This window comes from Xiphophorus hellerii, chromosome 1, assembly GCF_003331165.1.
Source record: "Xiphophorus hellerii strain 12219 chromosome 1, Xiphophorus_hellerii-4.1, whole genome shotgun sequence".
Classification (NCBI taxonomy): Eukaryota; Metazoa; Chordata; class Actinopteri; order Cyprinodontiformes; family Poeciliidae; genus Xiphophorus; species Xiphophorus hellerii.
Genome location: NC_045672.1, coordinates 22004214 through 22580929, shown reverse-complemented (window position 1 = coordinate 22580929; position 576716 = coordinate 22004214). Strand labels below are relative to the sequence as shown.

Genomic DNA, 576716 nt, shown 5'->3' with positions numbered 1-576716 from the left:
TATGCCCAATGATGTAATAACTTGTAAATCTACGCATAGTAATAGGTGAAGAGTTTTAAGCTACTCTTCTTTCAGAATTTACTTAACCTCGGCTTTGCAGACATTTGTATCTCCACATCACTCTTAAAGCTGCAGTGTGTAACTTTTATATAAAAAAATGTTCTTTTACATATTTGCTAAAATTGTCACCAGTGCAGATGGCAACAGTAGAACTCGGAGGAGGTGGAGGAACTTGATATTTTTTCACAGCTTTTCTGTCTCACAACATTCCATTGTGACATAGTAGCAGTTTTCTAAGGTAACACCACAATATTTCAGAGACAGCTGAAATCTAAACTTTGATTAGGTCATAGGTAACCTGGTCATTGCTTTCCTATGCAGTTCCGCTCAATTCTCATCTCCCTTCAGTGTGCCCTATGGGATTTGTCCTTATCAGTGCATTAAATTCAGTTCATTATTTATATATGCTTAATAGGATTTCTGTTTAAATAAACCCGGCCGATTGCATTGGGTGATTGACTTGCAGCATTCACTCCTTGTTTTTTTTTTTTTTTCACGCAACAGTTGAACTAAAAAAGAGAAAAAAACCCTTGGTTTTGTTTTTGCACTTACTTCCATAAATCATTCATATCAGGTCGACCATTGGCATAAAGAGATTCAAAAGAAAAGAGAAAGAAAAGCTGTAAAGCCTCAATTTCACCTTTATTAATTTTAATTTATATCAGTCAGTTTAATGGAACTTGAAAATATCTTTATTTTTACTGCACTAAATTTGATCCTTGTGGTGTTTTCAAAATATAGCTACACAAAAGTACTTTTTAGGAAAAAAAGGAGCACTATCACATAGACAATAGGGTTTTTAATGAATTTGCAAGACATTTATTTTGATCCATCCGTTGCATCTGTCTTTTAAAAAAAATCTTAACTGTTCAAAACCCTAAATCTATAAAATGAGCTTCAGTGGGCATACGTATCTTAACCAGTACGAGTCTGGTCAGATCTCAGTTTCTTTGAGATCTCAGCTTTCCTCTGAGACTTTTTTTGGTGTTTCCACACTTTTATTCAAACCTGACCCCCAATTTGATTCAGATTTTTAGCAGTGTCACTGGCCTCTGCAAAGGGACCACCATTCTAAGTGTAAGGCCTTTAACGGTGCTTGGGGGCTGTTAGGTTAGAAAGGGTCTGCCTCCCTTTCAAGGACATTCCCCTTGAGGTTTTGTTTGGGGTCACTACAGAGTCGGCCTGCAGTTGGCTGTCTGTCCTTCGGATAAGTGCTCTGTTTCATGTCGGTGTGAAGAAGCCAGGGCCTGCTTCAAGTTTAAAAGCATTGGTCTTCTAATGTGACACATGTGTTTAAAGAGGTATTCAAAATCAAAACCTCTTTAGACAGAGGACACAATTACACAGAAAAATTGTGTCCCAGTTTTTTAATAATTACGTTCATTAGATAATGTGGAGGGAACATTACGCTACCGTCAAAAATGAACAGTGCTATTCCAGACATTAATTTGTTATGGTGCAAAACATGTGTATCATCTGCAGAACAACCTGTGAAGAAAAGTATCATTATCCTCAGCAAAATGATTTCTGTACTGACATAGGCTGAAAGGCCCCATAAAAAAGCTGCTCCATTATTCTGGATCAAATGGTAAGAGAAAGGAGCTCACACCAAAAGCTTCATTACTCACAAATCAAGCTAATTACTGAAGTATGCAGAGAAAAGATATTTCCTTGAAATCTGTTGTCTTTTGCCATTAACTGTTATTGAAAACACCTTTGTCACAGCATCATCAAATCTAAAACATTTCTTATTTAAAAACTTTTTTGTTTGTGTCTTATATTTAAAGTGGTAATTTGAGAAAATGAGTTATTTATGCTGTTTTATGTCTTTGCTTCTCAAAAAATCTATTCTAGGGATGATGCGCACATTTTGCAACAAAACACTTTCATCTCTGCCACACAAAACCACTATGATTCCTAAATTGTATTAGGGCTGTATAATTATATCGATTCTACGACATTTATCAATTCTTTTTCCACCCTCAGAAGGTATCGATTTTTCATCCTCGAGTATCGATATGTTAAACCATAGGGGTCCATAGGCTTATACTGTCTTTTTAACGTCTGGTTTGTGACGACATCACAGCAAGACTCCACCTCCCCCAGTCTCACTTTCACCTTGTGCTTAAAGTACACATTATAAACTACACACCAATTTTTTAATTGTGTTAATAGGCCAAGTAAAACCGGAGTTATGCTAAAATAAGTAAACCATATTTTTCCTAATGTCAGAGAAATGTCAAAAACCGTCTTTTCCGGTTATATGAAAGGGAATGAGCTTCCAAACGTAAAAAAACGAAACGCAACATTAGATTCCTTTGTTTTTGGGAATCTCAAATCTTCAATAAATAACAATGGGCTTTATTTTGTTTCTAAGAAACGAAGTTGCGCAAGTAACCGTGAAAGAGAAGCGGAACGGAGTAGCAGCAAAAGCAGTGAGATCGCGAAATTAATGCAAAGTTTGGATGTTATAGCTTAGTGGTTTCTGTTCTGTATATAAAGGATTACCTGAAGAATGAACACGCAGCATGCAGTGGCGCTCTGTTTTGAGCTGAAAAACGAAGAGGGGAAACCCGCAGCCACAGTCTGGGCACAGTGAGGATTTCCATGATGACGATGGCTCATCGATCAGTCTTATTAGCAACTGACAAAGAGTATCAGAGACTGAGAGTACGATGAGATCCTGCCAGTTTGAGAGGCAGCTACTCAGAGATCCAAGCATGGGAATGTCGGCGCTGCGCAGCTGCAAGGAGTCGATCACTACGGGGTGAGGCAGAGCCACTCCCCCAGCAGCTAGTAGTAAACCGCTTACAGCCACGGCTAACTCCGGGAGCCAAGGTAGAAAAGCCTTTTCCCTATATCCAAAATACTTTTTTTTACTCCAAAACGCAGCCACAGTATGTCCAAAAGAAAAACATAAGTGCAATCATTTGCATATTGAGAGTCTACAGAGGCTGATAATCTCCCCACTCAGCTCCTTTATCACTGTTGAAACTTTGAGTTTTTGAGAAACTAATTTTCTCACTGCATCTTTGATTCATTTTGTCCAGCTGTAGACTGTCTGTCCAATCAGTCATGTATTGTGTAGTTGGTGCTTTTAATCAGTTTTCTGTTAATTAAATCCAAGTCTATGGAACACAGAATGTCACTAAAATCTCTCTGTCCTTCTAAAATCTTTCAGAAAATCGTAAAAGGGTAATTGTATCGAATTGTATCTTTTGTCAAATATTGTGATACATATCATATCGTGATCAGAATATTGTACCGTATCGTGAGATTATTCTATCACTACACCCCTAAATTGTATGGTGGTTTATTGTAGCCATGATCTATGTACAGTACGCTCATATAACATCTCCAGATATCTTTAAATTTTAAGTTCCCAAACTGTCTAAGGGCATAGTAAACTTAATATATGTCTAATTCTAGTTATTTTAAGCATTTGTCAAGTGTCTGCATTTTGGGCATAAAAAGAAGCTGGTACCAAGTTAGCTTTTGTTTTCCTTCCTCTTTTGTTACAGACCACACCTGTCATTGATTTTAAGATTTGGAGCACTGCAGGTAGATTACCTTTGTCACTTTGTTTGTACTTTATTTCCTATAAAATTCTTCAAAGTATTCAGCAGTGTTGTATAGTAACGAAGTAAAAATACTTCACTACTTTACTTAAGTATATTTTGGAGTACTTCATACTTTCCTGGAGTATGAAAATTTTTGATGACTTTCACTTTTACTTCACTATATTTCCGAACTTAATTGCGTACTTTTACTCCGATACATTTTCAATGTGTGGTTTAGTTACTCGTTACAAAAAAGCGAGAGAGAGAAACGCAAGTGTTTTGACCCCACCTACTGATTAGCAAGTAGCAAGTAGGCTACCGAACAAAGTCCGTAGCCTGCTTGCCTGGGCTTGTTCATCACCACCAATAGGATACTTCTTCTTCTTCTTCTTTTCTATTATGGCGGATCACAAGCAACTTTAAGGTGCATACCGCCACCTACTGTACATGAGTGTGTAGAAGCATTACTTCATATCTATTAAATTCTACTTTTTAATTTTGTATTCTTAAGATAAATAAACAATGCTTTCCTTAATTTGTGAATATCTGTTATGTTTCCTTCATTTCCTAATATACCTTTAAGATTCCATTCATGCCCCATATTTCTAACTATTCTCTTTAATTCTTCCCTTTCGAGTTCATTTGACTTACAGTTCATCAATATGTGTTCTACATTTTCTTTCTCTCCACATCTCTCACATTTATCATTATTTTTCCTCCCTATTTTATAAAGCATGTCATTTAAGTAGGTATGACCTACTCTTAATCTACTAATTATTATTTCTTCTCTTCTGTTTCGTTCATTAATGCTTCGAATTCAAACTGACTTTTGTACTTCATATAATCTTCTTCCTTTCTTATCTTCATTCCACATTTTTTGCCATTTCTTGATTTCTTTACTTTTAATTAGGATACACCTGTTTCGCTTCTCCCATTAAACACAAAGCAAGTCTCGCAATCAGTAGCAGTCACATGGAAATTCTATCTTACAAAAACTCCCCGTCCAACTTGAAGAAACACATCGAGGTAACTTCTTATGAAATGGTTATAATCCTCCTGTTTCAGTAACTATAGCTTGGTCACTAGGCACTACTGTATTGTGAAATCTTGACCATAAATGAACTTTGTTTGGCATTGTTTCAGTTCCACACGTGGTGTATTTAGCTTAGGCCTAATGTTGACTGTAGCAGGCTACCTAGACTCCTCTGTTCAAGGGGGGACAGAAGCCATAGCAATAGCAATTTAGACTAAATTTAACGAATATAGGAAAGGCATGCAAGTTCAAAACCAGGTTTACAGATGCCAATAAGCTGCATTTCCCTCCCAATTCTTTTTTTCTTTTGCATAATGACCAGTTGTGTGCACCACCTACTGACTGTAGCATTGACTGATTCACTGATTTGTGAAGTAGAGTAATCGTAACAGCTCTTTTTCTTCATGTTGGCCGCATTTTCTGTACTATTTATTTTTCTCATTTTCAGCACTGACCTTACTTGAAGGGAAAACTTAAGGCTTACAAAAACTTTGTATTTTCTGTCCTGGAGAGTATACTAAGAAGCTGGTTCAGTTGTAAAGCAGGTTAAGTTAACCTTGTGCTATAGGTAAAGCACCTAATTTTCTTAACTAAATGATGCCTGCAGGTATATCTATTAGCAGGTTTAATTTTGCCTGCACTTGGTTGGGTACATTATTTTAAGTGTATTTGACAAGTTTACCAAAATATAAAAAATGTCATTCAAACTGCATTTGCTTTGTTTTACTTTTTACTTGTACTTTTCATTACATTACTTGAGTACATCCATTTTTACAGTAATTTCCATACTTAAGTACAAGAAGTTTCAAATACTTTAAGACTTTTACTCAAGTAACATTTCAGTCAGTGACTTCGACTTTTACCAAAGTCATATTTTGGAGAGGTACTTGTACTTTTACTTGACTCTGAGATTTCAGTACTTTATACAACACTGGTATTCAGTCCCTGTGAACAAGACAGTTTAATGATTTCATTTCCTCCTTCTGTTTGACTTGAATTGCTCCTCTCTGCTGTTTCAAGAGTTTTCCTTAAACATAGTTTAAGGAAAACTTCTGCTTCAAAACTTCTGCTCTTGTTTTGTTGTTCGTATTTAAATTGCCTTAAAGACAAAATTGGCTTAGCTATTTTTGAACAAAGGCCATTCTAGTAGTAAAACTCAGCACAGTTGAAATCCACAATCTATTTCTTCTAAAGAAGTGGAAAGACGTTAACAAAGCCTTTTGTGTGTTTGGCAATTTTTGCATTTCTAAGTGTTTTTGCTAAATAGCCTCTTTAGGATAAATTGAAATCAGTTTTAATCAGTCTCTTTTGTATTGTAGAATAGGAAAAGTATTTGTTTGACACAAACACTTTGAAAAACACACAACTACAAAAAGTTAAACCAACAAAGTATACATAAAAGTAAAATATCTGCTATTCATTTTAGATTGTAAATGCAAAAAACTTATGTAGATTCTAAAGTTAACATTTTTCACATAAAAATACTCCACTGACTTCAACACTAACACTCATTCCTACTTTGGCATGTATCTGTATTTCTAATATTTTACATTAATGATGCAGAATTTTATAATAAGTACACCCAAACTATATAAGCAGCAAAGAAAAATAAAATTCAGAAACGGTCCAGAGTTTAGACCCTCTGTATGAAGTAAAACGTAGAACAAAGGGTTGATTTTTAGCAGACTAGTAACAAAGAGGATACAGGTTCAGGTTAAATGTTTATATTAATGATATACAGTATTTCAAACATATATTTACTATAACTTTGATGAATATAGCTTACAACTAGTGAAAATCCAAAATTAGTTTTCTCTGAAAACATGTTAGAATTTTAGCATGCAACCTGCAGACATTTCTTCTCTTATATTCAAATCAGACATTCAACATGAAAAATGGTTCTAAGACGACTTGAGAGACTGTTATTAGCTTAATTAATTAATGAGGTAAATCCTTTAACTGAGTTTTTCGGTGTGGACAATTGCTTAATTTGCAAATTTCCAATAAATCCTGATTTTGTGAACACGAGAAATAAGGAATCAGCTGAAGAAATTCTATATTCATATGAGAAATGTTTGCACATTGTCAAATGTGTTGTTGTTGGAGAGTAAATTGAAAGGGAACCACAGCAACAGCTATTAAAATTACACTTTCTATTGTTGGTTGTTATTGGGAGAAACACAATAATATCCTAAGATCAACATGGAATATGTAGCTTCAGTGAAGACTCAACTAATTTTAATTCCCCTCTGCAAATAGAATGCCCCACCAGTTGTATTTTGCATGAAACAAGAGCTGCATTTTTCAGTCTGAAGGTTTTTTGCAAAATTCCTTGATAACTGTGGTCTATAAATGTTGTTTGCAAAACATCACCTGATAAAGTGATTTAAATTAATCCTGTCGTTTTCAATTACACAGCATGCTCTTGTTTTTGTACTTGGTCCGCTCGCACAAATAAGTTTTCCTCATGAGCAAGTCAATACTGAGCCATTAAAATGTGTGAAATTGAATAGTTTCATCTCATTTGTGAGAGCACCGTGTTTAGAGATAAAGGACTAAATTTGGGGAAATGAAATGCTGTTCTTTTTTTTATCTTTAGCTAATAACAATACATGCATAAAACACTCCTAGCTTTTGCATTTTCTGTGTTATTCATAATCAAATATTCATATTCTTTGCTATATTCATATTCTTTGCTCATGTATTGGTCGCTGGGTTGCTTTTGAACAATGTGCTCCTCACCTCTATCACCACAGTCTCTTTTCTTTCAACCCACATCTGCATCTGCACCTCTGTGATAGATGTCTCTGACACCACCCTTTACAATTATTGGCATTCTTCTATAGATGTGATTATAATAAATGTATGTTTTATTGTATCAATGTCAGTTTGCATTTCTAAATTCAATCTTTATTTTAAGTACATGTATTTGCTTTGGGGATTTTTTTGGGGGGAAAAAAAATCCAAAATACGCAATATACTTTTAACATCAAATTATGTTGGCACCTCTGCTATCAATACTTTATGTAAACTTTTTTTTTGCCAATAGGGCACCATTTAGTCTTTTTCTGAAAGGAATCTTAGCCATTCTGATTTTTGTTCTGGTGAATCATTTCTGTGTTGATTTGGGAATATTTTTTGGATTACATATTCCTAAAGGACCTATTGAACATCTATTTTAAATTTACTGTTATTTTAAAGACGATTTTTAGTTAAAGTGGTGTGGTATTTCTAGGCCTGTCACGATAGCAAATTTTGCTCAACGATTAATTGTCTCAAAAATTATTGCGATAAACGATAATATTGTTTGAAGACCTTTTTACACTGATTTAATGGAAATGATGTAATAATGTATGCGATTTCCTGCCAAAGATAGATACACTTTATTTTCAAAAGAACACTTAACACTGGAACTGATAAACAAAATAAACAAAACAACCAAAAACAAAAATAAAATGGATTCTCAGTCTCCATCAACAAAAAAACTCACTTGAAAAAAAAAACTAAACAACATAAAGCCAAAGTGTAAATAAATACTGCATTCAACCAAAAGAGGGCAGATTATGAAGTCTGTATATTATGTTGCCCTTCAGTAATAATTAGATTTAAATAGAGAAGATGGGCACATCGACTACCTGATGCAATAGTTCACACTACATGATTTTTTGCTGCTATTTTTCCCCTTACAACAATCTTAGACCGTTGGTCTTTCTAAGATTGTGTGGTGTGTTACGATTGTCTTGCCGCTCCGATCTAAATCAGGGGTTTTCCCCGACTGGGCGCTTTAACGCAACCTGTTGAATGTGACAGGTAGCCAATCAGAAAGCGTAGATTCTCCTCCGTGTTTTCTGAAGGGAAATTACAGAGGGGAATCCCAAACAGCTGACACGGAGCAACCCGAAGTCCAGCGGACATTGGAGATGATACGTAGAAACAACATTAATGTTTATTCAGCATGCAAAGAATATAGAAATGACAAGAGGAGGAGTTGGAGCGAAATTGCTACCGCAGTTGATAAACCCGGTAACTTTTCAGCTGTTCTTCGTTAACGTGACATAAATAGGTTCTAATGATTTTCATTCAGTCAGGACTTTACGCTGACACTAGCCACATGCATTGCAGGTAGATTGTAGTAAAGCATTGATTAATGCCTGATTTTAAAATTAGTTAACTGGACTTGTAGCCATTATTTTGTGCCCATTGTTGGACACCACACGGCAGGAACGAACCCGATCGAACCGTTATACCTAGGATTTCTGTCAGGTAATGTGTGGTCTGTCAGGGTTTGAAAATGGGCTGACAATCGGCCGACAGCTCTAAGATCGTGTCTTGTGCGCTGGGCTTTACACTAAGGAAATGAGGAAGGGGGGGTCAGTGGAGAGCACCGGAGTTGAGCCCTTTTTCATTCGGTGTCATCAACAGAAAGAGAAAAAGGCCGGAAGAGACGATAATGCCGATAATTAAAATGACGTCGATAGTTTTAATTTATCGTACGATTAATTGATTTACCGTTTATCGCGACAGGCCTAGGTATTTCAAATAGTGTATCGTCCCATGCAAGCATAATCACAGATTGGAAAACAATGGTTACAGACTGTGAACTTCTTTCTCACATATTCATTCTTTGTTTCATGCCAGATGCACCAAAAGTCTACAGTACTTCCCAGACACTCAAGTATGAGAATTATAATAAAGAAAATCAGTTGTATATATTTTATAGAGCTTTTTAGGGGTATCAATAATTGTTTCATTGGCTGTTTTTTCCCTTTTAACTATTGGATTCAAATTAAATCTGATTTTTTTTCTCATTTTTTGCATCAAGGAAAGGAGATAGGTGAAGGCAAACATTTTTACACATTGGTGCAAATAACTGAAGAACCAGAAACATGGGGACATTTGTTCTCAAATCTTCAGAAATTAGTTTAGAAAACCATAAGGATAACAACACTGACTTTTAAAGCATATTTTCAGTTGTGCATATTTTCCTCTGCTCAACACAAATAACCTGCATTGATAAATCAAGTAAAAGGAACCCAAATTTTCCTCCAGGTACTCACCAGTTGCACTCTTTTATCCCCCACCCCTTTCCTCCTCTGACCCAAGATGTCAGATCTGAACCATCCCAGGGTATTTAGCAGTGTTTTACCCCACTGAACCCTGATCCACCTCACAAGTCCTCAGGGGCATTTTTTCATGGCCCAATCTGACTGTGAGCTCTCCAGCTGGGGTGGACAGCCTCAGGGGCTAAGAGGTGGTGATTCTACTCTCAGACAACAGCAGCATGAAAAGCTCCAGACAGCGACAAGAAAACCCAAGGACCTTGTAGTATATTTTCACACAAACACTTTGTGCCACATGCATTCATCCAACAGTGACACACAAGTAAACAAAGAGCAATTTTATTAAAACATCCATGCTAGTTTCGGGTAAACAACGTGGGCAAATACCTTTATTTCATTAGCAACATCTTTTTCCCTGGTGCCATTTCAGCTGTATGTGTCAGATGCTTGTTTACATCTTTCCGTAGAAATGTAATGACCATACAGTATCTTTTCTCTGTCAGACAAAAGGCTGTGCACAGTGTATCTGTTCTGTGCTTGCTCTGCATCGTTAACATCTGGAAACACTCCTAATTTAATGTCTCACTCCTGTTCAAAGACTCGGAGTCTAAGATATAGAAGCCAGAAGGGAATGAAATGCCTTTGTCAGCCTTGCTGTAAACTTTGAAATAAAAGAGTAAGGAGTTAGTGGGCACTTTAATGTTTAATCTGTGCTACTGATCATTAAGCGAAGCGCACGGCTCTCTGCCTAAGGGATCAGTGTTTTTTATTATAAGGGCGGTAATCCCTAGTAATCATAATCACCCTGGCATTTTCTTTTTATCAGCACAGAATCGACCATTCTTGTCCTACGGGCTGTGTTGCTATTCTGTCTGTATGTGTAAGTTCATGAGTGAAAGAATGTATGTATATTTGTGCAAAATTCTACCTTAGCACCCAGCAGGATTTTGGAGACACAATCTAAGAATGATTGTGTCTCCGATCACAATCATTGTGATGATTGTGATAATATATACACAGTGCATCACAGTTTGTTGCATGTGAGGTCCCAGAACCTCATATTATTTAGGCCAACCCATGTCCAGTGCCAAAGCACCATCAAGAGGCATGTCAGCATTGGAAGGGGACAACACAGTAATGGAAGAGGGTGGTTTGGTATGATTAATTCAGTTTCTTTCGTACCACATGGCTGGACACGTGATCATTACTGATCTGAAGAAATCTTGGTTACCATCAAATACTAGGGTCAGAAGACAAGCCTGTAGATCAGGGGTCTCAAACTCCAGTCCTCGAGGGCCGCTGTCCTGCAGTTTTTAGATGTGCCACAGGTACAAAACACTGGAATGAAATGGCTTAATTACCTCCTCCTTGTGTAGATCAGTTCTCCCAGCCTTGCTAATGTCCTAATTATTCTATTCAGGTGTGGTGCAGCAGAGGCACATCTAAAAGTTGCAGGACTGCGGCCCTCAAGGACTGGAGTTTGAGACCCCTGCTGTAGATGCAGTTTAATGCTTTCTGCAACATTCTATTTTGAAAACTTGAATCTTCCATCCAAATAGATGCCATTTTGATACATAGCACCTACATAAGAATTGTTTCAGAAACAACATTTTGGGGTGGTTGTGGTCTCTTTTGGCAGGGTAATATGCCCAGACACAAAACAACAAATTTTCTTGGGGAAGGTAACACAGTACACCTTCAAGAGTCTCACAGGGTTCATGACTTGAAAGGGCAGTACTGTTTTGTATAATACATCAGGTCATAATGTTATGTCCTGTTTATGTGTATTCACTATACATAAGCTCAAGTTGACTTTCTGTTGGCTTATAGATGGTAAAAATCTGGACTCACTGCCCCCATCCCACAGTATGTGATAACAATGCTCTGTCTTCGACAGGCTTGTCTGCAATACAAGGCCGCATTGGGAAATGTGCTGGCATTGTTCATTGTCACCCTTTATACTGCAGACTTCTCCATCAACTCCCCACGCTGCCATAGTTCTGACAACTGACAGTGGACTCAGGACTTTGTGGCCAGGTGCCTCCAGAACCACCTCCTGATCAACCTTTGTGTTTACCTGAACAATAAACTGGACTGGACTCATAACACTGATGCTATTTATAGGAAGGGTCAGAGCAGACTCTACCTGCTGAGGAGCTTGGGGGTTTTTTGGAGTGCAGGTCGTGAAGACCTTCTGTGGTGACATTGGCCATCTTCTATTGTGTTGTTTGTTGGAGCAGCAGTTTATCTACTCCTCAAAGAAACGATTAGATAAGCTCAACAGGAAGGCCAGTTTTGTCCTTGGACACCCCCTCGACCCAGAGTCCTTCTGGTGGGAGACAGAAAGACTCTGGCTAAAATAACGTCACTAGGGGACAATGTTTCACACTGTATCTATGAGGGAGAAGGAGAGCTCCTTCAGTAACCAACTGCTGCATCCTAGGGCCACTGAGGAGCGTTACCATAGCTCCTTTCTCTCAGCAGCTGTTAGACCCTGTAACCATCTGCTCCCAACAAACTCAATAAGTGTTTATATCCCTGCTGGTATCTATGCAACTTTGCTCATTTTGAATAACATCTGTACCATTATCTGCACTATCTACTATCTAAAAATGTGCACGATTATCTACTGTTGCACATCTTAGGTTGTCACTAATTGTAAGCAGTCTTAATGATGCTCAAATAGACATGCATAGACTGTAAATCTTTTAATTAACCAACTCAGTTCCACATTCCTTTGGACGGGAGTACACTGTTTTATATAACTAAATGGTATTTTTGTCTAAATTTTGCCCTGACTATATAGTATTTTTAATTCTTTATTTTGTTTTTATATATCTTCTATCTATGAGTTTACTTTCTTGGATTGCCTGCCACTTTGCTGCTGTAGCACAGAAGTTTCCCCATTGTGGGACAATAATGTTTCTCTTTGCTTCTAAATGGTAAATGGCCTCAACTTGTGTAGAGCTTTATCTTTTTATATGTGTTTTTAAATTTCTCTGTTTTAAAGATTTTTTAATTAGCCTTTTGGATTTGGATTCAATTTATATTTGAATCCAAATCAATATATTTTTACTTAAATTTAGACTTATCTCCCTTTTTCAGTCATTTTAGCTTACATACTGTACATTAGATACATGATTTTATCATGGTAACTCCTAGCACATCTTCTGTATAATAGCTAGAGTGCTTGAACCCTCAATTTCTCCTCGGTGCTTTTACCCAGATGCATCGTGGGGACAGCATGGCACTTACGCAAACAGCTGCTAAAAGCTGCCCCCCATTGACACTCACCTCTGGGTAACACTGTTAAATACTCAGCTTTAGTGTCACTTTGTACCAATGCTGTCTCTGTGTGTATTTGTCAGTGAATGGAATAAGATAGCCAGCATATAACATGTTCTTTTGTTTTTAACTAAAATAAAGGTTTAATGTATGCAGTGGCAGTGAAAAAAAACCTGCTATCATTATCATTTAAGTCAGGAGTAGTGTGAGGCGCACAAGCAAAAACTCTAAGCTGATGTCTGCGATGTACACCTGAGGAATCTGAAGCCATAGGCTTAACTGTGAAACCAGGAGAGACGTTAGCAGTGATAATCTCTGCAGGAGAGTAATTAAGGACCACTGAGATCAGCTGTTTCAACAGAGGAGTGACTACTTCTCAGCATTCTCATCAAAGATAAGTCTCTAAGTGACTGAGCTGGGAATCACTGTTTATTTTTTATAAGATGTGTGTGTGCGTGTGTGTTACTGAGGGCACCAAAATGCTCATCTTCTCCAAGGTTTTCTGCTGAGCACTCAATTAATATGTTGCTCAACCACCCAAATGATTATTTGTTTATTCGTCTTTTGTTGACTGCACACAATCCCACACCCCAGAGTCACACTGGCCCCCTGTTAATTATTTTGTCAACCCTAATATCTCTTTTAATTGTTGTGAGTGTGTTTATCCTGGAGATGAAACTGAGCTTGGGGAGGTTTGAGCTGGGTGCTAACTCCGTTCTGGATCAAAGATATATGACTCTGTCAAATTGTCTGACGATTTGACACACTGACAAAACCACTGTGAGACGTGCTGATGTTAAAATGTCACTCTAATTCACATTCTTTTAAGTAATATACTTCTATGGCCAGCATACCAATTTTAGACATCCAGATTTTATTACAAGACTGATAATCAAATAGGGTTATTATCTGTCCTACATTACATTTTGCAGCATGAAGTGCTAGGGGCTGTGGAACTGTTATTTCTGTAAGTGTGGCTGAAATTAAGATGGTGCAGTAATGTGGTTGTTTGCCTGAAGGAATTATTAATTCTAACCAAATAACAGGCTATACTGATGCATATTTAAAACTATGCATAGAGGATATTCCCATTTTGTGAAGTTTGATTTATATATTGGGTTCATTCTGGTTCCATCAGAGGCAGATGTTCCTGAAGCGGCATTTAAAGACACCATTTTCTAATAAAACATGTTACAAAGGTTATATATACTTGGGTTTCATGCATGCAATTAGGTTCTCAATGGAGAAGACATTTTATTTTAGTTTTCATTACCAAAAATATCTCTTTCAAAAAGTGCTTACTAAATTTTAGTAAACCTCTATACTCCCCAAGCCGTGTTAACCACAATTCGGATGAATAATTTCTTCGTATGTGGTTATTATTTGGGTTGTTACAGACGTCTTATTCACAAATGACACATCACTAAACTGAAGCTTCAGTCATTAAACCACTATCACTCAGAAATTCACCACCCTGATTTGGTCTTGTGAACATCATTTAATATTTACAAAAAATTCTTGTAAATCTACATGTTTCAAAATTATGCAACTTCACAGCTTATATTTTTTTGCAAGTGAAAAATATAACTTATAAATTACAGACAAATGTCACTGTCCATAATATAAAACAAATAGTATCTCACATTTTAAGAACAGTATCTCAAAAACATTTTTGTCATCAATCATATCTGCCAGACATTACAGTGGACTGACTGATCTGAATATCGAGAACAACTGTATGTTGTTGCTGATATTAGAAATTTATTATGTTCTGCTGTTGGCTCTGGAATCAGACAGACACAAATTTCTCTTGGCTTTGAACTGAGAAGAAGTTTGAGGAAAAACACAATACTTTTAATTGCAACATTGCAAACTCTGTACATGCAGAAGGGCCATCCACTACTTTGGCAATACTTTGGCACTGGATACAAGCAAATGAAAACTACAAAAAGTTTAGTTTTTTTTGCCATAAACTTTCATAAATCAGAAAGAGATGCTGTAGTGGAAAATGGTTGAAACATATAAAAAAAAAGCCAGGGAGATCTGCAAAAGACAACACCACAAATAAATAACTAAATCATTTTGTTCATTTTGGGAAAAAGAAACCAAACAAAATTCCAAAATACCATATGCCTTACAAATTATTATTATTATAATGTGGTTATTAGTACAGCCAGCTGCCTGCCAGATTGTTAAAATCACAAACAAGTCCTTCCTTTGGGGAATTTCAATTTCCTTGATAGATATGTGTCTTTTCATCTGATATTTTGGTTTCCTTCCACAGCCAAAACCATTCATGCTAGCTTACTTTTGAATTGATTACTTTTGAATTATGTGCGTGCCTGATAGTTAAATGTTTGTATTACTTACCTGAGAAGTAGCAAAATCACATCTCCATCAGAAGCTCTAAAATACCCACTTCAAGTAAATATTTGCATATTGATGCAGCCTAATGATGCAGGGAAATTACTGTATGAAAAATCACATGAGATACTAGACTTTTTTCTTTATTAATTTAAAGTTTTGATATAGTTTTCTAATTACACTTAAAGAATTATTAGTTTTACTCAAAGTGTTTTCATAGCAGAGTTTTTATTTGCAGTTGTAAAAGTCATCCAGTTTGTTATAGTGTTGCATTACCACAGTCATCAATACTCTGTGCTGTTAGAGGCTCAGCTAGGAAATCTGTAGAGGCAAGGTCTTACTAGACAGGCAAAAAAACAAGCTTAAACTTTGTTGAAATCTATTGAATATTGTAGAAATGCAATTAATTCAAATTAGCACCGTTGTCCAACCTATCACAAGTCCTCTTGGACCCAGAAAGTGCCCTGACATTATTAGTACACTAATTTGCCAGTACAAGTGTACTAGTTGCATGGATGAGCTCAGAATTGATTCGAAAAGGGAAAGTGGCACTGCAAAACCTGGGACAAAGGTTAGAATACCTTTATTTAAGGTTGATGAGCTGGAGCATATTCCTTATGTCAATTGCAGTTCTAGGTGTAGTTTAAGAGCTAAATATTATATCTCCTTAGTTTTTGTTCTGTGTTTTATAGAGTAACAGAATTGTAACAAGGAGGGAAACTCTGGTAGTGAGGTAAGCCGTAGTATACTTTTTCAGTGTCAACAATCCAATACACAATCAGGGAAACGGTCCATATTCACAACAGAGCAGGCAGAGAAGGCAAAACAGATGCAGAATTTGTAAGGAAATAATCAGAGTTCGTAAAGCAAGGTTTGGAGCCAGAATCAGAGCCACTTGCTAAACAAATGAGGAGCAGGCAGAGATGACGGTCAGGGGTCCGGTTAGAGCCACCATCAGAAACAAGAACATGGGACGGGACTGTTTTTAAGGCAGCAACGAGGACAATCTTGCACTGAGTCACTACAGAGCAGGAGTTTATATGGGTAGCAGCACAGGTGGGAACAATCAGCAGGAGTGGGAGGGACAGAGGCAGCAGGAGAGACGGCAGGAGCAGGGAAATCATGACATTAAAGAGGGGGAGGTATTTTGTAAAACGACTTTTGCTGCAGACTAGCAGCAGCAGCAATTGGCAGACACTTGGTGGAACTGAGCATCGGCTGAGCTCATTATACAAACTACAAAGCTGCTAAGAACGGTTGTAAAAAGCATCAGTATATGGCATGGGGAAGCGTTGTGATGACGTGCTGAAAGGGGAGAGACGGAAAGGATAAGAGGTTCTTAAAGAGACACAGGCCACTTCAAGGCATCAAATACAGCTGTGAGGCAAATTCAAATTTCTTTTTGATACATTTAGACAACTGAAGCTAACGTAATTACTTTATTGTGCTATAAAATGGCACTATGTGCTTTGAAAATATGTAATACCTTTATCTGGCTAATTAGGAAGACTATCTGCTTTGGTAGCGAGCCTTCAGTCAGCTACTTAACTAATATGCTGCTTGTATCTTACTGAATATAGATGGAAAACATTGTCACCCCATATGAATTATATGTGGTGTCCCTTTAAGCTTTTCTCATGGTGTTTGTTTTCTTGCCAATTATGTTGCTGACATGTAAAAGCAACAAAGTTATTTTATTGAACCATGAATTCCCACAAAGGACTCTTAAGTTCCGTGACATCTATTAAATATGTTTGTTGCTTTTGATCCACCCCGTTATGTATCATAGTACATATGTATTGGAATTAAGGATGTAAAATTTACTTTAAAAGGTAAAATTGTACAATGCTCTCACCTTGATATGACCAACTCGATTCATTTTTTCTGTGCTTTATGACTTGAAGATTAAAGTTCAATGCCCTGTACTGAGTGAATCAGTTCCCTCAGTTTGTCAATTAATTATTATGTGAAAGTGAGTATTTCAAATGAAGTCCCTCTAGTTAAATCTTCATCAGAAACAGAGCGTCTTCATACTGTAACATACCTAAATGTTACAGTATGAATCTGATAATAAATTAAGTAAATTTATTATCAGAACATTGCTACAACATTTAAGCATGTTTTAAAAGAAACTACATAGCTGTCACCTATGATCAGTATAAAGTATATGATGTACCAGATTCAGGAACGGACGGGCAAGAATTTTCCCAGTGGACCAATGGGTTAGTAGGCCAGTATCTACAGTATGTAGCTGTCTATCGAGCTAGCCTTTTAGAGTGATAGAAAATTTTAAAATGAATGATGTTGTTTAGGATTCCTGTTTGCTATGTTTTAGTGGAAAAGTTTTACGGGGTTTTTGACCTCAACCCTGTGCTGCCATAAACGAGAGAACGTTTATTATATCTGATAAGGGTAAATTGAGAGAAGGGAAGTGAGTTGGGGGAATCGGGTTCTCTTTTCAGTTTTTTTCCTTTTGTCTGAGTTATCTCCTGATACCCTCCTGTTTGTTCTTTAAAGTCTGACTTCCTCCCATTAAAGTAATTGTATAACTTTGAAATCTGCCTGGCAACTAAGTAGTGTTTGACTATGTAAGTTATGTTGTACTTGGGGCTTTTCTTCTGACTGACTTCAGTGGGTAGAGTCTTCAAACGCTGTGTGACTTCTAATAAAACACACCTTAAAGACAAAAATTGTATCTTTCTGTGATTACTGAAATAGTGTTTCACTCTGTTAAAATAATTTCCATCACAGTAGCTATCGAGTTGTTGATCTATTTAATTATAGGTGGCCTGAGCAGTCGAAGGTGGGTCAGTCTGTCAGGAACTCTTGGGCCGCATTTTCTCCCCAGTATGGTCCTGACCAGATTTGTGATGTTCACTCCATGTTTAGAGATCTGAACAAATTTCTGAAAGACTCCCTGAGGCAGTGTTCAAAATGTGCATGGTACAGTGCCAAAGAATTGCAATTCTGAAGCATTATTTTTTTTTTAAAGCTTCATATCTTCAGAAACCATTGAAATCGAGTTAAGCACTAGTATTAGTGTGTTTGACATCAACAGCATGACTATATTTTCATGACCAGAAACATTTCCTCTCTTTCTTGTAAGCAAGGGTTGCACAGCTGGTAGCACTGTTGCCTTGCAGCAAGAAGATCCTGGGTTGAAATTCCAGGCTGGCGTTTGCTTACTCTGCCGGTGTTCTTCCTCAGGTCCTCTGGCTTCTTCCCACTGTCACTAAAAACATGATTGTCAAATGTCAGGTCAAGTTGTATCTACATTGCCTGTAGGTGTGAGTGTGAGGGCATTCATGGTTGTTTGTCCCGCATGTGATGAAACCTGTTGAGGTTCTACCCCACATATATGGTCCAATGTCCTTCACAGATGAGCGGGTATAGATAATTAATGGATGGATTTAAGCAAGAGAGAAGGTTAATAGCTGTCTTTCAGCAAGCTGACTGGCAGTGCACAGCAACATGATTACACCTGGCTGAAGAGTGTTTGAGGTCTGGATTAAAAATCTTGCCAGGGCAGAGAAATTAAATAAAATGTTCTTGTTTTAAATCCTTGTATCAGATTTCGACCATGTCTGAAGTCACTGTGCAAACCACCACATTCCCACCAGTGAAATCAATTTAAGCATATTCCGAGATAAAATTCATAGAGCAGAATTATTCTTTGTGTATATATTTTATAAAAGCCAGTCAGGAGCTGCAGGAGGAGGGGAAAAAGTAATCATTTTTCCCTCTGATGTTAAATCAGCAATGCAGGCATTTTTTATTGAAACATTTGATAAGTGACGCTGAAAGTAAATAAGGTTACACTTTAAAGATTCAGCTGTGTTTCATTTTTTACTGTTTGGCCATTGACTCAGCATCTCTGCTTGTGCTATCTATTCAGGCTTTGGCTGGAATATTTCTTTAAGCTTCCGCAGAAGGTCAGAAAAGTAATTAACCTTGTTCTGTGTGCATCAACACTGCGACTGAGACAAGAGTGCTCTTCCTTCCTCCCTCCTCTCTATAATAAAACCGACACCCACTCGCCTACACACACGCATGCACACACATTTTGTCCTATTTAAATTAATAGAAATAAAGAAGGCTTTACCACATTGTCCAATACTCACATCAATTTAGACTTTACAAGGCCCACTCTCAGGCAGACAGACACTGACATTTAAATAATAGCACTGTAATCACAGGAAGCAGGAGGAGACATTTTGCTGTTTTGCTCTCACTTCTCGTTGGCTGCACCGTCCGTCTCTCACTTCTTTTTTCTTGGCATTTGTCTGCGTAAGCTTTACCCTCCTGCGGTGCTCTTTCGCGCTCCAGAGTTGGACATTTTTTAATTTAGGAAATCCACACAGGTGTTGAGAAGATTTTAATGTAGATGGTGTTTCTCAACCCTCTCCCCTCCTCTCTAACGTCACCCCCTACCTACCTCAGTTGGTTGCCTGGGGGCTTATTCTCGTAGGCTGAGTGATTTCTTACTGTGCACTTAAATGACACAACCCCTCCTCCGACTTGCATTCACATTACCACTTCTGTTTTCACAAATAAGCTTGTTACATCACTTAATACCCCCTACGCTTACACAGCAGGCTATTTATGCTGGGACCAAATACTTTAGAAAAAGATTTTACAGATTCTCCACCTTTTCTGTTTCCCTTTCTTGAAATCAAAGCATATTTTTGGGGGGGATTTTCACAGTGTGACTTGTGGTTAAAACACATTTTCTTTTGAAGAAATGAAAATATTGTTGTTAGTTGGAAAGGACCGATGGTCTGGACAAAAGAATATACAGAGCTAACAAAGGTTTTAAAAATGTATTGTCAAAATCTACACATAAAAGAAGGCTCGACAGTGTGTTCCTCTCTTTGAGGCTCTGAGCCCAGTGTGGTATTTTCACTCCCACAAGCAAGCCAGGTTGTTTATGATGCATGTATCGTACTGTCATCACATAACGCTTTTGATCACAGAAGATGGATATTCACTTTCACGCATCATTTAACCAGAAGATGACAACTGTGGCTAGAAACGTCAGTTGCAACAAATCCAGATGCACCGATGCTCGTTCACTCGGCAGATAGTATATCTAAAAAAAGGCTGTTCAAACCCCTTCTATTTAGTTTTCATTGTTACATTTTTATTCATTTAGACATTACTCATTTGCAGAAAGTCTCCCATTGTGTCCTAAACTCTTACCAAAAAACAAATGTGTGTGCAGAGCACTAAGATGTTTTCTTAAAAACTATGATTTTTCACTTTATCCATGGGGTGAGAGGCTATGGTTTCCACCAAATTAACTGCATTTACATGATAAAGACAAAAGCATTCAATCATTCTGTCTTGCAGAATAGTAATGATAATCTTTATAGTTAAGCAGATGTATAGTTAAGTAAGTTTAACTTCTAACAAAGAGCTCAGATTAACATGTTTTGAGTGCTTTGCCATTGCTGGTGCTATAGGCAGTTCTTTACTGGTTCTACTAAAGTACTGATTTGTTTTTCTACAGACAGAAACTAGCTTGATGTCACAACATTACCTCATGAAAAACTAAAGATATCAAGCAGAGTCCAGGTGCAGATTGTGGCATCTTTAAATCATCAGTAACAGGAAACCTTTACAAGCTGTATATATACTGTATGTGTGCCAAAACTGTATTATAGTTGGTTTGAAATATCAACCTTTTGCATCCTTTAAATGATGCAAAATTAGAGAGAAGACTAAAGAGAGAAAGAGAGAGAGAGACTGTACCAACATCTTTTCTGCCTGTGTCATGTGACCCGACTCGCTTTGCTAGCTCCACTCAAATATCCACTGTCAGCTTTTGGTGCCGTATAGAAACACTTGTCAAATGTTTCATAGTGCTAAAAAGTGTGAAGTTTTAAAGCAGAACAATAAAATAATGCTGTAGTTGTTTGTCCACACAAGGTCAACTGGAACAACATTGAATAGCAAAAATGTCGGCAATCGAGTTAGCATATTTTTCTAATTCTGAAACGAAACAAAAAGGCAAATCTGCTCCTAAAAATAGCTCCATAGATTAAACTGCATCTCTCTGTGCTGCCCACATTTAAATTAGTTGCATTAGTTTAGGATTAAGCCAGCATTCACAAAGACCACAAGTTTTAATTTATAAACATGGCATATGCACAAAACATGGCCTGAAACTGATGTATGTCATTTTTTAAAGGTTGTGTGGAAAAAATAAACCAATGCATGCACTTGGTTTGGAGACATAACCTGGTGACACAGATGGTGAGGTGGGGAATTGAAGCCACACTGCAGCATAATTCCTCTCACTCCCTATCAAATTTTAATCATAGAGCAACTTTATTTTAAGCATTCAAAACAAATTTTTGCTGGTGAGCCATACACATAAGGACCTTTCAAATAAAAAAACACCAATAAGTAAAATCTTAAATCAAAGTTCGCATGACATTTCATCAACGCTTTCTCATCATCACATTTCTCTTCCCGAATGATCATCAGGGTGATGTGCCACAGATTAACGCATAAAATGTGACAAGGTGTGAGGCAATCAGACTGATTGCTGTAAACATCTAAATATCGTGGTGACAGTCGTGTGTCTGTGAAATTAATGCATTGGTAGAAGACATAGCAAACCAGGAAGGAGCTGGTTTTTACAGATCACCAATATTTCCTGGCCCGTGACAATGAAGGGCTAATATGTTGTTTTAGACTCAAGACATGCATGGATGCTGACCTGTAAAGATGCAGTTGTTTTCTTTAGGTATAAATATTGGAGCAATTTTAGTAAGTGTTTGAGTTGGACTACTTATTGGCTTATACCTCTTCTTGAATGATAAATGAACCTTTATGGATTGTCTCAATCCCAACCAACTGATCTCTGATCTAATCAGTACTGGCAGCATTGTAAGCAGGAGTTGGCCTTCAATGCCAACTACAAAAGTCTACAAAGCATTTATTTAATGCCAAGATAGATGGGCTCTGAAAAATAGCACTTTGCAACCAGGTCTATGCGGAGACTACTACTACTACTATATGTTGTATCAATATAACTGTGTCTGAGCTATTCTTTTGTATTATTGTTTTTGACTGAAACTAGCTTGGAAATTTCAAACATTTCTCCTCAATGATTGTCAAAAATTTGTCAAATCCTCACCTCAGGTCTTGATGAAAGTGATTCTTTCTTGCTGCCACGTTATGAGTTATTTTTATTTTTTCTCAGTGCTTGAATTAATAAAAACTGGTGCGAAGCAAGGTTTGGTAGTGGGAATAATATGAGCCGCCACTCCCTTTGTTTAATTTGAAGAGTGTGTTGTTGAAATATTTTCTTCAGTTTTATTTTTATTTAAGAAAAATTTTACCATCAAAAACTCACACAAAGATAATTAATGAGAACTGCGGAAAAGTAATTTTGGTTTTCACCTTAAAATATGAAAGATAGCTAAAACCAATCTGCAAGTGTCTTAATTAGGTAAAAAAAAATTGAATGGCTGAAAAACCTTTCTTGAAATACATTAAGAGAATCTGTAATTTCATGAAGATGAACAGTTGTGATGGACAGCTTTCCTTTTTTTAAATTAAGGATAAAGTTTTTACCCTCCTGATTAAACTTTGCATCCTGCTCACTGAAGAAAGGGTCATGATAGGATGTAACCCCTCTATCCACCTAATTTTTTTAGGTGGTTTTAGTTTAATTATTTGTCCCCATCATATAGTTGGAATTATGCTGATGCCTGCTGTCTTAGTGAGGAAACTGCACGTTCAGCTGTCAGAAGACATTAGGTTCGTCTGACCTCCCCTGAGCCACCTGCCCACACAAATCACCATTTTTTTTCCCGTCCTTCTTGTACTTTATTAAGAAGTTTGGCCAAGACTGCTATAATGGTGTGTGTAGGCATCTTATTATCTTTAACAACTTGTGATGCCTCATAAGTAAATTAGTTTAAAATGATCTTTGTGTTTGCACCACAAAGATAAAAAAAAAGAAAAAAAAAAGAAGTGCCATCAAAGGTAGCAGACCAGCTGTGGATAAGAGGAGCGCTTTCATCAGAGACCAACAACAGATACCTTGCCCAATTATACAGCAACAGTCAAGATGAGAATCATCACTTCAATCACCACCTTTGAAAGATAATCAGGAATGCGCAGTGTGTTAGAATCAACAAACACCAAATGGTTCTCACAGGGGCATGTCCTCAGGAGCATGAAATGCATAAAAAAAGTTAATAAAAAATATATTTCCTGAACTTGTCAGGTGTTTGCTCTGACAACAACACATTCACAAGTATAAGAAAATTCAACCCGAGCTCACTTTCGAGGCACTAAATCACACAAATGCTTTTTTTTCCCCCCCTGCATTTTGCCATTCAGGAAATTATTTTCTAATGACTTCAGTGCATAATTTATACACAGCATCTGTTGTTGGAAAAGGCAAATTGCAGATTTTCTTGCCAACGGGATTCAGGCTGAGACATAAACACAGAGTCAGTCCTTTTCTGGGACTTGGAACAGGACGCTCTCAAAACATACAGTGACATGCGTGGCAATTAAATTAGCTGCTAAAATATCCTTTCTTACTCTGTGATGGAAGTCAAAATCCCCCAGGATTGGAAGGCTTTCTAAAATATTTAGAAAAATAGTATTTTCCCGTCACAGTTTACAATGGTATCACCAGAGTTTACACGTTTTTGTTGAAAGATGAAAGCTTCTTTGAGACAGCTTTTATGAAACTACACAAAAATGTAACAGTTTGTGAGCTTTTATTGTTTTGTTACGGTAATTAATTAGATATTCAGTCTAATAGATGAATTTCTGGCTTTGTTAGACTTAATAGTATCGAATGACACTATTCACAAATGAGTAAGTCAAACTGCTTTGTGATAGGAGTGAATTATTTTCCCATCACTGTAAAATAATGCCAATACAATACTGTATTGGCATTGTATTGAGATGCACATTTTGATGACCAAATATATAAGACAAGATCAGTTTTACAGGGCAGTTTATTGTGGTCTGTAACACCCAGTTTAAATACTGTTTAAGGTCTATGATCTACAGTATCAATACTACTGTGAGCACTGATATAGAAAAGAAGCAGACGACAGGAAACAAGCTAGGAGACAACAAATGATACAGAAAGATGTTGTAGAATAGCCCCGAGTGAGATGTGGCACAGATGGTGGGGAGGGTTAGTAATGGGGAGGCTACCATCCTGTGTTCTCCAGACACATAACTCAAATGCACCATTATAACATTGACACAGTCATTGCTTCATAGACATTTCTGTTTGTTTTCTACATTCTCACTCAGTTGTAAAAATATAAATATTTATAAAAAAAACCACTGGCATAGTTTATGGAGAATATGTAGGTGCTGAACAGAGAAATAAATTTTCTCATCTGTGAGGGGAAATTTTACTACTGACAGATTTATTAACCCTGAAGATAGCCTAGTGGAACTTGGAAAATAATAAAACACTCCATTAATTTCAGTGCCATCTTTTCAAATAAGAGTGGATGTTGGTGATAAACGGTAGGTTCCACATCTCCCTTGTTTGTTGATTTCATTGATCTCAACAGGATATCTGCAGCTTTTATTTGGATTCTTCTATTCCTCAACATTGACAAGCTGCTGTCATTGGATCATGAGTAGGGTTCAACAAATTGCCTATCCAAACAACTTGTCGAAAAAAAAAAAGAAACTGAACAAAGAAATTATCAAAACACAAAAACAGTTGTGCCCATCTAACAACTACAACAAGAACATAGTGATGATGGTTTTTCTCCTCCAATGGTCCGCAGTTATTGGGCAGTTTGTTATGTTGCCAGGCCCCCCGGGTTTGTAGCTGAAATCTTACAGCTGGTGAGTAGAGGTGTTCCAGCTGGAAAAGTCTGGCTGAACAGTCAGGACACTGCAGGCCGTCTGGGGCTGCATCCTTTATTGCTGAGCTCTAATTACCGCTGGATTTACACTTGTCAAGATCTTGAGATAACCATTACTGATAACTGCGTGGTAAAAGAATACAAAATCCAATTAAAAACCTATTTTCTGGGCATATTCATACCTCTTTTTCAAGACTTAAAGAAGTTGCTTCATTAAGATCAAAATACTGCTAATGTATTTTAGCAGTATTTTGTATTTAAGAAGTTGATACACAATCAAATTTACAATTTTAATACATGCATGGATACAAAAGTGTCATAAACAAACAGTCATACATGGCTGCATTTTTCATATTTGTGAAAACCTCTACATAATTTCTTCTCTTGTCTTGTATGTTGGGATTTTTAAAACATGCTTTGGGTCTACATACAGCAATGGAGTCCCTTTGGTGAAATATTAAGTCCTGTCATGTCTGAAGTATGGATGGTGTCAATTTGATGATGTGAAAATGAACATCCAATACGTCCTGCAAGATCTATGGGCACTAACAAATGATCAATTAAATATTAGCATGAGTAATCAGAAAGTAGATCAAATTGTGTCTCACAAAGGTAAAAGAGTCTTCATTAGTGCCGATAGAACATCTGTGTAGTATAATATGAGATCTAGTGAAGTTTTTAGTCATTGGGGTATCATTGTTGTAGGTCTTGTGCTGATTCTGTACCAATGATGTATATATGTGGTATAATGCTGTCTTCTGCTTTGTTGCTGTTTGGTGTCTCCCTAACAATTTGTGGCTTCCTGATGTAGCTCGGATCCAGATTGAATCAGAAGTCATATTATCTTTCTATGTAACTGAAACAGATATGCAATGCTATGAAAGGGTTATAAGAAAAAGCTACCATATATCCACATACAAAACTCAAAACAATCAAAACAGATTTTTAAATATATTTTAAAGAAGAAGGACAAATGTGTGTTTTTTGCAAGTACATTTACTCTTATTTCACAAAACAAAGTAGCATCTCAGCATGATTGTGTAAGCTGTAGGGGTAGGACAAAGGGTTAGCAGGTAGGGACATCTTGGGATTAGTCAGATCTGACACTGCAGACATCTGAAAGACAGTCGGCTTTTTATGTAAGACGTGTTCAGTAATACACAAAAAGCCAAGAGTCTTAATGAAAAAATTCCAAAAGGCAAATGTTTTTTTACGTTGTCTGCAGACAAATTAATTTGAAATGCGGTGTATCTCTTTTCTGTTCCCACTCTATTGTAGTCATGTCCTCCACATTGTTAACAATAACTCCCATCTTGTCTTGTCTGTTTTGTCACACACAAAACAGCTCCTTCTGTTGTAGGTGATATTTCATTTAATTGGACAAAGCAGTTCTTTCACCCCAGTCTTTCTGTAACAAAAGAGAGGTAGAGCGACTCCTTCAACCCTTCTCAGTAATGTCAACATTCTCAGTCTTATTCAGACATAAACTGCACTTTTTTTGTTTTATTTTACTAATTTTCTTTGTTCATTTATTTTTCTTGAGACATCTGCATTAATTTACTACTTATTGGTTTACAGATAATGCACAGGCACTAAAATACTCAATGAACATGGGTAGAAATGGCTGGTTGATATGGTTAAGCTGGTTTTTTGTACATGTCATTAACTTCACTCTATTCTAATGGCCTCCACAGACCCCAGATGTTCATCTGACAGGACACCTTTGAGATGTGGTGCAATGGGATATTATATGGATGTTAAGCTGATAAATCTGTAGCAGCTGCATGATGCTATCAAGACCAAAATCTCGGAGAAATGTTTCCAACACCCTGTTGAATCTGCGGCACAAGTAAGTCAATTCTGAAGGCAATCGGGGGGAGGTCCAACCTAACAAGATGCTCATAATAAAGCTGTTGGTGAGTGTAATTTGGTGTCAGAGATGAACTTTGTTTACTAACAAAAACATTTACATATGCATTAAAAACAGCACACATAGTACCAGCCCAAGCTAGATGCCATTGGCATGTTTAAAATAACTAGGAAAAACACTATGAAAAAATCTATCTTTACTTGTTGTTCACATGAGGCTAGCATACAGTTTTATAGCTGTATTTTACATTTTAGAAAAATGTATTTGTCCATTTATACTTTCTATTATTCCTATAAGAATTCTTTAGAACTATTATTATTATTTCAAGCAGGAGTTTCCTTTTGCTTTTTTAGCTGGGAATTGACTGTGAAAGACTGCTGCTGCCTAAGTTCATACTTGCGTAAATAGTAGCTTGTTTTTCAGCTTCAAATCACCATTTTTTCCACTACAGGTAAGGTACCTTTGGTCAAGGCTGATAAGCTTAGCGCTGCCATGGATAATAAATCTGACACTGTTACGCATGTATGCACACCGCATTTTGTTTTGACTGTGTTAGCTATCAAGCTCACATGGGTGCTGCTGCTGCTCAGGTGCATATAAATTGCTCGTCCATATAAACTAAAGCCTTAAACCTTGACCTCCTAACTCCCAAAAGGTGGAGTTGGTTGTTTTTATTACATCTTTTTTCTATGAATGTATGAATATGAATGCAGAAGTTTGTGCACTCAGTGGTATCTCGTCTTTAACTTAAAACACAAGTTTGGGTGAAATCCAAACCAAAAGCAAGAGCCAGTATACTGATTAAATCACAAAACTTTGACCTGCTGAAAATTCTCATGGCCAACTTGAGAGGACAATCTAACAGAAACAGTGAGTGGTTCGCAAGGAGTCATCACAGTCTTTGGTCACGTAGGCTCCCTAGATTAAGTGAGTTGGGATGAGCAGATTAGGAGGGAAGATAAAACAAGTGAAAGAATGGGAAAGATAAAACAGAACGTAGACAGATGTGTCTCTTCCTTTCCTTTGAGCAGAAAGGGAAATAGCCCTTTATCCTAAGCATCTAGGCCTTTTCCACGACAAAGCGCTACAGTCCCACTGTGCTGGAATGCAATAAACCTCTTAGGAAAGCAGAGGAAATGGCTTCTCTTCCAAAGCTGGAGCCAGAAAACTGACAACCATGTCTGCAAATCACATCTCCACAGTAATTCTTCACACTTCAAGGAGGAGACATTGCTATTTTCTTGCTTATTTTATCCTTAATTTAATCAGATGATGAAGCTAATGGGAATTACCATAAGCATCATTTTTAAAAGGGTAGCCCTAATTTTAAGTGGCTTAACATCCAGAAGGAAAATGGGATGGAAAAGGGGATCATACAAATAATCCTCTTAAGGCGATCAATATCACTCCTTGAAGTGCTGATCTGGACAGAGTAATTGTAAATCTCAGGCTATCAGTAAAAATCAGGCATTGTGTGTTCTAAAAGGCAGTCTTAGGTCAAACAGATCTGTAGCTTAAGAATGTCTCATTGTTTTAATTTATTTCCGAACCTGCAATCTGTAACAGCAGATAGTAGCAAATGAGAAGGAAATGGAAATAGAACAGAGAACAAGAGCTCATCAAAAGCTTGATTGCATTTCAGTGAAGACCAATCATGTTGTGTCACTTTCTTTGTTGTTCTTGTTTTGTTACGAGTACAAAAAAATGACTGCAGACAGACAATGACATTCAGAAGAAAAAGAGCAGCAAACAAAGGAATCATGGAAGTGAGTCTTATTCCACAGATGTACATGAGTTGTTTTTTTTTTGTTTGTTTTTTTTTTTTTTAATAAAAAGACTCATGGTTTACAGAAGAGTAAAATAAAGTGTGTGCTCACCTTTCTAGATGAGGTGCAACAGAAGGGTCTTATATTGACTCAAATAAAATGCTGGTATATGAGAGGTTGCTTCAGTATAAACATTTCAAAGCAGGGACTTGCATATTGCAAATATGAGCCAAACATGAATCAACGTGTACTCAAATGGAAACATGGGAGTTCATAGATTCTTCTGTCTGTGAAGTGGTTAGAGTGCCCATATTTTCGATCTTTCATCTTAAAAAACAAGCAAGACGAGTGGAAACCAATTCATATTTCCTTCTTTTGGTACTGTAATCAAATCCCAACAGCCACTGTAATCTTTTTTTGATGTTTTAGAACAAAGTTCTGGAGCAGTCTGTCATTTTCCTTGTGAGACCAATGGGCATTAATAGGCCTATAGGTGGACATTAGAAAATAATCTTTCCAGGACTTATATATAACCTCAGAAACCTGGATGTTGCAAATCTATGCAAATCTTCTCTTTTGACTTTTAAAGTGGTTTTACCACCATTCATCCCTTGAAAGGCAGGTTGCAGGGAATGCAGTTCATAATCCACACTTCCAGATTAACAGACTTCCTGTCAAAACAACCCAAGTTTATAAGACCAGGGAACTATAATTTTTGGAAAGTAAGGTACAGCTATGTCGTCCTATAAGGGACTGTTTTAGCTCTATTCCTGGTTGGACTGTGCACAGTGGATTATAAATACAAATCAAGATCCTGCTACATTTAAAAGAACTCAGATGATATGGATATTGTGTTAAGAATGGACAGGAGCAAGAATTCAGGGAATTCATTGTCTCTCCTATGGACAGCACCAAGCTGCCTCAATACTTTGTGAAAAAAGCCAGTCTGGCCTTTGGCAGAAGGTTGGACATGTTTAAATTTGTGGTGGAGAGGGTCACACTGGACAAACTAGAAACTATAGTGGACAGCAGTAGCTGTCCTCGCATAGAGTCCTGACAGTGGCAGCTGGTTCCTTAAATTACTTTGCAGAACTGAGTGTTTTAGGATGCTTTGTCCTTATTGCAATAAGAATATTTGTGCCCTCTTTCACCTTTTTGAACAATAGTTTTAATGTTGTTGAGATTTTCTGTGTCTTCATATTACTTATATGCTCAGGCCCCGCTGACTTATTCACATCATCAGCAGTTTACCTAAATAGCAAAAACCCATCCTGAAAACATCCATGTGAATTGTGATTTTGGTAATGTTCGTAAACAAAAAAGAGAAAATGCCTGATAAGTTGCTCCAAATATTTAGAAATAAACTTGTATTCACATGTATTGTGTCTTGTAAAATGTGCAACTTGGTGAATTCATGTTTACTGATGCACCCCCAAACTATCACAGATGGTGGGTTTTGAACTATGTGCTGATACCCAGCCAGATGGTTCCTCTTTAGCCCAAAGGATGTAGAATTTAAATTTTGATTTATTAAGCCACAGGACAGTTTTCCACTTCACCTCATTCCTCTTTCTACAGTCAAGCTTTAGCCCGTCGAAGGTAATTCCATTTAGATGTTTTCGTGTAACATTTCTGGTGACTTCCATAACAGTTTTCACTTATATTTCACTGAAATGTGGCTATTTCATCTATAAACTCAAGTCTGTCTGATTTGAGGGCCCCCAAAGAGCCCTGTGAATCTGTACTGGTTTTCAGGTGTGTCCTAGATATGTTTGCACATTATATTAATCTTTAATGACTTTTTAAATTTTTTATTTTGAGAAACACACTTCTCAAATGATTCTATCTGCTCAATAAAATACTTTTAAAGTTGTCGAACAAAGAGACTAACTCTTCTGAATCTATATTTTGAGACAATAATTTCATATCTTATGTACACCATTGACCAACTACAGTACAATATGGTAACAAATGCCCCAGTAGGATTTATTTGTAACATATTCCTGTCACAGCAAATTTAAAATCCGTGTAGATTTTTTAAGTGCAAATAATTAAATCATAAGGGAAATATTTTTAAATGATATTGTTTAAATATATTTATATTAATTTTAGTTTTAATCATTTACACTGTACACTCTCAAATTGTTAGTGTTACTGAAAGCTCTTCTATTCTGGATGGCTAAACATGACCACTGACAAACAAACATACCATCCCAGTCATAGATGAAAACAGAAAAATATGTAATTGGTGCAAATTTACTGTATATTAGGTTTTACTTTGTGGTTTATTATGATTAAGTTATCTAAATTTCTGAATTATATGACCAAAGATCTAAGAACATTATCTACTTTTTTTTTAATCCTTTTTATTTTAGGGTTATAAAGTGTTAAGAAAAGTTTTAATTGAACTTAACTATTTTCAGAAGTTGTAACTGTTGTGAAATGTAGAGTTCGTATTCCATGATAAGTCAAATGAATTAAAGAAAAAAAAAAACATCATCCCAAGCAATGGACATCTTAGATTTAATCCATCATCTCTACATAGAAAATCTGTCGCACATCTCTAAACCTACCTGGACAAAACCATCCAAACAAACTGACAGACCAGGCAAGGAGTGCAGTAAGCAAAGCAGCAACTAAAAGGCTGTTGGTAAATCTGCAGCAGCTGGAAAATCCACAACTCAGCTGGGAGAATCGGTCAATAGGACACATATTAGTCTTGTACTTGTAAAAAGTCATAAGTTTGTAATAACTCAAGCAGAGCACATAACTGAGCACATTGGTGAAAGTGCTCTGGTTAAATGAGACCAAATGTTATTGTTTTTTTTAATCTACACAAGGTTTTTAAAGTGACCACCTATGACAATAAATGTTTAACAGAAATTAGACGTGCGTGGGCCTCCCATCCACATTAAGCAGCGTTTTCGGGCCTCAAAACATGATGATCCTGTTCATTTTAAATTTCCTGTTCCTACTTCATTGTTCTGTTTCTCAATCATTTTATGTCAGAGAAAAACTTTTGAATCCATCATTGCATCTAGAATTTTGAGGTATGAAAATACCTCTGTGATTTTTGTCTGTGCAAATCAGATTTAATCAGCCTTTAAGAGTACAGTCAAGCATAAAATGCTGACCTTGGGGGGGAAAGAGATGCCCTAGTACTCAATACACAGAACCAGCTCCAGTCCTCTAGGGTTAACGATCTAAAATTTCTCTAACATCTCAAAGTGCAATTTAGAATGAATGTTTCTTTGCAAAATCACACTTTTTTTTAAACAACATGAACCTGAAGGTTTTCCTTATATATTTGAAAACTGGTTTCCCACATTCTAATTTACTCCTTTTGTATTATAGTATATATACAGTATATTACTCATTTTTGTAAAGGAGATTTAACTTTGTTGCAGTAATTTCTTTTCAAATCAGTGACTCTTAGGTAAATAGGCCACAACTCAAACTACACTGAGCTCTCATGGTTGCCAACTACCCTGGAGGTAAGGGGACAAGTGACATATTGCTCTCATTGCCTAACACTTCCAGGATTAAAGATTAATTCACAAAACTTTAAATCTTTAATATCGGGGCATGTGCAAGGGAATTCTGTGAGTTCAGCTCACTTAAGTTATGTTGGTTTGGGGATAAAACAATTTATTTTTCCGATAGGTTCTCAATTATGAGCTACATAAACATTCTTGCATTGTTTGTTAAACGAGGTGGAAATAAGAGAGGTGTTTGTTTGCTTTTGCACCGAGTGATTAAAATGGAAATTAGAGGGAACCAGTGTTCATTATGTAAAAATGTCCAGGTAGGTTTTATTACAGGACATATAATAACCTGAATAAATCAAATAAAACATTTTACAAAAACTCATAAATCTCATATCTTATATTTATTTATATGTCCAGATGTCACACATAGAATCCCAATATTTTTTTTCAGAAACTCAACATTCTTATCAAGAGAAGTCATGTGGTATGTGAACATAAAAACACCACTTGAAAGAATAGCAGAAAACTGCAACTCTAAAAATGGCCAAATTCTCCATTCAAGGGAAACCGAAGCAGTTTCTTTGTAATGCTGTTCATCATTTTGTTCGTACAAAGTGATGATAAAATGGAAACCACAAGGAAAATGATAATTTACAGGAGGCAAATCATAAAACCAGTTTATTCCAATAACTTAATTTATCTGTAGCCTGATTCGCTTTAGGGCATGTAAGTCAAATAAGCTGCACAAAGATGTCCAATGTGGACACTTTGAGTCCTAATCTAAAAAAAATAGTAGTTAGTAAAAAGATATTAAAGCTTTATTGTTGAGGATACCAAAGATTTTGCTTCTTTCAATGTGCATAAAATGTTCATTAATTTTTTTCTGAAAAATTGGAAAGATTTGATATTCTCACAATTTTATCGGAAAGGTGGCAACTTTTCTGATAAACTATCAATGTGGGTTACAGACAAAAAAAAACCTTTCATGATCTTTTCATGGGTAATTTTATCATAAGTTACACATTATACATAAACAAAGAAATATTTCTAACACCAGTTTTTTATCTGGATATACTGTAAGTAGCTTCTGTATTTTTGTTGCATAATGAGACTCGGATACAATCGATTACAATTGATTAAAAACATACACGATTCTGTATTTTAAACTATCTAGTTGAAACATTCTTTTCTCAATCTTAATTATAACCCTTTGCCTTATTATTAGTGGAGCAATCCAGTGAAACTCTTTGAAGCAACTATTATAATTTATGCTTTTTATAATCTTATACAAATAATTTTTCAATTACAACAGGTACCCCAGAGCACCTTAGTGACATGAGGGTTGAAACAATGGATGGATTTAGTGTTTTGAAAAGAAATACTTATTGAGATTTATTTATTCTTCATGCTTTCAAGATGAACAACCCTTTGATTTCAAGTGAAACAATTAATGTATTTTAAGCACCACAAAGAACCAGAACAGATCAACAAAGAAAACATAATGTAAACTCATTGGCTTAGCCAGTACATTTACATTATGTAAATGTACATTTGGTGATATTTCGTCTTGCATATAATTTAGATTCGTAAAACAATTATTTTTGATTGCCTGATAGATTCCAGAAAGTCACATGACTCAATGAGTTCATGGTATATTATTTCATAAATCTCAGATTTTTTTTTATTGTTGACTTATTGTTCATCACTGCTGCACCTCTGCACAATCAAATAATTATAGATGCACAAACAAAGTAGAAAATATGCTTTTGTGAGCTGAGGGAAAAGCACTCAAAGGATAAAATATAATGGCTATTAAATGTAGTGATGGATAAAGTTACATATACCTCCAGCTCCACTTTGTTACAGAGGAATTATTTTTTTCTCACTCCCTTTTTCAAAAAACATTTTAAAACCAGCGTTAAACTGTAGTGTTTGGGCAATAAAAGCATATGAGCTAATTCCAACCAGTTTACTTTGAAAGAGTCTTTGAAAAATTTCCTACAATTTGTTATCACACAGAGCCTTTTGCTTTTAGATTTTGTTGACCTGTCCTCATTAAATCAATTTTGGAAACAAAGTCTTTCAAAGTTTTGCAAATTGGCTCATTTCCTGTCCAAGCTGTGACACTGTGTAATTTTTCGTACTTCAAATAACAGAAAAGATGACTTTAGTGAGGGTGCATAAGTGTAGATAATGATGGTGGTGTGGTTTACGATGGCGGTTTTAATAAGCTTTAAAGTTTGCTTCAAGAATGGTGGTTTAAAGGCTGATACTGGGAGTGAGGGGGGCCAAAATGTGGGCAGAAGGCAGGAAATATCATATTGATGTCAGCTTAAAAATTAAATAAATAAATAAAAACACTGGTGTTATATCACTGAAAGGAAACCACAAAGAAACCACAAGCAGAAAGCAGTTCCACTTGGAAAGAATTGAGGCAACAGATGAACCCAAGAATGATTATTAATGACATTATGTAAACACTAGAAAAGTTAAATATCAAAATAGTGAATAAGCAAAGCACCCAATATCTATAGGTAAATGCAAAATCTAGTAAAAATGGTAAATAAATCCAAAATTGTCAAAACTCAGATCACAAGTCGCCTTCTCTAGGAATGGAGCATTTATCTGTGGATCCATCAGATACTATACAGCCTTGTTCCTTTCAGTGTTCACAAGAGATGCCTATAATCTTTTATGATCTGTGGAAGAATATACAGTTGAGCTTTTTATGGGGAAGCTGTATGGTCAACTGCTGGGGAGGCAGCAGCTCAGACACGTAGAATGAGACTGGGCTGCACAACAACCATGTATATAGAATCACATTGTAGTCTAATTTTATTTTTTTATTTTTTGGTAAACAATCAACTGTAACTATTACAATCTGGACATGATGTGAGTATCTTACACTGACAAGGTTTTTGGAGTTTTTCCTTAGTGTGTTTAAATCTATCTATATAGAAAGTTTGCATGGATTTGTTTTCTATTGACAGATGTAAAATGCTAAGCTACCAATTCAATGATTAAGAGGAGCAGGCAAACTGTTGCATTAAATGATTTTCATTTAGATTTTATGCTCAAAGCTATACTCTAAGCTAAACTAATGGGAGTCTTCAAATCCAGGACTCAAGGGCAGATGTCTTGCAACTTTTAGATGTGTTTTTGCTTCATCACACCCAGAGCAAGTAATCAGGTCATCAGCAGGACTCTGGAGATCTTCACTCCATTCTGAGGAGATGATTCAGCCGTTTGATTCAGGTGTGTTGGAACAGGAACACATCTAAAGTTACAGGACACCGGCCCTCAGGCCTGGATTTGAAGAACTATACTAAAATATTCTTTTCTACAACGTTTTCTTTGTACAAGAATGGACTAAGAAGCGAAAGACCGCATCTTGTGTTCCTTGCTTTTTCTGCAGAGACACAGACCTCTGTAGTGTTTTAACTGGTTAAATGAAGCACAGTGTAATGTTGTTAGCTGAAGTCAATGTCTACAAACAAGTAAAACACTTCTATGGCTTTGTGTTTCTTTTTTCCCTTGGGAAAGTCGCAGAATGAAGTTGACAAACATCTTTCCTGCCCAAATTTTAGGCCACCACAGCTGATAGTTACCATGGGAACTCATGATGGAGGTTGGTGGACAGACATTGCAGGACCAGGTGCTCGAAGACATATAACAGGTGCTGCATGCTACCCTCCATTTGCAGTTTGATCTGTAATATCAAATGGGTTATATTTTTATAATAATGTTCTGAAAAAAGAAATATAATTTATGTAGTTTGTTTTTTAAATATGAGAAAGAATGGTGTGTCCTTGGTATACTGTTAGAGCTAAGAAGGAAAGTAGCACTGTTTAAAATATGAGCTCTTAAGCAACTTTTTGACAACGCACCCTTAATTAGATTTTTAGGCAAAAGTTTGCAAAATATGTGATGCAATTTTAAAGTTTTCTAAATACTTTATCACACATCAACACCCATTGACTCTGCTGAGCGGCTGTGTAGCGCTTTCATTAAAATAAATTATGCTTACCAAGCAGGACAATGCTACAAACTGAATGACGAAGCACTTTCTGGAATACGTTACGCCAGTTTGCAATGTGCGAAAGAAATGGCAACAGACCATATGCAAAACGAGAAGTTTAATGGGGAGCAAACATTCCAAGGAACCTTCATGTAAATTAGAACATCAGTTTTGATCCTTAAAGACCTCGACCTGAGTGACATTTCACTTTTATAATGGGCAAAGACATAAACTTACCTTCACAGTTCAGTCAGAAAAGGAAGACTTTTTCTTGTATTTCTAACTAAAAATTAAACAATAACCATTTGCCAGTGATTAGCTAAATGTGAAGACGGGTTGAGGAAGAAGAATTTCATGAGAATTTATTTAAACGTCAGCAAATAAACAACAAAAGAAACACTCCCAAGTCAGTTGTGTATTTAAGTAATGCAAATAAAAACAGAACTTAAGTGCAATAATGAATATATTTATTTTTTAACTAAAACTTTAGCACACAGAACACTATCTTTAATTAAAAAACATGTCTGTTGCACTTTGCATGAAATTCTGCTTAGATATTAAGACTGAAACATAAATCACTGTCAGATGCAGACTGATTATAAGTGGATTAAAAATAATTAATCATTCATTGTTTAAAGTAAGACCCACAGACTTAAGTCTGTATTTTATGTGATAAGATGTATATCTTTATTGTTATGGTGTCAATTGTTTCTGTTTTGTGCTGGTCAGTTTGTTTTTCTGAAAGAGACAAATAGCCAAGTGACCGTTTGAGCAAATAAAAGAAAAGCTTCCAGTTTAATTTCATTCTGCTTCAATCCCAAAAAATATTCACCAAAAATACCAGAAGAAAATTTGAGGATTTTGCTTATGATGCATCTCTTAGCACTTCCTTCATGGTGAAAATGGATTCAAGGAATTTTTGACAGTCCACAGTTCTCTGCAGCTGCAAGTCAAAGTATGAATCTACCAGCATTGCACATGTAGTTAAATATTTTCTTTGCCTTTTATGCTTGCTAAATCAATCAAGCTCAGTAAGAATGGATGGATCACATCTGTGAACATCAGCTTTAACTCTTTCCACAGATTTGTAATTGCATGTTTAAGCACATGAACACACTTCAATCTGAACCTTTGCTTTGCTTCTTTAGGTTGTCGCCTTACGGGAAGGTAAACCTCCACCCAATTATCTGTCTTTGGCAGCTTCACTCAGATTTTCTTCCAGTATTGCCTTGAATTTAGCTTCACCTATCTTTCCATCTTTTCTGCCCATTTCTCCTGTCACCACATGAACAGTATACCTACAGCATGATTCTGCCACCACCAAGTTTCTCTACATGAATAATGCTATATGTGCTGATGTGATGTAATGTGTAGTGTGTGAAGGTTAGCCAAAAGGTTCAGTTTTGTTGTAACTTGATCAGCACATCATCTTGCCCCTCTCTTCTCATACTGTCACAAAATGACTGTACTTGTTAAAATATTTTTTGGTACTTGCTGCCTTTAATCACAGTGGTTTTATACTGAAACAGGGGGGGAAGGGAAGGAGTGAAGCCATGCAACAAAGATCTAGAGATATCAGGAGTCAAATGGTATATGGACTGAATTTATGTAGTGCAGTTTGGTCCTTTTAACCACTCAAAGCACTTTACGCTAGAGCCACACTCATAACAGCACGCACATTCATACATCAATAGACACATCATATTAGAACCTTCCGGTACACGGACAGGCAGATGGCTGCATCTAGGACTAGTAGGTCTATCACTTTGCCAACAGCCCCAAAGGCTGTGCTTAGACTGAGATAAAATTACACACAAGTGAATTATATTTACTAATGAGGAGAGTTCAGAACACAGTTGGTCGCCTTGGATTTTGTTCAAGGCTATCAAAGTGGGGTGAATACACATACACAATGACTTTTATATATATAAAAATATAGATAACAATATATTCTTTTCCCTTACTTCTTAATAATGGATATATATCAGAGCTCATGCTTGCAATTTGACAAATGTTAAAAAAAAAATAAAATAAAAAACTACAAGGTTCAACTGGTATGAACATAATCCTACATAAAATCGAGCATTTTCATAATAGGAGGCTCTGTGATTGTTTTGGGAAGGTGGGAGTTTGGACCTTGGTTGCAAATGCCTTTCTGTTACATACTGCAAACCTGCATAACTAGAGAGATTACTTCAGAATGGACTGTAAAATTACCAAAAAGGACATTGGAGAAGTGAAATAAAGAACTTTAAAAACAGTCATGCATATGACTGTATTTGCTTGATTGTTGATTACATTATGATATAATCATCTCCAATACTTATAAATAATATTAACACTGCTTTTATTTCAGCAACTCAATTTACATCAAGCCTTTACTTTTGTGATGATATTCCACTTATAGGTATTGAAAATACATATGATTTTAGACAATTATGTAGAAAACATTTTTAATACAGAAACATGGATGTAATGAAAAGCATGTGTAATGCCTGCTCAAAGGTTATTTTCAGAAAGTGCTATTAATTGACAAACAAACCTAATCAGAATCCATATTCTAATTTATTGAAAGTGACTATATGGTAAGAAAGTTTTCAGGAAAGTGAAAACTTGCGTAATGAATTTTAACTGAATAAACAGTAATAGGAGGCAGTTTGTGAAATTGTTACATTAGTGGACAGGTATGACACTTGAAGAACTTGTACTAAATGCAACACAGGCCTATAGAAAACATATGTCTCTGCATTTGATACATATAAAAGCTCAACGAAAAAAATATCTGACTATAACACAGCTCACCCCCTCTCTCTCTCCTATTCTTTCCTCTGAAAAGTTGACATTGCTGCACAAACACCTCTAAATAATGAAAATGCGCTCTCAGGGTCAAGCGCCTTCTGAGCTCAACCTGTTTCCTGTCAAACAGTCAATATGGTGTTCCAGTATACTGAGGAGCTGGGTGGTGAGGGGTGGAAAAAAACCTCCTTTGTCCCTGAGAATTGAATGCAGCTCTTTCTGCAGTGGAGAGGCCAAGCCAGGGAAACAGTAGATCTGTCAGATACTGCTCGTTTCTACCATTGGTACCTTATAATTCATCTTGCCTCCCTAATCTTTATTATAGGCTTTGATTTGCCCCTGCAGCAACTCCCCCACCATCACCACCGCCTTCACCTCTGCCTCTATGATCATTTCACTCTTCCTCTTCTCTTCCCAAGCTGCATAAATGCTTGGTGCAATAAGACATATGCTGCTGCTTTCCCATTTCTTTTTTCCTTTTTTCCATGCTATGACACAGCTGCAATCATTTTACTTGTGTTTATCATTTGTTTGATGTACTGTATAATTGCAAGCTCTACTAGTGTATCAGGATATCATATAAAACATTAAAGACATTCTATGACACTATAGAAAACAGTGCCTGGAACTCAAAAGCACTGAAATCTCTTCTATTTGTGTCCTTATTTCTGCTGAAGCAGATTGTACTGAATGTTGATGAAAAGATGGACATCAATTTGAGCAGATGAGAGGAATTTGTGTAAAGTTGTAGAGATGCTCTTGTAAACCACAAACACAAATCGAAGGTTTTATAGAAAATTCTTTAATATATAAAGTTTTATATATATATATATTGTCAAGAAAACTGGCATAAGGGTATGAGATCTTTCCAGGCACACGCAGAAAAAGATGCATAATGGCTTGGAAGAAATAAAGTAATCCTGTAGTTTGATTAAAAGTTAATTAAGTTGAATAAGTCTGAATAATATGAGTATAAGTAATCACTCAATAACTTTCTGCAAAGAATCTCTGATTAATGATCTGTAATGATTTAACTATGTAATGATTATGTTAATGATTAACAATAAGACAAAAGATGTGATTTATTGTCCATGAATATGAAGTTGTAATCATTTGAAATCAATTCAAATAGGATGAATGTGTTCAATGAGTTATAATAAATAATAGTGAGTTATAGGAAAAGAGAGGAATGCAGTACAGCCCTGAAACAGGAAATGTCGCAAGCAGTTCTGAACAGATGGCCAAAGCGCACAGGATGGGTGGTGCGGTGAGTTTGGCTGAGGCAACGGAAAAAGAGGAAGTACGGGAACTTCCACTATGGTCAGCAAAAACAGGTTGGGAAATGTAGGGACTTTTTCATGAGAGACAGCAGATGTGAAGCAAGTCACGTAGACCAAACCTCCCCATACACACATATGGTGAGGAGAGGCATAAAAAGGGGCTGAAAAGAGGAACCAGCTGTTCCCAGTCCGGCGGCGCAGAAGGAGAGACAACTCACAGAGGAGCAGATTAAGCTACGGACCGCACTTCAGAACCACGGGGAAGCTCGGACTTCACACCGCTAAGAAAGGACTGGGTCCCATTGCCCCATCTCTGGTTCTTTATTCGACCGCTGGTCTCGTCTCAACCCAGCAATTTCAAACTCTGCAACAAGACTTGGAGGAAGGACAAAGGTCCCTCAGGGATAAAGAACTGGGTTTTGCAAAAGGATTCAGACCCTTTCTGCTTTGCTTCCTTTCTGAGGAGGGTTTTTCCACACCAGGCAAAGACCTCAACCAAGGATGCAAGAAATTCCTGTTGCCAAAAGATCCACCATCACCGGGGTATGAGTTGAATCTGCTCATTGAAATTCCATTTCAGAACGTGCGACTTAAAAGTTAGGGAAAGGAGACAGGGTAGTATGATTGTACATGTAAATTTTATTACACTGTTTTTGAATTATATACGATTGATTATTGATTTGTATGTCGCATACCCCTGCTTGAGCTTGCTTAATAAATTTATACTATAAAATTCTAATGAGGTTGGTGGACATTGGGATTAATAGAGTCATTTAATCTTTGTCCAGTTCTTTTAATTAAGGTAAAACTAATGTACATGATTCCAGTAAATAGGAGGCTTCATAATTTCCTTTGGTGAGAGTAAATAATGACCCTGGGACTTACATCTAAGTCACTAAACATAATCTAGCCGGTTCCAAGTGCAAGTTATGATTTAGAAAGTGGGCTACCGTTAACAGAAGTGGTTATTGGAATTATGCAGCTGCGAGGGCTACTCAGCTGATTGTTTCTTAACTGTAAAGGGTCATAACTTCTGGATCGGAGGTAGTTAGAGCTAGACGAATCACTTTCGCCACCAGTTTAAACAGATTATCTCTTATAGAGTACTTTTAGGGTAATACCCAGGTCTCAGAGATTTTCCGGACCTGTTAGACGGAGAACTGGTCAGTAGGCAGCCCTGGGGAGTAGTGAGGAGTGGGCGGGGCTGACTATTGCAGGATAACCTTCAATATATATATATATATATATATATATATATATATATATATATATAAAATTAACCAAAAATTCAATCCACAGATCTGAGTAAGAACTCCTAAAGACTTTAGGGACAACATCTGACACCTGGACTGAGTGTTTTTTAGGGACGTCTTGATTCAATCAAGACATGATCGGAAATCGGGCCCAGGCTTGAAGTATCCAACTGTTTCCAATTTAGCGACATCTTAGCTATATTTGGCAACTGTTCAGACTCCTTTATCAACTTATGTTCAAAAAAGCAACTAGCAACAAATCTATCTACTTTGGTCTACTCTGGTTTCTCTGGCTTATTTGTGACTTTGGAGACAAAACTTTTACAGTGTGCATTGAGAGCTGGCATGAGTCCCTCAGTCCACATTGCAAGCCACGACCTTTAGTATGAGATGGAGCTGTTTGCAGACGAATGCGAAGCATCCAAAATGAGAATCACTTCCTTCCGGGCATGTCCCACTGGGAGGAGGCCTATATTTCTCTTCTGCTCTGAGAATACTATAGGGTCTCCAAAGAGTGAGCTAGAAAGTGATGTTGAGGAGAGGTCTGTGTAGATTTCCCTCATGGACCTATTACCTGTCGGATAAGTGAAATGATAAAACTGTCTTGAGGAATGATGTCGGAAAAGAGATATGAGTGCTGCTGCAGACGGCAAATGTCTGTGAAATGAGGCATTTCTTTAATTAATTAATTTGAAGATTAAAGTTTAAAATGTACCAGGTTATAAGATTATTTCACAAGTTCTATACCAGGGGTCTTCAAACTTTAAGGGCCGGTCCCCTGCAACTTTTAAGTGTTTTTGCTTCAACACACCTGAGGCAAATTACTGCGGGGTACAGTTTTGTAAAGTTACACAGTTAAATATTAACAACAATAATTTGGATTATTTATTTAGCCTGTCAGAGATCCAAAAAAAAATAGGGGGTTAATTTTTTTCATATTTTCACCATGTTATTGATTCATTTATAAATGTTACAGTTTCAAACTAAATATACAATTAGCAAGCTAAATATTTCTTGTTTGAGCAATTTTAGGAGCAAATTTAAGCTTGCATCTCGTTTTAGAGACAGAAAAACAAAATAAAAAGTAAAGCCGGTCCAGAAGCAGTTTTGATACTGGCCTGTACTCCTTGCAAGTCTTTTAACATGTCATTTCTACAAGTAAATGTCAGGTAGAGTTTGGAATTCAGTTGCTTTCTCACAGCTTGCATTAGCAGTCAACACGCAGGAAGCTCCTTAGAGTCCAGATTATCATGCAGAATCGCTGAGGAACCTGCACCTCCCACACTCCATTAAAACATCGACCCCAAGGTGCCAGAGGCAGCAGGAAACAGAGAAAACTCAAAATATTCTTCCTTCTGCTTCCACAGCTCACCACATGTGCTCAAACGTGGATCCATTAAGGTTGCTTAAAAGAGAGGTGTCACAACACCTTTGCACCTGGTTTCCGTGGAAACTGTTTCTAAATACAAATGGGATTTTAAAGGTACTTTTCTTTTTTTTGCCACTAACGTGTAATCTGAGGCAGGAGATTTTGTTTTTATTTTATAATTATTATTTTTTTTTTACATTTTATGTAGATTTTTTAAAGTTAATGTCAGTGTTTTCTTGCCCTGCTATGTGAACATAAATAGTTTCTTCTGAGCTCCTTCTGTATTGCTTCTATCTTTTGGAAATGACAAGACGCCAAACAGGCAGGTACACAGAAGCAGATATTAAAGCACAAACATGCTGTTTAGAAAAATAATGCTATGAGGGAGTACATGACTGCGCTATGATATCCCCAAACCATCACTGACTGTGGAAACTTCCCACATTTCAACATGAATTCTGGTCCTCAAGAGTCTTCATCCATACTGGGATTTCTAACATACTTTCATCTGAAAACAGCATTCTGGATCATGAGCAATGCCTCTGACATAGTTTCTGGATCAGGATATGGGGAATGTGACATTTGCAGCCCATGTCTATTATTCGTTTGTGTGTGATTTTCTAGAAAATGTGACAGTAACACTATCACACATTTCTATCCTGATTTTTTTTTTTAAATAAAGAGAAAATGGATAATGGATATAAGCTTGTCAAATCCTTAGACTGAACTGAGAAATGTAACATATTTGGGTGCTCTCTAATGTTTTGGAGGTTGACATACCATTTTAGGGAATACTTTGTACTTCTGTGGCCCGTCCCTTGGCAACAGTAAAAGAATGTGGGTGCATAATACCAAGAAAATGTCACCATGATAAATCTAACCTTTCCAGGGAGCCCTGAGTGTCTGCATACCTGTGTACTTGCATTAATAACCAGATCTATCAAAGGGGAGTTTTCAGCTGCATTAGTGTTTAGAGAGTAATTGATGTCAGCAGGTCTGGCCATAAATCCTGACACCTCAATCAAAGTGGCTCCATACATCACACTTAAAAAAAACTTTAAATCTGATGTACAGTTTCTTTTTGCCCTCCCCAGTGGCTGAAAACTGTTAGACAAAAGAACTTGGTAAGCATTATATTTTTTGAATTTTGTAAAGAAATCCAGCTACCACTTTTCTTGTAATGACGAGTTATGTTTTTTATTTTTATTTTAAATAAATAGAATACTCTCTTGCCAGATGGAGATGAAGAGGTTAAATACCAATTGTTTTGGCTATAATCAAAAATATAACCAGTGTTAGTATGATTGATTGTTTTTATGCTGATTGGTTAAATATCGGCACAAGCTGATAGATCTTACAGCAAACCGTTTCACCACAAAGGGGGGCTAAACAAAGCAGTGCAACCCATTCATTTTTTTCACAGATATTTTGCATACACAATTATCTTTTTTCTGCATGAAAATCACAAAGCAGATACCACCAGCTTCCTGCCAAAGCAAACATGCTCTTCAGCTTCAGCAGAATGGAGCAGTCTATGCCAATTTCTGCTCCAACCACAAACAGCGCAGGTGGCAGGTGCCATGAAGTCACCAAAAAATATGAGAGAAAACTGTGTTGTTGTTGTTGTTGTGAAGTCTTGTTCATATCTTATGAGGCATTCTTCAAAACCTTTAGAGGACCATCTAACTGGAGGAATCACATCAGAATGGCATTTTCTAAATCAATGTGATATTCTAGCTTGCAAAACATTGTTGGAACAGTGAATTTCTTTGTTTTATTCATTCAGAGATAAAAAGCATTGAAGTTATAATTGTATCAGCTTCCAAATTCTATTTCCTTAATTAAATTGTAATCACTCGTATTGACATCTGAATAATGAAGGAACCTGTCTATGATTACAATCAGATATTTCACCAAACAAAATGTCTGATTCCTCACCAGCCCCACTAATGGGGCTGTCTCTGATCTCACTCTCTTACTCTCGCTGTTATGCCCTGCATAACTTCTGTCATAACCTACATGTGAATCATTTATTTCACACGTAGGTTTCTCTGACTCAAATATATGGAAATAAATAAACACAAAAATATATATGGGTGGTTAATTGCATGGATGTTGCCATATTTAAATATGGGCAAACTGAATCAGCCTCGAGAGACACAGTTTGCTCTATAAAACAATTTTAGGACCAAATGTGATGTTAGTTTTTGCTCTGACCCTCAACCTAAAAACTCAATATATCATAGAAGCTAGAATGCTATTAAGATTAAGCAAGTTTGATTGGTCCAAATGTAGATGTGATAATTATGTCATTGATTTGTCTCTGCCTACATGGAGCCTCCTTGTTGAAACCAGGCCTCTTGCTCAAAGGGAATGAATGCTCTGAAAAGCTTGGCTTATGTTTAAAAAAAACAAAACAAATAAATTTCTTTCTTTCATGTGTTAAATGTGCCTTTGGGGAAGACATTTAAAATCAGAGGCAGATAAAGCCTGCCTTTCTGCAGGTAATCTGATTATGTCACTATTCATAAAGCACAACTCATTAACAGCTTGCATCAAATCATTGTCAACATCAAGAGTTTCTCTCATCCAAGAAAGACAGAGAGGTGACGTGACACAGTTTATGGCTTTGTTTTGCGTGCTACAGCCATATTTTCTTGGTTCCTTTTTGACAACTGTTTCATAAACCTTCGGATCCGTTGCTTAAAAAATGCTAATAATTGATTTAGGCTTATTTCTCGTCTGTGTTGTAAACACTTATACATTTCTGGACTCACTTTCATCAGGATATTTTTATGTTTTCCCTCAGTTTGTTTTGCATTATTATTTTCCACTTCTCCTTTGAACTCTTTATTCATTTGCCCTCCTTATACATGGGGCAATTGTGGCCGAGTGACAATAGCCACCCAGTCTCTGGCTCCCACAGGGCCTTCATTATGACGGACTGTATTATGTGAAGCACTTTAAAATGCTTAATTATGCTTTCTGCCCGGCTCTATTTTAGTTCCTTAGAGCTGCAGTCTTCTGACTGATGCTCCTTGGGGACTCTTCATTTTGTTTGAATTTTTTTTTTTATTCTCATATCTTTTTTCACTTGACACAGCATCGTCAGATACAGACATCTTCTGTAGGAATAGCAAAGCTTATGGTGTCAGTGAAGGCACAAGCATTCGGCTGCCCAGACAGATGAAGTTAAAGAGCATTTTGTTGGTAGTTTTAAGATGAAAACTGCAATAATTAATTCTTCATGAGGAAAAAGCATCTGCAGTTTATGAATTTGTTTTAAAATCGGCCAGTGTTTTGGTTTTAGTATTAAGTTCTTAATGATTGAGCAGAACACTTAGACTAACTGCTTAAATAATTAAGAGAGAGAAAAACCATTGATATTCAATTCATTTCATGTCAATTGGGGCATTTTTTATGGCTGTTTCTTTGAATCTTTGCATGGGAAGTGATAGCATAATGCATTCTGAAATGAGACAGATTGTGCATATGGCATTTCCTTTGCAGTGAGTAATTAAATTCTCCCCTGTATCTTTACTGATTGCTGCTCCGTGTCTCCATTTTTAACCTGTAATGTTTCTTTTAACTCCAACTTCACACTCAGTCAAGCTTTGAGTTTATGTTTTCTCAGCTGCGCCTTTGCGTGGGTGAATTGATGTGGGTGTGTTCAAATCATGGAGATAAAGCAGAAGAGTGAGTGTGATTCACTGCCAGTGTAGGTGGAAATTTTGGTGTGTGTGTATGTGATTGATTTGTTTCTGATTCTTTCAGAAAATTACCATAAACAGAACACAACAAATTCCCTAATTGTTTTGGCTGTAGATTTGCTGCAAAGATGTCTGCAGCATATTACATTCACTGCAGATTGCTTATGATCCTGCGTGCTCTAGGGAGCCGAACCATAATCAGGTCAACTCCAGGTTACACTTAGGCCAGAGCTGAAAAGACAGCAATACATCATCCCTTATATATAAAGAAGAGGAACTGTCTCAGAGGTGACTGAGCACAAAGTTTATTTGGCCAATACTGAGCTGCGAACCATCTTGTCTGTACTTCATTCATCCATATAAGGCCTCCTTTGGGTAAAATTCTCTGCTGGGTTCTTCTATGTTACAGGAGCCAGAGCAGATGGTTGACTACTGACGTGCAAGGGAGCCTGCCTAATGCAGGCAGTGTGCTGCACTGTTACAGGCAATGGGGGAAAAAGGTTGATTGAGTTTAAGGTGGATTAGCGGTGTGTTTCATTACTGATTATTGCTATGAAAGCTAGCAGGTTTTTTATGGGGACGACAGTAAAGAGTAAATGATAGAATCATCAAATGAATATTTGAAAACTTTGTCAAACTTGTAAAAGGAAAACTTTTCTTAGGTTACAATTAAACCGATTATGATTGTTGTTAGCAATAATAATAAGAATAGATCGTGTAAATCTGTCCTGCTTATGTCAATTCCATTGCCGTTTTAAACACATGCAGTACAATATAAGCGGTGTCTCAGAGTTGTCACAAAATATTTTTTATATAAGAAAAGGGAGCCTGGCATAGCTAAAGTTGAAATGCCAAATAATGACCACTGTTTCCCAAATGAAGCATGATATTGAAATGCAATGGCGAAATGTAAAAGAGAGATCAAGGCAAAAAGGGAAAACCCAAATTTGGTGAATCTCTGCTGAATATAGATAGAAGTTTCGCTATAAGCTACATTTAATTTTTTTCCAAATATAATAAATCATAGAAATGTAGATCTATATTTCTAATCATAGCTTAATGGGTAACAAGTACTCACTAAATTTTGACAATACTGAATGTAATCTAGACATCCAATCACTTCCCATTTTTCAGAAAAGCCGTCACTCTGGTGTAAATTGTCCTTCAACTATAGAATGACAGTTCATCACGTAAACAATATAGAAGATCTCTATTGAAAAAAAAAAAAGTCATTTAGCTTGTTCATCCTTTCCTCTTCTTAAATCTCCTATATCCATTTTACCTTTGCAAACCTTATCAGGTAATTAACACCGTCAATGGAAGTTTAATGACCATCACACCAACCTTGTTTAAAGGAAGTAGAATTAAAGATGGTATCTTAACATGTAATAATGCAGGAGGAGCCAGATATCAGGAATGGCAAGCTTGAGCGTCAGTGTCATCATCCCTCTGATCCGGCACTGAGTCGTCCTCATGCATTATGAGAGCCCCTTAAGGCCACCAAAGGCTCTTGACACTTTCAGATTTTTCTTTTTTTTTTTAATATGTCCGGACTCCACAGCACAAAACGAATCGTGCCTAGTATGATTATGGCCAAGTATAAAAATCTGTGTGGGTTGGTTGTACAAAAATGTGAGGTCAGAATCATTCACACAATAGAGTAAAAGTAAAAATGAAGTACAAAACACAAGGAAACACTAAAAGACTACAAAGAGAAAATATATTACTTTCCAAAACATTTCCCAACACATTTTAATTCTGTGCATAACAGGACTGAGCAGTTCTTCTGACTGAACATAACTTAAGTTTGATATAATGCCATGTTATTTCTCTCAAAGTGCAAATCATTCAGGTTAAGTTCTCTTAAACCAGGTGTATCCAGAAAATGGAGCAGATGGAGGTGGACAAGGTTTTCTTAGGGCAACATGATACTCTGAAAAGTATTTTAAAAATTCTAACTTCTTAAATGGAAAATATTAAGCACTGTAAGGTTTATAATAAAGTTATTTTATATTACCTCTGATTGTCTGATAACCTCCACTCCATGTAGCATTGATGCAGTAATTAATGCAAAAGGAGGCCCAGTCAAGTGTTAAATACACTTACTTTTCAGAAGTCTGAAATTTTTGTTCAAAATATCCTTTTTATTGGTTTTATTTTACATTAGAATTTTCAGAAACACAGAATTTTGGATTTTTATTGTCTGCAAGCCATAATCATTAAATTAGAATAAATAAAGACTTTTAATATTTTACTCTGTGGGTGTTGATTTTGTACAAGTTAAACTTTCAGGAATAAATGATTAAAACTACTGGATCGTTTTGCGATATTCTAATTGTCTGAGCTTACTTGTTTACTGAAATAATTTTCTAACCAAGAAAACCAAAAATTATTGACTCAAAACGTTTGTAAACTACACATTCCTTTTATTAAGAAAACAGAGACCCTTTTCAGACTTTTGTATTTTGTTTCATTAAAGTATTGCATGGCCACTTTTGAGGTGAGCAAGTGAAAAGAAAAACGCCAATAAAACTATTCTGCTTTTTAGATGGAGGGAAAAAACTATGACTCTTGAATATTTTCAACTTGCCAGCTTTGGCCCCTGGTGCAGGAATTTGGACACCACTGTCTTGAATAAAGAGGTGTTAAAATTCTTGACACATATACACTTAAAAAATACATTAGGAGTGAATGGAGCAGAAACTTGAATACTTTATTTGCCAATAAAGTATTGGCAAATACTTTATTGGCATTTCTTGGTATTTCTTGCCATCTGCCAATGGCGATGGCAAAAAATTGGTATTTCTTTTTTTTTATGAAAAAAAAAAAGAAATACCATCAATGGCAGAATAGAAAAAGTGAAGATTTGTAATTTGAACTTTACATACAGTCATCATCAGCATTAATGCCATATAAATGAATCTGTTGCTCATATATTTAAACTGTTTTTTGTCCAGATCAGTATTTATGAACAAAAAACTGAAGCACTGTTTTTTTAAACTAAAATCTGCAGAATGTGGCCTAACCTTATAGAAAAAAAGGTTTTGTACATATTTGTTAAGACTGTCACGATGTTATATATTTTTTTCTAAAAGTTACATACGGTAGCTTTAATGAAGGATTTTTTATGGTCCGTGCAGGATCAAATTGTAAAGACTGAAATGTTTAAATACACCCCCATTTAAATTTGTGTAAATGTCTCACAGCAGGTTGCAGAGAAACCACACACATTTTGCAGCCATTAACAAGCTTCTTGTATGATTCTGGCATTTAAGCATATAGTCCATAACTCTTCAATAAAAAGTTGACAAGCTCAGGGCCTTTCCAGAAAGTTAGTTTTAGGCTATAAACTTCTGACGTTAACTCAATGTGTTATTATTTTTATCTCTTTACTGGGGTGAAGCACTGACAAACTGTGAGGATAAATTAAAAATAAATAAAGGTGCAAACTTCTTCTTACTTCTTAAACTTGCAGTCCAAAACCAAGAATAACAAATGAGAAGTATATTTTATTAAAGCATCAAGGGGAATCAGCATATCTAAGCAAAATATTGCAATTGCAAATAGCTATATTATGTGCCCACTCAACAACTGTTTTGTAAGCTCATTCTGATCTTTGGGTGCAAATGTAATAGAAAAGCCACCTGGAAGACAACACAAAATGTGCCTCTTAAAACCTAAAATCATAAGTACTTTATATTAAGCACTTACGCAAGCACAGAATGAGCAAAATAAATAATATTCACCATAAACTAACTGACAAATTTGTCTTTTGCATATTCCAGACGCAGAGGTATATACTTTTTTTCCGAGTTGCAGTTAATGAATGATGTTAACACGAAAGTGCTGTTAAATCATATTTGTGACTTTTTTTAATACTCTAATTAAATTTTTACACTTAAGCAATCTGCTAATGCAGCTGATACAACACTTCAAACTGGATATCAAGTAGACTCATAACTGCTTATAATAACATACTTTATTAATCCGAAGCAGTAATCCTTAAAATTTAGGGCTCCTAGCAGCTCAATGACAGCTCCTTCTTTTAGTACAGCAACACATTTTCCCAGATGTGCATCAGGGTTTCTGTCAAGCTTTGAATGATTTCAAACCTTATGGTTTTTTCACCCATTCTTTGCCACTAGCAAGCTGCAAGAAGCAAACACACTATGTTATTTGGTTACTGAAGTCTTAGTCGTGCTTACCCATTTCATACCATATCTCTATTTAGCAAGCTCAAAGATTTTTAGCCTTTCAAAACTTTTAGTGCTACAAAAACATACTGCAATAGTAATGCTCCATGAGGTCTCTGCTAACCGGGGAAAGAGAATGGAAGCTTCTGTATTAGCTTCAAGTGTAACTAACCCAAATCAACTTTTCTTTTGGTGATAAACCAGTTAAAACGATTAAGAGTTCTATCTTTATGTTTCTGTGTAAATTGACATTATTGCAGAATAACATAATACAATATTTTTCTGAAAACCATCTCAATGCTGGCCTCCTTTGTTGAATTCTCCTATTGCTTGCAACGGTACACCATTGAGGTTTAAAAGCATCTCTCAAACACATGCCCCTAGTGGTGAGTCAGGAGTATGGGCAGCATCGTGAGCATTGATTGATGGTAAATGGACTGAATATATACATACAGTGCTTTTCCAAAGTGCTATGCATATAGCTATATTGGGGTTAAGTGCTTTGCCCAGGGGCAAACATGGGCAAGTGATAGGAGGAAGCTGGAATCCAACCTACAACTTTCCGATTACAAAACAACTTCTCTACCCACTGAGCCACAGTCACCCTCTAGGCTTTGCATGTGTGTGATTTATTTGCAATGTGGACCCAGAGTGGAATCAGTCTTCTCTGCTCTGGTGGCTCTCTGTATGCTGCAGACGGACGTCTATATAAGACTGACTGCAGTGCTTAGGAGGTGGGAGGGGCACACAGTTGCAGAGCTACCTTCACATGCCGCCATAAAAGACTCCTGAAAAAGACAAAGAAACTAGATTTATCACTAGTCCTTTTGTTTGTTTTTTTTAAAGTAGCAAGAAAGGTTTGAAAAACTAGAGCCACTGCACTGCGCATCTCTCTGCTGGATGTAGGAGACAAACGGGGAGATTTAATTTATGTGGCACTAGTAGGGACAAGAGTGCTATGCACTTTTCTGTTATGTGACTGTAGAGTTTTTAATGCGCCACAGAGGCTATTAGTTTTCGTAGGCCAGGCTTTATGGGACAAGTTTTTCTGATCGCTGCTCTTTGTTGTCAGCCAGCTGGCCCCGTCGTATTTGTTCATTGTTTACAGGTCCACTCCCGACAGAGCGCTGAGATCTACCTGACTTGAAGCTTTCAAAAGCAGACACTTACTTTTGTATAACACGTTAATCAAACTTTTAATTTTTAACAAAACACTGCAAACAAATCTACCAAGCAGACCCATCATAATAATTTATCTTTGTATGATATTGTTAAACTTTAGCATGATGCTGCTTTGAGGAGGAGCTCCCTACCCTGTCCGTGCACACGCGAGTCCAAAAACATGTCCAGAAACATGACTGTTAGGTCTCTCTAATTTCTCCCTAGGTGTGAGTGTGTTGTTTGCCCTGTCTGTCTCTGTGTTGCCCTGCGACAGACTGGCAACCTGTCCAGGGTGTACCCCGCCTCTCGCCCAGAATGTTAGCTGGAGATAGGTACCAGCACCCCTCCCAATCCCACTAGGGACAAGGGTGTTAGAAAATAGATGGATGGATGAATGTTTAAACTCCAGATAACACTTGAGACATGGGTGAAGGTCTACCTTCCATTAGGAAAAATACTTGGAATATATATCTAAAGCTTCAATGGAGTGCTTAGATTATACATCATTTATAGACACACTCGAAGTTTCAGGCTGCAGTTGAGCTATGTAGGCTTACTTTTTTATTTGACAGCTGTTACTTCTTTCTGGAATGTTTTTACTTCTCTCTGACCATGAGACTGAATGTGCCTACCTGTTCTCCACCCGTATTCTCCCTGTGCTGTCTGCTTTATCTTCTTTGCATCACTCAGAGGTAATTTACAATGCCTGTGGCGTGATGGCTCCTCGTATCCCTCCCCACTGATCATCAAACAAGCCTCCAGCCGTGAACTCTGACTGCTGCCTATGCCGCCTCCCTATCATCCAACTCGCACCAAGCGCCAAACAGAGAGGAAGGCAGATTGTATTTATAGAAAGAGAGAGAGAGCAATCAAAAAGAACACAACGAGAGAGTTATCAGTTAGACTGAACGACGTTTCTTTTCTCTAGTAGCATGGAGGAGATTTCATTGAAAGGCTTTTGCGGTCTATCGATTGGCCCTGAGGGATAGATACTGTGAGGATACTGAGAAGCCATAAGAAAGGTTGTGGGACTCACAAAAATGAGAGAAACGCAGAGGGAGAAAAGCATTCTGTTGTATTACAGGAAAACATGACTGAGAGAAAGAACAAAGGAGAGAGACGGAGTCTTGTTCTCTCTGTTGCAAAGTTTTTTTTCTTTGTTAGTCCATCTCTGTATCCATGAGCTGCTTGTAGATCTGTAAAGGAGGAAAAGAAATACAAAGGTCAGAAAACAGATGGGTCAGATGAAGTTGAGTACGCCTGTTGAAAAAAAGATTACAAAAGACATTGTGATTTAACTGCACGATATTGAAATGGTGGAAATATGTAGGTGGTTTTGGTTGTTGGAGTCTGAAAGAGGTAGCTGTATTGATTAGAAACAAACAAAAACATTTTTAATATAGTTTCAGGAAGAAAAAAATCTAAGTTGTTGTTCCCTTGGGAGAGAAAAGAGCAGCATTTGAACAAAAACTAAAAGCAAAATAAACTTAAGTGCACATAAGAGTAGGAAATCAGCTTTGTTGATAAGGTTTTGTAATATTTATTTCTAGTTTGTGTTGCAAAGCTGGCTTATATTGAGGTATATAGAGTGTAATTTATTGCTTATAAATTATTACAGCACCATACAGTTCTTGCAAAACACACATATTAAAAAAGGAAGTTTGAGTCTGCTCCAAAACTGGAAAATGACAGCACAGCTTTACTTTATAAGGGAAAAGTTGAAGTTTGTTGTTTTATTTACCAAAACAATATTACTCAATGCAATACATAATCAAATAATAATGTTTCTGCTCTATTTGGTCTTTTTTGTGTTATATTTTTAACATTTACATCTTATTAAACATTTAATAAGTTTTCTAATTCACAGTCTGTTATATACATTGATTTAATTTTTCTAATGTTTCTTTGTTTTACATTTGTATTGTACTCTCTCGTTTGTGATACTTGGTTTTCCATTATTTTTTAAAATTTATGAATTAATTTATTTGTTTTTATTATAATTTTTTAAAACTTTGTGCTTGTAAGAACTTTGAATGAATGTGTGCATGAATAGTGTGATAAAAATGAACCTGCCCTGACTAACATTATCATTACTTATTACCTGAAGTCAGTTAACAAGGAAAGACAAGTTTATTAATATAACACTGTTCATACACAAGGAAATAAAAAAAATACCGTACAAGACAACAAGGGAAACATAAGCAGAAAATACTAACATAAAACCATTGTACATAAGAAACCAAAGGAGATACAGATACTAAAGGCATACATAAAACAATTATGGATATACATTTGTTAAAGGCTAATTTAACTCCCACGTTGGAATGTTCTATAATTAAAAATGTGTGTCCCATCCAAATCTTATCTAACGCTTCAAACAAGCAAACAGCTCATTAGTCAAATTATTCTATCAAAAACTGCAGAAAAGAAAAATATTTTCAGTCCAGATTTAAAGGAAATACCATGAAAATAAAGGCAGTTAAGCTGTTTTTAGAAGGAAGTCTTTTTGGAAGACATACTTATTGAAATGCTGTTCGCTTCCAAATATCACCTCTGTTTATTCCACAGTTAGTCTTGGAGAGAAGTAATCAAAAATTTTGTTTAGTTCATAAAAATGCAGATTTTTATTCCGTTTTGTTTATATTCTCAATGCTTATCATGAAAATGTAATTACATTGTTTGCATTAAAGGACCAGTTGTGGCCAAACATCGCTACTTCTCAACTCTAGATATAACCAACACCAACGCATTTCAAAGAAATTAGCAATCAATCCTGATATCAATGTTTGACTACCTTAAAAATCTACCCATATTTTTCTTGCACCATGTTTATACTCTTATATGCTGTACATTATATGAAAATAAGGTTTTGTTTTTAGTATGCAAGATGCCATTGTTTTATACATTGTGCAAACACTGATAACATCATTATCAATATTTGGACAAGGTAAATAAAAAAAAGCTTTACCCCAAGGAAAAGTTTAGATTGTCTTCATCCACACTTTTAATTTTATGGGTGAATCTCACTCTAGGTAGCACTTAGAAAGCAGGAGCTTGGTTTTTGCTGAAAAAATTTCCCCCGAAAGAAAGAGGACTTAACCAGTGTTGACATGCCAGTCAAATTTTAGGCGTGTATCAATTTTTACCCCTAAATTAGTGATGATTGATTTTTTTTTAATATGGGGCCAATTAGGGAAAGTCAAAGGAGTAATACATATACCACCACGAGGTTTAAAAATCATTACCTTTTCTCATGATACACCTGATATTATTGAGACAGTCTAGGAGAATAGAACTATTATGCTTTAAAGGGAAGTAGACTTGACAGTCATCAGCAAATAAATGAGATGGTACACAAATAAAATACAGTTCTCAAAATCCAATGCTAAAGTAAGTTAGTGATCCATACTTTAATACCTGAAGCCTGGATTATTGAAACCTTTTTTTGATCGGAGTTTGCCAGGCCTCCCTCTCACCTCTACAGTTGGTCTAAACCTGAGACTGATAACCTCACAGTAAGATTGAACTTTCTTTGTTGAAAAAATCCTGGCATTTTCAGTTCAGACTATATCAAATGTAACTGACAGTCTAGATCGATTTTATATTGTTTCTGTTTCCATTAGTTCTAGGAAACCCATATTGTTTTTGGATGCAGTTCCTAACCTGTATCATGTGTTCTAGTACAACTAAAATATGTAGCTCTGAAGACCTGCCAAACAAATAAAAAAAAAGCATCATTAGAGTTCTAAATTCATATATAACATGACAGGAAGAAAGATCCATCTTCAAAAGTAAAGGATAGAAACCTATTGTTCCTGGAGTCCCACACCTGTCAACCCCAGAGTATACCTAATGAGTCCAACCCCTCCTCCAGCTCCTTGAGCGCAGTGATGAAACCTTGGATCCATCCAGGGTTAGAGAATGTCCCGTGAGAGAAAATCTGGTCAGCAGGGTTATATTCAGCTCTGATGGATGACTCCTGTGAGACAAAAGATGGCTAAGGTGGTCCTTGTCTACCTTTGCCTTGCTGGTGTATACATCAGAACATAACAGCACATAGACACATAGATATGTACTGACAGTGTACATGTGTAAGCTTGGATTATGACCTTACCTACGACCACAAACCTAAATGCTCATGCTTTGGATTAGGAGCTTCCTATGGTGAGGGTGTGGGTTAGGAAAAAGAGGTTAGATATGATGATGATAAAATGCAGAGATTGTCCCTTGATAGATGGGGGACAAGGCCCCTAATCGCTCTTGATGTCATGTGGATGACCTCCCTGGATACAGAGCACCAATTCATCACCCAGCGCTCTGCTCTCATTTACCACCAAGTGAATCAGTGGTCATGATGTACTGTACAGGTATGCCATAAATAGCAACTTTCACCTGGAAAAAGCTTCCACCATGCACTATTCTAAGGCCCCAGTAAGATAAAACTCTGCTGATGTGGTGAACTATTATTGCTGAATGAATACATTGCAAAACTAGTCTAGTTTAGTTTTTTTTTTACCCGACTTAAAAAGTTTGACAATAGCAAACTCATTTTTTTTGTAAAATTTAGAATCTATGTTGATTTCAACAATAAATTGTTCAGCACAGAACCTATAAAATTATTCAGTATGGTTTATTTTACTATTTGATTTTACAATTTGATTTAAGACACTGCATTCACACCAGCTCTTTTTAGTCCACTTTAGTTGAACTATAGTTTGTTTGTCTAGAAAGTCCAGTTTGTTTGTGGAGGTGTGAATGCAAAATCGTACTCTTAATGCAGAATAAAAAAGCAAACCCTGATCCACCTAAAAACCTTGGTCTCGGTTCGGTTGAAGTGAACTCTGACGCAGTGTGAATGCAAGTGGATCGGAGACTCCTCCGAAAGCAGGAAGCTAACTACAGTTCAGGACATTCTGGTCACTATATTATTCTCTGCTCTGCAGGTCAGTGGAGGTGTTGTGTCGCTTGCCATGGCAACGGGTCTGCATGTAAAGCCGACCCCAAGAACGTGAAAAAGCAGAATATAAGTGGTTTAAAGTTATTTTACACCTGTTTATCAGTTTGATTTTCCTTTGCTGAGACTCAAAGCCGTTGTCATTTTAAAACCTTCAATAAACAAAAAAACTGGACTAACTTGTTTGTAGAGTGTGGCAATATTCAGATGAATCATCAAATAGGATTATATATTTATTAAAATATATGAGACATGGTTTGTTACATTTGAACAAACTAATTTTAACAGCGGCAATTGTGTATTATTAAATTATTGAACAATATAAAAAACAAATTTGCTTAGTCCTTTCTTGTATCTTAGAAGAAACCGAACTGTTTATAAATTTATATCCAAGGAGAATACATATTTTACATATCAGAACATCAGCAATTTTCTCAGCTTTAATATAAAGCCATGTTTTATAAAAAAATTGCATAAGAAATACTGTAAAGGCACTACAATCATTTTTGTGACATATTCCTGCTCACCCCGCATTGGAATAAAATGGTTCTGTGAACTCACTGCATAATAATGGCGCCTGCAGGAGCGTCGCTAGCGTTTGCAGCTAATTGGCGATGTCCCAACCAGTCATGTGCATCAATGCAGAAATTCAACTGCTAAAATCTGGTACACCTCCATTTTTGTTTACATTTTGTGACGAAGTAAGCTGCGCTTAGTGTCTTCTTCAGAGGATTTGGGTCAATTCCTTCAGTAGTTGCAGCGCCACCGCAGGTGAGGGGGTAACAGGTTTTTAAATTATATTGGATAGTTTGACACAGTGCAGTGTGAATGTGAATCGCAGCAGCTGAAAATGTAACAAATGTTGCAATTTTGGTCCCCAATCGAACCGACTCTACTGGACTATAAGGTGTGAAAACATTTTTACTAAAATACGTAGAAATACTCGGACCACTCTGGCACTTTTACTATCCATACTAATGTGTGGAGACTTTCATGTTTTAAAAGGCACATATATACATATATATATATATATATATATATATATATATAACACTCAAGAAGCAACAGAAAAGGCTTGAGAATTTTCAGTTTTACATGCATGAAGAAAATGCACTTTCTTTTTCTCAGGCATGTATTTGAGCATGTTTTCTTACTGAACACTGTTTCTAACCTTATATTTTACATCAGTAATGTTATAATGTAAAATTTCGTTCCACTTTGAAATGACAGGAAACTTAGCTTTTACACGTAACTCAGTTAGTTTAATACATTTGGGTAGCAAACTCCCCCATTATGTAGTTTCTGTTTTTCCTCCACAGCGTTTCCGCTCCTTGAGCTTCATCTGTATTCAGCCTGGTGGTGCTTTGCATGGCCAGCTCCATACTCAGTGTATCTATTGCGATGCTCTGTGTACCGTGGCTGTTGCCTGTGTATCATCTATCAAGGGAAAGCATAACCTCACTTTAAAATCATATTCCACTGAATCAGAATTCAATTCCAGAATCCTCCAAGAAAATATCATAATAATACATCTCTCCTGGATTCCACTCGGCCTACTGTCACACTCCTTCCTGACTCATTGCCTCTTCAGTAATTTCTCAATAATGTCTTTGACAGAGACATGATGAAACATTCAGTGAATGAATTTCATTGGCTTTGGTTGCAAAAAATCCACAGGAAGGTGTAATTTTTAGATGCATGAAATCCAAGGGTTTTTACACAAATTGTCCACGATGTTATGAATATGAAATGCCTCAACCATGTTTCATATGACTTTGTTATTCATAAATCAGAGAAATGCCACTGTGTGATGGAAGAAGCAACTTTGAAACTGAAATAAATGCTGTGCTACCTCTTTTCCAATGCGCTGTATGTTTGAAATGCTTCTTGATTGTGCGACGGTGACACTCGTTTTCTTCAACGTGGTTGAATGTTGAATAGAGGTAATGAGATTGGAGCTAAATAACAACAATAGAATGAATAACTGTACCGTCCACAATGCCAAGGTTGGACAGTTTCCATGATTAGCGGTACAAATTTAATACTTGTTAGGCATAATGTAAACATCACTGAAGTAGATTATTTGTCAGGCATAAATGGATTTAGTCAGACAGTCTGTGCCATGCATATAGCCTTGTGTACTATGATAGCTGCAGATTATTCAGAATGTTTTCTTCAGTTGAAGGCCTGAGTGCAATCTGTTTTAGTAATACTGATAAGTAAAATATGATAATGTAAGACTATTTTTAGCAAACATGTACAATTTTACCATATTGCCTACTTTATGCCATAATATCCTAAAACCTTTTTTCAGAGAACATTTTCATAATGTTTCCACATGATGCTGGTAGATCTGAATGGATGATGAGTGACACATAGACAAAATAGAACTAAAAATCCAAATTTGAAAATTGTTTGTGGAAAAATATTTTTTTCATAATATTTATTTATTTACCGTACATTTATTTGTGTGATTTGTTCTTTAAATTGCCATTTATATTATAATAGCTAATACTATTAAATATTAAAGAAACTATCTTTCAAATTTAGCATCTAAAGCAAATAATGAAACAATAATGGTCTACGAAAAACATAACAGCAAACTGAATCGATGATAAGTAAAATGTTCTATACCATATAAATCCCAGGAGATGATTGAGGGACGAAGAACTGTGACATTGATGTCTGGATCTTCTGAGACTTTAAGTGTTTGTAGTCTTCCTCTCTTGATCCAAGCTGTCTGATAGCAGACAGTCCACCATAGGCCACTAAATGTCACTGACACATTTTAAAATGTGCCTTTTTTTCACCCTCACTGACACTTTTCAGCCCGGGATGTGTGTCTTCTCACTCATATCTGTATTTTTACAAGAGTTTTGCTTCTAAGGACCTGGTGTAGTATCAGGTGGACATTTTAAAAAGACGCGAGTGTTGAGGGCAGCTCACTTTGCCTGGGTAGTGTCTGTCTCTACGCAACCAGGACAGCAGCACCAGTAACAGTAATTAGCCTACATGTTTGTCCAAGTCTTTTCTGTGAGCCTTGGACAAACATGTCCAAGTTTGCATTTATTAAAATTGTCTCATCAGGTTGTTTTTTACTTTTGTGTGCATTCTTTTGGCTTATAATGTTGCTGAAAATTATCTTACAATGATTGCTGTAGGACGTACAACCATCGCTGCAACGTTTTTTCTTCCGATGACGCTGCCTCCTCCATTTGGAGCTTTTTGGAAGGTGGACCTTCAAACCGTCATTTTAATTTGATCTGTATTAATGTGGGTGATTTATTTAACTAAGGCCGTTAAATGTCTTTTACCTGTTTCTGTGTTAGTTTTGGACCTTATAATTTTTTTGTATTTGTATTCTTAAAAAAAACTTATTCAGTTGCTTGGTGACAAAAATAACAAATCAGCCAATCACATTGCAGCAAATCAATGTATTTAGTCATTGTCTTAATGTAGTGAAGAAGATTTCCTTATTTTTAAACTGAGCATTACAAAAGGCAGTACAAGGAATATAAATACTTTAAGCACATTTTGTTGTTAGTTCCAGGTGAGCTGATCAGAGTGGTTTAGAAACTGCGTATCTAAGAGGATTTTCCACATCTCTCAGGTTTTGCAAAAAAAAAAGTCAGAAAATCGAGAATGGCGAGTGTCAGTTTAGTGCACAGAAATGACTTGTTGATGTCATAGGCAAGAGAAAAATGGTCAGACTGGAATGAAACTGAGGCTGCAGTTCACACAGACTCATCAAAGCTGGATAAAACGGATGGAAAAAGTGCTGCCCGGTATGACAAGTATCGATTTTAGCTCCAACATGGTAGGGTAAGAATTTAAAATAAACAACATGAAAGCATGGATCCATGTTGCCTTGTGTCAAAGTTGATGCTGCTGGTGGTGTGATAGCGTGGAAGATATTTTCTCTGCCAAATCTGGATTGCTTGGTAACAACTTGAGTATCACACAGTCTACCTGAGTAATGTGACCATGTCCATCCATGCATGACCACAGTGTAGCCATCTTCTGGTGACGTCTACCACCAGGGTAATGCTCCATGTCACAAGCTTCAAACCAACTCACTGTTGTTTACAACATGACACGGAGCTCCCTACATTCACCTTCACCGTCATCATATCTCAATCTATTAATGTTTGTGATGTGGTGGAACAGACTGGTGATGACCTGTCCAGGATTTACCCCGCCTCTCACCCAATGACCACTGGAAATAGGCACCAGCAACCCTGCAATGACAAGCAACTATCGTAAATGGGTTGACGGATGGATACTGAAAAGCACCCTGTGTCTTTTAGTTAGCTTATATCATTTTACTCTTGATTAAATTTGAAAAATTTTTCCAGTGTAGTTAAGTACATGTAAACACTACAATCACATAAATGACAGAACGCAAGTTTCACGCTGTGCTGTTAGTTGGTCCTTCTTCAGTTAATACACTAGAGCTACAGTGTGTCCACTGCTCACATAGCAGACGAACACAGATCAGGTCCTAGACACAATGTACAAAAAAACAAAAGTGTGAGTCATCAAAACATTTGACCTTCTTCTAATGCTTTCGGTCCAGTTTAGTACCTTTTTAGAGATGTGGTGAGTCATAAAGGAAAACTACATTCTGACACCTTTTTGTATTGCAATTAACTTTTTACCAGTATAATATGCAATAGCTCTTATGTAGTTCTACTTTTTCTTCTAAAAGCACAGGCCAGGCCTAATTCTCAGTGAGTCAGTAAGCTGCCCACGACCCTGTCACTGGTTCATCAGTTTTCTTCCCTGGACAACTTTAGGTTGGTCCTAAGCATAGCTGACTGCGATGTGGAAACGTCTCAGAGCTGTGGCTGTATTGTTCTGTGACCCAGGCATCTTGCCATCCCAATTTGGCACTTGTCAAAGTCACTCAAATCTTCATCCTCTCATATTTTTTTCTTATTCCAACACATCAAATTTAATGGTACAACATTTTACACAAATATGTGTGGCACTTTTATTTATAACGTTGGAGATGAAAAAGTAAATAGAAAAAAGGTAATTTTTCAGAGTAAAGAATCCGACGTCTGTTGAGTTGTTTGATGTCAAGAATAAAACTAAATGAAGTGAAATTCCAGTGTATTCCAGTGATATTGATGTAATAATACTCACTACATGTCTTTTGAAATGTAGTGGCCCAGCCTATAAAGTTATTTAATTTCACAGAATTTACTAGAATAAAATATTTGGATGTTTTTATGAATATTAATGAGACAGAAAATTTATTAAGGATGATAACCAGACCCCAAAGTAAAACCCAATGAATAAATTAGTGAAAGTAAGAGGGAACTTTTTTTTTTGAAGCTGCTGCACATAAAAAATGCAGTTGTTCAAAGCAAATCAAATTAAATACGTTTTAGACTTTCCAACCATTTTATATTTGATTTATGTAAAAGACTCAATGCTACTTGAATGCTAAATTCAAATGACAGCTGGCACATATTGAATTTAAACTTGTACATGTTATGCATTTTCCATGACCATAGTTTCATTTTTATAGGTCAATCAATGCATATATCAATGTTAACTTAAAAGAAGTTTGACATTGAGCCTATGTCTCTTTCTGACACTCATCCTTCAGGACCTCATCACAATGTTTGTTCATTATGCCATTTACAACCGCTACTAAGAGCTTTGGGCTGAGAAATGGTTTGAATTTTAAGCTCAGAAGGCACACAGTTCCTCCAGGTGTCTGTTAATTGCTGCTGCCACTAGTCTAGAGGACTGGAGGCGCATGGCAGCGGTGCTCTATTGGTAATCAGAAGCTCGGCTGGGGGCTGCAGCTTTGTGGAACTACTGTAGGTCTGCTTTGTGAAAGCACACGTTTAGGCAACCGCAAATGGCTGCCAGGGGAGAGTAAAGGATTTCTCAATCGTACATGAAAGAATCAAAGCAACACTAAATGTATGTTTTTGATGAAGGAATGCCATTAAAACATGATCTAAAGTTCAAAAAAGTCGACTTTACACAACACCCCACTTTAATAAACTGCTGATAAGTCCGAATTTACATTTTGCAGTTAAATAATTGTAATGGTCAATATTCCCAAAGGCATCGGTACCACATGCACTTTGAATTTTTCCTGAGCAATAGCTGAATTATTTCTGCTAAACCAAAGAACTGGACTTGTAACCTTTTTTGTGGATTAGTCGGACAAAAGGCCAGCAGAAATTAAATAAGTTCCGCACACCATCAATCAAAACTACATGTGATTTGTCTGGAACTATTGGGCATTTTGCTTATGAAGCCCTAACCTCTGTGCAGCCACAGAGCTGATGTAATTACATTGGTTCATTCATGTGTGATCTGAAGCGTGGTGCCTCATCTGCAGGATCCATGTCTCATTGAATACAGAGGCTTAAATGCAGTGGTGCAAGTGCAAAGTCTGTTTGTCTTTATCTGCTGTAACATGTGTCCTTTTCATTTATTCACTCTGTTCTTCCTCTGTTCAATTTATTTGGCTATATTTGCTGACCTATTCAGAATAGTTGTAGATTCAAAGGGTATAGGGAGCTTTGTGCATTGATTAACTAAGCAATCCATCTTTCTCATGCTGTAGTTTCACCACGACTTCTTATTTTTTAACAATTGTTTTCATTATTCAACACATCAACTAGAAGACCAATAAACACATTTTAAGACCTCACATAAACGTACATATTTCCATTTTACTCCACCATTACACAAACTGATTACTTGTTTTCTAGTGAATTTGGTACATGAAAAGTATTTGTCTTTAATTCATGGCCAACTTGATATTCAGCTGTAGCTGAATTGGTACTAATCTTGCAATGTCTCAAGATTTTAGGTACCCAGCTTTATGACTTTAGGCTATTTGCCTTCCTCTCTGTAATCATCACACATTTCTACATGCTTCATCCCTTTTTTTGTTTTGCTTTTTCTTACTGAACACATCTATAAAACTAGAGTATTTTCAAGCAAGATTCCTTTCAGATATTGTCTCAGTGGAGACAAATCAAGGTCTGTCCTTGTGAGACTAATTATAAGATGCCACTTGCTTGGTCCCAGCGCTGTGCCACTTGCCTTGCGAGCCAGAAGACATCTGTAGCAAAAACTAATGAAATGAATATTTTATATATTCAGTTTTGGGCAGACCAATCATTCCCACAGCACATTTTGAATGATAAAACTAGCCACAAAGATATTTTCAACTATTTTTGCAAATATCCTTGTGGTTTCTTTTCTGTGTCAATTGATTTTGGTTATGGTAGAAAAAGTAAAAAGACCCTGCAGATTTTTTCCTCAAAGCAACAGTGTGAATTTACTCTGTGGTTAGAATTGCAGTTCCCTGTCCTTAGGAAAGTCCTATGGCAGAACTTCATTTCACAAGTTTTGAGTTAATGTTTCTACACCTGTAGATTTCAGATTTCCTCTTGCTGATCTTCATTTAAACCAGATAAACTATTTAGTTTGTCATTCTGAGAACCAAGAAATATACTGTATATAGCTTATGATTTTTGCTTTTGTTAGAAATATTTGTATTTCTGCTATCAAATTCCAGCACACTCATTAAAACTTCCTAAGTAAACACATAAGCATTTTCAAATCTTTATTAGTTTAGTACCTTTATACCCATCCAGTGTGTATACATATTTACTCTTTATAAAGTGAAAAAAAGTAGTCAGTAGCCACTTCTGGACATATTAAAATGTGTTAATAAAGTTAAAATATTGTCAGAATATCTTAACATTGTTTTTTCATTATTGATTAAAGTTAAAATATTTTTACATTATTCATCTCTCGTCTGAATGTTATCATGGTGCATATAAAACCTGGACTTTAAAGAAAAAGGTGTTGAAAATTTTTTTTTTTCTGCTGGTACACTCCTAATATACTGCATATAAATACACATTACATAAACCTGTTATTAGCAGAAATAGCCACATCTGATCATTCAGATTTATGAAAAGCAATGCAAGTAAATACTGTCTACTATACACAGAGAGAGATAAAGCACATGGGGATTTTTTTTGCTATTTTTCTTGTTTCATAATGTTCTGTCAATTATTTTCTGCTTGGTGCTGTGCTGTTTTACTATTTTGATATCTTAAAGGTACTCTATGGACCTTTTGTGATATTAAATGACTAGCTGCTGCCAATCTATGTCACATGTTTAAAGATTAAAAAATAACTTTGATAACTTCTTGCTTTACCAGAATTTATTTTAAGAAGCTCCTCATAGAGTTTGTAACTTTACTAAATAAACTTCAATGCACAAATATGTATACATATGTTGTACCTAATTGGCTGATTATTCATTATAAATAAACTGTTTTTAGTTTAAGAAGCATGTCAAGATGAAAACAAATCAGTTCAGCCAACTCAAAATATTATGTCAAATAAGGTCTCTCCATCCATTAAAAGAGAGAAACTGTCAACACGGGGGAAAAAAGCACATGTCAAAATTAAAGGAAGGAGAAACTTGGTTTCTCTGTGAAACACAAATGAAGAGAAAAAAAGTTTCACTGCTCAGCCACTTAAAGTGAGGCCCTGCTGAAACGCTCAAAAGATGTGTTCCTCCAGGGAATATGTATGAACAAAGTGGAGGTAAATAAATAATTAAGAGATGAATGGAAGGCTAAGCAGACAGCTGGTGAGGCTGATCATAGGAACGGGGTGAGACTGGTCCTCTGACGCTGTCAGCGGGGTGTAAGGGTGAGTGGTGATTAAAACTGCTTTCCTCTTAGCCGTCAGCAAAGATGAACAAGCGCACACACAGGCACACACTATTTCTGCAAACTGCCTTACAAAATAAACAGCTTAAGCCACTGTGATGTGCAAAACAGATGATTTTTTATGACGCAACTCTGACAGCCCCATTTGACTTGCTCTGCATTTCTCTGTTCATATACACAACTTGTAAGTCGATGTTTCACGGGTTAAAACTGAAAAAAATGAAAAGAAATAAACTTTATATCAATTTGTCAGAGTTTGTTTTTGTATTACTTACAGAGTTGGTTAGAGAATGGACTTTACCAGAAGAAAATCTTTTACTGACTTCTGACTTTTACTGATTTCCCAATAAAAAAAAAAAAAGAGTCTTCTCTTTATCTCACAACCCCACTGCCTCTCTATGATTCAGCCACAAGTCATACCAAGCATAAAAGGTGTATGATTCAGTGTACAACATGGATCGAGGTTTTTTTTTAGTCTTCTCCTGTTTTGATGTTTTGACAAGACCATTGTTAACAGAGGCACCCAGCCAGCAAATGTTTGGAAGACATCCTATCTACAATAATTTATAATATGAATTGATTGAAAAATGTGTAGGACGGTGTGGGGGTGAGGTAAAGGTGAAGAAAAAAGAAAACCTGCATTACAAACCAAAATCTGAGATCAAGTTAAAATGTAAAGAAATTTTAGTCTTCAAAATATATACTATAATTAACTGCAATGTAAAATCAGATCCCAATAATTTAAAACGGTAACAGAGCCCACACCTTTAGCATCTCAATAGCCGAGGCTCCAGAACTTCTATACGAAGCAAAGTGTAGAACAAGGAGCTGGTTTTCACAGGCTAGTGAAGATATTCATGCAGGAATAAATTCAACTACTGTAAAGACAAATGAGTGAATTATTTTTTTTTTTTCTGAATGAAGGAATTCACACATGCTTTACTCAACAATGGACCTAAAGCAGGGGTGTCAAACTCCAGTCCTCAAAGATCAGAGTCCTGCTATGTTTAAACATTTCTGTGCTTCAACACACCTGAATTTAATAATTTGGTCATTAGTAGGACTCTGTAAAACCTCACTGCATGCTGAGGAAGTAATTTAGTAATTGGATTCAGGTGTGCCGAACCAGGGAGATGTGTAAAAATTGCAGTACATCAGACCTTGAGGATTAGAGTTTGACGCTCCTGGTCTAATCTTGGTTCCGCAGACTTGGCTCTGGTGTGTGAGGTCACAGCTGGTTTGCCGAAAAAACAGGGACATAATCACATAATTATAGATCAGAGTAAAGTTGGAGTTTAAGGTCTATTATTAAGTAAAATGTATCAATTATGCATTAAAATATGCCATACTTTCCAAAATATTATATGTCAAAACTACTATCAAAGCAGAATGCCATCATGGTCCTTGGGAACCAAAGCTCAAAGTTCCCTGGTCACTGAGAGTTAAGGACTCAATTTAATCAACATTCACATACTGTGACAAACCATTAGACATTAACCAACTGGAAAATGGATGACTTAATTTTTGATCCTGGTAATGTTGTGCCTTGGTGAAAATAATCTACACCTAAATGAAATCGAAGTTTGCATTTTTTTGCACGTGCTTAGAGTTTTGAATTGAGTAAGAAAATTTCAAAATTGTTTAAATTTTGGTTCCCTCTTTATTTAATGGAAATGTTGGAACTAGTAGTTGGTATCTTTGTATCCTGAAGGTCAGCTTTAAATAATTTGAGATAATTTAGATTGTCCTAAATTAAAAACTATCTGAATAGACTATCTGAATTCATTAGTTCTTTTGTACTTATTTTCTATGTATAATAAACCAAAAATATATCACAATTAGTTGAATCATAATTAAAATACAGTCAAAAATGTTTGAGCTTTACACTTTGAGTATTGCAGAGATTGATTTACTGTGTAAACAAAACTACAAAGCACAGCAATTGCAATTAATAAGCCTCCTGAAATGAACAGCTTGGCACGTTTGATTGCTTCTTGTTAATCTGCCCTTGTCCTGACTCCTAATTTAACTTATCTGGCTGGGTGATGTTCGTGAAATCTTCAAGATTTCATTTCTGGAAGCCAGCTCACTATCCTCTGATATATATTTCATTACTCACACATTTTTCTTTTGAAGAAAGAGGTTTTCAAGGTACTTTTTCTTTTGCATTTATGATTCCAACTTCCTATGGACACAAAGAAACGGGTTCAATTTCAGTTCAGTTTTGATTTTAGTTGACCAGAAATACTTCACCATTTTTGCTGGTTCCCCTCCATGTCCTGTGACAAAGGTTGATAAAATTAAGCATGTGTAATATTCTGAAATGTCAACATTAACCCAAAAGAGACTAATTCTTTTAATTGTAACGTTCCTTCTGCCTTGACAAAAAGTTTTTCTCTGTCTCGGAGAGGTTTAGTTTTTGAATTCATTCATTACACACAAAAAACAAATAATGTGGCACAGCAATAACAACTGATACAGATAAATACAATTGACCTTCACCCTGTTTGGACCTAAAAAAGTCAAATGAATAATCACTATTATATTTAACATGCTGAATGAACTAACATCAGGTTATTTAAGCAGTAAAAATGTGATGTCCATTACCCTAAGCCCAAAGAGCAAAGCTGCTATTTTCACAAACATGCACATATGGTAAAGCTTCACCTTTGGGAAGATATACAGTATGTTTTCATTTGGAAAGAATGTAGCTGAAGCTCTAATGAAATCCCCCTGCGGCTGCACAAAGCTTGACATATGGTCATTGTTTGACTCCTTAGTCTTGGTGATTTGCTTCAGCTTTAAATCCTCTCACATGGTTGGGAGAGCATCCCAGGGCACCTGTGAATGTCTGCTTTCTGCGGCTGTGTATATTTGCCAACGTTCGTTTAACTATTTCTCCTCAGCAAAAGTTCATGTCAGCTCCCCAGAGAGATTCAAAATACCTATTTCATTCAACAATGGGCTGAACATCCTTTGCAGCTCTCCCCTCCGATTCTTTGTCTGAGGCGAGATAGCCATCTTCTCTGTGTCCATTCAGGAGGTTTCCGATGGTAGCAGGAGCACTGAATTGAAATGAGTCGTTTTTATTTATTTATTTTTGGTCTGCCAAATTCGATTTTTTTTCTTCTTTCATGATATGAAGAAACTGTGATATTGTCAGTTTGGGTTGAAATATAATGAAAGGTGATCCCATATACCTCACCCTACAATAAGGCTAATTTGATGACTCAGTTTAAAAACTATTTCCCATGCCCTTTTTATAACTTAATATTCCACTAAACAACATTCTGAACATGAAATATTAACCATGTTTGCAGTGCTTGGCCAGCTATAATGTAATCACGAGCTTTAATTGCATTATTGTTCTCGAGGGGGCTCTTCAAACTCTTCCCTTGTTTTCCCCTCAGTTCAGGCGCCTAAGTGTTTATGAGACTATTTGATTTAATATCTGTATAAAATTGCTCTTATTTTATAGGTTTTGTCCAAAGAATTGACCTATGCAGGCATTTTAAGACAGCGTAAAAGTGTCAAACATTGTAATTCTAGAAGCAGAGTGGTCAATTGAGTAGATATCTTTGCCCTGGTAGAGTCACATCACAATTGTCTTTTTGAAGGTTTTGCACTACTGCAATAAGACAACGCCATGTGATTAATTGGTCATGTTCCTCCTAATCAAGATTGACGGGGCACATCTGCAGAGGGAGCTGGTTGGCTCTGAGCAAAAGAAGACCAGGTGTGAATTTTAAAGCACTTACACAACTATACAGAACATCTGGACAACAGGATTCTGAGCTTGAGGGAAGGAAAGGTGCAGAAAACCAAAGTACTACTCAAATCAAGTATAATGTATATAGATGAATTACACAAGAGCCGATTTTGAACAGCAAAGTGTAAGACAGAGAAAACAGTCTAAAAGTAATAATAGATAAGAGAGACAAATTAATTATTGGAGTAATTAAATTAGGAAACAATTTCTTAGATTAAAGGTGTATGTGTGTGTACTGGTGTACTGTAAATATCCTATTTAGGACTATTTTTGGCATATTTAGTAACCTTCTGAAGACGTATGGACCAAACCCCAGTCTTGATCAAATAAATGGAAGTCAATGCAAACTCCCTGTGATGATAGAAAGGCGGAGTACGCGCGTGTGTGTGCTTATTTAAACTACTAGTAGTTAGATTTAGATGTATGGTTTGAATAAAGATTAAGGTTTGGAATAAACTACCAATTGTTACGGTTAGAAAAAATGTCTGCTTTAGGGATAAATGCAGTTCCTAAAAATGAAAGGAAGTCAATATAGAGTCATTTGTAGAAGTACAAAGATGTGTGTGTGGGGGGGGGGGGGTGTGTGAAAAAGAGAGAGATTTCAGTGCACTTGATTTGGATTTCCTGAGCTGTCTCTGACACACAGCAGCTCATAGCTGTGAAATGTAAGGCAAATTATGCTTACATTGTGTCAAGAAAACTGGCATAAGGGTATGAGATCTTTCCAGGCACACGCAGAAAAAGATGCATAATGGCTTGGAAGAAATAAAGTAATCCTGTAGTTTGATTAAAAGTTAATTAAGTTGAATAAGTCTGAATAACATGAATATAAGTAATCACTCAATAACTTTCTGCAAAGCATCTCTGATTAATGATCTGTAATGATTTAAATATGTAATGATTATGTTAACAATTAACAACAAGGAAAAGATGTGATGTATGGAAAAGATGTGATGTATTGTCAATGAATATGAAGTCATAATCATCTGAAATCAATTTAACAAGAGGTTGGATGTGTTTACTGAGTTTTAATAGATAAAGCGAGTTATAGAATATAGAAAAGACGAATGTGCAGTACAGCCCTGAAAACAGGAAATGTCACAAGCAGTTCTGAACAGATGGCCAAGAAGCACAGGAAGAAAGGGGAAGTACGGGAACTTCCACTGTGGTCAGCAGGCAGGTTGAGAAATGGGGGGGACTTTTTCATGAGACACAGCGGCCGTGAAGAAAGTCACGTAGGCCAAACCTTCCCATACACACACATGGTGAGGAGAGGCATAAAAAGGGGCTGAAAAGAGGAACCAGCTGTTCCCAGTCCGGCGGCGCAGAAGGAGAAACAACTCACAGAGGAGCAGATTAAGCTACGGACCGCACTTCAGAACCACGGGGAAGCTCGGACTTCACACCGCTAAGGAAGGACTGGGTCCCATCGCCCCATCTCTGGTTCTATATTCGACCGCAGGTCTCGTCTCAACCCAGCATTTTCAAACTCTGCAACAAGACTTGGAGGAAGGACAAAGGTCCCTCAGGGATAAAGAACTGGGTTTTGCAAAAGGATTCAGACCCTTTCTGCTTTGCTTCCTTTCTGAGGAGGGTTTTTCCACACCAGGAAAAGACCTCAACCAAGGACGCAAGAAATTCCTGTTGCCAAAAGATCCACCATCTTCTGGGTATGAGTTGAATCTGCTCGTTGAAATTCTATTTCAGAACTTGCGACTTAACTCTTAGGGAAAGGAGACAGAGTAGTATGATTGTACATGTAAATTTTATTACACTGTTTTTGATCTATATACGATTGATAATTGATTTGTATGTCGCATATCCCTGCTTAAGCTTGCTTAATAAATTTATACTACAAAATTCTAATGAGGTTGGTGGACATTGGAATTAATAGAGTCATTTAATCTTTGTCCAGTTCTTTTAATTAAGGTAAAACTAATGTACATGATTCCAGTAAATAGGAGGCTTCATAATTTCCTTTGGTGAGAGTAAATAATGACCCTGGGACTTACATCTAAGTCACTAAACATAATCTAGCCGATTCCAAGTGCAAGTTATGATTTAGAAAGTGGGCTACCGTTAACAGAAGTGGTTATTGGAATTATGCAGCTGCGAGGGCTACTCAGCTGATTGTTTCTTAACTGTAAAGGGTCATAACTTCTGGATTGGAGGTAGTTAGAGCTAGACGAATCACTTTCGCCACCAGTTTAAATAGATTATCTCTTATAGAGTACTCTTAGGGTAATACCCAGGACTCAGAGATTTTCCGGACCTGTTAGACGGAGAACTGGTCAATAGGCAGCCCTGGGGAGTAGTGAGGAGTGGGCGGGGCTGACTATTGCAGGATAACCTACATGGCGCCCAACGTGGGGCGGCGCACAACTGAGTAGGCGGGCCCCAAAGACACCAAGTCAGTAAAAACAGATGTGAGACTCTGAATAGCTCACTTGGGTTGCTAACTCTTAGGGAAGAGAGTTAGTGGTGACTGATAAGGCCATCAGTCGCAACCCTCGCAGTAACTGTATAGCATACAGGTGAGGGAAAGCTTCTACTGAGGATAGAATGACCAGATCCAGACAGTGAAGCCAGTAGCCAACACAGCCTGGACCCATCCCTGCTCGAAAGCGCAAAGAGAGGCTTTGGGGGATAGGCGACTCGAAGACAAAGACAACTATGAGTAAAGACGAAGAAGGAGGGGAACTGGATCCCCTGCAAGGGCCGGCAATGGGACAAGGGGCGAGCAACATCAGCCGAGACGAGGGGAGTCATCGACCTAGTCTTTCCCAATCCACGATATCACAAATTCCTACGAAGCTGATATTGCTCGGTGATGGATTGGATTCCTGGACTGAAATAAACAAGAAAGCTTTCTATGGATCCCACTACACCCTCGACAAGGAGGTGGCCCAGAGAATGATGAAGCACTTAGTGCAAACTCGGATATACTTTTGCACCCAGCTTCAACACGGTCACCGTCTGGGGGTCGTCAAATGCCCGGTGAAGGTTGCTAGGAAGACGGAGGTTAAAGAATGGCTGGAATGGTTCGCCAAGCTCCTTGAAGAGTGGGAAGCTGGTGAGCTGCGGACTGTCTACAGTCCCTCCGAGAAGTATGACAGCGTAGTAAAAACCGCTACATTGGCAGCGGGCATTGACGGGATTCTAGTAGACCATCTTGCCAAGGGGGTGCGCAAGTTTCAAGAATATAACGAAGCCCTGCAGAGACTTAAGTTATACAAGGAGATTAAGAAAAAGGAGCAGGCCCTCGAAGAGGCAGGGTCGGAGGTGGCTGAGGCTCCATCCCGACTGCCCAGCAGAGCCACGACGCCGACTCATCAGCGGGAGCAACCTTCGAGGGTTCTGATAGACCTGACGGGCGGCAGCGACGACAACGACGGCGGTGACAGCAGCAACAGCGGCAGCGACGACAACGAGGAGGGTCCCTCAACTCCACCGGGTCCATCGCGGAACGAGGACATCCCACCTGCACCGGCCAATGAGGACGACCCCGAGGGACAGCTCGTCGACAGCCTCTCTAGGGAACAGTGGGCAGCAATGGAGGAGGCGGCCAAGGACTGGTCCCCTCGACAAGGTCCGGAGCTCGGGTTTCATCCCCGAGTCCACAGCACGGAGAGAAGGCGTCCACTGCCACCTACAGAGACCCCAGCGGCCAGCAGTTCCGACGAGGACGGGGAGGAATCGGACGAGGAGCAGCGGGGCCCCGACCGCCCCAAGAAGAAGACTCAGAAATCAGATGCCTGGAGGATGGCCCGAGAATTGGCCGAAATACCACCAGGGACCGTCAGCATAAGACTGCAATCCGGGCTCATGATTTATCAGTTTATTGGAGGGATATGGGATCTTGAGGGTGATGGACTAATTGTGTTCACCAACGACAGATACAAGATCCACAATAAAAACTTCCGACGCAATCTTAAGAACCAGGCAGGAAAGTGTTACAAAACAGACTCAAAATTGCTGGAAGCTTCCTGTAGTGCAGCAACTCGAGGAGGCATAATAATAATGAAAGGCCATAATCTCCCTTATGGTGCTGTAATCCTAGTCCCGATTGACGTTTACCAAGAAGGAGAGAGTCTGGAGGAATATCGGAAGAAGATGTGGCACGGACTCGAGCGGGGCCTGACGGCAGCCAGCAACGAATGCATGAGAAGAGTAATAGTGAGTGTACAGGGACTAAGATCACCAGATCTGCCGAGGGACACCGCCAGATCAATTGCGGAGAACGGAGTGGTGAATATAGCCAGAACCAACAGTCATTTCTTTGTGCTCAAGGAAGTGGTGGTGGTGGTGGACCCCCGTCTGCATCGACTCCGCACTGAGCAAGGGGTGAAATTGGCAGCTGAGATGGAGGAGCAATGCCGCATTAGCCATCCATCACAAGAAATCAAGAAATATCCCTTAAAAATTCCCCAGAGTGAGGTTTCAAACACCACCCAGAAAGGTAAAGTCAAGGCCGTGCAGCCACCCAGGATAAAAATAAAGGAGGCACCTGTTGAACCAGGGTCCTCCGCAGCAAGGTACGTTAAGGAGTTCTCGTTTGAAGAGAGCCGCAGTGAACTGAAAAAACCCAATGTGGGAAGAGTCAAGAATGAGCAGCCGACGGTCCCGAAAGAAGAAGGACCGATGAAACCAGCTAAGATTCGACCGCTGAACTCCCCTGGGAGAGAACCCCTTCGACAACAACAGTATGAGGACATCAGCGACTCGGAGGACGAAGAGGAGCAACCGGAGATCGAACATCCTGGAGAAGAAGAAGAGGAAAGTGATCACGGCAGTGTCTTCTCCGACCCAAAGCAACCACCGGCAGAACACAAGACACTCCGAACAGGACAGCACCGGGGTAAGAAGAAAGAAATGGAAACCTTTGACATCGAGAAATCTTCTGAAAGACTGGCAAGAGACGTGACCTGGGGTCCAGTGCAGGCTAAGGACGGACGGCGTACGTATGTACCCGAGGTCGGTCAGACCGAGTACCAGATCCCGGCAGGATGGGCCAGCAGGTTGGGAGACCGGGTGCAGCTCGAGGTGGAAGCAACAATCGGAGAATGGGCTAACATCCTGATGACACCATCCTGCTCCACCCTGACAGCACACTATTCCCTGACTACCAACTTCAGGAACGCATACATTGGAATTATGTATGATGTGATGCTGCGACGACTGAAGAAAGCCGCCTATAAGTACTCCAGGGAAACTCAACAGCAGCTGGACGAAGTGTCGGCTGATGAAGAGGAACCTCAGGCGACGTCTTCGGAGCCAGGACCGCAGATCCTGGCGAGACAACCAGAGGTGTCAGCTCAGCTACCTGCCACTAATACGGGACAGGACGCTTACGCCGAGCTGAAGAATCTAAGGTTAGTGATTAGGAGTAAAAACGCAGACGAAAACAATGAGGAGTATCTGAAAGATGTTTGGCCAACCGTGCTGTCTACCACCAACCACGAGGGAGCCAAAAAGTTGTGGCTGACCAGCGTGACCTCGGACCCGATGGTTGGAACAGATTCAGCACAGAGCAACTATGAAAGGCTGGTGTTGGAGGACATGGATGATGAAGAGTCCCAGGTGAAGAGGGCCAGAGGACGGCTGGACAAGGGAAGCAGGTTGGAACCGCTGTGGCACACACTTAAGCAGACCGTTTCCCCTGCGAGATATGTGAAGGTACTGCGTGAGGTGACCAAAGGACGCAGAGGAGAGATCGTGTTCGTCAAGTTGCCAGTGAGAAGCACAACAATCGCTCAGATGGATGTAGCAGTGCAAGGATTCGACCTGGAACAGCAGTACTACGAGGACAAAAGGAAGAAGGAGGCTAGCCAATCGGCAAAGCCACCTGGAAGGGTCAACATCAGACAACCATCTAACTTCCAGGGTAGACCGTTCCAGCAAGGAGCACCGCCATCCAACTTCCAGAGCAGACCGTTTCAACAAGGAGCACAGCCATCCAACTTCCGGAACCGGCCGTTCCAGCAGAAACCACCAGGACCTCAAGGGAAACCGACCAACCCGCCGGCTTCATCAAACCAGCCAGGAAAAGGTCAGTTCTTGACAGAGGAGGAGTATAGGAAATTGAGCCCAGAAGAGAGGACGGCCCTCCGTGAGTCCCGTAAAGCCGGGGCCGGAGGGTCACCAAAGTAATGGCGTCCAGGTCGCGGGTCATTCTAGAAAATGCCTACTGGGAGGGGGACGAAATCTACGCTAAAGTGGAGGGAGTACCCTACCTGGTGGACACAGGAGCGGAGGTGTCTATGACCCGCAAAGACCTAAAAACAGCAGGACACCTGAAGGTTCAGTTTGCTAATGGGAAAGTAGAAGAAATGCCATATGGGACCTGGAAAGGAGTAGTGTGGGTGAAAGGTCCCTACAATCTCCTCACAGTAAAAGACTTAGACGAACTCAGTAAAAAGAAAGGCACACATCGCCGACTGGAGCGAAGGCTGACAAGCTTGAAAGCAAGATTGGTGAAAGTCGGCCCGACTCAAACAGGATCAGAAAAGCAAGACTGGTACAAACCGGTCGACATACCAACGGTGACAGAACAGAAACTTGAAGAGAGTGACTTCTCCCCGGCTGGGAAAGAGAAGCTGCGTGAGATCATCGTTACGGCGCAGGTGGCACGGTTCAAGAACGATTGTGGAGATTTGGGCCCAAAGTTTGTTCATCACATCGAAGGTGGGGTTCATCCACCTGTTCGGCAGTACCCGTTGAACCCAGGAGCAGTCGAGGAGATGGACAAGATCGTGAAGGAACTGGGTGCCCTAGAGATCATCAGAGAGGAACTCAACCCGATCACCAACAGCCCCATCCAGGCGGTGAAGAAACCTGAATCGGCTGGAGGGGGTTGGAGGCCAGTTATCAACTTCAAGGCCCTGAATCGGAGAACAATAGCAAACCGAGCCAGTCTAATCAATCCACAAGGAGCGCTGAAAACTCTTCGAGTCAAGAAGTTCAAGTCTTGCATCGACCTAGCTAATGGATTTTTCTCCCTACGCCTCGCCAGACAATCGCAAGGTAAAACTGCATTCACCCACAAAGGCAAAAGCTATGTGTGGCAAAGGTTACCCCAGGGCTACAAGAACTCCCCAAATGTGTTCCAGTCAGCAGTGATGGAAGTACTGGGGGATGTAGGAGCAACTGTGTACATTGATGATGTTTTCATTGCTGATGACACAGAAGAAGAACACTTAGAAAGGCTACAAAAAGTAGTTGAAAACCTCACCAAGGCAGGGTTGAAGCTAAACCTCAAGAAATGTCAATTTGGACAGTTCCAAGTGAACTATCTGGGTTTCGAAGTCACGTCGGACTTAGGACTCTCGGAAGGATACAGAGAAAAGCTCGCAAACATTCAACCACCTCAGTCAGAAAATGACTTGCAGAAAATATTGGGATTGTGTAACTATGTCAGAGACCATGTACCCAATTATCAGAGGTATGCTAAACCTTTGTACCACTGCCTGAGGAAGAGTGAGGACGATGAGAAAGACGGAAAAAGACCCTGGGTTTGGACAGCAGCCAATCAACAGAACCTAGAGGAACTGAGAAAGGCCATTCAAGCAGCCGTGAGACTGGAGCCAAGAAGTTTATCAGAAAGACTAGTGGCAGAGATCAGCTGCGAGAATGACGATGCCATGATCAAAGTGAGTAATGAAAATGGAGGCCTAGTTACCCTGTGGAGCTACACCCTGACTTCTGTTGAAAAGAAATACCCGCAGGAAGAGAAAGAGCTAGCGGTGTTAGCTCGCTATTGGGGTGTGCTGAAAGATTTAGCACAAGGACAACCAGTTAAAGTCATCACACAAAGTCAAGTTCACAAGTACCTAAGAAAAGGGACTGTGGAAAGTACTAAAGCAACCAACACTCGGTGGGGAAGATGGGAGGACATCTTGCTGGACCCGGAGCTTGAAATTGGGCCAGCACAACCCACCAGTAAGAAAAAACCACAAGAAACACCTGAGAAGCCAGGACAACCGGAATGGACAATCTACACCGATGGATCCAGAAAGGGGTCCGACCAGTCGGCATACTGGGGATTTATTCTGAAGCAGGATGGCAAAGAGAAATGCCGTCAGAAAGGAAAGGCCCCCGGTAGTGCTCAAGCCGGAGAAGTGACGGCAGTACTGGAAGGATTGCTGGAGCTGGTAAAAAGGAAAATCAAAAGTGCCAGGTTAGTAACCGATAGTTACTACTGTGCTCAGGCCCTTAGAGAGGACTTGGCCATTTGGGAAGAAAATGGTTTCGAGACAGCAAAGGGCAAGCCAGTGGCACACAAAGACTTGTGGAAAAAGATTGCTGAGCTAAAACTGCAGTTGGAAATAGATGTTGAGCATCAAAGAGCACACACGCATGAGGGAGCTCATTGGCGTGGGAATGATGAAGTGGACTGTTATGTCCAACAAAGAAAGATCGTCTTTGTCGGTACCGAGAAGTGGGACAGTACTCCCAGAGGACGGGAGGTCCCAGAAGAGTACGTGGTCGAGGTCGTGCGGAGCGTGCATGAGGCCCTTGGACATGCAGGCGTGCGACCTACACGTAAGGAACTGGAGGAGCAAGATCTTTGGATCCCAGTAAAACAAGTCCAACGCGTGCTAAGGGACTGTGAAGTGTGTGGTCAATACAACGCAGGTCGCCGAGGGCAGCGGATGGATGGGTTGTCCATCAAAAGCACGGTCCCCTGGGGCTCAGTCTGCATGGATGTTGCAGGTCCCATGGGGATAACAGGAAGGAGAGGTGAAAAGTACCTCTTAGTGCTGGTGGATTCTATGTCGGGGTTTGTAACTACAAAAGCAGCCAGGAAAGCAAACGGCAATAGCGTTGTCGGCATGCTGGAACAAGTATGCAGTGCCCTGGGAATCCCGAAAGAGCTGCGTACGGACAATGGAACTCATTTCCGTAATTCACAGGTTGACCAGTGGTGTCAGAAGTATGGAGTGATGCGAGTTTACTCGCCACCCTACACCCCACAAGCTAACGGAGTGGTGGAACGAGCCATTGGGTTAGTGAAAAGCTGGATAGCTAAAAATGCTAACACCAACAGCTGGAGCACCCAAGCGGTGGAAATAGGGCAGGCCCTGAATGACAGAAGCAGAGCCGAAAGACCCGCCCCTGCGATGGAACTCAACCAACGGCCGTTCACCACGAAGGAAGTGGGGCGGGGCTCCAGCGACAAAAAGGAGAAGCTGACGCCCAGAGTGCCATTCCGAGAGGGACAGCGCGTGTGGGTCAAAGCAAGAGAGCAACCTGTGCATGCAGCAGTGAAACCCAAGTTTGACACAACTGACATCGTCAAGCAAGTACTGGACAGGAACACAGTATTGCTGGAAAGAAAAGGGATCCAAGGAGTTGAGCAGCTCAAGCCAGTTCCTGACTAAAGTGAAACAGAAGCCGGTGAAATGGCCAGTGAATCATGTACCATTCCACCCTATCTCGGACTGGCCACCGTGAAAGGGGTGGTTGTAGTTAGAAGAACACCTTCAGGGATTTGGGCAGGACGAGCCCTGAAGAAATTGGATTGGGCTAAAAATGGAGTCCTGTCGGAGGAGAGAGAGATGCTGGTTTGGGGGAAAGCTAAAAGCGGCTGCCCGGTTTGTTTAACGGACCACCATCTCCCCATTATCTGGGAAGGACCGGGCCGTGAGAAGCCAAGGCACCAGGGGGCTACCGCAGAGATGCTACAACATCTTCGCGTCTCCCCGGTCACGGTGTTGAACAATACAATCTGTGGGAACTGCCGAGTGGGTTACCTGCCCCGGCTTAAGTTGGAAACCCAATGGGGGTGGCTCAAGGAAGAACCAAGAACTTGTTATTGCACGTGGGATGGAAATGAGCTACACCACTGTCCTGTGTGCGAGGAACAGCTAAGGAGCGGAGAGGTAACACTGACAGGCGAAGCGGAAGGGTGGCAAGTGACAAGGTTCTACAGCTCGCTGCGGTATTACAGAACCTACGGGCGAGTGCAATCGAACTATGGGAGCCCCATACCGATAATATTACCAGGGCCTTCCGCTCCTCCGAACACTCCAGAAGAACTGGACCCATGGGTGTGGAGGAGGGAAGAAGGACCGCATGATGCCCTGTGGGATTCTGTTCAAGCCGCCTGGCCGTATGACGCTGCTAGAGCTTCCCTGTCATTTCCACCATTGAATGCCAACCACTCTCCTGTGGTCTTCCGGGTTCATCGGCCTCATGCATACCAACCATCAGCCGAGGAGCTCAGTGCACTCCCAGATGACGCCCGAGAGCAAGCCGTTAACGGTGGGTGGACAGGCCCCTGGGAACTGACCACCTGGGCACATCTAATTTTGGAGGTCATCAACGACTGCACAATACCAATAGTAGATCTGCCAGATGTACCAAGAGAAGATGGGGTGCGCAGCTCAGATATGTATTACTACACCACTGAGGTGGACGGATGGGGCAGCAATGCGGTAAGACCAAAGGAGAAGTCTTGCCTGTACTGGGTGACAGCGGAATCCCAGTTTCGGGATGGAGTTTTGCAACACCCGGGAGGCGTGGCTCACAGGGCGGGCACGCCCTCTGATCCTAGTACCTCCTGTCACGTCCAGCTGTCAGTGCGCATGATCACCGTCCCCTATAAAGGGATCTACTCAGTCGGAGCAGCCATCAAAGTGGTACCAGACGAGCAGACTTACGCCACCGTGTCCAGTACGGAGCCGGAGCCCCCCAAGAAGAAACCCAAAACTCACGCCTGGCAGAAGCTCGCCTCAGCATTTCCATGGAGAAAGACAAACCAAAACTGATGGACGCACCGGAAGGAGAAAAACGAGTCGTCAAGTCTAAAGGTCAGCAAAAAACCAAAAAGCGAAAGGGGAGACAGTGTTTTGTGACTAGATTGTTCAAAGTGGGGGTTGGAGTCTCATCGGGACTATCAGACAGAGGCCCGTTTTTAAGACTCCCTACCACCTCCATTCTACTCGATATGCCAAGAGAAGATTTCACTGTATCCAATCCGCTCACCGAGGCCTATTTTCTCAAATATCTCATATATCTCCGACCCACCAATTTCCAAAACACAAAACAGGTGGAGGAAAGTGAAGAATACACGACGCCCCCTCCCACGAAGCCACATATATTTATCCCTACCGCACCGCCTGCTTGGCAAGGAAGAGGATCTGAAAACACGGTTAATTTTGCATCAATCTCCCCTATGTGTCCAAGATCTCTACCATGGACTTTTAATACAGTGTATTTCAGGGTACGGGGGATCGCGCTGCGGGTTAGGTGGGGTCCCCATTATCTTGAACCACTGCAAGAACTGTATTGTGAAATTACAGTTAATGACATGGTCATTTGGACCACATCACCAAGCATGGCGAAAACCATAATACAGAGGGAAACGAATCCAGAATGTTATATATTTAATAACACCAAGCTTCCATTGAAATTGGAAATTGACAGGGTCTACCCCAATCCACCACACCAGAGGATTTATACTCCGTCATCCTGGGGGTACCGCACCAGGCTAACTCTGCATGGACAATCATTGTACACCTACATTTCAGTGCCTGCCCCAATAGGGTACAAACACGAATCCTGGTATGACCAGGCGCTGAAAACTGGCACCGCCCAAGGCCCGTTTCCTCGCCCGGACTACTGGAGGGTGTTCCACTGGAAGTGGGTGTGGAGGGGGTTGGAGCCTGATTTACCCTACCCCTCTCCCATATTTACAGCCCTGCAGCAGAGAAGAGCCACCAGACGGGTTGGAAAGAACCCTGCCACCCAGGGCCACCTCAAGGCTTTGAGGAAAGTCTGCGCAAAGCCTGATACATCAGACCCCAGAGAAGCACTAATCTGGCCAGGATGGATGCTATCGGCATGAAGCGCCGGCCTACAGACCCGGAGTTGCTGGATGTTACATCGGAATCGGACAGCTCTACTGACACTGACGACGACTCGGAAACCTCTAACGAACCTTTGCTACGGAAAACGACTACGATAACCGGAAAATCCCTATGCCTGAAAGGGCTGCTAACGCTCCTTGCCCTGCTGTTTGCTGCTGCTGTTCTTGCTACTATCTTCTACTTCATCGGAGTTGGACCGTGGTATCTCACGCATACAAGAGTCACCTACGGACATTCCAAGTACGCCAACTTCAATTGCTGGAATACAAGCACCACGGCTATTTTTGTGCCATGGGACAACGAGACTTCTGTCCAGAACCGAACCAACCTATTCAGCAAAGACAACGGAAAAAAGTACGTGGAACGCCGAGCTTTCGGATTGAACGACTCCACTCTGGACGCCCTTCTAAATCGCACCTGGGAGATCTACAACTATGACTTCCTCGACACCGGAGTGCTCTGCTGGATACGGGTTCTGCAAAACAAAGAACGACGGACCGTCAGATGCAACTGGATTCACCCGGATCGAGGTATGCCAGAATGGCATTGCAACATGGCTTGTCGATCACTGCTACTGTTACCAAACCAGGGGTACTGGGATACCGAAGTAGTATACCCAGCCCCACACAGGTCCTCCGGCTGTCGAGCCTGGCTTCCCCGAGAGGAGTTTTGGGGAGACTATCACCTCAACTGCAGAACAGATGACATCATCCCAACAGCACCAACGGGGAACTGGACCTACAGAAATGCCTCCCGAGGTAATCTTCCAGTCAATGCAACGATTTCGCCTACACCAGCCAATTTGACTAACATGACGGCTTTCCTGATCAGACAAGGACCTAGACAGTTTATGTATCAGGCCGAGCAACAGCACTGTTACAAACACCACTTTCTTTGGTTAAATCCTTGCCTCTGGAACAAGTTTGTGAAATGTGTAGGACAGAACTATATAGTATCAGCCATAGAAGAATACTGGGCTGATTTTTGGCACTCTACACGTCCACACCGTACAGAAATTGAACCCTGGCTGAACAACACGTTCCCGTGGACATACATAGCCAAAGACCAAACGTTCTTTATGGGAGACTTCCCAGAGGGGACAGTTCGTTCTCACACTGGATTAACGGATCTATACATTGCCAACTTGCGTACGCAGCGCCTTCCGACTCCTGATGACCTTCTCACCGTTCCTAAAACGGACTTTGCAAAAATTGACAAGTGTGTTGCAAACAGAATTTTTGAGAGCCTAAATGACACCTGCTGGAAGAAGACCCTCTCATCGCCACGGTGCGACCTCTGGCAGGTCGGCAACGCTTTGCACTCTACCTGGAGGTATAACTGCCCTGATCCTGATAAAGCTCCTACGGCCAAATGGGCCCTACGAGCCTGGTACGAGGATTACTATCGAAAATGGGACTACGAGTGGTGGGGACTCCAACAACATGAGGTTGAAGCCTGGGTAACACCATGCCTTAGAGAATCACCAAACTATTGGGTACAGTACCAATACATCGCTACGGTCTACTCAAAGGAACGCATGATTTGGCCTGGGATTTTTTGGAGACCGGACAGTTACGTTAGCCCAAGACCTTGGCGCATGACTTGTAAAAACAACACCAGAAATATCCTTGAATGTGTAATAGGATTGGCCAGACGACCCTGCGGAGAGCTCCAAGGTTGGGAAAGCTACTGCAACGACCATTATGCAGACGAGTATGACACTCACTCTTCTGAGGTTACTTGGCGAAAGTTCAATGGAACATGGCGAAGGGCGATAGTGAGCGGACGGACCTGCACCGATGCAATTCTAGGATATCATCTCCAGAAGCGCAAGAGTATACTTGGTCTTCCTGTTCCGTTCATCCCTGATCCCCTTATAGCGATCGCCGAAGGACATGCTTTCCGAAAAAGTCTGTGTGATGGCAACATCGACTCAGGGTTTGACTGGGTAGGACCTAACCTTTTGTATTCCAATCTCACCTGCTCAACCACTACAGAGAATTGGCAACAATGTGGAGAAGGCTCTGATCGACATGACTGTTACTGGTACGAGACTATGGGGGCAACATTGGTGGCCGCTATTTCTGAGGTTGCGGAAGAAGTTGCTCATGTGGTGGAAGAAGGCCTCAACATTGTTGAACAATGGTTGATGAGTGCTTTGAGTCTGCTGTGGCCATACCTCTTGGGCCTCCTGGGCGTCGCTGTGGCGTTGATCATCGGTAAAATCGTCCTGGAGGCGTGGCTAAAAGCACTGTGTCGTTGCAAATAGAGGAACTACCAGCCCCTCCCCCCGAAGGAGGAGCCTACTTCTGCATAAGAGAGAGCTGCCGTGCGCCTGCGAGCCATTCAACCTTCACCGCAGCTGCCGAGAAGACCTGATCCAGAGCAACCATCATCGGACATCATGGACACCAACTCTTCGACTAACTCTTCAACCAACCCGTCGAATCCTAACTCACTTTTTGCACCGACTCAAGTGAGTACCCTTGAGCATTTAGGGATTACCCTGGCCTGGGTAGTCTTCTGCCACACCGGTCCTTGGCCTAAGGAACACCCTATGAGGATCTTTGTCGCGCTACAAGGATATGCCAAGCTGATCCTCCGTCCCGTCGTTCTCCACAAATGGGGGTTGGCTTCATCCCTTTTTGCTTGTTACTTGATGGGCCGTACCCGCATTAATTGGCGCAGGGGCGTTGTGGTTTGCCTATGGCTCATCACCGACACCATAGCCCTGATACTGGAATTGGTCATTGGGGGCACACAAGCTACCCGAGCCGCCCCATTTAAGATCCTCACAGCTATTCTAGAAGGGCTATTCGCAGTATCTATCCTCATCTATTTAGCGCGCCAGGCCTTGTCTATCAAGGGTCGGGGAAGGCGAATTTGGATGCAAAAATGGATAATTCTGGCTCTTTGGGCAACGGTTTGGGGGATCCTGGTGGTCCTCTACTGGCTCCGTGAGACCTCGGACCTAGCCATTGTTGTATGGCTGATGACCTACGCGGCAATATTCCATGATTCAGCTCATGTCTATGATCGAGGTGAACCCGCTCCGGATCATGACATTCCGGCTCCTGTGATTAATTCACCTTGGCTCGCAAAACAAGCCGGCACACGGGCTTAAACCAGCCTACTCTCTCAGCTTTCGCTTTTGCATTTTCGTCGTTGTAAGTACATGTAGTTAATCAATAACCACTGATCATGAAGTTACCTGGGTTACTGTTTCTCCTCAGGCATCAACCTGCTGTGTGGGGTGTGGAATCACCGCAGAATCTTATGGATTCATTTGGGTTGCATCGTCTTCCCGCTGGTGTCACAATTGCGTGAACGCCCATTTTAGCAATGTAACGGCAATCCTCTGCGCCACAGGGCTGGAGGATTTGCCCTACATAGCGGATTCCACCTCTAGATCCCTGGAACGGGTGCACAAAATCGTGTGGACCTCTGCGTTTGGCCTAGACGACGACGACTTCACCACATCTCCGTTGTATACGGGACTACGGCTGCCCGTGATTCATAAATTATGGGAACACCAAATTACTCGGCAATGCCTCCCAACTTTACATCTGTTGGACGGCCGACTTGTGGCGGTGGGCGACTACCTTCCGCCTACACGTCCCGGGTCTCCAGATTTGTTTATCGACGTCGGATGCCAAACCAGCAGTGCGACTAACGAGAGAGGTACCCAAACTGAGAACCTCAGTTCATCTCCCCAAGCATGCCAGACTGAGGACATCCTTTCCCCTTCATCTCCATCACCAAGTGATATGGATTTCCAGAATCTGCTGGCAGAATTGGAAGGCTACTGCAACAACCCGTCCGCGCTGCCAGACTTTGGCATGGACTTGCCTTCGCCTCTGCAGCCTCCGCTGGAGCGCTCCACCCTTTCCGTCTCAGGTGAAACTACCCTTGACAACGATTTGGGTGCAGAACACTGGCTTTCTCCGCCATCCAATCTGTCGGAGTATGAGGTTGTGGATTCCTGGACACCTTCATCGTCTCCGGTTACCTGCTATGAGCGGGATATCCTCACTACCACTTGTGATGATGGACTTGATCTCTTTTGACTTTGGACTCTGTGTTTTCTGCGCAGCACCGTCCGATCTCATGGAGGGGGTGTCAAGAAAACTGGCATAAGGGTATGAGATCTTTCCAGGCACACGCAGAAAAAGATGCATAATGGCTTGGAAGAAATAAAGTAATCCTGTAGTTTGATTAAAAGTTAATTAAGTTGAATAAGTCTGAATAACATGAATATAAGTAATCACTCAATAACTTTCTGCAAAGCATCTCTGATTAATGATCTGTAATGATTTAAATATGTAATGATTATGTTAACAATTAACAACAAGGAAAAGATGTGATGTATGGAAAAGATGTGATGTATTGTCAATGAATATGAAGTCATAATCATCTGAAATCAATTTAACAAGAGGTTGGATGTGTTTACTGAGTTTTAATAGATAAAGCGAGTTATAGAATATAGAAAAGACGAATGTGCAGTACAGCCCTGAAAACAGGAAATGTCACAAGCAGTTCTGAACAGATGGCCAAGAAGCACAGGAAGAAAGGGGAAGTACGGGAACTTCCACTGTGGTCAGCAGGCAGGTTGAGAAATGGGGGGGACTTTTTCATGAGACACAGCGGCCGTGAAGAAAGTCACGTAGGCCAAACCTTCCCATACACACACATGGTGAGGAGAGGCATAAAAAGGGGCTGAAAAGAGGAACCAGCTGTTCCCAGTCCGGCGGCGCAGAAGGAGAAACAACTCACAGAGGAGCAGATTAAGCTACGGACCGCACTTCAGAACCACGGGGAAGCTCGGACTTCACACCGCTAAGGAAGGACTGGGTCCCATCGCCCCATCTCTGGTTCTATATTCGACCGCAGGTCTCGTCTCAACCCAGCATTTTCAAACTCTGCAACAAGACTTGGAGGAAGGACAAAGGTCCCTCAGGGATAAAGAACTGGGTTTTGCAAAAGGATTCAGACCCTTTCTGCTTTGCTTCCTTTCTGAGGAGGGTTTTTCCACACCAGGAAAAGACCTCAACCAAGGACGCAAGAAATTCCTGTTGCCAAAAGATCCACCATCTTCTGGGTATGAGTTGAATCTGCTCGTTGAAATTCTATTTCAGAACTTGCGACTTAACTCTTAGGGAAAGGAGACAGAGTAGTATGATTGTACATGTAAATTTTATTACACTGTTTTTGATCTATATACGATTGATAATTGATTTGTATGTCGCATATCCCTGCTTAAGCTTGCTTAATAAATTTATACTACAAAATTCTAATGAGGTTGGTGGACATTGGAATTAATAGAGTCATTTAATCTTTGTCCAGTTCTTTTAATTAAGGTAAAACTAATGTACATGATTCCAGTAAATAGGAGGCTTCATAATTTCCTTTGGTGAGAGTAAATAATGACCCTGGGACTTACATCTAAGTCACTAAACATAATCTAGCCGATTCCAAGTGCAAGTTATGATTTAGAAAGTGGGCTACCGTTAACAGAAGTGGTTATTGGAATTATGCAGCTGCGAGGGCTACTCAGCTGATTGTTTCTTAACTGTAAAGGGTCATAACTTCTGGATTGGAGGTAGTTAGAGCTAGACGAATCACTTTCGCCACCAGTTTAAATAGATTATCTCTTATAGAGTACTCTTAGGGTAATACCCAGGACTCAGAGATTTTCCGGACCTGTTAGACGGAGAACTGGTCAATAGGCAGCCCTGGGGAGTAGTGAGGAGTGGGCGGGGCTGACTATTGCAGGATAACCTACAATTGCTTTTTCGAAGAAAAAAGCAGCATTGTTTGATAATACATTTTATTTTAAAAAACAAAAACAAATATATGAAAAGACAAAACACAAATGCACACCACATTTTTGTTTTGTTATTTTGTTACACAACTTGTACAACGTTCTTTCCACGTCACAAATATATGCTACTTTGTGTTGGTCTGCCACATCAAATCTCAAGAAACTGAATATGTTTCTGGTTGTTGAAGGCATTGTAAACGCAATGCAGAAAAACTATAAATACTGGAGCAAGCCTGCCAATCACCCAGCAGTGCAACACCCATCCAACACTCTGTCCGTTCACCTAGAGGGAGAAGCCTTCCCATGATTCCATGATTAAGTCCCGTACTGTCATTCCTTTTGAAGGACAGGTTGTCAGCATGTGACATGGTTACAACACCTAAAGGTCTAACTAGAACCGGATTAATGACAAAGCCACTGTTGTGTGCTTTTTTTCTTTTTTTGGTTCTTTTTTTGACTTTAACATACGGTAATTATTTTTGCTGTGCTTCTTGCTCCCTACTTTCAACATCCCAGTTTTCACCATTAAGCACATCAGGCTGGATAGACTGCAAGATTTATGAGTGTACATGTTATGAAATCATGGATAAAATTGCAGTTTTTTGTTTATTGTGGTTATTTTTTGGCACGTTGTCTCAGCAAATTCCGCATAGTTGTTTTGGCTAAATTGAAACAACTGCTGTACGAAATAAAATCTAATAACATAACAACTGCAACTGAAGCCTCCACCTTCCTTCCAATCTTTTGCTGCAGTTCTCGTATTATTAAGCTGTGGATTGGAGTTATGGTTCCCACCAAAGAACACTTTGTACCTTTGTATAAAATGCTGCTGGCTTTGAAATAGCAGTGATATTTGAAATCTTCTGATGTGAACAGGTGGAGCAGATGTAGTACTTAATCATGCGGATTTGCTGTTGGGTAATTTCAATAATGACAGTCTCTAGCGAAGGCAGCCACTAGAGAGAAAATGGCTGCAACTTTAGTTTTTTTTTTGCAGCATAACAACATAAAATTTAACATTAAGAAAGTAATGAGAGCTTTCTAAATTGTTTTATAGTCTAGTGATTGCTTCATCTGGATTTGTTGTTTTTTTTTAATGAACTTTACACTCAGAAGTTGCTTGATATTGCACTGTATGACATGTTGCGTAGTATTGAAGTTTGAGTGATTGTACATGATGATAACAGCAGGTGGTTGTTCACAGTTGTATTTGTGTAGCTATGATTTTGTGATGAGTGGGTGCTTATGCATTCACTCAGCACATGAAAAACTGTTATTGTGTTCCCCGTCATTGCCTCCAGCTGCCTCAGAACAACACAAACAAAACCAAGTGCCCCCCCTTCCCGTCTCCACGCACACACACACGCGCACGAGCAACCACACCAAACATCCTTTCCTCCCTGTCTAGACATGAACACCGGTCCCCCTCTGGGCAGTAGACGCCACACTTATTCATTAACAGAGATATCAGGGCGAAAACAAGCCTGACCCCTAGGAATCAAAGACAGAGACAGTAAGAGCGGGCGAGGTGTTTAGCTGTGGTATCCTCCTCCACCCCCTTTTCTTGAGTGGTCCTAATTACCACCGTCTGATGTCTCTTTCACCTTTCTTTCTGATTCCCAACAGTTGGCTGTCAGTGAGCTGAGACTCAGACCAGCCATGATGCCTGGTTGAGGTGCAGAAATCTTCCTTTCTCTCTGCTGGTATGGTAATGGTCATTAAAAAAAGGGACACTGGTGGAGCTGGCCCCCCAAGTCCTTGTCTTCTGCCCTTCACTTTCATATGACTCAATAAGCACTGGCCAGCTGAAGATTTCCTGCAGCGGTACCTGTCAGCGTCATGTCAATATGTTTCTCAGAGATGCCTGTGAGTTTTGAGCTGTCTTTGGACATGTCTTTGCTCTTGCACAAACAGAATAAAAGCTGAGAATGTGTTTTCCCTATTGATCAGTTACTAATGTGGCAAAAGTTTCAAACTTTCTCAGTGCTTTTTAGTGTCAATAACAAGCTTGGGGTTGCAAATATTTAGGTAATTATTGTTTTTTTTAGCAAAAGATACCAAAAGAGACACTTTTTTTTTGCTAATATAGATTTTCTCAGGAATAGGGGCCTAATTTGGTGTCTTTGGTGATTTTTCTTAAGATAATTTAACACAGTCTCTCCAATTTATTCAGCTTCACTCAACAGCCTTATATGGCCTGACCTGTCCCATCCAATTAGCCTAATTGGATGAATAATTCCCTATCTGTCAAACAGAGCACTCTTTCACCTATGGGGTCACATTGATGTTAACCTGCACTTTGGCATAATGATACAAGAAACCCCTGAGCAGAATATAAATGTAAAAAGTTTGACAGTGTACATTTCCTTCTTTTATGTGTAATAGCACTACAGAGAAGTTTCTGTCACATGGTTTGTTTCTGGGGAGAGAAAACATACCCTCTTGCCTTCTGAACTGCTTGGATGACACCCCATTGAATTATTTTTTTTCTGTGTTGTATTTTCTAATACAGGGCAGCCAATAATGTGGGTGTGCTTGGCCATGAATTATAGATCTGTTGTTGGCAAAGGGTGTGTGGATATGAACTGTGCATGCTGGGGCTAGATAAGGCCAGATTTATACCTTTAGCTGCCAGGAGCAGATTCGAGAGCCAGCTCACAAATTATATGGAAATTGAGTTTGAGGGAGCTAATAAAACAGCCGTAGCACCCGCATACAACTCAGTGTCCTCTCAGCATACAATGCATGCATGATAGGGAAGCATGTTTAAGGATTGCTCTGCCTCTTGATCAGCAATGTGACTCTAACTCTGTGAGTAAATACATCTATCTATGCTGGAGGTCATGAATAATTTGGAAAATCAGTTTGTTTTGTGATTATGAGGACATTTTCTCTGTCAGAAGTCTGGCTACCGTAATTTCAACATCTTGCTTTAAATCTTTAATCAATAAGGTTATTACAGCCTTCAAATCAAAAAATGGCATACTTAATAAGGATTAAAAGTACCTTAGGAAATAAATTGTCAGCATTTTTTCATATTTCTGAGTAAAAATAAATGTTTTTATTGATCTAATGTAATATTGTGAAATAAAATTTTGCCATTTTGTTCATGAATGTTAATTATTTGCTAAACTGTACAGGATCATTTTTTTCTTTCTTGAACTAAAGGCCACCAATTGAACAAGCATTACAAGAAACTGCAGCCAACTGAGTTTGGCTGCAGTTATAATGTGCAGAACTGACACATGGAAAACCATCCGTCTCATCGTGTACACAAAAATCAAATTGGTTTTGTTTGTATTTTTACTCTTTTTTTGTAAGTAGCAGTGTTTACTATTTCCTGCCGCTACTAAGGTACATAAATTTGCCGATGGGTTCAGGTGTAGGCGGCTGACCTTCAGCTGGGTCCCTAACAATGGTTATATTGTAAAACCAAATCCAACAATCCACAATCTTCATGACTTTAAAATAGAAACAAAAAACATTAGTGATTGTCAGATACTCAAAATCAGTGAAATCAACCCGATTTCAGTATCTGCAATTATCTTTTTTGCTTATTTTATAAAATGTCAAATGCCATTTCATTTGAAAAAGCTCTTATAGACATGAGATTATTTTCTTATGTTATACCCAACAAAACACATATAGTATTACACTGAAAAAAAATCACAAGGATTAGAAAGACAAGATCAAAGTCTGAAATCATTTTTTATTGTAATGTTTATAACATTATGGTAGCTCTAAAAATATTATCTTATGTTTTTTTTTTTTCACAATAGCTGACTTGTTCTGTGGAGTTTAATCTTAAAATGAGCCTTTAGATCCTTGCTCCACATAAGCCTTCCCAAGCAGGCCAATCATTTCCTGGATAGAGATCTAAAGAGGTATAGGCTGCCCCTAGAGGTCCAAGGCTGGACATTTTTTTCCTGTTGTTGTCTGTAATTAATTACCTCCCAGAAGTCTGACTGGGCATCCCATGCTGAATTACTACCAAATGTTATGTTCTCATTTTTTACTTTATTCTGCTCCCGCTTTGCCCTCCTTTCCCTTTGTTGGGTTGCTTGGAGCATCTGGGCTGCAGGGGATGCAGGATGACATCCATGTTTCCTGTTTGTGTCAGATATGATGTAAGATAGGATTTACAGTGTGCACTATGCTTGATGTTCAGATGGAGAATCAAGATATGAGTACTCTACAAAACAACAACACAAATAAAGACGTGTTTTCTGCCCCCCCACCCCACCCCCGACTGATCATAAAAAGTTTTTGTCATGTCAAACCATCCAGGACAAGGCAGACTACCAAAACTCCCTTACCAGCGTCGAAGCCAGGCTCGGAAAAAACAGCAAAGCTCCTCAGCAGAAACTGGAGCAGAAATGGCTTAAAGGGGAGAAAACTTTGCAGTTTGCCAAAAGTCCTTGCAGTCTCATCCAAACATTCTCAAGAAAGTAATCTTGGCACATAAAGCTAAACTTTTTGGCCATCACTAACCCATTACTCTCTGAGCACCACACCTGTAAAAAAGTTATATGTAGGCAGCACTGAGCTGTGAGCTGTATGTTTGTTATTGTCAAGACCTGAAAAATTGGTCATAATTGAAGGAATGGTTTCTGGTGCTAAATAAAGGTCAAATTTTGTGGCAAACTGTTTCAAGCTTTCATAAAAATCAATAATGGAGCAGCTCTCCATCAGTCAAAATGATATGCGTAGTGAATGCCTCAGGTGGTTTTGGTGGACAGCCTTCGGATGTTTGTTTTGGGATGCCCATGACTCAGTAGCTATACTGGTCTTTCTGACATACAAAATTTATTGATTAGACTTTAAACTCCTCCACATAAGTGTACTTGGGCATGAGATACTGAACTGCATGCTGCCCTCAATGTGATTCTTGTTTTGTGACTGAGGAGCTAAAGTTCAGCAAACAGGTATATCGAAGCTGATGTGCAATCGTAGTATGTATGAATGGAAACAAACTAAGAAATTATTTGTGTAGCTCAAGAAGTTTGAAAGTGCTGACAATGTCATTTGACAGACATAGGAACAATGCTCAGTGTACATCGTTCATTTACAACTTTATAAAACAATTTTTTTCTAACTTTTGTTTGGACATGGAAAGTTACTGACCCATCCATCCATCCATCCATTTTCTGTTCACCCTTGTCCCTAATGGGGTCGGGAGGGGTGCTGGTGCCCATCTCCAGCTACGTTCCGGGCGAGAGGCGGGGTACACCCTGGACAGGCCGCCAGTCTGTCGCAGGGCAACACAGTGACATACAGGACAAACAGCCAAACAGTTTTTAAATTATTTCTTTATAATTTGTATTCTCCTAAAACTTTCAAATGGCAATACTTCTTTATAACACATATTTTTGAGGTTTCAGATGATCATAAGCTTTACAATTGATTTATGAAGCTCATCTTGTACAGTCAAATGTAATGTCTTTAGCAGAAGTTTAAAACAATTGAACAAGGTTACAAACAACAATTACTCCAGAAAACACAAAACTGAGCAAATACTGTAGATACTTTCTTAATTAGAATAAAATGTTCTATGTAAAATGTAGAACACTGAAATAACAACCATATTTGTTATAAAGAAACAGGTGAGAGGAATTTAACGAGTGCAAAACCCTGAAATCTTGAACACTAACAAAGGAATTTTACTTGGAATATAAAAAAAGACGACATAAAATTACTTTGCTTGAAAGGAAATGAATGAATGAAAGGAAAAACTAGATTGATGATATAAGTAATATTAATGGCATGAGAATCAAGTATAAATAGTAGAAGAACCAAAGACTTGTTTAAATATGTAAATAGAAAGTCTCTTCTTATTACTTTGTTTTGAAGCAGAGGTGACAATATGTTTTATTTGTAACTGTTTTTAGCATCTTTTACATTATTGAATATGACCCTATTCATGATGACTACAGCAAAAGCTGTCAGCATGCTACAGCTTTGATTTGAAACATTGATTTGAAACATTAACCCGCAGTGGGCCAGTGATTTGAAACATTGATTTTAGTAGCATGGTAATTGCAGCAAAAGCTGCTACTAAAATCAGCGTTTCAAACCATAAATGACAAAATCATCACAAATGTGTAGATGTTCATATCTGTATCTTAATATGGTACTTACCTGGTTATAAAAAATTGTTCAATTTAATTCAGTTTATTTTCATAACACCAATCATTAAACGAAATCTCAAGACAAACATATTAAATTTGATATCTATTTACACAAAACTGAATTTAGTTTGATGAACTCCAAACAAGTAATTACAGTATAATCAAATGCAGATATATTGTTTGATTTCAATCCAATTGCATACATTCCAATTAAATTCAGTTTTGAAACAATGCAAGGAAGTTCAGTTGATCATATCATACCAATTGTTAAAAAGTAATTTGATAATTCACTTTGCAGCAATCGCTCCTCTGAAGTAAACATGAGGTGAAAGGATAATAAAAGAGCAACTCCATTTTAACAGTAAAACTCTTAACAGAACAAACACAAATAACACCGGCCATCTGTTATTACCAGAAAGTCTATCTTTTTTCCAAGAATGCTGGCTTATGAGTATGTTTTATTAATAAAAAAGAAAGACCAAATGAGCCGGTTTGTCAATATATATCATTTTTGTAAGTCCAGGCCTTTTTCTTCATTGCTTTTCTTCCAGCTTTAATTGTCTGTTGAACCACAAAGCTGCCAGAACATCTGCATGTAATGATGGTATACCGTGGACTTCCATGGTATGAATCTTTTTATTATTCAACCCAGTCTCTGCTACAGGTATAAGAAACAGAGCACGGCTGGCCATAAAGGGATGAGGAAACTCTTAAAGACAGTAATGTGCATCAGGCCAATGAGCCATTCACAGGCCTGCTGCCATCTCATTAGTCTTCTGGTGACACTGGTAGAAGCATGCCTAATGTCCCATTGTCTGTCGAAGTCAGAGACAGGGAAAGAAGATGGGTTATAGTTAAAAAAAAATCCACCTCAAATTTTGTCTGGAAATCCATTTTTCCCCTCTGTCTGCAATCATCCTTGTTTTCCTGTGCCCAGCTCTTTTTACTAAGTGTATTTCTTTGGGAAGCCATTGTTTAAATAGCTACCTTTAAGCTCTCGTTTCTGGTTACTTTTTCATGGCTCTGGAGTCTGTGGTCATTACCATGCTAATGGCTTGAAGTTCAGGTTTTGACTATAAGCCTTTAGTCAGGCTTAAATGAGGTCCATAATGTTCATGTTTTTAAGTGAACAATGAGTCTACTAAATAGCAGCACATATACTCTGCAGACATTTATCCTAATTTGTCTGGTTCACTTCAAAACAACTCCACCCTCTCAAGAGTAATTATAATAGTCCCTGCTGTTTATGCTACTTCACAGAGAGACATTGGTTTATTAGGATAGCTCTGTCCAAAGACTCCTGCATCATAATATCATAATAGTACAAAAATACACTCATGCATCTCTCTGTAAATTAGAATAATATGGAAACATTAATTCAAATTAATTCTAAAATGGAAATTCATATAAGAACACAACAGTCTTTTCAATCACCCCGTTATATTGTTTTTGAAGCAAACATTAACCCCCAGTGGGTAAAGAGAAGAGAAGCAGCTTTGTCTTGTTTGCGAATGCTGCTTGTGTGTCTGATTTACTGGCCTACCAATAAAACGTGGGATAAAAAAGCCCCGGCCGGGACACATGGTAAAAAATCCCAGTGTTATTTGTGCATTCAAACATTGTGGAATTTATTGCACCTCGGATGAATCCCACCTCTCGTCCAATGACTGCAAGGTGAATAAATGAATCAGCAAAATGCTAAATTACCTCCGAGGTTCATAATAAACACAAAACTGCACATTTATACTTTCTACAGTCTTGATCTTCTCACGTAATGTGCTGTGCTGTACCCATATGCTGACTGCAGTGGCACACAGGAAGCCAAGGTGTGGGAGGGAAATGGATGTGGGACATTTAAGATTGCATGAAGCAGAAAATGAGTGAGTTGTTCCTAGCTGACTTTTTCTGCTCTTAGATAATGATTTTGATAAAAGCTATTTTGTGGGAAGGTGATAACACAAAGGCAATTAAACTAAGTTTGTCGTTCAGTTTGCCTGTGCTCAAAGGCTATGTAACACATCTAGTGAAATTATTTTACAAATAGTGATTTTGACATTCTCGCCTTATTTAAATATGTTTGTGTAACATTTCAGTCAGAAGAAACTAGCTACAATTGTTAAATCTTTGTTTGAATTGAATGAAATCTGGAAATAAGTGTTTCAAGTTCAAAAAAGTAATATTTACTACTGATCTTAATTGAAATGCATTGGATTTTAACTGTAGAAAGACATATCCTGAGCTGTGGTATGATTAAAGCAAAATACACCAACCAAGCATAAAATTAAAAGCACTGACAGGTGGAAAAAAACAGATGATGCCATGATGAAAACAGATATTTTCATCATGGCATCTGTTTACCAGCCTGTGAATATTTGTCTTCAAGACCGGTTTATTAGAACCAGGAAAGGAAAACAAGGGACATGTAAGGATTTGAGTTGAGCTTGACAAGGGATGTGGCAGCCATATGATCGGACAGAGCATTTCCAAAATGTGAAATTGGTACAATGGTGGGAGAATGAGGTACCAGTCCAGCCGATCAGCAATGGTAGCTCAAATTACCTAACCTACCTGGGGAACACATTGCACAATGATATGCTGAGGGAATTAGGTAAGGTGGTGAAAGTTGTACTATACTTTTAGCAATGATCAGTTGGGAAACCTAGGATCCTAAAGTCCGTAGATTTTTCTTTGAAACTTACCTAAGCGTTGTTGGACAAGATAATCCAACAAGATAATCCACAGTGCCACAAACCCCCCAAAAAGCAAGAGAACAAGTTGTTGACCTGGCCTATAGTCGTAATCTTGTCTCCAATTGTTGTAACATTGTGACACTGACACAAAATGTTTTGGTTTTTGAATCAGTTGAAAAATAATCTTCAAATACAACAGATTTGTAAGCAAATTTAATTAACCTGTGAATGAGCTTTTCCTTGTAGCACAAAATAAATTGCTCTGTCAGGAAGTGATCGACCAAGGTTTTGTGTTTAATGACAATGAAACATTAAATATTTTCAGAAATATTTGTGTTTTAGGAATTTTAAAAGTGAAGCAAATGTTATTATTTAAAAGTCTTATTCCAGCCTTAACCTAAGCTTGTTACAGAGCAACTGTTACTCTGGGGGAAGGACAAAAAAAGATCAAGATGCATCAAACAACACATAACTTTTTTTGACATAGCAGGAAAAACAATTATCCTCAGCCTTGAGAATTATATAAATAAATGCAAATATATATTCAAATTTATCTTCAGTGAGAAGCAAAAAGAGGACGACAGTTTTGCATTGACAGTGCTGCATCTTATTAGAGGTGATCACACTAATGTGTCCAGTGTTGTTGTTGAGTGAAGACGCATTATGATATAACTCACTACTCCAAGTGTGCCCACATGCAGTTGCATTTTTATTTAATAAAGAATGACTAGTGAAGATTAATAACTTGGAGACATTGCTTGACAATTAATATCCTGATTGAGTGGTTGGATGGAGAAGCAGATCAGAGTGCTGTTATTGCTGCAGCCTCCAGCTGGCCTCAGCGTTTAAGGAAAATAAATGACTTTGGTGATTAACATCACATTGATGTTCCATTCTCAGAGAACAGAATGTATTGTCAGTCATTGCACTTAGCACCGGGGGGGCAAAAACAAAGCTGAGATACAGCTATAGCACATAACAAATTGAAAGCCTCACTTGGGCTTAATAGAATAGAATAGAATAGAATAGGAAATAGCCTTTATTGTTCCACAAAGGGGATAATTCAGGGGTAACAGCATCAGTAGATATAAAGGTTCACATCCTGAGTAGGATGACTTGTTTAAAACGTAAAAGTTACTTCCCTATTGCCAGGTCTCACTCTAACTGGTTAATGTCCAGATTGGTTCTAACCCAGTTGTGAGCGTCTCTATTACAATCTGTTCTTCAGTATTGTGGTTGTATATTTGGGAACGTGAGCGTGGAGCAGTTGTGGTTAACCCTCTGAAAATGTTTGCAGGGACACTCTGCAATGGAACACCTTGAAGTTGTGGTTTGACCTGTCACAATAACAAATTTTGCTGGGTGATAAATTGTCCCAGAAATCATAAATGACATATGTGTATGTGTAACTGATATAAAGGATTCATGGCTTCTGAAGCACCAGCTCCAGCCTCCATCCCCTCCTGGTGAAGTTCCCTCATAAAATCCTGAATGGATTTTGCTTTTTAATCTTTTCAAGGCTGCAATTATTCCTTTTCCTACCACGTTTTCCTTACACTCAACTTTCTATGAATGATTGAACTCAGCGCTGTGTGAGCAACCAGCTTCTTGTGAATGGTGTCAATGATTGCCTTCTGGACATTTGTTTATTTAGCAGTCTTCAAGAGGATTGTGATGACAGACCCTGGAAATGTTTTTGACTTATAAGCTAATTAGGGTGTTAGCATGGTTATTTACTTATAACTTTTTCACAATATTTGCATTTTCTTAGACTTGGAATTTTGGGTTCTCAGTATTTGCAAGCCTTTATCATCAAGAAATAAATAAATAAAGGCATGAAATATTTCACTTTATATGTATTGTATTTATAATAGTTGAGTTTCACCTTCTGAATGAGTTACAAAGAATGACACTGTTTTACAATATTCAGATTTTTTGTGATGCATCAGTAGAAATAACTTAACCCTTGACATTAACATCACTGCAAAAGTAATAACTGAGTATTTCCACACCCAATCCATACGCACAATTCAGAACAATGAGTCAGATGGGACACACATAGTTTAATATGTGAAAGGACATGATGTTTGCAAAATATCCTTTATTTCCTCATTCGTCAACCCAAGTAACATGTTGTTCAATCCAGTACCATAAATAAGATGGGACACAGTGTGAGCAGTTTAATTAAAATCAGTCACCTTTACATCCCTACAGCTAATGAAAGCTTTTATCATGTAGGTGTCATATTTTCATCAGCAGAATGGTCAATGAAGCATTGAGCAGTAAGGTATCAACTGATATGAGTGACCTAAATGTAGCACAACTTCATAGACCCAAAAGTAGCAACATTTCAGCCTAATAATGCTCCCCTTTAATAAAATTATAGACACAACAGCCATCCAAACACACTCTGCTTTCAAAAAGGTGTGACTATAGCAACCACTTTTTTTTAGTTTCAGTGTCATTGTTTCTGTCGGTTGCTTCTATTTTCTTATTTTCCTTTTAGAAAAATAAGAATAAAAAAATACAATGTTTTTCTATAAGGAGATTCTTTCTGTATGTATCAGATATATTGACTTTTAAATTGGATTACAGATAAACTTCTAATCAATGTTTAGATTTAAAATATAAAAGAAGTAAAGTTTATTACATAAATTAAGTTTATTGAAAGTAACTGTATTGTAATGAGGAAATTAATGAACATACTTCAAATTTTGTTGAGTTTGATTTTATAAAGACATTGGAAGTAAATAAAAATCTATGTGCAGCATTTCAGAAAACATTCAGACTTTTGTTGAGATTTCCAGAACAAATTCAGCATTTATCTGTCACTTCTCGGCTGTTGAGGGGGCAAGTGAGGGGCAGTGGGTTACAGAGAAGGTGAGGGAAAAAGACAGGAACAGATTGAGAAAATAAGAACATGGCAAAAATCTAACTTCTGCACACTTCAGAAACAGTTGATAAACGTGAATCTGAAATTGGTATAAGTTGTTAGATTCGCCCTTTTTCTTTCTAGGTGGGTAATTGTGTTAAACAACATTATTTGGTGAAATTTATAGAGTTTCTTTTGGTGATCCAGTTGTCTTTCATTCATTCATTCATTCATTCATTCATCGATCCATCGGACAAAGTTAAAGTTTAGGCATTTGGCAACAACAAACCCCAGCCTGATTCTTAACTAAAGATAATAGGTTCAAAACCATTTTTATGCTTAAAACTTTTGTAGCTTTAAGTGTAATCATTGCGATCAGGTTTCTGTGATGGCCACACCAAAACATTAACTATATTGTCCATAAGCCACTTTATTACTAATTTGGCTGTGTGCCTAGGGTTAGTTAGGGTTAGACTGATCTGTGCCCAAGCTTTTACTTCCTGGCTGAGATCTTTAGACGTTGCTTTAATATTTCTACATATTGTTCTTTCCTAATGATGCCATCTGTTTTATGAAGTATACCAGTTCCTCCTACAGCAAAACAGACCCACAACATGATCCTGGCACTTCTATGCTTCACAGTTAGGATGGTGCAAGTATCCCTGTTTTTCTTCTAAATGGAGAATATTTTTTATACCTTCATCCTTGTGCCTGGTCCATAATGACAGCAGTCATTATGTCTAAACAGTTCAACTTCAGTTTCATCACACCACAGGAAGTTTCTCCACATATTAAGATCTTTGTTTCCTGTGTGGAAACTGCAATCTGGCTTTTCATGTTTCTTTTGAAGTATTGGCTTCTTCCTCGCCGAGTGGTCTTGTAGTGCATGTCGGTATAGGAGACGTCACTGTCTTACAATCTTGAACCAGCATCTTCACAGCATCAACTGCATGAGAGGAACCCAGATTGTGGATGAGCTTTTCAAGTTTCATTAAGAAAGAGAATGTTAGGAACTCCAAATTAAACTGCATCTCATTTACAAAGAATGGCAAAACTAAGAAAAAGTAGCTGTAGATCAGGCAACCAAAATCACTTTTTAAGACTTTCACACTCTCCTTTATAATGTTCACAAACCAACATACATGCAAATTCCCAGCATGCTGTGTAGTGAAAAGAGGAAATGAGGGGTTCTCTCATTTCTCTAGTGATTGCCTGCTGTGAGTCATGGGACATATATCTGCTTTACACTTTTAATGGGCACATTCCCAATTAGAGAGGCCTTAATTAAAAGCAAGACTAGAAAATGTAATACAGCGTGGCTTCTCTGGTAGTTTCTCTTTCTGTCATCTTTCAGTTAAGGTCCTAACCTTTTTTATGAAATCAAGGCACCAACCATCAGAGTCATCTATTGACAAACGTGACTGAAAGACACACTTGTCTAGATGGTATATTGTTAGGAGTCAGTAACATTAGGATTTAGTTGAAAACTCAAGGCTAATGGCAACCCTTTCAAAGGTTATTTGGCTGAGAAATAGCATTCTTTCAGAACTCAATATTTATAAACACATTTGCAAAACTCGCTCTGACTATGCTTTAAATTAACTACAAAATAATTTGAGGTGTTCCTAAAAGGGTATAAATATGTTACAAATGCTTCAGATAATCAGACCGAAACAAATAATGAACTAGGTTATGTAGTTTGTTTATTCGCTGACTGATAAATAACACATCTTATCTCTGAGATAAGTTGTATTTCCATACATTTGTGCCACAGCTTCACAGCTGCAGCAGCAGCTGCTCTGACTGATGTGTGGAAGCTGAGGATTTTAGAATATGCTCTATTAAATAAATGGAGCATACTAAGTTCAAGTTTCTACTTTTAGATTATTTATTAAGCATAAACAATAGTTTTTAAGAAAGTTTGTGACACAAGTAAGTTATTCCACCTTTAAAGTTCAACATGATTTTATTAGTCATTGTTCATTTTAATAATTCATATCAAAAATCTGCACAGAAAAATCTGCGAATAGGCAAATCTGTAAAAACTGAATTGTGAATAGCTAAGGCTCCTCTGTACTGATGAAATGCCTGCTTGGTAAAGTCTTGTCACTCAAACTGAAAGTTTTTGTGAGCACTCATTCTTAATGTTACAGACGTTATCAGATGTTTTATACCTGCTCGACTTACTAGAATATTACTTAAAGGGGACCTATTGTGCATACTTAACTTTTTACATGTTTCTGGACTTCAGTTTGAGGCTCTACTGATTGTAGAAGTAGTTCAAGCGGAAAAAACAAACTTTCAGTCATTTTCTAACAACCTATTGGTTTTAGTTTCTGGAGACTGAGCCATTTCAAAATCCTCATGATTATAGTGTCAAAAATGAGCAGGCTCTGCCCCTCACCTAGCAACCCAAGTGGAGTTAGTCAGCTGGGTATTTTGCTGTGTGTGCTGCACAGTGGCTGCTAGAAAAGACTAATATTTTGTTGTTGATTTACGGTTCAGAAATCTCTTCCTGCATCATTGATGTTTGTGCAGCTGGCTCCATTTCTTCTGCTTCTGGGTCTGACTCAGGGTCAGGGATGTGCTGTTGTACATTTGTGCACCTATTGGCAGACATTTTCACCTATAAAGAGCGAGTGTAGTTGAGTTAGGAGCCGCAGCCAGCAACATCTTGCCCCTAAACCAGTTCATTCTGAAAGTAGCTCAAAATAGGCAAAACTGAACAAGTGATATCGCAGTATCTGAAAATAATTTTGTGCAAAAACTATAATGGAGAGGTTTTGTGTGGCCCAAAGACCTGTCCTAAACAGTTCAAGGAAGCACAGTAGGTCCCTACTAATAGTATAGAGCACTATGCTCTATACTATTAGAGAATGGAAAAAAAATGTCCATTTGTTTATGTTTCACTTTCTCTTAGTCGTATTTACCTTTTCCTCTTAAAGTTCTAAAGCAAAAAAAACAAACAAAAAACCAAAATGTTACAACTTTAAAGATTTGTTAGCGTTAAGGTTAAAGCATTCCTTGATCATCTTAAATAAATATTGATTAGATGAAATAATAAAAATGTTGGTATAGACTTGTCGTCCCAAGCAAACTTGATAAAAGCTGAATGCATTCAAAAGAGTGATCTTACAAAGTGCTGTGACATTAAAATCTCTAGTCCTACGCCTTGTTGTTACTGATGCGTATGATACAGTACTTTTAACAGATTGTACTTAAGAGAGATATTTTTGTCCAGTGAAAATTCTGTCAACAATACAAAAAACAAACCAAACAAAAAATCCTATGAATTTCAGAAAAAGAAAAGATGCTGTTCAGTGTTGTATTTTTGACCTGAAGCAAAAAGAAGTCTGTTAGATGGTAATTGATCCTACATATGGGAGATGGGAAATATCAATATTCTAGGTTTCAAGGGAGAGGTGAAGAGGCCTAAGAAAATATCTCAAAAATGCATCAACAGTATAGAGGAACAGTGCTTCAGAAGAAAAGAGAGCCTCATAATTACAGCATAAATAATTAAATTGCCAAAATCAAATAGATGAGAGACAGGCTTTCCCCATAGAATGATTTCTGATGTGAATCAGAATAGAAAAGCCTAGCTTGAAAATGTGCTCAGACTAGTAAATATTATGAAGTATTTTTTTTTAATTTGAGAAATTACCAGAAGGGCAGTTTGGATGAAACCGAATATTACATCAACTCCCTCACATTAGATTATTATGATTTCTCACAATAACTACTCTCATACAAGAACTGACAAAATATTAACTGACATACACCACACTTGAGGTTCTCTTTAAACATGCTAAATTATATATATTTTAATGAACCAAAATATCCTTTATTTACATGCAAGACCGATTTCCATAAATGGTTATGCAAAGTCATAATCCAAATAAATGTGGATAAACATTTATGACATGACACAGAAACAATTAACTTGCAGATTAATAACAAATGCATTTTTTGATTAACTGATTCACCTTAATTATTATGCCATAATTATGGGTATACCTAAAAAATGTAACAACTTCCAGCAATTATTTCTCAATAACTGTTGATAATTTTTACCAGACTAGCGCAGGAAGTATACTGATCAGCGTTCTGCACCACTTCACTGAATGTTTTTCATAGTTTTCATAGTTTTCGGAAATGACAAGGTTATTCCCAGGCAGCTGATGGGTAAATACTTGGCAGACAGTAGATTATTAACTGACATTTGCTAGAGATAGTTTTCTAAACTGAAAAAAACTTTTTGTTTTGTTCTATTTGTCCACTTTTCTTGAAAAACAAGAAATTATTTTAAGAATATATAAAACCTTCACTGATAAATATCTCGTACACAATGGTGCTCATTGCATCTTACTTTCAAAGAACTGAAGACAGAAACTACTACACAATGTGCTTTAGGATGTTTTTAGATGCAGCAATGATACAATATGCAGTTTATGCCATGTTGGTGTATCTTTCATGTTGACAATGCCTTAAATCAATAAAATCTAATGCAACCTCTCTCTCCTTTTTCATCATTGCTAGTCTCTGTATATTCTGATATGCTGTGTCCTTATAAATGCTGCAACTATTTTTCTGGCAGTGATTGCAACTGAGAAGGTCAGCAGCTCTCTAAAAATCTCTTCATTTGTATGTTAGTCTCACACTGGAAGAAAAAATAAGACAGTTTTTTTTGTTTTATTTTGCAATATAAAATACTTTAGCTATGTTTAAATGATAACATTTCCCAGATATTTTGAATAAGGTTGTCTTGAAGAAAATATTTTTCCTTGAAACTGATCTGTGGATTCGTCCAGGAATTTCATCAGCCAAAACACAGTTCAGTCCAATTCTTTATGAAAGTAACAAAAAAAACAACAAACAATACCATGTAAATAGTTGAAAGTTTGATAGCTTTACAGTGCAATGAAATAGCACATCACATTTCATCAGCATTACAGTTACTGATGACATTCAGATTCATGGATTTTCTTCCTTCTGGTTCTCTTGACAGAAACAGACAACTTGTCATAACCTGAGTTCTTCAAGGCAGCTTAGTAGGAAAGCTGCTACTGACAATATATTCTGACTCTTCCTCCAAAACAGCCATTGCTTGATCATTTGTTTCTCACTCCCAACATTGCTCCTTACATGCAGCTACATGCTTTTTAATAAACTCATCTCACTGCTGACAATGTTTACACCTGGAGCAGTTTGGTGAAATGCACGGCTAACATTAGCCTGTTTACTCTGTTTTGATATGACTCTTTGATAAATAAGCTTACCAATGGACAACGGAAGTAGGTGAAGTGTCTTGCCCAAGGACACAACTGAGGCAGTCATGCATGTATAATTGAATCAAATAGATTTGTTTGTTTTGTGCTTCAGGACAATATTTGTTGCGAGTTGGCACAGTACAGATAAACTGCCTTGAATTTAATTAAATATATTCTACAATGACTTGAGACAACCACTTCACTCAGGACACCTCCATTAAACTCATTGTGAGGCTACTAGCACTGATTTGCTGGATCTCTATTAAATTAAGTCGGTCAGTTTAAAGGGGGTGAATTAGTAGGCAATCATTTACTTTGTGTTAAATATTTTTAATGAAATTATATAGACATTATTTTGTAGAAATCATTTTCATTTTTACATTAATGTTTGTAATTTTTGTTGTCAAAAAAGTCTAATTTTGTTGGTCATTATTGATTTCCAAGAGCAATAAAAAAGGATAAAACATCCAAAAGGGTAAATGCTCTTCATAGACATTGTAAAACAGAAAGATAAAAATTTACAATGTTAGGTGTAAAGGTTTAAATTCTGAGCAGAAAATCCAGATTTGTTCAACAAAATAATGTTAGATATACAGTAGTTTTGAATGGTACACACACAGACAGAGACTGTGATTGTTAGAAATGAGCATTTATTAAATAAAGTTTAAAATAAAAAACTACAACCGGTTTGTACAAACATTGAAATTTTGAATTCTAATGAGTTTTTAGGAAGGTACCTCTGAATTAGTCAAACATAGTCACACATTATATTTATTAGACAAACCTTGAGCGGGATGATTGGTTAGAATGTCTCAAAAAATTGTGATTTGTGTGATTTAAATTACATCCATAAATCTATACATATTTTAATTCTGCATCTTTTTCTCATGAGCTGAATGCGTCCCCAAGTCTATTTTTCAGCATTTATTCAAAATATTTCTCACACAAGCTTAGTTTTGGCTGTCAGAAGCGTACATTGAACTTTCATCATTTCTGTGGACAAACAACTCTGACATGTTCAATGAGCATTATGGAGATGTTTCCATTTTGAGTAAAGTCACTTATATACACAGAGGAGAACCTGTCTGATTGGGTCCTTATCACCATGACATCAAGACATTCCAGCTAACAAGGCTGCTGTCAAACTGATTCTGTCCAAGATGACATTGTGCGGTAAGGGACATGTACTTTAAAACAATCAGAGGACAAGGACCAGCAAAATATTACTGTTTCAGGTTGCATTTATTCTTAGATCACAGAGCATGTCTCCTCTGATATTCCCACTGCTAATCAACTGATTTGATCATTTATTCATGGATGTGGCCAAGCAACCAATAGAGAATTCACATCAGTTTCTCCCGTAGGAGACCTGTCACATCTTCATATTTTTAACAGCTCATAGCCCAACAATCCTGGCTTGACATTTTATCGTCAAAAAAGAGCTTCATGTGTTTCATGTTTCTCTAAAGCATACTTGCAATCTTTATAACTCATTACTTGTCAGTTAGCAGCTGCAAAATTTGTCCTCCAACCCATCTCTTATAAGAGAAGAAGGAATTTTTTTGTGACTAAAAAAGAAGAAAAACTAGCCAATTTACGTTTTAACCAATGGAAGTTTATTTTCTGGTTGATTTTGATGTTTGTAAAGCTCAGACCTGGCCATCTAAACTTTGATTGGACCCTTAAAGCAAAGTTTTATTGAAAAGGCACGAAATGCCACTGCCCTCTTTCTGAACAATATAAACAGTGGATGTCAACACTTTGATTAAAACAGTAGAACTGTACGATTTGAGCAAGAAACATCACCCCTAACCAATCTCCCAGTGGTCTTCAGCTTTTAATCTTTCCAAAGCCACATGTCACAATGTGTAGAGTATTACCATGACCATCATGTTTCACCTGCTACAGGTGTGTAAGAGTATTTAAAGTAGCTATAATTCATGTTTTACTATTAAACAAATAGCTGTATTCATGCACAACAGTTTATTATTTGATAGAAGCAGTGCTCCCAGGAGCACAGCATAGCTTTATAGTTTCTTCTCATTCATTATTTTAGGTTTATGATCCACAATACTGTGTGCTTTAGTTTAGGCTCACTTCTCCCCTCAGCAGCTAAAGCCATAAAAATCACTAATAAACTTTAACTGCTCTTCCATCTTAATCTGCAAACAGCAGTGAATACCAAAAGCATTACAGATTTTCTGTTTGTTTGTTTTTTTTTTTCTTCAGATAATAAACATTTTTTTAATTCAGATACACATAACCCGAGTTCATACAAAAAGCAGTTGTAGCATCTGAAAAATTCATTCTTGAACTGGAACCGGGTATTTAACTAGGCTTTAACTTAGACCATCATTGTCTTGCCTCATAGCCCACGTGTTTAAGGACACAACCTGATAGCCACATATTGTTATTGTCAGGGTTTTATGTCGGGTTATAAAAATATGAAAAAATATACATAACATTTTCACAAAGTCTATTATGTTAAATAGTAGCCTTGCTACTCTCACACACAACACTCCCCAGTTGTTTTTTACTGTTAAATTGTGAACACTGACCTTAGTTGAGACAAGTGAGGCCTGTGGGTTTTTTTTATTTTAGATGTTATGTCTTTTTGAATCATCACTTTTCTCCTGGAATAATTGTGTTTCTCATACAAAATTTTACCACTTTACCATACTTTCTACCTTTGGAGAAGACAGTTTTAAATTTTTTTATAAATTGAATTTAGGCCATGTCTAGACTGAGACGCAAATCATTGTACGTGTTGGCAGGCGTAGCTCAAAAGTGTTTTCAGACACTGCACCTAGACAACAAATCTGGCATTCCTTGTGTTAAGTCACTTGTGTTAACCAAAGACGTCAGAAGTGTTTTACCCAGGACAAAGACAAAAATAACTTGACTATTGGTAGGTGATCCAAATTCCTCTTTTTAGTTAAAAGTAAAGTTTGCATTTAAATTAGAAATCAATGTCCTGGAGTATGCAAGAGGAGTGGAGAAAAACAGAATCCATATTACTTGAAAGCTGGTGTTGGTTGACTGTGTTTTTCCGAAGTTCACAGCCAATGCAACCATCTAATTTTAATGCTTCCTGCTGTTCTTAATGCCCACGCTGCCTAAGACACCAAAGACTGGTTCAATGAGCATGGTATTACTGTAGTCACCTGACCAGCAAACATACCTGACCTGAACCCAATAGAGAATCTATCGGTTATTGTCAAAAGGAAAATTAGAGACACCAGATCTGACAATGCTGATGACCTGAAGACCTCTGTCTAAGCAACCTGATCACCTCAGTGGGACAGCACATCGATGCAATAATTTATGTAAAAAAAAACAAAAAAACCCCAAACAATCTAAGCTCATAGAAATGAGTCTGAAAAGTATCCTCATTTTCTGTTTGAAATATCCTATTTTGTTTATCTTACATAATATTCAAATTTTATCAGTCTCTTAATTTTGTTTTTGTTTTTATCTGTAATCCCATAGTCTTCAAAATTACAAGAATTGAAGACTTGAAATACAATTAACTCTGTGTAATAAATCTATACACTTTCTGAAATAAGTGACAAAAAATATTGCACTTTTCCACTGCACTACTTGTCAGCCTATTACATAAAATCCTTATTAAAAATATCCAGATAAGTGGTTGTAAAATAAAATGTAGAAAAATCCCATGAGCTTAAATTTTGCAAGTCACTAAAGTATGTTTAGTCACAGGCGCAGTGTAGCAGTAGCAAAAAGACTACTGCTACTTTGGGGTAAAGGCATCACAGAACAGAGTTTCACAGATTGCTCAGAAAATGAACTTATCTGCAAGTTCTATAATATTCCAGTAATATTGACCTACAGGACTATATTTATATTTTTATAAATGTATTGCACGCAAATTGAATTGTGTAACTTATTTGGTTGAAAAGAATCAAACAAAGGAAACAATTTTGTGAAAACAAGATTCAAAAGCAGCACAGTGTCTGTTAAAAGGCTATGTATTCAGCAGAAACACAGAGTTATAGTAAGAGCAGCTGGTTGTCAAGTAAATTGTACCTTGTAAACACCCTGTATTTATTTTAACAAGAGCCACCTTGAAACACTGCATTGCAAACATTTGGGGAGGAGAGGAAGTGATGTGTGCACTCAGAACCAGTTAGTAAACACTCAATGGATTGATTTATTTTTTTTTTGTGGAAGACCAGATGACACTGTCCTGGCAACGCTACCAATCTGCATCTCTGCAGTAGCCATTTTACACCTGGTGGTTTTTGCAAACTTACTCTTGAGAAAACTGGGCTTAACGGATAAACAGCTGCTACAGCTTATCACATCAAATGGGATGTTTCTCTCTCCTCTTTTATCCCTCTGTTCTTTCTGCCTGGCACAGCACTGCTAGTAAAAGCCTGGTACTCACTGTAATTTGACTTGTGTGTTCATTTTATTACTATTGGTAATGTAGCCCGTACATTTTAAAATTGAAATATTTTGCTGCAGTGTGTGTTTGGGACATCTAATCTGTTAAATCTCACAGACGCTGTTAGCAACGTTATAGCAGTTTGTTTGGGTAAATCTGACAAACGTCGTCTATCATCATCAGAAAAAATAATTGCCACAAGCATTGCAGAGCACTGCAGATTTTTTAAATCTTTTGAATCAAATTCTACTAAACTGATATTGTTATTGCCTTTCTCTGGTTGTGTGAGTGAGGACACATGTTCCTTAGACACATATTACCAGGATGGGGTGGATCTTTTGATATTAAACTTAACTCTCATTTCCATAAGGTCTTGAGAAAGTCAAAAACACAAAAAACAAAAAAATATATTGAGTGCAACTGGTCCTGCAAACTGTTATTTTACCAAGATTTGTTTCTGACCTGTTCAGGGTGTATTCTGCCTCCCATTGAATGCTGGAGAAAGGGACCAGACACCTTTCATGACCCTGCAAGGCTAAGTGTGTTAGGTATTGGATGGATGAATCTTAGAGCGCTGCCTAAAACTGGCTGCAAGGAGCAGAATTTAAACTCAAACCAGAGGGCTTTGATTTATATTCTTTTTGTATTGTGACCAAACAATACTTGTGCTGAAGGTTACATTTCAGATATCCAAACAAAACAAAAAATCAACAGAAATAAATTATTTTTCTATGCTTGACAAAATACCTTTACAATGACATATGCGTAAGCGGTTTGTTGTGAACAAGTTTATAGAAGTGGAAGAGCATAAAGAAATCCTGGGAAAATGGTTGTAGCTTTATGTTTTCTCCTTCCAAAAAAACTGAATGTGGACAACAGAAGTTTACAATTTTATTTGTGTATAACCTTGGATAAGCTAGAGCTCTACAAAGAAGTACATTTCAGATGCTTGTCACAGAGAGCCGAGGGTTAGTTGGACAAAAGAAGAGAGCGACTTGCTGTCCACACACTAACACACACAAAACCTTTTGTTTTTGTTTGCCAAAAGTATTGATTTGTCAGTAGGCAGTAAGTGCTTTGTCTTAGATTTTTTTTACAGTAATGATTTCAATTTTGTTCTGATTGTTCTCACATTGTATTTTCTGTCATTACGATATTACAACCTAAAGTTACAGCTTTTGATAATCCTGCTCTTTATTATTCTATGGACCCATTTGTGTCTTTAATAAAGCTGATGATGATAATGATTGATGATGATATTTATCTAATTTCAAATCAGTTCACTTTAGGTCAGTCTAATTATTAGAATATATATTTACATTATAATTAATTAATTTCAACCCATTTGTATTCAGTCCTTGATCCCAAGCACACAGAGGGCAGCAGTAAAATGGAAACCTCTCATAAGAGGCTGAGAGTAAAGAAAGATAACTGTGGATCTGCCTTTAGCTTAAGATGATAGCAGCATAAGTACTAACAGCTTTATGCTGTGCTGAGAAATATCACTGAATTAAAGCACATTTGAAGCACAACTGCCCTGTGATTTTTTTTATAAATAATTCTAGGGCAGAACATGATTACAGTGGGTACTGATAGCTATGTTGTGCTCTCAAATAAAATAAAATAAAAATGTTGATCTTAGCACAAAGCCCTGTGGAATTCAATCAATAGTTGTGGTGCTGGAGGAAGAGTCATTGGTTTGAGAATTGTGGCTCACAAGTTTGCAGTGGTCGCTTTTGTGCAAGGAAAGGCATGCCACAGGTAATAAAGTTGTGGATTTGCTAAAGCTGTCCTAGACCTTTCATGCCTCTCTCTTAGTTTAAAGCAATAATAGAAGTAGTAAGGACTCTCATCAAACATTGGCATGTACAGTAATTCACAACCATGGAGTCTTTGGTTGAAGGCTAGAGGAGAAGAGACATAGCTGACCAAGAAGGCACATTGACTTCATTTGCAAGTTCCTATGCTGCACAGGTGTGACATGTCTTTTTTTTCATAATTTTTTATATGTGTCAGTACTAAATGAATTAACTTAATTCTGTTTTAAGTTTCTATATCCTCCAAATTCTTTTTAAATAAATAGGAATTTGAATGATTCTTGGACTCACAGAACAGAAAATGTCTTAATTAAAGTTAAAAAATTACAGCCTGCAGCACACATCATTTTTCATTTACATGATAATGGAATATACTGTACCTTCAAAGTACAAGGGCTACCAGGAAAAACAGGTTGTGCCTGCATGGATACTGTTTTCAGGATGCCATGACTGTTAAAGAAAACAAAATATGTAGATAGATGTGAATTAAATCTGACAGTCAGGCTTCTCAGTTGACTTTCTCTTTAAAAGGAGTTTCATACACGTCAATGTGGTATGCATTGAAGCAAAAGCACTTGTCAACCTGGTGATTTTAAGGAAATGAAATTTGGGTAGCCGTGTTCTGTTGTATTGGCACTCAGAAAGGAACAAATCAAAAATTGTCCTGGTTCTTTTACCCTGGGTAATAATCAGCCTCCTCTGATAAACAATAAGATTGCTGTGCAAGTCAGTGGCGTCAGTAATTTTTAAAAATATATTTCATTGCTTTAAATCACACTAAAATCAAGAATATGAAGAGATTTTATACCACTCTGGAGAAAGCCTGTACTTACAGCCTGTTTTAATAAGCTTGAGGCTTTTCAGAGAATTAATAGAGAATAACAACATTAAAGACTAGTAGTAGCAGATAAATGACCAAGATTTCCCCTAATCGTGGTTGGAAGGGAATTTTGGCATAGATGAAATCTGTCACACTGACAAGCTATTCCAGAGCAAAAAAAAAAAAAAAGTGTTTATGTGCACACAATCTGCCTCACCATCCAGGTATGTCAATCAGATAGACACTGATGTAAGTGAGATGTCATCTCATCTGCTTGGTATTCATACACTTCTCCCTCTAGATACTATGTTATCAAGTTGCTTAGAATCATTCAGCAATGGCAGTAGCCTGAAACCCAATAACTTTTTTTTGGCTGGCTGCTTTATAGAAGTACTATGAGTTTTCTTCATACGAGTACGTTTAAAAAAAATTACAATATTTCTTGCCTTTGATTTCAGTACATGTAAAGAGTGACATACTCCAAGCTTTTTTTTTTCTTCTAATTTTGATAATTATGGCTTCCGCATAATGGAAGCTTATAATTCAGAAAATGTGAATGCTGTGAAAAAGGTCAATAATGGAAACTCATGATGTCACATCTTAGTCAGCTAGTTAATTCAAAACACCTCTAATGGTTTCCTGAGCCGCTACATGGTCTTTGTGGGTCAGTGGGCCACACAATAATAGGGAAAACTGCTGACATAACATTTGTCCAGAAGACAGTCATCAACACCCTTCACAAGGAGAGTTATGTATCCTACCATATTAACTGAAAATTGAGTGGAAGAAAGAAATATGGAGGGAAATGGTTCACCAGTTTGGGAGAATTATCCTTTCTCCATTTAGGTTCTTGATGTATGAGGTTGAAGAAGAGTTGAATTCATAAATTCTATTTATTAAGACTAAAATACTGCGCTGGTCCATTTGTTCATGCTTTATTTATGGGCTAACAGAGCAAAATGGCATCTAACAACCGTTTGTAGTTCTCTTTGCCTCTATCTAAGCTACACCCTGAAGAGGGAATTCCCTAGTGTGTCATTTCGTTTAACCTTAACTTTGAGTGCATGTATACCAGCATGCAAATAGCTAAAAGAGATAGAGGAAAACACAGAATTATTTATTCTCAACACCACCAACAGGAAGAACCATAGCCTTTAGAGGATTGCCACTCCTGATCCAGAGATCAAGCTCTTGTTAGTTAAAGGCATCTTACCTGGGCTAAGAAGAAAAGGAACTGGGTTGCTGCGCAATGGTCCAGAGTCATGTTTTCCAATGTGAAGTTTCCATAATCAGCGATGTTTTGGGTTGCCATGTCATCTGCTGGTGTTGGTGGACTGTGTCTTCTGAAGTCCACAGTCAACGCAGCCATTTACCAGGAAATACTAGAGCACTTCATGCTTCATTTTGCTGACAAGTTGAGGGAAGATAGTGATTTTATTTTCCAGCAGCACTTGGCACCAGCCTACACTGATAAAACACCAAAAGCTGGTTCAATGAACCATTGTGTTCCTGTTCTTGATTGGCCAGCAAACTCCCCTGACCTGAACCCCATTGAAAATTTATGGCCTGTTATCAAGAGGAAGATGAGAGACCAGACCCATCAAGGCAGATGACCTGTAGGCAACTATCAGAGCAATCTGGGTTTCCATTACACCTACACGGTGCCACAGGCTGATGGCTCCTTTGCCACGACACATTGATGCAGTAATTCAGGCAAGAGGAGGCTCAGACAAATATTGAGTGAAGAGAAATGTAAATATTTTTCAAAAGCCTGACATGTATTCTTACTACATCCATTTTTCATTGGTCTAATGTTTAAATTTCCTGATACACCAAATTTGGGGTTTTCTTTACCTGCAAGCCATTATCATTGAAATTGTAATCTAATAAAATACAATTTGTTTATTAGAATAAATAAACAATTTAAGAAAACTAAAAGTTTAAAATATTTCACTGTATGACTGCACTTTCATGCAATATTCTAAGTCTTTTAGCTGAATACCAGCAGTTTTCCAGTTTGCTCTTACTGCTGGACCAGAGTCTTTTTAAGCTCCTCTGCAGCTAAAAGCATCACACACTGTAATATTTTGTTCAATCACTTAAGGGAAACTGGAGGGAGAGAGAAAAGGCCAACAAAAACAGGAACAGCCAGAGAATACCTGAGTTGGGCGCGTGGGAACGCCTGCAAATGTGTGTTCATGGAAGTGTGCCGAGAGGCAGGAGAAGGCAATGAGTGATACACTGTGCTCAGAATAGTCCTTAGAGGGGGCACTGTAAAGCCCCGCATTAGCCCATTCCACAAAGAGACCTGGCTGAGCATTAAACACCATCATTATTTGAAACAATTCATCCTCCAGCTTCATGCTGTTTCCACATGTTTACCTGAGTCATTTCGCCCTTCCTCTGTTTTTATTGATTCAATTCCATAAAGTACAGTTAGCTCTTAAGCCTCTCGGACACGGCAAGAGATCATCATAGCAATGAGCAGATGCACTCAGGCATTATTGGGATGCATTGTTTTACAAAATGAGTATTTTAAATATAAAGAAAAAATGCTCATTGCTTTCTTTTATTTTAAGCTGCCATCTATGAGGAAAACATGTTAACAAAAGCTCATCAAGTAGGCACCCAGTAAGTCAGTATGTGCTTGTGTATTCAGGAACATGCAAAGAAAAACCTGGAGCTAATCTAAACCCAACAATCAAGAAGCTATGGTTGAGTATTCAAGGTCTTCATGGAGTCATAAAACATTATGACCAAGTACAGGCAGAATTATAAGTTGATGTTATAAAGACAGTGCTATGAGCCAGTATACCAATCTCAACAGCTTTGTGTGAAGACTTCATGCACTTATGTCTCCTATCATCAACAAGACATATGCTTTCAGAGAGTCTTGAGCAGATGCAGTAATCAGTGTGCTTCCTTTCCCACCTCTCTCTGGGCAACCTCGATAAGGAGAAGAAAAAAAATGTGGTGTCATATTTATTCATGACTTTTCAATTCTGCATTCTCTCTTCCTCCACTGGGGCTCTGCAAGCACAACCCGCGCTACAACCGTCCTAAACGACAGATTAATGTTAACAAGCTTTCTTGTTATTCTATCTTCGAAAAAAATAATAATAAAAGCATCATCATTATTATTTTTGCTTTGGTCCTCGGGAGCCAGGAGAAAAAAAAATGATAGAATAACCTGCATTTTTTTCCACCTGTGTAGCAAAGTACTGTAGATGAGCATTCTTTGTGGACAGGCAATCATTTTCTCATCATAGGAGGGGAGAATAAAAGAGAAATGTGAAATTGAGGAAAACTAGAGAGAATATTAATAGAAAATGAAATGCAAAAAGTGGTTGTGAATTGTAAATAAAGGAGTGCAACTAGACAGCGAATGACCAATGGAAGAAGTAAAAGGAAAAGTATTTATCCAACATTTTTGTTTTGCTCTGTTGTAGGGTTAACATTCAAAAAGCAGTCGGCAAGCAATGTTTGCTTCTTAAGTGTCAAGAAATCTGTTTTACCTGTAAACTTATGAAGCAAAAACCAACCAAATGTAACTGTAATAATTAAATACCATCCATGCCTTTGTGCAACAAACCTTTATGCTACATATAAATGTACCTATGAACTAAGGTAAGAACACCAACAATAGGGAAAGCACATTTTGTTTAGTTTCATTCAATATGCTAAAAAAAAACTAAAACGCCTGTTTAAATGTTTGGTTTAAATGATTAATTACCTTCGTTCTAGCTTTACCTACTAAATGCTGGATATTTACAAAAAAGGTGGAATAAGGGAGAGAGCTACTTCAATAATGTGATGCAAAACTGCAGTGCAGTGTAACTTTTTAAAATGCTGCACAGAATGATTAGCACAACCCAGCCACTTATTTCCCTGTATGATTATGTGGGATAAATGGCTTCATCTGCATCTGTAGTAAAAATGTGTTTATTTAAGAATTAGGCTGGATAATTTATCAGAATATGGAGCAATGTGTTCTGCTTAAAAGATACAATGATGGGACATAAGGAACATGTAACCAAATGAGTATATAATAAATGTACATACATACATACAGAGTTTTAGCTCTTGCTCAGTGACAGCCACAAACTACAAATTAATTTACTGAGATTCTGTTTGATAGAGTAAAACAGAGTGAAAAGGAAAAGAAGTCACCTAAGTGGTCAATAAAAAGCGTCATGAAAAAGAAAATCATTATATGATAAATAAAGCTTAGTCCAAAACTTGCTGCTTTTCATTAAATGGACACAAAAATGATTTCTGCAGCTGAAAACGACAAGAATTATTTTATTAGTATAACAGAATCCAATTGCATGTTTTTTTTCCCCTGACTATCTTCTCTTTTTTTCTGAGTATGATTAAAGCAAGTCCAGACAAATTTGCGTTCTTCTACTGAAATAAGAAGAATACAGACCACCATTCTTTATTTATTTTGGCTTCATCTGAGAATCACAGGCGCAACACACACACATGTACACCCCCGCACACGGACAATCTTCTGACTATTTGTTTAAATGTCTTCTGGCTGCAATGTTTCATCCATTCCCCTTCACCTTATTTACAGAAACCACATTTTGATTACCTGTAATAGAAATGAAGGCACTTTTTTCCTGTGGTTTTTAAACATTGTTCTTGTCTGTAGTAATTTTTAAATGGATCATTTATTCTGTGGAACTGCAGTGTGCCGACCCAGGATTTTCTAATCAACACAAAGAAGCATTAGTTCTTCTTCACAGCTACAATACTTCCAAAACAGTAAAAATATTTTAAAGACACTGCTGAGTAATTCAGTTGAAACAGATCAAACATTGAAACCTTATTAATGAGAACTGAGATGAAAGAGCAAATCAGAAACAGATTGCCAAGACAAAGGGCTTTTCCTAATCAACTTACTTTTCTTTGGAGGAATTGTACAGTACTTTGATTGTCCCATTAAATCACTTCCTCCTTCCTAACATGCAGCTGTATTGGGAAGCTGTTTAATTTCCTTTGAATAAATAAACAGCCAAGTTAGTTTTCTGTTTGAATTCCTAAAAACCACAAGAGCACTCAGATACTCTGACAACAGTTCTTGTGTATTTTCCAGCTACCATATTTCTAAATCAAAGTTAAAGGAGTTCGAATGAAATATTTGGAAATAATATATTTGGCAAATTTGACAGATTTTCATGTTCTAATGCCTGATAAAGACAGTGAACAGGAGACAACATTCACAGAAGGTGGGACGGATATCAGAATGATTAAAAAGAGAATAGTGAGAAAATATTGAGATATTCTGGTCCCCTCTCTCACCTGCACCAATCAGACACCTCAAGCTCCTCTGTTTAAAAGCTCCATTAAATTACTCTATCACAGCGGGCTTCTTCCTTTGCCCACTTTCTATTCTTGTGCCTGGATCCTGTTGTTCCTGTTCTTGAGACCTGATTTTGCCTTGTAACTTTGTAAATTTTTACTTTTCCTTTATTGCCATCTCTGCTTGATTGCTATTGGATCCTACACCATCTACAAACCATGACAGTGACCTTGTATAAGTATAAGCAAACTACATGTATCTGGGCTCAAGCCTCTACCCAGTAGAGAGCATAATTTATTTATAGTTAAAGTAAAATGTTTTTTCAAGTTCATTAGAAGATGTAATAATTCCTTCTGGTATGTTGTAAATTAGATTGTAAATTCTGTTAAAATTTTAAGCTTTTAATATTTATTTGTTACCTGGTTTGTTCTGTAAACAGGTGGAGTTAGATGGGCGTTCTGTCAGCTTTTTAAGATACAAAGGACAAATAGAGCTCAGTACATTGCATTTGACCCATTTCTCTTATTAAATGCATCACCATCACATAGATTGAACCCAAATTGTGTCCAAGCTTTGCCATTCTCAGTCATAATCCTGTGGGATAGAAGTGATTTTCTGCTCCATTCAATATTTAGTTACTTTGTGATTCAAGATTATAGAATTTGCCCAACAGAGGAGCTAGGGGAAACATACAGTGACGCTACATGGGGAAAGCTGTTATAAGAAAGGTAAGGTTTTATTGTGAGCAGTGCCACATGGGAAAACAAAAAAAAATGATGCCTTCCCAACCCTAGTGCGAAGACGGCTGTCACTGGAATACCCAAGCTGGAGCATTCCAGGTTGATGGAAGATGAATTTTTAATGATCCCAAGCAAGATGTGTAATTACAAAGGGAACAGACTGTCAAAGTGGAGCACTTTGTTCAGAGCACACTGGTTTTTAGATTGGTGCTTTTTATGGTCCCTGTGCCTCAGGTGTGATACTGTTTGTTTATGGTCAGAGTGAGGGGAAGTGATGGTAAGCAGCACCAACACAACTGCCTTCTGTGATGCTGTTACTCTAGACATGCTTAAAACAAGACATCTTGTTATCTCTGCATGTGTCCAACAGACTAAGACAGGAAGAAAGGATAAAAAGAGTTCAGAAGTCACCAGGGATGTTGCTAGCTATTTAAATGCCCTTAGCACAAATGCTTTGTGGTAGCCTCCATCATGCACCACCCGGACACTTAGTGCTGTATGTCCACGGTGGGTGGAGCTACAACACTGAAAATTACTACACACCTCATTTGACTTAGATGAGGAAGATTTGCTGTATAAGTGATGCACGTTAACCCCAAAACTTGATTCTGCCTGGAATAAAAATGTTTAAAGCGTGTTTCAAAAGTAACAGTCTTTACAGATATATTAGTAAGTTCAAAGCACTATCACCCAAACTTAACCTTCTCCAACACTAGCATCTCCTACTGTCTTCTAAGGTGTGATTTTAGTTTTTGTTTTTATAAATATATATCTAAAAGGTGTGGCATTTATTCATTTTTACCTCCCTTATCCTCCATCAATAGTTTCTACAATTACAGTTACACTTTCTTTTTTATAAGTCTCAGGTCTAGTTTCGTCCCATTCTCTCTGCTCTCTGCAAAATAGCTCAAGGTCAGTCAAACCAAATTTGAGAAAAACTGTTAACATCCATTTTCATGTTTTGCCACAGATTGTAATCAAGCCCAAGCAGCGAAAGCCTATTTTAATTTGAATGTTAATTAGCCCCAAACAGCTAAAGGGCTCCAAAGGCATATTGTAATGGTAGTGTTTATTGTTCTTCCCTCAAATAAATTGGGTTTTATGAGGTCTAAACATAAGAAAACTCACCAAATTTTGCAGATGCATCAGTCTTGAGTGAAATTTACATATTTTAAAGGTTCTGCAAATGTCCCAGTGTAAATAGCTCAATAGCACCCCTCAGAAAGTTTCAAAATTAAAGTTCTCCTTTTGATTACCTCTCCCATTTTGGATGTGATTAATCAATTCTTAGTAAATGGACATGTACCACTTGCTTTTAAGGTAGATTTAAACCTTTACTTAAAAATACTCTCAGTTCAGATGACTCAATAAACTGCTGTCAATACCATCATGTTCTCTTTCAAAAGTCACACATTTGACTCAGTCATTTTCTCTCCTATACGCTGCAGTAGAGCTCCTGATGCAAATAACTCTTATGTGCTCTTTTTCTTTATAAAATAGGTTTTATTACTGGCTCAGTGCTTATACAGATGTATTTAATAAACTGAAATGTTATTTAATAATTCATAATTGACTGCACAGTCCATCATTAAAGGTTGGGAGATTGTTTGATGAACTTCTCCCTGGCTTGTGTTTATTGGTCTTCATAATGCTTATCCACAAATGTTGTCAAACAGGCCAGAGGCATTCACAGAGCAGATGCATTTACACTGCAATTAAATTATGTCCATTTACTAACTATAAACAGAGGCTTTAACTTTTAAGGCCCGATGATTGCACCGGAGTGTATTCAGAGGTATCAGAATAAAACAGGGCTGAATGCAAATGAACTACAAACTTTTCAAATTTTTAATTGTAAAAGAAAAAGAAAACCATGTTGGACTTTCTCTCTCCTTCTTTACCCCTCCAGGGCGTCTTTTGTGGGCTCTAGACATGCGACAAATATCGTCAGGTCAGGGAGTAGAACCTGCGACGACCGCGTCGAGGACTCATGGCCTCCAAACATGGGCCGCGCTATCCCCTACGCCACCACGGCAAGCCCCTGTCTCCTTCTTAAATATATTCTAAATACAAGTGCATGGCTTCACAGACACAAAATGAATAAATGGCTGGTTGTGAAAGACGGTAATTTGCTGAACCTTAAGACATTTGCTAACCTTGAATAGGTGCTCAAAGATTAAATGTTGTTTTCCCTTGTTTGGGTGAGGATCATTATGTATGCGAGTGGATGGGACTTAGTAGCCTTGGAAATGTTTTGCACATTTAAGCCTGAGCTGTAAAACATTTCAGCGCTCTAAATTCAATGGATAATGCAAATCATTGTTCATAACAGATTTATTTTGCTTGACTTTTTTTTTCTTTTAACAATCCCTTTTACTTGATGGAAAGTCCAGACAAGTGAAAAGTGCTGTCTTCTGTAATTTTCTAAAACTTTAACTGAGTGTGTTACTTTAGCCTTTTCTCTATACATCTATTAATTATTAATCTCTACCATTATTCATTTGCTGTTTCTTTGTTCTTATGACCACTTTAATCAATAATTCAAAATCTGTGTGGAAAGCATTGTTGAGTATTCAAGTGTTTTTAAATATGTGAAAGAATTTTGAATAGGTTGTTTATAGAAAGACATTTTTTTGTGCATTGTCACATGGTGGGGGCTCTTTCATCAATCTGTAAGTATTATGTGCAGTTATGATCAAAGGTGGAATGAATGAAAGGGATGATTTCTAAAACTTGATTATCACTTCTAGTGAAAGGAAAGGGAGAAAAAAACCCACAATCTCTGGTAATTATTTTGTAAGAAACAAAGTGGAAAAAACTACCAAGCTGAAAATGAAAAGGACTATTCTCAAGCATGAAATCATTTTTCTGTAATACAGAAACAAAGCATTAAAGGAGCAGACCAGGCTGTTTGCACTCAGAACTTGCTCTCAGGGGGTCAAACTAACAGTCAGAGCAACATGACAGCCCATGGAGAGAAACAAGCCATAGTGTGCTATTAAGTGCTCGACTAACCTAACTTCAACCTGACCTGAGTTCAACTTCCCAGGTGGGCTGCCATGCAGTAATAAGTCTAACCAATCCAAGATCAAGCATTAAATAGTCAGAGTCACAGACACCAGCTGGGTCAACAGTTCCTGGCAACAGTGTCTCTGACCTGACTTTAGCCAGAGTTACAGGTCCCAGACAGGTTAATCACAACACAAGAACAACAGAGACACCACATCACCCTGTTCTGTGAGTCGTATGATATAAATGTTAGTGACATTAAAGGCATTGAGCTTTAGAAAACAGAACCTGGATCCTGGATTTGAAAATGAAATGCAGAATTTACTTTCATCTGAAAATAAAACTCTGGACTTTTTCTCCTTAGATTTTGCTTGACAATTCTTCCAACACTGTGGTTCTCCCTGTTGCTGGCGAAACGTTTTCTAGCACGTTTCGTTCTTCCACTCAATCTTTTGTTAATGTGCATGGATACAGAAGTCTGTGAATGACTGGCTTCTTCAACAATAACCTCTTGCGGCTTACTCTTCTTGTGAAGGATGTCGATGACTGTCTTTTGGACATCTGTCCATTCAGCAGTTCTCCCCATGATTGTGTCCTATTGACCCAGTTAATTAGCTGATTATGCAACTGCAATATACTCTTTTTAATGTTTTCATTATGTAAAGAAATTTGAATTGTCTTGTAGCTGAAATGTGCTATACTAATAAGCATACCTTGCCTTGCCTGTATGCAGTCAAATGCTCAGATATTCTTGAGTTTGGCGTACCCTGTTCATTACCCACACTTTGGTTTTCTATTTAGTGCATCAAAATAATTTATGGGAATTTGAACATTTCTCGTATGCATGAAATATGGCATACATTTATTCTACTTGTTAAAGAAAGGCAGCTACAACTCTCCCTGAGGCGAGTGTGATTACTCTGCCAATGTTTATTGTGATCAAAATATGTAGATGTTGACTATAAATTAGTGTTCACACATTTTCAGCCGAGACGACACAACATCTTTCAAAATATCCAAGTTAACAGTTTGCTTATTTGATATAAATGTGACTAAATGAAAAAAAACCTCTTCTTATTCCTTCTCTATATTGTGTTGCCCAATTGATTTGTGGCTTTTCTTGAACAGCTGATTAAAAAACAAAGTTGATATTGATGAATGAAAGGTCAGTCTATTTCAAGGATTTCAGATTCCTCCAAGGACCAAGGAAGGATGGCATAATCATGAAAGCCATGAATTGATTTTTATGTATTTCTTCAAATGCAGACAAAACAAGCACACAATGCATTACCTTCAATATAACGGACAAAAGATTTGCTTCTGAAGTCACTTTGTAAAAAGGTCACTTTTCTAAAGAAATGCAAATGTTGCACAGTTTGACAATGTTCCAGTCAACACTTTGTAAGTAGTAGAATAATAATCATAAAAACAAACTTAATTTGTTTTAAAATGAGAACATAAACTGAGTAGAGGGTGCAGATAAAAGGAGCTTTGTTTTTCAATTGCTATCCTTATTCTACGTTCTGAACTGCTGACTTGTTACAATGTAATGAAACATTACCATTCACTGTGGAGATGTGTCAACAACCAAAAGGCCTGTATCTCAGTGTTTACAGCCCAACATTAAAATCTACTGCACTAGGTCACCCCAATTCTATCCAAGGGTGAAATTGCCTTTTCATAATTTCCATTATACTTGGTTTCTGAAAAATGGCTCTTGTGATCTGTGGTAAGATAACGGAAGTTATTTTTCTTCGGAAGTGAATTTTGATGATGCATTCTTTGATTAAGTATCCCAGCATTTCCTAATGCTGGTAGCAGTGTTTTTCTTTAGTGTTTCATTTCTATGCCAGGTGGAAATAATGGATGAAGGATCTCAATGTGGCGAAATCGCATTCTGGGACACCTGAGCCCCATAATCTGAAGAGAAGTGCTGTGGAGAGTCTGTGTCTACTAATAAGCCTTTTAGAACTCAAAGACAAGAATAAAGCACTTGAATGTCTACAAGTCTGTGTTAAAATATCTTTCAAATTGTGAAATCGAGTAAAACGTTGATGCATGGTATTAAATTAAACACTAGATTAGATAGATAGACCACAGAATTTTAAGCACTTTATATTTTATTGTGTAAAATTTGGTAAAAGTACAAGCTTTTATTTCCATCCTTATGAATCAAGCACCTGTCTTTGTGCACCAAAGCACTTCTGTCTAGTTTTACTTAGACTTTTTGTATAAACGGATGAGCCTTTATGTCACTAGCTGCTGGCAAAAAGACTCATCAGCACTTCACTTTATCTATGAAAGATGAATTATTTCAACAGCATGTGTCACAAAGAATAGTATAAAAAATTCAGCAATGAAATTTCTGTACATTTTTACTTTAAAATGTATTAAACTCCTTTAAAGATGGAAAATTAAATTGATTGAATTTGTCTTTGGTGCACCTCAAATAATCACTCGTTACACTTAAGCTTAATAACATTTCAACACACAAATGTTGAACCTGTAAGCAGATGAACTATAGAATATGGGTCAAACAGGCCCAGTCTGGCCAAAGTGTAATTATATTTGAAGATAATTCTAAATATCTTCAAATATATTTAGAATTGTCTTCCAAATACATTGGAAGATATATTTGGGAATAAATGTTGGATAAAATATCAACATTTATTCCCAAATTCCTTTGACTTTGATTATTCATATTAAATGACTCAAAAATCCAAAAAGTATCCCAGGCAAGAATGGTGTTTTGTTCTTTCTAGACAGCAAAAATGTACCCATTATAGACCTAACAGCTCTGGGGAAATTGACAGTTTTGAAACATACGTATCAAGGCATAAAAGCAACTACAGCTGGGAGCTGGGTCAGTTTACAGAATAGCAGCGTCAGCATGGTCTGTGCACCCACATGTTCACATTTTGAGTTGTACCTTCAAATAAATTATAAGCACTTTCCTGTAAGTCTGTTTTCTGTCAAAGTAGAGAGAGAAAAAAGTAAGCAACTGTGGTAACTATGAACTATTGTGCAAGAGTACGCATCTGCTAAATCTATTAAAGCAATTAATCGAAGCGTTACAGATAGTTTTTCAATGCCTCTCTGAGTAACAACCTTTGCATATTTTCCTCTGTTTCTGTCTCCATGCTTGTTAGACCAGGTCTGGGTTAACTGTTTGGGCAGTAGAATGAGGCGAGGGTCAAGTGATGGTGGCCCTTATTTTCATGTTCCTGTTGAGAATCCTGTCAAAGCACTCCTGGGAGGAGTGATTTAAGTGCCAAATGAGTCAAACGACCAGAGGCTCGGCATGAACCCCATAAGTCTGCCTCATTTAAAGGGGAATGGGGACTCATTCGCTGGGAATAGTTTAATAATTTAGTATGGCCTTAAACGAATCTATTTCAAGCACCCAGATGGTATTTATATTGAGCAAATGCTCAGATAATTGAATTGAGTAATTTACTCACTACTGTTATGAGGTGTCAGAGAATCCCCTTGCTGAGCCCACCCTGGAAAAGACATAAAGTCAGGAAGGCACTACGCCTCTAAAGTTAGAATACTTTGAATATACCATAGAAATTTTGTTGCAGTCAGGCTGTAGTTTCATTTTTACTTCAGAGGCTTTGGATCGGATGTGTATGATTTAATATCGAGTTCTGCAGGAACCTGCGAGGCATTTATTCTTTACATGGTGTGCTTTTGAATGCTTCCTGTCCTTGGGTTAAGATATGTGTCAAAGAATGATGTAAACTGTCTCTCCAGTGGCCTGGTTCTTTTGTTTGGATAAGCAGCCTGTTAAGAAGCACGAAATAGTCTTATAATGGTTAGCACTAGATGAGTTTTGTGACTCTAAGATATGTATATACTGGTATCATTGAGAGAATAAATAGAAGGTCAGCAATGGAGGGATGAATAAGAAAAGGCCTACAGAAGCTAGTGAAAGGAGAAAGTCTCTGGTATAAAGGAGACTGAGCAAGACACAGAGAGAAAGGCAGACAGAAAAATTGCAAAGAGAAGAGAGTGGGTAGGTTGGAGGGGAAAAGTAACTGCTTACATTTAACAGCCGTTTGTCTCATTTCTTATTAATGCTTCCCATCAGCATTTGGGCCATAGTTACTAAAAAATATTACACTGCGTCTCTAGTACTCACATAGAATTTGTCCCTTCTTCCTATAAGAAATTCTTCAGATCTGGTTATAGATCAATAGATAGAAATTTATCTATCTAGTGATCTGTCAGTCCGTATGTCCATCAGTCTGTCAGCTGATGGACAGTATGAGTCCTTTATACCACCAAAATCCATACATGCACATAAGGTACCCAATAAAATAACAATAAAGAACAACAAGCAACACAATGTGCCACTTCAATGTACAGTACTTCAATATACACACAAGGTTCAGTTGAGTTTTCAAATTAGTCCATTTTCATTTTTCACCCATTACCAACATTCTTAGTTCAATCCAGTCCACAACAAAATATAGAGGCAACTCAAAAGTTGAGTCAAAAGTTGTTTGCAAATTTCTTCCAAACACCACAACCAAGTAAACAACTGAGCATATCTCTAAGAAACAAGGACTTCTTTTGTACACGACACCTTCCTTAGTTTAAATTAGCTTGGGCAGTGAATGGATAATGACTGTAACAGACAGCAAAGAAGTCATAGGGTTCCTTGACACAGAGACTTTCTCCTGATGTCCAACCCAGGAGAGAGAAAGATAATCTGTCTTGATAAACACTTAGAACCTCAAACCTAAATGCATAGGCATGGGAAAGTAATGTCAACATGCAATTTTTTTGTCCCTCTTGGCTCTTGGTGTGTCTGATCGCTCTGATGAGATCTCAATATGCTTATTTTCTTTGACTGGTTTGATATTGGCGCTGAATTTGACTGGTCCAACTGGACAGCAATTCAAAGGATACTGCCAAAGCTTCAAATAAATGGTTTAGACCTGGCATCTTCAAATCCAGCCCCTGTGAGCTGCTGCCCTGCAACTTTTAGATGGGTTCCTCCCTGCTTCAACATACCTGAGTCAAATAATCAGACCGTTAGCAGAACTCTGCAGAACTTGACTGCATGCTGGGGAGGTGATTCAGCCATTTGATTCACAGTTATGCTGTACTTTGTGTTAGGAAAAAAAATTAATAAAATACACTAAAGTGTATGGTTGTAGGATTTTGTGCTTTGGTTTTCTTTTGTGTTCCTCTTGTCAAGAAAAGCCGAAAACCCGAATATACAAAGTGAAGGAGTGAAATCCTAGCTCAGAAGCTTGCCTTAGCCTGGCTATCCTGGTTAACGTTAGCACCTTCTTGGTGGCAAAGTGGAAGTTTCTGCTGGGTAGGCATTTTAGATCTACATGATGATATATCTATTCCTTCTCTGAGTTTAAAAGCAATTGACAAAGAGGAGTGAAGTCAACATTAGCTCTTTTTGAGACAAAAGACGCTGTGTGTGTTTTAGGGCTAATCTAGGCTGCCATCTTCACCGTATACATCATATGATTCTCAGGAGGTCAGTCATTTAAATGACACAATATCACTTCCCATTATGCCATGTAAGGTTACAGGTCAATGGATTGTCCAAAAGCTGACTCTTTTACAGCTGGCTTCACATTATATTGTATCACTGAGAATGTCCATCTATATTGTACTTCTACTGTTTCTCACTCAAAGAATGGAAATCAAACAATAGCATTTTGTTTTGCTCATAGCCCAATATTTCCATGATCTCACCATTATTGTTCCAGAGCTGTCGTCGGGTCTTTGAAATCATCATTGTCTTTTGAGGGTCATGCCGTCTGTGTGTCAGCGCTGTGCAAATCCACAGGATATTAGGGTCACACAAGGGAAACCCCACAGGTCTCATAACCCTGAAAGAATGTACAGGACCATATCCTCACTCTATAAAAAGTCTAATTTTCTAAAATATGGATAATTCATATTTTCTTACAAGCTAGTCTAGCAGGTGATAAGAGAATCTCCATGTCTTGAGTGACTACTTATTCACAGAAGAAGGTCTCTGGTGGCACATAAAGAGGGAATAATTTAATAGATTTCATAACGATTGCCACCACACTCACTAGGGTTCTTTTCTTACCCTTTGCACTTTCCCTCACTCTCTTTTTCTCAGTATAATTTGCATTAATGGGCTTAAAGTAGAGACAAGAATACAAAATTGACACCCAAACTGGAACTAAATCAGTACATGGGAAGGAGAGCCACACACACACGCGCGCACGCACACCCACATGCAGAATGGGTTTCCTGCTGATTTAAGTGTACAGGACATGCTTAGCATTTCAATGGCAAATACAGGCATCATTATCAGGAAGGGAAGAAGATTCTTCCCCTTAGATATTCTTAAGAACAACACAGAGTGATACTCCTTGTCTACTAAACTTGGTCTTATTGCTACTAGGCTAAATTTCAGGGTTGTTTGTGGTTTGATTAGAGTAATTTAAAATTACATAATGAAGCATATGTACAGTACCATGGCTAATCTTTATAAAAGTTCAGCAGGTGGATGCTGTTTATTTAATGGGGTTGGCATTTAGGGCGCCATCTTCTTGTAGTTGTGCATATGTTGGGTAGCTCCTGCTTGTTGGTCTCAATAATTTTGTACGACTGAATGAACTAAATGCTATTTTTAGTTAGTGTTTAATTAATATTTTTTAAATTTATGATGTTTTTATTTCTAATTTCAGCTTCTAGGTGTGTTTGTTTATTTTTAGGAACTAAGCTCTTTAGATTCCAGGCTTTTGAGAGTTTTGAGAATCACCATGTGCTTTTCAAATGCTCAATATAATTTAGAGCCTATTTATAAAACACCTTTTTTTGCTGAGGGCAAAATTTGGAGAGATGAATTTTTTCAAATCATGCAGCCTTACCAGTGCACACGTCACTAGCAATTATAATAGTTACTAAGAAAAGCATGTCAAAACCTTGGTGGCTGATGTGACTTTGAGCTGGTGCACCGAGGACATGCAGTTGTTGCTTAGAAAGAGAAGTTTGTGTTAAAAAAAAGACCATTCACAACATGTTTGAGACAATATCAAAAAGCTGTCATTATTTCTGATTCATTTTTGATATCATTCAGATATTTAACATTTTCCTGTTGGTAAATTTACGTAAAAACTGAAAACTGTTTGTGGATTTGGCAATGTAGTACTTCCCTTGAGAGAATAAGCAACAAAGAATAACCAACCATCTGAAAACTCATATGAAGTGGATTATTGGGGTTATGGTAGAGATAAGGAGCCTTTTCATCTTGTGCAAAGAAATACATTTTTCATTTGAGTTTGTTTATGCCAGATAAACTTGAATGATTAATACCATTCTATTTCTTAAACTGCAAATAGGTTTTTGATTGGAAATGAGACAAGGATCTCAATAAAAAATGTTGTATCATCATCATAGCAGTCAATTCTCCTTATGTTTGCATGAGCAGTTTTTTGTTTGTTTGTTTTTTGCATACTTTTGGGTTTAAAATGTTTTATGTTATGGTTATTTTTCATCCGCTATATGTATTGTACCAGTTTGCTCTTTATATTTTATATTTTTTGACTGAAATGTTTCCAAACTATGTTATATGTGAGAACTGTAGACTTAGTTATTTATTTAGCATGTTAAAGCTCTTCCACTTTCCTAATATGGCTTACATTTCCCTGTGAGGTAATCTCTTCCACATTCCCATACTACTGTGAAACATTGCATTATTTAGTGTTATTTAAACTTTTTTCTTTATGTTCTCTCTGTGTTTTTACTCTTCATAGAAGCTACAGTACATCTGGTCTGGTGTTCTGTTTAGTTGTGATGCCTTCCTGGAGGGGGCATTCGCTCATCTACTGTTCCCAGCAACTTGACATTCTCCTTCAACAGAAGACGCAGTTGGCTCCCTCTCTCAGCGTTTGACCCTGCCTCCCACCTAAAGATAACTATTGGCTGAGCTTTTACTCCACTAACTTTATGTGTCCTCTTTCATCCTATAGACTCTAAATCTGGGTCAAAGTTTTCTGCTTAGCTTTGACTCCTAGACGAAACTACCAGTGGAGCGACTACTTTCACAAACTTTTTGTTTTTCTTTAATATAGATAGTTCTCCTGGACCAGTGCTTCTGTGTTTTGTTTTGCTTTTTGGTTATTCTCCTTCTTCTTCTCAGACCCCCGGTCAGTCGTGGCAGATGGCCGCTCACAGTGAGCTAGGTTCTGCTGGAGTTTTTTCTTGTTAAAAGGGAGAATTACTTTCCCATTCAAGCAAGTATACTCTGAGGAATTGCTGCAAAATCAACAACACGATTCAAGCAGCTGTTTATGATCATAACATGCATGTTCAGGAGGATCATACTGCATGTTGGTCACTTGATGCAATGTGGTTTTCCTGAGATAGAGAACTTTATAACCAATTGGAATAATAAACTGAACTTGAGTGCATTGTTTGATAATTAATATCAATTTGGAATGTATGTACTTGGAATCTGACAAGTATTCGACTGAATACAATTTCTTTGTAAATTGCATTGAGACATTTGATGTGAATTGAGTGAATTGGCATTATGCAAATAAACCCAAATGAGTCGAATTGAATCTAAGGAGAAATCCATGAATATAAGGCTGGGACTAGTCGTGTTGTTGGAATCTCAGCATTCAGGATGTGGAGCACGTCCTGCACAGTTTGTCAGTCCATGATAACGCAGCCTAACTTAGTGACACAGAAAACCATGCACACACACCCCGACACTCCCATTAACAGGCAGTTAAAATAAAATGAACAAACTGTCATTTTGTCATGACTATGATCTGCTGCTGGGTTAGTGTTTAGTGTTCATAGCAACCCAGTATGAAGAACCACCAAATGGTGTAGATGCATTAGCCAGAGGTAATTTTTTGGACTTTAACTGCAACTCACAGTAGTATAAAATGACTAAAAGCAAGGAAAAAAAAGCAAAACACATTTCTTAAATAAAGAATCTGAACCTTTTCCCTTTGGCCATGTTGCTGGACCCTCAGTGGAAAATTCTCACAAAGGGATATAGAAACCATTCAAGTATTTCAAAGACAGTCCATGTTTACATTTATGGGAACAGTGGAGTAAGAGGATAAAAAATGATAATGGTTTCTGGTCTGATTTAAAACTGAGGTACTGCTTGCTTAGTCTTTTTCAATTCAGTTTTTCATTTTTCCATGTACTATACAGAAAAATGGCCAAGAGAAACATAACAGATGTACTTACAATTATTCCTAATTTATTATTGAATGCAAGAGTTCTCAAGGAGGTGGGAGCTGTTCACTGAGTTTGTTTTTAATGATCTGTATAAAAGGTGCGTAGTTAACATTGAAGCACCAAATTTATTTATTTTGATTTTATTTAATGAACATACTGTAAGTAGCCCATGTCAGTGAAGTGAAAAGTGAAAAAATGGCCCCTAAAAAGAGACAAAACCAATGAAAAGTAACAGAATTAAAAGGTACAGGAAATTATGCTAAGGGAATTTTAAAAAAATAATAATTTCTACTGATCTAAAACAAGAATGGAGGTTGATCTAAAGCAACATTTTAGTAATTAAAGATAATCATGTGTCTGAGAATTGTCTATCTGCTCAGATCTCAAACCAGCTGAAAACATGAGAAATGACCTCATGGTACTGACCCAGCATCAAATCCATCCTGACAGCTGGAACAAACACAAAAGGGCATAAATACTTTCAAAGTTAACCATAGAAGAGGAAGTGGGGACAGACTCTCGTGAGATTTTCAACATTATGACTACAATATGTTCATGAGATATTTATGTAAGCAGGCCCCGTTTGGGGAAGAAAAATTAAATCTACGAGATCAATGGATTGTATTTTAAATACTTGTTGTAATGGAAGCCATTACTAGTTCCTTATTGTGTGCCTTTCTTTATCTGTAGGGTCTGTTTGTGACTTTACTGAACAGATGTTTCCTGCTAATTATTTTTTTAAGTGGCTGCCCAGTTTCAGATATTGTTTTTCTATTTCTTTTCTCTTATGGATTTGGAGGTTGTAAATTACTGCTCACAAATTATTCCAGAGTTTAAAAGTGTAAATTTGTCTTTGTTACTTTTGTAAGCTGAATCCAACTGAGATGGGGGTTTTTCATGTGTTAGAAGAAAACAATTTTTATGTATTTGAAAAAAGTTTGTATTTGTAAAAGAAAGAAAAACAATGTGATGAAGCCAAATTTATAATTTGAATTCATGAAGTTACTTGAGAACTGTTATTTTGCTGTTAAAAAAACGCAGGGACGTGAACACAATCAGACCAACAAACTGAGCATATTTGTTTAAACACACATATTACAGAGAGATTAAAGGACCCATGTACCTTAAACCTATTGTTATTCAGAGACTTGTTTGGGCATACATACTTTGCAAAAAGACCAATTAGTACTTTTTCACATTTTGTCATGTTACAATCGCAGACTTCATTGTATTTTATTGAGGTTGTATGTGATACACCAGCATGAAGTAGAACTTAAAGGTGAACTGGAAGAAAAAAATAATAATCGACTTTAAATTGTTTTACAAACAAAAATCTGAAAAAAACATGTCTTGCATTTGTATATAACTTATCTAAATTGTTTTTAGCAGGAGAGAACATTGTCTCAAAAACAGTCCACCAGTAGGAACGGACAAAATATTAGGGACACTAGATGCTAAAAAGGAAGAAAAAACTCTTTTTATTGTGTTGTGCTTTGGTCAATGGATTCTTTATGTAGACAAAGGACAGAGTTCAAACTTCCAGTTACAAATAATAAGCGTTACAAAATTGCTCAATCTGCGTTCTCATGTGTCAGAGTTTTTAGCATGCCCTTTTCTTCCTTTTTTATTCATGAGGGAAATTTTGCTGAAAACCGAAGATGAAACAGAGTTGAGCTCAGTTTGTGTGGAGACATTTGGATTCTTACAAAAAAAACAGATATATGACAGTTTTACAGCTTCTCTTTTGTAGTCTGACTTCAGAAGTGGTGCTGGATTTTTTTAAACATTAAAGATCAGACAATAATCAGACAGTGAGTTGTAAGTTTGGATACTCACAGTCACTGTTGCTATAGGGTTCGTCCGTCCCTCTATCTGTCTGTCCAGCTTTCCAGCTAAATACTTAAATGGCCACTGGGGAACTGGTCCTGGTATCCCGAGGTCAATGGCTGAGAGGCAAAATACACCCTGGACAGTCCATCACAGCGCAACAAAGAAAAAAAACACACACATTCTGCTTTACAGAATGGAAACATAATGTAATAATACCACCACCAATATCACCAAATCATCATCATCATCACAGTAATCATCATCAAATATACCTCAATTAGCAACATCAATCAATATCATAGTTATTAATCAAAGGAAACTCTATACAAGTGGGCTTTTAGCCTTGATTTAAAATAACTCATTGTTTCAGCAATTTAGCACTTTTCTGGAAGTTTGTTCCAGATTTTTGATGCAAACAAACCTACCTAAAGCAATTTAAAAAGGCCAATTGACTTAATATGCAAGCTGTTGAATTGTGGCAGGAAACTGGAACACCTGGAGAAAACTCACACAAGCAATCTCCAGACAGAAAGCCCCCTGGCTGGTATTTAAAGCAAGGCCCCTCTTGCTGCAAGCAGACTGTGCAAACAACTTTTCTATCATTCAGCTTCACCCAAGCTCTTGAGATAATCAGAGTGTTGCCGTTCAGTACTTTTTTATGAAATAAAACAACCGTTGTTGAACATTATTCAGTGACACGGTTGAAAAAGAAGGTTGAGAAAATAATTAAATCCAACAAACTAGGCTTTTAAGTAGATATATAAGCTTTCACCACAGATGGATTTAATCTCTACAAAGCACTTCATGAACTCATTCACATCCCTCTTCAAAAGAAGGTATTGATGGATTGTGGCGGTTGAAAACTACACACTTACCTTACCCTGCACAATCTTCAAAAGTGTTGAAGGTAATCAGGGAAAAGTATTGTTTAGTAGTGCATGATACACTGCCTGGCCAAAAAAAAAGTCGCCACCTGGATTTAACTAAGCAAATAGGTACAAGCCTCCTATTGGATAAGTACTGCATAGGCGATTATCTTTCAGCTGGCAACAAGTTATTTAACCCCAGCTGATGCAATGAGTAACTCCTCATTTCTTAAACAACCATGGCAAAAGACACATCCTGTGGTCGTGGAAAAGACGTTAGTCTGTTTAAGAAGGGTCAAATCATTGGCATGCATCAAGCAGAGAAAACATCTAAGGAGATTGCAGAAACTACTAGAATTGGGTAAAGAACTGTCCAACGCATCATTAAAAACTGGAAGGATGGTGGGGAACCATCGTCTTCCAGGAAGAAATGTGGTCGGAAAAAAATCCTGAATGATCGTGATCGGCGATTACTTAAACGTTTGGTCAAATCAAATCGAAGAAAAACAACAGCAGAACTCAGGAGTATGTTTAATTGTGAACGGAAAAGCATTTCCACACGCACAATGCGAAGGGAACTCAAGGGGTTGGGATTGAACAGCTGTGTAGCCGTAAGAAAACCTCTAATCAGTAAGGCTAACCAGAAAAAAAGGCTTCAGTTTGCTAGGGAGTATAAAGATTGGACTCTGGAGGAATGGAAGAGGGTCATGTGGTCTGATGAGTCCAGATTTACCCTGTTCCAGAGTGATGGGCGCATCAGGGTAAGAAGAGAGGCAGGTGAAGTGATGCACCCATCATGCCTAGTGCCTACTGTACAAGCCTGTGGGGGCAGTGCTATGATCTGGGGTTGCTGCAGTTGGTCAGGTCTAGGTTCAGCAACATTGTGTGCCCAAAGAATGAGGTCAGCTGACTACCTGAATATACTGAATGACCAGGTTATTCCATCAATGGATTTTGTCTTCCCAAATGGAACGGGCATATTCCAAGATGACAATGCCAGGATTCATCGGGCTCACATTGTGAAAGAGTGGTTCAGGGAGCATGAGACATCTTTTTCACACATGGATTGGCCACCACAGAGTCCAGACCTTAACCCCATTGAGAATCTTTGGGATGTGCTGGAGAAGGCTTTGCGCAGTGGTCAGACTCTCCCATCATCAATACAAGATCTTGGTGAAAGATTAATGCAACACTGGATGGAAATAAATCTTGTGACACTGCAGAAGCTTATTGAAACAATGCCACAGCGAATGCGGGCTGTAATCAAAGCTAAAGGCGGTCCAACAAAATATTAGAGAGTGTGACCATTTTTTGGTGGCGACTTTTTTTTTGGCCAGGCAATGTATAATGATTGATCTAAATGAAACATGCTACATTCTTGTTACATGTGATTTTGCAGTGTTACCTTATGTGCATTTTAAGTTGTATAACAAAAAAAGGAGCAGATTTTACCCTTTCTTATCTAAGCAAATAGCAAGTGATGTTTGTGCTTCTGTGGGCTAAAACTAAATGTAATGAAGAACAATAAGCAATGTATGACAATAGCTGTGCTTAGCATCAGAAATACTGGACAACAATAAAACCATTTCAGCTTTAAAACCTCAACACTGAGTTGTTTTTTTAATTTTAGCTAGTTTTTCAGATATTTGAGTCATCAGAGTGGCGTTCTGTGTGTTGTGGTTGATTCAAATTGCTCAACAAACCCCACTCACTCTCTTCTGGAGTGAGGCTCAAGCTTCTTATCTGTTTCTCACTCTCCTACTCTGCGCAGGTAAATCTCACTCCAAATAAGGAAATTGCCTGCGCTCACAGCAAAACACTTCTCACTGCTGTTTGTGGTTTTTTGTTGATGTGTAGCTGGACGTTTACTGGTTTTACACTGTTTATTTCTCAGGTTTGCGTTTACACAGCTGGAGACGTTAGAATTAGGAAGGAAATAATGAAAAGAAGAAATTTATTCCAGCAGTTCCGCTCAAAATGTGATGACTTCACTCTGTGTATATTTGCTACACAGAGTGAAATATAATTTTGATAATTCGTTGATTGTGGCTTGAAGTTTATTATATTTTGGATTTCCTTATTACAATTTGTATTATTGTTATATATTTTATGTTTTGTAAGGACCTCCTTGAAAGTGAGATGCTACATCTCAAGGGATCGTCCTTGAAATAAAAAACATTTAATGTAGTCACTCAGAAAATAAAATATTATGAGACTAAATTTTTCTTATCTATCCCCTACGCCACCACAGCACGCCCCAATAATATTAACATTTTTAAAATAAATCTGTGCACTTACTTTTTGTGATGTCACAAAGTGCTAATCTTGCTGGCTGTGGACATGCAGCCGTCACTACTTTTGAACTGTTTGTGTGACAACACAAGGAAGAATTCAAGTTATTTTCATTGAATTCATTTTACATACAATTGTAAGATCAATGCGTTTCAATAGCAATAGCAATATAAAAAATAGCTGGTAAAAATGAGCAAAAAGATGCTTACATGGACTGCTAATGGTTTACCGCAAATGGTGTAGAACTGCCTTGAAGCTTAACTGCGTTCCACAGCTTTTAACGAGATACAGTTAATTTTCTTCTCTGAAAAAAATCTGGACCAGTTTGAATTCTTAGATCAAAATTGAACAAAATAATTTTTCACTGCACACGATGCAAAACGCTAATATATGTTTTTGTTTTTTTAAGAGGAGCATTTCAGTACTTTTTTTGGAATCATGACCATTGATTGCAATATATAAACTGACTTGGACTGAATTATTGTACACCATTTGCAGATTTTTTTTTTTTATTTCACAGTGTGATTTTTAAACACTTTTCCCTAAAATTCTTTGGAACCCAACATGGTATAACATCTTATCTCTTTTGACATATATTGCATTGTTACATCACAAGTGAACAGTCCAACTTTTTGTTTCAATAAAGGATCTGTTATAAAGTGAGTTATCACTTGGTCTGCCCACTAAAAATGCTGAATATTAATTTAAGGGATTCTACTGAAGGTTTCATCTCAGTGGGTTATTAAAATGATCCAACAGTTTTCTGTGACTACATTAAAAGTCTTCCCAGGTTTCAATGTAAATTAAGGAACACTCAATTAATCATAACATTTTCTATACCCTGGCAGATTGTGGTTTAACCATTTAACCGTGACAAGGACACTGGTGTATTCATGGAACCATTGTCTGACATGCAAGCATTTTTGGGAGAAGAGTTATGGGGTCAATAATCTTTGCAATAATCAGACTGGAAGTAACATTAAGGTTTTGAAGTAGTCAATCGGTTGAGGGAACTAAAGATTAGGGAGGTGACAGGGAAGCCTTTCAACCTCAAAGACTTGGAGCTTATCACCAAAGAAAAATAATCAAAATGTGGGAACAAGCCAATGACAACTCATTTTAAATGAATGTGACTAAAAGCAGATATTGTTTTATTTAAGTTACAGTGTTAGAAACAAATTTGAGTGGAAATAATTTTATACTTATACTGCCAGGGGTGTGATTGGTTTTTGTCTTAACTGATTTATCCATCCAGATTACCTGAGACGTCTTTAGAGGAGCGCATAGCCATCGTTTCACCTACATAATTGATCTCGGTTTAATTTGAAAGTTCTCCTAATATAACTACTTTAAAAGTTTTACTGAAAACCTGCAATAACGCAGAAGATGAATGCAGACGAATACAAATAAATAAGTAAATACATTTAAATTCTTGAATTGCTTTGGCGGCGCTAGTGGACAAACTGCTTTTCTGACTTAAAGTTATTACTTTTTTTTTTAATCTTCACTTTTTAAATCACCGATCCCACCCGCACACCACGTCTCTCTTCAAGCACGGGTGAAAAGTTGCAAGAGCCGCAACGAGTGTGTCTTTAAGTGCATGCGTGGAGTTCTGCTGCACCGGGTGGCTGATAGGAGGGGTTGGAGTGAGTGACGCTGGCTGCGCCTTGATGCTGAGCGGAGCGCTCACCTGCAGACGAGAAGAGCCGGGGAAAACTCGGGACAGAGCTGCAGCACACACTCACGGAGCGCAGGGTGAAACGCAGCGAACAGTCTGACCGAAGTGGGAGAGGAAATTAAACAATCACCGAGGAAGAACCGCGGAGCGACCTTCTTTTCTTTTCTCTCTCTCCTGTTCCTTGTCCAGGCAGCTTTGACTCGCTTTTACTCGTCACAATGAGGACTGACTTCGCAGTGGTCCTGACAACAGCTCTTCTTTTTGATACAATTTGGGTGAGATGTCTCTCTTTTTGTTTTCGAAAGCTTGTGATAAATAATGAGAAAGTCTCACAGGCAGAGAGAGCCGCTGCGGTGTGCTGCTGCAACGCGAGCCGCGCTTGCTCCTTATTTTCCTACAAGTAGGCTAAGCTAATTGGTTCCCTAATGAATTTCCAACATATAACAACAAATAAAAGTGAGACCTAACAAGTCGGTCCCGTTTGTTCTGGCAGGCTTTTCCCTCAGAATTGGAGCCGTTTCAGCGCTGCCGAGCAGCAGTACCCCACACAAGTTAAATTACGCACCATCTATTCACCAGGGTAATGGCTTCTTTACCAAAGTAATTTAGTCCTATCCAATTTTGATTTAATTGTAATGCAATCTCCTGTATAAAGTTAAACTTAGAAGTTTGTTTCTTGGTATTTAATCAATAAAACCTAAATGAAGTCTCTGCCGGTGGGCTTTTTCCCTGACGGCGCTCCAAGTCTTTCTCTCCCTGCTGCAGTTTCAACCCTGTTACTCACTATTTGGTTTATAGCTCAGTAAATTTTAATCTTCCATTGCTATAAATCGAAATTAGAAATTACAATGCTATAATGCCTTTAATATGCACCTAACCAGCTTTTTGTGTTGTTCTGCATGCAGGGGTGCTCGCGTGCGCGCGCGCGCGTGTGTTTTGGACACATTGGCTGCTTGAGTGGGTCAGATCATTAAATTTAACCATCACTAAGCAATAAATCTCTGGTGTAAACTTGTGTGCAGACAGTTTGATTAGTATATAAAGTGCACACACTAACACATTTACACTCATGCAGTGCACAGTTCCCCATTCAACTAGAATAAAAGGGAGAAAATGATGCTGCATTCATGCTGCTTGGTCTGCTGTGCATAGGAGTCTCACTTAACCCTCAGCATCACACCTAACCCAGAGATGCAGCAATTGATGGACCAAGATCAGGATAGATCAATATTCCCCTTATCGACCGTGATCTCTGTTTGGACGGTCAAAGACTGAAAAATCAGATTTATTTTATACCTATAGTTAAATGAGCAAAAAATTAAGAACTCACACTGTTTTCCGTGCATAAATGTAACAACTGACATATATATTGCCGTACTTTTTTGCGTTAAATAAAAATCTGATGAATGGTAATAATTTTGTAATTTATTTCCTGTTGGATTTAAAGTTGCGACCTCTATCAAAGAACCTTCGGTAAATTGCTTTCATCTTTTATGTGCTAAAGCTCTCAGAATAAAAAAATCGGAAGTGGCCCGAATCGGAGAATAGACTTTTAAAGAAAAATCTATGTCGGCTTTGCATCCTTAACCTTCCTCTTTACAGTCGACAGTTTACTTTAAGGAACAAAGTAAAAGAGCACATTAAACCACAAGCTACAAACTTTAAGGGACAGATCAATCAGTAGCATGCGTACCCCTCACAGAAGCAAAAAATAAAAACCAGTTGCAAAACTTGCTGATTATCTTACTGCTCGCTGTTGTTTTATTTGTTGCATTTTCCCAAGGCACACAGCTTACAGGAAAAAAAAAAATCAATAGAATATATGTTTATTGATGTCTGATGCTGTATTTTGTCGTCCTACCAGAGGAATAATGGGGAGCACGCCTCCCAAGGTCCCTGTCGACCTGGCTTCTCGCAAAGCTTCTACTTCGTCCAGATATCGAGGGATGTACTGCAAGGCCAGGGCGTACTTAAAGGTAAGCATCTTAATTAGGCTGTCATGTGGTTTACATTTTGTCAAGACTATTTACAGTCGAGTAAAAACACCCCGTCCTTCAGATAAAACAGCAGGTTCCCTGTTTTACAGCTAGTTTGCATTTATCACAGTATTTAAGTAACACTTGTGGCAAAGTTAAGCAAAAATGTATCAGCAGAAACCTGCAAAAATTCCTGAAGCTGAACATAATGTTCATAATCCAGTGTGTTCTGTAGGAGCAGCTGTTTCTTTACTCAAGGTTATGCAGTAACTATTTTGATTTGTTTAATATTAGAATGTGAAACACTTTACTGTTTGTTTCTCTCCAAGTGTATTAGTTCAACTTTTTTCTATGTGTTTCTTTTGTTATTTTTTTTAAACACTGCTCAGCTTTTTCCACTTCAATGCTTTTTTTTGTCATCATCCATGTTTCACTTATTGTGACCTTCACACTAAATTATCTTACCAAGTTTTATGCGAATTGCTTCGATTACACAACGAGCCAAGCAAGTTTGAGGACCCGATAGTGCAGGAAATGGAATCGACATCCTGTGTCTAATCTGGCAGTGCTCCTGCCAATGTGAGCTAATTGCAATTCTCTATTGATCCAAATGGTTTTTTTTTCTCTCATAGCTCAAGCTGCATTGTTTTGCTGTGGGCAACAATGGCTCTTTTTTGTGTCTTCTGTGTCTCCGGCAGCTGCACGGTTTATATTTCTCACTCTCCTTAGCTGTGAGAGACTTGGCAGAGATTCATCTGTTGAGACTATGTCCTGACTTTGCCCATGCACACACCCACGCCCACAGACAAAGGCGCACGCACACACACACACACACACACATGCCCACCCCCTCACACACACAGACACACTGAATATTTTTCCGTATCCAGGCTGTACAGTCAGTCTCAGTGAATTGCAATATATTTTTGCCTTACTTTATTGAATGTGTCCATGCATGTGTTTGTTTGTTGTGATATTATAGTGGTGGAGGTATCATCGCTTATTTTAGTGTTTCATTAACTTCAGCTTATTGCATCCTGGCTGGGCGTGGGATTGGATGTGGGATGTTGTCACTTGCAGTGGGCTTGCTCTAAGTGCGGTAGTGATGTCTTCAGCCCAGCAGGGGGTGTCAACACAATCACAAATAGTCACAGAATGAGCCATCCCTGCTGCACAGGAATCGTTTATTCCAGCAAGCATTATTTATCTAGTTTGGTCTCCGAGAGATGAAATTGTCACACTATCTGCCTTCACACATAAACTAATCTTTGGTAGGCCTAACATGCTTATTTTCAGGTTCCTGTGTGTATCTGCACAGAAAGTACAGAGTGTAAGTCACACTAAAGGCAGTTTCAAGTCTAAACCTCTTGTGAATTGTAGTATATTGTTTTACAAACATATTTATCACAGTTTGGACTTCTCTATATGTTGTAACAGAATACCAAAAAGAAAAGATTTTTCCATGTATGCCAATACAAAGTAGCGCTTAAAACTGCAGCTGAAGAAAACGGATAAAGAAAAGATAAAATAAAAGATAAAATAAGATAAAATAAAAGTGTGGCATGTATTTTCATCCCTCCGAATCAATAATTTGCAGAACGTTTGGTGCATGTGTCTTCCAGATTTACATAGATACTAACATGTTTGTCCGCTCTTTGCAAAATATCTCAGCTCCAGGTAAATTAGATGGAGAAGTTTTGCCACAAATTCCCATTAGAATTTAGGTGTAGCATTTGACTGGGATGTCTTATTCAATGAATAGGATTTGATCTAAAGTAATTGTCTACTGATCTTTTGTAGCTCTGGATCTATGTTTATAGTTATTATCCTTCTGGGAGGAGTCTCAATTCTTTTCCCGCCTCTAATCAGTTTAACTTCCAAAAATGCAATATATTGACCTTCATCCCATCATTAGAGCCCTTGTCCACAGCATAAGGCTGCCATTTTTCACAAGCTGCCATTTCTCACTGTGGAATTGGTCAGAGTGATATGTATCAAAGTTTGTTTTTGGTTTCTTCTGACCAGACGATGGCTTCCTTTAACTGTATTTTTCATTTTGCCTCTTTTCTGCTAAGGACGGATTTCTAGAGTGCAGTCTTCATAGTTTTACTTTTGACAGATTCTTTCACATGAACTCTGAATATGGCTTATCTGATTGATGTCGTCCCTTCCCCAGCTGTCAGTTTATTGAACTGCCATGTCTTGGTAGATTTGAAGCTGGGCCACATTCTCTCCATGTTTGGAGGATGTCTTAAACACTGATCTGTGAGACGTTCAAAGCCTGGGATATTGCTTTATAACTTAACTCTACTTTAAACTTATTCACAAATTTATCCCTGACCTGACTGCAGTGTTCCTCTGTCTTCATGATGCTTTTTTTCTTTCTTTTTTTTTTTTGCAAATGTTTGCACTGTTGTTTTGAAAATACTTTAATATTACTGACTATGTTCTTTTACATCACAACTAAAACAGATTGTTTTGTTTAGAATTTTTCATTTGTTTTGTCCCTTCTGCTTGAAAAGTTCCATTCCTCACAGCCTCATAGCTGCACTGTCATCTTCATTTGTGTCTGAGAGCACAGATGCTGTGGACACGCACCCACACACTCAGTCTATGAAATAGCCAGACTTTCTATGTGATTTACAGAGGTTAGGCATTTTGATTCAGACATGAGAGGGGTGTCACTGTAGTAAAGCAGGAAATGGCTCTGCAAAGGCTTTAATAATAACGTTGTTTAACCCAAAACCGTCAGATGAGGGAAGGACTGATGACACCCCACTCTTGCACACACACCCGTGCACAAACATAAATATATTCATGTTAGCCATGAGGGGTAATAATGGAAAGGACAGAACTAGGACCTTGGTCATGATGGGTAGCTTGGCCTGGTCTAGACAGGAGGGCAGCAGGAAGGAGGACAGTGTAATGTTTCACTCTGATGTGCCTAATTTACCTAAAAACATAAAAATAGTGGCTACCTTTGGCAAATACCATACGTCTAAAGAGCCATTGTTTCAAAGTCAAATTTCCATGCACTATATATTTTTTTTTCTGAAAGAACTGCTTCTCTCTTTCATTGTTGTGTTTTATCTTCCATTTCAATGCCGCTCTACTCTGCTCACTGATCATTCACAAGGTCAACTCCCTAATGAGCAATTTTAAAAAGTTTCTCACAATGCTGTTTTGTATTAATCCTCTTTCAAGTGAACAATAGTCCTAATTTAGACGAGTCTAAAAAAGTTTTTTTTGTACTGTCTGGCACCTTTTAAAAAGTGCTCAGAAACTTTTCACCCTTCAGTGGAGCCTGTTAAATGGAGCTTGGGTTATCTACCCAAATAGTCTGTGCTGTTTAAATATACAGGTTCAGATCAAGATACTAGGAAAATGTATTTCAGATATTCTATTCAAAAGTTAAATATGGAATCATTACACATGGGATGTTACATTTCACAAATTGTCTTCATTTTTCATATTTCATGTTTAATATAGATTTTAAAAATAATTTTATGGAGTTTTACTGTGGTTTGGTTATAACCTACACAATCATAAAACAGACTGCTGTATTAAGAGAAAGTTGAGTGGAAGAAAAAACTCTGGTAGAAAGGATTTACAAGCAATGCCAAAACGCAGCCTTGAACAGATTATGAAGCCAAACCTATTCTTGAGTTTGTAGGAGATTATAATGTTCGTGCAGTATGACTATAGTCAGTGTTTAAAGAGCCACTGACTACAGTCAGTAGCTCTTCAGATGTGGCTGGACTTCATATTCCTTTTTCTTTTTAAGTCTTTTTTTTGTACAATACCAGAAACATGTTAGCTAAGGATAAGAAGGTCACAAGTCTTCTTTTCTGATTAAATAAATTTTTTATTTGAATTGGAAATCAAAATTAACCGAAGAAAATGTTTGAAATACAGTATAATACTCTGTATTTAAGGAATCTAAGTTATTGATAATTACAGAATTAAAGGTTTTATGATACTCTACAGTATGTCTATAAGAAAACTCATGTCAAATGAGATTACCAACTGAAATGATTGTTATCTTTAACAATTTATGTTAAAGATAACCTGGAAGACTCCTACTGCTCTCCATCCTTTTGCACAGCCAGTAGATATTATCTGTAAAATATTTTTTAGCTTGCTTTTGCATAAAATTACATTTTGCTTGATTTTAGAATTGTTTTTTTCTATTGTGAGATTGCCAAGTATAGATTAATAATCTGCAGTGTTTACAGGGAATTTTAATGACTTCTTACGGCATTTCATTACTCTTCAAGAGAAATTACTTTTATTTTAAATTATTGGGGAAAAACAGAGTAACAGCTAAAATCAAATGTATAGTTAAAACTAACAAAGGAAATACCATTTTGCCTAATATCAAACTAAATAAAAATGTGATGAATTTGGCTAAATTGTGGGCAGTAATGGCACAAATCCTTTTTGTTCAGGAGTTGGAGAATCCGTTGGCTGTAAATGCTCTCTTGTATTATTCCCACGTTGCATAGACGATTCCAAAGTTGTACATTACACTAAGCAGCTTGGGTCATCAGCTTCAGGGGCTCTGGGGTTGTGCAAAGCACAGAGCTGGTGTTCGTTATCAGTACTTTCAGCTTCTTTGTGTTAGTAGCTCAGATTCTGCACACACATAAAGAAAACAGCACTCTCCATTTCAAATTTATAGAATATCCTCAGAATCTTGCACATATCTTGCACATATTCATATATGCACAAACCTGCACATATTCAAAAAATAAAAATTTCTGTACTCCTTTGAAAAAACCCTCAATGACACATTTCTTATCTAGCCTCCAGGTAAACAACAAATTCTTCAACTTAGCTCTGCAATAGATTTTAAGTATGAGGAAGCTTCAGTGTAAATCTTTGTCTGTTGGTTGGTCATAATGGTAATGGTCGCGATCTTTCAAACAAGCAATACTTATTCAGTCTGTTTTATGTAGTATTTTTTTTTAGATCGTAGTATTTCAACTTTGATCATTGTCATTGTGTAAGAATTCACCTCACTTTGAATTGGAAGTAAACTTTTCCTCCTAACTCAGAGTTATGAGCAGCAACAATTGATTGTGTAAATAAACAGCTGATGTCTCCTCCTCTAAGTGTTGTTTTAATGACTCTGAAAACCCAAGCAATCCCAAGTGCCCTAGAGAAGCACATATTTGTTGAAGATCGCCTTCCTGAGAGCTTTTTATTTAGCTGATGCTTAACTTCCCAAATCGAGTGTGAGCTGTAGGATGTATTTTGCTTTTAACGCATTACTCCTACATTTGGGCCAGGCTGGAATGCTTTTGCCCATCTCTGTTTGTATGTTTCTTAGAAACCTGTAGGGATCAGCTGTTGTCTTTGTTCCAATGTTTATAATTGGAGAATTGAAATGCACAGTTTTACAATGATAGTACAAATGTTTGTCACTGGCAACATCAGACATATTTTATTCCTCCAGAACAGATGAAGAAGCTCCTTTAATACAAACAAACACTTACTGCAGGTTGAACAGAAGAAGTGCATCTGAATACTCCTGAACACCTGCCACACTCAGTACTATGTATTCAGGTTTAATATCACATTACTGAATGGCTAAACAATTATACACACTTTTTCATGTTAAATATGAGTAACCACACAAACAGAGGTACTTCATGTGTTGTGTGCTTGTATTCCTTTGGACAGTGTTGTCTGTGGATGATGCTTTGTGCTCACTGAGTCCACTCTGCTAACCTTGCATTTGTTGTCATTTAAATGTATTCTTTGCCTTTTTGAGTAGGATTGTTATTCTTCATTATGTTGCAACTTTATTGAAACTAATGTGTTTTGATATGCTGTCTTTTTTAGTTTCTAGTGTAAAAATAAAATATATATATATGTAAAAAACATGAGTGTTTTGTACTCTTCAAGATTCTCAAAATATGATGCAAGTCGCTTTTGTCAGACTTGGCTAGTAGGGCTGCACAATATCAGGGAAATGTGTGATTTAATAATATTGTTGAAAATTGCCTTGAGAATATTGATTATGATCAATTCCTCTTGCTCCTTTGTTTCCTATTTATTTTAAAGAATTCCCCCACTGCTCTCCATATAATGAAGCTGATGGAGATTGGTTTCGGAAATGACCCGAATGCGGAGCAAAACTTTGGTCAAAACAGAGTACTTTAATAAAATAAGAGGAATTATAGAAAAACTGCAGAGAGCTGGTCGTGGACCACAGGTAGCGAATGGAGAAAGTAAAAGAAGAATCCAGCAGGGAACAATGAAAACCAGTGACCTTATATGTAAAGGCAGGGGTGGAAATGACAAAGGAACCGAATGAACTAATCAGAGGAAATGCGGTACACCTGTGGCTGGGAGAAAGCAGGAAACTGAGGGATGGAGACTAATTAACAGAGGGAACTGAACTACAACTCAGAAGCCCGACAATGATCTAAGGAAATAATTCAAATGTACAAAGAATGAACACAAGAACAAAGTAAAGAACTAATTAGAAAGGATGAAATTTATAAAGCAGTAAAGCCAAAGAACAGAACAGATTATGGCAAGAGCTAATGCACATGAAGTAACCCTAAAAAAGAGAATTGTAGTGGAGAATATTCTGAGAATCCCAATAAAAAGTAAACCAGAAAATGGATTAAGATCACAAGTGACTACTTGCATATTACTGAAGTTGAAGAGTAGATTGGGGGCATGACACTGTACTCACCCTAAATTTCTAGTTTCAAATAGGAAAATAAGTAGGATATGCTAAATGCTGTGCTACATTAAAAGCTAACTACTATTAGCATTTCCAGCTAATAAGTGCAAAAGTTGAACAGTTCTGTGTGAGAAAGAGTTAATGAGATAAGAAACAGAAGTGTAAATAAGTAGTTAAATGCTAAAATCTGAAAACAATCTTCAGTCGTACTGGATTTTAAAGTAACTTTGCATACAGGATTTTGCTTTTGTGGGATTTTCTGGGTAATTTGCCAACTGAAACCTAAAAGTTTAATCTTCTGAGTAACAACCTAATACTTTTTTTAAGCTCTGTCCTTCAGCCAATAAGACTTTTTTTCTTTATTTTTTGTGTTTAAAAACTACAATGTCAAAAAATCCATGTTATGTTAGCTGTAAAATTGTCTCAGTATGATTATGTTTTAAAATATTACTGTTTTTCACCAGCATAAGATTTTCAAAATTGATTTTCTCAGTAGTCATCTAGAAAACCTTGGGAAATTCAAACTTTCCAGTAAAACTTTAGGTGATTTTTCACAATCTAATACTGATGCTAATAGCATCAGATGCTGTTGGCTTTGCATTCTGAACAACCTTTTTCTTCTCCAAACCTAAAAGCAGATGCATTGCAAGTATAAAGTTACGGGATCTTTTGCTCTGGGGTTAAGCACAGAAGGAAAACTCCCCTTCTTCTGAAAACCAGAGCTGTCACACATTTTTCAGTGGTTCAGTGGTGATGCTGATAATGTGGGGACTACAGTCTGTCGGAATGGATGACTCATGGGAACCAGAATAAAAGAAGCCATTTCTTTTCACATCCTCCATAGGGATGGGCAATACATCAGTTTTCTCTTTCCCTCCACCCTTAAACTGAATTAGATTGTTTTTGATTTCCTGTTTACCTCTTGCCCCAAATCTCATGACACATAGCCTGCAGTGTTTTCTGGGTCGATACCAGATAGGGGCTCCTAATGGAGATTTGACATTGTTGGAACACAGCCTTCTCTGCCCAGTTCCTGCATCTGCCTAAATAATTTACATTATTTTCACTTTTGTCTTTCTACTTTTGGATCATTGCGTTTAACTTCTTTTGTCATTTTTTAAGAGAAAGACCGTCTCCCAGGATTTTCAAAAGCAATTATCTGCAACCCAACACCATAAAAAGTTTAAACTCGGCCATGATGCAAAAAAATCAATGCAAATCCATCTTCAAGCCATCTGTTTGAGCCATTACATGATTTAGGTCTTGTTTTTATAAGAATATGTTGTCTTTGACACAAGAGCAGCTACATCTGCTTTCACTGATTATTAATCAAAGCAATATATCTGGCAGGCTCCCGTTGTATCTTGCATGCCAGAGACAACTCTAGAGACTTACTGAGGTGCTGGTTAGTGCTTTTTAGGCCAAAGGCTAATCTTGCCTGAGGGAGCTGTAGCTATAACCTCATGTATTATATGCTGGATATACTGTATGTGTGCAGTTGACTTTAGGAATTTCTGATGACTTTCTAGCTAGGCCAGTATTGATGATTTAGCCACATGGTTGAGGTTTTCTTTACCTTGTAGGGGCAGTTCATAAGTGATTTATATGATAAATGAGACAGAAGTATGGTGGGACTACGACTGCAACAGTACATTTGATTAATATTGCTAGGATCGGACAGTCACGTCCCTGTGAGCCTTTTCTAACTGAAAGCATAATGCACATTGACATAGTTGTCTAGGAAAACAGATATTGTGCAGACTTTTGTAAGCCAGTCCCTACAAAGTTAAGAATGCAGTATGAAAAAGCAGGTGGAAACCATTACTTTCACTGAATTTGAAGATGAATTGCAAATAAAAATGGTGCAGCAGGTAGAAGGAGAGCAAATGAAAAATGTTGGACACTTCCTGCAGATTAAGTTACTCAGCTGCTTGTGTGAACTCTGCATACTTGTCATCTGCTCGGTACATTTAGAGACCCTCTGCCTCAGCATGATGAGCCTTCTGAGGTTCTACAGGACGAAGGTTATGGCCCTCCTGAAGACATTAAACCCTATTAAATACTTTGTCTGGACTCCAGCTCTTCAATGGACAGATGGTTGGTGTAGGTTTTGACAGCTGTAGGATGACAAGGGGGCAATATTAGCACTCTTTCATATGCCCTTTATCGTACAAGCGCAAATACGCATACATTAAACAATAAGAACAGATTTTCCTCTCTGTTCTTTTGGTAGATTAGTGCTGCATAGGAGCTGATGGGATTTACTTGCATATTGTTTGGTGCATTGATTTTTCGTATTAAGCAACTTCAAAAAATGTGCTCTTGTAACTACTCTTCTGCTTGAAAACGTTAGGAATGGATTGTTCCCAAATAAGTCTTTAAAACCACCGCACTTTGCTTTAACTTTGCAGTTATGCTATGTAAATTGCTTGGTTACTGTCAGAAGATAACATAGTGATTAGAGTAGAAGGAAAGATGAACTTTTTCTCTCATGAGTTTTGAAGAAATCATGAGGCCCTGTTAACTAATTGTATACATTAATTCTAATGCTAATTCTTACATATTGAGGTTGTTGTCCCCAACCTCTTTGATACTGTCTGCAAAATACTATATTATTGTGCAGTATTTTGCAGTATCTAAGAGGTTTTCTTCCAGTATGGCATTTTTTTTAGCTTAATCCCTGATTGCATCAACCAGGTTTACAATCTCTCTTGAAGAAAAACTTCCCTAAAGCAGCAGCACCACCATGTTTCACTCTGAGTGTTCGCAGGAATAGACAGTATTGGTTTTTTGCACAAAGGGTCACTTTTTACATTGAAGTGTTTAGTTTGCAACACCTAGCTGATAATGCTGAGTGCTGTTAAGTGAACGTTGAGAGTCAGAGCAACCAGACACAAGGAGTGTGACTGCCACTCTCTGTGCAGCACTGACAGTCGTGCGACTGCTGCCCTGGTGGAGAAGAAACGAGGCTTTGTGCCAGATGAGCTCATTAAATTTGCTAGTATCCATTTGGATTATTGGAAATGAAGAAATCTGTCTTAAGAAATGTAGGCAATTGGTACACTCAACTGTGAAATCTCAACTGTCTGTGGAAGTGAGTGTAGAGTCTGTATGGTTCACAGAATACACCCAGCCCTAGACTGTACAATATTCAGTGAGATGTTGCAAGAACTATATTATGTTTTTGATCACCTGTTTGATATTATCCTGGGTCTCGGTCATACTGTTTGTTCATAAATTCCTCTGCAGAAATATTTTCTGTGCCAGGAGGAGATGAAAATTACACTTTGAAATAAATGCACACCACATTTTTTTGATTTTTGTACAATTCTTGACTCACCATGGCATTTTCTTTATGCTTCATCTTAAAAATGTTTGTGAAGTTTGTAGTTGCATTGTAACTTGCATCGTAAGAAAATACAGAATGATTTTAATCGATATGATGGTATAAAACCAGAAATACTGACTCACTGACCATTATTTTAGTAAACCTTAGGTCTGAAAACAGAAACTGTAGTATGGGTAGTTACTGATTTAATGCTGTTTCTCTGGCACAGTTTTAATTATAGCCTCAGTTACAACTAAAATCAATGTGATTTTGCTATTGCAACTACATTACCTTCAGCTTTGTTTGTGTGTCATAGCTAATAAAGAAAAACGATGCTGGATAAAGGGACAAAAGTAACAATGCCTTGTAGATATAGGTTTTATATGCGCCATTGTTTCTCTTAATCTTTTTGTTTTTACAGGGCAAATTAAATAGATCTGAGCTTGCTGCGGACAATTCTCTTCTAAAAAATACTTTACTCCGTTTTCTTATAGCAAAAACATAATAAAAAGAGACACAGTGAAAATCTCATTTGCAGCCATTGTCATTAAAAGTGCCTCATAACAGTGGTGTGAAAAATTAATGAAATATGGTATTCTCACCTCCAACCCTGCCCTCCATTATCTCTTTGCTCTTTATAGTTTCCAGACTAAAATCAGATCATTATATTTAATTAATGAAACTTCTGTCCATTTCTCATACTTCCCTAATCAACAGTAGAAGTGTGTGATCTGTCTGTGGGCAGGAAAGATTCAGGAGCATTACAGCCTCATATGCTATTCCCTTTGCTTGAAGCTCCCTTGTCTTTGTTAAGGGAGGATGAAAAGAAGGATGGAAGCCCTCAGAAGACATAGCTGTCTGGTAATCACTAATTGTGTCCTGAACTCCTTTGTGAATGTTCGCCCGTTTAGTTCTTAAGTTCACCACACAGTCAAATTATTGTCTCTGTACAAGGAAGCTCAAGAAGGACACAAGAGACTGAGGGAGACGCAGATAGAGGAGTAGGGGGTTTAAAAAAACAGCGTCACTAATGTTAATTAATGAGAAGACAATGTTGAGTCCTATGGTGTCTCGCCCTGTGCTATTCAATACTTGAAAAGCTAATAAGGGGGAAAATAAAGGTCCTCCAAACAGGGCACCCTTACAAACAGTTGTCAACAGCAATTAAATATTTATATTAAATGGTGACCTCATACCTTGTGTGTGATTATTTCAGATCAATACAGCTTTTAAATCAGGTTAGTTATATAGTTCCAACTGACAACAAATATAATGCCAAGGCATTTTACAAAACAGTAATCTAAGTTGTACACAGAAATATATTTTAAAATTTTTTTTACCCCTCCAGGGGGTCTTTTGTGGGCTCTAGTGTCCCTTATATGAAAGTAGGCTGACAGGAAAGGGGGAAGAAGAGAGGGAACACATGCGGCAAGTATCGTCGGGTCCGGGAGTCGAACCCGCAACGGCCACGTCAAGAACTCGAGGCCTCCAAACATGGGTCACACTATCCCCTACGCCACCACGTCACGCCCAGAAATATATAATTAAATCAATCTAATCATACAGATAAATTCAAATTGTATTAACTACATTCTAGTAGTTATAATACAGTTCTGTCAAAGTTACTTGATAAAAGGTTTTCCATCTAATGAGTTTTAAGGAGAATGAAAAAACCCCAGGGTTTTATGAATTTTAAAAAGGAATAAAATATGAGTGAGTTCATATTTTTACTGTAGCATGGTTAGCTAGTGGTGTTGCCTAATGTTACTAAAATGGCAGACTCCCTCTGTAAAGACAAAACAGTGTTGCACCCTGAATGAACAGCAGTCACTTTTCCAACTATCTCAGCTTCTTCTGATGTCTTTTTTTAAAACTCCTTTCTAGTACTGAAATTATCTTGGAATCTTCTTTATCTTTTCACACTGAGGGTCTTAGTGTAGAGCCATAGCTCCTCCACATCGAAAGGAGCCAGTGGACGTGGTTCAGGTATCTGGTTAGATGCTTCTCTGGCTAGGTGCTCCAGGCACATCCCACGGGGAGGAGATTCAAATGTCACCCTGGAGGGACAATGTTTCTAGACTGACCTGGGAAGACTTAGGTTCCCCCAGAGGAGCTGGTCCAAGTGGCAGAGGAAAGGGGAGTCTGAACCTGTCTGTAGGTTCAGAGCTGCTTGTCCAGGGCTCTCAACCTGAACCCTGGACAATCAGAAGATAGTGGATGGATAGATCTTCCTTACCAACTAAAGGTTATCACTTGAAAAGTGATATTGCCAGTAAGACCTGGTAACACTTGCACATAGTACATTCGGTGATTGGAAAGATTGGATTTTTGAGTGTATGCCTGGCTGGTCATTTCTGTAGCTTCTAGTTGGCCACTGATTTCTCTTAGATTCTTTATGTTTGACAGGGTGATAACAACGGGATAATAGTTTGAGGCTTATACTGAAGTTATATAAATCTTTGGTTTATTACTGAATACATCAGGGTACTAGAGCAGTAGAATTTATGAAATGGTAATCATTATTGCAACACAAAACTGTAAAGAACTACTTCACATTGTTTAAGTGAATGAATCATAATATCATGATTGCAATACTTGGCAGTACCACAGCAAAAACACATTTTCTGATACTGTGCAACCCTACAGGGATCTATAAGCTAAAATTCATGCTACAAAATTAAAATGGAAATATTTCAAGTATGTATCAGGGGAATAAATGCTATTTGGTAAAATAAAGTAATATTTGTGCACAGAAACTTGCTACACATATAAAAAAAATCTCAGGGAAGCAATTCATCATTTTCTCATGGAAACTAGAAAAATAGACTTCTCAACTGGATGTCTGCTGTGCTGCAATTAATTCTTAATGTGCTATTTTCAGTATTTCTTTTAATTGTGAAATCATTTACAACGGCAAAACTAATTCTTCCAGTTTGTCCAACCTAATGGTGGGCCTTTGTGAAGAACGACCCGGCAGGAGACTTTAGAGAAATCAGAAGTGTACCAGTGAGGTCCATGGCTGAACACCATGGAGACATAAAACAATATTCCTTCAGTGGAACTCACTGACGGGTTTTAGAGCTCCTTTATTAATTTGGGCTGGAGCATTGGAGACCTCTCCTGCCAGAAGGAGCAGGACGTTAGTTTGTGAAACAAAAAACAAGAGAAAAGGAAGCAGCTGTGCCAGTTTTTGCATAATGGACCAATTTTTTTCTGTAAATAAGTGGAGTATTTTTTTTTTACTTGTGTTTTTTTTCAAAGTCTGTTGGCTGGCCAGATTGGTCTTTTATGATTTCACAGAGACTGAAAGACCAAAGCATTAACTCAGTGTTAGGAATATTTCCAGATTTTGTTTATTTACAACAGAGGGTAAGTTCATAGAGGCTTCTTGCAGGTAGTTCTTACAGCAATTAAAGCAGAAGCCAGGTGGGTAGCTTGTGAGTTCACACAATGAGTCTTGATCATTTTGAGTGAAGCTTCCAAGCGGGTTGGCACAGAGTTCTTATACACAGTCCAACCTTTTTCCGGAGGAGCAAGCTTCCATCAGATTTGCAAGCAGCTGGGTAACACAAAAGAAAGATAGACAGTAGTGAAGAAAAAAAACCTGGAACAAATGGAGGCTGGAAGCAAGATAAAATGACAAAGATGATTTGATCTTATCGCTTAATGTGGTTGACTGAACTGAAACTGAAGAAGGAAACGTGGTGTTCAAATACAACAGGTGGTTCAGGTCCATAGATCCCAAACTGCTGCACTGGCAGTAAACCCTTCCAAAACAAAACTCTCTCTAAATAACTACTGAAAGGAACAAAACAAGAAAAAAAGGTCATGAGTGAAAACATAAGTAAACAAAAGAAAAATTAACCCACAAGGAAGATGGGAATACTGGATTCCATGGTCCTTGAAAGAACACTTTTGTTTTGTTTGCCTCAAATTCTAATAAGAACAATTGCGTTGGCTCTCAGGCCCTGACAACATACCTCGAGATATTTTTAAACTGATTTTTCCTCTGTTGGTGAAAATGGATTTTAATCAGTACCTCTAATACCCTTTCTGTGCCAGCAGAAGTCAACACAGGGCTATTATACCTTGAAGATACCAAGCATAGCACTTAACTGTTGACTTTTGTAGGGTGAACTAGCTTCCCTATTTGTGGTAGAGGCAGGAACAATGCTTTTTTTTTTTACCATTTTAAACCCATTGGACAAATCACGCTTAAGTTTACTGCAATAAAAGGCATCACTTAACTTTACCCAAGGAGAGTTTGTTCTGTTAAGACTTCTTAGACAACTCAGGAGTTTAATGATTTAGAATAGGAGATGGACAACGGTCTTTTTCTGCGCAAGGTTCTAAATTGGTCCCACTGCAAACTACTTGATATGATTTGATAAAGATAACCAGAATAAATACAAAAATATTTGCTCTAGAATAAATGACTTCATTCACAAAGCAACGTGGCCCTTTAGGGAAAACTTACTGCTACTAAACCAGAAGACCATATTAAAGGCATAGAAATAAGGAGTTGTATTCAGGTTGGTTCTTGGTCTTCATAAATAGTTCTGTTTTATGAAATCATAAATACAGTGGTGCATGTTAAATGTGATTTTGTGAGTTACAGGATGAATATCTTTGAATTAAAACAACACGGGAGTAGTACAGTGGTGACCGCTACATTTCTTTGTGTACCCTGGTTATTTGGATTTCCTCCGTCTCAGTAATGTGAGAGTAAGTGAGTAAGCTTTATTGCATTCAACAATGGACCTTGAGCTTGCCTTCATAAAACCTGGAATTATATAAATTTATTTCAACATGAAGGCCAAATGACCACTTTCTGAAAAACAGCAGATGACTGCTGTAAGGAAGTGAAGGTATGTGTTTTTTTTCTACAAAACTATTACTTGAAAATATTCAGCCATGAACTGCATAGTTTTATTAGCTCATGCAGCATGTCTCTATTTTCTAAGGCTTACAAAGTCCTGTGATACTTTTTGTAAAAACATCATGAATTGCAAGCTAACTGTCTGAACCCTAGGGAGGGGCCCCAACAGCACTTTGAAAAGCACACTGGCCAGATCTTCTTTCTTCTCCTTCTTCTTATCTGACTATTGTCTTTTTCAGCAGATCAGAGGACGAGGCAAAGAGTGAGGCTAATAAAAGGGTCCGTTTTCCTCCTCTGGGCCTGCTAGAATGTAGAAAAGCAGATAAGTTGCCTGGGTCGGAGAATGATCAGAACAAAGCGAATCCTGTGGCCACAGAGGGAACAAGCTCTTGCAAGGGAGTGTGAGTGGGGGTGGGGAATGAGAGATGGGAAGGAGGAGAAATGTTAGAGGAGTGCAAGCGCTAGAGGACCAGGCGAGCTTGAGAGAAGAAAATATTTGTTCACTAGAAAAGGATGAGGGACTACTTTCTGGTCTTAAAGCTTGGATATGAATTGAAAGACTTTTTTTTTTAGAACCTTTGTTGTGAAGTATTGGTGGCCTTTCGTGATCATGGTCATCTTGGAAGCTTCTGCACAGTGGAGATAATGAGCTCTTTGTTGCCCTCCTATCAACTGGGCTTTAGAAAATTTTAGTCACAGTCACACAGTTTTAAATGTGATTTTACCGAGTCAAACATGGACATACATGGGAAGTTGCCCCTCGACGGAGGAGGCAAGCCTTTGGTCTGGGGCAGCTGATTATCCTAAACAGTCAAATAAAAGGATTACAAAGCAGTGTTGTAATCCAGCTGTCAGTGCCACAACTCATTAGGAAAAGCAATGAGTTGCTTTTGTACCCTTGCTAGTACAAAACTAGCAAGGGTACAGGGTGAAAAGAGGAGTATGGAGTTGTACGAAAGAGTGAAGAGATTGGTGGAGTTGGAAGAAAGGGTAAAAAGCTCAGTACGGGAGGAATTACAGGGAAATAAGAGAGTGGGAGGAAGAGGAAACCAAAGAAATGTAATGTGGGTGGTGCTGGTGGTAGTGGAGGTGGTGGGGTGTCTAAGTAACAGCTTCACCATTCTGCTCAGGGGGCTCTGTGGAGAGTTTTTATTAAGCTTTCATCTGCCTTTCCTCCTCTAGTTCTCAGCTTTTCCGCACAAACACTTAACAGCACAAACATAAGCAGATGCAAGCAGCACTATAGCCATGTCAGTCACGTCTCAAACCCACAGTTCTGCTTGTATTTCCCAGATTAATTAAGAACAGTGATTTGTTAATTTAATTGTAGGTGTTGGGTTGTTTTTTTTCCTCTCTACACCCCCTCTGTTGCTTTCTTCTGCTGCTTGCTCCCTATCATCCACTTGGCAGGCTAATTTGCCCTGCAGCTTTGAGGAGGGGAAATGAAAGGTATAGCAGAAGAAGCCTTCAGTTGGTTTATTAAGAATTGATTTGCCACGGTGGCAAAGAGTCAGACTGTAGGGAGACACATGCTGACGTGCCTCCCAGGCAGACACCCTCGGGCTGTGGTAGGGTAGGGAGTTAGAAGGAAAGACTTGAATAAAGAGAGGGCAGTATAGAAAAAAATTATATTTTATTGTTTGGGTGACTTCACTGAGTGCATTTGCGGACCACTGCTAATGGACCTCTAGCCCCTAACTACATCTTTGACCCTTGGACTCTCAGCACCGGTATGCTTTTGCGTTTAACATATAGCAATCCCTTTCATTAGATTAATCAGTGGATGGCCATTAGTCATGTCTAGTGGTAATAAAAAAGTTGGAAATTGCCAGCACACCCCACTGTGTAACATCTGATTTCTGTTTGAACGTGTGAAAGCTTTAGATTGCTGTGGCTGCCACATCTTGCACTGCTGCCAGCTACCATTAAAGTGTCACATCAGAACCAAGTTGTTAATGAACCTGCATTAGCACTGGAGACAGGCCTATAGCCACCTTTACCACCCTATGCTTGCTGCAGTGTTGTCACATCATCTTTCTCGTGAGTAGATGTGCATTGGACAGCATGTGAGGCAGGAGATATTTGACGGATCAGAGGCATTAGAGCTTCAAAGCCTGGGAGAGAACAGAGAAGCAGAATCCCCTGCAGCTAAGCGAGATGGTTAAGAAGTCAGTGCATCTTATCTTTAGCAGCCTATCTCTGCATGTGCACACAAGAAGCCCCTGCCCCATTGATTTACAGCTGGTCAGACATCAGTGCTATGAAAGCTTATTGACTCTTCAGTTATGGGTTTCACTCTGCTCGTTTCTTACCAGATGGGCTTGTTGATTCTTTTTCCAATGTTAATGAATTGATTGGTCGCTGTAGTCGTCATTTTCATCTCCTCAGAGAAGCGTGCCATTTCTCATTATCCCTTGGCTAAATTTATATAAAACATACTCATAACTTGGTAAATTAAACAACTGTTTAGTTAGTTATTTGATCATTCAGGCTGTACTTTAATAGAGTAGATTAGAAATGTACTTTTTTGTTTTTTAAATCCATTATAGCATCCTTGTATGTGTAAAAACTGTTGCAAATGCAAACTCACAGGTTGTTGCCAAGGTACCCATACATTTAATGGATGAAATGGATGAAAACCTAGTTAGCAAAAATAAAACATCTTCTAGGCCTGAAATGAAGAACAGTAAATTATAAAACAATACCCAAAGCTTTAAACACTTAATGGAGCACAACACAAACTGTCATTGAAAATTGGATGAAGCCATGACACACCTAAAAAAAAACATTACGTAACTATCCACCTAAACTGACCACCTAAGCAAGGGGAGCAATGACCACAGAAGTAGCCATAAAGACTAATGTTTACTCCAGAACAGCTGTGGAGATCCACAACTCAGGTGGTAAAAAAATTCCCTCTGCAAAATAAATATTAGTTCTGACAAGAAGAAAGCTCATATTGAAAGGAAGTCAGAATAATTGTCATTTACAGTTCCACACAAGTATGTAGATGGCATGGCACAGTCAAGAAAAATGTGTTGTGGGAAGATATGACCAAGAACGTTTTGGTCAAACTGCAAAACGGCACACTTGAGACAAACAAAAAAACATGATATTTCTGGGGCAAAATGCAGAGAAGTGAAGATGAAGCCGCATCTCCCATTGTGTAGCATTTAGCTCTATTGTTATTGCTAGGTAAGCATCATAAATTAGTGTTTTAATAGGTGCATAATATTGTGGCAGAATATGTGTAAATTTATGCCTTTGAAAGTGCAATTTGTGTCTGCAATTGGTAAAGGTTTAGTGGTCAGATGTCACTCAAATGACAAAGAAAGTAAACAAGCATTCTTCATTAAATTCCATACTTTATATGCTCATCTATTATTAATATGTTGGTATTTCCTCAGCGTTCATTAGTCTTATTTGTGTTTTTATTTGTAATATGTATTACGTCTGTGCTGCATGGCACACTGTCACACAATGAGCAAAATGAAGATGAATTGAGTCGTCTCTAAGAGAATTGCAAAGGGAGAAAACAAATGTATTTTGTGAATAAAATATTTTGTTTTGACGTAATGGATTTTCTTATCAGCATTTATTATTTATAATAATTATCAGATGAAGCTGGAGTGAATTGTTAGTTGCTGTTCCATTATATTTTCACAAAGCAGAAAATTAGAGGCCTCAAATGAAGCTATGCCACAGAAAAAAAAGTAGGTTGTCTTTGATGTTTACTTTTTTTGACACAAATGATTGCTGCACTTTGAAAAACGACACCATTTTACTTAGCACAAGATTTCTAGTGTAGACCAGTGCATGGAAAATAGAAGGTTAAATGTTATCTTATTTTGTATTCATCAAGTCAGATATTTTTATTGTTTATCTCAGTGAATGAGGCACCCCTAGTTTTCTTGCCTCATCTTGCTTTCCTGTGTGTTGCTTTTGTCTGTCAGCATGGAAGTGATTTGTCCTGCAGATGCAGACTAATGAATGAGGCGTCCTGCTCATGGGCTGATATTAGCCCGGGTAGCAGTTCTTTTGATGTGATTAGCTCCATGCACACTTTTGACAAATTGGGCTGTCCTTTCCTCACAGCTGAAGCACTAATCAATGCCAAGAAACAATGAAGCCCCTTCAACTTATCAGAACATGTAGCTCTTCATGTGTGTACTTGTGTGTTTTTTCTACATGTCAACAGGGAAGCCTGGGAAATCATCTTTTTCATGGCCATAAATTGACATACACTTTGCACGCTAATCTCTTTGCGTGTTGTTGTTTGTCTCATATAAACTCCTTGAAAAATATCCATCAACCAGAATTTGACATCAGTTTTCTAGTCATAGTGCAAAGCAAGAGAAAGCAAATCTGAGAGAAAAAAGGCTTGTTTTGCTAAATACAAAACAGTTTCATAATACAAACCTATCAAGTGTAATTTTGAAATACCAAAGCCAATTTTAAGAAACTATAGTATGAAAATGTGCTTTGCAGATAAAATTGAGACCAAACCAAGTCATTTAATAACAATCTCAGTCTCACAAAATACAGACATAAAGCATAAATTTTATGTCTAAATTTTAAGGGGAAATAAAATAAGGATAAGGTAAGTTAGTAAAAGTTCAATGTGTCTGAAAAATATTGTTACAAGTAGTTGTCTAAATAATTGGAAAGTGCACATAACGTGAACATATATGTAACCAGTTATTTTAGCAGCAGCATGAACAATTGTCGCTTTTCTGTTTTAAAGACAATTAGCTTATTTGCTTTAGTTTTAAATTTTTGTGTAAACTTTAACACCACAGTATTTTGCCGGAAGGTTATAATACAATAAGCTGCCCTCACCAGCTGATGCCTAGCTAGCATCCTCAGAAATTTTAATTTGCGCTGGTGGCATGGCAACATAATCAGACAGTAGGAAAACAACACATATGAGCAGTTTAGTTCCTACTGATCGTTTTAAAAAATGGATACCTGGAATTGATTTGGGAAAGTTGTGTGCCACACAACTTTCTACAGAAAACATGTACAGTTGAACACTGTGTAGTAAAAAAGTAAACAAACTAAGAAAAACTATTTGCCAGCTAAGCATTTGAGGGAAGTGTGTTGCTAGGATGAGTTCTGACTTCATGGAAACTTGTCATTTTGATCTTTTCTACATAATAAGACCAAGTAAACCATACAAATAAGTCTGGCCTGCCAAACCCCAGTGATCAAAATTTGTGGTATGCAGCATATGAGTTCATTAGCTGCAACCTATATGATCTGAGTAAAGAACTGAATGACAATTACCAGCTTTATGGAATAACTCAATGAATGATTGTTCTGGATTTTCTTTCAGTGTTTTATGTATTCCTTGTTTTTTCATGGTTTAATTGTTAGTAGTTCTGTGAATTAGCTCCTACTTTTGCAGAATTTAGTTCCTTAACATATCAGTTCTTCTTCAATAATACACTTTAAGGTTCATAATTAATTCAGAAGCTGTAAAATTTGAGTAAAATCTTTGAGCCAGCCTTTAATTGTCAGAACATGTGTGTGAAAATCTACTTAGGAAGCATGCTTTAACTGCAGAATGTTTGGACAGAGAGCACTACGGTGCTTGCAGACCTCAGAACAGACACATGAAAATTATTTTCTTCTTCGTATGTTTGCAGTCAGATTTATCTTGGAAATGTGCACACAAAAAATCCGTTGCAATCCCCCTAGCAGCCTTAGAAAGATTTTCTAAATATTTAACTTTAATTTAGATACCAGATATGAAATTGAAGGTTCTCTGAAACTTTTCTCCTGTAAATCCATCAGTTCAGCTACTTAAGTTACTGTTTAATCAATTAAACATCCCATGGATGACTGATCTGGTCTGAGTGACAATGAGGTTAAATATTACACAACTGATTGGATAATTGCACATGAGGTATTCTCATGTCATCATCAAGGGAATAGGTATTTACATATCTTGGAATTTTGGAAATCGACTTCCTTTTCAGTCACTTAGCACATAGTCACAGTGACAACTTTCCCTGAAATTCTAATATCTGTTCAAACATGAACAGATTTTTTCTTTTGTTTTGTTAATAGTTGTTTTAGAGATAAAACAATGGTACTGTACCCGCTGTTATTCCCCTGTCCTCCAAAAACACACAAACTTCAGTCCTTTACTGTGTCAAGTGGAGACTCTTATCATTGATTTTCTTTTTTCTGTTCTCTGCTTTGCTCACACGCTGCAGCGCTTCCCAACTTAATCTGGCTCTTACAGAAGAATGCTGCAGTAGGAGGGCACTCAAGGATAGATTAGATTGTTTGGGGAATCTCATTTCTCACTTTTTCATAGTTTTTCATTAGTGTGTTCCTGTTTATGTTGTAACATTCTTGCCGTTGTGATGGTTGTTCATCCACACCTGAAGAGTTGTCTCTGTCTTGTTTCTCTGGATTTTACTTGTCTCCTACGATTAGTTTAAAAAAACTTTTTTAAGTTATGGTGTATGTCTGCCTTTTTTGATAGAAGGTGTAGTTTGGTTTATAGAGCGCTGAATGTTTTTGGCAGTAGCACCTCCTCTGTCTGAGCCATGGTAATTACTGTGCTTCACTGCATCTGTAGAAGTCAATGAAGCTGAACTCATTGTCTCTCTACATGGAAATCAACAATTGTGAGAATTCCCTGGTGACATTGCAACCACTACAAACTGGCTTCGTGAATTTTTTATCATTCACAATGTGTTTCAGTTTGCTCTTTGATTCTCATTCTCTCTCTCTTTCTTTCTGCTTCAGTCTTCTGGTGTTGCATTTGTGTTTGCTTGTATCTCTAGGTGTGTGTGTGTGTGTGTACACAGTTAGTTCTTTGCACAAGTATTTATCCCTCTTGAACTTTTTCACATTTTGCCACATTGCACTGGCAAACCTCAGTGCATTTTACTGGGATTTTCTGGAATAGAAAATAATGCATAATTATTTTTGAAATTATGAAAAATGAAAAAGAAAGTACACAGGGTTTTCAAATATTTTCACTTATAAAAATGTGAAAAGTGTGCAATCTATTTGTATTCAGCCACAGCAAGTTACCATATTTACTGGGCAATAAGTCACATTTTATTTCGTAGTTTTGCTGGTCCTACCGTTTATAGTCAGGTACAATTTATATGGGCTTTTTTCTTATTTATGACATCTTTTGACTGATGTTAATTCATACTGGTGGGCATGAACCAAGAATTAAACATTACCATTTACAGACGTAAAGAAAAGCAATCACGGGCTGAAAGCAAGATTGCCAGTAGTGGAGGAGTCCACAGTTGGGCGCATAAAGTGAAAACAGCATTTTCTTTTGCATGTATCCTGTACTTCAAATAATGATTTGAATAGCATGCTGAGATGTTTTAAGAGCTTGTGATGTTGTTTTAAAATCTAACTTTGGGACTTCTCAACTTTATTTTTAACTTATTTGCTGTTCTCCATGGTCTTCATGCTTCATGTTGACTTATGTTCTCTCACAGACCTCTGAGTTCCTTAAAGACAGGATTGAAATGTAAAGGCCACTGACAAATTCACACTAAACCATTCAAAGTTTCCTTCCAACTTTACAACAATATCTGAGTTGATCTACATCATAAAATGCCAATAACATACATTAATGTTTGTAGTTGCAATATGTCAATGGATTTTTCAAATGGTTGTGTTGTCCTGGTAATATCCATTTTGTAGACCAAATGTTTGTCATTATTGTATCATAGTAAGATGATGTAGCTCCTAAATGTTCATTCATTTCAGCCAAATAGGAGTTGTTGCTTTTACTGTTAACAGAAGGCAGCTGCAAGGTTATATATGAGCATCTGAATGACGACATACACCATCCATTTGGTATCTTTCTTCTGGTTTCAAAATCCATTTAAAATCTTATTTGTCAATAATAAATCCAAGTGTGGTTCTTCCTGTGCTTAAATCTTTGAAGATGTAGAGTTTCACACCACTTCACATAACTCAGAGATTAGTAGTGGTGACACAGTATTATTGTAGCAGCAGAGATGAAAGAACTTTTAAGGCTATCGTCCATAAAAGGCATTTTCTCCATCTTTCGTGATTCCTTGATGAATATTTAAAATGCCACATTTTAGTTTCGACAGGCTTTTAATTAGTTCTGGTTATGTCACTTGTGAAAGTACAGAACAGATTAATATTGTAATCATGACTGATACAATATTTTTTGCAGGTCTACTTCGTATATGCACCTAACTTCATAAATCAGTTATATTCCGCTCTCTACCTAGCCTGGCAAAATTAGTTTAACTCATCTAAAGCCATAATTAAAAAAAACAGTACAATATAAAGTAGGAACTATGAAAATTACACTATATGCACTCAGAAGATAGACTGTACAAATCCTTGTGGACACGGCTTATCAGCAGGTGTTTGCTCAACTTCCCAGTGGGATTTCCTCCTTGATTCTCCCAGTTGGGATCCCACTGATCACTGTCTGTTGAAAGTAAGAAGAACTGTGTATAATTAGCCCACACAAATATAGTTAAAAAGGAAAACCCCTTCAAGATTACAGTTCTCTAAATACCCCCTTTTTAAGAGATAGAAGTCAAATAGGTGATGCTACAAGAGGAGTATGGTGCTGTTTTTCAAGATGGACAAATACGGACTAATGGAAGGTATACTTAAGTCTGGATGTTAAGAACATTTTGCTTTACCAAAACAGGTGATGTATGGCAATTTGTAGAAAATTAAAGGAGAATGGTTTGGAATGATCCCACGAGAAAAAGTCAAGTGTTCACAAATGAAGTCAGTCTTGTTTTTTTAGAGAACACTTTAATTTGAAATCATAAAATCAATTCATTTTGTCTCAATCAGTGATTGTTTTTTTTTTTTCTTCCAAGTTTGCCTTTCATGTAGCACCAGCTGGTTTGGTTGGATTCTGAATCATTATCTTTGTCTGATTTTATTGCAGCTAAGACATTGAGTGCTCTTAAAAATGTAACCTCAAATTAAAAGAAGTGAGAAATCCCTTTATGGTCAAAGTTGGGCAAGTTTACTCAAATCATGTGTCTCCCTGTGTGTGTTTGTGGTTATTGTTCCCCTCTTCTCATTCTAAGTGGTAATTGAGCCTAAGAGTGTAATTTAATTTCTGTGTATTTTTTAGTATTTGATTTGAATCAAGTGGCCTATTCAAACTAGATTGTAGTATTTTACATTGGCTTCCAAATAATAAGTAGGCTTAAAGAGATATAAGTAAAACTTCTGTGTTTTTTAATGGATTTTATACATTTAAATGATTATCTTAGTGCTGAATTGAGCTAACAAACTGCATTTGTTTCTGCTTATGTAATTAAAAACGGTCTCACAAGTGCAAAGCAGTGATTGCAGTAATAGCTTTTCAGAATAGCATAAATGGAGAGAAAATCAGCTGTGGTATCCACAGTGGCTGCACTGGCGTCTGAGTGGGTCTTTTTTCATACCCCAGATATCCTTTTATGATGTTTAACCTTCAGTCAGAACTGCAGAGAATATTTAGTGGTGAAGAGGTTTGCTTGAAATCCTCAACAGAGGTTCTCTGCGTGTGTGTGGGGGGGGAAGGGGGAGTACATCTCTGTGTGTGCATACATTGGATGGGACTGCATAAAAAGTGGGTCAGTTTTATGGAATTTGGGGAAGGGGAATGATGAATGTAGACTGCGGCCAAGGGATGATGGTTGTGATTAGGGCTGTTGCGGCATGGTTTAGCTAATTGCTGTTTGGAATTAGATGACATAGTAAGAAGCAAAGCCACTGGAGCTGACTAAACACTAAGCTGTACATTAATGCGGCAGTGGAAAGCTGAGTACTATACCAGCGTCTCCTCTCTGTAGCTATATAAAAAATTTGCAAAACATTAAGAATTTTCATGCGGTCCTTAGTGCCACTAAGCTAAAAAAATTGCCTCTGACATCATCCAAAAATCTGGAAGAAAACAATAGAAACAAAAAACTGAACAGCATTTCTCCCCCTTGTGGATAATAATGTTTCAGTTCAGAGTGTGTGCAGACAGACTCACAGATAAACCAATTGTCAATCTGTCCGTGACAGACAGAGAGAAAATAATAAAAGAGAGCGAGATGAAACAACTCTGAATCTGGATACGTAGATGGAAATTTAAATACAATTTGACTAATTTCATGGAAACACTTGTGTGGTCCTTTTATATGCTTGTATTGCGTAAACAGTGGCATGGCATTTACAATAAATATTCAGTTTTTCTTTGAGACATGAAGGGGGAACAAAGCCGCAATGATGCAAAGGACTAAACCAGAGGTTATAATGCATATGTTGTAAAATGTTTCTATTGTCAAATCAATTGTCTTGTATATACTCGGCTTCAACGGACTGATTTGGACGGAGGGATGTTTCTGTCTGACGGTTTATTGTTCAGCGGCTAACCGAAGCTAGCTTGTTAGCAGCTAACCCGTTAGCAGCGGCTGTGAAGCTGTACTGGGACTGAAGCGACAAAACAACTTCTGAGAATACGCCAACTCTCCTTATCAAGACGTCGAAACTCTACTTTATCCTGCTTGGCTGAATGAAAGGTATTCATAAACAGCGATCCGAAGCTAGCCTGTAAGCGGTGGGAGCTAACTGTAAGCTAATCTGGAAGCCGGTAGGCAGTGGAAATCTGGAAGGTAACTCGTAAGCAGTGGCGAGGAATTTTCATTGGAGAATAAATAGTAAAAAAAATAAATAAATAAAAAAAGAAAAAAAGTGAAATTGAAAGAAAATGGGACCCAGAAAGACTCCAGCTTCGGAGGATCTGGATGATATCAAGAAATCCTTGGATTTTCTCTCGGAGGAAGTGACAGCTATACGGCTGCACCAAAACAACATTTTGGGCTTAGTGAAAGAAATGAAGTCGTTGAGACTTGCTAATGAAGAAAAGGATAAACGAATCGCTGCATTGGAGAACCGAGTGGCCGAATTGGAACAGTACAGTAAGATAAATGATGTGATCATCACGGGACTCAGAGTTAAGCCCAGTTCGTATTGGTATACTCGTGGCTATTTAACATGACATTAATGCAGAGACATAAAAACAGATAAGTAAGTGAAGGGGATACAAGGCACTTGCTTTGTGAATCATTTAGCACAAGAAACCTTCCTCTGCCATGTGTAGAGTGTATAAATTGGTCCACAGCTGTGAGCTGGCTCAAAAACTGCCCTCCTCTGTGTCCATTTGTTTCTGTCATTATGGCTCCTTAATAGACCAACTGAGACACTTTCAGAAGTTTGTTTATATATCACTAAAGACAGCTTTCCACTTTAGGAGGTCTATTTCACCACTAATGTGCTTAGTGTTTCTGCAGCTGTTCACTATTACTAAGATTACAGCTTAACAGTGGTTTTTTAAACTGCTTAATATCAAACATACACTAAATACTAAATAGACTTAACTGAGCTGTAATAACTAATTCTTATAGGAAAGAGAATGGAAGATATCACCATTATGTCAAGGAATCCAGGAAAGCCCATACAAATACTTCTTCAGGAAATACTGTTATTTACTATGGCCTTCACCAGGAAATGTCACAAAGCGCACTCAGGCATTAAGAGCCACTTTAAGGGAATGTCCACTGACTGTAGCAGCCAGGTGCACAATGCTCTGACAAAACGTCATAGATGTTTGCACAGGATCTCATATAGACATGCACACATATAGTTTTTCCCTGATTCTAGTCCTCTGTTTTGTTTAATGATGTCGAGGCTTGGTTCTGGAGATGAGAGCGTCTGGTTTCTAACCTGAGGGTCTCATCTTTGCATTTTGCAGACCATAACCTTCAGCACGCACTTGGAGCAGCTGGGATTAGATTCAGCTCCTCCAAGTCTGATGAGTCTATCCAGACTGGAGGTTATTCTCTGCTTCAAGTGGAGGAGCTCATGTCTCTCTGTGTCTTGTTCAAACATTATGGTCGGATAGTGCAGGAGCAGATTAGGACATGTTTGTGATAATTCAGCTTCAGACAAATAAATTAGCTCTATGTTTACCAATGTGTATAAATGTAGACCTGTGGTCATAAGATATGAATTATGGCCAAATGATTCAAGCGGCTGAAAAGAGCTTTCTTCATTCGATTGGAAATAGGGTGAGAAAAGCTTTTGATGGAGCAGAGTGAATGGCCACGATGTGTTTCTTAAATTGGATTCACTCTTCTTCTGTATGTGCTCAACACACCTAACTACAATTTAAGATGTTTCATCATATAGACAAAACTAAATTAGAAAATTACCCTTGTATGTGATAAATGAAACATTGCCTGTCTTTTTACTTCAGATGTATTGGTTATGTTCCTCATTGCCCTGGTTGTGGCCTTTAGCCTTAAAACAATTTTTGAAATTCTTAATTGTCTAATCAGACACAATCCTCTACCAGATATTTTTGGTATTGTCCAACACTCAAACTTGTGCAGATCACATTTAGACTTCTTGTTGTCTCCTTTGTGGTTTGTCGAGCAATTTTAATTAATTTGAGAGATTCACTCCCTCCTTCTAATTCCTGCTGGATCACAGATATGACTTGCATGAATCTGATGAAAATTTATTTTACTATTGAATAGAATGGAAAGTTAGTTCCACAAACTGCGATGACCTTTTAGGACAATTTTTCAGAACTCAAAAATAACTTTCTCTGAATCGTACCCCTCCTTACTCTTTTTGACGGTTTGGACCATCACTCTCTTGACTTCTTTTAAGTTTTCTTCCTTACGAGCTCCTCTCATTTTATGATTAGATTTTGTTTTCTGTTATTATCAATCTCTGCGCTTCTATGTATTTAACTTGTTGTTTTATTTTATTATTATTATTATCGTCAGATTCTACTGTTTGTCCTTATGTTATTTTCCATATACAGTAAATTGCTGTTCTTTACTAAGAAGACCTTTGCAAAAAAAAAGTCTGAGGAGATCTGTCATGCTGGGAATCGGTAGAGCTGTGCCTCCTCTGCCAGGAAAGCAGCCATTTGAGGTAGATTGAGCATCTGATCTGAATAACTTAGGCTCACCAAAATTGGACATTAAGATATTATAAAAACTGCAGGGCCTGATGAGTGTTGTTTTTAGCTGCGATACTTGAATGATATAGTGATAATTTGGAGTAAACCAGCCTTTTGTCTACAATTCAGACTGGTGTTTGTGGTGTTTGTGTGGAGAAAGGTTATTTGGCATTATTTAGCCCCTTAGTAATAATAACACTTATCTGAAGAAATCTGAGACATGTAAGTGCAGTATTAATATCTATAAGACTATATGGAAATGCACCTTAAAGCTTCCTGCCAAAAAAATTCTTGTTTAGTCATAAAGAGCTGAGAGTTATCTATTTTTGTCTATTTACTTATGTTCAATTTCCAATGAAATGACATCTTTCTGGTCCCCCCCCCCCCTTTAGTTACAGAACGGACTTTGTTCAAACTACACAATCAGTACAAGATGTATTTGAAGCAAAAAGTGCAATTTTCTGAAGTTGTCTCACGACATTTGTCTTTTATTTTGTGCTAGTGTTTTTAGATTTGCACCATTGTTCTCAAGAGGGAGAGAAGAGCTACCTGCTGAACTAGGCCAGGGAGTGACATTTAAACTTAAAGGCTAATGGGATGCCTGTTCCTGCCTTGTGCTCTCTGACTCTTTGCCGGGTCCTCAGATCCGAACTTGCTTGTGCCAAGGCCTTTTTCCAGACTGTCTGGAGGCTCTAATATGCAATCCCTTCCTGACGCAGCGTCTTTGAAATGTTCCAACTTTATTTTATTCCGTCTTCTTCCCCAAATAGCCTCACTAGCAGATACAGCTAAAAAGTCAACACATCTCACACTGAGAGAGGGCCATGGGGAGGCCGCAAAAGAGAATCCCATTGTCTCCTCTAATGGAGGCTGGGGACTTGTGGAGTTCTGCCCTTACAGTGGTAAAGCAAGCACTCTTGAAGCCAGCCATTTATTCTGTCTAAAGGCTCATTTATTCTATCCCAAGGCTATGTTGTGAAAACATCTCTAATGATGATAGGGATACCCAGTGGGTTAAGATGTAGGAAAGATATTTCATGTCCCGTGAGATGTCTTAGCTTGACCTACTCTCTGACCCTAAGGGCCTTTGCTGCCTAGTGGAGCCAGAAGACTCATTTGACATAGCTCAAAGGGTGTCTTAACCCCCGTGGTTAACCCATACATCACAACTGCATATCCTCAAAGTGTCAGATTATCACACAGCGCATAACTTTCTCTGTCTAACATACATTGACACATAGGGTAATGGATTCAAAGTTTTAGCCCATTAAAGTAAAAAAAACAAAACAACATAGTTTGGAATGCAATACATGTGCCATTTTCCTATGTTCTTTTTGAAGCAGCTCTTATTTCACTTTGAGTAGTAGATTGTCAGAATCATTTCAACTCTTACTCTTCCCATCAGGACATTGAAACCCTACAATGTTAAGAGCTGGTTGTTAAACACACTTTACTTTAAATGCTTGATCTTAGCTATTTTCAGCCCTAATGGAATTGCTCTCCTCCTAAAAAGGCAATGAAGACTGAAATACTAAAAAAGATAAAAGAAAATCAGGCCTTTTTTCAGTAAGAGGTTGAGTTAAGAGACTTAAGTGAGGGATGGAAAGAGGCGTGTTTTTGCTTTTGGAAATATCAGTACAATTAGGGGCAGCATATCATTACAAATCAGCCTTGACATTTAGGATACAGGCAAGTAATAATGGAGAATTGTATTTCACTTGAGAGAGAAGCAATATGTATGATGAAGCCCTTCCTCCCAGATGTCACATTCAGTCCTGTAGTACCAGATAATACATTTGTCCTTTGGCCCTTTTGTTCATCCAACGTGTCCAACTAAGTTGTCATGGACTCAATAGATTTACAAAAGAGGGTTTGTTAAACAGAAAGGTGCCTTTTTATCAATGTGATAAAAACAGACTTAATTTACTAACGTGATCAAATTATTGTGGACAATTTCTTTGGGATTTTGTTTGGTAAACTTTGACTCAGAATATAAGTAGATACAAAAACAGCATTCAAAATTTTTTGCATATCTTATGTTAGCAGTCATGCGGGTTTCACTGTTTTATAACAATGTTTACAAAGTTGAAGTTTAAACTCTTCACTATTATTTAACATTTAACACCATTAACATGGTAAATAGTCCTTAATCTGCAATCTGTGTGTATTCCCTTGGGAATGTAGATGTTTTCCAAAATGCTGATAACTTTTACAAGTCATGTATGTCCCATGACAAAGTTTGAAATATTCCTGTTGTTTGCAGCAATGATTGTTTGCTCTTGCAGACTGAATGAACAGCAAACATGTGTTGTCATGTCATAAATAACAGTTAAACACCTACCTGAAAATTTAACATGACATAAGCTTCCAGGCTGGAAAGTGTCTGTGCAGTGTTCCTTGAATAAAAAGGGTTTGAATTTATTAGTTTTCAAGTGGCAGGTAACTGGTCAGGGTGATTTAGATGAAAATAGTCAAATTCTGGTGAACAGCTGAGTTCTTCAAGGTTTTCAACTCTGTTTTTGAACAAGATAGTGGCACAAAATTAACTCTGTTCTTTTATTTCTCTCAATAAATCATACTCCAAATAGGCAAAAGTGTCTGCACTAAAGTTGCTGCCTTATTACTACAAATCAATTCAGTTGTTAGGGTTCTCTGGGTGATGGAGCTGTAGCGACTTACTTCTTTTTGTGCAGGTCAAATGTCCTCCCTGTCAGGATCTGTGTTTTCTGTGTTCATTTAGAGTTTTTTGTGTCCTTGAGTCTCTTCGTTGTCCTGTCCTCCCCTTGATTGTTCCCAGGTGTGTCTCGTTCTGTGATTACCCTCCCGTGTATTTAACTCCACCTGTGTTCCTTGTTCCTCGTCGGGTCCTCGTCATTGTTACGTCAATGTTAGCTTCTGTTTCGTCTGTGTTTCCTTGTGCCTGCTGCTTGTTACTGGACTTATTTACAATTAAATTCATCATCACATTCATCTTACCTGGGTCTACAGCGTCTGCCTCACCAACCCTCACCACCGCTTCATGACAGAAGGACCCGACCAGGACGAACGGTGAGGCACGCTATTTTTTAGTTTTACATCATGGACCCAGAAGATATAAAGGAGCTGACGGAAACGATCAGCGAGTATAAGGAGGCGATGGCCAAGCCGTACGCTGCCATCCGACGGCTCGGTTTCGCCATCCGCTTGGGGCTCCTGTTGGACTACTGGGTTCCTCGCTTTCCGCACCCGGGGTTGGTGGAGTTGCAGAGGGAGGCAGAGTGGGAGCGTATGGCGGCTCTAGCCGTCATGGCTGGCGAACCTCTGCCTCCCAAGCCGCACAGTCTCTCCGCCAGCCCGGATCCAGCTCCACCTCCGGGACCAGCACCCCCAACCGGTGCGGCCGGCGCACCCGGGGCCGTTTCAGCCGGCGTTCCAGCCGGCGCACCCGGGGCCGTTTCAGCCGGCGTTCCAGCCGGCGCACCGCAGGCCGAATCAGCCGGCGTTCCAGCCGGCGCACCGCAGGCCGAATCAGCCGGCGTTCCAGCCGGCGCACCCCAGGCCGAATCAGCCGGTGTTCCAGCCGGCGCACCCCAGGCCGCCCGGAGACAGCGACGTGAGCCGCCGGTGGACCCGGCCCCTCGTCGCCTTCCGGAGCTGTCACCTCCGCTGCCGGTTCCCAGGCTTCGCTGCGGCTCGCCCCCGCAGCCGGTTCCCAGGCTTCGCTGCGGCTCGCCCCCGCAGCCGGTTCCCAGGCTTCGCTGCGGCTCGCCCCCGCAGCCGGCCCCGAGGCTCCGCTCCGGCTCACCTCCAGCCGGCGCACCCGAGGCCGAATCAGCCGGCGTTCCAGCCGGCGCACCCGAGGCCGAATCAGCCGGCGTTCCAGCCGGCGCACCCGAGGCCGAATCAGCCGGCGTTCCAGCCGGCGCACCTTCCGAGACTCCCAGTGTTCCTTCCGAGACTCCCAGTGTTCCTTCCGAGACCCAGACTCCCAGCGTTCCTTCCGAGACTCCCTGCGTTCCGACTCTGACTCCCTGCGTTCCGACTCTGACTCCCTGCGTTCCGACCCTGACTCCCTGCGTTCCTCCAGAGACCCTGACCTCCAGCGTTCCTCCAGAGACCCTGACCTCCAGCGTTCCTCCAGAGACCCTGACCTCCAGCGTTCCACCCGAGACCGAGACTCCCTGCGTTCCACCCGAGACCGAGACTCCCTGCGTTCCACCCGAGACCGAGACTCCCAGTGTTCCACCCGAGACCGAGACTCCCAGTGTTCCACCCGAGACCGAGACTCCCTGCGTTCCACCCGAGACCCCCAGCGTTCCGACCGAGACCCCCTGTGCTCCACCAGAGACCCTGCCTCGGGGGGCTCGTCGTCGCCGTCTGTGGGCGGTCCCCGGGACTCATCGCCACCTCCTGCGCCGCGGACGGCCGCCGGACCGCCTCTGTGGTTCCCGCCTCCAGCGCCGCGGACGGCCGCCGGACCGCCTCCGTGGTTCCCGCCTCCAGCGCCGCGGACGGCCGCCGGACCGCCTCCGTGGTTCCCTCCTCCGTGGTTCCCGCCTCCAGCGCCGCGGACGGCCGCCGGACCGCCTCCGTGGTTCCCGCCTCCAGCGCCGCGGACGGCCGCCGGACCGCCTCTGTGGTTCCCGCCTCCAGCGCCGCGGACGGCCGCCGGACCGCCTCTGTGGTTCCCGCCTCCAGCGCCGCGGTCGACCGCCGGACCACCTCCGTGGTTCCTGCCTCCTTTGCCTCCGCCCACCCTGTGGGTAGTTTTTTGTTTGTTTTGGACTCTTGGCCCTTCTTGTGTTTCCGCCCACGATGGTGGGTAGTTTTTTGTTTTTCTGGACTCTGGCCCCCCGTCCAGCGCCCCTCCGCCCACCCTTGTTGTGTTTTTGTTTTTTCTGGACTCTGGCCCCCCATCCGGCGCCCCTCCACCCACCCTTGTTGTGTTTTTTTTTTTTTGGGCGTCTGGTAGCCGCCCTTGAGGGGGGGGTACTGTCAGGATCTGTGTTTTCTGTGTTCATTTAGAGTTTTTTGTGTCCTTGAGTCTCTTCGTTGTCCTGTCCTCCCCTTGATTGTTCCCAGGTGTGTCTCGTTCTGTGATTACCCTCCCGTGTATTTAACTCCACCTGTGTTCCTTGTTCCTCGTCGGGTCCTCGTCATTGTTACGTCAATGTTAGCTTCTGTTTCGTCTGTGTTTCCTTGTGCCTGCTGCTTGTTACTGGACTTATTTACAATTAAATTCATCATCACATTCATCTTACCTGGGTCTACAGCGTCTGCCTCACCAACCCTCACCACCGCTTCATGACACTCCCTGCTTAAAACTGTTGGTTCTCACTTGAGAGTGGTGCTGTGTCTTTTTGTCTGAAATTATCCTCTCGGTTTCTTCATTATTGAAGGGCAAGAAGTTGTTAGACAATGTTTCACCACAAGTCCTACTTCTGTATGCTTGCAGCATCGAATAGCAAGTCACTTAACTTGTATTTGAATAAATCAGATTGTTGTCCGTATGTATGGCAGTAAAGTAATTATTCAGTTAATTATTTAGTAATTATTTAGACAACACCTTAAGAATCTCAGCTGAGCATTCAGTTTTACATATTACTCAAACATGGTATTAACATGCTAACAGCATTCATTCACCACTGGCATTTAAATCTATCCTGGTTGATCAGATGACTATAGGCAGATCGTAGTAATCTGCATTACTATTCATATTCATAAATAAATGTTAGTTATGATACAGAATGCTCTGTCATCTAACCAATTAACAGGTCTGCTGTTTCTCTAACATCACAGTTACATTCAGTCACTTGAACTATGTTAATATTAAGACCTTTGACATTCAAAAGTCCCCTTTCTGTGGTTTAATTTCAACTAGAAACTCTGTGCACTTAATTTGATAGATTCAGGGGAATGAAATGAGAGAAAAGAGAGGGGGGGAAATAGGACTATAAAACTCTTCATCAATTCGCAGAGCTTTTAAATCAAAAACCATCATAGTGAAACAGTTGATGTTCACTACCACTTAACTTTTGTGGCGTAGGCACATTGAGCAGAGTGAAAATGACTGGACAGTTCCTTCTAGAGAGACTTTGTAGAAAGTTATTTTTCTTAGCATTTTGTCAAATGCCATCATCAAATTCATGAAGAATAATTATCAAATATACATCAAATATGTAGATGCATGTTTTATTAATCAATGACAACATTAAACAAGTGTGATTTTTGCCTTGTGTATTATAATATTAAAATGTTAGAAGTATGTTGATTTTTCATTGACCAAACTTTATTATGGAAAATGCTCTTTTTCTTCACTGCGACTTCAAAAACTATTGATATTTTTGGAGGAAGTTAAGAAAAAAAGACTGTTTTAATATTGAAACTAACGCTTCAAACATATCTTCAGAAAGCTCTGACTGCTTTCACTATTCCACTTTGATTTTCTGCCACTTTTTACTACTCCTGTGGATATTTTCAGTAAAGCAGTTCAGTTAGTGTCACCTTTTCTTCCTCACAGTCTGTTCTTGGTGTTTACAGGAAACCTGAGGGGTAAGGACTGAACCTTAAACCATCTGTTCCAATAATATCATTTCATCTGTGATCTTGTTAGGCTGTAGCGTTACTAAGACATGCGCCCCAGATAAAGCATAAAGCATCATTGCAGTGCTACATCTGTCCTAGGCACGCACTGAAACAGAGTTGAGGAGACAGACTACTTTTTTTTTTTTCTATTAAACACTCAGCCAACTGAATTAAAGGCTATGCTTTATGTGTATGACTGCAGCCACTGAACATCTTGGAAATTGCCAGTGTGAACAAGAGTTCTCTGAAAAATCCTAGACTTTCTTGAAAAAAATGTTGAGTGGACACTGAGACAGACCTTTTCATCGCCCTGTTTTAAAGGGTTCAAAAAATAAAACAAGCTGGTGGCTGTCTGTGATTGAAGTGCCTTCTCTGCAGATAAGTGGGATACATCTTCTACAGCTCCCTAAGAAATATACAGAACGAGGAGATGATACATAAACATACCCCCATCAGTCTGAAAGCAGTTCATACACATTACCCAGAATTACTAAACTGTTTCAGAACTAGCAAATTTAGTAATAACGATACAGTGGGTCTTGCCATGCTGTCTTATTATAATTTATTATAGGTCCTTTTAACACATCTGCAGAAAATGGTTATATATTGCTCTGGTGTGTAGCTGATACACATCCCCTGAGAGCAATCTTAACTTAATACAAATCTGGCATGCTTTTTTGCTACTTGTGATGAATGTCCTCTGATCATGGATTCTGAGAGTCTCCACTTGGTGGTTAATCTCAGCGTAAAGGAAATATGAAGAAAAGCTGCAAAGCATGATTTGTTACCCGTTTTATCTACTGAGCCTGCAATATGGTATTCATACACCTGCAGAACTGGACTCATTTTAAATGACAGCTAAAAACTAAGCTTGCACAATACTTTCTGGTGCACTGGATTGACAGATTCAGCATTTCTCAGACAGCCTCACTGGACACATTGCCAAGCTCTGATAGGTAATTTCTGAGGCACAAGCCTTATCTGTCTTCCCTCCCCACCCTTCACAGAAGTGGAGAAAGTGGAAAAGAGACGACAGGAGATGAGAGTAGGTGTGAGAGGAGGTAGATACATGTAGTGTGATCTGAGGTTGCTGTCTGCCATAGTCTGCTGCTTTGTCCTGCAGAGGCTGAAACAACATAGCGAGACTTATCTGGGTCAGTAGTATATATCAATCCTGCAGCATACAGCCAATCACCATTATATCCTATTAAAAACAATGAGCAGTTATTAAGCTACCATACTGTTAGAGGGAGGTCAAAGTTGTGAATGAAACATTTTTCCTTGCATAGTTTTAACAAATTATTTTATGCAATATAATTGCTTATTCCTTTCATAGTTGTATGTGTACAGTAAGCACTCAGCTAAAAAAAACAGTATTTCTTTTGCCAATGTAAAAAACAGTAAAGTGCAAAGGGCTGGCTGCCCACACAGAAGCTCAAGTGAACATCTGTCACAGCTTGTTGCTCAACTGTTTGTGAAACAATTTCCAAATTGTTTGTGAATCAAGATAGTTTTAGGAGGGACATATTGTATCATCTCTGCTTTATTCAAATCTGTGCAGAGTGTGGTTGAATGAGTAGCATAATTCTAACAGCCTCATAGTGGATTGCCCTTTTCTTTTTAATGCACTAACATGGTTTACTGCTGTGGCATAACGAGAGAAACTCTAATGCATACAGCGGAATATTGCACTGCTTGGATACCCACATTGTTCTTAGCTGTTAACACAAATAATAAGAGTCTATTGTTCATTTGCATGCCAGTCTTTAAGGTATACTGTATGGTATTATAACCGTTTGATGCACTTTATTGCAAAGATTTGAATCTACTACATTTTGGCAGATGTAGTCTTTTATAGCATTTGATTATGTAACATTGTAAAAGGCTCACTTTAACCTTGTCTTAATGGCTAGAAAGAGATTCTAGGCATAAAAAGGCATGAAACGTTTCAGCATAAAACTTCCAATGATCTGATATTTTCATTGGTGTATACACCGTGTTCCAAATTATTATGGAAGTGATATTTTCTCAGATTTTCTTAAATGGTCAATGCAAATGATGGTCAGTATAATTTTCAAGTCATTAACTATTACAGTATAAATCAAATTTTACTGAACAAAGCTCTCCATGAGAACAGTATATTTTTTTCAAAAATAAAAACTCAAAATGCACTGTTCCAAATTATTATGCACAGCAGATTTTCTAAACATTTTATGGATTCTAAAGAACTGCAAACGGTCATTCTTTAAATGTGCAGCATTAAGTGGTCACATTTACTAACATCAAAAGCTATTTCAATCAAAAACTTTTTAACAGACCGAGTTACATGTTAACATAGGACCCCTTCTTTGATATCACCTTCACAATTCTTGCATCCATTGAACTTGTGAGTTTGTGGATAGTTTCTGCTTGAATTTCTTTGCAGGATGTCAGAATATCTTCCCAGAGCTGCTGTTTTGATATGAACTGCATTCCACCCTCTTCTGCTTGAGGAAACTCCAAAGGTTCTCAATAGGGTTGAGGTCAGAGGAGGATGGTGACCACACCATGAGTTTCTCCCCTTTTATGTCCATAGCAGCCAATGACACAGTGGTATTCCTTGCAGCATGAGATGGTGCATTGTCATGCATGAAGATTATTTTGCTACGGAAGGTACGGCTCTTCTTTTTGAACCATGAAAGAAAGTGATCAGTCAGAAAGTCCATATACTTTGCTGAGGTCATTTTCATACTTTCGGGGGCTCTGAAGGGGCCGACCAATGATTCTCTCCCCATGATTTCGGTCCAAAAAATGACTCCACTACCTCCTTGCTGATGTCACAGCCGTGTTGGGACGTGGTGGCCATCCACCACCAATCCACTACTGCGTCCATCTGGACCATCCAGGGTTGTACAGCAGTCATCAGTGAACAAGTCTGTTTGAAAATTCACCTTCATATACGGCTGGGCCCACTGCGACCATTTCTGCTTGTGAGCACTGGTTAGGAGTGGCTGAATAGTAGGTTCATTCACCGCAAGCCTCTGGACGATCCTCCACCTTGAGGTTCCAGAGGCACCAGCGGCTTCAAATAACTGTTTGCTGCTTTGTAAGGGCATTTTAACAGCTGCTCTTTTAATCCGATGAATTTGTCTAACAGAAACCTTCCTCATTATGCCTTTATCTGTACAAACCCATCTTTGTTCTGAATCACAAATGTCTTCACAGTATGATAACTCTTCAGTTTTCGTTAAATACACTGCCTGGCCAAAAAAAAAGTCGCCACCAAAAAATGGTCACACTCTCTAATATTTTGTTGGACCGCCTTTAGCTTTGATTACAGCCCGCATTCGCTGTGGCATTGTTTCAATAAGCTTCTGCAGTGTCACAAGATTTATTTTCATCCAGTGTTGCATTAATCTTTCACCAAGATCTTGTATTGATGATGGGAGAGCCTGACCACTGCGCAAAGCCTTCTCCAGCACATCCCAAAGATTCTCAATGGGGTTAAGGTCTGGACTCTGTGGTGGCCAATCCATGTGTGAAAAAGATGTCTCATGCTCCCTGAACCACTCTTTCACAATGAATGATGAATCCTGATGAATCCGATGAATCCTGGCATTGTCATCTTGGAATATGCCCGTTCCATTTGGGAAGACAAAATCCATTGATGGAATAACCTGGTCATTCAGTATATTCAGGTAGTCAGCTGACCTCATTCTTTGGGCACACAATGTTGCTGAACCTAGACCTGACCAACTGCAGCAACCCCAGATCATAGCACTGCCCCCACAGGCTTGTACAGTAGGCACTAGGCATGATGGGTGCATCACTTCACCTGCCTCTCTTCTTACCCTGATGCTCCCATCACTCTGGAACAGGGTAAATCTGGACTCATCAGACCACATGACCCTCTTCCATTGCTCCAGAGTCCAATCTTTATGCTCCCTAGCAAACTGAAGCCTTTTTTTCTGGTTAGCCTTACTGATTAGAGGTTTTCATACGGCTACACAGCTGTTCAATCCCAACCCCTTGAGTTCCCTTCGCATTGTGCGTGTGGAAATGCTTTTGCGTTCACAATTAAACATACTCCTGAGTTCTGCTGTTGTTTTTCTTCGATTTGATTTGACCAAACGTTTAAGTAATCGCCGATCATTCAGGATTTTTTTCTGACCACATTTCTTCCTGGGAAGACGATGGTTCCCCACCATCCTTCCAGTTTTTAATGATGCGTTGGACAGTTCTTAACCCAATTCTAGTAGTTTCTGCAATCTCCTTAGATGTTTTCTCTGCTTGACGCATGCCAATGATTTGACCCTTCTTAAACAGACTAACGTCTTTTCCACGACCACAGGATGTGTCTTTTGCCATGGTTGTTTAAGAAATGAGGAGTTACTCATTGCATCAGCTGGGGTTAAATAACTTGTTGCCACCTGAAAGATAATCGCCTATGCAGTACTTATCCAATAGGAGGCTTGTACCTATTTGCTTAGTTAAATCCAGGTGGCGACTTTTTTTTTGGCCAGGCAGTGTATCTAATGTTTTCATACCTTGTCATACAGCACTACACTATCTGATGATTTTCGTCAGCAGAGAGATCCTTTCTCTTTCCCATATTGCTTGAAACCTGTGGCCTGTTTAATAATGTGGAACATCCTTCTTAAGGAGAAGGATATGTTTATTGTGTCACCATACAATTAAATAATTGGGCCTTCATCAGCAGCTCTCATCAGGCAACAAAACACCTCTGTATTAGTTAGCTAATACAGAGTGTGAACCGAGAAATTCAAGAAACTAGTCTCTTAACAGTTATGGGAAAAATTCATTTAGGATTTCAGCTTTATTTAAAAACATGTACTGTCTTGCTTGTGGCATAAACCATTTGAGGATCAATGAACTCCTCATGCACAGTGCATTTGTAATGAAGTGAATAGGTGGTAATTTATTCCATAAATGACAGAAGATCCTGAAAAAAACCTGTGGGATTAGAAATGTTACATAAAGACTTTATTCTGCAGGAGAGCATAGTGACCCTTTCAAAATTAGTCATTGACTGACAGAATTATTGACTATGATTTCTTCTTAATTCCATGTCAACATGGAAAAAGTTTGACATCTGTTTAGGCAACACAAAGAGGTATTTTATGGATGCATCTAAAAATTGTCTGTTGAATTGATATCAAACATTTTGGGCCACATTGACCCCAAAGAAGTGTTGGCTATTTTAATAAAGTGTTTAAAATGAAGTCAAAGGACACCCAGAAATATACACAGCTGGTTGAAAGGAAACTGTATTTTCTACGGCATGTTGAGCCGTGTTGAAATATCTCTATGGTTAATCCAACTTCCATGGTGAGAAAAAGCAATAATTTCAGCAGACAACAGGAAGGCCAAACAAAGTACAACAAAATTGCTCTGTTTTATTCTTTTGACCTTCATAACCTCTATGTGTTATGGAACTGCTGAATTCAGAAATGTTGGCAGGCATTTGGATGCTCAGGGGAAAGCGAAGTATCTATTTCTTGTCAGAAAGCAACAACAAAAAAATAAAGATTGGAAATTGGCTTCCAAATCCTGAGCAGTGTACAATATGTCGTGAGTATATTCTTGGTGTCAGCACAATATTTGTGCAAAGGTAAACAATAATGCACATTCAACTTTTTGTTTGGCCGAAAAGTCATGACAAGAGAAAACACTGTTTCCTGTTGACTGAGGTGTTTCCGAGGAACTGATAGTATTGTTATCTGTGAGAAGAGAAACAACAGGAATAAAAATACTATCGGGGCATTTCTATATATCTATGCCTATCTATTTATCTCTATTTCTCCTCCCTTGCTAGATCTATATATGCACATGTCCAGACTCACTCTCCCTGGCCATTTATCATTGTCCTGTGTCCAACTGCATGCTCATCACTTCTTGGCTTATGTGGCTTCCAATCTTTCCACTTTTCTATTTTCAACTTAGCAAATCTCCTTTCTATACTTATCAAGCATGCCTCTGGGTTTCTTTGTCAATCAGAAGAATTTCACTTTTTATGTTCCCAGTGGAATTCTTTTTACCTCCAACAGTCTTTCGATGTGATGAGGTTCGCTGTGTATATGCCATCCTTGTGATTTGCATATTGTGATGTTTAGAGTGTCTGAAGCTGTGATCTTATCACCAAGAGAAGAACCTAAGCACTGATACCAATTGTATGTGCTACAACAAAAGGAGAACCATAAACAAAATATTCCTCTACAGACTTTTTTCTCCTGATAACTAATGATAAAAAATAAAAGTGTGAGTCCAGTGAAAATACTTCACAAGAACAAACCCGGTTTAGGATCAATAGATGGAGGAAGTGCATGGAAGAGAGAGGCAGTGAGTGACAGTGGCATAAAAAGCATGTTTGATGTTTCTGTCAACACTCAAGTGAAAGTATTTCCTCAAGAGCTCCTTTCTGGGCTTCATGTCCGCCCTCTCTCATCCCTTTTGCAGTCTGGCATATTGAAAGAGTTGGAACATAGAAAGACATGGGTTAGGGGAAGATGGAAAAAAGAAGGTGGTCATTAATACTAAGGGAATTGATCTGCTCAGGTCTCCATGGGTTTAGCTGTCAGCAAGTGACTGTAGTGAGCTCATTATCCATCTCTGCTCCAGGTAATTACTGACTTGTTTTGATCGAAAAGCATTTAATTAGTTGCTCATTAGCATTGTTTAATTAAACTCACCACATGCCTTTTATAACTCAGGAGTGTTCCTTCCATACTTCATTAGTTGGTGTTGGAAAGTGTTTATATTGGGATCCAGACAAAGTGTGTAGGCATGAGCATGTTCTTAGCCATCATTTGCATTTAGCAATAGAAAGGAATTAGCATATTGTTTTCCAAGTTTTCTTATTTTGAGAAACATTGATGAGGCATAACAATATGACCAATGAAAGGTCATATTGGCAAATCACCTTTCATTGAATAAATTTGCGGTTTTATTTTAATAAAAAAATACCAAAACATTACTTTATTATCTCAGGGCATGTGCCACAGTAGGAAATCACATTTTGAATCAATCAAGCAAACGGTTGTTTCAGTGACACACAGAGGAGCTTCAGTGGCAGGAAGGGTAAAGAGTCTGAAGAGCTGTATAAATATGAAATGAGACAGCGAGAGGGATTCAAAATAGACAAGTAAAGACAGCCTCTCAGGTTTTACTGCACACCTCTACCCTTTCTTATTTTCTATCGTCTGTCTCTGTCTCCTTCTGTTTTAGACTTCTTTTTTACTTTATTCATGTTCTTTAAATCTCTTCATGTCATCATAACCCTCCCATACTGACTTTCCCATAAATTCTCTCCTAAATATTCAATGCAGTACCAAACTATTCCCTTTCTTTCTGTCACTGTCTTTCTGTCTATCTTTTTTCCTTTGCTTCTCCCACTGAGCAACGACTGACACACTATTCTTCCAGCTGAGTGGTTTATAGAAGGTGTGTTTAAATGCATGTGTGTGTGCATCAGCATATGTGACGGTGCATATATTTGTTACCACATATGTGTCTGTTCACACGCTGGGATAGTGCAATGACTGAGCAGTCTTAGTTTTGTTTTCTTAGCACGTCCTGGCGAAGTGTGACAGTGAACAAAGTGTCAGTGTGTGAGGACAGACTGAAAGCCAGCCTAGAGCGTCATAGCATGAAGCAGATCTGAGCGTTGGTAGCTTGGGACGAACGCTATCAGTCTGTGTTGTACGGATGTCTCAAAGTAGACCGCATGAAGAGACAAGGGTGAAGCCAATGAGGATGTAAGGACAGGGAGGATATGGCAGACTTTGGCGATTTGGCAGTTAGTTCTGTCTGGGCATCACATTACATCACTGGGTGCATAGATGAAAGGATAATGAGGATGTGCCTCTTTTAAAGGCTTTAGTAATGATTATTTTCAATGTAATTTTCAATTCAACTGAGACTTACTGATTCTGCAGTACATGAGTTAAAACGGATAAAGTTTACTTCTGTTTAAAATGACATGCTTTTTTTTGTTACTTTCTGACTTTAAATCAATCTTAACCTGTCCTATCTTGGGCTAGTTAGAATACCAAAATTATAGGCAACATCCATCCATCCATCCATCTTCTTCCGCTTATCCGAGGTCGGGTCGCGGGGGTAGCAGCTTCAGAAGGGAGGCCCAGACTTCCCTCTCCCCAGCCACTTCTTCTAGCTCCTCCGGGGGAATCCCGAGGCGTTCCCAGGCCAGCCGAGAGACATAGTCCCTCCAGCGTGTCCTGGGTCTTCCCCGGGGCCTCCTCCCGGTGGGACGTGCCCGGAACGCCTCACCAGGGAGGCGTCCAGGAGGCATCCTGACCAGATGCCCGAGCCACCTCAACTGGCTCCTCTCGATGTGAAGGAGCAGCGGCTCTACTCTGAGTCCCTCCCGGATGACTGAGCTTCTCACCCTATCTCTAAGGGAGAGCCCAGCCACCCTACGGAGAAAACCCATTTCGGCCGCTTGTATCCGCGATCTCGTTCTTTCGGCAACATGTTTTTCTTAAAAATTTTCCTGAGACAAGTTCTTTATGGAACTGAAAAAAATACTTTGTAATGACCACATTTACTTTGTTGTGCATAAGCACAAACTTTTCAAGTTCGACAGTATGTTTAAAATCATTGTCTATCAGACTTTTTTTGTCCATAGCTTTGACTTCATGGTAAATGTTGCTTCAATATTGCTTCAATATTTTCAGACAATTTTCTGTCCACCAGTAACAAATTTTTATGTAGATTTTTGCGGGTCTCTTCTTCGCCGATAGCATGCTCCTCCGAATGTCAGTGTTTTGTTGAGAACCAATGTCCATTTCCATCTGTTTTGGGAATCAGTCATGTGTCTAAAAAAGGGGGCATCACACAACATCGCAGAAGATTGTAGTGGCAAGATGGGGGCATCTGGGACCCCTGTGCACCACCATGCTTGCTGATACATTTTGCATAACAAAGCTTTCATCTCTGGGACACATAACCTGCTGTCCTGAATATATTAAATGGTCTTTCCCCATAGTGTCTAAACTGTGCATAATTGCTTGAAAAGAATAATTTGGAGCCGTCAGTTCTCTGGAAATTGTACCAAATCATAAATCAGATATTTCCTAGCTGGTATCTTGCCTGATTGGTTTTGTTTATTTCATGATGTTGTACAAGAAACCACTATACTTGAGGATTTCCCTAAATGTGTCCCAATTTAACTCAAATGTTGTGGATTAATTTGTCACATCCCTACAAGCCATGACATCATTATAATCTGGGACTTCCCAGTATGTGAGTAAGAGAGAAAATGCATGTACTATTGTCATGATGTATATTGGCTTGGTCTTTAGCAGAGGGTTGTGTCACCTATAATTTGAGACAACCCTGGAATCTAATGGTCAACTCTGGCTTTCCCTAACTGTAGAAAGACAGAGTAAGATTAGTGCATCTAAACTTGGTCGAACAAAGTAAAAACGAATTCTCAAAAACTAATCTCATCATTCATTGCAAATAGAAATAATTGGTAACACTTTATTTGATGGGTTGTGAATAAGACAGTCATGACACTGTCATAGGCATGATATAGCAACTGTCATGAAGTCTTCATGAATATTTATGACTGTTGTCATAAAGTGTCATTCGGTAAATCATGACACTTTTAATACAAAGTTGACATTATTTAAAATGTCTTCGTTATGACAACTTGACAGAAATCATGATCTGACATAAATTTGTTATAAAAGTATTGCTGATTAAACTTTAGCTTTAATAACATAAAGCTACATAATTTTTAAAGTTTAATCAGTAACACTTTTATAACAAATTTATGTGAGATCATGATTTCTTGGTTAATGTCAAGTTGTCATAAGAGACATTTTGAATAATGTCAGCTTTGTATTAAAAGTGTCATGATTTACTGAATGACACTTTATGATAACAGTCATAAATATTTATGAAGACTTACTCATGTTCATGGCAGGTGTTATGTCATGTTTATGACGGTGTCATGACAGTCTTATTCACAACCCGTCAAATAAAATGTTACCAAATAATTTATCTAGTTTATCTAACTGGATTAAAATCAGAAATATTCTTTCTTTTCTAACCAAACAGTGAGAATAAATAAATAAATATTTATTTATTAAATTAATCTCACTCTAGAACTGTGATTTATCATCAAATTTATATCGAATGTACTTATTTATTTCGAACAAACAAAAATAGAAGTAAGAAAGAAGAAAAATAAATAAATAAAAATAAATTATCATGCCCAGTGGACATGCAATTTTATATTCTGTGTTCGAAAAGGAATAGGTAGAAGATACAAGATCTTATGATTTCCTGTCCCTTTCATACTAGTCAACTTATAATAAAGTAAATATACAAACATCAGATAGTCATGATTAATGACTATGCTAACTTTGTAAGCTTGAAATGTTAAAATGCACATTTTCAAGAAAAGTTTAAGAAAATGTTTTATTGCCTCAAACATCTCAGTTTTCATTTGTCTTACGACTGACAAAAGCCTCTTGCTGTAGTTTTTCACTTTACTATACTGGCATGTCCTTTCTTTCAAGACAAATCATTCCATCTCATCTGGATTGTGTCGTTTTGGAACATGAACATTGACTCTAAGCACCTGCCACAGATACTCAACAGGACTGAGACCTGTTCTCTGTGATGACCACTTCAGGGCTCTAACTTTCATCTCCCTCAAATGGTTTGTGGTCAACTTTGCTATGCTTTGGGTGATTATCTTGCTGAAAGACACAGCAGCTACCTAAAGCAAGACTTACAGCAGATTTCTTTAAATTATTCTTAAAAATGCCAATACACTGCTCTTTTTTTCATGATTCCCTGATTACTGCTTATGGCACTGGGAACCTAATTTGTAAACAGCCTGATGGCATGATGCTCGAACCACCATGTTTAACAGTGGAGGATTCTCCTTCCCTTCTCTAAACAAAAGCAACATACTTGTTCCCAAAGAGCTCAAGTTTAGTCTCAACGACCAAAGAATAGACTTCCAAAACACATCAAATGTTCATGAGTTCCTTATGCAAGGTTCAGTGCTGATTCATTACCCAGGTGTGTTGTGAAATTTAACTGAATGTTAGAGAAGGTCAAAATTATTAGTCCTCCTGGGCTTTGTCATTTTTCAGTTTTCTTGTTACAACATAGCACATCAGAAAGTGTTCTGATCAAATGTTGTGGAGATTTTGTCTTTGCCCTTTTGGAAGCAAAAGATGTATAAACAGCTTTCATAATGGTCATTTTAAGTTTTGTGTGATTTCATTAGGGAGGGCACTTCAACTGGCTCCTCTTGATGTGGAGATGCAGCAATTCGACTCTCAGCCCATCCCCAATGAACAAGTTTCTGACCGCTCTTATCTGGGATCCCGTTCCTTCACTCATTACCCAAAGGGTGTGACAATAGATGAGGTTTGGAACGTAGATTGACCATTAAACCAGAGAAGGCATTCTACCCTTTCCTTGCTCTACATCATGGTCTCAGATTAGAAGATTCTGATCTTAATCTCCATTTATATATGCATATATACTGTATGTATGTGTGTGGCTAAGAAATTAAACTAAACCAGCATTTTTGACCTACATTAATGCTATCTTCAAGTTGCTCATCTAAACTCTGATTCACATTGCTTCTGGCTTTTAAGCTTATATGAGGGAAGCATCTGCAAATCTATTTGTTTGGAGTTTTTGAATAATAGTTTCAGCAAAAAACAATTGAATGTTCTTGTTTTTATTTGCGTATTTCTTCCTCTCATTAGAGATGAGCTCGCCGTGACCCCTCCAGCAGTGGCAAACAATGAGCCACAGCATGCAATCCTCAGCTTTGTGGCTGTATGTTGAAGCTGGAGTACTAATATACAATATCAAATTACCTTGTATCATGTCTCTACTGTTTAGCTTTGAGGAAGCCATTATGATCCCCCACGCAGCAGCTGCCTTCCCTCTCTCATCTCCCTCGATCCCTTTCATTTATATACATCAAGCTGCCATCTCCTCAGAGTTGAATTAAATCTTTGAGCAATCTCATCACTCTCTGCTGTACTTTGCTCTTTACTTTTTGCAGCACATTTGCCAAAGTTGCTTACCTCTCCCACAGTGGAATTTGTCTACATAGGGCAAAGGAGCAGGAACAAATAGAGAGCCAGGGGCATTGTGAATTCCTCCTGACAGCAGAAGGGGTTCTCCTTTTGCAGTGGTACAGAGGCAGAGCTGCAACCAGATCCAGGAACTGTAAGACCCATCCAGTTGTTAGGGAGTGTTGGAAGTGTGCAGAAATAAGCCTTTGGGTAAAGAAGCGGGCTGCATGTTAAGCATAGTCACAGAGTAGTGAAGGGAAAACAGCAGCATAGCATGTGCAGATGCAGATGCACATGCAGGCAAACATACTGATGTGTATGAATGCATGTCAGCTTACCAAATTTGTATGTACATAGAAGAAATGGGCACAGTGAGAATACCACACTCCTCTGCTTGCTCTCCAAGTCTAATGGAAAGACGAGCACATTCAAACCAATTCAGCAGGCCTCTTCACATACTGAGAGAGGAAAAGCAGAGAAATAAGTTTGCAGAGGGGAAGAAAGAAGAGGAAGGTGGACGGGAAAAAAAATCTATGGTTTTACTCGTACGTTTGAAATAGGAAGGTACACAGTGTTCGAAGAGCGTTGTGGCCGACCTTCAGGTGCCCTGCTGCTTTTCTTTTATGTGCAGAACAGATTACCAAATGATTTTCAGTGGGTAAAATGAACTCACTGATGCATTGCACTAATTTCATTTAACATATAAAAAAACCCCACAAGAACAGTTCCTGCTCACTTGCCATGGGCAAGGTGAAAATGCAGGGGACTGGGGGTTGGTTTCTGAGTGAGGGAAACATGGTGTCAGCACTTTGTGTTGAGTGGAGTGAGAATAATAGATAAGCCAGGAGCCATCAATTCATTCCTCCACATATTAACTGTTTTCATCTATCGCTACATATTCTGAACTTCAGTCTTTTAATCGTGTTTCGATCTCTCCAGAGGAGGGTTTCAGGAGAAGTTGCTGTCACTGTGCTGTGTTCGATGACAACACATGTATGTGCAAGTTTATGAAGCCAGAGCTCATCATCGTAGAGCAGGAATCCAGATTTTTCTTGCAACATCAGCACAGCTGTACTGGCTGTGGAAGAGATGCTTCTTAGTGATTTGTACTGCAGAAAGAGTTAAGATGGCCGTGCTCTTGACTTAGACTAATCCTATTACTCGAGAGTGGTGCTCTTAGAGGGCTTCAACCTCACATTTATTGGCAATCTTTTGCCGTCATAAAGCCTTTTAGCCTTTGGCTGGGCCATTGCTCTTATAAATCTAGCCGATTTCCTGATGTTTACTTGCAGACATATGTATGCTTACCTTTTTCAGCTCTCAACATCACTGCATACATCACTCAACTACAAGCTTCCAAACATTCCTTGGATTTTAGGTTATTTTACTGCTTACCATGTAGTTGTGCAGTTTCATTAACACCATCCTGACAGAAAACAAGTAAAAGTCAAAGAAAAAGAAGGTTCAGAAACAAACAGCACTGGCTTTAATGCTTCTAATTTCCTCCTTAGCTGATCTCTAAATGCTTGTGCTTTGTCACTGCCACTAAACCACCGAATAAATTCACTATTTCACCTCCCTCTGTCTTCTTCTTCTTGCTCTCTAATTCATCTAATTTCCGCCTTGTGGTTGGTTCGTTCCCCCACCTCTTCTAAGTACTGGCTTCTCAAGCGCCCGGCTAGTGCTGCTACTGCTCCGTATTCTGGGGCCGTCGTGTCTCCGGTGGAGAGTGATTGTGCCAGTGGCAGAGAGGTCAATTGGAAGAAATTGCGTTGCAGCCACCGTGGAGCTGAGGCGGGGGAGAACAAACTGGATATTAGCCCAATCCTTGTAGGCTGGCGTGTTTACACCATCTACCCCAACCCCCATTCCCCCACAACTCTCAATAGATACATGTGCGCACCCACTTGCGTTTCTTCACTTTGGTTTCGTATCCTTTTCAGAGAATCTTTAGTTGTCTTTGGACACTATCTTACATTTAAACATGTTTTCATTCCACATGTCCACACAGACATGCAGTGATTGTGGTGACACTACATATCATTTCGGCAGTTCCTGCGCATCCTTGCAGTCTTGTTAATAAAGCCTGCAGGGTAAAGCCACACAACTCAAGGTTTCTGTTTCTTTACCCCCTGTAGCATCAAACGATCACAAAAAAGGTTAATTTTTGTTTTTGGTGGCACTGCTTGTGTGGCCTGCTGACTTTGCTTCCACCCCAGTTGACAAAAACACTTCTCAAAAGGTGCTTATGAGTTCACGTGTTATTTCATGTTTTGTGTGAATGCAGGCGGTTTTATTCTGTCAGTTTAAGTCACAGAAAGAAGACACCCAGTAGACAAAAGTTCTGCCTATGTGCTAAATGACTCATTGAATTTTACCTTTGAACATCAACTTTCTTTTGGCAAAGGATCTTATTAATCTACAGGTGCCTCTCAGTTATAAGGTTTTCATTTAAAATGTTATTTATTTTAGCGGTTCAAATCAAAAGGAGTGAAACATTCAGCAGTTGTTGAGACTTTCTGCAATTAATGGAAGCCACAAAGCATAATTGGTAAAGATGGTGGATGTTCAGAGGTTTGTGTATGCTTGGATGGAAAAGATGTGGTGGGAATTGACGTGTAAGCATCAGGGATAACTGCAATTGTTAGAGGACAAAACGTTGTTTATAACATTGTAGACACTATTCATAATTAAACTTGATGATCATGTCAGCTAGTCAACTCTTACCAAGACTTTTTATAATTGTGCTGTCTGCCAAATGAAGTTTCACAGATGCCAACTAGGGCATTGTAGTAGTACTTATTCTGTATAGAAAACCTTCCAAAAAACAATGCATACCTCTGCCAGTTTGACAGCTCAATGTTTTTTTTTTTTTCGTTCACAATCAACTGAATAAGTTCAGTATATCTGATTAAGTTACCCAATGTATCATCATTTTACTACCAGCATAAAATCCAGGGCATCTCTGCCAGGGAAAGGAGGCTGTGCGCCGCCCGTTTGATCTGATAGCATTATCAGTAAGCTTCATACACATTTTAATAGAGGTTGGCAAAGGCAATTTCCGGCTTAGACCTTTTGTTGTTGTGATGAGTAATTAACAATGGCCTACAAAGATGTTGATGTGAATATTTAATAGTTACAAAGCAGGGGAGTGAACAGACAGCGTTAAAATTACAACACATGTATAATTCATGCTTGCTGACAGTGATTGGACTGTCTTGTGTCTCGTTTCTTTGTGTGCACCCTCCCACTCCTCTGTTTCCCTCTCGCTCTATATTCCATTGCACGTTGGCCTTCCCATGTACAGAGGAAAACGTAATGTGAAGTGCCACTTTATATCTTGTTGCGCATTTTATTCTTGGTAATGATTGGTTTTAATGTACTGCAGAGCAGAGAGCTGAGGCTATAGTTGTAACACACCACTCAGCAATGATCTGTGTGATGGATTAGTTGAGAAATGGCTCTAATTCCGATTCAGTTATGAGTGATTTTGTAGGATAAGATTTTACCTCTAATTTTTGTTCATGCTCTCTTTCTTGGAGCTTTCACAGATTCGAGCTTCACAACTTTTAGACGAAAGCCCAAATATCCTGCCTTCCTCTGAATTTTCTTATGACCAGCAATCATCCAGACCCTGTTACCTCTTTTTGTTGATCTCTCTCTCTCTTTCTCTCTTCAACTGTACCTTTTTCCATTTCTTGCTCTGACTTGCTGTTTGCTGTGGCTCTCTTATCCTCGTGCCCCAACTATCTTAGTCTTTTCCCAGTCCAGGAACACCAGGACAGTCTCCCATTTGCAGAACTTTCTCCAGTGCACTTTTTCATTCAACTTTTTGAACATATTTCACACATTTAGATGGTCTCTGTTCCTCATCCACTCAGCTGCTCCACGGAATAACAAATGCATTTCGTCTCATGAAACTGGATAGAGAGAGCTGGGTCCAAAGACCAGATTATACCCGATTGGTTTCCACCAGTCTTCTCACACATACAACACAGCAAATGGAGCAAATAGAATAAGATGGATGGAGTAATTATAAAAGAACATAAGGTTTGACATTTATTACTTGCTTCTTAGTTCACATATTTTCTCATTTCTTTGAAGCTTGGGTCTTTGGTTCACTTTTTTACAACTAAAATTGATTGCCTTATGCACAGCATCTCGTTTTCACACTTATATTCTCACCCTCTCTTTCTCTTTTTGTCCCAAGCCAGTTGGAGGAAGTAAATAAATATTGATTTGATCCAGCTAAAGTCAACTATCTGGGTTGCTGTTGTACAAACTGTTCCCTTTTATCTTTGCTTCCTGCTGTATTGCTTGCATATGTTTCATTTTGTAGGAAATTCAATATTCACTGTTACAAAGATGGAAAATACAAATAATCATGCACTGGTGTTTTATGATAATTTCTCTTGGTTGGTTGTTTACTTGCTGCAAAAGGAAATGCGAAAATATGTTTTCTTCTGGTTGTGTAGCAACATTTTTTTAGTGGACATTTCAAAAAGTAAGAATTTGTTGTTTCAAAAAAATGAAATGTCAAAACAAGTCAGTTTCTTACAGAAAAAAATACATTTTGTCTTGGACACTGGGATCGAAACTGCAGGACATACACCAACTTTTTTATGTTTCATATATTTCTCATAGCAGTGAACCAGTACAGACACTACGGCAATAGATATGGGCCAAACACAGATCGCCTGAACACATGCAAAGAAAAAAATGCAATAATAGAATGGTATTTACCAGTTAAGACTCAGTGGTTCACCGGGAATGTTTATTGAGGTCATCCTGTAGTCATGTTAGAGATTTTAATTATGTGGGTTTTAGTAACTATGCTATTGGAAGTTACAGAAATAGTGAAAGTAAATACATACAGAATTTAACATTTATTAATACTTTAATTGTTAATTTCTTCAACAAAAATCTGCTCTATTATACACCATGGGAAGAAAGGAAGTCAGTGGAGGCAGTGTGATGTTTTTTTGTAGGCCATGTACACTCTTTAATGAAAACTGTTCTCTTATATTGGTGTGGACATCAGGAAATACATTTCATAAACAAAATCTACAGTATTCCAATATAAAAAACGTTCAGAAATTGTTTGAGAAGCATTATAATAACTTTGAGGTGTGGGCTTGACCATAGATCTTAGTCCAGTCAAGAATCCCTGGGATGTGCTGGATGAACTAATTAGTTAAATGATCCTCAGATAAGAACCTGCTACCAGACACATTAGTAGACCTTTGGGGGTCTAATGGAGGCCATTCCTCAACAAATTACTTTGTTGGTAAAAAGTAGAACAAAACACATTGTGTAGGTGGTTATAATGCTTTGCCTAAATAGTGTACAAACTTTGATTTTTCAAAACATCTTGAATTTTTGTACATTTATTTCTTTACACAATAAAAACAACTGATTATAGAGATTTTATGTGCATCAAACTAAAGGGTTGTGTCGACAAAGTACAGATGTCTGTGCAGATGTTTTATGTTGAGTGTGCCGATGTGCATAATGTGCTCATTAAATCAATGACAGCAACACATGTGTTTCAGTTCATTCTGTCTGCATGAGGCAGAATCCTAATTCAATCTGCCGCCTCCCTGGTTAGCCACATGTGCTAATGCCTGTACCAGACCTTGATGGAGCTTGACACCGCTGTGCTCAAGATACAGGCTGTTTTGGAGGCTGTTGCCAGGATGGCTTTCTGAGATAGTGAGCCACTGGGATATTTGGCGTGGTGGGTTTTATGTAATGGGTGTTCCGGTAGAGGTGAGTGGGGTTTTTAAAGGTGGTTAGAGACTGGAAAATATTTGGGCTCATAAGCACTCTGGGGAAAACTTGTTGACCAAAGAGATAGAAAATTCATTAGAGTTTTCATTTTATTTTTAATCAGTGAGTTCAGTGAGGTAATAGAGCTAAAGTAACAGTTGTTAATAAAGACAGCCAATGTCCATCATGATCTGGATGTTGTACTGTCACAACAAAAGAGCAGGCAGCATAATCTGAACCTAAACAAAATAAAATAAAATAAAAACTAGTCAAAAAGAATTAAACTATTAGTGGAGAATCTAAATAGTTGACGCTTTTGATCTCAGCTTAAGAGGGTAAGTCATCCTTGTTATAGTGTCAGCGCTGTCACCTTTGGTTTGGTGGAGACACAAGACAAATCTGACCCAGCACTGGCCTCCCTGACACACTAATGATTGAGACAAAGAGACAATGGGATCAGAAGACCATTGCTGGACTCCTGTTAGAAGAAAAGTCATCATTAGAAATTGAGTCACTGACATTCACTCTTCAGACAAAGGAATAATAGCCCCGGCTCAATGATTAAATCAGACTGCCAACCCCTCCAATTGTACTTTTATGAAAGTGGCAAGCAGATTTCACCATGACTCCACAAACTTGGATGGTAGGATCAGAAAAAGCTTTTCTACATTTCTGAATTATTTTGATTAGCCTACTGTAATGTTAAGACTTCAAGTGGGAAAACTTGTTCTATCTATTTGCTTGTTTTGTCATGATAAAAATACATTTTTTTTATCATGATTGAAATACTTTTGATACGTATTATCATAAGTATGATGATACTTATAAGTATATAGATTGTTTTCATCATTTTAAAAATAATACAAAAAGGCTGCAGAATAATCTAGAATACCTATCTCTTTAATAAATATAACTTTCCTTAAAAACTAACATATAAATTACTTTTTCTGTGAATTCTGATAGCAAGGTGACTGGCTGAGCTCAGCTGGACTAATCAACCCACTCATATCAGCTTGTTCCATTTGTATTTTTCTATAAAGAGTGTAATGGTAAAAAAGAAGAATATGCTGCTCGCTTGAAAAATGTAGCTAAATTAATGGATAGGCCTACGTAGATTTTGTTTTAAATTCAGTGTGTTGGTTGAGTATTAAAAGTAAAACACCAGTACATAGAAGTAAACGTATACCTGTAAAATGTACGGTAATATGTACCATATGTACATGGTAATTTTTTACCATGTAAAAAAAATTTTTTTTTTACATGGTAAAAAAGATAATTGTCTTTTTTATATTGCCTAATTGGATAATCATACAATTTGGGTACAATCATGCCTACCCAGCTTATTTTTGCTCATTAGGTAAGAACCGAATAATGTTCCATAGATTCGACTAGTCAAATACTCAGAACCATTTTCTATTCAAGATTGACTACAATCATTTGAATTTATTTTGCCTAAGGAAAGTCTATTTCCAAAATGTTTCTGATTAAGTTTTGCAGAAGTTTAAGTTTTTAATTTTTTTCTTTTTAAATATCTAGATAATTTTTTCTGCTAGTCAGCATCTGGCTTTGCCTGACTTGATTGTAGTACATGTACAGTATGTGTGCCTGTTCATGTGCACATGGCCGTCTGCATGCACATGAAGTAATAGAAGGCTAGGAATGGATTAGTCTTAAGCTGATAGAAGCAGATCTGTCTGGTTCAAGTGAGGAATGTCTTCAGCCTGGCTACGACTGGAGAACAACCACAGACCAGCATGTTCTCAGTGTCTCTGCCTTAGTGTCGCCATAAAATGGACAATATTAATTCACTCCAAATATTAGTTTTCCTGCTCATTACAGAGTTGGATGCTCTATAACTGAACCCACAGCAATCCTCCAGGATGGAGACAGCAGGATGTGTTTATATGTGCATCAACCCAGCTACACTGCAGTGAATCTGGTTTTGTTTTCTCCTTTTTTGGCTTTAAGAGAACATTTTGCCCCTGTGCACTTGTTGTTGTTTATTCTTAAGGACATAAGTAACAATATAGTGCTTTTGACGGATTTGTATGATTACGCCAAATTGCGTGCACTTGTTTGTGTTTGTGCAGACGAATATGAATGTGTTCAGACAAGAGCCGTGACATTCTCGCAAAAAGAGTTGTTTCTCGCTTAGCCTTACTGGAGGAATAGTAAACAGGAATCGAGAGGAGGGCTGCGCATTGTGAAATCCCCATCTGCTGTAAAGTGGGGCGCTGACACTTTCAATCTGTTCTCTTTGTGTTTGTCCCTCCTTTACCGTGCTCTCTATCCTCTACATCATTGCTCTCATTCTTAACCCTGCCTCTGTCTTTTGCCTTTTGGATAAAACCTTTGCTTTTAAAAAGCAGTGATGGATGTATAGTAATGACATTTGCTTGCATCACGTTGTGGCTTTTTATATCTTTCTAATATAGTGAATATATTTTTTGTGTGGGTATATCTATGATGTCCTCTCTGCAGAAAGTCACCAAGCATTGGTGTGGAATTTTTAATGGTTTCCCTTATTGTGAAAACATTGTGGTTATGCAGTTTTTCTTGATGGATCTTGGGAATCTTTTTGCTCTGTGTGGATTTGGAACAAGCTAAAATGACCACTTCCTTCTGGGACACAGTGTGGGGTTGTTTTCCCAGGTTTCAATTTTGAACTATTTTTTTTTCTTTTTTATACATTGGTTAGAAACACAATGACTAATAAGGAAAGGTATTTATTTGTAAAAGGCAAACTTTTTTTTGTCCAACATGGCAAAGGTTTGACGTGTGCCCCACCAGACTATTGTGAATTAACCTTGTATTTCAATGGCATATCAAGAAACAGCTTCAAGTATAGATATTCAGATTTCTTTTGACAAATTATGTCAGCCAAGTTTTTTGTGAAATGTTGAACTAACTACAAATAGTGATTTTACAGATTTTTCTTAAAGAACAGTAATATTTTTTTAGCCTTTCTTTGAGTGACAGGTGGTTAGTTACTTTAGGTGCAGATGTCAAATAAAGCTTATAAGAGAGTAATTTTTTACTGTAATTTAAATCCAGGAGCAAATGATAAGGGACCACATATTTTGAACTGGCTTTAGTGTTTCATATTAGTAGTTATCCAGGTAAGTAGGGGTAGCCTTACACACCAGCAGTGTTTGTCTGTATTCCCTTGAAAACTTAATCCTTATCTTGATTCTGAGATTTCCAAAAAGGTGCCATCATGTCCAAATCCAGCATGTTCCATAACAGGTTGAAAGCTCAAAAATAATAAACAAGAGAACCTTTATTATACTCTGTTCAGCCATCCTGTGATCTGCTGTAAGTTTTGTTCTCTCTTGCTGTCTTTCATTGTCAATGAATGTTTCCTTTTAAACAGCTTCTGACGTCCCTTAGAATCCTGAAATAAATGTAGGTCATAGTTATTTTATGAAATGTTTCTTCTAACTTAATTTACACTTTCAGAAAGTGCTGTGCATGTGGTATTTTACATCTTTTCTTCCCTTTGTCTCATGTGAAGAGCATGCAGTATGCATTTTCATTCAATTATTAGCCTTTTAAGATATGTTGGGTCAGAAAAACTGTTACATTACATTTAATCACTGTGAAAACACAAATTAATTTCCTCCCAATTTATTGGTCTAAATGTGATTTCCACACATACGCAGGTGCACACTCCAACTTATGGAGGTAATTTTGACATTTTGGCTTTCCCTGAATAAATTGTTAATGGAGGAAATCAAGTGTGGAATTGAAATATAAGATGGTCAAGACTACCTGGGATTAATAAATAAGAGTTGATTTTCCCCTCCCAATATTACCACAGAAAAGAAATAAAAGTATTTCATGAAATATGTTAAATTAAGAAAAAATAAAGTGAAAATACCTAAAACAAAATGTATGATGAAAGCAGTTCAATAAAAATAAATAAACAATAAAATCACATTATTTTTCTTAAATGGTGATATATTTATTGTGTGTTTTCCTAAGCTACATGAGAAGAAGAAGAATTTAAACAAATGGGTTCAGAAATATTCTCACTCTACGTCTTCCCTTGTCGCCCATTCATGTCTGCTACCCTGCAGTGTCCGTGTGCCTCTGTGAGTAAATGTCCTCCTGGGTTTGAGCGGCACTGCTTTGGAGATAAAGAATTATTAAACCAATACTGACTGGAAAGTTCAAATAACTTTTTCATCCTAATAATTACTCTGGACCTTTTGAGCATTTTTACAATCACAATGCGACTGCTATTCAGGGGCGGGGGAGGGAGCATTTACAATTTTACCTTTCTCTTCTTAGATTCTCAGCTCTTTTGTGTGTGGTACTTTAAAGAGCAACATAAAAACGGTGTTACAGAAATGTCAAAGCCATTACTGTATCACTCACAGTGCCTGCTCTTTACTTTGCTCTTTTCCTGTTATTTAAACTTGCCAGTCTTTAGAAGTGCCCACCACTTTGCATGCATTCAAGAAAAATTGTGCCTTTGTCACCACCACCTTGTCTTTTGAGCAGAATTATGCTTGAATGACAAGGTGACCTACTGTGTCCACACCTTCTCTTCCCCCTTTTCCTTCTTTTAATTTGTGCTTACAGCTTGCACAAAGAGAGAATTTTTAGCTGACAGCGAACCGTACATGTCTATGGTCCTAATCCACCATATAGCAGATGGATTATTTACAAATGAATTAGGTTCACCATCATTCACTTTAGGGTCTTATCAATCTTTTGATGCCTCTAACAAGATTTCTTTTCACCCTGCATTATCTGGTGTCCTATATCAGACCAGCTGCATTGTCACTGCTAAAGAAAAGCATACAGAGAGATACACAGCATGATACTGCCACCTCCAAATTTCATCAACTGTATAGTGTGTCCAGAGAGATGTGCAGTGTTAGTTTCTTTCTTTTAACATTATTTTTCTTGCCACTCTTCTATAGAGACCCAATAGGTGTAGTATATGACTAATAGTTATCATGTTGACTGATACACCTCCTGAGCTTAGCTCAGTTTTTCATTTAGAAAACAGCTAAACAAAGGTTTGTACTCTAATAGTGTAAAATATTAGTTTCACATCTAGAGGCACTTTTTTTTTACTACAGCGTAAAAGGAGCAACACTGCTTACAAGGGGAACTCTGCACTCTTTCGCTTTTGACAGAATATTTATTAAATTTTACCTGATCATCCTCTGGCAACGAAACAGCATTATAGATGTGTTTTACACGAAAATATGTCTGATTTCACAAAATAGGCTTTCCCTGACCCTATCTTAGTCACATTGTTTCCTCATATTGTAAAAAAAAAGTAAAAGAAGAAAGTATGGAAACTTTTTGAAGGAAAATATGTGTAAGGGAAAAAGGTTTACAGTTTCACTGTGTCTATGAAGCCTACAATAAGCTCTATCTTACTTTAAAGTAATATGACTGTTGATTTGTTACCCTGTCATATATTCTGCTTTTGTTTTGTGGCATAATAGCTGGGTAAATGTTGGTCCGAGTTTATTATCATGCTTTTGCCCTGACAGTAAATTTAGACTGTCAGAGTAAAACTTGCAAAAAAAAAAAAAGTCTGGTTGACCCAGTTTATCTGCGAAAGATAATTGTTATGGACTCCAATACAAAGTTTCTCACTTGTTAGATCAAAATGCAGTGATAACTGTGGAAAAACAATAGTGAAATGAATGGTAATGAAAACAGTAGCAAACCCTGACGATACAAATACAACCCTAGAATTTCAACAAGTAAAGCAAAATTATTTCTACGGCATCAAGGCCAAACCTTTTTCCAGACACTTGTTCTGCTGAATCAGAATGTGACTGACCAGCTTGGTCTACTAAAGAACAGTGAAGTAAAAGGTACAACTGTTTTGCTTGCACTTTCTCTTCCAACTCAGAGTGATAAGTGTACATTTCCTCATGCCCTTCATTAAAACACCCTTAATCTGCATTCTTTCTCTATCCTTTCCCAGTGTATATTTGAATCTGTATGTTTGAATGCATCAGTGTGTGTCTGCTTGCGGGTGTGTAAACTGGCTCAGGACTCGGCCCAGGAAGAGATAATGAAATAATAACTCTTATCAAACCACAGCAGACTGAGTGGAGCTCTCTGAGTCACTTTTTTTTCTTCACTTTTCCACCGCCTTGTCTTTGCTGCCTCTCTCTCTGCCTCAGCACTCTTCTCTCAGGCTGATTCGCCGACTGATTCCTCCTGCCACTCAGATGATGCTGCCGGTGCTCATGACGCTGCTGCCGAAGCATACGGTGCTAATCCCGCTGTGGTGTGGCATGTAGTGGTGATGATAACTGGAGCGGGGTGGCTTAGTTGAGCTCTGGGGTCTCCATCGGTACGTGTGCTTGAATAAGTAAAAATGTTGCACACAGAGACAGGTTTTTATTTGTTTGTTTTAATGTTAAAGGATCTTTAGACGGTGAAGGATGAAAGTCGTACACAATGTCATTCGCCTTACAAAATGTTTTACACCTCTCAGACTTTGAAACATTTTGACACATTACAATCAGAAATATTTTCTGGGAGTCTTATGTAATGTACCAACATAAAGACTCCCAGAGCATGATACTGCCAACACCTGAGGATGGTGTTCTTGGGATCATGAGAAGTGTCAGTTTTCTGTTAAACATAATGTTATTCTGGTCTCATCTGGCCAGAGTAACTTCTTTTATGTGTTTGCTGTGTCCCCCACATAGTTTGTGGGATGTTTCAAATGGGACTTTTTATTGATTTTTGTTTTTCCAAAAGTGCCCTTTTTTCTTGGTATTCTTCCATATTTGTAGAATACATGCTTCATATTTTGCCATATCAAAAGACTCTCTTCCAGCTGAGCTGTGGATTTTTTTATGGTCCTCCAGAGTTGCCATGGGTCTTCTCTTGGCTGCTCCTTTGGTTGCATGGTGGAGAGTCGTGTCTAGGTTTCATTTGTGCCAAGATCTTTCAATTTTTGTTTGACTGATTTTAGTGAACAGTGGTGTTTCTTCACCAGTGTTTGCTAAAATCTTTTTGGACTTCCAGACCACCTGTTTTTATGCTGACAAAAAAAAAAAAAAAAAAAATACACGCAAGTCACAAATTAGGTAGATTCTGAAGGCAAATGATTGCACTGGATTTAATTTCGATTCAGTATCATATTAAAATGGGCTGAATAAATTTGCATGATGCTGTGTTAACTTAACATTTTTTTAACAAGGTTTTCCACTTTACAGTTAGGCACCACAGTACAATATCTGTGTTTTGTATTGATCTTTTACTGAAGATCAATACAGTAGTGTAAAATTTATAGTAGCAACAAAATGAGAAAAAGATGAAATTCAGAACTGCTTCAAAATAAATAATTCTTAACAAGGCCTACCATCCTTTAACCAGTCAAATGCATTGATTACAGGACAGCTTATTCCAACAATGAGTCTTGTACTGTACATTACAAGAAAGGGTTTATCAAGCTCTCTCTCTTTTCCCTCCCCTCCAGGGGGTCTTTTGTGGGCTCTAGTGTCCCTTATATGAAAGTAGGCTGACAGGAAAGGGGGTAAGACATGCGGCAAACGTCGCCGGGTCTGGGAATCGAACCTGCGACGGCCGCGTAGAGGACTCAAAGCCTCCAAACGTGGGTCGCGCTATCCCCTACGCCACCACAGCACGCCCCCTTATTTGTTTTTAAATGCTGGTTTAAATTCTGTCTGCCACAATCAAGACATTGTCCTCCCCCTTTGTTTCTTGTCCTTCTCTCGCTCACGTTTCTCAGTTCAGCTGCACAGACTGCTGCAAATAAATTCTCTTCACACAACTTTAAAGTTTCTTTCTCTGTTCCTCTCCTCTTCTTTAAGTTCACATAATTTTTTTTCTCTTTGTTCTCCTATTCACTGTCTACCTCTATCTGTCATACGTGCACAGACGTGAAGCCTTTAAAAGGAACATTTTGAAGTGATAGGAGGGACAAGGTGGGAGAAGATGGAGAAGGACAAGGAGCAAAGTTGAGGGAAGAGGAGGGGGTGGCAGAGGTGCAAGGCAGAGACCAGCGGAAGCCTAAGTGATGCTGACAGGGACACATTTGCTCCAAAGCTCTGGAATTGTGTTGTGTGAAATTGAAACGGCAGAGCATCAGGAGCAGTTATTTGCAATAAATTTCAACTGCTGCTAGACTTTCAAGGCACCCCCCCATTCCCACCCTTACCAGAACCGTTCTTATCTTTTCCTTCACCCAGTCATCTAATATAGTTACCTCTAACTGTTTTAATTTAATTATTCTCTATATCTCTGTTTCTGACTTCATCTCCCTTCTTTATGTTTCGCTCTTTTCCCGCCGTTGTCCTATTCGTCTTGATCTTTTTTCCCTCCTTGTGCAGTCTTGGCTCTGTTGGTATCCATCAGACCTGCTGAGCTTCATGTTCTGGTTTGACAGTTAATGTTCAGACTTGGCTTCTCCACCACAGGGTTTCTTCATCTCCTCCCTCTCTCTTCCATCCTAACATCACATTAAACAGCAGTGACATCCACTGAGTCTGTCAGCCAATCAAAGAGAAGAATTAATTTGTTTAATTTCATACTTTTTTTTTTCATTTAGCCACCAACCCAGCCAAGGCACAGAGTGTCAACGTATCCAATAAATTTAACACGCTCTCTAGATTTTTGAAGCTCTGGCTGGAGGAGCGAGGAGAGGTCGGGTGGATGCCAAGCGAGGGAATATGACAACGGGGAGACATTAGCACCTCTCACACGGTGCGGTTAATGTATTTATTTCAGGATGTAATGGAGTGTTGCTAATAATAAAAGGCAATTTGCTAAATAATTTTGCTAGCTGATTTTCCAAGTCCATTTAAGCTCCAGAGGTTTTAAGATAGCGTTGCTCATGGACCTGTTACACAGGAAATGGGAGGTGACACAAAGTTGGAGCACTGTGACCTGAGAGGAGCCTGTCAGATTTGGATAAACTTTGAGCCGTAGAGGTGGAAATATTAATTATTCTAACTTCTCCTCATTGTGTGCCCTTCACCCCATATCCACCTACTCCTATCGACGTAAATGCACAAATGTACTCTTTGTATGCAAATTAACTCATGTGTAAATCTGAACAAATAATGAGAAACTGTGCGGTACCAATCAATGCTGGCCAGAAAAAAAAAAAATGCTTTAATGCTTCTCCAAATATGCTGTTAAAGCAATATCCAATCAATCTGAATTTTGGCATCTTGGCAGATTTAAATGAGATATAATAAATTTGATCTATTTTAACACAGGGGAATCCAAGGATAACTCAAAACGTTTAGCATCATTTTTTGATAAAGGTGGAAATAAATTGGCTTATCGAGACTGAAAGATCTGACCATGAAGGGTTCCACTCTAGTAGGAAATGAATAAAGCTAAACTCAGACTGTTTATTTACTTAGGATGTGGTTAGGTGTGGAAAGTGTTCATTTGTGTCTTGAATACCCTGTTAGGTTACAACAGTGATGATGCATTTTCATTTAGCGTGGTGGCTTTGACGGAAAAGAGTGGTGATTTAAATTATTTGTTTTTGTCTGACCATGAGCTTTTGGGTTTAGAATTCAGTGGGTAGGTTGTCAATCCATTGTAGAGCAACTGATGGAAACAAACAATAATCATTTCATGTTAAATGCTGTTTGTTTTAATCCTGACTATTTAAAACACTTTTGCAAATGTCTTCATACCTTGTGAACTTTATTCTCTTTTTATCCCTTGCTTCAATATGTTTTGTTAGAATTTTAAGTTATGGGCTGACACAATTTGGCATATTGTGAAGTGGAAGGAAAATTATGCATACATTTTACAGTTTTTTGCGAATAATGTCATTGAAGTGTATAACAGACAGCATTTATTCCTTTGTTACATGGTAAATCTGGCGTATCAACAAAGAAATCCACAGCTGGAAGAATCTGTTAAGAAACTAGAAACAGAGATAGGCCAAACTCTGTTTTTATCATGGGAGAAGAAGTAGAGATGGTTGAGGGTATGTATACCTTGGTGTTCACAGAGTTCACTGGGTGTTCAAAAAAATTATGCAGAGCCCTGAGCATTCTCTTCATACAACAACACTGTCTCCATAGGCTTCTAATACTAACTGCAACACGAAATAATTTCTACCATCTTGAATCTTTGAAGAAAATTGTATGAGTCACAACAATATTTAATTTCCCTTTGTAATTTGTAAATATTTTTTTATTGAATTTGATAGTGCAGCTATTCGTTATGCACTCAACAAATATTTTCTTTCTGGAAAAGAAGCAAACAGAAATTGTTGAAAGAAAGCCACAAAAAGTCTTCCTTTCAGTTTGACTATTGAGTTACGGTGGATCTGAGGTTGAGGTTTGGAAAACTTTTGCACTCAATTACAAAGAAGCATAATGATGATTTATTTACTTGAGGAGGATTTATCACTTTGACACATGCATGAAATTATCGCCAGGAGATGCAATGCAAAAATAGAATGATATATGAGATATCTGATAAACCTACCGTACATACATAATAAAGATTTCAATTGATATCAGTAATGTAATCAGTTCCATCCTCATTTATTTCAATGATCTTTTTCAACACAGATGGAGCATAAGCGACTGCTCACCAATTCATGTGCTCCTGCTGTTTGTGTGTTTTGATAAATGTGTTTGATATCTTCAGCAGACAGCTGGCTGACTATCGTTAGCTACGCAGCAGGGACAGACAGAACAAAGTACAAACCATACACTGTTCAGCTGCTTCCCGCGGCTGCACCCTTTGAAAGCAGATAGTCCGTTCCCCCTCGTAGATGTAATTGTTTAATTCACTGCAAGATAGCTAGAACCAGCTAGCCACCTGGCATCAGGAGACACCTGGAGTTATAATAGACCAATAAACCTCTGCAGGTGTGCACATTATTTAACTGGATGGCGTCATAAGGACACAAATTTACCTCTTTTCAAGTGGGATACCTAGAGCAATTTTTCTTACTTGGGAATGATAAAAGATAAAAGTAGCATGTTTGGTAGGAATAAAACACTCAAATGTGTTGCTACCCATACACAAGACTCAGGAGTGGACAATTTTTCTATGAGCGTTCTATAAACTGTATCAACTCAGAACCTGTTTTTTTCTTATCCTGCCACTGCTGAGTCAAAAGTGCTGCAAAATTAACCTTTGTTTTGATAAGCTTTTTGTATCTGTAAAATAATTCACCTTTAGGTTTCCTTTTGTGCTCTAAGTTAGTTATATGGAAGGTTTCTTAGGCAGCATGCTAACATTCTTGACATTTCCTTACGGTTTACCGTTTCACTGAACAACACTTGAAAGTGGTTTCTTTGAACTGAACTGCTGAACTAGAAGGCACAGATCAGATGATGATTCCAGCATCTTTGCTTGAATGAATGGGATGTTTAATAGTTTACCAGGTGTGTGTGGAGCAGTATTTCCTCAAGGATAATCTGCCAGGCCAAAAACAAATGATAGATTGATCAAAACAACAGTCTACTTACACCAGATCTGATTATTAAACATTTAGTTCGTAAAAAAGAAGTCTGCTTGCTGGATCACTGCAATCTAAAATCTGTCAGCAGAAGCAGCATTGATCTTTTAAATTATGAAACAACCAGGACTATCCATAATCTTTCCAAGTGTGTCATGAAAAAACTATCAGCTTAACTATTTTTTATTTATTTTTTGCTGTTATTGATGAAACAAAAGAGAATGTAGAAAGCAGTTTTTTTCCTCCCAAAATTCAATTCTCTCAAGAAACTAGCTGACAAAATAGATTACTGGATTATGTTTTTATTATTGATGAGCGACAGAGCTGCTGTAAAAAACGTTGAATGAACACGTCTCTATCTTTGTCATATCCATGATGATTTTTAGTTGGAGTACATTGACTAGGTCTGCTTGCGCTGTATGTTTTTGGTCTGATTTTCTTGTGGCTTGTCACATGAGCAGTTTTTTGGTGACATCTGTTTTGCTCATGCTCTATGAACTGCTGGATTGGATATGATTTGACATTGATTCAAGACATTACTGTATATTAAAATTAGATAATTTTTAGATTATTAGATGCTTGTTTTCTGATGTACAGGTCTGTTTTTGCATTTTGAAAAAAAAAGTTATGGTATTTTTCACTACTTGGGTGTAGTTAGGCTTTCTGATGCATTGTAATATATAATACTATGAATTCATGGCATTTGAGAATCAAAATGCTCCAGGTTTATTGCACTGTATTTTGAACAACATTTTCTGATTTTTACTGGAGTAGATTTAGTGTTTAGACTCAGCAGTAGAACAAAAGTTGTGCAGTGTTGGCATGCTGCACATCCTTTACACATACATGTGTGTACACAGATCTTTTCATAAACAAAACTTAGTCTGTGAGCGTTTTTTTTCTGTTTTAGATATTTAAGCTTTATTACACCTCTTACCTCTTTATGGCAATTTGTAATTTACGCTAAAACATTGACTCTTTGCTTCACCAGACAAGAGAATGGGGGTCTGAGCAGACATTTTAAGTTGTGTTAATATAAGCCACTGTTTTTGTATTAATATTGATGTGTTCATAAAAAGCTGATTTGTTGTTAGAGAGACCTCCAGGCCACAGATAGCATCTGTGGGGATTTCTGAAAAATGTATGAAACATAAAAATAATGATAAAAGTATTAACCTCCAAGCGTACACTACAGAGTGCTAGTGTAAAATATTTTCTCTTGCACTATATTCTCTAGACTTTAGCTCAACCTTGTGAAAAATGTTGTTCTCTAATTAAAAGCCAGCACTGGGATGCTCAACTGAAGGTTTGTGAACTTCCTGCTTATTTTCTTAATCTTTCTTTGAATAAAAGTGAAATCATCTCAGAGCTCAATTACCATTTCTCCCCAAACATGTTCAAAGATTTTTGTCACTTTTCCCATTGAGACTCTGAATATGAGGCAGAGGTGGCGCATCCCTGTCAGTCCACCACTTGCAGTTTTCTAAAAGTGCTGCCCTCACTCGGTGCTGGGAGCTAATGTGTTTGACCCCTCTTTCCCAAAGGAAGTGCTTCTTCGCGCTTGCAGATGAGCGAATCAGCATGTTTATAGGTGTGTCTCATCAGTCGCTCTAGTCAAGCTTGGTCTTTTTTCTTTTTTTTTTTAAATCTATGGTTTTGCCTTCACGGTTGCTTGACACTGATTTAATAAATAGTTACTAGCAGAACACTGTACTGTCAGGAGGATTAAAGAGGAAGGATTAGCCTTTTATTCTAATATAACATATAAAATTATTGCAGTGGTTAACTGAACAAAGCCCAAAGACATTGTTCAAGTTCCTAATTACTTTACCATAAAGAAAGTTAAACGTCAGCATAAAGAATAAGTGGCAGCTCTTAAAATATTTTCAAGTAAGGACGTTGGGATGAATATACAGTAATAGTCTGTGAAGCCTTCTGTACGACCTTCAACTCCCCATTTTTTGTCCCTTCAATACATTCACTATCTTTTGTGTTTGTCTTATTCTCACAATAATTAAATATCCATTATCTTTTTGTTCTCCTCCAATAGCTGTGGAATATATATATTTTTTCTTCACAACAGGGCAGGGGCTTGTGATAAAGCAATTTGAAGACTTGTGTATGTCTATGCATATTTGTATAACACGTGCGTGTGTCTATTTTTCTGGTACATTTATTTTAGACTGTGTCCATTGGTAAGCCTTCATGTAACCCGGGTGTAAATTTTAACTTTTATTTCCTCCTCCTCCGATTTTCCAGTCGTTTAACCTTTTTATATCTCAAACCTCGCGATGCTTTTAATAGAATGATTGGCGATTCTCGCGAGAATATTAATTAGCCAATTGCAATTGAGTATTGGGGTCACGTGTACCGCTGTAGCGTTACCTGCTAGGTGTATTAGCTGGAGCGGGGAGGCATGAAGGTTAGAACACGTTGGAAGGAGCAGAGCTGCAGGTCAGTTAAGTGTGGTGTTATTCATTTCCCGTAAATCTGTACGATGCTCACTTAATGTGCTAAACCATAGGAGCCAACTGGTGTGAGCCAGAAGGGAGATGGAAAAAAACCCCGGTAGGGTGAGATAAAACTGCGGAAACTGGTGTTTTCGTCAGTGACTTGGCGTTGGCTTATAATCACTGTTATTGTGTAGCCGCTAAATTATTGATTGTACACTCCTTTTGATAAGCAAAAAGGTGGTTTAAATATTTATTAAACACTGGTTTAAATTAGATTTTACATTTCATGTTTATTGATTATATGGTGTATATTTATTGAATATTTCATGAATGTAATTATACTGAATTTTAGATTTATTGCAATTGACTAAACATGATTGTTTAGAATTATTTATAGTATAAAGAGTGCTATTTATTGAATTGTGTATACACTAGATGTTTAGATTATATATACAGTATATATATATATATATATATATATATATATATATATATATATATATATATATATATATATATATATATATATATATATATATAAAGGAAATGGTCCTGTTTTGTTATTCAGGCCAGGTTGATGGCGAGCTAGAAGATCGGACATAGAGCCAAAGAAAGAATTCACTTTTTTTTTGGGTGATCGAAGACTTTAGTTTCCTACTAGGATTTGAAATAAGCAAAGTATAATTATCTTGAGAGCCCTAATTAATCCCAATTTGGGATGAATGGACTAACAGGTGTGGCCTCTCAATTGTGGAACTTTGAGAGCAATTGATTGATTTAGTTTCCTTTGTTGTGTATTTTTTTTCTTTTTTTTTCCCCTTATGTTGTTAATGGCCATTTGGATGTTCCCAATGCTATTGTAAATATGTATATATATATATATATATATATTATTCACATTGCAAATATAAACAACTCGCAACTACAATTTCCAGCCTACCTGCTCTTTTTTTGAGTCGTACTTATCTTCTGAGGAAAAAAACTAGCCATTTACCTTATTGGTCAAAATCCAATTATATTGAATAACAATATAGAATATTGTTATTCTTATAAATATGCTACATTCAGTAATCCTATTTATCACCTCAGTATACGGTAGTCTGGGGACTCACATCCCCATAAAATGTGATATATGATGCTTTCAAGCATTTCTTTTTAGTGCATCAGTTTCTTTCAGCAGCCAGATGCCCATGTTTTCCCTGGGAAACATCAGGCTTGATATCTTTGTTTAAGATGTTTAGATTAAAAGAAGCAGAGCGAACAAATGAGAACCATGAGAAGGAGAGTATTAACCTGCTGTTTAAATGCTGTCTTTCTTTGTCAGGTCAATCCATCAGGAGGCCTAAGATTGATTAAGTTGATAAAAGTATAATATATTGAAATATTGCAAGTTTGGTAAAGATATCTAACTTGTACACTCCACTGTTTTCAGTGGAGTTTCAGGCTTCTGCCAGAATTTTCTTTTCATCACTATTCTCAATCTTTTTATGTTTTTTTGGACTAAAGGCATACACAAAGTACAGTAACTCGGACACATCTGTCTGCTAGCTATGCCAACTAGTCTTTGTCCTAAACTTTATTCCATCTAGAGGTTTTGACTTCTTTGTCCCCTACCTTCTGTATCCGGAGCAGTGAGCAATGAGGGTCACTTGTCAGGTTAAATGACTAGCCTCAAAACCTATTGTCCAACCAGCTATTCACAGAGTAACTGCTGTCATCGAGAATAAAACACACCCACAGCTTTTTGAAATGGTCAGACTCCCCTTGTACTCACATGCGTATTCATGCAACAGATGGGAAGATATAAAAACAGTATCACCACACCAGTTCATCCAAGGGTGGATAGAGATAGATATGTGCATGCACATCGGCACTCAGACAGACACTCACACACATACCAGGTAAGTGAGCTTATCCCCCTGCGGCAGTGGCTGAGATGCTGCTCAGCGATCAGTGAAATGGAGTGTTGCTCAGCTCAGTCTGAGCTTTATTCTCAGGTCTCTCTCCCACAGAGACAGAAACGCGTCCACCACCAACACCACATAGATGCCCATGCTCCTGGGTGAGCGAGTCAAGCTCTCACAGCTGTGTTTGAGTTTTAGAGGCGTTAGGAATTTTGTTGCTTCCAGGTTTGTATCTATTTTAGTGGAATATTATTGTTTGGTTCTGTGTTAATTTAAAGAAAAAAATGAACAAACAAAAAAAAAACACTCGACATGGTTTTGATTAAATATATGCAGTACGAGCCCGCACTACACAAGTACTACAGTAATTAATATATTTCAATAATAATAATGTTATCTGACTTTATATGATGCAGTGAGTTTTAGCTGATGTTTCAAACCACCATACAAGACTTTTGTGTGAAGAAACACTACAGTACTTGAACATAAAAATGGACCTAAAATTGCGTAACAATATTTAAGTCAAGAAAAGGTTTGAAAACTCTATTTTGATTTCTTTTTGTTTGCAAAATAGTGATGTGAAACAGTGTTCACAATCTTCCTGGTGTTCCTTTGTTTTTGCACATTCGTCACATTTTAGTGTTTCAGGAAATCAAACCCGTTTATGTATCAGTCATAGACAACACAAATAAACCCAAAGTAGTTTCTAAATGAAGTTGTTTAGTAATAAAGAAGAAAAGAAATCCAAAGCCTACATGGCAGTGTATGAAAAAGTGATTGCCTGACTTACCCACACCTGATTACTGCCACACCTGTTCTCAATCAACACATCACTTCAATAGGACCTGCCTGATGAGGAGAAGCTCATCAAAACATCCACAAACACTCGTTCACACTACTCTAGGGTGTAGAAACCGTGATAATAACATTACTTATTGCAACAGCCTACAAACACAAATAGTTCACTTAAAAATAAAACATAGTCTTGGTAATGCAGACCTTGGTTTCATCAGAGCAGAAGGCAAATCTCCCAAAAAAATAAGTCTTTGAGCACTTGCAAACTTCAGCTTTAGGAGTAATGGGCCCTTCCTTTATGAGTGGCATATCTGGGAGAGGGAACTAGTCTCCTTCCTGAACAATGCAAAGCCTGAACAATCCCATTGCTTTCATAATAACATATACATTTTAAATAAATGAAAGTGGTGCCTTCACTGATGTTTTTTTTCTTTTCTCTATGACATCACACAGGGCAATAGTGTGTTTGAGATGTTAACAAATTAATTCATTAATGTATGCAAGGACAGAAAAGTTTTGGTTGCTTTTATACAGTGTATGTACACAAATGGTTTTAAATGTAATAGTCAGGAGATTAGGAAATCATCGAATGATACATTCCCTATTACACATTTCTCTGAGAAGGTGTTAAAGAATGTCAGAAGTATTTTTAATCAAGCTGTTAAGGTGCCCCTTAACAGGTGACATTTTAAAGATGCAATGGTCTCACCTGTCAGCACCACATATCTGTATCTTTTCACGTATATGTGTTTTTTTCGGTGTGTGTGCGGGCATGTACATGTGTGTGAAAGAGTAGGAATGCTTGTGTTGTTGTCAGTATGGGTATCAGCTTGGTCCATAGCAGAGGGCTGTGTCAGTTCTAATCTGGGACAAACCTGGGATGGAAAGGTCAACTCTGCAGTGAGACTCAGAGATAGAGACACACATGCACAGGACGTACAAATGTGATAAAGACACACAGATAGACACACTGAAAAGCAAGCACACAAAAAGAAGATATTTATGAGAAACACGGCTCATGTGAAAAGGTCAAGATTCACGTCGGGGAATCACAGGTGTATACCACCTACCTGTGCCGCATCCATTTGTGTGTCTGTGTGAAGGTGTGCACGTGTGGATATTTTGCAGAAGCTATAGTTGTTTTTTTTTCTTCGCTTTTTGGGAGCTGTGTTTGATAGTCCTCATGGGAGACGGAAAAGACAATGTAACGGGGAAGTTAAGACTGAGAGGGAAGCTGAGGAGAGGGAAGAAGAGTAAGAGAGCCAGGAGAATTGAGTGTGAATTTCCTTAAAGTGCTCCATTTGGTGAGTCATTATTTTCACTAGCACTGCAAAGAGCATTTAATCTCCCAAAGGAGTCTCCTGCTCCTTCCTGCCTGTTTGCCTCCCCTCCTTTCTTCCTGGATGCCTGTTAGTGTCTATCATTTGCTTGATTCTGAGGACTCTTAAACAATTTGAGCAGTGAAGGCCTTTAATTGTTTGAGTTTTATCTTATCCATTCCTGTCGGTGTCTAATCAAAATTCATTGTACATAGAAATAAATATTAATTATTTTCTACAGGGTCTGCTTAAGGACTGAACTGACATAATGTCATGCTACAAACACTAACAGTGTTTTCCACTTCGAGTTTTATGTGATGTGAAGAGGAAGAGAAGGAGATACATATATATTTTTTCTTCTACTCAGAACGGCAAATAGTGTTGTGTGCATTTGTATTCAGCCCCTTGAGTTTAAACTTCGAACAATCATTTGCTCTAATCACAGTGACAAGTATTTTTGATACGTCTCCCCCAGCTTTGCACATTTAAAAAATAAAAAATGTGCCCATGATTCAGAATAACTGAAGCTCATTCAGATCACAGCATGTTGTTGTTTTTTTAATATGATGTTTAAATAAATTTGACTTGGACATTGATCAGTGTGATTTATGATCTGAATTCAATTCAATTGGATTCAGATCCACATTTTGACTGTTCTAGTAAAATAAATGTTGTGATGTAAACCATTTCAATGCAGCTCTGACATAATGACCACATGTCACTGTGATCATGGCAGTTTCAGGGTGAAGTAGTATTGTTCTAGAAAACTTATCTTACAGTTATTTGTTCTAGAAAATAGTGCTTGCATTTAGTCCAAAAATGTTAAGTTGCCATCTTGCCAGTGCATCTTCTTGTGTGTTTGCTGTGTCCACTTCATGGGTTGTGGAAAACCTTAAATGAGATGTTTTCATATCGTTCTGTGAAAGCCAGATACAGAGTTCATGAACAATAGTTGTCACATCAGCCTATTTTCCCATTGACGTTGTGGATCTCTGCACAACAAAAAGTTCAGAATCTGTGTTTCTTCTTCTCCTTTTAGTTCACAATTCACTTGTTTGTGTTGATTGGACAAAAAAATATAATGAATAAAAACAAAGAATATCTGAAAAATATTCAACTTGTATTAATACTTTGGGAAAGCACTGTATTTGTAAATTCATAGAGTTGTATTGCTGACTGATACATATTTGTCACATCATGTTTTTTTTATCTCAGTGTGATTCAGTCACATTTTCACAATCAGCTCAGTGTGATAAATAAGAATGCAGAGAGAACAATCCTTGCTGTCACTACCTATGAACATCTATGGGGGCGTGTCAAGGCCAGCAGAGGTTTTTTTTTTTCTTCTTTTCACACTGATGCACATTTGGTTACACATAATAAGAAACACACACAAAGCAACACAGTGACTGCCACCTCCCACCCGCTCACTTTCTTGGAAGGTTACTGTGCATCATAATATTTCAATCTGCAGAAACAAACGCCTGCGCTCCCTCTGGATTTTAAGATAAGCAGATTGGTCTGTCTTCTGGAGAAGACAATAGAAGCTCAATCCACACAGAGGTTTGGAAAAGAGCACCACTGCAATGGTAAAGAGGAAACCAAGCATGCGAGAGACTTCAAAGCCTACCTGTAATGCCAGAAAATGTCACTTCCAATATCAGTGATAAAGACATGCAAATTTTTATCCAAGTGCTTTTGTGATTGGGTTTACTCTGGATCTCCTGCTGCCTCATGACTTTCCACATGACTGTGTCTCACAAGCTGTGTTTTTTTTTTTTTTTTGCCTCCTTTGGTTCTTTGTTCATATTTCAAATTCGAGCACACCTACTACTTTTTCTTCTTTTTTTTTTGCTTAAAAAAGAGACATCAGTTTCTCTCCCACTTTAGTTGCTCCATGACAAACATTTGATTTCTGGTATCACTCTGGTGTCCGGTGTGTTCTGTTCTGCTGCTCCCTTTTGTCTCAGTTCATCTTTGACAACAAGGAAAGTTCAGTAGACTGCGAGGCTCCACCTAAAGCTTGAAATGCTAATCAGAATTGATCTGAATGGGAAGATAAAAAAACGGGGGTGATTGCTGTCACTGTGCTCAGTGAGGGGCTGATTCAGAGCACCATAAATATTAATGGTGCATGCCCATCAGAGATGGCATGGCACTGACAGTCCCATAATTACCTGCTGTGAGGCACGCATGGCAACCTGTACAAGTGATTGGTTCAGACACTTGTACAAAGACACACACAAAGCATCGAGCGAGTGGGAGGCTTAATTGAAAGTGTAAACAGTGCTGGTGATGTGTGCTGTGACATAGTTGATTAGGCAGCATGCTCTCACCTGGTTGAGCTTTATTAGAGAACTAATGTAAGATGTCCAGCTTCTTATTGGCACAGCTGGAAACACTAACACTGTCAAAAAACACACACACAAATACTCACGTGCATGGGACAATTGATTTATAGAAATTATCTTCCATTTACTGTCAGTGTTACCTGTAATACTTATATTTTGTTATTTATGTCATGTTTTAGTATGCATTACACTTTTACTTTGTACAGTTTCTTTTCCGGAGCTCCAGTCATCAGTTGTTGGCATTTCTACACTAACTTATTTAAAGGTCCAAAAATCAACCTTTGCTGCAACTGAATGTTGCACTAGTGTAGTAAAGTCTAAAATGAAACAAAATAAAGGGGCTTAAATAAAAAAATATAGAACCCATTAAGCAGTTCAAAAAACCTTTTAAGTTGTTTTTTTTCCCCTCCATGCCAAATGGCAACAACTCACACTCATTATAATATACACATGAGAAGGACTGCTTGCCTCAATATAGAACCCATTAGCTGGGATTATAGGACGTACAATGACTCTTGAGTATAAACACCATTAAATGGCTGCATACAGTAAATTTCTACAGCAAAAAGTTGTTTGCGTTTACATACATTCACAGCAGAGAAGGAAAAACATTATTTGAATCATGTAAGATGCATAATCCATACCCAATGATTTTTTTGCTACTTCTTTTATGGATCCTTTAGAACTGAATAAATTAGTCTAATGGTTTAAAGCACTAATGTTTAAATAAATGTTAAGTTTAATGACTTTTAAGAAAATATTTCATACATAGCTCCTTTGTGGACTAAAATTCTGGCTTTAATCATTTCTGATTTCTGTTTCTGTGAAAGATGGGCTAAAGTTTATTGAATGGAAGGATCAGTTTTGAACTTAACAGAAAGTGAGAGAATCACTTAATCATCCCCATTCATGCACAAAAGTATTTGTATGCTTTCTATGACATTTAATAAATCAAAGGTAAGCCTGATGATTCATATCACTGGCAAATTTGGAGTTGAAAAAATAACCTCAAATTTTGTTTTTGATAGGAACAGAGAAAAAAGTATTCTAAAAGATAAAATGATCTGACAGTAGTATCTGTTTTGAAAAAAAGAGGGAAAAGTATTTAATTTATAGTAATTTGAAAAATGGCTTGCAAAAACTATTATGCAAGCCATTTTGCATAATGGTTTTAATTAATAAAATTGGCCAAAAAACAGATCTAATGAACTTATTTTAAAAAACACTCAGATTGCTGGAATAGCTTTAGTCATCAGGGTCACAAGAAATTTTTTGAGAAAAAGTAAAGCTGCAAAAGACATGAGGAAAAGCATGGCACTAAAAGGGACCCATCATTCCTTACTGCTCATTTCCAGAATTTTATTAAACCTCAAGGACTTTGCCTAAAGGTAAAGAATGCTGAAACCTGAATATGACTTATCAGCAGAGGTGTGACCAAGTCACTGTGTTGCAAGTCTCAAGTAAGTCTCAAGTCTCTGTCCTCAAGTCCGAGTCAAGTCTCAAGTAAAGACAGGCAAAAGTCGAGTCAAGTCTCAAGTCAGGAACCTTTAATTTCAAGTCATTTCGAGTCGTTTTTATTTTTTATTTTTTTAAATAATTTGCAATTATACATAAAATTCAAATAATAGACCATTTGTTCTTTTTAAAATATGTATTTGAGGTTCATTTGTGATCCTCTTATTCATCTGGTATTCTTCAAATCTGTCAGAAGTAAACAGATGTCAGAAAATAAATTACAGCCTTTCATGAATTACATTTGACTTCAGTTTACTCCTTCTATTCATAAATAAACATCAACACTACAACAATCATAGTTTTCAAAAAATGAAATAAGTATAAATGAAGTTATCACAAGTAAACTCAGGAAGGTCTGGTGCATTTATTTTTTTGCTTTTATTTCTAAGTATGTTAGTTTCAGTCCTCCATAAATATGGGACAGATATTCTAAACACAACATTTATTTGGGACAGTCACTGTATTTGGTCTTTTTTTTTTTTTTTTCCCAGCAAAGCTATACTACTTGGAAATGGGTTCTGTGCGACATGTGACAGTCACGCCGGTCAGTGCATTAAGTCAAAAACAGTTGACTTAATGCACTGACTGCAGTAAACAATATATTGTCAATATAATTTCCCAACGTAGATGTCTTCAAATACACCAACCATCCTTAGATGATACTAAACCCGGCTCATCATCATGATGGGACAGAGAGACTCTGTTCCCTGTGTTCAGGTCCAGAATCTGCTTTCTGTTCCGGAGCCCCGCTCACTATCCACCGGCTTCCTGAGCTAACACGGTGCACATTATTTGTGGAGGCATTTGAAGGACCGGATTTATGGTAAATAATCACCAATTTAACCCGGAGTACACATGCTAACACGAAGTTAGCTAAAGTCAACTATCTTACAGCAAAAGAAAAGTGCCACCTACCGATCTCTGTGAAGCTTCAAATGCCGGACAAAGTTGGACATCGTGGCATCTCCATCCGATATTCTCTTCTTGCATGTTTTACAAGTTGCAGTTCGTTTTTTAGTCGAAAGTTCATAACCTACGTAGCCAAAAGAAATTACTCGCGGAAGCATATTCGAGCGGTTATTTCGTATTTCGTTCCCTGAGCTCTGTAGCTTTGCCGCGTTTTTTTAAACGTCCAAATCCTGTTAATTTGATTGGTTGTGCTGCAGCTACGTACACATACATACATAAGGAGAGAGGAAAACCATAGTGACGGTCTGCGCATATTGATACGGAGTGAGTGAAATTAATTAATGACGCCACTTTATAAATAATGTGTTTTAAATTTTAAGACTTTGAGTAAAAAATATCAAGTCTTTTCAAGTAAACAGCTTCAAGTCGAGTCAAGTCCCAAGTCAATGGCATGAAAGTCAAAGTCAAGTCCGAGTCTTTGACCATTTTTTCAAGTCAAGTCTCAAGTCGTGATTTTAACGACTCGAGTCTGACTCGAGTCCAAGTCATGTGACTCGAGTCCCCACCTCTGCTTATCAGGACCCAGAACCTGCAATGTCAAGATGGGGACCTTAACAATCTGAAAGGAGATTTTTCTGTGGTTTTATTTACTAATGAGAAGAGAATAACTCCTTATTGAAAAGAGTGAATAGCTGGAATTTGAAGCCTGCTCCATAAAGGTGGAGTATGAGAATAAGTCGAGGTTATCACTGATGAGCTATTTGAAACTTTTTAGTCTAATTGTTCACATTTGAAAAATTTAAAAATTTTGGAATGATAGACATAGTTGTTCAATTATAAAAAATAAAAATGGTAAAAGACTGATATCAACCTAGAAAAAAGAATTTCCAAGTAGTGGCACCGATATTTTGAAGATACTTAAATTCACCCATTTTCCTGAAGGATGTGGAAGTGTGCTCATTCCTTATATCTGGAAGAGTTTCTCAATGACTGTACCCCAGGCAAGTAACAACTCCTTGACCCTTGGACATGAACAGGCTCCTGGCACCCATTTTTTCCTCTTTGAAGGATGCATTGACTAAACAAGACACGTCTGTATTGATGTATATACTTGGCAGTCTGCAGACAGGTTCCGCAGAACATCCAGGGCCATGCAAAAATCAATGGTTCCCACAGCTGCCTGCTACTGACTGCTCCTTGTGCAGAGCATCGGATCCTGATTATAACTTCATTATAAGCTCTGTCCGTATTATTAATTGAGAAACACCATGATAATCTACTGTCTGCTGGGGTTAGGCCTCATTGTCCTTAGTTCACCAAACCATTAGCTGCAGAATTTCCCACTGTCTTGCGGAGACTTTCAAACTACTTTTAGCATCAGTAATTAAGGTATTTTGCCTCATGACCACATACTAGCCAAGCTTAAGGGATGCGAGTTTTATAGCCTAAAATCAGGAATGTATCATTTTGGTTCTGTACAAGATGAAAGGAAAAACAACTTCTGAGCGCTGACATGTTTTTTTGATCCTGTGATTCGAGGCCATGACTTGAGAGAAGGTGTACACAAATAATTTGACAAGCTGAGCAGTGAGATAACTTTTATGTGACTATGCTTAGTTGACGTGATGTTTCAGATCTGTCAGGGCTTGGATTCTGGCACAGAAAGTCTCATTCAATTTGGCAGAGATTAATCCAATCAACTGAAGTCATAGCTGTAAATGAGCCACAGTGGAGAACGTCTCTGTTTTCACATTGTACACTGATGATGGCTGCTCTGGCACCTGCCACAGTTGAGAAATGATGTACGTGACTCTTGTTTTTTCTTTTGCTTCTCTTCATACTGTCAACCCAGGTCTGTACTAATAAGAAGGAAAACTAATGGAAACCTGAACACTTTTGCTTATTCCTACTTTAATTTCCACTGCTTGTCCAGCTGTCAGAGATTGGTTAAATTCTCCTTTCAAAAGAGACGAAGCATTTTGTTGCATGCTCTTGTGTTGGTCTTTTTGTACCTTCATTTTATTCTCCCCTGATCATCTTTATAGCTTGTAGCTGTCTTCTTCATGAAGTATGGCCTAATAGCTATTACACTATTAGTGCTTAAATGGTCTCTTGGCACTGTAATGAACTGATATAAATATACGAGCATTCTTTACATTCTTCAGTAGCTCTGACTGGCTCAAAGAACCAAACCATTGCTTCTGTTTTTATTCATTTTTCCTTTGATTTGTCAAATTCTCTGATTCAGAGCTTTTGGTGTTAGGATCTCAATCCTGGCAGCACTTTTTGCGGCAAAGCCATAGTGTGCATGGAAATAAAGACAATTTTTAATATATTACAGCTCAGAGGAAGTAAAAGTTAAAACTCTCTCACTCTTTGAAGGCTTTTTTCAGGGTACGTTATCCTCAGCCATTGTTTGTCAGTCAAATATTTTTTGATCTTCATAATATTTAATTTATGGCCAATGTTATTGTTCTTATAACATGATGTGGTGACAAAAACATCAACACAGACACTTCTATGAGGGTATATCTATCAGTCATATTCCTGCTTTTCTAAGATTCACAAACGCGCCACAAGATGCAGTTGCACAAACAGAAAGGGCAGCAAGGTAGAATCTCAAAACTTGCTTTCAGAAGCCTGTGAGTATTACCACAAAAATAATATTTATTGGAAAATGTCACATAGCTTGCTAAAAATGTCTAAATTTAACATGAGGTCAATTAAAGTTGCACATCATAGATTTGTAATTGCACACTTTAAGCCATATATCATGGGGAATGTACTTCCTTCAGACTCTTCTTCTCTTTATACCTGTTGAATACAGATAAACTATTCATAAGGGTGACGTGTACTGCTTAATTACAATCCCTTTTTTTAAAGTCCTGGAGTGACAGACTTCAAGACAGTGTTGTTACATATGCAATGTCACAGCTAATTTGTAGATATGCTTTCTATTTTTCAGAGCAGAGGACAGAAAAGGCTCTTTTTAATCATCTCTTCGTGTTTATGCATCTTTAAAATAAGAACTGTTAATTGCAGATTGGAATTTATTTATATTTTGCACTGAAATGTTTTTTTTTGTTTGTCTTTTTTTGTCCTTTAAATGAGAGCAGTAGAGAATGTAGTGTGCTTGAAGCATCAGTGTAAAAGGCCACACCATTCATGTTCATGTGAAACCTGAAAGAACCCAAGTTCAAGCACATCTGTGGTTTGGGCCCTTTTATATAATGGTCAAGCTGGATCAGATTCCATTTGAAGTTATGTGCTGCAAAAGAGCTGCCATCAATTTTGAAAAATATCTGCAAACTGGAGGCCAGACAACCTTTGGTAAAGAGAGAATGCTTTGCGTCCAGAGGGTCATCTTTTAAGTCATGACAGATGAGACGAGACTCCTCTCTTTCCTCGCTTGCTGCAGTCTCTGATGTTAATGGCCTCTGATGCTTTGATAGACAGAAACATGTCCAGGGATAAATCATTCAGAGGTCATCGGTGAAGCCGTCACTCATTGGTTCTGACAACTGCCTGTTGGTTCTTCTCCAATTCGCTGCCTCATTCTTTAGCTGTCTGTCCATGTTCTTCCTGCTCTCCTTGTGTCAGCATTATCTTCTGTCCGCGTCTGTCTGCAGCACCCACCCCTGCACAGACAACTACGTGAAACCTTGCCAGCTTCACCTGCCATAAGCTGCTACATCAGAATGTGATGTGTGGTGTAATAGGAGCATATTAAACACATTGTACACTCTGTCCACCAAAACCAATGCCTTTGTTTTGATACAGAAGAATTAATTATTAACATACGTTAAATTTTATGAAGGACACACATAGCAATACCCATATGCTGACACGAGCTTACACATAGCACAGGTTCCCATGACAATTGTGTCTCATAAAATAGATTTCCTGTAATTACTCCTGTCATTGTGCATTGGTTTTCTCTTATTTTCTCCTGGCTGTTGTAGGTTTAAGTGGCTGTTCACTGCAACAAGACAAGCAGTGCCCCATAATGAAGTGTTTAATATTTGATGCCATTGGATTTTCACAGCTAATAAAAGCTGCAATGTTTGCTTCCATTAGACTGGTGTCTGGACTGGAAACTACCGATGCATGTCTGTGAAATGTAAATCACAGTGTCCATTGGCAACTCAATGAACATACCAAAAGTCTGCTGTGAAAGAGAAAAGCTATGTAGAATATGGAAGAATAAAAGGAAAACAAAATCTTTTTATAAAGAGGCACGAGTCTGAATAGAATTACCACGTTAAAAGCCCGAACAAAAATATCTGGTTTAGTCATGCAACAATAGTCTCTAAATTAATAGTAAAACATGATAATGCTCCACTAACATATTTTGTATTTTTCTAAAAATTAAAGTTAGATTATTGGGGTACAGTGCATGGACATACTGTACGCCAATACAGGTATACCTAACATTTCATTTGCACTGACTCAAATAAGATTTTGATTTTCTGACTTGTCAGTCACAGATCAGAATCTATGGAAGAAGAATTTTGATTAATAGTTAATTATTAAGCAAATCTTTACAAAATATTTATTGCAGTTCAGATAGTTATTTATGATTTTGATATTCCACAGAATGATAGTGATTTGTCAATAATTTTCTTATATGTTGAGCAGTGCCGGTGTGCATTATATAACATACAAGCTCTGTGCAGGATTCAGACCCAGGAATATGAAAGACTATTTCAGATTTTATGCAAGACTGCATAAAATGCAAATTATTTTCTTCATAAATGCAACATTGTCTAATATATTTGTTTTTTCCTTTTACATGCCTTTCATCCTTCTTCCTGATAATCAGGTAAGAATATTTGTTTGTTCATTCTCTTTTCTTCCCATCCTCCTTAACTATCTCTTTCATTTGTTTCACCTCCCTTGTTCTGTGCACTACATCAGTTAAAACACCTAGAGGAAATAACAAAGGAAGTAAGAGTCAGCAAATGTCAGTGTTAACAGCAGTGTAAACATGAGTGCCATCGATTCTATACTGAGCAGGAAATTGTAGCTCATTTCATTGTATTCATGGTTGATGAAATGTGTATGAGGTGAACTGCTGCTTAAACCTGATTCAGTTTGCTTTTTCATCTGTGTCTGTGCTACAACAGAATGTTTTTCTATGTAATGACAAAAAAATATATATACTTTATTTTAGGATCTCCTATAAGAACAATAGAAAACTAGAGTTAGTGTTTTGATTTGGACCCAACACGACAAAATTTATTTTTTGAAGCACTAGCAAGCAGCTCCTCATTGCAATATCCAGTGAAATAGCTATTGCTTGTGAATAACTTATAGACTAAAAACTTCCAAACTATTTCTTGGTTATAAACTCATGATGAAAAGTGAACACCTTTTAAATTCTAAATGTTATTTTTTTTCCACACACTTCTGTTTTGTTTATTAAGTAAATACCTGATGGAGTTTTGTACTCTTGAGGTGGATTTGCTTTGCAAGTTGCTTTGTTTATAAACCTGAGACCACTTGTTGTACCTGAAAGTAATTGATCAGAGGGAACATAATCTGTGCAGCATATATAAGGAATGCCTGATGTGCTGTTGTTGTGTTTTTACATTTAGCATATCAAAAAATTATGAAATTGTATGCACCGAGTAAACACTCTAAGCTTGCAGTAGCTTCTTCAAAGACTTGATTCACAAGCTAGTATCTGCAGTTATGAGCTGTGATGACATTATTCTTTTTGAATGTAAATAAATAAATAAATGTAAGTATTTTAAATCTACCGCCATAAAGCTAGGCAGAAAACAGATTTAGTTTTTTCTGCTTGATTATTAAAGGATAGTTCCTAGACATTACATTGCTTTGGTATCAAGTTCTGTGAACAGCGTATTTTAGTCTCAAAAATTCATACGTGTCTATGAGAGTTTTGCAGGCATCAAGGGTAGACTCAGGCCAGTGCAGCATCAGCTCCCCAGTCAGGCTTCTGGTTTGCCACATGGCAATAATAACATATGAGACAGAGACTACTTCTTAAACAGTTTTAGATTGTCAGATAGAAATTGAAGCAAGGGACCCTTTTATTTGTCTTAAAACCATAACCTACTTTAATATAGATGTTGTGTTACACTATGAATACGAAAAAAATGTAAAAATTCATTTGTTAGGCAAGACTTTGTGCTGTAATTATTAATAAATACACTTGCTGAATAGACATGTATTTATTTAAAATCACTCCATTTTATGTTTCTAGTCTTCATCACTTCATTTACAGTAAGACACAATAGAGTTTAAATTGACTCTGCCTGAAACCATAGACTTTGTGTCTGAGTCTGGTCCAAGCCGACTAATTGACTCTTATTAGATGCCTAAAGTAAACCCAGTTTCAAATCCTTCCAGACCTTTGACTTTGCACTCTGTTGGCTTAGTAGTGTAACTACATTCTTCCAGCTCCATTTGTTGTAACCACAAGTTGAGTCAAGTGCAAATCTTCTGGGATGTGTGACTCTTGCAGAACATGACAGCTAAAAACCAAAACACTTCACGTACACCGACAATGAAGAAAAAAAAGCCCATATACCATCCAGGTATAGAACTGTGTCCAAAAACCCTCAGTCATCCTGAGTTCTGCAAGGTTATTGTTGCCTCAGATATCAGCAGATTCATCATGAAGCCTCGACATATTTTACGTCCACTGAAGGATTTAGATTGACAAATGGGATATGTCATCAATAGTGAACAACTTGATTTATGATTTTGCGCAGCCTCTTCTAAAACACACACACACACACACACACACTCCTTAAACTTTTCTTTTCCAAAATATTTATACAGTGGGAAAACGTATCATGTAAATTTTTCTCAACCATACTGATAGTTAGAAAAGTGGCATCTTTGCTCACCTTGGTTCTCGCAATGAATATTTAATACCAGATCCTGGCCACTTCATGACAAAGCAAGTTGGAGGGCAACAGAAAATGTTAATGTGTAAATGCTTATTTAATAAAACTAGTCCCCGGATAACAGTGACTGGAAAGGTGCAGAGTCAGGGAAAGGTTAACTGGAGAGCAGAGAAATGTTGCTTTATGTACCAAAATAATAAGATAATGAGTAATTTAAATATGTTCTGTTTCTCCAAATGCATAAATTCATAGGTATGAGAAAGTGTGTTTATTTAGCAAGCAAATTAGACAAAAGTAATTTTTTGTATGAAAAAAAAATCTCAGATCTGCTTCTCATGAAGAGTAAGCTATACATCCCTGGGAGACCTTAGAAAATACAACTGGGAAGACATGCAGGAGGTGTTAAAATATTTAGAGCTCCAACTACTTGTAAACAGATTAATTATATTAATTATTCACTGGAAAAGCTCACTCTCAATTAGATTAGGACGTTTTAATGCTGTGTGCAAATCTAGAAAAAAAAAGAACCTAATATTTTCCACTATATGGCTGCTATGTGTGTGTATGCATGGCAGAGTTTCTCTGTCTTCTAGAAGACATTGACCTTCACACACATTTCTTTCTGACAGTTCACTATATGCATGTTATATAATTTATTTAAAAATGCACAATGCACACTATATACAGTACAGACCAAAAGTTTGGACACACCTTTCTAATTTAATGGGTTTTCTTTATTTTCATGACTATTTATAAGGCAAGAAATCCCACTTATTAACCTGACAGGGCACACCTATGAAGTGAAAACCATTTCAGGTGACTACCTCTTGAAGCTCATCAAGAAAATGCAGTGTGTGCAAAGCAGTAATCACAGCAAAAGGTTGCTACTTTGAAGAAACTAGAATATAAGGGGTATTTTCAATTGTTTTACACTTTTTTGTTTAGTACATATTTCCACATGTGTTATTCATAGTTTTGATGCCTTCAGTGTGAATCTACAATGTCAATAGTCATGAAAATAAAGGAAACTCATTGAATTAAAAGGTGTGTCCAAACTTTTGGTCTGTACTGTATGTCCTGTGTGAGTGATGGCAAAGAAGAAAACAGTCCAGAACTATTGACATGATACCTATTGCTTGTTTTGATTTGTTATTATTAGAAACTCAAACAAAACTAGCAGTTTCTAAAAGTTTATTAAGTCTACGGTAAGTTGTTTATGTCAAAACCACACTATTACACACTCCACTGAGTCATAAAACGCTTGTAAGTGGGATTTAGAACTAGCCTGAATTATTGTTGTTCTTTTTTGATTAGATGCTTACACTTTGTGTTTACTTTTAATTCATTGACTTTTAAGCACAAAACAAACTACTGACAGAAATATAACAAATAGCTAATGGTTAATCTCAAATAAAAGCCAGATGGTTTGTAGTGCAAGTCCGGGTTTTTAATCTGAATGTGTGTGCAGAGACGCGAGCTTAGTGTTCTCTTTGATGGAATGAAGAAAGAAAACACAAGAGCTCAAAATATAATTAGTCAGAAAAGCTAAGACAGCAGCTGTGAATAATTTAAAATGGCAGTTTATGCAAATTGTCCAAATCTGGGACATGGTGAGGAAGGTGTTCACATTTTAGTGCTGAGGGGATAAAAAAAAGAGCTGAGTTGTGTGTGAGGTGTAAAGTGTGCAAACAAGCAAGACATGGCTATTGTCACTCTCAGTCTCAATTTTATTCATTTAATTTCAAAATATTTTGAATTATAATAAATATATGAATTTTTGTACAGCTTTTAATTTCCAGTTGTGTTCCGGCTTGTAGCTCACAAAAATGTTAAAAATGTCCATATCCAAAATTAGCTTTAAAAAAATCATGAAAGGACTAAGGCAAGCATGTGGCAGTTGAGAAGTCAGCTGAAATATGACCTGTCAATATTTTACTTGCCAGGTTTAACAAGCCTGACAAACATCATCACAACTCTTATTAAATACTTCTTGCAATATAAGTAGTCAAGTCAATAGGATCTCAAGTATTACTGGATATAGGAATAAGTAATTCCAATTATAGTATTCATGGTGTTTGAAGAGATTTTCTTTCTTCAGATTTTTGCCTATGCATAAAAAATGTCTTCCCAAAAATTTGGAAAGGGCAGGAGACGACCAGAACATATTCATGTGATATTCGGGTAGACACTTGCCTTACATTGAGGGCAAAAAGAGGTCTGCCTCAGAACACAGGTTTGCCAGCTTGCATTGGGAAGGTGTGCTCTTAGGACCACATTTAACTGTATCAGGCAATGTTGTACACAAACCGAGGATTCAGGTACATGTCTAAGGATGGAATCCGATGATTCATTGCTAATTGCCCAACATTTACTTCACACCACCTTATAATTTCCTCTAGAGAGGTGAGACAAATGTCATTAATTACCATGTACAGGGTGGAATTTAGACTACTCTTTGCAGATGATTGTGAAAGAATATCATATAAGGTATTATTATGTGGTAAGTTGGAAAGGAAGGAAAATATTTTTATACAGAATTTCTAGTTTACAGATATCTGAAGAAATTTGACTTTTTAGGTTTAAGGATCTAGCTTAGTTCAGAGAACGAGAAACGCTGCCCATCTGAAAACAGATTAGACAACATTTAAGCGCACGGTTCTGTGTCTGTGCTGAAACTTGATAAAGTTTGTATGTGTTCCCAGCTGAGCCGGTGCACTAGTGGGCTGGTGGTTTAGTTCTTGAAGAAGCTATCGAAGTCACCTTGTAGTCATGCAGCACACTATTCTTTGTCTTTTGTTTTGCATCGCCACAATGTCCCTCTGTATCCAGCAGAAAATTGCAGTGGGTCTAACTCGTCAAGCAGAGCTGGTTCAAGGTTGTATTGGGCCTTGAGCAGAATTTGATTTAGGGGCCCCTCTTCTTGCTAAGAACATCGGTGAAACCTGGGAAAAGCGGAGGAAACTGTTTAATTAGCCAAGCTTAAAAGCAATCAGTGATAATTGCAATTTGCTGAGATGACAAATATATATTCACAAATATATTTGTGAACAGAGCTCAAACTCAAAGATTAAACTCAGCATCAGATTTTAGCTACAGTAACAAAAGAATCCAACTATCAAAATTTGTGTTTGCCACCTGCCAGCTCCTTAAAATCTTAATTCAACACCATTGATATTCTCAATAAACAAATGTTAAAATTCTAGACCAGTCTGCGCTAAAATGTTATGTTTATGGGGGCCTGCTTAAGGCCTTTTTAATGGCCATAATAGTTCATGTATGCCTCTGGTAACTGGTTGTTATGAGTCACTTCCACTCTGAGATATTTGAAAGAATCAAAAGCTATTTCAAATGGAAGTGTCAAAACAAAAAGTAATGTCTTCCTTTTTCAAGTGGAACTTCACTTATGTTTTGAAAAACAATCAAAAGACTTATTGTGACTTGCTTTTGTGTCATACTTTACTTATTTTTAGGTTTCCTACAGCTAAAATATATTTGGGTTTAAAAATATGTGTGTGTGTTACAGCAGTTTTGTGCTAATACTTCATTTGAAAGACAAATAAAATATCAAAGCAGCCTTTATTGTTGTACAACAGACTTGTCTGTTGTAAATGTTGAGCTTCTTTTGTCGTTTGACTTTTGATAGACAGATCGAAGGACCTCGGGAACCAAACATGATTTTACATCACTCACAGTCAGGCATCTCAGTGGATACAGTTTTTTTTTTTTCTTCATGGAAAGGAACAAAGCTAGAAATCTTTATAAAACTGTGCTCTCACCTCAAGTGCAGACATGTTCAAAGTGGAACTTCATCTGAGGTTAGCTGTTGTCGCCATAACTGCATGGTGACAACACCCTCCCTCGTGCCTCAGTGTCCCTCGCAGGAGAAAAGTCAAACTTCTGTGTACTTTGGTTACAGATGACTACGTTAGAGTTTTAAATAGACTTTATCACATGACTAATTAGACTGCAATAATTTAATTTTAATATTCCTTATTACATGCAGAACCCTGCACACATCACCACCTACTGAATTCATTTGCTTGTGTTTAGCCATGCAAGATAGCAGGCAGAATTGAATTTCAAATAGAATTCAATGAGGGGGAAAGAATCATGTGTGCAAGATTAAATAAATCCATGTTTTTATTTGACATCTTCCTAATATTGAGCATCTGTCACTTGAAGTTAGTGGTAGACAGTTTTATGACTAGAGTCATGGAAAATTGCCTGGGTATGTTCAATAACCATGGCCCAGTAGGGATGAAAAAGACTGTGTCTGAGAGCATGAAAGACTGATTGTGGCCATGTCGTAGATATTGGTAACCATGGTGATTTGGATAAATCAAACCTATGTCTGTTAAGCTCAGGCAAATTAATACATTCTTAATGGGCTCATTCTTACTGTCTCTTTGTTTTGCTTCATTGTTCTTTTCCCCTGTCTGCTTTTCCTGGGATTTTACTGCTGCACACCAGCCTGGATTTTAACAGATGCCTTTGTCTGTTGTGCTGTGTTAGTGGTTTTCTCCATTTGACGTTCAAACAAAATCCATAAAGCCTTGCTCTGCATAGCTGCTTTGCCATTACCCAGAAAGACTATTTTGAATTCCAATGTGTCAGCAGAAAGAGCTTAAAAACATCAATAACCATAAATCTCCAATATTTGAACATGAATTCTAGTACAAAGGCTCTGACCACAGCAGTAACAGCTGCAACATGAAGTTGTAGGTTAAAGCAGAAACCCCTGCATTTAACAGTGCAAGCTATTATCTGTGTTTCAGTGGAGGTGGCAGTGAAGTTTTAGAGGTATTCTTAAAGGTAGCAGATTTTATTGCAACTCGTTCTCTGCGAATCACTGTTGAAAATATCAGTGATACTGAAATACTTCCCCTTAAGACTAAAATGTTTTTTTTTTTAACAAGACTAGATGCAAATTAGGGAAAAGAGGTCTATGTAGAAGAGGGAAAAAGCTTTAAGGCAAACAGCTAACAGTGCTGTGATGATGGAAAATATGCATTGCTCCTGATCTGATGAATGGAGTGTCTTGCAAAAGTATTTTTCACCCCCTAGATATTGGTACACTTCACTTCATAATAGTTACAAACTTCAATGATTTTTATTGTGATTCATCATCATCATCAAGTTTATTTGTCTAGCATATTTCAGCAACAAGGCAGTCCAAAGTGCTTTACAGGGTACATGTGATAGAACAACACACAATAGAACACAATTGTAAAATAATCATCTGAAAAGTGTGGCAAGCATTTCTATGCTTTTATTTGATATTCCACTAGCTTTAACCAGTTCTGCCCCTGACCGCCCTGGTCTGATTCATCTCCAATAACAGATTCTGTTCAGCTGCTCTTTTTTTTTTGTACCCACATCAGGGGTAGTACAAGCTGTGCTGAGCAGTTTTGACAGAAGACTGTGTTCCTTGATTAGGCCATGATTTACGTCATTGGAAACTTCAAACAACATTCCAACCACCACAGTGGACCGGCGGACATGCCGTCCACTGTCAGAGAGCTGCACAGTGTGGTGGAGCGTAATTATGAGCTTAATCCTGAGCAGTGCCAGGAACACATGTCAACTTTTGGAGCGGAAGGACTGTGCTTTTGCAGCAAGTATCTCTGTAGAACGGGCACACAATGAAGGAGCAAGAAGCTGTCACAGGTTTTGTTTCTGTCATCAAGGATTTGGATTTGTTGTTGTCAAAATAAATTCCAATGATTGATCTGTAAAAAACAAAATATTTGTCCGTATTGTCAGGCTTGTTATTTTCACCATTTTCTCCATTGTTCAATGAGAATATCAATGAATATGAATATATGAAAATATATATCATGATTATGATTGCACTGTGTGCAGTTTAGTTATACAAATCAAACTTCCTGCTCTGACTGGTGTTCCAAAGAAGCTTGTAATGGGTCTATCCTTTTGTGGGACTATAATTGCTGTGCTATGTAGTCACAGCCATACGATTATGTTAAAAAGTAGTAGTGAATAGGTCCTATTACTTTTATCATAATATTCTCACAAGATATCGTGACAAAACTTTGAAATCATAACAGCCAATCATAGTCTGAAATGTATGCAAGTTTTTTCTCTGCAAAAACCCCTCAAGCTCAATTAGACTGAATGGGGAGCATCTCTAAGCATCTTTACATCATAGTCTGAGCTGAATTTATGCCTGGACTTGCACATGTCTATTTTCCTTGCATTTAGCTCAATCCATCTTCCCTTCAACTCTGACCAGCTCCACTCTCCTTAGGCATGATGCTGCCACAGCCAAGTTTCATGGTGTGTTCAGTAGGTTAGTACTCCACCACATAGGGTGCAATCAGGCCTAAAAGTTAAATTGATGTTTCATTTGAAGAGGAAATAATCCTTGCATAATAAATGTCGTCTTCACTTTTTTTTTTCGATCAGCAATGGTATGCAGGCATGGTTTGGCTCAGTGGAGAAACACACACGGCAGATGAACCACTGAGGTGTAACTCATGGGCCATAATTGTATTTTCTCACTAAATTGCCCAGAGGAGAAGAGCATTTGCTGGTTGGGGATTAATTCAGTCTAAACTGATTTAAACGCAGTGCATTTCAGCAGTTGATTAATCATCACCTATGAGCTCTTTATTTTATGTATCCATTAGCTTTAAATATGATTGCCCTGTTTTAGAGTTGTAACCTTTTCCAGGATTACATTACTTATCTGAGACAACATGAGGCAAAATGAGAAAGAGTGAGCAAGTTGCAAGTGGAAATATGAGGGGGCATTAGTCTGGCGCAGTCGAGGAAAGGTGAAAGCAGGCAATCTGATTCTTTTGATATCATGTTTCAAATGCAGAGAGACCAGAATTTTAAATAGTTTGCTTTATTATTCTCTTTAACTTTTTAGAGTATGTATCAAATGTTGTGCTGAGGTTTTTGTTAGTGAATAAACAGTTCTGATTCTTCTTTATTTTGTGTTCATGTTAAGGATAAAAGATGAACTGGAACAGACCCGAATGCTGTTCTGAGAGTGAAAACTCTGAAAAGGAGTTCAACATGCAACTATTTACTGGCAAATGTGTAAAGAATTAAAAAATAAGCCAGTTTGAGGGGAATTAGAGTTACTTTTTTGTGTCATAAATTTTTTTAATTATTTCACTGTTCAAAAAATATGAGTTCCAGCTTGTCAAAAATATATCTACATGTTACTTCTTAGTATACAAACTGAAATACTTCTGCATTGGAAGGAAAATATTTTTTGATAATATGAGCCTACCACCAAAAGGTTTAAAGAAAGTAAAATAGGAGAAAAGACAAACAAAAAATAAAAAAATTAATAAGTAGCGCAAGTTAATAAAGCCATAATACCAAGAATAGCATACAGGCATGACATGCAGGTCTACTCATATCAAATACCATTAACACTTAATATTCACCCAAAAGTTTGCACTAGCACTTAAAATTTAAACCATTTGTTTTTCTTATCAACTTATAGAGTAGTTCTCACTCAGTTTAACTTTACTTTGTTAGATTTGTTTAAGACTTGCAAGTCAATTGCAAATGTTCTTCGTAGATTTTGGTCTAAGTGGACATGATTGCATCACCTAGATGCTGAAAATTCTTCTGCTGTTCATCCGTAATGTGAACGCTCAATTTATGGACTTCTCAACAGTGTCCTATTGGCTGTTGAGGACACAGGCCATTGGACCTCATCATCATGTTCATAAACCAGTTTGAGATCATTTAAGCTTTGAGATTCTGTGCATCATCCTGCTGGAAGTAGCAATCAGAGATTGTTCTCATAAATAGCCTGGCACAGTTAGTATCAATGCTCAGCTATGTTGTGAAGTTTAAATTATGAATAGTTAGTACTAAGGAAGCCAACGAGTTCAATAAAAAATATTCCCCAGTCGAGAGAAGCTAGACTGAGAAGTTTTAAAATATCTTTTCAGCTAATGAAACAGCAGCAGTTTGGAGGAGCTTGTCATCCCACACTGTGATGACCAACTGACTACCTGGGAAAATGTTGAAGTTGTTTTTTATACATGTTGGAAAAGCAGCCATTCAAATCACCAATCCTTTAACCCACTCACTGCACCCCCACCAACATCTACACTTCCACCCATTCCCTCTCCACTGACCCCCTGCCTGCACCAAAGATCACTGAGGAGTATTTAAATAGGCTCTTTTAGCAGTAAAAGACCAAAAAGCTATTTCTTCCAACTGAACCCCATCTTCACACAGATCAACAAATCTCTGGTGTGAGAAGATTGCCTCCTGTTTTTAATGTTTCACCATGAACCTGGTCCCCAAGAGAGAAATGCACTCTCTCAATATTAAATGACTACAGATCTTTTGCTCTGACATCTGTGGTCAGAAAATCCTATGACTGGTGTTGCAGTATGTGAAGGACTTCACTGGCATGCTGCTAGAGCCCTGCAGTCTGCTTGCCAGACAAACAGTCAACTTGGGACTATACTTTACCATGCACCACCTCAACCATCCAGAGTCCAATGCCCGGAAAAGTAGCCTGTTATAGTTTTCTGGTGCTGTTGTCCATCAGCCTTAAAGTTTGAAGTGTTTTACATTCACATATGTTATTCTACGCACCTTGATTGTAATAAACTGTTATTTGAGCCACGTTTGGCTTTATTGTTTCTTATTCCAGTTTGCCCATTCTGTTATTGCAACAACAAGACTTTTCTAATCCCAAAGCCGCTGCTCACTGATGATGTTTTTCCCTCCAAATCTAAGAGTTGACAGTGCATGAATATTCTAGCAGTTTATAAAAATACTCAGACCATTCTGCCTGGCATCAACAATCATGCAAAATTCAAAGTTTCTTAGATATACTTTGTTCTGTATTCTCATGCTTGGTTTGAACTTCAGCAATTAATCTTCACTGAATAAATGTATAGAAAAAGTGATTGACTGACCTGCTATTTGTGAGCAATTGAGCAGGTGTTCCTAATACTTATGAGGGTATATTTACAGAAAAAACTAACTTGTTACATGTGACCACAAAAAAACTTTCAATGAACACTCATTGTACATGTAATGAAGATAAGAAAATGTATTTGAAACTTATAAAATACCAAAGAGTTAAGTATGTGCAGAAGAAGAAAAATCTATTGTTGTAGCACATTTCCTAAAAATGCTACAAATGGGTTTGTGAGAAAGGATAATGTGATTTGGGTCAGATAAATGTTCACAGGAAGAAAACAGTAAAATATGTGAATAATTTATCAGTCTTTGCCAGAAGCTTTCATAAATTATAAGGTTTTAAGGAATAATCTGAAGGTTGCTAGAGACTCAGTTCTCTGTGGAAGTTATGTGTCTAAAAACTGGGGGCGCTAATGGAAAAGACCCAGTGTTCCCCTGTCACAAACTGTGACCTTAGAATCATTAGCAGGACACTATCAGTGTATCTCAGCTGTTAGAGCCCTAAAAATCAGATCAATAAATGTGAGATGGATTTAAGTACAAGACCAGTTAAAGCTTTAAAAGTGAGAAGTGAGATTCCACAATCAATACAAAATCCAACAATGAGCCAGTGTAGGGAAGCAAGCAGCAGGGCTGATTTGTTCATGCTTAGGTTATAAAAGTGCAGCACTGCATCAAGTTCAACCAATTGCAGAGTGTGGAAGGAGCCTTAAATGATTACTAAATTAACTGAATAATAGCTTAATGTATTTTAAGAACATCTTAAAATATGTTTAAGATGTTCTTAAACATATTAATACTATACATATTATAGTATGTATAATATTGAATGACAATTTCACAAAATTCTTGCTTTCTTTGTTCATTGCAGGCAGTATTCTGGCAGACATCCATGTATTCAGAGACTTTTGCTCACATCTGATGTACTGTTGCAAACTAACATTGTGTGCATATCTTTGGGCTTTGAGAAAGCATGCAGAATAAGGATTGAGAGGATGTGTTGCCCAGTAAGTTGTTAACATTTAGTCAAACAGAAAAGCTAGTGTTTACCTTTTCAGAAAAGAGAGCACAGATTGTTTTACTGATTATGTGCTGATTTGAAGCAATATTTTATTTATTTGTGTAACACAAGGACTCACAGAAACTACTATGCTGTTACCAATATGAGCTTTTCTTTTAAAATTAGCTTTCACCCTTCCCTTGCCAGGTATATAGCTGGGTTAGGGTTAGTGGTATAATGTGTATGTCTGAAAATAAGCATAGGCAAGAAATTGCTGCATTTTTATCCATGTCACAAATTTTTTCCTTGTACCAAAAAAAAGTATACAAGCTACTGTCTCTTACCAATAGTTTAGCAGTGGTGGAATAAGCTCTCAAACCTTCACAACAAACAGCACCATCAAGGGTAAGAAGAAGACAGCCCGGAAGGGAGAATGTGTTAATGTTGCTTATACCTTTGCAAATTATACACTATAGACAAGATCAGAGTGAAGCCTCAGAAACTGTAATTGCGTTCATATCTGTGATGACTGCAAGTAATGACATTTCCCTTGATCTAAAGGAAGAACGTGAGACCTGAGGGCAAATGCACAGATTCTCACATAAGTTTATGATGGCTTTTAAAAATATTATATCACATCAGAGTACACACCTGAACAGTTGCTTCTGCACACGTTAAGGTCATCGTCTGCTCCCGACAAACTCTCATAATAAGTAAATATACACTGGAATTCATATACATTCATACAAACCGATCTACATGGACACACTCTAGCCCAGATCGTTTTGCTTTATACCCAGCACTGCCTGCTTGTTTCCCCTGGAGGGTTTGGTTTAGATGAAATGTCACTTTTAATGGGAATGGGAATAGAATAACAGGAAGCCAGTTTTCTTTTTCTGCGTTTTTAGTGATGAGGGAGTGGGTGCTGCTGCTAGATAGGGCAACACAGGCTTTTACCCATGGCTCACAATGTATGTGGTTTTAAATGTGGCCCAAGGTAAATGGGGTTTATTTATATGGATGTCATTTCAGAAATGGAAATGAAGTTAAAATATTTTTAAAGGTACTGAAAACTATGTATAAAAAGAAGGAGAGGTTAAAATGTGCTGATCAAGCAACTCCAGTGTGATGCCAGGTATTTGCAAGCCTTAAACTTTTTTTATGTAGAGTCTGTGAAATACCAGCGACTGAGGGTAATGTTCCTGAATATAAAAGCAAAGCCACAGTGAAATGGTTGGTATAAAGCTCATTATTGTTGAAAACAAGTCAAAAGGTAATTTAAATGAACAGTTTGAAGTGAACTTCAAAAATTTCCAGATCTTCATGTTTAAAGTTTAAAAGTTAGAATTTTTTGACTGAATATATATAGAAACAACATTTTAAGGTTTTTCATTGCCAAGTAAGTAAATATACATACAGTATATTTACTCTAAATCTATATAGTATATATATATACTATATAGATTTAGTACAGTATATATACAGTATATATGTGTGTGTCTGTGTTATGACAGAGATGGGGTGAGAAGGGAAATATCTCGACGACAGAAAGTGTCAATAAACAAGTTTGTCTCTTATTTACAGATTTTGTTAGGCAACAGGTCTTATCATGAAAACCATGACTCTCATCTTTCTGTTTTGTAACATGATAAAAAGGCAATCTACTTTTTACAGATGCTATCTCCACACATCCTTCCTTTGCTTGGAAGACTGCTGCATCTTTATGTCATCAAAAAAATATATCTTTTTCTTTGAGGGAGGATATCTCTAGGTCCATTTTAATCGTTTCATCACTGATCACCTCGACTTCAAAGGCTTAGGCACGTGTTGAAGACATGGGGGGTTGCACTTTGCCTGCCTGCTAATGTGTATTTGAACATGTTTACAAGCAGTGCACTTGGATGTGTTCGCTCTCTTTGATCGCTTGTCTAAAAATGTTTTCTTCAACCTTGTTCTTTCGTTTCCTCTCTTTCTTTTGTTCCCTGACCCACATCAGACCAAGTGGCAGACGTACAGAAGGACGGTCTTGCGCCAACTCGCCCCTCTGTCTGAGCTACATTAGCTTTCTTTTTTAGTCTTTAGCTTTGTTTGGATTGGTGTCACGCCCCTAATCCCCATGCTGCATGAAAATGTACCCTCTTCTGCTCCCCACAAATGCCCCCCTGCTCTAGAATCTTTTGCTCTTTTCTTCTGTTTCCTTTTACCCTCAAACCTCAAAATCTGACTATTTGTTTTGTATAGCTAACCTTTTTATTATTATTTTACAGACAAATGCTCTTACTAATAATTATTTTTTAAACTCTGTTTATTTCAGACAATTTTTTAATAGTTCAGTCTTTTCATATGGATATCTTCAACTATCTAAGACATAACAGTGAAATTAGATGAAACAATCATACAACGTTTAGAAGCACTGTTTTGTTTCCATTAATTAAACCAAGATTTGAAAGAACTGTGCTGTGAGACCACATGACTGAATAAGGTGGACATTTTTGCAGGGGGTTTCATTTTTTTCACACCCTCTCTCTTTCTGCTTCACTAAACATTTCCCCTCACAGCGTTGACAGTATCTGCTGACGAGGGTAAAAGTTGGAGAAGGGGACAGGCTCTCCTTTCTCTCTGTTGCTTTGCATTTATATCATCTGCTCTTAATATCATCACATTTACTTTTACATATTGATATTCAGCATCATTTACAATATAGTTTCTTGCAAAGATATCCTTTCCTTTTTATGCATTTTATGTCTTTATATCATAGCCAGTTTTAATGGATTTTACTAAATAGGACTACCTACTTACATAGGAACAAGACACATGGTTCACACAATTAGATTTTATAAGTACAAATATTGGTAGGGATTGCTATATATTTATCCATCCTATTTGCAAGAGGCAAAGTACATCATGAACAGACCACTAGTTCATTTGTTTTCACAGCTCTTCAATCTAAGTCGCTTAATTAACTCAACTAAAATATCCATTAAGTGTAGATTTTTGTTGTCACAAAGGATTTAAAGGGATGTTTTTATATATTTTCAGGAACATAGTGGAGGATATCGCTGCAGTTTTTTTTTTTTTTTTCGGCCATGTTGTAACCGAAGTATAAATTGCCCATATGGGAATAATAAAAACAATCTGGTTTAGGTTTACTTCTTTGCTTTTCATCTGATTCAAGATTTTAATATGCCTTGTATGTTTGGTGCCACATTTTGAATATGGGTTTCGTTATAGGTTTGAACCTCATAGTCTACAAAGTCACAAAAATCTGGGAAGCATGCTGAGACCCAGGTGGAAACCAGGTACCTGAGTGGATAATACATTTTATGCCATAAAAGCTCCAAGTTCGAGCAGTCAGAAGACCAGACCGAAAGGAAACTATTTCTCTTAGTAATGCACATATAAAGTAACTCTGTTACTGCTTCGGGTCAACAAATGAAAGTTACTTAACCTTCTACTCATTTCATTGTAAAATAACTCAAAATCGAAGACAGAAAAGATATCTTAAGAGTCTCAAAGTAACAGAGCATTCTCAACAAGATATACTTTTACTGGCATCTTCACAGTTTTAAAAAAAAAAAAGTTTATCCAGTATGAACTACACTGTGTACATAAGGCTATATGTCAAACAAAATTTTTTATTAATTCCAAAACTGAAATGCACAATTTTATGAAAGCAGTATGAAAATACAAAAAATAATAATACTAAAAGTTTAGTTTGGTCTTTACCTCATTCAAAAGATAAAAAAAAAAGAACTAGTCCATGGTAATAATGCAAACTTAAGTTATTCTGACACATTGTCTACCTACACACAGAGAGATATGATAGGTTTGATGGGAGTAATGTACTATATAACTCATTATTAGCAGAGGTAACTTGAAATAACTTGATCATGTCATCAGATGATATTTGTGGTGGATCTGTGTTAAATCAATAAAATGTATTAAATTGATGGCATTTAACAAAAAGCAATAACATGTTTGTGTCCGTCCTGGGTAGTTGTAATCAACTATGGCTAACATCCTCTGTGTGATTGCATACACTGGACGGTGGCCTCAGTTTCATGCTGTTGTAGAACAAATGAATCGTCACACTTCTCTCTCACCATTAGAATTGGAAGAAACGTTACAAAGTTGCTTACTGCGTCATACCAGTATCCTGTTGTTTCTCTTGACTACATTCCTAAAAGAAAAAGGGTTTCAAAGTAGGTGATTTACAAACTTTCTTTCTCATTGTTGTACAGAATCTCTCCTCACAAGATTATTTGGAAAAAAAGTTGATTTCTTTTAGATTTTTAGTTTGAAATATAGATAACTAAACTCGCATCACATGATTAAATTTGTCTATTTTTGCTTGAGCACATTTTAACCTCTGATCTTCATATCTGTATTCTTTGATAAGGTCAGTGTAGGCTATGATAACCGGTTTATGCAATATTGATTCACTATCAAGCCTGATTGTTGCCAGACGGCGCCCAGCAGGTGGCCTTGAGGCAAAATCAATTTATCAGCAACTTTAATCGACAAGGACCTTTGGAATAAAGACAGACAGTGTGTCCTCAAGTAATCCAATAGAGACAGCCTCTGACACACTCTTGACGTTACGGGCATATGTGTGTCTGAACCAGATCTGTCTGTGTCTGTTTCTTTCTCCTTGTCTACAAAAGAAACATTTTGCAAGATGTGCATACCTGCTTTTGCTCAAAGACCAATGTCTGCAGCAACCGAGCCAGGGCAGCAATGATCCTCATCTTCACTGTGACTCCATTTATTTCTTTTACATCTTGTCCCCTCCCTGCCTATGCACCCACCCTCCATATCTTGTAGCGGAGGAGAGGATGAGTTATAGTGGTCGGAGTGATACTGCTGATAGATGAAGGTGAACTCAGCTTTGGCCTACAACATGAGACTTTAGAGGACATAGAGGTTGCCATCCATCCTCCCAGCCACCTACATGTACCTAAACAACACATTCAACACTCTCTGGTGAATGTCTGTCGTGCTTTGTGCAGTTTCACAAAATGGTGCAACTCTTGGCAGTGACACCACTAAATGTCGCCATACTATGCCTCACCAAAGTATAAGAAATAAAGTTACTGAAAAACTTTAATAAGGATTAGATAATAATAATAATTAATTAATAATTAATAATAGTAATATTTAATAATAGAAGTATTAATATCTTAAAGCTTTAAAGGAGCATAATTTACTTCATCACTTGAAAATCACCATTGCTCTCAACCTAATCTGAAAAGCTGGACAATGAAAGCATTACTCATAAAAGCAGCCAAGAGGCCCATTGTCTCTCTGGAGAAGCTGCTATATCCACATTTCATGTTTGAGTATCTCTTGACAACACAGCTATTATTCTTTTGTCACACAAGTTTGACCTTTACGGAGGACTATCAAGCACAAAGACATTGTTAAAGATGCAGTTGGTAACTTTTATGAAAATATGTTTGTTTTTTAACATATTTGTTAAAACATTCACTATTTCCTGACAATAGAATAAGAGTCAGATCTTTTGTGGGAAAAAAAGAATCACACTCCTCTGGTTCCTCCCTGTAGTACTACTGCCATTCCATTTGCAGAAATAAACCGCACCCGGTCAGAAATAACTAATCAGAGTCAGGAGGAATATCTTAGCATCAATCACACTCAGGTACATGCTGCTCACTCCCTGTCCCTGCACAGTGCATACCAATGTTCAATGTCAAGATTGCTAGGGTGCTGCAGTTGTGCCGATGGCGGAGAAGCAACCTAACATTATAAGAAAACTGTTCATTTCTCAAGTTCTCTGCAGACTCTGCTGTAGGAGAAGAGCTGCAGTATGAACACTGAAGCACAGCAGAGAGCAAGCAGGAGCAATGCAGCTCTATAACGCTGGATCTACGCATTTTAAGTGAACAGTTCAGTTCGCCAAAATTACCTGTAGCAGCCCCCAACCCAAGAAGATTCCAGAATATTTCTCCATTCAACCCCAGTTGCCTGTTTCTCTAATCAACCCAGTGACTCTTAGGTAAACATATCCCAGCTGCGGTGTTCGGGCAGTTCATCTTGTCACGCTTTAAAGGACACCTCTTCTGCTAGTATTATCAGTGTCCTACTTCAGTGTTGCGCCTGCTCCTTTATCAGCCACATGATAGTAGGGATGGTGAGCGGCACCGCCGGGAGAGCCCCCAAGTCCCACTTTCTTATCCTACGCACCCAGGTGTGGCCCTCTCCTGCATACACTATCGGCAGGAAATTACATGCACCTTAAGCCCATTACCACTTCAAAAGGAAGTTTAGTGGAATCTTCCCATTAGTGCCTTGCAGCATGCAGTTGTGCTCTACCTATTCCCTCTAACAGGAAATAATTAATAATGGAAAATTTATTAGACTGACAACAAATACCACTTAGGTCATGCAGGGGTCTTATGGTGTTGATGAAGGAAGGTCCTGCATGCAAATGTCAGTATTTCTTACTGCGCTTGCTGTATTGAGCTGTAAATCTTTTACAACATTACAGGTATATGAGAAAAATCCTTCTTGGGATTTATTGCTCCGCTTCCAAAAGCCGCGGATTAGAAATATTTATTGCTGTGCATGTACCATTTTTCGACTTATGAGTAGACTCCATTTTTCTGTCATCCACCGTTCGGATGACACACCAGAAAGCTCCTTTTCCAGCAGGAGATACGTTACCATTGCCTGACATGGACTGAGGTTTAGAGTATAAGATGTGTATCCATCAGTGATACATATGTTTACATATAAATGAAAGGACATATGTAATGAAAAAAATGTGTCTTGGGTAGAGAGTAAGTTTGAAGCTCAAGAGGAGAAAGTTATCACAGCTGTCAGCAGAGTTGATCTGTGTGTCATCATGGCTGCTATGTTAGTTTAGGATCCATCACTGGGGGGGGAAATGTTCTGTCACCATCACTATGGAAACAGAATAAGAAAGTACGGGCAGTATTGCTCCTATGTAGACAGAGTGGCATGGAGCACACACATGAAAAGCAAAATTGAAAAAGAAATATAGAGAGGGAACGAGACGCAGAGATATGCCTGGTTGGACAAGCGAGGCAATGCTTGACTGGAATGATTAAATTGTTACTGGCAGCTGAAGTGTATATGTGTGCATACGTGAGAAGATTTATGCCTAGATGGTACATATGTGTGTGAGTGTTTATGTTTTTGGTGAGTTAGTGCTGAGGGGATGAAAGCATCTTTTGGTGTCATAAAACATTAAAGTTTAAAAATTTTGCTCACATCTCACTCTACACCCCCCCCCCCCAAAAAAAAAAACAAAAAGCAAAAAAAAAACCAGACTCTCCTTTTAATGCAACAAATCTGCTTAATATTTTTAGTGGGAGTCTTGGCCCCATCCAATGCTAGCGATGAATCCACTCTGATAAAGGTATCTGACTTGATTCGTCATCATTAGGCAGGAGAAATGAATTATACACTATTTTCAGGAAAGAATATTAGGATTGTATCAAACATACTGCTATAAAAAACACCCTTTCCATCTACTTGCACTTTACAACTTTCAATCAAACATAAAAAAACACATGAAATGCAAAAAATAAATGCACCAAAAAATGTCCAGTAAAAACAAAAATTACTATGTCTTTAACTCTGCCTTTCTGCAAGAAAATTACATTTAAGACTGGCATGGCTCCCACAAATCATCTAATAGCCAAATAATTAATTTTAACTTAACATTGTAATTAAGTTTATGATAACTTTTTGTTGCTTATTCTCAAAGATATTTTACACATTGTACAGACTACTGATTTTAGCTAACTATAGAAAATTGATTCTACTCTAACCAAATTATGATGAAAATATATTTGTTTAATAAATGTTAAAAATGTAACATGAACATTTTTGACTTGAGTGGAAATTTTCTCAGGATGACCACTGTTTAATCTTGATTTCACTGGAAAGTAGATGGTGTGGCTGTGTGCTTTCCTGCATCATGGGTCTTGTAGTTTTGCCATTTTGCTGCAGCATAAAAAGCATATCCAAATCCCTGAGTCAGAGCTCCAACATACTGAGCAAATATCCCTGCCAGCACCTTCCCCAGAATGACATGAATTGATAGAAGTAGCAAGAAATGAACAAACTTAAAAATGTATGATGCATATACAGTATATATATTATTAAAAATGAACTACTTTTGGTTGTGTACAACCAAGTCCAGCAAATACCTGGGAACGTCTGTCTGTCAACACTAAGCATTCATCAAAGTGATCGTCTGAGTCTGTAAATTATATTTTTTATGTACTTTTTTCTCAGATTCATGCAGAATTCTGCAGAAAAGTAATTTGTGTCTCTGCTTGATTCTTTGCAGGTTAGGAACTAAAATAAACCTATCAATTCTGGTTTAACTCTGATTGCAGTTCCCCTCACATTGTGAAAATCTAGAGTCCTCATCCATTCAATGCATACTGCCTCTTGTTTCTCTAATAAAAAGAGGCATCAGCATCTTTCAGCTGGTCTGCCAGGCTCATTTAAAGGGCCTGGGGCACAAGATGCCTTATTTCTCCACAGGCTGTGCCTCTTGCTGATAATTATCCTACAGGCTTTGCACAACAATCCAACATGCTCAGCTCAACAGTGAGATGCCTGTGGATTCTCTCCAGCTGTAATCCATGATTCTTGTGTCTTTGGGGGATTATCAGGGGTTGTTTGAGTGTCTGACTGCAGGAGTTGCTGATACACAAAAGACAAGGCATTCAAGCGAGCTGTGCAAAAGAGCAGATGAGATTAGCCGTGTCTACATCAGCATTATCCACAATAGCCAAAGAGTATTTTTTTTTTGAAAATCCCAAAGACAAATGGACTAAAATTAAACGATAAACACAGTGCAGTGCTCATGGCTTTCAGATATCAGCTCAGTTTGGATATTCTAGTTGCAACAATAGAATTAACGCAGGATTGGAACATTTTAGAGTTTTGAATGGCAGGATATGCTTTAGAACTAATACAATGATCTGAAGTTATCTCATTCGAATCTTCCATAAAATCTTTTATGTTCAGGGTAAACATTGTTTGCCTATTTACTAGGCAAACGTTTAGCATTATTTTCCTCAACAGATTCATTTAAATATGCCAAAAAGTGATCAACACGGCTTTGCCACTATGACTTCTTCCATGTTTGCTACATCTCACTTGTCTGTTGAAATAATATTCTCTGTGCTCTCTCTCGATAAGCCGTAGAAAAAAAAAAGAACGACCTTAACTTCCCTCTTAGTTTTGTTGCAGAATTATCAATGCTTTTACACAAGACATCATCAACCCTTTGCCACTGGAACTCGTGTTTGGGGGCCGTCTTGGCAGCTCTTTAATAACGAGTGAGCCTCCCGGAGTGTAAGTTATGTTTGGGAGAAAGAGAGATTCGAGGTTCTGGGTTGAGCTCGCTGCCATCCCTCTCTCTTTACTCTCGGTGGGAGCTAAGCAGTGTGATAGATTAGGTATAAAGAGCATCCACTGGTTTAATGGTTGGTCCAAGGCAGCCTGAGGAGAGGTTTTAATCATATTTACCTCCTCATTACCCTCCCGTCTGCTGCCTTAGTTCTGTACTGGTATATCAGTTGTGGCCAAACCGCCCTATCTTCAAGAACAACAACTGATTGAATATTATGAGCTAGGACTGCTCCCTTTTCACTTTATTTATTTCAGTTTCATCAGGTGTCCTGGTGAAATGAGAAAGTCACATTGCAAATGAAAAATGTAATACCTCTGATATATTTCTGTTAAACTAAGAAAATGTTTTCATAACAAACAAGACCACTCTCCTTGGGAAATTGTGACTAGTTTGTTGCTTCACAGTTTAGGACATAATTCATAAGGGAGTGGTGACCTTGGCAATGTTTGTTTGTGGATAGACAGCTGGTCCTGTTCTCTAAGGAAACATGCTGGAAGTGTGTTGTGAGACAGTGATGCCTACCATTCATTTATCTGTGACCTAATCCTCCTTCACAGACATCTTAGCAAATACAGTCTCAAAGTACAGTTTGAATATGTTTAAATACTGAAAAAAATATTAATTTCTGTAAATCCATTCATAAAAGTAAACTCATATACTGCACAGATTCCCTACGCACAGTGGTATATAAACCATGTACTACTATTATATTGATAATTATTGATAATGACTAATGAAACAATCCAGTATCCTAGGGAATTAGATTACAGTGAAGAAATCATTACTACAGAAATTTTGAGAAGGACTAAATGAGTCTTAAGATGTAATTGCAAATGAAGATGTTCAAAGAGTGCTGAATGCACCAATAAATTTGAGTGAAAGAAAAAAATGTGGTAGAAAAAGTTGCACAAGCAACGGGGGTAATTGCAGGGTAAAAACCATTGTGATGCAAAGCCTATGAAAGAATCTGGTGATCTTGGCATTTCACCTGGAAGTTAAGTCATAGACTTCTAAGATTGGAGAGCCACAGACATAAATGCTTGAGGTCCAAAGTGAAGTTTGCTCAGATGATTCATGGAGCCATGTCATCTGCTGATGTTGGTCCAATGTGTTTTATTGAGTTTGATGCAGCTGCAGCATTCTACCAGGACATTTTAGAACACTTCACCTCTGTTGACAGGCTTCATGGAAATGCTGATTTGTTTCCCAGCAGGACTTTGCCCCAGCCTACATTGCCAAACGTACCGCTACCTGCGTAATTGGCCGGAAAACTTAGTTGGTTTAAATGCCATGCATAATCTATAAAAGTATTGGAAAGAAGAGGATGAGAGACACCAGAACCAACAGTGTAAATAAGCTAAAGCAACCAAGGTTTTCTTAACAACTTACCAGTACTACTGCGTGCACTGATGCAGTGATTCAAACAAAATGAGCTCAGAAAAATTAAGTGTATACAGTGGACACAATAAATCGTACTTTTCAGTAGGGCGCCATTTTGTCTCAAAATCTATCATAAAGTTTTTATTATGTGTACAAGGCATCATTAAACTTAACAACAAAATGCTTGAAAAATTATCACTCTGAATTTGTATTATAGATGAGTTTTATTTTATGAACTAATTTGGTGAATTAGATAGTTTCATATTCTAATTTACTGGGATGCCCCTATATAATTAAATAAATATTTAAGCAGCCACCAGTTTGCTGTAAAGTTTCACTTCTCTTCTTTTCATTGTTTTTGTTCTCATGGTCACTGTGTTATTGCACCTCAGGGCTTGATTCTTGTGTTGCTATTGGGACTTATTAAAGAGTGTATTGTGCTGCTGTGTTAAGATTTTTGTTGGCAAGTGGGATTTATCTTAAGGGTAGCACCTGAGTAAAATAAACACTTTCCTACTGAAAAAATTAGTCATTGTTGTAGCTTGGTGCTTCTTCTGTCATGCCTTTGTTGTCGATGTGGCCTTTCCTTATCTCCCCTACAATTCAATACTTCCTTTTATTGTCCTGTTTTCTAATACCCAGCAGTAAATCATTCCATCCGGCTCTTTTGTAATTTTCTTATTGTTTTCTTTTCATTTTGTTTCTTTCTCATGGAAACATCCCCCTGTTTGTTGCTGTGAGCAATGGTGAAGAGGCTAATTGCATTTCCCTCAACTTTGTTAATAACAGTGTTGTAATGGCTTTCAGTTATTATTGAATTGACTTTCAACATTGCCATTTGAGTTTACACAACTGCCATTTGCTTAAAAGCTTTGCCTCTGTTCTTCTGGACAAGCTGGCATGGTTTAGTGTGAGCATTTGATAACAGGTTTATTCCTCTGAATAAAATTAGCTCCCAGAGAACTCCATGGGGACAGATTTTTCAAGTGTGTTTTGGCTTCAGAACAGGGGGGTAATGTTTTATAAACTGTACAGATGTTACTGCTGTTTGCCATTGGACAACAGACAAAGGAGTGTAAAACTTTTAAATGCAATGTTACAATACAAGTGCTAATAATTCTATAACTTTTTTGCAGTGAAACAGATTATAATCGCAAAAATGTCATTGTGTTTTATTAACATTATGTGTTACAGACCAAGACAATTTTCTCAGAATTGAAAGGAAAACATTCGTTTTCAAATGTTGCATTATTTTACGTTGTTTTCCTGCTCCAAGGTGAAACTTTGGCCCAGCGATAGCAGCTTTTCTTCCAGAAATTACCTAGCATTTGGCTCCTTCCATCTTCACATGAATTCGGATTAGCTTCTCTGTTCCTACTTAATAAAGAAAGGCATTGCCACACCATACTGCTGCCTCTACTGTCTCTCATCACAGGGAAGGTGTCTTAAGAGTGATGTGTACTCTTAATCCTATTTCCTACAATGCATTTTTATGTAAAACCAAACTTTCTTTTGATCTTACCTGGCTTGATTATTTCCTTCCACATGTTAGATGTCTGCATGGTTCTGGGATTTCTTGTGGCTTACTTTCAACATTTTTCATTTTGGCAATCTTCCACAGAGGCCAATTTTTATTTATTTTATTTTATTTTTTTTACAGAGCAGGAAGTACTCATGAAATTCACAGATTCTTCCTTTTGACATGTGGAATCTGCAGCTCCTCTGCATATCCATGGATCTTTTGACTGCTTCTCTAATTAAATCTCTCTATGTCTGGCTTGTCTATTCATGTGGATGGCCATCTCTTGATAGAGTGGCAGGTGGGCTACACTCTTTCAATTTGGCCAGTGACGGTTCAAAGTTTGGGATTATCACTTTATGGGCCCTGGTTTGAACTTCTAAACAAATTTATCTTTAAGTGTTTCTTTGCTAATGTTCTCTAACAAAAATGCTTAGGCTTTCATGAAACAGTTGTAATTATACTGAGAATACCACTCAGTTGGACTAAATTATAATTATCACTATCAAAGAAAAGTGGACTGAGTACATACTTTACATTTGTAAAAAATCCAAACAATATAACCTTTTACTTCCTCACTTTATGCGCCACTATCACCTGTAAATCAAAATGTTGGTTTGTTGTTGTGATGTAAGATTAATTCTCTTACAAAGCATTGTACTTGATAGAACTCTCTGAATATTTTGTTTTTAAGTTCTCCCTTTGTGTCAGATAATAGTAGATCTGATGATGTATTACAAATTGGATGTTGTTTTATTTGGGAAAGAAGTTGCTTTTTAGAGGAAAATCAGTACAGATGTTGACATGTTCCTTTTCCACATAAATAAGGCAAAAAGTATGAACGAGTTATGATCATGAGCATTGTAAATAGACATCATTATAACAGACCGGGGGCAATGCTAAACCAAAAAAAAAGGAAGACAAATGGATTTCTGCCATCAAAGAGTCTTGACTATGAATTCACACGTTTTTCAGATTCTTTGTCTGCATTTTCTTTAATTCCACAATTGATTAATTAGTCTTCTAACCAAGCAGATATTCAAGACATCCACAAAGTGAACGGACTGGAATGGGTGTCAAAGTTCTTTCTGCTTCCTTATTGACACTATTTTTGTGTCAAATGTGACGACTGTCTTGTGTCTGTGTGCCAAAATGTGATGCTTCAAACTGATTAATCATTTAAAGGAGTAAAACTATCACTTTGCAAAAACACATGCAATGAGATAAGAGTAGGAAACATTTTTATTAAATTGGTTTTGTGGGTTAATTGTGACATACTGGAGACCAGAATACTTATCCCACTTTCTGGTGGAAGACCGAGTTGGATTTAGAATCCAACCTGATTTGTGCTTCAAAGAACCATAAAGAATCTGATTTTAGTAAAAGAAGTCATTTGTGGCACTTTTTTTCTTTAAGTCAAGCTGTTTAGTTTTGTGGGCTCAAAGCATTGAGTCTGCCAAGTTGCGAATTGCCAAGTCTTTTCAGAACTTGAATGTAAGTGATGCAAAAACATCCTGCATAAATTTAGGCTTTTATCCTTGATTTGAACAGAAGGGCAATGTATCCAAACACAAAAATCTGTGCAGAGAATAGCAATGAACTTTAAATCATGATTTTTACAAGATCTCTAACTGCTTTATTTAGAATTACTGAAATGTAGATGAAAATACTCAAGCCATCCATAAATTAGTAAATAGAATATTACATAAAGGTAACAGAAAAAGTTTTTAAAATCTTAGTTTATCATAGTTTCTTTCTTTTAATGTATCTTTGAACAGCTTCTGTACACTTATGACTGAGAACTGGCTCAAAACATCAGTTGCTGTTCTATTGTTCCCGGCATTAAACCTTCAAAAGGATTGATGAGAATTTGAAGTAATGACCCTTTTTATCTCTGTGATTCAACCAAAGATTTTAGTCTTGTGAAAGCTTTCTAAAATAACATTCTTTCAACTTTTCTGTGTTGTCCTTTTTTCTTTGCCTATTACCCATTTTTTAAAATTAAATTGCTCTTTCTACTGTTCCATGCACAGTAAACCTGATATGAATTCACATTTCACTTAGTGATAGTTGAAACTCAGAACCTTTTTTTTCTTTACATATATGGTAATACTTTGTAATCTCAAGAAAATCCACTTGTTGATGCTTTAGTATGCTTTTTATACTGAACATGTGCATTTGCAACCTTGCAAGGATTAAGTGGGAATAGAATATTAATTGATGGACGTGAGCATTTAATGACCGTATATGTAAAAAAAAAAAGTCATTTACATGTAATTATATTGTGTAGACACGTGGCAAGCCTATGTTTCACTTACAGAAATTATATTTTATGGTAACATGGGAAATGTGCTTCAGATGTGGAAGTTATACTAGCAACTTGGAAAACCTCCCATATTCTTTTAACATTTTGCATTTGTAGAAATCATACTCTGACGTAACATATGGACACATATATCTCACATGTGAGAATTATACTGTGAAAAACATGGGAACATGTCAACATATGTTTCAAATGGAAAAAAATATGTTGTGCTGTAAATTAGGAAACCCATGTGGTAAAACAATCCAAATTTTTGCTCCTCATGTGAAAACGTTTAATTGTAAATGCTAAATAATTTTACATGTGAAAATCTCATAATGTAAAATATGACCACATGTTTTTATTATACAAATAAAGTGAAAATTTCTGCCTTTTTTTCTGTGACAGCATATTTATTGACATGCATTTAGGGTAGTTGATCAAGTCTATCCGATTTTTCTTTCAATTCAACCATGTGTTTTGTAAGGCTTCGGTGTTCTTTGACGTGTAAGTGTATGTGTGTGACTGACAGTGTTGCCTGTTGTGTGTGACAGGGTGACAAAGTGTGCTGATCCCTTAGATGGTCCTGCATCACTACATTTTTCCTCTGTCCCACTTGGCTTCTCTCATCTTTTACTCTGCATTTATCTTACCTTCCCCGCAGCTGGGGACAAAGAAATGTCTCTTTTCCTAATGTCACATCCTTTTCCTTGTCTTTTAAGTGTTTATTGGCATTAACTATCCCAGAGTCCCATTCCAGTACTTCTGTCATTCTTTGTCACCACGGGAGTGCTACACTTCTCACTGCAGAGGTCTCAGAGTGAGTAGGTAGTCTTCAACAACTGTGCTAGGGCAGCAATTATCCTCTTTAACCTTCCTCACTAATGTTGCACTTTAACAAGCTGAGCAATAAAAGTATTTTCCAAGTGAGAAAATTGAATGAGTTACCTCAGGTGGTCTGAGTGTTTCTCAGATGACAAAAATGGTTGAATCCCAAAATGTTTGACTTTCAACATAATTTACCCTAATCTTTTCCATGATAGTGTTTTTGATTTTTAAACCTGCGCTTTCCAGCGCTTTCTAGTCATGTGACCTGGAAATTGTTTCCTGCTGCCCTTCATGGAAGATCCATTAGTCCATTAAGTACATCTTGAGAAAACGAGAAGAGATGAAGCTTTTGGGGGCAGAATAGAGAGAGGAATCACAGGTGGACCTTCTGAGTCATTATTGTATATATACTGTATAATCTAACTGTATTTGTGGCTTTGCTGTAAAATTGTCTGAATGTAAAGTTTTCAACCTCACAAACTCACCAGGAGAACTCAACACACAAAGAAGGCAGTAGGAAATAATATGAAAAGCAGTTGTGGTGTTGCATATGTTGGCGCTGGCACATTGTATAATCTTGTTCTGTTAACATTTAAAATTAAGATAATGCAACAAAAAAAAAAACATGGATAAACTTGTTTGCATCAAGAAAATTCTGCAATGGCATCTAATTTGTAATCTAGCAAAGTCATTGATATTTCGAACAGCTCTGCTACTGTAAGTTCAGTTGTATTGAATTAGATGCCTAAAACCCACTTTTCAGTTTATCACTGTGTTGCATCACTTCTTCTTTTAACAGCTCTGTAACCATGTTTTAAGTCTATTATAAACTGGCAGTCAAATGTAGCTGTTTACCAATTAATGCCTTTTAAAACTTTGAAACGTTTACAGTTTTCTACATTTTTTGCCAACTTTTAATTTCACAGCCTGTTTTTTAATTAAAGACAATGTAACTAGAAGATGGTCAGTGTAATCCATAATCCATGCTTACTTTGAAGTAATTATTTTACAGTTATATAGTTTTTTTTTTGTTACAAAATTAAGTAATCTATAGCCACATCTCATATACTAGAATATGCAATCCAATGAAGTTCACTTGACAGATTAAACTTGGAAACTTGGAAAACAATTTTTAAGCCAATATTTTAAAAAAGTTATTTTAATGTAGTACATGAGGCAAATTTGTTGCTTTATGTTAAAGATCAGCTAATGAAAATAAAGTAAAGTTACCTTATTCTGCTGGTGAAGGCAGCTGCTGTACAACTATTTATAGTACAAACTCTTTTATTTGATAAATCTCTAATCTCAACTATCTATATATTATGTGTTATGTTAAGAATTTCTTGTAATCTCTGCTGCAACCTCCATAGTGATAGAAAACATCAGGAATTGTAGCCTAAGTACAGATTCTATTTTTCATTTGACTACAGTATTGCTACATATTTGAGTCCTTAAAAGAACTTTAAGAATATCTACAGTATCCCATAAGATTTCACTTATACTTTTCTATTGTTATGGTAAAAGTTATTCTATAAATATATATTTGATGGCAAAGATTGTTTATGCAGACAATACAAGGCGCAACCATCAATATCCATTTATGTTTTCTGCCTGATGGAGTGGCTTATTTGCATAATAAAACCTTTTATTACATACACTATTGGCCACGAACTTTAGGGGATTGGGTATAGCAATATCGGGCAACAGGGACCCCAAATCATAATATCTTGCCTAGGGCACCAAATCACTTAGAGCCAACTCTGGTTGTTTCAGCACTTTAAGAGGCTTAGGGAGACATACCTCTGTTCTTAGACACTCTGGTGCAACTACTGTAGCTGTTAGGTGGCTTTGAGATTGCATTTCTGTTTCTCCTGATGCTCTATTGTGCTTCATTTTCTTTTACATTTTGATTTGAGATAAGTTGAACAACTTTCTCTCGAGACTTGACACCGACAAGAAACCTTTTAATATCTTAAGCACCCCTAGACACTTCCAATTCGTTCAGAATTGTTTATTTGCAGTAGAAAGACTAGGAGTGAAAGTCGTTTTTAAATGGAAAGCAATTGATGAAATAGAAAACAATTATTATTCATGGGATTTCATTTCATTTAAGTTACTCCTTATGAAATTTTAAACAGTTATTATTACTACTGCTTCTACTTAGCATATTTTTTATGTGAATGGGTTGGCAGCAGCCACTGACTGAGTGGTGCGTATGTGGTTTGCATTTAATGGAAGACATAAAGCAGAATAGCTGTTGAGAGCAATAGACTGGCTCTAGTTTAGCTGTGGATTCTAAAATTCAATTGATTTGATTTGAGGGTCTGCGTTATCTTGCCTGTAACAAAACAGTGATGAAAGATTACATATTGAGTCATATTTTTCCCCATTTCCCCTGACCTTGGGATATTCTAAAATGTTACCTTTCTTTTTGTTCCCACACATACAGTATATTGCTTGTGGTTCTTATATTTGCACTAAAATCATTAGTCTTTCAACCCACTTCCATGTAGTTTATTCACTTTCAATTAAGAAAAGCCTGTTTTCATTAGTAAGGCTTTGACGTGAAGTACATCAAGGTGAAAAATAATAACATTTCTTGTAATAATTGTGTGCATAGTGAATGATGTTTATTCAAAAAGCACCAAATAAAAAATAATTTTGTTTTGAAGATTTGTGATGCTTCAGTGTACATGGCAATGGATATTTCTCTTTGGTGTAGTTTTCCTGGCATCTTTGCGGATTCTCTTGGTCAACCTTTACTTCAGTCAGTGTGTGCACTAGTCAGACAATTCAATGGGGGTGTTAGCCCCTAAGAAAATTCATACTGGTACCCAGGCGCCCTTCCCCTCCTCCCTAACATATGCAACACCATACATCAGTGGATTCTCAACGTATGGGATGATGAACCTTGCAGACATGGGGGGAGTACCCCGGAGACCACCTCTCTTCTTGGGGTTAAGGGTACACTGTCTGTAAGCAGTGGGGTCTCACACCCCAAGCTGGATTCACTTTGAGCATACACATCTTCATTCACACCAGACCAGTCTTGCTCCTGGAAACTGGTGCAATCCCTGAGCTGCTAGGGGAATCGGGTCCCATGGAGGCTTGTCCTGTGTGGTGGGAGAAAACAGTGTGGCTGAGTCAGGGTGCTTGGTGCTTTACGTGTGACCCTGTGCCTCTTTGGCCTGGGGGCTGCCGCTTCTGTGCTTCACTGACAGCATGTCCCTATGCTGGGCATAAGGCTGCTCTGGGGTGATGCTTTGTGTCTGTTTGCCTTGGGCTGCTGTGGCCATCCAGAGATGACTCCACCTGTCTTTTGCTGCACTGGAGTGCTGCATTTTGCAGGCTTCTTATCGTTCTCTCCAGTCTTAAACTTTCAGGTGACAAACTCGCTTACATACACCCACTCAACACCAACACACTTCATTGCACACGTGTACAATGAAGTGTGTCTGCTCATCCCCCTACCCATACAGACACTCACACGTCCATGCACTGACGCACAAATAATCCACATGGTTGAAGGTCATATTAACAGTTATGCGACTTGCCTAATTGAACACTGGATATATTCTTGAATTAATAAAGTCAATCTAACAATTAGGATTCTGTCTATCTGACTCATGTAAGCAACCATCTTCTGTATGTGGTATATGTGAAATAGCAGAGACGGCACATGTGAGAAAAAAAGTATTTGGAAGGACTGTCTACTTTGAGGATCCATAAAAAGAAATTGCATAGAAAGGTTACACTGGTCCATTATTTACTTAAAGCATATTTGTGCACAATTGAGTAGTATGTTAAGATTCTACAAAAGATAATTATTTTAAGTCCTTACAATAAAAAGGAAGTAGATTAGTTCTCTCAATGGCCCAATGACTTTTCAAATTTGAAAAACATGGGATGATGAGAACATCTCTGTTAACTTTTCTTATGAAAAAGAAAGACCCTCACAGATTACCTTACCAAAAGTATTGGGTTGCTTTTAACAATATCCTGATGTTAATGCAAAGGTTTTAAGAGCCAAAGGTTTTAATTTTCTCTCCACCAAAGTTGCTCAACTATGTCTTTTTTGGATCTAGCTTTTGTCCAGATCAACAATTTTATTGGACTTGTATGGGCCATCCCCTAAGTTGTTTCTGTAAAGTCAGAAGAATTGAAGAGGCCAAAATTTCCTGATATGCTGAAGGTTTTTTTTCTTCACAGGAACCAAGGTATCAAGCCCAATACCTAGAAAAACATCCCCACATAATATGCTCTGCACCAATCTTGAATAGCAGTTATTTAGGTATACACATGTGCTCTGTTTTTTGTTAGTTTTTTGTTGTTGTTAAAATTCTCCATCAACTGCATTTTATATCTTTCAGTAAATTAAATCTAAAACCTCTGTCATTTGATGGAGTGACGCAAACAATTTTATTGATGGTGAACATGCTGTTACTGTTATGAAAGCTGACAGCAAATTGAAGGTAGAGGCCGTTCAGGGTTTTAAATCTATTTTTAGCAAAACAGGCAACAATAATACACATCTTTTTTATGTAATCAGACTTGACAAGGCCATGCTGTCCACTGCGAATCACAAAAAAAAAGAAGTTTTTTTTGCTCCAAAACCTGTGTCAAATCAGTTATACCCTTTCAACATAATCAGACATAAGTTTAGTGAACCTAAGATGGGTTTATGGGTGAGGAATGGTAATGACAAAGCTGACATAGTTTTTCATTGCAGCAATTATGTTCTTCCTGCTCCTTGTGTCTCCTCTCATATTTCCTTATTATAAGACATATTGTTTCCTCTAAAGTGCTTTTATGCAGCTATTGCTCCTCCCACCCACGATTATTGCCAAAACTTGTATCTGCCAAGTACACCCACTAAAAGAAAACAATGAGAAAATGTGATAAAGGAAAAAAATAACATTAAGGCAACCTGTAAAAAACTAAAAGTATCCCAAGGGTGCTATAATAAGTGGAAAAGAAATAAAAATGGAAGAGTCAGGGGTCTTCAAGAAAGTGAAATGAGATGAATCTCTTGTGGACAGTTGTGGGGGGATACTAAATAGGGAGCGCACATGAAGAGGACTGAAGGTGCCACTTGTCCTCAGCCCACTGTCTGATCTGGAGGTGGCAGTGGTGACTGATGGAAAACCACTCCAGCTGAAGGTCACATCCAAAGCTCTGCCATTTTAGGCTGCTACTGTCACACGGGAAGGGATAAATAAAGCTCAGATTGCTGTGGTTATTCACTCTGCTTTCACTGTTGCTCTGTGGATGTCGGCATAAAAATAGACAGCCAAAGGTAAGCCAAAGGAAAAAAAAAAACTAAGTTGGTTTTCTCGTATCACACCCATTTTTACATTCTTTTTTTTTTTTTTACATTTTCAGATTAATATTCTATTTTAATATAAAAAGACTTGATCCTCCTTGTGTTCATGTGTCCCATATATTCAAACAATCCATTTTCATTATTTTTCTTTTGATATATTTCCACCAGACATGGTTACATTAGGAGGAATCAGTGATAAAAAGAGAATATTTCTCCTCAAATCCAGCTAAGTTTGATTTTGATTATTGGGATATTTTATGAAAATTATCATATAGCAATAGTAATTATACAAGCATTTGTCGTCAAATCACACAAAGCTCCCATGGAGTGAGAGCTATTCTACAAAAGACATCATGCCTCCTTCTTCCTGCATTGTTGCAAGGCCTAAAGACAGCAGCCCAGCGCTTCACCAATGTCCCTACTGCCTGGATAGGACACAGAGCTGTTCACTTGGCACTTAAATTGTTGCTGGAAGTGTTGATGTCCCACAGGCAGGGCTGAAAGCTCATGGCCAAACAACCCTGCTGCCCACCCTCTAATATCTGATCAAGAACCATCTGCTGAGGCTGCCGAGCCCACTTGCCTCCCCCGTGTCCCGGACTTCTCCAAGGAGAGCCCAGTGGGAAATTAGGCCATTAGTGAGCGATTAGAATGATTCTGATCAGTTAAAAGGAAATGCAGCACAACTAAATTACATGCAGACAAGTTGCATTTTATTTTATCTTTGCAATGATCTAAAAAGAGAGGAGATGCTATCCTGCTGTTGCTTGTTGTGCATCAGGCTTTCTTTGCTTATTGGTGAGAGTGTGGACACACCAGCCACTTGATTAGTATACACCCTTGTGCTTATGCTTGTTTCTGTTAAAAACTCAGATAATCACGTGGCAGAAACCCAACTTTTGACAACTAGATGTAGTTTAGGCTTGCTGAGTTTCAAACTAAACATTAGAATGCTAAGGAAAGTGTATTTCAGGGACTAAATACTATTCACTAGCTTTTCCAATTACCAGTGTTGATTGTTGGATAATGGTGCCAGTCTATCATTTTTCAGGTCACCAGCTGGGTTTGGAATAGATATACCAACATTCTGCAACAAGGACATGGGCACCACTGAGTTCACAATAGTCTTAATTTTGACCCAGATTTCTTACCATAATATGGGAACACATGGGAGACACTGTTGCTCCCTATTCATTCATTGCTTGCTTAATGGGATAACAATCACTTCTCCTCCTCCAGCCATGAGACTGGTGAAATTTGTTTATGTGAAATTTTAAGCTTGCGCACAAGAAAGACGTAGACACAGGAAAAATAATTTAAAAAGTTCAACGTTTGTCATTGTCACTGCTGTTGCTATCATGTCCCTATTTGTTGTCCACTGTTTTTGTTGCTTCCCATGTGTCAAACCCATTAGAAGCAACTCAGTATCATCTAAATTCCACATCCTCCCTAAGTACTGTTGCTGAACATATTCATCCCTTAATGACCACAGAGTAACCATCTTCTGATGGCTATGTCTTACAATTTCAACCTATTACTAACCTAGTTCCCTTGCATGCTAATCCAGTGAAATACCTTTGAGATGTAGTGGAAGGGGAAATTCAATTTATGGATGTGCAGCCAGCAAATCTGCATCAACTGAGTGATTGATGCTGTTATGTCAATATGTTTCCAACAGCTTATTGAATATACGCAATAAAGAATTAAGGCAGTTCTTAAGACAAAAACGAGGCCAAAGGAGCACTTGCAGAGACTGCCTAATAAAATGGCTTAACAGTTTTATTAGCTTTTTTATTATTTTTCACATGCCATGCATTCTAATAAAGATTAGGAATAATGTTGTTGGCTCACCTTTAAGTGCCCTCAACACTTAATGCATATTTTCAGTAGTTGAGACACTAAAGGTGACAGAAAATAGTGAGAGTCTGGAAAGTATGTGATAATCATAATTGATACTCAATGCAAAATTCAACAAATGTACTCTAATTACATGTGCTCTGATATTATGCAGTCCTCCTTTGAAGCTCAGTGGATAAATGAATCATTTTCTTCCCTGATCACGTTATTTTTACCTTGACATGATGTTTTGCTTGTGGACACATAACAATGAGTTGTATGGAAACTTGTAAGCTGGAAAGAAACTACATCAAATGCGTCAGAACTGGAGTTCACATGAAGTTTTAATGGCCTGTGAGGGCGTTTTCTGTCCCCACCGTGTGTCGTGCGTCAACATTCGCCGTGCCTTGATAACAGTTGGTTAATGGGCAATGCACCACACAAGAGTGATGCTGCACTTTCTGTTTTCATTTTGTTGCTGTAGTGCAGTAATTAATCCAGCTGAACCCTTTGTGCTCGCAAAATAAATGCTTTCCATTTTCATTAATAGACAACTCATTAGTGCATAATGAGCAAGAAGGCAGCACTCCCTGCTCTCCCTGTGCTGCATGCAGCAGATGAGCATGTGCTACACTCAACTAATTAAAACCTTGAATTGTGTTTTGTGTCCTTGCATTATTCTCGAAAAATGCCATGCACATGCCTTCAAAACATTGGTTAAACAAGTCATAGTATGCTAATATTTTTGACCAAAGTCAGAAATACTGTCTAATTTTCATTTATCTGTAAAGTATAGGTGCTGTATCATACATTGACAGTCAAATTAGCTAGATGCGTCTCTTCAATTGGAAATTTAATGCATTATTCAATTAATGGTTAAAAGGGTTTGAGAAGCTTTCTGAATCTTGTTGTGGAGCGGTCTGATGGATATTCTCTTTTAAACGGTGATTTAGATCCTCTGATTACTTATTTTACCAGCTATCATTGACAGGATTTCAGCGCCTCTTATTGTCCTGAATTTCAATATTCATATACGTTGTAGTGAAAATTAAACATGTAAACATTAATGATATTGAATGCAAGTTCTGGTTGTTTTATTTGCTCGTTGAGTGTATTATTTTATTTAAAATTACACAAACTTGAGTTGTATAATAACTCTTTAGAATCCTTACCATTCATGTCAGTGGTCACACATGAGTCATTTCTCCAGCCATTTACTGTGGCATCTTTACTTTCTATTGTTATTTCAACTAATGGACTTTCTCTCTCAGCTAGCAAGATGCATAAAAAAACCTTACACTAAATGTGTTTTCTGCTGTAGCCTCATAATTTCTCACTGAAAGAAATGACCTTTTATTTGAGTATATGTCTTAATGGGAAAAAGAAATACATATTTTTGGGTAAGATCATGCCTACCACAATCAATGGAAATATTGATCCCCTTTCAGGCAAAAGGGGATCAGGCAATCCCCTTTTGCCTGATGGTCAGTTCATGACCTTTGTTGAGAATAAATAAATTCTGTGTTTCCTTCTATCTCTTTTAGCTAGTTGCTAAGCTAAAGCTAAAGGAAATCACATGTTAGGAAATGCAAATGAGAACTGGGGTAAGGGATGACACACTAGGCAATGCCCTCTTTGGGGCGTAGCTCAGAGAGACAAAGGGAATGAGAAACTCTTGTGGGAATCCATTTTGCATGTTAGCTCTTAAAGGTAGCATGTCAGAATGGACCAGCTGTATTTTGGTATTAATAAATGGAATTCATGAATTCAACTCACTGACTCTTCTGTAACCTCATGCATCAGGAACTCAGCATGGAGAACGGATAATTCTCCATCATCTTCTAAAATGTTTCTACACCATCCAGGTTTCTGGGGGTTCTCTTATGTTCTCTTCAGCTTACCCACTTTTCAAAATATATCAGTTTTTGAGTGGAATGCAGCTACTCAGACTGAGCTGTTTTTTTATGTATTGTTTTTTTGACCATTTCAATGCTGATAAAAAGATCGATCATCCATTTTCAGTGTTCTGGTCAACACATTTTTGTTTAAGAAATGTGATATGCACTCCAGCAAATTTCCCAAAGAATTAGACCCACAGAATCACAGATCCTTCACTGTACCTCAATGTTTGTATGGGGTCCCCTTCCACAAATCTGTCCTCATCAGTCCTATGTGGAGAGTTTTATGGCTGCAAAGATCATTCACAGTCTCAAATGGCCAAAACTTGCAGGTCCAAATAAAGGTCCTAGTAGTGCTTAGAAACACCATATTTGGGGCCTGCCATGCAAAGCAATGGCAGGAACCTATTACTATTGTCGGAGAGAAGCGTCTCTTTAATATTATATTATTATTATTATTATAGAACTTTATTTTTCTTCCGTAACCGTTAATGCGGCTCGTACCGCTGGGTGCACACCTACAAATGAGGTATCAAAACGTGCAGAAAATTCACGCCATTGGAGCTATTACTTCTGGTGGGATTTGGGCTTAACGTGGCGACATAATTCGCAAAAAACTACGAAAAAAACCCCATTATAACTCGATGGGAAAAATCCTAGAAATACCCTATTTTTGAGGATTTGCTGTGTCGTCACAAATTCACCTAGAAATGCCATTCAAATTTCATTTTGTAGATACGTCTGTGATCTCTTCGAAAGTGAAGACGGCTCGTCGATACCAGTTACGGTTTGTCCACAATTTGCCTCTAAGCGACCCAAAGTTTCTCATTTTTCTTCAAATTAGAGTGACAGCCCATCTCGGTTCATATCTGGGCACAACATTTCTTTCTCTCATCGCTGTAAATGCTCTGAGTGAGGTACAGATATGAATCTCGGGACTATCGCAGAAGACACATTGAACTGTCATACGCTTAAAACGCTTTTCGAATATGTATTACGGTTCCCGAACAAGAAGGATTTGTTTCCAATGCTTTTTTTCAGTAAAGTGTGTTTGCTCAAACACACAATTGTGTGTTTGAGCATGTATGACTCACAGCTCACACCTGCTGAGACCATTATTTACCATAGCAACGGAACTCAAGAGGCTATTGGCTGCTGATTTGTACTACAAATACGCATCACTGTAGTTCTATCTACCCTCAGTTGAAACAGATCAGGACTGAGAACTGGCCTTTAGAACTACCTGCTGCTATGGGCTGTATATAACTGATTTAACTCAGTAACTGTTACACATGGGATTAGTTTGGAACTTTAAAATTAAGCATACTGAAAATTTCAAAATAAAAGCCTTGAATATTTTACATGACGTAATTGCTCTTTTTGGCCGTATATGACTTTTTCATCCAAAGCAATGTTACACATGGGATTAGTTCGGAACTTTACAATGGAGCATAATAATAATTTCAAAATAAAAGCCTTGAATATTTTTACATCAGGCAATTGCTGTTTTTGGCTCTATGTGACTTTTTCATCCAAAGCACTGTTACACATGGGATTAGTTTGGAACTTTAAAATTAAGCATACTGAAAATTTCAAAATAAAAGCCTTGATTATTTTTACATGACGTAATTGCTCTTTTTGGCCGTATATGACTTTTTCATCCAAAGCAATGTTACACATGGGATTAGTTCGGAACTTTGAAAATGGAGCATAATAATAATTTCAAAATAAAAGCCTTGAATATTTTTACATCATGTAATTGCTCTTTTTGGCTTTATTTGCCTTTTTCATCCAAAGCACTGTTACACATGGTATTAGTTCAGAACTTTAAAATGAAGCGTAATGAAAATTTCAAAATAAAAGCCTTGAATATTTTTAAATCATGTAATTGCTGTTTTTGGCTTTGTATGACTTTTTCATCCAAAGCACTGTTACACATGGGATTAGTTTGTTACACATGGGATTAGCTTAACAAAAATTTCAAAATAAAAGCCTTGAATATTTTTACATGACGTCATTGCTCTTTTTGGCTTTATTTGACTTTTTCATCCAAAGCACTGTTACACATGGTATTAGTTTGGCCCTTTGAAATGAAGCATCCTGCAAATTTCAAAATAAAAGCCTTGAATATTTTTACATGACGTAATTGCTCTTTTTGGCTTTATTTGACTTTTTCATCCAAAGCACTGTTACACATGGTATTAGTTTGGCCCTTTGAAATGAAGATTAACAAAAATTTCAAAATAAAAGCCTTGAATATTTTTACATCATGTAATTGCTCTTTTTGGCTTTATTTGACTTTTTCATCCAAAGCACTGTTACACATGGTATTAGTTTGGCCCTTTGAAATGAAGCTTAACAAAAGTTTCAAAATAAAAGCCTTGATTATTTTTACATCATGTAATTGCTCTTTTTGGCTTTATTTGACTTTTTCATCCAAAGCACTGTTACACATGGTATTAGTTTGGCCCTTTGAAATGAAGTTTAACAAAACTTCCAAAATAAAAGCCTTGACAACATTTTAAATCGTACCGAACGGTGCACGTCCGCCTCGCTTAACGTTCTTGCGGTTCTCCGCGTGCCACTGATCACGTCGCGGCGTTCTTTAGCGTCGACGCCGATTTGTGGCGTGACGACGCCGGGCCCATGCCCGACGGGCGCGCCTTGGCAGGCCCCGGCTAAATTTCTTCCGAAATTTTCTAGTTATATTTGTTATGGTAGGGCAAAAAAAAGTGATGGTATGAGTCCCAAACAACTACTTGGCTTATAGTGTATGTAGTGACCATAAGCTTTTTAATGATTTTCTTACCTTATACATGGGCAATTTTTAGCTGTATACAAGTTTGGAAATGACTAAAAGAAAAGATCAAAAGTCATCTGTCTTCTTTAAGTTGCATGCTCTCTTTTCTGGCACTTTTTGAATAGTGGCTAAGAGAAATGAGCCTCTGTACCTCATCATATTTATTGCCAGGGAGACATAAAATGGAATACATTGTGGCAAAAACGATGACACGGCTGACTTGCAGCTAGAAATTCCCGGATTTAAATACCAGCCTGGGGTCTTTCTGTAAGAAGCTTGCATATGTGTATTCCTACTCTCCAGAAACCTGTCCACAGCGTCTGTACAGAATCTTCAGCACCTACAATCAAACAAATGACTGTTATGTTAATTAGTTACTCTATATTGCCATTAGGTATGAGTGTGTGTATGGTTGATTGTCCTTTTTGTTGGCCTGTGGTGGATGGGCGACCTGTCCCGGGTGTGTCCTGCCGTTCCCCCTATGATTCTCCCAGTCATGGAAGTATAAGCTGGTAAAGTTGGATGAAGGCATCAAAATAATAAAATGTATTGTAAAAATTTACAAAAATGACCCAATTACTGTAGAATTTATAATCTTTTATTTTCTCATCTAATTGTGGCACTAGGCATTATCTTTTATTACTTTTTTGCTGACTTAAGAAATTTTTCAGTATGCTGCTATAAAATAAGGCATGTCTCTGCCAAGGCTACTAATGTTAGTGGTCTTTTGCATTTGTGTCTGACATGCTAACTTAAATGATTAGGGACACATAGGTCTGTCAATGCATCACATCTCAGAATATGTGCATGTTTATTGTTCTATAGAAAATGTACAAAACCAAACTTAATCTAAATGAAATGTAAACTTTGTTAATGCAGCTATACTTCCTCTACTCATTTTGGTTAAAATGGCTGCAATTTAAAAGACTAGTATTGTATTATTAATATTTATATATATATATACATATATATATATAAAATCCTTTTAAGAATCCATTTTTTGTGCTGGTATTAAATTAGATTTTTTGTTTGAGTCATACCTTCTCCACTGTGTGCTCATGTGGTACTTTTTGCTGAAGGTTTACTTTTATCTCCCTGAATGTCTGTGTAGTGAGATTTTGATATGAGCAGATTTTATTTCTCTTTTCAGATGAACATTTTGAATAGTACATTTTTCAATTTAAAACATGATGTTTTAAACATCAAAATTCTAAGTTATACATCACTCCATGTGATACGAGTTAGTGTAAGAATAAAAGTATACCAAGACATGTGGAAGAAGAGAATGAAAAGTGAACCAGATCAAAGGCAGGCTAAACTGCACTCATCACTTGTAATGATAGATCTCACTATCATGATTAACTTTTGCTAAATTTGTCACATGATTTGTATTGCTTCAATTTAGTCCTGTGCAGGTATGACAGTTCATGAATTAGACATGTAATGAGGATAGAGTTAGCCATTGGTCTCAACGGTAGAAAGCATTCTCAGTCAAATTGAAACCTTGCCTGCATGCAATGCTCTGTATTTTGATGCTCACATGTGGCAGATGGTGCAAAATTTGCCAATCTGTGCAAAAAGAGTGTTGACAGAAAACAGATGCTGCCTATAGTCTATGGTACAAAGCATTTGTCAAATTTTACAACACAGCACTTTTTTATTGCTCAGTTTTGCAATTTTTGTGTTATTTGTCCTAGGGGAGTTAAAAAAGACAGATTCAACTAGGACGAGATTGTTTTTTTCTGTGAAAAGTAAGGGGTTCTCAACATCGTATGCAGTGCAATGAGATGATGTGAATGCCTATAAGAATTTCTTCATGCCAGCAGCTTCTTTCCGGCATCAAGTGCTTTAAAAACAAGATTTCTTCCTGCTAGAAAAGTTACAGTGTTTCCTTTGGCAGACAAGGTGCAGTCTGTGCTGAGATAGCTATTAAATCGGATTAAGCTTTAAACTGTCGATCACCACCAAGTATATTTATGGCAACCACACAACCATCACTGAGATAATTATGGAATCTGAAACTTTGCTCGGATTTGAGTACTTCCAGAAGAGATACATGCCATTTCTGACTCATGCAAACAACCTGGGCATAAAGACAGTGAAGCAGTGCTCTTTTTAAGACCTAAGGAGCTGTGTTTATTTTATTAGTTACTTTGTGAAGTAGTTATTTGCCAGATAGCATCATAAATGTGCCAGCATAAATCTTGGTATTGATATAGATCTCATTTTTATGTTCTCCTTTTCTCTGTTGCCTCGGTGTGGCAACATCCACCATAGCTGCCATGTTACAGGGATTTGCAAAAGTATTCACACTCCTTCAAAATTTTTTTCCATATTCTAATCACAAACATCAATGTCTTCTATTAGGTTTTAATTTGATGCTGTAGATCGGCACAAAGAAAAGCATAATTGTGATGTAGAAGGCAGATGTCAAAGAACATCCCAAAATATCTGACAAGTATTTCATTCATTATTTTTTTGGTTCTATTCAGTCTGTTACCTCTACATAAAGTCTATACAGCCATTGGCATGACATTGAAACTGACATTCATCATTCAATATACATGTTGTCCAAGGTATCAGCATGTAGGCATTCTTTTCTTCTTAGAGGCTGTAAATGTTAAACTCACGGCAGTAGTTTCACCTTCCAGCAAGACAATGACTGCAAACATAAAAACAGAAATGGGCAAAACTTTTAACCTAGATATTCTGCCTTCTGCATGTCATCATAACAATTCTCATCCAACTGGAGTATTGAACAAAGGGGTATTGTTTGTGTAATGAGCTCTACAGGCATGTAGTTCCACCAGGTGTCTGCTAATTGCTGCTACAGCTAATCTGGAGGACCTGTCTTTTATGAGGGAATAACATTTTAACATGATATAACGTTCAGAACAGTTGATTTTACATAATACCATTCCGATCCCCCATACTCCTCTTTAAGGGGTATAAATGCTTCTGCAAAAAATCTTAAAAGCCCTATGATCTGAAAGCATTAAATATGCATGCTTTCATCAGTGCTCTTATTGGCTGACTTTTCTTGGATCACTCAGATAAACTTCGATCTCACTTTCTTTGAAAAATGATTAAATGTGGCCTTTCATTTCCTGCAATTTTGAGTTTTCAATCTTTTTCCCTAGCAACTTTTTTTCATGTCTTGGAGCACAAAGCAGTCTCTGGTCAAATTGATGTAATGAATGTTATGAACATAAGCACAAATGCTCTGGGTAAAATGCTAAAATGTATTTGAGTCTTCTTGACTTGTTCTCATAAAAGTCAAATTATGTTACAGTTTAATTATAAGGCTGTGCATGTTTTCCTAAATGAATAATAAATTATCCTACAACCATTCCGCCTTTCCACCTCTTTTCACTCACCAGCTTCTTTTTCCAACCTCTCTTATGATGAGATGGAATATTAGTTAGAGCAAAGCAGCTTTAAGACATTTATTTCCTGATTTTCTGAATCCCCCAAATGTAGACTTTAGAGTCGTTAGGCATAGTTTTGAGCAGCTCAACTTTACTGTCCTTAAATACATACATGGTGGGGAACCTGTATTGACATGCGTTCTATTTTACATAATACTCAAGCCCAAGGGATTACTGCTGTGAGTGCACGTGCCCATAAAACGCTTCTCACATATTCAGAGCAAATTAGCCTCCAAATCCATGTAAGCTACTGAAAGCTGAGAAGGAAAGCAGTAATCGATGACAGAGGTTTTCTTTGCCGCTCTTTACAGCAGAGTTATTTATCTGTTCTGACACCAGTCAGCATGGTGTTCCAGCTCCGAAACAAACAAGATCCAGAATGGGGAGAAAATTCATGTGTTGAACAATTAAAGTCTCTCAAACGATGATCAGAGACTGTTTCCACATTTCCTTTAACTATATTTGTTGTCTAATTTATTAGTTTGCTCAAAGGCAATGTGACACATGGTGTAGCAACCTGCTGTTTACTGAAGGTAGCTGTGCGGAAGCAATTAATTAAAGCATAATTTAAATAATAGCTTGTTATGTTCAAATTAAATCATAGTTAGGGTGTGTTGTCTGTTGTTTTTGTCTATAGCCGAGTTAAGACTGCAAACACTGATGTTGGATTTTTTCTAAACATCTATTCACTTCTTATGACAAGACATTTCTAAATTGTCTGAGAATTTAAGCTGCACTCAGAAGGTTTGCAACCCAAATGTTAATGTCACCGTTCAGTTACCATTTTTTTAATGTAAGACTTTAAAGGGCACAAGGAGAATTTGTTGCTACAAAGTATGTTTGGCAAAACGCTGAATTCTGACTGTTGTCAAACTATAGTTGCGTTTTTACATTCTAAGTTGAAGTTATGTCTAAATCTAAGTATCCATCATTCCTCTAGGTGTGATATGTCCATATGTCTGATGAGATATGCATATGCACCACCATCCATAAATCTAAGCATTAGCTTTTTTACCTTTCTTACTGGGGCGTGCTGTGGTGGCGCAGGGGGCCCCACATTTGGAGGCCTTAGACCCGCGGACGTCGCGGGTTCGACTCCCGGTCCCGACGACCTTTGCCGCATGTCCTCCTTCAAAAATGGCGCCGGCTCAGCTGGCTGCCTGCAGACGCAGCTCCTGTCGTGTGCTGTAACTGCGAAATAATTTCCCTGCAGGGATGAATAAAGTAATTCTTCTTCTTCATCCACCTTGTTGTGGATCCATATTCAACCTCGTCAATCACAGCTTGAAAAGGTTTTAGTTTTAGTTAATTGTCTGACTGCAGATGTGTTTCAGTGAGAAACTATACCTTTATGAACATCCTTTTGGTCTTATTTGAATGGTATGTTTTCTTGTCTTCCCCATTTTGAAGACTGGCTGAAAGAAATTATGTCATAGCTCTACTTTAGGGATATATTAAATCTCGGGTTACAACATAACTTCAAACATTTAGATAAACTAAAACATACATATATCTTTTTTTCCCTTGCTGAATAAATGAACACATTGAAGGTTTAATTTTTCAATTGTTCATGGGAGATGATGCTGTGTAAATGAAAATACATCATTTTAAGACTTTTTGCACATCTTTCCCTTGGGGTACCAAACTGTGGACAGGGTTGCAGCATACATTTGCTGATGCACATAACTCACTCTTATATGCATCATTATATAAAATGATTGTATGTAATTTTTGCATAGAATTTAGTCTATTCATAGATGTAGGCTAATTTATGTAGTATTTACTCTACATTGCTGTAAATTGTGATAAAGGGATTTATTGTGAATACAATACTAAAAATGGACTGAGTGTGACGGTATCAATGTTGTGCTGCAAAAGTTCAACTCTGTCAGCCTGTGAAAAATATGTTAGGAACCAGAAAAAATATAAAGTGTCTGAGCTTTACAAGTTGCATATGTGCAAAGATATTTTTGTATGTTTTCTGGTGCAGTTTTATGTTTTTAGCTCAACAAATACTGAATTATACAATTCTGATTCATGTTTGGTTGATGCTTCTGAAGGATAAATGTTGCATGTTGATATATTAATTTTCAGGATGTACTTTGTTTTATATAATACTGTAATACAGAAAACAAAATGTGAATTTTATCTTTTTAAATTTAGACGTTAATCAGATTTAATAAAAGATTAAAACAGTGTTAGAGATTTTCACACAGTTTTCTTTTTTTCTGAACAGAACCCTTACAAAAAAATCCCATGAAAATCACATCTTTTCACATGTAACCACATGTGAAAACATGTGATTTTCATGGGATTTTTTTGTAAGGGAAGTAATAAATGGAACCAAATTCAAATGTACTAACAGCCCTGTGATGACCATATGTTTTTGTTTGTTTATTTCTTGAATTAAAAAAAAATATAAGTAAAAAAAAATTGATGACAACTCACCAAAACGTCTGTCTTTATAAAATAAAAGACATAGAGGGGGATGTAGTATGGTGGTTTTGACTAGTGATATTTTATCACTTATGCAGTTATTCTTAATGTTCAAGAAGTGGTGAGAGTTTGTAAGCCTTTGGGCTAAAAAGGAAATGGACCGGGGATTTTCTTTTAGTGATAAGGTTGACTGCACTGGACTGTGAAAGTGCTCCACTAACTAATTATTTGAAGCCTCCTCTTAGATTAGTGTTGACGTGCAGAGCTTATGGACAGTTGCATAGCAGCCAATCAGACCATGTAATAACCACAGTCCAATATTTGCTGAAATTCACTGTAACACCTCGCAAAACAAAAGTGTAGAAGGTCCTAATGCTCAGTCCAATCCCACGGCACAATGCCTTGATAAACACAGACGCCATCTTCACAATGGACAGCATCTTTACTCTGGCAATTAGGCAGAGCTTTGGATTATCGCTTTTTCAGTCCAGCACACACCAAATCCATCCAGATTCAATTATTCCCCTCCCATTTCTGTGGCCATTTGGGCCTTTTGGGCTCAGGCTTGAAGAGAAATGCTTAAAAGGATCTGAACTGCTAAGAAGTAAAAAAAAAAATATATATATATATATATATATATATATATATATATATATATATATATATATATATATATATATATATATATATGTGTATATATATATATATATATATATATATATATATATATATATATATATATATATATATATATATATATATAATATAGTTTTAGCTTTCTCCATAGTTTTGTCTTTCTTTTCCAGTATACATATGACAAGTATATATAATAAATGTAACCTTTGTAGCACACCACCAGTGTTATGGTAGATATTTTGTGAAAGCAGCAAGCTAATAGTTGCATTTCTCTCCCTCAGGTTTTGTGTTCTGTTCAAAACAAGTAGAACTACATCTGACTTTCAAGAAACCAATACTTTCTTTCTGCCCATATGGAGTTAGTCTCCCCTTTGGCCCCTGCATAAGAAACTAAAAAGCTTACAGAAAGTATTTGATGTAGTCTGTATTACTGTGTCTCAGTATATTTAAGCTTATTAGAAAGCTCACTCTCTCAATAACTAAATAAAAACTTAAGCTTGTGGGAGTCAGGAGCCTCTGATCTCTCAAGGCCTTTCTTTAGGGGTTTTGCTAAGGAGCTTTTATTTCTCTACCTTGTCTGTTTATGTAAGTTGATTTCTGGACAATGTTCTGTTGCATTTGAGTTTCTTACGATATCATTTTTGCAGATTGAATTTTTCTAAATCTGCAAAACAGTCTAGAGCAGATATGCATGGGTTGGATTTTCATTTTCAATACACAAGAACACCATAGCAACATTGTAAACATCATAAACATTTTTTTAAAATTCTATTATTTCTTGTAAGAATGTTTATTTTAAGATAACATTAAATAAAGATACCATGCTTTAACAATATGTTCACAAAAATTTGTATAAAACTGAATAAAGCAAATATGAGACTATTATTAAAATAGTATAGCATTTTAATAATGACAATTCTAATAATATAACAATTATTGTTATTTTGAATTTTTAAGCATAAAGTAAGCCGATAATATGAAACAAATAAGGTCTTGTTACTGTTATGCTCTTTATTGAATTGCACAACTTAAGTTGGTACAAGCTGGTTAGCAAGTCAGGCTGTTTGCTGAGGTGGAGTCAGCAGTTATCTTCAAATTAACGTTTTCTCCCAAGAGTGGTACGTAGCATCCTTTTCCACAGGGAAAAGAGTGCTACTGTCTGTGTTTTATGACTAAAAATGTTTCTCAACTGCTAAAGTTGTCCCTTCTGTAATTGATGGAAAATTGAAAGTCTACGCCTGCACAGCAGCACGCAGGAGAATGGCAACACAGTGCCACTCTATGCTTCATACAGCTGAAGAAAACATTGTTGACTCAGTTGCTTTCTCTGGAAACTCATTAAAATTACTTCAAAGAATATGTCACAATTTATTTTTACAACTTTTCCATTTCAGTTGCCTTTGGATCTCTTACGATATCATCATCTCCAACTGAATTTGAAAATTCTTATGTGAAGCTTTAGATGATGATTTCTCCCCTAGGGAGGAAGAGGTCAGGGGAACTGTTGCTTCCCGGCAGTTGCTTGGAGACATAACAGACCGGCACCCTCAGAGGATTGTAAAACATTCTGATGAGCACAGTCTGCTTGTAATTCACTACAGTGGCAAATGAGCCCTTGTGACTAAAGCTGTAATTTAAAACACAAAAAAATCTGAAAGCATTTAGGTAGATATTTCAGTTTCTGCTCAAAGGCACGAGGGCTTCAGCACTTGCTTTTCTCCAAGTGATACCTGTTAAAGTATCACTAGAATACTTTAACAATACTTTCTCTGTGCATAATACTTTGTTTCACTTTTCACAACATTATCAGTTTGTGTTTTACCATTAGGGTTTACTAGCATTATTGTAAGGTAGCTATCAACATGTTATCACTACAACACTCTTAGGACTGCAGTTATTTCCCTAATAAAAATAAGGCACTTGCCCCTAAACTGCCACTTTAAGATAATGGTCCACATGTGGGTGATGGAACGGAAGTTCAAATACGGCAGCTGCAATCAAATATTCCCTTCTTCATTTGGTTTAGACATAAACAACACCCAGACCCCCTCAGTGATCAGGCTCTTCACCATATGCTCTATCTGTGTATCCTATTTCCTTATTTCTAGGTTGTTTCTTTCCTTAAGTCCAAGATTTTAATGTGGTCAGAAAGTGTTTTCAATGTAGAGTTTTTGGTGTGTCAGAGGGAAATTTGGTCTCTTTACCTTATTACTTCAAAGGAACTTGCACATGTATTGTGCATTGTAGCCAAAGTACACACTACATTGTTTTCTATTTTTTCACTATTAATTAACCAACCACCCATTTGACATTTTCCCATCAGATCTTTTGTTAAGACAGTAGTCATTTATCTGTATGCTGGCATAGAGAATTGTTACATTTTGAAACCTTTATGTATCTTATTAACAGGAACTGGCTTGTGCATGCCTGTAACCATACAGTAAAATACACTGTAGTATAAACTGTTCTTCTGTTTCTGCTCTTTTTTGTCCAGGTACTCCAGTATCACCGCAAAAAGGTAAAGCAACACTCAGTCACCTCTGAATTTATCCATATATGCTGTGCGTTGTGTGGCTGTATGCTGAGTGTCAGTGTGCATTGTAAGGTTTTTGCTAATGAGATGAAAGAAATTTCATGGTCATGTTGATTACGCTGAAATTGTCAGTCTGGATTTCAGCTGAAGAACAGTCTGTTTGATTACAAAGTCAATCAATCACACCCACTGATACAGAGTCTAAATTATCGCGGAATGACAGGGCAGCCCACAGTGTGTGTTTAGGGCTGCCTTTTGTACTACTTGTGTTAGCACTAATCACAGTTCTGTTTAGACTCCTCCACACTTTCATGTGTATGTTAATTTGAAGTTGGAGGAGGGGACTGTTTTTGAACAGTGGATCATCAGGGACTCATGGGACACGTACTGGGGATAGATGTTTTTAGAAACATGCTGGTAGGCTGTTATAATTTTGTAGGATAATGGGGTTGTGCAGTCAAATTGTCTAAATCCCCTTCGGGGTGTTGTTCTGACTAGCAGCCTGTAGGTACATGCATCAGGCCACCTAGCTTTTGTTCTTCCTGCAGAGGATGCACCAATGTCAGAGGGTGTGTCACACTAGATAATTGCAAAGCAGACAATCAGCAACGAGAACTCCCCACGGATTTTCTTAAAAACTTTTTCATCCCCTCCAGTGCTTATTAAAACTCGGGGTTGTTTTGTAACTGCTTTTACCATAGCAGAGCAGAATGCAGGTGTGAATATTTTTATTGACAAGTAAATCTGATGTGATCTAGATGCAAATAAGAGGAAAGAAACAAACACAAACACTGACTTTTTTACCTACCAAATCTGGTAAAACTGCTAATATATTTCAAACAGAGACATGGAAAGTGTAAATCTGTGTGACAGTTTACACTTAGTATGCTCCCGTTTGTACACATACACACTTTTGTGATCGTGTGTACGTAATGACCGTGGGTTGTACAGTGCTGTCAGATGGGCCTATAAAGGTAAGTGATGCAGGCTGCCTGAGCCTCCTTCCCTATGATGAATGTTGACAGGGAGCAGAGGCTGAAATGGTGAACATCATCGCCTCACAGCTGCGCTCACACACATCTCTCAATGAGAGGCAAATAAGTAAGGCAGCATAATGCTGACAGTGAATGAATGCTCATTTTACCTTTCCCATATGTCCGCACCTGTATCTGACCTTTCAGCTTCCACAGTGTCTTGTAAAGGTATGCATATTTGAACGTTTTGAGAATTTTTCACATTGTAACTACAAACCTCTTTGTATTTTATAGGGACTTAATGTGATGGAGACATAAGAAAATGAAAGAAAATTATTGTTTTGTTTAGATTTTTTTCAGAAATAAAAATCTGAAAAACCAAAGTCAATACAAGTCTTTGAGGTTCTGCTTATGGCCTCTTTGCCCATGTGGAAGATGAAATTTTAACCATTCTGTGTAAAATACCTCAATCTCTGTCAGACAGGGTTGAAAGATTTTGGGGATTTCAATTTTCAAGTTTTTCCAGTGAGCCTCATTTGAGATTGAACGCGCACTTTGACTGAGCCATTGTAGCACGCATATGTTGTGATCTCAACCATTTCCATATAAATCTGGCTTTATGTTTAGAGCAATTTAGAGCAACACATTTTCTTCTCAGAGTCCAATGATTTGTAAATTTGCCCAAAAGTTTCTTTTTCTTTGCTTTTGACCAGTCATCATCTTCAAAATGCTTGATTTGCCCACTACACAGTTTATTTGCAAATTGCAACATCAATTTCTTCTTGAACAGACGAGCTAATAGTTCACCTTCAGCTTTTTCAAAGGTACATTGTTTTGGCTGTTTGTCCTATTAATGATCTTCTTGAAACATCTATCTGTTTAGGTGAGGCCTTTACAAAATAGGTGCAGTCATTAAAATGAAAGATTAAGTACAGGTGGATGTTATTTGCATCTGAGGACAATTATTTGCAATGTATTAAATTTAAAATTATTTGAGTTAAGTGGAATATTGCTGTGGCTGATGCTACTTTGTTTTGGTCTATCACATAAAATCCTGGTTAAATGCCTTGAGACTTGTTGTAATCTGCCAAAACCAAAAAAAGTTAATTGATTAGTGTATATAATTTTGCAATGTTCCTTTGTATGTTCCTTTCCTGCTTGGCCATCCTGTACATACAGCCTAGTTTGTTTGCAAATATATGAAACATTTTATGTCTCTCACTCAAAATCATTAGGATTGCAATGAAGAAAAATTGCCTGCTCTATTCATTTATACATCATGAGTAATAGAAGCCTAAGTTGCTTTGACAGTGTAATCGCTACTGAAGAGTCATGGGGCCTTGAGGCAAAGATAATGTACATAAACCACATTTGTGCATGCAGTCTTGTAAGACTGGCAAGTAAGTGTGTGTTTATATGTTTTTGTCTTTCGCTTTGGATGAAAGATGAAGACAGCAGGACATTTGTATTCACTTGCAATGTCAACAACCCACAGTCTCAATCTGTTACTATTCAGCATGAGATGTGAGAAGTGTACACTGTGAATATGTTTTAAATAAAGGGCAGAATGCAATAGCTTGGTCTGGGTAGCTTAGCTTGGATAACCTTTTGAGTTGTTACAGTATGAAGATTAAAACAGGACCTCTTGATGATATGACCTTATTCGTTAACTCTCTCCTATGTTGAAAACCCTTTCTGTCTGCCCTTCTTCCCTCGAAATCCTTTATCCAACACCTCTCCACCTTTCTTGCACTCCTCCTCCTCCGACTCTCCTGCCAAATGAAGTATATTTATGGCACCTGTGCTGGAAAAACAGTCTCCAGGAGACGTCCCTCTAATTTCATTTTCAAAATGCCAGCAATAAATTTATCAAATGGGCTGAATCGAATCGGAGTCACACGCAGTGCCATCCGTCATGGACTGTCCCTCGGGGCCCTGTGGGCGTACTTAAGCCAGCCAAAAATCTCTGCTGGCAGAAGAAAAAAAACCCTGATTGTTGAGAAGGAGAAGGGGGTGTGGAGTGGGTGTGTGAGAGCTGGGTGATGGGGGTCTTGGAGGAGAAACCAGATGAATGGACTGGAGAAAAAAGTGATAAAAACAAGGGCTTGTATGCATATCTTTATTGGCTTATATCCACATATGCAGTATAAATTAGCCGTCAGACGAGTGAGGATGGGCATGTGTGCACAGAGGTCAGTACAAATTCTTGAATGCATTTCAAAAAGCCAAAGTGCTCAGATAAGCACTTTGGCTTTCGTGGTGCTGGCATAACAATTGATTTATTGCAACCCAATTTAATTGATTGTTTTGCTCAATTTTGCGTCATTAAAACATTTCCAGTTTGTTCTTCAATCCCGCCGCAGTTTTCCAGAACCACAGGTTCACTTGCTCTTTGCTCTCAAATTCCCTTCCCTTTTCTCCCTGACTCTTCCTCATGATCTTTGCTTTCTCTTTTAATGCTTGCAAACCAGATTTCTTTTGTTTCACATCTCCTTCTCTTTGTCTTTCATTTGTTTTCCTCTCCCCTTCCATTTATCACACTGCAGGTTAAACCAGGCGTGAGCACGGGTAAAGTAGCTTAGCACTAACAGTTCTAATGAAGTCAGGCCCCGTTTTCCTTGAATGGGGATCAGTGGAGCTATTCCGTGAAGCCTGTCAGCATTTAATGATTAGATGAAACATTCAGACGCCTGCTATGAGAAATTCAGGCACACTGATAAATGGTAATTCCCAAGTGGAGGTCTTTCTTACATAGATCTGCAAAACATTTATGCATGCTCACACTTTCTCCTCTGACACATACACATGAGCACCGCCACATGCATTTTCTGTCCTCCCACTTTGGACAGATCTAGATTTATGAGTTAAACATGGCGTGGAGGGTATTATCAGCAGACTGATTGGAAGACAAAACAAATGGCGGAGTGATTCAGAGATTGAGCAGTTTGAGCCATTGATTCCTGCACAGCAAATTCAAAAGTGTTAAATGTTTTGGTGTTAGTAGACTTTATGCAAAAGCCGAGTTAATTTTACCCTAATAGAGTCATATACCATTTATGTAACTCTGGGATGTATATTATTAGTAGTTAAATTCCAATGTTAAAACAAAGTGTTTCCGTATCAAATCTAGAGATGTTAAAGTGGAATCAGTAACTCTTGACTTCCTAACTCTGAACTCCTACAGCGACTATAACACTAGAGGAGTTAATTCACTGACTCCGCCCCCAGAATCACAAGTTCCCACCAAAGCGAAGCGACAGAAGTCAAGTCATTCCAGGACAATTTACTTTCCACATGTCTGAGTTATTCACTGCGCTTGGTAAGTAATTTTTTTCTGAGATGGTTTCTAACTATTATTTTGAGTTGAGATCAAGCTGTATGATAGACATCACGTTCGCCACATGGCTCGGTGTTAACATATTTAGCTTAGCATGCCGAATGTTTGCGGAGTATAAGTGTTGGGAAACAATTTTGTCAGTGAACATACAGTCAAATTGTTGGCTAATGAACAGATCCGTAATAATCTGGAGTATGTTTTTTCATGATGTTGAATGTTTACATAAATACTGGTCAGATTTATCAACCTTTCTGATATTTTTTTTTCCTTTGAAAAACTGTAAAATGCTTTCTCATGTTGAAAGCATTATTCCTTCTGTTGTGTCTTATTATATACATTTTGCAGCATGTTTTAATCCTTTTATTGCCTTTTTCTATGTATTAGTACCAGTATGGTTGCGAATGAATCGCCAGTTGTCAGCAATAACCTCACCCTCCCGAATCTTCCATGGATTCTTCCAAGATTCAAGCTCCAAAAGTGATTATGTAAGTGTTAATATCTCTGAAACTCCACATTTCTGTAATTGAGGCTTGTTGTTAGAGTTGTAGTAAAAATGTATTCTTTCGTTCCATTTTTCATTGTTATGGTTTTTGTTTGTTATGATCCAGAGACCAACACTGGCTATCGTACTCGGAGACTGAAGACTGTCCAATGCAGTAGAGGAGCACGGTGATGTCCCCGGCCAAACTTCACCAACGGCCCAACAACCCGAAGACAATCTGTGTTAGTGAGTGGACAGCTTTTTGGGGGAGTGCAGAGAGGCCCAGTCTCTTATCAACAGAAACATAAACTGGGTAAGAAGTGATGGATCTGAATATCAGGTTAGTCTGTTATGTACTGTAATATCCGGCAATCTACCTGTTAAAAGAACATTTACTCTATCATATTACATGAACTGCTTGCTTTACTTTCTCCACCTTGTACTTTGAACAATTTCATGCATATTGTATTGAAGAAAAATGTATTAAGCATACTGCATTTTGTATTGCACAGCTGATATGTCAGACCTTTTGATGAGCAATATGTAAATGAAATCGACATGTGAAACATGCACATTATTCCATGTTGTAGTATGTTTTGTAATTATGGTGCACGTTTTGAAATAAATGCATTTGAGAAAATCATTGCCTTTTTATTAAATGTTTATTTTCCAAAGAATTTTTACAAATTCAAAAAAATAAAATACCTATTTAATATTAATTGCAAATAACTCTTATGAAGTAAAAAAAAACTCTGTGAGAGTTAATATTAAGATCTAACACTGAATTTGTTTTAGTAAGTGTTAAATGATTAACTCCAGCAGATTTGATATTTGACACTTAATTAGAGGTAAGGTACCAACTCTCCAAAAAGAGTTAAATTAACACTTTCTGATGTGGACCCATATAGACACTTTAAAAGTGTTGAAATCAAATCTGACAGAGTTCATTTGGGTCTGCTGGATTTGCTGTGTGGTTTGTGCAGAAAACCTGCTGAAAAATGCATGCAACACAAAACAGACTTGTCCCTCATCTTGACGAGTAGATAGTAAACAAGTCTGTTCAGGAAGTGTTCTGTGATGCTTGATTTTCCAGATCAAAATGGGTCAAAAGGACTGTAACTTCAAACCTTTTTGAACATCCCTGGGTTATTGTGAATTCTCCTAGAGTCAGTTATACTGTGTGCTCACATTTTGCAGCCAAGTCTGTGATTGTTGTTCCGAATATGTCAGAAAGTGCATCAGCACGAGGGCATTTGTTGGTACGTTTAACTGCTAAAATGAAGAAAAGTGACAGAGGCAGTGGTTGGGTCAATGAGCTGCCTGTTTGTCAGAGTGAAGGGGTGCCTTCCAGGGACTTGCCGCGTTTTGCCCCATTAGCCACATGCTAAGTTACCTATCAACTTACTGCTACATGAGGAAACTGCACACTTTCAAGCGTCTCTGTATGATTGTAATTTATGAGCCTTTTCTGATTACATGTCTTTGCTGAATTTGAAGCACATTCTGTCCTTGTATGATTAATTAAAATTCTCCACCTCTATCTTTTCATCCCCGGCTGAAAAATCTTAGGACGCTAGATTTAAGATAAATGCGTGACTTTAAGCTAATTTGAAGCTGTCACTTCAAGTCTCTCCTGGATCTAATGGTTCACAAAGCTTTTAAAACATACTTGTGGAAGCTACTTTAAAATGCCGTTTTATGAGTGGAGTTGTCTGGCCAAGAAGTTGGAATAAAATAACATTTAGAAATGCCACTGGGCTCAGGCTAGCCTCTTGTAGCTTTTAAATGCCTCTCACTAGCTATAAAAGAGTGATTGTCATCTCCTCTATGTGTATCATTCTCAGACTTTTTAGCCTCAGATTCTGCTGATCAAAATATTTCTCAGCTCAAATGTAGACTGGAGTATTATCTGATGGATCTGTTCTATGTGCACCAATGGCTTCTTTCTACTCCCAGTTTTAACTAACTATAACCAAGTCAGGTTACATATTTCCACATCTTAATACTAAAGTTATTCCCAAATATTGATTTTTTTAAAATCACGTTGTATTATTGACGTGATAATTTTTAAAAATACCCTGCATAAAATAATCCTAATGAAGGTGCAGCTCAAGTGTGGTGTTATCAGTTCATCTCCTTATTTTTGAACTGCTATTTAAGAAAAACAATTAGGCCTTTTATTTCTATTTGATCAAAGATAATTTCATTAACCTTTGTGAATATGTATAAACCTGATGGCAGTAACAATTTTTTTTGGAATTTTGCCTTTTTAATTGTGTGATTAATTCAACAGGTACCAGTTAAGTGATTTTTTTTAATGTATTTTTTTTTTCTTTGTTGGTTTGTTTAATTAAGAAAGAGCACATGTGCGATGACAGTTTTAGGTCAATTAGCTTTGGAACAACACAAGTGATGATTAGAACAAAATGACACTAAAAAAACAAGACCTCTTTAATTAAAAGATAAATCAGCAGAACTGGGCCCTAATGGTTTTTAATTATTTACATAGATTTGCATTCAGAGCAGAGATAATCTGAAGGGCTTTGTTTATCACATACCTATCATATGGCTGGACAGCTGGTGCTTTGCTTTACTCTGAATTATGAGTTCACTTTACTAGTTGCACTCCGGAAGAAAGTTCAGATATAGCTCAAACTATAGCTTACATGTATACATTGCTATGTTGAACAGAACTGGGAACATAGCGGTAAACTCCCATTCTATCTGTCACCATTTATTCCATCAGTCGTTTGCTTATCTAAGTATTTCATGAAATGACTCAAACCCTCTGATTTTGCTATGTGTCACAATCCTTTAAGGTGTTTTGAGGTGGCTTTGGTTGTGAATGGATACTTCAAAATATAAACTAAACCTAATTTTTTCAACTTGTTCTCAATGAAAGGCTTCAACGAGCAATCTAGTTTAAGAAGACTTTTGCATTTTCATTCAAACTCAAAAGTATATTCTTTTAACATAACTGAACAAGGATCCTATACAGTCTGGAAAAATAAGGAGTCTGTTATAGTATTCTAAGTATTTTGCTGGTTGTATAGACGTATGGAAAATAATGTAGTGTCAAAAATATTAGTATTTTAAGGGCTTACTTCCCTATGTCCGTCCATTCTCACTTTCTTCTCTCTCCTTCTTAGTTAGTTTATTGTAGATCATACAGCTGAAGCACTAAAATATAACTACCATAAATTGACAGTGAACAGTTGTCTATTTACACTTTAAAATTGGCCCAAAAAGCCTGATAATGCTGAAAATTCCCTGCTGACAAAACTTTTTTTTCACTTTCCCCATTTTTCCTATAGTGGTTCTGAACAAAACTCTGGTTGAAGCCCACCTATGCAACAATAGTGCATAGCTGAGTAAATGTGAATACACCATCATATTTGTGTCCCTCTGTGTCCCCCATACTCATTCTTTGGACCTCTAAAATGCGAACAGTGATTACTGTGACCTTTTATTTTTGATTCATATTATTTTTTGTACCGATCTTTGAAATAGAGAGGGGTCGTTAAAGAAGTGATCTTGCCTATATTGCGTCCCTCTGTCCTACTAAAGGTTCAGCATATATTGATATTAAATGCCAACAAAGGACACTGAAGGCTCAGGTCAGACACACTAAATCTCTCACTTAATTAGCTGAAAAAAGTTGTAAGCAGTGAACCTTCTCTCCTATGCATAAGACATAAAAGTACTTTCTTAGTGGTAGGCTTTTGGTTGTTGTAGGACCAGATGGGTATAATGGAGTTTTGCTAGTCAAGTTAAACATAGCAACATGTCCAGATGAATGTTGGTGAAAGATAAAGACAAGAAACAATAGATCTTCTGTCGACACGCTTCTAGACTATTTAAGTGTGAACACTGAAACATTTCTCATGACAGAGATTAGATAAAAGCAGGGACAAGTGTAACAAAAAGAAATGGAATCTGAAGTAAATTTATCACAATCTTCTTTCTCTTGCAGAATCTTGTTCCGATGCTGAGCTGCCAATTAGATACTAGAACAGCCTGTTCCCCTGATGCATGAACTTTATTTGATATTCCGTGTTCTGCTCAGTAGGGTGCAACAGTGATTGCACTAGTGGGGAAAATTTTCACTCCATTCACACAGACGAAAGACATTTTCACGTATGCTCCGGAGGTCAGAAATTTTCCCACTGACGATGGGTAAATCGTAATATGCGAATGCAAATACTCAAATCCGTCAAATTGGACATTGGTTACCTCCTGCTCCCTATATAGTGTGAGGGATCTGAAATGTTTGATTGAGCTCTTGAAAGAATAGGGCAGGTGATTGTTTCCAAAGATCAGTTGGCCTTTATGTCCTGCACACTTTAACCCAGACAGCACTGAAGTAGACAGAGTATTTCCTACAAGGAGGACAAACCTCACACTGGCAATTTCCTGTTGTGGTCTAGAGCAAGAAAGTGCAATTCTGGACAATCATCAGACCTAATTTTCCCTGTGATTTCCAAAGATTATGTGTTGAAGAGTAAGTGATTAGAAAGAGACTGAGTGAAACCTTTCAGAACCTTTGTGGCTTTAGTATTCTGGTTTCATTTAAAAAGCTAGGTTTTGTTTATATATTGTGAAGCATACATAAGCATGCAATAAAATTGCATCTTTATTAATTACAATATCTTTTTTTATATATCTTTGAATAAATCAGTATAAGAGTTTATGTTATTTAGGTTCATTTAAAACTGATATAATTCATGCATTTATTCCTATTAAATTACAACATTCCTATTGAATTTGATGTTTCTTAGAAAATCAAATATCACACAAGAGTTATATTTTTTTATACATAAATGTTATGTTATTGCCTTGACACATGATCATGAGCAAGACTTCTTACTTGAAGGCCATCGGACTGACGGTTGTTAAAACACTTCAAAAGATGGTAAGTCATAAAAGATCATAGCTAAAGAAGCTTGCTCTTCATTGTATCAAAGGATATTCAGTGTGATTAAAAATATACTCAACGGACACTAGTAATGACAACCTGGAAAAGAGTGTTGAGCAAAGCCCATATCAGAGTTTTCACAAGAGCTGCAGCTAGACCATAGCTTCAAGAGCCATCACTCACAGATGTTTACATGAAATGGACTACAATTATAGCTCGCTTTCTTTTAAGCCACTTCTTAATCATAGACACCTTCAGAAGCATCTTACCTGGGCTAAGAATTAAAGAACTGGACTGTCGCTCTGTTGTTTAAAGTCTGCTTTTTAGATGAATGTCAATTTGATTTAGAAAGAAACCTCCAGAGTATGGGGAAAGAGGTAGAGAAGCAAATTCCTGTGTGAAGTCTTCACAGTCAGTAGTGATTCAATATGCCTTGTCATCTACAGTAACTCTACACAAGCAAATTTTATAGTACTTTTTACTTTTTTCCTGGCTCACAAGGTTTATAGTGATATCAGTTTTGTTTTACATCATGATTTGGGACCTGGTTTAATGACCATGTTATCAATGAATTTGGCTTCCTTGGCTTAAAGACCACTGGAAATCCGTGTGACATTCTCAAGAGGATACCGCAACAATGCACTAAGCTGAAGGCATTACTAAAACAACCTGGACAGAGCCACAGACTGATTGCTTCCTTGACATGCCACGTTCATGCAAAAGGACCTCAGATCAACTTTCCCATGCATATATTGAACATGGACATACTTTTCACCAGGCTCACATTTCTTTATTAATAAACAAAAACAAAACAAACAAACAAAAAACTTTTATTGGTGACTTGGTTTACTAAGAAAAAAACAGTTGGGTTTTCATTTACTGTAATCCATTGTCATTAAAACTAACAAAATTAGCATTTCAGATGTATCATTATGTGTATATTGAATCTACATATTATTAGTTACATTTTAACTGATTTACTCAGACAGATTAGCTTTAATGATGGTGCAATTTATTGAGAAGCATCTGTACATAATTAACACATTACTTCTCAAGATTCTTGGTGGGGTAGACCCACACTAATCACAAGGGGCAAACAACTTTAGTTTGATTCAGGATCACAATATTGCCATGGGACTACCTGCTCAGACTTACTTGGGTGATTCATACATCTTTGTCTGTTTACTGACAACACACCACAGTTGGGCTTGAAGCCCTACAGGGCTGGCAATGCCATGGAAGCGGGTGGCATATTGCACCCAGCAGGACCGCTCGGATGTAGGCTTGCACGGCAGAGGGATTTGGCCAGCTTGGATTAGCTCAGTAGGGTGAAACAGAAGGGGCAGACTGGGTGTGGGAGACGGAGCACATCCATCTTTACTTCATGCAAAGACACCTGGGAAACCTGAGAAAAACCTGCTGAGATTTTTAGTGTGCAATGCACATCAGTGAATTTCCTTTAATAAACAACATCTAACTCATTACTTCATTTGCTAGAAACTGAGAACTAAACTAAACAGCAAGAAATTACACTTTAGATTTCATATTTTTTTTTTAAATAGTTTTCCCCACATCTCACACTTTTGGATCACTTCCTTCTACATTTAACTTTGGCCATTAATTTCCGAGTGAGGCCATGTGAAAATTCATTCAAATACCCATAATGAGATAAACACATCTCTGGACTCCACAGTCACACTAATTAAGCAGACTTTTTTCCCCGTACTGTGCTTTGCTCTCAAACCTCGTAAACTGCTCAAAGGCATGTCACCACAGTAATGGCAGATGGGTTTTTGCAAGCCAAAAAAATAAACAAGTAAGTTGAAATGATAATGAAATACACATACAAATAGGAAGGAAAGCTGAGCCAGTTGCTTCTGACAGACTGCTGAGGAAACTTGCCTTTATTCTTTGCTACGGCTGGCCCATTCTGTCCGAAGGATGGATCTTTTCCAAAAATTTATTACCCAATTTCACATGCAAAGCCCATTCGGTTTTCTGACACCAAAGAGGGCCAAGAAAATGAATCAGGGTCTGGACAAATTGGCATGCCTCGCATGAGCACAGTAGGAGGAAATTCTCAAATGTAAAAGTTGTGTTCTCTTTCGGCTCTTCCTCAACATCTTTCAGGATTTTGTGAGAGCTATATTTTTCTATTATAAAATAGTTTTTGCATAATATGAAAATGCAGTTTATACTCCTTTTCTGTATGAAGAAAGTTAGCTCCCTGTTCCTTTGAATGCAGGTAATAAGATGTTGTTCCATTATTGAAAACTGGAGAGACTGAAGCCAAAGTGTGAATGATAAGCTGTTACTTATGATGTGCATGTGTGGCATCAAGTAATCAGGCTCCACATTCATTTCTTCATATGTAGCTGAATTGACCTCGCTTGCAACTTTGAAATTAAACAGTTAATTTGGTGAAGCCTTATCACATTTATTTACTATCAAACTATTAGTTAATAAAATATCAAGCGCTCAGAATGTAAAAAAAAGTGCACTGATCACAAGATGCTAATTTATTGGACTTACAAGAATGAGAGGAGAAAGGATTTGTGCAATGTTTTTCAGAAAAAGGAAGAAATCGATATGTTTTTGGTTTTACAAGCAGTTTTAGATTTGACAAATCATGAACTATGTTTTAAGGAATCAATATTTAGCATAAGCTATTTCAGTTCAAGGTTGACTTTTCCATATTTGGCACATCTTAATGAAATGTGAAATGAAAATGTTCTCTTTTTATCTCCACAAATAAAAAATCATAGACCTTAGACTTTATAAGTTGTTTTTACAACATTTATGGTCATTCGGTTCAGGTTTAAGCACTCAGATTTTAAAGAAACAAACATTTTAAACCAGTGATTCTCAAAGTCTGTGTCAGTTTATCATGCAGCTCGTTTGTATTTTATTATATAAAAAAACGCTAAAAGAAAGTATATACAAAATTAGTCATTTAAATAATAATAATAATTTTTTTTTTTTTTTTATGTTTTATTTTTTCCAAGCAGGATTCAGAGATAGTTTTGGTGTAACTGCATCTCTCTGTATAACACCAGAAGTGCATAAGTTTGCTGTGATGTGCATAGTATTTATTTGGTTTGTTCTTTTTAATAGAGTTAATGTTTGAATATTGTTGTATATCTTTTAACTGCATTACCTAAATTCAAGAGGTTGTATGTCTTAAAAAAATGTCATAACAAAGATAGATTTGTATGTAAAGCCTACTAATTAGTTTCATGTATAAGCTCATGTAAAAATTTAATTATTTAATTTATGCCATAGACATTATCCAACCAGTAAAAGAGCAAAAAAAGCAGATTGGGCTTGTCACCAGTTTCCTCAAAAATATGTGCCTGTAAGCAAGGTCGCTTGTGTCGCTTTAGGCCGCTGCTGCACAATCAGCACAAATCAGGATGACGAATTAAAGTGCATAGTGAGATAAGTTTCTAGTCAGTCTGTTTACCCTGAAGAGCAAAATGGCACCTAGGAAGCACAGGGGGGCCCAGATGGGTTACTCTAGGCTAATTCCAAACACAAATCAGCTTGGATGCATCAATAATTCATGGGAAAAGTCTTTGAGAAGTAAACACTGCTTAGCCCATTAAGAACCCAGATTGGCCCATTGCTGCAAAGGCACAATAATTGCACTCAGTCTAACAATGTATAGAGGACATGTAGCTTATGCTCCATATGGAAATCTAATGCTCATTAGAGCAGGTGGAATCCTTTGCAGACCTGAAGGCAGTGTTACTTGCAACAGGAATATGGGATTGATGCTGAAGACAGTAGAGAGTGGCAATTAGAGTGACAGCTGATGTAGTATTGGATTGAGTATTTTTGGATTAATCTTCTGTTAGCTTTGTTTTTGTGGAGTTCAGATAAATGGAAAACTTATAGTCACTTTCAGTCAATAAATGCACAAACTAAAAGCCTAAAGAGGGTCATGCTCTCACTGTTACAGTTCATTTTTTTACCCCTTCCTGCACTACAGCATTTGTACACTTTTCCTCACACTTACGCCTAGACATTTTTTGCTGGCTTGTCTTTTGTCAATGTCTGGTTCTTAGCTAAAGGAAGGTTGCTGCTGCATGTGTGTTGTGTATGCTTAGCAATTTTTATAATTCCCCATCCTCAGCACTGCAGTTCCCACCTGAACAACATGTGACAGGGACTGTTTTGCTTCTTCTATAGGGTTTATTAGGTAAGGAGCATGTTGTAGTGCCTTTTCTTTCAGTGTGTGCCTGTCTATTTGTCTATTTCTTTCTTTTTGTGCTGTTTCTCTCAACTTTAGGCGCTCCAGAGATAGTCTTCTCACTACAAACAGCATCTGTTTCAGAGAATAATAACAGCCATAATTGTCCTCCAGAGAATTACATTATTTTTGGCTCCTCTGCTGACTTTCAGCTCAAAGTTTTAAATATACAGTCCCTGGCCACTTTATAGGCCACACACCTTCTGTAGCTTGTATACACAAACATTGAATCAGGGAATCACATGGCTGCAGCTCAATGCATTTTGGCATCTAGATGTGATGGAAAAGTTCAAACTAAGTATCAGATTAGCATAGTGACATTAAGAGGCAGTTCTAAAGGCAGAAGAGGGACCATCTTGCTACTTACAAATCGGAGGTTTTAAATTATTTCTTGTAAAAATTTCACATTATTCTTGGTATGACTCAAGCATTTATTTTTTTCCTGCATGCTTTTTTGTGAAGCATAAAGTTTTACATCTGCTTTGTGGGGTTTCTCATGTAGTTTTAGGAAAAATGTAGCATCTATAGACCCAACTTGTTCTCAGAGCTCACAGTCTTAACATCAAGCGTTTAACCAAGCAATATCTCCTTCCTTTGGTCCTGTTCTGCCTCTTTTGTAAAGCTTGTGAAATTACATCTGTTTAAATTAAAGTAGTTTTATACGTAAATATTTTTGTAATTTTTTTTTTTGCCATTGTCTTAACAGACCCTTAACCACACAAAAGGTGCTGGAATGCAGTGTATGCTGTACAGAATGTCAGGTTAACCTATTAGCAAGTTAATTCAGTGTTTCTTGAAGATTCTTTACAGCTTGTATTGCTTTTTAGACTGTACAATTGGTTACAGATTCTGCACATTTTCTGACTATATTGTAAATATTTATAAAAAAATTCATTATTAATTTTTTTTTTCTTTGATGATGCTAGTTAGAATATGTTTGAAACATATCCTGTTCGAGATACGGAAAAGGCTTTCCCAGGGGGTGTTATTATCCTGCGGTTTCCCTGCAGCCATCCACACTAATGCTCCTCTAGCCAGTGATGCTTGACCATGCTCCAGGGCTTTGTTATTGCATGGAGGCCAGAGATGTCATAGCCTGTTACAAACTAAGGCGCAGACGCAAACTTCTTCTCTCCTTTTTCACCCATCCCCTCTCTTAGCCTCCCTGCTGTTGTCCCTCTCTTGCTCCACTGGCCCCCTCCTTTTTGTGTCCAGGGAATGTAATGCACGTCTCTGTAGTGTCTACTCAGTAGGTAATAACTCACTGTTCAGGCTCAGATAAAGAGCTCTATTCATTTAAGTGGCTGCTCCCCTTCTACACACGAGTGTCACCTATCCCCTGGGAGGGCATGGAGCTGGAACTACAAGCACAGCCTTCACCAGTCTTGATTGCCTCTTTTGGAGCTTTTCAGTGGTGGAGCGTATCCCCCTCCATGTGTGAGTTCCCTCAAAGTGTAATTCTCATTAGTTTTTTTCATGGGGAACCCCCTCATCTTTTTTTTTCTTTGTCACCCCATCCCCCTGCCTAGCTATTAATGAACTAACTCAGAGCCTTTATTCCCCCGCTCTGCAGCTAATGCTTGCACATCTCATTGTAGTGCCCTACTCTCAGTCTCACCCGTAGTTGTGACTTCCCTTTGATGCTCTCTGGTGTGGTCGTCTTTATTTTGTGCTTTGATTGTTTCCCTTTCCTATCTCCATCTGCCCTTTCCAGCTCTGTGTCTCCATCTGTCTCATCAGGGTGTCTGTGAAGTCCCAAAGCTTTGGGAGTCACTGATGTGTGTGCTGGTTCCCGGTACTCGTGGGTAGAGTGCAGATCATTCATCTTCTGGACAGGTATGTGTAACAGTGGCAGGACAAAGAAGAGAAAAGAGACAGTGGGAGATCTCAGGAGGCATGCGAATCAATTTCATCGGTAATCAGCAGAGCAAAGAAGCAGAACCTGGCTCTGTCTTTCTTCTCCTCCCTCCTTTCCCCTTTGTCTTTATATCCCAGCTCACCTATACCCGTTTCTCTCCGACTTCTCCCACTGATCAGCTCGCAAAACACTGTAGCGGCACACTAGCCAAGCAGCAGAAGAAATCCCCACACAAATCAGAACACAGAAGTCATTATTTGAGTCATTGGCTTCTTCTTGGCTCCTGAAAGAAAATTCTAGTCCAGCGTTCAGAACTGTGGAATAAAGGAAATTACTCTTTGCTTGCTTCTGCCACATTTTGCTGGACATAGTGTTCCATCAGAAACGAAGAAAGTAGAGAAAAAAATCCAACAGTGATTGCTGCTGTGTTTTATCTAAAGATGTCAGTGGCATGAACCACCATTCCTGGAGCAGGTAGAGTATTGAACCAGAAAATATATGTCTAATGAGGTTATTGCCAAAACATTGCCGTTAATTGTTGAGAACAACTCAGTTCACATATACAACACAAATCAAGGAGACCCTAGAATGTTTACAATTTCAAATAGTTGTGCAAAAGACTGAATCAAAATTACACCTTATCATTACATGTGACTAGATTCTCCATTCAAAATATGTTTTGAAGTTGTCATTCCAAAAGATGTTGTCTGCTTAGTGTTTAATGAATTTCAGTCAGCAACTTCATTACTGATTTTCTGGGTAATTTCTTTTTTTATTATTATTATTTTTTTTTTACAGCTCATAATTTATGGACTGATTTGTTTCAATTTTATAGTATGTGTTGAATACTTGCGGTGTTGTCAACAACTGCTGTGAATTTCAGATCAACACAGCAATTTGAAATATATTTCCTGACAAAATCATGTGTCGAATACTTATTTTCCTCATTGTATTCTGAAGTTGAATGGCGTGGAAGCTAACAGCTTTAACTTTCACACCTGCTGTTTCACTCACCTGCTAAATGGAGCTTTAAAACAGCCCAACATGCATGCACTGGGTACCTGTAGCAGAGACGTGCATGCTAATGTCTTTAATGGTTTGGCCACCTAGCACACGTTCCACTTCATAAACTGAAATGAATGACTGTTGGCTGACTAACACACACCATTTGACCTGGCGCTCTGGGGGAAACAATGATGTGGGAGACAAGAAAAATTGCCCATCAATCAAACACCACGGTTGGTCAAGAGAGCTCTCATCTCGTAGTTGTAATGTTCAGTGAATTGATTATGGAATGATGAGGTGGTGTAAAATGCTGCTACTCACACGTTTATAGCTCACTTATTTTTTTAATTATAGTGCCCATAAAATGGCTCAACAGATGTTAATGTCTCTACACAATGCCTGGAAAGGAGTGTCAGTTCTCTGTATTGTCTAGCTGGGAATGGTGATGAGCTGAGTTCAAGATTGTGGCAAAAGAAAAAAAGACTGAAAGACACTAGAAGCCAGGGGAGGTTCTGCCAAGTGGGTTTCCCACTCTACCAGTACAGAAGTGATGCATATCTCCACTGTATGTTCTTTAATTGGCACTATTAATATCAGTTAAAGTTTTAATACCTATTTATTAAAACCTTAAACTTTTTCCAGGCGCCTAATGTGAATAGAGTTATGAATCTCAGGGGCTGCGCTCTATAAAAAGACTCCCTCATACATTATTAATGCTCTACCACTTACTTCGTTTGCAAGATCTCACTTCTGATAGATCTTTTTAAAACAGAGTTACCCAAAGGTCTAAAATTAGGGAAAAATTTATTTGCTAAATACGTTATATGTTTCTAGAATAATTTACTTAAAACTGTAAAGATCACCTCGACATTGCAATAATTTTTAGAATTGGTACCAACCTACTAATATGGGCTTCTTGAGCTTGACAAATGATCCTCGATCTGAACTGGTCATGTATAAAATGTAAATCTGAGTATGAGGTCAATTAAATCAAAATCCTAATGCAAAAGCAGTTTTATTTTCCTCTTTGTATCATTCGACATTTTTCTTCAAAATAACATATCAGAAAGTGTCATCTGTTTTAGAAAATAAAACCTACACTATCAGATAAACAGTAAGCCATAGATCTAGTTATTCAATGTTATTTAAATAAATGGTGTTCAAATGTTTCAAACTTTTTATATCTGATGGAAAATTATCAGCTTTTAGTTTTACGATTATTAATTAGAGAGGGCATTGTGTAGCTGATATATACACATCTGAAAGGAAGAAACATTTCTTAAATACACACAAGGTTAAAAGTATACATACACACTTAACATTGTTTGCATCCACCACGCTATTTTTGTAGAAACCAACAATGTTCTAGCAGAAATATTAATTGAACTACTTTTCTACTCAGAATTAGTGGGAGTGGGCTTTTAAGTTGATCCATTTTAAATAGGCTTGATATGTTCTGGGGATCTTTGTCCTGTTGGAACACACAAACTTGTCCAGTTTTCAGCCATCTGACCCAATTCTCCGCATTCAGTTACTGTACAGGGAAAATTATTGAGATATTAATTAAGAATTTAAGAACAGCCCACAGTACAAGCCTATCACAAACTGGAAGATAGTAGAAACGAGTTTCATATCAATATGAACTACGAAGTGGGCTAGTAGTAGAAAAGTACTTCCCTAAAGGAACCCTGTCAAACGTGACCGATATACTCAACTGCCCACATGAACAAACCACATGCTTTTTGTGGAAAGATTTTATGGGCAGATGAGACAAAGATTATCTTCTCAAAGAACACTGAGCCCAGCTGTGAATAACGGTAGTGGCAGCATCATGCTTATGCTCTGTTTTACTGCCAGTGGTATTGGTCTATTGAATAAAGTGAAGAAAGTAATGAAGATGACGGGTCAACAGCAAATTGTTGAAGCTAACCTCAACTGCTAAATGGTCTGAAATTGGACATAGGATATGGATCCCAACTAAATATCAAAATCTTTCTTTGGAGAATGAACAGGCTAATGTGAAGCTTCTAAAACAACCTTGTTTAAAATGTGTAAAGTAGGCTTATAAAGCAGACATGTACCAAGAAACCAACCACTTAGAATGAGGTCTAATATTTCTGATGAGAATCGTGGTTAGATATTCATTCAGAATTATTACAGATTATTGGGAACAATAAAAAAACCATGTTTTTTTGCAACTTGTTTGAGGGCAGTTTTCAAAGTAGTAAGGGTATATTTGTAAATTTGAGCCTGTATGTAAAATTGTGAGCGTAGACAACCTTGTCTTGTTCACTCCTGTCTGCCACTGAATTTCCTGAAGTTGTAGGCTTCTAGAAATAAAGAAAGGTTAAAGGATGTACGATAATTTAAATCTGCAAAATAGCATGACATTCATAGTGGTGATGAGTACATGTAAACTTCTGACTGGAAGTGTGGCGCTGCATGCATTATAGGGATGTGCTTTGATGGTTTCAGAATAATTTTTTATCCGTTTTGGGCAATATCTGGAATATTATTTACATAAAATTATGGGATTCAACTAAATAGGTTGCTGACGTTGTAATAGGTTTTAATTATCACAGTTTAATTTACCAGGGTTCCTGGTTCCCTTGACACCCACTCCCCTCCTCTGAACTCCATTTGAAATGGAAATGGTGCTTGCATCTTCATACTCTATTCACCTCTTCTTCTATTCTTTTCACTTTTGTATCCATAACCAATCCTCCCACCCTCTATGTTCACTTCCTCCTCATAGTGGTCCCCTGCACCTCCGTCTCCTCCACCTCACAGTTTCACATGGAGAGTGTGAAATGCAACTTGTATAATTAAATATTAACAGCCTGCTGATGAGGGGATTGAGAGAGAGGTTGGAGGAAGGAGCACACCACTGAATCCTCTGCCCTACTTCTTGTGGTTAAAGTCTGCTGGGAATTACTCATGTATCATCTAACCTGCACTGGCACCTAAAGAGGCACAAGGGTTGCAGGAAGCTGTGCCAAAGTGGCAGCTGAGTAAGGCAGGGTCAATCAGCATTAATAGAAATCCAGTAGGGATGGTTTAATTCCAGGGTGGAGCAAAGCTTTCATTATTAATCAGCTTGTCAGACGCTCTTCTTATCTGTTGGGTTAAGAGTGTTCAAAAAGAAGTGACTTGCTCTGTAAAGTTTTTTTTTATTTTTTTTTTTAGGTTGTGTAGATAAAAAGCAAATAACCACCAAAGAAAATGACTTGTGTCTCTGCAGCACAAGCCAGATAAAATGGAATTCATTATTGTATTCTATAGCTAATCAGTAACTTTGCAGCATAATAAACCCTTGCTATTATCAAGAATTTTGTTATGCTGGCAGATTTTTCAAAAAATTCACGTTGTAATCAGCTCACTGAATGCTTAAAATGTACTAATAGGAGAGGAGAATATGTAAACCTCCCTAAGGGACAGCTCTCATTCCAGCTCTGTTGTTTGTTGAGGCATTACCATATACAAGTCCTCATAATCTCAGCAATTAGACTTGATTAAACTAGGCTTTATGCAGTATCAGAGCAATGTGAGCACACTGGCATGATTTAATGTGATCTCAAGTAATCATCATTATATGCAACAAAAATAAGATTTTAGCATCCAAACACAAAGCAAGCTTTAATCTGAGTTTTTGTTAAGGCGAACTCCCTATTTAGATGTTGCTGTTTCTGTTAAATTTGTGCTCTCTTTACCAAGTTATTCGAGACCCTCCTGCTCTCACTCGGTCCAAAGTATTTCTCTGTGTTTGTTCTCCGTTCATGCATGCATTGAAGTTGTCTTTAAAAGTGGACACAAGCAAAGTTCCCAACCGCTGCCTTCTAATTTCTCTCCGTGAGAGATGTTGACGTTCAGAGTGTACGCATCGCACAGCTCAAGGGGACCATGAAGCAATTAGGGCTCTTTGCTGCCTCTGGTGTGTCATCCCCAGTAAATAAAGCTCCCTGCTGCTCCAGGCAAGTCATGACAGGAGAAAACACATGGCAGACTCTTAGCTGCTGAAGGAATTTAGAGGGATGAATGTGCTCTAACCCCACCCCTACCCTCCTCCCACCTGCTTGGCTGAATAACAGAATTTGGAGGTGAGAATTGGTGGTGTGTGTCTTTGAGTTGATCTACTGTGCGATCTTCCATCAAGGAGTGACTACCCAGTGAGGCTAATGGTCCCAGTGCTTTTTGTAGAGCAAGCTACATTGAGAAGGTTAACCAACCTTCACACAACACCCAAGACATTGAATGCCTGTTTGGTCTTTTCTTCTAGATGCTTTTCTGAATAAAGTCAAAGAACATGTTTTTAGGCAAAACCTGGTTGTCTGAATGAGCTCTAATAAAAGATTTAAGCAAATGGCAGGTTAGTTTTTGTATGTTTCTCACATACTGTAGTTGCCTTAATATTGTTTGAGGATTTAAATCACAAAAGTCATATCCTTAAAAAAATAGGATGTGTTCCAGGTGATTAACCTGCATTAGTTTTGTTTCTAAGGATCTTTCTTTTTTCCTGTTTAGCAGGTGCGACTCATTTAACATTAATAAAATATTTTTAAACTATATCCGCTACAAAACAATTCCAGATTAATGTTTTATTGGTTTGATTTCCTTGTTTTTAATCACCTGGATTCTGTTGTTGGGGTGGCTGGAGATCTGTAGTCCCAGATTGCCACAGCTCCTGCAGGAAGAAGAGCCGCTCAACTCCAAGGGAGACAGGTTTTGGAAAGTTATGTTCTGGAAAACGGTACAGTTACTTCAACTATGGTCAAAACATGCCTTTGGACCGAATGACTTGAGTTTGGCCAGTAAGTTTAAAATCCAAAAGCACCTTCTGCAATTTTAGTAAGCATCTGCTTCTCATGAGAGACATTTGCTGTCTATTGTCTAAGGAGCAAAGTTGAGCCGGAGAGGGAAATTGGCAGTGACTGAGAGAAGCAGACTTCTTGTGCCAACACTCACATAATAATAGTGCTTACCTGTTACTGTCTGGGGCTTAGCAGTGTCAGGCATTATAACAATCAGATGCACAATTTTAAACACCCCCATTGTTAACCAACTGCTCAGTGATGGAAAGGAATAAATGGAGGAAAATGTCTAATAATAGTTTTACTAATGAAAACCATTGCTATCACCATAACTACTGTGAATCATCATTATCGTCATTGTCATCATGCTCATTACTGACATAGCCGTTTCCAGACCACATTAAGTGATTTTCTCTGAGCTAAATGAAAACAGAAGCAGTTGAATAAACAGAAAATATACAAAAAGACATGGAAGATTAGGTGAAAATCTAAAAAATAAAATGGAAAAAGACTGTTCAAGGACTATTAAGTGAAAATCATTAGAGAAATGTTTGTTTTGATTGTGAAAACAAACATTTCTATTGTGTGATGATTTGCAAAAGCAAATCAAACTTTGTCATGTGGTCAACTATTAAAGTACATCAAAGTAGTTTTTGTTGTTAAAGTTAAAGATGTCTGTGCTGATGCCAGTATTTCATAAATGGCCTCTTTGCAGGTCTGTTAGCAATATCATTTGTTACTTCTTGTTAATGTGATTTTGCTAATGAGAGTGGCATTACAGTGGGGGTGGAGTGTGTGAGAGAGGGCTGGCCAGTTTGTTGCTGAGCCTGTGAAAGAATGGCTGAACATGCACCTGCCATCTCCAGAGATTCATTAAAGAGGAGATGCCAAGTCACAACATATCTGCTCTCCTTGTAAATGTGCAGTTAAAACTATTCATGGACTGCAGGGCAAGCTTGCATTTACACACATTTGATATTTGGAAGGAAATTCTCCCTCCACCCCCCTCTCCTCTTCCTGGATTCATTCCTTTTCTGGACTCATTGCTCACATTTGGCAATTTCTTAGAAGCAAAATTAAACGTTTCTCTTTGCTTTCGTTCCCCAGCTGTAGTGAGAGTAAATGGCTGGGGTATGAGTTAAGGTGTGAAATTACAGCCCAACACTATTTGCTTCTCTCCAGCTAAAAAAAAAAAAAAAAAGCTGTGCAGCAGTGAAAGCCTTAGAGAACTGACTCACCTTATTAGCATTAACTAATTTAAAGAATTTTCCCAAATGTACACTGATTAAATAAGAAGAGATTAAAAGAAAGGTATGTATGCCTGATTTAATATAAATGCCTGGACTTGTAAGCATCAGTGTAAATTGATATTAGCACATTGATGCGTGTTGAGTGAATAGTATCAATATTATTTCACTAGTTTCAGACATTTTGAAAAAGGGATCCTTGAACAAATAGTAAAGCATCTGAATACTGCAAGTCAATGACTTGATCTGCTGGGTTTTCTTGGATAAAGCTGTTTTATCTAGTTTGAATAATAAACTGAAGTTAATGCACTGTTGAATAAGTAGCATCAAAAGGAATGTAAGAAACTGCATCTACCTTATGTAGCGCTTTTGTGGACACTCAGAGATGCCTTATAATAAACTCATTGCCATTCACATGCACACACACACTCTAAAGGAATGTGTGTATGATTGAATTAAAATTACTTTTTTGTAAAGTGCTTTGAGATGTGTTTTGTGAATTTGAGATACATAAATAAAAAGAATTGAAATTGAATACTACTTCCTGTTAATTAAACCCTATGCTCTAAAATCAATGCACACTATGCAAGCAGACCATGGAAATACTGGGCAAAGCTATAATTCATTTAATAACTATAGAGAAAAACTGTGTACACAAAGTGTACACAGAAAAACTGAAAAAAAAACATTCATATTTTTTTTAGTTGTGTATATAATCTTGCATGGCCTGAACCCTACCCCACTGAATATATGCTGAATATATTAATTAAAAAATGTAACTTATCCAGAAGAGATGTAATAGGGACAGATTATAGTATATGTCTTCTATACGATCACACCTTACAAAGTTATTTAAATTTAAAAAATAGTGACTGGTAGCTAATCAAATCTGTGATCATATGGAGATTAGTAACTATTGCTTGTTCACCATATGTTTTTTTATGTGTAATGTTTTTATTTGGAGAAAGGAATTTGATATAACAAATAGTAGTAACAAATGTAATTTATTTAAATTTTTTTTTTACAAATGGCATGTTTTTTGCCAACATTCTAAATACAGATAGCATCACACTTCAATTTCCTTCTAATCAGTGCAACTTTATAAATAATAATAAAAAAAAATCTTCCATACATGCTTCCATACATGAATAGCTTTAAGTTTAAATGTACGTTTCAAATGCTCTGCTCCCATCGTGTGTGTAGGTCCATGGATGTGCTTCTCATTAAACTCTTGAAGGCAGAACAACATGAACAGAAAACCCGTTAGAGCATTTGGAGCTATGATCTGCCTAAACTAATTGGTCCAGGCTTCCTGCTGCTTCTTTGCTGACTCACCACAAGCTGTTTTACTTTCACTGAAACAAAGACTCTTACTGAGCATATCACTGCTGCCTTACACTGTCAGTCACATCTTTCTCCTTTTCTCCTTTTCAAGCAGACTTTTCTTCCTTTTTAACCTTATGTATTTTACATAGTTTTTTTCCCCTCTAAAACATCAACTGTTTTACCCTCGCTGGAATCATTTGTTTGCCATCTTTGATTTCCTGCTTTAGGGTTGGAAATAGGGTTGGCTGCTGTGATTGTTACCTGTGATTGTTACCTGTTCTGGTGCGGCCTCCTTTAGACTTGTTTAAAGGTCTGACAGAAAGATCTGGAGATCAAAGAACTGAAAATGACATTTGCTTCCAAATGTTAGCATAAACGCAAGATTTCCCTGCAGTTATTTCTATTTTTCTGTTTCTTCTTGTTGGATAGTTATTTCATCTTGAAACAATGCCAAAGACTGTAACATCACTACTGCAAAAACTGTAACAAATAGAATATCTAATAACCATACATATATCATATACAAATTAAAAATCCATAATAGGTTGGTAACAAAGCTATAAATTATGCAATCTATTGTGTCTTTTTGCTATCTCTTGTTGGTGTTGGCTTTACCAACCTGCCACTGTGGTGTTTTTTTTACCTCATTATTTATTGTGGAAAAACCATTAAATATTACAGAAACCTCAACTTAATAGAAACTTGATAGAAAGAGGGAGATTGTATATGGTCACAATTGTACCTCAACTTAAAATCTTTCACAGGCTATGCAGAAGGTAAGCTATGTTACTTTTGGTAGGTATAACACAAATATTTATAACCCTTGGACATTTTCTTATATTTCATCATGTTACAAGATTCTTTGTATTATAACATGATTTTATGTGATTGAGTTACTCACAAAGTAGTACATAGTTTTCACTTTTTTTAATAAATAAAAAGCTAAAAACTGTGCCGTGTATGTGAGTTTAAGCCCTTGGACTCATTACCAGAGATTGAAATTGTGCCCATTCTTTGGAAAATAGGTCAAGCTCAGTCATATTGGACGGAGAGCATCTGTCAACATCATTTTTCCAGTCTTCACACAGATTCTTAGTTAGATTTACGTCTTAGGTCTAATTTTGTCTTCATTTAGCGCATTCTGGCCCTGACTGCATTGGGATTGTTGTTCTGCTGGTGGACCTCCACCATCCACCCAGTCTTAAACTTATGTTTACTCATTTCTTTGAATTTCATGAATGAATACATCAACACACACAATAGTTTTTATTGTTGGAAAAAAAAAAGGTTTTACACTGCAAATAAACTTATTTTGTCTGTTGTGCAATCGGATTAGAGGCCTCTCTAAACGAAGCTCTAGGGATGAATTCAACCCCAGTCCACTTGTTAATTGTATTTACAGTGAGATTAAATCTAAAACAGGTAATTTGTGCTTATTAATTAGGTAATTTCTGAAAGCAGTCAACTTTGATGAAGTATCAAAGTAAAGGGGGCCTCATACATGCTTTCTATGCCTTTATTTATACCGTTTCTCAGTATTCTTACACATTGCAACTAGACTATTTTATGTTAGTCTATCAGGCAAAATCCCAAATAAAATACATAGTAGTTTGTGGTTGTAATGTGAAAAAATTCATTAAAGTTCAGCATGTATGAATAGTTTTAGAGGCATTGTAAGAGCGGAAATCTGCCTGACATGATTTTGCCACAATATGCTTTCAATATATCTAGAAGTGAACTTTCCAAAGCCAGAAAGAAAAAAGAAAAGATGCTCTCATCAGATCCTCTCATTAGTGAAGAGGGTGTTTAAATGAAGCTTCAAGTACATCATTATATTAATGATCATATCTGAAAACTTGACACAGACAGATTATTTAAACAGATGAACTGAAGAGTGTCTGTTTTCTGTGTCGATTTGGTGACCATGGCAATACACATAGCTCCCATCTCCGCCTCACACTGGGTTACCCTGAACATGTCATGTTTAATATTGACTCATTTTAGCATGCAACTTTAATAAGCTGTCAGAGAGGGGAACATAACCAGACACTACCCATAAATGGTGTACCCTAACTCAAATTATTGCCCTTGTTCTTCTTTTCCAGATCCATGCACATTTTTCTTCCACTTCCTCTGTCATACATTTTCTTAATGTATGACTCTGTAATATTTTATGTCATGTTGCTCCGCATTAAAATTTCTCCTTGTTGAAGTCCTCCATTTCTACTTTTCCTCCATTCCCACTATTTTTCTCGTCTTGCTGCTCTCCCTCTTTTCCTTTGTTGTGTGTCCTCCTGCTGTCCTCTGATTGATGCCTTTGCCAGTGTCCTGCGTACTTCATTACTGTGATTTTACCATGTCCCAGGTGGGCCTTGCACACAGGAGACTGAGAAGAACGAGAAATGTGTCAGCGGTGACTGGGGCCAGAGTGCCCTACTGAGCAAATAAAATCACCCAAATAACATCACAAAATTGCCTCCTGTCAGTGCTCTTGTGACAGTAGACAGGAGGAAAGGGTTGCTTGGAGACCCAGCAGGGATGCTAGTAAAGACAAATACTCATCAGACAGGTGGGATCAAAGGACTGACATACCGTGAGGAGGAACTGTACATACTATCTTCCTAGACACACAAATTATACACTGAAAGGGTTTGGAGATGGCAGAGGTGATATAGTATACTTGGGATTACCAGACTCTAATAGCGTTAAGTCTTGCTATGTCTTTTTGAGCTGGTTATATGTTGTCTGCAGGAAAAAAAAAATCCTTTCCGCAGACTTCTGTGCAATGTAATTACAGAGTTAGTTGAGCTCCACTACCCTCTTATCTCTCCTTTTGGGACAAGAGCCACATGAATGGACCCCTCTGTTCCTCATCCTCCACAGCAAGCACCACATCACTATCAGTAATAGATTTGCTCTCAGTCTCTTTATATTTCTCAATGTCTCACACACTCTCTAACAGCGTCCTCCCTCCTCCACTCGCTTTTGAGTGATGGAGTCGGAAACATTGGGTGGGTTTATTAATATCTTGGAAACATACATTTTTAGGCTTTTGCATTTATTTGTGGTTGATCCAAATTTTACGTTTCAAATGACAAAAGAAGAATATTCAAAACTGGCATTTTAAGGAGTGTTTTAATCCTCGGTCATACTGTGAAACTCAAGTGGGCAGAAAATTAACTAATTTTCATTCGAATATTTCTGATATGTGTTTAAAATCCCTTTGTAGAGACGGAGAGTGAATTACAGTTTTGAATAAGTAGGTGTCTCCAGACTATTGACTTTTATTGTAAGTGAGTGTTTCTTTCCAATGCCTGTTTGTGCATTCAGGACCTAAATCAGAACTGGACAGTGAATTTAGTGTTTTCCGAAGTCCCCAGTGCTGTTTTGCCTTTTTTTTCTGCTGAGAACAGCAATGCTTGTCAAAACAGAGTGGAATTTGACATCCTGATGCTGCTTGATTCTCAGGCCAGAGGCTGTCAATTCACTGAGAGGAAAAGGGAGGCTCACTGCCTCGTTTGAAATCTTGTCTGTTTGACATCTTTCCCCCTCACCATCTGACTACATTATCTCTATTCTCATGCTAAGCCTGCATAACTCTGTCATGCAGGCCTGTACAGACACTGTGCTTATATGCTTATATTTCTGTGCTTGTGTAAGTCTGCACTTACACGTCTGAAGGAGCTGATGAGATCTATGAAGTGTTAACACAGCGATTTTATTCAGCAAGGAATCAAAATGAAGTATCACCACTTGCCTACTACAGTAGATTTCCATTTTGAGAAAGAAGAAAATACAAGAGGGGATAGGTGGGAATAACCGTAGACAGATGTGTGTATATATATATGCAGTATATACTGTATATATACAGTATACTGTATATACTGTATATCACAAACAAAAATGTAACAGCAAATTTTTGTTTCTTTGATTGTGGCACTGAAATTTGTGCGCAATAGATTTTGTTTTTCGCTTCACTGGAGATTACATATTTGGCTACTATCAAGCTGAGTTTAGCTTTATGGCCCAAATCCAACCTGAAATTTGTACCGGGTTGGGCCAAAATTATTTGTTTGATGATCAGATCTGGTCAGGCGCAGGAACATTTAATAAACCTACTAGACATACAGCATAGAGAAAACCAAACAAGACTTCAGAATAGAAATTGTGTAGTAAGCAGAAGTTTGTTAGACTGTGACAAGTGCAGCTCACTGTGGAATGCGCATGCAGACCCACCCTGCTGTGCTCCAATCAATCACATATCCCAGATAATTTACACTTGACTCACCCTGTGGTTACAGCAAACGACTAGATGGAGCTAGAAGATGTTAAACAAAAGATTAAAAATAGGACAATTACACTGCTTACTTAAATGGTGGTATAAAGGCAGTAAAACCTTTGTTAAAATATGTCAGGTTTACTTTGGGCTCGAGCCTATAATTAGTTAATTAGTCCTATAGGATTGGGCTTGGACACAATTCCTATGGTCTTGGGCCAGGTCGGGTTGGATTTTTAAGCTCTAGCATCAAGTAGCCATGTATGCAAAGTGACTTTAGTATTAATGTTTAAATAAGTCTGCTTACAAATAACTTCTTCAATGAATGTATAAGCAATGTACATTTAAAAAAGTAACATTTGATATGCAGTATGTTTTTTATGTTTGTTTTTTTTATGTGATTGTCAGTAAATTCAGAAGCCTGATTTTTCTTTACAGGATTATATTATTCTGTAAAATATGCTGCCTCTCTTCCTTTTTGGTCATTCATACTTAAAAGAGAAGGGTCAGCACTGTGGCGGTGTTTGCTAACACTCCTAAAGCCATCATTGAAAAATCTGTAAGATAAACACACCATTGTCGGTTAGAGTGGTTGGCCCAAACTGACCCCAGCCCTACCCCTACAATCCCTCTGTCCACTTCATAAATAAATGCTATTTCTAGCTTGGTTTGGTGACGACCTCCATTTCTAGCTCATGAGTGTGTTAGTGTAGAATAAAATTTGGCCCTGTATTTTGCCTCTCTACTCACACACGACACTGAAATACGATATCAAATGATGAGTGGAACAGTAGGTGTATGATTTTCATGGTTACTTAATTGAGAAAATGTGATTGTCTATGTTAAAGACCACTGTGATTCAGGGCTTCTATTAATGCACCACAGTATTTATTAAAGCACTTCTTTCTGCTACAGGCAATGAACATGGAAGTGAAATGTCAGCTCTGCAGATTCCTAATGGTTTGCTCTTGACTTCCTGTGAAGACAGATGGATAAATGCTCACTGGCTGTGTTGCAGAGTAGAAAACTGTTAATTGAAACTGGAAACAAGGGAACAAGGCAGATCACAGCTTTGTTTTGTCAAACTGTCAAACAAATTGTTTGTTAGCTGATGACATAGAAACAATGTTACATGGGCAGAGTTAAGAAAAGTGCCTTTCTTTGTGTTTTTTCTTCTTTTTCAAACAATTTTATAACAATCTTGTATTTTGTAAAATGTTGCTTTTTTGTCATATGTATATGGACTTCTGGGTAATATAGCAGCAACTGAGAAGAGCAACTGCCTTTTCTGAAAAAAAAAAAAACAGATAGGGAGGAAAGGGTTTGTAACACCAAACAAAAATTATGGGCATACAATTAGCATGAAGAGTGTTATATACAGTCGACAGACGGGTAATGTGGAGCCAGAAATATTTGAAATGAAAAATATAACAGACACTCAGAGATGTGAAAGCAATGTGTGAAAAGGGGAATAAAATAGTCTACCAAGTGTACAAATATAAATGTATTTATTTATCTGCACAAGTAACATTGTTTTCAAATCTTAGGTTGTAGACTTCTACTGTCATGCGTTAAAAAGAAGTACTTGTTTTGTTTTCTAGTGTATAACCTTTTACTCGATATGTTCCAACACAACAAAATCTTTCTTTTTTCAAATAAAATTTCTACAATTTTTAATGAAAAAGCACTAAAACATCTAAAATGTCTTTCATAGAAGTTAAAAGCATCATGTTTTGTGTTGTCTTTTTTGTTTGTTTTAGCAAGGAAACATAATTTGCTTTCGCATTTCTTTCATATATGGTATATCAAGTTGAAATTGTAATCCCAGTATTACAATTTAATCTCATACTAAATACAGTAAATCCAAATTGATCAGATCAGATCCCAAACAGACCTGAAATTCAGTATGAGCAAGGAAAGGCCTGTTTGGTGCATTTGTAAATATAATTTGTAGTGGGATGCACACCAACGAATGTTGTTAATTAATCTCAACAACCACATAAAACAAGAAAGTGTTTATTTCATGGTTTAAAAATTTATTTGCCAACCTTAACTTCAGCATTGATGACGGTTAAATTAGACATATTGTCATAACAAGGTCATTCATGTTTATCTTAATGGAATCAGCAAAAACAAGTCATGTATTGGTTTTAAATATTGGATCCTATTTTCTAAGGGAATGTATAAAAGATAAGAAAGTAGATTTGTGTCTCTATTTTAAACCTTCTCTAATATAGACAAAAAAAAATCCTATCTGGGAATGGACATTGCAAATTCATTTAGACCACGATTCCCCAAGTTTAGTCGTCAAGACATCAAATTTTCGAATTCCCTCATCAGCATGTTCTTCAGCTCTGCAGAGGCCTGATAATAAGCCATTCATTTGGCTAAGGAGTGCTGGAACATGGATGCATTTAAGCATTTCAGGATACTTACTCTCTGGTAGGACTGGATGACCCTAATAAGGAAAGTATTCTATGGTACCTGTTAAGCAATACCTCCATACAAATTAGTAATTTGGGCAAGAAGAACATAAATATTTATGTTATTTTTTCTGGCTGTTGGACACAATTCATACTGAATGTTTGCTTAGATTTCATCATGTTGTTGGACTGTTTGTGCACAGCATCATTTTCAAATTTCTTTTCTTGAGGACATAAACATGAGAAAACATTGAATACAACACAGAGCTCCATCTGCAGACCATAAAGCTGTCAACACTTAAACATCACTCGTCCAACACAGTTGTTTGCTCTCAGCAAGAGTGTGAATTATGATTTCAGACTGTACGTTGAGCACCTTATGGTCTAAGGGATGTTAAGTGATAAATAACAGCATCATAGATGCAGTGAAGCTCTTCAGAGGGAGATAAGAATGTTGAGCAAAATTTAGGGTTTTACAACCGAGTACCAAAAAAATAAATGATGCAAAGGAGGTTTCACATGGTTTAATAAGACATTTAAGCACATTTTAATTTTTTGAGGTGATGTTGCACTGAATTTCTTAGTTCACTCTTCATCAAATAGCATGTGCAAATGTCTAATGAACATTATTTGTGAGATTAAGCTTGGGGGTGATTTTGCTATCAGATGCTTCAAAAAGCAAAGATTATGTCTAATGAGCCTTTGGATATTATGCTCTTGTAGTGTTGTTAGCAAAAATAATTTAAAAAGGACCATAAACATCCCAGATTTGTATGATGGCTGTAATTTAATATTTATTTCCTTTAGGTTTCACCAACATAAATTTTGCCATATAGAGTGAATTAAAAAACAAAATAATAAAACAGAAAGTGAAGTATTGTGAGATCTAATAAATAAAGGATGATGGAATATGAGACAACACAATGATATAGCAGTTTATAGACAGGCATGAGTGAATACAAGCAGAGCACCTCTTAAAAGCAAATATATAAACAGTTCAGATCCTTTATTAATTCATATTGATGATCAACATGAGCACATTTGTCACTTCTGACCAGCACATTGCCTCCTCTGGTCTCTCTGTAATAGCATTTTGGTACTGCAAACACACACATTTCCCCACATTTCCACATGGACACACTCACCCAAGCACACATAAACACAAGTGATTGTGCCTCCATTTGAGAGAACCTAACTGCCCAAGGAGCTATGGGGGCAGAGGTGTGTTGTGGATTATGGTGTACATGCTGTCTCCAAACGTAATCTCAGCTCCACTGAAGGGCTACAGCTGCAAAAAGAAGAAAGTATATCCCTAACATCCAACACATACACCCAGAATGAACTTAACCACTGCCACCACTCTGTACAGCAACAAAGCAATCCCTTGATAAATCTCAGATATATGTCTGTGCAACCCTTGAGATTCTCTTGTTCACATCTATCTAACTCATCTTTCTGTCTCTCTCGCTCTCTTTCTCACTAACACACATACACACTGAAATAGTTGTCTATCACAGTTGGCTCATGTTTCTGGATCTCAGCATTTATCAGACCAGGGGCCAGACATAAGGGTCCATGGAGAAATGTACAGTGGCTTGTCAGCACAGTGGGATCAGTGTGTATTGATCTCAGCACCACATTACCCAAACTACATATTCTGCTCTCCTTGTGTGTTTGCCAACACAATTTAGCAGTAAGCTCGACTCCAATGAAATGAACACTTGAGTCCGGATGCAGGTTCTTTACTCCCACTTTATTTTTGGTGACCCAAGTACTCGTATGACATGGAGTAAACTGTAACATAAATAAAATAGCTGCATTTATTATGAGCACAAAAAAGTCACAACAAAGAACACACTCCTGACTAATATGGCATTAAATAAAATCTACTCTTAAATACTAAATGAAAACTCACAGACGGTGATGTCGATGGCATAAACAAAAGGCAGATTGTGATAGATTCACCTCCTCATGTGTGACTGAGCAAAACAATCCCAACAAAATGGCTGACTTCCTGTCCCAGACCCACCTTGACCTTCAAAATAAAAGCCTTACTACTCCAACACAAAAACCAAAACTCAGAACCTACTTCACGACAAATTAAAGAGCAGAACACTACACTTCTACAACAGTAACCTTAGCTGGGATTATATTCCAGATATTTTTCATAATTGTGCTGGCTTTCATTTACAGTCAGTGTGGATTTGTAAAGTTAAAAATAATATTTCCACTGTTTAAACCTTCTTTTAGATACACACAAAGGCTATTTACACAGCAGGTCTTGATGGTCAATTCCAATTTTTTGCTGATATCCAATTTTTTTGTGTGGTCGTTCATACTTCCAATTAAATCCGACCACAATGAGAATTATGTGTGAACAGTTTATGTCCCTAAAGTGGCCAGCACACTGCGTATGGAAGTAATATAGGATGATGCGGTTAATGGATCAATTTTAAAGTTTATTCAGCAATGGGAGACAAAAGTATTGTCACAAGATTGTAATAAAAAAAGAAGAGAATAAAAAGAAAACACAGCTAATAGTGATGGCTTTTTGTGAAGCACTGATTACTGTTTGGATGTGTAGTCAAAGCCAGAATTACAGAAAAATTGGTACAGAATTATGCATTAATGTGCATATCTCACATTAATGATGTAAAAGTTGGATAAAATGCAACATGATAGTTCAGACTGCAGACACTTTGAAAATAATCAGATATGTTCCAATATATAGAAGTGGCACAGATTGGATTTTTTGGGGGGTGAATAGATTGGAAATGGGCCTTTTAGAATGCTGTAAAAAAAAGTCAGATAAAAGCCACATATGGGCAAAAAAAACAGATTTGAGTCACATTTGCCTGCTGTGTGAATCTAACCTGGATCTACAGTATGTATTATGCTAAAACTGTCGTGATCTGTGTTTTTCTGTGTATTTATTTCGAGTTCTCTGTCTCTGAGTCTCCGTGTTGTCCTGTCTCCCCTTGATTACTCCCAGGTGTGTCTCGTTCCCTTATAACCTCCTGTGTATTTAGTGTCACCTGTGTGTCTGTGTCTTGGTCGGGTCCTCATCTCATTTGGCGTCTAGTCTCTGTCATCTGTATGCCCAGTCCGTCGTCTCATCCTTTGTATAACCGGTTGCTACCGGCTTCGAGCCCTGGCTTTCGCTCGGCCGTGCTGCCCGGTATTCTGGACATTATTGGACTGTGTAATTCTGGATATTCATTATTAAAACCATCTTACTCGTCTCATCCTGGGTCTGCTGCGTTTCCCTCACCATCTTCCACCACCGTTTCATGACAAAAACACCCAATCTGAGCATTGATAGTCCTTTCAAGTTCTTGTTGAAGTTTTCTGAGGCACAGTGAGTTCTTTATTACATTTAATGTAATGAGAGAGTTTTAGTAAGATAAAATGTTTTTCTAAATTTGCCACAATGCATTCCTATTCCAGAGGATTTTAAAGGCAATGAAAACCTAAGGACCCTAGACAACAATATTTCAGCATTTTGAGAGGAAAATCTACGTGTTTTGCTAGCTTCCTAAGCCTAACAAAACACATTAACTTTGTAAACAGTTGTCTAAAACAGAAAAAAAATAAAAAGGACCATATGATTTCAAGCTAAGAATTGTGTGATCACTGGAACCACAATCATTACATTTCTTTGAAAAGTGTTTTAGTCTAATTTAGGGCAATTTTGTGACTGGTACATTAAGTTGATTTTTAACAGACACCTGTGTAGCAAAAGTGCATCATAAAAATATGGCTTTAGAATTTCATGCCAAAAGAGTAAGTACAGTATGGAAAGAAAGTAACATAATCAAAAAAGCTAAAATATTTTAAACATTGCATCGACTTACATTGCAGATGTTTTTCTTTTTAGTTTAGAGACAAAAATCTCTACTGTGAAGGAATGTATGTTGGTCTGAACTGTTTTTGAAACATTTCAGTGCATGTAACAATGTTTTGAACATACTACTACCAAATTAGATTGACACAGTGGTATAGTACATTATTGAAAATGGTAAAAGTTAGAAATGCTTAATTTTGTAGATGAAAGTGTATGATTTCAATATTACTCTCCTCGTGCTACCTTATGTCTGTAGGTTTTGTCTGCTTGTAGTTTCAGGCAATATGTTTTTGTGTTGCTAAGGAAAATGATTATTTAATGCTAAAATACACTTAATCTTACGACATGTGTAAAGGTATAGCCAACACTTTAATTTGGAATAGTTTCTGTTGAGCAGTTGGGAATTCAGCAGACAAAGCAGGGCCCTTTGCCTCCCCCGCTGAAGACAGAGCAATAAATTTGCATTCCGAAAAGGGTCAGAGACTTCTTGGCGCCTCTCGGCCCGGGTCGGATGGAGATGGGCACGAAGTGGTCCGCCTATGCTTAGATAAAAAAACAGACACCTTTGCTATAAATCAGGAAGTCACAACTTTCTTTGGGGGCCTGAGGGAGTTCTAATTGGTCGAAGAGCAGAACGCCTTCTTTGCATATATTAAATAGGGAAACGCCTCTTTGGTTAAAATTTCAGGACAGCACCGGAGAGTCGGGGAGTTTTTTCATCTTTTCTCCACGTGGCGCCTTTGTCTGTCTCTGTGTTCGTTTGTCTTCCCTTGTGTGCCTTATTTTGTGATATAATGTATATCTCTGTTCCTCTGCAGCTTTGTTGTCGATTGCTTTGTATGAGATTAAACTCCGTGATCTGTGACGTCATTGTGCCTCGCCTTGTCTTGCAGCCGTCACGACATCCGCTCGCGACCCGGCTAACAGGAGGAGAGGAGAGCCATGCTTTTTCCAAAATTAAGCTAACCTAATAACTTTCTTCCTTAACAGTGTACACATAAACAGGGATGAAAAATGCTGCTCTAGGTGTCTTTTGAGTGAATGGCAATAAAGATAGCAATATAATCATTAATTCAATAAAAGAAGGCATGAAAGTAGCCTTTCACAGCAGGTTCTATGGTTTGGGGGCTACGTGCAAGTTTAAAATGGTTATAGCTGTCATTATAACAGTACTTCATCTCTAACAAGGATGATTGTAGAGAAAGGGAGGGCCCAGGAGACACTTCAATCAGTGTACGTTTATGTATGTGTTTGTGTAGTAATCCAGGTTCAAGTGTGTTTTATGTTGCACAATCAAAGCCTGTGTGTATTTTATATGTGTTTGTAGTACTACCTGTTTTTCAGAGAGTGCTCCCAGTTGTGTCTTTAAAACTGGCAGTGCAGGGGAGAAAGCCTGGGAGCAATGTGTGCTAAAAGTACATGTCATCTTCAATAAAGGATGACAGAGTTTACAGGTCTACAAAGGCAGCCTGTTCCTTGTAACACTGTAGGCAGCAGCATTATGTAGCACACAGAGAGCCTTTCACAGAGGTGATGAAACATTACTCTATGAGTGAATGTTGCTGATGTCGGGAAAGATATCGAGATGTGGTGCAGCCTATGGTACCTGTATACAATGTCTGTAGCGAAAATGGCAGCAGCTCATATTTAAACATTTCTTTAGTATGTTTTCACATTTTACTTCCCCGAACTTACTTGTAGTCTCAGTCTAGAACATGTTTAAATAGAGACATTTTCATGAGTAACATCATTTGCCCATGGCATCCAAAGCATTTTGTTCTATCCACAAATAGTTGATATTGTGATTGTGTGTGTTTTATTTTATGGTTAGAGACCCAAAGAAAAATTTTCAACCTGGTGAACTATGAACTTTTTATCCTATCATATTTTTCTGTACACACATAAGCAGAACATGCTAGATCATGAATCAATGTGGACTTTGTGCTGTTTTAGAATTTGTGTTAAATTGTTCTTTATTTGATCAAAAATTGCTCACATAGTCTTGTTTTTTGCTTTATATTTTCTGGGGGGTTTTTTTCAATTAATTTCCAGATTTTTTTCTTAGTATTCCCTTCTCATCATTCGGTTTCTACTTGTATATCACACCTGCTTTGCAATGATTCTGTAATCAGCTTGCTGTTCTATATATTTGATTAAATTACAGCTTGTTCTGCTTACACCTGGATGCCTCAGGAATCTCTTACATGCATTTGAGCCTTCCATTTCTAACCACCCTGTGACACAAACCCAACATACACAGATATAAGTACGTTTGCTGAGACCAGTGCAGGCACCAACGAATAAAAGGCAGAATGAGGCTAAAATTGCATCATCTTCTCTATATTCCCTCTTCTTATTCTGCATGTATTAGGGTGGAAATTTCATTTCATATCATCAAAGAATGATTTGGCTTGTAGGGATTCCAATGCAATAAGTCTCGGGAAGGGGAAAGAAAACATATCTGGAAATAGAATTGTGATGATTAATACTATATATAAAACATATGGGGTGAGGAGCAGTCTCTAGAGAGCTGGGTGCTGGTTGAAGTGTTTTTACCTTTGGAAGTTTTTCTGAGTGAGTGAAATTACCCAAAGGTGTTACCAGAGAATGATTTAATTCTAAATTCTTATTTTTAATCCCCTATTTTGAAATCTACATTACTACTTTGAAATAAAGAGTATAATTCTTTCTGATTTGACCTCACATAGTGGTAACACCTTTCTAAACATTTAAATGTTTAACTAAAATTCTTTCAAACTTGTTAGGTCATAAAAACGTTGATTTGGGATGGAAAAACTGCACACAGTTGTACACAGAGGTATTGTGGTTGTTTCATGGAAAATTATTAATGGATTTTATGAAGTTCCCATAAGTAGTAAAAACAATCTGGAAAGAAAAAAACATCAGCAAAAGTGCAAACAACTCACTGATTTACCCATTTAAGCACTGAAATCTTTTTAGATAGTATTAGAAACACATTGAAATATTCGAGTAAACATATAATTCAATTCGTTTTTTAAAATAATATCAACTATTTATTGCCTAAATTCCAACACCATAGAATACCTTCAGTGAATTTGAACCAGGTGAAGCTAAATCTAGGCCACTTGAGGAGTTTTGAGTACAACATATTTACAGATAAATGTGATTTTATCTTAAATGCAAAATGTATGTGTATTATGTAAAATATTTTACTCTGGCTATCTTCTCAACATAGCCTTTTGCTTGAGCCCATATCACACTTAATGATTAATTGATTCTTAAATTAGTTGACAATTATTTCAGACATCGATTCATCACGATTGATCTGAATAAACATTTCAGCCTTCATATTTTTATTGCAGACTTTGAACTGGAGATGATCATATGCAGTCCAGATGAAGCAAATGCTAACTTTAATATCAATAGCCACTAACAAGGAGACAGTCAGTGAAAATGCAAAAATTACAGCGCTTCACTAATACAGGGCAGTATTGAGCCCCATAGGCACAACATGCAACAGGTGTTCTTCTTCTATGATTGAAAAGACTCAATAAGAATAGAACCAATAAAAGCCACTCTTCTCCTCAGCAATCATCCCCATTAAAGCTGCCAGATTTTATAAATGAAACAAAAATAAGGGACAAACAATAACTTTTTTTTTTAACACAGACTGCCAAAACTATTCATGGGGAAGGATAGGTTCAGGGACTCCATATAAAAATAAATGTAAGATCTTGCACAATTTTCAATTTTAATCAGAAAAGAGAGAGGTCAGTCTTGATTTTTTAAAAACAGAAGCTTAATTGTTAAAAAGCATAATTTAAACTTAAGTCTGTAAAGGCAAGTACTGAAATATAAGCTACTATATTGGATGTTGGGTTTGTACTGGTCTAACATGAGTTTCCGGGTTTATTCTCCCTTTTAGCACAATGCAACTAGGAGACAGACGCAGATTTCAGAACCTAAAGAAGAAAAAAATGCCTGGAATGGGTTTGACATCCTCTGTCCACTACATGTTACAAACATCACACCTAGCATTCGTTCTCACAGATATGGAAACCCAAATAGGCCATAACTGAAACAAAACTGTGAGGTTTTAAAAGCAATTCATTTTTGGTAGCTGTGTGTATCAAGATCTTGCAGCAAAATCTTGTGGCTGTTTTGCTTTACTATGTTTATTTGGCAGTCTAGATGCGATCTCATGTTATTAAAAAGTCTTCACTACTTAGAGTGACATTTGTCAGTTCGAGAGCAGGGCTAAGTCTGCCAATGAGCTGAGAAAACTTGTGAGGCGGCAGATAGCCACCTCAGGGCTGACAGCGCCTGTATCAGCTCCAACTGTCTCCTGATGTGTCATCTCTATCTCTCTTTTTTGTACTTTTTGCCTGACGTGTGCACCACACTGGAAAAAAAAACAGATAAACAAGCACGCTCAACCTGGAGGACACACACTGTTTTGAACTTAACATCGAGGAGCACTCTACCAATATCTCATTTTCCAGATTTTGTGAATACTTAGAGACACACACAGGATGTACACACTTGAATGCGTATGCTGTGAAAACAGACCTGCATTAATGCCCACTAAAACAGTTAAAAACAGCTGTTTTGCATCATCTGGTGATCTTTCCATTCTAGAAAACATGAGGCTTATTGAAATTGGTCCCACTAAGCTCTTTGACTGACTTTAAGCATTAGACTGGAGCTTTAGTGTCTTTATCTCTGCAGAGAAAGGGAAGAGGAGAGTGTCCATATCAGATTTAGGCTTTGATGCATTTCAGTTCCTTGGGTCCATTCCTATCAGCTCCGGTTTATTGTGTGCAGCTCTGATTACATCTGGACAGCAGGGCAACATAATTGTGGTAGTACTGCCTGTGTATCTTTTGGCTCCTCCGTTCCACTGCAAAGACCTTTCAGGATGAATTAGTGCATGTTTTCTCCTGCATTTTTTCCCAGTAATTCTCTTTTGGCATCAAATAAATTGAAGAGAACAGCCTGTTTCTTTTACCATCTGCTTGTCCATCTTTGAAGAACATAACCAGTGGTTTAGGCTTTATCTTTTCAGTAAATTAAATAAATTCTAGTTTTTAAATATTAGGTGGTTATTTACTACCCACAGTATCAACCATCCAGTAATACTGTGTGGGTTGCCCTTAATATATTATCTTAATAAGATAATATATCTTAATACTGCCCCAAAAGCTCAGACATATGGGCCTTTCAGTGTCTCTCTGACTGGCACTGGAACCTTTTGGCGTTAATGGGTTGCAGAAGAAGGTCTTTTTAATTTACTTTGTATTGAAAACCATTAACTTGTCTGGTTATTGAGCTGGTGCTTTTAGCAATATTAACTACCAATAGGGGTGTGGTTTGTGTTTAGCAATTTGTAGGTTTCCCCATTAATGCAATGTTGGGGTGAGCATGTGTGTGTGTAATGTTGTAATAATGCATTTATTTTCAGAGACTCCAATGAGACTCCTCAATATATCAGGTTAGGTTCATGAAAGTCACACAAGATGAGATTTTGGCAATTAAAAAAAAAAATCAAACCTCTTTTCAGCTCCATGCAAATAAATAGAAGGTCTCACAAATCACAGTTTAGTCTTCTTTTATTCTGGGTGGATCTAATGCTGCAAAAGACTGAAAATTATCTTTTCCCATTTTAAAAAAATGAAATAAAAGTCCATTCAGTTGAGGCTTGATCAGTTTAGGTGTCTTAGATTTTGTAATAGCAAGGACAAAGTGCAGTCTAGACTGTGAAATCCATTTTGTTTAGTGTTAATTGGAGGCTCTGTAGCAGGTCCCAGGTTCAGTTTTAATTCTTTTGCGAGTGTTGTTGACCAGCCTATTGAGAAATATTTAAATAAGGGTCTCAATCGTCTATAGAACAGTTTGCAAGCATTTGCTGATGGCACCTGCATAAGCAAACTTCACAATGACAAGAAAAATAGGAAAATAATAGACTGAATTGATATTGTGCTTCACGATTCATTAGAGCCACATTAGCCAACCGCACTCTCAAATAAACACACACATACTGTATATACATACATACATACATACATACATACATACATACATACATACATACATACATATGCACTTCTATGCATAATAGAAGTTGTATTGGAGTGTCTGGATGGTTGCATGAAATATTGCTTTGCAAAGAGCTATGTAGAACATAAATGAGGTTAAAAGGCTTTATGTGAGTGTGTTCCATTTACCCTTGAATCCGTCTAGTCAGACTGACTGATGGGTCTGACATCTTGAAATGACAGCCCGTTTTTACTCCCATACCACACACGCTTGATTTTATCAGGATCTTTCGGTTTAATAAACCCATGGGAATGTTATGGTTTTATGTAACTCAGAGTCTGTAGACTTGGGTGTCGGTAATTGGACTGTTCTACCAGGTTCACAAATCTAGATGTACAGTGCATCACAGAAGTCTTGAGTTATCCCTTGTTGATTTCTTTGTATTGTTTTTTTCCAACTATCCAGAGTTTATTGGCACAAATATTGAAAATCTAACTTTAACTTAAATTTACAGCATTTGTTTTAGACATATTAACTCTTTATTATGAATCAGAGTGACGAGCAATATTCTGAATGAAATATGTACAAACTGGAGTACACAATGAGAAAAGGGTAACACAGGGAGTAGAAAACCCATAATGAAAATTATAGCATCTATTTTTATAGTGTCTTTAAATGATTTCTGAGTAATTTAATTATAATTTTACAAGTGTTTTCACATAGCCTTGTTTGTTAATGAGTCGTAGTACAGACAAATATTCAATATTTGTTCAACATTGAATATTCTATATTCAATAGAGATAGAATGACATTTTTTGAGCTGTTTGAAAGTAAAATAAAAAAGAAAATGCCTTTTTAGGGCAAAATACTCTAAACAACATGTTAGTATTTCAAAACTGTTGCGTAGTTAACTGTATGTTTAGAGTTAACAGAAGGCTTTATAAATATGGACACTTTATTAATAGTAGTTCATCTTTTTTTTAGTAGCTGGAGTGCATCAAGATGGACATATGATTTTTTTTAGTAGTTGGAGTGGATCAAGGTGGACATATGATTTTTTTTTAGTAGTTGGAGTGGATCAAGGTGGACATATGATGTTACTTTCACTGAAAATTCTAAAGTTGGGGCAACAAATGGCATTAGAAGCAGAGTTTATTAGAAAAATATGTAACAGAAAATTAAAGTAGACAAAATTTGAGGCATACACCAGTCAGTCTTTACATTATCACATTTTTGCAAAAACTTGTAGGCAGGTGGCGACATTAAAGTAACATCCACATTGATGGGAGGACAGGAGATTTACTGCTGGAATATTGTCCAAAGCATCACACTTCCTCTCCCATCTTGCCTCGATTGCATAGTTTTAGGATGAAATGTAAAAGAAAATTGGATACACTTTCTTTCTTTTTTTTTTGTCCATTTCATATTCTTGATTCTTGATACCTATTCTTAATTCTGTTGATGGTGAACAGCAGTCAGTGTGAGGCATGCTGACTTAGAGCCTATGCAGATACTGGCTCCTGAAGATCAGGAACACCGAAGAAAAGCAAATGTTTTCGAGATGCTCTGACCCTGTCAACAACCCTTTGCAAATTTCTTCAAATGCTGGTACTCCCATTGTTCATTAGATTGATCTTGAGGACAATTGTCCACTTCCTGCCAATATATTCCACTCACTATCATGTGATATGCTGAAATGACAATCACCTGTCTGTGCTCACAATGTTATTGCATGTTCAACCAGTGCAAACTCTTTAATCTCTGAAAAGACAATATTCAAGAATGAGACACAATGAGTCAATGAATAGGATAGATTTGTTTTAACCTGTTTTCTGACTACTGTATTCATTAAAATCTGAGAACACAAAATATCCTTTATTAGATAGGATGCTATGCTGCCGTGTATCATTTTTTATTCACTGTACTTTATGCACAATATCAAATACAGATACATGAGCTGGTGAACTCACTCAACCCCCTGCCATGTTCTGATTTAAGAATAAATGCAGCACTATGTTCCCCATAGCGATAGTGATGGGTAGCACTGCGCCTGCCGCTGTGCGCTCCTCGTCTCACAGCTCCAAATTCAGGATTTAACTGGGGTGGACGTAGGGACAGCAAGAGACAGGAGTAAGGGAATCATATGCTCTTCCATCATCTGGTTTACCTCTCAGCATCCCCCTGCCAGCTTCTTACTCTGAATAATGATGCACCTCTCCCTCCCTTTGATTACACTCCCCACACACTCACCAATTCATGCACCACACATCTCCTCCTGTCAACTGCAGCACTTCTTCACTTTTTAAATGTTTTTTTTCTACATCTCTGCAGTGTTCATGTCTTGCATATTATCAGTGTCCATCTTAAATTAGATTTTTCATCAGTGATTTATATGAAAGAATTCTCCGGGATCAGAAATATGAACAAAAAATATGTAATTGAAAGACTTAAAGACACATCTGGATATTCTGCCATATACTTATTTTACCGAGACTGTGACTAAATCTTGCTAACCCTTTACCCCTTTTTTTACACCATAGAAGGGTTGGATACCAAAGCTAACATTGTGATCTGTTAAATAAAAAATTGCATCATTTTTAACGAACTATATTAAACAAATCTGACGAGATTTTTTGTTTGACTTTGCAAAATTTGGCATTAAGATTTTTAAATTTACAATGTAACAGAAAATACACCTACAGTACATTTTTTGGAACAGATTTTACTTTTGAAGCAATGATTCAAAGGGAACATACTATGTAAGTAATACATACAGTACTAACCACAGTGCAATGGAATACACGATTTCCTTGGCAGAGAAGCTGATGACATGTTTTCACAAATTAACCCATCGATATTTTCTCATCTGGGTTTTCCTCATATATCATACCTTGGTTGGCCTTTCTTACTGGATCAGTTATGATGAGTCATCCATGTCAATTCAGTATTTTCACGGCATTTTCCTACCAGCATCTTAAATACAATTAAATGGCAATTTTTATAGCATGCTGTGTTGAGACTTTGTTTTTAAGGTTTTGGGTGAAGGGAATTCCCAAGCAGATAGAAAATGCTGCTTTTCAAATCACTTATAATTTCAATGTAACAACAGGAGAGATGATTTTCCACTATTAAAACATTTCAAAGTTAATAGTATTTTGTAACAGGTGTTAAATGCTGTCTAAGTGTTGGGTCACTGGATCCAAACCAACCAGGGAAAATGTAAGAGAACTAATAATGATAGATCCTAAGCTTTGACTCAAATGGTCAGCAGTAAAGAATGTTGGCATAAATGAGACAGCTTCCTAATGAGGAGGCTAATGAAGCTCTGACAGGACTTTTGTCTTTCACTGTGTTTTTATTCAGTTGGCAATCAGTCGTGACAGAGAGAAGACCTAAACACTCAGCGAGAGTGTGCCCGAAATTTTGTGATTGATCAAATAATAAACTTTCTCCCCATTTCTCTGCAGCATCATTTTTCTAACATGAATAATAATGCCAACTGCTGATGCGCAGTTTGCCTGATGTGAAATCTGTAACTCAGTCATTGAGTATGATATATGCCAGTCAGACATGTGCTTTTGTCTAATGCGATGCAGACTTTTCCATCCCTGCTGACAATAATAATGTCCTCAGCTGTCACAGATCTAATTACCTGTTTTCAAAGTCTTGCACTTCATAATTTTTTTCATCCTGTTTATTCAAAAAATAAATACATTTCGCTGCACACACCCTTCCTGATGGTTGCGTGACTGTGCTATTAACAGTTGTCACCACCGGTTTAGTCGTAACTAAGCAGTGCTTGGTATCGGATGCACAGCATGGGTTTTTGCAGACACAAATCATGTTCCAGCAGGGCTCAAAATAAATGAGGCTTAGGCTAACCCGTGGAGAACACATTTAATATTTGCAGTGTGTTTGTTTGTTTTTCTGATGTAAAACAGCAGCGATAATGAGTTTCAATCGTTGCTTTGATGGATTCCTTTGGTTAGCCTTTCACAGTTCACATCACAACATAATAACAAAATTTGGTTTTCATTTTTTGTCATGGTAGAAAAGATCAAATCTGTTCACTGGTTCAAATACCTCCAATCATATTGTTTAAGAGAGAAACTTTTTTTATTTACAGTATCTGCTTCGGTTACCCACTGAGACTGGCATAGATGTTGAGAAGATTTTCTGCTTTTTGAACACTGACACTTTCAACAGAACATAGTTTTTGTGTCCTGTTTTTTGTTTTTGTGCAAGTCAAACATCTGACTCGGATTGTCCTTTCTATGACAAATGCCTGTGTGTTTGAGAAATGCGGTACTGTTAGTTTAAAAGCAAGGCATTTCTCTTCTGTCGTGCTATCTTCCCATGTCTCCGCTATCAACAAAGATGGAGCTCCGGGCCAGGGCTGACAAAACGGCGTCATTATCTTAGTGTTAGCGTCTACCCACGCTTTGCCTCTCATTCATTTCACAGTTAGAGTCCTGGCCCCAGAGGGAGATATAGCTCATGTGGGCGAGAAAGACAGAGTGATCGGAAGAGAGGATGCTTCATTTGTGATTCTGCCCATTTCCACTTCTTTTTTTTCCTTCTTCTCCTCCAAAATATTGCTCATATAGCTAGTCAGAAATTGTGCACAGCACAATTATTAGGCTGGATACAGGAACTTAATAACCCTAAGAATAGGAAAAAAAAATAATGAAAGGTTCATGAGTTCACAAAGTCACAATCAAAACAGACTAAAGTGATAAACATCTTATTTAAACAGACATCTTTGCTGTGCACAGGTGATGTTCAGCGAATTAGAGTACAATTAAAATGTTCATTTATTGCAGTAATTCAGTTCAGTCTTACAGATAGATTAAATACAGACAGATTTATATGTTCCAGGATGTTTTTTTAATTAATTTTGATTATTATGGCTTACAGATAAATCCACAAATTCTGTTTCTTATCAAATTTGAGTATTACTATAGCCATAAGCAATCATGGGAAAGACTGCTCACCTAGCTGTTGTCCAACTTACTTCTACAAGGAGGGTAGACCACAAAAAGCCATCGAGATGAGGTTGGCTGTTAAAGAAGGTCTGAAACCAAGATTTAAACCTAATTTAAAATTAGGTGGAAGGAAAACAATGGAAGGTGTTGAGGAAAGATGATTATTTTTAGTGCTTAATACAGTTAATCCTACGGCATGTGTAAAAGGTATATTGAACATTCTTATTTTGAACAAATTTCTTAATTTTGAACAGGTTTGTGTTAAGGACTTAAAACTAAATTTTGTATGGGCAAGTATTCAAACAACAGGAACCAAATGCAGATCAAAGGGGTCTCTCAATGGGGCTCCTGCTGTGTTATCAGAGCACAGGAGGCCGTAAAATTAGCATCTCCTCCAGGGCACTATCACTTGAGCCTGGAGGAGAGAAGGCTGTTTGGTTCACAGAAGATCAAAAGTCTTCCAGAACCAACATCTGGGATGGTGTAAAACTGAATACAACATAGAATGTTGAAACAACTAACATTTAATTTCTAAGACATTTTTCTAAGCATTAATAGCATGTTTTTTAATGAAGATTGTATTATCTAATTTTAGAACTACTAATCTAGTAAATGATGAATGTATTTGAAAATTGTACTATCTGTGACAATATCAGAATCAAATGGAAATTGTTTGAATGAAAATGTTTTGTTTAGTATTAGAAAATTGCTCAGAATTTATGCTAAATGGGGTTTTGTGAAGATAACCTTTCTTTGAACCAAATTTCGGGATTTAAGTTTGTCCTGAGAATTTATGTAAGGAGAGATAACGGGAGAGACTTCGGATTTCACAGGTATCTGTGAAATCTTATCTTATGTTTTTCTTTACCCAAATGACCGTAGAATCCAGGAGGCCAGGATGCAGCTGTTGGCTCTTTTGTCGAACCAGAGAGCAAATGGCCTTTGATCTTTGGCGTAAATTAGGGGGAGTTCTAAGTTTTTCTGAGTGTCTAAGGTAGCTTCCAGTTGGTCAACCAGAGGTACACCTTAATTGAATATATTAAAAAGGAAAGACACACCTTCAGTATAAGAGTTCGTGCACAGGAGTAACAATTCAGACAGCTGCCACTATTTTGCTTTTTTGCATCAGCTCTCTCCAAAGACGCGTCTTTGCTTTTCTTTGTTTTTTCTTTCTCTATTTTTTCCTGTCTCAAGGTAATGAATGTATATCTCTGTTCCTCTGCAGTTTTGTTGTTAAGTCATACGTTGCTTTGTATGGGATTAAACGCTGTAATTCTGTGACGTCAACACGCATTGTTGTTTCCTTGTGGCTGCACGTTGCCCGCTGAGAGTACCTGGGATCTAGAGGAAGAGAGAGCCAAACTATTTTCCAAAGTTAATTTTTATAAATTATTCTTCCTTAATAAAGGAAAAAGGTGCCAAAGCAAAATGGAAAACAAGAATAGCATTTTTTAGATGACAGGCAAAGCCCATTCAAAGAATACAGTTTAATTTCAAAATGAAAATACAGCAATCTGTTGTAATTCATTTTCATGAGTGTAAATACTTCACTTATACCGAAATAAACTGACCTTTCGGTTACATCAAGGAGGACAGGTTTCTGTATCAAGGACATGAACTACAGCTATCTTATTCCTTGGGTTATCGCACTTCGGCATCGGAAATATTGTTACAAATATTTTAGCTGAGTTAAAGTGTAAAAGTACTGGGTCTGTTGCTCAGTGTAGTAAATTTTACTTTTCATTTTAAAGTCAAGGTTTTACAAAGTAGAGGAAGAGAGACACAGAATTATAGTTGTTTGAGTAAGATACACAGCGATGATTTGGGGAGTCATGTCACCTGCTAGTGTTTTCCACTGGGTGTTATCAGGACCAAAGTTAGTAGAGCCGTCAACCAGGAAATATATAATAGAAATAAATGCTTGAAAAATGCCTTTCTGTGTATATTGATCTATATAATAGGAGTTTCAATAGATTAAGTGACAATTAATTAGTCGAGATGCACCTGTATTGTTTTTTAATACATACACATTCATGTCATGATGGAGAAGACTTCTTCTAAATTCAAACGACTATTAGAAGGCTATAGTGTTAATGATAAAATCGGAAATGCATGAGCATTTGCAAAAGTGGAAATGATTTCTGAATGGTTATAATAACTCTCGGCAAGGTAAGTCCGGTGGAATGATGGTCAGCATAGTGTTTTATGCAGTAGGTGCGGGTAGTGGGAGAAGGACAGGGCACAGCAGTGACAGCTCTTTAAATCCAGCTGTGAAGTCTAAATCCTTTGCTTTTCTAATGGCAATCATAACTCATTGTGCAGTTGTAATGTGTTGCACATTAACAGTGTGGGAGCTGGCTGCAGTTCATCTGTTCCTAATGTGCTATAGCTACAGGCTAAGAGCTCTCATCAAACACTGTTCAGCCATCATTTCCTCTTTTAAAGTCTTTTGTTTACTTTGTATATTCCTCACGCCCACACTGGAACAAAACTTTAAAAGGCTCTAGACATCTCTCCCTGTATATGGTTTGTGTACAAAATCTCTTGGGACCACAGTTACTTATATTTAGCCATTAGGGGGTATATATGCTTATTATTTTGTGATAATGGTATGGTGAAGACTTACTTGTCAGGGAGAAGATCACCCTCTGATACTAATGAGGGGATCTTGTAGCCATCTGTGTAGGCCATATTCCCTTAAGATGTCAGTTTGGCTGTAAATTTGCTCTACTGGTGGCATCCTATGTTTATAAATAGAAAAAGCCAGGTGAACTTCTGCAACCAAGAAACAGCACAGATTGGAGTGCAGTATTTTTCTTATAGGAAAGATGAAGCCATGCCTATGGGTAAGAAAACGCGCTCATCTTTTAGCAACAGATTGTTATTGTTCAAAAAATAGAAGATGTCTTTTGCTCTTTTGAAATACTATTTATGTTATACTACTTACTACTTAAGTAGAATTGTGCAGTTGGTGAATTTTGCCAAAAAGTGAAAATGTTTTCTCTTTTTTTTTTGCCATTGGTGGGAAATACAAGACAGACATTTAACACAGAAGTAAAAATCAGATTTTTACTTTGTGGCAGTAAAGTAACCAGAAAAAAAAAAAAAGCTGCACATTTTGATATATGCAAGGTGGCACGCAGTGGTATTAGCTGCATTATTGGGGAAAGGAAGCAGCAGTTTTGAGGTGTAGAATAATAGGTGCCTTCCATGCACTGCAATGCATTGAACTGCTCTCCGTATGCATTGCCATGGCAGGCCCCAATAATAAAGAGATATTCAGTTGATGGTAGAATAACAGGTGCCTTCCATGCGTTGAATGGCAGGACCCAATAAGCAAATGATTCCCTTAAATGTGTCAGCATATTAAAATTGTGGAATAAATTTGGTTTTACTCACCTAGACATCTTTGCTGCAAGCCTTAGACGCTTTTACCTTTAGGTTGTTGACGATTCATTCTTCTCTTTACCTCACTTTATCTGACTATTTGTTAAAGTATTTGATGTTTTGTCTAGCTGCATAATATATCAAAATGCAATTATTGTAGCAACATCTATATGCACCAATTCCAGGTCTGGATGTATTCTTCTAATGGCTTATTGTTAATTGAATGTAAAGTCAGCAATTAAGACAATGGTGAAAATATTCAAAGCTTTGTTTAATAATTTCATAACATACAACATGGTTTTATTGTTGGTTATTTAAGACTGACAAATATATAAACACTTTATAATGGCCCATGTAGTAACCAGACCAAATTTCTGTACAATTGCGATAATTTTAGTTTAATATAATCATATATGTTACTTATGTAAATTACAATTTGTTTCAAAAACCAAAAAAAAAAAAAAAATAAATAAATAATTGTTCAGTTTGACCATATCTGACCCACACTGTTACCATTTTCCCCCAGGGAGACAGAACCACCCCTTCACTCCCTATCGTTGTTTGCCCAAAGCGTGAAGGGATTAGCTAAATGGATTATCACAAGCTTTTGCAGTTTTGTGGAGATGAATCATGGTAATGCTACACAGCAAAGATAGTGAGGCATTTTTAAACCCCTGGACTTGGTTTGTGATTTTTCTAAGCCTCATAAGGAGCCAGTTGGCTTTTGCTCACTAAACTAGGGTCAGGTGAGTCAACTGTGGGGAAGCTTAGCACAACTGCACAGTTCCATGTACACATACACAAAGTCATTGCTTGGCACTCATCAACAGAACTACAGCTCACACATTTTCAGTTAAAAAAAATTAATAAAACTTTGACAGATTAAGATGTTGGAATAATCATGTTTGTTGGATTTACAAATTGCCAGTAAAATATGACATTATTGTCATTTCTGTAAATCATTTTAACTATGAGAAATGAATCTGTCAAACACCCTTTGGGGACAACCTGCCTTTGGCAAGCTTTGACTTTGCTACAATGTTGCACATCACTAAGGCATGTTTGCCTAAGGCCCTTCTGACTTCAGAAAGCCACAAATTTATTTATTTTAGTGCAAACTTAGCTTTTGCAGTGGGCACAGGTCCATAGAAAACGCCAAGTCTATTTCCACAATTAGCTTGCATTAGTTCATCTTGTTGTAAAGATTGGTCAACTAAAATAGGATATTTTAAACAGATTTCTGACAAGTAAACATTTTCCTTTCCATTCAGTCAATACTTGTTTAGTATTGACACAAATTATTGCATTTTTGCATCCTCCTTAGCACTGTGTAAACACACCTTCAAATATTTGCTTTCAAAGAGGTGATCACATTTGCAGATTATTATTTAATCAGTTGCATTTGGCTGTCTTGGTAGTTATTGAAATTGTCTTTATCCCATGACTGTATGGGTTCTTTGGCTTGTTTTCAACTCCATTACATCTTCTTTTGCAGATGGTGTGGTCTAATTGTACAGTCCTTTGACTTTTTGCAGCCTGCATGGTGTCTTCCAGTTTGAGCAGATGATTACAGCCTCTGGTTTCTCTTCTTAGCCAAAAAATTCTCAAATATCTTCTCATTAACAAGACTTGTTAAAGGAACCTGCTAGCAGTGCTCATTTATTTTTCCTTACACATACGCACCCCCACACACACCCCACCATCAGCACACACGTATTTAATGTACACTGACATTTGTGTACATATTTACCTTTTTATTTCCCACCCAAACACGTTTACACACACAAACACAGACATCTACACACATAGTTTTGAGGCTGTTTCTGTTGGCACGCGGCACATGCAACACATGGCCAATTTGGGAAAGTGCTCCACACTTTTAACCTGCTGGATTAAAGAATAAATAGCTGCACTCAAGGTTATCCCAGCATACATTAAAAAATGACATTGCTTGCAACAATGTCTTTCTCTGAAATGTATGTGATTGCTTGATCATCTGTTTTGAAGAGGTGAGGCTCTCACGGCATACAGTGTGTATTCTGCAAGCTGCACAAACTCTGTACACACTGTCTGCAGACACTTAAGACTTCATTGTCGAGTGTTCCGTTTGTATGCATTTCTCAAGACAAATTCCTCATTTTCTCATAATCTGAATGGATATACTAACAAGTTGATGAACTAATTGGTCACCTATAAGTAGGAGTTGGGGAGGAGGAAGCTGTGAAAAACTGTCTGGTAGCTGAGTGCATCAAAAACACTTTCAAACTTAAACAGTAACTGGTCTCACTCATTCGTTGAGTGACAATTGGACATTGTGAACCACATGAACTTTATCTTCCAAAGAGAAGATGACAACATCTCCTCCATTGTGAGCATGACTGTGGCCAGCCTGAAAGACTTAATAAATGGGCCTGCTAAGGTGGAGAAAAAAATTCTGCAAGGCCTTTCAAGACACCAAGTTCTGTGGCATCGCACTCACTCATGGAGTTCTGCAGACATGTTCATCATTATGTATGGAGTACATTGCAAAGGTTTCTAAATCAATCAAATAACTCTTCCCTTCAGAGCATCTGAGTATGATCTCAGATCTAGACACCAAACTAAATGCATCTTGCAATTCAGGAGCTGACAGCTCATTGAACAACTATAGACAGGAGGCTTTGGAGCGTGTCTGTTGCCACTACGGTTCCAAACCATTGCAACCTAGCCACTGCCGCAGGATTTTAATACTTAAACAACTTTTTGTGTTACCCTATATATGTGCTACTGCTGTTACACCTGAATTTCCCCTTTGCAGGATAATAAAGAGGGTTTATTTTCTATTTTATTCCATTCTATTCAATATTAAGAGATATCCATGAGAATTTTGTCTGTCCATTTTTTTTATTTCTTCTATTGCAGAGACACATTTCTATGTCACCTCAATAGAAGACATATAACTCACATCAACCATCAATCTTCTAGATGTTGTGAAATACCTGTTCAGCTTAAATGTTAAATAAAATGCATGAAAATAAATGTAATGGAATGTTTGTTTATTATCATCAAAAAACAGGTAAATAGATCACAACAGATTTGTTTAACCCCATCAGTCAAAATGACAGGCAACAATAAATTCTCACTTCTGTACATGCCTGACCTTTGTATTTTTCTTGGAGTTGCACCACTTATTTAGCCATTTACATGTAGTTTAACAACCTTCTGAGACATCAGACACATTAATTGCCAGTTTCACTAACAGCTTGTAGTTTTCTGGGATTGTAGTCTGATTGCTGTCTTTCAGAAGAAAAAAAGAAGTAATAAATACCCATACTACTGAAAACCAGTTTTCTTATCCTCCACTCAGAATGTGTAATTACATCTACTTTTTTTTCTACGGTTTAAAGGCTAGAGGGAGAGCTCTGGTCTATGCTCTGACCTCTAAAATTGGAAAATAGAAGCTTTTGTTAAAGTTTTGATGGAGAGATGTTGATTAGATTTGAGAAATACAGCCTGTATTTCCTCCAGCAGTTGAAGAAAGCAATTTTGTGCTGTTTGCTTCCTTGGTTGAGAAAACAATATGAAAATGATTTCTTTTTTTTTACAAGTATATTTGATGCTTGCAGGCAAATGCTCGAATAAAAGCTGTTAAATTCTTTGTTTTTTATGTACTACGATGTATTTTTTTTCTCTGGCACATCTGCATTTGTTCTCCTGTCTTCTCTGACAAAGCACATAGAGTGATGTAAGGTTTGGGGTTGTGAACTGAGGCTGGGTAAGAGATCATATAGAGTATGCTGACATATCTCAGTTTCGAAAGGATGAAAAACAAAAACAAAGTCCAGATTCTGACTTTTAAGTGACCAGATTGTATGGAAGAATCCTACTTTCAGAATCCAAGAACAAATATTCAACATAAGAGCCGGATTTATATCAATAAATTCTCAAAATACTGCTTTCACTCTTTTAAAAATTATGCTTGTTCACAACTATGATTCGCATTGTCCCAAACTTCTGTTTCTGCACTGAGATTGAAAGACTTTATAACAGATATTATTCAGCATGAATGTAATACTTGGTCTTGGACAGAGGACACTTAAATACATAAGGAATCTTGCTTTTAAATTGGAAATGTGTGCTCTTAGATTAGGAATGTAAGATTAGTTCATGCCAAAGGGCCAGTTGGTAAACTGTTAAGATGATTGATTTCAGTGGATCATATGTGCAAAATCACAGTCACATCAGGATAAGCTGCCATTATGACTAGGTTTGTAAAACACTCCAATATTATACTTGATGCACTTGATTTTAATTTAATTTCCATCCTTTTTTGTATATCTGGGGCAAAACCCAAAAAAGAAAGGAGCGAGGAGAGGAAGATAAAACTAATTTAAAAAAGAGTAACTCTCTTTTTATTTTAAGCTACAAAAGTGACCTTTAAATGGTTGTTGTGAGTTCAGGTTCCGAAATGCTGACGTGTAAGGTGGAAAAAACAAAAAACAGCCTTCATTTTTTTTTTTTTGGGGGGGGGTGTGTAAAAAAGCAGGCATGCAGTTTGTTGATTTGCCTGATTATTTAGTTCAGTTATTCATAAACATACTGAAAATGTTTGTGTCTATCAAACTCTTCCTCCTATATAGATAAGCTTTCCTTTAGCTTCCTTCATAGGTATTTTTTAAATTTATTTCACATCTTCTAAATACTAAATACACACAGAAAATTATATAAATTTATTTTAGTAATTTAACTCTTCCATGTGAGGTAGAGAGAAAACACATTTTGAGGAAGTAGTTCATGTTAGGATGTAAACTGTTTAATGTATTGAAAGAATTATGTAAATGTTTTTAAATGAAATACGTAAAATACTTTTAATAAGTTGCCTAAAAAAATCTATTTTTTTTCTACTTTAACACATAATGAAATAAACATCAAAGAACATATTAAATGTCTCCATCTTTTTGAAATTTAGGCGAGGAAAGTTGAATGACATTCAATGCTTGAAAAACCCTCTGAACCTCATAATGAGGATCTTCTACTGGCTAAACAGAAACATAAAGCTGCATATCATTGGCATAAAGATGTAAATGAACGGCATTAAACTTCAACAAAAGACTGAATGTCTCTATAGGCTGCAGAAACATCAACATAAAATCTTAAGATGTGTTTTGGCAAATAATTCATGCTCTCCACAACTAGACAAGCATCATTCTATCCCTAACAGAGCTGAGTCTGAGAAGCTAAATTAAATATGTAATCTTTCAGTTTTATGATCATGTTTTGAGATCTAGACTCAGTTCATGTAGTGGGCAAATAAAAATGGACTTTTTCTTAAAAAAGCTTTGCAAAACAAACCTGTTCACTTTTTTTTGATTAGGATGAGCAATTCTACAGACAGAGAGAAGGGGTTCTAAAATGTAATGTTACATTTCAGTGAAAGGAAATGATGCAAGCAAAAAAAAAATCAAAAAGCTAAGATGTTGAGTTTAATCAATCTTGCTGGCAGATGATCAAACAAATCGCTTGTAGATATATTTGCATTTCACAAATTTGTGCAAAGTCTTGTAAAGCATAACTATTCAGTGGTAAGCAAACATGTCATCCCTACTATGTATATAGAACCCGTAGAAAACATTAGCAGTGGTGGAGAATTTTTTTTTTTTTTCCTGATTAAAAATACTCCAAAAATGTAGGTATTAGGCAAAGTGAACATTGGTTTAGTGATGAGTCAGACATATTTATAAGGCATTAACAGACCTCTAGTTTCTGGTAGAATATGTTTCCATCCAAAAATGGCTGCATGAGTTTTGTATTTATACACCATAAAAAAATACAAAAAAGCGGAAAGGCAAGTTGTAGAATCCCAACAGCAAGACAGTCACAAGCCCTCATTGGTCTGTCTCCCTACCCCCAGCCTCATTTAACATCATCTTTCATTCTTGTAAGCCATGAACAGTCTTGCAGACGCCAGGCCTTTTTACACAAACATACACATTCTCAACTCTGCCTGCCGCAATCCTCCTCCTCCTGCTGAGCTCAGTCCTCGTGGTCAGACTGTATCAGATCTCTTGCTGCAGGGCTTTAGGTGTTGCAGTAGTACACAGTGATACAGAATCTGGGCCAAGGCTCTAGGGAACTGTAATCTATACTGTATGTATCAAATCCATCATTGAATTTGTAGGTTATTGATCCAGAAAACGCACTGAACCACAACCACAGAATGGAAGGGTAAAAGGCCAAATGTCTGGTGTGAGGGAAAGAGTGTAAGGAAATAGGTTGTGGTTTGCTGTGTAAATAGCTTTTGGCTGTGTTAACTATGTGTCTGTGTGCATTTGGATGCTCCTTCACAACTTCACTCGACATCCAGTATAGAAGACATGACTACGGCAAAGAAACTTAAGATTCTTTTTTTTCACAACAGTGACTTTTCTCTCTCTGGGAGTGGTTTTATGCAGCCAGATCTCTTTTTCTTCCTCAGCCTTCTTACTTAATAACCACTAAAAGAAACTCTCCAGTTCCTTTTGGACTTTTCCTTTCACTCTCTTTAACTTTGTGTCAGCCATACTTTTCTTATGTCTATCCTTTAGCAGTCAGTTTGAACTTGAAGAAAGGAAATGGGATGTTAAAAAAAACATGGAGGCAAATATGATTTCAGTATGAAAGTGCACTGCTAAAGTGTTTATACCCCTTGAACTTTTCCGAAGATTAAAGCGAATCAACCAGCCTCACTTTTTTCTTAGTGAGAATATTGCTTCTCACAAAGCCATATTCAACCCATCAACTGAAAGTGAAAATAGTTTAGCTGAACTGTACCTAAACTGACAAGCCAAGCAGGGAGGTGAGAGGCTTATGGCAACTCTGGAGGACTTGAGAAGATCTGCAGCTCAGATGGGAGAATCTGTTTACAGTCCCATAAATTTGACCTTTATAAAAGAATGGCAAATACAGTAGAAAGCCATTATTGATAGAAAGCTATAAAAGTCCTATTGAAAGTTTGCAACAACCCAGAAAATAGACACAGCAAACTTGTGGAAAAAGGTGCCAGGGTCAGGTGAGCCAAAAGGGGAACGTTTTGGCATACAAAATATAATATGTGACATCCTGAACATGCCATACTAACAGTAAAACATTATGCTGAGGGATTTCTTTTGTCAGTATGGACATGTAATCTGGCCAGGGCTGGCAGGTAAAATGCTTAAACTAGATACAGGGCAATCCTCGAAGCAATCAGAAATCAGATGCTGTAAAAGACTATAAAGGGTCAAGGAAGGAAGCAACCCTAAACATACAACCTGAACTACAGTGAAATGGTTTTAGATCAAAGCATAGCCAAGTCAAAGAGTGTCTCAATCCATCTCATACCTAAATGCTAGATGTTCCTCAAAGAAAATTCATGGTCCTTTAGATGTACAAAAAACACATAAATAAAATATTTAAGCATAAATTTGTGGTACAAAATAAATTTTCAATTCAAAAATCCACCAGTTAAACTCATTTAATAACTAAACTAAACTTCCACAACTCAAGGAAGGAGACCCTTGATGAGCCAACAAACCTCACATTAGTTTCTAAAAGGCTAAATGGGTCAGGGGAGCCTCGTGATTAACTTTAGATGAGTTTTCTCCTCACCCACTAAGTGTGACTTGTAGACTCATCTTAATTAGGATAATGGCAGAATTCCTGCTAACTTTTTTGATATCACTTAATCCTTGCAAATTAAAGTGTCCAGCACTATTTAAAGTGAATAACTCTTAATTAAAACAATAATCACACCTATTCTGAGATGTAACCACAGAGCACATTAAAAACAACAGTCTAAATATCACAATTCTTTTTCATTTTATAGAGATGTTATTTTGATTACTGGTATATTTACAATAAACAAATACTTTGTGAAGTTTTATCGCTTCTGTATATGTTTGCATGACTCAACATTTACTCTGGGCATCCACACAACAAATAAATTATGTTTGCCTTGGGTCCATTCTTGTATCAAATTCTTGGCTGAGTTAAAGTTTAATGCAGAAACAGCAGACCAAGATTCTAATATTTTATGCTGACACTTTGGATTTTTTGACAGTGGAGCGGTGAAGTAAAGTGTATTGATGTTCAGCCAAACAAAACACAGAGTAAAGCTATTTAATTTTACATAAGACACGGCGGTCCATCCATTTTCAGGACACAGACATTGCTGGGTTTTCTTTAAGATGTACACTCTGCCTCAGCAGTACTGAGCATATTGTACAAACAACGCTGCGGAGTTGTAGAGGTTTGTTTCATAATTACATTCAGAATATGATGAGTTCACAGAATATATTTAATGTTTTTAAGAGGAAGGTGTTTTTCTCATTTTCACACGTATTGAGCATTTATTTGCTTGCCTGACGTGTTTCCTCAGAAGTTCTTGTTTTAATATAATTTATTTTTTGCTAAGAGAACCCTTTTTTGCCTCTGAGTAAAGAAAAGAGCAATGTGTTCAAAAATCTCATTTAGATTTTGTTGTTACTTTGTATTTAACAATCATTGCTGCAGCCTGTAATTCTGTGAACCTTCCAATTGTATTTGGACATAGAAAAAAAACAACTAAAACCATAAAACAGTCTGATAATCTAACCAGCTCAAGCAGACTTCAAACATTGCTCTGAAGCAGGTGTACAAATTTGACTGAATAATAGCTTTAATCTAAGTGTAACATATAATTTTTTTTTTTTTTTTGTGGTGTAGTTTGCTTTGATGTGTTTCTTGTTCTTTGTAATTGAAAATAATTCAAAGTTTGAAAGAACCTAGTGTCTGGTTCATGCTTTGTCTTAATTTTTTCATAGTTATATTTATTGGAAAACAAACAACAGCTAACATTGCTGTCCTGAAATAACCTTAAAATAAATTAAAATGCATTACAGTTACAAACAGTACCAGCAATAAACATGAGACAATTAGGTGGATTAGTGGATAAAAATGTAATAAATGATTTAATGTATTAAAGGAAAAAAGAAAAACAACAAAAACTGGATTTTTTGCAATGTACAACTACTAGCGTTATTATTTATAATACTAGAGTGAAATAAATGAAAGCATTTATTTGTAGTTTAAAAGTAGTTTTTGTGCTCGTCTGTTTCTACACTGGGAGTATGTTTTTCTGTTAGAGCTGATGACCACCATCATCCTTTTTTAAATGTTTTTTGGAAGGACTGAGAGATGAGCACCTCTTTATGATTGGCTTCAGTGAATCGTACTCCCCAATGGGCTCCTAATATGGCAGTAAACAGCCTTCCATCACAAATTTGTTCCCCCTTCATAGTCTATCAGTGGTGGACAGCGGACCTGGCTCTGTGTAGTCTGTTGCTGAGGGCCGAGCTCGCTGCACAGCTCCACACTGCTCTGATTAGACTGCACACTCCCTGTGGTGCCTGTGATCAGTGGCCACACTCGTCTCTCTCTGTCCGTCGCTGCTTCCGACCCTCGTTTTTTTCCTCCCCTCCAGTTCTCTCAGAGCTCCGTCACTCTCCCTTTGCTGCTCTTTTGCTCTCTCTTCCTCTCCTCTCTCATTCTATCGTTCCATCCATCTGTCCCGATCTCTCGGGAGGCCAGCCCAATTAACCTGTTTAAACAGCCATCTGAGCATCCCATCCATTCCAATGTGGATGTGTGAGAGAGAGCCAGTTCACTGAGCCAGGAGCCCGATGCCAGGCCTCCATCCGCAGCCTTCCCCAGCCACCACCTCCACCTCACCTCCTCGCCTTCATCAGCTTTCTCCTCCTCCCACATCATCCTCCTCTTGCTCACAATGAGCCTGATTGTAACAGATATTAGGTTGATCCAGTGCCCATAAAAGTGTTTCCTTCTCTGTTTTGTAGGGGAGAGTGACATCTGATGCATTCAGTCCAGCGCTCTTTGAACAATCCGAACGACTGCCGCTATAAACAGTGCTGCCTCGGGAGATATTTCTTTTGCAACCACAATCTGCCCACAATCTCTTTTTATTTCTTTCTTCGTCTTTAATGTTCTTTCTTATCATCGCACTCTCTCTGATTGCCACCTCCGCAAGCTCTCCGTCCTCTCAACTATCTCCCTTTCGGCCCACCCGCCCCTCTCTCCTCTCACCTTCTTCTTCCTGTCACTCCTCAACTTTCCCTCTCTTGTGACTCTTTTCTTTTCTCACTTCCTTTTCAACACTTGTCAGCCACTTCCTTTCAGGCTGTCCAAAGAACATCGCAAGAAGGTCACGTCTCTTCGTTCCTCTCCTCCTTGTCCTTCCCTTGTTGTGAGATCAGGAGCGCTTTAATTAGAGAGGTGGGAAAAAAAAATGAAGTTGGGCTTTAATTTAGAATATCATTCAAGCATCACAAAAACTTATTTTACAGCTTTGGCAACAATCATGATGAAGAAATTATAGACTTTATTCTCTTACTGTGGCACCCTGTACTTGTAGAATTTTCCACATTTCAGAGGGTGACTGTTCTCATTGACTAGACAATGGAGAAGTGCTTGGCTAGCTGTTTGGCACACTTGGGTGTCTGTCTTATTTGCCAGATCAATGCACACCCAGGGCCCACTGCTTTAGACAACTTGTTAATGTGCAGCACTGCGCCGTTGGGCTTCATTGCTTTGTTGTTGGCCGATTTTTATAATCTCTCTTATAGCAGTATTGACCCAACTGAGTGAAAGAAGATCTATTGGAGGTCTCTGTGTTAGTGTTTGTGGGGGTATGTGCGTGTATGTGTGTGTTGTTGGACGAGCTAAGTTGGCACTGTCTTTTTCTTTAATTGGTGCAGGAAGAAGACCCTCTGGGTACTCTATGGCGCAGCCTGTCACTCCATTTGTGTGTGGGTATTGGTGCAGTTAGTTCAGCTTGTCACTGTTAAGACATGCAGGCAATCACCGAAAATAAATGCCTACGCACACAAACGGAGAGTGATTACACTTACCACCTACAGTTACATCTTGCTTTGGTTTTTATTGACTTATTCAGTTAGGCTTTCACAGATTTGTCTTGAAAGAGCTGCTTGTTTACAAATGTGTTGTGCTTGCCATTTTAGATAAAATGCAAAAAAAATGTTTAATGCTGAACTTCATCATATTTATGTTATGCAATACTTTTTTAAAAACGGATAAATAAATTGAATTACGGTAAACATCTTCAAAAGAGTGATCCCATCTTTAGGTATGTTTTTGATTATTTTCTGGTCATAAACAGCTTTCAGGTCTCATTCATCCATCTTATTCCATCTAGAAATGGGATAGCACAGTGTGTAAGCTTCAATATGTTTAGGTTTATGTTATGATAGATAAACCAGTATAAACAATTTCAGGCTGGAATATGATCATGTGACTGTGCAGGATCCAATTTTCTAGACAAACTTGTTTTGGTTTATTGCAATGAGTGAGAGGAGACAATATTTCATTTGAAAATTATGAATGTTATAATGTGTTGTAAAAAAAATATTGATACCTGTTATTTTCTATATTTTTTCACATTATGACCACAAACTTTAATGTATTATATTGGTATTTTATAAAACAGACCAACACAAAGTAAGGGGTACTTTTGAAAAGACTGCATAATTGCCCTGGGATTTTTTATTTTTTATTTATTTTTGCAAATAAAACTACAAAATTGCACACTGAATTCTGTCCATTTTACTTGTATACCATTGGATAAAATCCACTTCAACCAGTTGCAGATCTCTGCTGGTATGAAACTTGAACACAGTATGAATGCAGCTATTCTTAGAAGGTCTTTGAGGTATTTTATATAACTTTGGTTAAAAAAAAATAAAATAAAATCACAAAGACAAAGTAAAATACCAGACAGGTCAGGGATATCGCTATAAAGAAGTTTAAAGCAGGGTTAGGTGATAAAATGCATTGCAAGTTTTGAACATTGCCTGGAGCACTTCAATCCATCATTCGAAATTGGTATGAGTATAACACAACTGCAAATGCTCTAAGACATCTCTTTCACTTGTTCTGCCCCCAAACTCTGGAACTTTCTACTCTGAAACATCCGCAAAATTGTCTCTCTTCTTTTCAAATCAAGACTCAAAACTCACCTGTTTGGGACTATATGCTCTGTATTTACATTAATTTTTACTGTATTTTGCTTCAATCTGTTGTAGTATATTGTATTTGTTTTCTTCTTGTTCTCATTATTTATTATTATTATTATAAAATCTAACTTCTATGGCTACTTTCAAAAAGCTACATGTGATAGATAACTAACATCTTCACCGGGTAGCAAAGGGATTGCCTGTCTTCAAAAGGAACTCAAAAACTGCTAAAAAAAAAATAAAATAATGGGAAGCATTTTTGAGGCTACCAGAGCCTCAAGGAATGGTTAGGACAAAGTCATGTGTGTGACCCATTTGATGTTGAAACATTAATCCAATTGATAATTGATTTCAAGAACTGAATATAAATTTTTCACATTTTCTGTGCGACCCCGCCGGACCCTGCACAGAGTAAAAAAATTGTGGGGTCTAACTGACCCCATCTCTTCAAACTGCAGGAGAATTAAACACAAAAATGTATTTTTAATTTCAACTTTCTAGCCACCCTAATGCCACAAGGATTTTAGTTAATACATACATTTTCTTTTTTGTGTGTGTTGTTTTGTGATGTTTCAGGAAAAAATGAAGACTAAGGAATTCACATCTTAGTTTGACCTCTAAATTAGCTATTCCCTATGTGTGTAGACTCAGCCTGCAGGCCTCTAGCAGTCATAGCTGCAATAGTGCTGCACTGTTGGCTGTGTGCCTAGCTTAGAAAAAAGAAGAAACAGTAATTGGTGGACAGGGAGAGAAAGGGCAACATACTACTACAGGCCTGTCTTATATGTGTGTTTGTGTGTGATTTTACTTGTAGTTTAGTATTTTTTTATATGCCTACCACAACTTAGGTATGCATCAACACTTTGAGATTGCATTTTTACTTCTCCCTATTGTTAATATATTCAGGCAGCCTTCCAAAACTCCATTTGTGTACAAACATGTTTGCCAAATGGTGTGTTTGTTATTGTCAACTCTACCTTCCAAATCTAATCTTTGAAAATCTGCAAATATAATGAAAGGGGGAGAAATAAAATTGGATTTGACAAAAAGAAAAGCAAATGAGACAAACAGAAACTGGCAAGTTAGAGGTTTGTTTGGGGTGAACCTGCTCAGCAATACAAACAGAAACAGAATCCTATGAAAAAACAAAAGCTTTTGTGCTGCTTTTGTTAATGCAGTCTATCTCTTATGTCCTATCTAAACCTGTCTAGGAGAGCACACTTGTATAGCACCTACTACAGTCGATAGAGGCTTTCAGGGAAAGGATGTGCCATCTGACAGAGTTTAGAGTGGCTGCCTGGACATCTGGAGGGTTCTGACATGATCACAGTCTTCTTTAGGTCCAAAAAGACAGATTTACTCACAGTCACTTTCTGTAATTGGAACCTTGTTTCAGCTGTGTAGAGGCGTAGGAGGGGAGAAAGAGAAGATATAGAGGTGAATTGTGTCTTTCAGCCCAGGGTTCCTACAATATGTTGTCTAGACATTGTAATCCTCAAGAGAGGAGTAGAAGGCTGCAGGTGCCACAAGGGAGAAGTAAATGAGAATGGAAGGTCAAATAGAAAATACCTGTCTCCCTGTCTAAAAACATTTTAGATTTTCATAGGAGATAAAGTACCTTGATGATCATATTGCTCCGTATAATTTTCATTGCTTCCTACAGAAATGATTTATCTTAAGAATGTAGTTTTTTTTAGATGAATAATCCTACAAATGCTTAAGTATCCAACATATATTTTAACTGTATCTTATTTTTCTAAAGATGTTATATGACATTGATTGTGTTTCTCTTTCATATGTGAGATATTATAACATCTGATCAAATAACAATAAGCAAGAAACTTCCTGCTGATTTATAATACTTATCAGAATCTTCTTACAGAAGTATAGAATTACATCTTTTTTTATCAAAGTGATGTCAAAAGGGTTACAAAATGACAGTTGACACCGTCAACTGTAGGAGATGACTTATTTTTATATCTGAAAAATGGCAAAAGTTCAAAATGGAGAAGAAGTGTAAATGACCAGCAACTATCAAGGAACTTGTAGCTTCCTCCACATTTATCGGCATCTCTGGTAATCTTGCCCATTTCTACAGTCAAAGCAGTTATTTAAACTTTTAAACAACTGGAAAATTGGTGAACAAACCTGGATGAGAACCAAGCATCTTGTCACTAAACAAAGTGAGAAGGTCAGCAAAGGGAAGAAAAAGAAACTCTCAACCTCAGTTTTGGATCATGAGTGTCATCATGGGGACATCAATTGTTTATACAAAATATTAAACAGTGAATACAATGACTCTTAGAAGTTTGTGATGTGATTGAAATCATAATACGTCATTTAAATACTCCACATATAAATCATTTAGCTTGTCAGTCAGTTCAACTGAACATACACATTTACTGATTTTTTTTTGTGTTGTTGACAAAATTAGTTTTAAAATCTGACTTGAGCAATATGAAATATTAGTTTCCTTTTTACTTGGTTATTTTTCAGTTTATCTCAATGCAAATATCTGATGCTGACATTCACCTTGACTTATCTTAGTGTCAACTGAAGAAAAAGAAGGAAAAAGAAAGAAAAGCATGATGCTGCCAACACCTTCTTTCACTTTGTGTAAGGTGTTTTTTTGTTTGTTTTTTTTTTATATGTGATACTGTTTTTGTGCCAAAGCTTAGTATTGTTTGTTTGTTTTCTGACACTGTTAGGTATGCTGAGTGATCTGTGATGTTGTGGACCAGTTTCTTTTTCAAAGATCCTGAGAACTTTGCTAAAGTCCATGGTGCCATAAGACATCTGAAATACATTTTATGCAAAAATTTGTCAGACTTTCCCACACAACTGAAAATGAGTCATCTCTGGGACTTTCACCAGGATAATTATTTGAAGTATATTGCCAAATATCTGAGAAATGGTCCACCAGACACAAACTCCCCCTCCTCTTTCAGTTTCCAGACATAAATCCTGTTGAAAACCTGTGGACTGAGCTAAAGAACAGAAAGCATGAGAGGACCCAAGAGTCTGGCTGATCTACAGAAACTGTGGAAAGAGAAATCCTCCCTGTATGCTCTAATCTTGTCAATTGTTATAGAAGTGCTAAATAATGTCCCATTGGTAAAATGACCCTTGTTAAAAGTTTTAATGAGTGGAGATGCCAATTAGAAAGCTACTATTGATAGGATAAAACAAAATATTGTGTAGTGTAGGTTCTCTCATCTTCCACCCCCTCTCAAAAAAATGTTCAAATTATAAGTGTTATTCAATTTAAGACTTTTTGCACATCAGTTGTTAATTAATGTGGAAGTGGCTGATGGAAGCCAAGTTTTCTAAGACAAATTTCCCAATCTATTTACAATAATACTGAGAAAGCACAATCTGTATACAGTTTAACTCCCAATGGGGGTTAGGAATCACAGCCACACCCAAATGGTTAATATTCACAATTACTTGAGACCCACTTTAAAAACACCTGTAAGTACATAGTTTAATAGTTCAAAACACCAAATAGACCTTAATATACATTAATATGAACATTAGAAACGGTCTAAATCCTTCCACAGAAGCTATCAGCAGTCTTCCTTAATTCTGCTCTTCAGGCCAATCAGGGCCAAGAAAAATAAATAGCACTTCTTGATTTGCTGCGTTGCAAATGCCATCCAATAGTATATTAAATAGCATCGCGGCTAGATATGTTTAGCTTCCATAGGTTTTTTTTTTTTTTCAAGTATGTTAGATATGCTTTTCAAAAAAAGGTTGCAAAAAGGTGGATTTCCCACAATTAATTTTGATTCATGTTCTACATTAAAAATGCAAATAGGTTAATCTGTGAATACAGAACTGCACATAGGTGGGGGTTCACTGCATGTATGTTATTTGTTTCTTCATGTAATTCCAACTAGCAAAACACAGGACAAATTTTTGAAATGGTTTGACTTAATGGAAACTTTTAATGTAATGCAATTTTTACTAGTACTCAGGTGTTTGCCTCTCACTGAGTATGTTTGGTTGTTGCTTTTTGGTTTTCGGGGTTTTTTTTGCAGCAATTTCATCTGCATTCCAACCAGACAAAATATGTGCCATTTTTATTTTACAACTGTCATTGCCTTGATGGTTTTCATATGAAACTCTTTTAAATCATTCTGTCCACAGTGAAGTTTGACGACTGCATGGGGAATGAGGCCGTGGTTTTCCAGAGCACCGACCCGGTCTTCAACGTCCGGACAGATGGATCCATCTTTGCCAAGGGACAGGGAGCCAGCTTGGATGAGACAGTTCAGTTTAAAGTGACAGCGCGTGGCCCTCACACAAATGTCTGGGAGACTGTGGTTCAACTGACCCTGATTGACCTGTCGTCATCAGGGCAAAATGAAAATGAGGTGAGTTACACACAGAAATATCACGCTTCAAGTTTCAATTATCATCTCAAAGGTCTCTTTTTCTATCACATTTCCTCCAGTGGCCTGGTGATACTAACAGCCCAGAATCAGGTCAAAACTCCTTGGGGATTTGAGAACTAGAGAGAGAGTGGGTGAGAGTAGCAGCAATGGCAGACGGTTAAAAGTGATAAAATCGCACTGCCACATGGGGGAGAGAATGTTTCCCTTAGCCATAAGCTGTTATTGGAAAACATCCGGCGCCTATGCACCCCAGGGGTTCTTGGCTCTTTCGTTTCTATTTAAAAGCAGTCAGAGGTCAGGCAAAGACTGAGCAGTCTGAGCTAAGCTGTCCCCATGAAATACAGAAGCACACGGCCAAATCAGATAGTCGATACCAACACGAGCCTTAATCAGATTAAAGCAATGAAAACACAAATAATTAAGAGACTGTGTTCACTTACTTGGTGCAACATCTTCCCAGGATCAATAGGTTCTTCACCAGATCAGGTCTAAATGAGGCAAAAGTGCAATATAAGTTATAATTATATAATACCTAAACCTCTCACACAGTTTCCTATCTTGCTGTTTATGTCACATAAAAAACTTTTTTTTACAAACAACATAGGATATTTATAGAATAATGTAGGATATACAAAGACTTAAAACTGCAGCAAATTGTTTATAAAACTTATCATTTTCCTAGTAGTTGGAATACTACTACCAACTTGTGAAAATTGATAATAATATTCCACATGTAGCTAGAACTCCAAGTTGATCTGTGTTCATCAGAAAAAATTACCAACAAATTATTTTTACTTTTAAAAAAGTAATTTTCTAATGCTGCAAGTCTTAAGGGATAATTAACACATTTTTAAATCACAAAACAAAGTTTGCTTTAAACGAAGCAACTGTCTGGGGCTTTCATTAGTCTCACAAGAATTTTTCAGCGGCATTGAGATTCCTAGGCTGTGTATTTAAATCCCCTAAAAAGTAGAACACATAGAAGACACAGTTTTGTATGTGTTTCCTTGGTAGTTGTGAGAAAATTGAATCAGTGACACAAAATCAGCCCTTGAATCAAAGAGACAAATAGAGAGTGGGACCTTAGCCAACAAACGATTTATTATTGTAAGTATGAATATGCTTTTCATACGCTCAATAGCCTGGCCTTTATCTACATAATTTTGTAATTCAGGCAATTCAAATGATTCACCGCATGGTATGAGCCTTAGTGTTAAAGTATTAAAGGTCAAATGAGTGGCTATTTTGCTTTATTTCCCAGTGAGTCCATGAATAGTACTTGAATAGACAGACGAATGACGGAGGAGCAAGACGTGTGGTCAGCAGTCCCAGGTATGCTACAAGTTGTAAGCGGCATGTATTCAGGAGGAAAACGCAGGGCACTGAAACAAAACGTGATGTTTCATTATGGAAATGCCGCTTTGTGGCGCGCTCTGTTGAATAATAACTTCCAGATGTCTCGGTAGCCAGAGGCTGGCTGATATCAAAGCATGCAGGGTTTTGGGGAGGCAGTGCTGTGGAGGGGAAGAGCTGGGACCATCGCCAGCTGGCTAAGGCTGACGGCACCAGGGCTGTGGGTCCGCATCCATTTCACACTCACTGATTTCTGTTCACATAGCATTGGTGTGCCTAAGCAAGTGTGTTTGGTATGTATGTGAGGATGTTATTTTATTGTGGGAGCTTATGCTGGATCAAGTATGAATTATGCTAATTTTGCATTTAATTTTTAATTCTGTGTATGTTCCGTGTGTGTTTGTCCTTTTGTTTTGGGCATAAAATGTCTTATATTTGCGAGCCTATGGGTTTGAGCTTTGCGAGGCTGCATGCCAAAGCATATGCTCTCTATCTGTGCTGGATTAAATGGAAATAACACAACCTTTAAATCACTAAATCCAAAAAGCTGCTGTTAGAAATCCTGATCTAAATCCAGCCTATCTGTGCTGTTTGTCAACCATCTCTGATAATGGTTTCAGTAAGTGCACACACACCATTCCTTAACTTGCCCCCTCCCTCCCCCCCCCCCCCCCCCATTTTCTTTCTGCCAAAGTGTGAATAAGACTCTGGGGAGCAAGGTTTCATTAAACTTGCTCCATGATAGGGGAGAAAAGCTCACTTAAGTTTTTTTTTGCAATGGTGATGGCGCTGCTCTTTTTTCTGGCTTTGTCTCCTTTCCTCTGTCTTTTTTCTTCAGTTTTCCCCTGGGAGCTCACTAGTACCTGTTAGCATGTGCAGATAAAATGCTCTGGTGTTTCACTTATTTAGTGCAAGGGAATGGGTGAAGATGACGGGTGTGGGAGTGGGTTGGTGGGTTATCTCACATCTGCTTCTGACAACTCTCACACTCATTCATTTCAGTTTAACCTTAACGGGTGTTTCACTACTTTGTGGGGAATGGAGGCATGAGCTGCAGTCAACCCCACTAAGCTTTTATCTGCCTTACAAAGAAAAAAGAGTCCATTTGTCCAGACCTAGATCACATCTGTCACATCCCACTTTACTGACAAATCACATTTGTGCACATAGGCATGCTGTACTGGCAGAGGCCAGTCTGTCAAATGTGGACCGAATGTAAAGGTTCATTTGCATGTTCCTGTGAACCTTTCACACAGTACAGCAAACACTGAATATGGAAACATGTTTGGAAGGCTGGATTGCCTGTTCTGCAAACTGGTAACATTGTACACAAATAGGAGAAAGAGTCAGCGTTTGTGTGGGCCGTTGCATGTCAGCATGCTGCTCAGGAACGTAATTAAGAGTGTAGTGTTTTTCAAGGACTTTGCCTCCCCTGGTGGCCAAAATAAGAGATAAACTTAGGTATGTGAACTTGAAAAAAGAAAACAGTCCTATTTTGTTTATTTATCATAATCAGATATTTCACACTATGAAATAGTGTTAATATAGGACAATGATAATTTAATTAAATAAGAAAACGGTTTTCAAACAATTTTCAAATGAGGATTTTATTTATGAAAAGAAAAAAGGCATTTACACCAAGCTAATCCTGTACATAAGTAATTATAAACATAGTAAATACTTGTGTCACATTTGGTAGACAGTCATCATCATCAGTAATTTTAAACTCTTCATCACATAACTTTTTAAATTCAACTGCATTGGATGGGTTTCCTGTCATTACTGGTATATTAAGTCTCATTGTTGAGTCCAAAGTCATGCAAGTCTCAGTATTTACCTGTAAACTTTGACTTACAAACTGGTAATTTGACCACATTCAGAATTTAATTAGAGTAGTAAAAATGTTTTTGTTTTTTTTTAATAATTCAAGTATTTTTGTTTCCCAGAAAAAACAGCAAGTGGGTGTGATCTTTAAAAGATAAATTAAATAGAGTAAAATTAGACAATGAGCATAGTAAATAAATAAATCTGACCAAAATAAAAATTATTTCTATGTTAATCAACTGCAATAGTACAACCCAGTTTTTACAATGTTATAAGAGAAAATCAGATTTAGAGCACGGAGACTTGCCTTATACACATTGGAACCTGTGACTTTTCAGGATCCATGACTAAAATAACGAGCAAAAAACCCCCTCAGTTTTTAAGCTAACAATCAGCATCAGTGATATTAATGCTGCTTGTTTTTAATACCATTGTGGGGCACAGAAATCTGTTCTAATATATTTGACATGGACATTTAAAGAGCAATCATAGTGGATGTTCTTATGATAATGAACCTAACAAACTCTCTCTTAACTGAAGTCCAATGCCAACCTAGAGTTCCCTCACCAACCACATCCCTTTTTTTATGTAACAATCTTTCCCTTTGCTCTGTCACTTAAAGTGTCATGGAAAACGCAGAACAAGATGTTTAAAGCCGCACGTTTGGATGATCAAAGCAAACATGACACCTTACTCCAGAATCCCCCCACCATCTACGGCCCACACCATTACCCACCCACACAAACCCATGCATGCATAACCCGTAAGTCAGGTTAGTTGACACATTTTCTGTAAAACAGCCTTAAAAGCTTTTCTTTTTCTTCTTCTTCGTCTTCTTCTTGAGCGTTCATCTAATGAAAGCAACCTTGAAAGCATTGTTTCCGCTGGCAGATACAACCCAACCCCCTAAGGAGCCTTGACCAGGCAAGAACAAAAAGATACTCAAAGAAAAAACAACACTTTTTTATAGACTGCATGGTACAGGACCTTCAACTTTCAATATGTGCCAGGAGCCATTGTTGCCTTACACTGTAGTCTGCTCCTGTGGTGTATTTTCTCAGTATTTTCAAATGTCAGCTGTTGTGGTGGATCTGTAAGCCGATACATTCTTCACAGATATTGTAAAATGAAATGTAGAATATCTATTATCCCCACCAATCTTATCACATATTGCAGTGTTACACATAGTGTAATGATATATAAATATATATTAAATTAATCTATTTTCTTTATGCCCAACTTCACACAATTTCTCTTGTACATTGGTACAAACACCATCCTGTCCACGCCAACATTCATACACTCAGATATTCCACCTCAACAGTTTTCTAAAACATTCCAACAGTTCCACCTAAAACATTCCTGGAGAGTGGTTTCCAGTCACTGTTTTTTGTATTTGGGTTTTTTTTTCCAAACCCAAATATTTGCTACCATGACTCCCCAATTGTTTTATAATGTTCCAGATTTAAAAAAATATATATTATTTGGATTATATTTCACTTCTGGATTTGTGATTTTATGCTGACTGGGAGTAGATTCAAGCCAAGAGTTAGTGAAGGCTACACAGTTTAAATATGTTTAGTAAAGTCAAAACACTGCTAGACAAATATTGCAGACATAACACTTGAAACTTTGCTAAGAAGAACCTGTCAGTACCTCGCAACTTGAAGGACAGACAAAGAAGAACAATAAGACTGCCAAGGAGAGCAGGGTCAACCTTGAGAGCAAAGGATAGCTGAACAGTGTGTGGTTGAGACATGCCAATCTTTGGCAATGATATTCATTGTTGATTTTCTTACATGGTTTTAGAGGCTTAAAAACCCTGAGATACATTGGTAGATTTTTTGTAGAACAACGATCCAGAGAGATTGTTATCAATATATTAAGCACATTTAGTACAACATTATGCACACAGGAGCAAAGAAAGGAGTCTTTAGATAATGAAAGCCATTAACCATGATGCTGAACTGTAGTTTTATGTAAAATATTTGAAGATTTGGAGCAACATTTTTAATTATTTGCAGTTGGTGCTTTACATAGCACAGGAATTCACAAATAAAGCTCTCTTCCTCTACTCTGCATTTCTTTATTCACGCTTTACGAGTCTAATGGATGACATCTTTATTCCTTCTTTGGTGCCTGTTGAAAGTATTTTCGCGTACGGACACTAAATCTAGGTGGCATTAGCTTTATTGCTTGATATTTGATGTAGATTGTTCTGACACAAGAATGAGTTAATGCTCATAAAGAGGTTGAAAATAGGCTCTCCTTTTGTTCCTTTTCTGATCATCTCTCAAAAAGACAGTTTTGTGGTGGACCTGAACATATGTGAGGACAGGAGCACAATAAATGATTGAAGTGTATATCTGTGACTCAGCTGACTGTCTGCTAAAAGAGGCTTTAAATCCAACATCGGACATGCTCTCTGTTAATAGGCTTTTTATATCCAACATAAATGACAAAGCCTGAAGTTTATGGTCTTGTTCACACCCATATATACAGACAAAACAAGTAATACCAGCTCTGTTCTGCCCAGGTCTGATACCTGCTGGTGCTTTTTTTCTTGTCACATTTCTGTCGGCACTTAAAAGTTTAGATTTATTTTTTTTAATTCTCAGAATACATTGAGAATTCTGAGACACAACTTCTATTTTCAGAGTATTATAGCCTTTGAGCAATTAGTTTTAAGAACATGCTTGTTATACATTGTGAACTTTGGCTCCATAGCAACACCATGTGTAGGTGATGATATGACACTGAATAGTTCACAGTTATGGCCTTAGGCAGGAGGTATAGAGAGCTATTGAAATACCATATTTTTTTATTCCCATTTCAAAGACTTCTCAGAACACAAGGCTATTGTAAGAGGTTGGACTGCACTTTTTAAACATAAAAGAGCAGCTTATCGAGAGTTTACGCTCAGATTAATCTTAGCTTGTATTACAGAGATTCTGTGTTATTACATGTTATTTTTTTCTATTTTTCCTACTATTCACACAAGGGTTGAATTACTAATACAACTTCACTCTGCTACTACATTATTTTATATTTCCTTCTTCCATAACTAATTAATATTTTTTGTGTGTTTGTATAGAAATAACCATTTGCATAGACATAATGTGCTATGTGATGTTACAGCCTTGTAATAATATTATAAATATTGAGGTAATATTTTGTATTTTGTGAGAAAAAATATGTTAGAAGTTGGTTTGTGTTGGTACTGCTGTGAAAACAGCTCTGCTCCTCCATGGTGCCATTTTTGTAAAATCTGGGGCGAATCTTCAGTTTGGTGGCCCATATTAACCCCTGGCAGTCAAAACAGCTTGACATCCCACAATCAGCCAGGGGCTGTTTGTGGCTCACAGCTGTGTGTGAGGGTGTGCGGGGGTGTATGTGTGTGTGTTGCTGTAATAACAGAAACGAGCCCTCACTAAGTCTAATGAGTAAAGCTTTATGAAAATGTTACTCTCTCTGACATCTGAATTTCTGCCTTGAGACTGAAACAACTTTAGCATATTATTGGTTACTATTATAATCATCAGCACATACAAGCTTATGATCAAAGTCTTGCCTTGTCTTTTCTTAAAGGTCACAGAGGAAGCAGGGAACATCAGTGAGCAAAACAAGAAGAAGGACGCGTCGCAGGCACCAACTCCTGTCATCATGTTCCCAGGGTCCCACGTCAACAGCACCAGGGGTCTCCGAAGGCAGAAGAGAGACTGGGTGATCCCACCAATCAACGTTGCAGAAAATTCTCGTGGACCATTCCCTCAGATGCTCGTCAGTGTAAGTGACAGGTTTGATTGGCTGCAGCGGTGATTTGCTCAGAATTTACAGCTGGGATTTCTCGAGGGCGCTTCACAGCTACCACTGATTGGGGACGTGCGTAATGAAGGGTGATAAAGCACAGAAATGCATTAGCATAACTAGTTTGCTCTCCACATCCTTGAAGATGATTGTGTTGTGGTCCCCTGATGTAATTAGAGCTACAGTATCTTAAGGTATTTAAAAAGCCCTGGCTGACCCTGAGAAGTTTTCCCTTCAGACACACAGTGCTCCTAAGCAGTTAAACCCTCTCACAAAACGAGGCCCATTGGGTTTACAGTTAGCCAAATATTATTCATTTCCATTTTGCATTATCAAAGTGTTTTATTGTTCAATTTCACTTTTTGATGTTCAGTAAATATTTTTTGAATGCAGTCTAAAAGCACAATTTGTCACAGAATAACTGGGGGGATTTTTTTTCTCTTGTCTTGCTTACAGACAAAACTAAATAGTCATCCCCTTTGTCCCATGAAACAATTATTTACAGTTTAAATCTAAAGTTATAACATGAAACGGGATTTGTTTGACCTTATAAGTAAATTACACATATACACATTGAGATGCAACACCAACAACTGAGAGTAATTTAATCCTTGAACAAAATACTGAGTTCTAGTAAAGCTGGAATTTGAAAACAGCATGCAGGATGCTGGAGATCAAGCGCATACATCTGTCGAAGGACAAAAATCATGAATAAATGTATGTTTGTGCAAATGTTTGTTGTGCAAAGGCTTGACTCACAAAGAGCCTAAAATTCACAACCAAAGAATGACAGCTCTGTCTCTCTCATCGCCAACCTGTAAATGTAAAGCTTGTGGCACTCTCTTCAGTTTATCCAGAAGTGTTCCAAGGGACTGTTGCCTCATTCCCGGGTCTGTCTTTCCATCTTTTTTTTATCTGGAATATCTAGCCATCAGCTTTTCCCTGTTGTTTACAAAACTCCCTCAGCTTATCTCTGCTGGGTTTAAATTGTGCAAAGGAAGCATTTTTTTTGTTTGTTTCACTTCTTTGTTTTTCATCCAGGTTTTATCCTGTCCCTAGAGAAAATAAAAACTAGAGCTGTTTGAAGAGACTTTTTTTTACCTAACTTTTTTTCCTATTGAGATATAAAACATTGAGTCTAAAGGGGAGTTTTTCAATTGGATTGCTTCTACAGCTGGAGTCTGTCCCATCAGCCTGGTACTGTCTCTCTCGCATTTCCGTCTGAATTTTCTAAACCCTTTAACAGTACTATAACAGCAATAAAATAATAGGATACTTATGCTGCTTCTTAGAACTGGTCAGAAGCAGAGAGTAACAGAGGTGATAGTGCAGAAAGGAAGAGCAAGGGCATCAGAGGAACATTTGGAAGTACAGTGCGCAGCCAAACACAATCCATTTTGTGCAGTAAATAGGTCCGTCAGGGGCTAGTGGATTGCTAAGAGTTGAGTGTTCAGAGCAGAAGAGAAGTGATGCGTGCTGATGCCTTTGTTCAGCTCTGAGGCTCTCATCTTTCCCTTTAATGATGACTGCAGGGCAGGTGTGGGCATACAGAGAGCTACAGATCTGAACAAACAGATGCAGGTCTGTGGCATGGGGATGATTTTGCCAACTTTTTGTTTTTGTGTTTAGTCTGGTTTAGTAACTTTTATTGTCCTCTAAGGGTCATGTGCAGGTTTTTCTGTTCAGTCTAAACTGAACATAAAACATTGCCTTATAAGCTTATACTTAGCGGCCAAGTGGGTATTGAGCATTTAAAATTATTTGCATTAATTGATTTTAACAGGTGCTTGGAAGTTAAATATATAACATGAATATTTTTTTTCCTAAGTCAGAATTGGGGCATTGTTTGACAGCTGCCTTCCCACAAATTCTGGCAAGGACATAAATGCACAAAAGACGTGTTAATGGTTTATTTAAAGCAACACCAGAGATTGCGGCAGGTTTTGGGCTTTCCCTGAGGATGTTCCATGTAACACCACCTCTGTAAAAGAAAATCTCCATCTGAGCCCATGACTCTGCTGTACCAGAAGACACCCACAAAAGATGCCACCAGAGGCCACAAAACTATGTCAAGCAAAAGATAGGGTACCAAGTACAAGAAAAAAATTTTATGACATTGATGGTAGCCATGACACACAAAAATAACTTTAAAAAAGCAGGTATAATAGTAAGTTGTGCTGATCTTCTTGTGAAACCACTTTGTCTAATTTACATTTTTAACATTAAACCCAATATGGGGTCCAGTTGAATTCTGAGCATTTTCAATTTTGTGGACTTCAAATTTGAAATTTCTATGCTTTATATTTCACCATTTTATATAAAATGACTAACATATCTTCAATAAAAGATATGTTTTAAAAATAATTGAAACTGTGGAGAAATATTATGCTTGCATAGAAGCAAAATAAAATAGAACCTCTCCAGAACATCAGTGCACAGGATTTCGATTAGGTAGAAAAAGGCTTCTTTGCCTGGAGGAGTTGCTGTGTTGTTATATGTTGTTATTAGATAACAATAGAGTAAGACAAAATTTAAAATACTATGTATTAGTAATCAAGCAGTCTCTGGCCAACACATCTCTTTTTGTTTTGTCTCTGACCACAGACAATGTGTGACACCTCGGTTGTAGCTTAATGATTCTTATGATCCAGCTAAACTTAAATTATGAACTGTAAACTAAAGTCTATCTGGTCAAAATGCGAAAAACAAATAAAATAGTCAGCACTACGAGTTAAAAAGAAATATCGTGTTGTGTATTTTCTGTGTTACGAAGTGCTTTGCTTCTTCTATTAAAATTAAAATGTTTTATCTGGAAATGTTTATATTTTGCAAAAGAAAATTGTGTGGAAACCTGAGATAAATTAATCTTAATAAAATTTCTTCAAACTACCATCAGTGCTAACTGGCAGCTTCACTGCTTTGTTATCCTCATACAACACACATGATGTTACGAAAGAAGACAAAACTTTAACTTTTTTAAAATTACTATGCCTTTATATTCATTTGCATGATAGCAATGTTTCAAAGAAGGGTTTTTAGTCTGTATTTCTGACTAAAAACCCTTGTTTTTGGCATCACTCTGTGTGCTGCTTCCCCAAATGGTCTGTGAAGTCAGTACCCTACCTAATGAGCTGTTCTGTCATCCAACACAAACCTGAGTGACGTACAGACAGGGACCTTCATCATCGGCATCCCACCACTTTTCTCGCTGCCCTCACCAAGTTGCCATCAGCCGGACAGGTGGGGTGACAGCAGCCCTCGCCTGCATCTCTGTGGGTCTGCAGCACTGTCACTTTGATCAGACTTACACAAAATCGGGCATGTGTCAGGATAGAGGCCCCTATGACTGGCCTGTGAGCTAGCAGCTCGACATGGCTTGAGGGAAATGCTGGCCAGGCAGTACTGTGCTCCTATCGGCCTCTAAAACAGGAACTGCACATCACAGCTCCAAGAGATATTTCTGATTGCGTTTTATTAATAGTGGGGCCGGGGGATAAAAAATGGCTCAACAGCCTCAAGCTTTCCAACTTTAAATCAAGATGTTTTGTTCGTGTTGTAACAAGGAGGCTCGATGTTAGACCTAATCAGCCTCGAGTATGTCAGACGTGAGGTTAAATAGAGTTGTTCTGTCTTTGCAAATAATAGACAGCAGTACTTATGTTCCGGTGTTTTTTTTTTAACTAATGGGTAAGTAAGCTGTGTAACATCTCACAGAAGAAACAAGAGAAAGAGATCCAGAAAGGTAACCGTCAAACAAAGATTGAGCAGTATAATTTTTCTAAAGTAAACAGGTGTTCTTTGTTTTTCACTTTCTTCTGCAGCCAAACACCCATCAATAACATGTAAGGGATATTGATTTTTCTCTTTTTTTTCTTTTTTTTTTCCAGAGGCTTTTTGAAAACCTAAATTGATCCACACACTTCTCCTACAGCACCAAGTCATTGATTTCTTTTGCACAAGTAAATAAAGACTCACTGTAAGCACCACCAGTTTACCCACGCCATAACGGCTCCCATTTAAACAGTCCTAAAAAAACCCAGAGAAATCAAAACAATAAATCGATGGAAGCAAAGGCTGTACTGTTTGCTGACAGTTGTTGAGAAGTTGCTTTGATTGATCAGAGGTCAGAGTTGATTTCAGGGCAGGGCATGTTGTGAAATGTTCTTCCCATTCTTAGTTCTTAGTTCTCACATTCTTAGTTGATTTTGTCTATTTTCTGCCTCGGAAAGCTTAGGAATGTATTGTTTAACATAAATATTATTTTCTGAGTGATTTTTAAACATTTTGTAATGCTTTAACCAAACTGATAATTTAATAGGTGGAAAATATTTTTTATTTTGCAAGGTTTTTTTTTGTAGAAGTATTATGGATACAAATTTTAAGAATTATTAGACATTCACTAATCATTAAAAGGTTGCTCTTAGATCGCAAAGTATTGTCCATTGCATTTCGTCAGGTAGTTTCCAGTATTGAGGTAAGATTAAATTTGTGTGACACGCTCGACCTTTGGTTGTTTCTAAAAAGTGATGTATCAATTTTTACATCACTTTTCATCTCAGAGATAATTAGTCACATTTAACTCATAACTAATGAATTACATATAATCAGTTATGCATTATGTAATTCCAAAATGTCTTCTGAGTACAACTATAGGACTTTTTTTTTCTCTTCAATAACAGCTTTTGACTCTGGTATGGAAGAGAGAAATTTTAACTTTCCAACTTGCTGTCACGTGTCAGGACTGGTAGGTGGCAGATTCTTAGAATATCTCAAATAATTGTTGATCATTTTATTAAAAGGAATAACTAAATAACTGGATAATTATCTAAGATTTTTCTCCGATAGATTAGATGAAAAATACTGTTTGATGTCCTTCAGTTTTTCAGCAAATCATCTGTGCTGGTCATATGTTCTCAGCATTTCTTTTCTTGGTATTAGCTTAGTCTGCATATTAAATACCAACATTTGTTGTTGATTCTGTGTGTGTGTGCGTGGGTGGGTGGGGGTGCGTGTGTGCGTGTGTGGGTTGGGGTGCATATGTTTGTGTTTAACGCACTTGCCGCTGCACCTGTGCTCCATTTTCTGCATCTCTCTCCATGGAGGATGTAGAGAGAACTGTTTTTCGAACAGAATGAGAGAACTCACACCCCTCCTTTGAGGCGTCTGCCTTCTCTGCGTACATTTACCAGTGATTAATGACTGCTCCGCTTCACTGACAGACACAACACCAACTAAAACAGCAGACAGACAGACAAAAAGAATCTGAGAAAAATGGAGGAACAAAAAGCAACACAGTAGAAAACAGTTGTCGCTGATTGCATTGGAGAATGTGAGGGAGGACAAAGATGAGTGGGTATAATTGAGAACAATAAACGCATAAAGAGAAATAGACGGAGAGGAAAAAAGCGAGAGAGAAAATGTATGACCATGACCAGAATCAGAGGCATGTCTGTGTTTGTGTTTAGGTCTGATAGACTTCCTGGAGAGCTGCTGTTCACTATTTCCCCTTCTTGTGTTTAATGAAGCCCTCTGGCATCTGCCACCCTAACCCTCGGCCAACAGCAGCACTGCGATGCTCTAGTCTGCAACCATATCACTATCCTCCTGCCGAGGCATATGCTCTCAAATACAGGCGCTCAGTCACACATATACATGAGTGCATGAGAGAGAATAAGTGTCCTACACAAACAGCAAACAAAAGGTTTTATGAAGCGCATGTGGCACATTGTTGTCTTTTTAAATGCTAATTGTTTGGGGTTCAAAATGGCCTCATTCTGCTTCATCCTTGAACAAAAGAAAAAAAAACTCTTCTTTTCTTCCCAAAAAGTCCATCAGAGAGACTACAGGATGGAGAAATGCAAGTATTTAGGGATCACAACTCAATCCACAGCCTGGTCACATTAGTGGCCACATGAAACACTTCATGGCAAAAAAAAATTAAAAAAAATCATTTTCTGGGCTAACTAAACTCTTTCTGGGAAATCATTCAAATGTGAGGCTACAGTATTTCCAAGAAATACATAAAACCCTGCAGAATGTGCACTGTTGCATGTGTATTCAAACACATTTTGTCTGAGTGTTATGTTCTGTCCTGTTTCTTTTGATCTTCTTCTGAACTGCTAAAAAGTTCTTTTCTTGGCAGGAGTGGTGCGTCAAAGTACACGCACACAAGCACTGCATGAATTCAATCAAGCAAGTGAACGGGAGGGAAAAAAACAATAATCCTTATTTAGATAAGGGTAGACCTACTGCAGAGTAATACGTGGGAGGAAAAAGGAAAACGAAGTCAGTCCAGGCGAAAGCAGAAACGACCTTGTCAGCATTTCACTCGCTCTGTTTTACTGACTTACACATCTTGGCTTGTTTTTAAATCTTGGCCTTTTGCTTTCATTTCACCTCTTGAGGAATTCGGAATAGGCTTCCTTTCCAACCTCAGCAGTAAATTTTCTTTCAGCACAAACATTGAGTGTTTGTTGACTTTTACGATTCTTTTCCCAAAAAGCACAATTTGATATGTTTCTGTGTTCATTCCGTTTTTTGTTGCTTCTTGGACTGAAATGTCAGTTTGCTGGTTGGCTTATGTAACTGTCTGGCTATTGATCAAGATACCGCCTTTGTTCTTAAATATTTCTACTTCTTCACTGAAGACCATTAAATCTTAAACTGTTATTCCTGATCATGAAATATGAAGTCTTGCGTATTGATTTTGATGATTCGTTGACATTTCCTTTGAAGGCATGTTTTTTTATTTATTTATTTAGTGTTTTGTTTCATTTGCAGTGTTTGTAACTCCCTGCTTTGGAAATACAAACTTTTCTTATTCAATATTGTATGTATGTATGTTGTATGTATTTTTTTAAAGGTTTTGTTTCTCTAGAGGCCTTTATTTGATAGTTCATTGACAGGAAAGTGGGTAATGAGAGAAGGGAAAGACATGCGGCAAAGGTCGCCAGGCCGGGAATCAAACTTGCAACGGCCACGTCGAGGACTAAGGCCTCCCATATATGGGTTGTGCTTAACCCCTGCGCCACCACAGCGCACCCCAAGTGTATGTATTTTAACAGGGGTAATATTTTGCACAGTTAAATAGCACTTCTTGAATTTTAACCAGACTGCATTTGATTCGCTCATTTACCTTGCAGTTGACAAGGAACAGCCAAATCTCCCGCACGTCAAGCAGAACTATTCTCAGTTTACAATTAATCCCCCAATTACTAACTTCTGTTTTTCTCCATGGCCCACCATTTTTACCAGGACTAATCACTGAAACAGACTTATCTCTGAATGCCCTACATGACATTCCTCTCAGTCTCCTCTTTGTTACCTTGTATGTTAACAAGGTACCTTGTATGTATCTCACTGTGCTGAGATACATCCTTGGAGAGTTTCCACCTTTTGTGTGACTGTTGACATTGTGTCGTGTTTCAAGTCAACTTTCACAGAAGATTAATATCTCAAATGGAAGCTATTAGCTATGCATGAATATTTAGGTAATCGAGTGTGTAACAGAGGTCTCAGAACACAAGTAAATGACAGTTTTTATCTTTAGAAAGGAGTCTTCAGGTGGACAGTCATGATAGGATGAGTAAAACAGCCGACAAAGTTGAAAGCACATTATATTGCTATTTCTGCTAATGGAGCCCTTGTGATGAAAGAACATGCTTGTGTCTTTTTTCACAGGTCAGATCATTAATGATACATTTGCTCATCTTTTGAAGTGCACGAGACCTGGGTATTTAACAGAAGAGGGTAAGACCATGGGGGAACATTATTACCTAGCTCGCAGAGGTGTTTGATGACAGTGATGAAAAAATTAAAGCATAGCTTAAGAGACTCATGATTTTTTTTGCATCTCCAATTCCCGTTTTTCCCTAATAACACCTCCCACCCCCACTTCCTACTGTCCTAAGGGGCCCCTAAACATTATTCTTGTTTTGGCATGTAACTTCTGAGCCTAATTTCCCTTCCTCTAGTGAAATTACAGAGATCAATGTAATTACATTTATCAGCCGCAGGAAATGGAGTCTTCTGCAATATCCTATTATTGACTGGAAAAACAAATTGCTACTGCATTTATGTATTTGTCAGCAGCTTTTGCCCTTTGATTCCTCATGTGTTCGGGGAAGTGAGACTGAAATGTAATTTCCACTGTTTAATATCTCATTATATTGAAATTAGTGGCATGAAGTCCCAGTAAACATGTTCATCAGGCATACCCAGCTAGGGTTTGTTTATTCTCTGCGAGAATATTTGCCAGCTCTTTGCAGCCCAATCAGGCTCAGAGATGCTACTACTAATGGTGACATAGCAAATAACAATAATAATAAAAAAACATGCCTCAGCCACCCAGTCACTCTCACAAGCATAGTCTTCACACATTAAGAAAGATAAATAAACACTATGTAAATACAAATCCTCTGACAACATATTCCTGATTTAACATTCGGCCGGGATCCCTCCTGGGTTCAGTAGATTCTAAATTAAAGTGTAAATCATTTCTCCAAAAGACAAAAGAGTTATGTGCGCATCAAGGGCAACAGTTCTAGGCTGTTTAATTGGAGATGAAGAGAACTTTATGAGAGATAAATAACAGCTTAACAAACAGCCTCTGTTTGGTCCCTCTGAGGGAGGCCTCCACAACCCTGTGGATCAGAGGGATGAAGGAGAACCAAGAATCTGTATTTCTCTGAAGACAAGATAAAATTAAGTGTGGTTAAATGGGAGGGAAGATTTTCAAAAGGGGACATAGGGAGATGGGGGACAACTAATGAAGTGTTTTGGGTTTGAGGGTAGTGATGCTTGTTGATGTGAGAGAAGGTCGGTCAAACAGAAAGGACGTGTTGACAGGCAGACAGGGGACAAGCATGACAGCAAAGCTGAGAAGAAAATACAGTGAGAGACAGGCAGGCAGAGAAGTGAATGAAGATGTACAGAGACGATAAAAGACAGATCTGAAGATTTCTCCATCAGGTACTATCCTTCAGATAATGTTTGATTTTTGTTTGACAAGCATCCATCCATCCAAACATCATTTATTCATACCTTGTTATTCCTTGCAATGCTGCCAGGGATGATGATAATAGGTGGGGTACATCCTTAAAGGTTTCCTGGTCTATTACAGGGCAACCAATAGACATGAAAGACAAAATCTTAAGAGCATCCCTGCTTGGAATTTTTTGCCCATTGTTTATGTTATTGTTAAATCATAAACACTGACTCTAACTGTGCCAAGCGAGTGCTTAGGGTCAGTTTCAATCCCCAGTTCTTGGAGTAATTTTTGTAGTTATGTTTTCTCTATTTGTGGGTAATGCCTAACACTTAGGTCAATGAGTCTCAACGCCTGAGAAATGACTTTGTATTGCTTTCTAGACTAATAATGACTTAGTTTTTGTGTGTGCTTAATATTTCTTTGAAATATTTATTGTAGCCCTTCATTTTGTTAGATAGGTTCTGTTTAGGTATTTACAGGTCTAACAGAAACAGACTTGGATGTAGATGAAGAAATAAATCATGAATTAGCCGATCTATTAGTTCATGATATACAAAAGGGGTCTATTAGTATTTATCATTGGGTCAGGTTGGTTGGGGTAGCTTTTTTTTTTAGCTTAATAAATAAACTAATCATTTGAAAACTGCATTTAGCTAAACTCAGCACCTTCTATTTTTCTTCTTGTATTTTGTGTGTGACATGTCCTGGCAGCATACACAAGCTATATGGTGAATCTGGGTACCTGGTAATGTAAGTGGCTGATCTCCTTTGCAAAAGGGGGAAAATTAGATATTTCTTTTGTTGTGCATTTGACTATAATAAACAACGCCACAACAGGCTGTATTTGGTTTAGAAGTAAATTGATATACCACAACAATTATAATGAAACAAAAATGGTGATGACAGAGAGAGAGAAAAATGGGTAGGGGAATTGCAGGACTTTCCTGCTGTCGAGATCCATTGCTCCACTATGCATCTCAACTGAATGACAGACAGCACAAAATAAATTAATCTAAATTATCAGCTTTTACAGAGGATAAAATGCAGAAATAACTGTAAGGCGAAAGGTCCTTGTGCATGATTAAAGGTTCTTTTGGATGCAAGTGATGTTATGTTAAATTGTAATCCTTTTCCACTTGCGTTTTCCCATTTCCCCTTCTTTGGTTCTTTCTTACGAGGAGGTTAAATGTGAGCAAAATCAAAATTGAGGCCTGCGCCTGTATAATCTGATCCCATTTACTTTGTTATTCACAATAAAAAGCTTCAGTCGGGATCCTTTCTTGAAAGTATAATGGATACTGTCATGGTGGAATGATGTTTTGTTTGCAGATTTTCCTCCTACTCCGTTCAGCTGCACGCACATACAAACACGCACACACACCCAATCACCCCGACATGCAGGAGCACAGACAGAGACACAAGCACACCTTGGCGCTATGTGTATTTGTAATAAAATCTCTCAGTGCAATAAAATGCTTTATGGCGTCTCAAGATGAAACAGCTCCTAAGGTAAACAGGTTAGCACTAGATATAAAGTTTTCTGGTTTTTCAATGCTTTTTACTTATGAGTGCTTTAGCCACCGCTCCCTGACGGGGTTTTTGCACATTTTTATTTGCTCTTTTTTATTTCCTGCAGAAAAGAGCTCTGAGTCTTTTGCCTTTATAAAATATTTAACATCCCTCATTGTTCATAAAATTCTGATCTGAGTGATGTGTGGTAGCTTTTTGCTCTTGCCCTTGCATCATTTCTTATGAGGACAGTGTTACAGCTCATCCGAGGCTGTATAAAATGCTTCTTTATATGAGGTGATTTGTAGTTGTCATTATGTAGTCAGTGTCATTTTAACGCTAGTACCGCCAAGGGGTTAATTTGACTCCCTGGGCATTTTTGACTCTGAGTAACTCTCTTTAAATTGAAACCTATGTGGCTCCTACTCAGGGACGGCTGGTATAAGTGGGCTAGTAGGGCTAACCCCTCCTTGACATTTACAATAAAGTCGTTAAAATAAACAACTTAGAAATAACTACTTAAAAAATAAATACATTTTATAAATAATGTGTCATATTTTGTAAAATTTTCAACAAACCTGGTGTCAAACCGCCTGGGGAAAATCCTTGGGTCTTTCCGAAGGGCTAACTTCTGAGAGCCCCATTCAGTGTTACTGTCTGTCATGGCTCAAAATGATTGACAGGAGCCTAGCCACGCCCCCTCGGTTTGCGGCTCATTGGGGCTAATTTTGGTCAGCCCAGGGCCAGCCCGTGGCCACAGGATTCATCCAATCAGGATGGACTTTCCTTGAGCTCGAGTGTGTGTGGCCGTGGTTTGGCGTAGACTGAGAGATATTATAACTATTAGCGATATTACCATAAATGAAGTGGATTATTTAACCTTTTTGCGTCCCAGAAAAGTCGTTGGAGTGAGTTTCTCCTTAAATAAGATAGGCCTCATTTAAAAACATATTGTATCTTGTTTCATTTTATCAGTGTGATTGTGTCCAGTGTTGGGGAATTAATGCAGGGGAATTAATTTGGACAACTTCTGAGACTCTATCCAATTGAGTCTTTATGTTTCCGTGGTTGTTTTTTTATGGTTGTCTATAGCAGGTTTTCTCCTTATTTTTCAAATTGGATGGGTCTCTCATTGGAATTTAAAAAAAGAAAAAAAAATATTTAAAAAAGAATACTAGCCCACCCTTCAAATATCACCCCCAGCTGCCACTGCTCATACTTAATGACTTTTCCTTAAACAGCTCTCTTAAATGTCTCTCAAATCATGGGATAATTACAATAAAACAATTTGGTGTTGAAACTATGCACACCTTTGCACCATTTGATAAGCTACGTAAACAATATCAATTATCAGAATTTGATCAATCTCCTAAGCTACTCAAAAATCTCTCAAAATGATGTCTGAAAGATACATTTCTTCCCAAACCTTTCACACTGGAACCACCTACTCGTGTAGTGTGAACTATTGCATCAGATAGTCGGATGTGCCCATCTTCTCTATTTAAATCTAATGATTACTGAAGGGCAATATACAGTAGTATACAGACTTCATAATCTGCACTCTTTTGGTTGAATGCAGTATTTATTTCCACTTTGGCTTTTTGTTGTTTAGTTTTTATTCAAGTACATTTTTTGTTAATGGAGACTGAGAATCCATTTTATTTTTGTCTTTGTTTGTTTTGTTTATTTTGTTTATCAGTTCCAGTGTTAAGTGTTCTTTTGAAAATAAAGTGTATCTATCTTTGGCAGGAAATTGCTTGCAATATTACGTAATTTCCATTAAATCAGTGTAAAAATGTCTTCAAACAATGTTATTGTTTATCGCAATCATTTTTGAGACAATTAATCGCTCAGCAAAATTTGTTATCCTGACAGGCCTAATTGCAACCAAATGAGACGCTGTCAATAATTATTACTATGTTGTTGTTCCGCTTATTAGAATTTTGACACAATTGAAAAGAAGCAGAAGTTGCCTCTTAAAATGTCATGTTGTTAAGACATTTCTCACAGTGGCTCAAAATGAAATCCTCTGGTGGTTTCTGGAGGTATCAGAATCTTGGTGTTCCACCAGGTGTCAAACTATCTGTCTGAATTGAACGTTGCATTTCCAAATCTCCAGCAGTGTGTTGTACATGGCATCTGGGAACCAACAAAGGTTCACAGAAAATGTTGCCTGATGGCTCTGGTCCATTTTCTGATTGATCGCAAGCGTTGCTGGCCAGCTGTTGTCAAGATACCTAAAACCATGTACACCAGCCATCTGTAGGTTCTCCCTTTGGTATGAATGCTTATGCTCCAGGAAAAAAAAATACACAAATTGAGAGACACACATAGCTTTACAAGCATATTCACACACCTTCTTACTCTTCCAAGGTTCATTTGTCAATATGACAGTTGGATTCTTGCTGAGGTAAAGTTTGCCAAGCAGAATTCCTCGCTTGGTTAGCAGAAACTAGAACATCCCTGGGAAAAAAAAAACAACAAAAAACTTAGTGGTTTGTTGAATGACCAGGATGTTTGCGCATACATGGGATGGGGGCGTCCATGTGTGTCTGTGCATGCAACATGCATAATGTGTGTCTTTTCAAATCAAAGTAGTCAGCATGGAGCAAGGCAAGGTCCAGCCCCTCTTCAGTTTCTGCCTGTGCTTGGCAGGAGCAGACTTGGCAAGGAGTGGCTCATTTTGTCAGGCGTCCAGTCAACATAAAACATGCATAGTGCCCCAGCTTCCACCTGAACATCTTCCCTCTATCACTTCCCTCATTTAGTTTTTTCAAAATTTCTCCTAAGGTGTTTGCATCCTTTGGCTTAAGCCACATTTATGCAACCCCAATTAATGTAAAGCAGATGTAGCTATAGCAGCACAAGACCCCAAAACGGTTAAACGTCTGGTCAAAAGGGAAAATTCCCAATTTGCTCGCACGATGCATATCCAATCAGCTACACTGCAATTTCTGTCTCCAGGTTTTCCAGCCAGCACAGCTCAAGTTCTGCTTGAGTTCTGCTGATGTAGCCAGTTCACAACCATTTTCATTTTCCTCCTCTTATTCCTCCTGTCCTCAGTGTTTTTTTACCCTTCATTTTTCTCTCATGTCTGCATTTCTCTTCTTTGCTGCTGCCTGGTGGATCTAGAAAGCAAAAGAAGAAGGAAAGAGAAGGAAAAAGTAGGCTATGAAGGGTGGACAGTGCAGAAATGCGTGTGTGCGTGTGAATTCAGGTTGATGGAAAGAGAGGGAGGCAGTAATGGCTTGGAAAAGTGCAGTAGCAGCAGTTTTTTTTAGCACTTTTACCCTCTCTCCCTGTGCATTTCTTTCCCTTACAAGTCTCTTACAGTCTTTACTCTAATTACCCAGATTGAGTTTCCTGGGTATAAAGAGACGAAGCAGGGAAAAAGAGTAACGTGTGGGGGGGTCCTTGATATTGTCCTTGTCAAACCATTAGGGAGCAGCTGAAGATGTTATTCATGCATCTATCACACTCCCAATTTCACAATTTAATCAATCTCCTAATGAAACAGGGTGACGGAGACAGCGGAGTAGAGGGGTAACAGTGAGATGACAGCCCTCAAAGTCTAACCTCCCTAAGCCAAAGCTAAGGGGTGTGGCTGCTCTTTGTCTGCCTCGACAATGGCTGTCTTATTTTCATTCTCACAGCCTGGATGAGAGGAGTGAGGAGGAGAGTCATTCCATTGTTACCTCTTGGGAGAATAGCACCTCTAATTTGCCATAAGCCAGCTCTATTAAATACCAGACTTCTTTTCACAGTGCAATAATTGGAAAAGCCATTCACTGCTTACCTTCTATTACTCCATGTTATTTTCCCTAATGTGGATAAAGGTATTTTAATAATCTCACCTAGCTATCATTCAAATGACACAAAAGCAGGCCGAGCGTGCCATCTCTCTGTTTCATTCTCTCACATCCCAAAATGAACTGCTCTGCAGGATGAATCTGAAATTACATCTTTAAGGGTGTCAGTCCTTTCTGCTCATTCCATAAATCTGGAATTAAAAACTGCAAGACATAAAGCTGTCTGGACGTGGCGGGCAGCTGTGTGGCTGTAAAGTTGGATAAAAAAAACACATCTTTCTTGACACCTCAGACACTAATAATTCATGTTACAACGGATTAATAAGGTCAAACACATAAAACAAGCATGAGAACGAAGGTGCATTTAGTGTCAGGTGTCTTTCTGGTGATAAAACAGCTACTTGATAAGAGAAAGAATACAATTAAAAGAAACACTTCTTTTAAGTTATAATTCCTGACAAATGAGAGCTAGATCAGAATTAGTTTTATTTTCCAAGTTTGTGCACAAAAAGACAGCACTTTACTTTGGTTCCCTTTTGCGCTCTCTCTCTTTCCTCATGTTCGATTATTGTACACAGGCGCAGACATTTACCAGATTTTTCTTTATTCTTCAGAAAATTGCAGTCAAAGTATTCTAGTGAAATGCAATTAGACAGTTTTTAATCTGTATTTTTTGATACTCTTTTTAATCACATGCTATTTTTTACAATTGCAACAAAATGTAAAGGGAAATAAACCCTCCCAGAAATGTTTCTTTTACCACATGCACCAATGAGCGGACAATACGGATCGTGCTTCTAGGACAGATTGTGTAATCACAAGCTCGGGTGCCCTCAGGTCAGGGAGAAGATTGGGGTATGCTTATTTTTGATAGCATGATCTGGCTTTCTGGACATACAACATCACCTTACTAGTGTGAAATGTGATTGCGCTGGAATATGTTGAGCGTTACCCTCTACAGCTGGACTCACCTTGACCAATATCGTGGACTCTTGAAACTGACTGGTGTAGAGGGGTTGGACTTTATCCTTCTCTGGGTTTTCATCAGGAGGCTGTAGGGATCCCAGAAGCCTCTGGCTGAGCTCCTTAGAGTTGAGTTCTTCCTTGTTAAAGGCGTTTGCCTCTTTTCTGCTTCAAATCGCTAATATAAAATACAATATAAAATTGGTATATGCAGATTCTAGTACGCAACAGTACGCAATATTGGATTTTGGAAAACTATGTTTTATTTACCATTGATGGACAATGTGTATTTCAGTTCAAATATAAAGAGTGTCTTGATGAAGATTAAGTGCAACAACTTTTATTTATGAGTCTGTGAGACATATAACTGAATTAAACATTAGTCAAACATTTTCTTGGAACTATCATTTCTTGCACTGATTTTTGTCTGACTCAGGCGATCAAGAAAAGTCATGTTTGGTGTATGTGTCATCAACACCATTACCATATTGGTTGTGGATAGATGTTCAGAGTGCCCAGCAGTAAAGATATTTCTGTGTAATCTAAAATAGAGGAAGAAAAAAATCAACTCACTGTTTTTTTTTTGTTTTTGCATTTTCAGATTTAACCCACTTATATCAAAGACTTGAACAGTCACAGGTGCATCCTTTTAGGTAAAATCCACCTTGTGCTTGCCAACTATTCTGGTAAAACATTTGTGGTTTTTGTTTGAAGATATAAAGCTCTTTTTTTTCTTTCCTTTTTTCACTTTAGAATGAGATCTAAGACATCAACCCTGTCCAGCCTTTTTGAAAGCTAGAATGCTCAACATCAAAGTCTGATCCAAAGCCTGTGTTTTAAAAAGGCCACAGCAAAGCTTTTAATGCTGAAACTATCCTGACTCACAGCTAAAGACACGCTTGACAGATGGAGTGTTTATGTGAAATGCAATGCCACCTAAAAGGCTTTTCTTTTCTAGGTTTTTTTTTCTCTCTCTTCTCAGGAAACCAGTCACTGTGTGACCTGTTGAACAGTGTCTGGATTTCATGTGTAGCTGTGAGCCTTTATTGTCCTGCATTTTTTTTTGTTTGGGGGTTACTTTCCTGTCTGTGGGACTTTGCTTTCAGCTCCGTAGGGGTTTGCTGTGACTTTGCTGTCTGCAAGTGACAGACTATTTCCACTGTCCCCTCTGCTCACTGAAGTAGTGTCATCCGCTGAGTACTAGCACACTGCAGAGTACCTCAGTTACACAAAGGCACACAAGGGATATGTGTGTCTGTGTGTTTGTGGTGTGCTTGAGCCACAAATGAAAATGACTTGGGTCATTTTTTGTTAGCATGGCAATTATTTACATGAGATTCTTCAATAATTTTGCAATCAGTGTTTCATTTTTATGGTACTACTAAGGGTATAATGATGTGTTAAACTCACAAGATGAAACAGTAAGCAATATTGGATTTACAATCAAGAGACACTCTTTTTGCAATATCTTTGAAAAGAAAAAGATTTCATAAATACAACAAACTTTTTAGAAATCACAAATAAGTAAGCAATGGTAATTCAATGTTGAATTATGGACAAAAATTTAGATTTTTGGTTGAGGTTGACTGTTAATGATGGATCAACCATCAAACAATCATCCAATTCTATCCAAGTAACCAATGTTGAGGAGATGTCATTGAATCAATGTTGTTTTGTGGTCGAATCCTGATGATTGAAAAACTGTCTGATCAATGCTTGAAAAAGACAATAATTACACTCCTTTTTTAATTCCCCTGTCTTTTTGCACAGCCTTCTTATAATCCTCAGAAAATAATCAATTGACTTTATCTTGCTTTCATAAAGTTAATTTAGATGTTCACCAAACTGCCTTCTAGCATAACACTTCTCATGTTGTGTGCATTTTCTTATAATATGAGGGTAAGCATTGTTTTTTCTTAATGGACCGTCATGATGTTCTCTTGTCATTTCTGTTTAGAATACGAAACGTTAAAAATCTATGCTCTGTCTTTCAGGGGATAACAGTTTAAAAAGTACACAATGTACATACCATAAATACCTAAAGATGAACTTGAGTTGCTGATGTTTTCTGAGTTGAATTCATGACAGAATACAGTGCTAAAATGGGAGACATACATACAAATTCAAAACCACTTTCACAAAACGTCCTGCAAGTTCATTTCAAAATGTTGGATGGGGGATGCTCTAAATATTTAAACAATGGACTTGTCATACCTACCCTGTCATGAAATATGTATTTTGTAGATGTTTTCTTGACTTTGAAACCTTTATCCACTTTACGTTGACATTTGTCAACAACAGCATTGCTGAGACATCACGTACATGACAGATAGTGTATGCCCTCCGTGTTGTAGCAAAAGGCCAAGCCAGCTCTAGAATAACAAAAACAGGACTGACCAATTCAGGATCAAATTTGATATGTGCCCAAACTTGCATATCATGTGCTTTACCCTCTTAGAAACTGATTCAAAACAAAGTCGCACCCTAGCTAAACAAATGGGGCATGATCCCCATTTGTTGGGGGTTCAAATTTCTGCTCCTCCACAGAAATACTTAAACCGAACAGATTACAAAAACAACTCAAAGTATTCACATGGATAGACAAGAGATAAACGTATACAGTGTAGGTGAATCAATGCTTTTAAGAAAAGATAAGTCATGTAACAACAATGAAAAATATCTGTCAAAACTTTCAAAATAAAAAAAAAACATGGATAGAAATACAAAGCCAACTCTAATAACTGGAACAAAAGACAGAAGCAAAATAAGATCAGCAATGGCTCATTTAATTGAGCTGTGCTAGGAAGCCACCCAGCACAAACATCAACATTGTCCTGTTGCAAAACCTAGTTGTGCCACATTTTTAACAATTTTAACATCCATTACTGGATGACTGTTGATTAGGTTGAAAAACACCATTTCACCCTGACAAAAGAGGGATTCAAATGTCCCTTTAAAAGCTGCAATGTAACTTAACATGTCTGTGATAACTATGTATTTACTGATTGACACTTCATATAGAGTTGTATGGAATGTGACATGCAGTAGTCAGATACTTTTTACCCTATTAGCATTTACTTGAATTCAGAATGTATTCATCTTGAGCTCAGTGACTGAGTTATACTTCCCCTTTATTCATTCCCCTCCCTGGTTCTTTGGATGACTGTTTTCCCTCTAGACCTGCTGGCATGATAATTTTCCATTTGATTCAGTTTTGCCTGACAGAAGAGGGCTAAGCTCACTGATAAGATCTCCATAAGAACCAGAAATGTTGTCAGTAATGAAGGGAATTGCTTTGATCTGCTGACAAATGGGTCATTTTGACGGTGTCTGCTTCCTGATTTAGAATAATGCACTCATGACTCTGTTCTCTTACTCTCACTGCCAACCTATCTTCATATACTTAGCCTCCCCTGCTAGATATAGGAACAGGGTAGGCAAGTATACGTTTTGGCTTCAGCCTATTCCTTTTTTTGATAAATTATGGGTTTGTTAATCTGTATTGGTTTTGTTTTCTGTGTTTAATGTTGACAATTTATGAAAATAAAGTGAACTGAACTGAACCAAACGTTCTGTTAGTTCTCTCCAGCATATAAGCACATGTTAAAAATGCCTTAGAAAATACAAAAATGATTGGAAACAAAAGCTGAAGACAAAAGAATGGAACAATGCATAGCATACAAATTCAGTGCCTTCTAAACAGGTGCTTTTAAGAGATTAATGTAAACCTTTCCGTTCAGAGGTGAACAAATAGTTCAGCAAAGACTTGTAGTTCTTTCTAAAATGAGAAGTGGGTGTACAAGTTTAAATTTATTGTGATGTTTAATCCACACCAGGTCAAATTTATGCATACTCCCTCAAACACTTGCACCCCCTCTAGTATCTAAATATCTGAGCTTTCCCATGACAGGTTGCAGAGGTATCATGAACATTATGTGACCATCAACAAAGCCCTATCATTGTTTCTGACCTCATATTTCACCACCAGACTGGATGGATATGCTTTTTAGTTTTACAGAAGTCTTTTCTGAAGCTTAAGATAATCTTGCTTTATCCTTTACAAAGCTAGTTTTTATGTATGTTTGGGATCATTGTCTGATTAGAAAACCCATCTATGTCAACATTTCAACCATCTGACTGAATCTGTCATACTTATATGAAAGGAGGTGTTTTGAGGGGATGCTCAGGAACAATCAAGAGTAAATTTCATCCCATACAAAAAGATGGTGTAACAGCAACATGAACTGTGAAGAAGCTCATGAAATATGAGTCTCAGTTTCAAAATCAACACATTCAAACTCAGCTGAAATGTGCAGGTCTCCGCACATGAAAGCCAAATGTTTTGAAGAGTTTGAAGAAAACAGAGGAGACAAAGACGGCTCTTTTGCTGCAGACACAAGAAGGATGTTTAACAGATTGACCAACAGTCAAATATGGTGGTGTTCTCCTCATGCTGTGGGTGTGTTTCACTACCACTGATACCAGCACATTGTACAAAGAGAATATAATAATCATAAATGGTAGACTAACTTAAAATTTTTCAACTTCACCTTTGATAAAATCAAAATCAAATCAAATGATAAACACCTATTCATTAAAACCCAGAGACAGTTCGGTGTTTCACCAGGAAGATCATAGCATTCCAAAACATGTTAGGAATGGATAAAATATTCCAGCATCAGGTTTTTGGAATATGCTTTCCAAATCCCAACCCCCACTGAAAACATATAACTTATGCTGTAAAGACAGATAATTTAAATGAGCTCTATCATTGCCAATTTATAGGGTGGTCAGACATCCTGCACTTAACGTTTGCCATGACCTTGCTAATGGCAAATTGCCAAGAGAGAAGATGTGCTTCATAAACATTCCATCCAGGAAAAAGAATAGCTCTAATACATCATGAAGAGCCTTGTCTCCAATTTTCCACTTATGAATGCAAATAAACTCCATAAACCTATGAGAATGTCTTTCTGCTTGAATCTTTGTAAGCTCTTTATTAAATATACCATACAAATATCAGTTGATGGAGAAAAAATGTCAGAAGAACAGTGAGATTTTTCTTGCTGTTGATGATGACATCCTGTCTTTTCCAATATAACATGATTAAAGTGGTTGACTTACGTGCATGAATGACCTGCTGAATAATTTTCCCAAAATCCATTACTGGATGACTTAATGGATGTACAGGAGATACATCACATTCATTATTAATCAAAAAAAGTATATCTTTGCTCTGCTTGTTGAGCGGTTGACCAAAATGGTCTAGTTTAAGATTAAAAACCAAGTCGTTTTCTAGTTTCTTTTTACAATCAAAATTTTTATGCAATGAAGAAACCACAATGTAAACTTGAGTGTGTGTTTGAATAACAGAAACAAATTGTACATGAATGTTGTGGGAGGCAGAGTCAGCTGGCTAAAATGAGTGCAGAAAACATGACTATGATTTCCAATACATTCCAAGCAGGACAATGTGGCAATAGGTAGGAAATCTGGGGGAAGGGAAAACCCAAATGGAATTATGGAGAACCATCACTTCCTAACTAGAGAGAATTTGCACGGTGCTGCCAAGGCCAAAGGATTTAAGTAATTCCATTTTCCATGCATGACTTCCGTACCTACAGAGCCCTGAAGTGAGGGGAGGGAGGGTTCATAGAGCACAGAGGAAGGTAGAGGCAGGTTTAAGTAGGAGTGGGATTCAGGCAAAAAAAGTGACAAAAGAGAAAAAGAAATAAAGACAATAATTGGGAGAAGAAGGGGTTAGTGAAGGTAAAACAGAGGTAATAAAAGAGTTTGATAACTGCCTATATTTCGCAGTGCTCAAATAGGAGTGGAAGTGGCATTACATTGCATCGCATAGGCACCGTGCTTAGAGTTCAACTGAGTTACTAGCTGGAAATTTGTTTCTATGTTAGTGTTTAACAGCTAGGCTTACTTTGAAGTATTAGCAGTAAATGCTTGCAGCTCATTAATTATCAGAACTGTCAGCAGCAATTCACGGAGATATGTGCACAGCCTACTGAGGCTCTCCTCCCCTCCTATTCCCCAAAGAAAACACGCATGCATATAGGCACAAAATAGAATTAGCGGATGTGGTGACAGATCCTCTTGAAGACTTAAAAAGAAGCTGAGTGCAAGCGATCACATTTCTTTGATCCCAAAGACACACCTCAGTTCTGCTAAAGAAACAGAGCACTAATGATCGTTTCAATGCTGAAGAGGAGGATCGAGGAGGGAAATAGTTATAACCACCGCTTTCAGTAATGGTGACAGGCTTTTACTCCCGCAGTTATGGGAGCCCAGATGACACCTGCCTAATACTGTATGTCCTTCTCCCGTCCTTGTTAGTTGCTTCAGCTATTTTCTCAGCAGGTTGGAATTCCTAGTGTGTCAAAAATGTGGCTAAATTGGTTCCTTGAGTGGTAAAAGATAGAGACAGCATCGGACAATTTTACTCCTTTTGTGCTCTATGCCATTGATTAGAAGAAAAAAGCAAGACTATTTGTCTGTGTATGTGCATGTACATGTTTGTATATGTGTCTGTACAGTATGTGCCTACGTACCATATCTAAGTGTATGATTGAGTCATTTTGATACATTGGCTGATTTCACGAGTTGTCAGGCTGTTAATGGATAGAAATAGGAAGCTCAGAGGTTGGGACTCTATTTGGGCACTAAATTGAATAACTCCTCCAAATGACTCCCAATTACATAGTCCTCCAGTCCGAATCACAAAGCATCATGGTGCACTTAATGCACCTATTAGCTGCCTATCTGGCAAGGAAAGCTGGAGCAAAATGCAAGCCTATTTTTGAAAAGAACATTCAGTTTCCCATATCCCGCAGGTATTAAATATTTTTCTTCTTCTGTGAACTTCTTGACTCAAAAGTTACTTTGCTCTTGTTATGCACCCTGTTCCCTAATTATACAAATGATAAGCTCATGTAGTCATTTTTTCAATTTGTAACTTTTGGTCACAGTGCACCTGTACTTAAAATGCATCTGCATACAGAGGCTTACACACATTACTGTATCTTGCTTTTTCACAAACCCATCCTTTCAAATAAATCCTGAAATAAAATTTTAAGTTAAAGTAGTCCAAAGTAGTCAAACAGAGTGCACGGCGCTCTGTATAACACTAATGGAATTCTTAAGTATGTTGAGGTGAGGCACAGAAGACATTGTGAAAAACATAAGGAAAGTCCCACCTGATGTAAATTTGAAGGGGAATATTTTATTTAAGCCTGGGTGAGGTTAAAGTTTAGGAAAGAACTTCTACTAATGTTGAGAGTGCACTCTTTTTTGTTTATGTGTATTTGGAATGAATGAGATCCAATATCATGTTTTTGGACATGATATTGGATCTCATATTGTATGTCATGTTGTATATTATAAATAATACATGAGTTGTATTAAAATACAACTCATGTATTATATATACATGTATTGTTATAATATACAACACTCCACTGTTGTATATTATAAATTCAAAGTTGAATAACAAAACATCCAAATTGTTTCGTTTTGTAGGTACAGTTGTGAAATCCTCAAAAACAGCACACATTTTTAAACACACTGAGATGCATTGAAAGGCTTAATATCCATTATGTTGACATTTTCTTTCTGTTTGTCATGCAGATTCGTTCCGACCAAGACCAGAACATTCCAATCCGATACAGCATTACTGGGGTGGGAGCAGATCAACCACCCAATGAGGTGTTCAGCATCGACCCTGCGCTCGGAAAGATGTTTGTCACCAAACCTCTGGATCGAGAACATCGATCTTCTTATCATGTGAGTCTGGTGGCTCTGACACATCTATGAATGATTACATTTCAAATTTGTACCTCTATGGTCTGGATTTGACAGAACTTTTTGAAGAACTTCTACCTTAAGCAGAAAAGGTGTGGAATTAATTTAATTAGTGTAAACCTTGTCAATGCAGCAACCATTACTGAAATGGTCAATAGCAAAAATGCTTAGGAGGCGGAAAGAACACTTCACAAAAGAAAATGCTTCTTAAGCATGTTTTCATATTTTTATGTAGTTATCCAATGGATAAAAAAGTTAAAAAATATTGTTTATTTTTTGTACAGCAGAGGGAATTGGGATGTAAGGTCCAGAAGCAGGGGCTTGCCCATTACCTGCAAGAAGTGAAAACATAAACAGGGACTGACAATAATTGCAGTGATCATCATTTTACAATGCAATATTCTCCAGGGAGTAAATTAGTCTTGGCATAAAGATGTTATCTTGACAAAAAACACCAACTAAACTGTTTTTGCAGTGCACTCTTATAGGACTGAAACAATGACCAGAAGAAGTGGGCTTTTCTAGTAAGATGCGTCCCACTTGAGCAAAATAACATCTAAACAACAAGAGTACAAATGTGATAGATGCTTCAAATTTTAGTAACTTACTAATTTTGACATGAGATTTTCTTGTAGAGCATTTCTATTCAGTTTCTTCTTTTGTGTCCCACTTTCAGCTCCATATGCAGGTAATAATGTAAGAAAAAAAAATATCTCTTTCTCTGATTAAATTGATGTTGGCATTGTTCATAAGGATATGACATTTAAAAAACTCAACATAAATGTCACCCAGCTGGACTTAATGGAACTTTAATGTTTTCAATCCAGAAAACTTAAATGTGAAATTTTTCACATTTAAGTTTCTTCCCTTTGTTCTTTAGCAAACCACAGCTCTTTGACTTTCTGGTCTTTTCTTTTTTGTTTACTTCATATTTCATGCAAGGATGGAACACAGTTATGCTCTACTTCTTTTTATTTCAGGAGAATGAGTGCTTTAGAATTCTAAATCAGCCAAGCAACAAGATGCATTCTTATGAAGAGAGAGAAAGAGAGAAAAAAAGTGTTGAAGCCTCTCGATTTTCTGCTGTCTTCATCATGACGCTGTTTCTTGCCAAATGTAGAGCACTGCCTGGTTCAGTCCCTACCCCGTCCCTGGTTTTAAAGATAATAACTTTAATGTGAACTCAGAAATACGTTCTTCCTTCTTCAAACAAGGCAGTAATCTCCTAACTCCGACTGAGATTGAATTAGGCTGTGGGTTTGTGCGCTGCGACATCAGGATGGCAGTAGGTTTAGTTGAGGGGTCTGGCTCCTGGCCTGCTATATAGCAGTGGATATTGAAAGAGTAAAGTTGAATTTCACCTCAGGGTGTTCTGAAGATGTCATTTTGCTGAACATAGAAAGGATGGTGAAGATGTTGGCGAAGAGAAGAGCATGAGGAACTGTGGAGTGGATTTTCACATCTTTGTGATAAAATTGAAGCAAGGAGGGGGACAGTTCTTATGGTAATTTGGAAAAATATTCACACCCCATTTAGATTTCTGCATATTTTCCTATTGTAACCAAATACCTCAATGTCGAATTTTGTCTGACAGAACAAAATATAATACAGCTGTATTTACTAAAGCTCCAAGTCTCTTGGCATGTGCCTTTATCAACTGTGCACATCAAAAGACTAAAAGTTTCAGTTTATATATTAACACATGCTAATGGCAGCATCATTCTGTGGGGAAACTTTTCTCCATCAAGTGTGATCTGACTGAACTTGAGCTAATTTACAAAGAACGGACAAAAGTTTTAATATCAATTCATGCAAGGCTGCTAGAGACATACCCCAAAAGTCTAATGGGCTATTTTCTGTCACATAAAAGTATTATTAAATACATTGTAGTTTCTTCCTGTAACGTGATGAAATATATGAGTAGGTTTACTATTTACAACATTACATTTTACATTCAAAACACATATGCAATAATTCATTATTTTTTATGTCACGCTTTCATTCCCCATCCATTCACAGAAAGAGGATTTTATCATCCCTTATTCTTTCTTTTGATGTTAATGCCTAGTAATGAATTCAGAGACAGAAGCTCAGCTTGAAAACTGAATGTGAACATTTATTCATAATAGAAAACATATGCGCAAGACTTTGTTGTAGGAGCAGAATGTCTTTCATTTTACTTTTGTGATCAAGGTAAACATCCCTGCTGCTTCACACTGGCACAAAAATCAATGAATAAGTCATGTTCAGGGACATGAACATTCCCAAGCAAAGTGAACAGGTTTTGAGAGAATCAAGGAGTTTATTTTGAAATGCCACTGCTGTTCTTTAGTTCTAATTTTTTCTCCTACAGAGGATAAAACAAGCATATGGCCTTAGAATGTCCCTGATTATTTATTTCATTACTCTAGTTTTTTTTTGTTTGTTTTTTTTCTACTTCCAGACTTCATAAGCAGAGAAAGAGTAAAGCTTCGTGTTTTCTGGTCCAAACACTGTGAGAAATCATAGCCTGTGATTTCATCGATCTAAGCATTGCCAAGCTGAATTTCAAATGTGCTGACAGGTTTTTTTTTTGTTTTTCATAGAGTCAAAGGGAAGTGAAGAGATTTCAAGGCTCGCTTTCAAACAAAACCAGACAGAACGCTGGCCGGGGGATCCAGTGCAGTCATTCTGAAACCGACACCTCATTTTTACGACTGAGCCAGCCTTCCATGAAATAAGATGTTTTCCGTTTGGTTCCTACTGAGATAAAAGTTTGGCAGGCTAAGTGTGAACAGATAAGAAGTCAGGAGAAAGAATACATTGCAAAGGCAATTTCTCTGCAGGGACAGTATTCTGAAGTTGCTATCTAATATGCCTGATGGTAGGAAAAATATTTTAAAAGTTTTGTTGCTGTAGAATTCAGTTATGAAGATCTTATCTTGTTGTGCCAACAGAAATGTTTTTGTCTGGGGTTTTTTCAGTTTGGAGACTCTGTGGCTTTTTGGTGGTTAAACATTAAGTAACTTTACCTCACTTGTTTTTGACGAGTAAAAATTCTGTGATTCTTTAGGGTCAGGAGAAAACCCAGTGAATTATGTAATATATACCAACAATTCTATAGACTTCAGTGGTGGTTTTTGTTGTATAATATTGCAGGTTCTCTCCATTTATAGATATTTGTGCTTTTTGCTAAGTTCTATAAAAAAGCTTTCAGATAAGACCCAAATTCTTGGGTCAAATTCTAGTCTTTGGCGAAGCAAAAGTCTAGATCTAGTCAGAATAATGAATAACTGTCTGGAGCAATTAGATAATGAAAGTCTCTTGTAGCCGCCTGAGCATCATGAGCTCAATGTCAGTAGGTTACTCTGGGATTACATGAAGAAAAAAAAAATCTTATTTAGACTAAAATACTGACTTCACAAGGATACCAAGCAAGTTCCACAAAAAACTTGAAACAACCCACCCTACAGACTTGTAAGTCTGTAGGGTAAGACAACAGACTTACCCTAAAAAGCTCAATATGGATTTTTTTTGTTTACTGCATTTTGCCTCTGCTTTAAAGCATAATTGTTTTAAACATAAGTCAATGTTTAGCTCCATCTGAGCAACAGATTAAAAACATATTTAGGGAAAAAAAAGAGTCAAATTCTGTCAAATGAGTGAAAAAGGACAATTTTTCTTTTCACTTACACTTGTATTCATGATTTATCAGAAACCAGTTTCTAAATGTTTGGTACGTTTTTTTTTTGTCCCTGTTTTAATTGTAGTAATTCTGTCAATGTAGTCAATTTTTTTTATTTTGTCACAGTAAAGATGGCACTTCATACATATATTTTACACCTTAAAGTGAAAGTGTTTGACTGCACTTTAATATACACAATTAATAAAAACTAGTTTGTTAAAAAAATATTTAAATAATGGTAATGAAATTATTTCATTGGACTAATTAAACAAAAAAACTGTTCTTCATGGCAGAATTACTGATTGCTGAAACAAATAGTGTTCCATCAGTTGTTCTTTGTTTATTAATGTTTTCCAATGAAAATCTGAAATCTTTACAGAACAGTGGGAAATATAGTGAGATTAAACACCTGGACTCTAGTTCCAAAATAGGTGTCTTTTGAAGACAGTTGGAAGATGGTATTAAGGAGAACCGAGTTTAACAGGGACTGGAAAACTCACATCAGAATTTTCCAATTTTTGTTTGCAACCACTACTGAAAATAATGCATCATGTTGACGCACTACCATAAAATTCCTACAAGATTCATTATGGTTGTTGGTTCTAGTGAACTTAAATAACTGCACATGGTAATATACATTTTACAGCTGTATTATTCAGTAGCAATTTGATATCAATTTGTGAGTGGTTCAGTTTTGTTGTGCAAAATATTGTTCAGAACTTGTGTCATACCAACAAGCTGAGTAGAGTTGAAGTATCTTTACTCATCGCGGTAGTGTCTGATATACTCCACTCAATAGAGCATTTCCACAGTTGTGTTATTTTTCTGCAACAAGAACATTAGTTTTGTTCAATGACCTATTCAAGCTGGAGCCTTACTTTGATTTAATCCTCCATATAAACCTCTTGAGTGTTGAGCTGTAATCTGGACCTTTTTTCTGTCTCTTTCTCCCAGCTGCGGGCCCATGCAGTGGACATAAATGGGAACCAGGTCGAGAATCCGATTGATCTGTACATCTTCGTTATCGACATGAATGACAACAGACCAGAGTTCAAAAACCAGGTCTACAATGGTTCTGTGGATGAAGGTTCTAAACCAGGTAATGACACAGAAGAGAAGGTAAAGGGATAATTTATCCAGAGCAATTCCAGAAATTAGCCTGTTGCAGCAGCCAATGTACTGTAAGTCTACAAAAGATCAGTGGTGTGAATTAGAGGAAAGAACGCTGTCATTACAAGTGTTGTGCAAATGTGAATATTGGGCAGAACAGAGAATTTTTCATTCCCTTTGATGTATAAGTCTCTCTGTGTCTTACAGCTTTTCATTTAGCCCAGAAAAACAAAGGCTTTAAAGCAATAAGCGTTCTCATGCTGGTGAAAATATTGAGGATTAAATGTACCAAATGTGGTTGCTACTGGCTCGTTTGATATCAAACCTTGGAGCAGAAGTATACCAGAGATGTGCTCTGTGTGCAGGCATTTGTGAGTTTGAGTCTGATGAGCCCAACTCTATAATGCTGGAGGTGATGTGAAGAGGTGTCCAGGTGCTCGTTTTTTCCCCTAAATCCTTTGTTTACTTTTTTCATTCTGCATTTTTTCAGAATGATCTTTTCTTTCCCCCTTCTGTTAGCGTTCCCCCAGCCTTGCCCCACACAGCATATGAGTCTCTATGGCATGCATGACATTAAGCTGAACAATAATCATAAAAAAAGACTTTTAGAATTTGGAGCTCCAGTGGTTTCAAAGGAAGGCCAATTACAGACTTGAATTAGTTTGCAAATTAAAGAGTCATTATGGGGACGTAATCCTGTCAGGCACAGCTTAGGACGCCCATACAAAGGGTCCACATTAAACCCCATATGAGTGCAGCTTAATGAAATTACCCCAGTGATGTGTGACACATTGTGATTCTTCATCTTTCACTGTATCCCTCCATCTCAAGTGAAAAGTGTTGGGTGGGGACTGGTAGTCTCTTGGCTTGGAATCAAACCAAACACGCAGTCAGTCCTCTGTTGCTCTCCTTCTCTTTCCTGTTCTCTGTTCATAACATCTTTTTTTTCTTTCTAACTAAGAGGGCTTTAGAGTGCTCCCTCTGGCCGAGTCATTGACAAATGTTGCTTTGAAACGTAATGAAGTTTGAAATGGGAGCTGCGGTTACAATTATCCTCGGACAGGGGCTGTCAGTGGCATGATATCACTATCTCTGGCAATTAGAATCAACTAGCAAAGAGGGAGAAAGAGATGGAGAGATTGGGTGACAGGCAGCGGGATCCCACAGAGTTTTATGAGAGCGTGGAGACTTGAAAGCAAACAAGCAAAACATTCATGGAAGCACAGAGGCTTATTCTTCAAGTAACGGGTGACTCATCAGGAGGGGCTCATGCATTTAGGCACTTATGTAGTGATACCTTCTGCATGGATGTAAACTGCACCCTATTTCTCTAATATTACATAACAATCCTGCTCCTGTAAACAAATACTGGGAACTTTCTTGTCACTGAATTAATATGTGTATTCAAAAGTTGAATTATACATTATTTATTTTAGGCCTGCAAAAATACTGTAGTTTTTAAATGGATTTTAGCACATCTTTACCTAGCAACAGTAAGCAAAGAAGATAGTATATAGGACTGTTGGGGGATATCATTTCTGAGTAACAGGACTTCAGATTTCATTTGCTTCAAGCTTGCATTAATATTGTTGATAAAGTTCATGATTTCTTATTTATGAAGAGAAAAGTGACAGTAAGTTAAACTCAAAATATTTGTCTCTTGTGATTTTAACATGTGAGAAGGGCCTTTTGTTCAAAAAGAACAGTTTAGATAGTTTGGTTAAGTAGCACAAAGAACAAAAAAAGTACCACACTAAACATCTCAAAGCAAAACAGAACATTAGAAAAAACATGTTTCTTTCAATTACTAATAGTTTTGCTGTGGTTGGACAGCATAATAAAGGGAAACCAAATGTGTTACACATCAGTACAATCCTGTGGGAAGGTGCTACGCTGCCAGATGTAAAGATCAAAACTCTTGTCATTAATCAGCCCGTTGACTGTGAGTCAGTGTCGCCTGGCAAAGCAGCTAGTTGAGGCGTTTTCCACATGTGGGCGGACGAATTTGGCAAATGCTGTCCACACGGTCATTTGCAAAATTGAACAATCATACTACAGTAAGAAAGATCCTTTTTTGACTAAAAATGCAGTCACGATTCAGTAACAAAAATCTGATTAATTTAGATTTGTATTGGATTAAGTGGGAGTGAGGCCAAAAAAGTATTCTGTGGGTCTGGTTGTTTTGGTTTGGCACACATATGATAGAAAGACACTTGTAAAAAATTGGAAGCCCTGAAGCATTTTTAATGTGTATTTTTTTGTTGTTGTTTTTTTAAACTGAAGCGAATAATAAATAATACAATTTTGAACATGTCTCAATCTCTTCTGGTTCATAATTCCACCTTCATTCATCACTGCTCTGCCCTTTCTCCTTTTGCCTTATCATTTGGTTTTATTCTATAAAATACAAAAATGTTGTGGGTTGGATGGCTATAGAATTTGCCAAACTGTAATCAAACATAGAGAAGATTTCACTTTTTTATGAACAAGTATATGCCAATGCAAAAATTGTGTTTACAGGTTGTAATTTTGTTTGAAAAGAAAATGTCTGTGAGACCAGAAAAAATTATTAATGCGAAACAAGTAATTATTAAATAGTATGTATGTGATGTTTTCTCTGAGCAGTTAGCCCTGCTCTCATGTATGGAAGTTGACAGGAGTAATCTGCTTTCACTTCCAATCTTGGGTAGAGGCTTTTCCTTTTTCTTTCCAACATGTTTATTAATCACTGTGTGAACTCTACACACCGCTGCTGCTTATTTTTGCTGTTTTATCTGCACTTTAGCAAACTGTTTGTGAATTGCTGAAATTGTTTCTTTGCTGTCAAATGTCATAGATGTATGTAGCTTGATAAAAAAAATCTTCAAAAACGTTTCAGAACCATTGCCGAGGAAAAAAACCCCTCATAGGTCAAAGCAGAAAACTTTAAAACAGAGCAAGCTCAAAAGTTTAAAGATTGTGAACAGTCAGGCAAAGAGTTGAATGTGAGGCAATGTGAGATATTCTGCCTCCGTGCAAGTTACTGGCAAAAATCAATAAATCCATCTGGAGAAAACTGAGTTTAAGAAAAATGTCCTGATGAATGGCAAGATTTTTTTAATTTTTATTTTTAATTTTGTCAAACATTTTCATGATACCGTGTACTCTGTTGAGTACACAGCATCCAACAGTGTCATAGATCCTCCACCATACAGAACAGTAGAAATGTTTTTTTTTGTTTGTTTTTTTTCCCCATATACTCATTTATTGTAACTCATGTAACCCACCAGGAGTGTTTGTTGCCCATGGTTTTAGTCTTGAACCTGAGAAAAACAGAATGGAACATGAATGGAAATGAACAAGGAAATGATCAAAACACAAATTAACACCAAAACCCAAACATAGCAATACAACAATAACATGAAAAGCAGTATTTTCAGCAATAAGAGCAAAATGAACTGCATGTTGACCAAACGTTTGTCTTCGCCAGATACTTATGTAATGCATCTATCTGCATTTGATGCCGATGACAACACCACAGCTAATGGAATGGTGCACTATCGGATCCTGTCCCAGACACCGCACAGCCCCATCCCTAACATGTTCACCATCAAGAGTGAGACGGGGGACATTACGACAGCGGCGCCTGGACTCGACAGAGAGGTTTGTCTTTCATGTTTCACACTTCACAAAGATATTGTGACAGTGAGGAAATGGGTACTTTTAAATCCGAGAACCCCTTTGGGTTTCACCATGTTTAAGTGGGCATAAGACACATCTTTATTTTCTCTTAAGGACCACTTTTTTTAACAGTATTGTTTACTCTGTCAACACTTTTAAATCTCATGTAGCCATTTGTCAGAACATATTTCCTCCACACAAACACAAACATCAACTCCTCTGTTTTTTTTTTTTGTTGTTGTTTTCTTTTTTTTTTTTTACAGTAAATAGTCTTTGGTCACCTTGTTTATAGAGCTCTAAAAGTTGTGACAAGATCCAAATGTGTTTATTCTCGCATCAAGGATGTGCCAGTGACAACTCTGCAAAGACATCTGCGAAACAGATCATCCTCCCAAACTGTCACTACTGACAGACCTATTAACAACACATCATGCTGCGGTGGGCTGCTCATGGTGTGTTGTTCATGCCTGTGAGTGTGTGTATGGCTGTGTGGTAGAGACAAAGGAAATTTTTTGGAGATGGAATGCCCTTGACACCTGTCAGACAAACACAAAAGCCCATATAACCACATCTGTGCTCGGTAAAACAAGAGCAGCGGAGGGAAAAGGAAAAGCTGAGGGGGAGCAGGAGAACAAAAACAGAGTTGAATAGATGGGGTATTACCGTGATGAGCGAAGAACTGAGTGTGAATTTGACAAAGAAAAAAATGCTGTGACAGAGACGGAGAAACAGGGCAAGACAGTGGGGTGCCAGAGGGAAAGAAAGGTATGAGGCCAACATGTACTAAAAATTTCCCAGCTGAACCGCTGCTGCTTATTTTTGCTGTTTTATCTGCACTTTAGCAAATCCAGACACTCTCCCTAAAATGTAGGATTAAACTCCTCCTATCCCATTTTGTACTTCAAAGAACTCTTACTGACATAACTATTTTGCCTTTTACTTCATATGATATTATAGGTTTAGTTCAGTGTCACCAGTTTTCTTTTTTCAGTAGCTGTTCTAATTACATATTACTACTTGTTTTGTAATCTCACAGCAATTTAAGAAAACTCACCAAATTGCCTGACAAAAGAGTAGAGATGTTGAAGCAGATATGAACAGCATCACTTAGATGCTTTCAGTACAGTGATAAAATATAAATACCTCCTGAATGTTTATTCATGTTTTAACACTACAACCACAAACTTTTAAAAAAAATTTTTTTATTTTAAAGACCCAAAAAGTTGTTAATGATAGTGAAGTGGAAGGAAAGTAATACATAAAAATTGCATTGTTTGTGTTTTATTTATTCTGATTCTGCCAAATGAACTATTGTGAAACCAATTGTGTTCACCAGTGTTCACCAATTAGTAAACAGAACTGACTTGTCTGCAATTACACTGTATATGACACCAAAAATAAAAAAATAAAAAGTAAAAAAAAAGATGGAAGAGTTCAAATCAAAGCTTTCATTTATTAGAACAACCCAGGTAAAGTCCAGATCTATGTCAAATTGGACTTCAAAATTGATGTTCACAGATGTTATTCATACAAATTGATCAAGCTTCACTTATTTTGCAAACAAATGAGCAAAAAATCTTTGGTGTGTCATACACACACCAAAGAACTTGCAACTACAATTGCATTGAAAACTTATTCTAAAAAGTATTTATCCAGAGAGGACTGAAAATTGCTGTAATCCACACTTCTCCCATTTTTATGCATAAAAATGAACACTCGCAACCAACAACAGGTATTATTTTGTATTTGATTGTCATATAAAAATTTTGGGTTTGTAACCTAAAAAAAGTTGAAAAAGTTTTACACTTCTGCAAAGATACTGCGTACACTTTGCCATCCAAGCTGACTCAACCAATTTAACTTAATCTGCACTCTAAGATGTCAGCAAGTCTTGTATAAAGACAGTGTTATTATCTTTCAAGAACTTGTCAAAGACACTACTACCTATTTGGCATGTCTATACTTCATGTTAATAGAGCTGTAAATGTGCCTGTGGGATCCATGTGAAAAGGTTAAGAGTTTAAGTGTGGCTAAAAGCCGGTATCTTTAACCTCTTGACCATAAAATCTCATTCTGATCAGAGCATCTTCAAAGTGGCATAACTTGTGAGATGTTGCTGTAACATAACATCTATTATTAACCTTAAGTGGGCCAAGGAGGGACACCTAGTACAGCAGAGAGAGGGTCATTGAAGCTCAAGGTTCATTGATGGCTTAGGGACCAAGAGCTTGTGCAGCTGGTCTATATATTAAACTGTGATGGCATAACCTTGTCAAACTTGGCTGTAGAAGTAAAAGGCCTGTGGGCCGTATGATTCTGTTGTGGTGCTAAATTTAAAAAGCTATTAGAAAGTTAGTGATTTGCTGCATTCAAGCTATGTAAGTGCAAATTTATGGAACTTCTCTGTTTGCTTCAAAAAAGACCTGCAGTATAATTGTCACCACAAAACCAAGATCGGTTGTGACAATTACAACGAAGACATTACATACAGCCATGACTTTGTCAACAAACATGAAGCTAGAGTATAAAGGCTATGTGTGAAAATCCATTTTGAAACCTCCTTTTGGAAGCAACAAATTTAGAGTCATTTTCTTTTTTGATTTGTGAGTCACACATAATCGTGTACGTTGCTTTGGAATATACAGTAGTTTTAATTCATCAAGGTTTGTGGGTATTTTTTTATATAATTACATAAGGTCCATGATGTCATATAAATCAGATTGAAATCTGGATTTTTTTTTTAGCTGTTGCAACAGCTACTTCAGACATGACTAAAAATCTCCTGTGAATAATCCTTCTCACTTTAGTTTTATGAAAATTACTTTAAACCCTTCCCAGATTGATGGACAGTGAAAATTGGTTATCTAAGGTCATTCTTTGCAGTATGTTAAACGCATCGTCCATATGTTGGGTTTTGTAAACTTATGGTTAGATTTGAATTATTTTATAACCTGGAAAAGATTAGCTTTTTTTCTTCTGATGTTCTTTGGCATCAGTGATTGAGGCACAAATGACATACCTCTGTTTTTATTTTACAGTGTTCCTAGAAAACAGATAGGAAGCTTGTAACTGTGCAGTGAAGAAAAATGTCTGTGCTTTTTATGGGAAAATGCGCCAAAAACATCACTAATCATATTTTAGCCAGCATTTTTGCATTTTGAAACCTTGACAGTTTAAACACCACAAAGTACTTTGTAGTCTGATTTGTGAAAAGTGTTATGTGACTGCAAAAGCAATAATTAAATGACCTATTTTTGTCAGATTTCACAGCTTTCTTGAAAACCCTGCTGTGTCCTCTCCTCTGTTCTTTCCCTTTAAAATGCCTGCTTCCTCTTCTTTTTTAACTCGCACATTGATTCTCTGCTAACTGGTCTGCAGTGGACTTTTAAAGAGCTTGTTGACAGCAACAGACCTCAGCACTCCAGAGGAAACTGGGTGTGCTGTGGTATTGTTGCAACCCGAGAGTTTCAGAGAAGCTCTGCATAATTACTTCGTTGTCTAATTAGTGAGTGTTATGTACAAGCTGTACACAGGCTGATGGGACAGCCTTGCAAGAACAAGATATGTAGAAAGAGAAGCGTCAATGTGTGCTTGCGTGTTTACGTTAATGTTAATGAGTGTGTGCTCAAGGTTGGAGTTCAGCATCTCATTTAGCATCAAGATGAGAGGAACCAAGAGGAGCTGTCTAATCCTCCTGATGTGGCGTCCTGGTCTAATTGGGATATTTACTTGGTAATTAGCAGGTGAGAGAGAGACAGTGGGAATGTAATTGGGAATCTCAGTGACAAGACACATTATCCAGACAGTCGGCTCCTGGGCTCTATCCTTCCTGCAGCCCATTAACTGCACCCTGGGATAGAAGAAGAGAAAAAGAAAGCTGCAAAAGAAGAACGTATGAAAGAGCTGGATGAATAAGAAAAAACACAAGTGCTGCTGTACACAGAAACACAAATAAGGAAAAAAAAAATCTCATCCCACTGAAGTGACATTGTGTCATTTCAAAAGAGGGAATGGCATTTATTATTCCCTCATATTACTGCTTCACAGATAGTCTATTAATCTCTGTCAGTTGGATCATTGTCTCCACATCTGTTGATCAGTGGTACTGAATAAGCAGCATGGCTAACGACTTTGATGGCATGCTGTACCCGTGGGGAGGCTTCACAGTGCAGCCTCTGGATGGTGTGATGTCTGGCCAGGTTCCACCAAGAAACATTTTGGTTCAGTCAAATGAAAGACTTTACCCTTATGATTCTGTGTTTCAAATAAAACCATGGCCCACCAAAAAAGGCTTTGTTTTTCTTCTGGGAGCCACAGTCTGTAGACTATGTGCTCACAGAAGAGAAAATTATCTTTAGATGAATAACTGCATTACTATGTCTCCCCCTTTTTTTCTTTTGTCCTTTCTCAGAAAGTGTCCCAGTACACCATCATTGTGCAAGCCACAGACATGGAGGGAAACCTCAACTTTGGCCTTTCCAACACAGCCACTGCCATCATCACTGTCACGGACATCAACGATAACCCTCCCATGCTGACCTCAGGAACTGTAAGTTATTACAAATATGGAAGTGTGGAGAAGGTAACTGTTTAGAGAATGAGAGGGTCTGGGTTCAAAGAGGATGGTGAAAATGAAAAGAAGGCTGGAGGGAAAGTCCTGAGAGAAGAACGTGTAGCTATAGGAGAAATGAAAAGCAAAAAGAAGTAGCAGTTAAAAGAGTAAGGAAGAAATGAAATTCAATTTTGGCTCAATTGTATTGATACACTAACATTCCACACTGATTTCAAGGCTCAATGCAAAGAAAGAAACTCAATTCCCTTTGAATCAGAACTTTCAACAACATGGACAACAGTTCCAACAATATTGTGTGGCTATAAAACATAATTTATAGCCACACTTTTAAAATACAGAGAATGCCTACTTGTTTTCCTGTAAAGAACACTTACACATGAGCAACCATGATCTATATTATTGACTTCAGTCTGCAAGAATACTTGATCCTGCAAATGGTTAATGATTGTTGTCATCATAGGAATATTTAGAATGATCATTGCATTACACTGGGTCATTACTGGGAGCAGGGTAAAAATTAAAAGTCCAATGTAATGTATTTTATGTAATGTATTAAATCACTAGAGAGGCAAGACATTTCCCTTTTGGCTGAGTCTTACATCAAGTGTGTCACTTGTAGTGTACATTACAAGACGGCTAAAAGCAGAGTCAGTTTCCTGCACTTCTAATCAATTATAAACAGTCTTGGTAAATGTCAAAATTTCTCTTTTGCAGTATTTTTTGAATACTGCAAAAGTATTCATACCACTTGAATATATTCATGTGTAGCACTTGAACATATTCATAAGTTCAAGTTCTACAGTCACAACCTTAAATGTATGTTATTGGGATTTTACATGAAGACCAACACAAAGTATATTGAAATTTTAAAGTGGAAGGAATGAGTGTCACGACCCGGCTCATGAGGTTCTGACAAAATAGGGAAACACAAGGCAAATTAATAAGTGTTTATTACACTAACATATGTTTTGCGAAATGAATAGACCAAACTATTGGCAGAATGCCAACCCAAAACAAACTGATACAATAACTAACACAAACCCTAACTAATTCAAGAAAAGCAAAACCTGTTAACAAAACATCAAACCCAACATAAATATCAGGACTACCGGGCAAGCTTGAGCTGTAACTGATGTGAGGAGCAGCTGGTTTTAAATAGGCTGGGAGGAATGGCTCAGGTGCTCCCAGGCATAGAAATCCACTCCACAGCCACTTTACCTGAGAAACAGAGCAGGTAATATAAAGCAGTTGGAGAACATTACAATGAACCAAACTCAGGACATTTCAGTCTATCATCCAGAATTAAAATGAGTATGGTACAGTTGCAGGACTAATGGACTAGGCTCATTTATCAGAGAACTTGGGGGAGCTGTATAGGTCCACTGCCCTGGCTGAAGAATATGTTGACAAGACAACAATTATTCACATAAGAAACCCCAAATAAGTCATGTATGCAATTTGCTTCAAGCCAAACAGGGGCCACAGCATGCCAAAGAATTATGTGGCATTAAAATGGCCCTAAAGCATATCAAGTATTTAAAGGTTCATAATTGCAATAACTGCACACTGTACATGGTCCTACAAAACATTGACTTACGGGGCTGGATACAAATGCCCTCTATACTTCTCAATTTTAGTTTAAAAACAAAAAATATGACAAACCTAAATAAATTCAATCAAATTTTGAGTTTAAGATGACAAATGTGACTAAGCTCAATCAATGTAAATACATTGGAAGGCATGGTCTCATTCATCTTGTTTCCTAATAATTCTGAGCAAAGCACTCAACTGTTTGTAAGGCAGGCAAGTCGTTTGGTTTGCCTAATGACTGCTGAGACTGCTACACCCAACTCTTAACAGCACTGTGTGGGATTAAGAACTAGATGGAAGAATGGGTGGACAAAAAGCCCTTTGCTCTCCGACTCCCGAAGCAGATATTAATACTTTGGCAACAATGTGCTCAGCCTTTCAGTTGGTAGGAAAGCAGTTAGCATTAGTATTTGCTCTGGGGACTATTAGGACTCTTACGATGTTCAGCTAGCACCGACGTCAAGCATGTGTCAGCTACAAACCTCGTCAGAGAGGTGCTACATCACACAGATACATGCAGAGAAACAAGCAGGGAAAAGATGAAGAAAAAAAATCTAGAAAATAAATGTGTATATGTTTAAATGTACTGATGAGCAGACCACATATTAGACTCCAAAAAGAAAAAAAGAAAAGGGAGAATGACAAGGAGACAAGGAAGAATGAGGGAGTACTTTGTCACTCAAGCAATTTTCTACAGTAGCAGTGATGAAGTGCAGACAGGCCTTGTTGTAAATCAGTAGCCTTCCCTGACTCCTTTTTCTGCATTAACATTCCCTACTGATGGTGGTGTATTGATGATGCAGGGCAATAACAGATTGATATCCTCTAACTGGATTCCACCTAGTTTAAGTGCATTTCCATCAGCGTCACATGAGGAAGTTAATATTATCAAGAATATTGATGATAAACTTTAGTAGAGGTTTAGGATTCACGATGAGGAAAGCACTTTCACCCACTCCCCTCATAAATCATCCATTTTAGTAGGGGGAGATAACATGAAAAGCCATTTTGTTGAGATTGCAGGCCATTATGCAAATATTTAGTTTTAGCAATAAACCCCATAGATCTTTCAGCATGTCCCAGAAATATAAAGTTTGGGGAATTTGTCTTTAATGTTGATGATTAATATTTCATCATGCCTATCAGAGGCTGGCCTATTTTTCAAGTAGTCACAGAGTTTGTGTATGTGTGCAGATGCGAAGCCTCTGGGTGTTTATTGCATTACGTCTCTAATACAGATAGATTTGATAAAATGAATCAAATTGTTTATACCTTTTGTGTTTACTCCATTGCTGCTATGTTTCCATATGGCATTGTAGATAAGTGCAGGGATGCACAATCATACTAGTTTGTGCAGGATTCTCTACCCTGGTTTCTTGGCCTCCTGCCTGTGCTGCCCTTACAAAGTTCACATGATGAAGCTCCCTGTCACTTTTCGCCTCTCCTTCTGCCTTACTCTCCCCGTTGTAGTTTTCTCATGGCCAAAGTAGTGACAGAAGAGTAAGGGTGCTGGCAAGAGGTATTATGTCAAGTGTTGAGAGAAAGCCAGCAGTGCTCATTGCCAATAACAATCAAAGGGATCCACCCTTATTCCCTCATGTCCAACACTTGAAGTTAAGATTTGCTATCACTTAGAAGAAAAGCTGCCTAATTAGATGTTTGCGTCTCTGCCTTAAGGTAGTCTTATTACAATTCTACTCTGAAAAACCACAGACCCATGTACTCTTCTAGAATTATAGTAGCCAAAGGAAATTTTTATTAAACACTCGCTAATAGAGAATTTAACCAGAACCACCTTCACAGTTATTTGCACCTCTAGTAAAGACATAGAGAGCCTTAAGATGAATAAATCTTGTATTGCAGAAGCATATGTCCGTTTTTACAAAAATAAAAAAGACCCATAGGAAATAATTTTGTTGTTGACAGAATCACCATTTTAACACATATTGACATGCCTCTCCATACCTATAAAACAAATACAACTGAAGACTGTTTTTAAAGTGTTTTGAAGCTCTTAATTAGTTACCCAATACTTCCTATTTTTTTCCTGTGGAATACATACAATATGACATGGGGCATATTTCTGTTGACCAGATAGCTAGATGGAAAAGATGTCATTCTCACCATTGCAAATAATAAGAAGGGTAGCAAAAGGAAAACAAATATATGTAAAAAAAAATACTGCAGCTGAAGTGTGGTCCTGGAATCAGGAAGTCTCCAGAGCAACAATTGACTATGTAGTTTTCTGCTTATAGTCGGCAGGACTTTAACTTTAAATTTTCAAACATGATCATGTTATAACATGGTAATTATATCGTATGAACAATATAATTATTGTATCTCGTTGTGTCACATTTATACAATATAATCATCATATGTATGCAATATAATTATCACATTTGTACAATATAATTGTCACATTTATGCAATATATTGTTTGTACAATAAACTATCACATTTGTAAAATAACAAATATATTACCATGTTCATACAATATGTTATTATGTTTGTACAATATAATTATAATGATATATAGTGCTCAAAAATTTAGTTTCCTCCTTGAGAGCAACACACTTCTGTATCTTTCAGTTCCCCCCCCAAAAAAACTTGTAACTGCAGTGTTGCTAATCAGAATGTGGTGAATCCTTTAAAGGCTTTGATCATAACTGGTTAACACTTGCCCTTAGTTTTTACTAAGGGCAAGTTACTCAGAAACAAGATGTTGAAGGATTCCTAAGAGAACCTCTGAGCTTCCTCTGAAGTTTATTTTATTGAACTGGTTTTGGGGACTCCCTGAACCAAACTACAGCAATAAATCACACAAGCACACACAACAAATTCTCAGACAATAACATACGACAGCCTGCCTACTTAGCCAAACCAGACAGTGCATCAAGACCACCCGGACTTGTCTGTTGTCTTAAGAATGTCATTGAGTCTCTGAACAGCTCTCCTGACGCAGCCCTCTAATCTGCCCGGTGCTGTCGGCTGTTTGCTGGTTGATGTGAGCGTCACCAAGCAGGGTATTATGGTCTGTTGGAGTGTTTGGTCTGTGGCTTTGCTCTTTGATATCCTTCACCCACATAAGCGGCTCAGTAGCTCATCCATGCCTATTACCCGTGGTGACATGGTAACTGTGTGGTGCTACATGCCAGTTACCTCCAGATGAGTTGAAAACACAACATGACCTCGTGTGTCTGGGCTTGTCAAGTTGTTTACATAGGTGGGTCTGTGGTCAACTTGTGTTTTGCAGACTTCTTGTAGCAACAGCGTCAATTATTCCCTGAGTTTGTTCAAAACAAACAAGAATCCCCATCATAACCGGCACATGACAGACAGCGGCTCGCTGCTCATCAGGCTTATCAGGACAAAGCACATGTATTTGTAAAGCATGGGGACGACCAAAAACTACTTAGATACACTCAAACAGATGTTTCAAGCCTCCCGGCTGATAGCTATTTTCCTTTGCAAACATTTCCCCTCCTTGTCATTCTGGATTTCAAAGGAATTAAATATTATTGTTCATCAAAGAATACCAAAAAAAACATTAAAAGTAAAACTATGTCCCTATTTGCATCTACTTGCTAGTGTATAAGCTGTGCTTTCTCCTTGCTTGTGGAAGTGAGATAAATTACTTTAACTAAAAGACTCGAAAGGATTATGTTCTATAAAGGGGCTCAGTGGATACAAAAGGAATACAAGACCAGTAAAAGTAACTTTGTTTCAGAGAGATGTAGCTTCCCATTTTTCTCTGCTTCTTACAGTTTTCTGGCGAGGTCCCAGAGAACACAGTGGATGTTGCGGTGGCTAATCTGACTGTAATAGATGCTGACCAGCCTCATTCTCCTAACTGGAACGCCGTTTACAGGATCATCAGTGGGGACCCAACTGGGCACTTTACCATCCGCACTGATCCCATTTCCAATAACGGCATGGTCACCGTGGTGAAGGTAACGTACTATGTTTAAGTGAAATTCTAAACTTTATGGCATTTCTGAGGTTATTATAGTGGGAAGTACCAGCTTTCCTTCTATGCAGAATATCAGATTCCCCTGGATTTAGGTACAAACTATTATAATAGGCGACAGAGTTAAATGAGGACAGGTGGAGGTCTTTGCCTTTCACATGCCCCTTTGTGTCCAAAAGAAGGATTGGAGGCTAATGTGCCCTTCAGAAACAGCTCATGCACTCAAACACACACTTTAATGCGGTGGCTGGTGAGGCCACTGCAGCAAATTAGATATTGATTTCTCAATTACAATGGCAATGGTTTTATACACTCATAATGTTCTCACTACCATGGTAAATGACAGTAACAACAAAGCCATGTCTTCTTACAACTTGCTATGTTAGCGACAAGACCACTCAGAGCAAAGCTGACCTCATAGTTTAAGGCCCCAGCTATGTTACTTCAATTGTGTTTTTTTTGTTTTTTTCAAATAGCTATTGTTTTCTTCATGTTTGACTCTAAATCCCTATGCCCCGCCAGCACAATTTTTAAAATGTAAAGTACTTTTACACTGAACAGATATTCTTTAAAGAAGTATCAGGTGCATGAGGCTTTTATTTTTTAGCACTCAAAGACCACATTTCTACATATTGATCATCTTTATATATTGTTTAAAATTTAAATTTTAAAGAATCTGTATGAATCTTTATATATTGTGGGATTTATGGTTATAAATCCCACAATATATAAAGATTCATACAGATTCTTTAAAATTTAAATCCTAGAGTAAAGGTTATTTGTGCAACCTTTACTCTTTTGTAATAAATAAATAAATAAGTGGATTTAAAATTCAAATTTCACAATAGTTGTCTGTATTGTTACAGTCGTATCCACGTTTTCTATTATTTTAAATATACACTTTGTATCTGCTTCTTTAATGCAGTGTTGAATAAAAAGTATTAGTGATTTAGACATCAGAGTTATGAGTTAACATTTTCAATCCGGTCTTTTGAATCTTTAAGAATAGACCCTGTTGAAGCTTTTAACCCATTTTTGGGTTTGAAAACTTAATATGGAATGCTTGATTAAATCAGTCAGTCTTAAATTAGTATTCTATTATATTAAAGTAACCCAGGATTGAATTAGTCTACATTTGACTCATGAGTAGCTTTGCAAACTAAATTAAATTTGTTTTTCACCCTGCAGTCAGTAGTGTATGAAAAAAAGTCAGCAATCTAGCATTATGATTACTTTTCCATTTGTAAATGTTTCTACATTAGAAGTGCTTAGTGGCCTTCAACTTCAAGAACTGCATTTATATACTTGCATGTATCTGTATGTATTTGTGGTACTTATCCTCATAAGGCTTGATGTAAGTGCTTCTATCATGTTGCAAATGTTTTACAGATAATACTATTATAGTACAGTGACCTTCTGGAGCCAAGGATGTTTTCAGCATCTATCTGACTTCTGCAAATCACATCTCACAATAATGTTAACAAATAGCACTAACATGCCATTATAATTCCCTCTGCAGCCTGAGCAATGAGCACTGGTGTTTTGCTTCTCTTCATTATCTCTAGATGACTGACTTTAATAATCCATTCCTCTCACTCCCTGTGAAATTCAGCAGGCAGCTGGGTAGCCGTAAGCTTGCACTGAGACCCATGGGAGGTTATCAGGAAATCATAAAATAAGAGACAAGCCACCCCCTGAGAGGAAATAAGCAATACACTGTCTCGACAAATAAACAGAGGACCTTCAGCTCACACAGAGACAAAAAAGTGAACCCAAGCATTCATGTTGGACAACTTGTGAAAGATGAAATGTAAAAACCACATAAAGGCTTTGCACTGTTGCAGTTTTCTCTCTTTTTTTTTTCTTTTTTTTACCAAGGTATCTAGGGAGACAAATGGAATCACGCTAACACTCAGGTAGGCATCAGTCTACCACAAGGACCTTGAGCTTCTGTGTAAACAAGGCGTTAGGTCTTAACCAGAACATGTCACGCATTTATGCTGCTCTCTGGAGTATTTCAAGAGACTAATTCTTATTTTGCCACATGGTAATGAAGTCCGTAGACAAACAGACTCACATGGAAAATGCACAAACAGATCCACTTGCTTTGAATGAGTCATTAAGATATGTAAATCATAGATAATGTTAACACACAAGATGACAGGGGGAAGAGAAGGCGAGGATAAAAGTGTGGGTGAGGTAGATTTCCCGGGATTGAGAAACTCGGCCCACTGTGAGCTTTAGATCACAGAGAGCCGAGGTAGGGCAGAGGTGAGGAACCCACAGGGTGGGAATTTGGAGTCCAGCCGGGCAAATTATGTAAAAGGGAAGGAGAGAAATGGGTAAAGTGGTGCAGAGGAGATGCAAGACAGGATGTCTCATAGGCAAAAGATGGAAGCCATGTTATTGACCTCTCACCCCTGTGGTTTCCCTCAGGCTGTGTGAGTCTGCGTGAATGTGTGTGTTTTACTTTAGGCTTCAGCTATACTCCAGACCTCCCGATGCTCCAAAAGACCACAGGCTTTAGATCAAAGAGCCACGAGCGTGGTTTGCCTTTAAATGGGCTCCCAGTGCTCTATGCGAATACACACGTCTTTGCTTACATTAACTAAAATCTACATGCACATGCAAGCATGGGCAAAATATTGCAACAAGTAGCACACATGAAAACAGTCCTACCACTGTGCTGGGGTCAACAAATCATCTTAATTAATGATGTTTTTTATATTCACTCTGATAACTGGATAATAACAGTGAAGCAACGCAACGTGAGGATGTGCTAAGAGTCTTTAACTTCACCATCAAGCACAAGCTTTGCAGCCGTGATCATCATCACGCTGTTAAATGTGCAGCACTTACAGAAGGCATATTGGTTCTGTTTTATCATTTAATTTGTTTTATGTCATTTGAACCTTGTCTTGTTGTCTCCATTAGGAAAAAAAAAATCTAGATGCCTTGAAGACATTCAAATACGCAAGCCATAGCAACAGCACATGGAGTTAGAGCACTGTTTTTATGTATGTTTACTGTTTTGTGGCAGAACTATTTGACATGGTAAAGCTGTTCAATTATCTTATCAATCAGACAGACAATAACAGAAAGAGAAACGTTCATCAGGGTTTTTATTTTAAAATTAGCATGATTACAGTAAACACACAAGTGACTACTTAAAATTTTCTTAAAAAGGCTTTGTATTCAGAGGAAGGACGGTAATACCATAAATAATAGGAATAAGTGGAAAACAATCATGGAAATAGTTTTTCTTTATTGTGGAACCACGCTTAAAGAAATGTGCTTTTCTTTTTGTCTTTTATATCTTCCTTTCAACTTGCAGTGCAATTTTAAAAAAGTATTTTCTCGCTTACACATTTCTTCCAGGTTTCTTTTTTTTCATATATAAATGTTTCATCTCATCAAACTGATTTTATATCAAAGATTAAATGAGCAAATACAAAACACAGTTTTTAAAATGTTATTTCATTCATGAAGGGAAGAAAATGTCCAAAGCAACATGGCTCAATGTATGAAAGCAATTGCCCCTTTAGCCCTAATATAATTTTTTTTTCCCTCTTGGTGGCAAGAACAACACAAATGACACAAAGCCATCTTTAAACACAGAAAGTGATAGAACAAATATCAAGGATCCACAACAAACTATCAAAGAAAGTCCAAATTAAAGGCTGTTCTTTCAGTAAATACATAGTCATATTACCTACTGTCCAACACAAAATGGGTAAAGGTGACAGACTGCACAAGTTCACAAGATGCAAGTTGTCTTGCAAAAGGTTAAGGAGGGCACCAGAGCAAAGTAACATGCATTCAAAGAAATTTAAGAGAAGCCTGAGTGGATCAAAGTAAACACATCTTTCTCTTTTTTGTACATAAATAATTTTTTTGTTTTGTTCTCCAGCCAGTCGATTTCGAGATGAACCGGTCCTTCATGCTGACAGTGGTCGTGTCAAACCAGGCCCACCTGGCCAGCGGCATCCAGTCTTCACTCCAGTCGACTGCTGGAGTCATCATATCTGTGAAGGACGTCAACGAGCCCCCTTACTTCCCCACCAACCCCAAACAGATCCGATTCGAGGAAGGCGTTCCTACTGGCACCAGCCTGACCACTTTCTCAGCCTCAGATCCTGACAGACTCCAGATGCAACAGATAATCAGGTACCGCATGCACACTGTAATATGTCATTGTTTGTTTTCTATCTTGGTGGAGCTCATTCTGATCTGTCTTAGTATTTAGTCTTGCTTACTGTTCTCCGAATACAAGCCACATGGAAATAACTCTGTTGACATGCATTTACCTAAAAAAACCTCTGGGAGAAGCAGCTTGCCAGTAGTAGTAGTAGTCAAAAAGCAACTACATCACTGTGTGTTGGCTGCACCCACCTCTCAAAAACCATTTTAATAAAAGTTTAGGAGACTTTGTGTGGCATAAGCACATACATAGATGCACCGCAAGAGGAAAAGAACTGAGCAGATGGAATGAAGAGGAGAGAACAGCTGGCTCAAACTCAAGCACCTGACACCATTACGGCCACCTGCAGTGTTCTTTGTCTGCGCTCAGCTTCTCTGATTTTAAACATGAGCCAACCTTTAAACATCCAGCAGACCTTACAATTTGCAAAGTCCAGCTGTCATCTTGACGGTGTGGCTAACTGCGCTGTGTCCCTTGAGAAAAAGGTGATCTATTAATAACACTCTATAATGATGAAGAGCTTCATATTGTGATGCAACTGCAAAAGCCCACATTTTCTTATGCGCATGTAGATTACAGAAAGCGTATTGGCATAATTTATAATAGCAACTGAGAAATATGCAACTGAGACGATAACACGGATGTTCGGTTTGGGATTAATGCCACCTCATGCTATGCAGCTCCTGTTTTCTAATTTTCTTTGGGGGGAACATATCTAAACAAATTTCCCAGTTAATTTCACAGCAGATGAGAGTAAATTGGGTGTATATTATAATTTAGAAAGATGCTAAAGCCACCAGCTGGGCCGTCTCCCCCTCTGTTTGACTTTTTCTTCCTTTCCTTCTCTCTCTTATTTTTGCTCCCTTTTTAAATGACTTTCAAGTAATTGATTTTGTGTATTTTCTTTTTCTGATGCATTGAACTGCATCAATTTAAAATCAATTTAGCTTTTTATAAATGGTCTGGCATATTCACTTTAAAATAAAACAAATGCCCTTTGACCTTTTTTCTATACAGAAGAAAAACATGGGCTTGAGGAGACAAGCTGAATTCACCTGGACAGTATCACCATCAATCCCACTGCTTTACACCATTTCCATTCTCTGTTGTTGGGATATCAGTCATCTGTATTGTTTTGAGGAAGTGGGTTTATTGCCTCTAATCCACTGAAAGTGAACATAATGTCTGCTAAACTTAGTGCAAATACTCACAAACCGTTGGTTCACCATCACAATTCTCAAATGGGCTTATTCAAACTCCTTAGCAAGATATTTTGTATTCTTGGTCCATTTGTTAAATGAATTATCGTAAAGTAGTCAAAAGTCATGTTTAAAATGAGATTTGAGGGTTTTTTGCTTTGTTTTACTGTTTTTTTAAATGCTTTACATGTGATATTTTGTGGAACAGGTAATTCACTGTCATATCATCAATGCCAAGCAGAAACCTTGTATCTTCAATCGTGAACCTTTTCAGAAAACTGTATGTTATTTTAAAGCAATTGGGTTTTAAACATGTCTAAATCTAAGGAGGTGTTGATGCTAAACAACATTGGAAATGTTCCTTATTTTCTATTTTGACAAACAGGTTTTGTACATTTTAAGATTCTCTTTTCAGTGGGATATTATCCAGCTGACTTTTGATTGCTGTAAGTATTTTATATTTTAAACTGGGGATGAGAAAATCCTTTCCAGACTCTTTACAAAGTATGGAAAATTCATTTTGAGCCAATAGAAGATATTAAAGTAGTTAGTAACTTCAGTGTTATTAGAAACTTCTGATTAGCTCTTCATGGCATTATCATGATTGTTCATGTAGCTTTTGACTTAATTCATCAGATGAAATTACATAATGATGTAAACTGGATTGAGTACAGTGAGAAAAATGTTAAATGTCAAGGAGTCATGAAATCTCTTCAGAGAGATCATACGATGTTGCTACACCTCTTGTGACCTATAAACATACACATGCATGCAATATAACAAAAATGAAACACCATAACGTTTTTCCCTGACAGTTAGATAACTAAAAGGAAGATCTGAAAGTTTAAATTAAGCTGAAAACAGCTCGGGGACTGCAGAGGAGCAAAGAGTGGCAGGCAGAAACAAGCCGTGGATAGTGAGCTGACTTCGGGTCAAGGTTTGAACTTGACAGGTGCTTATCAAAGAAAAGAAAGACTGAAGTGTCCCGTTGTGGTTAGGCCAGTGAGAGAAAGAGTAAGGGACAGCGAGGCATCATGCATCACCTGTCATACACCCAACCAGTAAGGTCGAGATATGGGACTGGAGACACTGGCATAAATGATTACCCAAACCGCCTTGGCTAAGCTCGAGACATGCATTTTTCATCCTCAGGGTCGGGGGTTTGAAAAATAAATGTCATACCTCTCCCTGCTGCTTGCTAAGATCACTAACCTGCCAGGCCTAATCATACATCCAGCTGTACTCACACACCTCCCAACTCCCAAATGAGATGAGCCTTCTGGTGGAAGAGACATGAAAAAACACTGCAAATGAGGTGCAGGAGGTGATCGCACAACCTGTACAATCGGCTTACCACACAACCCTAATTTTCTGGAAAACTGCAGCAGCAAAATAATTCTAATAAATAGAATTAATTTTTTTATTTTTCATACTTCTATTTTTTTAGCAAAGCAAAATCAAATAGAAAATGTTTTTAAAAATCATCTAGTGAAGTGGTTAATGCAGAGAATTTCTACACATAGAAATGTGTAGAAAATTTTACTGGAATTTTTACACATTCACCTGTGTATTATAAAAAAAATTAATTAATTTGTAATGAAAAAGTAGTGCATGCATTTTATATGACGGTAAGGAAAGTCCTTTGTAAATACGAACACTGTCTTTCATCAGCATCATGTGATCTGCAGTGGTATTGTAAATGTGTTCTATGAAACTCACTCACTAGTTATAATATCCAGAATATTGCAGCTTTATTATTCAAAAAATAACATATTCTCGGACTTGTCACATTTGGCTACAAAAGGTCTTCAGCAAAACTACATCACACTTTCTAATAATTGCTGAAGTCCCAAGTTAATCCTTTTAAGAGAGGATATGAGCAAGATAACTTGTTGGTTAAGTTATCTTGTTGATAACTTAACCAACAAGACATTTTCTTAGTAGTTCCAATAAAATGTAGAAACCAACCTATAGAAACAATGCTTCTCTTTTAATATTATTATTGCCAGTGTCTGTTGTTTATAGCAAATTGATTGTCTAAAAAAGACTGTTCACTACCAGAGGTTGACTTTTTTAACCTCAACTCATGATGGTCTAACATCTTAGAAACCAGACACTTTTATTTTCTGAAGTGATATTGACTCATATTAACAGAATACTGACTATCTTACATTCCAGGAAAGTTCTACCAGTCAAGTTATTTTCTGTATTAATGCTGACTGGTCATCTATGCAGAGAATTTACCACTTTGCTTTTTTTTTTTTCTTTTACACTGCCTTGTTTTGTGAGGACTGCTTATCCAACTTAGTCTTGGGTTTAGCAAAATTCACATGGCTTATGACTGAATTGTGTTTTTTTAAAATAATCAGAAGGCTCACTCCCATTTTTTCATATGCCTAGAACAGAATGGATTGTCTTTGTTGTTCAGAAAATGAAGCTTTTCGGGATTTTAGCACCGTGCTTAACATGAAATATACTAATATAGTTTCCTTTATGCACTTTCTATTTAAGACTTTAAATGTTTCATTTTATGCAAAAGTTATTTCTAACAACTAGAATAATGTCTCTGTTACCCATCTGCATGTCTTTTTGCTAAGCATGACTGATGAACATCTTACATTTTCTGTCTGTTAATTGACATTAATATAAACAGAAAAGTAAATGCAGCAGTTGTTGGTTTGAGCTTTTGAAGCTATTCCAGACTTGACAGTTATAACGTCTTGCAGCATGTCATGTCTTGACAGAAATCATGCTTACCAGACTTCAGGTTGTTGAAAAAATTTGACTTTGACAGTTTAACTGCTATGAAAATGTTTACCCGCTGTCTTCATCAAAGCAATCCATTTATTTATTTATTTTTCTTTAAGTGTAAGAAGAGCACATGCTAACTTACAGAACTCTCTACTGTTATTGGCCTCCCTGGTGTGCAAAGCCATTTCAAAAATTCACTTTTTTGGAGTAACATATTCTTAGTTAAAAAACAACAACATGATAAATCAATCTTGTTATTTGAATCAATTTATTCAGCGATGACAAAATTAAACAAATGATGGAAAAGAAACAGCTTCATCAGTGCGACACCTTTTTGTATATATTCCACAAAGTGTTTTTAAAGTTGAATTTAATCAGTCAAACTAAACTTTAATCAGTCAAGTTTAATTTGACTGATTAAACTTTAGCTTTAATCAGCTACATATTTTTTAAAGTTTAATCAGTAATACCTTTATAACAAATTTATGTCAGATCATAATTTCTTGGTTAATTTCAAGTTGTCCTAGCAAAGACATTTTAAATAATGTCAATTTTGTATTAAAAGTGTCATGATTTACCGAATGACACTTTATGATAACAGTCATAAATATTCATGAAGACTTACTCATGTTCATGACAGGTGCTATGTCATGTTTATGATGGTGTCATGATTGTCTTATTCACAACCAGTCAAATAAAGTGTTACCGAATATCCAGTGACTTTACTGTCTTTTGCACCTTATTCCTTTAGTATGCAAAGCAATGACGTCTTTCTCTAAACCTTTATATAAGCCAAGATAATGGCTTATATTATCTTATCATGCAATGAAACATTATTTTCAACAGTTCAGATGTTGGAGCTGTCCTATCTTAAGCACACATGATGCAACTAACAAACCTTTTGATTGCTTGCATCAGGTGATCTTTAGCATATGTGTCCTCTTATGAGGAATTGTATTTTGGGAGTTGAATAATTCTTTGACTTCAATTGTCATTGAAAGTAGAATTTAGTTTTACATTTTGATAATAGACTTCTTAGATTAGTTCAACAGTATTTAATTAGTTAAACTGTTCTTCTATCATTTGTTTATTGCAAAAAATGGAATAGTAATTTTTAAAAAAAGTATTTGCATTGGAGTTAAATAATTTAAAGTGCCGCAGGTATCAAATCAGTCCTAAATGTAACAATTGAATTTGATCATACAGTGATGCAAGTATTTCTAAAACTCTTCTGCTCTGTGTCTTTTTCCTCCCACCTATTTCAACTCACCATCTTTTCATTTCCTTCACCCTCTCTTCCACTCCTCCCAACTTACAGTTATATCTGAGTTCACTGAGTTCCTGATGATGGTTTTACAATCTGTGGGTCTAGGCCAGACTACCTTGTGTAACTGCGGCTGTTTAAAGTGTGGGAATGTCACCAGCATGATCCCCTTCTCTGCAATTCACTGCTCCTGGGATCGTGCCCACTGCCTGCTGGGAAAATCCCACCGCCCTCTCTGCGGGGGAGAAATTTTACTCTCTGCCTTACACCCGGTCATTACTACCTGCTGCCACCCATCCTTCTAGAGTTTTTTTCTCTCTCCATTTAAGCAGAATCATATCCATGTGTATTTTTTATGACAAATAAAAAGCAGGTTTTGCACTAAAGTGCAGTTTAGTAAACATAGAAGCAAAAAGAAAGTCAAATCCATTTCAGTACGGATACATTTAAAACCTGACAGATATATGGAATAAAAAGTAGTCCATCTGGCCTAGCTGACTTCTAGTAAATGAAATCACAGTGATGCAGAAACCTTGTTGTGTGAGGTCAAGGTGTCACATGTTCACAGATGATGCTTTTACATGTGAAAGTGAGATTGCGGCTAAGAGAGGTTGCAGATGGTGAACTCTGTATCGCAGCGCGAACGAGGCAAGGATGACAGGATACACACAGGGATAAGAAAATGTATGAATACCAACTACGGCTAGATGAGGTGAGGCGACATGAGTTGAGGGGGGGATCAGATATAACTGAAAGCATAGAAAAGGCTGAAAGCAACAAAAGCTTGAGAAACCAGAACAGTGAGATCAGAGCGAAGATTGGGATTCAATCCCATAGATGATCCCTTGTTCCTATTCCACTCTTATCCCAGAGGACTGCTGCCACCTGCTACCACATCGACTTTCCTGTTCATTGATCAGTACCAGGAGCCCATCATTGAGTCTCTACTGCTCCTTCATGCACATCTGCAAACATGAAAGAGCTAAATATGCATGTGTACTACCCAGTTCGACAGCTTAATCGCATCCCACATTAAATCAAACTCTTCCTAGAAAAACGTGCTACCTTTAACAAACACACACAGTTGCAGCAGTGCTTAAGCAGGGCAGCAATTGACATTACTGCCTGGTACTCGCAAGCGAAAAAATGAGGTGAAATTGACTGTAGGCTTCAGGCTCTGAGAAAGAAGTCAATGAAGAATTAAATGCTGTGAAGGTCAGGCTGTTGCGATTTTTGTGCAGATGTGTATTAGGAGGTAATCTATTTATTCACAGACACAAGAGGAAAGACATGATTGCTTATAGATGCAGAACCGCCAACGCTAACTTCTCCTTCGATCTGTCCATGTGTGTTTAGGTATTCAAAGCTGAACGATCCCGCAAACTGGCTGTCTATTAACAGAACCAGCGGTCAGATTGTAACAACTGGAATGCTCGACCGGGAGTCCGTCTACGTAAAAAACAACATATACGAAGCTACTTTTCTGGCTACAGACAATGGTAAGAAGCAGTTTTTTCTCCTCTTTGTTTGCACTTTATAGTTTATTAATGCAGCAACGGTTAATTTACTACCAAGAGAAAACAATTGCTGTCCTTTGTCTTTTGCTGCCTTCTCTCACAAAATATAAATATCCCAAAATAGATGGAAATTAAAATGCATCTATCAAGATAATTGTGTTCTATGGATGGAGCTTAGAATCTTGAACTTTCAAATTTCCAATGATTTATAGGTTCAAACACGTGAGTGTCTTCTAAAAAAATCCCTGTGTATCAGAATGTAAATCAAATTTGAACTTTTTTTGTCTGAATTTAAAAGCATAAATGGGGATGTAGAATCTGAGAACTGCACAACAGAGCTTAACTCAAAGAAAATCCTGTATTCACACAGCTGGCCACACTGCTGATCCTCTTCTCTCTTTGTGTTTTATCTTCAGTCCAGACCTGACTTCTCCCTCTATTTTCTGTCATTTCTGTTGCATGTGTTATTTGTTCTGCCTCAAAGTTGAAACTTAAGCCTAACCAAGCACAAACTCAATCACAGCAAACAAATAAGTTCCACTTTACTCAACTGGAATTGAGTGGGGGTTTTTTCTCTTCAAGTAGGAAATGCCTTTTTCCCCTTTCCAAATTGCCTTATCAGTGACACACAGCTCTCTGCTGTGTTTACTTTAAGTTGAACCAGCCTAAAAACTTAGTAGTATTTCTAAGTGTTTGCATCTGTGAATGCTCTCATGTGCAGCTCTTTTATGTGTGCATGTGTGTTTCTGTGCAGTCAATTGCAATGATTGAAAATATATGTGCAGCTGACTGTGAGGTTGAGAAGCTGACATCCTCTTACTGCGTTAAATATCCTTCTTTTTTTGGCCTAATTTATGATGGATGGATGGATGGATGGATGGATGGATGGATGGATGGATGGATGGATGGATGGATGGATGGATGGATGGATGGATGGATGGATGGATGGACTCTGAAAAATGCAAGCGTGACAAATAAGCAAAAACATAATAAATCTGTGAGGAGGCAAATGCTTTCTGTAGATCTGACTTTGTAGGTGTTGCAATAACATAAGAGAGATTATGGTAAAAATGCTGTGAAATGGTAAGAATATTAGAGAGGGACAGTGAAGAGGTGTTGACAGCGTGGTGAGAAGCACACTTTCAGTTTCCCCCTTGCTGTCCACCCCTTTGGTAAATTCCTGTATAGTATTATACATGTGGATGTGTTCATCACAGAACATATGGTCAGCTCTTAGATGCCTTTTCTCCACTCCTGACATCTTGAAAAAGAGAGTTAAGACAAATCCTTTTGAGAAATTTACACAAACATAATTATTTATTTAGCTGGTTAAAGCCCACTTAATTCTCCTATCAGCTGTGGCAAGCTGCTTCCACATGTCTCCCATACATGGGTGGGATTAGCAGTACCACAAAATGAGGAAAAAGTCTGGGATTTCTGTTCTTATAGCCATGTGTGTGGAAGTCTGTGTGTGTGAAACATGTTTCTGCATTTATGTTCATGTGTAATGAAAATTGTGACGTCGGTGTTGTTCGGATGCCTAAAAATATTTCTAAATAGTCAAAAATAGAAAGCATTAAATATTCCTCATGCACGATCTTTTAGTGTAAGTCAGATAAATAGACAATGACATGTATGAGAATCAACCCTTGAAAATGATTTTTGTATTAATGGAATTTTTAGGATTAACTTAGCTTTGCTCAATTTTCTGCTTTTGTTTTGACATTTTCTCTGAATTTTAAAATCTAATTTGTGACATATAATAAAGTATCTATCCTGGCTAATGTGGCAAATACTGCTAAAGATTTTATGAAGCTGCAACATCTCATCTTGGCAGAAGTTACAAACTTTGCAGCAAAAAGCCCAGCTTTTAAAACTGGTTAACTTGAGGTTAAAAGAGAACCAATTGTAGTAAAACTCACCCATTTGCCAGATTATTTTGGCTGCCAAGTAGGGCTCTACTATTTACTCTAGTAAATAAAATCTTCTCTTCTGTTTTGGTGTGTTTTTTAATAATCAGAAGCTATTCTAGCAGCATTTTCAGGTACACATGCAAAACCTAATCTAGACTCTTCAAAGTGAATATTGTTCTAAGACTTTTCATTGAACACCGGTTGCTCTGTAGGTTCCCTCACTGTTCCAAAGCTGATAACGGAGTTCTCCTACAGCCGTTAGATTGTATTCAAAGTACAAGTTCACGGTTTTGAATTATATTAGAAATTTTCTATTCCATTCTTATAAAATAATAAATAATAAAATTCAGTATTGACCAAAACAGTTATAATTTGTCCAAAAGCAAGCACTCTTACTTCTTGAATTTAATTAAGAACTTTTTGTACAAATTTGGTTAAAGCCCATCATAAAATGTGTTACATTTTTAATTTTTTTCATCAATGTTTTTTTTTATTTTTTATCCAACTTTACATTACATATTTTTTACTATATAAATAGTTCATTAAAATTACATAACTATTTACAATGTGTTTCTATTTACCCATGGAATATGTCTAGATGCCGTTACAAAAGAAATCTGTTTTAAATTACTAATGAGTAGTCCAAATACATGAAACATGTAGTGTGATCTGCAACAAAGATCACAAAGGTCAGAATGAGTCAACAAACTCACTCTGACCTCTCCTCAGCTGTGCCTTTCTAGTCTTTGGGAAATGTCTTGCTCTGTAGCCACGCTTAATTGGCAGATCTGTAAGATTTGCATAAATCTTTTTAAATTGCATTGCCCTTATCTGATCTCAGAGATGGGCCCTAAGGTTGCGGGAGTCCATGCAGTGCCTCCGCCATTAGGGCATGACAGCAAAATGACTTGTAATTGGAAGCAGCTAAGGGTCGTCACCCCGTGGTACTTTCTCAATAAACGGCTCAAGGGTTTATGTTGCTAAAATTCCCTTTTTGTGGGAGTTTTTTGTGTCTCATTTGCTGCTGCACACACACCTTTTCATGTTTGTTTTCTTGCTCAGCCATTTCACTTCCCCAATTGTTAAATGTCTATCCTTTATTCCCAATTTTCCATAAATGTCGTTGGTAATGGTCTGTTACTCTGTTCAATCAACACAACGGCTTCAAAATTGTGTCTGTAGATGGGGTGTGAGTGTTTCTATGTGCAGCAGTGCATGTTATTGCAGTCCAAAGCTGGCAGTATTGCTGTTGAAACAGCACCTGCTACGGCCTGCCTAAAGCATCAGAGCAAATTTTACAAGTTGACTTTCTACAGACTAAATGTGGGATCAAGTGCAACATTTCTTTGAAACTGCAAAGCCACCATTTCCACATGTGTATAAACTGCTTTACCTGTGAGATACTGTTGGAAAAAAATGATGTGTTTATATAATGAGACTTTGCGGTACCACAGTGCAAGTGTGTTAAACAGATTCTGAAACAAAAAGTATGCTTATCTTTAAAAGCTGTTTCACTTTTAACAGTTAAATGAATAATAAGGTCAAATAAATTAATTTTGCTGAATACAACACAAGTAAATTCACTGTATGCTGTTTGTAATTACTTTTTCCTGTAAAACAAGGACATATTAGACTTTACCAATGCTAGGCTTTTGTTTTTGAAGTTAGGCTGTGGTATTCAATTCATTTTAAAGTCAACAATTGTAAGCACAGATATAAATATCTGTAACATTTGAATTCTTATCAAAACTATGCATAGTACCCTCCTCCTCCCCAGTAAGGTTGGGCCAATCCACAGGCTTAATGCTTTCTGTGTGCTTAAGATCATTGTCCTGGTGGGACACACAATTGTGTACAATTGTCACCTGGGTGAACGGTGATTTGAGGTGAAATTGAAAAAGAAAATCACATGCAAACTAATCCACCCATCTTTGTGTAATTCTCCAAAGCCACTGGCAATAAAACTGATGACTCGCATGATGCTATTATATGTCAATTATTGTAAATTCAAACATCTGTGCTCAAAGCTTGCTTATTAAAATCACGGAAGTTTAAGTTATGTAAGCAGACCATGCTGGAAAAACAATGGTTCAGTGAGTTTTCAAACTGAGAGAATTGAAATTATATTAGTTCCCTTGATAAAGCCAATGTATCAGCTTCTGGCCAGAACTGTGGATCATTTTGATGCATTTTTTTTAATACTTTCTTTATATTTGATACTGGGTACCTTTTTTTATGCTGAAAAGTCCCATTCGTCTTCAGAAAAAATGGTTTTTGCTGCAACGAAAGTAGCCTTTATGTCCAGTATCAAAGATGACTCACAGCATTGTGTAAATACACGCAGACAAGGACCTGTTTTGTTATATTACAGTCATCATTAATGTGCCTAACCCCTCTCCGTGTGATTCGATGTGCTCTGCCTGCGTCTGCATCGACTGTGATGGGATTGATTTGGCTGTGAGGCCAAAAGATGAAGTGAAAAGCAAAACTGTCAGAAGTATTTCTTTCAAAAGTTTAAACTATTCCCCAGCTTGACAGCACTCCTACCTCCAACATCATAACCATGAATGAACAATGCTCATTTTACCTCATGTCTGTTGCTATTTAATTTCTCTTTTTATTCGTATTTTATTATTTTTACATTTCCTCTGATGGGCCACAACTTCTCTGTCGTCTCTCTCCGTCCTCCCCTCCACTGCACACATCTTCACTTGTCATCTTCTCCTTCTGTCATGATGTTATTTTTTTTATCTTTCTGTTCCTCCTCCCAGGCTCTCCTGAAGCCAGCAGCACAGGCACATTGCAGATCTATTTGATAGATATTAATGACAACCCCCCGGCGCTCGTACCAAGGGAGTCTCAGATCTGCGAAAGGATGAACAAAAACGTCAATGGTGTCAACATCACTGCCGCCGATGCTGACACGGATCCCAATGCTGGACCCTTTGTTTTCGAGCTGCCCAACTTCCCCAGCAGCATCCGACGCAACTGGACCATTGCACGGATCAATGGTGAGTAGCTGCCTCTGAAAAAATTAAAAGACTAAATAAATAAAATTTTTATCATGAATTTTTCGACCATTCTTACTAATGTATAACCTCTTGTAAATGTTACATGATGCAGGGTAGATAACTGAAACTGAGAAAATTGTGGATGTTGAAGTTTTATCTCAGTTTGTTATTATACCACTTTATTACTGTACTTCGTGCATCCACTTCTGATTTGAGAATCCCATAACAACAGATTTTCAAGTGATTTGTTCATTAAAAAAAAAAATCTTCTTGAGAATAATACACAAGCTTGGCACACCTTTCATTTGGAAAACTACCCAGTCCACATGGCAGAAACACAAACTCAGCCAGATTGGATGAGGAGCGCTGGTCCTCAGCCATCATGTCTCTCTTCGGGTCCAAATTTGTTTACTTACTCCAAGACTTCTACAAAAGTTTTGTGAAACCACAGTATGATCCTGCCATCACCATGTTTGGATTTACTAAGTGCTTGCAATCTTTCGTCGATGCAATCCCTGATTTTATTGCTACAGATACTGTCTCGTATCTTTCCCAGTCATGTGCCTTGACACCATTTTGCTTCCCAATTTTGTGGATATTGTCTCATTATGCCATAGATTTGTTTTCCATTAGGCTTGTGTCTTTCCAAATTATGCCCACTGAATTTAATTAGGCATTGATGGATTCTAGCTACTGTAGAGCTATATCCAGGGACATTGACTGAAGTATAAGTCCCATTGTTAAACATATAAATGTACCAAAATGAAATCATTTTTCATCAAAATGAACTCAGGTAGATGAAAAGAGAAACAATGTTTAGTATAAAAAATAAACTTAATTGTATCTTGATTATTCCCAACATTTGGGAATATAATCAATGGACTGAGCAAGTAGAACGCTGTGGAAGATGTGTGACCCAACCAGTAATTTCAAACAGAGATCCAGTGTTTCCTTTTTTTATGAAATATGAAATTAACAGCCAGATAAACTTACCAGAGGCTGACATCTTGTTTATGCTTTTAATTCATTCACATGACGTATATGTTTAAATAATAAAACCTTTGGCTTTTTTAATAACAAGGGGATGCAATAATAATATGTTTAACATGGAGTAGAAAAATCTAGACTTTTAAGTAAAATGTCTAATTTTGTATCCAAAGTCTTAGCTTCTGACATAAGAAAGAAATGCAGTTTCAAAACAATAAATATGAACATCGTTATTCCTTAACAAGTGTTTTTCCCTCCTCGTTTTGCTCAGGTGATTATGCCCGTCTCGCTCTTCGGTACCAGATCTACTTAGAACCAGGAATGTACGAGGTCCCTATCATTGTGTCAGACTCTGGCAACCCTCCGTTGTCCAACAGGTCTGTCATCAAAGTGAAGGTTTGTCCTTGCGATGAAAATGGAGACTGTACCACACTTGGTGCTGTCGCGGCCGCTGGCCTGGGGACTGGAGCCATCATCTTCATCCTAATTTGCATCATCATACTGCTGTGTAAGTGTTCTTAATGAACTAATTCACTGAAACCTTGCTGCTTCTAAAGAGATCCACATATTTACTGTAGACCTGCAAGTGTTTTTTATACAATGGCCACCTGACAAACAATACAACTTGATTTACACTCTGATTTTCAAACACGTCTTCATGTATTCCTGTCATGATTCATATGTTATCTGAACTCTTTATCATTCTACTGAGTAGTGCAAACCCTGATCAGTTCACACATACCTACAGATTATGATCTTAAATTATGATCTTACGACTTATAGCAGTCTTCTAAAAGTCTGACCGGCCAATATATATTTTAGCGAATTCTGATTCTCTTTTTAGATATATAATTTACAAACACTAAATATTTCTTGAAGCAAAGGCAAGTTGCTGTTAAAATGGGTTTTAGATATTTAGAGTTGAAATCTTAAACTGTTTTTTTGCATTGCACTGTTTCTTACCTCAACATAATTAACCCAGTTAGCCTTTCTAGCTGTAAACAACAGTCTCTATTTGTATTTTCAAGACAATGTGGACCCGACCCACGTTTTAAAGGCAGCTTATTCCATCAGAGGCAAAGCTTGAAAACTCAAAATGATAAAAACAGAGCAACCTTGTGGGTGCAAAACAACCAAAGTGCAACATAACTGGCACACATAAAGGTCTAGCTCCCTTAAGCAGTAAGAAGAAAACAACCATTGTGTCTCCATTGAAAATACTTTCCCTCTTTAAAGGTTTCTTAGTACCTCACTTGACCTAATTTCTAAAGCCCTCACTGATATTAAAACAGCAACCTTTGAATCGTCTTCCTGCAGTAATAACTTAGACTGAAGAAATCGCTGTGGTTACCAGTACCTGATGGTGTTTAGAAATTATGCATGAGGATATTATGTAAAGTTCACATGTTTGAGATTCCACCTGGGTCAGGGCAAATCAAGCTAAACCTTGTTCAAACCAGCTGATTTCTGAGTGCATCATCATCAAGTAAATACAATTTTGGAGTATCAAAAAGATAAATAAGCTTAACAGGCACATGTCTCTCCCCAAATCAAGATCAAGTATGTAACATGCACATTCAGTGCCAAGTGTAATATCAACTGCAACCTGAAGTGTGACAGATATGATTTAAATGGCTGAGATGGGACAGGGGGAACTTATTTTACAGCTTGTGAGAAACGGTTGACATCCAATGTTTCTTGGAGGAAATGATACAAAAGGATCAGACACTAGGCTGTTTTTGGATACTGATTTTTTTTCTTTTTATTTGAAATGTCGAGGTGCCCACAGCAGAATGCAATGAGCCATGCTTTTCATTAATAGTGCTGAACAGAAAGTTGCATTGTAATGGCTTAACATTTCATTCCCAGCATTATTTAAAACCACTCAATTGTAGTTTTGAAAATACTTACAGTGACGCCCAGAACTGTGCAAATCAAATTGAAATTAAATGATAATAGAATTAGGCTACGCTCTTATTTTTCTTTCAGAACCTTTTCCAACCTAAGCCCTTAGCTTTACACTTTCTGTGCTTCGGTGGTGTGTATAGATCCCTTAGCAAGGCTGAAGACATCACTCCATCAATAAGTAAAGGTGTCAGTTGATTTTATGTTGTTGCAGCACATCCTGCAGCTGTGTGAGGTTCCTTTGTGAATTGTTGCAGGCATGGTGCTGTTGTTTGTGGTATGGATCAAGCGCAGGGAGAAAGAGAGGCAGACGAAGCAGTTGCTGATTGACCCTGAAGATGACGTCCGAGACAACATCCTCAAATACGACGAGGAGGGCGGAGGAGAAGAGGATCAAGTGAGAGCTTCAGAGAGACACACCACACGTCCGCATGGACATCAAAGTCTCTGTTCATGCTTACGCTTCTCATGTGACTCTACCTCTGTGGCGTTGCAGGACTACGACTTGAGCCAGCTGCAGCAGCCCGACTCTTTAGAACACATCATCAGCAAGCCGCCTGGCGTACGCAGAGTTGACGAGAGGCCCATCATCCCAGAGTCTCAGTACCCCATTAGACCAGTTGTGCCCCATCCTGGAGACATTGGAGACTTTATCCATGAGGTGAATTTAGGAACATTTGTATATCTGTCATGTGCCCAATCTGTGTGTTAGTTATAAAGTCATTTATCGCACAATGCAGCAACTTCTCAGTCATTCTGCCATGTAACACATAAAGCGATTTGTAATTTTTGCTTATTTTTTTGGTAGGGGGATGACAACAACTAGTTTTCCTTCACTTTACAGTCACCCCACCCTCCAAACACTCATAAATACACACAAAACTCAGACTCTGGCACGTGTATGCGAGAAAATACTGATTGACAGACTCATGACAACGCGTTCACACTCGAGAGGTGTTGGCAGCTGTTCAGCTTTGATCCATCCAGCCTTGACTCTCTGTCTGTCTGTCTCTGTCTCACAAACATAAACTCACCTGATCTCGCTCCAGCAGTCCGATTAAACTCAAACACGGCAAACACATGGTGTTTTTGCTACGTTCTCAATCCATGGGGGATGGAGCTTTTTAGGCATTTCTCTTTATTTCTCTTGAGTCAACAAGGGCTGTTCTCCTCACCTGCCTCACCTATAGGTTAGTGGCCCTCATATGTTTTTCCTTAAAACTGCGGCACTGAATGAAAAATACAGTCAATTCTGTTTTACAAAATGCAATATCACAGCTACTACAGCAAGTGATAAAAATACAAAAACTTGTATGCCTATTTATTTTATTTATTAGTGTATTTATTTTTACATTTCAGCCACAAGATTTTATGTGTATTTGTATTCTATTTGCTTTTCAGTGCCTTTTATTGGGATTTTCTGTGAAAGACCCGCATACAGTACCAGCACAGATTTTTAATTGGATTAAGGCTTGGGCCTGTACTGTACCATTTTAACACATGAACATGCTGTTCTCCTAACCACATTTGGACATCTAATGTGGATTGTTGTCCTGCTGGTTGATCAATCCCAGTCTTACGTCTTTTTCAGTCTCTAACAGGTTTTCTCCCAGGAATACCCTGTATGTCAGATCAGTCCTGAGCAGCTTACCTGTCCATACTTAAGAGGGAGCTTATTCTACCTCTCCTTATGACTTTCCTTCAAAAACTGCATTCTTTTTGCCACTATTCCATAAAAGCTACATTTGCACACTTCTCAACTACCTGAGCTGTGGATCTTCCGCTCCTTCAGAATAACCAAGGGTCTCTTAGCTCCTCTTGATTAAGTAAGGCCCATTTTTCCTGGCCTGTCAGCAAACCTACATGTGAACGTGGTAGGTTTGCTATTGTACTACACTTACCACTTTCACATGATTAATTAAACAGTTCTCTAGTAAATGCTCAAAGCTTGAGACATTGTTTTATCATCTAAGATCACTTTAAACTTCTCCGTAGCTTCATCCCCGACTTTTCTGTTGTGTTCTTAAGTCTTTATCACACTGTTTGTTCACTAATGTTCTCTAATGAATCTCTGAGGCCTTCACCAAACACCTCTACAGATAATAAATTGTACACAAATGTACTCTATTTACATACTGTAAGTAAGTTGCTTAAGAAAATGTGAAAATCCTCTATCTTTTTTCTTCCTCTTCACAAGTATGGGCAATTCCAGGTTGGTCTATCACATAAAATTCTCAATAAAACATTGACATTTGTGGCTGTAATGGGACAAAATCTGAAATAGTTCAGTGGGTGTGAATACTTTTGCAAAGCAAAATTTTTTGATCTAGAATAACCTAATATATGCTCCTCCACTGAATTTTAACTTGACATTGTTCCAGACAAGCATGTACCCCCCTACCATAAATATGGCACAGAACTGGAAGGAGCTTTATGAGATGAAGCCTGAAGTGCCTTTGATCAGCTATTTTCACCGCATACCCATACCCAGAATCCCGATATAAAATGATATCTGCTAAGCTTTTTATACTTTTTGCACCAAACTTTCCAACAGCTGAACACTTAATTTCAAAACCTAAGAGCCATCTTAGAAACATTTTGGTTGGGAGTTGGAGACCTAAAAGCTGGAGAAGGGTTAAAAAAAAAGCTCAGTACAGCTGGTTTTGCATGGATCCTTCTAGTTGTGGGTCTTAAGTTAGTCTTTTGCATGAGCCTTGGCTGTCTGTATCTTCTAACATCCCCTTCTGCCAGCATTCCAAATTAATTAACAGGACTGGAAAAATCCTCCCTCTTCTACAAAGTGCTCACTGTTCTCGGCAGTAGTTCCCTGTCGCTGAAATTTTTTTGCAACCATGTCATTCCCAAACTGAATAAAAACAAGCTTATGGCATGAAATTGCAGCACAATTGCCAATACATTGGCTACTGCAAGTCTTGCATGATTCATTTAATACTTTCCCACCACATTTTGCAGTCTGGAAGGGAAAACTCTGGAAAACACAGCTCTCGTGTCTAATCTCTCGTGGGTTATAAATAAAGGCATGCTTCATTATCTGTCTTTGTCAGTGCTGTAATGGACTGCCAACTTGTCTCACCTCTCACCCTGTGACAGCAGGAACAGGCACAAAATTGTAGGTACAAAATGGGGGTCAAAGTTGGCAAAGGGGAAGCTTGACCCAGTCGTTTAGAACAGCTCAACCTGAAAATGTTCGTGTCCATGGGACACAACTCTATATTAGTGGATAACGATCAGCTCATGTGACGGAGAGGCTTAGCCAGCGGCTTCCACCAACGTAATTTTGATGTAGAAACACATCTACAGAAACTGATTGGTTCACAAAACAGTTGCAAAAGTCCACTTGTGAAAGTGAAGAATTTTCAATTCTGCAAACATACCGTTTTTCATATCCACCAACATTTTCGGCTTGGGTTGCTTTATGTCTTCTAAATTGTTTTGTACACCTGGACAACCATAATCACTGAGAGCCTTCTGAATAGTTTATGTTATTTTAGTGTTGTAAATATGGAGTGAGTTAATCCTTTTTGGTTTGTTTGCTCCTCTTGTCCTCATCAGGGTCTGCGGGCTGCAGACAACGACCCCACAGCGCCTCCGTATGATTCCCTGCTCGTTTTTGACTATGAGGGCAGCGGCTCCACCGCCGGCTCAGTCAGCTCCCTCAACTCTTCCAGCACAGGAGACCAGGACTATGACTACCTCAACGACTGGGGACCCCGTTTTAAGAAGTTGGCTGACATGTATGGGGGTGGGGATGACGATTAAAAATCCAGCCCTATCTCTCACATATATACACACACACACCCTCAACCCGTCAGCTGGCCTGCCAAGCTCTGTCTCCACAACACAGTGGGGCTATTACACCCTTCTTGAACACACGTTAAAGATGGCATGTTCACACGGACCAACCAACCAATCTAACAACCCACCACAGAGGATCAGTGCCGTGAGTCACTTCCTGGTGCTCTTCTCAACCGGCTCCTGCTCTAAGCCTGTCTAAGACTGTGCTAGAAGCTCTGATTTGCAGGCTTTGTGTCATATCTACTCTCGAACTCATGCACTTATTTTGTCACATCAGTTTTTGAGTTGTACACTTTGATTATTTTTTTATGTCTGGTTTTATTTCAGTTTCTATTGCCTTCTTTTTGTCCTCAGTCTCGTTTGATTCAGAAGATTCCCTTTTCCGGAGGGATTTCACTTTTCCCTCTCCGTCAGCCCCCCGCCTGCCCGCCTTTCTGAAGGAGCTTTAGGTTGAGCTACATGCTTTTTCTGAGGCAAACAAAAGAGAGAGAAAAGGTAACACAGATATGAAAGTCCTCTTTACATGGAGGGTTTTGATCCATTCTTTCCTGAACTTGAATTACTTAGAATAGAAGCACTGTTGTTTAAAAAAGTGCCTTCAGTGGTGGGTTTCTTTTAGCAGACTCCTGCTAACTCAGGATTGGTTGCCATTATTTGGGCTAACAGGCCGTGACATGACCCCAGACCCTTTAATTCAGATCTCCCTCGTCATTTCTCCCGTCCGGCAGGGCCGTGGTATCTGCGGGAGATGTCAGTGCTGGTTTTAGAGGGCGCTTCAAGTAGACATACTGTACATAGGCCTACAGTGTGTCTCTAAGTAACAGACAAATCATTAGGCTTTTTCAAGTCAAATGTACCTGTGCCCCTAGATCACATTTAGATTGACAATGATTGCTGAAATCACAGATACATATGAAGAGGCTGTCTTACAGAAAAAAAATCATCATGTCTTTGTTTCTTGTAGCAACAGCAGCTGTGTTTGTTTTGCTCTCAGTGTGTGAGAGATTGGGCTCATTACTAAGCATAAAGGTTGACAAGCTGTTGTTTCTGCAATGTTGCTGGGTATGAAGTGCTTAAAGAGGTTATTCAGGAGCTTGGCTTTAAGATCATCCAATATTTGCATATGCACTCTTTCAGTCAAAGGTGGTTGATTACCTTACAATTTTTGTGAGAAACATGTTGTGGAAGTATAAACATGAAAGTTACAAATGTTACAAAAGGTACAACACAGCCATTGCTGTGATTTTATCTTATAATTAGCTGCACCTTGAGTTACTCTCTAATTTTACCCAAATTAGCCCATATTGCTTTTCCTATAACTTTATGACATAAACACTGCTACAGAAACTAGAGATTCAGTGAAATTGTCCAATTTTCAGCTTGTGCAGATGACTTGTGATCTAATCAGTCAGAACTCACAGAAATCTTACTTTTTCAAATCAGTGAATGTACCATATCAAACCACAGAAGTGGAAACACACTTAATATGTGGACGTTGTTACTTTGGAAAGAAGGCTCAAAGTTTGTACCAATGAGGGTTTAAAAATGAAATCAGTGAAAGCACAGTAGGTATAAAAATTTAAAAAGGGAAAAGTGTGTTCTATAAGGATATCAGGATCAACTGTTCTTTCCAGCGACATGTTATTTCCTCAGCATTTCAAATTTTTGCAGTTTTGTTTTCTTTTATATGCAGCTTTTATGGGTTTAAAACAGTCTGCCACGTTACATTATTTCATAATGGCCTTGGGGACTTTTATTGAATTGCCTAAAGAACAAATTGAAATTGGAGCTGAGTACAGCAGACAACAGGAAGGCTAAACAGAGTAAATCAAAATGTTCAGTTTCAGCCACATTGATTATAGATCATACTGGATTTGGAAATGTTGGCTTTTTTGCTAAATTTATAAGATTAATGTGGGGTTTGACATTATCTAGGGGATACACTTGGGAGTGCTGTTTACAGGTGCAATCGATAACTGTTCCAATTGCGAACTTGAGCTGCTAAAGGACTTTTGAAATGTCAACTCCCTTATAAATTTGTCTTTGTTTTAAAATCGCAAAACCCATCTCTCTGACACGATGTAACATCTCCTCTGCTTCTAATATTTAGTTATTGAGAAATCATGTCACTAATACTGCTATGACAGCTCTTACAAAGATTCTTAAATCTGCATTGACAGTTCATAGCTTTACAAAAAACCCAACATTGGTGCATCTCTAACAGAAACTGGGGCAAATAAGCAGAGCCAAGCAGTCTTAGCACTGTCACAAACCAGCTCTCTTTAGGCAGAGTTCCACTTATTTAAAATATTAGTCTGAAAATCCTGACATTAATTTAAGAGGTTTTACGAAAGGTAGATTTGTGTGAAGCCCATGTACTTTAGTAATGAGACACTTCCTAACACATTTTCTGTCTGCCAGCTGTCTCTGAGCTTTTGTAAACTTAATTTGTGGCACATCAGAAATGTGTTGTAGATTGGTTAAACATAGTTTGCTCATTAAAGTTTTTGAATATGCAAAACATTTAAAAAATGGTACAGGGAGAAACTGATCATTGAAAATATGATTTGTTCAGGCAGGTTTGTATTACTGATAACTCACCAGAAGCAGGTTACAAAGGTCAGTAGGTGTAAAGGAGCAAGCTTTTTTTCTAATTATTCCTTTCTTAATCTGTTCAGTTTTTATTCAACAAGATTTAGATAACAATCAAACCACTCTATTTTACAAAATATGACAAGGAAGCAGACATGAGCTCTTTGAGATGCCTTGAGGAAAAAATACACTGTTTCACGGTATCATAGTATTTAGACAAAGATTTAAAACCAAAGTGATTGAATTGCTTTTATTTGAAAATTTGAAGTGGCTAATGGTCTTGTTGCTGCAAAATAACATACTTCTAGTTACATTGATAGTACAATACCATATTTTATTTTGATGCATAGATTAAACATTTCAATAAACATGAAATTATTTTACTAGCCGTTTTTAGATAATCGACTTATTGCACAGAGTGTTATAAATTGTTGCTCTTTTTAGATGAACAGAAATGTAAAACAGCTGATATTAGCTTCTTAATTGGTTGGGCTATCTGACTGGTTAAAGTGTAAAATTGACTGTTTAGGTTATTGCTGCTCATAATTTGTGAACTGTAGTTTAAAAACAGTGTTATTTTATTAAAAGCGATGGGTGGTACTTCATAGTTTCTTGTACTATGATTTGTTTTTTGTGTGACTGGAAATCTATACAAAGAGTTGACATTTTATTTGTTTTAAACAAGGGAAAAGGATAGTAGCTGTTATTCAGCCAGCTTCCCAGCAACAGGTGGAGGAGAGAGTAAACAAGGAAACAGGACTCTGGTCACTTCCTCTCTCATCTATTTTAAAGGACCTTGAAGTATAAACAGTATAACAGATCCTTTTAGCAGCTTTGAAACTGTTGCTTTTTAAACCCTTGTCAAACCTTGATAGCAGTAACCAGTATGTAAATTGAGTGAAAATAGACTGGTAAAAAAATGGAAATGTTTGGCTGTAGATACAAGTAGAATAGAAAGTGGTGTGCATCATTTGATTTAAAAAAACGAAAGGAGCAACCAATCCAGTGTAAATAAACAGGTCAACAGGGTCAATTTGGTTCGGTTGGCAGATTGATAAGTATGAATTGCTGCTTATACAATCTAGGAACGTTGATCATCAGGATAGCCGCCAGCTCAGATATGAAAACGGAGTGGTTTCCACAGCTCACTGCTAGATAAGCTCTTATCTGTGTGACTACCTTTTAGCCTGAAGAATATCCCACAAAATAAACACAGCTGTTAGTTCCTATTTGTGATTCTTTCTGACGCATAAATGTTGTAAATATAGAATCTTTTTATACATGTGGCAACATTAGTTTTTCTGTGCAGTCTTTTTTTCCCCACTATAGTTTGGTTCCAAATGAATACTTGGCAAATTATATTTCACAAAAAGCCATGTGCATTTACTAGAATTTGTATAAATCTGTACGGGCTGACAGCCATAATTGTATTGCTTCATCGTGGCGAGAGGGTTTCCACTCCAAACCAACCTGTACAGTACACACTCACTCCTCTAGGCCTTACTGTAAATATAAGAGTGTTCTATATTATATAACCCCATTCCGCAGTGTTTCAATTCACTCAAAGAGCAGCACTAAGACTGATGGCCATCCTGTCTCCAAAGAAAGAAGAAATATCATAGATGTGATGCTCTGTAATCAGACATTCAAATCCGATTCTGGGACAAACAGATGTTGGCAGCCAACCTTCATAGACTGTGTTACATATGAAGACATGACGCTTTGTTGTAGTGATACTGAATGTTGGTTTGGCAGCAAGGCACCAGTGCATAGACTGAAACTTGACCCCCAGTGATCTTCAAAATATTGGTTATTTCCTGTTGAAGTCGTGGTCCATTTGTTGTGTTGACATTCTCTTGCTAATATAAAGGGGAAATTAACAAATGAAAACCAAGAGGGAACTGCACTGCCAAAGTTCAACCCTGAGTTCAGTCTGACACTTGGGGTTACTCAAAGAACACCCGGTCACTGCAGGATAAAGACCTGGACTCTTTATCACCATGGACGCAGACCTGAAGGGAGATTCTAAAAGATGCCAAACTTTTGTTCTGCTATGGATTGAAGCCCAAACATGGGCAGCAGGCTCTCATACGAGTCCTCCTGCTTTTCAAGTCCAAGTGTACATAATGTAATATTTGCTTGAAGCTAAACAGACCATGTTAGGCAAGCTGTAACTGTACAATTGGAGCTTTTTGCATGTGTCTTTTTATAATGGGCAGATGAGTTCTACTGCAGTTATCATGAACGAATTCAAAAACTGTGCAGCCTGCATGAGAGAGGCTGGAGTCCAGATGGGACTCTGGTGTACACATATTGTTTCAAATGAAGGAGAAAGAAAAAAAAAGCAGAAAAAATATTGCACAGGTATCAAGTCAAAAGACTTTTTTGTAAATTGCCAACAGCACAAATATTTTATATTGTTGTTTGTACCTTTTTTTTAAAAAAGAAAAGGAAAAAAAAAGGGAAAGAGTCTGTTATTTCAAGCGTGTGTTGCCACTGCGACGTTGGTTTCCAGAAACACCATACAATACATTCTCTTGCAGATAAACCTTGTAATATAGACGCTGAGCCAGAGTCCCTATCAGCATCATGTGTTATAAATAAAAATTTCCCCTCCTTGTAAGATCAGAGCATCTTGTCTTTTCTGTGTCACCTGCTGTTTCCACTAAGCAATGCATTTCATCTAACTCTTTGTTACTTACATGTTTATTTGATGCAGAGCACTTTAAGGTTAAACTTATACGGTTAACACAAATGCTTCCTTAATCGCAGTCAAAATTCCAAAACAATTCCAACTGAAAATCAGCAGCACAATGTGGAAATTGTTTACAGATAGTCCTGGAAACTCTTTTATGGATAACCTTTAGATATGTTACTAAGAATAATAGACAAAAATGTTAGTGTCCAGAAAAGCGGTACTTAAATCCAGGCTTTGAGGGCCGTTGTCCTGCAACTTTTAGATGTGACCCTGGTTCAATATGCCTCAATCAAGTAGCTGAATTACCTCCTCAGTGCAGTCACGTTCTCCAGAGTGCTGCTAATAACCTGATTATTTAACTCAGGTGTGGGGAAGCAGAGCCACATCTAAAACCTGCAGGATTCTGGCCCTTAAGGCCTGGATTTGAGGATCCCTGCTCTAGATGTTCACAGGCAGTAGAGACATATCCAAAAAGACGCCTCTCATTGCAGCAAAATGATGTTTTGCTTATTTATTCACTATGGGAGGTTGAACACACTTTTAAAAATATTTATGCTTTTTCTTCAGTATTTCAATTATGTACAACTTTTGTTGTTCTACCCGATGGAATCATCATTAAAGTTTTAAAATATGAACAACCTCAAAGGCGTGAATACTTTTTGCATTCACAGTTTGTAAACACTACAACAGTATCTTTGGCCTTAAACCAAAGGTTGTGTATGTGAGTCATTGGGTTACATTTCAGACTGATCCTTACTGTTAAATTAAACTGGACTGGTTTGATCTTCATATGTAAATGATGTACTTTTAGTCTTCCATAAACAAACATCTCACAGGAAACAGTCCTCTAAGGCAGTGTTTCCTGACCCTGGTCCTCTAGGCTCACTGCCCTGCATGTTTTATGTTTCCCTGCTTTAGTGCACCTGATTCAGCTGATTGCGGTTCAGCAAATGCCTGTTAATCAGCCATCAACTGAAACCAGTTCAGCTGAAGCAGGGAAACACCTAAAGCATGCAGAGTACTGTGCCTTGAGGATGAGGGTTGAGAAACTGCTCTAAGGAAAGAATTAGAATCAAAACGAATTAGAAATTGTGTTGTACTTCTGTATTGCTGCATACAGAAGTACAACGCAATTTCTAATTCGTTTTGATTCTAATTCAAAATTAGTTTTACTCCCAGCCATGAGCAAACATGAAGCTAACATGATCCGCGCAATTAAGGATGTTCATTCATCAGATGTCTTCCAAGGCAACGTAATGAGGCCTCCCTTTGCTGTGGCAGATGAAAAACAGGAGGTTTGAGGTTTGAAAAAATGGAAAAAAGCTGTGCCTAATTTTCTCCCTCAATCTTTTGCAAATTTGATCAAACAAAACCAGATAAAAACAAAACCAGATGTTTCAAAGCTGTGAATAAGATTGATCATTGATCTGAAAATGAACATTTTTAATCAAACTTTTCTTCAGCATCTTCTTTTCTGTTGTCTGTTTTTTAATTTGTTCCAAATTTTGTAAGATGCTTCACATAAAGCAAAAATGATTTTTGACATTTTTTTAAACTGCAGGGCAAATTTCCTTATACTTTAACCCAATTTATGTCCTGTGGAAAAAGAAAAAACAGTTATCTTTTATCAGTATTTATTTGACAAGGAGAGTAGACAATATTGAGCAAGTGAAGTTAATGTGCTGGAACTATTTGCTTTTCTTGTCCCTGGTTTCTTGGGTTTTACAAAGCCACCCTACAAAACCATCAGCAATATCAAAGAAAGAGACTCCATCAATCAGTTATCCAACACGTTTATCCTTGTGTGGTCACCGGGCAAGAGGCTGGCCACACCGTGCATAAATTAATCTAAGAAGATTTTAAAGAGATCAATTTGACTTAAGAGTCATGTTTTTGAACAGTGGGAGAAAGCCAGAGTACCCAGAGAGAACCTATGAATGTACAGGGAGAACATGCAAACTCCATGCAGAAGGAGCCCAGCCTGGGATTTGAACCCAGGACTTTCTTGCAGGAAAGGCTTCCTATTGCGTCACTGTGCAACCACCGACAACAACTCCATCAACCCTAAAAAAAGGTTAGACTAGCTGAAAAAGACTATAGTTACAAATAAAAAAAAGTTAGACTAGCTGAAAAAGACTAGTTACAAATAAAGTTAAAATTTTTCATAAATTTAAATTGCCATAAGCTAAAGATGTTCAAAATATTATTTTCCAAGTCAAGTCTCAAGTCTTTTGCCCCAAGTTTGAGTGAAATGTCCGAAAAAAAATGTTCTCATCAAATCTTTGACATCTACCATACCTCATGACACAGGCTATTTTCACAGCACTAGTAAAGTATGTTATCGTTCTATTGAATAAAAGAGTAGCTACCATTTAAATTTTAACACTATAAGCAATCAATATTTAAAGTTACAACAACTTTAAAACATATTGCTAGATATTGAGAAAATTGTTATTTGGACCATAACAACACAGCAAGGTCAAATACTCATATCATTGAGATGCCACCTATGGGAATGAAAACTTGCTTTGACTAGGAGAATGGTCTGGCAGAGATATATATACAAAGGAACCCTGAAAAAATCAAACTCTTGAAGCTGAAAGTTCAGTGAAGCCACACATTGTTTATTGATTATAACCCAAAATGATCAGTATTGTCTTCAACAATTTATCGCTTTCACTGCATCTGAATCATCTTAGATAGCCTCACTGACAACTCTTCTTTAGGTCTCAATCGTTCTTTAGTCTCTGTGGGAGCAAAGGTAAATATAAAGAGAAATCTTTTAGCATTCAATTCAGGCAGCCATGGCAGCTTGAGGAACAGAATAGAAATGACTTTTACTTTTTCTCTTCTGGCACAGCAGATCGGTGAACCTACACCCCATTCCACCTTCTCCACATTGATTGACCTGTCAGACCATGTCAGTGCAAATGCAGTCAGAATGCGCTGTTGTTACACGCTGCTCACACAAGTCACGAACAGATTTCTCTCCTAAAGCTACAACATAGGACAAAAAACAACATACCTCTGCCCTCTTAGCAGTCGGGTTGCAGTGTTGACATATTTATCCAACTTTCTGGAATAATTAATGCAACACATAGTGGAGTTATACATAGTTACACATAGTTTGCAGAAATGCCTCGTGATTTGTTTCTTTTTTTCTTGTGTGTAGCCATCACATGAATGTTTTAATTAATCTTACATTGATCTAAATTGGAGCTCTTTTGACATCTTTATCCAGTGTGGTATAATAAGACTGATATCTTTTCTGTAAAAGATAGGTTACTTATCAGATAATATGAGATTTGCTTAAAAGAGATAATTAGTAACTGGTTAATTCTTGAATCAAATACAAAAGATAAGTGAGCTATATGCCAAATACAGTTTAAAAGGATAGACAAGGAGGGCTTGTTGAGCTGAATACTGCAAATCAGACAAATCTCAGGCTAGAGAATCAGGTGAGACTTTCTCAATGGGGAGCCAACATGTAAACCTTTGCTAAAGTACTAGTTTATACCCATGAAATGTTAAACACTTTGTCATGTTGCAAGCCCAAACATCTATGTTTTTTAATGATATATTATGTGATAGGTCTGCACAAAGTAGTAGTGAAATAAAAATTATACAGTCTAAATATATATTTTGTATATGTATGTATGTTAGAATTACTGTGTGCATCATGTAAATAGTATTTGAAAGGATGTACTCAATACAGGGAGAAGAAAATGTAATTAGACTGCACCTGAGAGATTCTTAATCTTTCCATTTATTAATCAACTCCATGTAATATTTTCTGCCTAAGGTACAAGCCTGTGCGACTAGCAGTACGGGGTGTACAACATTTTAAAACCACATCTAAATTCTGTATGACTGGATAATTCTTTGTGGTGCAAATTTTTGTATTTCGGCAGTCATGCAACTTATGCAGCATAGTCACGCAAACTGTCACATAATGCATCAAAGGGATCATTAATGAATTCTTATGTGTGTCTGTAATAAAATACACCATGATATGGTGCCTTGATGTAGAAACCATTGTGACCAAAGTTTTCAAATACAATTAGAAATGTGTTTAGTAAAAAAAAAAAACTGAAATCCATGCAGTATAGAAGTCACCAAAGTCAAACCAGATCTGAAAACATAAAAGTCATTGTAGAAAGCTAAAAAGTTTCTTCAAGTGCAGCCACCATGCTATGAAATGTTGTGATGTGTCTTAGCTCTCATTAGGAGCATTCTAGAGAAGGAAGACAATGATTTAACCCTGCTGAACAAGGTACATCGATCGAATTAGCAACACCTTTGATTAACTTCTGCATCAATACTTTCCAGAGTTCAGAAAGAAGGCACGCTGCAACATCACCAGAGTGATGGCCTACATGAATGAGGCCTTCATGGCTGTGGAGCCATAAGGATGTAGCAGTTGGAAAAAAAAGATCAAAGAATTAAGACCACTGTTTCTAGGATAAAATACAAAGAAGTAAGGTTTTATATACGGAAAACAGAAAATCAGAAAAACACGCTTTTAAATCAAAATGTCTGCGGTGGCTAAAAGTTTCTTGTAAAACCTGAAAACAAAAGTGTATACCTAAAGTTTGGTCCGATACATATATGTGCCCTTAGCAACTGAATGAACTTAGTTAAAGTTATATTTGTTCCCTGAGGGAGCTCTGAAGATGCAGTCATCAATCTGTCCATACCATTTCCTCATGTCATTCATCAGTGACTTTCATTTCCTCTATGATGGCCCTAGGATGTGGTGGTCAAAGAAGGATGCAGGGAGAAAGTATATGGCCCTGCTATGATTGGATATTCCACTAATGGCCACTTTAGTGGAATATGTGCATCACCTCTGGACATAGACAAGACACCCAGGGTAAAAAGGAAATGGCATGACCAGCCCATGATCTAAAATGTCTCTATTTGCTCTGAATATTTCAAAAATATTTAGCTATTAGAAATACAAATAAACAAATGGCCAAGCTACACTAGTGTTATTGTCCTGAATCTTAAATGTTTACTTTTTAGTTCTTATATGCAGATTGTCTAATGCTTTTGTGCTAAAGTTTTTATCTAGTCTTTTATGAAATATGCGTGCTGCTGGGTGGACACAAGGAAATTATTTTTAAAAAACTCATTAAACATTCATGCTGCAATTCCAATAGCCATCACACACAATCTGCAGTATTTCTAAATAAGCTACTGTTTGATAGCAGAGGCAGGTGCAATGCTTTTCAGTAAAGTTATTTTAAAGAAGCCTAGCATATAAACACTGATATTAAAAACTAGGAATGTAACAGCACATGTGGTATCCAAAAATCAATGGAAAGTGCCTAATGACGTGACGAACTGTTGCTCTATCAATTCCTTAAAATCTAATCTGAAAAGTCTTTTAAAGAGCACTGAGTGTGGTAGTCACTGATTAGCATGTTCTCACAGTAATTTGCATATGTGTATGTAGGGGTGTACATGTGAATGTGTTCTTGTTGCTGGATTTCATAATTTTATGTATATTTTGTTCATTAATCTTATTTTCATTTATGACTCTTTTTAGCCTCCTAGTATACCTCCTGAATTTACATACATGTGATTGTCTAGAGTTCATAGAAGACCAAGTTGCAGAAAGTAGTCAGGCATGTAAAAAAGTCTTAAAGAAAAAAAGAAAGACAAAAACAAAACAAAGCAGAATAAATACATGTGACAACAAATAAGCACAATCCAACCCAACAAGAACACGAAAAGACCAACCAAGAGATTATAGACACTCAAAAACAAAAAGGAAAACATAAAGTAACCAAACACAGATATTTAGAAAAAGTTTCAACATAAAACAGAAAGAAAGGTCAAACAGGAAAACAGCAACTAAAGACAACCTCTAAATCAGTGTATAAATTCAGAATATAGGAACTAAGCATGGGATGCAATGTGAGACAAACTGAAACCAAACCAAACCTGGAGATTTGACCTCAATATTAAAAAGAACACAGATGATCTTAGGAGAGTGGCACTGGGACCGTGGAGGCCATAATGGAGTCCTTGAGAGTCGTACTGGAATCGCTAGAGACCTGCTCAGGAGAGTGATGTGAATACTGCAAAGACTTGATGGAGCCAGATACTAGAAATGGACGACTTCATCTGAGAACTTGGGAACAGAATTAAGAGGTGGGTCATCTTTGTATTTTGAAAATAACGCAACCCATTGATCCTGGATGATATTTTTTGTAGGTACATAACCAGATTCCCTTTAATGAGAACATTACAGAAATGGCATTAGTCCTCATGTTCTCTAGATTTAAAATGTTGTCTATATTGTTTGTTGCTAAAAAGACTGCTTTTAAACATATGCTAAATATTAGAATTTCAGAAGTTTTTTGTGTGTGTGTTATCTGTTATTTTTTATCTGCCTTATACAAGTTTACAAAATACAGTTCTCAAATTATTCAAACTTTCTTCTATTGTCCGCTCTGTTGATCGTAATAATCCTCTGAAATGGACATGTCAATGCTGGTCAAGGATATCGACTGTTTTACATCAGTCACAAATAACGATATGACCAGTACTGGCACCCTTACTGGTCTTTACCCATGTAGTTCCATAAGCAAGAAACTGCAGTGCTCTTTGCATTTTTATACTTTTCTGTCTGTCAGAAACAGCAATAACTTTTTCAGGAATTTGAGCCACTGTGACTCACCTTCGCTCTCCACTTACATCAATGAACCATGACTCTGTCTCTCTGTTTGATCTAACAATCACAATGTCGCCCCCTTCAAACTCGCTGAAAACCTCTGACTTGCCCTTTTTTCTGCCTCTAATGGTAAAGTTTAAAGACAAAATGCTCACTTGCTTCCTTATATGTCCCATCTACTAAAAGGTTCCATGATAATAACATGCCTGATTGGTTTACTTCAATCATTGTACTGCTATGGTATTTCTTGCATTTATTTTCAAGAACATTTAGCATATAAACTTTGCTCACTGCTAAAGAAGTCAAAAACATCCATCTGACTATCTTAAAAGGTGATTCTTAAGTATCTGAAATTAGAAACAATAATGTGTCCTTTTGTATCAATGAGGGCACACCCAGGAGAGAACAGCTGCAGCCAACAACATTACAGCTGGAGAGGGATGTAGATAAAGGAGAGAAGCTCTGGGCCCATAGTCCTGCCTGAAATCAGATTTAGATCCCATTCTTACAGTCAAATCATATTATGCTCCACAGCTATTCAGAGACCAGCTATCTATCACTCACATACATACTGTCAACATGATCCCACCATCTGTCAGTACTTACCTACACAAAGCCTCGAGATATGGCCTTCATAGAGCTACTGAAAAAGCTATTGCATTGAAAACACTTCTTGTCTGTTGTGAAATACAGATATGGAAACTCCAAATCCTATTCACAACACTCATGGACAGAAGGCTTTTTGCAATATCTGCTTTTCAGATTTCCTAATATGAAATTTGTGTAAGAATTAAGGAGGCCGTGTTTTTCAGACCATTGATTTTCAGTTTAATCTTCACCAAGTGGCATGCTTGATTCATGAGATCTTTGTGCAACAACGAATACTTTGTTCATGAGTAAAATCTGAAATATTAATCTGACATTACTGTGTTGTGAGTTGGAAGCATACAATTGGAAGGCTGAGGAAACCCCTGACAGAGACGCTGCTCATGCTGTTTGCCTTGATGTAAAATGCTTTAGATTTAAATCCCCTCTGGACTTACTTGCTGTGTAAAAATCTCTTTCTCTATTTCAGCACAAAATGGAGCCTCAAGAGTTTACGATCTAGCTAATGGGGACTTAACTAATTGAGTCTCTAGCTTCTTTTGGCATGTTTTATGTAACCACTGAGCTCTTCTGTCTCTATTTCCTTGTGGCTTGAGTGATCACTGCGGTGGCTGAAAGTTTCCAAGTTTGGATTCCAAAATATGTCTTGTCTAATCCAAATACCAGCTCGGCACAAACAAGAACACCCTCTCTACTTCACTGCCCCGGCCACCGAGCCAGCAGATCACATCCACATTCTCATGCTGCGTTTGTCACTGCTCCCGCAGCAAAAGGTCAGCTGCTGATTGGTGTTCTCTGACCACAAAATCAAGGAAAGGGATGATTGAAGATTGTCCATGATGAGGCATCATTTGGCTCACAGAGGAATGAAACTGGCTGTGGTTCACCTTTTTCTTCTCCATTTGTTCCCATTTAAGATCATAAAGAAGAAACTACACCGTCTTTAAATTTCTTCAAAGGGCCACTGCCCAGTACTGTAGATTGCTTATTCCGCCCAGCCTCATGTGTGTGTCCTACTTTTCAGTGTTCATTTGAGATAAGAGAGGACAGGTTAGTTATTTTATTTATTTAAGGGAAGTATGCTTCAAAAAAATTCACACACCTTTAGTTTTTGCAGGTATTGCACAAACTAATATGTATTTTATTAGAATTTTATGTGATAGACCAACACACTGGATAAAAGAAAAAGGTACATTTCTGGTTTTCAAAATGTTCACAAATAAAATTCTGAAAAGTGTGTCCTATATATGTTTATGTTTGAATATGTTGCTCTAATCTGTTTTGCATGACCAAATAAATAAATATAATATGATGAAGTTTGTGGTAGTAATGCCAAATGTATAAGTATGAATGTTTTTGCAATTTATGTATTTATTTCATTCATGATACTACTGAAACTGTTATATTTGGTGTTAGTAATAGGAGAGTAAAAGACTTAAGGTAGGCCAGTTTACTTCTATATTGCAGTATTTTTCTAACAGCCCATTTTTGACAACCTCATAATAAAACTCCAGAAGTTCTGGTCTGGCTTTTGCTGTTTGGTGTGCCACCGCAAGTTCCTCAATGGCCTCCATCTGGCTATGCATTTGGAAACTTTCTGGAAGTGTCCTTGGGGCAGAGAAGGCCCAATAAAAGATCCAACAAAGATCTACTGGCTCAAAACAGGAGAAAGTTTGAATTTGTTGCTAGGCATAAAATTGTGTAAATATTGTATTACATAATAGAGGTGAATAGTCGGATGATAACACGAGCAGCTTACATCTGTCAGATTACATGTAGTCTAAACCATGGGGTGTTGTCATTTAACCAATTGTGCAGCTATTTTAATTAAGGATGTTTTTGTAGTTGATTTTTAAAACTATACAGTAAGTAGATGTTTTTCCTCCAATAGTTATTTATGTAAAGGAGTAGAAATGTTCATATTTCTTAAGCACATTTAAAATTAATATTGGGGTCAATAGTTTCTTTTTTGTTTATTTTGTTTTTTAGCCACTTTCCACTTACAGTTTGACTCCAAACCTTTTCCTGCAGTAACTTACCCACAATCATATGAATATCAAAACCTTATAGACGTCCATTAATACCCAAGTCTATAACCTTGCTTTGCTTTTCTCTAGTGCTTTCAATGGGCTAAGTTCACAGTTGGGAGGCTACTGAGGATCAACCCATGAAGTCAATGTTTGTGAAAATTCCAAAACCTTTAGCTTTTTCTTCAGTTACATTAAAGACCTTCCTTCTCTTCGTAGCAAGACAAAGTAGGCAAATGCACAGCCTTTCAGCCAACAGTGACTAATTGATGGACACTTGGCGCACTGCACGCCTGCCGATTTGTAGAATCCATAAAAAGAGATGTTAAAGTAATTATGTTTGTCATGATATATTGAAAGCAGAAATCGGCAACCTAATCGGAGCAGTGGACAGCTGCAGCATGCAGATGCTATCAGACCTCTTGTCCACAGTGATGAAATGAATGCGGGTCATTTTAACAGGTAACAGCTGTTCACGGCTAATTTGTTCAATTATGTGCAGAGAATGTAAGTGGAGGTTGATTCTCAGCCCCAAGGGATCTACTCTCACCACTCGCGTTCAGAGAGCCCATAGTAATGGGAATCCATATACTACTACATGAACACTATGCTCTGCGAGGAATCACCATGTCTCTTTCATTTACTAAGACCTTTTGTTCTCTCAAATTATTGGCAGCATATTTTTTGAAAGGCACAGTAAACCCTGCCTTTGTAATTGCAGATTGCTAGAGTTGTTTCTTGAATTTTCTTTACATGACAAACTTTGACCAGATTAAACCCATCAAAAAGCAAGGAAAGTCCCACCTGAAACCTCTGGGTAGTGGCTAAGAGGATATTATTATCAAAAACACACAAATATTGGCTGATAGGAATTGGGATGTTATTAATAATGACAAAGGTTTATCTGGACTATAAGTTCAGATTGATTAAAAGCCATGATGTTTTCCTCATAGAATTGGCTAAGTCTGACCTTTAGAGGAAACATTTTATCTGGGGACTTACTTTCTTCTCAATTGCTGCCAAGTTGCAGCACAATTTTTAGCCCAGCACTTATATGCCAGTAAAATCAACCCAGCCTATTAATCAGTTGTGAAAATAACCTTTTTTTATTAGAAATGTAATTATTAACAGTATCTAAAAATGTAATTTGCATGAAGGGAAGAAATGTAAGGATTTAGGGTGGAATAATACTCAGAGCATTTAATATTATTTTAAAGATATTTTAGGCTGTAGAAGCCACTATTGTACAGTAAATAGACAGGAGAGAGAGAGATGGGTAAGACATGCAGCAAAGGGCACAAGACCAGGACTCAAACCCAGGACAACTGTGTCGAGGACAGCAGCCTCTGCACATGGTGCTCTACCAACTGAGCCTCCCTATGCCCCAGAGCCAGTAATTTTAAGTAAAGGAAAAGTTGAAGCCAAAAAATGTTCATCTCAAACAGAATGTCAGGGATTTTATTTGGAAAAAATATAGTAAAGCTAAAAACTTACTATAAATCTTTACTTTGCTGATATTAAATGTGTGTGATTATCTAAAGCATTTCCCTTATTATAGAGTGAAGAGTGCCAAATTACAAGAAATGAATAGCTTTTGAAATAATTTAATTCAGTCACTAATTTGTTAAAACTGGAAATGAATACAGACATAATGTATTAACTGAAGAATTATATGGGCCTGAATTAAATGCATTTATTTCATTTTAAAAGCTATAGTGACTTTTTGACCTTTTATAAAATCAGCATGTAAAAGCTTGTTCTTATGTGTTTTTATTTAATGAAATACAAAATGGACCTCTAATTAAGGTTAGATGTACCTTTGACCTCAGTGTTTTTCTCAGTTTTCTTTGCTAACTTTGAAAAGTCTGAGAAGAATTTAAATACATCACCTACAAGAAAACCATGTTCTCTAACAAGCTCCTTTAACAGACGTAGAAGTAGTAGTTTCTGCTCGACCAAATGTCAGAAGCAGGGCTATCATTTTAAGACTGGAATGTTTCTGATTTTCTTCCACAATGAAAACTTTCCAATCTGGCTGTTTCAAAATGAAAAGTCAAGATATGAAAATGAAAAGTCTATTTCGCTTTAAGGCCATTGTTTCATTCATGAAAAAAAAAGATGGTTTTCTAAACTCAAAATGACTTCACCAATTCTCGAGATGTTCTAGCAACAAGTATTTCATTATAAAATGTGACAATAGCTATTAAATGGAAATACCCATCTCAGAATAAATTCTTCAGTAAGGAACTCTTAACTGATTGACTCCATGCAGTACCAAGCAGAGCGTCAAACTCAAGCTTTAGAGGCCCAGTGTCCTGCAACTCTTAAAATGTGTCCTTTTAAACAGACTTGAATGAAATTATTAGTACCACTCTATAGAACATGATTATATACTAATGATTCAATTCAACCACTTTATTTAGGCTAGTTAGGCCAGGGAGACATCTAAAAGTTGCAGGACACTGGAACCCATGGACACCAGTGTCCAAGAGAGACCATTTAAATGTTTACTGGGTTGCTGAAAATTCAGCCTAAAGTTGTCCACTTTGTTACAGGGCTCATCTTCTTGGTCAACAGCCTCTGTTCTTCGTAATGTAAAACATTTAAAAGAAACACTTGACTAACTATTAGTGCGGTTACGTATAACAATTTGAATAAATTTATACTTGATTTATAATGAGTATATCTACGATTTAAAAATCTTTTTGTTAACATTCACAGAATCAATCAATCATACAATCTCCATGCCTTTATAGGTGCATGTAGGCCTTCTACAAGAACTGTAAACAGCTCATCAACAAAACCAGGCCATTAAGAACAAACCAGAATAACTGAGGGTGTGTACTATATTCAAACCATGTACAAGGTCACCGAAGTTGTCCCATCAGTGTGCTTTTTAAGAAGCCAGCTCTGCTCTTCAAAATCCATAAAATAAATATTTGAAATATATTCCTTCATCTTCATAGTTGTCAGTCAAAAACATTATCCTGTGAGCAACAGCAACTTCTCATTATGCAAAATCAAACAAGACTGTGGAATTGAGTTTGGTGTCCCAGAGTAACATAAGCAAATACAGCCCGACAACTCATATTAAAGACGACTTAGAAGACTGCCTTTGCCTGGATATCAAGACAAGACGACAACGGTTTCTGCAGGCACAGACATAAGATACCTTGTCTGCAGAGAGAGCAGAACAGACAAGCGTCTAAGCCTCAAATCCACTAGATCTGAAGAAATATGAGTGCCTTGCAATGATCCTTATTGAGATGTCCATCTGTGTGGGCGTGTCTGGTGTGTAAAGGTCCTCATGTCTTTTGAGCAGAAGGACACAAAGAAAGTGCATGCATAAAATGAGATAGGACATAAAAGCAAAAGTTAGCAACATGGTAAATACATTCCAAAATTACTATTTTAATTGGCACCACTTCAGTATCGTTAGGTCAAATCGTAAGGTGATTAAAAAATACAGACTTAGGCCCATAATAAGCAACAAATTCTATTGCAAACTGATAAGTATCAGATACTTCCTGTCTACCATGGGGTACCACTGCCCTCCTGTGGGATCTCTCCTCTCTGCACTTTAAAGTCTACATAATGCACCTTCCTTATTATTACTTGAAAGGCAACCATGAAAACAGTGAGTCTATTGTTTCATGAATAAATACATTTTAACCTGCTGCGCTTTACATCTGTAAAATTACTGTTTCTAGACAATGTTGCACGTCCTAATCCACTAAATTTGAAGGTGTTATCAATTTTATAATGCTCACATTTGAGAACTTTTTTTAATAAAAAATGTATTTTATAAATACAATAATTTGGTTTAAAAAAAAGTGTATAAGCATTTTGCTGACAAATAAAGCTGAGGGAAAGTGGGAAAGGACATATTTCTCCTCTTCCACCAAAAACAGACCCTTTTACCAACACTTTTTTGTCCAGGCTTCTGAACAGGAAAGTCCAGAGTTAAAACCCTGGGATCTATATGCATGGAATTCACGTTCTCCACGTTCATATGTTGTCTTCCGGTATTCTGGCTTTGTGACAAAGTATAGAAATATAACTGCTATGGTAACTGGTCTTTCCAAATCACCCTTTGGTATGTGTGTTCACAAATGGTTGTTTGTCCTGTGTCTCTATGATGGACTGGCGACCTGTCTAAGGTGTACCCTGCCATTTGCCCAAACACCACTGGAGACGTGTCAGATTGTGAGATTCAAAAATTACATTCACACTCACATTTTAGGTCAAGAGGAGACATTTTCTTAGTATTTTCTTTGTCCAGTTAAAACATCTTCCAAATCATTAGATCTGACGTTCATGACATTTTAAATCTCTATTGGCTATGATGCTCAAAAGGTTTGGGAACAAAGTTTAGTTTCTTTAGCAGTGAGTGTGTGTAGTGAGAATGAGAGTAATTTGAAATTCTAATTGTGATTCTGAACAAAGCAATTTTTAAAAGCATAAATACAAAGGAATAAAATGAAGGAGATTATCATTTTAGGAACACAAAGTATTTACACCAACTAGCATTCTGGAGTTTTAGAGCGTTCAAAATAATTGATACAAAATGTTTGTATAGTTTTTTTTTGTTTTTTTTTAAGATACGCTTAAAATTTATCAACTTTTTTCACATTGATTTGCGTATTTCAATATTCCTAAATCATTTAGGGCTAATTTTATTGATCTTTATTGCTGCTTATTACTTTTCTGATATGACACAACCCTTAGTTCTTAAAGTTGCAGCATCCAACTTTAAGCAGCGCATATACAGGGTTGATTGACAGTGCCGAGACCTTATTCCTCTAATACAGGGGTGTCAAACTCCAGTCCTCGAGGGCCGGTGTCCTGCAACTTTTAGATGTGCCTCTGCTGTACCACACCTGAATAGAATAATTAGGTCATCAAGGCTCTGGGGAACTGATCTACACAAGGAGGAGGTAATTAAGCCATTTCATTACAGTGTTTTGTACCTGTGGCACATCTAAAAACTGCAGGATAGTGGCCCTCGAGGACTGGAGTTTGACACCTGTGCTCTAATAGTTTGTTTCTGACAGGAGACAGTGTGTTTTTCTGCAGATGGCAATAGGACCACAGGGAGGAGCTACATTTCTTTTCACAGATTATGTGTCTCGTGTTATACTTTCATGACATGTGACAGTGGCAGAAGTTTGCCCTGCAATCAGGGGATTGCTGGTTCAATTCCTGGTCCACCCACCCTTATTTGTAGCCTTGGGCAAAACACTTCACTGGCGTTGCATATATATATGAACAGAAATAAATCAATGTGTAATGAATCCTACATGTGAGTTTCACTTTGTGACTTGAATTATTAAGAAACATTTTGATGATATTCTAATGTATTGAGAATATCATCCAAACACTTGTTATACCAAACCATCACTTGACGACCTTAAAGAGCATGTATTCAGGAGTAAAGGCACAGAGGACAGATTATCAGTTTTTTTTGTTTGTTTATTATAGATCTTTTTGTTGGTCATTTATAAAATAGTCATTAAAAACCTTTTCTTAAATTCAGATATTTACATATAAACAAACGGCTGTGCAAAATTTACAAGACACCACCATGAGATCGAATCATTGTCTCATGTCAAACATTTATATACAAGTAAAAGAAAAGATTTTAAGCTGAAGCTGTCAACCACAAAAAACATTTACAAAAAGTGAGCTCAAGTATATATTTACCCAAATTTCCAACAAAAAAAGCCAGAAGTAAAAACTAAAATTGCTATGTGCACTAAAACACACACAGTAATTGCAAAGTGATGTGTTTGCTGAGGAATTTGCAAAAAAAATATATAATTAAAAAGTTAACATAAAACCAACAAAACTTTTTTTTCTATTTTGTTCCCAATATTCACCTGCTTTTCCACTAATTTGGATGTAAATACCTCATTTCAAAATGGCATAATGTGTTTAAGTATAGATCCTTTTTTCCAAATGAGCTTTAACCAAAAAGAAATAAGACACAACTTGACTTTGTAATGCATAAGAAAATAGTGGCCATACTACTGCTCTGTAAAGAACATTACACAAATGAAGTGCATTTAAAGTCTGTAGTAAATCTGCTTCAGTAAAAATATATATATTTGAACTTCTGAACTGCCAACGCCTTATGGACATCCGAGTGCTGCATAAATTAAAATGGCAAATAAGAAAACTGAATTAATCCTAACTTATCCAGAATCTCTGAAAAAATATTGTTGGATAAATAAATCAACACTATCAAGTGGATATGGCTTTACTTGTTAAGAAGGCAACTGAGCAATGTCATTTCAACAATAAACAGCGGATGAGCCAAGTGGAGTTGTAGTGCCCTCTACATTTATTGGCATCAACGATAAAAATCTGTACAAAGCATAAAAATAAATTATGTTTTTATTGAAGCTCCACAATCTGAAAATTATATTTTAGAAAAATCCAATTTTGAAATTGTGAACTTGTATTCACAAGCAGAAAAAAAATCCAAATAATTTTGTTTTGGTGCCACATTTCTTGGTATCTCAACAGTTAATCCTAGCAGTAAATTGCTTCTTTTGCCAATAGGAAAGCAGAGTATTCTCTGATACCATCTCAGAATATCAAATATAGCATTTATAGGAATATAGACCTTTACATTTTGCACAAGGCTTCAGGTCTGAGGTCTGAGATGTCTGTAGAAGAATGATGCTTTTGTTTCGACTGAACCATTTTTCTGTTAATGCGGCCATGTGTTTTGATTCATCATCCTGCTGAAAGACCTGATGACCACTCATATCCAGCTTTCTAGCAGAAACCATTGGATTTTTATTGAACATCTCCTGGAATGTGAAAGATTTTGTGATACTGTGTGCAATAACAAGGTTCCCAGGACAAAAAGATTCAACCCACATCACAGATCCTCCAATCTTAAAAGTGGGCAAGAGGAACTTATTTACAAAGCCTTCCATTTCTTCATGTGTGCCCCACCAGGAGTTTGTTGCTTAAAAGTTCAATATTTGACTGAAGAACACTGTTCAGTTAAAGTCCCAATATTTTAGCTTACTCCACAGATTCCAATTAGTGATTGTGAAACAAAAAAAACTTTCCTGGCATGGCTCCTAAAAAAAAAAAAAAAACAGTTAGCATGTAGATAATATCAAACTGCTGCTGTGGATACTTGACAACTCTAAGGTGCTTTTAATTTGCCGTTCTTCTCTAAGAGTGAATTTAGAGGGTGTTTTTCTTTCTACCTAGACCTTCCTTCTCGTCATGACAAACTTAGGACAAAACTGAGATTATGCTGCAAATGTTTTTAAAGCTTTTCACAAATCTTGAGCATTGATGTTAATAAGTGTGAGGGAAACTGGTGTCATTACCTGTCTTTTAATTGCTGAAGATACCACACAAAAGGCCAGTGCTTGAGGAAGCTCTCCTCTGCTTTTCAGATTATTCTCTTCTTGCAGATATAATACTTAGAGCAGCAGATAAGGCAAAAGGCCATCAGATACGTTTCACTAATACCTCTGCGTGTCAATAGTCACTTCAGTCCAGCCTTTATTTGAGGAGACCTTTGTAGAGTAGCTGGGAGTGACTGGAGTCTCTGTCATTCTCCAGACATAAGAGCAGGTCCCGGAGGTTAACTCTGGTGATGCGCTGGCGCATAAACTGTCTGGAGCCCTGTCCACTGGAGCCTCCAGGCTGGGAGGATCCCAACCCTGAACCCTGCAGGTTGGTAGGAAGGAATCATTTAACAGTTCTGTCAACATCGTTTTTGTCGAAAGGTTTAAAAATCCTTACCTCTGCACTCGCACTTAAAGGGGAGTCTGTTCTCCGTTTTTTCCTCGGGCCGATTGCTGCCAACGCTGTTAGGTTGGCTTCTCTCTGCCTGATCTGAGCCAACTCCAGCTGCTGCATCTGGAATACACACAACAGCAACATATGGATTAATCTCATTCATCATAATAATATAGAAAATAGTTGCATACTCCCTCTTCTCTGCATATAATTACCTCTTTGGCCTTCTGTTTCAGTCTGAGCTGTTCTGGGTCTTCTTGCCGTGACCTAGACTGCAGCAATGCAGAGGAGATTTTGAATATTTCAGGTTGAATCTGATCAGTTTATTAAATCCCTTGTTTTATTCATTCACTCATTCATAGTTACAATATCTGCTAGCTAGTAGCAGAGAAACTAACATTAATGGTAAAGATCACACACTCACACTGTCTATGCAATTATAACAGAGTAATTCTTCCTGTCAGGTATTCTGTGTCCTTGTTAAAGTAATGATAGGCCATTCTAGGTCAACAAACCACCTAAGATCCATCTATACAGAGGAGGGCAGATCCACTTTTTTAATACTTCAATACTTATTGAGCAGCAGCTTAAATAAATCCCTTCTTACATAAAGCTGTAAATATATAACGCCTACTTTTATTCATTTCCCAATCCCTAAAATGATTGAGATTAAAATAAATAAATAAAAATCAAACTTCAAACTGTTGAACCACCATAAAATTGTCTGTTTCTACCTTGGCAGCCTTCAGCAGGATCTCTCTCTCTTGCTCCTCCTTCCTTTGCTTCTCCATCTGATCCAGCTGCTCAAAGAATTTGAGTTGAGCTCGCACGTCGCTGACCTGCTCACACCGCTCGTCCTCCTGACCATTTTATCAAGTTAGATGTTTGAGAGACAGACAGAAATAAATAAAGTTATGAAACCAGAATAAACTATAGTTCACAAAGCAAACTCTCGAGTGACTGAGACACATCCTTACCTTAAAATTTAAATTCTTCAGTTGTGCCACTTGTGAAGCGTTTTCCAACAGGTTCTGCAGTCGCTGTTGTGTAGCATGGGAAATGTAGTTGATCACATCTGTGCCCAATTCACTGACACCAAACTTCTTACCTGAAACAGAAGTGAGTTTGGAAGAATGAAGAATGAACGAGAGTTTACCTACAGTAAGAGCATAGTTTACTTTGTCTCAAAAGTAAACCACTGACCAATCTGCAGAACTATCCAGGTGAGAGAGGAGATGGAGAGGAAAGCCTCATCCTTACAAGACCGAGTCACGATGCCAACAAGTTCAGAGCTGCTGGCCATGATGCGGGCGTTCTCCTCGGATAAGTTGACCCCTGCCATGGAAGCCACGTCGTTGATATCATCATCATCTCTGCAGGAACGAAGTAGAAAAAGGAAGACACAAAACCCAACATAGGTTATTTTTATACTTTGATTTTTTTTTTTTAAGCAAAAAGTTATTTTAGAATGCTTTGCATAATTATTCATAGTCCAGATTAGCACATCAAAACCTCATCGCAAATGTATTTTACTTGTGTAAATACAAGTAAAATAAGTAAAAGTTTGTGTTGTATGTTATGGAACAACACAAACAGCACATAATTATGAAGAGGAAAACAAAAAGATGGACTTTCAATTTTTGTGCAAATGGAAATCTAAACGGTTAAGCAGTAGCGCTCCCAAACAAGGGCCAGGTGGGCACACACAAATGACATTGCCCCAAAATGCAAATGGTCACATAGTGGAACTGACATCACCATTGCAATATTTACCAGTACTATCCCCATTCTAATACCATGCAGCCAGTGATGTCTTGATTCAAGTCCCAAATAACAACATGAAAATGCCATGATATTTTTTTTATTTTAGTCTTAAACAACTCATTTGACCATTATGGAATTTAATCACAGTAATAATTTCAGATTAAGATATTACTTTAAAAGATGCTTAATGTACTGGAACAGCCAGCAAGAGATAGAAGAAAATTTTAAAAACATCGTAAAATAAGTTAGATTGTGGCCGGCGACCGTCTCCCTCATTAAAATCAAAAATTGGTTTACAATGCACCAGTGTCTGCATTTACAGTCTTAAAGAAAGTGTTTTAACATTTTGAAAGGAGTTCTGCTGAATAGCAGTCTACATGTTGTTTGGGAGATGCCACCTGCAGCTTTTTTTCTTCCTTCCTTTTTTCAATTTAACACACACCTCTGATTGTGCTGGAAGAGAGCACAACTCCACATTCATTACCTCCTTTTCTGTCATCATATGATGCAGGAAAGAAAGCAGGTAAACACTGCCGACACAGCAAGCTTATTGGAGCAACGGGGGGAGGAAATATTGTCAAATGGGAGATGGTGCGCAGTAACGCAACTTGGTCATTTTTTCTTCATATCAGATTTTCTGCTTGGTGTAAGAGTAAAAAGGTTCAAGTCAAAGTGAAGTCAAGAATCTTTGGTAGGAAAGTTTAAGTAAAAAGTATTTGATATTCTAAAGTCAAGTCTAAAGTTATTAAATTTGTGACTCAAGGCTGAATCAATTCTAAGTCACATGACTCAATTCTACACCTCACACCTACATTCTAATATGTCAAATGGGATTGCAAATACTAAAGTAAAAAAGAGCATCATAGTAAGATAAAGACACTAATTAAACAAGCAACAGTTTACCATCTGATCATTAACCTTCAAAGATGTGCAGTTAAAAAAGGTATTGTAAAAGATCTGGGATAATTTTTACATTTTTAAGAGCCACATACTTGAAAGTCCCCCCTCCTGCTTCCTTTAGCTTGTTCCTCTGAGCATCGACGAGGGATGCCTGGTTGAGTAGTTGAACTCCTCTGGTCCCTGGAGCCACATTTTGCTTCACCACAGAACCTAAAATGTATAAATTGGGACAGAAGTTCACTTTGTGGCATCGCTTACTAAAACAGGATAAAACACAGCAGCCAGTAAAATGGTTTGAATAAATGAATTCCAAAATGTTTCCTGTATCCCACAATTGCACAAAGAAACCACAAGATGGCAGCAATATCACAATCTGAAAAAGTTTAGACTTTGCAGCAAGATGTATTTATTTTGTGAATATTTTATTAACCAAACTGTTCAAGATTAATACTACAACTCTGCCTTAATAGCAACAACTTTTAACAGTGATATTAAAACCCAATCTTACAGAAATGTATCAAACATCTCCAGTGTGAAGCGCTGCTGAACTCGCACCTTGTGGAGTGTGTCTGACCATCTGTGGTTGACCCACAATGATGCGGCTGGGAGCTGCTCCTCTGATCGTTACCAAAGGAGACTGAGCCAAGGTCACCTGTGGCCTCACCTGCTGCTGGGCCACAACCTGCACACAATTACACACAAAATAAATATACAATAACAAAAAGTGGATCTTATGTAGAATTTTTTTTTTTTAAAACATGCCAACTGCAACATTCAAAGCTCACAGAAGCAGCTTCATTACCAGTCCAGGTTTACTGTTGGCTTTCTGAGAGAGGGTGATGACTGTGGCCTTGGTCGTGGTAGAGCCTGTGGCCGCGCTGACTGCAGGCGAAAGAGAAGGACGCAGAACCACAGCGCCAAGGGCTGGAGAGGTTGCTGCAGCTGGCTGACCGCTTGGCTGGGGCAGCAAGCTTTGCTGGATGAAGGCCTCGGGATCTGGGGTCATTTGGCGCAACGCCGGAAGACTTCTCTGTAGGCATTGAGAGGAAACAGAGAGCAAATGAAATCAATGGTTTTGGTATGAAACAATGACAGCTCACCCAGATTGTGCATAATGCAATTTCATTTCTCTTTTCAAAGAAGCCAACTTCACAGACAGTCTCTCTTTCTAAATTATGTTAAAGGTACTTGTAGGAACATTAAGAAAATTAATTAACAAGCATTAGCATGTTTTTAAAATCTGCAATTCCTGTTCCATCATGTTGTATCATAGCAGAGACATCACACTGGACAACTGTCACATTTCAGTGAGACTTTAGCTAAGCTAAGCATCAACATAAGATACTTTCTTATTCAGTCCTGCTGATTATTGAGGGCATCTGCAAGTGTGCTTCAGAATCCATAGTGTGTTCGTGTATGTAGCATCCAAAGCCTAATGAGCACATGCTTCTATGCATTATCAATAATTTAACTGTGATGATGCTTTTTTGCACTTTTGAAGATGACCTGCTTGTTATTAGTTGACCCATGCAGAACACACACATATCTGAATTCATTATTTTTCATAAACTGAGAGAGTAAAAAACAAAACACAATAATAGCTAATATTGTGGATGGCAATGTGATGTTGTTCTTGTTTATAGGAATAGGGCACTTTCAGTCTGAGTTCTCTAATCTGAGATCAAATGTTGAGACTGAATTTAAGAAAAATCCAAGCATTTTTCAAGAACTGTCATTGATGTTACACGTAAATGTTTATTTTCATTCTTTACTAACTGTAATCTTGACATATTTAGGAGGAATCAGTAGATTTATGCATCAATAACTGATGCCAACACTCAAGTAAAGTGTCATTTTGTGTATAGAGTTAAACTTTACATTGAGTCTGTCACAAAAAATTGGGGATTAAATAATAATTCAAGTACAGATGGATGTCATAAAACCAAAATATTAGTACAGGTTTGTCTTTTAAATTAAAGTTTAGAGGTTTATCAAATACAAATCTCAACAGTGTTAATTGCAAATGGACTCAACTTGTATACTCTGACAACTCCTCAAAATCCAATGCAACCACTTGCTTTGAAAAGTCTCCTACTTTGTAAATAGAATCCACCTGTGTATATTTCAAGTTCAGTATAAATGCAGCTATTTTGTGAAGACCTGAGAGAGTTGTTAGACAACATTAACTAAGTTGTGGTAAAGCATTGTTCGGTTATAAATGATAACTGAATATCTCATTGTGCATTTTTAAAATATTTTTTGAGTTGCAAAATTAGAACACAAACTCCAAATAAATTGGGATTCTAATTTCAGAAGAAAGTTGGTTCTACAAAATACTGACCTAAGACACCTGAATACAATCGCAGACTAATTGCAGTTCAAGGAGGATAAATATTTTAATGAATAGTTATTTATTCTCATATTCTATGTTTATTGCTGGGTAAAATTTGAAAAAAACACTGTTTTATTAGGCAACAGAGCTTCCTGCATAAAAGTGTGTCAACCTTTTTTCAACACCTCACCTTAAGAAAAGGTACAAGGTATGGCTGAGGAGAAGAATTAAGCTCCTTGTACAACCTGCTGGTGAAATCCTCAGGCTCTATCTTTCCTTCCTGTTACAATAAAGAAAAAGATGGTTAAGGAATGTGTGATAAACAGATAGTAGAGGTGTAAAAATCACAGAACAACAAACTGTGCCAGAGAGAAGTACCAGCAAATTCCTAACAAGCTCCTTGACAGTGGCTGTAGTCTCAGATGACTGTTTTCCATTGGATGCTAACTTGATGAGTGTAGACAGAAAGTTTCCACACTTTTTCACATTCTCCAGTGTTTCCTAAAAAAAAAAAGAAAGAAAATTTGAAATAAAACCAGAGTTCACAAAATGGACAAACAAAACTTTTCACTTCTTTCTTACAGCTGTGATGGTTGTTGGAGTGACGGGCACCCCAGTGGCCCCGAGGGGCCCCACCCTCTGAGTTACTGCTGCCGTTGCCTGCACTGTGGTTGGCGTTCCAAGAGCTTGTCCCGTGGAAGTGGCATTCCCTCCAAGTATGATGGTATTCTGCACAAGAGATTACTTTTACAGGAAATGAAAAAAATTACAGTTCCTCACTCATCTTTTCAGTGCGAGTATGAAACAAGCACCCAGGAAACTAGTCATTAAAGATGTCAAACAAAAAGGCACTTTACATGGCAACCTCTCTATACATAGAGCGTGCAAACTAGCACTCATGCTGAAGTTAAGATAAAAATAAAATAATGTCACACTTAAACAAATAAAAGTAAACAACTCAAACATCCTTGTGAAACTCTTTTTTTGTAGATGAATAAACAAAACACAAAAAAGTAGATTACAATATAGCTTTTATTTCTCTGGTTTGGTTTACCTATGTTTACCTAGGTAAGTAAAAGGGAAAAAAAAACAACAACAACTGGTGACTAATTCCCTGTGTCTTGGATGATCATTATTTTTAGTCAATATTATTAGCCATCCAGACAAGCTAATTTCTTGAGGAATTACTGAGTTGTCTGCATGACTTATTGGAACAAAGAACACACACATAGAAGATCACATTTATGCAACATCCTCAGGCTCAGTGAAACATTGGCTATGGTCAGTACCCCTGAAAATATTAAATTTTTTTGGAATTGTAACAAGATGTTTATGAATGGTACATTGACAAACTATTTTTATTATTAGAACTAGGTCAATTTGACACCTTGTATTAACTGTAACTACTACACTTAAATATCTCAGAATGCAGACTGACTGAGGTACCTGCAGAACAGGAGGTCTCTGGAGGGTGGTTGTGGTTGCTACAGTGGTTTGAACTGGGGAACCCTGTTTGATGATGGTCGTCGGGGTTACGGAGCGAGCCAGCAGAGGACCTCCTGGAGTCTGCAGAAGACAGAAAGAGACACGTTTCCATTAGTTACAAATAGTAATGCATTAAAATGATTAATTTTATCTGTGTTATAAAATATGTTAGTTGGAGTGTTTTAAAGTTATTTAAACAAGAATAATGTACTATATTTCTAAGTCAGATAAGTGCAGTTGCATCCAGCTTGCAATGCAACTTTAAAATAAAAAGCTTGGATGCCATTTCAAACCCCATTTTTATTTTAAATAAAACAATATTTGACAGAATAAAACATTTTTAATGTATGAAAACTTTGAAATTAAGAACACTGGAAAACATTAATGGTTACAGTTATATAATATAACTAACTGTTGTCTTCACATATGTGCATGTTCTGTTCTTTCCACACGATCAAATATGCTGACCTCTGTCTTGATTACTGAAAATTGATAAGCTGGATCTCTGTTCGCTTTAGTCAAAAGACACAATGTCCACATTCTCCATAAAAAAGGTAGCCTTTTTGTCCCAAGACTAGAATAATCTTCTATTTCACAGCAGTCCGTTCAGAATGTATTACACCTTCGAGAAGAGATCGGTTTCTGTGAAATCTTTTTGTTTTAATGTGCCTGTAATGTCTTTTTAAGCTTGTTCACAGAACTTGGAAAAAAGTCACATTGATAAAGTTGATTGACTGATTAAAGTACTTTATCCTGTATCTTCTGAAGGTTCACAAATGGACTGTGATCAATAACAGTTGTTTAAAAGCGTTGTTTCTAAGTCCATGTAGAAGAAACATTGTAACAGTATGATTACTTAAAAGTCTGACAATCACAATGACAGGTTTTAGTCTTAATACTGGTGTTCAGACAGTGCTGCGGGTGTTTTAGAATATTATATTTATATATTATGATCTGCTACTAAAACATTCCACTAAGTCTGTGTACACTTAATACATTGCATTAATCTTTTTGGTATGTACCTAGAATCAACTGCCAAACAACAAAACCAATATTTTGAAAAACACAATGAAAATTCAAAAATTTTGACATTTGATAGGTTGTATACTTTCAGCTTAACTTCTGTGTGGACATTTCAAAATCAGTGCAACGTATTTTACATTTAAATATTAACATTTGAAAATGACCCATTTATAACACTGAATCTTTTCCAGAATAGTGGAAGAAAACGCTTTGTATTGCTATCAAGCAATGTTTTTATTGTCAAATGACATTTTTTTCTTCCATTATAGTCTACATGCAACACAAACTTATTTATCCAAATGAGTGTTGTTCTCAGGTTGAAGATCAATTAAATTAATATCTATTCTTAAAAAAAATCAATTTGTGTAAAATTTTACACAAAATCTGTTTTAAAGTTTGGGAAAATCTTCAAAAAGACTTCTATATTTCTCCATAATAATAATAATAAAGTGTATAAGTTTTCTTAATTTTTGTCAAATGTGATTCCTTCTAAAGTGAAATAGGCCATTGTCTTTATTGGCAGATATCCAGAAATGTATATTTCTTTTGTGTTTTACTGCAACACACATACAAGTCATATGTTCCCCGTGTGCGTGCGCTCATGCTTCTGGCACACGAATACCTGAAGAGACGTGACCTGGACAGGTGGAGTGCTGGGGGGGGCTGCAGGTCGTGGCGTCGTGGCGCTTTGTGACTGTGCCTGAGCCTGCATCTGAGCCAAAGTCTGCTGGTGAATCATCAGCAGCTGCCCACTCTCACTGCGAACCAACACCATGCCTGAAAGGTTCAAATATTAAAAACAAAACAAACAAAAAAAATAAATCAAAGTCACAACCATGACAGAGGATAATAATCAACATAAATGACCCATCAATAGTGATTTCTAATTCATAAAAATATTAATTTATCAGTGAACTGATCTGAAGGTAAAAAATTTTTTGAAAAACACATAATAGGCAAAACAATGATGAGAAATCAGACAGTGAGTGAAATCTGAAGATTTTCACCTTGGCAATAAATACACAGCGAGTTGAATGTGAAGAGTAGTAGTGTGTAAGAAGACTCACATTAGTTATTTTCAGAATGAGTAAGGACTTTAAGAATAAAGTCAGGGGAGGGGGGCACACAATATCTTAGAGGTTACTTGAAAAGGAAACTAAAAGTACCAGTAAAAAAATAAGATACTTACGAGATATTCAGTAAGTAGCTATTATTAAGGAACATAATGTAACTGTAGCAGACAAGCAAATATATGAGAATTAACAATGTAGCTAAGTGCTGCTTTAACAGGCCACACCAATAATGAACTTAATCTACTTGGAAATTAGAACCTTCACCACTTGTGTCCGGTCTGTAGCCTCAGCTAGAATCAATAGCAGTTTCACCTTCGCTTAATACAAAATTTCATAAGATTTTCCTCATCCATGCAGGAAATGAAATCCCATTTGTTGAACAGTAAACAGAAAGCTCTTAAACATCGTACCTGCAGGGATTTGGATGTTTTGGATACTTGTAGCGTTTTGTTGAGGCTGAGTGAGTCGAGGAGCCAACACCTGTGGAGCAATGGTCCGTATTCCTCCTGGCGGAGCGGCACTGATCGTTGACGACAATGTCGTCCTCAAGTTTTGCAGAACAGTCGGATTCCTCATGGTCGCAGACAAAACACCCGAAGGCAGGACCTGAGCACCGGCTTGAGTTATATTTTTAGTGGGTTCAGTTTTGCAGGAAACACTACCGCTCCCTGATGATAAGACTGTATTTGGGCTTTCTGTACTTTGAGTCTCGTTAGCAGAAGTTTGCATAGGTGGCCTTACAAGCGCCACTGTGGGAACAGTTTTCTCAGCAGGCTGAGACGAACTCCCAGATGAGGTCGAAGTATTTTGTGCACTCAGAGAAGTTCGAATAATAAAACCAGGAGAGGCAGAAGCGGGTCCATTCACAACAGCTGTCTGTGAGCTGTCTGACTGCCCGCTTCCGGGGATGTGACAGTTCATCACCGCGCCGTTTCCATCCAAAGCTGGAGCACCAGTCGCTTGTTGTTTGTCACCCCCAGCTGTTGCACCTGATGCTCCTGTAACTGCTCCGCTTGTTGTCAGTGAGCCGAAGTGACTCTTCGCGGCAGTCGTGATTGGTTCAGCCGCCGATGTGATCCCAGCTGTCCCGTCCATGCTCTGACCGTGGGACCCCCGAACAATTACTGACACCTTCAGCAACTCCTACCGCTACCGCGGCGGAAACATAAGGCAGCAAGAGAAGTGTCGAGTAACTATCCAATTCGCATTAGTTTCAGTTAAGTGATAAGTCAAATGAAGTTGGCCACTGTTAAGTTAAACAACCTGACTAAAACTAGCTATTGTCGGCATATCAGGGAGTACAGATATCTTACCTGCTTTATATAGTCAAATTTTCATTTACTACCCTCAACATTGAAACTACCGACTACAGATAAACTACAAAAATGATTTGTTGCAAATTGAAACCCAGACGTCAAGTTAGCGCAAATTGCTCTTCTTAACAGGGTATTAAAGGCTCTCACTACCTCACTTACTACTTTTTCGTCCACCGCTCTGTTGGAGAAAACATCAGCCAACAAATCGGACCCCGCCGCCATCTTTGCCTACCAACGCTAGTTCTTAAGACGCATGCGCAGACTAGATAACCCCCCCTCCCATGACGTTACCTCGGTAGGCGTTGTGATTGGTTCGAGAAAGAAAATAAACTCTCGAAGGAAGATGGAGCTGTCAGTTTTACTAGGGAAAGGGAGAGAAATAATACGCCGCCCTCGGATTTGCTTTCTCAGAAAAGGAAATCAACTTTTCCATCGTCGGGGATTTAAGAAAAGTGTTGAAGCAGTTTGAATGAATGTTTCTGACCACGTATGTCTCAAAATGGCTGCGTATGTGTTATTTTGTTAAGTATGCAACTCCGATTTCTGCTTCTTTTTATCTTTTTGATGTGAAATTCTACTTATGTTATGCTTTTGTTTTTTCAAACACACCATAAGTGTCACTAACTCCTATTTATTTTGTATAATTTTACTTCCCCCAAAATCGGGTTTGAACATTGTGAATATAGATTAAATGCTTTGAATTTATCTATCATTGTTGAATGGCTTTGCCATCGATTAACAAAAAATACTCCTTCCACTCCACATTACGACCACTTCTACCCAGGTCATCCTTCAGGTAGAAGATGACCCTGTATTTGGTGTATTCCTGTAAAGCAATACAGGAAGTGATCCCTGTAAAGGAATCACTTCACTGCCGAAGTAGATTGACTTGAACAATCAGGTGAGTTAAACTTCAATCGGTGGGCGTGGTTCCAGCACACCTGCAAATGCTTATAAATTGTTTCAGCAAAGTCTGAGCAGTGCAATGTCTTGTAAGACAGTAAAACAATTCAGAGCATTTGTTCTAACGATTATTCAGCCATGGCTTCCTCAAAGCCATACATTGGCTGTAGAATAGGGTTGCTTTCAAAGGCCCAAAATCGTTATGAGGGGATTTTGTACACAATTGACAAAAATAATTCCACAGTTGTGCTGGCAAAAGGTGAGTCTAATTGATTCTGTGACAAGAGATATCTTTAATATTACTTAGAGGATTTGTTTAGATTGGGAAAATAACATTTCCTTTATGCACAGTAAAGTGTTTTGGAACTGAGGGGCGTCCTACTGAAAGACCAACATCCCCCAAAGACGATGTCTACGAGTACATAACTTTCCGTGGAAGTGACATCAAGGATATCACACTGTGTGAATCTCCGAGGTCTTATCATGGCCTACCCCCAGATCCAGCAATCATACAAGTAAAGTAGAAAAGAAGTGCATCACTCAAGCTCCTGTCATGATTGTGTGAATATTTATTTTTATGTATTTTTCAGTCATCCAGTTCAAGCTCAGGCATATATTCAAGTCTTGGACTGTTTAGCCCTGTAAGAACGCCTGCTTATAATCACCTTGCTGCCAGCTCCCTTCTTAGCCAGCAGTATGCTGCTGCTCTTGGACTGGGCAAGTATTCTCACACAAATTTATATGAAGTAAACTAACCATAAAAGCCACCCTGGAGGTGTTTAAAATAGTGTTTTTTGACTCCTTCAATTCAGGGCCTCTCCTTTCAGACCTGCATTTCAGACGGGGCCCCATGGTAGAGAAGGCTGTTCAAACCATCCAAGTAGAAAGACAGAGAAGAGGTTTGACTACTTCCCAGGAAGGGCAGTGGAATAGGAGGAGGCCCCCAAGGACCAGGAGAGTGAACTCCCAGCCCCAAAAGGACCCTACTACTAGTAATACTTGAGCTAAATGAAAACCATTAGTCTGAATCTCTACATTATAACTAATATAATGCAACTAAAATAGTTTATTTAAACTATTTGTGCAGTTTAGACAAATGGAGATGTGCGGGTACATTTTTTTTATTTTTTGTGTTAAAGGGAATTCAGGCTCTGGTGTGATTTCTAATCGACCAGAAGCACAGCAGCAGAACACTGACCGTCCACCGGCCAGAAGAAGGCAAGGTAGGAAAATCAAGATCTGAAAGTAAAATTCTTATTATTAGGAACTCTAACTGTTTTTTGTTTTTTTTAAAATCTCCTTAGCACCTCGACATCAGAGCAGTGGTAGAGGACGGCTAATGGTGGCTAACATTCCATCGCCTATTCTCAAATTTGATACAGACTTTGACTTTGCTTCGTCCAATGCACAGTTTATCAAAGAGGAGCTTGAGAGGGAGTTGCAGGAAAAAAGGAAACTAAAAGGTTTGTTTTCATCTGAAATTACTTGGCTGTTACAGTAGCTACTAAGGCACACTCACAATAGATTCATGCGTATCTGGACTCCTGCAACAGTTCTCTTGTGGTGTTGCTACATACAACTAGGGGACATGAATTGAAGTGCTGTCAAATAATATTTCAAAAGTAAATTTCTTTCTGATCAAAAACTGATGTCAAAACCAGATTATTTTGTACAAGTCCTCCTGAGGGGTTTGTCTAAAATAGTAAATTATTACTTTTTTTTTTTAATGCAGATGAAGACATTAAGAAGGCAAAAGCGAGGATGCACACATTGCAGGAGTATGAGGATTTTAGCCCGAAATGTTACTATGACAAAGCAAAGTCTTTTTTTGACAATGTCTCCTCTGATAATGGGCTTAGGTAATCCCTTCTCTTAAAATCCAACTTTTTTCCCTTTTTAAGTCTAAACTTGGGGTTTTCACTATTTGTATTTTTATTTATTTTCTTAAGTTTCAGATTAACATGGGCTGAGGAACGGAAGCGCAATTTGGAGACTTTTGGAGTCACTGGCCGGTTCATAAGGTCAAGGCTTAAGAGGTAGATTTATTGGACGCAGAGGACGAGGAGCTGCTCAGATTCTATCTTTAGACAGGATCCAGAGAGGACGTGTGTGAAGACCACAGAAAACTTAATCTGGATTTTTTTTTTTTTTTTGTCCATTTCTTCATTGTTGAACTTCAATGCCAAACAATTTTTTTTTTCTTTAGGTTTTTGTTTTTTTGACTATGTACTAGAAGACATTTTATTTATATGGTTAATGTAATTTTGTTCTGATTGAGGCACTCAACATTTGAAGTGTTTAACTGATTTTTGTCTTAATTTGAGCACTCGTATAATTGTCAAATACTGTAAATATAAACATGAAGTTAAATCTGTATTCAAAATCTCGCCTTTCTGAAACGGATTCTTTCTCTCCTCAATTTTAATTTGCCCATGTTTGCACTTAGGCCTGCATGCATCTTGGAATTTGAAATGAGAAATTCCCTGAAGCGTTAATGTCCTCCAATTGGCTTCTGCTGGATGGTGAGGGCAGAGACCCAGACTTTCCTCTCAACAGTCACTTGGTTCAGTTCCTCTTGGGAAAGCCAAAGGTGTTCCCAGGACAGATTAAGAAATTTTGTTCTTCCAGCAGCTGCTAAATCTTCCTTTGGGTGGGATATGCCTGGAACAGCTTAATTTCAGTGAATCAACTATTCGACAAGACCTGGTGAGGAGTTTTTACAAACATGGCTTACAAAATCATGGGGCAAGTGTGACTGATTTCCAGCAGTAGCTGATTCCCTACTATATTAAAGAGTTGAAGTGAAAAGCATATTGTGGGAGAAAACACATTAGCAACAGAATTGACCACAAACTGAAGGCTTGTGGAGCAGTGCTGCTTAGTCCAGAGAATTTGCATACTATGGAGTTTGTGCCTGAGGCACAGACTTGAGCACAAACAGACTTATGGGATACAACTGTTGGATTCATTTAGTCAATCTATTCCTGTACTACCATGTCAGAGGTGGGAAAACTGAAATGTTCAGTCTCCAGAGACCTTGTTTTCAGGTAAATGTTCAGTTCTTTTAGAAAAATCAAGATGCCAGACTGTGAAGGAAGAGTAAAGTACCACAGAGGCAATGTTGCTTGAGGTCAGTTTTGAGTAATTTGTAATTTTTCAGCTGTATTTGGAGCATTCCCACAAAACAATTAGCTGATTTAATTACCATGTTTATCACTGTGCTTGATCAACAAATTTGCTTAACCTGAACCCCCAAAAAAGTTTGTGGGGTCTTATCAAGAGGAAGGTGTGGCAATAGACCAAAACCACATAACTTCTGGTGCCACACACCAATGCAATAATTCATGAAAAATGAGTCCCAATAAAGTATACAGTCTGAGGTGACATTCTTTTACGTTCCCTGAGAAACTGGGCTCTGGCTTTCCATTATATGTAAAAAGTTATCGATCTAAAAAAAAAAAAAACCTATATATTGAAATATATCACGGGTTGTCTATGTAGCTATATAGAAATTGAATGACTTTTTGAATTGAGTTATTTAAACCTGGTTTTTGAATTTGTTGCGACGCACTTTTGAGGTTTCCGTCAAATCGCCTTTGACAACATAGATTTTCTGTTTTAAAAGAAAATGTCATTTGAAACAAATTACATTATTAGAACTCATTTCACACAAACCAATTAAGGCGCTGAAAACAACTTCAGTAATTGCTTCTCTGCTAGTCTGTGCCCTGAACAGCGCACGTAGCCCTCTACTGCTTTATTTGCCTCATATATTCAAGGATACCCCATCTAGCGGCAGCCTATCCAGAGCCTGGGCTGTACCAACGGAGGAGACAGAGGGATGTCCCTCCGCACATAAACACTTTCTTCATGATGATATTATTTAAATTCAGACCATAAATGACGCTTTGCGCAAAACCAGGTGTTTGTTTCCGTCCAGATACACGATGAGCTCTCCATTGTTTCTCCTATCATCACAACAATCATAGTTTTGCACTCCCACCCCCTCCTTTTTTTCCCTCGTTGTACAGAAACTATGTAACCAAATAGAAGGCTGCGCTCTAGATAATAAATATTAGAATAAAAGGAGCGCTTTTATGTCCCATATGTCAACATGTCTGTGGCGTTTTCATCGACGCGTCCCAGGAGTAAAGGGGAGGTGACACAGCAAACCATCCAAAAGGTAAAAAAATAAATATATATATATATAAAATAAAAACAAATCAAAACCAAAAATAAGAAAAACTCGGAGCGTCGCGTCATTTACAGCTAAATGTCGCTGTGGACGAGGGTGTGAGTGGTTGACCTCAGGGAAAGTATATAGCCTGAGGTGAATATCAAAGAAAGGGCAACTAGTAGTGAAGGTGCGAACCAAACAAAGCCATCACGGTGAGGGTCGGGTATAAGCGCTCTGCTCTGACTGGATACTTGCTTCTTTGATGCAATCTTTCTCACTCAAGCTGTCTGACCAGTGCAAATATTCAGCTTCAGCCATAGAAAGAAAAAGAAAAAAAAGGAACGAATTTCTAGGGTTTGATAGAAATTCCCTAGTTGACGCTGCTATTAATGATTAAGTTCAGTGAAAAGTTGGCAAGTTATTAAAGATACATCAACATCAGTAAGCATAATTTCTGTTGCTGTTCATCCTTCCTGTAACAACCTGTAGTGTCACACACACACACACCCACACACAAATATATATATATTTATCGATCATCTTTAGCTCTGTCTAGGTTAGATTAGCGCAGAGAAGCACTGAGCCGTCAGAAGCTACAATACAGTGGGTAATGGCAGGAGTAGCTCCTTCAATGGCTTTGTCCAAGAGAGATGGAAAGCAGTTTAGCGTTCAATTTTCCAAGCACTTTAAATGCCAGATATAGATTGAGGTTGCTTTGTCTTTCCCACAGATGTTGGATGAAAATCATCATCTAATACAATGCATTATGGACTACCAAAGTAAAGGCAAGACAGCTGAGTGTACACAGTGAGTGACTTTTGTTGTTGTTGTTGTAAATAGTCCAAAGTCCTACAAAGGTCATGTAAATTTCTGCAAAAATTTCCACCTTTCCAGGTATCAGCAGATTCTGCACAGGAATCTTGTTTACTTGGCCACAATAGCTGATTCTAATCAGAACATGCAGTCACTTCTACCAGCTGTAAGTCTGCCTGTCATGTGGTTTCTAGGAGCATGCAACAGAGCTGATCAGTTAGTGCACCAATCCATGAGTCAAAACAGGCATGACAAAAAATAACAGCCAGTGGAATGAAGTGATGTTGTAATTCTGTTCATTTTAGCCTCCTAGTTCCAACATGTCCATGGATCAAGGAAGAATGAGCCACAGTGGGGGACATGCTCCAAGCAACCTCAATGACAGCACTGGAACAGGAGTGACCGCCACATCCATGATCCAGAGTCAAATGAGCAATGGTTGGTGACAAGTGTGGATTTTATATTGGCATGTTCAGCCACAGATGTTGCAAACACACATACTGTTTTGTGTTTCATTTCTTTACCTGTTGTGTGCTTATCTAATGCTGACTGTGCTGCATGTAGCCACTTAATGTCTGCATCAATGCCTATTTTAATTACCCGATTGCTTTGCTTTTTTTTGCAGTTATAGTGATTTCAGCTTTTCTTTTCAGTCTCTTAATCTTAGTCTCATAATCAATCATTCATACTATTTTACACCCAGCCTGAGCTTTCCTTTAGGATGAACTGAATGTGGTAGGCTGATTACCATGCCATGATATCACATGAGAATGTGCACTGGCCTCCTCTTATTGTGTGTCATTAGGCCCGAGCCATGCCCCCATGCAATCAGGTCACATGCAGTTGGCTACTCCATCCACCAGTATCTACAGTAGCTCGGCATCTGGCTACAGCCATGCTACGCCCTCCTCTCAGGGTAGCCTGGTCCAGGGCCCAAAGGCAGGTTATGGTTCCTCTTCTTCTTTCTCCTCCACGCCCTCATCTTCCTCCTCCCCTCGCAGCAACCTCAACATGCAGTCGAGTCAAGGTGAGCCAGGAATAATGAAGCTCAGTCGCTGATCCATAATTTAAAATATGTTTCTTAAAAGAAACATATACAGTATTTTGCCCCTGAAAACATTATTTCTACGTTGTTGTTTTTAATATAAAATGCATTTATTTCCTTTGGAATGTTTTTTTTCTCTTTTTACCATATGGCAAATGCCTTTCTCTTGGTCGACATACTTACTTACTACTGCTGTGAGAACCTATGCTCCCTTCACATTCAGTTCATCACAGATGTGTTCTGCCTCCTGATTTCTTATCTGAAAGGCTTATGCCTTTCAGATCTCTGACCACCTGGGCTAAGATAAAGCCTATCTTTCTCTGAAGGTGTGTGTATTTTTACTGGATTTCAGTTTACATGCTAATTCCCTGGCTTTATTTTCATTTATACCCCTGCACAAAGGAATCTCTTCAAAGAGATCCTGCCTTTTGCCCTTTTCCTGTGTCTGGCATGCAGTTAAAGTTCCTTTAAATTAGTTTAACCTTGCATTTCTACCAGTGTACGATCGTTAAATTGCCTTATGAATAGAAAATTGTGAACCAACTTTTAATGTTCGAGATTGCTGCTTCACCTTCTTCCCAGTCTCCATGATGCACCAACAATCTGCTCCTCCACACCACTCCTCAGCCCACTCAGCAGGACAGTATCAGGGACAGCAGGCGATGGGCATGATGGGACAAGCCAGCCAAGGGAATAGCATGATGCCCCAGAGGCCCATAGGATCCTACCGCTCCTCTCAGCAAGGTAATAGGGTGGACATTACCATTGTAATTTGTGATTTTTTTTTTTGTTACAGTGCTTTGCAGAAGAATTCACAACACCTGACCTCTTTCACATTTTGTATTTATACAGCCACAAATGTCAATGTGTTTGGTCCTCTACAAAATAATCCTCATTAAACACAAACAGGTTTTTAGCTGCAGCATGACTGAAGTTGTATGAATGCTTTTGCAATTTACTATAAATTTGTTTGTGTGAGAAGTACCGTCAGAGTGTAATGCCCAGCAAGCATTCAGCTGCTCCAATTTTGGATCGTAATCACTGCATGAGATTACAAATGTTAAAAATCATCTAAGAAATGAAAGGAATTTCCTCAAAATTGAGTAAAATCTATTAACAGGACTTTTTTTTGGGAAGCAGTATAGAAGCAAAGGAAGAGATTAAGAAAATTTTTTAGATCCCAGTTTTCATATTTTGAAATAGAGGTGTCTCACTTGTCTCACATTGGGTTCCTATCCCTCACTTTTCTGTGTCAGCATGTTTCTAATTCTAGCCCTGCTTCATCCTATAATTTCTTTTGAAGTTTGTGGATTAGCAGTAGTAAAAGGCATGGACTGAAAATTCCAAGGAAACATAGGTCATCCTCATAAACCCTGGCATGGTATTATCTTTGCATTGTGGTTTTAATTAAGCTTTGCAGCACTGAGCCTTTCCCTGTCTGGTACTGGGACATTGCTAGACCTCTAATAAAACCAATGTTCTACAATTGTTGCTGGTAGTTCAGATTGGAATATATTTTTGTGGTATGGCTTGGTCTGACAGGTCGTTTAATAAGGACATTTTGCTCTGCATGCATATCTTTTTTGCTACATTCTTTCTTTGTTTTGATGGTTTTCTAATAAGTGTCGGAATCTGGAGTTTCTGCACACCATCACCATATTATAATAAAATTTTTCCTCATAGCAGCCTTTTTGTAATTATTGTATTCTCCTCAAGAACTACAGTTATTGTAGAAAATGATTTTAACTGTTGTTTACAGTATCACTTTGGATGAGGCTATTAGTGAGTTGCCTCAGAGAAAGTACAGCCTGAGGTGAATATCAAACAAATGGCAGAACTTAAATGTAAAATTTTATTTATTTTACTATCTTATAAAAATAATTCTACAACTATACTAAAAATGCATACATAAGTACAAAAAGAATAATATGATTTTACCAACACTATTTTAGGGTTTGATTTGGTGGCTTTTTGGCCCGAAAAATTGTAATTAAGGGTCGTGTCGCCTGTTTTACAGAATCTGTACAACACTACATGGGACAAGATGAACGCTACGGAGAGCAGTATGGACACACTCAGAGCTCCACCGAGCCCATAAACCAGCAGTATTACGCTGATGGTAAAAAATCCCGTTCATTAACTTCATATACAGCTCTGAAACACATACCCCCCCTACTACAATTCATGCCATTCCCTTCCAGTACAGTTTCACAGACCTGAGTCAAATTTACAAATCAACTTTTGCGTTTTTGTAAATCAGCATGTCTGTGTCCATACTGACCCCTTCGGTGTGCCGAAATTTCAGCATTCAAGCATTGCTGTACATTGGAGTTGTAAATGGAGTACAAACTCCATGCATTGTTTTTTTTTGTGGGTTCCTGTTTAAAACAAGAAACCTTAGAAAATATCAAAGGCCAAAAGTGCCATAAATAAATAAATTTCTTGTTAGTTGGTTATAAATTATGTTATAACCAACTAATGATGTTTTAATTATATAAAATCCACTTTAAAATACTTTCTGTATATCCATAAGTATAAAATTATAATAATTTATAAAATAAATGATTGAGTTATTAAATGTGGAAATCATTATATAAAAATTGAGCTAATATGTCAAAAAAGTGTGTCCTGTCAGACACACTCTTTTGACATATTAGTCCTGTCAAACTCTGTTGGCAGGACAATGACTGATATAAACTAGGCCAATCTTCATTCATTTAATTTATTTAAAGCAGTTTTTTTTTACTACCAAACATATAAAATTACATGACAAATTATTAATTTGTTGGACTGTGGCACTTTTGCGCCTTGAAGGATTTTTTTTTGCTTTTAATTTGTGACTGTATACATTCATTACGTGCTTCGGTTTATATAAGCAAGATAATTATTTTTTTGGGTGCTAGAAGCTTTGGTTTCAGTTGAGCGGATTTGGCATGTGCTGAGTCATGTTCCCTACAGGCCTTGGAGAATACTCTTATCAGCAGTCTTCATATGGTGAACAAGGCTATGACAGGTCGCTTGATGAGTCTTCTCAACATTACTATGAAGGAGGTAACTTCAAACAAACTGTTTAATTTGAAAGGTTATTGTTATTATTTCTATAAACTCAGTGCAGTCACTTTCTTTATATGCATTAAAAGTAAGTTAGAATGAAAACTTGCGATTAAATGCTGATAAGAGTTGCTGTTGGTGGACTTTCAGGTAACTCTCAGTACAATCAACAGCAGACCTTATATCAGCAGAGCTCTGGTCAGCAACAGCCTTACAGCCAACAGCAGTACTCCTCTCAGCAGGGCTACAGTGGGCAGCCACAAGGATATGGTGAGAAATTCTCCAACAGTATTAACTCAAATACAAGTCCACAAAAGAAAAACTCTGCATGACTCTAATCTTTATTACAGGTCCTAGCCAGGGGGGATCATCCCAGTTTTCCCAGTATCAGCAGAGTCAGAGCCAACAGTATGGATCCTATCGCGCTTCCCAAGGCGGTTCCGGAGCACAAACTCAGAGACCGTACTCTTATGAACAGGTACAAAAGTAACAAAACATTAATCATTTACCATTACATTCCTTAAACAATTTGCTCTCCTATCCAAATCTTTGAATTCAGCTGTTTCCCATCATTTCCATTTCCACAGCTGCTAAAAATCCAACTCCTAGACTGCTTCTGCTAACATTCCTAAAGGAATGGGTTGCTACCATTCAAATGTGGGACATGGATAGGAAACCCACTTTTATAATAAATCTTGTTATAAACTTTTGACTTCTACATTACAGAATATTCCACTGTCAAATGTTCCAACAAAGTGGAACTGATTAGAAAATTCAACCACAAAGTGGTAGGCTGCATAAACTCACAGTTTAGTGTGTGCTAAGACTCATATTGCTCAGGTGATGCCATCGTTACAATCAAGACCTGAGTCCAGCACTTCAGTGCATGGGTTTCCATGACATCAAAGCCTTACTTCATCACCAAGTGTAATTTAAACCATTGGATGGAGTGTTGTTAATAAACATGACAGAACTTCATGTTTCATGAAACTCACCTAGTTTGCTTCAAGATTAGATCCAAGTAAAATGGATTTTAAAGACCTCAACAAACATACTTTGTTACTTTTGTACTTTGAATTCTAACAGAAAAAACACAACATAACCCCCTAAAATACCAACATTTTCATGATTGTCTAATTTTCTTCCCAATTTCAGGGTCAGTATGGAAACTATTAGCAATAAAGCACCACGCTGTTTTGCTGTTCAAGGAACATCTGCCATTATTGGCTTCAACGATAATCTCCTCATCATACAGAAATGAAGATCTCTCTGCACCAGATTTATTATCGTTTTAGAAATCATCATTCTGACCAAGATTAAATCATTTCATAAATGTTTTGCTTTCCTCCATTCTACATTGATTTAACAAAGAGTCACGTAAGGGAAAGCAATTCTGTTTACATACAAAATTGGACGTTTTTCCAAGTTTTTCTGCAACTCTATTAGACATCAAAACAAGGAAGAAAATCGGTGTTAGAAATTTGTCTTTTTTTAATAATTCTCCCTTTAAGGAGCCAGGAGATTTTTCTTTTGGTACTTCTGAAGCATTTCAGTTTTACCTTAGGCACAGGGAAGGACTTCAAAAGGAAGGCCGTAAAAACAAAATTGAACCTTAAAAGAAACGTCCTTTTTATTGTTAAGGTGTGTGGGTTTTGTTTAAGGGGAAGGGAATTTAATTTTTATGAAAATGAGTTATTGTTTGAAATCAGGGGTTTGTCTGTGTTAGTCAAACTATGATGTGTTGCCGTGAGCTCTAAGATTATATGCATTCACTTTTTACACATGTCTGAGACCCAATAAGTAGCTCACTGAAAAACACTGTATACTTGTCTAGAATGAGCTTCGTAGCTGTATTTTCAAAACCATATGTTAGTGGCATTACGCTGCTTAGACATATTTTAGAGATGGACAGGGAAATTGGCTGTTAATCAGCTCAAACAGCCATGATTGATGACAGGATAGCCAGAAACTCAAAATTCCGACCTTTTATTTCATTAGTGAAAGCACCATACAAAAGTGTTACCAACTTGCTAAGACAATACCCTGCCTTTTTGTGATTGATTTTGCAAGGTGGAAAAGACCTATAGTTAACTTTTTCTAGGATTAGATGTTCAAAAATAAAATTGAGCCACACAAAAAAATGTTAGAAGTTTAAATAGTGTTTCCTAAGAGATGTCGAAATGTGATAAAAGTACGAACAACTTTAGGTCAATTAGCCGAACTAAAAAATCTCCCAGGGCTTTATAGACACCACTGTCGCAGTGAAGCATCTGGACCTGAAAATCCAGCCAATGAAAATCCCAACTTCTTCTTATTTTTTCTTTCTTTCTTTTGCTTTCCCCAGGCTATGTTTTGTTGTTCACGATAGCTTCTTTAGGTATAAAAAACCTTACCATTTTGTCTCTTGCAAAAGCTGGATCAAGTTGGTTAAATATTTGCAGTTAAGTTTTCTGATTTATTTTTATCTCATGTCAGCCCCTCTGCCCCTTTTACCTCCACTGTGCAAACCCTCTCCACAAAGAGGTCTGGCACCCCACACTTTAAAAAGCCCTGCTTTAGAATATACACATGATGTGCTAACCTTTATCCTAACCCTAACACATAGAGACACCTTTTTTAGTAATCTTACTTAGCCAGTTTTTCCATACTAACTTCTGATATATAATGCTAAAGACAGTCTAAATTGCCATTACTCTAATCAAATTGTTTTTGTTTTTTAAAGTATTAGTAAAGTTTAACATTGCCTCTACTCTTACTTCTACATTTACTTCTTAAAACAGAAGTCCACCAAATTAGTGTTGAATGCTTTTATTGTGTTATATTCTATTACAATTCTTAAATAGAAATCATAATTGGTTAAAACTGGGATCTGAACGTCAATTTTTTACAAAAACCTCAGTCCATTAGCCAAGTTTCTGATTGATTAATCTCTAGCTGTATGCAAAGTTAAGAGGATGCCATTCAGTACTTGGGTTGCTGCTTTGTCTGCACTTTATTTTGTAGCTACAGTCAACATATAGTGTAATTTCTGTAACATAGTTTGTTTTTGGTTCACAAGTGATCTTCAAAAAGCCAAAGTAATCCAGAAACTGAGCAGTGTCATGTCCTGCATATATTTCTTCAGTAAGTGTAATACATTCAGTTGTGTTTTACAAGGTTGTAATGTCTAATTTATTATTCCTTTGACTTTTACTTGATGCAAAGTAAAGTTGACTTTACTTATTTATGTCCTGACCAATTATGTGGTACAACTGGTGTGGTATTTGATAACATTTTGCATAATATGTGTGCTCCATCCATCCATCCATCCATCCATCCATCCATCCATCCATCCATCCATCCATCCATCCATCCATCCATCCATCCATCCATCCATCCATCCATCCATCCATCCATCCATCCATCCATCCATCCATCCATCCATCCATCCATCCGAATGCATAATGATTGTTACTAATTTATTTTTCATAAAACATGAAGAAGAAGAAGAACAACAACAACAACAAGAAACACGTCAAACTTTTGTTTTCCTAAATGTGATTAGTAATATCTAATGATTATTGGTGTGGTCCTGTTAAAACTTAATTTACCTCAGATGGCAGAATAACAGAACAGTTGCAGTTGTTTTGCAGTACCTGTTAAGAAGCTGACAATCGAACAGTCAATGAACCATTCAACTCTGACAATCATGGCTCTGCTGTGCTGTAATGGATTGGTATCTGTATTTCATATTACTGTGAATGGAGTTTTTGGTACATTTTATTTCCCCAATTCTGTGTTGTGTCTTCACTTCTAAGTGTAAACAGCACCTCCTTTGAATATGTTTGCATGTGTGCCTGTGTGTGTGTATGCGTGAGTGTGTTTGCCGGTACAATATATCTACAGAAGAAAACAGTCTAATTGGATGTGGGTCATACAAATCTGAAAATCCCTCATCTGTTTGTTGGAAGACTGTTGCCTTTTGTCTTTTGTTATTTTTTGGTAATTAAAAATAAACTGGTTTCAACCTTTTTGGATATGGGTTGTATGTTGTTTTTTCCCCCCAAGAAACATTCACATGTCACATAGTTTAATTTGGTGATTATTGTCAATTAATACTCAGGGTGCAGTATTGTCCAAGTTTTGGTAATATTTCAGTTTGCCTGAATTTTTCATTACAGAATTTGCCCAATGAGAATGCAAAAGCTTCATTCTGTTTATTGTGTTTTTATTAAATACAATTTTAAAGACACTTCACAAAATTACTTAGAATAATTGCATGTACAGTATATATGTATTTTTATTGATATATAAATGTCATACTTGTTCCTTGAAATTGTGCTTAATGTCAATAAAATTATTAAAATGATATATTCCTCAGATTTAATAGTAATATTCGTCGTAAATTAGGGAATGTAAATATTATTTAAGGTAGGTTACAAGGTTGCAAGTGCGAGCAAGGCTTTTGAGATTTTAATTAAAAAAAAATCTATCATATGCAAGTTTTATTTTCCTTATTTCCTACCATCTTGTTCTGGTCTATCACATAAAATCCCCAAAATACACTGCTGTAAAAAGGAATAGAAGATCTTTAGAAGTGAGAAACATGCAAGTTTATTTTGTGAATGAACTTTTATTATGATCAATATTTAGACGAATTAAGATAAAGGAGGGTGTCAGAGTTTAAATGAGAATTGCTGAATGGTGGGGATACCAGGAAAGAAAAAACAGAAACATACTATTATTATTTTAACTATCCAAGATGAACTCTGCAAAACAACAATTGCTGTAGTGACGGATAGAGCCAGAAGGTGGCAGAGATGCAGCAGAATAACTGCAAACCCCCCAAGATAGTCGACGATGAAGAAAAAGACTTTTGTCCCTTCGCGGGTTCCATAGATGCATTAGTTTACAGTCAAACGTGTACACCTGGTAGTGTGAATTTAACGAAAGTAACGAATACATCAAAACTTTTAGAGGGCGTTGTGTATCTCTTGAGTTCACTCGATCATTTTCCTAGCTTTTATTTATTTACTTTTCGTCTATTTTTCTTTATCGTAGCGGAAATTAGACGTTCAAACAGTCAATGTGACAAACCCGGCGTTTATTTGTAACTCTGTGGTAGCATGTTGAAGGGCACGACGTTGATGCTGTTGTCGAGAGTTAAAGCAGTCTCCACTGAGGTCATTTACAGACAGCACATAGGTAAGAAAGCATGGAGTTTGTTCAGTCCAAGTTGTGCGCCAGGATCAGTGCTGTGGAGGCGGAATGAGGGTTTCTACAGAGAGATCTGCACATCCACTACACTTCACGGGAAAGTCAGGGGAAGCAAGAGGAAGAATGAGCTGTCCGAAAAGAAGTTGGTATGTGTCTAAACTGCTTATACGTTTATGTTTAAACAAGTTTCTGCAAAGTGTGTTTATCTAAAAAAACTGTGTTTACCCTACATTATTTAGACATACAGTATAATTCAGTATATTATAATTAAGCTATACTTTTTACTTGTAAGTTGCAGATTTTATGTGCTTAATTTTGACTTGACTAGAGAGCAGTTTATTTTACATCCTTTGCTTAAAGCATTACTTCTAAAGTATTGTTAGTTGATTGCATTTTACATTCAAACTCAAAATTAGTCATACCCATGCAGATGTTAATATTTTATTTATATAATATTTATTTAACCAAGTCTGCTTCTGATGAGAAATGGGGCAAACACCTCTGAAATAATAAAACAAAAAGTGTTTTAACTTTGAATAGCTAAATGTTTTTATTTACATTTTAATACAAAGCTAGCATAGATTTATTTAAATATCAATATTCCATGGTTACCTTTATTTGTATTCAATTAAGCTTTTCATATTGTCATCCACAGACACGTCACTTTGTGGACTGTCGTCGTGTGAAGTTGGTTGCTGGTTCAGGGGGTAAGGGTTCCTGCAGCTTCCACAGCGAGCCCCGAAAAGAATGGGGTGGGCCTGATGGAGGAAACGGTGGCGATGGAGGAAGCATCATTATAAAAGGTGAGTCAGTCCTCCATCTCATTCGTTACAACAAATGCAGATGGATTAATACACCAACCTATCGATCTAATTAAAATGATAAAAAATGGGCCCAATAGATCCCAGCCAAGACCAATGTTTTGCGAAATCAACAGGTGATGATGAGTGTAGCACCTGGTGACTGTGACTGAACGTGTTTTAATACCACAACAAATGTATTTGCTCTAATGAAAGGTTTAGGATTTATTTATTTTATAAAATACATTGCAGCATAGTGAATAAACATTAAAACCATTACCATTCCCTTTAAAATTGCCAAAAATAGTTCAGTCACTCTTTTCTAATAAAAGTATGGCGCTTTTGATGTTTTCTCTGGTTCAGGAGTGGCTAAAAATAAGGAATGAGAATTATTGTGCCCAAAACTGTTGAATTGCTTTACAATAATTTTAAGGCTGTGCTTATTATCCCTTCCATATGGCCCTCTGTAAACATACAGCTTCCGCAACAGTGACTTTTTACGGCTTTCCCCCCTTGTGGAGGGTATCAGTCACTAATGTTGGAAATCTGTCGTATCACAATTATGCAAATTATAACATGACCAAATTAACATATTTAAGTTTTAATAGTAATTTTTTTTTAAATTGCTGTAATGTAATAGATTTTTGGAGAACTGAATTTTAGGTTTTAGTTACTTGTAAACTATATAGAAGTTAACATAAATAAATATACATAACATAGTAAGTGCCTGCTTAAAAATCAGGAAACTATTAAAAAACGTATGTTGGAATTCATAATATTTTTCTTTAGGATTTACTAAAACAAAAATAGCCATGAAAGTGAAATACCTTACAAAAATTAATTGATGCTGAGTCTGCATTCATTCATAGGTTTTATTTTCTATGCTTTCAGCCAACCGGTTTGTTAAATCATTGGCCCAAGTGATTCCAGTTTACAAAGCAGAAGATGGGCAGTCAGGGGGCAACAAGAACTGCTACGGTCGCAATGGCAACTCAACCTACATTTCTGTGAGTCGGTGCGTTTTATGTGCTTGTTTTGTGCTTATGGCCTGATCTAACTTTTTATTTGGTCTTCCTTACTAAAGGTACCAGTAGGAACAGTGGTGAAGGAGCAGGGCATGACCATAATGGACCTCGCTGAGCATGGCCAGGAGTATTTGGCAGTGTTTGGAGGTGCTGGTGGGAAGGGGAATCGTTTTTTTCTCTCAAACGAGAACCGGGCGCCTATGATGGCGACCCCAGGCACGGCAGGCCAGGAGCGGGTTCTTCAGCTGGAGCTACGCACCATGGCTCATGCTGGACTGGTGGGCAAAATATCTTATATCTGAGGAAGCATTTCAGATATTGCTTTTCAGTTTTTCTTGTGAATTTAATGTTTTTTTTTTTCCTTCATGTTTTCAGGTTGGCTTTCCAAATGCTGGTAAATCATCACTATTAAGAGCCATCTCCAATGCCAGGCCTGCTGTGGCGGCCTACCCCTTTACAACACTCAACCCACATGTAGGAATCGTTGAATATAGGGATCATGAGCAAGTTGCAGGTACTTATCTTTAGAAAAAACCCCACAAATTTGCTTAAGCAAACACTTATTAATGATGAGATTTCAATTATTTCAGTGGCATTTATTTTTGAAGGAAGCATGGGCTCGGCCTGGTAATGAGTATCAATGTTCGAAAATGTTTCAAACTTGCTTTAAGTAATTTATTATCTCATGATTTTATATTCTGCGTGTGCAGTTGCTGACATCCCAGGGATCATTCGAGGTGCCCATCTAAATCGAGGCCTGGGGATCTCCTTCTTACGTCACATTGAGCGCTGTCGCTTCCTCCTCTTCGTCTTGGACCTCTCGGCGCCAGAGCCCTGGACCCAGCTGCAGCACCTGTGTTATGAACTGGACCAGTATGAGCCCGGTCTGTCCCAGCGGCCTCAGGCTATTGTTGCCAATAAAATGGACCTACCAGAGGCCCCGGAGAAGCTAGAGACCCTGAAGAGCCAGGTAACACAGCGGGTCATCCCAGTTTCTGCTCTGACGGGACAAAATACAGAGGAACTCATTCTCCACCTCAGAGAGTTGTATGATGGCTACCTCCAAGATGATAGGAGCGAAGGAGTCAAACCAGTTAGGTGGTAGAGGGCAATAATTAGTTATGGACAATTTTTAATGTATTTAAATTTATTATAAATAAAAAAACAATCAACATTTGGTGTTGCATTCTTGACGTATTGCTTTATACAGTACAAAAACACAGTCTAAGTGAATAAAAAATGTACAGTTTTTGTAGTTCATTTTAACGAAAGGAAAAAATCAGAGGAAAGGCAATTTGTTTCAGCAATTCAATTTAAAAAGTGCAATAACTATAAAATTGATAGTTTCAAAAAAGTATATCCATACAGTGTCGGCGGCTCGTCAATGCTCTGAAGGCTGCAGCTCTCTGCATTTTTCTACCACTGTTTTGTCCTTCCACTCAATTTCCAGTGTTTTAGTTTTCTTAATTATCCTCATTAGTTTCATTTGTGCTATCTAGGTTCGCTGTTCTATTTAGCTGAGATCAGGTATGTTCCTTGCACATATCAAGTCTGTTTAGGTTTGTGCTCTTTTTGAGAAAATAAATCATATCCAATGCCACATTTCAGTGGTGTGTGTGTTGTCTGACAAGTCCCAGATAAGTTTGGACTTGATAAGTTGACTAAAGCAACCACATTTTGATTTAAAATAATTCATAAAGTACATTTTCTTTTCTTATGCATTTTGTGAGTCTTTTATGTTCCCACAAGTCACCCTATGTTGTATTTTTGGTAGCATAGCAGTAGCAATGTTGTACTCTACCAAACACAGACAACAAACTGGAACTGTAGCCGGACTGAGAAATACACCTTTTAACAAGGTCACATGGACAGATGTTTGACAAGTTGTTTATTGAGAACTAACAGAAATGTAACATGACAATTTTCTGTCTACCCAACCACACAATAAGAAGGCTCTACTTTTTGAAGCTTCTTCTGCCTGGTATTTATGCCGTGTTCAGTTTGTCTGAGAAGTCAGAGCATGGATGTTCACAAATGGACAGAGCAGGGTCGTGTGTGCCAAAGGTCAATGAGATAAACTGCCAGAAGTGCCAATATATGTGCAACTCTTACTACACATTAAATATTGAACTCTTCGTGGTTTAGCAACCCATTACATTGTTGGTGTTTCAAGTCAAACTTTCAGAAACATCCTTTCAGCATTCCCAGAAAAGACTATTAAAAATTTGACATACAAGTACAAACTGAAAGTCAGTTTCTTCATCTGGGTGTCTTTTCAGTCTCACCAGATGAAGAGACCCAGAACATTAACAAACTTAACAAATAAAAAGTTAATATGCTGTACACGTTATTTAAAAAAATCCCTGAGTCCACAAGTGTACCTGTAGTTGGAAAAAATATATATTCAAAGCACCACAACTGAAAAGTTCTCCATAATAGAACTAATTCTGCCCATTTAGCAAAGTAAGACACAAATAAGTACATCCAATTTCTAATAAAGAGCAACTTTTCATAATCAACAGAGCATGACCTGCTTCATACATCAACAAGCAAACTGCAACTGCTTTGACACACAATCTCTGTGTGGTGGACAAATGCAAATGTGCAGTACTTAACTTTAAAGGTGCATGATCTGTATATGTACATTATGTACAAAATCTAGCTATTCTGTTTATACACTTATCAAAAAGTCCACTTGTATATACAGTATTTTTAATACCGAACTAGAGGGTATGAAAGATTATCTTAAATTCCAGACTTCTCTGCTTTAGGAAACTCCAGACTTGTTTGCCATAATGATCTTTTCCAAGGTCTTGAACTGTGGTCCGAGATCATTCAAAAAGCTTAAATCATCCTGTTGGTTGCCAGATGACAGCACATCCAGTGACATGCAGCTGTTGCCATTCCCCTCATAATCATAAATCTTGACATAGTCATCTGAGCTATTTGTTTGGTTATCACAAGTCACTGAAAGAGACTGTGGATTTAATAGAAAAAAAACAAAACAAAAAAACATTAACATAAATATAAAACACTCAAATTCAATTTTAACCAATGCATTTTTAGTTAAAAATACATTGGTTAAGAGACTCAATAATTGTGCTTCATGCGATTATGGACAAAAATGCATTTTATCATATTTTATCAAATGCACTATTGTGTCTTTGACTTTATTTCATTACTAAAATTGCCACATACTATATTGTAGAACATTCAAAGTTGCCATACGTGTAATGTGTTAGATAAAGCAATCTTACCCTCTGAAGTACACTGGAAGTACGATTATCTGACCAGGTACTCTTAGAACGGCTGACGGGAAAGCTCTGCCAAAGAAAAAATTAAATGTCAGCTATTAAAAAAAAAAAAAAAAAATCTAACTGAAAATGCACTAATTCCTGCATACATTTCTATTGGGTTGATATTTTACACATTTATCATAATCTGATTATATTAGTGTTCATGAACGTTGAACGATTATATATTTTGTTGTAATAAAGCCATCATGTGGGCCGTCATGCTTGTGGAATGCTCTGTCTTGTCCAAGTGTGTTTCCCTTGATCTTGTTTGTCCAATCAGGCGGGTTCCTTGAGAAATGCCTCACTCCTTTTGCTCGTCCAATCCGGTGTGGCTCTTGAGAAGCACATTCTTTTGGAAATGCCTACTTCATCTGCAGACATACTGTACATGCACTTGCAGATATTTTCCAAAGAGCTGGACATTATAAAGAGAGGGTGGTCTCAGCCAGTAATCGCCAGTCAATTTCAGACTGTATTATCGCTGCCTCTGAGAGGAGCATTGCAAATTATATTGCTAGGAATGCCTACTACTTGCAAGTAATTAACTTGATTTTGTCTTACAGTGTATGTTTTCACATACATTTCCCCCCATTCTTCTGCAAAATAGCTCCACTATCAGGCCAAAAGGAGAGCATCTAATAGTCTAACTTTTGCCACAAACCCTCAATTGGATATGGGTCTGGGCATCAACTGGGATATTTTAGCACATGAACATGTTTGATTAAATTCATTTCATTGTAACTATGGCTGTGATATTTAATCTTATTCAAAATGGAATTTAACTTGTAATGCTGTCTTAAATCTCTTTCTCTCTCTCTCTCTCTCTTTCTCTCTCTCTCTCATATACATACATATATATATATATATATGAAAGCCATGTATCATTAACCTGTTTTAGACATGCATATACCACTTTTTGTTAATTTCTTGCATATGTTACAAACAAACCTCAACATACTATATGCTATGTTGAGGTTTGTTGTATGCAGGAAAAAAATGTTTTAGGAGATGAAGCTTAGAAAAAAATTAAAGAGATGGTAATTCTTTTGCAGCGCATTGTAAATAAAGAGGTTTACTTACCTGAACTGTGCTCCTCATGTCGGATGACACTGTTGAGTGCTGATTTAAGGAAAAAAGCACATCTTTAGCTTGACCTTTTAACGTTTCTAAACATTTTCTTAGTAAGTGATACACTCATATTCTTTCATCCACATTGACAGATTTTCTTTTTTTGATACAGAATTTTTATTTATTTATTTTTTGTAGCCTTATTTGTCTCATTGAGCATGATTGCATTTTAAAATTTCTTTTTTTTTTTTTTCAAATGCAGTGAAAATATCTATATTAAATAGTATACTTTTTAGATAAATATACAGCAGAGAGCAGCAGAATTGAAAACGTATATATCACACAGTTATTGAGAAAGATCAGATGATGTAGCCATACTCACTCTGGCATTTCTTGTCATGCTTTTGTGGAGTCCTCTCAGCCGCTGAGACTCCAATATGTTCATGTTTACATTCATCTGTGGAAATACGTTATAGTTAAGCTAAATTACTGGCAAAAAGGTAACTAGAGTATAGTCATTGAATAAAAAAACCTGCTCAGGCTGCAAAAGACAAAGCTAGAGCACTCCTTGTATTATTGTCCTTCTCACCTGGACTTGTCACTTTCAGTGGATGGCCATGTTTAGGTTTTAGATGGTGTATTAAACGCTGACTTTTAAGATATTCAGAGACTGCAGTTTTATATTGTTTTATAAAACTTATCCAAAACTCTATCCTTCATAACTGTAATTATGGAGAAAGACCAGCTGAGTTAGCCATAATTACTCACCATGTAATCCTCCTTTTTACTTCTTTGGATGTGAACAAACTGCTGAGACTCTGTTAGGTTCATGTTGGAGTTCATCTGTGGATATACATTACAGTAAAGCTAAAGTACTGTCTAAAGACACCACAGACATAAATACCTGCACAGACCAATATTTAACATTTAATTTAGTCAAGGTTTGACCAGCCCCAGGCTGTTTTTTGTTGTCCTTCTGTAACAATTACAATAAAAGCATTCTGATTCTGATTCTGAACTTGAATAAATAAATTTACCAAAAGGACTGCAAATTTGAAAATTGAAAATAAAGAAACATATCCGCTTGTTAATATTGTACAAAATGATTCTTGAATTACACTCAGTAATTATTTTGAATAATACATTTCCTGCGACAATGATTAAACATAGTCAGGTAATTAACTTTTTATATTTACAATAACCTTTATGTTAGGATGGCTACAGTGAAACACAGTAAAGTCATGGAAGAAACCTTTTGAGACTGCAAAGGGTCAGTTAAGGCCAGCAAGACAACTCCTTTAACAAACAGCCAGAGCTACAATTAAATGGTTTAGGTTGAAAATTTGTGCTAGAAGGAACAAAACAGAGTCCAGACCGTAAATCTAACTTACATTCTCAGGCAATGTTTTATTATTGATGTTCATAAAGGCTCTCCATCATTTCTTTGTGAAATGGGCATATTTTGCTTCACATGCATATGCTTTGATTAAAATGATTCAGTTGTAAGTCTGGCTGTAATATTTAATCTTGTTCAAAATGGAATTTGACTGGTAATCCTGTCTTAAATTTAAAAGAGCCTCTAACAGATTTTCTTCAAAGACTTCCCTTGCCCAACACTGACCAGCTTGGTAGAGGCTGCTCAAAAAAAAAAACACAGCTTGTGGCAAACTGAAAAATGACTACTCATGCCTGTCTTTTAAAAGTTTAAATAGTTTAATTCTTCCATAGAGACCAGATTTGTGAAGTGCTTATCTAATCTCTGTCCTTTAAACAGATTTTGTCAACCTGAACTATGGATCTCTGCCACTGTGGGTTAATGTGATCCCTTGGCCACTCCTTGTATTATTGTTCTTCTTAAGTGGACTTGTCAGGTTGGATGGATGGCCATGTTTAGGGTTTAGATGATGGATTAAACAGTGATATTTAAGATATTCATATAGACTGCAGTATTGTTTTGTAAAATAACCCTACTTTAAGCTTCTCCAAAACTATCATTCACAACTGTAGTTATGGAGAAAAACCAGACGAGTTAGCCATAAATACTGTGTAATCCTTATTATTGCTTCTTTGGAAGTGAACAAGCTGCTGAGACTCTGTTAGGTTTATGTTGGAGTTCATCTGTGGATATACATTACAGTAAAAAAAAGGACTTTTTAAAGGTGGGGCAGACATAAATAGCGGCATAGATCAATAGACCTTAAAATTAGTCAATCTTTGATACAAAATAAAATATTTAAACTCTTAGATATCATTTCTGGTTTTTGTGTTTGATGCTTATGTACTATTGACAATTCCTGGGAATCTGTTGGTGATCTAGTTGATGTCCACAAATGAATAAAGCAGGAAATTGAATACATAAATGTACCAAAAGGACTTTAGTAAATTTGAAAGCTGAAAATAAATAATCGTGTCTGCTTATAAATATTGTACAATATGATTCTTGAATTACACTCGGTAATTATTTTGTATTATGCATTTCCTGCTACATTGAACAAACATAGCCAGATAATTAACTTTTTAATTTTAGAATTACCTTTATAATGCCAAATGTATCACATTTGGCAGTCATATTTCTGAGACCACTGACTGTTTAAAAAGGTTAGGACTTTTCTTAAAACCTGCTGGATTAAATTCTGTACTTGTCTTAAGAATGTAAATATTACAAGGAACAAGTGCCAGTTTAAAGTTTTTATTCAGTCAAAGGGTAATCACACATTAATTGAGTTTGTGACTTGAATTGGAATGAAGACATACAAGTAGTGAAGTACCTGTGTATGGCCCAGCTTGATGCCGTTTACATTACTCTCCATAGTCATTGATGGTAAGATGTTGGGCTTAGACTGGCAAAGAAATAATAGAGAAAAATACATTTGTGTTTGCTGTAGCAATGCATCATAATCTCTGTGTTACACACTTCATTCATTTTAGGTTATTCATATAGCGCCAGTTCACATCAAATGTCATCTGAAGGCGTTTTACAAGTAAGAGTGGCCCAATTAAATTCCAATAATTCAGAAATATATGATGAATCCAATTTATTTAAATTGAATCTAATTGTACACACAAATTGGAGTGAAAGATACAAAGTACAATATGATCCTTTGTGTAATGCAAGACTAATTTTAGAGTTTTTGATGCCAGAATAAAAAGAGTTAACTCTTTAAGGAGGACAATCCTGAGATGTCTTATTGACAGTCTTTATGCAGTCAGCACAGTCACTCCACAACTTACATTGCAATCAGTGCCTGGTCCTTCTTCATTGTACTTCATCAGTGTCTGAGTGTATTCTTCACTGCATATAGGGTTTGTATATTTTCGTTGATTACAGTTCAAAAGAAGGAGCAATACTGTGGAGACAATAAAATAGTTTAAGCACCAGGCTTACAAATTCTATTTACTTTTAAAGCTAACCCTAAATGTATATCTCATGAGTTTTAAATTGCCTGTTAACATAAGGTTAAATGGATGTAAATGTGAATAAGAATTCAGTTAATTTATTTCAGAAGATTCAGTATATCAACAGTGACACAGCCTTTCTTTTGTTTCTGTAGGACAAGAAACAAAATAAATAGTTTGATCATTAAAATGGTCAAACTAGCATGTTAGTGGTGCCATATTTTAAGTTTTGAGAAAAGGGTCTTCTAGCTGGAAATACTAAAAAGCAAGAAACAGCTTCAGAGGGAGGAGTCACTTTTCAGATTCATTTGAACTTCCACAGTGCTCCATTTATTGGAGGCATTTGTTATTTTCTTAGGGAATGACTCTGAAGTCATGATTCTGTCCTACAGCTAATGGAAACCCAAATGTCATATTTTCAAAAAGTGAAAATATTACACACACATAGTATATACACTTTCATAATTTTGATCATTGTTTATAATTTTATACTCACATAGAAATGCAAGCAGTCCTGCACAAATTATTCCTATGACAGCGTCACCAAGGCCAATTGACAAGATCTTTGGGCAAACACCGGTTTCGTCACACTCACAAACCTCAATGGCTAATTTCTCCTCCTTAGCTTGACTCTGTTTGTCCTGAATCAGTATCGGCACAGAGTATTTACCGTAGTCAGATTTCTTCAGCAAAACAATGCCAACCTCTTCACCTGTTTATAAAAAAAAAAATACATTTGTAAAATATATGAATACATACTTCTTTTTTTGATTTTGTTTGTTGTACTCAAGTGCTCTGTTTGTAATTTAGCTTGATTCCTGTAAAGTATCTTTGCATTTTTAGAAATTTGCTATACAAATGAAATGTATTATTATTATTATTATTACTACATAAAGGTAAATATATATGACCCAACTATGATTATATGCTTTGGTAATTTTGGTAGGAGGCCAAAGTGTGAACTAACCGTAGGTAGGATCTATTTTCCAGCGTTCGCTCACAGTTTTACCATTTGCCAAGGAGAAACTGAAGGGTCCACTGAATGGCTCAGCATCAGCATCTTTAGCACGCACTATGACCTTGTCAGCATGGTTTGAACACAAAATGAAAGTCTTGTTGAGCAGCGTAGGAGTGTTATCATTGATATCCCTGAGGTGGACACTGACTGTGCATGTACTTGTGGCTGGAGGTGAACCTTGAAAACCACAGGAAAGGCAATTTTTAAGTTCAGTTATTTAATTAATAAATTATGCCTTCTGATTGTAGCTGCAAATGTTTAGAAATGTCTTGTCATACCATCATCTATGGCAGCAATAACAATTCTGTAAATACTGTTCTCATCTACAAAAGGTGATTCTCTGTCCATCTTCTCGATTGTTGTGATTGCTCCTGTTTTTTCATCAATAGTCACCCATTCAGCAGGGTCTTCTAACAGTTCAAACCTGGACAAAAAGAAAAAAATCAAACAGTAGGTCAATTTTATTGTCAGGAGAAAAATAAACTGTCTCTGTATCACTATTCAACCTCAAAACCTTATTAGTAAAATAGAAATTACTGTAGTCTATATGTCTGAATTCTTGTCATATAATTATAAGACAGGCACACTAAACCCTGCAATCACCCCACCTCAAAAAATCTTACATTATTGGGGGAGACCCATAGAAGAAGGATTATGGCAAAATATGCATATCTTAAATGAGGAACAGTACTTAAATAGTATTTTTTTTTGTTTGTTTTCATTTTTTTTGTCTTCCTAAAACATACATATTACCACATCTTGCACAAATGTACACATTAGGTTATGATCAGTTGTGAGGCAGTAAGTTCGCAATTATTAATTAACTTTACAAATAATTTTTATGCCGGTCAAACCAGCAAATAATGCTGAACATGAATGCAGTTTTGTTGAGAACATACCTGACGTTAGGGGAGTCAACATCATGAACCTTAGGGGTATACAGCACCTGTCCTTTCTCTGATTCCTCTGTCTGGTATACCTCAGCTGTAAATTTTTCGAACACCGGAGCGTCATTAGTGTCAACCATTTTCACTGTGATGTTGACAGAATCTTTTGCTGGAAGGATGCTTGAATCTTCAATTAATTTTCCATCTTTACAGACTTTTAAAGGTTCAATATTCTCAACTCCGATTTGCAGTTTTACCAAAGTAGTTACGTCAAAATTCTTCGCCTGAAGAAGACACAAGTGTAGATGTTCAGTAACTCTTCAAAATACTTATGCTAACAATTGGTGAATTCATAGTTTAGTCCATTATGTATGAACATTTTCTGTAAGGTGTGGTAAAACAGTTACCTTGACAACACCAATGATCCCTTCATTTGTTTTAGGGTCAGTGGTAATTTTGTACATTTTATCTTCATTGCCACTGATAAAGGAGTACTTGGCTCGCCAGCCGTCAGTGTTGGGAGTGTCCTTATCCTCTACTGCAACTCTTAAAATATCATCAGGGGTTTGCATTTCCACAGCCTCAGCTTCATACTAAAACATGAAAAAATAATACATTTAGTGGAATTTACAAATTAAAAAGCAAAATAAATAAACATTGATATCATAAGTAATTCTTGCCTGTCTCTTCTTAAACGTGGGTGGATGACTGTTTGTGTCAATAATATTGAGTTCAATAACTTCAGTTCTGGAAACTGGTGGTTTTCCGCGATCAGATGCATTAATAACAATTGAAAAGTGTTTTTCTTTCTGAAAAATATAGTTAAACATATTTTAGCTTTACCAAAAAATTACATCGTGCGTGAATTTCCAAAAACTACATTACTTTAATAAATTAAGACCTACATCAAAGTCAAAGCATCCTTCAGATATGAGTTGATGTAGTTTGCCATTAATGCTCTTTACTGCAATCTTTGGTTCAGGTGGGCTTTGTTTACCCACAGTGACCACAACTGATGAGTTGATTGTGCCTGGCTCATCGTCGTCTACAATGTCCATGATCACTGGCAGGTATTCTCCTGGCAGACAAACAAAGAAAATCATCAAAGTATCTGGAACATGTTCAGTTATCATTTATTGTCTACATAAATAATATATAATGTATTTATTACATTATACAAAAAAAGATAAAAAGATTCACAGAACTCCATAGAAAGAACGTATAAGCATAAGTATATCCACACGTGCCAAAATTTTTTGCCGGCTAGATATGAAAATGTTATTCTTAAACTTGACTAACATTAATCAAGAAATTAAAGCCTTAATTGTCAATATTTTTGTCAAATCTACAACCAGAAAGTTTTTATAAAAACTTTTTTATAAAAGTTTCATAATTTAGAAAGTCTGCAGACTTTTGATATATTTGCACGTTTCTGAACTTACCTTCTTTCGTATTTTCTTTCACATCGTAACTTTTCTGAAACGCAGCGAACCTCGGTGCGTTGTCATTTATGTCTCTTACATCCACATCAAAAGATAGATCTCGGTCAATTTTTTGCCTTGTAATTTTGTCCAAGATATCAAATGTGATCTGTTGATTATATTTTATTCAGATGACACAGTTTGTAATGACTACATATCATAGCAGGTATTGATAGTGATGAATTGTTCCTCACATGATAGGATTTCTTCTGTTCCCTGTCGAGGGGCCTATGTACATAGACTTCTCCAGTTGTTTTATTAATGCTGAACAGTCCTTCTTTCACACCATCTCCCTTTATTTCAAACTCATATTCTGTATCTGCTGTTTTAAGATTGTGCATCTAGAAGAGAAACAAATAATCTGACTATCAGTGGCAGGTTTTTGCATTAATAACCTTGATTAGGCATTGAGCCGACAGATTATTGTATTTCCAATATTTATAAAGAATCTGTGTTTTACCGTAGAAATTTTGTACGGGTATTTCACGTCCATTTCCTCTTCTAGTTCTATCGTAGACAGGACCCATCTTCTTTTGGAACGTGATAAGGTTTCCTATAGAAGCCAAAATGCAGATTAAATTAACAACTACATTTTTTTTTTTTTTAAATTTGAAATTTTCACTATTTACCCGTTTAGCTTGTTTATGGTGCTCACTGCCCTCTGTACTACCTCCCAAGACTATTAATGCAACCTATGGATAGAAAATACAGAAAAGGAACATGATTAACTTACAAACATTAATTGCTCTTTTTTTCGTCTTTTTATTACTTAAGTTTTTTTCATGTTCTCTGCTACCTCACAATAATTCAAAGCTATATGCCTTATCTTTACCTTCTTTTTTTGACAAGATGGAGTATATGATCTTGTGCACTCAGTTCAAGGATATTCTCACAAACAAAGTCAGTGTTCATTAATACAACAAATGCACATAAATCTACAGTATAAGAGACTGGTAGTTACCTAAAAGCATGGCTTTTGACTCATAAGGAAACAATACAGAGTTCCTTAAAGTAATGTCTATGTTTATGTTACATAACACATAACATAACATGTAACATGGTAATGTTACATGTTTTTGAAACATTTTATACATTCATTGAAAATTTTAGATTTGGGATTTATTTCCTACTGTTCATTATAAATTGTTACATTTTCTCAGTGGGTTATTGTCAATTTTTGCATTTGTAAGTGGTCAATGGAATGATTTTATATTACAAATTTCCAGTCATGCTACTCGCACTGTATATTGTAATTATGTTCAGACATTCCTACCCATAAACATGTCTGTGCTTACACAATAATGCACAGACATGTAGGCAACTTGGTGTTCAGGGCCTTGCCCAGAGGCATGTGAAAAGAGGGAGTTGGAGTCTAACAAAACACCTTGACATTTTAACTTGCTATATTGTTTTATTGTCTTTTAACTTTTTTATTTTGCTAAATGCTCATCTGGGGAAGTGTTAGTGTTCTGTTTTTGTGTATACTTAACACTTGTCCCCTTGCAAAAAAACAAAACAAGAAAAAATAACAAGAAAGAAAGATTATAAAACAACTACTCAACCACTCACACACATATTTATTTGGAACATTGTAAAAACAATTTTTTTCAACAACTACCACGTCATGGGACCCAAAGCCTGGTCCCCTTAAGAAGAAGTAATGTTTTTGAGTTAGGGGTTAGGTTTAGGACGAAGGTGTGAATTGAGTTTAGGCATGTGTGAGAGAGAGACGGAGCGGGAGAGAGAGAGATAGTAGCTCTTTTTTGTTTCATAAAATTCACAATAGCTGTGGAAAAAGTACAAAAAGAACAAAAAAGGGCAAGAGAAGCCTCATTCTGGGGACTAGTACAGTCTTCTCCACAATGAGACTGTAGTGTCTAATCGCACTATATTATAATTATCATTACATTCTTGGTCTTAGTAATATCTCTTAAGATTCTGTGAAGATAAATGATACATATTAGCATGCTTACATTCTGGTATTAGCTCATTGTGAGTTCATTTATGTGAACACACAGACACAAAGAATACCCCAAATCAACTCCATAACATTAAAACAAGAATTAAAGCCAATATTAATAATTAGATTTTTCTTTGTTTAGTTTTGAGTTAAAGTTAATTAATTTAGACATTTTGTATTTAGTAATTTAAGTATATTTGAATGAAAATATAAATGAAATATTTATAATTTAAACAAACAAATTAAGTTGTGAAAAAATTAAATCCTTTAAATTTATACAAATTAATCTCAAAAATAATTTAATTTAATATTATATGACTGTTGTAAATGATTCAGTCAACTGCTAAAACTTTATTAATGGTGCCTATCTCCAGCGGTTATTGGGTGAGAGAGAGGCAGGCTACACCTGTTTAAGTCACCAATTCATTGCAGCACAACACAGAGACAGACACACTTTCACCGCAAGAGAATTTAAAGAGACCAATTAACATAATAGGTAGAATTTACTATAAATCATTATATTTCCAAGAATATTTGGTTGAAATCTTGGTCACAGAATTATTATTCCTTTTGTGTGTGTGTGTAGGACTAACTGTTCCATTAAATAGGTTTTTAGTTCCTCTGCCATTTGAAATAAAGCTGTGCACCATAGCTCTGCCGACTCTCTCTATATACCATAAACTCTCCTCACTGCCCTTGTCTACACTTTCTCCAAACTCAGTTATAATCATGTTTTCCACATATTTCTCCAAGAAAATTAGTTTTCAAAACATTATTTGAATTGTTTACATAAATTGTATTTTTTTTTCTGATTCCACAAACCCAAGCATGCTAAAACTTCAGAGAAGTGCAGAGGAAGAAAGGTAGCAGTTGCCAAAAGTGCCTCACCAGCTGTACTTATTAGTGTTCTCACACTACTGACACCTAGAATAAAGCATTAAAGGGAACCTAAAAACAGAGTCTGTGTGACTTTAGATTTCTGTTTGAGACAGGCCAGACGTACAAAAAAAAAATACATTCAAAGCATTAAAACCAAACTCACCAAACATGTACGTATGTTTCCTTCTCTGATTGATGACAAAGCGAGGAACTATTACGTGGGTATACGTTCTGAAATGCCTTTATAGTTAAGGCTTTCTCTTTGCAACAAAAACCAGTTTCCTTTGATAGTAAAGTGACATCAGCAAACAACGTTTCCCTGGTATATAAGAAGGAACTGAAACTGAAGGATGATATTTTGATCTATTACCAAAATTTGAGATTTAAAAGTTTCAGCTAATGTGGTAACAGAAATATGTCTAAGAAAAGCACAACACATCACAAAGGACACTTCTCACCCCAGACATTCTCTGTTCACACCGCTGCCTTCAGGCAGAAGATACAGAGCAATCAGAACAAGAACCAACCGTCTCAGAGACAGTTTTTACCCGATAGCAATAACAAAACTAAATGCAATCAAAAACAACAATTAATCATCATGAATGATGTATGTGAGAATGTGGCTATTCTTATTTATTAGTTTTTGTGTTTTTTTACCAGCTATTTGTTATTTCTTACATTGTGTGTGAATTGTGGGACAGTTATTTTTTGTTTTTAAGCATATGCACTGACTGATGGCACTTTTTAAATTTTGTTGTTCTTGTGACAATGACAATAAAGATTTATCTCTATCTCTATGTTTACATTATTTTAACTCACTCAATGTTTATTTCCCTGCAACAAAGCAAAAGTGTGGAAAACTAAGGCACTAAATGTGTAAAATTTAAACACACCTAGATCTGACAAGAAAACTTGATATGTTATTTAGATTATTCTTGTTTAATCAGTACATAAGAATGGATATTTAAAAATGTAATGCTTACCAACAGAAGCAGGGAAAGGCTCCTCATCATGCTTCTCGCTAATTCCTTTCCTCTCTGACAGGAGTGTCTGTGGTAGAGGCTACTTGATATATAGTGCTGGGGAAGCCAACCCACAAAGTTTGCGCCTTTGCAGTGACTCAGTAAGAAACCACAAAACCGTCTTAGTTTGGTATGAAACATTTCCAGTTGGCATAGTAGAAAGGGAATTCTTCCTCTTAGATTATCTCATTTGAATATCTAATGTTTTGTTATGAAAAATCTTTATATTTTTGCATTTTTCAGTTCTCTGGGCTTGTTTCCAAAAATCTGTTAAGGTCACGTACCCCTATATTGATTGTCTTTTTAAAACAATGCTTCTCAGATTCTGTACCAATGTGGAGAATGTATGCTACTTATGATGTTCTGAACTGGTAATCACAAACATACTAGGAAGTTAAGACAGATACAAAAACAGGTTTGTTTGCATGTTGGTCATGTTGGGTTATCATTCATTTTTATTTTAAATGAACCTGGGAGTTGTATAGCAACTGAACATAAGAATAAATAAGCTAGAGTACACCTACCTCAGTTTAGCCCCAGGGAAGTTTAAGGTTTTTATGTTCATGGCTTTTCTCACGCAGCCACATTGTTCTCAACAGGTGTTTGCTAATTAATGTTTTTACATTTTGGCAATTGTTCAGCCAATGAAAAGAGTAGGCTGTCATTGGTCCCAGACTTTGTGAAGTTTTTAGTTATGAAATGTTATTTGTGGTTCTGGGTTGGATTTTATTTAATTTCTTGTAACAATGATCATTGTTTTGCTTGAGATCCACAAAACCGAAAACATTGTTCGATAATAGTTAAACCTTCTCTAAATCATTGCAATTTCTCCAAAATCTCTTCTGCGTTTGCTGGTGTGTGTTTTTCTTGCCACTTTATGTCACATTCGCTTTGTCCTCAGACAGTTTTTAGTTTATGCTTTAAAATAACTCTCCTTTTTCTACCTTTTTGGGGGTAATTTATCTTATCTAGTACACGGAATGCTTTTTAAACATTTTAAGTTTGAAATGTTTGTTTGTTGGTACAGTACATAAGCCAGGCGAAATCTAAACCTTTCCCTCAATAAAAACAACTTTTATTGTTAAAAATATTGTTTATAGTCTCCCCGTTGTTAAATTGTTGTAATCCCATACCATGCAAGAATACAAATATCAATTGTTTTTGAATGAGAGTAATTTGGCTACTCAGTTTAGACAATGTGTAGATAGCACTTTCACAGAAATCCTGTCAACACTGAGTAAATGCTTAGTTTTGTGCTGGCACACCCTGGTGAAAACAATCACCAGGTAAGAAAATAAAAGGGATCATAACTTCAGAAACTCTGGCTTCAGGCAGTCAACACACTGCTCAAAGTATTGCTCAACATGAGGTGCTGTGCAGTGTGCAGAACTGCTACGTGGCATTGTGTGATTTATGATTAGCCAGAGGTTGGAAAGTACAACAGCAGTGTTTTTCAGTGCATTTTTCCTTATTTGGTATTTGAAAATTTGAGGCTCACTAATAATAATGAGGGGTTAAAATGAGGGGTGAGAAATTGTGAATCAGAAGAGTACAATCACATTTAGAAAATAACATTACTTGCTTGTATTGGTTGTTTGTAATATTGTAATTTTTTGCGAATGTGAGTTGTATAAAAAAATAAATGATGGAAACGTATCTCTTCTTGGCTAAATATTTTACCAATCTCAGAAAAAGTTTAATTGTTTCAGACTGCCCTTTGACATTTATGTATCATTTCTTTTAGTTTGAAATCTGAAACTCTGGAGTGTCAAGGTCACTTCTGACATTATTAGTTGAAAAAGATTTGCCATGTCTGTGATCGAAAGATTCATTGTATATCTGGAACTATGAGAAATCCACTGCTACTTGAATTGTTTTAAACCTGAAAAGATTTTTAGATCATCCAAAGCATTAATAATTCATGAGTGTTGGTGCCATACTGCTATTTCACATTGACCTATATGCAGCTCAGTTCTGGAGCCAATTCCATGAAAACAAGAGATGTGCAACTATTTCTTTATCAGTCAGTCTTTCATTATTTGTTTCAATTTATTTATTTAAAATTTCTATTTTATGTTTTACAGTTATTTCTTGAATTCTTTTTAATCATCTTGTTGATAAATGGTGCTATGTTTATAATCTTGCCTTGTCTAGACTCTTAAGGTTGAATATGGTATAAAAAAACAAAAAACGGATGGCAATATTTTCTAGGCCACATTATCACCAGCTACACTGTCATGTCCTCAAAGCACATTGAAGTGAGCTTTGCCCTTAAAGCAAAGTTAGTACATTAAACTGTAGTAACTGTTACATTAAACCTATATTCTAAATTAAACTTATGTTCAGTGATCAACATTAAAATTAGAGCTAGTGCAGGAATATGTAAAATAAAAATTGTTTGGTCTAATTCTACCAGTAGAGGGCAGTAAAACTAAATAAACGAACTCCTTGGTACTGGTACCAACATGTGAATGCAGGTCTGGCATCGACCAGAGATTTCTCAGTGTAGGTCGGATCTGCATTCGCTGTTGAAGAAGATTTTTACATACATTGTTCAGTTTAGTACGATTGGTCAATAACAACTTGAAAATATCACAACAACCAAATATTGAAGAATATTAACTTAGATAAAAAAGAAAATAATAATCTGAGATTGTCTTGTGGGTGTTATCAGGGTGCTATGACTTCTCCAGCGTAAACTGCAGCAACATCTAGGGTCTCCCAGGCACCACCACTGAGTGGAGCACAGGTAGAGGAGGCCTTTGAAATGGTGCTGTTTGAGGCATTGTGGCACCACAAAACAACAGCATGCTGTGAATGCACTCACCCGACAGCTCATCCATGGGCTAACACTGGCCAACTAATACACACATTTGGATAACAGAATGAACTGTGACTGAGTGTAGGATAGGTTTTGTTAACCTAGGTCTGCTTATAACTTTAATTGTCTTCCCGAACTGTCTGGGGTATTACTGTGTCTTCGTATGCCATAAACATGTTTAAGCATATGTTTATGGCACTGCACCCTTAATACTGTCACTTACAGTAACACTATGAAGTTGTGTATTTCAAATCTTTGATTTGTTTTTTATTATTAGTTGTAAACATGGAAGTAAAACACTTATACAGTATGTGCAGCGGCAAACTGTAAAGTAGCCCAAAACAATAAACTATCCCAAAAATGAATAAGCAGAAAATGTACTTGTTTATTTTCATAAATTTACACAATTCCCTGTTTTTACAGTAAATTATACACAATAAAATCCCAAGTACAACACTCAGCGGGTTTATTTTCTGTCCAAATATGAACTACAAGCAGCACAAGCACATCCATCAAACAGTATTGGAATCGTATGTACAGTTTTTTAACTAGACCAATAACACACATCAGTCAGTGCAGTTTTTATTGGCCTTTCTTTACAAATGCTGACAATCTTTTAATGCCACCTTCAAATAGTTTCTTTTCAGATAGGTGATGTAAAAAATGCTGTTAATCTTTAGCCTCCAGCTCTATGTTTTGGGCATAATTACATCAAAAAGTTCACTTCTACATATTTAGTTTTGTTCAAAGACCATTTTAAGCTTTTTAAATAACAGTATGGCTAATTTCAAGATTGCTTGCATTACAAAAATCAAGAGATTAAACATTAGATTCATAAAATAAATATGTCCTGCTGTACCAAACTCTGCTCTTTACAGAAGTAAGTTTCTGTGCTTCGGGCAACAATGTCAGGTGAACAGATTGAGGCCAGAGGTAAAAACTTGTAATCCAATTCCATGTCTTGGTCAAAGGAAACTCCAGGGTCAGAGAGAGTATCAAGTTCAAACTTGTGCTCAGAGTCTCCCTCATCAGCGTACATGACAGGTTCATAATCACCCAACTCCTTGCCCGATTCCTCCAAAGTGAGTACTTTTGTTTTCATTAGATTAAGCAGTAGCTCTTCCAAAACATGTTGGCTTTGTAGTATCCTAACCTATAAATTAGAAGAAGAGGATCTGAGTATGTTTTTTAAAAGAATACAAGAAATGACTCATGAAATAAATTTCTGTTAATATTAACATGCAGAGGATTTAAAAATTGTATTTACAGACATCTGACCACATGGCAATGTTCTTTGATCAAAACAAATAAGGCAGTTTTTTGCTGAATTTAAAAATTGAATATGTACTGCAGCACTGTTCATGTTCAATTTAAATAATATATATATATTTTAAGAAAAAAGACAAAAGGTGCATGGTTTGAAAGGTGCTTGGTTTCATAAGTATTCACACATTCAATTTGATGTCCTGTTTAAGCTCTTTTTGATTAGTTTCTTTTAAAGTCTGCTTTAATTAAAATCTTTCAGCATTTCACAATTTATGCTGCCAGTCTTTCAGATCTATGCCATGCTTTTTCAGATTCAGACTGGTTGCATGTGTGTCTCTGCTTTGGCTTACTTGATTTTCTTTTGCTCTCATTTGAATATTTATATCTGAATATTTGCCTGTATTTTCGTGATTCTGAAGAATAAATTCTTCTGCCTTCCATCAGGCTCTAAAATTGGGCTAAAATTGACAAGGACTCTGGATTGTTCATAATTTCTCCCAGTTTTACCTAGAAATAAAAGGCAGGGTAATCACTTCATCAGTGATTACCCTGCCAAAAATATTAGACTGTTATACACATTCTTCCACAAGACTAGAACAGTTTATCCTCCCTGTAATTTCATATATTTGTACAAGCATTTTATAAAATTATGTATTCTAAATTTGAGGCATCATTGAAGCCTTCTCGTGACAGATATCTTTGTACAATAAGATCAGTTTTAACCTTTGTAAACTCTGTGAAAACTATGGCTTTAGCTAAAAGATAGAGATGAGCTAATTTAATGCAAGTTCTTTGAAAGGATCTTTTATTTTCAGGTTACTCAGATTGACTATATTTGTATCCCGTAATAATCTCAATAAAATTGAATGTTGTGAGTGTATCAAAATATGCTTCAACAAAGTTTTAGTTTAACCATTCACCATACTATCAGTGCAGGCAGAATTTAAAGGTGTGCTTATTTATTAAAACAGGAAGTTTCTAATATTTTTCACTAAGAAATATTTACCAAAATAGGTGTCTGAGCATTTTTTATTTCCACTGTAAGTTAATTATATAAAGTACTACAGTGTAAGTATACACAACTGTACCTTTTGGTTTGCTTTCTTTATTTCTTGCTGCTGATGTCTCTTCTTCATGCCTGAAATAGAAGATCCATGGGAAATCATCCATTGCTCATCTATAGTCTTGACAATAAGACAGAAAAACAGAAAAAACATGAAAAATATTGTGAGCAAAATTATGTTTGCTTGAATTACTCTAAAACAAAAACACATACCAGAAATAACAATAATAATTAAAATGTATTCACCATCAGAGAAAAATTTATCTCAAGGATTGTTCCTTGCTGGCAGCTGATTCTGTTCTGACTCATTTGTGAGTTGACATCAACTAATACCTGAAAAAATTGTGGGGCCAATGATTTATGGCATTTTACTCAAATGTATTTTCTGAAGTAAAACATAAAATATATTTGATCATAATGCCTTCAAGAGTATGCCATTGCAATACAAAAAGGAAGATGCTTTGCAAAAGTGACCTATCTATCTATCTATCTATCTATCTATCTATCTATCTATCTATCTATCTATCTATCTATCTATCTATCTATCTATCTATCTATCTATCTATCTATCTATCTATCTATCTATCTATCTATCTATCTATCTATCTATCTATCTATCTATCTATCTATCTATCTATCTATCGTTCTATCGTTCTATCGTTTCCTTTCCACTATACATGATTAAAATGTGATGCATTAGGTTGCAGAGCATTAAAACAGTTGTCAGTACCTACCGGCATCACTATCAATGGCTTGCCTTGAGGTACCTGCTTCTGTCGTCCATGACCAATGTGGTCCAGTTTTCCTAAAGGCAACTTAGGCACATACAATGTTTTCAGTTTTACAGTAAAATCTTCACTCTTAGGTGAATTATATTTCAACAAACAAGTAGGGATAACTTCAAGTTAGGAAGTTTACTTTGCAATCAGATCCAGGTCCCTCTGTGTTACTCATCATTAAATATTGCCCTGAAATGTCATCTGGGAAGGGTATCCTCTCAGGCTTACACGACATCAGAAAAGTTAAAAGCAGAAAGCCTAGTGTGAAGATCAGACACAACATCAATATAATATTGTTTTCAGTTTATTAGGATTCTGTTGACATTAATGATTTAGATTTAGTCGTACCTATGAACAGTATAATGCTTAAAAATAAAATTCCCAGAGCTCCTGGTCCGAGTCTGGATCCAGTATCTTTCTGGAGTCTGCAGTCTGGCTTAGTTGTTTTGGAGCATTTGCACACACTAACTGACAAGCTATGGACAGCTGTTTTTCCTTGGAGATCTGACACTTCTAGCTGCAACTCATAATGTCCAAAAATCATAATTGTTTGGGAAGCATTGTGTTCATTCACAAGCTTGAAGGAATAGCCTAAAAATAATAATAAAAAAACATAGCTGGTTATGTGACCCATTTTATTCCTGTTGATCTGAAGGTGTTTTTTCTGGGGCAGAGCTCACCTTTTTCAGGATCAATTCTCCATTTGTCCTTAACATCTCCAAGAAGCTTGAACGAGAAAGGCCCACTGTATGGTTCTGTATCTGGATCTAAAGCTGTGACACTAACCGATGAGATTTTATCTCTTTGACACATATCAATAAAGCTTTTGTCCAAGGATGGAGCATTGTCGTTTACATCGATAATCTTGATGCTGAGTGTTGCTGTGCCAGTCTGGGACGGTTCACCTTGAGCAAAAAAAATGCATTTTACATTATTAGTAAATATTGCCAGTGGGGTTTAACATTAAGAAGTATTAATAATTTTTCTGGTCATACCATTGTCAGTGGCATATATTTTGATGACATACAGTCCATCTTTAACAAACTGTGACTCTCGGTCTAAACTCTTTGATGTGGTTATTTTTCCTGAGTTGGAGTCCACTGTAACAAAACCAGCTGGATCTTCTCCAATCATGTATCTGGAACATATGAAAGACATTTTTTATGGTCATGCTAGACTTAAAAACTCCAATGTTGTACTCTTTAAATACAGCCATGTAATGGCATCTTTATTTACCGGATTTGATTTGCACCATTAACATCAGGGTCTTTAGCAATTAGTATCTCCAAATAGTAACCCAACGCAACATCCTCAAATACGGTAACCGTTTTGTTTGATGGATCAAAGACAGGGGGTTCATTGACATCCTCAACATTCACTGTCAGGTAATAGGTGGACAAACGCATTTCTTTTGTTCCAGTTACACCTTGTGCCTCACTGAAAGTGCTACCATTGACAGTCTTAATTTCCCAAAGACCAGCAGTATTGCGGTTTATGACTTTGCAAGTAAAGTAGGGAATCTCATTCTCTGAAGAGATGATGATGTTCTTCAAAGGATCTTTCTCATAGTCGAGAGCCTGCAAAAGGAAAAAGTATTCAAAGGTCATCTATTGATAACAGCTTAGTAAAAGTGTGTTTACATTTGGATTTAAAAAAAAATACAGTGAAAATGTTTTGAACATTTTGATTTGTCTTATTTTGGGCTGTGGATTGAGATTTTCCATCTTTCATTGATCAACATTTATATTAATTGATATAAAACTCAAATTTGGCTTTTATGAATATAAACTATTTTATTTTGTTTGTTTATTACAAAAAACTGTTATTCCCAGTTTTTAGCATAAAAGTTTAGCATAACAAAAAGCCTTTTTTTAGACATTAGCTACAGTATGTAATTTAAAAGCCAATCACAGCCAGGAGGATGGTTTTTAGTGCTGTCAATCAACCTCTTGAATCCGTTTCTAAATGTGTTAATGGTGGAGAAACAACTCATTGTTACAGGAAAACTGTTTATCCGAAGCTATTGATTTCCTTAGCATTCACAACAGGTTCTGCTGATAGCGGCGTGTACATGGGCATGATTGAAAGTGCTAAGACCCATATTCTCTCTGGTTGTTGGTTGTTTCTATTTAGCATTGGGAAAACTGGTAGAGGGCAGAGGAGCTTGGTTTTTTTCACCGATTATCTGTCTCATACTATACTGTCACAACATAGTGACAGTTTCAACAAATACATAAAAAATATTTCTTATGAAAGTTACATACTGCAGCTTTGATGTACATTAGAACATAAAAGCTGCATTACGCATTTTGAATGCTTAGAGCATTCAAAATGCCTAAATGATTAAGGAAATAAATGCTTTAGGCATTCAAAATGCCTAAATGCTTTAGGCATTCAAAATGCCTAAATGAAATTGAACTTTAAATAAAGTGCCTAATTCTGCTTTCGATATCCTATTCTGACGAGCATTTATTCTTTCATGGCCTTTGATGGCTAAGATATAAATATTTTCTGTCTAATTGAAGCACAATGCAGTATTTGACATGCACAATGGAGACCTGTCAAAAATGCATCTTCATTCCTAAGTCTGGAAGATAGAGAAAGAACTGGTCTAAACTTGAGAATCAAACAGGCTAAGTGTGAAGATAGGAAGATTCTTGAGCCAAATGAAGGCCCTTGCAGATGTGAAATGCAAATACCTATAATAACTATACAGCTATAACTATAATGCCAAATAACTATAAGACATCTTAAGGAAAGGGCTTATTGGACAAAGAAACGCATTCATGGACTTTGAAAGTATTTTTCATGTCTTTGTTGTATTGTACGTTGATCATCAATCAAGATGTGACAGCCAGCGTATACTCGGCATTAGTCACCAGTCCCTTGAGCAAAGTATTTTCGAATGCGCACTGAATAAGAAGTGTGAAGGAACTTTTGCATGCTACCTTTTGCACATAGAGTAGACCTTCGTTTGTCTCAGGATCAGTATCAATTCTGAAGTTGTTGTTTGTATCTCCTTGGATTTTATATTTTGCTCTCCAGGCCTTTGTACCTGTGGTGTCTTCATCTGTAACTTGCAGACGTGAAATGAGTACACCTTGCAGTCCTTCTTTTACACTTGTTTCGCCCTGTGGAGTAAAACAATGTTAAATATGGTGTATTAGATAGTTTTAAATGTTGCGACTAAATTTGTAGCTGAAATTTTTACATACTCACTTTTTGCTTTGTGAACACTGGAAGATGTCTGTTTCCGTCCGCTATATTGATTATCACTGTTGTAAAACTGGAGAGTGGTTTCGGTTGTCCATGGTCTCTGGCTTTCACAATAAGGGTGTATTTCTGTGCCTTCTGAAGCGTAACAGAAAATTCAGTTTTAAAGTGTGAAGATTTGTGGCTTTTCTGGTAGAACAAAATATCTTGTCCTGTTTTCTAGAAGTGGGTTTTAAGTGAAATTCTAAGTTTGAATGTATGTGCATTATACTGATTGCTAGCTGACTGCATATAGCAACTACAGTAGTGAACAAACGTTTAAAAATGCTATAAATCATGAAAATTCAATTCAAAGATTTGAATTTAATTCTGCCAGTGTGTAACTCTATTATGTTCTGTAACAACTTCATTGTATTATGATTGCTCTCACCTCGTGGTCCAGACACCCTTTGAATGAAATGGTCCCGTTTCCAGAATCAGGCTCCTCATTTATAATGAATTCAAAGTTCTGTGGAGTCGGACTCACTGACTCTATACTGAAGCTAAATTTCCTGTTCTCCTCGGTACTGTCATGATCTGTTGCTGTAACATTGATCAACTCAGTACCTGCCAAATAGCATAAGATGAGATCTCTTATATTTCACTATTGGTAGCTATTAAAAATAAATGTTGTTTCTTTCAGTAATGTAATAAAGTCCACAAAATGAGAATCTTACTTTGTGATGGTGTCTCTTCTATGGTGACCTCATACATGTGATTGTTAAATTTTGGTTCGTTGTCATTCGTGTCAATAATATCAATATTAATTCCCATTTCTTCATTTATATCACCCTTTTCTTTTTTAAATGCCTGAAATATCAGCTGAGACACAAAGTACATTTCATAGTCAAAAGCACTTTTATAACTAATGCACACAAATATGTACTGTTAAACTTTGAAGAACTCATTGCTCAAATGTGCGGTTTTTACTAATCACCTTAAAATGATCATGTTTCTCACGGTCCACTGGCTGCATGACCCAGATCTTTGCTGTATTGTTGTCAATTTTGAATAAATTCAGAGGTTCCTTGTCAACACCTGGCCCATGTATTTCAGTAAGTCTTATATCGGTTGCAATATTAATCTGGATTGCAAGAAACACAATTAGCAGTTTTTACAGTGATCCTCCATCTTGACATTTAAATGTTTATCTCTATCAGCACTCACCCTGCCCAAATACAATGGATAAGGTCCATTATAGCCTTCATCAAAAGTAAAGGTTTCTATTACCCAGTTCCTCTTTTGCCGCAGCAGTATGTCTGATACTGACAGCTGGATTCCAAGACACTGTGCATATCGCATAAACTTATGTAACTTTGGTAAAACATTTTCTAATAATTTCAGACAAATTAACAGAACAATAAAATTATTATCAAGCAATACAGAGAATTACCTAACAAGAAAACTTGTTTATAAATGATGGTGACACCTCAGTTAAAAAGACAGAAGCTCTAATCACTTACCAGGATAAAGAAAAGGCAGAATGTTTTCATTTCCATATTAGATTCAAACAATACGTTGTCAGTCCTGCACACAACAGCCTGTGTTTGAATATGTTCATTGACAGTGTTGGATCTTGAAGTGAGCTTTAAGAATATGACAATGTTGAGTGGGTGGGAATGTTAGATCACTGCAAAATGATGATTAAGACAAGTTACAAAAAAACTTTGAAACTGGGTGTGTGTGTTTTTATTGTGCGTAATCTGAAGAACTATGAACTCATTATTTTCCTTAGAAATGATGTTACTTTTGTAATGTTCTTAATGTTTATCATCGGGTCATTGCTTTGATATCTGAGGGCTAGTCACTTTGATCTTTTAGGAGTGGTGCACATGTCGATTGAATTTCTAATGTCTACGAAGTTCCAGGCAGTCGGGCTTAACTGGTGGTCAGATTGTGACCACCAGTTACAATCTGACTGATTGTACCAGATCATTGTGCTTCATTGCCATCTTTTGGTATCAAAACAAAATACAGATGTGAAATATTATGTCAGGAACATCATGATTGTCACTAATTTGTATCACTGATGCATTTGATAAACACAAATTTTGTATATATTTATTTTATTAACTTTTCAAAGATGTTTCAGTAATAACACATGCCATGACATGTTTATGCCAATATGCAGACACACTGACAGAATACACCTAAAAAGATTAATTCAATTTAAGTAATTCTACAAATCTCTACAAGGGAGCCGAACATATAGATTTTGCTGTCTAGGTTATTATTTATCATAAATTACAAAAATTACAAATTACAGTTTACCCTATTTTAATTGTCCCATTTTAAAACCATTTTTAAATGTGGTTTATATAACTTTTAATAAAATGTTGTTAAGAGAATCAAGTATTTTCAGTTTTATTTAATAGTGACAGCAGTTTCCTATGTCAACACACCTTTTAGACATTAATGACAAATGTATATATTCTCATGGAGAAAAAAAAAATTAGGTGTAAACAAAACAACAGCACCCTACTTTGGAAATGTCTTCTTTAACAATCATATTACACAAAAGGTGGTTTCGCAGGGAGTACTGGTAGGTGGGGATTGTGACTCAGACAGCCAGTTGGAAGTATGTTTCTGCCCTGGGCAACAATGTAGGGGTGAACAGCTGTATTTAATGTTGAAATAGTAATGTTCTGTTCTCAAAAGTGCAAACAAGTCCAATCAAGCACTCAGTAAAGAGCTTTTTAAAAATATTTAGAGAATACTATCTAATCTCAACATGTTTAGTTTTCAGAGAAAGTGCATCCTCTGTTGGTGTTCCCTATATTTAATGTATGCACAATGATTTAAACACAATTTATTGTCAATTTCAACTGTTAGATATTTGTAGATTTTGACCTGCTCTACATGTTCACTATTAATTTTGACTGGGGAGACAAATGTTCCTTTATTAGTAAAGTTTTTGAAATTTTCTTGTTTTCTTAGCATTGTACTGTTAAAAGGTAGTTGAAGGATCGTAACGAGGGCTGGCTCAATGTTACATGGGGCTTTAAGCAGAATTTGATTTATGGGTTCCTCTTCCTGTTAAGAACTTCAGCACTAACAACATTCAAGGCAGCAAGCAGCACCATATCTTTTGAGAAACGTAGATTACTTTGGCACCTGACTGTTTAATGAAACTCAGTATTCAGTCATTGACTTTGCAGCTACCTTTTATGCTGACTAAGCTCATGGTTACAGTGGAAAGGTACAACTCTTATTTTAATAGTAAAAATGGCAGAAATGGTAAATGTCCTGTACTTGTGTAGTGCTTTTTGAAATCCACGGGGCCCAAAAAGCAAATTGCATTTGCATTTGATGGTGGCAAGCTACTGGAGAGTAGACACAGCTGCACTTGCCATCACCGCCTACCTTGTCAGTATGAATGTCCATCTTCTGCAGTCAGTTACTTTTTATAAATCTTAAAGAACCATAACTTCATGTAAGTTATTGCGTTGTTGACCCCTTCTTTGGTTCTTATGTAAAAAGCTGCACTTTTACTGATTATCTTGCCTTTAACATTCTATCAAAGGCCAGTGAGTTTAATCACTTATTTCACATGACTATACCTGCCCAGAAAGCCAAAACACAGAGTGTCATCAAAGGCTACCCTCAGTGCTATGGTTCATTTAGTGACCTGTTACTGGCAGCGGTGATGAAATAATTTCTGAAGAAAAAGATTATGCGTAACAAGACAACACCTTACCTGGGAAATATAAAACAAGCCAACCACCCAGTTTAACAAAGAGCAAACTGGTTTTGCAGGAAAAAGTGTCACTCTGAATTAAAATATTGTTTTGGAATTGTCAATTCATTTGAAATTTTGCTATTTAGATTAGTCAGGCTTTTTTAAAGAAATCTGTAAACCAAATTTTGGATTTAGCCAACATAATTTGTTTTTAATTCAGCAAACACACAGTTTCTCATTATTACTTTTATATTTACAAACAACTTCCTGCTGTGGTTGTAAATAGAGAATAAAAAACAAGTGTACGACATAAGCTTAAATAAAAGAAATTCACGCCGAGGAGTTAAATGAATATGAATTAAAAAGCTGGATAAAAAAGTTTAAAAACTGAAAATAAATAGTTATAATAGTTAGTTTAAAATAGTTATAGCTGACATTTGGCCTTAAATCAACATAGACATGAGCATACTTGATATAAGCAAAAGCATGCAATAACTGGAACAGCAATCAGAAAACTACTTCCTAATTATGAAACAAAGACTTCTAATAGAATCAGAGATGTTTGCATCATTGCTGAGCATGGGCATGCTGAATGTTTTGAAATAAACATTGATCAATTCATGTAGGAAGTTAAAATTCCTACAAGCAAAAGGTGTGGTACAATTACAAAAGTTAACTTGATGTCTTTGATAAATTAGCATTTCTTTTCCTTTAGGCAACTAGAAGCAAGATACCAACATTGTCATGAATGAAGTCTTACCTTTACCATTCATATATACTGGTGCCCCATTCTACTTATAGTTTAAGATAGTGATCCTGTTTCTTCTCATGATGAATCGTCTGATAAGAAAGAACAGGTAATAACAAAAGGGAATGATTTGAGCAAAAATTCAGAAAAGTACGCTAATGCCAAGTTCGTCTTTCCATGCTATGAAAGATTTTCATTCATTTTTCTCCAGATAAAGAGAAAAAAAATGTGTTAGTGAAACTCTTTCACTCATAAGATACTGGCTTAGGAAGAAACAAATATGAATTTAGTATTCCTTTATTGATATGTCTAATATGTCTCATGTCACTTCTATGGTTATTATGAATAACCACCTAATGAAAAACTTGGTTTGAGATAAGATAGATAAGATAAGATAAATCTTTATTGTCATTGTCACAAGGACAACGAGATTCAAAGGGTGCCATCAGTCGGTGCACATGCCCAAAAACAAAAAATAACTGTCTCACAATTCACACACAACGCAAGAATCAACAAACAACTGGCAAAAAAAAAAAAAGTAAGAACAGCCACATTCTCACATACATTATTTATGATGCTTAATGGTTGTTTTTGATTGCATTTAGCTTTGTTATTGCTATCGGGTAGAAACTGTCTCTGAGACGGTTGGTTCTTGTTCTGGTTGCTCTGTATCTTCTGCCTGAAGGCAGCAGTGTGAACAGAGAATGTCCGGGGTGAGAAGTGTCCTTTGTGATATGTTGTGCTTTTCTTAGACAGCGGTCGCTGTGCAGGTCCTCCAGTGAGGGGAGAGGGCAGCCAATGATTTTTTGGGCTGTATTCACAACCCTTTGGAGAGCTTTCCTTTGAGCCGTAGTGCTGCTGTTATACAGCACTACGGCTGGTAGTATGTCAGTAGCATCTGTTTTCTTAAGTGATTTCTTGCAAGTTGCAAGTCATTCACAATGGAATGACTTTAAAAAGGACATAACTGATTTATATACTGCTATATATAGAACTTCATTTCAGTTTATTTATACATCAATTCACAATTCATCTCAAGGCACTTTACAAAAAAAGTCAATCCAATCATACATACATTCCAAATGAATCTAGTTACATCAAGTCATGGACAATCCATCCATGTCAAAGAGAAATGTATACAGTACAACATATACACATACAAAATCCTTGTATTCTATTAAAACAAATTACAGAGTATGATCTAATAATTCTGATCAATATAGATCCATATAGGAAAGAAAGAGAGGAAGAAAGAAAGAAAGGAAGGAAGGAGGAAGGAAAGAAAAAATGTAAGAGTGACTTAGTTTGAAGTAAAATGTCCCTTGATTTGTGCCTTTAAAATCTGCTTGTCATTTATTTGTATAGATTATTAAGAGAACTCTCAAGATTTATACAAAGAAACAGACCATTTTTAATTCAGACAGTAATCAGACATATTTACAGTACAGAGTAGTTAAAGCATTGTAGAGTTTTGGAAAAATCAGTAAGTTGGCTTCAACTTATTATTTTGTTTCCTGAATTCAAGATGAAAATTAAGATGGTAACCTGGTAAAAAAACCAACCCCTTGTTCTACGCTATTTGCATCGTGCAGAGGGTCTGGGCTCTCAGTTATTGTTTCCGCGTGACATATGTAATGCACCAGTTCCATGTTATGAAGCTTACCAGAAATTGCCTGCGATGAAAACAACCATCCTCCACCATGAGGAGAGAAGTACCAGTTCAAACAAGGAAGCTGCTAATGTCATTGCAATATTTGATCAACATGGACTGAATGGCTTTCTTCACTTCTTACTTCCTAGGCAGACTACAATTCTAAAAATACACAGAAAGTTCACAGCTTCTCCTTCTGTTCGCTGATTGGCCCTGTAGAAAATCTACTGGTGAGAATCCAAGTGAAGGGGAGAAAGCCCAGACTGTGCTGTAAATAAGATTTTTTTTTTTTTTAGCAGAATTGCCCAGAAAGGCTATGACCAGGTTAGTCTGGCAGTGCAGGTCTGTGATGGTTCGAGTCCCTGTCCGTTGACCTTTGCCGCATGTCTTCCCCCTCAGTCACAACCCACCTTCCTGTCATTTCACTATCAAATAAAGGCTAGTATAGCTGAACAAAAATGGTGGAAAAATGGTTTCTTTTTGCCGTGTATGTTTTGAAAAACAGAAACCAGAACCCTCTTGTGGATTACAACTATCAGTGTGTAAACTCGTCATTTTATCAAGGCAATGAAGCTCCACAAATGTCGCTCAGTCAAGTAGAAAGTTTCTTCTGTGCCAAAGTAACAAATATTTCTGTGTATTCTTTATTGTTTTTTTAAACAGTGTTTTTGTGCAAAATACAACATGCAAACTCCTAATATGTGCAACATTTTTACACATGAAAGTTATATTATGTCAGAAAATAATGAAGTAGTGCTAAGTATTTTAAGGACACTTGACAATGATGCATAAAAAAATTAATTTCCTTTGTTTTGTATACAATAATGCTCTTCAAATTAATCATATTTCAATTCTGGCCAACAAAGAAATAAAAATCTAAAAACAGCGGAATTATAAAGAAACGTAAAGACTTAAAACTTGAGCAATGTCTTGTTATTTTGATACGTTGTAATGGTAATCAAGTTTGCTTTCTATAACTTGTCTCCTTACACAAAGAAAATATCATTGTCATTTTTTTAACAGCACTCCATCTTTTTGGCAGAAATTGTTTCAAACTATTAAATGTTTAAACAAAATTCAGTCGGCCTTGGCATCTTTTAAGATTGCTTGAAAGGTGTAGAAAAGCTAAACATTAAACACAACACAAGAAGTAGCCCTCCTATGCTCAACCATTCTGGTCAGAGTATCTGTCTTACATTTTTGTGCTTTGGGCAAACAAGTCAGGTGAACAGACTGATGCAAGGGGTGAAAACCTGGAGTCCAGTTCTATTTCTGAGTCAAAGGGATCTTCAGGGTTGGAAATGGCATCAAGTTCAAAGTTTTTTACCAAGTCTCCCTCATCATCATACACAGTGGGTTCATAATCACCAAGTTCCTCACCTGGTGCCTCAAGTTTTTCTAGCATATTTGTGAGGGCTGTGAATAGTAGAGTTTCATGAGTCTGCTCCATACGGGCCTGTAAAATATGAAAGGAGTTTTATCCTTTTAAGTACAAAATACAATAGATAATTGATGAAAATATATTTTGTATACAATTATGTAAAATCATTTAGATATAAAAATGTCTTAAAAATGTAAGACACTTATAAATGAAAACAATTATAAGTGTATAGAAATATGATATAGTACCCCTTCCTTTAATGTTCCCAGCTGACGTCTGATCCCCATGCCCTCAGTAGACTTATCCCAGTGCTCACGGAAAGACTTGAATATAAAACACTTAAGCAGTTAATCAATCTTCAAGGCATATATATATATAAATTTTAAAATAAGAATATTTGACAAGAAATAGCAATAAAAGTAATAAGTTTACCACCACAGAAGATTTTGCCCAACTCCCTCTGTCTTGATTGAACTTGATCACATTCGGGCATCCTTGGACATTAACGACAGAATCCAGTAATACCTGGGAAGAGGGGAAGGACTTTTAAAACATTTCACATGTGAATGAGCAACAGATAAAATGTAAACATGGCTTAAATGAGCGATGCCATTTTATGATAAGAAAAATGATAGGAAATAAACAGAATTTTACCAGGACCTTGCTTTTTGCTTCAAAAAATGTATAAAATCTCAAGGAAGTTTATTCAAATAGTGTAGTAGTGAGTATGTAAATATTTTTGACTGTGTGTGTTTAATTCTGACAGTTCTTGGATGAGAGAAAATTGTAGAATTGTAGAAATTGTTGAAGTTTTAGCTTGTGTAATTTCATAACTCATTAAAAGTCCAAAATTAAAGATATTCATAACTGTATGTAAAGTTCTGAACAGAACTGTAGTAAGAGTCAACAAAAAATTGAGATCCATTTTGTGTAAATTCATTAAGCGGCCCTAAGGTTTAGTTGTGTTTAAACATGGATTGATTTTTAGCAGGAAAATTAGTCAAACTGAGTAGCAGAATGAAGGGTTCTTGTAATGAAACAAATGCAAAATTAACTTGAACAGTTCTTTTCATTCAAGTTAATTTCAACCATGTTGAAAATTATTTTTATGAAATAATTTTTTGTTATTGCAGTACATTAGTGAGTAACTAACAGCACTTACCGGTGTCATTGACAAATTTACATCTTCAGATACTTGAATTTGCTGTCCATAATTTCTGCTGTTTAGTGAGTTGAAGGGCACCTAAACACATTTATACTTTTTAAGTTTTACAATAATTAGCAGCTTTTTTTTACTGACTTTTTGATAAATTTGATTTCAGATTTACAAATGTATGTTTTCAAAGTTCTCTCTCCATTTTAAATTAATAAGTTCTCTCACAATACTTTAATATATCATTGAATTGCTAGACATACAAGTAACAACAAAAAAAAAACCCTAATATAAATTTAAAGAACATACATGACAATCAGTTCCTGGTTCTTCTGTGTTGCTTTTCATTAAGTGTTGCACATGCTCACCATCGTCCACTGGTATCGTCTCAGGTTTACATGAGACCAAAAATGTTAAAAATAACAAACCTGGAGTGTGAAGAAAACACACATATATATGACATATACGTGTTACATTGCTGCTGTTTTTATTTGTCTTTTTTTTTTTTTTACAAATTTTAAAAATTTTTTGCTGATAATAATGACAGCATGAAAAATTCAGATTGTCCTACCTATTATTAATGTAATGCAGAAGAATAATACTCCCAGAGCTCCTGTTCCTACTGTGAATCCAGCAGCTTTTCTCAGGCTGCAGTCTGGCTTGGTTGTATCAGAGCACTTGCACACAACAACTGACAAGTCATGAAGAGCTTTATTTCCTTGAAAATCTGACACTTCTAGCTTCAACTTGTGATGTCCAGAATAAACGTTTTGTCCTTTAACCAGGTTGACTGAATATCCTGCAAATCCAAAACAAATATGTGTCTTGTTATGTTATGGGATAAATGATGATCCCCTTTTAGAGTGTCTTACAAAATATTAATACCCCCGGCTATTTTTTATGTTTTGCCACAAACTTCAATTTGTTTTATTTGGATTTATGTAATGGAGCTTGTGAACATTTAGCCATGCATATTCTTTTTGTAAAGCAGCTCAATTTGTTATGAATTGTGTTTGGTGTGGACTATATCACACAGACAAGGATAAAAGGAGCAAGATGAAGAAAGGTCATAATGAAACAAAATCCAGGCAAGCTGGGCTTGGGGAGGTTGATTACTAGACTCTTACACAGCTAATGTATGAAGATCTCTTACTATTGTTCTTTCACATTAGTTGTACCCCTCATTTGTGCAATTAGAGCTTCTTATGTTCTTGTTTTGCAAAGGTACAAAGGTTTTCCTCCAGATATGTGGAGTGCACAGCTAATATTTGTTCTGTCAATAACTCCTCCTGACCTATGGATCTCCTCAGCTCCTCCAAATTTGCTTCTTGGCTGCTTGTTTGATTAAGATTCTCTTTTTTCCAGCCTTTCAGTTTGGATAGATGTGTTTTGTTATGCCCTAGTTTTCCAATTTTTCAATGATGCATTAAGCCATTCTCCATTAGATCCTCAAGGTTTAACATTTTGTTTTGTAACTGGAGTCTGCTTTGAATTACTCTTAAACTTTACCCCTAACCTCTGTGGTTTCTTATAAACATATTTATACTGAGATGCAATTATACAAAAGTGGAAATTATTTTCAAACTAATTAACTTTTAAAAACAGTGGGTTGTATTTGGCGTTTAGAGGTATCAGAGCAAAAAGGGCTGAATACAAATGCAAATAATCACAGTTTTGAGAATTGTGCATGCAAAAAACTTTTTATAGCACTTGATATATGACATTCACAAAAATACCAATAAAACCCATTGATATTTGTGGTTGAGCCACAACATCTGGTATGAAAATTTTGAATTACAAAGCACAGAAAAACAGCAGTGACATTATTTCCATGAGTGCCTGAGGCACACCTCACCTTGCTCAGGATCAATCCTCCACTTTTTCTTAACATCTCCAAGAAGTTTGAACGAAAAAGGCCCACTGTATGGGTCCTCATCTGGATCCTCAGCTGTGACATTGACCCATGATGATTTGTCACTTTGGCACATGTCAAAGGTGTTTACAATTAGAGATGGAGCATTGTCATTCTCACGAGCGATGTAGATGCTGAGACTTGCTGTGCTGGTCTGAGGAGGGCTTCCTTGTGCAGACACATTGTACAATTTTACTGATGAGAAAAATATACTTTTTATAAAAAGGTATTTTTAAAATCTCATTGAACATACCACAATCAACAGCATTCACTGTGATGACATAAATTCCATCTTTAGCGTAGGGTGACTCTCTGTCTAAGATACTTGCTGTGGTTATTTTTCCGGTCTCGGGGTCCACTGAAACCAAATTGGCTGGATCTTCACCTTTTGAGTATCTGAAACACACCAATGAGGGACTTGCACTTCATTGCAGTATCTCAAAAGTATTCATAGCCATGTTTAATGTTGGATATTTGTAATATGGAAAATGGGACCATGAATAATTATTCAAACACATTCAACCTACAGTGCAACATTAATCTCATGAAGTTAAACTGAAATCAGAAAAACAGATTTCTGATACTTCACGTCTGCCATCTCCTGGTATTCCATACTTTAAAAGGGTTTAAGAAAACCAACTACAAATAGCTCAAAATAAACCTCATTAACATATTGATTCTGAGCACTGTAACAAATTAATTGCATTCCTTACTGATGGAGAAAAATACACTGCATCAAACATAAGATGCTGCTTACTTTAAAAATATTCTCAAACAAGGTCCCAGAGTATTTCATAAAATGTTTCTCACTTGTAAGTCACACTTCTCAATTCCACATTTGAGGATGTTTGACTTTTTTTTTTTCCTTCACAGAATTGGAAACCATAAGAGTAGGAACAGTGTTTTGTACTTGACAAAACACTGTCAAGTGTTTATGCAAATAAATATGCAATTTATTTCATGTGAAATAAATTGCATATGAAATTAAATGTAAATAGACTTTTATTCTGGGTGTTTTAAAGGGGGTTAAACTTTTAAAACTTTTAAAAGAGTGCTACCTGAATTTCTAACTAATTTCTAAAAGGATTTATAATTGGTCATTTAAGTCTAATGATATATTCTTAAGTGTAATTATATATTCCTTATTTAGGTCAGAGATAGCAGTGACCTCTGACCAAACATGCTCTTACCTGAACATTGTGCTCAGGTAAGAGCAGCACTTCTTCAATATATTAACTTTAAAAGTAATCTTCCAAAAAAAAGGATTTGGTAAAACTACCATGGTTCTGTTGCCACCTGTGATTACTCAAAATCAGGAGAACAAATGCAGCTTCAACAGCTGCTGCTAATTGTAACAACAACTTTGTAAAGGTAAACTTTAGAAGTTGTAATGAAGTAGACTTAATGAAGTAAATACTGGCCTGCAGATGCTGGTTATAACAGTGAAACAGTCAGTTCTTTGTTAAACAAAGTTTACCAGCGATTCAAGAGGTAGCCAAAGTTTAAATCAAATTGCACTTTGTTTGGGTGACAATAAATAAACCTGGCTACATAAAGTAGGTGCATCGTTTCACAAGAGTAATGAACTGAGGATTTAAAATGATGAAGTAAAAAAAAAAGATAATTATTTATCAAACTTGCTCAAAAAAAAATCCCCAGAAGATGAAAAAGAAGTCAGGATACTGAAACTGAATTAAAAGATTGTGCACTTTTTTAACTTCTGGATTCCCTGACACCCCCACCACCACTAATTGGTTTGTTTTTCCATCAGAATTGTACAGTATATTTGTCACATTAAGGATGTTTGTTTTGTTTCTTACCTGGATTGTCTGTATGGTTGAGAATATTTTTATTACTTACCTAATTATTCTTATACCTTGGACATCTGGGTCTCTAGAAACAATTGTTCCCAAATAATGGCCCACTTCCACATTTTTAGGCAGAGAAATTGGTTTTAGTTCATCAAAGACTGGAGGCTCATTGACATCTTCTACTACTATTGTCATTTGATGAGTCCCTCCTCCATCACTCCTTCTACTCATAGACACTCCACTGAAAAAGCTGGGATCTGTTTTTATTTTCCAAAGGCCTGAGGTGTTTCGATCCATCACTTTGCATGTGAAATAAGGAATTTCATTCTCCACTGTGATTGTGATGTTCTTCAAGGATTCATCCTCATAGTCAAGTGGCTGTTAAAACAGTAGCAATTCAAAGATTTTTTTTAACTTCTTAAGAAAATAATTTATATGTTACATGAAATAGCTTTTACAGGATTTTTAATTTTTGCATTTTGATTGCATCTTTTGCTTTTCTTGCAGTTGCTGGAGGTTTTCAATTTTCACAATCTTACAGTACAGTCATCCAAATTCTCTTAAATTGCTTTATAATATATCAACTGATATGATTTGAGTAGTGAGTCATTTAATCTTTTGTGTCTGTTCTGTGCTTTTTCTACTTTTACTTTCTCAAAGATACCAAGACTTACAATTTTGGAAATATATTATGGTGAAATATGGTATGTGTACATTATTTAATATTCAAAGTTTACACTAGAGAAAAATGAGCAGTTCTTGCAGACATTAAATATTATTGAAACCTTATGCAACATAAAATGAAAAACATGCTCCTGCTAAATTTTAAAGGTGCACATATCCTTTAAGCTTCAAAATCAGATTACAAAAAACATACTAATTAATTTTTGTTAAGACAGTACAAAGAGGAAAAGTACCTTATTCACATAGAGTAATCCTTTGTTTGTTTGAGGATCAGTCCTTATTTTGAAGTTGTTGTTTTTGTCTCCATGGATTTCATATATTGCATTCCAACCTTTTGTACCTTTGGTATCTTCATCCTTGACTTGTAGACGGGAAAAAATAACATTTTCCTCACCTTCTTTCACACGTACTGGACCCTGAAGTACAAAAATATTAAAGACATTCAATTAGTTTAAATACAATGCTTACATCAGGAATTGAAATTCAGAATTCCTCACAGTTTGGTTTGTAAACATTGGCCGATATCTATTTCCATGGTTTATGTTGACTGTTACGTTGGTGAAGCTGAAGAGTGGCTTTGGTTTTCCAAGGTCTGTTGCCTTCACAATAATGGTGTATTTGTCTGCTTTCTGTAGGGTAAATAAATTATTCCTTTTTAAAATATATCTGAATAAAACAGCAAATATATTTGAAACATGTAACAAAAATAAACGACACTATTGTCTATTTTGTTTTAACTTCATCAATTTATGGGCATCCTCACCTTGTAGTCCAGGCATCCTTTAAATGAAATGGTACCATCACCAAAATAAGGCACCTTATTTATGGTGAATTCCAAGTCCTCTGTTTCAGGAATAACTGACTCTATACTAAAAAAAAAAATCCTATACTCCTCTTTGATGTCACTGTCTGTTGCTGTAACATTGATCAATTCAGTGCCTGTCAGATAATAAAAGATGTGTTATATTTAGTCGTGCCAAAAACTTTGTTTCATAAAAATGATTTAAATTCTTACCTTGTAATGTTGACTCATTTATGGTAATCTCATATGCTGTTTTGCTAAATATTGGGGGGTTGTCATTTGCATCAATGATTTCAAAATTAACGCCCACCTTTGTCCATGTATGATTTTTTTTACTTTGTGCCCTAATTATCAGCTAAGGGAAAATACAAGAGTAATATAATTAAATAAAGAAACAACAATGAGTCATATAAACACAAAAAACTGTCTGACTTAGATGGGCATTATTCTTCCTCTTACCTTCAGAATTGTATATTTTTCATAGTCCACGGGACCCTTGATTATAACATGTCCTTCTTTTTCACTTAGGCTAATTAAATCTCGAGGTTCCTCAGTCATACCTTGACCAGTGACTTCCACAATATTTAAACTGGAATCAATTTCAATCTAAATTACAAAGAATAACATTGACATTTTTGTCCTAATATGTTAATATATCTATAATATATCTTATTCAGTTGTAACTCAATACTTTAATACTTACTTTACCCAAATAATATGGAAAGGTCCCACTGTAACTTTCATCGATCATGAAGGTTTGTATGATCCAGTTCCTTTTTTGCCGCAACAAAAATTCTGCCGGGGACAAATGGATTCCCAGACTCTGCAAAGTATTAAATCATCCTATATTACTTAAAATTTAACAGGCTCTATTAGGGTAACATGCTAATTATTAAATGTGCTATGTTGATTAGATTAATTATTATTTTTTATTCTTGTATTCTTTTTTTATTCAGAATGAAAGCGATGATGGAAGCTATCAGGAAGTGATAAAAAAGAAACACGCAATCTCCTTGCAACATTTTAAAATACAACCACCTACAGTATGTGCAGAAAGATGATTTTTTAAGATTAGTTCTTACCAGTATCATGAGAAGACACAGCACTTTTATCTCCATATTTGATCTAATGATAGATATTACAACACAGTGCTCTTCACACCAGAAGCTAAAGTGAATGTTTACCCAAGTACAAATGTGGGCTTTAGTAGCAGGGCATGGTGAGTAGGAGGGACTGTGGGAGGTGTCCATTCACCAGCCTGTAAAACATTAACTGAACATGACTCTGTTTTGTCTAAAATAAGCAACTCAGGTGCCAACAAGCAAAAAACACAAATATGTTTGGAAGTATAATTTTTATATTTTCTTGTTTTTGTGAATTGCAGTTGTGATCTTTTTTTTTTTATTATTATTAAGTGCTCGAACTTCATTATATTGTCTGACTTTCTGGACTTCTAATAAAATATTTTACTAAGGTTATACTGTATATAACAAACACCAGGTAGGACAAACAGTAAAATGTTAAGTAAAAAATAAAAAATAAAAAAATACTACTGCTTCTGCTCCATCCATCTATTCTGTAATTGTCCAACCATTGTTTACCTTTCACTTATTTGACATTCAGTAGCAGTTGAAGCAGTTTCAAGAGGGAAACCCACAGATCCCTCTCAGTGAAACCCTCCAGCTTAGAGTAATCCAAAAGCATACCTAAACCAGAACAGTTACTCTTCCTCCAGCAGGAACAGGTGTAGGGTCTTCTCCTTTTGTGCACCAAGGAAACCTCCAGAGGAAGAGAAATACAGGAAGCAGTTTAACCAGATGTGTGAACCTAAACTTACTCCTTCGGAATAAACCATTGGCTCTACTTTGACCTTTCAGTGTCTACTTTAACTGAATTACTTACCGTTTTTTCAAGGCTGAGGCTTAGTTTTAAACCACCCCATTGGTTGGTGGACAATAATTTTAGCTCCTCACATCCAGGATTTCATTCTTTCACAGGTAAATCACAATTTCTTTAGCTATGAACTTGCAATGTGTAACCCGTTAACCCAGTTCCAACCCTTGCTCTACATCAGGGGTCTCAAACTCCAGTCCTCGAGGGCCGCTGTCCTACAGTTTTTAGATGTGCCACAGGTACAAAACACTGGAATGAAATGGCTTAATTACCTCCTCCTTGTGTAGATCAGTTCTCCAGAGCCTTGCTAATGACCTAATTATTCTATTCAGGTGTGGTGCAGCAGAGGCACATCTAAAAGTTGCAGGACTGTGGCCCTTGAGGACTGGAGTTTAAGACCCCTGCTACATGGTTTGAAATAAAATTGTTTGGTAACACTTTATTTGGCGGGGTGTGCCTAAGACTGACATGACACCCCAAGTGTCATTAATTTACCAAATGACACTTCATAGTAACAGTCCTAAATATTCGTGAAAATTCCTTCATCATCATGACAAGTGTTATGTTGACAGTGTCATGTCAGTCTTGTGCACACACCATCAAGTAAAGTGTTACCAAATGTTTTAATAGAGATAAAAAACATTAAGTTTTGCTTAGAAATTTTACTTCACTTTCAAAAAAGAATGTGTAACAGTAAAACAGTATTGGCTCTGCTCAGCGCTCCCTTTTCCATGTTCATGATGGAGTCTCTCATCTGATTTCTTATTTCAGCCACTTGTTTCCAGGACCTTATTCTTTCAGTCATGATCCATATCTTATGACCATAGGTGAGAAGAGGAATGCAGATAAACGGTAAATTCAGAGTTTCTCCTTGTGGTTCAACTTTGTCTTAATCATGGTTAGAGCAGCACTCCATCACTGCAGAGGATCCAGTCAGACTTTCCAACAGCAGCTCCATCGTTTTGTCAGTTCTGTACAAGAGCTTATGAAGTTAACAAAAGATAAGGTAAATCATGTGCTTTAGAGTTATTTTACTTTGTTTCTAAATGTTAGATGTTATTACATCATCACACCAGTGATATGCACTATTTTGAGGTTCATTTTGATATGTTTACGTTTGATATGGACATCCATCCATCTATCTATGGATTAATTTTTGCTGTTGCAAATCACAGATAATTGTGCTAAGTGGTTAGATTCATAATTTATTCAAAAGAACTTTAGGTTTTTGTCCTGTTAGAAAGGGAACCTCAGCTCCAGCCTTTTCCAACAAATCCTTCCATGATTACCATTTATTTAGGCTTATACACATATGGATAGCAGTTTTTTCTTGTATGTTAAAAGTAGTGCTGTCAGTCAATTAAAAATGTGATCAGATTAATCGTACTGTGACTAATGATTAATCCCTATGCCTAACTGTGTGAGCTTGAAATATAAATACAGGTATATACGCAGTAGTGGTTCTTGCAGGAATGTGCCCAGTTGCATGATGTTTGAAGGGAGTTTTTTCCTAAGAATTTTATTTTGGGAAATCATAGTTATTTTGCTGTTAAGGATATTGCAAGAATATAGCAACTTCTTTGCCAGTTGTTTTACTGGCTCCTGTAACATTATCAGAATCAATAGTTAGTCCAATAATTCCTATAAATTAACTTTTTACCTACCTCTCAAAAGTAGCCAAACTCTCAAAACATGGGATAATTCACTTTTAAAGCAGCTTTGAAACCCACCATCTATAGCCTTGATGATATCAGTTCTCAAGAAAAAGATAACATGTGAAATCAGACAACACCTGCATAGGAAAATATTTTCCTGTGTGAGTCAGAACAAAGGCAAACTGCCAAGTTTACAAAACACTAAACCGGTTTAAAGGGAAACAGAGCGTATTGTGGGAAGAGATCAGCAGAAACCGCAGATTACGTATTGGTAGAGAAGTACAAATAAAGTTTCTCTGGCCTATTCAAATTACTTGAAAACTTTTTTATTGTTACGGTTTAAGCATAAGTTTTATTTTTTTTAATTTTTCCCCTACTGTTCAGAGCTACATTTGTTAGCCTATTTGTGAGGATGTAGATTTTGTGTCTGTTTCTAGTTAGTTTTGTCCTTGTGTCGTCTTCCTTCCCTGATTGATTACAGCTGTCTCTTGTTTCCCTTGATTATCTCCCTGTGCATTTAACCCCACCTGTGTCCCCTGCTCCCTGACAGATCCTAGTTGTTAATTGTGTCTCATTGTCTAGACGCAGGGGTCTCAAACTCCAGTCCTCGAGGGCTGCAGTCCTACAGTTTTTAGATGTGCCACAGGTACAAAATCCTGGAATGAAATGGCTTAATTACCTCCTCCTTGTGTAGATCAGTTCTCCAGAGCCTTGCTAATGACCTAATTATTCTATTCAGGTGTGGTGCAGCAGAAGCACATCTAAAAGTTGCAGGACTGCGGCCCTCGAGGACTTGAGTTTGAGACCCTGTTCCAGTGTTACCAGTGTGTTTTAGTTCCCTACCCTCTTTATTCACCTGTGCTGCCTGGATTTCTGTTCTCTTGTCCTTTAAAATCATAACTTTCCACTTCAACCTGGGTCTAGCCATATCAACCCTCACCACCATCAACTGAGGTTGATGGTGGTGAGGGTTGATTACACTGCTTTTGTTTCCCTCAAACTGTGCTTTCTTTTCTGATATTTCCTGTTCCTCCCACTCAGAGCGTCTCTAAATATCTCATGTTTATATTTTTGCGCTTCATGTTTTGTATTTTAATGACATGTAAATGGCCTGTACTTTTATACCGACTTATCAAGTCCAAAGGATCCTATAGCATTTTATACTACATTCAGTCTCTCAAACATTCATTCACATGGTCACATGTTGATAAGCTACTACATTGTAGCACCTGTTGCCATAAGGTAGTCTGACTGAATAGAAATAAGTTGGACAAAGTAAGTGAGTATGCCAACATATTGTGTCAGAAAATTATCTCAGTTCAAAGCAACAAATGCATTTGTAGATTCAGAAGTTTGTTGAATTGTTGTTTGAGTTAGCTGTGTCTGTGGCCGGTTTGGATTTGCATATTACTCTCTGCACCACAGCATACCTTCTGAATGTCATTCTGAATGGCACCTGGTAACATGCTAAAACAGATCTTTCCACCTTTGATCGGCATGTTACAATTATTTTTTTCAGCAACTTTTATCTCCACCACATGCAACCAACATGGATATTATCTGTACGTAAAATAAACATAATCGTGTAAAAAATATTTTCTTGACAGCAATACAAGAAAGATGCTGTCTTTACCTGAGATAAGTGCGAGTACACTGACTCCACTATTTACTAGAGCAGGAACTAAAACTAGACAGCAATATGCTCTGAAATGGAAGACATTTAAGTTCCCAACTTATTACAGTGATTTTTTTTTAATGATAGTGTAAAATAATTTAAGAGAATAAGTTACATTTTTCCTTGCTTCTCCTTCCTCATCCAATGGGGGAGGTAAGGATTTTTCCGTGTTGTGCAGGAACATTTTGTAGAAATGCCATCTGAACTGTTACAGGAAGGTTGCAGATGAAACGACCGAATCAGAAAACAATAAACTTGGCTGTTTTCAAATTCCAAGCAGACAGGTCTGAACTCGGCATGCTTGGTTTTTTGAGGAGACAAAAAACCAATGTGCAGGCTTTGTAAGTTCAAACTGTAAGCACAGACTCCTGATGCCGGTCGGAAGTTTTTTAATAAAGCTTACTATGAGAATATGATTTCTATATATATTTATATATATGTTTACAGGCTGAGTAGAACTATGCCATACCACAAAAAGCTGCTATCTTTCATGCAATATGTTTCTGTCCTGTTTTCTGGAGGTATTAAAGAGTCACCTTTTGTTGACTTTAATGTCACTCTTCTTCTTGTATCTTCCTCAATGCAACATCTTGGTGGTAACCAAAGAGGCCATTTTTCAGGAGAAAATTAGTTAAGATGAAAGTGACTGACTAGACAAAGTCCAAAAGAGCTGTTAAAAAACTGCATCTTGTTTAGATTGCTTGTTTGACTGCATTTTGTTTGATTTATTAGCACTATTTAGGAAATGATAGCTTGTCTTCAATTTTTTTTTAAATTCAACCTGTTTAAATACCCTTCATTTTACCTTAAAAATAATAATTAATTTCAAAAACCTTTTACAGAAATTTGTCCAAAGCTACAAACTATACTGTCAATTTTCAGTATTGAAGCCAAATGAAAATTATGGACTCTCTATATATGGGTAAATTATTTATGAATTCTATTAAAGCAACATATACTAACTGCTAGTCAAATTACACAACAGTTTGCCAAGATAAAGTTGCTTAGGAACACCTAATCTCATGCAAGTGCTATAGGCACTTGCTCCCAATTAGAGCCACATCTTACCATTGTGCTGTTAGGACAACTTTAGCAAAAAAAAAAAAAAAAAAACATTTTATGTTTTTTTTTGTTTCCACAAGTCACCCTGTGTTGCATCTGTGAGAGCATAAGAGGAGCAGTGCTATACTTTACCAAACATTGACTTTAAATTGGAACTGTAGCTGGACTGAGAAACACACATTTTAATAACTTGACATGCACAGATGTTTGACAAGTTGTTGACAAAAATGTAACAACATCATAATTTTTTGTCTAAGCAACCACACAACAAGAAGGTTGCACTTTTTTAAGCTCCTTCTGCCTGGTGCTTATTCTGTGTTTGATTTGTCTCAAAAGTCAGATGTTCATACATAGAAGTTGTACATTGCTGTGTGTGATAAAAGTTAATGAGATATACTGTCACAAGTGCCTATAGGTTGGAAACTCTCACTATGTTTCTTTTTCTTTTGTATGACAATCACATTGAATATTGAACGCTCAGTGGCTCAGCAAACCCCTTACATTGTTGGTGTTTCAAGTCAAACTTTCAGAAACATCCTTTTAGCATTCCCAGGAAAGACCTCTAAAAACCTGACTTTCGAGTACAAACTGAAAGCACCTACATGTGTTTTTCGTGTATGACTCAGCGTCAGCAGAGAAAAGACACACAGATCTATAACATTAAGTTTGTGATTAATAACAAACTTAATGAGCCAAGAACACAAAATAGCCCAATTAAAATGCTTTTATTGTTCAGATGGAAACTGGAGAAAAAGCTTAACACATTCACATTCTATTGCTGTGAATATTTCTTTGTAATGTTAAACAAAGACAATAACACAATACATGTACTTTTCCTTAAAAAAAGAGAACAATCCAAAACAAGAATTATAAATTGCTTATATCACAAAACAAGCAGTAAATTGAATTTTGTCAAATGTTCAGCATTATTTCCCCACTAGAGCCTCACCATTGCATGGACAAGTTTACAGCTTAATAAAAAAGTATTACTCACTTTACCCAGTTTTTTTTGTTCATCCTCATAAAGGACCCTTTACAAAAAGTTTATATATAGTACAAATATTTTTTAAAAATCCCATTGTCCACAAGTATTCATATGTTAGTTGTCAAAATTGAACCAATTTTGCTCGCTTTAACAAAGTAAGACACAAACAAGTACATCCTATTTCTAATAAAAAGCAACTTTTCATAATCAACAGAGCATGACCTGCTTCATACAACAGCAAGCAAACTGCAGCTGCTTTACCACACAATCTCTTTGTAGTGTTCAAATGCAGGTGTGCGGTACTTCACTTTAAAGGTGCATGATGTGTATGTATATGTACATTATGTACAAAATTCAGCTACTATGTTGATGCAACTATGAAAAAGTCCATTTGTATCCATTTTTAACACCAATCTAGAGGGCATGAGAGATTTAATTGGGATGAATGTTTGATTCCAGCATTCTTTCAAATTTCAGACTTCTCTGCTTTAATAACTTCAGACTTATCTGCCCTAATGATGTTTTCCAAGGTCTTGAACTGTGGTCCGAGATCATTCAAAAAGCTTAAGTCATCCTGATGGTAGTCAGATGACAGCAAATCCAGTGACATACAACTGTTGCCATTCTCCTCATGATGATAAATCTTGACATAGTCATCTGAGCTACCTGTTTGGTTACTATCAGTCACTGTAAGACGCTATGGGATTTAAAAGAGAAAAAAGTCATGTTAACATGAATCTAAAACACTCAAACCCAATTTTAACCAATGCTTTCTTGACACTCAGCTTTTTTTTTCTTTTTTTTTTTGTGACTCCGTAGGAGATTCAATAACTGTCTTTAATGTGATTATGGTCAAAAATAAAATTTTAGCATAATGTTTTATCAATTGCACTACTGTGTCTTTGGCTTTATTTGATTTGATCTTCACTGAAGTTCCTTATTATTGGAGAACATTCAACATTGTCATAGGTGTAACATATGAGATAAAGAATTCTTACCCTGTCCAGTAGACTGATAATACGATCATCTGACCAGGTACTTAAAGAACGGTTAAAGGTGTAGTTGTTCTGCCAAAAGAAAGCTCAGATTTCAGCGATGATAGAAATACACAAATTTGTACATATTTTTGACATGATATTTTGCACATTTATTATAATTATATTATTCATGTGAACAATTTCAAATTTTTTTTTACAATAAAGCTATCAATCTTAATGCCTTTTATTCTGATTTTAGATCAAGATAATACGGCACAAAGTGAGGGTGATCACACAGTCCAATTGTGTTACGCTAGATTTTTTTTGTCCAATCAGGTGTGTTCCTTTAGAAACGCCTCATTTCTTTTGCTTGTCCAATCAGGCGTGGCTCTTGAGAAGCCCCTTCCTTTGGAAACGGTCGACTGCAGACATACCTACTTGAAGGAAGCTAAAAATGTCAAAATTACATCAAACGTTTTCTTCTCTCTGGATGTTTTGGTAGCAAAACATCAGGTAGGCTACCAAAAAAGCTTACCAAAAAATAATCTGCAGATTGCACAATCCGCGCAATGCACATTAACACTTGTGAATTTGTTTTTATTCTATGCCCACAATGGCTGACGGAGGAAGAGAAATTTGTTTGGTCTCAAGAATGATAAAAAATTGATGTTTAAGGCAGACTTTTCTCAAAAGAACTGAACATTGTAGAGGAAGGTCTCAGCCGGTATTACTGGGAATGCCTATTTCCAAGTGAACACCTTGAGTTTGTATTTCAGTTCATGTTTCTTTGCGTTATTATATATATTCAATTCCTTTACTTATTCAGTGTGTATGTCAGTCTTCCTGATGGCTTTTAATTCTTTAACACAAATTTAAGTCACACTTTATGAATTTCATGAACATTTTGAAAATCATGTATTATTAATATTTAAACTTCACTTGGTATTGATTTGTTTTCCATAAAATCACAATAAAGATATTGAGGTTTGTTGTATTCATGAGGTAAAATGTGTTTTAAGAGACAAAGTTTTGGGGGGAAAAAATGAAGGGATGGTAATTCTTTAGCAACACAGTGTAAATGAAGAGGTCTGCTTACCTGAACTGTGCCTCTCCTGTTGTATAACGATGTTGAGCGCTGAAAAAACAAACAAAAAATAAAGATCTTTAGCTTCATCTTTTAACTTTTCTTACCATGTTCATAGTCGCTGAAATCAGCAATACTGATGGATTTTTAAAAATTTTTTGATGCAGGATTTTTTTGGTTTTAAATTTTTTAGCAGCATAATTTGTCTCATCAAGCTAAACACTATTAAATGCTAAAATAATATATATATTTTTTAACTAATGCAGTAACAAACAAATACTTTAAAACCAGCAGTAGGTAAATGTGCAGCAGAGAGCAAAAGATTTGGAGACATATGTAAATTTGGTGAAGTATCCATTTATGGATCTCCATTTTCTGTGGCAATTTCAATAAACGCTAAATGTGTGTATGGATGAGTTATGATGTTACTAAAAAAAATTAAAGAAAGAAAGAAAGAAAGCTTAAGCTTCCAATCAATTTTCAAAAACATTTCTTTGAGCACCCTCTTGTGGACAAAAGGTTGTATTGTGCAACTCAACATTCAGCCAGTTTCACTAAACCACAAAGCCATAATTACTCACTCTGGAATTCCCCTTCATGCTTCTGTGGAAGCCTCCCTGCTGTTGAGAGTTCCATGTCTCCATGTTTGAGCTCATCTGTGAACATACATTATAATAAAGCTAAATTACTCCAGAGCAGACATAAAGAACTGCATGTAAATTGTATTTACTCAAGCTTTGATCCAAAAGAGAATATTTAAACTGGTTGCTTACATTGGAGTTTGTTGTGTAGTATGTTTCAACATTTTGGACCATTCCTGGGGAGGCCTCAATGTTCTAGTTGAAAACAAAAAATGAATAAAGCAGGCACTCGCATACTGTGACTGTAGCTCCTACATTCCACTCTAACAGGACCTGCAATGAATTTGCCGACTTCTTTGAATTAATCTGCACATCCACACTAATCCAGTACCAATGCTATGCCCGAACTACTTTAAAACATTTCTGTTAGTTTATAAACCACTGAACGACTTGGCACCAGAATACATTAAAGATATGCTTTTGTTGTGTCAGCCTATCAGACCTCTCGGGTCTTGTGGTTCTGGTCTGCTCTGCATCCCCAGAACCAGAACCAAACAATGAGAAGCAGCATTTAGCTTCTATCTACCACAAATCTGGAACAAACTTCCGGAAAAGTGTAAAACAGCTGTAACACTGAGTTCCTCTAACTCTAGACTAAAATGTTTAGAGTTGCTTTTGTACCATAATAAATGAAACACTAACCAACATATAGCTTTGGTATAATGGCACTTGGAAAAATTTTGTGTTTCAATAGTTGATTTCTGTATTTTTATTATGTAAAGCACTTTTAATTGCCTTGTTGCTGAAATATGCTACACAAATAAAATTTGATTTGATTTGATATGTAATCAAACAAAATATCTTAAATAAATTTGAAGGCTGAAAATATGCAATTGTATATGCTTGTAAATTTTGTATAAAAGGATTTTTAAATTACAGTCAGTATTTCTCTTCAGTTATGCATTTCCTTCCACATGAAATAAACATGGCCACACTATATACTTTTGATATGTGTAATTACCTTTATAATGCAAAACACATCAAATTTGACATCTGTATTTCTGAGAACACCGATGGCTTAAAAAGTTTAGGATTTAAAAAAAAAACTGCTGGATTAAATGATGTACTTGTCTCACGCCTTCTGGTGAAGAATCTACTGTAAGTACTGCAGGTATCAGGCGCAGAGATTTCATTGAGATTTCAAACCTTTCATTCTAAATGCTTTCAGTAAACAAAATTATTTTTTTATACTTTTAACGTTTAATTTAAAAAGTTTTGAAAGTGCTTAAGACAATGGTCTTCTTTATCAGACTGTAAAGGGCTAAACTCACATTTACATGACGTTTCAAGTTAAGTAGCTAAGCTAATTTTGGGCTAAATTTAAATTGAAAAAGATATACCTGTTGTATATCTTTGCAACACTTAAGTTGCAACACTTAAGTTGACCTCAAGACAAATCTTTTCAAATACTAGATTATTCAACACATTCCTCTGTGATTTAGCTAATAAAAATATCAATAACCACAACATTAATAATAATAATACATCTTACTTACAGCATTCATTCAGTCAAGAGTAATTACACACACTGACTGAGCTTAAGGCTTTAACAGAAATGAACACCTAAAATTAGTGACATGTACCTGCATGTGGCCCAGCTTGATGCCGTCTGTCATACTCTCCGTAGTCTTTGATGCTAAGACTTTGGACTCAGCCTGGCAAAAAAATAATAGTAGGGGAAATACCTTTTGTGTTTGCAGTAGCTGTGCATCATATTCACAGTGTTAAACTCTCCATTCAATTTAAATTATTTATATAGGACCAGTTTACAACAAATGTCATCTGAAGGCATTTTCTAAGTAAAATTAGCCCATAGATTTCCAGTAATTAAAAAATGTATATCAAATCCAATTTATGTCAATCCAGTTTCATTATATGCATATCTTTTAGAGTTTTTGATGCTAAACTGTCAAATGTTAACTGTTTAACAAGGACAATCCAGAGATGTGGTATTGGCAGTCTCTCTGTAGTCAGCACAGTCACTCCACAACTTACCTTGCAATCATTGCCCAGTCCTTCTTCATTGTACCTCATCAAAGTCTGTTTGTATTCATCTTTCACATCAGGGATTATAAATTTTCTTTTGTCCGTCAAAAGAAAGAGCAACACTGTGGACACATTAAGATAGTTTGAGCACCAAGTTTATAAATTCTATTTACTTTTAAAGCAAAACCTAAAATATATATCCCATGCGTTTTAAACTGAGTGTTCATGTAAAGTTAATTAAATGGATTTAAATGTGAGAAAGAACTGATCTAATTTATTTTAGCATGTACAGTATACATTAACATACACTGAATAAAATGATGCTGTCACTCCCTGGAGTTAAACCAGACCAAACTTCTCTTGCTTTAGGATATTTAGAATTACAAAAAATAATTGCTATTTGCTAAATACCAGAAAACGTAGTGAGAAATTTTTTTAGAGTTTTATTGGAACTTTCTTTTAATTCAGACGTTTACATACATTTTGGTCAGTATGTGTGCAGCAGAGAGCAAAAGAGTAAGAAAAAATGTGTCTAAAAAAATGTGGACATGTTTTTTTATGTAATGTGTGCAAATATTTGGTTTCAACTATATATACACATATAAATAATTGACTACTTTGTACTCACACAGAAAAACAAGCAGTGCTGCAATAATTAGTCCTATGGCAGCAATACCAATGCCAGTTGACAGAGGCTTTGGTAAAGCGCACACACCGGGTTTGACACAGTCACACACCACAATGGACAAACTCTCCTTTGAAGGTTGATTCTGCTTGTCCTGAATCACCAGTGGTACAGAGTAGTTACCCTTGGGAAGTTTTGTCAGCAATCTAATGCTAACTTCTTCACCTGTTTATAACATAAAGATAAATAATTATGGCCCAGCAATGAGTATTTACTTTAGCAATTTTGGTAGTGAAGCTTCAAAGGTGTGGACCAACCATATTCAGGTTCTATTTTCCAGTGTTCTTTCGCAGTTTTATCATTTGCCAAGGAGAAACCAAAGGGTCCACTGTATGGCTCAGCATCAGCATCTTTAGCACGCACCATGACCTTGTCAGCATGGTTTGAACACAAAATGGCAGTCTTGTTGAGCAGCGTAGGAGTGTTATCATTGATATCCCTGAGGTGGACACTGACTGTGCATGTACTTGTGGCTGGAGGTGAACCTTGAAAACCACAGAATAGATCATTTGTTTCAGTTCAGTTAATTAATTAATAAATTATGCCTTCTGATTGTAGCTGCAAATGTTTAGAAATGTCTTGTCATACCATCATCTATGGCAGCAATAACAATTCTGTAAATATTGTTCTCATCTACAAAAGGTGATTCTCTATCCATCTTCTCGATTGTTGTGATTGCTCCTGTTTTTTTATCAATAGTCACCCATTTAGCAGGGTCTTCTAACAGTTCAAACCTGGACAAAAAATAATAATCAAACAGTAGGTAAATTTTATTGTCAGAAGAAAAATAAACAATCTATATCAGTGTTCAACCACAAAACATTATTAGTAAAAGAGAAATTACTGTAGTCTATATGTCTGAATTCTTGTCATATAATTATAAGACAGGCACACTAAACCCGCACACTGCAATCACACCAGCTCAGAGATTCTAATGTTGTGTGGGGAAACCCATACAAGAGGGATTATGGCATAATATGCATCTTGTTATTTACACTACAACATTACATTAAACAGTAAATAATAATGTTTTATTTCAATTTATTACATTTTTTTCTGACCTCCTAAAACATATTGATTACTGTCTAGCACAAATCTTGCTCAAGTGATGATCAGTTGTGAGAGAGCTAATTCGCCATTATTGATTGACCTCATAAGTAGTTTTGCTGCCAAGCAAACAAAAATGCTGAACATGAATGCAGTTTCGTTGAGAACCTACCTGACGTTAGGGGAGTCAACATCTTTAACCTTAGGGGTATACAGCACCTGTCCTTTCTCTGATTCCTCTGTCTGGTATACCTCTTCTGTATATTTTTCAAACACCGGAGCGTCATTAGTGTCAACCATTTTCACTGTGAGGTTGACAGAATCCTTAGGTGGAAGGATGCTTAAATCTTCAATTAATTTTCCATCTTTACAGACTTTTAATGGTTCAATATTCTCAACTCCGATTTGCAGTTTTACCAAAGTAGTTACGTCAAAATTCTTCGCCTGAAGAAGACACAAGTGTAGATGTTCAGTAACTCTTCATAATACTTATGCTAACAATTGGTGAACTCATAGTTTAGTCCATTATGAATGAATATTTTCTGTAAGGTGTGGTAAAACAGTTACCTTGACAACACCAATGATCCCTTCATTTGTTTTAGGGTCAGTGGTAATTTTGTACATTTTATCTTCATTGCCACTGATAAAGGAGTACTTGGCTCGCCAGCCGTCAGTGTTGGGAGTGTCCTTATCCTCTACTGCAACTCTTAAAATATCATCAGGGGTTTGCATTTCCACAGCCTCAGCTTCATACTAAAACATGAAAAAATAATACATTTAGTGGAATTTACAAATTAAAAAACAAAATAAATAAACATTGATATCATAAGTAATTCTTGCCTGTCTCTTCTTAAACGTGGGTTGATGGCTGTTTGTGTCAATAACATTGAGTGTAACAGTCACATTTCTGGAAAGGGGCGGCTTTCCACGATCAGATGCATTAATTACAACTGAATACTGTTTTGCTTTCTGAAAAATAAAGTTAACCATATTTTAGCTTGTGTTAACTTCCAAAAACTATATTACTTTAATTAAGAAAAGACCTACATCATAGTCAAAGCATCCTTCAGATACAAGTTGATGCAGTCTGCCATCAATTCTCTTAACTCCAATTTTTGGTTCAGGTGGGCTTTGTTTACCCACAGTGACCACTACTGTTGAGTTAATTGTGCCTTCCAGATCATCATCTACAACGTTCACTGACACTGGCAGGTATTCTCCTGGAAGACAAACAAAGAAAATCAGTCATTATTTTTCCCACATTTCCATGTAAAACTTTTTAAGATTCACAGAATTCACTTCATAAAAAGGAAAAAGAAAGCTTAAACATAAGAATACACAACTGATGGGCCAAATTGTTTTGTCAGATTGTAATACAAGCATTATTCTAAACTAAAGTTTGTCAAGAAATTACAATGTTAGTAGCCAAAGATTTTTTTCAAATCAACGAACAGCATGTTTATAATGTCTGTTGTATGTACTTTAATAAATGATTCATAATTTAGAAAATCTGCAGACTTTTGACATATTTGCAGGTTTCTGAACTCACCTACTTTCGTATTTTCCATCACATCGTAACTTTTCTGAAACTGATTAGTGAATCTCGGTGCGTTGTCGTTTATGTCTATTAGGTCCACATCAAAAGATAGTTCTTTGTCAATTTTTTTTCCTGCTGTTAAGTCCCAGACATCAAATGTGATCTGTTGATTATAGTTTATTCAGATGACACAGTTTGTAATGACTACATATCATAGCAGGTATTGATAGTGATGAATTGTCCCTCACATGATAGGATTTCTTCTTTTCCCTGTCGAGGCGCCTATGTACATAGACTTCTCCAGTTGCTTTATTGATGGTGAACAGTCCTTCGGGCTCATCTTCTACAGTTATTTGAAACTCATGTTTTACATTTGCTGTCTTGTCATTGTACATCTAAAAGAGACAGACATATAATAAAGTTATTAGCAGTAGGTTTTGTTAACCCTATATAGGCATTGAGCTGACACATCATTGTATTTACAATATACAGTACAGACCAAAAGTTTGGACACAACTGTGTCCTGCTGTTTTATACTTTCTGCTTTGGACACACTTTCTCATTGAATTCAATGAGAAAGTGTGTCCAAACTTTTGGTCTGTACTGTATATATATGAAGAATCTGTGTTTTACCGTGGAAATTTTGTACGGGTATATCACGTCCATTTCCTCTTCTAGTTCTATGGTAGACAGGACCCATCTTCTTTTGGAACGTGACAAGGATTCCTAAAGCCAAAATGCAGATCAAGCAAATAATTACAGAGGTTTCTTTTTAGAGAAAAATGTTGCCAGCAGTTCCTTTAAAAATTCTCATTCATTTACCCGTTTGGCTCGTCTGTGCCGCTCACTGCCCTCTTTGCTCTCTCCCAAGGATGCTAATGCAACCTATGGATAGAAAGTACAGAAAAGTAACGTGATTAAATTATAAAGATTAATTGCTCCTTTTCTCCAATATTTCTTTCACTTGTTACATTTTTGTTACTTTTTTATTGAAGTTTTCTCATAATAGTTCAAAGTTATATCCCTTGTCTTTACCTTCTCTCTCAACAAGATCTAGCATATCACCATGTGCACTCAGTTCAAGGATATTTTCACTAACACGGTCAATATTCGTTTATTCACAAATGCACATAATTGCACTTTCATAGGTATGAGAGACTACCTTTTGATTCTTATGAGAAACTTTTGGCTCTTATAAGTATAGAAGAAAAGGTTGATATCATGTCTGTCTTATACTTTCTGCTTCAGCTACTATTATTTGTAACATTCATGAAGCTAAATTTCCTGCTGTTTTATTGAAGTCAAAATGCCCTTCAAGATCATTCTAAATTGTGTTAACAGCAAAGACATGATTGAGTTTCATTAAAAAACAATAAATTACATTTTCTCAATGGTTTGTTGTCAATATGTGCGTTTGTAAATGGACTGACTCCAGAGAGCGCCTTTGCCGTCATGCTGCCCACTCGAAGCGCTTTACAAATCAGAGTAACCTGTTTACACTCACAAACATGCATGCATGCATTTATACAACAATACACAGATCAGTAAGCAACTTGGGGTCAGGTGCCTTGTCCAGAGGCATTTGGCAAGTGTGTGTGTGGAATTGCCAAGGCCAATTTTTCCAACAAATTCTACATTGTGGGGACCGAGTGTTACCTATGAGGTGCAAAGTTCAGGCCCCATAAGAATAAGTTCTGTTTTTAAATTCGGGTTTTGGTCAAGGATTAAGGTGTGAATAGAGTTTAGGTTAGGTTAGGTTAGGTTTAGGTCCAAAACAGTACAAACCTCATCCTAAACTTTAGGATAAGGTATGTACTGGTAATGGTTAGGTTTAATTTCAAGGTTAGGCTACATAAATTAATAAAAAATGAATGGAAGGGTTAAGGTTAGAGTTAATGCAAAGTCCTTGTGAAGACAGAAAGAGCGTGTGAGTGCGTGTGTGTTCGATAAGTCCTGTCCAAATTGAGCATTAAGACAAACAGTATGAGTTTGCAATCTAACGTAAAAATGCAACAGTGTGCAAAAACATTTTTTTTACCTCTTTTTTGTTTCCTGAAATCAAAATGCGTAAGGTTTTAGGTGAGAAATAATCAAAGAGCAAAATCCAGCAGCTGCAAAATTACAAAACAGAGGGGTGTTGCCTGGTGCAGTGGTTACAGCGGATGCATTGTATTCAGAGGCAACAGACCTTGATTCAGCCATCCCCAGTTCGTGTCCCACCCTTGATTCCTTTAATATGTCTTTGTTCCCTTCCTGTCAGATTACTGTCAAATAAAGGCCACCAGTGTGTTTTCTAATTCTAAAAATAGTTAAATAAGGAAAAAAATGCAATAAAGAAGTTTTATTCTTCTATTTTTACCGTTACAAGACCATAAAGCTGAGATGCTTCTGTGAAGTTAGATGGAAGAAAAACAAGGAAACAGAAAAGCAATGTTTAAAGTTTTCATGCCTAATTCGCTTCTCATTTTCATTTTGTACAGTCTTTTTTCAATTAAAATAACATTGAATCTATCTAAATTGTTGTTAAAGAGCAAATGCAAGATATACACAATGTGTACTTGAAAAGACTGTGTTTGAAAAGGAATGAGATAATATTTGACAGAGGCTTGAAAAGTGTCAACATCTGGTAGTGAGACAGGGATAAACTTTTCTGCATATATTCTGTAATATTTATGCATCACAATTTAACTTATAGAATAAAGGAAAAGGAAGAATGTAAAAAATAAATAAATTACTTCCACAACCCAGTTACATAAATGCACAGACCGTGACATAAATTGATTTTTGGTGGAGCACCGTCTGATCCTATTTTGGCATTAAGTCTTCTTGATTTCAATCAGTTATAACAGCCTTAATTGATCTCAAAGAAAAACTGTGGTGTCTCATGAAACAGGAGATTTGATAAGAGTGGAATTTTTTTTCTTGTGGGCAAAGATTGCAGAGACAAGATGTGGCTGCTTCTAGTATTTTATCAAAGACGATTTATACAAAAGATGTGCGCATTTTGCAACCAGATTATCGCCCCTCCTTTATTTTTTTCCTTCTTACAGATTGTTAGATTGTTATTAGATCTGAGAAAAATTCGTGACATATAACGTCTTGGTACTCCAGCCATTCTAAACCAGTTGACCAATCAGGCCTGTGAGATTATTGGCTTAAAACCTTTCTCACTTCAGAAATTTTGTGATTAAGCCACTCATAAGAAAGCAGCTCTGGTCTAAAGAGACCTTTCTCATCCTCCTCAGTCACTGTTTTAGTTGTTGCCATGTAGACAAGTACTTTCTTAATGTACTACTCTTTTAAACAAAGAGATATTGAGACAATGTTTATTTTCACCAAACTCACTAAAAACGAACAATTAAGTGCTTATGCATTTTTTTGTTTGTTTGTTTTACCTTCTTAACTTATTTGATTTAGCTTTGTGCTTGGTGCATTTCATGATTTTTTATGTTATTTTTTTGCATTTAATGGACCACAAAATATCAGTTTCACAGATGTGTATATAGTATTAAGAATTACTGCATAATCAAAACCTTCCTATATGTGAAATTATGTGAGGTTGCCATCTAAAATAGATTAATACCAGCCAAACAAAGAAAGGTTATATATGCATTTTAGTTCAAAATTTGAAAATTACATTTAAATAAATTCATGTTTTATTTTTTGTTTTGTTTGAGTTTTATATTCTGTTGCCTTTACTTTAAATCCGAGGAAAAAATGCAGCGATTATCACAAGTGTCTCACCAGCTGTATTTACTGTTGGGAGTGTTCTAACAATGCTGTTACCAAAAACTGAGATGCTTCATTTTAGTCAAAGCAGTAACGGTACAACTTTTATGAAAATATGTGTTTTTTGCAAATGTGTTAAAACTGCCATTATGTTGTAACAGTATATAAGACAGATAATGTGTGAAAAGATCGAGCTTCTCCTGTCGAGCTACTAATGACGTCTGAAGAAATGTATTGCTTCCAACCAATAGCAACCAATCAGAGTCAGGAGGAAGGTCTTAGCGCTGTCACTCAACCTCTTCTACTTGCTGCTCAATGTCCTGATGGCGGAGAATCAACTTACCGTTACTGGAAAACGGTTTCTTCGCCGCCGTGATAACTAGCTTGAGCTTTCACAACAGGCTCTGCTACAGGAAACGTAGCAGAGATTATAGAGGTGAGCAGCAACACAATGAGGGTGATTGACAGCGCTAAGATTTGCCTCCTGGCTCTTGATTGGTTGGATCTAGTTAGTACTGGGAGCATAGGGAGAAGGCAGAGAAGTTTGACCTTTTCACAGATTATATGTCTCACGTCAATCTGTTGCAGCATAGTGACAGTTTCAACAAATATGCAAAAAAAATAAATAATTCTACAAGTTACATACTGCGGCTTTAAAGGCAGAGTTTTTATGATACATGGTGTCCTTGTCAAACTTTGACAAAAGCCAGAGTTAAAAATAAAATATTCAAAGCATTAAAAACAAACTCATCAAACAGGGACAATTGTTATTTCTCTGCTTGAGGATGATCTGAGGACTGGCATACAGGTGTGCATACAGAAATACCTTTATTATTAAGGTATTTTGTGCACAACGAAAAACAATGTCCTTCGAGAGTAAAGTGAAACCTCTCCAAGCTAAACAACCCTAGCAACATGTGCGGAAACTGGAATGGAAAGGTGAGACTTTGTTCTGTGAAGAAGTTTGATCAAAATAACCAAGATATGATGTACAGTGTGAATTATTTTCACTTATTTTCAATTATTTTAATCAATGTTTAATCTAAAACATTTGCATCTAAAATGATGCAAAGGTTTGAGAAAACTTTTGCATAATTTTAGACGAAACATGAATGCGTTCTGCCTTTTAGAAAAATAAAATTTAAACAAACAGATTTGAATTTTACCATCACTACATCAACTCTGTAATCTTATTCCCAACTTTCTGAGAGATACAAATCTTACAATTTAAAAATCTGAAACTTTTGGATGATTGAAGGATGTTATTTAGATCATTCTTGTTCGGCCATTACTTACAGAATGGAGATTAAAAAATATAAGGCTTACCAAGAGAAGGAGAAAAAGGCTCCTCATCCTGCTTCTCTCTGATCTTTTTTTCTTTCTGTGAACACTGTGCCTGCGGCAGAGGCAACTTGACTTAGTGCTGTGGAAGCCAAGCCCAGATGCATCAGATTGGCTGACTGTGGAATAAACAAAGTTCTATTTGTTTAAGTGGAGTGTGTCCTGTTCAAAGCAATATGAATGTCTCTATCCGAGAAAAGTTCATGTAATGCTTTAAAATGCTTTAAAATTACTTTTGTATGTATTTGTAACTGTACAAAGAGAGAGTGAAGTTTTGTACATTGGAATATTTTAAGTGTGCCTCTGCTCAGGTGTATGCCTTCTGGGTATGCAGCTCAGGTTACAATGTGTTATGTATGCCTTGGTTCCTCATACATGAAATTCAAACTTAGAGCTTTTACAAAATCGAAAGTTTGGATGTCTTTTATATTTAAATGACAAATTACTTTTAACAGAAATATTATATATTAGAAAGACATGTTTATATATTATATAAAAATATATATTCAAATAACCTTGGATGTCCCTGCCTCACCAAAAGCAGCCATAAAAGTTTTGGGCTTTTTTTCTAAATTTTATGCAGAGTTGAAATCCTTTTGTAATGTCGTTCAGATGTAATAGTTTCCACTATTTAAGAAGTTATAAGACAATATCTGGTGATGGTTATTTCTGAATCCCAATACATTCAACAAAACAAGTCAACATTTTGCCATACAAATCAGGCACAATGTTCTTGTGCCTATATAGTGACTCAGTGAGAAACTACAAGATCCCACACTTGACATGAAACATTCGGTTTAGTAGATAGAGTTTTCTTCCTGATAGGCTATTTCATTTGGTTATCTAATGTCCTCTTATGTAAAATCTTTATCTATACTTTTGTATAACCCAGGTTTGTTTCCAAAAATTTGTTAAGGTTCCCTTACATTTTTTTTGTCTGTCTGTAACTTGGTCATGTTGGGTTATCACTAAATTTTACTTCAAATAAACTCAGCATTTGACGTAAGGTTACTGAAAGCTACAGTTTGGCAAGGAAACAAGAGAAACCAGAGTACACCTCCCTCACACTTTAGCTCCAGGTAAGTCTAAAGTAATTAGAATCATTGATTTTCTCATGCAACCACATCATTCTCAAATGGATTAGTTTTAAATGTAAATAAATATCTTTATCTTTTGGCAATCAGTCAACCCAAGAATAAAGCAAGCTTTCATGTTTCTGAAACTTTGCAAAGTTTTTTGTTATGATATGTAACTTATGGTTCTGGGTTACATTTTATTAAGCTTGTTTTATTTTATTTATTGAATTAATGATGACCTTTCTATTTGAGATCCACAAAACCACAAACTGTAGTTTGTTAATTATCAAACTTTCTCAGAATCGGTGAATCTGACAAATGCGGAAATCTCTTCCGCATTTGTCGCTGTGTGTTCTTACTGGCAGTTTAATTCTCCATTCACTTTGTCCTCACATTTTTCAGTTCATATTTTACTACTCACTTTGCCCTTGGTTATGTTTAGAAATAACACACACTTTTCTTCTTCTCTTGTTTTTTTTTCAACCCAAAGTATTCATCTTATATCTTCATGTATGTCTTCTAGAAAGCAAAATGTTTGTTAGGCCTGAAATATTTACTGATTTGCAAATTGACCGGGACCAGTCCAGACCTATTCCACAATAAAAACAACTTTATTTATTGGATTTAAATATTGTTTGTAGACTCCCTGTTGTCAAATGCATGAAATCCCATGTTATGCACGACTACAAATATAGTTGTTGTTTTTTTTTTTTAATCACAGCAGTTTGGCTCCTCCGCTTACATACCTTTAGACAATGCTTAGATAGCACTTTCACAGAACTTAAAGCAACACTGAGAAATGGTTGCATACCTTGGAGAAGAAAATTCCTGATTAAAAAGCAAAAGTGGTTGTAACTTCAGACACATTGGCTTCAGACAGACAGCACGTTGCTCAATGTGTTGCTCAACATTTTGCCACCATCTATTGTCACAAAAGCCCCTTGGTCTATGAAAATATGGAAATATTTCAGAGCTTGAATAAGATACTAATAAGTGAGATTTGATTTCGTGATCAATTAACAAAACTGCCTCATCGTTAGCAACATTTAATCTTTTTAACTTTTTCTGCATGCTGCTTTTCTTGTTATAACATTTTTTTTATTTGCTTTTGTCTGCATCACAGACTGGATGCTGTCTAGCATCCAGACCATGCTGATGTAAACAGTTAAGCTAAGTTGCATTCTGTACTTTGCTGGTTGAGGGACCAGTGAGCTTTATTATACTGGGGGGAGTTGAGGATAACATGGAACATACGTAGGTCAGTTAATCAGGGGATTAAGACCAGCTGTGTTCAAAAGAAAACAGACTGACTGAATGGAGGTGAATAAAAAACACAAAGGAAGCTGAACTAGTCACAAAGAAACCAAGGTGAAAACTAACAATCATCTAAGAGACACTAAAATGCACAAATAGAACACAAGAAGCACAAAGGAATGAACTGATACAACAACACTTTCAAGCAATAACGGACACAGAGAAATGAACTGAGTACAGCTAAATATTTCGAGTTTGTTATTCTATTTTTTCTCAACCAAACTTTTTAACCCTGTATCTTTGGGTTAGCTCAAAATTCAAAATGGAATAACGAGGTTTGACCAGTGATCTGAAAATTTGAAATATCTCTGAAAGCCTGATTCAAATGATTGCATGACCTCCTCGGCTGCAGAAACCTGCAAACCACCCACTTAATTAAGCCAGGTATGTAGCAGGAGGAAAACATCTAAAACATGCAGGGCAGTGGTCCCTCAGGACCCAAAATGAGAAACACTTATTTAGAGGAAGGATTTTTATTGTCTAAAGGTGTGACTCTCTGTCCTACATGTTTTAGATTCCAGCACATCTAATTTGAATGACTGCATCGCCCGTTCTTCATGCAGTTAGTGGTGCTGAAGTCTGTTAATCACGTAGTTATTAGAATTAGGTTGGGGGCTGCAAGTGCACCTAAAACAAACAGGACAATGAGGATTCAGGACCAGAGTAGAGAAACATTGGCCTAAAGCTAAGTGAAATATTCAATTTAACCAACATGTAAGGAAGGTTTTACTGCCACTGTGGTTCAAAACTGTCCTCATAATGGATCTTGTGGATCTCGCCAGCAAATACACTATCCACAGACATTCGTAGCATCCAGGAACAGGCAGAGAACATTCAGTTTAATGCCAAACTTGCAAAACAAGTTGCACTGGAAACCTGAGCACATGACACAAGTCAGTGTGTGTCGGTACAAGAAAGCCTGTGAAGTTATATTCAAATTTTCCAGCAAGTGAGTACAGGCCAGTCTTCAGAAGAGTCTTGACAGGTGTTATAGTGAGTAAGCATCTCTGATTTTTCAGAACATGTCAAAACTCTACAAGAGAGAACAAGCCTTCACTGAAATTGGGGCGGGGGGACAAAAGGTGTGGGAAGAAAGGCAACTGAAAGCAGAAGTACATTCAGCAGGTTTACTCTCAGGTTAATTTTAATGGTGGCATTTTGTAAGGCGGGAAAAAGTGCAACAGTAAAAAGGCTCTGGGATTGCTTTATTAACAGCTTTACTGTTGTGCTGCACCACTGACATCTTTATGCATTTACAGAATAAATTTAACACACAACATGAGCACATAAAACTTTTCTTAGGTGTGCCATTTTTTCTCCATCTGTTCACACCATAAACATGGAGTCCTCTCCTTTAACAATACATGGAGAACGAGACAGCATATTTCACACAGGCATTACCAGCATATTTTAGAAAGTACTAAGAACATATAAGCATACATTCACAAGAACATAAGGGCATGCATTTGCAAAAAAAGAAGAAATCATTTCATTCATAATGTACAAAATACTTTCTTCATGCAAACAGAAGAAACTTTACAAACAGATTTTATTTCTGTCATCAGTGGTTGATGTAAAATCACCACTTCAAAAGCTACTGATTAAGAAAGAAAAGCAGGTGTGTATTTTTTGTGTTTTCATTTTGTAGTCAGAAAACCTGGTAAAAAGCAGCTACTTGTCACTATTTGCTTCATATGGAGGGTCTGAGAATCTAATGCATCCTGTTTTAAATTTTTCCCAACCGCTAACGTTTTCCCATGATGTGTGCCGTGCGCCAGTTCCACCCTATGAAGCTTACCAGAAAAACCCTCTGTTGTAAACAACCATCCTCCACTGCAAAGACAGAAGTGCCGATCCAAACCACATGGCTGTTAATGTTAATTCAATATGTGGAAGCGTGGCCAACATGACTGAACTGCTTCAGTCACTTCCTAAGCTGCTATTGTTAAAACTACAGTCAGACTGCAGTTCTAAAATAGGGCGGAAAATTGACATCATCGTTCACAACTTATGGTTCTGTGTGCTGATGGGCATGATGGAAAATCTACCGGAGGGAATCACAAAATCAGATGACCCCAAAATTACTATGTCGACAACTCCAGAAGACACAGGTGGAGCTCTCCACAATCACCTGGCTTGATGACCAAAATCTATGAGTCTGAAGGATTGTGTGGGTCAGCAGGATAATAGCACCACAGTGGTGCAACTGTATTAATTACTTTTCACTCTGTATTTCAGTACCAAGTCATTAATTTGCACAACAATGCCTTAATAACTGTTAAAGGGGTCATTAAGCACATAGTGCCACTGTACAACATAAGTAACTATATGATCTTCAGTTGTTTCAATAAATAAAATTAGAACACGATGTAAAGCTTAAAAAGTCAATTTTACATAATATTTCTCTTTAACTTGTGTACTGTATATGTTGGACAAGAATTTGAGGACTGTGAATGTGAACTTTTTTATGGGGTGTGAGAGCAATCTTTATCCTCTTATCCTTGCAGAGCGCCCATCTGCCTATCTCCAGCAGTCACTGGTAGAAAGGTGCGGTACACAATTGTGTGGGAAAGTTACACTAGCCCAGAGAGAAATCACTTGCGCACAGGGAGAAAAAAAAAATCTATAGATTTGGATGTGTACCAAGAATCTTCTTGCTGCAAGGCAACAGCGCTAACAAGTGTACCATTGTGCGACACGCAACACTCCCTGATTCTTGGCTGGGGATTTTTAAATTAAAACATTTTTAATTGAAAAAGAAAATGAAGCCCAATATATTTCAAACTCACTCATTGTTTGTCACTAAACAGTATTTTGGCATGTTGTTGTAGCTTTGTTAACATAACAAAATCCAGTAACTGCCTGCTCTTTTTCTGTTTTTCAGTTTCTGCTAATAAAACCCAGTTCCTAAAAAATGCACGGCTTGACCTCAAACTGAAACTGTTATCATTGAACTCTTTGAGCTCTTCAAGCAAAGAGCTGACACTTTTAATCTTTATGGATTAACTACATATCTTATAGTGCAAGAGTTAACAACAATGAAAGTCAAAACATGCTGTCGAGCAGGTACTCATGGAAGTTTTGTAACTCCTGTTTGGAGATAATGTTTGCAAAGAGAACTGCAAAAAGAAGAGCATAAAAAAATCGTACTTAGGTTTGATGCATAATCCTGTTTGCTAACAAAAAAAAGCTGGCACTGTGTTTTATAATGCAACATTATGAATACATGGCAAATGATTCAACAAACTTCAAACAGATTTGTCTAAAATAACATAAATAAAAAGAAAATCCATGAGCAGGATCAACAGAGGCGTTTACGCTTGATTTGTTTAATACTGTGGTGTGTGTTTTTATTACTGGATATCTTACAAAAGCAGTCTGTTACTTGCTTTATTTCTTGGCCTCTTTTGTGACATGCTTTCCATTAAAAGTATGGTGGAACTGCTTTCATTCATAACCAGATCTTCGACTTACTTGATTTAATGTGTTTTCTGTATCTCTCAAAAAACAGATATGTTTTCTTTTTACAACTCATAACGAGTTTCATGTTTTTGAAACAGAGCTGTAGTAAAGGTTCTAGAAACCAATTGTTCCTAGAACCAACCTAATTCTTAAATAGAGTCTACCTGTGCGTTTCAGGTTTCAATTAGGTCATGTGGCCTACTTAAATTTTGACTAAGTGGGGCTCTTGTTTTTAGTTCTTCGTTCATCTGTTGAGAATCTGAGCCTTTAATAATAAAAACAACATAAGTCACAAGGATCCCCCTTGGCAAATTGAGGAGTAAAACTGAACTTGTTTTATGTCAATCAGAACAAGTGCAGACGAAGAAATTGACTCATTGTATTGATATAAACGTCTTCTGACACAACTGCCAAGAAACTATCAAATGAATGTGCCACAGAGCTTGTAAAGTAAAGGTGGTTAGTTGGTAAATCATAAAGAATGCACAATCTAAAGGACAAAGGTAATCACAGTTGACCCAAGCATGCGGGGCATTTCAGCTCATTAAAAAAGAATGCATATGCACAGGGGGAAGGAAAAATATTCAGTCTTTTTGATGGGTTGTTGAAAAGCATCGTTCTTCTTCATCTTCTTCCTCTGTTTCTTCATCTCTTGTATTGGGAACAGAGGTTAGAAGCAGAGTGTCGGCGTGTACTTCTTCATCATCAGACTGGATCACTGGTGTGTCGGCTCCGCCTGCACTGGTAACACTGGAACCAGATGATGTTGAAGAAAATCGAGACTGGGATCCACGGTAGACTTCGTTTTGCCTTTGCAGCGGTGCTCGTTCCCTGTAGACAACCTCTGCTTCTTCATCCACCTCATCTTCATCATCGTCCTCACAATCTATAGCTAGGTGAACAACATGTTACAGTCATTTTTATCAGATTTAGATTTTTAAATAAATAAATATTAAATTAAAATGCACAGAGAAGAGCCTAAAATGTGATTGTGTTGTTTAATTGCAATGTTAGTGTCCACAAGATATGTGAATCGTTTTACACTCCGCTTTTCACAACTTTAATATTCATCAGAAGAACTTTAATATTCTTTTGTTGTTGATTTTGCGTCATATTTGGGTCAAATATGATGCTCACAAATTTCACCACCTTGACAAAAATGCCAGTTACTTTTGAACAAAAGTAACCTCAGTGCATAATAGCTGCTGCCGTTATGCTTGACTGTGGGCGTGTTCATCTTTGGGTATTTTTGCACCAAATTACCGTCTAGAATTGTGGCCTAGATGTTCAACTTTACACACATTTCCCTGAAAATGTTTATGGGATTATACATCCTGGCATAATCAAAACAATACCTGGGGCTTCTTGAGTGTCGGCCTTTTGACAGCTTCACTAACTAGTTTCATCAATTACAGGCTGAATTACATCAGAGTTACAGAGCAACAAGAGCATTAAGGCATTTACAACCCGATAGAAGGATTTCAAAATTAACTCTATAGCAGAACCAATGAGATATGTTAGAAGCAGCAGCGTTCTGAACAAGCTGAAGGCATAGAAAAGAGGCCTGGGTGACCCTATCGTAAAGTTTTCTTCTTTATGACTGATAACTCTGCACAAACAAATGCTTTTAATTTGCTGTCTGAGCTATGGCTTTAGGCAAAGAATGCAAATGAAAGAGAAAGAAGAAAATCCATCAGGGACAGCTGCTCTCTGCGTTAGGTTAATCAGACTGATTGTAACTGTCACATCAGCTGAAGTGGACAGAATTCTGCAATTCAAACACATGAAATTCATATTTCAATGAATCATGAATTTAATGTGCCCACTTATGCAGCCAGATTACTGCAATGTTTTTTTACACCTCCACTTTGAAAAATATTTTTTCAGAAGAATTGGGCGGGTATTGTAGATGAGATTAATTATCACACTCATCTATTTTATAGCACATAACCCTGCATTTTTCACACGAGTGTTCACACATTTCCCTCTTTCCAAGTTCTGACATTTACTAGAAAACATATCTGCCTCTAATAAAATAAAATTGCTATGTGGTTGGAAAAAAACTCCAATAAAAGTCAGAAATCTTTGAAATTGCACCTTTTAAAAAGATGCCGTAACAATTAAAAGATCTTAAAAGAAAAGAATATCAGTAGTAAACAGAGGTGGTTTTAATGATGGATTTAGCTGATTTTTTCCCCCTACCTTTCAAAAAAATAAATGTTGCTGTCATGAGAACAGGTCATAACAAAGATCCTCTTAACCTGTGATGGAAAGACTAACGCTTGCCACTCCTAATATTTCATGCAGTTACTTGGCAGCCCATAAATAAATTTGTATTGAACTATACTATACACAGGTGTCAAACTCCAGGAAGGCCACTGCCCTGCAACCTTTAGATGTGCCTCTGCGGCACCACAACTGAATAGGATAATTAGGTCATTAGCAAGGCTCTGGAGAACTTGTCTACACAAGAAGGAGGCAATTAAGTCATTTCATTCCAGTGTTTTGTAGCTGTGGCACATCTAAAAGCTGCAGGACAGCGTCCCTCGAGGACTGGAGTTTGACACCCCTGAACTATACTCAAACTAAGGCAGATAATTGGAAGTTGGCTTGGGTCCTGGTGTTGGAATGTTAGCTCCATTAAACTGATTTTCCCTGGGGCAGTAGGTGTGGTTTGTCTTCTATAGGTGCAATCAGATTCCATGAAATTTGAGTCTTATGTCTTGAGGCCAAGTCACCTCTTCTTTTACCCTTGTCTTCCTAGTATTCTCTCTCAGCAGTTTATGTTTTGTTTCACACTGGGGAAGTAGTTTCTATGCTAAAATTTTGAAAGGTTAAACAATGTCAAAGGGATAGATGTATATATGCCAGGATGTGGAGAATAGCATGTTTTGTATACAGATGTATAACATTTTTAGTTACTGATCAGCAAGTAAAAATGTTTTTTTGTTGCGCACCTGGTAGTGGAGATGTTAGGGCTCCTTCATCACCAACTGAGCTTGAGTTGAGGAACACGTCAAGGGCTTCTTGATCTGATATATCCATCAGATCCATCTGCTCCAGAGTGTCCACGTTCACCTCCATAGATGAAATACTGCCCATCGGGGCTGCACCGGATCAATGCATAGAAAAGAAAATTCATATGTAAATCATGGACATACAGACACTTTTAAAAAAGTAACTGTTCTTTAAAATTAGTCATGTTTGAGTTTTTTTGTTCTTTTTTCCCCCCCCAATGTGTTCCTACTGGCAGTGTCCTGACAGCCAAGGAGACGCTTACACAAGTAGATAGATAGATAGATAGATTGAGCAAATATAATATACAATTCTACAGGATATAAATACATAACTGTTCCATCAAAATCTATATAATCATGATATAATAGGGACTTATATTTGAACCAGAAGGCAATATTTTGAACATTCTCATTCACTTCGATTTGAGATTTACTTCGCCTAGGAGCAGAAGGTACTCACGTTTCCTGCAGTCGACCTGTAGGTGTGTAGAGGGCAGGTAGTTGTCCACATCATGCTGGTAGACATCTTCGAAGAACCGTTGCCTGTCTCTTAGCTTCATGTGCTGAGCAGAATCATTGTTGTACAAACTCTGGGAATTGTCCTTTTCAGCTGAGCATCAAACGACATAAAGAAAACAGTCATGAAGAAATATTCTTCACTTCCTGTGAGTTAATGTACTCTGTCTTGAAATTTATTTTTTTTTATTTACAGAAAAATAACCTAACCACAAGAATAATTACCATAGCATTTTAAATCTTTTGGGCTTGTTTTCTAAAAAGTTTAGCTTTTGGCAATTATTTTAGAAATGTATGTGATCACCTTTGTGTGTATCTGCCTGTGTTTGTCTTTCAGTGACTCATAGGGAAGTTCTGGTTTCATTTGCAAAATATGTGGTCAACTAATGCTGTTGCCTTTCAAAGGAGCTGTTAAAGAGTTTAGTCTCTGAATAGCTGTCTGACACTGAAAGAGTCAGAACAAGTCCAGCCTGTTACTACATTTGGCAAAGCCTTGTTTTGCTGCCACACCTTCATTTTAAAAGGTGTCGGAAAACTGATTCTGACTGATTCTTCAATAAGAGTCAGTTATTGACTCTTATTGAGACAATAATTTCAAATAAACTTCAACTGAACCTTATGATAAAAATTAGTTATTTAGTAGTATATCATTGAAATCTATAATTCCCTAACATGTGTGTATATGGTAATTTTCTGACGCTGTGATAAATTAGTTTGTTCTGTTGCTTGTCATTGAACCAAGTTATTTCACAGTGATAGTAGTCTGACCTCTAGTGTTCATCATTAGTTTCACACTCAGTGTCTTGTTTGACAGCAAATTTACATATATAAAAAATACACACGCACGCCCACCCACCCCCGCACACACAAGCCCACGCCTGCACACGCCCACACACACGCATCCACACATATTGCAAATAAAATCTGGATAATTTTTCTTTCTGTGTTGGTAGGTGTGTCCATTTTAATTTAGCAAGTCTGAAATAGAATAGAACAGAAAACCTTAAATAAGAAAAAAAAAATTAAATACATTATTATAGGAACATCTGTTCCAACTGTAAGCTTGTCTAATCGGACAGTGACTTTCAATAAGCCGACAGGCCCTGGTTGCATAAGCATGCCGTGTCCTCCTCAGTACACAGTGACTCTCCCCTGGGCTCCTCCAGCTGACACTTTTACTCATGTCACAAGTGTTTTGTACATGTACAAGAGTTTAAATATTGTTGTCCAGCTAATTTAAGGGTGTAATTATGCCTTTATTGTTAGTTTGTCAACATGAAGCGTCTAGGGTTAACAAGTTTTCATGATGCACAAAAGAAGCATCTTGATAGTTTTTGGCACCATTGTTCTCCTGTTGAAATCCATCTCTTGCAGCGCATATGTGTCACCCAGCTTTTCTCTTCCTGGACAGCTCCATCTCTAGAGAACTGGCTTGTCATTGTGCCAGTCATTTTTTGACTGCCCTGGAGGCGTGTGTGTCCACTGTCAGCCACTAACCATAACCCTTTATTCTGTCACTCAAACAGTCCCTGGAGTCTGTAAAAAAAAAATAAATAAATCAGCTGTTTACAGTCTCTGATGTTTCAGCAGTTAGTGGAAATCTTGACATAAACTTTCGGTTTCCGAGGCATGTTTGTAATGACACAAAATTTCATGTAAATACAATGGCTAGATGAACTGAGTGTTGCTACATAGGTATGGTTTACTCTTAAATTTATGTTAACTCCCATGGTAAAACATTTCCCTTTTTTTGGAATGTGCTTAATATATAATGACTAGTGTGGTTGTCTTTACTCTTGTGAAACTGTTGAGAGGATTGAACAACTTTTTTCAACCTTCTTAGCAGAATGATTACCTTTGATGTTAACATAATTGTACCTATCATGAGGTGAAAATGCTGATTGATGAGAAGAAGTGTGAAATATTTTTTTAAAAATCGAGACAGGATTAAGGTTAAATCACTGCCTATCCTCAGAATAATCTTTTTCTGTATTCTGATATGTGCATAGATGGGATTTATCACTACTTCATGGGTTGGGTAAATCTTGTAAATCAGCATAAAAAATACTGCTGTAAATTATTAAATATATAAATATGCAAACACGTTTTTGTTTTTAGGCTTATGAGGGACTGAAATCGAAGGCTGCAGTTTTGAATATATTACAACAGTGACCTTGAAACACCTACTGGATAAACTAATCTTCAAATGATGTCACACTTTGTTAGTGATATGGGCAACATGCCACTCTGCCCATGGTGCACTGCTTGAGGAGCTGCATAATTACTACAAAAAATGCATATTTTGTTTTATTTCATCATTTTAAAGGTGCACTTCTTTATATTAAAATATAAAATCTTAGAGACACCAATTAAGCAAGCAATATCACGACACTAAACCTTCTTGCTGTTGGTTTCTGGTTTGATCAAACCCTTACAAAAAGATGTTTGGAACTTTGAAAGAGATCTCAAAAAGGAAGAAAGAAATTTGGGAACAAAAACTTGTAGCCAACTTCCTCTGAAAAGTCAACATGAACAAAAATATGATTAGATCTGACTCAGCCTCTGTCGTCCTACAGAAACCCCCATACAGCAGAGGAACAATGTAATCAGGTCAGAGCATTTAGCCAGTTAAAACTAAATGCATTTTTTGGGAGACCGGTCTTCACATAAGAAGTCCCTGTCACATCATGACCATGAGGCAGGAGTGGAAAGTTTAAAATAAATAAAGCCATCACTGAAGGCATAGGCTTGATGATGATGAAACTACACAGCTTATGTAAACCTCACTTTTTGCCTGTTGGCTTCTTTCTCTCTCTGTGACTCTTGCTTGCCATCTTTCTCTGCCCATGCATCTAAAAATCACACTGCATTACTCAAGATGAGATGACCAATGGTCAGATCCAACCCACATGCAGGATCAGCTGTGTGCCCTCATCTGCTTCTCTCTGCGTGGGCTGATAACATATATGTAGAAGAGTGACTCATCTAGACAACCTCTGAGCTTCCTATCTTTCTGCAGTGGAGGGTTTGTAGGTGATCTTCATGCAAATTGGCTGAGAATGCAGTTGTACTTGTCCTTGTTATCAAAATGTCTTTCTTCTTCTTCACACTGGGAAATCCCTCACTTTTGGCATGAGATTTTAAAACGCAGACCATCTTAACAGTTCTGCTAAAATCAAATTGATTTTTCACTCCAGCCATCCCCTACTAACAGTTGAAGCAATGTTTTCCAAAAGCCATTTGGAGGAAAGTGTAATACAATAATGTCAATGAAACCAGGCAACCCCTTGCACATAGAGTGCTGTCTTACCCTTTAACCAGGGAAAAGAACACAGGTCATGTGGAAAATATGAGCTGTGGATTTGTCAGTGACCAGAGAATATCAGCTGTGACATGACGTTTGTTTTGTTTTGGAGGTTCTGTCCTTGGGATTCTAACAGACATAAACGGAAAAAAAGGAAAAACATGCATGTAGACAAATGGAGAAGTAAAAGCTTGAAATGTGTGGGTTTTTCTCAAATTCAGGAAATACACAGTATTCCTGTTGCATGTAATTCCGTGCAATTGTTCCAATAACTGACAATACATACAAAGTGTTTATATAAGTTTTAATTGATATGGAGGCCAAGGACAAATGGCCCATGCTTCTACTGGTGCTAAATTTGTAGCTTTATCTTATTTGACTTTGAAAATCCTTTGATTTTTGTTCATGGCTCATGTCCTTTACTCATAAATCCCATAATTCCCTTTGTTAGCCCACATTAAACTATCATTGCTTAAGTCTTACTGTTGCATAACACAAGCACAGTCCTCAAGCTGTATCCTTCAGTACCCAGGAATGGACTCTTTCTGTTTTGTACCGCCTGACAACATTGCTCACATAATTATTTTTAATGTCTGGAAATGTAGCTAGGACTCTTTACTTCACTGAGTTTGCCATGGAGGGTTAAATTATGGAAGAATAAAAAATAGAACAATTTTTAAGAAGGCACAAAATTGTCATGCAATTTGACTCTGGCACATGTAGGTCCTAGTATAAAGTAACTGTAGTGTCAGTGATTTGTAAGAAAAAGCTTTGCTATTTGCTTGCCTCAGCTAAGTTACATGCAGTAAAATACAAAGGCAAGTCATGCAATATTTTTGCATTTACTTTATGCTGAACCCCCCCCCCCCAAGTACTTAAAGTAATTCATAGATATATATGTACTTTACTTGGTCAATTTATATACTAAAATTAGCTTTTCAGTAAAATTCTAACTTATTGAATATGACTATTTTGTTTAAATAATTGACATTGTTGTAAAATCAGTCCACTCTGGAAAAAAGAACAATTCAAGTGCATTATTAAAAGACCAAGAAGATAATGACATTCATGCCTATGATGACTGTATATAAACTTTTCACTATTAAAAAACCTTTTGGATTGATCAGATCATCTGCACATGTAGAGGGGTGAAAAACAAGTTAGTAAACAAAACCAAGAAGTAAGAAAATAGGCACCCCAACATAATTTTTCATTTTGTATCTTTAATTTCTCATCGTAATAAGTTCTGTTGTGTTATTTCAGTTAGTCCATGCAATTCTACACATGGCCGCTAGGGGCGCTGACGCGTTAGTGACCAAGAAAAGATTGAGCACACCAGAAGAATAAATCTTCCTGTTGAAGGTAAAAGGAGCTCAACGTGTGTCCCGTCTTTTCTATATCGCAGGTCAGTAAAAATGTATGTTGATGCATAAATGTGGTGTCCAAGAATTAAGAGGTTATAGACTCGAGAGTCAACTGGTGGATCACTTTGTACAGCTTTGGATGGACATTGTGTAGAAAACGGGACGTATTTCTGGAGGCTAACTAATGCTAATGCGAGCGAACACTGTACATGTGTTGAGCTAGCTGAGAAGCAGTTGAAGGACTAGAGATTGAATTCATTTTGAACTTACTGTATTTTTCACTTTTGAAACAGTAAAAGATATTTTTCTGGTGTCTTTTCTTTATGGGCTATTTCAATAACACAGAAACAATGTTGTCAAACTCAATGAGTATATGTTGTGCAGAATAAAAATTGTAAAAGCTATTAAAATAGTTAAAAGCAAATCCATATATTTTTATTTTGAAAGTTAAAAATATTAAAGGTCTGAGGAAAAGGGACAAGGTATTTGAGTTAAAACAAAGCTAATTGGTTTGGATAATTAAAAGCTATCTAAAATATTTTGTCATTCAACAAAATTCCGAATGTTAAAATAATTCTCGTTCGGTTTAAAGGGATATTGCAGTCATTTGTAATGTACTGAATCGAAGGGTTATTTGTTGAAATTATACAGTGATACCTGAAGTATTTGATATGAAGTATTGCATATGTAGTGTTGTATATGGAGTACGGTCATCAAGAGAAGAATAAATCTTCCTGTTGAAGGCAAAAGGAGCTCAACGTGTGTATCTCGTCTTTTCTATATCGCAGCATCACACGTTGAGGGAAGATCATCTACTACATTAGCCTCAGCCATCCGAGGTTGCAGGGTAACACATGTTTATATCAAGAAATTTAAGTCAGTATAAGCTCAGGAGTTAAGGGTAGGACTAAAGGTGACAATTAAGCTAAACCACTTTATTTTTTCCCTATCTTCTTTTTATACCTCCTAGCACTAATTAGTTTTTATTTTTCACCACAGTGTCCAAAAAATCCATACTTCTCCTGCATTTCCCAAAGATAAAGAAACTGCATATGCTGTTTCTTCTCTTTTCAGCTGCAGTTTTCACTCCCAGTCTCCCATTTCCAGAATGAAAATATTTCAACTGTGCCATTTAGTGCTGCAGTTATATTTCACTCTGTGGCATCACACTGAAAGCAGGGAACAAATGTTCCTATTGAACCTGTAAGTCACATGGCGCAGCATTCACTTCCCTTGTGGCAAGTGGCTAGAAATCCCATGATCATCTCTCTGATACCAGCGAACCCAGAACTGGAGACCTGAGAAAGCTGCTAAAGCTGTCATGCAGCATGGCCACTTTCATCTGACAGCCCATCTATCTCCTCCCTTCTCCTCCTCCTTCCACTTATTCGCCTCCTGGGATCCCCATGATTGTGTCACCCATCTATGCTGCCACATATTTTTGAGAAATTACTACCCTTATTTATCAGGCCAGGCGCTGCTTTTTTGCACGCCTCTTAGCCACAGAAGTCCATCAAACATAAATCATTTATGAGTGAGATCACTGCACCGCAATTGTTACCTCCCTCCTGCCTCCTCCCCAACCCCCCAAACACACATATCCATAAACCCACAGCCACATCGCAGAAAGTAAATCAAGTCTGGCCATTAATGCTGTCCTGCTTCTTTCTTCTATAACCATCCCATCAGGCAGCCTGTGTAATAGTACATAGTACACACACACACACACACACACACATATATATATATATATATATATACAGTATATATATATATATATATATATATCAAATACTAATTTGAACTCATTTGGATGACCTCCAACAGTGCCCACCACTGCTCTGGCTGAAGCCTAGATTAACGCTTGTACTCATCCCCATACATATGTATTCACAGCGAGTTTCATATCTCTTATTTCTCATTATACTTCAGCAAAACAGTTACTCTAGAGTAATTTAATATATCAGAAAGAAAAGCAGTATGAAGGTAAGTTGTAATGTACAGTCCTCATGTAAAGACTTTCTTGGCTTTACCTTTGTCAGGCATAAAGAATTAGTTCTCATCCCTTCCCGCTGATTAAATCTCAACTGTATCGACATTGTTGCACCACCATCAAGGCTGTCAGGCTAATTTAGCCATGCCAGACAGGACCGTCAGCTATTATTATCACTTTGGACAATGAGACTTTTTATGTCCTCCTAATGAGGGCTGGAAGCAAAGGGATAATTAGGAAGGAAAAGGATGAGCTTACATAAGTAGGTTTTGGTGTTTTTGGGAAAGAATGAAAAGATATATCCTTGGGTTCAGTTTTCTAATCAACATAGATTTAGGAAAATTACAAAACAGTGTTTTATGAGAGTTATGATATAAGAATTAAAGTAGGACAGTCAGTATTAATCAAAGTTTCATTACAGAGCTCACAGATTTTAAATGACTTGTAATGAAGAAGACAAAGCTGTTCCAAAGTTTATGTTAAGATTTCATTTTATCTTAATGTACTCAATATATTGTATCAAAAGAAGAGATTTTAATGCAATTTCAGTTACACTTTAGTAGATGAGAGTAATGCGAATAATAACAGTACAGGAAAGAAGATACTAAAGATCAACTTATTGGCACTTTGTCTGCATCTGCACTTGTAACAGAGTAAATGCTACATTGGTTATACTCACACGCCAGACGCTTGTTGTGGTTTGTCGAGCCAGTAGATGACATGATCCAGTAATGTGGGACTGGCTGAAGACTGTTTACCTTTGACTGAGTGTGTACTTTTTCTCCTGTCAAGGCTCCAGGAAAGGATGCTGGTGCGAGTGGAGTGGATAGTCATCTAGTCATTGCATTTCTCCTGACTTCAGTGCCCTGAACCATCAATGATAGTACGCTCACATTCCCCTTTAACTCTCTTTCTTCTTCCCTGCTCTGCCTTTTTGCTGTGTTCGCTGACTCCTTCCCTCCCCCTCTGTTTGATTAGTTGTTTTTTTTCCCCAGGTTTTCCCTCTCACTGCTTCTCACTCTCATCTTGGCTGTTTTGCAGAGTCCCTCTCTCACACACACATACTGTATATATAGACACACATGCTCTCTTACTCACTCTGTCAGACTGGCTAAGTAGGGTTGTAAGAAGCTGTACAGCTTAGATGTGATGTATGTGGGGGTGTGCGTGGGTGTGTGTGTTGAGGGGATGAGTGAGGCAGTGTGGTCTGTACCAACTGATGACAGTGGGGGTCAACAGGATCAGGAGGAGGTTTTTACATAATATTGTAGAGTAAGCCATTTCAGCCATTTTTAGTTTTACTTAATATTTCCATCTTTTAATAATTGCTGCTGGTAAAAAGAGAATTGTAGTAAAAAAAAAAGTTCTACATAATTAATTATGCATTCCTTTTGTTATGTATTACTTTTGTCTGTTACATACATACATACAATAAGGTGCTTTTCTGGAACTTTGATTTTTTTTTAGGCACTAATGTCCTTTATTTAAAAGTAATTGGATGGGAAGTTGGGAGGAGGAAGAAGGGGAAAACATGCAGCAAATGGTCCGAGACATAGAATCAAACCCAGGACAACAATGCCGAGCACTACAGCCTCTGCTCTACAGCCTCTGCACTTCCTTTACCCACCGAGCCATCTAGCACCCCAGGAGCTTTATTTCTAAGTAATGTTTTTTGAAGTAGAAATGCATTCAAGTGTAAAATTAAACCAAGAGAAGAATGATCAATGCCTTGCTATTCTTGAACACAGGTGCTAGCACTCTTTTAGTTCCTTCAGCTATATTTTCACTTTGATTTTTGTAAGCTACATGCTCTTGTTTATTTTTTTTTGGTGTCTACTTTTAGTTTGAGATACTTTGGCTTCTAGTTCTAGACAAAACTACCCTGCCTCACTTGAATGTCAAACCTTTTCACATTTTGTTTTATTATTTTATGTAATATACCACCAAAAATTAGTAGTAGTCTGTTACATACGGTCCAAATAAAATACATTTGACTTTGTCGCTGTGATGTGAAAAAAGGACTTTGAAACATATTGAACTAACAGATTGTTTTTTCAATCATTGTGGCCCTGTCCTGTTTCTGACACAACAGACTATACATCTGTGACAAAAATATCTTGTTTTGAAACACCAGGCTTACCTGTTCTTTCTGAACATAAAACATTAATATTTTTAAGTATAGCATTTTGCTTCGTGTTTACTGTTGATTTCATCAGTTTTTGGACTATTGATTGAAGTTCATGATTAAAAAAAGTGTTATAAGTGACATGACTGACTGAGACACCACTTATTCTAATTGTTGAACAATATGAGGACGACAGCCTTATATAGCGTAGTCTTTCTGAACGCAGACCGATTTTTTCCAATAGTGTTGCAATTGTAGGCAACACAAATTAAACATGTTAATTAGCTCAAAAATTAACATCAGAAAATAAGTCAGAAGTGGTTGATGTTCACTAGATCCACATGATCCATTTTAAACAAACATTACAACTGATACTGTAAAAATGTTTTTTTTGTCAGTAACACCTGATTGCATTTGTTTAATTTTTCTACTTAATTTTAATTTGTCAGACAAATCTTTTCCTTAGTTTACTGCTACTCTGCTTGAAAATCAAACAGTTTAACTAATAGAAGTCAATATAACAGAGTTTCAATTTGTTGAAATTTGCTTCTATTATTAAAACAAAGCTATCCTTGAATTTCCACAAATGCCTGGGAAATGGCAAATGGCAGAGACAAACTCAATTTGTGAATATTTTTTATGTTTAATTTCTCAAAAAGGCATCATAAATGCCCTTTGACTTCTAGAAAGGAGCAGCAAAGTATCTGCACAATCCATTAACATTCATGTCTGCAGACTTAGTGACTAATTAAAAGGTCATTTACCCATTGACATTTACTAATGCCTTGATAACATTTAGATTTGATGATTTATTAGCAGGTACTGACATGAATTATGTATCGAAAGCAGCGAAGAGTACCGCTGGTTCTAATCCTTTAACTGTAAAACTGCTTGAGTTTTTTTTCTAGTTTTTATTCTTTACTTACATACATTCAAATGAAAATCAAACAAAATCAAACTTTTCCTTGAAAAGCCTCAATATTATCCAAACAAATTTTAGTCACTGTAAAGAAAATAATTATTGTTTGGTGCTTAATATAGCTAATCCACGACATGTGTAAAGGTATAGCCAACACTTTAATTTGGAATAGTTTTCTGTTGAACATTTGGGAATTCAGCTGAAGAAGCAGGCCAAAGCAGGGCCTTTTTTTTCCTCCCCCGTTGACAGACACAGCAATAAAATTTACAATTCCGAGAGAGCAGAAGAGACTTCTTGGCGCCTCTCCCCGTACCTGGCGCGGCCCAGGACGAAGTCGTCCGTCCTTTGACTTAGATAAAAGCCAGACATCGGAGCTGAGATAGGGGGAGTCCCAGGATCTCTGGGTGTTGAGGGAGTTTCTGATTGGTCAAAGAACGGAACGCCTTGCCTGCATATATTAAATAGGGAAACACCTTTTTACTTTAAGATTCCGTGTTAAGAAAAAGAGAGAGGTTTTTTCCATCTTTTCCTCCACATTTTGGGCGCCTTTGTCTGTCTTTTGTGTTTCGTGTTGTATGTTCTCTTGTCTGTATAAAATGTATATCTCTGTACCTCTGCAGCTTTGTTGTCGATTGCTTTGTATGAGATTAAACTCCGTGATCTGTGACGTCAACACGTTTTGTTGTTGTTTCGTTTTAACAGCACGCGGTTGCGGGTCGCTCATGGAGAACGCCGCTCGATCCCGGGCAAAAGGAAAAGAGGAAGGATCTAAAGGTTTTGTCCAAAGCTAGCATTTAATGATCCTCATTTTTTAATATCACACAAATACTCAGAGTTATAATTACTCAGGATTTGAAACAACTAATTACTCCAGCCATTCGTTTCTAATCAGTTTAACTCTGGATTCTCTCCACAGCTCAGTGCATGCATTAAAGGTGAAACTAGCATAAGAAAAATACATTCTGAGGACTTCATTATGGTGTCTATTTTTTGCTGATACAGCTCAGGTCAGACATTTGCATACACTCAAGCAGAGTACACAGAGAGAAGCAATTCATTCATGGGTAGAACATGTAAACTCAGTGTAGAAAGACACCAGGCTGGGATTTAAAGCCCAAATCTCCTTGCTTGAAGGTAACAGTGCTTCCAGCATGTAGCCCCACTTGTGCAAGTCCTGTTTATCGTGATCACTGAAAAAGCAATTTATTGCTTCCAACAGTAGAACAATAGACAATAATGCATATTTACAAGAGGAAAATTGTATGAATATGCTTTTAGATTTATTTAGGGGTCTATCCTATTGTTTTCTAGAATCTGTGGCTTGTGGACCTGAGGTGGATTCTACCCGTTGTAACAGTACAGCTACATGTGGGGGAACAAGCTAATTGGCACTTAGTATCATGAATTCTTGCAGGTCCTGACTTCCCTCCTCCCTAATAAGAGGCTTCTAACAGGCAATTACATCACACTTCAGTTGGAAGAGGCTGTTTCTTCCTAACCTCCAATATCATGGAAAACACAGCACAGACTATATAAGGAGAATGAAAAGAATAATGATATGAGAAGGATACATAGCCTGATCTGCTTCAATTTGTCGCTGTGCTCAGGATGAGCTATAATTATTTCCTCAAATAGAGGGAGGTATTTATCCCTGTAATGAAAGGCTAAAGATACTCATGTGCAAGTCAATATCGACATCTCCTGGCTAAAGTTGGGTATTGCAGTTCAGCTTACATCTCAGAAGAACTTCAGCTCTGCTCTCGGCACAGTGATTCCTGTTGAAATTTTCTTAAGAAAGACCAATACCTAACTTCCATTGCATTATAAAATCCAGAGTAAATGATATTCGATTTCATTTGATCTTGATAAACATATATCAGACTTTTTGTACTGAAAGACAAACCAAGAGGAAATTGTGATCACGTGTCAGATTTGAATTTCTGGTTCAAAATCCTCCCAAGTTTAATTCATTCAGGTGAACAAAAGGGGATTTCCACAAACTGTTCCTGGTTTTGTGTGCATATTAATGGGGGTGTGCGTGTGTGTGTGTGCGAGTGTTGGTGGTGTGTAAAATGTGCCTGTTGCTCTTTCAGTTTTATCAGAGCTGGCTTCCTCTTTGAAACTGTGTTGTCTCAGTTTTCTGCAGCATAGTCTCTGATGTGGTTTGTGAGTCATACTGTGGTAAATACACACATTTGTGCACGCACACAGACTAAAGTCACATTTATTCACCGAGATACACACAAACACTCACACATAGTATTCCTGGTTACTAGTTAGTACTACCTGCATGCATTTATGTTATAGTTTGCAGTGGCTTTTTGAAACTGTAAACATGCAGCCTTAAACAGCTTAACAATTTTCTATCAAGAAAATTTCACAAAGCTGAGTCTCTGAGACAAATCCAAGTTTGTGTCTGCGCAGCTACATCAGACTGTATACTCAAAGCCCTCAAAGTTTATGAAAAAATATTGCATTGTGTTGTGCGGGGATATTCTGGGGGTCACCATGGCAACAGACATCGAAGCGCCACGTGCACGAACATGCACACCTGCCTGCAAGTGTTCCAGCTTGTGCCTCTGAGCTTCCCTGTTCAGCAGTATCTACAAGCTAAATGTGTCAGGAAAGAAAGGCGGCAGAAGCAGCAGCAAAGCCTTGTTTCTCAGAAAGAGGAGCATGCAGCTCTGTCATGGTGTTAATTAGCCATTGTATACTCCAAAATTGACAGGATTGGGTTTGTTTTACCTTTGAGTTGCACAACCTCTGGTGTGAAACAGATCTTGATCTCTACAGATTTCTCGTAGAGTGCAACATAATCAGGTGACAGCGCAGGACAAATACTTAAAAAACGACTCTATACTCTAATTCAGAGAATCCTTTGTCATAACAGGCAAAGGATTCAAAAGTTACATCAACATGTTTTATCATTAAAACTTTTTGACAGCAATTAACTCATTGTCTTGTTGGTCACAAATCTGGTATAAACTGATTTATAAATGTGCAGTACAAAAAGAGGTGTGACAGTCTAAAAACAAATTTAAAGACAACAGCTGTGCCAGCCGTTCGATTCTCATTGTATAATGAGGTCCTTAAATAGGTCTATTTTTGCAAAGAGTACCGTTTGTGTTAATTTTACATGGGTGTGCAGTATGTTTTTCAATGTCTAAATGAGATCTAGTGACTCATGCTGAGAAAAGCAGCAGCCTGGACTAAATGACTGACAGTATCATTTTGACTCAACTCTACTGATATACAACTGCGGAAACTAAGTATTATGTTGTGGACATTAGTCATTTCGAGATTAAAATATGCTAACTGAACAGAAAATTGTTTGGGTGACCTGTGAGTATAAAGGCCAACTTTGGGGTCATTTATGTTTGTCGAAATGTCAGATTATACAGTCAGTCAATGATGCGGTTCTGTTCAATTAATTTAAATGCAGGAAGTCGAGGAAGAATTCATTCTTCAACTTTTTTAAACTTTTGTTCTAATTTAGCTACAAAATTCAATGTATTATACAGTATTAAAGTCCAAAACAAACTGGTGTACAACTTAAAAGTAGAAGGAAAAAAATAATGGTTTTGCACATTTAACTCTAAAAATGGTTGTGAGCATTTCTATTCATTCCACCTGAGTTGATATTTGTCTTTTGAGGTTTGTCAGTGCCAGCAATGAGACCTTGTGGCCTACTTCCTTGCTCAATGGAAGTTGTATTAGATGAAGAACATTTGCTGAGAATATCATTTTGAGACAGATTTTCATTTGGATTTCAGTCTGAAATTTGAGTAGACTGTTCTAATATGAATGTTTTAATCTAATTGTGATTTTGTGTTATGTTAAGGCTCTTTTCCTGTTGGAAAGTGAACATTTGCCTTACTTTCAACTACTTCCTGCTTCAAACAGGATTTCTTTCAGTTACACTATATTTAGCAACTTCCAAGCTTCCTTGTCACTGGTGAAAAACAAATAACCTGAGGACTATGCTACCACCGTATTTTTTTCTTTATAGTATTCTTTCATAAAATACTTATTTGTGTAGTTCATGACAAAAGTTTTCCTGTCAACAGATTCTCTCAACTCAGCTGTGGATATCTACAGCTCCTCCAGAGTTAATATTGACCACCTAGCTTCTACTCTGATCAATATTATTCTTGTCTTGCAGTCAGTTAATTAAAATACTTCTGATTTGATTCTCTGGTCTTCCAAATGCTGTTTGTTCACTAATGTTCTCTTACAGGCCACTGATGCCTCCTCTGATCAGCTGCATTAATGCGATTAACAGGGTGAATCCATTTACTAAATATGCAACTTCTAAAAGTAGGTGGTTGCACTTGATTTTATTTAGAGCAGCAGAGTACAGGGGAAAGGATGCGGCTGGATGCCATGCTTCACTGTAGTACAGTACATTAAATTTACCATGTGACACTTGACTTAATGTGCAAATGTTTAGGGGTGAAAATATTTTGGCAAGGCAATCCTTCTTCAGTTCAAATTATTGAGTCGATAATATTTTTTTTAATTACTTGTCTTAAGGAAACCTGTGTTGTTGTTGAGTATGATCATTTAAGAACATAAGTTAAATAAAGGGTTTAACTGGTTTAACATTCATTTATTAATTCTGTCACATTGTCTTCCTGGGGCTTGTATGTACGTACAATGATTTGTACTTGGAGATGAAGCAGAATTTGCATGAATCTAATCAGAAAGCACTCCTCTGCATGTATCCATGTGAATGTATAGATGAGTATGTGAGTCACTCGCAGCCCCCCGGGCTTCGAGTTCTGACGCCCATCTTTCAGCTCCTCTACTGCAGAGTGAACCTAGTGAACCTTCTGCTGTTTACACTCTCCCACTCCTCCGTCTTGCTCCGTTTCTATTTATCTCTCTCGCACACTCTCATGCTCATCTATTCTCCCTGTCTCTGTTTCTGCGTTCTCCCTCTATCTTCCTCCAGCTTCCTACAGTGCGACTCTCATTCTCACGTAATCTTATTCTTGTGTGTTTTCCCGCCTGAAAAACATTCATCCATCTCGTTTTAGAGACGGATGAATCTTTACCGTTTAGCTTTAGATTAAGACCTAGTCAGATTCAGACGGTTATGATTTCACTACGACTCAGACAGGCACTCGGGGTCCTCACTTTACTATGTCATCAGACAGAAACAGGCAGGCAGGACGAGATTTAAATATATTAACAAATACCTTTATGAACATAATAGTTATAGTAGACTATGATGGAATGTCAACAGATATCATCCTGACATCATCAGTGTCCTCCTCCATGTCTTCATCATCTCAAAGATCATGACAGTCATCATCTCCGCTCCTCCAAGAACAAACATGCAATCACTCCATCAGGTTGCACCAAGCAACTGCCATGTCATCTGGTACCCACAACCAAGACCCTTCTGTTGATCACAACTTTCCTTCTGCAGCGGTCTTGTGAAAATGTGTACTTTACGTTTTATAAGCATATGTCTGTCTGCACATACTGGGAAGGAGTACGTGAGCACACGCATCTGGTCTGGAACAGTAGGTGGGACGCTCCCACAGGTCGGAGGTTGCTTTGTGCTTCCAGAAAGACTGAGGCAGCATCTGGTTGACGTAACTTTAATAATGCAATCTCTTTGCCTTCATTAGAAATGCTGTGGCACGTTGTGGAACAGAAACATGCTATTAATAAAACGGGCGGAGAGTGAGCGAGCGTGAGTTGGATGCAGCTTGAAAGTCCATTGAGCTGCATAGAGGAGGTGAGCAGAATGCGCATCACATGGCAGGCACCTCAAAAGAGCATATCTCAATGTGCCAAGGAACTGTTTGTCTCTGCGAGTGTGGGTATTTAAACGAGCGTGAACATGTGCGAGGTACAGTATGTAGTGTTTGCATGGCTAAAGACGGCTCTGTATTGCCAATGTCACGGGGTTCATTTGCATTTAACTGCTCCACCGTTTCACTACTGCTCAAGATTCAATCACACATTCAAAAACACATAATTACCATTTTAGTTTCAAATGCCTGGTTTCTTGGTCACTTGAACTGATGATTATCATTAATTTATTCATTATTATTATATTTTAATTGAAATTCAGGTGTATCTCATTTTAAAAAAGGAATTTGATTTTGTATACAGAAAATACTATGCTGTAGCCTACACAATCAGGGGGAAGACTGCTGGCTTGACAGTTGCTCAGCAGACAGTCATTGTGGGTAAGCCACCAAAAGTCATTGCTAAAGAAGCTAGGTATTTAGAGTATGCAGCTGTTTACAAGCATATCAAAATGAATTTGAAACTCAAGTTGAAGGGAAAAGTGTGGTCACAAAATGTACACAAGTAGATGGCATTACTATAGCCTTGGAAGAATTGGAATGCAAAGCAAAGTTTAGGGCAGGGGTCCATCGTGAGTCAAATAATAAGGTTACTAGCAGGACTCTGGTGAACTTTAATGTGTTCTGAGAAGAAGATTCAGACATTTCATTCAGGTATGTTGAACCAGAAACATATCTAAAAGTTGCAGGACAATGGACCTCAAAACTTTAATTTGAACACTGGTTTTGGGGATACTGGAGTCAGAGCTTTAAGAGACTGTGTTTAGTCTACTACTTTTGCCGCTCCCTGAACTATACATTATGAAAAGCAGCTTACCTGGACAGAGGAGGAATAGAAATTAGCTGTTGCTCAGTTGTCCAAAGTTCTCCTTTTCATGTGAAAAAGGAGGACCTTGGACACAATTAAATGTTGCATTTCATTATGAAATCAAAGTCTCTGAACCTGGAAGAAGAGGGAGCGGTATGGAATTTTATTTACTTGAGGTCCGATAAACTAACTTATTCACCATGGTCCACCATGTGTTATCAAATCCAAAGCAGTCTACGAGGAAATTTTAGAGTACTTCAGGATTCCCGCTGCTGAAAAGCTTTACATAGATCTGCTGCTTTCTTTTGCAGCAGGTCTTGGAGCCAGTGGTGGCCACTCTGGTATCCAGTTAAGTGACAGCTGTATATTTGTGCTTGATTGGCAAGTAAACTCACATGAGTTACACCCAACAGAGAAACTAAGCAATTTCAAGAGGAATATGTGAAACACCAGACCCAATAATGGATGAGAAGAAGGCCTCTAGCTACATGGATTTCGTTGACTCCTTAGCAGACCAACAAGCTGACTGCCTCCATACCCCATTGCACTGATGTATTAATCCATGCAAAGGTTTGTAATTTTTTTTTCAATAGTCTCATGTGCAATGCAAATTTTCTGACAAACTTAATTTTGGGTTTTCATTTGATGTAAAAGCCATAGTCATTAATATTTATTCAAATGCACCCTCAGTCATTCTATTCATTCCTGGGGCCTGTGACTCTCTCGACAACATTTCTATGGCCCTTGTTGGGAACCTTGTGCCTGGTCAATGATAGCAGAGATAAACTGTAAATGGCTAATCGGGTATCAAACCAGCAAAGAGGAAAAAGTGCCTCCTATCCATGTCTCATTCATTATTCACAGGCAGCAAATTAAGTTGCTACAGTGGGAGCAATCAATTATAAATGAGATAAGGTAGGAGGGAAGGAGATGGATAGATGAAGGGCACAGAACGAAGCCTACCTCACATCCAGCATGGCTTAAGCATGCCTTTGAACATCACAGTGGACTGTGTAACCTGCAGGCAAATGTAACTGGGTATGGCCTCTGAAGGCATATGATTCTGAAGCGCAAAGCTTAGTTAATCAGGGTGCATGCACCCCTTCACATCACTGTAATGAGATTCATTTGGTATAGCTCACCTCTTTTTGTTCACTTGTGTGTGCACTTGTGTTTTTCTATGGCCCACTGAACTGACAGTCATAACGAAACTGCATTTGGGCTTTTCACAAATGTCGAGCACCAGTCATAGCATCCTCTCTGTAGGTTAGAGACTGCTGCAAGATGAGGATTGTAAAGTGGTCCAGATGCAGCATGCTCGAATTACCTCAGGTTGTAGCCTTTAATCTCCTCTCCATTTGAGTCACACAGATCTCTTTTTTAAAAAAAATCGTCTTTACTCGTCATTAATACATAACAAAACACTACATGCTTCAGACCACAAAGAGAATTTTCAGAGATATATTTAGTGGTGATTCAAGAACTTCACAAGAGGTACTGATATAAAAGTGTGTTTTACCACCCTTTTATTTTATGACTGATCAACCTAACACCCTAAAACCTCTGTGTTTTGGACTATTGAAAACATTTACCACAATAAATATATTATTTTAAAATTAATTATAACGTAATTTATTTAATTTAATAGTACATTTTCGGGACTTTCCTGGATGGCTGCAACCTATAACCTCTCATTGATCTTTGTCTATGTGTATGCCAGGGGCTGTACCATTAGTTTGCATGCATATGGATGACATAAAAAAATACATATCACCTATATTATTACGGAAATGTGACTGTTCTCTGTGTTTGTTTTTTCACAGCTGTCTGCAGATTTATATGCAGCTGTTTTAAGAGAGGCCCTACTGTTGTGATTGGAAAGTCGTAAGTGTGATGCAGCTCTCTGTCACCTCACTATTTGCTAAATGTCAGATATTAGCTTCTGGAAACAGCTCTGTTTGTGCCGTCTGTATTTGGTGTTTATGTCCTAGCGTTTGTGTGTGTGTGCGTGTGTTTGGGTGTATGTGTGTGTGTGGGCAGAGAGGCTGTTTGATGTGAGTCAGATCCAGACCCAGGCTGGTTTCTCTCACATGTGTGTGGGACGTATCCAGATGGCTATGCAGGACTACATAAATGTCACTCTGATAATGAGACAACAAGGCCGATAGAAGTACAGGTAGCATTTCTGTGTGGAGCCCGCTGTTATGCAGAAATAATTAGAAAGGGAGGAAAAGTTGTGAGGACAATAATAATATGGAAGGAGAGATTGCACTTAATTAACTAAAGTAATTTTTGTCTCCAGGAAATACTATAAACACTAAACCCATTTTATGGCCAACATGATTAAGGGGAAGGCTGTTTACCTGACAGTTTTCCAGCAGGTAATCTTTGATGCACTTCTCCTAAAAAAATAAAATGGATAAATAAGAAGGCTGGTCATTTTATTCAAACACTGTAATTCAAAGCTTGGTGGTTGGGGAAAAAGTGTGGTAGAAGAGGTAACAGAGAGAGTGACATAGAATTTCAAGCCCCCAAGTTGTAAGATGGAAGGTTTTGACTGTTGTCTGTGTTTATGAACCAAACTTTCTAGGACTTTTTCTCACAATACATATATTATTTTTGAACTAAAATGATTTTGAACTAAATGATGAACTAAAGGGAATAGCATCTGCAGACTCAGTGGTGCTTCAATGTCTTTATGGACAACAGTGGTGTTACTTTGAGTGGAATAGACAGAAAAAGCTTAAAGTATTTGAACCCTAGTCTCTTCTGGAGGCTCCAACCACATGCTGAATCACAGATGCAGGAGGAGCAGTTGATATTTTGTAATTTAGGTTTGCTCTCTTAAGACCTGCTACACTGAGTCATGTCCTTTGTTTTTAGCCACTCCTGAGCAAAAGAGTCAAAAATGTGTTACTTTAGGTAAAGAGAAAAAGGACAGGACGGTTGCTGACTGCTCTTTTCAGCTAAAAGTAAAAATTTGCATTGCTCAGGGCCACAATCAAGGTTCCAGGAAGTGGGAAATGTGTAGAGGAGGAACAGAATCCAAGTTCCACAAACTTCATCATAAACTTTCCACAATCAGTTTTGATTTGGAGAGCAATGTCATCCTGTGGAATGTCGGAGCGGCCATCTTTGGAGAACTTGATGCCTGTGGTTAACAAGCTATATGGAGATGCTCAATTCATTTGCAGCAGGACTTTGCATCTGCCTGAACTGCCAAGAGGACTAATACATGGTTAAATGACTTACTTCACCTGAATCCTACAGAGAATCTATAGTAGGTTATGAGAAAGAAAAGGAATTTATGAAAAAAGATACCCAACTAAATACTGAATGCATATACTCTGCACTACATAGTGATTATTTTCTAGAGTTAAAATACACAATTTTCTTGTTCTTATGAAAACATTTACTTTTTGACCAGCTGGGCTTGTGGTTTTTTATCTGCTGTAAGCATTAATTAAATTAACAGAAATAAAAACTTAAAATACATCACTCTGTGTAATACATCTATATGACAATGTAATTATATTCTAATTTACTGGGCTGTGCCCGTAGATTGATCCCACATTCATTTTCAGATTTATTTATGGTTTAGAATATTTACAAGAATATTTATCTACCTGAGAAAAAGTAATTGACCCTGCATAAATATCACCTTTTCTTCCCCTCCATCCGTGCACTGTTCTTGGGGGTCACCATAGGTCACCACACAGTTGCTATGGGAACAAGAAACAAGGAGGAAAATTCTCCCGAGCACTGAACAGTGACACCTTGTGCCGTCTCCGTCAGACTCGGTTGAGTTGCACATCAAGTGTGAAAGCAGGAGTGAGAAGTTGTTGTTTATTTAATTTTCTTACGAGTCACAAGCGTGGCCCGTCAACCCTGCTTTTTTTCACACTTTCCCTCTCTCGCGCTTTATTTTTCTCTACCTCTTTCTTTCTCCTCTCTCTCCCCTCTTGCATGTAAAACCTATTTTCTCAAGTAGCCTTGTGGACATTCGCTCACACATATTTTCATTGTCTGCATCACCCCACCCAGCCGTTTTCTCGCATACATATTCCTGTTACTTAGAACAGCCAGGCACAGGTGCAGCCCTGTGTGTGCGCGTAAGTGCGACAGTATTTGTTATTCCTGTTCTCCAACTGCTGTGACCTAAAGTTACTATTGCACTTTCACAGTCAACCCCGCAACAGCTCAGCCAGCTTCATAAGATTACTGCACCTGTTTGTCTAGCACACACAAACAGTCATTTTTACATGATCACAAACAGTTGCAAACACTGATCCGCCAACACCATCGTGATCCAAGGCTCGTGTGTGTTTCTGTGCGGAGCGGATGGTGTTGCTGCTGTTTCAAATACTGTCTAATGCTGGCAGCAAGTTTCATCGACGGTGATCTGTTACACTGACAGTGCAGCATGTATTTTTAGCCAAGGAGAAAGGACAAATAATGAAGCAGAAGAGGCCGAGTGAGACAACAAGGGAGGAGTAAAATCTGAGGGTAAACCAAAACCACCTGGATGTTGCTGACTTGCTACTCCTGCTTTTTAGAGCACAGAGTATATACATCACTTTCACAGCCACCCTTGTCTTGGTGTACTGCATATCTAAGCATGTGCTATTATACAGGCCCTCGCAAAAGCTTTCACAACCCATGAATTTTTGTCCACTTTTCATGTTACAAAACCACAACGTGTATTTATTTTTTTTACCCCTCCAGGGGGTTTTTTGTGGGCTCTAGTGTCCCTTATATGATAGTAGGCTGACAGGAAACGGGGAAGAAGAGGGGGGAAGACATGCGGCAAATGTCGTCGGGTCCGGGAGTCAAACCCGCGACGGCCGCGTCGAGGACTCAAGGCCTCCAAATAAGGGTCGCGCTAACCACTACGCCACCACTGCACGCCCCCACAACGTGTATTTGAGTGAAATATGCAACAGAACAACGGGCATGATAGATCTCCAGTCTATTATACTTTGTCCCCTTCATAACTGTGAACCGGGTCATTAATGGGTATTTGATTGGAATTAAAATGTTTTCACAGATAAAAATCTGAAATGTGGGTGTGCCTCTGTATTTAATTAGTGTTTGCAAAAACATATCAGACAATCTGACATTATTGACATCATTTAATATTGTTTGATGAAGAACTTAAAATTATTGCACGTGTTGACCGACGCCCTTCTCATCTAACCTTGCAAATATATCGTCATTTTACAAAATCTTCAACATCGCAAGGTTGTACAGGGTGACAAATATGCTGCCTTTGTGAGAAGTAAAACTGTTGGTGTACCTGCAACATATTGTGCTGATGTCACACTTGTCCAGTAAAGTTGTGACAAAACTCCGCAATCGTTGACTTTAGGTGACAGATGGGAGCTGAATCATTTAGGATTTAAATCTGTTTCCATGATGCAGCTTTCCTCAACAGTTCTCTCTGACTTCACTTCACGGTTCCCTTTGCTCCGCATCTTATAAATTGGTATGAAATTGAATTGGTAGTGAATAAGCATGATGTCCACAAACCATGTCCATGGTTTCAAATTGAAAGTTCTGAATTCCATGCAAAACACTATTGGTGGCAGAAAACTAACTGCTCCACACCCCTAAGACCTCAAAAGGTTTTGGTGGCAGCATCAAGCTTGGAAAACAACTATTAATCTGGCTCTCCACATGGTTTAGACATACAATAAAAGCTATTAGGCCGTAATGGCAGGAAATGGTTTTTAACCAAAGCTTCAGTTCGTAAAATGCACGCTGTAATTTTAGATTTTTATTTGAAGAAAACTAGAGACTACTTTGTGCTTGTTTAACACAGAAATCCTGAGGCAACATTTGAGATGTGTGGTTGTAATCTGATTAATGTGGAGAAAGCTAGACGGGTTCCAAGATAAGGTTTTGAAAAAGCTGAGTGGAATCAGTTTAATCACTGAGCAGTTCTTTCTCAGATCACCGCAGCTAACATGTTTATTATAATTTTATTCAACTCAGATTTCGCTTGATAGTTAAACAAAATGAGTTGTAACTTTTGTATGGGAAACAAGTCTCAGCACTGACAATTATTTTCTCAGAAGAGGAAAGAAGGAGTGAAATAGTACAACCGAAAGAAATAAGACAAAGAGAAACTTCTTCTTTTTTACTTCTCTTTTCCTTCAATGTAATTCTTACAAAAAGTATGACAATGGGTTTTTTGGTTTGACTGTCTTGCAAGCAAGCAGCTTTTGTCCTAACCTCAAAGTGGTGGAATGAAATAATTCAAAGTGAGCAGAGTGGTGGTCGCTACACACACACAAATCAAGAGGCCACCACACAGCACAATGTCCTCCCCTCACACACATACACACGCACACACACACACACTTTCTCTCTCTCTGACTGGTTTGTTCCCTGAGTCAGCAATCTGCCTCAGCTCCAGTTTCTCTATCCCGCTCCGCCTCTGCCCGCCTGGCTGCAGGACACTATGAGGACATCATTGTGTGTGCACGAGTGTGTGCGAATGTGCGAAGGGGTGCATGTGCGTGTTTGTCTTTGTGTGAGAGAGCTACTGTTGCATTTATGTGGTCAGGTCCTCTCACCATCTTATGCAATATGATATTTTTCACTTTGTGAGTAACCCTGGGTATTTCTGTCAGCTCCACCTAATAAGCTATTGTACCATAAAAAGATGCACAGCTCCCACTCCCTCTCCCAAAACACTCCCAGTGGATTTAGCATGTTTCGGTGAGTTTGAGTGTGTGTGTGAGAGAGATCCTCTAGATACTACTAGTTCTGCTAACATGGCCCTAAAATAGCAAAGTGGAGAGGTGTGAAGTAAAAAAGGAAAGGACACTTTAGTAGAGGAGTAACTGACACGGGGTGAGTCACTTTCACACACATACACACGCACACAAACCCCGTGTGTTGATCTTGGCACGTAAGCAAAAAGAATACAGAGGAAGAGAGCTTGAGTTTTGAGTGAGGGGAGGATCACTGATGTCTTGAGTTTCTATTTTTTAAGGTAACATAAAATAAAAGATTTCCACATGTTTGATATGGTACGCTCTCTCAATTTCAGGGTGTATTTAAAGATGCAGGTAGTTTCGTCTTGAATGACTCTCTGTCTGTAAAGATCTTTGGGCCTGGGAGCATACAGTTTTCCTGAGGATGCTGCATTTAAGGGTCACAGAGGTCATGTTTTACTCCAAAAATTCCTCACACGCCTGCCGTGTATCATTGCTCTGACAGTCTCTGCTTGAATTACAGGCCTACTTTACTTTTTAATTTGAACTGAGATGTTGCAAAAATTGTTGCCTTTGTTTTCTGGTTGTTATAATTGAGAATAAAGTAACTGTAAATGTTTCTGTAACAGTAAACAAATTTGATATTACTGCCGGATAGAGTCAGCAATATCCTCAGTGAACTACGGAAACAAAATGTTTTAGAATGCATAATTCAAAGCTCGAGTACGAACAGCATCGTTTTTTTTGCATAACCTTCGTTTTTGAATGTTTATTCAGCGATAAAAGTAATGTTTTTTTTCTCAGCGCTATTTGCATCTGCCTTTAAAGGATGTTGTAGTGTAAATGCAGAAGTGAGAATGGAAGAGAGAGAAGGAGAGAGGAAATGATACCAAGACGTTTGGCCGGCACTAATGATCACAAGAGCAAAAAAGAGGCACACACATGAGTGTGAGGGATGCACGCGCACCATGTGATATTTCTTGATTAATGCTGTAAGTCACTCCCTCCCTACTCCGGTTATTTGAACACAGTCTCCCTCCCACTCCTGGGCTCCAGTCAAACAGAAACTTCGAAAAGAAAAAGCTTGCTCAACATGAAATCACTGAAGATTTTTGCTGAAATATTACACTTTTTTTAGTTGTGTTTCAGATGTTATGTTTGAATTAATCAAATTCATTTAAGATTTCCTAAAGTATGATTTAATAGTAAATGGTTTTGTGTCAATTTATGCAGAATGTTCTCGAAGGTTTCAGTTACCAAATCATGCCTCAATCACATTTTTTTTCTTTTTCTATTTTGGGGAAGTTGTGCTTCATGTGTGTGGAAAAAGTTTGAGTTGACACTGACTGCTAAATATGCAGCTTTATTTAAACTGACCAAAGCATTTCTATGTTTTATGCTGCATATTGATAAATTAATATACACAGCTACAGCTCCTTCAATCTTGACACAAATGTCTCAAAAGATTTTGATCATGCTTTCCTGCATTATTACCTTTCTCACAAGAAATGTCCTGATATGAGCCATGTTTTGCTACTTGTTTTAAAAGTTGAAATTCTTGCTAATATTACTCTCGCTCTAGATTGCTGTAGATGTTTCCTTCCAGCCAAACCCAGACTTAAAATATCAACACAGATCTGCCTCTTTTCAACGGTGTGTTCTCTTGTTGTTCATATTTTAAAATGACTAAGGAAAGATAGCCTCTAACTCCTACTTAAAAACACATTTAAAATAACTACAGTGCTGTAACAAATGCTTTTGCCTTTTTACATATTTTTTTTGTTTGTTTATTTATTTACAGATGATGGTTTCAGATCATCACACATTTTTAATATTAAACACAGGTAACCTGAATAAATGCAAAGAGTAATACTCAAAGATGATTTTATTTATTTATTTATTTGTTTGTTTTAGACATCTCCAACTTTCACATTGCACACTTTTCCACCCATAGCTTGTCTTCTAGCATGTTTTAAAAGGAGTAGGCTGAGATACAAACGTATATCCCCATATTTGTACCACAATGTGTATATTTTGAAATTGCTTTATTATTTCTTTTACTTTTCTTCGCATAAACTGTTCCATAATTTTATCTCCGAAAATGACACACAAATACTGTACTTTGTAAAGCTGTCCTAGCACATGGGATTTTGAGATTCAGATCATCTCGTATATTATGTGCATGACTTGTTATGATGGTTTTAATTAGTTGGATTATTATGTTTAATACTTTTTTCTACAGACAATTGTTTAATTAGAAAAAATATGTTCCTCTTCCTTCTTTTCTTCTGTCTTTGTTTCTTTGCTTTATTCTTTCTTTCTTTCTTTCTTTCTTTTTTAAACTGATTATGTGGAAAGAGCATTTGCAGACTGATCTTTGGAAAGATATTCTGTACACTAACAAAACAAAAGTGTAACTTTCGTAGTGTCCCATTACATCTAGTGTAAGACTAAGCTAACGGGCAAACATGGTGGTGTGTTGTTTAGGGACTACTTGAGGTCCTGGACTGTTTGCTATAACAGATTGAACCATGAGCTCTGTTCTCTTCAAAACAATCCTGAGGGATAATGTTCGTCAATTAGTTAGTGAACTTCAGCTCAAGTGTTTTTGGTTATGTAACAGAGAAACTTCTCTGGTTTTTCGCTCAGAAATAGGAAGGTTTTGGAGTGACTTTGTCAAAGTCTGCAATGGAATGATCATAAATAATATATTCATCCTGGAAACGCTGAAACACTACTGCAATTATTGAAGGGCTGCACAGCGTCTGTCTGATAAATTTATGCAACACGCTTAGTGCAAACATTTTTAAATAATTACATTTTTTATTCATTTTTTAAAAACAGAATAATTTAACTGTGTGTTACTGAGTTTCTGGACAGCTGATTCATTTTCTTCAGAAAAACAACGTTCTGTATCTTTATTACTTAGATTGAGTGAGGAGGTGGAACAAGCTGTTACTTTCTTCTGGGAGTAATATAATAAAACAACTGTTCAATTTGTAAAAACCAAGTATTGAAAAGTTAGATGTGTAATTTAAAATTGTGATGCTCTTCCTTTGAAGATTTATTATTTTTCTTGAATAAATTAGAGAGTTAAGAAAATCTCCCTCGATGGGTTTATGCCAGGTCATACTTGACGGGAACTGGGGCATGCAGTACAGTAAAGAGAGCATATGACTTATTGCTAAATTGCACAGGACATTCCCATACCTCGCAGTGGTTTCATAATAAAATGTGTGAGTGATCTTTTTTGCGGTTTCATGCCTCAAAGAAAAGCACATGATGCCACCACACGCACATCATGAACGAGGGATTGGGCTAAAAGGAGAACTGACTTGTTATGACTGTGATGAAAACCTCATTGTGTCAGATTTGACCAGCTGGGTGTTACGCTTCATCTGCCACTGTGTGTTGATACTTTGAGATAAGGTTTAACTCCACTCATCTAGAGGGACGTGTGTCCGGCGAGCACACCTTTCCTCACCATCCCTGCGGCCTCTGATTGGCTCCACTGCAAAGAGGCTGAGGTGTTGCAGCAAATAGCACAGGCTTGTGGGCTGGTCCATTCTGCAGCTCGAGGGAGGTTAATGAGCGAAGCCACTGGGCTGTCAGCCAAACATGAGCAGCAATGCTAAGGCTCCCACAATGAGCCTGACTGTATTACCACTGAGCTCTGTCTAATTATACACTCCCGGCAAGGCAGGGAGAGACAGAGAGCATATTAGGCAGGGGGAGAGGAAAAGTTACCAAGTATCCTGGTCTGGCACAAGGGACTCACCAAGGGAAATAATTGTACACTAAAGTTTTAAGAGTGAGATAAAAGATTTGTGGCACTGAGAAAGAGGGAGAGAGGAAGATCAGGCAGTCAGGAGAGAGAAACAGCCCGCTCAGAGGGAGAAATAGAAAGAGAGACAGAGTGAGAGAGAGAGAGTGAGAGAGAGAGAGAGCAAAGAGGCGTTTAGAGAGTGAGAAGGAGCAGAGGTAGGAATAGGATGAAGAGAGAGAAGGCTGAGCAGTAAGAGGAGGAAGAGACTCGGTGTCAAAACTGGATATTCCTGCGTGCCTGCTGCTGCTTGATCCAATGAGAACAACTCTCAGATACGAGCTACGTAAAGGCACCCAGCAAGGTATGTGACCACGGAGCTTCCTCCTCTCAGTGAGAGGGTGTGTGTGTCCATATTTGTGTGTGAAGGAGAGCGCGAGAGAGCACAGGTGTGTTGATAACTTTGGATGACAGGATAAAAAAAAGTGCTGTGAGAAGATTGATTTAGGAATTAGTCAAGAGGTGCATGGCTTTCTGAGGAAGGCAGATCAGCCAGGTATGAGAGAAGACACTCAGTAGTGAATAAGTGTGACATGTGTGTTTGCAAGACAAAAACAATGAGTGAGTGTTTGAACTAGAGGGAGATTGTGACTGATTGGGAGAGAAAGAGTGTGTGAGGTTTATCTCTCAGCCTGACTGCAGATCAGGGCTTTCAGAATTAGAGCAGTGGGCTTAAATAGCCCTGGTCCACAGATAGCCAGGGGCCCTCCAGGAGCCCGCTTAAATTGGGAAGGATGGAGATGAGACTGACTAGGGTGGGGTTTGTCCAATGGGTGTGTGTTTCGGTGGGTGTGTGTGTGTGTGTGAGGGGATGGTGGTGGTGGGGGGTGTCAGAATGAGAGGAAAAGCATGGTGTGCAGATGTTGTAGTCAAATCTCTGAGAGCTCTCATGTCATTAAATGTATGATATCCAGGTGTGCAGGTGCATCTGTTAATATCCAAAAAACTGTTTATTGTAAGAAACCCCTAACTCAGTATCTTTATTCCCTTTTCTTACTTTTAACTCATAAAACTTTTCTCTGCATGCCTACGTGAAAAGATCAGAGCTGTATTGCGCACATTCTGTCACATACAGGTAACAATTCCTCCTGGTTTCTTGTACACCAGAAAGCAAAGTTATGATTTTGGTACATCTATTTCTGCTACTGCAGGCGGCATCCTTCTGTTGCCCCAATCGTCCATATGCTACATATAGGAGAATTCACCCGAGTTCCCACAGTCCTTGACTGTAGACGTCCTTCAAGCGAGACGAACACCATTTGTCCCTGCTGACTTAATTCACTTATTTCAATTACTAGGGTGATCTGCCAGAGTCCACAGGAAGTCTTAGGTCTCTGTGTAACTGCTTCCTCTAATGTCTGCTTTGAAGGAACTGCTACAAAATGCAGAGTTTCTCTGACGATGCATTTTTGTTTTTAAGCTTAGATTTGTCACTTAGCAGAGATTTGTCTTCATGAAGGTATTTGGTGTGGCTCAGTAGGCTGCGATTATTTTACAGCTTTTGGGAAACAGAAGCACAACTGATCATGTAGGCTGAGTGAAAATTTTGTCCCATGTTTCTTGTGTCACCCTGAAGAGAAGAACAGGTCTCTTGTGGGAGAAGGTTGAGTGGCTGCTGGCCCTTTAAGAGGTCTATTTTTACAGGGGCACACTCATGCATGGAGTGAGGCAGTAGCACACGGAGACGGTATCTGAGGACCACAGCTTCGATACCGAGTGACTGAGGGAGACTCCAAAAATTATTTTTGGTCCAAAGATGAGCATGCTGCTCTTTTTTTGGACAAGCTCCGAACATCAAAATCATCATCAATGAAAGTTACTTTGCTTTAACTTGCCAACCCCCTGCCAACCACTAAGGAGAATCTGCCCTTTTTCAAGTGGATTTCTCTGAAGTCTATAGTGATAATGAATGGCTGCATGCAGTGTAGACATCCTTATACCCACTGTAAGAAGAAAAACAAAACAACAACATTCCTACGTATTTGTTTTAATAAGCAAATAGTTGCGAAAGAAAGCTGAAAATGTGTATACTCTTAAAAAAAAAGAAGAAAAAACACACACACGCCCGCACACGCCCACACACAAAATACACTTTAATTTGTCCCCCACTCTCCTTGAAAGTAGTCTTATAAATTTGCAGAATTCTTCACAAACACCCATACATGCATTCAGAGATGCACGCAGTGCTGTTCACCCACATGAAAAAAATTACTTATACATCCTCAATATCTGGACCTAAAATAATCTTCTCCTTATGCAATCTGCATGTTATATAATGCATGGCCTGTCATTATCACAGCGCTCCTTCACGCCCTGCTGTGCCTCTCCACCTACAGCACCACGCAGACAGGCAGACACACACATATACACACCCTACATCTTGTGTTAGCAGTCATATACTCTACTCTAGCACTCTCACACTCTCACCCACGCTGAGTGTATGCTCTCAAACAGCCACCCAGATGAGTGAGAGGGAAAGACAGAGAGGGAGACTGAGAGTGGGTGGGGTGGGGAGGCTGAAAGTGAAATACAAAGAAAGGGAAAACTATAGACTGAAGTGTGCATTCATGCCGAGACTACGCATTTGCATGATTGCAAGAATCTACGCACATGCAATTCTTGTGTCTGTGATTTTCAGTACAACATGCCAATACAAAATCATATTTGAGGGCCACTTGTGGGGGCAACAGTTTAGCAAACATTTGAACTTCTGTAACCACTGACAAGTATTTATTTTCTTGACAGCTTTCTTCACTGTTTCTTCAGAAAGTCAAGAAACACTCACCACCTCACCGCAAACAGACGGAGGGATAATCTCTCATTGTCACTCACGAGTCACACCTACTGTATGGGCGAGCACTTACATGTCGTTGCCTGTCTTCCATGTCATCCACTTGCAGAAAAGAAAATGAGTCACATCTTCTCTCCTCTTTTTTTGCAGAAATATTTTAATAAATTATGCAGTGCGCGCATTAACTGGCTCTTTATAATCACAAATACGAGGGTATTTTATTGCGGATCAGGGTGACAGGCTAACATAAAGTAGATAGTGATTAAAAAGTAGAAGGTAAATGACAATTTTTTTGTCTTTTGCAAATGAAAATCTGAACGTTATGGTGCACAGATATGCTCTCCCCCAATGAGTTAATGATTTGTAGAACCAGCCTTAGCAGTAGGCAAACAGTTTCAAGTCTTTGGTGGTATTTTCTTCATAGATACTACATTTTTTGCCCATTTTTCTTTATTAAATAGAAAGTTTTGCAACAGATCTTCAATTATATTTAGGTCTGTACTTTTTCTAGGCCGATCTAAACGTAAACTGACTGTATATTTAAAGTCATTATCCTACTTGAAGATAAACCTTCATTCCTTTGCCAAATCATTTGCAGCATCTAGCAGCTTTTCTTCCAGTATTGCTCTTAATTATAGCTCATTTCATTTCCACATCTATGCTAAACAACTTTAATGTTACTTCTAAATACATCCATTTCTATAGCCTGATGCGGTAACACTTTATTTGACGGGTTGTGTATAAGGCTGTCATGACACCATCATAAACATGACATAACACCTGTCATGAACATGAGTATGACTGTTGTTATAAAGTGTCATTCGGTAAATCATGATACTTTTAATACAAAGTTGACATTATTCAAAATGTCTTTGTTATGACAACTTGACATTAACCAAGAAATCATGATCTGACATAAATTTGTTATAAAAGTGTTACTGATTAAACTTTAAAAGTTATGTAGCTTTATGTTATTAAAGCTGAAGTTTAATCAGTAACACTTTTCTAACAAATTTATGTCAGATCATGATTTCTTGGTTAATGTCAAGTTGTCATAACAAAGACATTTAGAATAATGTCAACTTTGTATTAAAAGTGTCATGATTTACCGAATGACACTTTATAACAACAGTCATAAATATTCATTAAGACTTACTCATGTTCATGACAGTTGCTATAGCATGTTTATGACGGTGTCATGACAGTCTTATTCACAACCCGTCAAATAAAGTGTTACCCATGATGCTTTAGTAATAAACACAATTCTTCCAAATATACAACTTAATGTTGTATATTCTTACAGTTGGTGACCTGTAGACGTTCAAGCTCAGATGCCTTGTAGCATGAGTCACCTATTGCTACCGGCTCAGACGGGACGTTTTTAAACAAAACAAGGAAACAAATGCCATCTCAACTTAATCTTTAGAAACAGCTGCATTTTGAAGTAAAGGAAATGTTAAAAAAAAATAAAAAATCCCACTTCAAAGTAAAACAGACAGGTTGAAACTACACAGTTATGTTTGTGTGTAAATTATGTACTTCCTGTTTGACTCCTACTGCTGTTTCTGACAAACAAACCTTATTTTCTGGATAGCAATATTTGCTTTTGAGGATCAAGATGACAAGTTTAAAGTGTTTCAAGAGATGGCATAGGTCAGTGTTGAACACATGATTTTTGAGCTCTATGACATATACATCAAGCTTATATGCAAGATAAGTTTATCATTAGGCCTAAAAAACCCTGCCTCCATTCAACAGAGACAACAGTTGTCCAATTATGGTCAGTATTCCAATTTTCTATTCAATTCAATTCTATTCTATTCTATGTATATTTATGCATTAAATGAATAACTTTAAATATTTAAATGTAGTATATCTATCTATCTATCTATCTATCTATCTATCTATCTATCTATCTATCTATCTATCTATCTCTCTCTCTCTCTATATATATATATATATATATATATATATATATATATATATATATATAGACTAGTCATTTATTGGTTGTTTTTATTTATTTATTTATTGTTGTTTATTTTTGCTAAATTCGTAAAAGTGTATTTTTCCCATCACTCTTTCTGGTGAGCTGAACTTTCTCAATAAGGGACAAATAAAGTTTTTTTCCCCTATTCTATTCTATTCTATTCTATTTGAAACAATATAAAATTTGTTCTACATTTATGGCCTTCGTAGATCTGGGCTGTCCCCCAGTTGATCTGATATGAGAACAGGCTTGGGATCTGAGCCAAAGAGACCAGGAGTGTGATGAATAATCCCAAACAGAAGTCAGTGTTTGAACACAGCTGACACTGTGCCAGACTACTTAAATGTGACAGACCCACCTGTCGTTTAAATTCTCTCATGAGTGCAGGGTGTTTCATGGCATTCATTTCTTCTCTGATCTACTTGCAGCATGTGTGAAAGAAAAGAGTGCAGTAATGAAGGTGTTATGGTTGGTCATTTGCAAACACGTGCATGCTCCCTGTCAGTTATTTGACCACATACAAAAGGTCGTTTTCTTGAAATGGATTGTTTTCCTTGGCTTTGACTCGCTAACCCCAGTGTATGATCAAGCAGCATGCTCTCCTCCTCTGCATTTCAACTACAATGAAGGTCAACAACCTTTCAACCCTGCCACCCACCACTTACACCCACCGCTTTTCAGTTAGACCTGCCTTTATCCTTTTGCTGAAGCCCGTGCGTGTGAGCTCGCTCCCTCTAGATCTTGGTATCAATGCGTAGTGAGTGTAACATCTGAAACAAATTTATCTGGAGAGCTGTCCTTAAACTAATTATTTTTAGAATTCTTTTCAATCAAGAGCAAAATTAAGATCAAAATTAACCAAACATCATTCCATGAATTCGTTTGTGCTTGTTTGAATTTTTCAGCAATGATGCGGAAACAGCTTCATGTAAAAAGAAGCGGATATTTCATTTATCCAATTCAGACATATTACTGTTTAATCTGCAACACTTTTCTATAGCAAGCAGCCTAAGGAATGAGTTGAGTAAATGACTTCAATGTCAGTAGGTATGGTGTGGGAGGGGTAGTGGAGCAGCAGCAATAATGTCAGTGTATAGCAACGTTGCCTTGAATACCAGCAGTGATAAAGGTACTCCAGACAGAGTCTCTAAAGCCAGTCTAGACAGTCTATCTGAATATGAATGCCACTTAAGCTGCCAGTGAGAGACCAAGCTATGCTGTCTCTTCGTGGAGATGTTACGTTTGGTTACAGCTTGCTGACATTTTAACTGCTGAAACAGAACGAGCAGAAACCCCAGGTTTGACTGGCACTCAATAGGTGGACAAAGCCAAAGACAGCAAATGTTTAGAAGGAACAGTGGCCCCCCTCCCACTTCCTCCTTCACACACTGAAACTTCACACGCTTGTCCTTGCTCTTTCAAGCTTTTTTTCTTACCACTCTCCCGCTGCTTCCACCTCTCTTGTAAGCCGGTGATCTCATAGCATGGGAGTGCATCAAAGGCTCTGAGTCTGGTTAATCATATCTCATACTAGTGAGAAGATCTCCTGCCAGAAATACAGTGAGCCAGCACACACACACACACACCCATATATAACATCACACAAAAAAGTTGGGAAACCAATTTGGGAAAGAGCTGCGAGAACAGAAATAGAAAAGCATGACTGTGCATCAGCCTTGTATGACATCACTACTTGCTGTCACCTAACCTATAGTAACACATTTGAAGTTCTATTGTGCGTGTTTTTCATCATGATAGCTGCAAGTAGAAGCTGTCGTGGTTTGAAAAATGCTGTTTCAGATGCAGGCAAATTACAATCTTCAGAATGTGGGGGAAAAAAATGAAACTCCCATCAAACGACATCGTAAATGCCAAACAAGTGACAATGACATTACACCTCCAATTGGAAATGTCACATAAACTGTGACACATGTTTCACACTGACACGCGTATAAAAGGAGAGACGGAGAAGCGCTCCTGCAGCTGATGGCTCCGCTATGGTCAGAGCAAAAAGCAGAACGAGGTGGAGGAATTTTTTACTTCTGCTGACTGGCTGACCTGCATGTAATTAGTCAAGTCATATTTTTAACTGATATTGCGTAAAAGCCAGCTTAAGGAGCCGTGACTGCCCTATTTATACCCCAGGGGCTAATGGTCCGTACCATTAACACAGGGGGGATTTCCTCCCCAGAACCATACTAAGCCTGCCTTAGGCTGTACCAGTTAGGTTTCACAAGGGATTAGCCCAGCAATACATTACAGGCCTCAGAGTCTGAATCACTCACACACTACATGAGTCTGCTGTCAGCTAGGGCTTTTCAGAGTTCAACAGTTTATTTATTTAATTTATTTCAATTTTCTGTACATTTAAAATTATTTTCACTCAATCAAGAACGATAAAGCAATGTAAAAGGAGGGACAGTTTGAAACGTATACTTGAATTTTTATTCATATTTTATGACTAAAAGATGGCATGATGAAAATTATTTATATACTTCATAATTATAAGTGAATAAAACCTTGTAAAGACTGCTCAGCGTTTTGCATATTTCTTCTGTTTTTTTTTTTTTACTATTTATCTTTGGCCTCTTTGCCATTACCCCGATATGCATCTCCCTTCAGAGTCTCTATCAAATCCAACAGTCCAAATCCACTTCAAAATATTACAATTATTTAAAGAAAAAAGCGTCAGAGCTGGTAAAATTAAAAAATTACTTCAAATGTATCTGCCCAATAATATGAGCCTTAACTTTATTTATGTTTCTTTTTTTGGAATCAGTTTAGCTTGTTCAATCATAAATTCAGTTCAAATATATTATAATGTCAATATATTGCACCAGTTTACAACAAATGTCATGTCCAACTCACATCAAGTTACAATTAAACAATGCAAATACTCTACAAGAACAGGATTATGAAAGGGGCAAATTTTCTCTATTTGTTAACCCCTTAACTGGCGGTATCCCATCCATGGGACTAATCTAGTTTGTTTGAATACGCTGCCTTTTTCGCCGCCTGTTAAGGGGTTAAACTCATATTGCTAGTATTTACCTATAAAACCGGATGTAAGTCCTTGACTATAGGCCCATTCATGCAATGACTGTTTTGACTGAGGCATTGCTGCTGGCTCATCCTGCAGAAGAATGGGTCATTGCCCTAAAGGCTGACCTGGCTTGTCGCCCAACAAGCTATTGCCTGTATCACTCTGTCCTTTTATCAGCTTAGCCAGGCTCCTTGTAGCGTAAGCCACCACTGTAGTACTCCCCCTTCCCCTCAGCCCCTCCCTGCATTAATTTGCCTCTCCAACACTTCTCTAAATCTAACTTTACAATTTTTCCAAGCATTTCTCTTGCTCTCTGTTTTTCTGTTCTTTGCCCTCATCTCGCTATACTCTCCTCTACTCTTCCCCTCTGTTCAGATCTATTACATTCAGCAACAAAATTTCTGCTGCATCAGACGTCCATCATAGATCTCCTTCTCAGCCTGAAACGTGATAGGACACCCAATACAGGGATACTCATGAGGAAGGGCAGATGTAAAGAAAACAAAAGAACAAGCACAAAGGAAATGACTATTTTCTTATAAATCAGATCCTCAAAGTATGATAGTAAAATGTTCAGTCACCTGTTGGGGTTCTTGCTTCTTTTGCTCTTGATGTGCTATGATTTCTTGAATGCTGCCTGACTCATTTGACCTTTCTTGTCGAGACTTGACCCTGTTTGGGTGTATCTGTGTGTGTGAGAGAGAGAGAGATAGAGAGAGGGAGAGAGAAAGATGGCCAGATTACACAGTGCAACGCTACAGAGAAAGACAGAGAGAAACAAGAGATATGGAGGAAGAGTTATACACCACCAAATGACTCAGGGAGTGCTATAAATGACTGGCAGTGCAGCATGGATCTCTTGTGCTTTTGCTTATGTTGATGTTTGTGTGTTTTGGATATATTAAATAGCCGAGAGTGCCTCCATGAGTACAACAGTGTAGTCATTTCTATATCTCAATGCTGCGCTACATACTTTTGTGATCAATCCATCCGCATTTCTTTCTTTTTCTCTATGACTAGACTGCCATGTGCACATTCATATCAAACAGGACTTTGTCCTTTGAAATTTGTCAGATTATACAGTGCCTTGCAAAATGATTAAAACCACCTGAGCTGTTTCACTTTTTGTCACATCATAACCACCAAGGTAAATGTATTTTATTGTAATATTTTGTGATGCCCCGAAAGAAATGTAGAGGATAATTTTGAAGTAAAATTCGAAGGAAGCATATTTTTTCAACTATTTCACAAATCAAAATTTGCAAGTGTGCCTAACATGTTTGCAGCCCCCATTTATTTGAGAATCCTAAGTACTAGGACTCCTAACAATATTGGGAATAATTTCCCATTATTGTTATAACTCAATAACAATGCATACTGCAATATATTCAATGTTCAATAATTTTACTGACCTCCAATCCAGAACTGCACAGCGTTCTGGAGGATGTAGGCAGAGGAAAGGCTTTAGTCTCATGGGCAGCTAAGCAAGGTGGATGGCATCAACCAACTCACTCACTCATTGGTAATCTAGCAACAACCTGTTGAGCAATTTACATAGCAGTAGTTTCAGGTTTCGCCACCATACCTCATAGTTGCTTAAAAATAATTAAAAAAACAAACAAACAAACAAAACCCAGCATGGGGCGAATGGAGAAAATGGCAGCTTGAGAGATAATTGTGGATAAAATAGGAGACAAGATCTCATCATTGGATTGTCAGTATTTCAGATATTTTAAACAGAAAAAACAATCAATGATTATCTGTATCGGCTAATAGAAATCATTGACATTGTGATACGTTTTTCAGCTATATCGTCCAGTCCTACTAAGTATAATTATGGATGTTCAGACATTGCCTAGTTGTTGAAACAGTTTATCTGAGTCTCGGCATCAATTCAGTTGTCCTCTGAAGGCCGTGCACATCACACTGAACATGCAATCTTGAGTAATGTTTTTACAGTGCAATCCTTATATTTTTTTTGTGTTGTATTTATATTTACTTATATTCTTATATTCTATATTCTTATTCCTTGTTTCTTGCATAATTTAAGGTTTTTCTTGCATAATTTAAGGTTTTGGTTACTCACATTTGGTGTGTACCTTAGTATTTAATTTGTATTTTGTATTCTTTTGCACTTTTGCTTACTGTGTGTTAACTTTGTTTTTTGCCTGGGAGCTGCTGGTAACTTCAATTTCCTGAGGGAGTCTTCCCAAAGGATCAATAAAGTACAAGTCTAAGTCTAAGTCTAAGTCTAAGTCTGAAAGGAGACTGAGACTAAGGAAAGGAAATCAGAGCATATTCATGTCAGTCAGAGCACACCGTGTGATTTTGAACTGCATTATTTTTGGTTTAACACAACAACCCCCCAAATATACAGTCATTAGCAGTTGTAAGAATTCAAAATATGAAAAAAGTTGGAAGAGAGTGACAGCTTTTATATGACGCTGTTATGCATTTTCATTTAATTGATTTCCCATTATTTAACACCTCTTATTTCCCACTATCTAGAAACCTTGCTTTGATGCTTTTGATAACAAAAGCGAGAAAAGTATAAAACATAGCCTTGCATCAAGCTGTTTAATTTACAGCCAAAGCGACACTAAGGTTGTTTGTGTATTAAATCAATAGAAATTTTTTTTTCAGAAGAAACCTCTCCCTAACATATGGACAGTTACATTTAAGTTAGCAGCACTTTGAAAAGTCCATAGAAAGAACTGTTGTCTTCTTTAAATGGATTCATGTTTGGCTTATTGATTCTTTCTATGAATCCTGTACCTGTTTAGTCAATAATACATAAACATCACATATGTTTCAACAATTTAAGATTATTCCGATTTCAGTTATACGTCAATGATTTAATTTTCATGCGGCCCTGCAGCTGTTTGGTCTCTCATCCAGGATATTCCGAAATTCTTCGTTTACGTTTCTGCCCACATGAAACATTTGCTGGAGCAGACAGCAGCCGTGCCCACACAACCTCAGTGTCTATCATCTTCCATCTGAGCTTGCTTTGAAAAATAAAAGTAACAATCTGTAAAATGTCAGAGGTGATGTTTTTGGCAGTTGTCACCTCCCAGTGAGGATGTTTCAGTGTGGGCTTCCCGCTGAATTTAGTTTTCACACCTCCATTTCTTATTAACCCTTCCATTTGGCTGCGGTTGATAAGTGAGTCAAGGTTAATGTCTTGTTTGTGGGTAGAAGTCTGTGTTTTGTTCTGCATTTTAAGAAGATATAAGAGCACATGGCCCGAAACCCTTTTCTTGGTTTGTTTCCTTTCCATGCATGACTCTTGATTGTTTCTGTGCTCTGAATGAATGCTACACTCACGAATAGAGTACTGACAAGCCAAGGCAGCCATACCATCACACTCCACTTGTACTGACTGAATCACTGAAGCAAATCATTCAGAGCTCCCCTGCAGTGCTCCTGTGTGCGTTTGAACTTGTTTCAGTGTGTGTACAACTACGCGGGTGTGTGTGTGTGTTTATGTCTGTGCAAGCATATAAAGTCAAATCAAATGTATTCATAAAAGCTCTCTTAATAAGCAGGTTCGTCACAAAGTGCTTTGATGAGAACAAAGGACACAAATTCAGATGAAACTGCAGATAAACAAAAAAGAGCACTGTGCGTGTTTGTGTGTGTGCGTGGGTCTGGGTGTGTGTTGCTGTGCATGTGCTTTGGTGTGTTTGTGTGTGTTCTTGATGGATGTGAGGTTTAGTTTTGAGTCAGAGGCAGCAGCAAAAGCCTAAGTCTGAGAGTGTGTGTAGGATGAGCCTCCTACCACGTCCCTCCCTGTCTCTCATCAACTGTCTTTCTGCCTCCCCTCCATCCTTTTCTTTCTTCTATGTGTCAGCATGTCTTCTGTAAATGTCATTACAGACATAAATTAGTGATTTGATTGCTCTTCACTGACCGATTAGCAATATTCCATGTTTTCAACTTGAGACAGTTTGTTAGAAGTAGAAGACATCAGACAACAACGAGAACTGTAGTCTGCATCCTTGACTGTGCATACATATGAGCGCATGTATATGTGTGTATGCATGTTTGTATCCCTCACAGTGATTAAAGCAAGTGGGCGGCAGCAGCAACTGGTCTGCCTGTGTGGCTCTGCATAGCAGACATGTTTCTCACTGCTAGATATTACTCATTTCCTCAGCCCTTTGCACACACAAGCACACGAACACACACTCTCTTGACACACACATGCTCACAGGCACAACAGACACAGAGACGGATAGCAGACTCTCAGTTTTTTCCTTCAGTTTGGTGGGCTCGCTGGTGTTATTTCACTCGTTCAGAGATCAGAGGCAGGGCGTAGCTGCAGGCTGCTGATATCTGCGGGTGTTAGAGCCCATGGCGGTGCTGTGAAGGAAGCACTGTGGCACAGTAAGGAGCTGGGAGGTGGGCTGACCCCCCTGGGAGGACTAGAATATGAATGAGTACCAGCTCTGGGACATCTCCTCACCCCGGTACCAAGGTCAGTCTTACATCATAGCAGCTGCCAACTTCATTCACCTGCTTGTTCTAACTCTTTTCCTTTTGGCTGACATCTGTTTCTTGCTTATCTATTACTTATAATACAACTGACTTAATATTGCAAGTTTCACAAGTGGGACATTTTAGACACTTGTGAAAGTGTCTTAAATGAGGTTTGTACTCACAAGTCGGAGTGCATGTTTGACATGTCTCAAGCAGATGCATGAAGAGAAAAGGCGGGATAACATAGAGCAAGGCATAAGTGGGTATGAGTTTATTTACCTAATTAATAAAAAGAGTTAATTATTATTATTATTATTTTTGTTAAAGCTAATTACAATTTTTTTGTTTACTTTCTGATCAAAACCCTAAGCTTTTTAGCATATTTTACATGTAGGAATGAGCAACATTTTGATGTGTGCACTCTGTTTCTTTGGATGTATTGAAATTTTTCTGTAGAACAACAGTAGCTCCAGCTAAACTCCAGCTCGCTATGCGCGTCTGCACAGTGTAGGAGTATTCTGTTAGGAGACATTTCTTTTCAAACTCCTCCACATGCACAATTGTACTCTTTGTTTTGTTGTACTCTTTTTGCAAATTTATATTACATCTATTTTGGAGAGGTGGGAGTAAGAGTCATGTGAGGACAAATGCTAAAACGGGATCATTTTTAAAACAAATTAGTTTCAGACAGTATCATAAATCAAGACAAAAACATTTCTTAATTCAAACTAATTATTTCTTTAAATAAATGTAATTTTTTTATTGTATTTTGAGTTTGTTCATTTTTTAAAATATTAGGATTTATTTTTGATTTTTTTTAATCAAAATAAAAAATCAACATAAAATAGAAATAAATAAATATTTTCTATACCTCTCTATAAAACTGAATATAAAAAAAATTAAACATCATTTAAAGGGCACCATTTAATTCTGTTATTTTTCAGAAGTTATCTTTAAACAGACATTTTTTTGTTGCAGTTATTTTTTTTTTTAGCTGAAACAATTAACAGTTGTATTTTCCTGTGCAAAGTACCTTGGAAATAAAGGTACTTTTTTGTGTCTGTTAAACAGTTTAAAGAAAGGCTTTTGAATTGACTGATTTATTGAAAATGAACAGCAGATATACCACACTATGCAGAAAAAGACCACTCACATAGTATTTGGTCAGTGTACTGCAGGCACTATTGGCAGTCTGAAGTGTTCTTGAAAATAAGTCTACAGGTATTTTTGTCTGGCCACATTTGAGATGAATTACTCCAAGTTATTTTGTTTTTAAGTTACTTTAGCAGACTTCATCTAAAGCCACTCCTAGAATTAAGCATTATATTGTTGTCTCTGTTCATGCATGACTGAATGAAAATCTGACAGACGTGCTATTGAGAATTGAGCCCAACAAGTTTAATATTTGTTTTATTTAGTAGGAATTCTTCCATCGTGTGGGTCTAACAATTACTTTCTTAAGCTCTCAGCTGGAATTGAAAGCTCTGGTATTGGTGTCAAACTTCATAAATTCTTAGGACATTAAAACAGTAGTTTAATACTGCAGTAAAAGCTTTCCACATTTTGCTTATTTGTCTTCTTTGTCACCATTTTTTGTGGTCTAAGATGAGGACACACAAGATTTTTGTTGTCAGTGCTCATTCTCCTTTTTCTCTTTCCGAAGGATTTTATTAGTTGAAAATAACAAATTGGTGCATTACTGCCGCCAACTGGCATGTTTGTTTACCCACAAAATTGATTGGAATTTGCTACATTCAATTGACTTTTGTTGGTAAATCATGTGCGGTTGTAAAGTGTGTGATCTGTGTTTTTTTCAGATTGTCATCCAAAGAAGACAACTGAAACCAGTCAGTTAGTCAGTGTGACTGCCAAATCTTTTCCAAATTGGAAAACACTGCAAAAGTTGTGTTGCTTGCCTCCATCTTTACAGTTGCTCCGACACATTAGATTAGCTGTGAAACCTTTATAGACTTTTGGTTACTTATGACGACACTTGGTTCCTTGGTTGTGATTAACTGTTTTATATCTGACAAAGACGAACTGCAATCAGGATGTAGAAGTACAGGGATGGCACTTCACCTCAGAAGTCAAATTTACAGAGGTTGTATGACAGAATAGAGCAAATACATAATAGTATATTGTGGTTGAATTATGAATCAAGTAGATAATCCAGAGCTTATCTTTCATTTGGAATTAGAAGGAAACTTTTAAATCAATTTCAGAATGAGCATGGAGTTTAAAAAGAATAGAAAGGAAGATCAAACTTTCCACCTGCATTGCTTATCAGATGTGCATTACTTCATGTTCACTACATCTTTGTTGGGCAGACAAACATGCATCATGTCATGTTAACTGCACAAACATCCCAAACCTCTTACTGCCCTATTTTTGGTTTCCAATAAGATGCTCAAACAGCTTGTTACATTTACTCGGTTTTTGAACCGAGTCTCTTGATGAGCAACAGCACACCCGCCTCTAAAAAGTATCCCCGTCTAACCTCTCTAACCAGCTGGAGTGTATATGAGTGTGTGCATATGTGCGGACACAGTTGCCATGGAGACAGTGTGGTGGATGGTCAGACGGCAGGGAGTTGGTTAGCAGTTGACAGACTAGCGGGCGAGTGCGGGGCTTGAGTGGCCAGCAGCTGGAGTCGCAGCCATCATTTCAAAAGGGCTCTTTTAAAACACTGGGAGAAGAATTAGTGGAGCTCCCCCGCACTTCTCACTGAATGAAGTGAGGCTGGAAAAATCTCTGACACATTCGAGGACTCAAACACAAAGACTCAAACAATTGAACACATTCACAGATTTTTTTCCCAAACAAAAACATGACACATTTTTACAGATCAACCATGGAAAACATGTCACACACACACAGACACACATATTTGCCCAAACCCCTGCTGCGACGCCTATTTAATATGCAAAAACGCATTTCCTGTGTCTACAACAACTGGTGGCAATATCAACAGTGATTGTGTCAGCTTTTGGTGGGCAGTGACCAGCTTTGTCTATCACTGGTGGAGTGCTTATAGTCGCTTGAGGGAGTATTTGTCTGTTATTGTCCATATGTTCATCTGAAAGTGAAGGGTAGAGGGGGTGTTGGTAGTAAGCTTATGTAGAATACAGAGAGTACCCGAGGATGTCGTGGGGGTGGATCATGAAAGTGGTACAAAAGCGTATCTACATATTCCAATCATCCCCCAAGAGTCAGAGATGAAAACTCTCCTGCTGTCGGGCCTTGCTGTGTGTGTTTTTGTACATACTTACTGCACTGCCTCTGAACTTCACTGGCTGCAAAATGTATTTTTAGCTCACATGTGGGAGTAATGTATTTGAATGAAACGAGCAAGATGGGTAGTTTCAGTTGCACCACACTGGACATGTTAGGTAATGACTAATTAGCAACAACCATCAGAAAGCTACAAGTTTCTAACCTCTTCAAAGTAGTTTGGAAGAAAGAGTGAGTGGCTGATTTTGCTCCATCTGTCTAGTACAGCTGAATATTTGTTTGTATGTCTGACCATACTGACAGCTAAGTCTTAACTACAACTCATGCCAGGACCTAACAGACTGTTCTTTCCCAATGTTCACACTTAATCTCTCCTACTTCTGTCTCTTTCTCTTTTGCTCTGCTCTAGGTGAGTGGTGCTTCAGTGCAAAAGCAGCAACAGCGATCCAACAGTGATGCTGTGTACCGGCCTTCCCTTCTGTGTGCACCCCTCGTTTTCCCGTGAGGCCCATGTGACCTAACCTACACTAACACACAGGGGGCCCCCACTGCTGCTGGAGCCCACCCATGAATCCAAGCCCTGACCGCAGCAAAGAGCGCCTCCCTCCCAAAAAGAGGGAGTCTCGGCAAGGGTCTGCAGAACACCACGTCCCTCTGGATGAGTTTAAACCGCCTGTGCCATTTCGGAGTCGGCATACTGCCAGTAGAGTGGAGGGAGGCAGGGAACACAGTGACCGGGACAGAGTTCTCGCTAACCCAAACTCCCATCTCCTAAACAGTCCTCCAGCCCTTCCTACTCCAACATCAGGTCTCCATGTGCCATTACCATGGTCGCTGAACTACTCTTCACCTGTTTCTCTTCCACATTTTCCAAGCCAGGTCAGCGACAGAAGGAGCTCAGTGTCTCCTGCCTGGAGAGATGATCCCCTCACCTCAACCCTACCCCATCACTCTAGGTGGCTCAGAGGGGAGGGACCCCTATCATTGCCCCCTTCCCCATCTTCTTCCTCATTTAAGACTCCATTTCCAGCAAGTACAAGAGAAATGTGGTCCTACCTTAACACCGGTCGCCGGGATTATAGCCCCTCTCTCTTTTCTCCTTCCTACTTGTTTAGCCCTCACTCTTTGTATCCCCAAGACCCCAGCTTAGTTGATGTAAGACCTAGATACAAACGGCCTAATGGCTTAGATGGGTCAGGCAGCAGGACTGCCTCAGTTTCCAGACCTCTCCTCACTGGAGAGTATGGGAATGACAGCAGCAGATCTAGACTTGATGTAAGTCAATATTCTTTGCATGCCAATGGTGCACGTAGACAGCAAGAGGACCTGATCTCCCCTGTCCATTCTGCAGGGGCATTTTTGTCAGATTCTCAACCTCAAGTAAGCCCTGAACCACATTCCTCACTGCAGGAAACAAATCAGTCTGGGAAGACCAACTCCACTTCCCTCCCCACTAGTCCACATACCCTTGGACCAGATGCAAGGGCTGGCAGAGGTGGACTTCTGGACCATGGGGGGGCTACACCATCTGAGGCCCAATATTACCCCTTTGGATCAGTCACCCATCCCAGCCCTCACCCCCAGGCCTATCCTCTCTCCAGCTCCTCAGGAACACTTTCATACAGTCTGCATAGGGAGCCAGGTCCAAGGCAGCACACACTAAGGAATTCACCACACTCACCCCTTAGTCTGCCTAACAGTCATGACAGGTCACAAAGAGAGTGGGATAGAGACCTAGAAAGAGACAAAGTCCTCCAGAGGGACAGGGAAAAAGGTAAAGTAAAAGATAAGCAATTACATCATGACAAAGACCAAGAAAGAGAGAGTGAGCGTGAGAGACGACGCAACAGAGAGAGAGGGAGAGATTTTTCTCCTTCCAATCCTCAGACATCATCCCCAGCCCTGCGCCCATCTCCCCCTGCACTCCTACCTCATTTCACCAAGGGGTCTCTGATTGAGCTGGCCAGCGGGCGGTTGAAACGAGTGGAGGAGCTGAGGACAGAAGACTTTCTGAGGAGTGCAGATACATCCCCTGAGTTCCACCTCAGCACCTGCACTGTTCTGGTGATTTCCCCAAGCAGTACACAGGGTTTCAGTCACCTGCAGGTTCACCTTACAGATCGCAACTCTCAGGTCAGCTTTTGCTCGTGTTGAATGCTTCTCATTAAGAAGTTTGTTAATGTTGTAATGTTGAATGGCAAAAGTCCCATTGACTTTAAATAATCCTGTTCTTGTTTTTATTTAGGAGTTACTGCAGGTCTTGGTGGAGTACCCGTTCTTTGTGCAAGACCTGGGCTGGTCTTCCTGCTCTCCTCAGAGAACTACACAGCTGTATGGCCTGCCCTGCCGTCAGCTTAGTGAGGGTGATGTTTGCCTAGCCCTAACCCCAATGCCCACACAAACTCAGCGGACACCCAGCCGCACCAGCTCTAGGGCTCATCGCACGCAACTGCTCCCCAGAGCTCCAGCAGATTCAAGCAGCTCGCAAAGGGAGGAGATGCCACCACCACCTCCACCCCCTCCACTTCCTTCCCAGCCACCCCTTTTAACACCAGGCCCTTCTTGCAAACTGGCTACAGATACTCCCGCAAAGGAGCAGCAACGGCCTCGTAAACGGCGCTGGTCTGCACCAGACACACTTCCCTCAACCAGAACTGATAAAAGCCTCCTGGATTTACCTCATGGCTCCAAGCTAATGAAGTGGCAGTAGAAACTTGCACATGCATACTTACACAAACATGAGCACACACACACCCTCCTTGTCTCTGTTGATCCTACCAAGACAAACAATGGAGAGACCTCAAGGTAGGGTTGCAGGGAAGATATACACAACAATAGAAGACACAAATTACAAGTGATATGTCTAATTCATAAAGACGTAGCCCCTGCTGACCCTTTACTTTCCTTTCCTATTCTTTCTTTTCCTTGACTTTTCCCCTTTCCTTTCCTGTCCTCTCCTATCCTACCCTTTATTTTCTTTTCATTCCTTTCCTTTCCCTTTCTTCTTTTCCTTTCCTGTTAATTCCATTCCCTTACCCTTTCCTTTTCTGAAAGAAGCAGCAGGGTGCATGTCAATTCGCTCCTTCACCATTTGGTACTATTGTAGTTTTGGCCATTTTATAACTGATTATTTTGCACACCATAGAGTGCTGTCCACCATTGGGACATTTTACACTGACCATGCATCAGCTTGTATCAATCACACCCGTGTTTGTTTCCATGATTCAAAGAAAATATCTACATCCTACTTACTGTAAAGAGATGTGTTTCTATATCTCCAATACATAATATCTTACAAGATCACTTAAATTATTTTGGTTTGCCCCTGGGTTCTAATCTATAATTTTTCAAGTGATCTAAACGGAACAGAGTGAAGTACATAATCTTCAGGTATTGATATACAGTTGAACGAAATTACATGAAAGTTTCCACTATTACTACCATTTTTTCTCCATAACTGACAAAATACATAACAGCCTCAAATAAACTGATGCACCATGGTATAAGTTCATAAGAGAGTATTCAATTATTTATTCAAGAGCATAAAATAGAAGCAGGAAGGGATGAAATGGTAACGCTTAGATTCAAATTTGAGTACGAACTGGTGAAGGGGTGAATTCACTCAGAGATATAGCAGCAACTAATTGACTCTTTACAAAGACACTGAAGATATTTAATGAGACAATCAAGCACTTGTCTGTGTTCACTCTGTTTTTGCTATGGTCGTCCCACACACCTTCTCAATAAAAGTAATTACTGCAGGGTATTTTCAATCAGTGTTATGAAAGTAAACGCTATTGAGGAATTGCATATATATATATATATATATATATATATATATATATATATATATATATATATATATATATATATATATATATAAACAAATTTTAACTATATATATATATTACATTACAGATGTTATATACAGTAAATATGCTAAACAGATTTAATGCAATTTCTGTCAATCTTGCAATGCAGTTTTTCTTTAATTGTTTCTTTTCTTGCATCGGAGCCGATGTTTTCACACCGGCCTGGGCAGGCAAGGTGAATGTATGAGCAACTCTTCGCCTTTTTTTGTAATTCTTATCACTGGGAGTCATTTCAAAAGGTTGTTCATCAAAGCATTACTCTCCAATATGTTCTTAACATTATCTCTGAGAAAGGGAGAACACTAATGAAAACTGCGTAACAGACAATCCCACCCACACAGACAGGTCTGTGCCACATCGCCTCGACACTTATGGTGTTTTTCCATTAAAAACTGAATGATGGAAGGAGTAAAAAAGGTGCAGTATGGCTGAAGAGTAATGGTGCTAATAACACGTTGGAACATGATGCTTTGTGAATGCTCTTGACCCCTGTGTGTACTGTACGCTTCAGTTCCCGTCTCATTTTTTAATGTACTGTATATGTTCGAAGGCAGGGAAAAAATGATGAAAGTATTTTAAACTCAGATACGGGTAAATCATCTGATTCAGCACTCTCTATCACTTTAGTTGTTTTTTTTAATTATTACTTTAAAGGAGAAAAATCTTACCTGTTACTTTATTTTCTTTTTAAATGTTACAGCTACAAAAATGTATATTTTTAAAAAAAATTGTGAATCTGTTATATGATGTTCGATAGAAATAAATGAGAAAAAAGCTTTATAGATTTCATTTCTGTGGTCAATTTATTCCACCTATTTGTTCCAGAATGAGAAAATTAAATTAGCATGTCATACTCCGAGGATGAGTTCAACATCAAATGAAGAGGGAGAAAAACATTCACATTATTATTTGTTTTTCAGCATGCTTTGAGCAAAATGCACAACAGGTGTCTAGCTGCACTATAGAAAATAATATCAAATACAAGCTGCAATAAAGAAGATTACAATAAATTTACCGTAATGCCTTTCAAATGTACTTATTGTACATACACACACACAGACACATCCCTACACATACACATATGTATGTATATATATATATATAGACCAAAAGTACAGACCAAAAGTTGGACACAACTGTGTGTCCAATCTTTTGGTCTGTACTCAATACAGACCAAAAGTTTGGACACACTTTCTCATTGAATTCAATGAGAAGGAGTGTCCAAACTTTTGGTCTGTACTGTATATATATATATATATATATATATAATTTTTTTGTATATATTTTTTTTATATACTGATGATACTTTATCCTTTATGGTGATTATGCGGACGGAAGTCAAGTTCACTTGTGTATTGTCCATATCAACTCTGGCACATGGTAGATTTCTCAGTCTATCTTCTTTCCTTTTGCGTTGGAGGTGAGATTTTGATGTTTCTCCTCAGTTTGTCCCAAGCTGAATCTCTGTAATAGTTCCACAGCAAACAAGGGAACCACCTGGCCAAGAGGAAACAGAGAAACACTCAATTACTGTGTCTGTAAGGACATCTACTGGCCAAAAATATCACTCTCACGTGTCTCTCACACATCTGAGATAATGAAACTAGTTACATTTATATTTCTAAACTTCCAGATATTTGGTCAAATATCTGGAAGTGTAAAGAATATTATTTCTTCATAAACCACCAGTGATCAGGTGCAACATTTCTGGCAGTGGAGTAAAGAAATTAGAAGAGGTTATACAAAAATTAAGGTATACTTGTAGAGAGCTTTAGGAAGACCTGGAATTGGCAGGTACACCTGCAAAGCATATTCATCAATCCATGCAGACAGGTTTCTTTATACAATAGACAATCTGACAGTGCCCTAATAAAAAAGTTTTTTTTGCAAAGTATACAACAGCAAGCTTTTTATGTCCCTTTCCAACTCACATGTGCCATTATGAGCTTCCTGGTTTTAGGTACGTTTGGATCTGGATACTCTTCCCCAAAGCAGAGCTCGATCTCGTGTGAAGGTGTAGGCCCCTTTCTCTGTAAACTGTTCTGGAGTTCTGTAAATTATATATTCATATTGGTGTTTTAAGAAGAAATGTTTTTTGGGGTTTTTTTTATTTAAAAAATTCAGTTTAGCATTTTAAATTGTATGCATCTTGTGTAATACCATTTAGGAATGAGGGTATATCCATCAGTTTGCAGGTTTTTTCACGTTCCAGTTTGTTTGGCCTGTCAGCATGCTGGGCCAAGGGACCACTCCAGTACACCCTGCCCTGGCAGAAGCGCTTGATAAATACCCCATCTGGTGCCACCCACAATAGCACACCCCTTTCCAGGTGACAAAGAAGGCGATTCATCGCTTCTGCCAGGCAATCTGGAAGAGCTACAGAGCCTGGGGAGGGGAAAGAAAGCTGCTGGGCAGAGCAGGGTCCGTAGATCTGTTCATTTCCCAAAGGAACATGACCCTGGAGGATAAAGCATCCGTCTAGGCTCTCCGTGATCACTTTCATCACTGTCTGGCCCTGGTACAATAGTCTCACCTCCATGCGAAAGTCTGTGCAAAAAATGCAGTTAACACTGATAAAGATCAGTATGAAAATACATGTGTGCTAAAGTAATTATATTTATTTGAATACTTATGATTTTCTTACCGGTTATATTGAGGATGGGACTGAAGAAACTTACTGGATCAGGAGCCTGAATTAGATTCTTTTTCTCTGTTATCTCACAGTACATGTGCTCCCTCATCAGGTCATCTGAAGAATAAAACACATGAGAACATACTCAAGACAGCAAGTTTGGAAAGTAGTTGCTGATGTTTTTATTTTCACAAATTCACACATCCATGTGGGTGTTGAAAATGATATTCATTTTAGTTTAAAGCAAGCTGATTATTAATTTGTCATTATACCAAACAGCAAGAGCATATATTAGTTGCTGGTTTTTTGTATTTTTGTGGCATACAGTTGTTGGCCACCGGTCATGTATCGACTTGTCAGGGATGAGAAGGTAGATGGCATTGCACCCACTTTGACAAACAGCTATTTAAAAACATTGGCAATCTTTGCTTTTTGTGTGTGCTGGAAAGATTTAATTTTCACCATTTTTATTATAGGTGAGTTTACATAATTTTATTGCTCTATATTATATATATTATATTACATATTTTAAAGAAATATTTCAAAACTACCAAAAAAAAATAAATAAATGAATGCACAACAAAACAACAGGGTGTTTTGTAGATATGAAATGAAAATATGTTGGAATAATGTTGGGGAGGGGAAGTACAGAACACCAATGTTCGAGCTGAATTAATTATAGAAAGTACTTGTAGCCTTAAGATTTTTAAACATTCCTTAACATATATCATCAAAAATATGTCCAAATTCAAAAGAACAGATTAAAATCACACAAACATGTTATTGCCCATTTAACCTAAAACCATTGCAGAACCAGTTTTGATCAGGACAAAATTGAATGGACAAGGGTCAGTTACAGGTATTAAAGTATAGCAAAGTTTTAAAAAGTTTCCAAAAATGCAGAGAGACCCAAGTGGAGCATGGACTATAACATAAAGCTTCTTCTCACCAACTTGTGTTTGCACTCTGCTGCTCAGATGGGTGAACAAAGTGTTTAGAATAATTGGGAAGTGTTTCTAGTTGCAGACTACATGAACAGTCATGTCAGATCACAAAAAAAAAAAAAAAACACGCAAGGTAACAAAGACACATGTCGGAAAGAATATTACTGATTATATGCAATTTGTTGGAAATAACATGGGCAAATTTAGAATATGGTCTCACTGTAAGGTTATGTGAATAAATAGATCTATAAAATCCAACTGGTTTAAATGTCAAGTTTTTTTTTTTGTAGAAAGAAAAACACTGCTTTCCAGTCCAACCTTATTATTCCTGTGCAGAAGAGTGTTATTAGAGTTATTTAGCAAATGTATCTGCATCTAAGCCAGATGCCTTGACATTATTGATGGAACAGTACAACCTGACATTTATTGGTAATTTCAACCTCTACAGGAAAATATCAAAACATCTTTCTGAAAAGAAATGTAATACATGCACACTGCAAATGTATTTATATCACTTATACTTTTTTACATTTTGTAACTTTATAAGTATTGTATTCACACCGCTTTACTATCCTACCCCTAAATAAAAACCAGCCACTGCAAACAATTCCCTTTAAAAGTCACAGAGTTAGTAAATGGATTGCATCTGTATAATATTAAATTGCAGCTTAGAGACAGCTGTTCTGCGAAGGCATTTGCCATCTTACCAATACATGACTGTCTATCTGAATTGGATAAAGAGAGCATTAATCAAAAAAGCACTCAAGATGTCCATGTTAACTCTGGAAGAGCTTAGAACACCCATTAATCTGGACTTTAACATCTCTCATTTGAAGTTTGCTACAAGTCACATAGGGAACACAGCAAATAAGTGGAAGAAGGAAACCTAAATCAAAAGTTTTGGCCTACATGCAAAGCTCTTTTTGCAGCTGAAATATAGCACAGTTTGAAAAAAAAATCCTTCAGAGGCTGCAAACATTTGATATCTGAAGACACTTTTCACAGACTTTCTGGCCTTCAGTTATTTGCAAAGAAAATAAACAATTGTTTCTGACATACATAAAGCTGATAGAGACATCCCAAAAGACTTGCTAGTTCCAAAGAAATGTTGACACAGGCAGCTAAATACAAATGAACATCTCACCATTAGAATTTATTTGGATAAAATATTATTTTGCCTACCACTATGCACTACTTTGTGTTAGTCTATCACATAAAACAGATTCAGGTTTGTGGAGGTAGTGAGACAAAATGTAAAAAAGTCATGGCGGCACCGCAAAGTAAAAGTAATTTGTTCGCAAAATCAGTACTAACAGACAAGCCTTTCTAGAGATGATCTGCACAACTAACCAACAATTAACTAGCAGGTATGCTTCCAACTATTGTTGTGCTTGTTATGTGACCATAATTACACTCTCTAAAAGTTAAACTTTGCTGCCAATAAAACAGCATAGAAAAATCATTTACCTCATTACCTTGCATGTGTCATATCACCTTCCAAGCATGTGTATCTGCTTTCAGAGTGAATTGCCTGACATTTGAAAACCAGTGCATGTTGCATAATAACAGAACCAATCAAAACCAGAAGTGAAACCTAACTTATAATATTGCATTAGAGTTGTTCGGTTGTTTTAACTTAAGAATGCAAGAGAAAGACCAAGAACATCCCCGTAGACATTTGTGCACAAACACCCAGTTGTGATGTCCCTTAAGACTAAGAGCGTTTCAGAAAGGAGAACAAGTTTCGTTGATGTCATAAAAACATGAACATGCCTTACTTCAACATTCATGTCTTGAATATAACTTTTATATACACAAAAATAAAAAACTAAACTAAAAATAAATAAATGACACATTAGAGGACATTTTTCACTAAATCATCTCAGCAGATCAAACCCTAAATTACTTCCAAAAACTTAATCTACATTCTCCTATGATCTCCTACACGATTTATAGGAAAATTAAATAAAATGTTTGGTGAAGCTATGATGCTTTAAAGTTACTGATCCAGGCATGTTTTGTTTGTAAAAAGGCCAGAAAAAACTTTATTAAAATTGGGATAAATTATGTAGTTGATAAAGTCTGTGTTGCTGGTTGATAGATGACGGAAATATACACCTCCGGAAAAAATTAAGAGACCACTTAAATTTATCGGTTTCTCTGATTTTACTCTTTATAGGTATTTGTTCGAGTAAAATATACATTGTTTTTTTATTCTGTGAACTACTGACATGTCTCTGAAATTCAAGCAAAAATATAGTATTTATTTGCAGAAAATGAGAAATGGTCAAAATAACAAAAAAGATGCAGTACTTTCAGTGCTCAAATAATGCAAATACAACAAGTTCATATTCATTCAGAAACAACAATTCTAATGTTTTAACTCAGGAAAAGTTCAGAAATCAATATTTGGTGGAATAACCATGAGTTTTTTTCAATGGGGTTCAATGCAATAGGCTCTTTTTTTCCAGAGCTGTAAACATACAGGTGCATCCCAGTTAATTCAAAATGTCTTAGAAAAGTTAATTTATGTGTTATTCTAATTTTTAGAGAAACTAAATTTTGAGTTTTCATTGATTATGAGCCATAGTAATTCAGACTAAAGGAAACAAATACTGGTAATTAATCAATGAGTAACACTTTTTGAATTTAGTTACTGAAACAATTTAACCTTTCAGTGATATTCACTTAGTGGCATTTGCAGATGTGTCAAGAGGAATTTCTAGCATATTTGCATGTATAACTCTTACCAGCACATGGTTTTTCTTCTTTGTGAGCTTGAAGTTCTTCCTTTTGACACTGAAGTAAGAAAAACAGAAACCAAAGTTAAGGAAGCATCTAACAAAAATCGGAGCAGGAAGACTTGATCATTGAGATTTTCCCCTACTTAGCCTAAAGATATGTTTTCAGATGGAAGAAGACTTGCAGTTCAAGTTAAGTGCTACTGTTAAATTAAGAAGTTGACTGTATCTACCTCTTTTTACTATCACTGACCTTAAAATGACTCATGATATATTCATAAATCTCTTTGTAAAACTCCAAATTATTCATCAACTGTCAGAAGTGACTGTTCTTGTCTGCCACCCCAACCAAACAAACCACTCACAACATCCACGCCAACCAAAAGTATTCTTTGTGCCTCGAGACACATTTTATAATTACTGTCTCGTTTTCTGTATGAGTGTATTTCTCATCTTACCTGATTTTCTGGATAACCAGGGCTTCTTGGAGATAACTTCACCTGCTTGAACACATATTTTGTCTGAGGATGTGCTGTGAGAGAGGGAAGTAGCGAGCACAAGTGAGACCAAACACAACAGTTTGAATTCAGAAAACAAAACAGAAAAGACAAAGTCGGTTTGACCAAAGCTAATTATTTGTTTTTTTTACCTCCCGGCTTTGACAGGCAGACATCCTGTTCAATTCGATAGACCTTGTATGGTTCAGTGATGTCCAGCTGGTTGCGTTCAGGAACCTCCTGGAAGTCGGTGCTCTTGTTAAGTGCACAACGGAGTCTGGTTTTCCACATTGTGGGATCAGCTCTATCCCTGCCCTCCTTGTATTTGCCTTTATACATGGCCCAGGCCTGTGCAAAAAGATACTGACTCAGAAAACTGTCCCAAAAAAACTTACTGTGTAATACAATGAGAAGTAGATAATATAATTTCTTTTTTTTTCTTGTCATATTAGCTTGAATAATATCAATCCATGGTATACTTGAATCCAAAGTAATCAGACTAAAAAACAGCAAAAAATATAAAACCAATTTTCATTTCATTTTTGAATATGTAAACATTTCCACCTCGTTCCTGGAAAACAACAACACAATAAATATTTGTGCAGGTCACATCATACTTCAAAGCAGGAGTTTCAAGGAGGAGATCTAGATGTGTAGATATTAGACACACCAATCACTCAGTCAGAGATCAGAATAAGACAATTTCTCCCTAATTAGCTCTGATTATGGATCAACAGCTCAAACAACAAAAAAAATCCTGTCTTATTTTTCCAGATTTATTTAATAAATGAAAATCAGAAACTCCCACCATTTAGTTATGTTAGGTTAACCTTTGTAACACCATAATTTCACATTTGACCAAATTCAGGGTTTTGGAAAGGTGCCGAAACGTTCTGTAATCCATAAGAACCTGGAATGTCATTGAAAAGGCATTTCATTATCGTTACTGGGTGATAGTATCTCACTGTAGTTTGCAAAGGCACAAATTTATTCTAAATTGTTGGTATTAGTGTCTCAAAAGCTCAACTATTAGACTTTTATTTTAACAAAGACAATCAACCCAATTTGTCCAAATTACAGACATTTGACTTCCATATTGATGTATTAAAGTTATGATATTGAATGTTTAAATAAGCACAGGAAATAATTTAAATCTTGTCCTTTAAGGGCTTTTTGTTTAATTTTTATTTTTCCCCCCAAATAATAGTCAGTAGATAGTTTTGATTTGATGTAGGTATTCCACATATTGGTTTATGTATTTTATTAAACATAACTGGAAGAAAAAAATAACGCGCTTTGAATCACTTGTTTTTTCAACGGAAAGGTTTTTTTTTTTTTTTTACCTCTTACATTTTTATCTTGCTTTCCCCCTAGCGGACTTACGACCTAAACCCCTTATTCATCTTTAAAAATAAAATAAAATAAAATGGGATTTTAGAATAAACAGTCAAAAAAGTATACTTTAACACTTACGACACCCAAGTCAAACATTTTATAAGTTTGCCTGTAATCACATGTCATAATAGCGTTTGATAGGATGACAGGATAGACTTTGGGTAGGATTTTTAATTGAACTCAGTTTGGGTTTCCTTCGCTTACCATTCGGTGGGAAAGCAATGTTGTCCCCATTTCAGAGCTCAGTGAAATAATCTGCCTAAGTAACTCAAGGCTTTTCGGAAAGTGAAACATAAAAAGTGTTGACCTTAAAGAGAGCCGCATCCTCCGTCTGCTTGTAGTCCTTCTTGGCTGCGTGCTTCCAGGGGATCCTGAACATGGTCTTGCCCTCATCCTCCCAGCACAGGCCTTCATATTTCCCACTCTCTATCTGAGCTACCAGCCACTCTTTCAGGTGCAACTTGGCTCCATCCATCTTCAGCACATGTTGCGTGTCACAGGAACAACAGTCCACGGTTCAGGACAGCTTCCGATAGTTTTACACCACTTTTGCAAACATAAGAAGTCTGTATTCTTTGGTCTGTCACGCCACTCGAGCTCTCCTTCCAACAAATAGGAAAAAAAGGTACAATAAGAAGTCAGCCAATGAAGCTGTTCAGTTTTACACCTACTGAGTTCATCGGAAAGTTAAATGGAGAAGTCGCAACTAAAATTCGGAGCGCTTCCACAAGCGAAAGCGAAAGCTTTGAAGCTATTTTTATGCTTTCGGTTTCCACACTTTGCTCTTTAGAACATTTAATCATTTCCAAGTAAAGTAACCTTGAGTATCTGATGGAATACTGTTTAAAGGATAAGCAAAAACTAAAATTAAGTGAAAATATGTAGTAGATATGCCATAGATGTCTGCTTTTATTACAACAATTAAATTGACTTTAGAAAAAAAACCACTTGTTATCCTAAAAGCAAGAAAAGGAAAACGTAAAATATGAAAGGTGTTATAATCACACATACTAATGCAGAAAAGGAAACCCACCTATTAATTAGTGCCTAGAGGAGAACATAATAAAACCGCACACACAGTTAAGCAAGTACACGCAGCCACTCATAACGAAACGTTCCTGTGAAAATGAAAGTATGTGGGTGGTCAAACTTGTTTTTTTTTTTGTTTTTTTTTTTCTGTCAGACGCTCCTCCACCTTTCCTACCTAAAGAGGATGCGACCTTTCTTTAAAATTGTTCATTTCAGCTCGTAGTAGGCGTAAGACGGGACTGACAAAAAAAATAAGAGATAGAAAACCGCAAGTCTCATTTAGATGACAAACAAACGCACTGAACAGTTTCCACCAGCAGATGGCAGCATAGAGCTGTGTCGTTTTCACATAGTAGTAAACTATTGAGCAAAAACTTGATATCCGAGGCACACCTGTTTAACTGCCTGTAAACACAAGCATCGAATCAGCCAATCACATTTGCATTTAGGGAACAGGACGCGGTGAAGACGACTTGCTGAACTTGCAATTTGAACTTGCTGAAGTTCAAATTGACTATTGGAATGAGGAAACAAAAACATTTCAGTGCCATTTTTTAACATTACATTGTTGTTGGTTGCAGGTAGACTGGACTAAATAGTTAAAATGCTGATCTATGGGGATTTTCAGAAAAAAACCCATCAATCAGGTTTATAGAAAATGTTCTGGAAAAAAAGAAAAACAAAATCTAGGGATTAAAAAGCCTTGGTGTCAGAGATCAGAGGAGAATGAGCACTGGATCAAAATGGTAGAAAGGAAACAGTAACTTGAATTACAACTTCTTTCAATCAAGTTTTTTGGAGTACAATCGTATGCTCAACATGTCAAGTCTTGAAACCAATGGACTAGTAGAAGTACAGTCAGCTATTGGGACTAGAATTCACAAAGAGTCACTATTATGAAACAACAGCAGATTAGAAGAATGTTGCCTAGCTTAATCATTCTCAATTTCAGCTGCAACAGTTCCTTTTGTATTAAATGTGTCTGCTTGTTATTTTAGCCATTTTTACTTTGTTTCTTTGCACAAATAGGTTTGTCAAAAGCTTCATTCAACCTAATGGCCAAATCATTATCTAGATCTCTATATTCTGAGCTAAAATGCTG

At 37.4% G+C, this 576716-nt stretch overlaps 12 protein-coding genes and 1 long non-coding RNA gene across 24 annotated transcripts; 6 read left to right on the top strand and 7 right to left on the bottom strand.

Moving 5' to 3' along the window:
- The first annotated feature begins 136161 nt into the window (after positions 1-136161).
- LOC116722726 (cadherin-4-like) lies at positions 136162-408329 on the top strand. Its single transcript, XM_032566987.1, has 17 exons — positions 136162-136497; positions 138087-138198; positions 266324-266347; positions 331671-331897; positions 338684-338881; positions 361811-361966; positions 366603-366747; positions 370228-370400; positions 374830-374967; positions 380346-380531; positions 384459-384715; positions 391320-391462; positions 396165-396404; positions 397663-397899; positions 399554-399693; positions 399793-399957; positions 402870-408329. Exons 1-17 carry the CDS (start codon positions 136441-136443, stop codon positions 403074-403076), a joined length of 2805 nt encoding a protein of 934 aa, XP_032422878.1. The 5' UTR covers positions 136162-136440; the 3' UTR covers positions 403077-408329.
- LOC116722781 (uncharacterized) lies at positions 266418-271494 on the top strand. Its single transcript, XR_004339842.1, has 2 exons — positions 266418-271158; positions 271282-271494. It is a non-coding gene; the product is annotated as an uncharacterized LOC116722781 (long non-coding RNA).
- A 14839-nt stretch (positions 408330-423168) lies between the features above and the next one.
- LOC116722423 (transcription initiation factor TFIID subunit 4) lies at positions 423169-435614 on the bottom strand. 2 transcript variants are annotated; one of them, XM_032566612.1, is made up of 16 exons: positions 435534-435614; positions 434478-435216; positions 433617-433771; positions 431933-432052; positions 431069-431215; positions 430865-430987; positions 430677-430766; positions 428957-429184; positions 428710-428836; positions 428247-428364; positions 426694-426863; positions 426468-426598; positions 426225-426350; positions 425706-425762; positions 425494-425610; positions 423169-425418 (listed from the first exon to the last, which is right to left on the bottom strand). In XM_032566612.1, the coding sequence occupies exons 2-16, from the start codon at positions 435160-435162 to the stop codon at positions 425251-425253; spliced, it is 2562 nt and encodes an 853-aa protein (XP_032422503.1). In that variant the 5' UTR covers positions 435163-435216; positions 435534-435614; the 3' UTR covers positions 423169-425250. The 2 variants fall into 2 exon arrangements, with proteins under 2 accessions (XP_032422503.1, XP_032422577.1); XM_032566686.1 differs by having other exon boundaries at positions 435543-435610.
- A 95-nt stretch (positions 435615-435709) lies between these two features.
- On the top strand, positions 435710-438669 carry lsm14b (LSM family member 14B). 2 transcript variants are annotated; one of them, XM_032566860.1, is made up of 8 exons: positions 435710-436545; positions 436638-436801; positions 436877-437003; positions 437114-437278; positions 437426-437509; positions 437591-437749; positions 438019-438145; positions 438236-438669. In XM_032566860.1, exons 1-8 carry the CDS (start codon positions 436425-436427, stop codon positions 438324-438326), a joined length of 1038 nt encoding a protein of 345 aa, XP_032422751.1. In that variant the 5' UTR covers positions 435710-436424; the 3' UTR covers positions 438327-438669. The 2 variants fall into 2 exon arrangements, with proteins under 2 accessions (XP_032422751.1, XP_032422680.1); XM_032566789.1 differs by having other exon boundaries at positions 435711-436545; positions 437099-437278.
- A 1584-nt stretch (positions 438670-440253) lies between these two features.
- On the top strand, positions 440254-448752 carry LOC116722200 (calcium-responsive transactivator). Of its 3 annotated transcripts, XM_032566431.1 has the most exons (11): positions 440254-440469; positions 441194-441270; positions 441358-441442; positions 441582-441714; positions 442082-442303; positions 442904-443065; positions 444339-444440; positions 445280-445372; positions 445523-445642; positions 445723-445850; positions 446528-448752. In XM_032566431.1, the coding sequence occupies exons 1-11, from the start codon at positions 440401-440403 to the stop codon at positions 446546-446548; spliced, it is 1212 nt and encodes a 403-aa protein (XP_032422322.1). In that variant the 5' UTR covers positions 440254-440400; the 3' UTR covers positions 446549-448752. The 3 variants fall into 3 exon arrangements, with proteins under 3 accessions (XP_032422322.1, XP_032422393.1, XP_032422462.1); XM_032566502.1 differs by lacking the exon at positions 444339-444440 and having other exon boundaries at positions 440293-440469; XM_032566571.1 differs by lacking the exon at positions 442082-442303 and having other exon boundaries at positions 440295-440469.
- Positions 448753-450222: 1470 nt separating this feature from the next.
- On the top strand, positions 450223-453753 carry mtg2 (mitochondrial ribosome-associated GTPase 2). Its single transcript, XM_032565860.1, has 6 exons — positions 450223-450714; positions 451224-451371; positions 452260-452375; positions 452453-452671; positions 452769-452907; positions 453104-453753. The coding sequence occupies exons 1-6, from the start codon at positions 450478-450480 to the stop codon at positions 453496-453498; spliced, it is 1254 nt and encodes a 417-aa protein (XP_032421751.1). The 5' UTR covers positions 450223-450477; the 3' UTR covers positions 453499-453753.
- Positions 453754-454261: 508 nt separating this feature from the next.
- cdh26.1 (cadherin 26, tandem duplicate 1) lies at positions 454262-467556 on the bottom strand. Of its 3 annotated transcripts, none has more exons than XM_032565062.1 (19): positions 467362-467556; positions 464169-464231; positions 464000-464092; positions 463734-463880; positions 463501-463648; positions 462964-463136; positions 462739-462867; positions 462466-462651; positions 462071-462342; positions 461450-461595; positions 461121-461348; positions 460650-460865; positions 459989-460104; positions 459526-459597; positions 457526-457600; positions 457140-457214; positions 456770-456808; positions 455651-455716; positions 454262-455370 (listed from the first exon to the last, which is right to left on the bottom strand). In XM_032565062.1, exons 1-19 carry the CDS (start codon positions 467539-467541, stop codon positions 455161-455163), a joined length of 2634 nt encoding a protein of 877 aa, XP_032420953.1. In that variant the 5' UTR covers positions 467542-467556; the 3' UTR covers positions 454262-455160. The 3 variants fall into 3 exon arrangements, with proteins under 3 accessions (XP_032420953.1, XP_032421031.1, XP_032421116.1); XM_032565140.1 differs by having other exon boundaries at positions 464016-464092; positions 467362-467411; XM_032565225.1 differs by lacking the exons at positions 454262-455370; positions 455651-455716; positions 456770-456808; positions 457140-457214; positions 457526-457600 and adding an exon at positions 458750-458875.
- A 3026-nt stretch (positions 467557-470582) lies between these two features.
- Positions 470583-480630, bottom strand: LOC116721689 (cadherin-like protein 26). The gene is made up of 14 exons (XM_032565614.1): positions 477749-480630; positions 477519-477665; positions 477259-477403; positions 476973-477148; positions 476549-476680; positions 476278-476460; positions 474566-474906; positions 474325-474467; positions 474010-474234; positions 473678-473920; positions 473469-473587; positions 473285-473365; positions 472576-472671; positions 470583-471374 (listed from the first exon to the last, which is right to left on the bottom strand). The coding sequence occupies exons 1-14, from the start codon at positions 477881-477883 to the stop codon at positions 471054-471056; spliced, it is 2487 nt and encodes an 828-aa protein (XP_032421505.1). The 5' UTR covers positions 477884-480630; the 3' UTR covers positions 470583-471053.
- A 1204-nt stretch (positions 480631-481834) lies between these two features.
- On the bottom strand, positions 481835-492513 carry LOC116721521 (cadherin-like protein 26). 3 transcript variants are annotated; one of them, XM_032565432.1, is made up of 16 exons: positions 491485-492513; positions 491106-491225; positions 490862-491008; positions 490616-490757; positions 490364-490539; positions 490098-490229; positions 489834-490016; positions 488966-489294; positions 487359-487501; positions 487049-487273; positions 485765-485992; positions 485503-485621; positions 485203-485283; positions 484500-484565; positions 484289-484363; positions 481835-484115 (listed from the first exon to the last, which is right to left on the bottom strand). In XM_032565432.1, the coding sequence occupies exons 1-16, from the start codon at positions 491650-491652 to the stop codon at positions 483852-483854; spliced, it is 2598 nt and encodes an 865-aa protein (XP_032421323.1). In that variant the 5' UTR covers positions 491653-492513; the 3' UTR covers positions 481835-483851. The 3 variants fall into 3 exon arrangements, with proteins under 3 accessions (XP_032421323.1, XP_032421234.1, XP_032421402.1); XM_032565343.1 differs by having other exon boundaries at positions 484473-484565; positions 491485-492512; XM_032565511.1 differs by having other exon boundaries at positions 484473-484565; positions 492109-492512.
- Positions 492514-497396: 4883 nt separating this feature from the next.
- On the bottom strand, positions 497397-507739 carry LOC116721759 (cadherin-like protein 26). Its single transcript, XM_032565733.1, has 19 exons — positions 507668-507739; positions 506452-506514; positions 506263-506355; positions 505878-506024; positions 505642-505792; positions 505140-505312; positions 504933-505061; positions 504660-504845; positions 504265-504536; positions 503634-503779; positions 503303-503530; positions 502989-503210; positions 502370-502482; positions 501958-502029; positions 500507-500569; positions 500315-500389; positions 499746-499784; positions 498671-498739; positions 497397-498369 (listed from the first exon to the last, which is right to left on the bottom strand). The coding sequence occupies exons 3-19, from the start codon at positions 506293-506295 to the stop codon at positions 498139-498141; spliced, it is 2349 nt and encodes a 782-aa protein (XP_032421624.1). The 5' UTR covers positions 506296-506355; positions 506452-506514; positions 507668-507739; the 3' UTR covers positions 497397-498138.
- Positions 507740-514275: 6536 nt separating this feature from the next.
- LOC116721902 (dysbindin-like) lies at positions 514276-527895 on the bottom strand. 3 transcript variants are annotated; one of them, XM_032566040.1, is made up of 4 exons: positions 527425-527895; positions 520029-520178; positions 519509-519658; positions 514276-517437 (listed from the first exon to the last, which is right to left on the bottom strand). In XM_032566040.1, exons 1-4 carry the CDS (start codon positions 527465-527467, stop codon positions 517136-517138), a joined length of 645 nt encoding a protein of 214 aa, XP_032421931.1. In that variant the 5' UTR covers positions 527468-527895; the 3' UTR covers positions 514276-517135. The 3 variants fall into 3 exon arrangements, with proteins under 3 accessions (XP_032421931.1, XP_032421852.1, XP_032422004.1); XM_032565961.1 differs by having other exon boundaries at positions 514276-517443; positions 527425-527892; XM_032566113.1 differs by lacking the exon at positions 527425-527895 and adding an exon at positions 520389-520534 and having other exon boundaries at positions 514276-517443.
- Positions 527896-546656: 18761 nt separating this feature from the next.
- LOC116721228 (genetic suppressor element 1) lies at positions 546657-567165 on the top strand. Of its 2 annotated transcripts, none has more exons than XM_032564871.1 (3): positions 546657-547271; positions 562914-564637; positions 564750-567165. In XM_032564871.1, exons 2-3 carry the CDS (start codon positions 563072-563074, stop codon positions 565212-565214), a joined length of 2031 nt encoding a protein of 676 aa, XP_032420762.1. In that variant the 5' UTR covers positions 546657-547271; positions 562914-563071; the 3' UTR covers positions 565215-567165. The 2 variants fall into 2 exon arrangements, with proteins under 2 accessions (XP_032420762.1, XP_032420832.1); XM_032564941.1 differs by lacking the exon at positions 546657-547271 and adding an exon at positions 558858-559271.
- A 545-nt stretch (positions 567166-567710) lies between these two features.
- On the bottom strand, positions 567711-575505 carry irf10 (interferon regulatory factor 10). The gene is made up of 8 exons (XM_032564683.1): positions 574893-575505; positions 573343-573538; positions 573152-573225; positions 572703-572751; positions 569021-569125; positions 568537-568923; positions 568308-568426; positions 567711-567873 (listed from the first exon to the last, which is right to left on the bottom strand). The coding sequence occupies exons 1-8, from the start codon at positions 575058-575060 to the stop codon at positions 567766-567768; spliced, it is 1206 nt and encodes a 401-aa protein (XP_032420574.1). The 5' UTR covers positions 575061-575505; the 3' UTR covers positions 567711-567765.
- Positions 575506-576716: the final 1211 nt, after the last annotated feature.

What these genes read in the sequence shown, in the direction of transcription:
- LOC116722726 (XM_032566987.1), top strand. Translation starts at nt 136,441, where the DNA reads ATGAGGACTGACTTCGCAGTGGTCCTGACAACAGCTCTTCTTTTTGAT. An exon ending in AACATCGATCTTCTTATCAT is followed by an intron (nt 361,967 to 366,602) that starts GTGAGTCTGGTG and finishes TCTTTCTCCCAG; the next exon opens with CTGCGGGCCCATGCAGTGGA. An exon ending in TTGGAGACTTTATCCATGAG is followed by an intron (nt 399,958 to 402,869) that starts GTGAATTTAGGA and finishes TGTCCTCATCAG; the next exon opens with GGTCTGCGGGCTGCAGACAA.
- LOC116722423 (XM_032566612.1), bottom strand. Translation starts at nt 435,162, where the DNA reads ATGGACGGGACAGCTGGGATCACATCGGCGGCTGAACCAATCACGACT. An exon ending in AGAGACCTCCTGTTCTGCAG is followed by an intron (nt 431,216 to 431,932) that starts GTACCTCAGTCA and finishes TCTCTTGTGCAG; the next exon opens with AATACCATCATACTTGGAGG. An exon ending in AGCTTGTTAGGAATTTGCTG is followed by an intron (nt 430,767 to 430,864) that starts GTACTTCTCTCT and finishes TTATTGTAACAG; the next exon opens with GAAGGAAAGATAGAGCCTGA.
- lsm14b (XM_032566789.1), top strand. Translation starts at nt 436,425, where the DNA reads ATGGCTTCCTCAAAGCCATACATTGGCTGTAGAATAGGGTTGCTTTCA. An exon ending in CACAGTTGTGCTGGCAAAAG is followed by an intron (nt 436,546 to 436,637) that starts GTGAGTCTAATT and finishes CTTTATGCACAG; the next exon opens with TAAAGTGTTTTGGAACTGAG. An exon ending in TGCTGCTGCTCTTGGACTGG is followed by an intron (nt 437,004 to 437,098) that starts GCAAGTATTCTC and finishes CCTTCAATTCAG; the next exon opens with GGCCTCTCCTTTCAGACCTG.
- LOC116722200 (XM_032566431.1), top strand. Translation starts at nt 440,401, where the DNA reads ATGTCTGTGGCGTTTTCATCGACGCGTCCCAGGAGTAAAGGGGAGGTG. An exon ending in CCAGCAGTATTACGCTGATG is followed by an intron (nt 444,441 to 445,279) that starts GTAAAAAATCCC and finishes TGTTCCCTACAG; the next exon opens with GCCTTGGAGAATACTCTTAT. An exon ending in TCAACATTACTATGAAGGAG is followed by an intron (nt 445,373 to 445,522) that starts GTAACTTCAAAC and finishes GTGGACTTTCAG; the next exon opens with GTAACTCTCAGTACAATCAA.
- mtg2 (XM_032565860.1), top strand. Translation starts at nt 450,478, where the DNA reads ATGTTGAAGGGCACGACGTTGATGCTGTTGTCGAGAGTTAAAGCAGTC. An exon ending in CCATGGCTCATGCTGGACTG is followed by an intron (nt 452,672 to 452,768) that starts GTGGGCAAAATA and finishes TCATGTTTTCAG; the next exon opens with GTTGGCTTTCCAAATGCTGG. An exon ending in GGATCATGAGCAAGTTGCAG is followed by an intron (nt 452,908 to 453,103) that starts GTACTTATCTTT and finishes CTGCGTGTGCAG; the next exon opens with TTGCTGACATCCCAGGGATC.
- cdh26.1 (XM_032565062.1), bottom strand. Translation starts at nt 467,541, where the DNA reads ATGTTTCATACCAAACTAAGACGGTTTTGTGGTTTCTTACTGAGTCAC. An exon ending in GAAAATAGATCCTACCTACG is followed by an intron (nt 460,866 to 461,120) that starts GTTAGTTCACAC and finishes TTTTATAAACAG; the next exon opens with GTGAAGAGGTTGGCATTGTT. An exon ending in ACATGAGGAGCACAGTTCAG is followed by an intron (nt 455,717 to 456,769) that starts GTAAGTAAACCT and finishes TTTCTTTGGCAG; the next exon opens with AGCTTTCCCGTCAGCCGTTC.
- LOC116721689 (XM_032565614.1), bottom strand. Translation starts at nt 477,883, where the DNA reads ATGCGATATGCACAGTGTCTTGGAATCCAGCTGTCAGTATCAGACATA. An exon ending in CAGTGTTCACAAAGCAAAAA is followed by an intron (nt 476,461 to 476,548) that starts GTGAGTATGTAA and finishes TTTACTCCACAG; the next exon opens with GGCGAAACAAGTGTAAAAGA. An exon ending in GAGAATTGATCCTGAAAAAG is followed by an intron (nt 473,921 to 474,009) that starts GTGAGCTCTGCC and finishes TATTATTTTTAG; the next exon opens with GCTATTCCTTCAAGCTTGTG.
- LOC116721521 (XM_032565343.1), bottom strand. Translation starts at nt 491,652, where the DNA reads ATGGACACCTCCCACAGTCCCTCCTACTCACCATGCCCTGCTACTAAA. An exon ending in TTCCATATTATTTGGGTAAA is followed by an intron (nt 491,009 to 491,105) that starts GTAAGTATTAAA and finishes TTTGTAATTTAG; the next exon opens with ATTGAAATTGATTCCAGTTT. An exon ending in CTGCATTACATTAATAATAG is followed by an intron (nt 485,622 to 485,764) that starts GTAGGACAATCT and finishes TTCACACTCCAG; the next exon opens with GTTTGTTATTTTTAACATTT.
- LOC116721759 (XM_032565733.1), bottom strand. Translation starts at nt 506,295, where the DNA reads ATGGACGTGATATACCCGTACAAAATTTCCACG. An exon ending in GTTGACTCCCCTAACGTCAG is followed by an intron (nt 503,780 to 504,264) that starts GTAGGTTCTCAA and finishes TTTTTTGTCCAG; the next exon opens with GTTTGAACTGTTAGAAGACC. An exon ending in ACTACACAACAAACTCCAAT is followed by an intron (nt 500,390 to 500,506) that starts GTAAGCAACCAG and finishes GTATGTTCACAG; the next exon opens with ATGAGCTCAAACATGGAGAC.
- LOC116721902 (XM_032565961.1), bottom strand. Translation starts at nt 527,467, where the DNA reads ATGTCATCTACTGGCTCGACAAACCACAACAAGCGTCTGGCGT. An exon ending in CCACAACAAGCGTCTGGCGT is followed by an intron (nt 520,179 to 527,424) that starts GTGAGTATAACC and finishes TTTGATGCTCAG; the next exon opens with CTGAAAAGGACAATTCCCAG. An exon ending in CCTAACATCTCCACTACCAG is followed by an intron (nt 517,444 to 519,508) that starts GTGCGCAACAAA and finishes TTGTTCACCTAG; the next exon opens with CTATAGATTGTGAGGACGAT.
- LOC116721228 (XM_032564871.1), top strand. Translation starts at nt 563,072, where the DNA reads ATGAATCCAAGCCCTGACCGCAGCAAAGAGCGCCTCCCTCCCAAAAAG. An exon ending in TTACAGATCGCAACTCTCAG is followed by an intron (nt 564,638 to 564,749) that starts GTCAGCTTTTGC and finishes GTTTTTATTTAG; the next exon opens with GAGTTACTGCAGGTCTTGGT.
- irf10 (XM_032564683.1), bottom strand. Translation starts at nt 575,060, where the DNA reads ATGGATGGAGCCAAGTTGCACCTGAAAGAGTGGCTGGTAGCTCAGATA. An exon ending in CTGCCTGTCAAAGCCGGGAG is followed by an intron (nt 573,226 to 573,342) that starts GTAAAAAAAACA and finishes CCTCTCTCACAG; the next exon opens with CACATCCTCAGACAAAATAT. An exon ending in CTGGTTATCCAGAAAATCAG is followed by an intron (nt 572,752 to 573,151) that starts GTAAGATGAGAA and finishes TTCTTACTTCAG; the next exon opens with TGTCAAAAGGAAGAACTTCA.